Raw genomic sequence first — 547,292 nt, forward strand, 5'->3', positions numbered from 1 at the left:
TATTTACAAATTACATAGATTTCCTATGTCTAAATACCTGACAAAACCAGTGTCAGTCACAGCTGTGGACTTCCAGTTCTTTTTCTGGTATGATCACTCTGGCTGTTCCTTTCTGAACAATACTGCCTCAGCTTTAAACAACAGGATCAATGGCTCTTGAGAACCAAATTGATGCATACCCTGCAGGAGAAACTCCTCCTGAAATTACCTTAACATTTTAGTACTGGATTCCATGAAAGTACAAGGCATTAAATGTTTAATCAGATTTAGACATTTGTGCTAAACATGCTTTTTAAATGACTACTGCTCAAATCCTTGTGTTTTTTCCATACTTTCTACCAAATTATTTAGTGCTTGTTCTGCTAGTATTACTTTTTCTTTTTACCCCTTTTTTCCAGATTGGATACAGAACCAATGATGATTTTTCTTGTTAAATCAGTCAGACCTTCCTATAGTGGAAGTCAGTGAAATGAATGTCTGAAATCAGCTAAACCCAGATTTTGTCTCTTCAAATGCAAAGCACTCAGAAGTTCCTTTTAATTCAAGTTCCACTTGAAGTCTACTGCAACCGCTAAGCACGTAAGCCCATGCATTTTAGAAAATTCTGAGCTGAATCTCCGTTTCAGCTGCTGTGCACATAAAACAATATCCCACAATTCTCTAGCAACTCTGTAAGGATTGAAAAATCTGTGACCACTGATACCTTGAGGGGCAAGCTTGCTTAAATGTTAGGTCTGTGAAGGGTTATGTAGAAGCAGTGCCCAGAATTGCAGAGACAGCTTTTGACCCAACAGGTCTCATTCCCAGTGTTGCTGCCTAAAATTCTCAGCTCTTGTCGGTGCTGCTTTTCATGAGATTTTTATGAGAATTTAAGGAGAAGACATGCATTTTAATTAGCATGAGAAAAAGTGCAGCTGCTATTTCACCCTATTTTTAATCCAGATCATTCTCATTAACTAAACTGTAGAGGAAAAGGCAAAAGCACCATATTGCTTTTCAACGTGGGGTTTTTTTCCAGATAAATGTTGCTGGTGATGACAGACACGAGAGATTTCACATGGATCCAGGCCTAGAGAAGGTTTTTTCAATGAGCAGGGCGGCTACTTTCCCCGTAGATTGCTGCGTGCAGGCTATAAACCCTCACATGCTCTCTGGTTGCTGGGTCTAAGGGCTTATTTACACGCTTCCCATACTGTGAAGATGTCACCACAGGAACAGGTCTTGCCATTTCCTGTGAAAACACAAAAGTCCCCTTAGAAGAAAATCACACAGTGAATAGAAAATTTGGCAGTTTTCTATTGCTAAATGTGCTGTGGCCAGGGGTAAAATAACTGACAGAACTGTACAGCATCTGCTATATGGATTTGTTTAGTGCCCATACTGTTCTATCGCTGCTCTAGTTTTTTATGTATCTTAATAAACATGAATGTGTCCCTAGATGACACTGATGATAAGATATGGAGCTGTGGACTGATAATTTTTTACACAAATACATACACACATGTGATTACCATGTGATTACTGGCAAACTAAATGCTAGAAAAGCACAGATTATATTTTTATTTTTATTGTGCACTGAGTTGCATGATTCATTTGAAAAATAGGAGAGATTTGTGTCCCCTGTTACAGGAACACCTACCCTGCTTGCACAATTCAGTGAAAGCACAGCTTGAAAAAAATCAAAGCCTAAAGAAAAACCCTGAGAAACCATGAGTCTATGCAAGCTTTCCCTGAAGGAAGTAAAGCATATACTACTTTATTTCTGCACAATGAAAGATTTTACTAAAAATACTTGTAGCTGTAAGATTACAGAAGTAACTGCTTTGTAATGATGGAAAGTGGACTTGATGAAAAATAACCTGACCAAGAAAAGATTTTAAGCTTCTTAGTAAGCTGCACTTTAAGTGACTCTGCAATCACTATCTGCAATCTGCAGTTCCTTCCTGTGTTACAGCAACAGGGAGCTATGGAGTCAGAAGGGAAAGACAGGATTTGTTTGTTTTTCTTTTCCTAGCTAAAGGTCTCAGATTTATCAGGCTGCTTGTATGTTTGCACACTGACTAACACAGTAAGCTTGGTCTGCAATGTGTTTATCTAGTCGTATAAATAGTATATGAGAATCAAAATGCAGATGCCACACCATAGTTCAAGTGCAAGCAAATAAACTTTTTTGCTACAACACACACAAGTCTGAGCAAATCAGCACAAATGTCCTGCAAGGATGCAGGTGGGAGCTCAGATTGGAGGGATCTCATAGCAAGGCAGTCAGCTAAGAGACATTTCCAGCCTCGTGGACAGAACCTGAGATTCTTGCAAAGATACTGTAAACCCTTTTTTTAAAAAACAAACTAACTAACTAACTAACTAACTAACCCACTCAATAGAAAAGCTCATTTCAGAACAACCATTTATCCCCCAGTTCTCTTGCCTACATTACTCCACCCATTAAAAACTATTCAGTACACCAACTTTTAACCCCAGAAGAATGAAAATCAAGTCAAGAAGATTGGCAGGCAAAATTAAGACCATTTTCTCCCATGCCCTAGTTGTGGATAAACATTGAAAAATGAGAAACTAAAAAATCTTTGTACCATCAAGAAAGGCTTTGCTAGCAATACAGGGTTTACAGTGCTAATGATACACAGAAGTATGTAATTCCAATAGTTTGTGTTCCTTTTAAATAAGTAAGATTCAGTTTTCAGCATCCTTGGTAGCACAGCGCTGACTGTGCACACTGGCATTTCATCCTTGTGGGTTTGGCATTCAGTGGGTTTCAGATTTTCCAACAGTTGGCTGGGAAGCATCCTGCTACCCGCCTTCGCAGTGTGTAATTCTAGCACTGCTAGCACTTGCAATCAGCAATGGCAGCCCTGTGCACACACTCCACTGCAGTTACTCAGCTGCATGTAGCTAAACTGAGTATGTGTCACTGTACTCTTGAATTCCCTGAGTGCACCCAGGCTATCTGCAAGAAATGAGGGGCTTGCTTGCCCCTTACTTTTCCACTTCAAGTAAAGCAGCATACTATGGAGGGTTCAGCCTGTCTGCTTTCAGTGTTGTACTAGAAAGATGTAAATTGTGGAATTTATATTTATTAGATTTTGTAATATAATTATTATTATATAAAGTCTGAGAAGGCCACTGTGATAGTAAGGAGGAACTGAGTATGTGACTTGAACTTAGTCATGGTTACATCCAGTGTTGGGTGTCATGACATGCAAGAGGATCATGTTGTAGTATTAAGCAGCTGTGGGTTTAATGTGTCTCCCTGCTAATTAAAGGGCTGGATTAAGGGACACCTGTTTGGACAGTCCCTTGTGTGCACTGCCCAGCAGAGCTGGTATGAATTCTGGCCTAGTTTGCTCTAGGAGGAAAACCAATAGGAAAGTGAGTTCTGTTGATGCAAGAGCTCACTTGGAGGTAGGGCTTGGTACTAGGGGAGGGAGGTTGTCTTTGTTTTGTTCAAATAAAAAGTTTAATTTCTACTTGGAGTAGTCATTTACATACCTTTTGGCCTCACACAGATTTGCAGTTGAGTTACTAGGCATGAGCAGGTGATGCTCATGGGCACTCCTGGGATTCCTCTGGGAGCATCTAATACTTCCTGCACTGTCTGATAGAGCTGAAGGGCATTATGGCTATGCACTTGCACTGAAATGTCTGGCATATATAACTGCTAGTGAGACAAATCACAGGCAGTGGGCTTTGTCAGAAAAAACCAATTTTATTACAGAGAAATTAGAGTAATTTGAACTGTTGTGTTGCTCTTCCTTCTTCCTTCTCTATACATATAACCCTCAATGCAAGCAGCCATCCTTAGCCTACCCATCACATTATATCCCATGAACCCACTGGGATTTTGAGGTCATTAATACACAGAGGTTACATTTCATTTGGCTGTTGACAGCCTCTGCCTCTATGCGCAGTTTTGTGTGTGTATGTATAAATATAATTATATATACAGACACTTGTATATATGTGTATTATTCAGATGCTGCATGGAAAAATACATGCATATACATTTATGCATACATATTACAGTATTTCTGTTTCCAAGGGTGTTGTGTAAAACCATGGCTATATTTACCTATAAGTGCACATCAAACCCAGATTCTGCTGGCCTCAAATACTTTGCCCATCCTTTTCCAGGCATGCCCATGTGTTCTGATGGACCACACCTTTGCCCTAGCTCCCTATGAATTTCCTTCCTGCAGGGCAATCTGGTGTAGGTTTTCTTAACAAACTCACCAGCTTTAGAGACTTGCCTTCCACAGGAAATGCTGGCGTAGAGAGGGTGGGTGTCAGAGGACAGTAAGTGAAGTCATGGCCTCCTACTCCAGTCCTCTCAGGGAGAAGAGTTTTCAAGCATCACAGAAATAACTGCAGAACCACCTGAAATGCAACTCTTGAGGGGCACAGATGGTTCAGAGTACACCCTGAACTCTGCAAGAGAGGATCTGCCTCTTCCCCCTTGCTTTAACTTGCATATGTCTTGTCCTGGAAATCTTCAGGATATGAAAGAGCAAGAGCTAATTAGGGTGTCTTCATGGGATAATGCTTTCTCCTAAACCTGCAAGCTGAGTACAATGATGTTCTCCTTCTTTCTTACCATATAGGCTGCACCATAAAGGGTATAACAATGCCTATAGCCTCCAGTCATGTCAAAAAGTACAAAACACCTTTAACAAAGATAATTACGAATTTATAAAAGGGTTACCTCCTCATGAATTTTAAGGCCACGACCCTTTGCATGTTTTCTGTCGCAGCATGGAAGATATTGGTCGTAACCTTCTGTTATTCCAAAAACGGCATCATAGGTGAAAAAATCTCCTGTCTTGAGAAAAGGGTAAAAAAGACTAATTCACAGAATTGCTTTACTTTGTAGATTACAGAACACATGTAGTCAAATCAATACCTAAACAGTGCATATATTGCATGAGGTGATGACAACTTCATTAGGAAGTTTGGGGCCCTCCTTTGGAATAGTTTGCAAAATTACCTAATGACACGTGGTATCATTTATTAAGTTTGTTCAGCTCTGAAATTTCTCTTGTGGTATTTTACTTCATTTTCCCCCCCTGTAATCTGTTGTAATGTTTGGAAATTTAACTGATCTGTTTTAATTTCCTGCACTTAATTTCTCCTTCATAAATTCGTGTATTTGTCAAATGATCTGGCAAAATTAAGTAAAAGCAAAACAGGCATTTTCAAAAAGACAAAGGGATTCTCCACTGTAAACATAATTTCATTTCTGATTAGAGCAGAATTGAGAAACATGCCACAGTGGTAATCCAGTGATCCAGTAGTATGCACGACACACATGTCAGGCATGAAAATAAAGCACACCCAAAACCAGAATATTATTGTTTAACTGTTGACACAGTTGCATCCAAATAAGCAACATAAAAGATCTGCTCTTCCAACAAAGGCATTTGTGAAATCCAATCAAGAAGTTCTCATAAGTGGAATCAAAGCAATTTCAAAACCAAAAAAAGTTTTCAAAGAAAAAAGAAAAAGCAAAATCCCCTACTGAAATATGCTGCCAGTTGTTACTGAATGTCATTAAAAGGTCCATATTCTGTTAAACATGTCAGTCATCACTGGCTTTGTGCATGGCTGACTAAAAAAATGGTGCGTTTTGTTGGGCTTTTTTTCTCCTCTAATTTTACAGTGTGTCCAATTTAACCTTTGAAAACCTCATGTACTTTGAGTCTTTTGAATTACAATGGAATTCTCCAAATATAGTCAAGTCATGGCAGGTCAAAAAGGCTATAGTGGTTCCATTAAAAGGACACCATAGTTAAGAGCACTAGTGAGACACTGCTGTAATTTCAGGCTTTATTCCTAAAGGTATCTCCATTGCTTGGTTCTGCCAAGAGGAGAGATTATTTGGTATTTAACCCATCTATCCCTTCACTTCTCTGAACCATTGAGCTTCATAGGATTTCAGGCACGTTCAAGAGCACCCTGCACATGATTTGTCATCTCCATGACTATTTCTGTGCTTCCTTGCTTCTCCTTTCCTCCCCACGCTAGCAGTTTCATTCAGTGGGCATTTAATTTGTACTCACCACCAGAAATGTTATTTGCTCTTTGCTGTTATTCATCTGGCATTATTTGTTACTTGTGTCAGAGCAGATAATTCATTCTTTCTGGAACTTGCAGATAGTCAGCCAGGCTGTTATATCAAAAACTACCTCGGTCCCAGATATCTATTTAAGATTTTCTGCCAGATGTGTAGAGACAACACTTCTTTGCTCAATATACTGATAACTTTCTGCTGCTGTTTCTCTTTGTTGTAAATGATAATTTGGTTGGCCTGGGTGGTGATAGTGGTCGTGGTGGTGGCGGTGAGCTGTTTCTTAAACCCATCAGAGCAAGTGAGTCACACAGAGCTGATGGTAAATGTGCACTCAGGGTAGGCATCCTCTGTGTACTGCTGCTAAAGCTAAGTGCTTTGCAAGCATTCATTGGTATTCCGGACACACATAAAATAGGTAATAGCTTTCTCCACGTCTCAGAAGAGGAAACACCAGGCACATTGGCTACAGTAACTTATGTAAAGCAATCCAGGGAGCAACTGTCAGCCAAGGGATTAAAAGGCAGGACTTTCTAGCTTCTGGCCATGCAATGAGCCCATCTTCTTCCTACTTCTCTCTGCTTCAGTCTCTGATACACAGTTGGTTTTAGGTATTTAAGCTGCAGAAAGGAATGAGATTCCTTTTGCTGTATAAATAAAAAGATTCAAATTATCTAATTCCTAAATTGTGTAGAAAAATGGGTTGAATCCGCTTCCTCCCCTGTGGCTGAGGCCTGGGCCGTGAAGAAACCTATTAAAGAGCTGTTACCACTTTTTGTTTCCACGCCACTGGAGCAGCATTTTTCACAAACCAGGCCGTTGTGAGTGTGAAAGCAGACCATAGTGTAAGGAAAAGCTCTACCTAATTCTGCAGCCATTGATAGACTGGATAGACTGTGAGCTCCACCAGCCCCAAGAGCACCACGCCAGCCCTTTGGCCTGCCCTCACCTTGCTCTTTCCCTACTGTTTTGTGAAGCATGGCACCAACTGTGTCCGCTCACCTTTGGGTCAGATCACCTTCCCAAGGAAATGCTGGAATCAACACAAAAGAGTCTGACATTAGAAATCTACTTGTCTTTTAGCAGGACCAGGTGGTCAATGCAGGAAATTTGCTGTTCCTTTAATGCACAGCACAGTGGTCTGGTATGTACCCTGCCCACAACCCAGGGACACAGGACGTGCAAACTCTCACAAACCACCAGTCAGCACTGCCCGGTGCTTGGCGCATTCAGCAGCTTGTCACTTGGGTGAGCAGGGGATTCATGGGTTGTATTTATTGTTATAAATTGCCATAGCATTGCCATGTTACACTGACATAATAGGTATTTCAGAACTTTTTTATGCCAATTTTTGACAAAAAAGCCTGTTAACTTCAATGTCTCACATGACACTTCATAGAGAGAAAAGTTCACCACCCAGGAACTGTAGGTAAGCTGAGGCGGAGGATGTAAGATTGTTTTAATTTCTGATTTTAAATATGAGGACAGAATGAGGAACAAAGGTGACATAATGCAGCAGAGCAAGGAGTGAGACTCCCTGCCAGTGTACTTGAGTAACTACATGTTTAGTGGCAGTGTACCACCTTCAGAAGCATTCAGTTACAGAGGCATATATTGATGTTTTGTTTTGAGTAGCTCTATTGATTTTATTAAAGCTGAGCATTGTGGAAAATTTATGCAATGCACACTGAAAATCTTTTCCCTCCAATTAAAATGGAGAAGTTTCCTTATTAAAGGGTTCCCAAGAGTGTGTTATGAGAAAATCCACTGGTGCTGCATCAAACCCTAGAGACCAATGATGCCTTTCCTAGTGTTCCCCCTAAAAATGCCTCACATTTCATTGCTACCAAGTGGCCTGTCCATCCTCAATCCTTGGCAAACCATGTCTCTGCCTTCTCTTGTCATCCAGTGGAAGACATTACTCTCATTTGCCATCCACAAATAGCAAACACACTTTGCAAAGGCCTCTCATGGTGAAACCTATTACTTTGGCATTAGATAGCTTAGTGATAGAGATTAATCCGCTGCATTTTGCATCAGAAAAAAAATTCTTCACTGTGAATGTGGTGAGGCATTAGAACAGGTTGCCCAGATAAGTTGTCGGTACCCCATCCCTGGAGGTGCTCAAAGCCAGGCTGGATGGGACTTTGATCAACCTGGTCTAGTGGAAGGTATCCCTGCTCATGGCAGGGGGTTGGAACTGGATGATCTTTAAGGTCCCCTCCAACCCAATCCATTCCGTGATGCTATGACGATTTTAGGCACCTGTCAGACCAGGTCCCTCACGATGAGAGCCGAGCCCTTGCACCGAGTCCAAGCAGAGTGTCTACACTGCGCAGAGACCCGCGGGGAGAACTCGTCCCTCCGCCCTGCGCTGCCCCCCATCCGTTCCCAGCTCGCTCGCTCCCTCCCTCACCTTGCGCGGCCGGCTGAAATAGCTGAGCTCCGGCGGCCCTTCCCGTTTGGGCGGGACGAAGCTGAAGGCGGAGAAGGAACTGAGGGCAGGCCGCCTCCTCCCCGGCGCGTTGTCGAGCGCCTGCTGTGCCAAACGCGTCCCGATGGCCGCCGGCGTTTGCGGGCCGGGCGCGGCCATGCTGCCCTGGCCGCCGTTACCGGCGCTGCTGCCCCTCGGCCGGCGCGGCGGGAACCGGCCCGGGCGCGGCCGGGCTCGGGGCCTCGGGGCGTTCCGCAGAGCCCTGCCGAGCCTCAAGTGTGGATCCAGCGGCTCGTGGAGTTTTGGTCTCAGTCTTGTGCAGCGGCTCCAGCTCCCTAGTCCTTTGTGTCCTTGGAAGCTGGGGAGGAAGGTTAGAGCAAAGCCTGGCAGAAAGGGACTGACTTTTTTTACTGTGACAGCTTACACTAGACCCCACATCCCCTTTTTAGTGGATAACTTGAATAAAACCACACCACAGCATGCAGTTTCCACCAGGATAAGGAGCCAGTGTCTTGAGGAGCTTGGGCTTCTCTCTTCGGACAGCAGATCACCTACTCGGGCAAAGGCTTTCACATGCTTCTTTAAGTCTGTCAGGCTGGTGCTGTGACCTCTTCCGTGTGGAGCTGTTCCAGTGCCCAACCACCCTCTGGGTGAGGAACCTTTCTCTACCATCCAACCTAAACCTCCCCTGACTCGGCTTCAGGCCTTTTCCTCAGGTCCTGTCCCTGGTCACCACAGAGAAGAGATCAGTGCCTGCCCCTCCTCTTCCCCTCATGAGGAAGTTGTAGACTGTGATGAGGTCTCCCTTCAGTCTTCTCCAGGCTGAACAGACCAAGTGCCCTCAGCTGCTCCTCATACAACTTCCCCTCAAGGCCCTTCACCATCTTTGTTGCCCTCCTCTGGACGCTCTCTAAAGCTTAATGTCCTTCTTAAATTGTGGCACCCAGACCTGCCCCCAGCACTCGAGGTGAGGCCGCCCCAGTGCAGAGCAGAGCGGGACAATCCCCTCCCTTGCCTGGCTGGCGATGCTGTGCCTGATGCCCCCCAGGACAGGGTTGGCCCTCCCGGCTGCCAGGGCACTGCTGACTCAGATCCACCTTGCCATCGACCAGGACCCCCAAGTTCCTTTCCATGGCACTGCTTTCCAGCATCTCATTCCCCAGGTTGTATGTACATCCAGGGTTGCCCCATCCCAGGTGCAGAATCCAGCATGGGATGCTCAGCCATTTCAGGCAATGCAGTTGGAAAATTCTCTCACACACTTTTGCTGGGAACACTGAAAATAAGTGTCTCCTGCATGTAAATCTCAGACCAACTGTAAAACTTCTCTGCCCCAGTAGTACCTGGCTCCTAGGTTTGATATTCACCCCATGGTTATCCTGGTTTAATACATATATGTAACTATGCCCATGCTGCTTCTTACTGTGGTCCCTAGGGATCTGCAAGCAGCTTGGTTTAGTTTATCTTTGTTTCCTGTAACCACAGTTGTAGAGCTACTGTCCTGTGGGCACAGCATTACTATTATTATTGCTACCAGTATCTTTTGGTAAGCACTTTCACAATAGCACTCTCCCAGGCATCTTGAAATTTACTGAACATCCAAAATTTATTTAAAATCCCCCAACTTTCAGAGTACCAGAAATCTTCACAACTGATTGTTTCAGGCATCTTGGAGCCAGGCAGTAATTCAGGCCTACAAAAGTCTCATCCCTATGATGTAGCTGCCACTCTACCATCACTAACCTACTGAATAACACAGACTCCTGCTTCTTTGTGAGTGTAGCATGGAGGCTTTATAATCTGCAGACTGATGTGGGTGGTTTTTTTAATAATTTGTGACAATTTCCATCTGCTTATCTAATAATGTCCCTCTACCAATTAAGATCCTCTTCTTCCTGTAGCATGGGCCAATTAGCACAGTGTAAGCGAGCAGTGGAATTGAAAATCCAACAGCTGCCTTACATCAGCTTCCTACGCAGAGACCTGCTTGCCACTGTGCAAGTGCTTTTCTGTAGTTTAGTCCGAGCACAGAGAGATAGCAAGCCCATTTATAAAAAGCAGCTCAGCTGAAACTGCAGCTATAAATAGAGCCACAAGAAACTGTTCACCACAGATATCAACTAAGCTAGGCAAGAGCTCTGAAGTCAGATCTGAAAGATTTCTCTCCAGTTTTCTTTCTGCTGTTCTCATGTAGCTTGTTTTGATTAACATTAAATTGATGGCATTAAGTTGAATTACAGCATTTGGATGCAGTATAGATTGTCACAAATATTGCTAGATGCTTGTTACAGATTTGCAATACTGTTGTTCCCTCCCCCCCGCCCATTTGAAGTAATTAAAAACTATGCTTTTCACTTAATTTTTCCTTCCCAGTGAAGGTAAAAATCCTTTTAGAATTATTTGAAACTTAAAAAGGCTTTTCTTCCTGGTCACCTTTTGCAGACTGCCCAGAAGAAGGATATGAATGCCCAGGGGGGTTTGTTCCAGTTGCAACCAGACTTTATTAATATGCTACTGTTAAGTGTATGTTCTTGTTACGAAATAGCATGGAAGGTCAGTCTGTTTCCTTAGTAACTTCAATTCGAACATGTAAACACTGGAGCAATTTTAGTCCATATGATGAAAACTATGCATTCAAATACATCTGAGCTAAGACACCAAAGTGTTAAAAGTTGCTTTGAATTTGGTGTTTTGGTGATGGTAAGTTCAATTGCCTGCCTTTTTAGAGAGTAGTAATACCCCCTCAGGTTCCACTGCTAAGATGTCTGAGTTTTGAACATGTTGGTATGTACTTCTATAGCCATAAAGTGTCTCAAAGGTAGGGGCACTGTTCTGGAATGTCAAACTGGCTTGTGCAATAATTTTGAAAAAATGCCCTAAAAGAAATATGAAGCAAATAATAGTGGAGCCAGGGAGAGAGGCCACAAAGGAGACAATGATAACAGGGGGAGACAGGATGGACACAAGAGGACGGGGGACATATAACTGGACAGGTCATTGATACACAGAAAAAACAGTAGCTGTTTTTTGCTACAAGCTGAGGTGCCGTTTCAAACTCATGTCACTTAGAGCTGAGTAGCCTGCTGTCAAATTAAGGCTTAGCAAGCCCTCTCCTGTCCTAGCTCTTTGACCTCAACATGTATCAGATTGCCATGTGGTCCTGACCTTCAGCTGAGCCATGAAGGAGAGACAGTCTTTGTCAAATATGTTCCATTTGATGGCCCTTGAAAGAGGCTGAAACAAAAATGGCTCAAAACCTGTCCCCTTTCTACTGCCATAGCTTTGGGTCAAGCCAGTTGTTTCACAGAAGTGCTTGTTTTTTCTAGATCCTAATTACTGACTGACTGCCACCTCAAACAGGAAGGCTTTTCAGAAACATTGCATCCCTCCCACAGGAGACAGTCCTCCATGAACTTCTCCCATTGAATCCTTCTCACAGTCTGCAGTTCTTCATGAACTGCTTCAGCGTGGGTCCCTTTCATGGGGTGCAGTCCTTCTGGAACAGGCTGCTGCAGTGCGGGTTCCCCATGGGGTCACAGGTCCTGTCAGCAAACCTGCTACAAGAGTGGCTCCTCTCTCCATGGGCCCACAGGTCCTGTCAGGAGCCTCCTCCAGCACAGGTTACCCACAGGCTCACAGCCTCTTTGGGGCATCCACCTGGTCCAGTGTGGGGTTGTCTGTGGGCTGCAGGTGGATCTCTGCTCCACCATGGGCTTCCAAGGGCTGCAGGGACACAGTTACCTCACCATGGTCTGCACCACCCACTGGAGGGGAATCTCTGCTCTGCTGCCTGGAACATCTCCTCCTCATCCTTCCTCATTGACCCTGGTGTTTCCAGAAATGTTTCCTCCCTGCAGCTGTTGATTCTGCCACATTTTTTATCTCTTCTTAAATATGTTATCCCAGAGCTGTTGTTGATGGGCTTGGCTTTGGCCAGCGGTGGGTCGGTCTTGGAGCTGTCTGGCATTGGCTCTTTTGGACATGAGGAAGTTTCTGGCAACTTCTCACAGAGGCCACCCCTGTAACCCTGTCCCCCTCTCCTTGCTACCAAAACCTTGCCACACAACCCAATATAGTTGACTGATATCTGCTCCAATTAAAATCAATATTCTGTTCAATAACTTTCTTGGTAAGTAGAGTAATATACAGTTTTATACATGAGGTGACATAACTTCCATAAAAATTGCTATTTATAACACTTTTTTGAATAAAACATGAAAAATTCTAGTACAAGAATGTGAACCTTTTGAAATACTTTCACACACATTTTTTCCTGTCAAAACTGAGATGTTCATGAAGAGCGTCCCAATGGCTACAAATAGATTTGGAAAATACTCTATCCAAAAAATGTCAAACAATTATTGGCAGAATCTTTGTTTTAAACAGGGCATTCTACAACATAAAGGGGTTCACATCTTCATAGTTGCAAACATTAATAAAATGCCCTTATCTTGCATTTTGACATATCAAAAATTACATTGACCTGAGTAATTCCTGCCTCTGAATTTGAAAATGCTTAAAATTAATATGTAGCAAACTTTAGGGTGAACTAGTTACAGTTGATTTATATAACATTTTTGACAAATCCACATAAATCTGAATTACTTCAAAGAACAAAAAATTATCTCTTAATTACATGTTTTATTTAAGGCACATACATCTCATTCTACATTTATTTCCTCCTCAGAATCACTCTGCTAATTTAGACAAGAAATGAAGAGTAAAACTAAAAATCCCTAGACTTAAAATTGTTTGGGGTTCACCTGTAAAAAGTCTTGAAGGCCACTATCTACACCAAGTGAAGGAGAATCTACTATCTGAAAATGAAAAATTAATCTATGTTCATACATAACCACAAAAAGAAGGAAATCAAAGTACAAGAAAATCTTATCTTTTAACAGTAAATCTTCTGCTATATAAAGCATCTTGACAACATAGCTTATTATTTGTCCCAATATGAGGTTTTAAAAACAAAATAGGACAGACTTGCAAAAGCTCTTCCCTCACTTTGCTTTAGAAACAAGCAGACTGAACTACCTGTGTCTCAGTGGAAAAAGGGAAGGTTTGTAGATATTTTACAAAATGGAGGAAGCATATAGGAATATAAGAAAATGAAAAATGCTTTTCACATAGCATAAATAAGACACTAATGTCTCTCTTTAGAAACAGAAGCTAAATAGCATTAATTTACAGGTGATCCAAACTATTTCCATAGTTTATAAAAAACATCTGCCAGTAATCTTTCTTCCTGTCCTTTGGTAGCCCTCCATAAATTGGAGCAAAGCACTGACTTTGAAAAAGAATTCCAGCAGGCTTCCCAGGTGTTCCCATTTGATTTTCTTTTTCCTAGACCACAGTGAATCACTCTTACATTGATCTTTTGGCTGTTGCCTCATAGTGTGAAATGCATTTGCGTTGTACTTTTAGAAGTCCCACTCTGTGGTTCACTAATGAGCTGTGAACTATGTCACCAACATGGCAGTTGTAGAACTTGATGAATCTTACTGTGATGTGGAATCTATGGAATGTCAAATACTGATTTACATCATTATCATAAAGTTTTTCAGGTTACAGGCTGATACAGGAGTAGTGTTATATCCAGTTACTGAGGCCGAGATTGCTGCAGGAGGAAGAAAAAGTTCTTTTCATAAACGAATAGAGACAGAGAAAAAAATAAGCCAGTATAAACAGTAGATGTAAAATGCATTGGAAGACAAGAGGTATTTATTAACTACAAAGAGCTTCTCAGCTAGAAAGATAGTAATACCCAGCAACTGAAGGCTAGAGAGAGGATGGTATGCGCCGTTCTTTGTGTGGGCAAATATATGCATATCTTTTGCCCACTTTCTTGTTCTTTAGCAGGATTTGCCTGCAAGAATCTAAATGCAACTACAAAATGAGAAAACACCACCAGTGAAATATGAGTGCTCCGAACATGGGCATTTTCAACATGCTCTTGGAGGGCACATATACACCTTTCTTTATATTTCATTGGACTAGTCAGCTCCCCGCCACTCAGATGTTTTAACATTTCATAGCTTACAGAAATAATATTGTTTGACTTTTATAAAAATCACAGAAACAAGGCTATGAAGTTAGGTACAAGGTTTGTTAATGACGTGCAAGAATACAAATGAAAGCAAAATCCTGAAGGCACAGGTTATACCTGAAAGCTGCACATATATATGACAATATAATAGAATCAACTTCACGTAAGGGTTTTCACCCACAGTAAGAAATTACTGCGTTGACGTGTGGTAATACCACAATGATTTTAAAGGCCCAGAGTACATTCAAAGTCTAAGAAGGAGATCAATAGCTTCTTTCAACGTCCCTAGGACACATTTATAGTAAGCGGCGAGGAGGGATTTAGGAGAAGTCTTTAGTGACACAGCCAAGTGACAGCTAGCCAATGACTGGGACACTGGTTTTACAGCCATGTGAGCTATTTGGAAAGTCTTTAATTCCACTGGAAAACATTTATCTTATTAATTAAAAGGAAGAAATAAAGACAACAAAAATATTTTTTAATGAGATTTTATTAGACTGAGCACCTGTCTTGAAAATTACTGTTTAAAAGTCTCCAGCGCTGGATGAAAAATTAAGTGTGTCACGTTGAACATAAGTGAAATAACTTACATTTTGCTTTTAGACTAACTTAAGGGGATCAAGATTCAGATTGTCTGTTTTACAGCAAATTAGGCACTTTGAAATCTACTGTCATTCCAATTCACTAGTGGGCAGATGGCTGCTGTGAGTAAACTGTGCCACATTCAGTGAGACTGGACTGATGCCATGTATTTGTGACCCACAATTTTGAGAACTTCTGAAAGGACAACAATGCTATACAAATGTGTATGTAGGTTTCATGAATGAGCAATCTGAATACTTTTTACATTTCAATAACATGCCAGAGGTAATAATGCATAAGTTGACTTCCATATTCATATGGTATCAGTCAGAAAAAATCTTGTAATTATATGCTATTTTGCAAACAGAATTATTTTCTTGTTAGGATACTATGACTAAAAAAATTGATTTCAACAAAGCAAAACTTAATTGTTACTATCTGTGCTTCAAAGGAGCATAGGTAGTACAATTACCTACTTTTACTGTCTTTCAGCTGGCTCATCTATGAAACTCTGCAAGTGTGAAACTTTTTAATTTAAAGGGACTTAAATTAATCTCAAATATCCACAAAATAGCATTTTGCTCATACTCATGTCCTAGTGAGTATAAATGAGATTATTAATTTAAATGATAAATGAGATTATTACTTTAAATATCCCACAAAATCCAGCATTGTAAAGGTTAAGTGAAAGGTATGCAAGGGCAAAAGAGGTTGTCAAAGTGCAAAATGGAACTTTTTTTTTCTCTTGTACAGCTTGTCCTTGTTATTGTTTAAGCACTGTGGGCCAGTTGTTAAGTAGCAGCACTGCTGCTGTTTTCAGTATCCTCTACTTTGCTTGTGTTTATGGATTTGAGGTCAGTCTTCTGTATGACCCAGAGAATAAGTGACTGCAAAGTGCCTAGGATGCCACCCATGACTGAAGACAGTAGAGCTGATTTAGTTTCTGAAAGGCAATAGCAAGTCTAGCAGATATTATTGACCAAGACTATTGAGATAGCTGGCCGTAGCCTACCTCACCATCTAACTACTGAATAAAAAGCAGAGGCAGCAGCAGAAAACACTCAGCTTTGGAGCGACAGAAGCCAAGGAAGGAAGCAAAACTAAGAGACAGCAACAGTAAGACAAAGTACATATAAACTTTTAATGAATTAACCTTACAAAAGACAATAGCTTCAAAACATTTGACACGTTTGTACAAAACTATTCCAGCATTGTTAGTTCTCTCTTCAGAAAGAATGCCAGCAAGCCACCCAACGTGTCCCTGGCTATGAGATGCAACTGGTGATCACATCCAAATCATGTGTGGACAGAGTAAACTTATTTACAATACTGTATACTTTAATACCAATTAGAGGATGCTATTGGGGAGCGACTGTATTTTCCAGAAAACACCATGCATCAGAAAATAGTATGCACCCCTAGCTTTATTGCCTTTTTTCCCCACATTTGTCACTAACACCTCTCTTTAGTCCTTTCAGGATGCATTACCTCCTTTTGATTCCTATTCCTTCTTTTCTTGTCTTTGAATAACAGTGCAAGTAGCAGTACAATCTTCCAGCCCTATAGCGTACATCACAACTGTCCTTGAACATAGAAATATCAAGGTGCAAATGATGGCTCATGGAACTATTCTGCAGCCATATTAAAATAAGTGCCACATACCAGAAAATAGCACGCATGTTAAGGGCCAAAATGTAGTTAAAAAGTGCGTGATACTTTCCTGAAAATATGGTACTGATGACACGTACAAGCATCTTCAAGATGCCACGTTCCCTTGTGAAAGGGATCTTGTCATTTCTGTATGTACAAAGTATGTCTTCAATTCTCCTTTTCCTTTTACATTTATTATTCCTCTGCAGGTGCTCATGTACCCCAGTGTTTGCAGGACGTTGTTTGTCTCCTCTGTAACCTGCAACAATACAGAAGTACAGCCAGTGTTGATAACAAAGCAAAGCAGAATCTTTTTCCAGGGTGTGAAGGTAACATAATGTTCTGTTCAGTTATAAGGGGTTTGCTGTAATGCTCATAAAGCCTTTAAGGGTCTCAAGTGAGGTTTGAACACCTTAGCTTTCAAGCAGTCTGTTGCTGGATGCCCATTCTAATCACTTATATCCAGCATCCTGTAGCCACTTCTGTACCTAGGGTTGCCAACAGAGGATATCTTGTAGATAGATGAATGGAACTAGGGACAATACTCTTCCTACCTCACATAGCACTTCTCTCAACTTCAGGAGCTTATTTTCACTTCAGTAGGCCCAAGCTTCCCCATCTTTCTACAAATACTAAGGCTGTGTAAATGAAGTGATGGTAAGGCTCATGAAACGATGGTTAGCATCACCTTTCAGAGCTGCTGTTGCCACTTTCTCACGCAACTGTTGGTGAACCAAACTTTAGGCCATTCTGCCATTTTAGGTGAAAGCCCACTAGGACACAATCAAGACTTACCTGTATTTTATCTAAGACACCAGTGCTGTCCATCCTGCTGGCCACATTTACTGTATTGCCCCATATATCATACTGTGGTTTTTGAGCTCCAATTACTCCAGCTATTACAGGTCCATGGTTTATACCTGGAAAACATCAGAACTTAATGTTAGGAATGAAAGGAAAGGCAACAAAGCTGGTGAAGGCCCACGAGCACAAGTCCTATGAGTAGCCTCTGAGGGAGCTGGGGCTGTTTAGCCTGAAGAAAAGGGGGCTCAGGGGAGATTTTATCACTCTCTACTTCTGTCTGAAAGGAGGCTGTAGCCAGGTGGAGGTTGGTCTCTTCTCCCAGGCAAGCAGCGACAGGATAAGATGACAGTCTCCAGCTGTGCTAGGGGAGATTTAGGTGGATCATTAGGAGGAATTGCTTCACATAAAGGGTGACTAGACATTGGAATGGGCTTCCCAGGGAGATGGTGGAGTCACTGTCCACCAGTTGGAGGCGTTTAAGGAAAGACTGGAAGTGGCATTTGGTGCTGTGGTCTAGTTCACCTGGGGGTATTCAGTCATAGGTCAGGCTGGCTGATCTCAGAGGTCTTTTCCAACTTAACTGATTCTGTGTTTTTGTGAAGATCCACCAAACAAGGACATACAGTGCATCTGGCATATAGCAAGTCAATGAACGCAACATTTGGCCCTCGCTGAATAGTGAGTATGGCAGCAAACAGTCGTTCACCGTGTTTTTATCGACCATTTATGGCAGGAGAATGTTAGTTACAAAAATGCCAAAAGTCAGTTCATCTAATTTTACTTTTACAGCTCCCTCCCATCCTGAGTAACTTGCTATTTTCAACCACTGGCATCCTAATAAACTGCTGCTGCCATTATTATGTAGCACGAGGAATACACTGTGGGTGAGCAGCAGCTTCTGGGAAAACAGATATAGAAGAATTTCTTTAAATTTCTTCTTGTAGTGAAAAGGGCCTCTCCTCTCTGCAATAGTTGATGGCCCCATCAAGTTACTTTTATAGTATTCTTTGCTTATTAAATTTAGAATAAACTAATGTGAATGAACTGAAAGGATTTGAAGCCTTGTTTTGAAGGCTGAATTGACCACAGAATGGTCCTAAAGAACTGCAATATAAATATATATATTCAAATAATTTGATTAAGCACGGAGTAGAACAATATGGTAGAACAATATAGTCCCTCATTAGACTCTGGGCATTTTTTTATCTTGTAGTCAGTTTGTAACCTATGTTAAGTCTGTAAAGGGAGTGAGCTGTACTCTGCTAGTAGGGAAACCAGGAGGCAAAATCCAAAGTACTATTGTTAACCAGCATCAAATGTACTGTAATTGTAACTGTACATACCAATGAGCAGGAAAGCAAAGTTAGACCTAGTGAGAAATAAACCCTGAACAAGTGAGTTGTTTGGACTTCTAAAATTATTTCAGTGGATCATAACTGATTTCTGTTACTTCATTGACAGAAACCTTCATTAGGGTTATATATCCATGCAGAAAAATGAAAGTGTGATTGTAGGATGGAGAGGGATCTCAGAGCTCATTTAGTATGTAACATGGCAGTGCAGGCTAACAACCACACTATCAGCCCACTTGGAAACCCTGGAAAACGTGACTGTAGAAGTTAAATTGGGAAAATATATAAAGACTACAAGATAACAAATAGAGCCTGATATATATTTGTCTAAGTGCTTGGGGTTAATTGCACAAAGGGACTTGGGCCTTGCAACACTTTGCATTAACAACTGAGCCATGGATGGGTTTTTCTACTTCATGATATACAACTTGTAGAAAGCTCTAGGGAACTAAGAGTGGAATCCACAAAACCCATCTGCTGGGTAGCCCAATCTGGCTAGAAGGGAATATTGAAGAGATGTGTGTGGCCATGGTCCAGAAACTGGGGCAGTGCAGTGGGACTTTCCCACAAAATACAGTGGACAGGAAGGGACTTCTATTTTTTACCTTTTCCTGAACTACCACTGCTGATGGTTTGAGGAATACCTCAGGGGCTCAAGAGTCACCTTCAGATCCCTCCTACTTCAAGGAAACTTCAACCAGTATCTCTTAGGAATATGTTCTGGCAACCCAAGCACTGTGGGATATACTGCTCTATGTCATTCCTGCTGGTGTGGATGTTTTTTGCACGACACACGTGAATGTTTGTTGGGGCAAGGCTGGAAGAATAGTACTCTCACTACAGGTGAATGCTCTAACAAAAGGTGATATCATCTATCTGTCTCTTTCTCTCATATCCAAGGCAATATTTAATCATTCCATGAAATGCAATGCTGTTCAGCAGGAATGACAGAGAATATCTCATTGTGAAGTATCCTACAGCCTGGGCTCATAGCTTAGCCTCACCCAAAACCAGGATCCAAATTAAGTCACCTACAACACAGACGAATGTTCTAACTATGAAGTTATATGGAAAACAACACACCCGCCTCTCTTCTGAAAGAAACCAATACCTGTGCAAGACCTGCTGCAAAAGCATAGCTGAGCTTGTCTCATAAATCAAGCATCTCAACTTGCAGAAGGGGAGGAATGCTTCAAATGTCATCCAGGTGCTTCCCTCCCTTGCCTGGCAAGGTCAGAGCAGTGTGTACCTCCTAAATCACACTAGCATTTTGGGTACTCACAGAAAATTATGAAAGCTGAGGCCTCTAATAAGTGACAGAAATTTCAGACTTAGTTGTTGGCCAAGGGAGGCTTTTGCAAAGGGCAGTTTGGGTACAAGTCCTTACAGTGGGGACTAGGTCAGAAGTAGTTGTTAAAATGTTTCTGTGGCTATAATTAGTATGGATTTCAGCTGCTTTCATCATCAGGTGGTGAGAAGTAGAGAAGTGAAAATGAAGTGAAGATCTCAGTGGTGCCTATATTGGATTAAGGTGGCACAAATACACTTTGGGGCCCGTGTTCCTTTTTAGAGTTAAAACATTTTTCATTTCATGAAGCAAAGGAGTCTGAGTTCTCTGGAATCTTTAGCAAGAACTGTAAAAATCCAGAGTGAGTGTTTTGTTTTGGTTTGGTTTTCCCCTTTGAAAATTTGCTTCATGATCCGCACTTGAGAGGACTCAATACTGCTTCAAGCAGTTTGCAGACACAGCCCCGGCACACAGCAGCTCTCTGTCTTGAATTGAAGCTGCTGATATAAATGTGTTTGCAAGTATGTGCCATGTCAGCTATGGCAAGAACTGTCAAGTTCTGTAACACTGAGAAGGAAGCATACTTCTGATTTGCTTTGTCATTTTTAGCTCTAGCAAGGAATACAAAACATACTGGCAAAAGAGTGCCCTAACGAGCCCCTGCTTCAAGTCAGAAGACAGCAAGTTTTGCCAGTGGGTGGCACTGTGAAATAGACTTGAGAGGAGCAGCCGAATGGAAAAGCAAGCAGCACAGCAAGAAAAAGACAAGACAGGAGAATAACTGTTGGAAATCAAATACTTCTGACACGTTTACATAATTTATGGGTTTTCAATATTTGTTTACTGTTTTCATTTCACACTTTCCACGTTACATATTGCATTGTGAAACTGCTGTGTACTGCTATCAGGAAATAAACATTTTGGAACATATGGTTCTTGACCAGCTCTGAATTCATTTATTCATCATTCTTTCTATTGCTTACTGCAGCTGTCTATTTCTTTTTAAAAATACCATGATGCACAAGAAGAAGCAATTAGAAACTGAAACATAAGGGATATCTCTTCCCAAGATAAATAACTAGTCATCTTTGCTCTTATCTGAATAACAAAGAAGACAAATATTCTCCCTTGTCTAACACTGCATTTTTGTGTGCTTGCTTGAGTTTAGTATATGTAAAATATTTCAAACTCCAGCCTCACTGGCCCCTTGTAGCTCCTGTCCTCTGAAAAACCATTTATATAGTTTTGCAAAGCCCAGTCTAGAGTTTTCTTGTGTATTCTTTTGGTATTTGTAAACTTCAAAAAAATGTATGTGTCTTACAATCTCTACAATAATTTTTACAGAGTTACCATAAAACCATTCAGAGCCATGTGAACACATTTTTTTCAACCATTCTTTACATAGGAATACTGCCCTTTTCTAAGTCTAGCCTTGCAACACTGTAGGGTTTCAGGAGCTGGGGTTGATGGCCAATACCATGTAGGCTGCTTTTAAACAGGATAAAGATGGTGCTGTTTACTATCATGGCCCTTTTGGTCAGTTCTACTACTACTTTAATCAGATGGTACTTCACACTGAATCCTCCCCCTTGTCCATAATATTCTCCTAAGAATCCTGTGATACTCACCTACTCGTAACTTGAAGTCATTGAATGAATGCTTGTTTATGACATCCAGTTTTGCCACCAAGGCAAATGCGAACTCCACCATGGTTCCTATGTGCATATACTGTCGTTCAGGTTCCTGAATTCGAAAGACAAACAAAAAGTGTAAAATCATTCTCGTGAGCCTTGGATGCTGTAAGAATACAACCAAAATATGTTGAACACTTGAACGCACTTAAGCCCTTAGGGATGGCCTAGTGTCAGCAGGCAGATGCAGAAAAGTAATGTAGAACGTGGTACCCTGTCCAGCATCAGTGAGATCAAACAATGGCCGAGAGACAGGATGCATTTTACTTGTGTACAACCAGGCACTCTAGAGGTGATAGATCCAAACCATGCCTTAATCGAACATTTTGATTGTCAAGTGATTGAATAGCTGCTATCTAATCCCACAGGCACTCAATATCTATGTGTGCCTAGAATTTGTTAATTCATTTTCTCTAAGTGTCTGCTTCTATTGTACTCCCTTTCATAATAAATAATGCTTGTGGACAGCCACACAGGGATTCCTCCCTCACTGTTGCACAGCTTAGCTCCCTTCTAAAATGTGTAAGATTCAGTGAAATTCACAATTTTAAGAGTTCTTCCACTAATCTAATCTGACAGATAAGCAAGTACCTCTGAGAACATTTAACAGACCTGAAAATGAGTAAAATACAAGAGGAAGAGGGCAACCCCACTCTGCCCCTTTATTTACTAGCTCAGAGCTTATACCACTTATAAAAGCTGTAGACTTAATCTCTCATACACAACAAAGTAACCTGATTTCTAAGTACTGTTTTGAGTCCTTTCAGGCTGAGGAGAAAATTGATTTTGGTGTCCCACAGCCTAAGGTAGGATCCTGACAAGTGAATGTTTTCGTAAGACATGGACTCATTGATCTCTATGAGAAATTACTGAATCTTCCCCAATTCTTGAGATAAAGTGACAGAGGAGATGGACTGATTACAACTTCAGAGATGATTCATAGAGTGCATGCATCAGCCTAGGGTGGGACAGTAGTGGTGCTTGCTGGAGCAGCTGTTTAGATAAATGACGCCTATTTCCTTTGGAGTTCACTCCTAGCTAAAACAGATGGTTTCCTGTTCAGTTGATACATTCAGACCCCTTCCTTAGGCACTTAGTCTTCCTTGGATGCTTGTTTTAAGCTGGGGGTGGTTCCCAGCAGTATGTCTAGCAGTCACTCACTGCCACACTAGGTACTGCAGGATCTGTGCATCTTTGGGAATCTGGAATGAAGGCTGCTGAGTTCTGGTAGATTTCCTTTGAGAATGTGAACTCAATCACCAAAGGAATGCTAAACTGTGGATCCCCTGATTGTGGAAACAACTCAAATGATACATTTCTTCCTTTGCAAACACTAGTTTTAGTTGTGATTGAGAGCTCTCTATGTCTTCACATCTTCGGTCTGCAGTTCTGCATTTTTTTCATCCCCTTCACCCTCTGTATTAAATGTCAGAGCTAATTTAAAAGAATTCTTTGCCCTCAGGATCCTTAGGGTCTATAGTTTATGTGGTAATTGCTTGTGTTATTAGGAACATGAGTTTGGCAAGAGCACATTAATCCTTGGCAGAGACTGTGTTGATTCTTAATTGCTGTCTCTCTGTCACTAACCTGTAGTACTGTAAAGATCATGGCAAAAGCAAGGTTTTTGAATAAGTTATGAATTGCTTCTCTGAACTTAATTTCCACTGACTGCAGTTCCTAATCCCACCACATTAAGTAAAGTAGAAACGAACACATTCTCAATACTGAGTCTGAGGGTTCTGTAAGTGTATAGCAAGTTAAGGCAAATCATCCCTCTCAGCTTACAATGGAAAACATTAATTCTTGCAATCTTTTTTATGCTCTATAAATCCAGTACTGATGCAGCACATAGGAATAAAATGCTGTACTGTATTTAGAGTAGAAGGCCTGTTTTAGCAAATACAGAGGTGGCATTTTCAAACTGCAATGTGAAGAAAAATTCACAGAGATTACTAAAGTATAAACTTGTCCAGTACAATACAATCTATGCTAATAAGAAAAAACTAGGCCACATTATTATACATAACCTGAAGCTTAATTAACAGAATTTTAGCATTCATTTGAATATGCTTTTTATCGAGCAGGAACATTTTCTTGTACCTGACACTGTTCTTGGTTGGGTGTAGCACTCAGTCCTGTTGCTGCCATGTAAGTGCTTCCAATGGTCTTTATCTTTTCAACTCCGCTGAACTTTGGCTTTGACAATAACTGTAAAACAAGGACAGTCATTCCTTAATCACATCAGCAGCTCTGTTACTCTAACACCAATCAGAACATCAAGTCTTAGAACAGTTTCTATGTAGACCCCAAATGGCTCACAAATATATACAGGATGAAGGACTTAAAACAATGGTTATGGAACTCCAAGGATAGGGAATTTCTGTCTTCTAAAATACCTTTTTACTATAAAGGGATGAAATTTATAGTAGTGAGAATAAATTCCATCTTATTTTATATACAGCTTTTAAAAGTCATTAGACTTTGCACTCATGTGATATTGGAACTGGATCATCATGCCAGCCAACAGTTAAGCTTGAAGGAGCTTTCTGAAAGTAAGCATCTATTCCATGCCAGTGGAATAGTCCATGCCAAAGGGTATAAAATCCGAGGATTTTAGTTCATATCCCAGGTTGTTTTGAATATTGTTCAAATGGGTTTACTGCTAAAACTGCTAAAAGCACTCTCCAAATGGGTTTACTGCTAAAACACCCTCTATAGCTGCAGGTCCACAAATCCAGACTGCGCTCTCTGAGTCATGGCATGATTTTAATACCTTTTCCTGGTATCTTCATCACTAACTACTTTCTTACAGACAAATACTGTTCTCAGTGAGGCCTTTATAGATGCCATTTCCCAATCCATCTGTAGTCATACTCTCTACTTGCTTCTAACTTCTGAGAATGGAATATTAAAACTTCTATAATCCTTTGATTTGCTTATGTATCAAATGATCAGTGCAGATCAGGTATAACACAAAAGTTGTATCTGACTTTGGACATTCGTATTTAGAACTTGTGGTTAATACATGGCATGTGATGTGACTGCCTCATGAGCTGCAGCTAAAGGCCAAAATAAAAATTTCTGTCAGGTATACACATAGGATTCTCCTTATAGAAAATCAAAAGCAATTTAGTATGATGTCAGACCAATATCTGATTTATCCCACATAAATACCATTTTTCTTTAGTACTCCCTGTAAGTATTTTCCATGTGACCAGGCACACAAAAGTTCTTTTCTCACAGCTCTTCCACTCTCCCCTTCAAGTATGTTTTCTGACTGTTGCATATCGTGAGTTAGTAAGATTGAAACCATATGTCAGCCACTGTTGTAAGTACATACATCATCAAAGTCCGCAATGATCTCATTTAGCAGCCTGAGACATTCCAACCCTTCCTTATTTACATCAGATTCTGTGTAAAATTCCTTGAAATCTGGAACGGAGGCAAACATGACACAGACGCAATCATATGACTGGTGATACAGATCCTGTCCAAAAGAAAACAGAATAAAGAAAAAAAATCTATCATACCCAGCTGTAAATAAGTTTCCTTATTAACATACAATGTCCAGGATGCAAAAACAGAGGTGCTGCAGTAGTTGGAATGCCTTAAGGTAGTGGTTGGATTTTTTTGCATTTAGTTGCATTTATTAATTCTAAACAATATATGAACCTGTTCATAAAAGAGACTCAACATATTCAGTTGAAAATATTATCATGATTTTTTTTTCTTCCTGAACATTAACTCTGTGAAAACAAAAAGTTCACTAATTTATAAGATAGGGCCCATCTCTGAGTCTTCTTATGAAGAGAATTTAGTCTGGCTTGCATGGCTGAAAATGTATTTTGTAAAAATATATACAATTTATTATTACGTATTTGTTATTGTAGTAACTAAAAAACTGAACCAAAATCACAAAGTCAATGTACTGCAAATGCATAATGCAATATGACCCTGATTGATAGTTCCTGACCTAAAATGACAATATGCCTAATAGGACAAAATAATTATCATTTCTTTGGCATAAGAAGGAGCTGAGGCAAAAAGAAAGAAGTCACCTGAACTGAAACCCATTTATGGCAGAGTCTGCACTGCCTTCTGTGACCACTGAAATGAGAGCATCTCTACGACACAGAATGATTCTGGTGCTAAAAAGGACCACCTCCCACTACCCCTTCAATTTCCTCTCCACTGCCCTTGAATGTTAGACTATCTCTTCTTTCAGTTCAAATTCACATCCCCAAAAAAAAAAAGACAGAAAGAAAGAAAATTCATTAAACTAATACTTAAAAAAGAAATAGTATCTACACACAAAGGTAGACATAGCAATAAAAGAGGCTGTTATCTACTTTGATGTAAAACTACCTTCAAGTTGTTATTTGAGTAAAAAGGGATTTCAATACTCATATGAAAATGATTTGTTCTGTGAGTTCAAGAAGCATAAGATATTATTTCCCTTTTTACTTAGCAAAGCTTGGGTTTTGCAATTAGACTGTCAGTGTGTCCTTTTGAAAGCGTGTGGTGTGCCTGTATATAGACATGCACAGACATAGTGGATCTTTACTGCTGATGTATAACTAAAAAAATAACAGAACTATGGGAAAACTGCTGACTGCCCCATGCCAGCACAGGTGTGAGGGAAGTTTCTGAGCAAACATGAAAATAATGATGGACAGGGAGGAACATGAGCAGCTGGAGGAGATAAATTATTTATTGCTAGATTTTTGTGCTCCTGTATTTTCTAAGGATTCTATAACCATAGCATCACTGGAGCTCCACCACAACTATGTGCACTAGGGATGGAATATATTGCTGGAATTCACAGCTCAAGCTGTTATTCTGTTGTTGCACCATGATTAAATCCAGATTTCTGAGAGTGTGAGAAACCCAAGGGTCAAGCCAGTAAGGAAACTTGGTCTAACTGTGAGTGTGTGGTGTGTGGGGAGTCAAGCAGGGCACCTGTTGGCTCACTGGAGCTGCCCACTGTGAAGGGGATTCTGTTCCAGCTCACATGGTGCAGGTATGACTGCCAGAGTGGCTCCTGGATGGTCATATGGGAATATTTCCTTAACAAGGTACAGAGATTACATTTTGTGGTTAACTCAGCTTTAATTTTATTTCCTCAAGTCCCCTTCCCTGTAACTTCATTTCAATTTTGGTAATAGCAACCCATTCCTCCTCCTTCCCCTGTAATACTGGGGCAATATCCATCCCCACTAATGCTCAGTAACATAGCACCATCATGGAAACAACAACAACGAGCGGTACTATTTATAACCAGGTGAGTAGTAATTGTGACGATCACAATAAATTTCAGAGAATTTTAAGGAGTCATCCCAGCTAGATTATTTGATCATAATAATAAAGGATATTACAATTGAGTGCTTTAATTTTCCTGAGAGTTCTTCTCTTGAAACAGTACACTCCAAAGTGTTTAGTCAGAAAATCAAATGCAATACCATTCTAGGAAGGAACAGCTTTTCTTCTTTTACCAACAACAAAATCATCCTGTCCTTTGCATTCAATCATTTTATTTTTCCTCTTTAATAACATCTGAAATTCAAGTATGTTCCTTTTACTGTCCCCTCATCTCCAATGCCTGAAATCTTCTTGGGATAGGGAAGGCAAACCAGTCCAATTCTATCTCTTGGAAGGGTACAGTGGTCAGCTTCTCTGGGGCAGAAGTTTTGCTCTAAGTAAGGTGCTAGCTCCATCCTGTAGCTAATGAAACAGGCTTCCTCTTGCTCAGTAATGGGCTTGCCAGTAAGCTTGCAGCACAAAAGCTCCCGAGCACTTTTTACTAAAAGGGAATCTGAAGGATAACAGCATTAAGGAGAATGCTGCACAAGCCAGGTGCAGATATATTTAATCCTGGCCCTGTTTCCTGCTTTTCATTTTATATTTGATCCTGTCTTTCTCTCAATTGGAAAGTAATCTGTCTTGTATCCAGCATGCAGACTATAAGCAGAAACCCAGCTCCGGAGGTTCTGGTAAAGCAAACAAATCTTTATTACTTGCTCTGAAGGAACTTTGCTTTTTGTGTATTAGCATTAGTCAATGTATATCCTGTTATAAAAAGACCTTTGTTGGTCATCTGAAACTACAACCCCACTGCTCCCAGTTAGCATTCATTCACTCTTTCCCTTTTCATTTCTTCTGCCTGCTTTTCAGCAGCACACTTTGTTTTTCTTTTTCTCCACACAGCTGCATGCATAAAATACTAAGGGAAGTAGTATTTTGAAACAGAATATTCATCTATTATCTTAATCTTAATCTCTGAATCTGTTTTAAACAGAAAAGAACATATGTAAAACTATACTAACTTGAATGTTTGCAACTAAGGAAAATGTGGACAAATTTCAGTGTTGACTTATGTATCCACACAGAGGAAACAAAGGCCTGATCTGTCCTAACATCCTTAGCTGTATATACATGCACACATACAGAATGTTCTTTAAGGTTCAACACAACCTTGCTGACATTGAAATAAATCTGAAGACATGACAGACTGAATACTTTCAGGGATTTGAAAGGGTCTTCCTTTGAAAACTGTGTTGAAAGAAACAAAAACAAGGAACAACTTGAGGGGTTTTTTTTAATGGATGACATTAAAATCATGTCGAATCATTCTTACTTCACCTGACACGATGAGTTGGGGAGCTCAGCACATTACAATTTCTGGTCTTCCTTAAATTAAATAAACTCATTCCAACCCAAGAATCTTGAGGAGTGACAAGACAAATCCAGTTGCCAATACAAAGGTAAGCAGATGGTATTGCTCTGCTGGGGAGCTGAGATGGAGTAGCACATAATCAAGAAAGCAATCTCCTGATGGTTTGCTGCGGTTAATGCCTTAACTGAGAACTGGAGCTGAGTCAACTTGGCTTCCAGTCAAAATCTTCACTGCATTCAAAGGAACCCCACAGCAATTTTCATTCGATGTTAGCTACCAAATGAATATTTGCAGGGAATACTAAAGTATTGATATCACGTATCAATAGCTTAGTACCGCTTAATGCAAACCACAGTGAAATAGAAGACATTGTCCTTTTTGACTCAGGAAATCAAAAGTTAATCCCTTAATCTGCTCCCTGCCCTCTTTTGTCAGTTTTGGAACAATTATTTGGCATGCACAAGTAATTCAAACTCTTACATTTAAGATGTCTACAGCGGTTACTCTGTCTAAATGGTTTTATTTTTTCTTTTTTTTTTTTTCTTTATTATTACTATAAAGGAATATTAAGAGCAGATCTAATTTCCAGCAAAGTAAAGATGGATCTTTTGGGTGACTTTTCTGGTGCTTGGATTAGGTTTGTAAGCAGTGAGTAAACAGGTAATTCAGTGCTCAGAACATCTTTCCAGAATTAACATAACCACTGTTTCAGGGAAAAGGTAAATTTTCACGCTAATGAACAAGCTCTCCAGTCAACAGAAGAAAATTCAGAACCTAGTTGCAGCTCCACTCTGATCATCGAGGAAAAAGTATCTGAATGCATATGGTTTAAAATTAAACCCATGTTGATTCAACCATGCCATTATTCCTCTTCACCTATTTTTACCGTCCTTCAATAGGCGAAGTACATTGCCACTTAGGAAAATATCAAGGTACTAGGGTGCATTCAGTGCTGTAAAGCAAACCTTACAGGAAGGAAAGCGGGAATGAAAGTGACTGTAAATCTATATTTGCACTGTAAGGACCTACTGTTCAAAACAGCATTAAGTGGTATTTCCAGGATACACTGCTTTCTTACAGAGCAGAGGATATACAGAGACAGCTGACCTCATTCTTCAGGTTTCTTGCCAAGAAGTGTTCAGCTACGTGGGCTGGAAGCACATTCTCCAGAAGCACCCGATTTAGGTTCTCCATGGTTTCAATCTCCTCCCGCTCTTTTTTGAACTTGTTCTTCCACAGGAAGTCTAACCTACAGTAATATTCATTCTGTTACAAGAGGACACAGAAGTAAAGAAACAATAGGCATCTTGTCCTGCTGGAGTACAGGTTTAAGAGACAAAATAAGCACAGTATACAACCCCTACAATGCTATTAGTTGGCTACTCAAATACAATTCCAGATCCCACAGAAGTCAAACCCCAAGCATACACTTTGTAACATGTATTTTACCAAATCCAACAAAAAGGACCAGGAGAAAATAAGAAAAGTTGCAAGGTGCCTTAAACAATGGAAGATTTATTTATCTGCTCGCAGACTTTAGTAGAAATTCATTCCAGAAATTAAATTCTGTAATGGGAACAATTTATTGTTTTGCAACTTAGTATTATTTTGTAAGTGCAGAATTTCTCTTAAAATAACGGGCATTTCGGGAAGACTCTAACTTTTACTAACTCTAACTTATGCCATGCAACCAACCTGGCAAAAAGAAAACAGCCTAATGATATAATATACATTCAGTTTATCAAATCAGGATCAGACTATCAAAAATGGCCCAGTCAGTTGGGCCAACCCAGTTGAGCTTTGGTTTTGTAACTTGCTTTTTTTTCGTTGGTTGGTTGCTTTTACACTTCTTTCTGTAATACTTTATCCTGATTTTCTTTTTGTCCCACAGTTTTCATAATAGCTTTCTGGTAACCACAACAATACCTGGAACTATATGAAAATACATAACGTCCTTGGAGTATTGGTATGTTTTGAGATCCAATTTCATTAAAAGTGAAAATTTAAAATTCTTGTTTAAAAGTGGTGAAAAATTAATAAAACTGAATTTTTGTAGAGCTCTCTCCACTTCCTTTCAAGATTGTCAATGTTTTGTCATAAATTCTATGGCATTATTTCTACAGTAAAGCCTCCTCTGGCCTATCTCATTTGAGCTGATAAAAATCGAGAGCTATTTCAACGTAGTCTAATGGTGTAACACTACCAGGCAATCTCAATGAAGACTATGCTATTAACCAGGATAATATGGTTATGATGGCAATCTTATTATAGAAAAAAATGCTAGCTAGGGTTATTAGCAGTCAGTAAGCATTCACACAAAAAATGAGAGCAAGTCCTTCTGACTGGACAGTGACTGTCACAGCTCAAAATGATTCATACATATTCTATTGAGATCACAGCCAAAGATAAGAGTAGAAAGTTGAAATGAGATGGTATTAAAATGATTTGGCAAGCTTTTAAAAGGCAATGAAAGAAAAAACTGGTGAAGCAAAAAATGCATCTGCCAAATACTTGCAGGATGAAAAAACAGTAAGAGGGAAATTATTCCTCCACTTAAATGCATAGAGAGAAATACACACAGGTTTCCTTTGAATTGGTTGATAAGCGCCAGGTACTATTTAGATTTTTAAGTACAAAACTGAAAGAGAATATCCATAACATGAAATCATTGTTAACACACTCTCTTTGTGCTGATACCTATACTACTAAGGACAGAATGCAGATCTCAAATGCACTGCAAAAGAAATATTCTGGCTATTCTGACTCGAAGGTGACATTCTTCTGAAAATAAAAGGGGTCCTGACATCTTAGAATGTATCACGCTGCATCCCAGAAATCTGGACTTTGAACGTCAAATAAACAAGCTGGATATTTTAAATAATTATATATTACTAAAGGATATTTGCAAATTCTAAGCAAATGAAGAGTGGGCAGAGACTTAAATACTTGTACAGACAATCACAAAGGTACAGAGAACCTGAGAACAGATTTCTGCAGCAACTCAGAAATAGGATCTGATTGTTGCCCTGTCATTGTGCCTGTATTAAATGGCAATTATCACTCCTATAAAGCTTGAGGTCATGAACAGGGTTTTTTTCAGAACAGTTCACATTATGCAAAATACATGCAGTCACTTATTTAGAATGTCTTTATATATATATATGTGTTAGATATCTATACATCCAAGAACTTAGATGTATAAATACACATAGATGGTAAATTCAAATGCCACCAACTGTATTCATGCAGAAAAAAATCCAATAAAACACAGGGATGTCAAAATTATCAGCATAAACTGACAAAAGTAAAGTGGATGCCTGATGAAATTAGATATCCATACATTTTACCAACTTTGTATTGAAAAGGTGGTAGCTAAGTGAAGTTTCAAAAAGATGTTTCTTCTTTAAAAGCTAATATGAAACAGATAATTTATTTACTACTTTACTATTTACTGAATTAAATTTAGGCTGCTACAAAAAACCCCAAAGAGAACTCAGAAATCAGAAAAAAAAAAACAATGTATTCTACAATTTGCTTTGAAATTAGAAAAGTCAGCATATCATATTTCAAAAACAAAAAAAGCACTAGCTTATTAACTTACTTTGAATTGTGGTGGTTTTTTGTTTATTTTTTTTGTTTGCATGATATGAAACTTGTGGTGTATATCCTGATCATTCAAAACAGACAGAGAGTTAGAGAGCTGACAAATGGTACGGATATAACGCAAGTCTTTGGAAAAGAAGCAGGAACAATAGAGCAAGGTACTTTGGAAAAAAACACTTGAGTGCTAAGGAAAAGAGCTATTTAGACATATTGGCTATAGCTGATACAATTGGAAGAGTTGACATACTTTCTGTAAACATGCCTCCATCTACTACAAAGAAGTAAATGGTCATGTGACTAGCAGTGAAATTTGAAATAAGTTTTCATTGAATTCTTTCAGAAGAGGCTCTTGAAGAGGCTACATTGTTCAAGAAGAGAAGAATCCCCTCACAGAATAATAGCTCACTAAAAAACAGAACAGAAACAACAAAGAAACAGTTTTTACAGCTGAGGGAAGCTGCCGTAAGCACCTCAGCAGTAGAACTACCAATGAAATTCAGTGTGGATAACTACAATATAATCAACCATGGAAAAAATAAATAGCCAGCCTACAGAGTAACGGGATACATATTATTTTAGGTATTGTTGAGAAAGGAATTCACAGACTATGTCAATACTGGATTCAAAGCAGATCAGAAGAGATATGTAGTGCTCAACAGTGTTTAAAGTCACAGTCAAGCCCACACCAGTCTGGATTCTCCAGGGAAGGGTGCAAGAGTTGCCATTCTCAGCACACTGTCTGCCTGTCACCAGCCTATTACCAAGTAACTCTCTGGATCTGTATGCAGGGTGTAATGAGTCACTTTGCTCAGTGTCAGGAAATGGTTGTCGCCTATGCTGGCAGGGGCATCAAAAAAAAGCAGCTTTGCTTTCTCCACCTCACTTTTGTCTGTTCACTCCCATTCCTCTGGCACAAGCATTGCTGTGGCCATGCCATAAATCTTGAAAATAGACCTGGCTCAAAGCCAATCATTTCTGCAGGGTTAATTTTTAAGCCTGACCATTTCCGTATTTTGATCCACTATACATCTTCACAGCGAGCTGTTCCAGTACAAATGAGGAGACACAAGGATAAGAATGAGCAGCTGAGGGAAGGTCTGCTTCTTCCAGCAGTGATGCTGGCTGTGCAGCTAAAAGAATTAAGTAGGCTCATAAACCATTATACTAACTCTCCCTCTCTTCATCCCCACCGAACCAGAGGCACATATTCCCTGCCTCTGCTTTTGCATCAGGACAGGCATCTCTATGACCAATGGTGAGCAGGTTCACAGAGCTAGGCTTGCAGGAAAGCATCCACTTTTTGTTTGGATAAACTTTTTGTTTACTCATCCTGGGGACAGAGGGGCACCAATGGCAGCTGAAGGGAAGTGGAAAGGCCGCCCTTTTCATCAGTGGCTATTTTCTGTAGCATTTTAAAAATAATCAGATATCAAATGAAGAAAAAGTATGTATTATCTGCAAAAAATGCAATAACTAACAGAGAAATTACTTGTATATTACCCTCTGTGGAAGGAGGGTAAGGAAGATTTTGACTTTGTTGGCACTGCCAAGATGGCTCAACAGCATCGTGCACCACTTAATGAAAGCAGAAAACAGGAAGTTTAAAAACAGAAAGACAGACACTGTCACATGACTTTTTATCAAACTGTGAAATTCATTATCAACGTTGGGAACACCAGGAAGATAAAATGGGTTAAAAAGGGATCAGACAGTGAAACTGAAAGCAGAAGAGCCAATAGCTATTAAACATGGTCACAGAAATACCAACTGGCAGAAAGTGGGAGGTATATGTCCCTGGAAAGGTCACTCTATGCAGGTTGATTTCCTCCCCTATCTTTTTCCAAGGATTTGCTACCAATCAATATCACCAACAGTAACTAAAAATGGCAGGTCTTAGGCCAGTTATGTATTAAAATTAGTTCATAACATTTTCCAGTAATATTTAGACTTTGCTTGAGAGGGTTTGAAGATGTAGGTTTTTTCTCCTTCTTCTTTAAGGGAGAGTAAGTTAGCAGAAAAATCAAAGGCAAGATTGAAGAGTTATAAATAAGCGGTATCATGACAAGGATCCTGGACCTACAGCTCTGAAAATGAAGACTTTTTCTATTACAGCATCATTTCTTAGTTGGTGTAACAGAACACCCGTAGTTGTTTGCAAAAAAAAACTGTCTTGTTGATGTGACTGAGCCCACAAAGAAATCTTTCCTTTCCCAGTGAAGATGATATTCCTTCTCTCCTTTATTCTTGGTATTGCAGCCTCTGCCTCCATCTGACACTTTGGTTGACAGGGACTAAAGGTGATGTGATGAAGAACTTATCCCTGTTTCTGAGGGGAAGTAGCTGTGCTCTACACCCACTCTGTTACTGTCATCAAATGAACAAACTCTAATGTGCTGCTGGCAACAAGGCAGATGAAGAATGTTATTTCTAAATCAAGAAGGATGTTCCCCACTACAATACATACTGCAGAAACTGCCTGATAAGAATTTTTTGGGTAGTAACCCGCAGGGCCTACATGGCAATTTAAATTACAGTAATTACCTTTTGAGGAATTGTAATGTAAATGAATGATTTAAGGACAGTCTGGCATAAAATCCTTTCCAAGGCTGCAGTCTGTGAAGGCACAGGCTGTTCATGAGATCTCACATGGATTGCCTCTTCCATTTCAGAAGTGCACTGCATTGTTCTGGCACAATGGGCTGGAATTGCAGCTTTTAGCCATGAACCCTGTACAGGCCTGAGGACTTAGAGACTAAGAACTGCCCTTGCATATTCCCTCATCTTAGTACAGGGTAAGACTGTTGACATCACATTTGTTCTGAAAAAGCACAACTGGGTAATAAAAAGAGTAGTTTCCTGTTGGGTCACAGTTTTAGTGCAACTGTGGCCTCAGCATGTGGTACACTTCCGTGTGTGCACGCTATATTGTTTCTGTGTCTGCACCAAACCATAATAACTGTGAGGAAAATAGCTTACAATTAAGCAACCAGGGAGACAGCAGATGGATGCAGACAGATGGGAGCAAACCGGGAAGCTGTGAGCCAGTATGGGTCAGAATGATAAGCAATAGTCACAGCACACTATCAGCATAATGTCAGTGATAGTTACTGGTGAGTTTTAAGGGCATATTGGAAGGTAAGAAAGAAAATAGCTTCATAGATGCTCCTGACAGTCCTTTGCAAGGGTATGGGACAGAAGAGGACAAAGGTGTTTCTTTGAGAAGGTGACAGGCTGCATGTGGCAGCTGGCATTGTGTCCACTGGTGCAGGTGAAGAGAAGTGTGTGTCTTACCTGTCTACCCAAAACCAGTAATGTGATGAAGAATATGAACAAGGAAATTGAGCCCATTGTCTTCAGGTCCTTCAGTATTCCTGGCCTATAAAATAAAAACTTAAGTAAAGCCAGCTGCTCCAAAGTTAGACTTCAATTAAAATTCAAGCACAAAAATAAGACCACAATTTATATATACACTACTTTCTGGTATGTAAACTAAGAGCATTTAAATATGAGATGCTATATTATTTGATTAAATATCATTATTTATGTTATGTAGCTTTAATTACCTCTACTACATTCTCTGCAAACATACCTACATTTTGAAGTCTAATAATAAGAGGAGGATTTAGTAAAAATAATATCCTTTTTTAATTACAAATGGAGAGCATTTGTGGCTTAGTCTATACAAGAAGAATAAAAATCGATTTTTAATGCAATAACACTATTTCCATAGTGGAGAGCTCGACCATGTCCAATGAATAGGAAGAAATGGAAACTAAAGCATCTAACTCCCGAGATACCTTTTCACATGAGAATTACAGGAGGCACAAACTAGATCTTGTACAGAGTTTATTAAAAACTCTGCTTTGGCAAAAGTCACTAGAGGTAATGGGAAACAGTTTACACTAGAACTCTCCTACTCATGCCACTGAAACAAGAACCTTGGTGAGAGATTTAGGAAGGAAAATACCAACAGACACAGAGCTTGACTGACAAAATCAAAGCTGCCAGAAGCACATCCTCAGTCTAACCCATCCCCTGGTTCTCCATACCATCACACAGATAACCCTTTCCACTAATGCAATGGAAACAAAGACCTGAGTTTGTTCCCATTTAATGTTTAGATTTAAGTGCAAAGAAAACCTACACTTTTAAAAAAAATTATTCAGTTGAGATCCTTTTCCATGATTGTTAGAGCACAGTAAAAATGATATTGAAACTACACTCTGAATATCCAGACTTTCTGGTGTGGCATATGCCATACACTTGGCCTACACAGAAGAAAATCACCTCTTTGTTTTGAAAATGAGGTAAAAACTACAGCTGTCCAAAAATTATTTTATACAGCAATAACAGGAACTGGAATCATAATTTTGGTCTTACATGTTATCACCTGTAACAAAGATTTCAGCAGTGTCACGAAAAACTTAAGATACAATTCACAAGCACAGCAAATAAAATAAAAAAGATACAAACTGTTGGTCTACTAATTTTTTCAATAGCTAAGACTGCATTTGTAAAGATTTAAGACTATGTACTGGTTCTGGGGAAGCTGATTTTCTCTGGCTTGTAGCAAATATGCTTTAAAAGCCTTGATGATGTACAGCCTGAGGCTTAACAAACTTGATAATGACTTCTTTGTAATGTCCTTTATGACAAAAATGCAAATTAAACCATTATCTATTTCCTATAGTATGTGATTTTAATGCCTTGTCCAGACTTATTTTATTCTAATGCTCTGAGGTGTGACATTAAATCAAATATTAACTTCAGCATGACAATGATTTTACATTGTGACTCAGATTACATAGCCAAACACGTATGTTCCATGACGTAAGAACTACCATGGGTAGTATTTAACTTCAGAAAGACTGGAGTTAGCCACCTACCTTCTAAGAGGTGCCATTGCATACATAAATTTGCTGTAGTCATCCAGCATGGGCCCATGAGTGTGCAGAAGGATGACATTGTAGCCCACCAACGCAATCAACATTATTACCATTTTCAACTCATAATTTATCCTCAGGAAAACAGAACAGGAAATGAGCCCTAATATGCAGCTGTATATAAAATACTGGCAAAGAGAAATCAAATGGAAAATATTTAGAATTTGGCTCTTGAGTAGGAAATCATGCATAATAAAATGCTCAAGCTAGTTTAAAAAACAAATTATTGACTGACCACTGAAGTGTGCAATCTATCACAATCTGGGACACTGTGGTTTATAGACAGCCAATAAAAATAAATTTATGCTCCCTAATTTTCACCCTTTGACACTTTTGGTTTACTTATCTGCATTTGTGGGATACCACTGATGGTGTTGAAATCTAATGCAGGAGTCTGCTGCCAGCAGACAGACAAGATTTATTCCTGTTCCACTGTAAAATTTTCATTCATGCTTGAGTCCCACGATTACTCTGGATGTCTTGCTAGCATTTGGGTCAAGGTAAAATGTCTAAAGGCCTGAAAACAACAATTTCATTGCCTGTATTTGCAGTTGTTATAAACTGATGCAATACCCAATTGTTATGAACCTCATAGATATGCAATTTTACAAACTCTAGAAATGCAGCTAGGATTTGAAAAATACAAAGCCATTAACAGGACCTATGCATAATATAAATATAAAAAATCCTTCTCTCAAATCCCGTGGAGTAATAACCATATAAAAACACATCCAATTGCTAAAAAAATAAAAGCCTTTTCTTTCCTATGTCATATATATCAACAAAAATATGTCTGGTTGAACTTAAATTCCTGGAACAATATTTTCACCTGATACTTTCTGGAAATTGATTAGGGCATCAAAATTAATGCTAAAACAAGAATCATCACAAGAATCATTATCTTAGTTTTTAATATGCAACACCTTTGCCAGAAATGCTTCCTGAAAATTACAGTCCTACACCTTGCAAGGAAGTTTCTTTTCTGAAACTACAAAGAATTCTATTTCTAGTCATGCTATTTTCAGACTATTGTTGACTTGTTGATGGCAGTACTTTTGACAGAACCTGAATCACTGTATACTAATTTTGGAGGATCAGTAAGAAGATTAATTTTCACAGCACCCATCAGACAGAAATTGATCTACCATCTCAATCTTTGCTGCTACTGTAATTTGCTCGAAGATCTGGCTGAAGTAAGAAATAGATAGAACTATTGTTCAGAATCACCAAAAAATGAAACTCCTCTGATAGCTGCATTTCAGAGGAGGTCACACTCCAAATTTGGTGTTACATAAAAATAGCAGCATCCTTTTTTGAGTCAATAAGGCATTCTACTGTTGAAATCAGTTTCCAAAGGGAAACAAGCAAAGGCAGTCTTGAATCCACATACTGTTTGACAAAGACCCAGAAATTTTCAAGTGGAACAGTCTCTGACAGCGTTCCATAGGAATACATAGAAGAGATGGAAAATTTCAGACAAGGGTGGATGAATTAGAAAAGAGTGGAACAGCCACACATTTAAGAATGCAGACCTTGCATTGCAATGCAGTGTTTCAGTAAGCAAAAGCAGACCTGGAGAGTCTGGCAATCTGCAGAGCAGTGAAGCTGAGCAGGTGCAGACCCCTGGTCTGCTTAGTGCATCCCTCAGCCACAGGAAAACCTCAGCCAGCTCAGCCAACTTGTCACAACCCAGGAGCCTGCAGGCAGTTCCCACGTGGTACCAGTGTGATGCCACCTCTGATGCAGCCTTGGCTTTATCCAACAGTGCAACAGCAAGTTCTCATGGATGTCATTTTTGTCTGACAGCTGAAGCAGTGAATAGCAATGTTTCCTTTTAAGAAAATTCTCTAACAGCTCACAGGAGGAAAATGCAGGGTAACCTCTCCACAGACAGAATCTGCACCTCATGCTGTACAAATCAAAATTCTCAGCATCTGAAGGGGCGTAACTCCATCTATCCTCTTTTTCTTTCTTGTTCTAGCTCTAATAAAGGTATTTTAACCAATACCTGACAGAGGCCGAGTGCCTCTCTTACTGGGATCACAAATCTGGTGCCTTGCACCGGGTACTACACACTTAGGATCCAGCCCAGTGCATTTGCTCTCTTCTCTTAAAATTTAAGACCTACAGTTCTGTGGGTGTAAAGACCTTTACTGAAGTAAGAAGGAGTTCTACTCCCATACGTCAATAGAGAAAAACTTGAGGACAAAGTCATTTTGTAAAAAATTTCCTAGTAAAATAAAATATATCCCAATACTGCATCTTTTAGATGTCGGTATTATAACTTCTATTTCTTTTAACACGTGGAGGTGGCAGCACTGACACCAGACTGTATTTTTTCCCAGGAACAGATACATACATCAACTTCTATTACATGGAAATGACAGAAGCATCACAGCAAAACTGAACAAATTAAACACAAAAATGTCCCTATAATTTACTGATGAATCTTTGCTAAGTATTTTTAAAAAGTAAGCTATACCAATCAAAAAAGTTATTTTGGGGGGTAGAGAAGGAGGCAGATCAATTGCTTTGCTTCAAAATGAACTGAATTCAATTGGGGCTAAGGTAATTCCCAAAGCTCCTATGTACTCATTTTAGATGACAGTCAATAGATGTCAGGTTTACTATCATAAATCACATAAAGTTTATTGACATGAATAAAGCTTGAAACTAACACACAGATTCAAAATAACAAATTTTTAATTTAAGGAAACAAACATTTGTCAGCTTAAGTATTCAATATCTTACATGGTGAAGAGAGAGAAATTTTATTCCCAGAATAAAAAAGAAAAAAAATATCAAAACCGGTAACTCAAAAGGACTTTGTAGCTTTTTCAAGCTGAAACATACGCAGTGTCCGAGGATGAAAATAATGTGTATTTGAGAGATGTTTTAAAGGTTTTTAAATCTTTAGCTAACTTAAATTTTTCATTTATTAATGTCAGAAGTGAAATTTTAACATAATTTTTTCATGCCAGTCTATCAAAGATGAATTGTCTTAGATGAAAGAATGTGGTTTAATACTTTAAAAGCTATAAATCCTGAAATCAGGACACATAGTTTTGGTAATGGTCTCATTATTTCACCACAGAGATAAAATAATCTCCCTTCTCCTCTTGCCACCACCAGCTTATTCATACAACCCAGCTGACCTATTTTGATACAATATATGGCTTGTTATTTTCAACTGCAGGTCTTTTGTAGTCCTTCTAAGAATCACTGCTCTCTAGGACACAGCTCCCACTTTTTCGCAGCAATGTCCTTCCCCCTCCTCTTGCATGCGCCGTTGTGCTTTTGTTCACACTAAGAGATCTTCTTCAGATCAACTCAGATCTCTTAAGCAGTTTATACAGTGGTACATGAGAGTTTTATTTCCACCCCTCTCACCCCATCTCTTATCAAATACACAATGACAGGAGTGTGACAATTCCACTGTCAGTGATGTAAGTGGTGAATATTTTCAGGTCAGCCACCTGAAAATATTCCCACCATGGGAAAACTGTCTGCAGACTAACCTGGCTTTCAGTGCACAGTCTGCTTTGGAGACACTATGTGTTATCTTGGTATCTTGCAAAGTGTTAGCATGGATGAGTTAAGCTTCCTTGTTATCATGCTGTTTCCAGCTTTTTTAATCTGACATTCATTAAAATCTCTATTTTCAGAAGTACTAATCTCATTTAACTTCCCACTTACTTCAAATGCAGTTGCAGCTGACTAAAAAAAAAAAAAATCAAGCTTTTTCTGCAGTTTTAAAAATGGGTGGGTGTTTAACTTCAAGCAGATCTGGTAACAGTCAATTTAATGTAATTGTTGTAAACAAACAAAGAATTGTAAAATTAACTTACCGGTAGGAAAAAACAGTTATTTTGTATACACCACCGTGTCTGATTACTTGAATTAGAAAAACTTGCATTTGATGAATTAAGAACTGAGGGAAAAGCTATCACAGCATTATCCAGGAAAAACTAGAAAAAAATAAACATATCATCCATTAGCATGACAGCTGTTTAAGGTCAAAATAGAGAACAGAAATGGAGAAGCAGAGAAAGCCTTGCCAGTAACCATTTAACTCTGGTATTTCACTATTTTTTTGTATCTTACTTTGAAATAGGAAAAGGAAAATGACATAACATGACTCCTTGTTCCTGCATTCTCAAACAAAAACAACTTTTTTAACCTTCATCTGACACTTTCCACTGGAATAAAAGACAAAAGGCTCTTTGTTATATTATTTTCATATAGCAGAAGCTCAAACACACAAGAGACGATGATGAAATAAATTCGATATGAATAATTCCTGGGTTTACCTCAACTGAACGTCCTATTTAAACACAGGAAGAATTTAAAAAAGAATAAGAAGTCTTTACTGAAGTTGGTTTACACAGATGCAATAACATAATAATGCTGACATTAATATCGGGACTAATGTCATTGAAACAGAAAAGTGGATCCAGTATCTCCTGGGTCATCAAATTCAGCCAGTAATCACACACGAAACCATCATCATACAGACCCCCTTGATGCAATGATCCAGTGCTTTCTTAATTTAGATTTTGGTGACTACATTAATTCCAGTAGTTTGAATCTCAACATTTAAGCTGTTTCTACATTTAACCACTATTCATGGCCAGTTCTCATGTTTTTCTTCTTGTCATAATCTCATCCTTTAGCTTTCACATGGCTTCTTTCTCTCCTGAGTATTTACAGTCCTAATATTTAGTATCATCTCAGCCTTCATTGTACTCATCAATCTATGTTTTTTCTACTTCCTTCCCTGAAAACAAGCTCTTCATTCCCCTAATTAGTCCAGTAGTCACCCTCTGTACATACTTCTTTCAATTCAGCCTTCTGAGTGACCAAAACTGCAAACACGCTTCCCAGATTTTATCAGTAAGTCATGCAATAGTTCTAACACTAATTCTGCAGAAAATATATTTCCGTACATCCTAGAATCACAGAATCGTTAGGGTTGGAAGGGACCTCTGGAGATCATGCAGTTCAACCCCCCCTGCCAAGGCATGGTCACCTAGATCAGGTTACCCAGGAACATGTTCAGGTGGGTTTTGAATGGCTCCAGACAGGAAGAGTCCATGACCTCCTGGGGCAGCTTTTTCCACCCTCAATATAAAGAAGTTCTTCCTCATGTTGAGATGGAACTTCTTGTGTTTTCGTTTATGGCCATTGCTTCTCATCCTGTCTCTGGGTACCACTGAAGAGTCTGGCACCATCCTCTTGACACCTGCCTTCGAGGTACTTATATGCATGGAATAAATTGAATATAAAAATTGAATTTATATATCTAGAATTATGCTCCTTTGCTCACAGCTACAAAACCTTAACAGCTCACTGTACCTCATGCAGCTGGGGCTCAGACAGATGATGATATTATAGGAGCTTAACACATTCTGCACGTGGACATCACCCCAGTCACTAACACCATGCTCAGCAAATGTGAGGTAGCTTTCCTTCATTGGGATTCACCTAGGTAAATGCAGTTTATGTTTACCATGAGTTCAAAGCAGTCACATGGATGGCTATTGTGATTCAGCTGAGTTGACATTAAGCCCACATAATTAATTAAAATCCTGAACTCATCACCTATCCACCTGATGAGCTTCCAACATGTATCAGAATTTCTTGTCACTAACCTGTCAGACCAACTATAATCTTGAGCTTTTTACTACTAAATTTCATCCTAGTTCTTTTACTCAAATGTGGAAACCATGTTTTTACTAGAAAATGGACATATCATGGACCAGCCATAAAATAGAAGAACCAGAGCATGTAAGACAGAAGGACTTAAGCACGTACACAGGGAAAGAGTCCATGGGGAGGTTGTGAGAAAGGAACAAGCAGCACTGGGGAGGACGTGAACGAGGAACAAGCAAAGGAAGAAAAGGATAAGAAAATGCAAACTGAAGGACAGTTGTGACACACACGATGGACGAGGTGACACACATACAAGAGCCAATCATAAAGCATAAAGTAGCGTGTGAAAATAGGCCTTAACCAATAACAATTATGCACGATTGTGCGTAGGGAAAGCAAGAATTTTATATTAGGGACACTAATTCATCAATAAAATGGCTTCTGCCTGATTCACATTGAATCGTGTAGAGTCCATTGTTTCTCTCTGCACTCAAATCCACACCTGACTTCTTCCTTTCTAAAATTCCAAGCCATACCTCACAGACACTAACTGTCACCTTAATTCATTAGTGAATTTCATAGTTCCTCTTATACACTAAATATGAAAATCCACATGTGGTTGACTAGAGTAGAGATCCACAGGTCACCTCCCTCTCACACGCTGTTCTCTGCAGGTCGTCACCGTGTAACCCACCTCTAAATTCTTTCTTCATTTCTGTCTTTAACTACTGTTACAGAGAAAACCTGAACTGCTTCACTCAGAGCAACAAAATGTGGATCAAAATGGTTTATTGATGTACTAATGTTAAATCTGCCAGTCATAGTTCTGTACAGCCAAGTCTTGGAAACTTGCAAGGACAGAGACCCCACAATCCCCCTTAGCAATGGTCTCAGCACTGTACATGCACAGTGACTTCTTTTGTCTTTCTAAACACTATCCAACCTCCCATGTCACCACCCAGGTTATGTTTTGTAGCTCTGCTGAGAAGAGTCTGAAACCATTATCTCTGTAACTCCCCTTCAGCAGAAGTCCAAGGTTGTGGATTTGTGAAGGTCTTCAATATGCCACGCATTACAAATACCAAGCTGGCACTCACCTGTGTTTGTACAGTTGCACTTTCAGGTTGTTTTCCTTCTCTAACATGACTGTGTATATGAAACTACACATAATTAACCTGCCATCAGTGAAGTACAAAGTCAGGACCAGGATCACTACCAGAAATATAACAGATAAACCACAAAAACAGACCCTACAAAATGTTAATAAACACCTACAGATGTTGTAACATCCTTCTATAACTGATCCCAAAGAGCTCTAATGACGTGCACATGCAGAGAGTTACACCCACATCTGCCTCTTCCCACAGGATGTGTGGGTGAAATGCACACACTCCCTCTTCTGGGAACGCAGGGTTCTGGCACACCCTCCTGAAAGGAGATGCAGGTGCTCTAGCTTTATGTGCCCCTGTGCAGCTCCCTGCAAGCTGTCAATGCACATGCTGGAGAGTGAGCCCTGCGAGTCCATGTGCAGTAACAAACCTGAGCCGTGGTCCCTGCTTGTCCCAGCCCATGCTGTTTCCTGCCCATTTGCATGGCAGGCAGCTCACGGTATCTGACAGGGAGGCTGCTCCTGCTGGCTGAGGCAGAGGTGTGATGCCAGAGGGGTGACTTATGACAGTGTCAAAATAGTGTTTTGACAGTCATCTGCTTTCACTCATAGCTCTCCCTCTCCTGTTACACATTTCCACATTGTCCAGAGAAGTTGTGGAGTCTCCCTCACTGGAGATACTCAAGAACCATCTGGACACAATCCTGTGCCATGCGCTGTGGGATGACCCAGCTTGAGCAGGGAGGCTGGACCAGATGACCGCTGTGGTCCCTTCAACCTGACCCATTCTGTGATTCTGTGTTTTTTATACTTCTTTTCACATTATTTCCTTCTTTACTTAAGAATTTTCTGAAGTCATTTGGTTACTTTTTGAGCCAGCTGATGCTCGCCTGCCTCTTTTAACAGGAATAATTTTGGGCAAAAGCCCTTCAGACAGCTTTGAGGATTTACTCCTCCTCCCTGCCTCCAGCTATTTAATAGCTTTTGTTAACAAGGGCATCTGCCAAGGGCCCCCACATCCAACTAACAGTGCATATACTTTTTCTGTAAACATGAAATATTTAGTTTCAGAATCCCACCTTATTCATGTCCCCAGAGCAAAGATTATATAACATGAAGAACTCAAACACAATTATAATCTAGAAACACATATGGTATGCATATTTATATATGTTAATTTATATTAAAGCATTTTAATTTTGGTTTTGAACTTTACACAAGGCACTTCTGACCTATAAATGTTACCTGTATACACAGAACATTATATGAAATATGGTATATCTTTGCATATATTAATAAATTAATCTATTAATAAAAAGGAAAAAAAAAAGGATATGGAAGTGTTGTCACCTGCCATGAGCCAAACAACACTTATTTCTGAATGATGTGTTTTCACTTGTCTTTCTTGTGTCTCATCAGTTATCTACATCTGCTATCACGCTTTAAAGATACATATTGTTCTTCAACATAGTATTTTTTGTAAGAGTAGGTTCAGTCCTACTAAGCAGTCACACCTACTCAAATGACTCAAATGAAAGCAGTATTTTTTATGAATTCCAATGTTTGCCAGGAAATGTCTGAGCATGCTACCATTAAATTCTTATTTTAACTTCATATATTCTAACAGCTTTTTCTTTTCTTGCGTTCACATAACCTGCAATCCTCAGTTCTGAGTTTTCTGCCTTGCATAATGAAAATACCTGCTTTCAATGGGAGCCATGTGGTGACAGACCCTCCCCCCAAAACACGGGAAAAGCAAATTAGTGCATCTATTTTTTTCTTTGAAAACAACAGCATAATACACTAGTTTAGATCTCATTAAAAGGAAGCCATCTTTCTCACTAAGGTATGAAAGCATTTGGATGTAGAATGCCTATCACAGCTTCCACTGAAAAATGCCAGTTGCTCTGGCAGGTGAGTCAGGACTTTTATTCCCAGATCCTCACAAGAATGCCCCAAGAATAGCGTGAAGAATCACAAACTCTGGTATCATGCCCCCTCTTCACAAGCTCATAAGCAGAAGTTTAAGGACAGCCTGGAATGCTGAGTTCCTACCAAGACTATTATGCATTTTTTTACTAAATAACAGTGATGCTGAGATATTGGTAAGTTGTAAAGGGGTGGGTGATGAAAATCCAGAGAGTACTGAAATGCATTTAGCAGAATTTTTAGAGCATTTTGCCTCTGGGTTTGTACAAGACTTCTTAACATCAAAGTGCTCATGCATCTGTGTTATTTGGTATGTTGCGGCATGTCTCTTGATAATAGTCAAATGTACCAAATTAAAGTTGCTCAAAAATTATTTTTTATTAAAGTTTGGGTAGCAAGTGAAAATGCATGACTGTCTTTGTGCCACCATGTATTCAATTCCCAGCCCCCTGCACAGGCAATATGCAGTGGCAAGTCCCTGCCTTGTTCTCTCTTGTCCCACCAACAAGAGAGATGAGGAGCCTGCTGGGCCTTTACAGACTCAGACACCATGATTTCTGTGTTTGACAGATATGGAGAGATCCTCACTTACAAAGGCAGTGACAGCACATCTCTTCCCACACCCTTGAAAGAAACCAGAACTGCTGTAAACATGATTTCAGAGCAGTGTCTCACCTGCTAGTGCATCTCTGCTAATCTAGTGGACCTAGACTGATACTGATTCTTTAAAGTTTCTTAAATCCTGTCTATAATCTGGAATAGATTTGTGACTGAGCACTGCAAGTACCACTTAAATAACATGACTTCAGCTGTACATTCCACTTTCTGCTTCCAACTCCCAGGCCAGGTCAACCTCTAGGCAGTGTCTGTTTATTCTTCTTGAAAGACATGCATTAGGCACCCTCCAAAACAGGGTCTTCAATGTGCCAGGCACTGTCAGGATGTATAATTAGAGTGTATGTGCCAAAGAGCTTGACAATTAAAAATACAAGGTCAGCAACTGTATTAACAGAGTCAGCTACACTAAAAGGAAGGTACCTTAAAGAAACTAACTTTCCACTAAGAGAATGAAAGCAGGTTTGATTAATTATTTGTCATTATTTAAAACAGGGTATCATTCATGACTTAGAGGAGGCTAATACTTGCATCATTAAAAGCAGCTCGTGCTCACGGACGTACATTAACCAATGGAGCAAAACCACTCAAACCTCTCTCAGTCTTCACATTCCTAAACACATGCTCTTTCAGAGGAAACAGTCCAGTTGCTAAAATTCACTGGATGAAAAGACAGGAAAGCAAGTAATATCTACAGAAGGGCCACAAAGATTATCAGAGTGCTGCAGCACCTCTCCAATGAAGACAAGGCTGAGAGAGCTGGGGTTGTTCAGCCTGAACAACTCTCCAGGGAGACCTTAGAGCACATTCCAGAACCTGAAGGGCCTACAAGAAAGATGGGGAAAAACTCTGGAGCAGGGTCTGTTGTGACAGGACAAAGGGTAATGGTTTTAAACTAAAAAAGGGTAGATTTGGACAAGATACAAGGAAACATTTTTTTTATGATGGGGATGGTGAGGCACTAGAACAGGTTTCCCAGAGAGGTGTTGGAGGCCCCATTCCTGGAAACACTCAAAGTCAGGTTAGACAGGACTCTGAGCAACCTGATTTAGTTGAAGATGTCCATGCCCATGGCAAGGGGGAGTTGAACTGTGTGACCTTTAAGATTCTTTTGAACCCAAACTACTCTATTATTCTATGATCCTGAATCTTAAAGCTGGTAGTTAAGAGTTAGTGGGACAGTATAACCCTGAGATCTTGTTGCTGTGCCAAGAACCATTCATGCATTTGATGCAGAAGTCACTGAAACCAAGAGCTGTTGCAGGACTCTTTCATCATGCCATGTTCCTTGAGATCACATGGATCCCCGAGGATGGTGAGGCACAGTCCTTTGATGTATTGTATGCAGTCATTCCTTCAGCTACCAACTATTGATCCTTTGCAGTCATGCAGTCCTACTGTCCCTCTGGGATGCCTGGATTGCTCTGTGCAGGATACTTTCTCATGTTCAGTTTAAAGCAGGTCGGCTCGACATAAACAGCTTTCCTCAGCCACTGACAGTTGTCCTTCTCTCCATACAGCACCAGACCCAATGCTGAATGGATCACCAGATCTAATGTGTACCCTCTCCCTTCAGCTCAGAAGTATTTGATACTTGTCTCATGTTAGCTGATTTTTAACTTCCCTCCACTGATCAGGACTACATACATCTCAAACCTGAAGAAGAAATTCAGATGTCTGCTAAAACAGCTAATTTCAAACAAAATTGCACCCCCACTCTTTTCCACTGTCCCTTGACCATGAAGACTGAGTTTTATTTGACATTTTGGTCTTAATGATGATTTATTAGGTGTGGCATGGTTAGACACTTTTTATCTCCGTTAAATCCTAATGGCTACATTTTGCCTTTTTCTACTGAAAGGGCTCATGGAAATCAATGCAGTTAATGGACTCTGCTATTAAGTATATGTTGCTTGGAGATATAATAATGATGCTTCAGTCTCTCCCACAATTTGCTAATGCAAATTTCACAGTCACATTTGAAGTCATTTTTGCTAGTCAAACTATTAAGGTTTAGTTTCAAGGTGGAAATTGTACTTAAAATTATCATCTCATGAATATCATGGAACATGATTATTTGTAACATTGTAACATTGCTGACAAGGCACTGAGACTTTAAAATACAGCCTGATAGGTTTTACTATAATATTCAGTCCACATAAAATTGGAAGCGAGCCAATAAAATTAAAACCTCTATCTAAAAATTATGTACTGAACAACTCCTTTTTTTTGCTAGAATGTCTTTTACTACTTGAAGGCCAAATCTGAAATGGACTGTACACACTAGTAGAACTTTAGTCTAAGCAAAAAACAGTTGCTGACTATATCTCCTTTTACATTTTTTAACTTACTAAATAACCATATGCACAAAGTCTAACTCAAAGTATACTTTAAACCCAAGTAAGTTCTTTCTTTTCTTCTGATATATTTACAGAGTTGAAAATAAGGGAAAATCTAGCCTGATCTTCATTTTACAAGGTACTACATCTCTGGGGTTTATGCTGTTCCATAACTTTTGCATGGCTCAAGGCTGTCATTCAAAAAGGCACAGAATCTTCAGCTAATGGAGAATCAACAGCTTTTCAGAATAATTATTTCCATTGCTAACTGCTTTCACGGCTGAAAAGTCAGCTTATATTCTCATTTCCAGCCACTGCTTCTTTGAGTTTCTCTTCTCCCAGCCTTACACACTAAATTCAGCTAGGTGAATTTTAGATTTTGGAAATGGAATTGGTTTCGAGTTTCTCTCCTCTCCTTCAAAAAAAGCAGGAAAAAGAAAGAAGAGAAAACTAACATTAACAAGCTAGGAAAATTTAACAGTAAAAATGGAGAGAACACTCTACCAGAAATTTCAAGTGTTCACATTTAAAAGCCCACATTACATAATTTGGACAAGTTTAGTACTTAGTGTAACAAATGATTGACTAAGGGTCCCCTGAAATGTGAGAAAACAAAATAGAACTGTGTAGATACCATCAATCTCTAAGTCCTTTATGAATCCTAAGTAACAAAAGTACCACAACTCAGGGAAGCATTAGAGTTGCAATTTCAAAAGCACTGAAATGTGAATCTTACTCACTTGAAACGTGAATAATATCTATGCATTAATGTTGCAATGAAAACATTGCCTAAATAAATGTTAGAGTTCCCATTCTGCAGATACAGAACTGAACTGGAACACTTTCACAGATTTACAAACAGAATCCACCTTAGCCAACAAGACAAAACAAAGGAAGATTTTTGATCCCATATATTGCTCATCCATTAGAGAACAGACCCTTCAGACTGAACGAGATCATTAAGATTCATGCTTTGAGAGCACTAATGCCAGATTTACTCTATAATTGCTACAGCTGCAAAAGAATAATAGAATTACATGGATTTTCCTGGTTAGGAGAGAAAAGCACAGGTTGAAATCACTTAAGCAGACATAAGCCCTAATGAATTTGGAGTTCAGTACTTTTGAAGTTTTGATGTAACTTTGATTTTCTTTCTTATTTTAGAAAAAGACAAGCACGTGAAATCAATAATGTATACATTATGATCATTTTGGGGAGCATCACAAAACTGAATAGAGCTTAGTTTGTTTCATGCAAACTCTTCCACACGTCCTGTGAGGAGATACTTCATTTATTCAGAAGGGCTGTTTTTCTAAGCAATGCATAGATGACTAAGGGAGTCATCTATGCACAATTCAAACCTGGGATTTAATTGTTTTCTATTCATTATAAATAATATTTTTCTTTAGCAAATTTAGCCAGGGTCTGAGCTCTTGTTGAGCATCCTGCTTGCAGAGGTCTCCATTACACAGCATGAATTCTTTTTGCTCTGCTTTACATTTCTGTCTCTGGCAATTGTTATCACATATGTTCCTGGCATAGCCACAGAACATAAATTTAACATCTAAACAAATACTGAATAACACAACAATGACAAATCTTAAATGAGCAAAGAACCACGAAAAATTACCCCTTTTTCCCTTACCATGTTGAATACAGCCATGGTTAATATTATAGCAGTGGTTGTGAATGTAAGAGTGATCCTTGGCCAAGGACGGTTTGCAATTATTCCAGATGATTTCAGGATCCACAACAACGAAGCTGATGCTTTCTTGCTACATTGCTAAGCACAAAGAGTTTAGAAAAGAGAAAAAAATATCATTAGTATATTAATTAGTATAAACAAGGGTAGAACTAAGACATCTCAAGATTGAGGGCAGCATCAATCTTGAAACATTGTACAGAACTGTTTAACTATTATAGTCTCATTAGAATTACAGATCATGATTAAACATGAAAAGAAAGAAATTTATTTAAAATATCTGCGATGACAATCACTTCCATTAAATAATTATAATTTGCAAGTACCTTACTAAACATTCAGTATATATTATAATAATAGCAAAATACAGAGTTGACAGCAGTGTCATCACCTTTAACATCAGCAAAACCCTTGAAAATAAACTGACATGCCTTGACTGAATTGAAAGAGTCACATTTAGTAGCCTCTGGAAACTTCAAAATGTAAATAATGACTCTGCAAAGTCTTTGACACAGAATAAAGGCTAGCTATATCCCTGCAGCCCACAAAACAGGAGAGTTTCCAGGGTTTTCTTTCATTTTTTTGGAATCTTGTTTAATAATTAGTTTTAAATGGAAAATAACTCAGCAAAGCAAATCAACCTTCACTAAAACTATCTAGAAGGCAAATAAGCATTTCATAGAAAACTGGACTTAAAATCTGACACAAAGAGTATTCAGTGAATAGAAAAATTTTTTTTATGTAGTGGCAAAAATTAACAATAAAAAACTCTGACTCATTTAATCTGCTTCTAAGAAGACATTGCAAAGTCTCCATTCATACATGCATAGTGCCTAGAGGCACAAGAGGCTCACACAGAATAAACAACAATTTATGACACATCCAATAAACATTAATTTTCTCAAAACTTTAACAATGAGGAGATAAGGTTGCCTAGAAGCATCTTGTGCCCTTTCCAAATGTCAAATTCAGTTTTATGGAAACCTCTGTAAAAAAGGCAAAGAAAAGTTAAGGAACATGACAATCCCACAAAAATAATTGTTTTTTTCAATGTGTTTTCTCTATTTACTTAATATTATCCGAGATTGCTCTGCATATTGCTTTCACCCCAGCCCCAGCCATCAGCAGAGATACAAGCTCAGGAATGAGAACTCAAGCACAAAAAACTACCAAACACAGGACTTAACTTACAGCACTGATCTATTTGCTCAGGTTCAATAGCTATGGCACATTATGCTAAATTACACCATTACCCAACACATGTGATGCATTTTGCATGAAGGTCTTTATCATACTGTACATAAGCATTTCACTCCTAATTATGCATTATTTGGACAAATCCTCTGCATATGCAGAGCTTTTTTTACATATTGTTTCCTTTTATGACAGGGAGTTTTGCTGAATTGGACAGGTTCTGAGATCAGTTTCAGGAAGGTCAAAACAATCATTGGAATCTCAAGGATGGACAAAGAAAAGGGGAAAAAACATGCAGCTTTTATATACACATTACTCCTCCCCCATATTAAAACCTCACCCAAATACATAAACTCAAAGGACCTGCACTTTTGAACAAAAAAAATCCTGCTCAAAAGGCTTTTTGAGCTCCCCAACCTTGTTCTTCACACTTAAGTACACAGCAAATTTCAAGATAATTTGAATCCACACGTAGTTTTTAGAGAAATTTTGTCATCCCTCCCACTTCAATACAGTAAAAAGCACAAAGCTTTGATTGCTGCTGCTGCTGCTACAGAAGGGGAGTGTTCCGATGGATGCAGGGATTGGATCTGTGTGAAAATGAATAATTTAGTTCTCTGTCTAGTCTGCCTAAAACCCACTGAGTCAGGGAGCATGGATTTATGGCAAATTAGAACAGTCATGAAATCATGCCTTAATTACTCTTTACCTTTATTATAGCTCACATGGAAGTTTATTACAACTTAACCTACATTGTTCCGTGATTTTCTTGGAAATTTAAAAGCAGATGGAATAGTTTAAGTTGCATTAGGGACAAAACTAGGCAAGTACACTGAGAAAGTACTAGGAATATAAAATAGCTAAGAAATCATATCTATAAAGCTGTACACTCTGTTCTTTCTGAATTACATTACAGGGAGACATACTGTTCAAGGAAAGTCTTTAGGATTAGAAATTCCAAGAAAATAAGCTAATGATGGAAATAAATTATCTGGTCTAAATCAGATATATTTTATTATGAATTTTACAGGGTTTATGTTATCTGATGAGAGGCTAATCAAATCAAACACGAAGACCTGGTGATGATCAAAAGGGCAATGACAGTTGATGAGTAACCTCATCAACAGAAACCACTGAATTTGCTGCTTCTAAGACCACTGAAAGAGGTTGCTGCAGTCATGATTTCTGATGGAAAACCTACCAAGAAGCCTCAATGAAAAAACTTCCTTTCCAGGATGCCCTGCAGAGTAAGGGTGATTCCTGCCTAAAAGGGTAGCAGGCTGGCACAGGACAGTTAATTTTGCAAGTGAACAGAAAGAAACTTGGGATTGTGTAAATATATCTTAAGGGCATAGTGGGTATGTGGAAAACCTGCATGACATTTAGAGGATGGGACACTTAAGAGAGGAAAGGAAGGCATGAATGTGGATCAGATAAGTACAAGCACAGGTAGATGGAGACGAGAAGGGATGAAAGGAAAGAGATGAAGGTGAAAACTTTTCTAAATGAGTCTATTGCATATTGTTATTAAATTCTATCTCTAACAATGTTCTGTGTAAGTGCAGTCCTTATTCTGAGCCTGCATGTGTGTGAATGGTAATAAACTTCATGCTGGACTAGATGGCAAGGGGCACAGGATGGGTGCCAGCCACTGGAGAGAGATCACATGGGTGAGGCAACTGAGGGCTGGGTGTCAGTGGCTGAAGTGTGTCAGACCAGTCCCTGGGGAAACCCACAGGGTGTGTGGGGGCATGTGTGTGTAACCATTGAGAACATTCAGACAGAACTGGTTGGCAAGTAGGAGATCAACATTTGGAAAGACCCAAGGTTTCAGCTAGTCACTTTATAAAGGGGACAGAGCCTGGGTATGGATATTGTATTGACTAAAATTCCACATGCAAGACCCACAAGTTAAAGTGTGCCTGTGGATGAGCACAGTCAGGAAGTGTGTATGCCATCAGTCCTGATCCTCCAGAAAGAAGGAACTAGACCATCAGTGCTGATCTTGTTTACATGAGTGCTGCTTGTTGTTATGTGGGTGCTGTAAGAGAGCTGTTCTGTCCATGGATCTGTGTGACTGCTCCTCTGTGTACGGTATATGCCCGTTTTCCTATTGGGAATACATGCCCAACCTCACTACAGATTGCACCTGGGACTTCAGTGAGAGTGGGACAGGAGGATCCCCTCCCTGGATTTTAAAGTCCATCAAATTGTTCTTCAGTGGGTCAAGAAGGAGCACTTCCCAGCTGCTGAACTCCACTGGGCCCAACAAGCTCTAGCAGCTCTTAATTTCAATTTTGTAATTGAAAGCTCAGTAACAGATGCAAACAGTAACAGCTCAGTAACAAATGCAAAACAATGTTGTAAAAAAGTTGCTTTCATGTTTTAGTAGTGCTACACAAAGTAAATTTAGTTTTCTCTGCTCATATGAACAATTTGTGTTATCTTAATTCTGAGGATAAAATTAACTTTCACATAGAAAATCCCTGCTTAATCCAAGTATCTAAATACAAGAACACTGGCATCAAATGAGGGTGACTTTTCAAACTTTTCTACTTTAACATCAATGCTTCCAATTGTTAAATTTGAGCTTTCTTCGTATTTGAAAGCAATCATTGAAAAAAATTAAAATATAGAATTACCGAGACTACTTAGCACTGTCCATGCTGAGAACAGCATGTATTGCTGAGAACAACCTTTGTTTTCCAAGTACCTTGAAAGCAGGTAGAGACTTATGCACCTTCTGTACGAAAATTGCTTGCAATAATTCCAATTTTTCTTTGCTTACAAGATTTTTGAACAGTATCACCTGACCTTGTTAATTCATTTTAGCAAGGAGGAACTAATTGGCCTGATTTTCTACATTTCTTTAAAAACCTCTTTTTCTGCTACCATTAAGGAAAAACAAACAAACAAAAAAGGCAACTTTATCACTAAGAAAAGGTCTGGAAAACAACATAAACTTCTGGAAACAATATACCGTTCAATCAATGTGATTAATCAATAAAGAGATTCTACTCTTTCCATTGCTATTGCTAAATTATGGACACTGCTGGCTCTAACTGGAAGAACAATGTGAGTGATGTTAAGAGAGCAACTTCAAAAATGAAGTTGTAGATAGTTATTTCTACTTGTCAAACAGAAGCACAACAGGGTGATGTATTTCTTACCAGGCTGCTTAATGTACAGCTCTGAGTTCTGGAAGGAAAAGACCCCTGTTTATTTGGTATATCTGCCATGCCCACCTTTTGTTTGTTAAGACAATGAGGGTCCTGAAAGGAAAACTTGTAGCAAAACCCTTAAAAATCTTAAAAAACCTTAAAAATCTTTAAGCCATTGAGTAGATATTCCTTGGAAAACACAAAAGAATACACTGTTGAATAATAATTTTCTGTGTGAATACCAGATTTGCTGAACTTCATTTCATTTTTGAGCAGTCCAAATCCAGTCCATATGTAGTACAACTGCAGCATTTCAATACAGCTGAAAATTTGGGGAATCCCTGGAAGCAGAACTGGAGTGGTGGGGAAATCATTAAAACTACTCTTAAGAGCAGAATTATGCTTATATATATTCAGAGCAGAATATATTTATTTTGCTGATTCCATCATCCATCTTTTGTTGTAAATATTATGTCTCCTTTGAAATTTTCTGAATAAAATGGAGAATGAGATTTAGGAAAGAAAGTGATCAGTTCTTGAACGCATGCAAGTAGGACAAGACATCGGATCTCAGTAGCATTAGAGAGTATCACAGTGTTTATTCTAAGTAGAGCTGGCAGAATATGGTTCAGTATTTATCATTTACTGACTAGAAATAATAGGTATTTGTAGTATGAGAGGTGACTAATGTATTACCTTTTCATCTGAACATGTTAAATCTGATATGACAGCACAGCATGATAATGAGTAATAACTTATTTTGAATATTCAGGACATTACAATGTATCCTGTGTTGTCTTTCTACACACAAAAACCTACTTCAGCATTTAATAAAATGAATGCTGTCTTTCTGAGTAGGACCAAGAAACTGGTGCGAGAATTAATTGTGACAGCTCTGTCGTCGATGAAAGACAGTGTTGCAAGAGCTGTCACACTTCTCCTTCACATGCAAGCTGAGGTTGGAACACCTTCACTGAAAACTTCTTATTTACAGAAAGCCAGTGAATCACATTTTCTATAGTTCTATTGTTGTTCTTTTCATTTTACATTAAAATACAACTTGATATTTTACCAATACTGATGCTTCAAAAATGCAATCAAGAGAAACAAAATTCAGATTTTTTTACATGCTCGTTTTTACTCAGAGTTGAAGAAGACACCAAAGTTCAAACCCAAAGAGCTTGATGACAGCAATTACACTGACCTAAGCTTGGAGAAGGGGGATTTTGCTATATAGGCACAAGCTTTTACTTACATATTTATTAATGCTTCTGTTGACAAAAAGGACCAATGTACTTCTAAAAGGACTACTCTAACACCAAGCTTTTGAATTCCACAGTGGCACCTGTAAATCTAAGCCAGGCATTTTGAATCACACAAAATGTGAAAAGTCTACTCAATTTATATTTGTCAATTTATATTTATATTTGTCCAGCAACTGGCTGGACAAAATCTAGAATCCTAAGTAAATAACAGCAAAAACTAAAGTCAGTATCACATTTTTAATTTCACCATACGTTGCAGTGTTAATTATCCTTTACAATGGGGCACGTTAAAATGGCCACGTGGTTCACTTCAGCTGCGTCATTCAAAGGAAAGAACAGGTCAATGACCTGCACAAATATACCTTTAGGCACTCAGAGTTCAGTCCTGGCACTTCTTGTGCTGCTTTCCTCACTCAAGAAAATGTACAGTGACTGTGTTATATGCTATTTTAAGTTAAGATGTTCTCAGTCCCTCCCACCAAGATTTTTCTTTTTCTCAGAAAATATTTAAAGAGCCATTGGTTTTGAGAAGAATCAAACCAGAATGACATTTTAAGGACAATGCTCAGGGCACTGAACTAGAGGAAGGAGTTCTTGAATGCTATGTTCTACATTGTCCGAGACTTGATCTCCAAGTGAGATGCTACCATCCAAAACCTGTCTCACACAACAGGAGCTCTGATCTGTGGCCATACTCTGGTACTAGTACATCACAGATATCCCCTCCAGGTAACACATGTAAAGACCATTGGAAACAATCTGGATGCTCTCTGCTTTCCTGCTTTTTTGATGACCATGCGAAAAATTGTGTGCACACCAGGAAGCACACTTGGATATCTCTTCATGTGAAAGTAACTTACAATCTCATCATGGGCAAAGACACTAAAGGGCAGCATTGCTGGATTTTAAAAGTTATTAAAAGAGAATTTTTGGCAAAGCAGACAAAAGGAATGTGGTTTTCACCAAGTCAGGCAAGTTCTTCAGCTGCCTTCAATCACATAACTAATGTCGTAAACATGTAACTCAAGAAGCTGAGTAAGAAGAATGATTTTTTTTTACTTAAATCAGTACATTTATAACAATTCCTGAAGTCTGAACATGGTACTTAGTTAAGTGGTGATGGATTTGCTGTTGTAGTGCCTGTGCTAGAGACTCATCAGAGTTACTTTTAGGATTGATGAGCCTCTTTCATGGACCCTGTTGTAGGTGCCAAAGTGCCTCTTAAGGTTCTCCTTGCCTTCCACTGTTTTAATCTTCATTTAAAGGCAAAGCCTTACTGCTGAAGAAACTAAAGGGCCTGGATCTTTCATCTGTATCTGCATTAAGAGACACTCACATCAAAGGTAAAATTGCAGATCGAAAATAATTTCCAAGTAGTGCTGGTACTGATACTCCTTTCCTTGCAGAGCTTTTAAATACCTTATGTGTACACAGTTGTTCTGACTGTACCTAAATACCAATGCTAATTGCTTTAGAGCAAAATACAAATCCCTGCAAAATAAAAAGGTATAGATTGTGTATCACTCTTTATACAGTGGTGTGGTGTAAATAATGTGCTCTCTTCTAGCAGGGACAGGGCTGCTCAGGTACTGGCTGCCCTTTGTCAGAGGTGACCTTAAATCAGAACATCTTTCTCAACTGTGAAGCCAGTTATTTTCTGCTGTTTGCTTTGCTGGCATTGTGTTCTGCTAATTCCATGATTCAACTGGGTATTTAAGGGACACTATAAACATGTTCAGATGAGACGACATTACTTCTATCTCCTCTGTTAGCTTAACTAGTCAAATAGGTTTGCAAAGTAGAAACATACGCAACAAAAAACCATCTCACATTAATGAAAGTAACTGGCACAAAGAGTATGTCATATTGATTAAGTGCATGTGTGTCCCAGGTAATGCAAAGAGATTTTTGAGACAGTACTTGCATCAATGCATAAGGAACATCTCCTTGAGATTAATACTTCTTTGGCCAGCTACCTCCGCTACCCCAAAGATCTTTCCTTTACATGCTTAGTGTGGGGTTTTTTTTTCTACTGGATGCATTACATTTTCCAATGTATCACTTAGGTACCAGATGTCTGCTTCCTTGTGCTCACAGCAGGAGGTAAAACACATCTAACACTTACCAGGTCTGAGGTGTTTCACATGCATTCTATGAACTCGTCTATACTTCAGGAAGATAAAGACAAGAGATGCAGAAAATAAATGAGCTAAAGGACAATCACTGTCCTCTATCCCTCTACTTGGGAAGGAAACCTCCCACGGAAAATTCAAAGAAAATATTCAAAATTAATTAAAAAGAAGGGCCTGCATTTAAAATAAGAAAATGTAAGACAAAAAGGATCTTTATGACCAAAAATACTCATAGTCTTTAAGAGCATGAGTATCTCTGAATACTGTGACTATCCAAAAAAAAAAAAAATTTTATAGGCACAAAAAAGCAGTCAGAACATAAAAGATATAAATTCCTTTCAAACTTCAGGATAAATGCCATTTTAGCTAGGATTGAGCAAGGTTTAATGCCTATGGGCAAATGACTGTTTCTGTGAGAACTGTCAGCTCTCCCTGCCCTCGACCTGTTTGCCCAAGCCCAGCAGGGAAGGACACACCACAAAGACAGGCTCTGGAAGTCTGTAACCTCCTTATTTGTGCTACTACTCTGCTGCATCGTTTGATGGAAAAATGCCTACTCGTCTCTAATGGCTGATATTCTCACTCCACAGCAGACTGAGCTGGACCATGCTGCAGTGCTGCTGAACAGTAGAATCAATTAGTAAACTCAGGGTGAAATACTGAGCATAAATCTGTTCTTACAATATTGTAATTAAATTCCATAAGAGCTAGTAATTTTAGCATTACAGTCTGGATTTTTTTTTTTTTTTTAATTTTGCCAATGAAATTAAAATCATACAGAGAAACTTGTTCAATGTTGGTTTTTGTGTGACTTACTCTGTGGTGGTGACAGACATTTATGATAGGTGAACACTGAGAGTGGAAAGTGTCAAAAGTACTAAGACAAGCACATAACACAGTGATAGCCAGGTGTCCTAATCCGAACTTAGATTTTGCTGTCTTTACTGGCATTTCAGGTCCCACTCTGTAACTCTTATAACAGTTCTGTAAATATTTGACTACTACTGCAAGTTTATGTACCAGGTGCCAGTGCTCAGGCTGGTGGTGAGGCCTGACCCTGGCTGGGCACCTTGGGAACACCAGGCCAAGAAAGAGCCCAAAATGTTGGGCAGAGAGAGGAGGAAGGAGCAAAAAGGGAGAAACAGCAGAAGGAACACCAAGGTTGGAGGACTGGGCAGTCCATGCTGGAGCAGATAACCACTCTGCAGCCCATGGAGGATACATGCTGGAGCAAGTGATGCTCCTGAAGGAACTGCAGCCTATGGAGACCCTACAACTGAGCAGGATGGAATTGTGAAAGGAAGGAGCAGCAGAGAGAAATGTCTCTGTACCAACCACTCTCCAGCCCTACTTGTAGTGCCTGATGGTAGGTAGAGGACTCTGGAGCAGAGGAGTGAAGGGGAATTTGGGATAGGGAGGAGTAATAGTGTGGCTTTAACGTTTGTTTTTGTTTCTTACTACACTAATCTCTTCTAATTGGCAATAAATTAAATCAATTATCCCCAAGTTGAGTCTGCTTTTGCTATGAAAGTAATTGGTCAGTGATCTCCCTGCCTTATCTCAAGCCATGAACTTTCTCATCCTATTTTCCTGCCCCATCTTTCTGAGTAAGGCAGAGTGTGTGAGCAGCTGGGTGGTGTCTGACCTGTAGCTAACTCACCATATTTCATCTGTCACAGTCAGACAGGCACAAAAAATTCTTGCGTTTTTTGGTGCATTCTTAGAAGAGAGATATTTGGTGATTTTAAACTGTGTAATTGTGTGCAGGTACATGTACACACAAGCAAATCCACATTTACTACATGCCTTCTATAAGGGTTTACAAAATCTTTAGAAAAAAAGGTGTGAAAAAACCCCAAATAAAACCAAACCAATTCAGCCTTAGGATGATAAAGCCTGATTTCTGTTAACACTGTCACTGTTGTGTGAAAACTCAGATATTGATACCAGTTTCTTTGGAACTTTAGACTTTTTCTTCTACAAAGAAAATGTTTACAGTTATGGATCAGATAGTTCAACAAATATGCTACCAAAATACGACATAGGGTGTCACTGTGGTTAAAGCTGCAAAACAATACTTGGATTTTGACACAAAGGAAGAAATCTTAGGGAGAGAACAAGGGAAAGAAAAACCTACTGCTTCTTTTGTTAGCTGCTTCTCACCCATCACCTTAAGAACTACATCCATGCACATGAAGGAGAGACAACACTGCATCAACTATGGTCGTAACTTTCTGAAATCTTGTTAGCAGCACAGCTTCTGTATTAGAACAGCTGAACTCACAAAGACATGGCCATAACTAACTCTCCTGTTCAAGTTATCTAGGTTAGAACATGACAACTGGCAACTCATCAGAAATGCAATGACAGGTCTCCATTTCTGGGAACTATTTACAGTACTTATGTGACATGGGCAAAAAGTCATAGAAAATAGGTGTTAAATGTTGTTCAAGTGGCACAACTGTACAACTCTGACTTGGGATATTGCTTAGCCACCCTTTAAATGCAGAAAAATGTATTTGTATTCCTCCTAAGTAACACTATAAATAAAAGCCCCAGGAGAACATACGTGGCAGCACTTCTTGATACCATTCCATCAGCACATCTTTTTCCTACAGGAAAAGGCTAGCTTTTCATTGAAGGATTTGTTTTTTAATTTGTTTATTCAAGAGCAGTGCTCTGACTACGTCATTTTACTCTCAATCTGCTGTCAATAAAAAACAGCAGTCAACCATAACATTACATGAGAACTCATTTTTGCTGTTAAGTAATAGCAATACCTCTAAGATCTCACTCTAATGATTAAAAATATTTAAGAATATCACTGCATTATATTTCAGTTTAATTCCTGAGCAGTGGCAGCATCCCTACTTATTGGAAAGATAACTGAAATGCACATTAATTATATTTTCTTAAAAGCATGTCCTGGCTAATTACAAGCTTCAGAAGAGCAGAGAGAGAGAGAAATTATAAAAACCTACTTCCTCTATTTCTTTCTTTAACTACCTTGTTGTAGTGTTTTGCTGCACACTGAAGTAACTGTCTTTCCCACGTGCTTTCTTTACAAAAGATCTTTCAGTTTTCTCTATGGGAGCTTACACAAGGACAGAGAAGGAGAAGTGGGGATGCCACATTCAGATTGCATTCACTTTCTTACAACTCCTGAAACTCCTTATCCTTATTATAGATGGAGTTCTATGTTGGATCTTTTTGAAAATAACTGAGAGGGGGACATGCTGAAATGCTGAAAGATTTGCCCAAATATTGAATTACATTCTCAAATTCAGCATAACATTACATACACTAATAGGTATTATAATAACACCTGGACCACTCAGTGCCAAAACTGGAAATTTACTAAAACATTTTATATTTCAAAATAGTTGTTATGGTGAAATAAATTTCTTTAAACTCCAAAAATTGTCTTATACAATACTTAAACAAATACACAGTCCCACAAATTAAAGCATTCATAAGATGAGTCATCTTCTGTAAGCACAACAGCAAAAATTTTTGAAAAGGCAATTTATCAAACAATAATAAAACCTCTCAGATGCTCCAGCTTCATATGAGAAAGAGAATATTAGTGTCGATACAGACAACCACTGCATTGGCATTTTCTGCTTTTCAGATAAATGAGGACATTTTACAGAAAATCAACATGGACAAAACAATGTCCGCAGAAGCCTGAGCATGCAAATCCTTTTTCCTTTAACTGGTATTCTGCAAAGGCAGAGTGACTTGGCAAAATCAGAACATGTTATTTCAAAGAAACCATCAACTAATGGATTAGATTTCCTTGAATACCTACCAAAAGCTGTCCAGCGAAACAGATAAACAAAATGAAGGAAAGCAGGAGAAACGCAGCCCCAAATGAAATTCCAAGAATAGATGTTCTAGAAGAAAAGGAAAAGGGGTATTCATTTCTTTGTTGCACATTTGTCACATGACATTTCTTTGTCTATAATACTGATGATATGAAAAATTACTAGGTGCAAGTTGCAACTTCCAAAGATCAATACCATGGAAAACCAATTCCAATCTTTACCAGAACAGCAGGCATTTCCCCAGCCATTTTCTCAATTCAGGATTGCTTGAATGGGTATTACCTCTGACTTTCCAAAGTTATTACCATGAGAAGCTAATAATTTCCACACATATAATGACAGAGTACATTAACAGCAGCAATGTTTTGTTTTAATTTTAGGAAGCCTGTATGAAAGAAGATCCTTATTGCTTTATGTTGTTGATTTTGTAATAATATAAGAGTGTAATAGATATACAAAATGAACTTGCTGGTGGTGTACATTCACCCCTAAAAGGCAGAAAACAGCACAGGTCAGTGATGTCCATTTTCAGTGTCTCACAGCAGAACCTGCACTATCTGTGATGCTGATCTTCCTTACTCACTGTTCCAGTTCATCCTTTTCTTGTGTGCTATAAATAGGAACATCTAGCCAGATGTAGCATCCCTGGATACTCAGTGAACAGGGCTACAGTAATAACCTGTGAATTCCTTCATTCATTCCTTCATTCATTCTGCAAAGGCGGAAATCTCTCTACAGGAATACCACAGTAGAGCATAACTGCTCCATCAGGCACCATGTGAGAGCTTCTTATCACATCTGCCTAGGGAAAGATGCAGTGGAACCAAATTATGTTTAATGAATGCCAAGAGAATACCAGAAGCTCTGGATCAACTGAGTTGTTTAAGCATGGGAACTAGATGCAGTCATGAAGTCTCTCACCTGAGTACCTGCTTTCAGGTTTAACTCCAGATTTGACACTTTTCCAAAATAAAAAAACATCTCTCAACTCCTCTGAGCATCGGCAAACATCTTACTTTATCAGACATTATATGCCAGAAATGCTAGGAAACGTTTTGCTCTGTTTTAACAACAGAGTTGTATAAAATATTTTCAGGAAAGAAAAACAAAGCATTAATGTCACCAACCAATCTGATGCCATTAAAAGCATTTTGGAGAGTAATTGATGATCTTCCCTGCCAATCATTCAGGGAACTTCTTATATGTTAAGTATGAGTCATCAGATTTTGGGCTGATGTGCACAGCTGATGAAAAACAAACAACTGGCAATTCACAACTTATATTAATCATAAAATAATATTTCTTTTAAAAGTCATTTGAAGAAAATTATTACTTATGTATACATGTTGTCCAAGAATTTCTCATCGAGACTGAAACAGTAAGCTGTACATCAGAGTATTAAAACTAGTCTCTACTCTTAGGAATTGAAAATCCTGTAAGCAACAGAAGAGATAAAGAAAAGGAAAAAAAGGAAAAAACCAAATAGAAAACATGAACTAAAGCCAGTTAGAAAAGAAACAGGTTTATTTTTTATATATGCATAAACACTTCCAATCATATATGTCCCTCATCAACATTCAAGGAACCATTCCTACATTTCAAACTATAGCTATTCCTTCTCTGATATGAAGAATACAAAAAAGGAGCCTTAAAAAATGACTCAACACAAGAATAGCCTTATCAGTCAAGTTTGGAGTGCATCCTTTTAGAAGAAGAAATGAAGATGTTTGTGAGGGAAACTGGAGAGCAAGGGAAATAAAATTAACATGGCATAAAGAGAGCTTATGCAAAGAGTACTCAATCTCCTGGGCAACAGGCTAGAACAAAAGGTCTTTGTAGCTGTTTCACATAAGCAGTGATGCTATTGAGGGGGCACAAGAATTACACAGCAAGGTGAACAGGACAAAGAGAAAAGGACTGAGGGTAATAAAAGTGCTATCTTAGAATCCAGATTTGAATGGTGAAAACACAGAAAAAGAAAAACATACTATTTTTGCTCCCCACACCCCATTCTTTCCTGGGAACAGCAGAACTTCTGTTTCAGTTAGGCTAAGACAAAATAGTTTCATGCTGCTCCTAGAAGGAAAGAAGTGGGCTGAAAATGCTATAAAGAGAAGCAAAATGCTAAAAATTAAGTGCCGCCATAAACAAGTCTCATTTGAGGCAATGACCATAGGAAAGACACAACATGATTTATTTTTTGTCACTGGAACATTACAAAAACAGTGCAGGTCTTTACAGTAAACTAACCTTGCTTTTACTGTGTAGAGTTATCAAATGCATTGCATTGACAGATTTGGGCAAAATATTTAGTCAGAGGAGTACCTGAAATTGCATAAGCCAGGTAAGCTTTTGCCTGCCTCTACTATGCTTCAAGGAATGACCTCATTCTGCTCTCTGCTACAGTGCCCCACCAGAAACCCAGACAGGACAACCCTTGACCATAACCTACAGAGGGGCAGTTTAAAAGTGAGGAAACAATATGAGAACTTCTCAAGCTTCAGGTAATTCAATGTCAAAATAAGATATGATCTTAGCTAAACTTTCATTTTTTTGGTTTCATTAGAAAGTATCTCTTTTAAACAATTTATTTTTATCAGTGGTACAAGATTGGAAAAAAAATATATATATCTTGTTGGTAACAATTTAACTGAAAACCAGAAATTTACTTATGAAGATATTGAAAAATGCAGAAAAGAATGTGGTTTTTTCTACAATTTTGTAATTTTTAGGAAAATATGTGACTTATGGCACATATCCTTTAATGGGATGTAGAGAATTTCCTTAGCTTGTCAGGTAATTGATATCCATGTTCTGAACTATAGGACTGCAAACTCTCTTGAGCTGATAAAATCACAGTGAAGACACTGCAAATGACAATTACACAAGCCAATACTGAATTCAGACTTTTTTGGTACCTAATAGTAGCTATTTATTTCTTAAAGTAGTTGATGCTTTCACTAAGCCATCAAAGGATTCAAGAGCTATGGAAGTTTCAATGTTAAAGCAATATCAGTTCAGTTTTGTAACTCTCCTTGAGTTGTTTGTTGGTTTTTTGTTTTGGGGTTTTTTTTTGTTTGTTTGTTTGGTTTTGAATACAGCAGAAAAATAGCAACAATGGTTTTCTTTTATTTATTCCATCTTATATCTTACATGACTGCTTTTGGACAAACTTTTTAAGTACTACCTTTCCTATGAAGAAATTCAATTGTGCCTGACTGAAAATATTATGATAAGGCCTCCTAACCATGACTGTTAGTTTGGCATGACTCAGGACAAAAGGACACAGTTTCTTGAACACAACAGCCTCAGAGAGTGAAGACATGGGAAGAATCTTAAATGTAGCCCCTAATAAATCCCTTACTTGAATACTACAAGTATCTCACGTTCAGTAGAAATATACTTTCGTCAATTCACCAGTTTGCATTTCAAAGAACCAACATGACCAATTCCATGTTAGTACCAATTCTGTTTGCTTAAATAAAGAGTGTAGTGAATTACTAGAGATATGTCTCTCACTTGGTAAACCAAGAATTCTAGAGAGCCACTGCAGGCCTGTTCCAAGGAAATGTAATGATAAAGATTTGCTTTCATTTTAATGCCAATGAAGACCTACTCCTCATCATACATTTCACCCCAAGATATTGTTTTCTTGATTAAATTTATAATTACCACTTTGTGTAAAGCTTATTATTAAAACACATCATTTTACTGACCCCAAGAAAATTAAAACATAAATAAATTATTTCAGCCTTGAAAAGAAAGTCTTATGATCTTGAAGATATTACTTAGGACTTGCAACTCGCTGGATGTTACTCATCATCAAATATCTCCAAATCTACTTTTAAGTAGCAGGCTGTCTGCCCGCACAGAAATCAATGATATTACAGTACTGCAAAACCAGATTAATGGAATAGTGAATCAATAAAACCCAGTGACAGATTTAGTTCATCTCCCTGTCTTCATTAGATCACCATTTTAAAATCCTGTAGAACTTTTGGAAGAAAACAAAAAGGTTAGATAGAATTTTAGCAGGAAATAACATTTGCAGTATTGGAGTATGTTTGATTTAAGCTACCTTTGTGATGACTACATATACTGGTGATTTTTAAACTTTTTTATTGTTGTTGCTGTTGCTGTTTTTTTAATTTGCAATGCTCCCAATTTTCCAGAAAAGATACAGGTGCCTGTATAATACCTTGCCTTTCTGTCTTCCATTTTTGCATCTATTAAAATAACCCACAGACCACTTGAAGCTGAATACCTCTCACGTTGGTAACACCTGATTTCACACTTTTGCTTTTACAATTTAATATGCAGCCCAATGAAATGATCATAAGACACTTAACATTTTGGTAATGAAAATGATAAAGCATTTATCAGTGTCTTTTTCTCTGATGTTAGAAATACCAGAAATACCAGTAAGTTGGAGGACATTTTCCTTAGCTGAATACAGCTCCCTAGAGTTTGCTGATATTCTGATATATTTTAGTGAGCTAAACAACTGGTGTAAATGACATAAGGATAGAGCAAAATGAGCATCTGACTACATGTAAGATAAATGATAAATCTAGATTAATTTTCACAACTGAAATCAAAACCAAAAAAAAGATTCAAAAATCATACTGCTGGCCGGGAGTAGTTGGATCCACCTTTGGCTTTTGGGATGTGGCAAAACATGAATTTCCCTGAATTAATTCCTTTACTTATCAAAATACAGTATGAGCTTGTAAAATAAAATTTTCCACGTGTCTTAATTTCATATTTTTAATAATGCCTGAAGTCAGACTCAACCATGTGCAGGATACTGCTGAATGCTTGGAAGAGTGTCCCTTGGTTTGTGTCTCCGTTTAGAAATTAGCTGGGAAACTGCTCCTGTAACACCTGAATGGAAGTCCATAAAACTTTATCCATGTTCTAAGTCTGCAGCATGGAAAGGCCATTTATAATGTACTAACAGTTCCTTCTGGATTTGAATTAATATGTGAGTAAATGCTACAGAACAAGACCAATCGCTCAACTGTGGTTATAAAGAATAATCCTGAGAGTACTCTACAGGAGAAAGGACTGTGAGTTAAGAAAAACCCTATGACAGGGAATATGAAGTGTTGGCTTTAGAAACGTTTGCTATAAAACAAATCTCAACTTTCCACTGTGTAAACAATCAACAGGAAAATTTAATTTTAAGAAGTGTAATAAAACATCCTTTATTGGAACAGTCTTCTGGTTTTCAGCCTTTCTAGAATATATGCAAATATAAATCACCTCATAATAGATAAATTCTGGTAAAAAGCATTATTCCAGAAATGTATTTTAATATTCTAAAATTAATTTTATAAATATACACTTCATGATTATTAATGCTCTGTTTTCATGCTTACTATCGCAGTATTATCTTAGTGATATGTTAAATACATTTATTTATCACAGTTCCAACTCTGCAATCCATTTTGTCCCACTCCAATGTCGAACTGTCACACATTTTTAAATGCAAAGATAAAAACTAAAAGGAATGAAGAATTTATACTAATGTTTGGCATAACACCATTGACAGTGTTTAAAATCAGAAACAAGCCTAACTTTGAAAATCAGCTGAAATACCCAGTCTTCTCTGTTCAATTTAATTTCCATGAACTGACATCTGTAAACTAACAATTCTAAAATTCTTTTACTTATATTTCTTTCTTGTAATTTTTTTTACACTAATGAGCAAATATACGTAGGAATGAATACACATTAAATAGGACTTACTTTGGCAATACCAGAATCTGTACAACAAAAATGCAGAAGAATATGAGGCAGGCACAAGTTACATAATACTTGAATGCAGGCAGAGTAGTTGCTCGATACTGGAAGAAAATAAAAGCAAACATTAAAAACACAATTGCCAAAGCAGATGAAATATAACCCAGCTGAATTTCCAGCTTGAAGATGCACATAGGTATAGGCAGTTTTTAGCAACAGTACATTTCCTGTTCTTCAGTGACTTTACATCCACTCACATAGGGCTTGGGATTATCAGACATAGTATTAATCCATTTGCTTATTGAAGAACAGCCATGTCAAATGGTTTTGCCTTGTTCCCCCAGAGAGCAGACTATCCCAAATTCATCAGAATATGCCTAATTAACAAAAAAAAAAAAAAAAAAAAAAAGAAACCCCACCAAAAAAAGTTAAAGCATATGTTAAAATATTTTTAGGAATGGCCAACCATTCTTCACAGATTCCAAAATTCTTTGTGATTAATTCCTCAAACTGATTTTCAATTATTGATAAATACTGAATGGGCTGAAACAATTATAAAAAAAATGTAACATTAATTTAGACAGGAAATTTCTGAGCACAAAAAGCAGCCGAGCGTAAGTGTGCTACAGAGCATAGCTAGCAACCACACTGATATTTACTGAACCTACATTATTACTTCAGTTAAAATATTTTATGTCTTTGTTAAAAGGCCTCATATGTCCACTGTTACTACTAAACACTTGATATTCTTAGGAGACAGACGATTTGATCTGTTTTGTCATGAGAAAAATCTATTTATCCCTAATTAGTCTGTCTAGAGACATGAGAATTAAGCAATGAAATATTTATCGGAGTTGCTCTGCTATTTGAGATAGATGTATCTAGGTTGAAACCAATTAAATACTCAAAGGCAAATGATCTAAGTAGCTATTAAAGTTACTTACCCTATCCTAGTTTGGCTTTTTTTTTTTTAAGGATAAAAGTTCAAGATTGAATTACTAAAAAAAAAATACAGCAAAGATTATTCACAAAGTGCTTGAGATGCAAACTTCAGAAAATGGAAAGTGCATGAGCTGTGCCTTCCAACTGCAAGCACACAGCTATGTCTGCGTGCTTAATGCCAAGCTCTGCCTATGAAGTCAGTGCACCAAACTTTACATGAATTTGTAGAAATTCACTTTGGCAACACAACAGCTTTTTTCACTTTTGAATTGTATGACAAATTAAAAGCAATTCTTATCACTTATATAACTAAATTATAAGGCACAAATATATTTTTGCTTGATGAGTACTTTTGCAGCAAGTTCTGCTCTTCCACCTGTCAAATATGTTTGTGGCCCTGTTCAACAATTTTGGATCTTGAACTGCAATTAAAATTTCACAGAATTCCAATCCACTTTTAAATTTGTCTCAGTGTTTCATACTTCTCGAGACATTTCCTAATGAAGGGAGGCAACTCACTCCTTAGGTTAAGCAATTATTTTGCTTTATTATCTTTCTGTACTTTCAGGTCCCACAGGGCCATAAAAGCTTCTTTTTAAATCAAATGCAGACTTCTTACTAAGTTCTTTAAAGTGAAAACCGGACTGGTGAGTCATTAAAAGGCGGCGAAGAAAGATATTAAAAAGCTGGATCCAAAAATAACAATTAGCTCTTTGCTGTTCCACAGCATTCTACATCAAGATATTAGACTTCTACAGGGAGCATTGACTCAGCCAAATAACTTAGCTCCCAAATTTTCTCCCAGGTCATTCTCCAAAGTACACATACAACCTTTTTTTCTCAAGCTCTCTTTTGGAATTCATTGGTTAGTAACACCCACATTAAAATCTTAATGTGCTACCAGACACAGCTTTGATTCAGTCAGTGAACCCCCAAACACGAAGGATGAAACCACACCAGGTCTTGCTTCTTCTCTCTTATGAAGTCTTCAAAACAGGCTCCAGGAGCCTTGAAACCTTTTCCAGCCTAATGCATTGCCAAGCAACACATACCTCTGTCAGCTGGCCATAACAACTATTCTGCTGAGCTGGGAAAGAATCTGAAAATCATTTCAGCTGCTTTGAACTGAAAGACATCTACAAAAATAATTAAGTATGTATTTGACCACCACATGGGATGCAGAGGATACTTGCTGGACACTGTGAGCACAGTACAGGAATACTTCCTCTAGCCCCTTCTCAGAATAAATTCACTAATTTATACAGCCAGTTGTGGTCCAACCTTCCTCTTACTTCCCTGAAGGACAGCATAGCTGTTCAGCCATCAACTGCCCTATGCTCATGAGAAAGCAGAAAGAAGGAGCTTCCCAGTCTTCCTGATGAAGCTGTGTCAGTATGAAGAAATACACTTGAGGTCCACAGGGCCATAAAACAATGCAAAGGCCTGACTTACTGAACTTACTGAAAAGAACTTACTTCTTTTTCCAGAGTCTTATTATAAAAAAGAAGTGATATCCTTTGAATGTCTTCAGATTTAAGCCACTGCCTAGAAGAGAGAAGAAACATAATCACTGACACAGGAATAAAGTAGTCCTGTCCTTTTATATTACTGAAATGCAGCAAAATAAGAAAATCAGCTGGGATAAAGCAAGTTCGTGTGTATTGCAGTGTATATGGTGAATTTCACTGACAGTAAAAGTGGAGACTACAAATGCCCTCTCCTTTTTGACTCTTACTGCTAAAGTACACTTAAAAAAAAGCTCAGATGAACAATTGTTTTTCTGTTGATCATTCCTAAGGAGAATCAAGGGAGAGATTTATATGATGTGATTCTAACAGTGATATTCCACTCCTGTCCAAAATACTGTAGTATATCCAGCAGACAGAAGTGAACCTGAGACAAAACCAGTCCTTCAACAAGGTACCTTTAGGAAGGGCACTGTTACAAAATGCAGGAGTGGTGGGTAGGTAAGTTAAACTTCACAAACTTCCTATTGCAAACAAAAATGTAACAAACATTATTAAAAGCAGTGGAGGGATTTTGTCTTTGAACTGTATGGGTCTCTTGACCACAGCCCTGTACTACAGAGGTAGATTTTGATCTTTTTGCTGATTATAAAACCTTCTTCCCTGCTATGAGAAATAGCATAAATATTTTCATTGAAATGACAAATCTATTTTAAACTAAGTGAATCTTGACAAAAGCTTGACATAGCTTTTACAAAATGAGATGTTCTAATACGAAAGACTACATTTATTTTAATGGACACTCTTCAATGGAAATAATAATAAATAATATCTTTAATGGAAAAGACACAGAATATTGAAATGTAAAGAGAGTTTGGCTGCTTGTACCTCAAGGGCACAGCGCAAATTTGAAAACAAAGTATTAATTAAGCAGACTAGTTCTATGGACATGCAGTATTTGAGCTTGAACAACAGTAGCAGGGCCTGAGATATTTTTTCCAACATTTCCAGCAATAACTTTAAATTAGGCTCTAAACTAGTAGTGTAGCTAATGCCTTCTAAATAAAAGGGAATGTCTCAACTGACAGTCTGTAATGCAAATAAGTAGCAGCAGTGAACCACAGTGGAACATATCCTAAATTAAAGTCCTGGAGAACAAGAGTGGACAGAGTGGAGTATAAGCTATTAGCTTTAATTTGTGAAATAGAAAATATTTGTTTCCTTGCCTGGGAGATTGTCCCTCTTCCTGTGCAATCAGCTGCATTAAAAAAGGGTCTGTAAACATAGTCAGTTCTTGGAATGCTTAATTCAGAAATATATTTCCCAGTTTGCTCTGCAGTGGTTCCCATCTATGTCTGATCATAGCTAGGATTCTGAGGAGAATGGGAACTGGAAGGCTGGTGTACATATAGCACTATTTTGTTTGGGTTCAGCTGTAATCTACTGGAGAAAACACTCAGTTTGCAGAACATTTTTGGTAAACTGTGAAAATGAAAATGCAAATCTTTTTCCATTTAGTTACAAAAATTAAACAAGAAGTAACCCTCTTCCCCAAATAGGTAACTAATTTCCTGTTTTTTCTTATGGCATCTGACAGGGGAATTGATTTAATTATCATCAGCACACTGCTAAAAAGTTCTGTCTGCAGATCTACTCCCAAGGGCCTAATTTGGTTACACACCTGATGGCATGTGAAGTCAATAGTGCCATTTCGAGCACGTGCTGCCTCATACTCCACATTACAAGCTCACAAGTCAGAAGCTATCAGTTCTTCTTTAAAGTTCAGAAAAAAACTATGCTGGTTTTAGGTAGCAGGTGCTGAGAGGTCTGAGATGAGGGAAAAAGTACAAGACAAACAAATGGAAGTGGAGACTGAGTACAAAAGAGGGAGCACAAAGTCACATACCTCTGGCAGAGACAAAAGGGCTAAAAATTTCTACCTTCAGCCTCACCCCCTGATGAGTCTGAGAATTGCCAGAGTATTTGCAAGTATCTGAGGACATGTCTCCTGGGAAGCTAGGTACCAAAGTTTGGCTTAAATTCTTTTGCAATTCCAGGAACAACTCAGACAGACATCTGAATTCTGCCTGTATCCACAGAGGTGTGTGGTTTCATAGGGCTTGTACTGCTTGCCAATGGACAGTGAGGAATTATGCACAGAACACAGCAGCCATCATGACTTAAAGGAAAAAAGAGCAAAGGGAGCGTGTCCTTTCAACATAGCAACCTGCTCACCAAAGACCAACTGGCTTTACTTTAGCCCCCTCTGTAGGTACATACTTAGCTAGCAGATCACCATCCCTCCATCTCATGCCCTACACCAAGGCTTGGGATGGCATAGCTAGGGGCTGCTCATCCCCAGCCTGTGCAGGACAGGCCCTTTGAGCCAGCAGTGCTTTGTTCAAGATACAGGGAAAAGAAACACATGGGAAAGTGTGATGTTACACCCTACTGGCTAAGGCAGAGAAGCTCTTTGCTCCTCACTCACTCTCACAATAATGTTTTTTAACTTTTCTTCATTCAGTCACAGACCTATTTGCCATACAATCCAAACTTTGCACTTAAAAACATTTAGAAATGCCAGTTTTCTCATAGATTTTCTTAAAAGTTTGCTCTTTGATTCACAAAAGCAAAAGCTTTAGTTTCATAACCACTCATTTGCTCTAGCTGATAATGTTATTTTCATTTTACAGATGAAGAGTTGAGGCACAAAAATGTGCACAATAATAAAGAAAACAAAAATGAGATTAGTTTTGTGTCCTAAATATAGGAAATGTTTTATTTAATTGTTCTGTGCGCTTCACAGAGTTAAAATATTATTGAATTACCTGGACGTTTGAGGAATCAACACTTTTGACAACTTATTCCTGAGAACTAATCAATTGAATCATAGCTTTTAAGAGATTCATTCAGCTAATCAATACAGAGCTAGGTAGAGAATCTAGTTTAGGAAGGTGACATTCTGCCTTTCTGATACATAAGATAATTCATCTTTCTGCAATTTCCCATGTAATTCACAAAATGCACTGAAACTTTTTCAAAAACCTTTTTTATCCCTAAGTTTCTCTGAATTCTAGGTAATAATTAGATAAGACAGGGTTTCTGTGGGATAAAACAACATACAGTATGGTCACACCAGTATTTTAATGCACTTATACAGATGCTTTACTTTTGACATCAAAACATCATTTTTAAAATCCATTTATCAAAGCAAGCATACCTAAAGACACGTAAAAACTGATAAAAACTGACTTTATATATCTGTTTTAATGAAGTCCAGTAAAATCAAAAGGCTTTGCCTATCACATGACCTACCCTATTTCACTGTATTCTTTCTATGACCTGTAACTATCAACACTTTTCTAAAATTACTGAAAATTTTCCTAAATCCAGGTACCATTTAATAGGACTAAAAGGTGAACAAAACCCAAAATGTGACATATGAACATTAAATAATTAGGTGTAATACTCAGGTAATTAATATTCTGAGTAACAGAAGCAGCGGCGGAAACATGTAATTAATCACAATTATTGTCCACATTTTTGAAGGGCAATTCCCTTGTTTCATCAGAGAAATATAAGAAGCTTCAACACTTATTTTGGACTGGTATTGATTTCTTTCTCAGCCTTATCTATTCACAGATAAGGAAACAGAAAACATAATACTGCCTCCAGCTCTTCCTAGGACACAGAAAAAAAAAATACATGGCAGGTTGTCTCACCCAGCAATTCCAACATGCTATCAAGATTAGCCTTCTCTAAGAAATCAAACAACTGAGAGACATTAAACTGTGGTTTTAGGGAAAGTTTCTAATTCTGAGGAATTGTTTCTGTGACAATTGGGAAGCATCAATTTTCACATAATTCTGACTCCCGAGCCAGTTATTTCTTGTGTCTTACTTCTCTGCCCTCAGGTAAGATAAATCTGTAGTGCTACAGCCTTGATTCTACAGACACAAACAGTTACAGAGCAAACTCCCTTTGCCAGAAGATCAAGACAAGTCAATGCCTCTGTCACACTATGATTCACAGGCACTGTCTTATCTAGTAGAAAATGTTACTTTACAGCCTATCTTCAAAATGTGCAGGGCCAGTATTAGTGACACCTTTACTGGTTTCAGACTTGGTGTGCCTGTGGCAGCAAAAAATACTAAACAGTGCCCTCTGTTGCAGATTTATGTCAAAGTTGGCATGGTCAGAGAGAACAAAGGATAAAGCCCTACTTTTGGGCATTGATTCCATCAATGGCTTGGATCATCCTCTCATTCAGCTCCTCCTCAAACCTTCTTTTCTGGGATTTTGTTCTGAAACGACAAATGTGGGAAGTTACTTCAAAAACAACAGCTGTCATAAACTTGTGAGTTTATCACAAATTTTTAACATTTATACTCCAATAGCAACTATAGGCATCAGGCACAATGACCCTTGTAATAAGCTGTTAAAAACCATCGTAAGCTACAGTCTCACACACAAACACACACTCACAAATCTAGAGCTTAGCTCTTAGGGAGCACTTAAATAAAACACAAGAAAATATCTCATAAAAAACCAAGAGAGCTCAAGAAATTCTGGTCTAAGGGAAGTCTTCCACAGTGTTATGAATGCATGAAAAAGAATGGGAATATGCTCAAATTCGTAAAGGATTCTTGTTTCTTGCAGTTATTTTTTAAAAACCTTGTCAAAATTGTATGATGAGCACACAATGCATTAGTGCACTAGTCATAACAGGTATTCTCTACCAAAATCCTGCTAACTCTTCTTTTCTTGGAAATACTTTATTATTTTTAGTAAGACAACTGAGCACTGTCTGAAATTAGTTTCAGGCATACATCATGTTTCTCTATTTATGAGCCTTGTAACTCATCTGCAATAAAAAAAGCTTCTTTACTTTTGCCTGGACTCAGCATGAACCCAACAGAGGATCATCAGAATGGGATTATCGTTGCTAACATAAATTGCTGCAAACATTATCAATCCTTTCAGTAGTTGTGCTTTCCTTCAGGATGACTTATCTCCAATATTGACAGATGATGTCTGTATTTGAAAACTTAAATTCAATGTTAACTTAAAACCAATGTTTTCTAAGAAGTCATCAGTCAGGTCTGAAATTTGACTCTTTGCTCACCAAGATATTCTTAAGCTACAAATTGAACCCTGTCAAAGGTAACATGGATTTTCCTCAACATCAAGATTTTGGGTTATTTCCCCAAAACTGATAACCTGTTGCAGGTTTCAAATTAATACAGAAATTGTATTAGTGTACTTACAGGAACTTTCAAAACCTCCACTGATTTCATGCCTACTCAATGCTATTGAATTTAGGTAAAAAAGTGCTTATAACTTGTTTTTCACAAGAAATCAATCACAGAAACAATCTACCTAGACAGATGAGGAGACATTGTCCAACCCCAGGTAATCCTCTTGGCAAATCCTCAACAATGTAAGACTGTCGTGTAATGCATAAAAGCTGACACTTAACAGAAGCCTACAGTCAGGCTTCAAACCCTACATTTTCATATTCTAATAAAATACTGATTTTCAAAGTGCTTATGATCATTTCAGCTCTCTCATGTGAGAATGATTAACTAGCTTATCTAGAATCCTAGTTACATGTCTGTCTCACTATGGACATTAGACGCCAGCAACGGAAGAAATTCCTTCCATAATATGGTATCAAGACACATTTTTGTACCTTCTGAATCTATTCTGGAGTGGAGTTTAGAAACACAAAAGCAAGACCACTTCACAATCTTCAAGAACTGCATTATTTCCAAATGCCACAGTCCAATGATCTTTCATTGCCTGACAGAAATTCTTTGGACATACTGTCCAAATGTAAATGTGCAGTTTTAGAATTAGACTCTTTTTATTAATAGCATGCATGTTCAGTCAAAACTTGTTCATCTTCTGGAACTTAGCAATATTTTAGGTAATTGCATAGTAACCAGAGACAATAAAAACACAAATTTCTAAGAGGTTCATTCAAATGACTTTACAGTATTTATGATATCATTATCTGGCCCTAGTCATTGAGGTACCAAGCAGGAGCATGAAAATTTAAAGCTACTGTGATCTTGTAAACATTTTGTGTAGCAGGAGCACTAGAAAAGACCGCAAAACACCTTTTGAATATCTATTACTGCAAACATATAAAAGACTTTAAAATAATAAACACAACAACAAAATGAACTTTAAAAAAATAAACACAGCAACACAAATACAAAGCAATTAAACAAATATACAAAATGTCTCTTTTGGTACACATTATTATCTGTTGTAAGAAAAATTAACAGCCCTTTCCATCTTCCCTTTTCTTACCCCTCTCTGGCATTCCTCCCAATTTTCCTTATATAATTTTCTTCCCACTAGTAGAGTACATGGTTTGTAGTAGGTCACCAACATACCAATTCAGAATAAAGCTATTTGTTACCAGGAAGTGAATTTTCAATTCATAAGCAACATGTTTGCCAAATCTGTTTCCATAGTCCTTCTTTATGTAAGAGGTATCAGCACGTACATAAAAAAAACAGTCTGCATGAGAAATGTCCCTCACTATTTGACAGCATACCAATGTATATTTATTTATATGGACTTTCTATGAATAACTGATTTTTTTAAGATTGATTTACCTCTCTCTGCAACGCTGAAAATGATATTGCCCCATGGGAACATCCTAAAAAACAAACAAACAAACAAAAAGACCCCTATTAATTACGATAGACCTTAGTAATATTAAGTAGCTTTTAAAATAGTGTTGAAAACAGGGTCAAATAAGGAGAAAAGTTTCCAGTGTAAATACTTTTAGCATTCAATTAAATCTGTCTAAAAGAAAAATCCAGCCAAAAGCGGAAGATGGAGTGACCTGGAATAAAATTCATCTGTCAGTATAAACACAGGATAAATTAATACAACAATCTGAATCCAAGAGTGTTTTGCTTTACAACAAAGACTTCAATGCCACCACTGTTTGGATGTAGCCCAAACTCTTGCCATCTTCAGCAAAAACCAGTCTTAAGTGTTTTTGAAAAAAAGAGACCTGAGTGGCCAAATACAAACAATGGTCATTGTTTTCTAATTAATAGCAACAGCAGCCATCACAGCCACATTTATTTTGTGATTAATAGTGATGACTGGGTACTTCCTGTAATGAACCTGTCACAGTCCACATTGTGATGCACTATGTTTATTGAACAAGAATATGTCTCATCTATACAGGAACAAAACTGAATGCTAATGTTCTATCAGAATTCACCTCTATGCATTCACTTTTCAGAAGTAGAAGATAATGGAATGTATAAGACATAGACTGATAGCATCTTACTGACAGCAGTAAAACAGTGTTAGTAAAATTAAAAAGAAATTTGTTCAGTGTAAAAGATGCAACATTGCACTATAGTACTCTAAAACTCAGGCCTCCAACCACAGCTAATGACTTGTAGGTGCACCTTCAAAAGGTAGATGTTACAATGAGTATGGATTTGGTTCCTGGATTACTCTGAATAAAGTCCACTCCAAGTAGCACAGGGATTATTCTAACTTCACAGCCTTCGCTCCAGGTTTGGCCATGTTCCAAATGGAGAATGTAGCTAAACAGTCAATAAATCTCTAGGAATTTCTCTGTATTAAAGGATTTCCTTCCTAAAGGTGTTGCATTCTGCCTTTATGGTCAAAATATCTTTCCACAAGATGAACAGCAGCCATTGTACATGCTGTGACTTGGGGGTGTCTGAGCTCAGAGCATCAAATATGTATTTTAGGAGGTATGCTGGACTCCTTATAATTCAGAGATGCACTTACAGAAGAACATGGCTTCTTAGAAGCTAATCCAAAACTCAAATTCCAATGTAAAAGCTTCCAGCAACTTCACTGGGTTTATGCCCTGTACAACTGCATGTATCTTCTTCTACCAGAAATAACCAGGTATTTAGCAGTGAGCAGCTTTTTCCTTTCAAATATTGCTATATTGTACAAAATGACATAAGTAGGCCCCTACTGTTGTGCTTATCTTGCCGTTTTCAGTGGTCATGCTGTCCCTGTGATGCAAGTGTGCAAACGGCTTGGCTGCTCCCCAGGATTCCAGGTACCGGGTCATGCGGACAGAAGCTCTCATTTTGGCTCCATCGAGAGTATGCCGAGGCCGAATGTGGTGCTGAGGGCTTCGCTTCTCTCCCTGGTTGACAGAGGACAAAAGGTGATATCAGCCTTTGGGTTCATGACCTTTTGAAGCAGCAGTGCATCATCTGGCGCCACAGATCTCCATGATCAGGGACGTATAAATGGAGAGGTGCTAAGAACCCGCAATTCTTAATGATATTGCTGGGAAATATCAGAGACTTATTTCTGAAGAGCGGGAAACATTTGCACTGCAAACATTACATATTTGTAGGCAACAATAATAGCTCTGATCAGTATCTTCTTGTAGTGAATTATTCAATAAAGAGATTAGTGGTCCTGCTCAAAATCAAGTATGACTGGCCACAAAATAAAAGTACTACTAACCTTAGGATTGATTACAAAGTAAGTCTTAACATTATGCTCTTTCAGATATGGGTCCCTCACATCTCCATCCCCATCTTCCACTTTGTAAGCTCCATTCAAATGGGCCAAGGTGACTGAGGTGATGTGAACACGGCTGAAATTATATTTTAAAAGAATGACAAAGTCACAAATACTGATCAAAAGCAAAATTTGAACCTGATCAACATTTTTTACTTGCTTTCGGATACAACGTTTTTATGCTGATAAATTTATTCCAGATTTTAGAAGCTGTGGTGGCCTGTGGGCCTGTGGTACAAGGGACAAAGAGAGTCCACTGGTGAGACAGTCCCTAGTACCAAAGGTTCCTCCCTAGGTTAGGGTGACAGAAAAGGCTTCCCCCAGGATGCTCTGTTCTGCTATGTTAATGTACCCCAGTTCTGCTTCCCTGGCTGGCCCATTGGCCTCCCAACTCCTTATTACTTTACATGTCCCTGCCCTAGAAGGTTCTCCACTCCCTGTTCCCCCCATTGGCCCTTGCCCCATTGCCACTCCCTCAGAGTTTCCCATTGGCTCCCATACCCTAGCCTTGCCTGGGTACTGCCCCTGTGCCCACAGACCATTGGTCCCTGATGCTCCCTCCGCTCCCATATATAAAACTGGACCCTCCAATGTTCTTTGTCTTCATCCCTGGAACCCTTCATGTGTGTCGCTGCAATAAGTCTCTCCTGTGGAACCCCATACGAAGACCCTTCCTGCATCTTTGCTGTCGACCCATTTTATGGAGCTATCCATGTGTGTGTGCACGTGTACGCGTGTGTGAGTGTGTGGTGGTCCTGCCGAGCGGCTTCACCTTGGAGACGCTTTCAGAAGGTCGTGGCTACTCAACATCCAGCACCACAAACCTGGAGCACGATAAGAAGTTCTAATGGGCATAAATCTAAAAGTTTCCATCCGCAAAAAAAAAAAAAGCTCCTTAAATCACAGGAAATACTGAGTGCCCCAGTTTTGTTTTTTTTTTTTCCTCAAGACAGCACCTAAGAATGTGTTGGGGCATCTCCATGAAGGCTGATGGCTTAAGACGTGGTGCCTATGCATTTCTCCATGGCTAAAAAGTTGGTGTGTCCAAAGGTTAACAGAGAAGACTCTTACCCTGGGACTCCTCCAGCTTCCATGTGATTGGCCAGGGTAACATCATGGGACCACACATCGTACTGCCACTTCTGCAGCCCAATAACACCGCAGAGCACATTCCCAGAGTGCACTCCTACACGCATGTTAATATCAACTCCAGTCGCATCTCTCACTTTCCTGCGGTTGAGAATAAAACCTCTGTTAATGTATATAAAAAACCCTTTGTTTTCTTTTAATTTACCAGTCAAATTATGTGGATGGCACACCTGTGGAAGTGCTCAAGGCCAGGTTGGATGGGGCTTAGAGCAACCTGCTCTAGTAGGAGGTGTCCCTGCCCATGGCAAGGGAGTTGGAACTAGATGGTCTTTCAGGCCCATTCCAATCCAAAACATTCTATCATTCTATGATTCTATGAAAGAAGCATTAACAACAGTAATAACATTTACTTCTTTTTAGCATTGCCACCATTCTTTTAATGCTATGATTATATATTACCTCTCCTATTATCTTTATTTGCAACAATTTGTAAAAATATTCATTCTCAAGTCTGTGTCTGAAGCTCCTTCTTTTATGTTCATCTGAAATTACTTGGGAGGGCTGAGATGAATAGAGGAAATGTTTTTAGTCTCAGAGTGGAACCTAAGGACTGTTTTTGTTCTACAGGCAGCTTTTGGAGGTCTGGAACTACTGTTACACACCCTTCTATCTAAAGACCCTAATGTTTCATCAGAGACCTTCTCATATCTGTCATATATGAGAGGAAGGATGAAAAACCCAGCACCTCAGGCTATTCCACAGGCTGGGGCTTGTACACTCTTTGGGGATATGGGCTCAGTGCCTTTCAGGCTGTGGAAAACACAGGCTCAACAGCCTTCCACGTGCTTAGTGAATGCTGCACCCACTCGAACATTATGGAGCGATTGAAAGGCTACCCTCATCGTGCAGACCACATCTAAACCTTCGACTTTTCCAGTGACAAAGTACCTGTTCACCCCATCCCAAATCTCAGAAGGGCCCTACACATAAGATAGGCATTTATCTTTGCAGAAGCAGCTCTTCTGAATCACAGGGGTGACTGAGGTCAAACAAGCAGGAGGACATTTCCAGACATATGTCATATGCGTACCCTATGTAGAGAGTAATAAAACTAATTCAGTTATCTATGGGCTTATACAGCTCTAAGAAATGGGAAGATCATAACTTAACTGGATTTACTTATTTAAACCCCAATTCATGTGGACCCAAACCTAGCCAGTAATAAGGAACGTGCACATACACTTGGAGAAATTCGGGGTGTTAATGGAAGAAAAAACTGCAGCCTAAGGAACTCAAATGGCTCCTGTATATGAGTTGGGTGTATAGTTCTAGCAACATCTTTGATCTCAGTGATGACAATTATCAGCTCTGTACCTTCTGAATTATTGAATTAAGGTGGCAGGTTTCTCTTTTTTTTTTTTTAAAGGGAACATAGAACACAACAGGCTTAATTTGATATGGTAAATCCTACATTTAAGCAGGAGTTCTCATGTGTTTTTTTTCTGGGAAATGAAAGTAACAGGAGCATGACTGAAAGTATTTTAATTCCGTCTGTCTCTCTCAAGTGTTTATTGGTATTTCTTTTCACATTGCCATTTTACACTGCTCTTGTGTAGCTGACACACTTCAAAATGAACTGCCTGTAAATGATCTTTGTAAGCAGTTGGCAAATGCCAAACACCACTTTGCTCCGCACAAGGGATACGACAAAAGCTTAGCACTTTGGAAAAAAGTGTTTTACAAAACTGGGCAAAATGTGGAACATTTATCCTCTAGGAGTGCTTGTCAAAGGACTGCCCTTCCATATTTTGCAGAGCAGGCAGAATAAAGTCTGCTTCGTAATAAGCTCTCAGGAGTTAACCAGGGGAGCAAGCAGAATTGTACCACAACTGAATCTTTTCTTCTGTCTCACAAATTAAAGAAACCATGGAAGACATTAAATTAGCAGTGTAACTCTGGACCAAATTAGGGTTTACTAATTCTTCTATCCTGTACTCCTTGAACAATTGCTATGACAATGCAGGCACTGAATGCATTCAAGAATGTAGGCTATCACATCCCCAGAGGACGCTTGCCTTACCTACAGAAGTATATCTGAAACTTTCCCACCTTTATTTCATCCTTTTTTTCATTTTCTGCTCCCCCTGTGTCTCTGGTTTCCCTCAGCACAGCACAGTCTGTGTGCCCAGCCTGGATGGGCAGTCAAAATATTCATAAAGACTGTATTTTTCTTATTGCAACATGAAATTTGAGTTTGTAAGGATTCTACATTTTTCAGAGGCATGGTTAGGTTGCAGGTAATTCTAGCAACTTTACTCCACACAAGCAAGAGTTCAAGTCATTAGGAAAGCATCTACACGCTTTACCTGAGCTTTATTCTTCTATAATTCTCGACTAAGGTATCTGAGACTTACCTAGCCCTGTCTTACACACTTTAACACATTGAGTGAGCCTTAGGCATTTAGTCCCCTGCAAACTGCCACCTTTCACAGCATAGTTTCCTTTTGGATCAGACCTGCGGGAATGAAATCATACCTAAAAGAATTCTTCTATTTTGTATCTAACATTCAAAATGGTGTAACCATCTTATATCCAACAGTTTCTTTCACTTTCCTCTGAAATTGAGTTTGTTTCATGCTACCAAATCAAAGGAAGTCTTTGAGAACGTGTGACTGAGAAACATGCAAATCAGGAAGTCACCAGGCAGACAAGGGGGTAGACTTTGAGCTGAGTGGAAACATCACATATATTCACACACAAACATATTTTGCCTTAACAGATAAATTCTGGCCTTAAAGCACCCAGTTAAGGTGGCCAGCTCTCAACATCACAAGCAGCACTGGCATTTATGCCTTGATAAAGTGAGCATCCCACTCCTGGGCAAGCAGGCTGCAGACTATAAGAAACATTGGATTTGTTCCAACATGGAACAGAGAAGCAAAGCAATTAATCAATGGGACTACAATCCATGTTTGAATGGAACAATCCATAGCATAGTGAAGCTGAATTGCTCAAAATGGAGCTACACATCATTAAGTAAGAAGACTGAATAAGACTTTGTCGTACAGATCACCTGGCAATTTGGCAGAATTCCTCCTTTTTTGCTTCCAGGAGAACTGGAACTGAAACCATATTCCGGTGGTAAAATCTCTATAGAACTACCAATATAAACAGCAAACCACTCTACTTCAGTAGCTTACGGACCGAGGGGGCAGTTTGCACCTCAGTGACTGAATAGAACAATAATTTCTATCTGACAAAAAAGGTATTTCAGATAGAGCAAGTCAAATATATTGAGTGACACACTTCCAATTGCAAGAGTATTACTACTTCTCATTTTACAGGGCACAGAAATATGTCAGGAGATGCTTCCATATAAAGATGCAGCAATCACACAACAAAATATGGAGCTGATTAATAAGTAGCAATTTTCATTCACCTGCAGGCTGCGACACTTGACATAATACTTTGAAAGGCTTTGAAAACACAGAGTACAGATTCCTCCCTTCTTCTGTAAACAGGCTGTGGTAATCAGGCATCTGTCTATGGGAGCACTGTGGTTTCTGACTATAGTAATAAAGTCAGATCAGAATATGCTTTACAACTAACATGTAATTTTCTAGTCTGTAAGGCTGCTCTTACCAAGAACCTGATCGTACAGCATTAACAACGAATATACTTGATAGCAGCTTGAGCAGAAAGTTATTTCAGAGAAAATTGGAAGTTCTGAAGTGTGAGAACTGACAGATTGCCCTCTGAGCTCAAGTAAAACATTGCATTATGACGTGTGATATACTTTGGTTCTTTGTGAAGGGCACTTTATGGCTCAAGCTTAGTGTTGTTTTTCCACCACTCCGTAACCTCCTATACTTTTTTCTCTAAGTAACAAAGAACAGGTTGATCAGAAACTCCATGCAAATACTTTTAACTCACATTTCTCACACAGCACACAGATGTTTTGAAATGTAAACCAGAAAGCTCTCATTTTCACTCAAAGGCTGGGGAAAAAATCCCAACATTTTTAAGCCAACCAAACCAAGCAGCCCCCAAGGGGGGGCAGAACTTTGGGACTAACACCCTTTTACCAGCTGCTCTACAGAAGGGATGGTAGCTTTAGTTCCTAGTATGCTAGAGAAGCAAATGGTTTAACTGTGGTTTAATTGTGATACTGTTCTAGTATATCTAAGTGAAAAAGAGAAACATCCTGTGAAAGCAACTAAAATGCAACCATATCTGTAGACTCTAATGTTTGGCAAGGAGAAGTACTCCAAGTACCCTTTAAAAAATAGGTTTCTTTGGACACTGTGTAAGGTACAACCATAGGTGGATGAAGAACCAACATTTTAGAGAATGCAGCAACCAGATTCCTGTACTGAGATCAGTTTTACAAAAGATTGCTAAAGCAAGGAGATCAAAATACTGGTTTCCAAAAATACTACCCCTTTTCCATGAACACATAAAAGGGAAAAGAACCAAATTTGCTTTAATCAACCTACCCATACAGTAATTACCCTGGATTGAATCAGAAGACCAGATAACTAAAAGCCAAAACCCTCTTGTGACTGCAATTACGCACATATGAGGGTAGCATCTAAGGATTAGAAGAATAATTTTGTATGGCTACTTCATTAATCATTAACACAGTTCAACACAACTATTCATTTCATGATGATGTGCACACCACACATACACCTCACAAGGATGGGCCAATTCCTTACTTTGCTACATGGCCAGTGGTTAATGTGACCTAGACAAAAACATAAAAATTGGAACTTACACTTATAGAAGAGCACACCAAGTTTTAAAATCAAAGTTCAGCTGGTTAGAAAAAAACAAATCACACAAAGGACTCCCAAATATCCAGACCTCCACATGATACATATTTTTGCCAAGTGTAGCTCACCTAGATATACTATAATTTTAGTGAAAGGAAACTGGGTTTTAAGGTTTTTTTTAAAGTTTGATACTTACTTAATGGCTTCACACATGTCCAGTCCCATTTTCACACAATTCTTGGCATGATTTTGAAGAGATATAGGTAGTCCAGAAACACAGTAATAGCAGTCACCTAAGATTTTAATTCTCATACATTCATTTTCCTGGAGGAAAAAAAAGCAAGGTGAGATGGTCACTTTTAACTTGAAGTACATAAATGACGGGTTGCTGTTACAAAGACTGACTTAAATGATAAAAGCAAAGTCATTCTACTTAAGCTTGTTTCAGTAGAGAAGAGCTTGCTACAACAGAAATGCTGGGAGAGTTTTGTATGGTTGATCCCTCCACCCGTTATGGTCCTTAATGGGCAAAAGCAGAAGTAATTTCACTGCAAAACATGTATGTGCAGCATTGTTCACACCTGAGAATAAAGAACTGAATGAAATTATCGTGTCCCCAATCTAAATAAAGCCTTTTTGCTTGAAATATGAAATCAAAAGATGTAGTTTTCCACATTTACATCTCTGAAAAGGTACTATGGAATGCTTCCAGAAGCTAGCAATCATAATAGTATTTCTATATTTTATACTCTAAGGCCATGTAAAGATTTTTGTTTTTTAAAAACCAATACTGGACAATAGTTTTTGAACTAATAAAAACACAGAAAACTTTTATCTGTTCTGGGGTTTCTGATTTCACCTTCACACATGAAGTTTGGTTTAATTTTTATTAAAATAACACCTAAATAAACAGAAGAAAAAATTCTGATTGTATTTGATTCTTTTCTTGAGTAATCAAGAGGCTGTGGTTAGTAATTAAAATTGGTTTGATCATTATTGTCTCACTTCTCCTTCAGTCTCATAAATGCTTTTTCTGAGATTGGAAAACTGACTAACACTTTTCTATCTTGAGTTTCTTAATCCTTGTTATTGCAAAAAATCTATTTAAAGAACTGTTCATCTGCCATTAAGCTTTATTGGACTCCATGAGCTGTCTCTATTGGTCCTATTAGAGAGCTATCTTGGGTTTCACAGACTCTCACACTGGCAGAAATGCACTGCTGTACTCAGACCAGAGCCAGATCTTTTTCTTCAGACGTTTCAAATCCAATCTTCCTGCCAAAGTCTCAGAAATGCTGCACAAGGCCCCAGGAAGAAAAAACTATTTTAAAGATGACTCCCTTATTCAAACTAACAGTAGCAGCCCATAGCCACCCACCTTGGCAATCTGATCAAACTTGCCAAACAGCTCATTTAACATGTGCACCAGCTCCCCGGGCGAGCAGTCACTGGCCAGGCGAGTGAATCCCACGATATCAGCGTACAAGATGCTGCAATAGAAACAAACAGAATCTTGGTCACAGCTTCCTTCTGCAGGACTCAGATCCATCAATCAACAGCAAAACCTGAAAGTAAGCATTCTGGACTTCACAGGGGTATGTCCATACCCAAATCAGCCACTAGTAAATGTAGAGCAATAAATATGACTACATTTATAGGGAAACCTATATTTACTTTTATGGATGTTGTGTTTATAGGCAATATATACCTATATTTATCTTTATAGGTGTTGTGTTTATAGGTAATATATACCTATATTTATAAGTATTAACTTCTCAGTTTACATGCCTTTATAGGCATACCTATATTTATAGGTGTTTACAAACATTCTATACCTGAATTTGTTACGGTATTAAAAAAATAGAAATATTTTTGCAAGTCACAAATCAGCAAAATAATGGCAATATAATAGTTTCAAGGAGTGCACTCACAAGAGAACATGAGTTTCCTCAAAAGTACTGCAATACTTTTAGTAAAGCGGTTTCTAAGAATATCATTCAAACTAACTTGTCTCATCAAAAAACAAGCAAACAAACAACTAATCAAAACAGGAAAAAAAATACTTGTAAAGAAGAAAGAATGTTTAAAATAAAAGGTGATCTATTTTTCCAGCTACTAGAAAATTTTAATTAATAAATAATTACAGCTGTCAGCAGAATATTTTATCCCAGGTACTATGTAAAATACATATGTGATACAGCTGCCTCTGTTTACATGGTATAAATCCTGAGAAATTGTTCCAGTTAAGAAAATTGCAAAATCAGAATCATACCACTGACGTGAATTACAATTTGACTAGTATACATGGAAGCAGGATTTGGTACTTCAACACAAAGAATGAAGATGCTATGAAAAAAAGCCTATTGTGTGGCTTTTTCTCAACAACTCCTTTGTATTATAACCTTTGGGGCTCTTCTGGAATGTAGCCTTGTCAGCATTTGATCAAATTAAGGGATGCTACATATTAAGTTAATGAAAAGAATATTTAAAAAATTATTTTCTTAATTGCTCCCTTAACACTTTCTTTCAATTTCTTTTGTCTGAATGCTGTTGATACATTTTATTACAGTACAATACCTTACATTGGTGTGCCTTTTGACATACAAGTTGTGGAAGTTATTGGTGTTTTCCAGCTGGCCTGCCTTCGGACCTTGTAACCTCTGAATGATCTCTGCTTTCATTTCCATGGCAATGTGAGCAGGCAGTAAAGAAAGTAGAAGACGCTCCTAAAATTTAAAATGAAATGTCCACAGGTTCTTTATGGAGAATAAAGTTAGTACGGCATCAATACTGTGCAAGGCACACACTATTGTCAATACTACAGAACATTTTGAGGAGGCTTGCACTGAGGCCTGGTATGAACTCCAAAGTCAATCAGTTCCTTGAAGAGTGTGACAGAGATATACACACATTTCCAAGTAATACCTGCCTTCTTCAAGGTTTTGTGTATATTAGAAAAAGGTTAAGCCAAGCTTAACATTTGATGAAGTTATGTACAGGAATCTATTCAATATCTGAGTAGGATGCATCAAATGAAACGAGTTGTAAGGCCAGTCCAGAGAACTTTCAGGGAAATGCTGTCTGATTCAGGCAAGAATAAGATACATCTTTTTATTTTAATGTATTTAAATGCTCTACCATAATTTTACACGTTAGACTGAAATTAAAAGATAAAATACAGACACAGAACATACTGAAACTGTTGAACTTTTGCAAAGCATTTTGATAGGTACTCTCCCCTTCAATATGGCATTTGACAAAATTTTTTTTTCAAATTAACCTAAAAGCATATTGAATATTAAAAAACCCCAAACCCTAGATATTTTTCCTCATCATTTGGTATTAGGGTCTTCCTCTTCATTAGATATTATGGTCTTCCTCTTGGAAAGCTCTCTGATGCTTTCATTTTGCCCATTTTACCTGTGACAGCTTTGCACTGAGTTCCTACTTCTCTGGAAAACAGAACAAGAACTCTGCAAAAAAAAAGTCCTTCTTGCTTTATCATACTCCATCTTGAAACTGAGAAAGGATTTCCTGTTTTCTCATAAGCAGTCAGGAGAGACTCCCTCTTGCTAAGGATAAAAACCAGAAGCCTGAACCAGTGAGGAGGGGGGAGGCATCGGAAAACGCCCTTGACAGAGCCAGAGAGAGAAACAGCTACACCAGAAAAGATGATGACCCCAAAATGTGCATGATCCTCAAGTGTTACTCAGAATAATGCATTTTCTTTGATTCACAAGAGTATTTTTGCAGACTTTGCAGTTCTGTTCACGAAGGTACCAGAAGAAGTGTAGCCATTAATCCAATCCTCTGCCTGGGATAATTACTCCTGTTCAGGTCTGATGACCTTGAGTAGAGCATGGCAATAACAGGGCTATAGACTCTTCTAATATTTGCAGCTACCTTGGCTATCTGTCTCTGCCAAGTATAATGAAAAATTCACATTCCTCATAGCATTTGTGCACTTGCAAGCATAGCATTCAATTACATGAGGCCCTGTGAAACTGATCTTGCACATACTTGGCAAAAAATCTTCTATTTCAGTGAATCAAGATAGAATCTTGCTTTGCTGCTAATTAATATTGAACTAATAATTTATTTCTTAAATGCAAGATTAATTTAGTATGTTTAGGCACCTGAGCAGGTTCACATCCAAGAGACCGATGTATTTTCACTGGTTATGTTCAATGGCAATGTTTCACTTCCACTGCTCCTTGGTGGAGGTATTTTGCTAACTTGTAAATAATATCTGCACAACTAATTGATTTTTTTCATAACAAAATCCTACTCTTCCAAGTTGCTCTTTATCTAACAGTACAGGATTGTTCAGACTTGTTAATAACTATAATTAGACAGTTAATGAAGAGGTGAGTGCTCTTAGCTACAATTTTACATCACCATACTCCTTTTGTACCAGGGATAGTAAATGCAAACTGGTTCACTATCTTCCTGTGACTGTTACGATTCCAGACACACAGTGACGCAGGCACTCAACATCCAGGTTACTGCTTACATCTTTGAAACTCAGAGAGGCTGGCAAAAGGTCATAAAGCAACAAATGTTTTCAAGGAAGCAAGCAAAAAAAAAAACCAAGAGAAAAGGTTTTCATGGAAGGCAGCATGAAGTCAACTACAAGCTAAAGAATCATATGAGGCAAAGGAAAAGAGAATGCCCTCAGTTTGTAGGGGACATCAGGAGAGATGAAATATTTCCCCTTCTTTTTCTCTTCAGGCCATCCCACTATTCCATTCTGCTTAAATAGCCTGGTGAAGCTGTTCACCACACCAGAATTCCCTCCAAAGAATGTTTTCTTTCCTCCATTTCCACCGTCCTAAAGAGAAGGTTGCAACCAGAGGCTGCATTAGGGAAATGCAATTGGTGAAGCACACTGCAGAACACCTTGCCATGCCCAGCTGCACATACAGCCTTCAGACACCCTGCAAGCATTCACACTTCAATCCTGAAGTTATCCCTTGTGATAGATGATGTGGACTGTTTTCATTTCTTTCACTAAAAGACCGTTGTGAAAGAAGGTGAATCTCAGCTACTTATGAACACTGTGGCTGGGCTGGTCAGCTAAAGATCCTAAGAAATGCAAAGCACATAAGAACACCTCCTTCTTCCTGTTTTGTCATTGCTGTTGGCTCAAAAGAGCGGAGTGGAAGGATCAAAACCACTTACTGATCAGCTTGTGGTGCCTGATGTTGTGCATTGAAATTCCTGCAGACTGGAACAATGCAAGGAACACCACAAATCAAGACTGCTGCTTGTGCTGGCTTTATATTTGGTAATACATTCCATTCTGTACTGTTCTCTCAAAAAGACAGAAAATCTACCCATCAAAAACTAGGTGAACTGAGATACAAGACACTGACTTTTACACAAAAATCTTCCTTATCCGTAGTAACTAGAGAAGCCACTCTCAGAGCTACAGTCTGTAAGAAAAAAGCTGAAGTAATTCTGAATGCAGGTCAAGAGGTACCATTTGAAAGACTTCAGACTGAAAATAAGAATACCTGCTTCAGGTGAAACTTCTGTGCTATGACAATAGTGAAAATCTCTTCACAAATGTCCTTCCCTAGAATATTAACAACATGACCTTAGCAGTGTCATAGGTTAGCAAGCATAGTCCCGGAAGGGACGTCCTTGCTAAGGGGTGCTTACAGTTTCCTCTGGGAACTGATAGAACCTATCAGCTGGCCAGTTTGAATATGGACAATTCTCTAAGCCACTTAAAGTTGTGAACACCTCTGTGATCCACATTTAAGAATAGGCAAACTCCCCCTCCAAGCTCTCTCTCGTTTCCGGCGCTGGCACAGGTGGCTGCAGGCCCCGTGTGGGGGCCAGCGGGCCCAGCCAGGCCCTGCTTGGGCCAGGCCGGGCCGGGCCACGGCCATCCTGGAGCCATGGACCTGTTCCAGCCATGGAACCCCCCCCACTGCCTTGCCGTGGGCAGCCGGAGCGGCTCGGCTCTCCCCCCTCTCCACTGCGATAAGAAAAATTCAACATTCCAGCTGCAAAGCTGCAAGGCCGAGGTGAGATTAACCCTTTTACTGCTGTGAAGAGCTGAAAACCTGAGGGAAGAGAGAGAGGAGATGCTTAAAGCTGAAATTCTGTTGTGAAGCTATGATATATCAGAGTATCCTGTTGTAATTTCATGAAGATATGGGGGGTGGAGTGTTCAACTCGTAAGCAAAAGCACCTGCGCTGAGATAGGCAGATGCTGACGCAGCTGTAATTTCATGAGAAGTTTGAACAAGGAGAGATGAACCAGATGAGGACTTTTGCTCCAAACGGGAAAGGAGAAAACCTCAGTACCTAGAGATGCTTCCAGAGATAGTCTTAATTATGAAGATGATGAAGACCCTTTGCTCCCAGGGAAGGAGAAGGGCCTCTGTTTTTGTTTCTGAACGGCTCAACCTTAAAATTGTACCCCAAGAAACTTCAAGAGTGGACCCTCGAAAGCAGTTGCGGGAAAAGCTGCAAGTCGGGGGAAAGGACTCACACGCAGGCAGAGAGACTCCTCTTCCTAAATGGACTGAACAATATTTGGAAGTGGGCGGCTGTCTCGTTGTGATAATGTTTTCATAGCATGAGCAAGAAGAGACTTCTCTTTCTAAATGGACTGAACAAGGTTATTATGGAAGTGGTAAACAGACTGAACATCTTAAGGGTTGTTTTTTCACATTGTCAGTGGGAGAAGGGAGGAAGGTGGGGGGAGGAGGAGAGTTCTGAAGGTGGTATAATTTTTTTTCTTCCCTCTTTTAGGTCTGTTAATAAACTTTATATTCTTTCAAGTTTGGTGCCTGCTTTGCATTTCCCCTAATTCTTATCTCACAGCAGATAAACAGTAATGAGTATTTTGGACCAAACCACTACAGCAGCTTATACAGGGAATTTACACACACAAGACTGTTTCCTGACTGTTCATGTTCCCTGGGACTATGCTTTCCTCTCAGTCACTTCTAGCTGATACCTCTCAAGTCCTAGGGCTAAAAGATGGAGCCCACGATCTATACTGAATACAAAATTAAAGTCCCTTTCAATACTATAGGGTTAAGTACTTCTCTCTTCTCCACCTGGACCCCACTAGGAGGATAGCAAGTAGACATCTTCCCTGGGTTTTCTCGCTGAAGTTTTTCTGTGGTATTTATCAAACTGTTATTTGAGTTCCTGTTCACTCAATCTCTCACATCCAAGTCCCTGAATCATACAGATTACTTCAGCAGTGATTCTCAGTTACACATTACTCCTCTAAGCTGTATAAACTCTAGTAGCTGACTTAGCTAGAGTAAGTTAGCATAGCTCAGTTAAAGAACATAGCACTGTGCTGTTTTCGGCAAGGTGGCAATTGCGCTTGAGTATCTTGCACAGTATCATGCTGTTGTTATGCAGCAAACAAGCAAAATATCCAAATACTAGGTACAGGACATTTTCTAAAGTGCATGTTTCACAAATCAACCTCTTCTTGGCCTGAGGCAATAATGCTTTATTTATTTGCTCATTCCTGTTTTATTATTTGAACTACCAACACTGATTCACTCATTTGTACAAGATTAAACCACTACCAACTCTTTACTGTAGCATAAAGCTAAGAATTTATGGATTTAAAGGCCAAATATTCTTCCATCTAGTCTGATCTCTTGAATAATATAGGCAACAGAATATCATTAAGGAGAAACAAAGGTAGTCTGATAGGACTCACTATATTAAAATCAACTTTCTGCCTTGCTGTCAGTGGAGAGAAACTGTCCTTCAAGGCATTTCACAGAATCTAATGCTGAAATTCTGAGGTAGCAATACTCTCTCTCTCTCTGTTGTCTAGGGAGGGAACTGCTGGTCCAAATTTTGGTCTTACTGGAAGAAATGTCCATCTTTGTTGTTAAGCTTCTTCTGATATCCAACAAGTCTGCAGAAAAACTATATATTTGTAGATCAGTAAAGGACTATAGGAATATTTTTGGCCCTACAATCGCATATAGGGATATTTTTGTCCCTTTCAATGTTATTTAGGGCACTGAATACTGAATTCTGCTTTTCTGTGGGTTGGATTTTGTTTTCAGATTCCTGTGGCATATATCTAATCATCTATTTAGCAAGTTTGACAAACAAGGTCAGTAACTCAGCAGTAAGAGCTCAAGAAGCAATTAGCCTACGTATGCATCCTGCTTCACTACAAAGTTTGCAAATAAACACAAATAACATCAAATTTTCAGCTTCCCTTGAAATATACAAAGAAATAACCCACAAGAAATGAATTTTGTGATTCCTGACCACAAAACGATCAAATAGCCAAGAAGCTGATCAAGATTATCGTCAATTATAGTACTGTTTTCCCAGATCTCATGATCATTCTCTAAAATACACCTACAAAAATAAATAGTTGTAAATTTTTTTTTCTTAAAGCTAACTTGGACTCCTAACTGTGAGGGAAGATGACTTCTTAAAATTACTTGCTATTATCTCCTTAAATTTAGCCTATGTTAATAACCTCCATCAACCTCATTACTTGTGCTGAGGCCAATAAATTGATTTTACTCATACACACCACAAAAGGTATTCAATCTTGGCTGCAGAGACATCAAGAGGTGGATAATTCACCAGCTTCTAGTGGTTAATCTGCTGAACTGTTAAAAACTGTTAAAAACGTGTTCTATATTTCTTACTTTGAAGTCTTGGCCCGGTTACATCTTTCTCAGCTCAAGATTCATGTCCCTACTTTTATTCCTGTAAACACAGATAACTGTCTTTTTGATGAGGTAAATAGACTTAGGTCCAAAAACCTCCTTCTCCTAAGTGTTTTCTACACTCTCTTCTCAAAACTCTCAACAACCTTCAAGCATTTTCAAGGGTTTCTTGACACAAATCTTAACATTTTGCTCCAGTAAACACAGACACACACATATTTATTTCCCACAATATGTCCATGACTTACTCTGTGCAACCTTCTACTGTAACATACCCAGAGTTCCTGGTCTGCTGTTCCATGTCTCCTACTTTCTCCAAAATATTATACAAAGTTGCAACCTTAAAATATCCTAGGTGTGGCCCATACTCTTTTAGAATTATGTCTCTTCAGAAATTTATTAAAAATTCCCTTGATTAATATTGTTTATAAAGTATTCCATATTACAGTATTTATTATCAGACCAGTATTTACATTTTCTGCAAAAATTATTGTCTAGGAATGTCCTCACATACCTCCTAGATAATTAATAAAAATACAGAATAGCATAAACACTGAGACGTGATTCTTGCAGAACATGACACACATGCCAACTCATAGAGCACCTCCAGTGATAACTTCCAGTTACTCTACTCAGAATCCATTAGACTGTGCTCTTTTGGTGGGAAGTGTCAGTACTTTTATGCTGAGCATCACTGCATCAAATACCTTACTGAAATCTTTTGATTTTGGAAAGTTACTTAACCCAAACCTGTTCCCATTAAACACTGAAACACATTTTCATATGACTCGATTTCCTACCAAGTTATTGAGTGCATCACTCTATTTCTTTCCAAATACAAAACTATTACAGCAGAACCTTTTATTTCATACTGATTGTTTAAACTCTTTCCATCTAGTGGAAACTCTTCCTTGGTTATGATGGCTTTTTTCCTGGAATACTTCCAAAATGCTGTTATTGGCCTTGACAAAACCAGACAAGGATCAAGGATTTTTTGTGACATGTAGAAGTCTCCCAACATATCACAACTTTTGTCACACTGAAGCATTTTTTAATACATCTAATTGCTGCTTTTGCTTTCACTCATGGCTAGCCCAGGCTTTATGACACAGATAATGTCTTTCCTGATGACAGAGCTATGAACTCTCATCTGTTCTCATCTGTTCTCCTAAATGGCCCCCCATTGCTAACAACATTAATTTCTAATTTTTTTTTTCCACATGGAAAATGAGTTTTTCCCCAACCTCCCCACTGCAGGATTTTTTGTTTTCATGACCCTTTGGGTGAAATTTCAAGTGTGGCAATGCCAGGAGCCACAGTATCAACACCAGAAAATCAACACACACACAAGGGAAATGAAAGCACCATCCTCTCATTCCTCACTAGTTCCTCAGCCATGAAATGCAAATACCCTCGTGAAGTTATTCTGCAGAAGACAAGCAGTGGTTGTCCAGGGGCTGCTCCTGTGAGAATGGGAGCCCCAAGTGAGGGCTGCCAGTGTTCAAACCCAAGGTGGCCGCTGAGGTCACCAGCTCAGATGGCAACGAGATGTGTCCACCCAGGTGCTGGGACAGGACCAGGGCCAGGGCAAGGCCCACCGTGGTGCCAGACAGGGATCAGCCCCCGCGGTGCTGCCTCGGAGCCTCTGCCTGGGAAAGAGAAGCTGCCCTCCCTACTCTGTCCCTGAGCTCCAGCCATGCATCCAGAAAGGGGCCAGTTGTCTTCAAATAAATTTGCAATGGCTAAATATCAGTGGTGTGACTTGCTCACTTCACAGGAGCAGTAAAGCCAATGCAGGCTTTCAGCTGAAGTACAGGCAAGGGTTTGCAGGCTAAATATGCAGTATTGTGCACCTTCAGTGTGCCCAGCTCATCTGCTGTGGAGTAGCTCTGGGAAGTAGCTCTAGCTGCTATGTAACCAGTCACCTCCACATCCAAAAAATACTAAACCAAAGCACTGCCACTGTTTCAGTGCAGGGGACTGAAAGCTCATTTAAATTCACAGGCTCACCACGTATTTGGCAAAGACAAATTCCTTCACAGAACCTAGGGGATGCTTAATGTTGATGCATAGATTACAGTTTGCATATGCAGGCTGTTTATGACTAATTTGGCAAACAATGTTCACTACACCTTCAGAAAACATGCCTATCCTGCGCCTGTTCAAGTGACAAGTCACCAAACAGCACAACAATAGAGTAAAAGGGAACATACCAACATACACAGCCAGAGCTGCTTAATTAACAGAGAATGTCAAGGTTTATTTATGTCTGATCCTGTTAATTCTTGCTTTAAGTTTTATATATATCAAGAACTGATGAACAGACAGAAGCAGCATTTTGCAAAGAATCAGTTTGATGAGAGTTACATGTTTATTAATATATCAGTCTTTAATAATGATGAAGTATTACAGTGCTAGCAATCTGGCAATTGCTCAATACTGTTCTTTTAAACAACAAACCCTTTAACTCCAGTACAACTCACTTCATATTTTGATGAGAGGAATTTTGTTATTTTTTCAATAGAAATAAGGAAAACCAAACCCATCTCTCTTTTTACATATTTTCCTTCTTCCAAACCCTCTATGAGACGTGTCAGGGAAGATATTCAAGAGTACTGCTTAGAAGGTATCTATGCAGCCATTTTTCAAAGACAGAAATTTCCTGTTCGTCTGTCCAGTTTAGAGCCAAACCTTGTGGTTGAAAGCATCAAATCCAAAGCAAAACCAAAAGTATTTCTAAGGCACAGCATTGCATTTAAGTTGGAAGACCACGTCTGAAGCACACTGACAGCATCACGACCTCCATGCTCTTCTAAATAGCTTGAAACTGGTTGTTCTTACCTCTGACATTGCCTCCAGTGTTTTAGCCATCTGTTTACAGAATGCTTAACATGTAAGAATGGATTTCTTTCTGTATTTCACTGGTGATTTGCTAGTATTTTACTGGATACTCTACAGATATCACACATTTGAGTGATAAAATGTTACTCACCACACAGAATAAGGATCAAAACCAAGAATCAGTCATCTAGCTGCACTTGTCAGGAGCCCATAAACACTTAAAAGTGGGTCAGACAGAGCAGTGAGAAGCAGGGCCAGACAGAAATAGAAAGGAATCAAAACAGTCAATCTCTGTATTAGCTTAGTCAAGAGTAGAAGTATCTAAACAGAGGTTTGGCCCATACAAAAGCCAGTTTAAATAGAGATAAAAGTTTAGTCAAGTAGAAGCTAATTCTAAGAGTTTATTTCACCCATAAATTAATGAAAAGTGAACCTACAGCAAGGATCTGTCCTACTTCTTGTGCAACAGTGATGATAAATTTTAACGTTGCAAGCTGTATATTTTAACACCTCTTTTCTGAGCACCACTATTCATTCAACAGCTCACTTCCCAGCCTTGAAGACAGAGAAGGCTGACTCACACTAGGTGGAAATCAAAGAACAGGCAGATGTCTGGAGGATATACGCTGTTACTGCATTCATAAAGCAGACCTCTTGTTTCCTTACAGTGGTCTAAATAAAAGGGAACAAGAATGGTTTTCATTATATTTCTATCTCAGCAATGACAGTTTCATGTAGAAATCTCCCAATTGCTCTTTAATGATTATATTCACCAGCTACTAAAGATAGAAAGTTTTCAATTAAAAAAATTGCTCCCCCTGAAAAATAAACAAGATAAACACAGTTTTGAAACCAATTCTCTTTTTTTTGAAGAATCTGATCAAGGGAAAAAAGCAAGAACTTACTGTATGGCAGATATATGCTAAACTATTAATTAATACTCATTACTAGGTCTAACCACAAAACAAAATTTAGCATAAACCATAGCAAGGGTTAAAGCTTTCAGAATTGGTCTGGTTTTATTTTCTAAACATTTTCTGAATTTTATTCTATACATTTTATTTTCTGAACATTTTCCATGTCACTGTGTGTACAATTTTGGAGGTGTTTTCTATGGTATGTTCCAGAGGTACTTACATATAATAAATTTGCAGACAAGGAACTCAGACGTAATTACAGATAGGCAGGAACTACCAGATCTTTGAGTGTGTTGTCATCTAGGGAAAGCCTGTCCCAGGAAGAAAGGTACTAAGTCTGTGTGTGCAATGCATGGAGAAAACTGGAATCATAAAAATGCAACTGAAAAAATTTAGATCTGCAGGAGGAAGCCACATAAGTAGAAAATACTCAGAAGAGGGTGCTGCTTATGATTCTGTACAAAGAGCCACCAGGCCATTACCTCCAGGATGGAAGGAGGTACCTTTATGTGCTTGGAACCCTGTTGTGGGCAAAACAGTCTGCAGTCAGGTAATTCTAACAGAATTAATTTAATGTAAACAAAAACAAACCTCTCACTGCTGATTGCAGTTCGAAAAAAAAAAAATTTAAAAAAAGGAACATAAACACTGAGACAGATTCTTACACAACCATCTATCCTCCACACTTCCAGGTCTCAGTTTTCACTATTTTTGCCATGCATTATACTCTGTCCATCAAAACTCCTGCGCTGAGCTGGCAGGAAGAGTAGGAAGCTGAGATGGCATGTGTGATAGTTTCTGTCTGTCACTCTGTGCTTCTGCTGCCCTATGCTTGAAGGTTTCTGCTGCCCTTTTACTCCATGTCTCTGCTCCAGCCTGGGACATTGATGGGCTGCTGTGCCCTCTGGTGTGTCCCTGCTCCAGCATGGATCGTCCATGTCCCACAGCGCCTCAGGGGTGAGGCTACCTTATTTGGGTACAGAGAGTCCTCTCCACAGATCAGCTTGTCTCCAGCCTCCAGAGAATGCCTGCTTCCTTCTGAACTGTGTTTGGGCAGGAACACTGGTTAAATAACTTTTTGACACCCAATGGCTAAGATTTGGTACACAAAGCAGGTTTTTTCCATGGCAGTTTTGTGTGCCCCACGGGAGGCTGGAGGCAGCTTTGGCTGACATGAAGTGATTCACAATGACCCCTCTGCCAGCTCACCACCTCAGACCCCGGCAACCTGTGGCCACCAACACAGGCTCTGTACAGCACCACAGTGCCCAGTGGTGCAGAAATGGGGTGTCAGCTCCAGAGGTTTTCAAGCTTTAACAGGACATCCACAGGTTAAACAGTGTTCTCCATGTGCAACCCTTCATCAAAACAGCCCTCTGCCAAAATGAGACCTCAACTCTCCTCCCATCCCCACAGAGAAGTGCTTATCAGTGAGCATGAGATTATTTTGGAGGTAGAGTCTAGAAGCCTCTTCAGGTGAAATTAATTTTCTCCAAAATGAAACCATTTAAAAATCAATGAAGCAAGTACAAGATTTCCTGTCTCTGCAGTGCTCCAGGTGAATTCCCTAATCCCCAGGCTCCTGCAGAAGGGCTGGTCTGCTTCCTCATTCTCTGTCATGGGATGAGCAATCCAGTGGAGACATTTGGCAAATGTCCTTCAGCACAGCAGAAGACGAGCCCAGTTTGTCTCCTTGAGGAATTAGGTCTGAATTCTTGGCCTCACATGTTGAAGGGTTTAAAACAGGCCTAATTCTTATCAATTCCATGTTCTTTGTCTATTGTTTTGGAATCCTGGTTTACACACTGATGTCTGCACATTTGTACATGTGTATACTGTAAAAAACAACACCAAAGCTGCAGTTGATTGGTTTTGACAGTGCTATTTCTAATGCCATATATGCTATAGATTAATTAAATCTATTCTATGATTACTGCACTTAAATAACTTCCACACCTTTTAGAAATTTGGGAATAGTGTGTGCCTTTTTTACCCAACATTGGTTTTGGTTATTTGCAGCACATGTCATCAATATGCTCCATACCTTTATTTCACTTGATTCATTTTGAAATGCTGCATTTTAAACAGTGATTAACAGATACATCCATCAGAAAAATATGTTGACAGTTAGGATTGCGTTGCTGTTCAAAGAGATAAAATTGAAAGAAGGTAATACATAGTAACTGATAACATTTTACCATGTAATTCACAGTATCATAATCTATTATACATCACTGAAACCTCAGCATACAGGCACATAATACTGACTATTTAAGCTACAGGAACCATAATTCCTAGAAAGGAATAAAGAATAAAAAATGTACATCTTTTGTGTAACAAGACATACATTTTCATGTTTGGCTCCTGCTCCAGTCCTCTTGGTGAAATTTTTTTGCTGCTTAAAAGCTCTTTCTGTATGATATTAGCAACAGTTACAGAGTATGTACTTCCTTTTCAGACTGGCATTGCTGTTCCCACCAACTATATTATATAATTTTGAATAAAATGGTAAAATATGAGACTGCTATATGTTTTCAGCCCCCCGTTTTAAGAAATGCTATAAAATATTCTTTTTGATTTTTGTTAGCACACTATTGTTATTTATAAGCAAGAGGGACTTAATTTCTTTATCAATCCTGAGCCCAAGGTACACCTCAAAATAGTTTCCTCCCCATGGAGCCTCATAGCTGTCTTCAGCAGCACCAGCACCAGCTCTGCCACATCCAGCACAGCTTAGCAACATTCAAATACCAAGTCCTGCCAAGAATCCCCAGAACATGTGCTCAATACACAGATGTGCTCTGATGAACCAGGGCCATCCTATATAATCAGTTTGGGTCACTGCAGAACTTGCTTGTTTGCAGTTTGCAATACCAGTATTTAAAAAAACCTGGAGTTTTTGTTGGGTTTTTGTTTTGGTTTGTTTGTTTTTGTTGTTGGGGGGGTTGTTTATTTGGGTTTTTTGTTTTGTTTGTTTGTTTCCCAAGGTGCATGACTGGAAGGGAATGCTTCACTCTTAAGTTGAGTGGATCTGTCTGAATGAGAGCCACTTTGAGCTGCAGCAGAAAGAACCTTTCAGAAGACTGGATGGAGCAATCAGGGAGAAAACACGAAGACACGAGATATTGCTCTTCTGCAGTGCACCTGACTTCAGCATTTCCCACTTTCTTGACAGAAGATTTCCCAGAGACCCTGACAGGACTTGCTGAGATTGTTCCAATGATGGAAGCCACTGGAAGCTGTTGAGCTAGAAGGGCTTTCTAGAAGGCTGTAGGAAACTCTACCCTGCAAGGACTCAAGATGAGATTTATTTTCAGTTTGGTGTCTCCTCTGTATCATCAGCAATTCTGAGCTTTTCTTGGCCGACGAGTTAACCTATTCTACTTATTCTAAGTAAGTTAACTTTGCAGTAAAAAAAACTCTTCTTTTTTTTGAGACCTGAAGCTATTCCATCCAAGGACCTATAAGTCATGTTCTGTCATACCAAGTGTGGTTTAAAGTCTGAATAAACTCTCTCAGTGATCCAGCAGGTGAAGCCTTTGCAGCTGTGACTACTCCTGTATGGACTGCAGCCATATAGCAGCAAATTCTATAAGTTATTTGGGAGCAAAATGATGTTTTGTATTTGGGCAATTGGAGAGAAACTTCCATTGCAGAAGCTCATCCCTTAGCTCGTAACTGCTGTCCAAAGAAGGACACAGCACATACACACGGGAATTATTATTCATTGTTTGTCAGATAAAGGCCTGCATCTTATCTGTCTGGTGAGATATCAGTTCCTCTGCTATTCTCCCATATTGTTCTCCTTTCGCAGTCTCCAAGGAAGCCTGGTGCTTTAGTCTGAGACTGTATGCTGGAATATTGACAGCTGTTTCAGAGCAAGAGCTCAATCTTCCTTGCACAAACCTACAGCTCTCCCAGCAGGGCAAAATTCACTGGATTCAGGGCAGTAATAGCTACCCAGACCAGTCACCTCCCATCTTCCAGCACAACTTCCTCAAAGTTTGTTTTTCTCTCAACACTAAGGGGAAGGTGACATTTTGATAACAAGTTCTGTTGGTTTCAGCTAACTTTTCTCATCTATAGGTTCACATTTGCATTATTCAGGTGCTTGTTTTTAGTATCTAACTGCAGCACACTGAAAGGATGACTCCCCAGATGTACTTCTTTCATTCAAGTGGTACAGAAATCCAACAGTTTAAGCAATACAGCATGTTAATGTCTCTGCTCCCAGTGCAAAAGAAGGGAGTAAAAAGAAAGGAATAAAATATGGCCCAGGAAGAACTGAAAGACCAGCAATAAATCATATTTCCTCAGTGTGACAAAGGAGACTGAAAAATGGCTGTGCCAGATGCCCAGATTTAAAATACCTTCAATTATGTAAATCTGATGGTTTTGCTTTTTTTGAAAATCGTCAATAAGAATATGTTGGGCTACACCAAAAGCTGGGGCCCAGGCTTCACTGCAAAATGGAACAGTAAATACAGGTGCTACTTGCAAACACTAGGCAGAAACACTTTTCTGAAGAAGCAAGGGAGACACCTGCTATTAATTTCACACTAACAATTGGCTCTACCCTCAGTATCCATGTTATTCCATAAACAAATCTATCTGGCTACATTAAAGTGAGAAAAGAAAGCCCTGTAAATCTGCCCCTTATGTATTCCAGTAAAATGACTCTTTGAGTATTCTTTTCATCTTCTAGAAACATAAACTACTGTACATAAACTACTATCTGTATACCTGCACACACAGGCTTTACTTTATACATGAACAGAGATCTAAAAATATCTTCTATAACAAAGCAATTTCATTTACAGATTTCCTCTGGGTAGCATAAAGCTCACTGTAAAAGCTGACAGATCTTCACACTGTGCTGTGCTATGTGACACTAGAGCACTTCTGTGAATAACACTTTGCAGACTGGTGGCACATGCTCCAACAACAAATTATTGTTTCTGGGACTTGTAGATATTTTATGCCTGATAAGCAGTCGACCATAAAATAGCTACAAATTTCACTGAAATTTTTAGGGTTTGGAGCAATGCAGAAAGCTAGTTAAAATTAATCTGAGCATGAAAGAAAACTGAAGGGACATGAAGGATGTAAAAAGTAAATGCATTTTTAAAAAAATTCTCGATAGGTAGAACTAATAAAATTTTAAATATTTGATCATGTAAAGACATTTGTCCTTTCCCATGCCTCCTTAGTTTCTTCAAGACCTTTTTGTGAGAGTTCTTGTCTTCCAGAAATCCAGGCAGCCTGTATCAAATGGATTATTCTCACCCACAAGATTTGAAACCTTCAGAGAATTCTTTTTCTTTTCCTCTACAAAAGCTGTCTTGACTTTTCTTTCATCTATCACCCTCACCCAAATCCTGTATTTTACTTCCACTAATATGCCTGAACAGACACTGGCTTTGTAAGTCAGTAGTCCTCTGGTCTCCCTTGGAGCTCTGCAAAAATTGGTATCACAGTTGCCTCCCCCTTGCCCTGAACTATCAGCACAACTCTTGGTGACAGACTCCACCTAAGACATGGCAGCAGCATTTCTGTTGTTTCATCCCTGAGCTTCTTTAGGTCCCTCTGCTGAATACATAGACATGAGGATTCATTACCACTTACTTTATTTAATCTATCTATTCCTTGACCTCTCCTCCTACTGCTTCACCTTGAGATAAATGTTGCAATTAGTCTTCCATAAATGTAGAAAACCCTTTTCCACCACAATGAGCACAGGAGAATTAATAAAAGTTGTCACTAGATTTACTATGGGGAATCACAAGGCAAAGTTCTGAGTATGAACTTACTCTAAAAAAGATAAATCAGTTAATTTCTGCACAGTTTAAAAAATACTTGATGTTTCTTTGTAATAATTGTTAAATTTACAGTAACATTTATTTTTCAATGCCAATTTAATTTCCCAAAAAGATATTTTTTTTCTTTTCTCTTTTTCTTTAGTATCCCCCTTAATCTAAGCAAAATTTCAGATGCTTTTGTACCTATTTAAAATTACTCTATTACCAATTTTTATACATGTTAACAAAGTATTAAATGCTAGGAATGGATTAAATTGAATTAATGTGCCTTTCTATTCCTTTTTTTTTTTTTTGGTTGGTTGGTTGGGTTTTTTTGGTGTTTTTTTTTTAAGGTGGTCTATAATGAACTAAATTAGTACTTTGTTTTCAGTGGTGGAAGGAAAGTAGCTTTCTCATGGTTGATTTTTAACATTTTCATGAACTTGCAAGAAAACAAAGCAGGCAAGCTAGACAACACAGTCTAATCCTTTAAAACATTTACTATTTCTTTTTATATGTATTCCTTATCAACGGGCACTTGAATTCACCCAAGATGACTTACAAAAGTTACCTACAAGGAAGTAACTTAAGGGTGTTTAAGGCATGACTACAGAGAGCTTTCTGAGGGAGTACCTAACTTTTTACCTATTTGTACTTTATACAATTAGGTACTGTATATCAGCTTAGACGTTCAAAGGGCACGGGTATGACAGAATGTCTTAAATTTCTATTTTTCCAAATCCTTAAACCTGTGACTCGCATAGTAAAATTAAAATGAAATCAAATCACAAATTAATGAAATCATACCATGTCATGTTCTTATTCTGATGTAACTCATTAAAATACCTTTTTTTATATCTACGTATCTAAATATTAAAAAAACCCATTCATTTCAATAAGACAGTGTATTTCAACAATTAATGCTACACAAAATCCAAATACTAAGTTATCCTACAGCATTCAAGCCAGGTTGGATGGGGCTCTGAGCAACCTTGACTAACGGAAGGTGTCCCTGGCTGTGGGAGGGGGCTTGGAAATATATGACCTTTAAAGTCCCTTCAACTCAAGCCATTCTATGGTTTTAAGTCTACTCCCTTTGAAAAAGGGAATTAACCTAACACCACAGCTCTACAGCTGAAAGGCTAAAATTTTCCTTTGGTTAAAAAAGAAAATTTGCGAGCAAATTCTCCTGCACAGATATTGCCCTGCACAGGGATATCAGACACAAAACAAGACAGGAACATGTGGCAGTGGGGATACAATGGCAACACTGCACCAGTTATAATTACCACAAAGTGATGGGTACAGTGGGGTTACAGCAGTCCCTGCAGGGCTGTTTGTTAATCTGCTCAGGAGCACATCTTTCACTGAAGGGTAAACAACCCTGCATCGCTGTTAACACAGTCAGTGACTCAGAAGAAGCTCTCACTGCACCTACCCCACAGCTGATGCCAGAATGCTCCCAATACCAAAACTATTTCACAAAATAAAAAACCTCTTTAGAGGGTATTTTTTTTTTTTTTTTTAAATATGTGGACTTTCCAAACTAAGAAACCAATTCATTCAATACACTGAGGCTAATCAATCATTACCAACTCAAGCACACATTTCCGTGGAATGAAAAACTTGCATCATATCATATCATATCATATCATATCATATCATATATTATATTATATTATATCATATATCATATCATACCATTATCATTCTTATCATCAGTTTTATTTTCTTTCCTGGAGCTCTGGGCTTTGTGGTTTTCTGAACCCTAACCCAAACCCTGACCCTGACCGTGATCCTAGGAAGACCAGGAAATCTAGAACTGGGCTGAGTCGAGTACCAAGAAAAAAGAAAACAAGAAAGCAAGACTGAGGCAGTGTCACACTCCCCTAGGCATGACTTTCACATTGTCAGTGACCCTGTAGCTCTGGGCTTTGCAGTTTTCTGAACCCTAACCCTAGGCGTAACCCTAACCCTAGACTTGGGTGGAGCCAGAAAGTTGGCACTGGGCTGATGCGAGTGCCAAGAACAGAGAAGAGAAAGGAACAAGGTTGGGGCAGTGTCGCGCTCCCCTTGGCATGTCTTATTACCTGCCCAGTAAACAGGCTGAAATTCCAGCATCATTTAAGAAAAGCCAGTGTACTGCAAGTGACTTTGTGCATTTCTTGTCAACCAACACTAAACTTTTCAGTTACCCTCTGTTTTTCCCTCTCGGTGAAAATGTGTTTCATTGCAGATACTTGCCTAGTTGTTGTGGTACTTTAAGGGTGAAGAGTTTTAATTTATTAAAGAGAGTTTCAGATATTATGCCTGGAAAGGGAGAAAGACAGGGAGCCATTTAAAAGGCAACAATGGTGTGCAGAGTCTATGCTTATGATCAAGAAAAGACAGAAGAGTTTCGCAATGGTTCTCTCTCTTTGAATCCAGTAGCAATGCAGCTCTTCTCTAAAAAATGTGATATACTAGACAAAGTCAGTGACTGAACCATATACTGACCTTGTATTGAATTTTTCATGAGTATTAAAAAGCCCAAAATTGCTTGAGAACGCCACAGTAAATCTCTTTCCCAGAAAAGGAGGTGCTAGAATGCCCTTTGAAGTAGGCATATGAGGACAAAGATGCTGCAAAAATGAGTACCAGTAGGTAGCTGGGGGAACTCTGGTCAAGTAGTTTCATGGACTAAATGTTTGGTCCGTCCTATAGAGAGAAAAGGTGCTCAGCAACAGCCTGTCCAGATCTGAAACCACCGACTAAAGTGGTTTTAAGTCTGCTGTGTGCACACACTATGTCTTTCGCCCCTTTGCCCCTGGATCACAGCTTTTAATTAGGATTTAAATAGAGTTTTCTGAATGTCTCAATGATTTTCAGTGTGGATTGCATATGTTCACGTTTTTAAATCTGAGAAGTGTCACTGAACTGGATCTATTCATGAGCAACTTGAAGCTTTCTCAAACAAGGTCCGAGAGATCCACTATAATGCTTGGTCAGGATCAGTCATCTTCAGGACCTCTGGGGACACCTGTAGAGGACAAAAATCCTTTGATGTATGCTGAATGCTGTCAGGGCTTTCCTAATTTTAACAGTGATGTCAGGGAGAAGGACTGTATTTTAATGGGATTTTGAGGGTTAAAAGGATATTGAATCTCCCTTGGAAACTTGCAGTGCACTTTCAGTAGTGGTGTACATTGTGACCATTCCTTCAGCTCCCTCCATCCCAAGTTCAAGTAAGGTTCACCGTATTTCTCATGGCTCTCCACAGTCCACAGTTTAATTGTCTAGTTGAGCTGCCTCAAGGATTATGTAAGGTCCCAAAAGGGCTGAAGTCCTTATCTATTTCCATAGCATGGGATTTTTTACCTTGTCACTGCGATTCTGAGTACTTGGTTTATTCCTATTAGAATAGAAAATAATAGCATGCTTTTTCTGGAAATCACCATAAATCCTCACTATGACTAACAGACATTTATCACATGGCTTCTACGTTTTCATCATAATGTAGAAAAGTCTCTCTCTTTCTCAAAATGGACAGTTGTTTTCCTACACATATTCGTACAACATACACTTTTTTTAGCAAAATCTCCACAAGCATCAAGCTGACTTGATTCTTTTTTTTATAGTATGTCCCAGACAGTATAGCAGAAATTTTGCAGATTTTACATGGGTCTGCATTTTAAGGCATCCCAAATATGCGTGGTTCTACTTAACTGTCATCAGAGTTTCCTGAGAATCACCTACTGCATCCACGTTTGCATTACAGGCATATTATACTACGGTTCTGCCACCTCCTTTTCAGTGCATCATCATTCATACTCCTCATACTTGTCAACCAATTCACCTTCAGACAGTCATATCTTTAAAATGCTAATGTATTCTATGCTATGCAACAACGTTCTTCTGTCTTTTACTGGCTAGATGAAAATTTTAACTGAATGGAAAAAATTAGGAAGAAACTGTGGAGCAGTGATTTATGTGAGTAAGTTATAGTACATCTATTTATAGCATTACACAGCTTTTTAATCATAGTCTGTTGGCATAATTAAGAATCCTTGCACAGAGTTTGAACAAAAACAGAACAACAACAATAATATTTAATTGCATTTTATATGCAAAAATCAATGGGGTTTCAGCTAAGAGCAATATGTTATTCACATGCTACTGATCCTAAGCTGGGTTGTGACATACTGTTTGTTCCTCAAACTCATTGAAGATGCACACATTAATTTACAAGAACTACAGAAAATGCATAGGGGAAAGAAAATTGAGTCCTACAGTTTACACAAAATAAGGAAAGTGGAGAGCAACTTTATCAGAGGACACACACAAGATAAGCAATCAACTCTCATTAGAATGGTATATATTAATAGAGTAACAAAAGATTACGTATAAAAAGAAGGTTTAACTTAAAAAGATGGTATAAAAAGAAAACTAAAAGCTTGTGATTTTGATTATATTGTCTTTTTATAACAATAAAAACCTCAGACATCCTTGGACATATTTGCAAAGTATTTGCATGTCACAATAAAAGCCCCAGGCACACTAACTCCCATCTTCTATTTTTATAACTCCTCTAACAAGCTGAACATATTTGTCCCCTTATGGTACCAGAAAACAAATGTTCCTTCTTACTGTGTGGTGTCTGTGCAAGGATGTATTTTAAAATAACCTGGAAGAATAACTTAAAATGCAGAAAGAATACTGGTGCATATTTTTTTGTAAATATGGAGAGAAAATGGAGTTATTATGAATTTAAAATTCCGTTCTTCACAGACAGATTTTGTCCAGCAATCTCTACACTACAAAATCAGTGATGAGGAGTTACTCACCTGGAGGAAACCTCTTTACTGTAACTGTGCTTTTAAAGAGTGTTGTCGGTATGGAGAGTGTTACAGCTGCACATTATCCCTGTGAGCACTAGGCCTATTTCTTAATTATGTAAAGAAAGACGTGCAGCCACAGTTGTTGCAGTATCATCAGCCCTGGGCTGCCCGAGGGTTCCCTTAAATGCTGTAAAGGGCATTATTAAAGGTGTCTGTGATGGACTGACTCATGAACAAAACCAGATGTGACCTTTAAAGCAAAGCGAATTTAACAACACCTATTTACAATATTATTTTCCCTCAGTGCTCCCACCTTTGAAAGATCACAGTAGCCAGTATAGTTCAGAGCCAGGAACGAAGGCAGGTGTCAGGATCTACTCTGGCTAGAGCATTTCTAAAGGATCATATATACGTAACTGGAGAAACTGGAGAAACCCTTCCAAACCTGACATTCCTTTCAAGTATTAGGAATAAAGAGCAGAAAATCATTAAAAAGCATGAAAAATAAAGTTCTGGAGAAACAACTTTCACTGAGCAATAGAAACTAAGGATTTTTGTTCTGAAGGAGTTTAACACAGAGTTGGCAGGGCCAAAGAAGACTGAAATGTACTGCAGAAAGACCCATAAAAAACTACGTAACTTTACATTCCTACCAAAAAGAGGAGATTGGGAAGATGCAAAACTATTAATTCTGAGGTATGAATCAAAGAAGTTGATACAAACTAATGTTGGAGTAGAACGGGTTTTACAGCAAAGTGCCAAAATGAACAGGAACAATTATCAGGGCCATTTTCTTTTCTGATGATACAAAGTTACTTGTAATAGCTAGGAGAAAGATGGGACTGACAATAGCTGAAGAAAGGTCTCAGAGGACCGAGGCCATGGCTTCACAAGACACATAATACCGTGTACAACCAGCTGTCACCAATAGCTCCCTTCCAGCCTGCCCCACCTGCAGCTATTACAGTCCCCACGCCCCTTCTGTGCGACCTCTGTTTCCATCGGGCATGAGTGGCAAGGTTTTGGCAGCTGAGGACCTGCAGAGGTGGCCTCTGGGGAAAGAGGCCAGTAGCTCTGCCACAGATCCATTGCAGAATACAACTGAACACCAGCAAAGCTGGTGGTGTCTTCAGGAAAATGCATGTGAAGAAGGGTGGGAGAAGCCAGACAAGAGAGAGAAGGAAACAAAAGGAGTGAGATAAAGCAGAGGGAACACCAAGATCAGCAGAGGAGGAAAAGCTCTGTTCTGGAGCAGACATCCATCCTGCAGCCCATGGAGAGCAATGCCAGACCAGATGGACATGCCTGATGAAATTGCAGCCTGTGGAGTGCCCACACTGGAGCAGAGGAAAACCATGAGGAGGAAACAGCAGCAGCAGAGAGAACTCCTAGGTACTGACCACCCTTTATTCCCCTCCATGGTGCTTCAACAGGGTAGGGGAGCTGAGAATGAAAGAGTGAAATTGGGAAAGGTGAGAGGAAAGATGTGGCTTTTTTATGTCTCTTTTGCTTCTAATTAGCCCAAACTATGTTATTTTCAGGAGATTAAGTCTGTTTTTCCCACAGTGGTAAATGGTAAATTATTCCCCTGTCTGGATCTACAAGCTTACAAGCTTTCCCATTCCTGTTTGTTTTCCCCCTATTTTCTCCCCCTTTCCTGCTGGGGCTGGGGGGTAGTGAGTGAGTAGCTAGGTAGATGTTTGGCTGTGGGATATGGCTAAACCACCTCAATATTACACTTTTCTCTAAATACTACAGGAAACTTCCTATTCAGTGTTGGAAAAAAGTTTGGGATTGTTAGGCACCATTAGAGCCTGAAAATTTATTATCCTGTGTAAAGTCATCAATACAGTAATTTTCCATTATCTGCTACAAGCAGAAAATTAAAAAAGGCTACACAAATTTAGTACTGTCTTACTGCTTGAGTAGTCACATTTGATGACCTATAATGAGAAATCTGGTAACTACTGAACATGAAAAATCCAATGAAAGTAGCAACGAAGAAGAAACTTTAAAACAGGCACACTGTAATCTGAGCTTAAGACTATCTGACTTAAGCAGTCATGAAATAAAATGATGCAGTCAATAACTAAAACTACCAAAAGGAAATTATTTTTCACACCTTATGCAGTTGAGTTGAAAAAGTGTGCCACGGGACTTGTGGATATCAAAATTGGTTAAATGCAACATCAATTCTGGTTCATTAAGTAACTGGGCCACACATTTTCTTGCACTCAGATAGATCACTGGGGAAGCATATGCCCAAGATTATCTACTGCACTTTTTCATAGGCGTATACTTTTGTGTTGGTTTTCTTCCCCCTGTTTTAACCATGCAGAGATGCTCACAGACAATGTTCAGGAATAAATCAAGGCTTACTTACAGGACTTCTGTGATTAGCTTAAAGAACTGAGAAGGAACTTAGCTTAAAAATTCGCCCCTGTTAACCTTATGTCTGCTGTAGCATGACCCACAGCACACCGTGGCCCATAATGTTTACTCAGCCCATACCCACGTGACTGGAACCTCCTGCTGTTGTTAAATTTGCCACAGGCAAAGACACTCTCATGTCTCCTCTATCTCGTGTTTCATGAGCAGTTCCTCATACTCAAGGAGAGGTTGAGAATATTTAGTAGCTGGGACTTTATCTTTTACATTTTAGTGTTTTCAAAATAGATATCCTCCTTTATGCAGACTATCTAGGGATGAGTAGCAGGCAGGTCATTTAGGATTTTTGAGGTTTTTTATTGAATGGCCATCTAAAAAATGGGAAGTGGGGGTAAGGATGCTGAATACAGTTTGAACGGGACCAGCATATCAGATAGTCACAAATATTAAAAAGCACTAGTCTGATTAATCACACAAAATAAATACAGTAGTAGGAGTCAAACTATTATTTTTTCAAAGAGTAAACCAGTCCTAGTTTTCATAGGGCAAAAGGTCTCCATGAAAGATTGTACAGGAAAATAATGTACTTTGAAAGAAGAGATATACATGAGGGATGTAAGATCTGTCCCAAGAGATGAAAGGAAGCATGGAAGAAGACACCTATTTACTGGCAGAGAGAGGCATGAAAGAATGAAATGGAATGATATTTGAGAGTATAAAATTCTTTTTGAGATCATTTTAACAAGAACATCTGAGAAACACTAAGGATGCACAAATGCAAATGACAGGAAAAGAAATGCTCCTCGATGAAGTTATTTACAGTGTGGTTTGGGGTACTCAAAGTGATGAACTTGGAAAAAGTCAGCTGCAATTCTTTCTCCATAAGATTTAATTACTTAGTGTGAAATAGAAAATCCAGTGCACTGGATATAAATAACAGTACAGGAGAAAGACAATAGTCACTTTATTAAATACAGAGCAACCCCAAATGCATGATAGCTGAAAGCTGAAGACTCTAACACAGTCAACAGAGTAAGACCATGAAAGAGCCTTCAAATACAACCAGCTGCAAAAAGAAAACACTACATAGTGTTAAGAGGGAGGAATCTAAAGTTACAAAAAGGCTGGGAGAACATATTTTCTTGCAATTCCAGGGTACAAGATTTGAGGGATCATGAAGACTTCCCAGTAATTGACTAAAATGCATCAGTGCTGCAGCTATTTTGGTTTTTTCCTTAGGTCAGTTTAATATCCTACACAGACAGCTGAGTTGTATTAATAATATTTAAAATATGAAACCATTTCAAATCGTAGTTGTTCAAAGCACTGAGGCAATTTTATTTTTCTCACCTTAGAAGGAAAAAGATGAATACTACATATTTATATTAGATTTTGGTTACAGCAAATAAGCAAAAATCACTTCTCTATTTCAATTAAGTGCATGGTGGCTTATGTAACTACAGTCTAAAAGCAGGAAACCTACTAAAATGGAGTGGTCAAAGAGCAGTGAAACTGTGGAGACAGTTCCAGTCTGGCACTGGTAGACAATGGAACTGATTTAGTTATGGATTCTGTGTGACCTCCAGTAAATTGATTTTTAAACAAACTCAGAAATGCAAAGGTGAAAGGAACAAGAGCACATTATATTCCAAGGTCCTCTGAAATGTCAAATTGTACTTAAAAAGAAACATAACACAGCCAAAGTATTCAACATTACAAAAAATCATCTGGACCAGCTGGAGAAAGTTAGACAACACAAAGTATCAGAGGCCAAGAAAACATGTCCTACAAGCCTCAGTGGAGGAAACTGGGCTTGTTTGCCTTACTTTAGCACTTTATTGTTTTAGCGATAACTGAGAGGGGACAATAGCCTTCAGGTGCATGTAAGGTTCTAATAAAGAGGAAAGGAATCAACTTGATTTATATCCAATGCAATTCACAGGCCTAGATTGAATTGTGGCTTATTAAGTTGGGCAAAAGGGAAAATATTCCCCAAAGATAAAGGCAGAATGGAACATGTTATCTAGGAAGGGTATAGAAGCTCCAGATTTTGTAGGGACAGTTAAGACAGACACCTGCTGAGGATGTTTCAAGTATTCTGGGTCCCACCACCAAGCAGGGAGAAAGATGAAGTAATCTCTTCATATTTGAGTCTTTTTTTTCTACACTGTACAAAAAACCATCCTGAAGTAGGAATAAAGCCTTCTATAAATTGTATTTTGAAAACGGATCTAGTAGGGTTTACTCTACACTTGCACTTCTGCTCATGAAAATTCTTTGAGCATTTCAGTTAGAGGAACAAATTAAGTTCACAAAATGCGTTTCAGTACACATAGAAGAGATGAATGTAGAAGTTTTAAGTAGTTAAGCCTGTGGACTTTTGCATTCTCTCTCACTTCTCTTTTTCCTTTAATTCTTTTTGAATCTCTGCCATCTGAAAACACATTAAAACTGGAGGAGGAGGCCGGAAAGAATTCATTAGTGGCTCTGGTAAGGATTTAGAAAGCAAGTGCCAGGTTTCAGTCAAATAAGGTAATACAGGGAGAGGAAGTTCAGGGAAGGTGTTTACTGTCATCACTACTGCATTTTAAAAAAGTTAAATTTTCATCAAGATGTCACACTTACTTTCACCTATAATAATGTACAAAGCTTCATTTCCACCAGAACTACCTCAAGAACCAATCCAGCTGTAATTCTTCGGTTTGTTTCCTTTAATGCGGCAACCAGGCTTTTTTTTTTTTAACAAGAGGACATTTGTCAACGATAATGAGTGTACATGTGATAATTTAGATTTATACAAACATATGATTTAGTGTTATACAACATTCTGGTTTAAGAATTAGCACAGTAGCACAGATTGAATGGCTTGCAATTGAACTTCCTGGCAGATTTCTACATGCAATTTACTGAGAAACATATTTTTATGTTGAGTATTTTGTGTAGCAAGCCTGAGACATCACAGGTTTCCAGAAAGCTACTTGATAATCTGGAAGAACAAATAAATGCAATGCTTTTAACAAAAAACCTACTTGCCTCAATGTCCCTACACGCTGAGAGCTGTTGTACACAACCATGCTGTAGGTGTGTGTATGTCCAGGCATCCGAGGTTGGATGTGCACCTTTTGGCTCGAGGAGTATCACCATGCACATATCACTTCCCCTTCCACTCCCTATAAACTCACACTCCTCTCAATCTGAGAGATCTTTGATTTAAAAGAAAACCAAAATATAATAGAACATGAAACATGGCTCTAAGAGTCAGCAAGGCACACAGGCTGTGAGCACCTTTGAGGGCAACACAGTTCACAGAACCTCTGCTAATTTTTAAGTAGTTTTTCTTTCTCATTTCATTAAGCATCCACGTGTACGATTCTTACCAATACCTGTAAGGGAAATGGGATTGCCTGAAGAGAAGCCTGGTGACCTACAGGAATAGATTCATTGTCCTAACACCATCTTGGAACACAAATGGATTAATCCAATGACAACTCCAAATGGAAGGAAAGGGTTTTTCTTCAAAAAGTCAAATCTGTGGGTCAGGGTCCAGACTGACAAGTTAGATGGCACTGACATGACTGCAGTGCAGCTGCAACACAACTCAGGTGGGACCAAGGGTTACAGCCTCAGGAAAAATCAGCTCCTAAGGGAAGGAGCGAGGAGACCGTACTCTAAGTTCTTAAACCTTTCACAGCAGCTCTTAGAAGCAAGTTGGTCTTGTACACAATCAGTTGAGCTCCTAGAAGGTAGCAGAGGGGGCTCGTACTTGACACCTACCACTTGGTAGGTTTCACTTTTGGTTGAAAGCACCTGGGAGTAGTATATTTAGCAGAGTTGTATTTTTTTCCTAATGGTGTTTCCTACAGAAGGAAGCCTTTCATATCCAGGAAATTGCTAAAGGGAAGTAAGGGTTTGGAGGGAAGAGAAAAGAAAGAGAGTATTACAAAAAGAGAAAGGTAACTGATTTACAATCTGAAAAGAGTTGGAAGTAGTATCTAGCTAGGCCATGGACAAGGATATGAATGTCCAGAGAAGTCCCAATTTAGCCAGACTGCTGAGAAGACCTTAAAGACAGTGACCACACCTTTCCATTATAACCTGAGCAGAGTAAAGCAAGGGGAAAGAACACAGTGGCACATAGGGTTCAGATGTCCCTAGCTTTAGTGTATGTGCACTGGCAGTGTAAATGTTCATGTGGGCAATCACCTAAAGAACAAAATGTATTAGGAGTGATATAAAGAAGATATTTAGAATTGATATGATTATTAATGATGTTAGAAGAATACATAACTTTTGGTGAGCAGCAACACAGAAGTTATTTAAAACACCTAAAGAAAATGAATTCATAATGAAAACATATATTTACAACATGGAAGCAGGTAGGTTGGAAAGCAGTAATTCTGGAAAGAATAGACAGCTCATGGTACTTAACCCAGTGAGCAGGATCTCCCAGCATGCTGCTGCTGCTAACAAAGTCAATGTGACCCAGAGACTCATAAAAAGACTTTTTTATGGATCTTTATCTCCTTACATGAACATAATTGACAACAGTGTGTTCAGATATACTTGTTATAAAAATGATCCAAGAAACCATGAAAAGGTCACACAAATGAATAAATGCCTGGAACATTCCTCAGAGAATCCTTTAAGATGTTTAAGTTATCTACAATATTATAAGAATATTTATGACATGACTGAGCAATTCTGCATGTTAAAAAACAAAAAGAAGACTGGAAAAGGCCTCTGGATTATCAAAATGTGTGTGATCTACGTGTAGTTTCTCTAGGCACAATATCCTGTACTCCCTATCTGTAGAGAATAATGTTTAATGTGGAGAGTTGAAAAAGACATAGCAAGGTTAGTAAGGAAAAAGAGATCTAGTTGGACATAAATAACTTTTATCTGGAAATAAAATGTCAATTTAAGAATGAGGCAATTAATTATGGGAATAAGTAACAATTGAAAACTTTGGACTTGCTGTCAAAAGACATTCTCTTTCTAAAAAGAATGATTTTTCAGCTAATAATTTTAGCTTTTGTAATGTGGCTGACAAAATTTCAGGTGCCATGACCAAAATTAACATTTGCCTGCCAGCTATGTGTTTCATCCAAATTATCAGGATATCTATGAAAATGTGGTAATTAGTATCTGCTTAAACTATACCTTTTCCTTATAAAACAAAGCAGCATGACTCATCAGTTTATCTGATTATGTTAGATGTAATAAATTACTGCAGATCAACACACACAGAAGCAGCTGAAATCTCATCTACTTCACTGCAAAATGGTAAATGACCTTTTCTCACAATGAAGTCCTGAGGTAGGAAAAAGATTACATGCAAGAACTGCAGTGTCTCTATTGATCTCTGCAGTAGATACTTGCACAAGGCATTTGCTAAGCCATTAATTTCAGAATTGTGGACAATATGAGTGTCTTCATGTAGGTAACTAGACTTCCAATATTGGCATCTCTCCCTCTAAGAGTGAAATATACATTCCCTGGGCTGAAAGGCACATTTTATATAATTTCAGAACATGACAAAGCCTTATTTCTACATAAGGAGTCTCTCATAGCTCCTACAAACAATTTAGCAGAGAAGAACTGGGAAAATAATGGTTAGGAAAAGTGGTCATCCATTAATAATGTTTTGCTATAAATTTGAAGGTCATTTCCCAGATCCCTGAAAAAGCACTGAAAGGGAAGTATCCCACACTTGTTGGACCTCTGGAGTTTTCCAGAGTGGTAAACTGAAAACCTGCCAATCACTCTCCTCACTGCTCCACCTCTACAGGGCAGAAGCTCCTAAGCAACTCTTTAAGTAGTGAAGTATTATGAAAGAATAACTCCAGGGGTATAATCAAGATGCAGGTTGCTAATGTAGTACATGATCCTTTTGCAGGCAAGGAACTGAGTATCTTTTCTACCTTACAAAAGCTCTGGTCAGCCAGGCATGTGTGAAGCCTCTGTACCTTCTAACCCTACCTTTGTTACAACTTTTTGATCTACGGGTCTTGGTCGTGACATAAAACTTGAAATCAAAAGTTTCATATTCTTACTAAATATTGAGCCTTGGGGGATAATTAATTGCAGGCTCTTCTTATTGTAGTATCATCATGACTATTTAGTCTATTTCAAATTCTTCAGTGACTGGAAAATCTGAACATAATGAAGTGACAATGGGTATCTATTTGATTTTCAAATAACTCAGCTTTTCTTAACAAACATATATTCCTCTGGCAAAATTACTATTAGTCTCATCAATAAATAGGAGCAAATATAGCTGCACTATTCCTGGCATTACATTTCTGTAAGCAGTCAGTATGAGAAACTTAGAAAAAATTCAGTAGCACCCAACAGGATTTTTTATTGATTCAAAAAACATTCATTTGCCAGTATAGGATATGATTCAAAGTGATATTTACCTTTTCATTTATTTCTATCTTAAATCACAGTATTTCTGTATGTCATAGCACTCTGTTCTAGGAAAGACATTAAAGAAAACCAGAGACTCACTGAAAAATTCAGATTGGAAGTAACCTCCTGAGATCCATAGTCCAGTATCTTGCTTCAAACAGGGCTAACTCCAAAAGTAGATGAAGTTGCTCCAGGCTTCTGTAGCCCAGAAAATACAATTTTACCACGACATCACAGGCTCTGTATTCAACACCGGGTCTCCAGACTTCTCTGAGCTTGCCTTGGGTCTGATTTTCAGATGTGGCAGCAGTTGCCTGGTGGACACATGCCTGTTGCTTCTCTGAATTGGCTTTGCTCTGGGAGCACCCAGGTGGGACAAACAATCCCTCTGGGGTCATAGGGCTGGGGGACAGCAGTGTATAGTTTTGAGTGGAATAAAATTGAGGAGGAAGAGGGTTCAAACTGCCAGTATTTATGTCTTCCTGATGAACTTGAGACATCTTGCTGTGAAACCCCTGCTTTCTGCTTGAATAACATTGGTATTATGCACTTCAGGATCCAGAGGGACACATCAAGCATAATAATCAAAATCTTGTTTATGGACTAAAAGGAAACAAACCTGATAATGTACACACACACACACACACATATAAAGCTAAGAATTTACTGTTAGTTTACATTTCTTTCTAGCATACCTTCACAAATCTTAACAGTCTAATCTAATAATCAGTATTACTCTTGCTCTAATTATTAGAGAAAAATAAAGAAAATAACACCAAATAAAAAAAGAAATACTTCTATATTAACAAAGCAAAGTCTTAGTAGTAATAATATGGTTTAAATTGTGATGCATACACTTCTTAGTTTACAACCCTTTTTCTGGTAAAAGGCTCGTGCTTTAACTGTTCCTGTGTGTCCTAATGTGGATGGGTTTCAGCCTGGCAGTAGTGGTGAGAGACTTTCAGCAAGTCATCAGCATCTGAAGTCCTTTGTGAGCAGGAGTATGATGGTGATGTTGATACTGATGGTTACTTCTTCCTCAGCCTAGGATCTCTTTGCAGTACTTTCTAGATACCTGGTAACAGATATCTGGTATCTTTATACCTTGCTATTTATTTGCTGATCTGCAAGTCTATGCTCTTGTTCTTTGTTCCCCCTAAAAGCACTTGTGTCCAGGTCCAGGTCTGTATTTCTTCAAGTTACCAGTGGTGATTGGTCACTTCTAGATCCTATAGATCTATGTACTTACAGATCTGGAGTCTCCAGTGTCAAGCCCGTGTACACACGTGTATATGCACAAACATTGCTGAAGTAAAAAATGGATTCTAAAATTTAAAAGACCAACACTAGTCTTTGTTTTTCCCATTTACTAGCCTTGAAGCTACAAGCAAAAGGAAAATGAGGAAGCTCTTCAAAAACCTATTCCATATTCATGAAAATGTTAGTAGCTTACCTTTTAAAAAGCATTTATTAAACTTTCAGGGATCCACATTTTATATATTAGTTCCAAATAATGTATTTCAATGTTTCCATTCTTTACTAAAAGCCTTAAACCTCATAAATGTATGAGGCTTCTCTGTTTTAGATTAATTTTAAAACAATTTTGAAATATTTCAGTTCCTTTAATGGTATTGTTTCACCATGTTTCAGTGAAAAAGTTAAAATCCCACTCAATGATTTGAAACCTCATTCATTTTCATCTGCTACCCGAGTAGATGGTTTCTAAAACCATCATTATACTGCCTCCTTCTCAAAGACAGCATTTCAGAGAACCCACTGAACACCAACACCTTACGAACACCTCCCCGCGGTGTTGTAAGAACCTCTCAGTGTATATTCCTGTGTCTCACGATGTAAAGCCCCAGAAGAGAGAGAGAAGAGCAATTATACTGCTGTCAGCATTAAGATCTTGCACTCAGCACTAGTGAGTCATTCATTACCCCTACAAACTGTCAGCCAGACTTTTATCAGGGAGACAAATAACACTATGAGAGGCTATTTTAAATACATATCTTGAAATAAGACTGCAAATTCAAAAGAGGTCAGAATAATTTCACATTTCTCTTTCATAAACACTGAAAAGAAATAAAAGATGTGTGAGAAACACCAAAGTGGGCTTTGAAAATACTGCTTTTTACCACACAAGTTCAAACATGGCCCCTGCCCTGCTGGGAGGTGTCACCACCCGCAGCTTCCCGTCCCTTTGGGACCATCCAGCCTTTGCTGTGAAGAAACAGAAGAAATACACAGTGGTGTGGGTACAGTATGTCCAACTTGTACCCCAGTATATACACACACCCCCCTATTTCACCAGATTCTAATGTGTGTTGATCTCACTTAAAAACAACGAATTATGGTGTTTCTCTTGAGTTCTTTGGTGTAATTGTTGAGTGGTATTGCAATATACTTATCTACTGATGTATCAAAATGGTGTTTTCAAAAAGGCTATTCAAAGACACACAAAAAAAACCCCCAGTAACCGAAAAACAATGGTTGTCTACATTTGTATGAGCCTACTCTCAAATAATATAATAGGAAATTCACAGAATAATTTGAAACATAAATTGTACATCTTTCAAAAACAATTATAAAAGACATGATGTCCATGATCTGGAAATATATGCAAATTTGACCTGGAGCCCTAATCATTTAGAAGCCCATCCTATGCTCTGCACTTGTACGAAAGTAGCTTATGCAAAGTAAATTAAACTAAATTAAATTTTTTCCCTGTTACAGAGATGTAGAATCAAGGGTCATGCTACAACCTTTTACAGGCTAATAAAGGCTTTGATCAAAAAAAATGCTTTTTAAAATGCACCATGCTCCTACTGTTTCATTGTATCCCAGTTCTCTAAAACTAGTCACCAATATGATCAACTTGCTTCCTAAGTACTAACAATGTGGATGATCTTCTGTATCTTCTTGGCAAAACAAGCAGTCTTAAAGGACAGACTAAAGTACATCCACTTCTGAACTAATGTCTGCAAACAAGGAAGTGTGTTAATCCTGGGGAAAAAAAAAACACCTACCTTATTAAATGAATCTTCATTTTACCTTTTCACATTTAAATATCTAATGTCCCTAAGTGTGATAATATGGAGGTACACGTCCTCATTTTTTGGTTGGAAAAACCTTGACAGGAGGTAAGGGGCATACATTAAGGGGTTGAGGGGATAAAGATCAAAGAAATCTATAGAAGAAGATCTGAAAATCTAATGAGCTCTTTTTGAGCTCAGTGGAGGTCAAAAAGATCACTGATTTCCACAGAATGTTTGACTTTTGTTCAATAAGACATTGACCAGTCTGTTTCTAATCCAGCCCTGCAATACACTACTTAGAGCTGTGTAGATGTCTTAACTAATTTGACAGATTTATTCCTATCAAAACACAAACATGACAACACACACTTAAATATACATAACAAATTATGTACAGTTTCCTTGATTATTCTATAAGAACAACAACATTTATCAGTGAAAGATGGTTTTGCGTCTTTCCATCTTGCTAGGCTACAGCATATTTGAAACGCAAGTACTATAAACCCCAAAGAGACAGTATCTGTCACAGAATTCCTGGTAGTTTTGCTTCTCTTCACTGTCAGGTTGTCAATCCTTTCTGCAAGACCTTCAGTACACCAAAGCTACTTATTTATGTCTTTCCATAGAAAGTAGTAACCTTTAGCAAAATAATACACATTTGCAGAAAACATTGGCTAGAACCATATCTGCGGTAAGTACGGCCTTCTTACACGAAGCATCCTTACTCCTTTGAATTCAGTGTCCAGTAGCACAACCCCCCTTCTTCCTGCAGATAGACAATGCATTTCCTATGCTGGGAGGAAAAAAAGCAACCAATAGTAGAAACCTGGGCCCTTACAATTGTGCTCAGTTACAAAGTCCACCCATTCCCTGCACACAGCTTTGGAGGCAGAGGTGCAAACATAAATGACTGCTCTTACAAACCTCTCCTGCAGCAGTACCTTATACAAATTTTGCATCTAATCATCAAAACTTGCTCTTACTGTAAACTTTTCTCCTTAAGATTACTTGAAATGTTTTGTAGCAACTTCAGCCAGTGTGTAACCAAAGTGCCCAGCAGAACAAGGATAACCCTCTGAACAAACAACCTGTTAAAGCCCTGGTGTGGACTTTCCATTTGCATTTTTTAAGAAAGAAGTGTTGGTGATGGATCTTGAAAACATTAATTTAAAATGTCTAAAGGCACTTGTGAGACAGACATAACAATTAAGGTCAGCTGGGACACATGAGATGCACAGCAGCACTTTTAGTGACAACAGACACCTGCCAGTGAAGATTCCATTTTCTGATTCTTTACAGTTCATAGAAGTTCGAGTCTTGGTGACCTTCAAAACCAAATGAACCTATCTTCTTTACTACTTGGTGAACTGATTTGTATTTCAAATTCTCTTAAATGAAGCACCTATCTGTCAGGATGATAGGATCTGTACAGAATTTGCAAAGAGAAAAAGAACTATATAAAGCAATCAGAGAATTCTTTTATTCAACTGCTGCAATAAATGACAGATAGTATCATTATGCAATTCCCCTAGCTCCTCTTAACAAACCTGACCTCTAGAACTATATCACGTGATTCATCAGTATTTTGGATTCAAATGTTTTTCAAAAACAATGCAGTAATATCTTCTTGCAGAGATTTTCAGCATTGATCTTGGGCATGAATAACTGAAGATTTCCAAAAGCATGTGTGTACATCTCACTGCTTATTCCATGAGGACAACAAAAGAGGCAGCGTGCAAACAGAATCTACACAGCATTTTTAACTTTCTTTATCATAAATATTTTCACAGAACAAGTGAGAAAAAACATAATTTGACAACAGAAATAACTAAAACACTTTCCTGTATTCAGATGGAATCTGTGCACAACCAATTCAAAAGACTTTGCATCTTTCATTAAGTAATTCAATAAGTGCTTTTCCATTAACAAGCTGAATTACATAGTGACGAATAGGGGGACAGTGTGAAAACAGAAAAACAGCCCCAGACATGGGTGTTACTTTACCTGTTGCCTCTTCTCAAATTCTAACTTGATACGGGATTTGATGCAGTTGCATGTGTCCTGATACGTCTGCTGCAGCGCGAGTTCCATGAGGTGTTTGTGGTACGCTCCTGCCAAGTTCCCGCAGATAAAAATTATTACATTGGCCAGTATCTAGGGGGATTAAAAAAAACAAGTGTCAGGGAATTTACGTAAATATATTAACAGATATTAATCCTAGCTTGCAAAGGAAGATTGCTGCAGTTAGATATTTTGCTTTTGTTTGTTTTCTAGCAAAGGTTAACCTTTCAAAAACCCTTTAAAACTAGTGGCAACAACCCAAGCAATAATAGAATCATAGAATCAGTTAGGCTGGATACTGTTTTAATTCAGGATTAAACAGGAATGAAAATGAGCAACATGTTTGCCTACTCAATGAGGTACACATTTTCTGCAAAAGGAATTTCAGCTCATGTTAGACCTCACTGCTGAGTACCAATTAGGTGGGATCATCACCTACTGATGTAAAGCAATAGCTATGGTTCCTAACAGCAATGCTGGAAGCCATGTTATTGCTGTGCTCTTTTGGCAGCATTTTCTATTGCAGTGCCATATGAGTAAGGGCCGAAAAGTTTCACCTACACACAAGAAAAGCCTGACCTGCATTTTACCTCAGCCTGATTCACTGCTATCCATCAGTCAGCTATAAATAGTAACCTTGGTGACGATAAGCAGTGTCTAAGGAGCAAGATTTGACAGCTGTCTGCTAGAATATACTTTTCACTATAACCAAAACAACTGCAATTGCCTAAAACACAGAACTTTAAGATTTAGGGGGTCACACTTGCAACATGCCTCTGCATGCAACAAGCCACGAACATGGGAAATAAGTTTGCTTAAAAAATCAAGGCCTTTTCTGCACTTGACCTTTGGAAAGGACACAATATTGTGTGGTGATGCTAATACTTTTAACTGTGCCCAGCTTATTGCTGGAAATAAAAGAAACACATTTATCCATTCTAGCTCACTCAGAGCAAAAGAAACACAGTAAAGCAATGAAGCCAATTCCTAATTCAATAATAAAAGTAATAATAAAGATAATATTAAATTGAAGCTGAGATACAGCTGCAGTCTGCTCAGAGCAGGTCTCTATCGTCTCTATCTGTAAGGCCCTTGTGTATCATATACCCTGGATTACAAGCACTGCACGATGTCACAGTACTCATGGTCTGGAGGGGAAGGAGGAAGAAAGGAGGCAAAAATTTCATTAATCCTTCACAGCTAATCTAATCATGAGGTTTATGATAGATTTCCCTGGTGATCATTCATGGGTTGGTTTTGGTGTACCTATGTACCGGGCAATCTTTCGTGAACTGCTAGTAGTGTAAGCAAAGCCAATACAAAGAGACAGATCAGAAAAAAGTCCAACAGTGTGCTACAGTGGTTCAAAGAAAAAAGATAAATTGTCCTATTAACAGAAATCAATCTCCTTGTGGAATACATTTTATTCACAAGAAAAAAGAAAACCATGGAGTTTTAATGTTCCTTTTGTAAATGGAAACTTTAAAATGGCAAATACATACTTTTATTTTCCTCACAAATCTTAACATCATTGCATGCAATACTTGTTCCTCCATCTGTGACATTTCTGACATCTCACCTCTCATGGCTCCACAAAGCTAAAAGCAGGAGCTATCCACCTTTACTGCAAAAATGATTGATGTTTTCAGTTTGGTAGAACTTTTCTTTCTTTCCCTAAAACTTCAAGATTATGGCATTATAATGTTTCTAAAAGCAACATCTGAGTTCTTAAATTTTTCTAAAATAGATAAATCTAAAAACAATGAGAAAAATCTACATATTTCACTTTCTCCAAAGAACCTCTATTATGAAGCAGAGGGATAAGAAATAGTTTACACGGAACATTTCACAACAGCCAATAATCTAAAAAAAAATCCACAAACATATGAGATTATGGTGTACAGTAAAATATTTGACCTTAAAATGTTACAGTGCAGATACTGCAACATGCTGTATCAGACAATGAGGCCCGTAGAGAGAAGTATTTATGGACTGATTCTTGATAGATGTTTCAGAGATGTTTATTTCTCCAGCCGCATGGCCGGAGCTCTGCCCAGGAACTGTTCCAGTCACGGGACCAAGGGTCCTTCTGCCCGCGCAGGGAACACAAACCAACCCATGGGAACGAGGCTGAGCAGGGGCAGGCAAACCCCGTGTCTGTGCCCTCAGGGCCCCTCTGCCAGGGCTACATGGCAGGGGGAAGGGACCCCAACATTTCACCCATTTATTTTTAACAAAAAGAGATTTAAACTTAACATTGAAAACAACTGGATAAACATAACAAGAACAGTTTCAAAGTAAAACAAGCCACCCTCCCGAGTCTTTAAATGTCCAAACAGATTCTCTGGAACATCTTAAGGCTGACAGAAGGGAGACAGGACTCTCCGGGCATGCTTTGTGGGGAAACTGAGGCAGGAGAGGGTTTCTTCCATTTGTACCTGTTGGAACTCTAAACAATAGTTAATTTCTTCCCTCCCCCTCTTCATCCCCCACTTGGCACTGGAAAGGGATTTCTGGGGAAACAATTGGCAAAGGTATGGTCTTGTGAGGGAAACCATGGGTGAAAAAATGGATTGGGAATACACTGGGGGTAATAGGATATAGGGTAAAAGGGAAAGGTGGGATTAAGAAAGGGAGACTGTAGGGGGGGCCTACAATGGAGATATTGTCTAACATGACTATGATTTTTAGCATATATACTGCCTTTTACAGGAACACCATCAGGCCCAGTGACCTCTGCTGCTTGTAACCCTTTTCTACCTTGCACAATTTTGAACTCCACCACCTCTCTATCTCCCAAGCTTGGGATGTATTTTTCAGGGTTATTCTTTTTAATAGCAGCTCTATGAATGAATATGTCTTGCTGGTTGTCACATCTCGTTACAAAACCATGATTTTGTGTAACATTATACCATTTTACTATTCCTAAAACCTTAGCTACGGTGATTTTTTCCTTTTTCCGAGTGGTTGCTGTTTTCTGTCTTGCTGCATTTTTGCTTTCTCTTTCGCTTTCGGTCGCTCCCGTGTTGGAATTGGTAGGGTTGTCAGTGCTGCCGGGGCCATCAGGGCTGCTCGTGCCTGCACGCTCTTCCCAGGGTCGCATTCGGGGCCGGGCCGCTCAGCTCCCTGGGTGCCATCTCCTCTGCTCTCAGCTGCACTGCCGCTGCCTAGGGCCGTGCCGGGGTCTCGGCCGGGCCCCCAAGCGATGACCCCCCCACCCCCTGCTCTGGTGCGTGTTTCGGTTCGGCGCGGCTCCGCTCCACCGCCGCTGCCGCTGCCCACACACCGCCCCTCTCGGCCGGGCGTTCCCGGGGCTCGCTCCACCACGCGCTGTGCAGTGCCAGGCGGGCACCGCCGGGTTGCGCTGTTCCCGCTGCGCCTCGCTCCGCTGCCGACACTGCAGCTCGCATCGCTCCACCCATGTGTGGGAATTGCCTCACTGCTGCTCAGAGAGGGCTCAGTCCATGTGACCTGGGCCGCACGGTCCCTGAGCCAGGCTTCCCTTTGCCAGGACACAGCTGACATTGTTCAGTGGTCTCGGTAATTAAATAATATTCACGAAAATATCCTTCCATCGGCATATATTTTGACTCAGAAATTAACTGTGTCCAAATGGTCTTCCAAAAGTCTTTGGTAAGAATTAAATCCCAAGAAACACAGAAAAAGTTCTTAAAGAACCATGAAAGGAAATGTTTCAGTTCCTTTTGAGCTTGAATTAAACTAAAATTTACAAATTGTTGTTCAAGAATCTTTTCAAGTTTAAGATAAATATCCATATGCGGCTCTGAGAGCCAAGAGTCTTGCCACGGTTCCTCCATAATTTAGAGAGAATATCCAAACCAAGGCGAGAAGAGAGGGATCTAGAGTGGTTTTTACTCACAAATTTTCTGTCCTTAGGGATCGATGTCTTGCCAGCATTTCTCCACCGTTTGTTACAGTGTGGATACTGCAACATGCTGTATCAGACAACAAGGCCCGTGGAAAGAAATATCTATGGACCGATTCTTGCTAGATGTTTCAGAGATATTTCTCCAGCCGCATGGCCGGGGCTCTGCTGAGGAACTGCTCAATCACGGGACCTGAGGGTCCTTGCCCACCCAGGGGAACACAAAACAACTAATGGGGAATGAGGCTGACCAGGGGCAGGGAAACCCCGTGTCTCCCCCCCAGGGCCCCTCTCCCAGGGCTACATGGCAGGGGGAGGGCCCCAACATTAAAATATTTTCTATTTCTTTGTAAATCACAATCGCTTGATTCTGCTTTGATGTCAGCAGATATGGATCAGTGAACAAAGATCTTGTGTGACAGATCACAGTGCAGGGTAGGGTGTTCCAACTGGCAATCACTGCTGGGTCTTAAAATGAAATTATAAAGTAGGAAGAAATGCCTGAAAATAAAGACTGCTGGGCATAGACAATGCTGAGATATGTAGTAGGAACGAAATGATAACTAAATTGAACTGAAATAAACAGTGTGCTGTCATGATCTCTAGGTAGATGTCACTGTTGAAAGGCTGCACACACACTCACTAAATGAATTGTCCAGTTTCATAAAGTTATAGACCATTTAAAACAAAACTTCAGGAATATAATCAATCAAAATTAAAAAATATACTGTAAAGGGTAGATGGAGAGTAAATTATGAGTATCATCTTCACAATCATAGAAAAAGAAATTACAGTTTTATGACTGAACTAGCTGAAGTGAGAAAATAGATGGAAATGAGTGACTGACAGGCAAGGAAGCTAAGTAACCAGGCTTTTCAGATACTCAGTGGGGTAATTCAGTCCACATGAAGCTCTGTGATGGCTTCCAGTACCTGAATTAAGCTGTTCAAAGACAATGCAACATATCTCAGCCACTGCCATACTTAGCGTAGATCTAACGCATAAATGTGTAAGTGAATATGCAGATAGAAACTGTGTTTAAAACACCCTTAATTCTTTTGGCTAGCATGGAGTTCATTCAGAAATGTGTCACTAAGGGATTAACTTAGAAATAAAGTTTAAGAAATGGATGAATTGGTTTCTAAACAGATTTTTTTTTTGCCTGTATTTATTCTGGCTTAAGTGTACATTTCTGCTATTGAGCAAAATGCATACTGTCAATAGAGCGTTCAGTAGTAAGTGCAATTAGCATTACTAAACAGAAAAGGCAACATATATATACTTCTTGCTGAATATCTCTCCCAGGTCTGCATTTGCCTCTGACTTGCAGCCCAGTTTCAACATATCAGCTGGTCATGAGCTCCATCCCTGGTTTGTTATAAAGTCTCATAGGCATTCTCCCAGCAGAGACAGGTCCAAAGTTTTCCTCAGTACAAAAAAATTAACTAAGCTTCCCCCTTTTTAGGCAAGTACTCTAATCAATATGCAACCATACCAAAGGTTTCTTCTGTTCAGGCACCTCCTCTGAGAAGATGTCATGCTGTGAATCCTACCTGTACCAAAGCACTTGGAATGAAATCCTGAGTCAGACCAATCTTCTACCTTGTCATTTCTGTAGGGTAGAACCCTGCAGCCTCTTCCCCCCATCCTTTTTTTTTTCCCCTCCTCATCCTTGCCTTCCCCCAACCCTAGATATATATTAGATAATAAGAAAAGCTGTGGTGGATCTTCTGGTAATAAATTCTCCATCTTTCTGTGAAAGCTCTGATAACTGTGCAGATTAAGCTGTAGCTGAGAACCTCTGTAGACAATTCAGGCATAGACTACACAACATGGTTAGGGCTTTCTCCCAGGAGAACAAGCCTGAGCTGTGGAAAGGAGTGCGATGAATGATGGTAACTCAACAGCAGAAAAAGACCAGGGTGATCTCAAAGACACTGTTGTATGAACCTGGTTCACGCCCTTTACAAACAGACACTGTACGACCAAAACCCCCCAAAACCACAATATACATAAATTCCATTAAGCTCCCACTCAATTCACCATATGGAAACACTGAGTAACACAGCACAAGTTCCCATTTCTCTGTACAGTTGGAGTGGAGAGAGAGGCAAATCTATCTCGTGGGCCATCTGCATCCCTTCAGATATATCCATTATGTACACTGTGCTGAAGTTCCTGTTTTATCAATGAATAAATTCAATGTCTGCAGAAAGTGATCTAAGTATGAGTCAAAAATTAACACAAGGAACACCAAGATACCACCAGGAAGTATCTTTAATCACTTAAGGAACATAATCATGGCTGATGTCTCCTCCACCTCTTTTGACCTACAGAAAACTGCACGCTTCCAAGCAATGGGGCAATTTTACATTCAAGCACAGGTATTTTTCAGTATCAGTGAACATCAAGTAATTAGATGTCTAGTGCCTCACTATCAAAATAGACTGCATTTAAAAGCAAATGAAGACAAAGTTAAGCAGCTATGACTAATTTCTCAAGAGAGTACTACAGTTCACTGAGTTGCTCAAAAAAATGTAGTGTATCATATAGAAGTTCAGCTGATAAAAGGTGCCCACAAAGGTATATGCATATAAAGAAGTACTATGCTATACAAAACCAGAAGAACTAGAATACCGATTGCTGATTCTGACTGAAGCATAAATAGTTTGTTAAATATCTTAGAAACTGCTGTTCAAATACTGAATATAAAAATCAGAATTCTCCATAGATTTTCCCTGCATTGAAAGCTTCCAGTTTTGAATTATTTGCCACATTTCCTTCCTCTTAGATTTTGCGCATATCCTTCCTGAATTCTTGCATAAGCAGAATTTTTAACAACAACAAAACCAACACAAACAACTAGCAATTTTTTCAATGGTTAAATTTCACTTTTCTTCTGGATAAGAAAACTGAGGAAATGGAAGCTGAGGGGTGGGCAAAAATGGCTATCATTTATAATTTCTGCATGGAAATAAATGTGAGAAAAAAGACTTCGTACATCATTGACAAAGTGCAAATTCTTTAGCTCTGCAAAGATGAATTGTCTCTCCCTCCATTTGATCTTTCATGTAATGGTTTGTGGTGTGACTTGCCAAGCTAGGGAACAAGTTTGTGCTGCTTTGGAACCTGTAGAGTTTTAGACTTGGACATAATTCAGCTGAAAAGAACTGGGTAGCACTGGGTAGAAATGAAAAGCAGCATTTTAAAAGGAAATGTATAGCCACCATGTAAATTAGTTATTCATGCACTATGCCCAATACCATTATTTTAAGTAGAAGTGTTCGGAAGGTTCTCCAGCTACTCCATGCAAAACTCTTGCACACAGAGCTCTGGCCAGTCATACAATGTTGACCTTTTCTTCTTTCTCATTTCCAGAACTATAGAAGTCTAATATTTTAATACATTTCAGCGCCAACAAGCTATGTCATAGCTCACAAGTAGGATGGCAAATTTGAAAATGGGAGATGTTTGTCCATATGGCAACCTCTGTTTCAAAAACCCAGAGTTTGGGGAGGAGTGAAATTACAGGGCAAAAATTTTTGTAGCTGGCCGAAAACTAGTAATCTTGAGGTGCTTGATCTACCAGCTGCTGCTACAGAAAGTAACACCTGGCCTTTTCCTGTACTTAATGAGATCACTAAGGTGGGGTCTTTATTACGAAAGCTCCTGTGTTTCATGAAGAAATGTAGCAATCTCTTAGACTTCTATTTCTGTTTTAGAGATTGTTGTAAAAGTTTATGAATTAAAATTATTTGGGTGCAGAACATGACTGGCTGAAGGACAGAGAGATTATGGGCAACTGCATACTTACTTCCCCATGAATTCAAAGTAAAAACAATTTCTTTAATCACTGCAAAATTATTTTAATAGTCTGAAAGGTCAAAGATATTTAAATCCTTAAATACTTATGAAAGCCACAATAAGAACACACTACAGATGAAGAGAAGGAACAGGAAGATCCACAATCCTCAGACCCTTTGTCTATATCAAGGAGAATGTCGAATGTTTTACAGCAAGGTAAGTAGAAAAACAAGCTGCAATTTTTCAAGAAACAGCTCAATTAAAAGAAAAACCACAAACCAACCAAAAAACCCCCACCAATACAAGATTGCTCAAAATAACTGCGAAGCAACAAAAAAATAAAGATTTGAATTACTCAGTATCCTAGATGGTTCCATATTTCCAGTGCTAAAATAAATTTGGTAAAGAGTCCCTTTGTGGAAGAGGAATTGATGTCATTTTACAAGCCAGGAAGTTGCGATGTTGTCTTCTAATTGGGATGTGTAATTCTCTTTGTAGCTTTTGCAATCAGAGGACTGAGGACAGGAGCAGGATATTCCTTTTTTGTAATATGTATGTTATTTGATGTGATTTTCTTTTTAACATTCTTGCAGACTGAACTTTCTCATAGCTCTGAGGTGTTCTGTGGAATGACTGGATTTATTTTCTTCAGCTCTGGGCATACACAGACCCTAAATATACACCAGTGTAGATAAAAACAGACCATAAACTGTAAGCTCTTTAATCAAACCCAGGAAAAATAAACAAGGAACAAGAATCAGAGTTATGGTCCCTTTAGAACACTTCTGTGTAATACATATAATCAATATCATTGACTCTAATTAATAACTCTTCATATTTTGAATCTAAATTTTTTTTTGTTTTTGCCAGAGGGGAACTCATGCTCTCTTCTGTGAGAAGGAATCAGGCAGCCACTGCATTCTCCTGCCTGCCTGCAGAGAGGTAATTTGTGTTTACATGCACCTCTGGGATCCTTTAATTTCTTTACTACTAAAACTGATCTTAAAATGTTCTCTCAAAAAGACTGAGATTAATTTTTACGTCCTGGATGTCATATACTGGTGAGTATTAGTGTGCTAAAAGAATTAAAAAAAAAAAAAGAAAATAAATACCATAAAATTAAAACAAAAACAAAAACAAACAAACAAAAAAAACCAACCCAAAAATAAAATCTATGGAGTAATACATCAATCTTTGACATGTTACAGAAATAATCCTATGTCTGATCTTAAAATAACTTCAATCTTTTCCTATAAATCTGGTTCACTCTTAAACCTCCACCCACTGCCCTCCAACACTAAAATTTCAAATGTAAGTACATTTACTTATGGGACCAGCAATACGTTGCCAAGTTTCATGTGTACCAGTAGATTTCTCCTTACTTGCCCCAATCAGGAGTATTACTAGTCTATCTCTCCTGCACTGTCTAGCAGTCTTCATGAAGTTTATTTCATATTATTATCTACCAGTCTTAATGAAATTTCTTCATATATCTCTCAACATCTTGCCTCCTGGCAAGTTTTACAGAAATTAATCAGTAAGTTCAAAAGCTACCAGAAGGAAGGACAAACAGATAAATGAACCGATAATCACGTATGTGCTCATTATTCAGGTACTGATATGCCTAACCCTCAAAAACCTAATGTTGATTTCAGATTTCTCCCATAATTTTTGTAGTTTATACTGTATGTAACTGCACTGCATATTAATACTCTCACTTATCAATATATATGGAAATTAAAATCAATGGACAGTTTAGAATTACATGGATAAATTACAGTAACAACATATACTCAGTGCAATTTTTCTATTGCACTGCAAACAGTTGGCAATTAACATGTGCTTTAATCTATTCGATAAACATTTTTAAATTCTGTTTTTCATTATCTCTATATGAAATTCTGATTTATATAAACGTTTTTCTCAGGTGATATTTTTCTCTATCAGTGTTCATAATGATCTGGGATAAGCTTTTTAGTTAGATATACTCAAGAAATTTTTCTGCTTGTCTGATGAGTATGACAAATTTTATCAAGCTCATTTTTCATAATTTGGCAGCCTGTGTTAGGAATCAGTGGTCCTTGGCTATATAGGTCGCAAAGAATGTGTTGGAGCAGAAGGAAGGATAATGACAGTGGTGTATAAGTAGGGAAAGTGATCACCCACAGAGCTGGATTAAACAGATTCCAGAATGTCCTCAGAGTCAGAGTTATTAATAATGACACTCTTACAAGTGCCTGTAATGTTTTTTAAAGAACTTGAAATATGCTGAGATCTCTAATCAGTATTTGGGTTAATTCTTAACTGGAATTCATCCAACAGTAAAATTTGCTCTCAGGAAACCTAAAAGTTCTATTTTCTGGTGTCAGGCAAATGCTGTCAAGAGTCAGCAAGGTGGGACAAAGGAAGTATTAAGTTTGGTTTACATTTGGGAAGGAATTAAGCAAATATTAAAACCTCTTCATGCTGTTGCTGCCAATTCATTCCATCTTCACATAAAACATGCCATTTTTCTCTCCTTTGTGCCTCAAAACTGTCAAGATGTCATTTGTCAGGTCAGGCTTTCTATTCCACAGCCCTAGTGTGAAGCATCTTGGACACCCTGAAACAGTTTTTTTCTAAATTATATGGTTTGTGGGAGTATATTCTGAGTAACACCTCAAAAGTTAGCACAGTACCTCCAATTCATAGAACAGAATCATGGGGTCATAGAATCATTATGGTTGGGAAAGACCTCTAAGATCATCAAGTCCGACCATTCACCCAGCACCTCCATGTTCACCACTAAACTCCATCCCTAAATGCCACATCTACACATTTTTTGAACACTTCCAGGGATGATGATTCCACCACTTCCCTGCTCAGCCTGTTCCAGTGCCTGATCACCCTCACAGTGAAGCTATTTTTCCTAATATCCAAAATAAATCACCCCCTGGCATAGCTTGGTGTCATTCCCTCTTGTCCTCTTGCTTGTTACTTGGGAGAAGAGACCCACATCCATTGAAAACCTCCTTTTGGGTACATATATAGAGTGAGGAGGTCTCTCCTGAGCCTCCTTTTTGCCGTCACCTTCTATTCGTACCAGCATTAGTGACAACCCCTACAGAGCAGTATTTACACTACAGGCACCTAAAATACTACACAGCATTGTTAGGAATAGGCTGTTACTCTCAAACTAGCCGAGGGCAATGATTAAACAATTGGAGGTACTTGTCCAGAGTCCATGCCTCCAGACTTGTTCTGTTCTTTTACTCCTACCTTCTGTTCCTTGTCTTTTAAAGAGCTATTTATCCATGCACAAATCTTCCCTCTCAGCTTCTCAGTTCACTGAAAAGGTTTGGGCAAAGGACACCTTCAAAGGCATACAGCTATCAATGAAATCAGCCTCATCTACGTGTTTGTTGACACCTTCAGTCAGCTTCAAGATACTTTTAAGGAAAGACTTCCTTTTACTCCTTTCAAAATAGAATGCGTTTATCTCATTCTCTATTCTTACAGCTTCATTTTTTTGCCTCATGAAGATACTGAGTTTGCACACCAAAAGTCTCCCTGACCCTTTCTAGAACCTTTCTTAAAAGTTCATTTTCATATTTTCTATCTTACACTTGTCAGGAACCAAGGTGTATTTTAGACCAATCTATACACGCTCTCCTTCACCCATCCCTCCAAGAAGGATTTTAATGTGAGATTTTCTTCAGATTCTTCTTCAGTGAACAGGCATACAGAAATTGTTTCTCTGTGATAGCCTTGTCCTCCCTGAGTATTTTTGTAACCTCTGTGTCAAATGTCCCTACAGACCCTATGAAAGTCCTCTCATAACTCAAGTGCTGAAACAAGGATCCAGCATGCAGGTAAGGGGAGATTGGTTTGGTTAACTGCCATAGCTCTAGTTGCTATCCAAAACAAATTACATACTTTTAGGTGTATGTTCTTCAGACTCCTATCTGACCAGTGTTAAGTGCATACAAAGGCATTTTGCAACACTTTAAATAAACACTTGCACAGATGAAATGTTTTCACTTTGGCTAATTAACTCTAGTGGTGCAAATAGATTCCAAAATTGCTGATATAGCATGCTAATTAGCAGAATGAATAGCAGGGAAAAAATTGCAATTACAACAGGCACAATGACAAGGTGAATTGAGATAGCTCCATAAGGTATTCTATTCAGCTCTATTACTGTGCATCTAAGGCAAATATTATTTTAACTGAATTACAATTTAAAACTGCTTATGATTATGTAATATTCAAAGTAAAAAAATTTAATTTCCTATCATTTTCTGACATATTTTGAAATATCTTTATTGCTCACATAATCTACTCTTTCCTGTGTTCAAAATATACTCTCGAGGTTTTGCTTTGTGGATAAACCTACAAATTTTGTGTACCATACAAGAAGCAGCTTTTAGGTTATGATTGCATGCAGGGAAAATGAAATGCTGGCAGTAAACACAACAAAGTTTTCCCTTCTAAATAATGTATTTCAAAAATCAAATGGGTTTAATACTGGGAACATGAAGACAAATAGAAGTCACTAAACTGGCAATAGTGCCATTTCCATGATAACCTGCCTACTACCTACACCTCTGCCTTACTACCAGACTTTGCATTTAACACACTTCTTACAAATTCCTTTACAGTTTGTATACTACATTTCTACATATTTTAGAAACAAAAAGCTGTGAAACTACTATTGAAATACAGCATGATGCTTGGCAAAAACTGACAGGCCTTCCAATGTACAAAGAGAAGTTACTAATAATATGAAGGAAAGAATACAATTTCCAGATGATTGCAGTTATATTGTATTTATTAATTTCTGACTTCATTCCCAAATGTGACTGGAATATTATTGGAACACTATGGATAAATTAGAAATAGTCACATGAAAATACAACCTCTTTTTGCAAATTCTGATGCACATGTAGCAACCAAAATAAAAAACCAATTTCCCTTCTCTAATGCTTTCAGTCTCCTGCCTGTCTTTATAAAAGATGCCTGTTTTGAACTGGCATGTTCTAAGATAATAGAAAAAATACATAATAAGTGCTCCTAAGCAGCAATATGAACAATGCAGAAAGTGCACAGGACTTGCAGGATTTTTTTCTGCATGGAATGACTATTTTTTAATTCTCCACAAGAAAAATAATCCTGTACAAAAAGCAAATTCCTATTTAAACCCCCTACTGGTTGCTAATACAAGTTATCTTTTACAGCAAAGTAAGTTTCACCCTGCAACCAACCTACCTTTTAATAATACAGCCTGCCACTAGAAAGATTTGACAATACATCATGAAGATATGAGGTAATACTACACGGAAGAAGACCTGGAGCAGTATTTCTCACACACCAACCCTTCTTAATCAAAGAAGGCTGATGGAACATCCACATATTGCAAAGTAATGTGCTATCTGAGGGAAGCAGGTCTCAGCGCCACATAGAATAGCAGATTAACTTTGCTTTTCAGTTATGTTATGTTTAAAACACAATTTCCCAAATCTGTAAATCCACATTCACACTAAATTAATTTTTCTTCACTTAACATTTATCTTAAATTCAATTTAGTGCATTTGAGTGTATGGACACTATCCATGTTCGCCTCTGGGACGAGAGAAAACAGCCCTTTCTCTGTTTTACTAACCAATCAAACATATACATGTAAGTGTTTCTCCATTCTCAGCAACAGGCATTTATTATCTCTGCTTTGAATATCCCAACCTGATCAACAAACGCTGCTACCTTGTTATTCACCATCTTCTGCAGAGAAAGGTTTTCAATATACTTTTCTCTTTGAGGAAAAGACAAAATCACAGCTAGGAACCCGCAGTTATCCAATGGCTCTAAGAGAGCACACAGTCTGACTCCTTTCCTTCTCCACTCCCACTGCTCATTAGACATTTTTATGAGCTGTGGGATGTTGAAGAACAACACAGGCAAACCTAAGCTGTTCCAACTCTCCCAATTCATTTCAGCACAAGTTTACCACTCTGCACAGAACTCCTCTCCAAGCAGTTTTCTGCGACAGCCTGCAAGCCAGAGGCTGCATGGGAAAAATGTTACAGAAGACTTCAAAATTGACAGGCAGGTCAGTCGCTGAATGGCCATTTAGATGGGCAACACCAGTAAGTCTGGCTTTTGCAAGAGCACAAAGACAGGTCTGGCCCCTGCCATCAGGGTTACTTGAAGCAGAAGCATGAGAAAGAATATGATCAGCAGCTCACAGGAGAACTCTTTCAATTCTGGCCCCAAACCACAATGACAAAAGCCACATGGTCACAGGACAGGTAGAAAACACCCCAACACTTCATTGCTTAAAATGCCAAAAAACAGACAAAATGAGTAATGGCTTAAAGTGCCAGAACAGGATTGCAACGAGTAAGGAACTGCTTCCTGTAGCCAAGACTTAAAAATTCCTGGGTTGTATTAGTGCTCCTTTATTCAGTTACTTTGCTTGTATTTTTCAGTTGGTTGCTCTGAAGATTCTTTGATTTGCTGTTGTGTATACATTCAAAATTGTGACTTTCTTTAGTCTTCCTACGGATTTCTTCATCTTCCTCCACCTCCACTTCTTTGCACTGAACAGGTGGTGTAGATAGTGTCCATGGAGGTAACACAAAACGGGACAGTGAATTAGTTCAAAGTCGTCCTTTGCAAGGCACTCTTCAGTAGAAGCAATGAGCAGCAATATTATGGCTATTAGAGACAGCTAGCTGGGCAGCACTGGAAGGAAAGTACAGAGGTACGAGCTGTGCATGAGGCCACCATCTCTGTCAAGACAAAGGCAGACTAAACCAGCAATGCAGAATAAACCAGCAATAAGTAGGAAAGAAATTAATGCTTTTCAGAAAATAAATACCTGTTACTCTTGATCTGTTCCTACTCTGAATCAATGTTCATCAAAACTACTTCATACATCAACAAAGAAAACAGTCGTATGACCTTTTATTGGTGTTCTGTGGAGCTGCCAACATTTGCCGGTATGGCTGAGGGCAGGTGTATCCCCACTCCAGGTACCAGCGTGTACAGACCTTTCTCTAATTAGCACTGTGCTGAACATACTCATTGCCTGCCAAGTGAAAAAAAAGTGTGTTGTTTGTAGACAACACACCAAGACAGTGCACTGCTACAGAGCCCCAGAGATTATGTCCTGGAAATGTATTTTTTTCCTCCAGAAAAATCTCAACACTCTTCCTTTCATCCCATCCTGCATTAGGAAGTTACAGAATCTCAGATAACAGGAAACTGTCTTTTAGTGTCTGAATTCATCCTAAAGAGAGAAGGTAAATAATAAAAATGAAGTGCACTCTAAGTTAGCAAAAGCTTGCCACAGAAAAGGAGTTTTATTAGCTTTGAAACTGGAGAAGCATTCTGGGCCACTGTCTTACGTACAACACCACCACCAAAATCAGCAATTTCTATAAGGAATTAAGTGGTCCTCTCTTGTGAAGAAACTGGTGGGGTTTTTTTCCCAAAACCTGTCTGCCATTTCTACATCAAAAACTCTCTTTTGATTTATATTCTCTCCACATTTGTATACCACAGAATCCAGATCATCTTTTCTAAATCAGAATGCCTGGAGATGGCCCTCAGATGCAAAAGATTCAGCGCACTATTTTTCTCAGTTTTTTAGAGACCTCAGCAGAGATCCAGTCAACAGTCCAATTCAAGGACACGATGGGATGCAACCACAAGAGCTGAGAGAGCCTGCTGATATCATTACAAGGCCATTCTTTAGTGTCTTTAAAAGCTCATGGGGACCAGGGGAGGTTCTTGAGTTCTGCAAGAAAGCAAATCTCACTCTTGTCGACAGTGATAGTGCAAATTCTCCTAAAAACATTTCCAACCCTCTGAAGGACAAGAAGGTGACTGGGATTATCCAGCATGGAGTAACAAAGGAGAAATCATGCCTGAACAACTTTTATGTGATGAAATGACTGGCTTTGTGGCTGAGGAGGGAGTAGCTGATGTGACAGGCTTTGAGCACACTCATAAACCTTAGCAGCCCTCACCAGCCTCAGCTAGAGCTTCTACTGAAATGCCCAGGCCCGGGAGCTCCACACAGGCACAGCCTGGGGCCTTTAACTCCTGCCTGTGCTGTGCTGGAGGAATGCTAGTCTCCAGTTAAGCTATGCCTGACCAGACACCCCTGAGCTGTGGACTAACTTGCCCTTAGCCCTGCCTTGTCACTTTGGATGTGCCTAGCAATTGCTGGATGTGATCCTGACGTATGCATGGGCTTTCTGGCTTGACCTTGCACCTGTCTCCTTGCCATGATTTTTGCCTTATGTAGGTCTTGCCTCTTGGTTGAACCTGGCTACGGTCTCTGAGCTTGCCTTTCTCAGGTGCTGTGGTGCTGGGATCAGAGCAGTGAGACCCTGGCCCTGTTGCCCTGTCACTTATCTGCTTCCTTGCAAAGAGCTCTGAAAAGAAATGCCATTCAATTCAGTCAATTTTCACTAAAATAATATGATTCACCCAAGAACTTCAGTTCACTGCCTTCAGTATTTTCAAGCAATTTCACTGGATTCAGGTACTGAAAACACAGTAAGAGCTTTATAAACAAGCAATGACAGGGAAGATTGAATTCATGAGATATATTTCTATTTGCTACACCTTAAAATAGCATACTAAGGCAGGAAGAGGACATAATGTCAATGCTGTCTAGTCACTTTCCATAACAGAGATCCATCAGCAGGAACATTCTGGTCAATTGACACATCAAGTTTCATCTATGTTTCATCAAAGTATCTTTTATTTACAGAATAAAAGTGCATTGAAGCATTTATAGTTTTTAAAAACATAATTTCCAGGTACTGTAATTACACACCAGGAACGTTTCACGTGAATTAATGCTGAAGAGTTGCATCTATATCATCATTTCTAAAACTCACCAATGTCTCTGTACTTGGGCTTCAATCATTGCTTTCAAATATGCTTTTATGAATCACAAGTTATATCTGTGCATCAGCTTGCAGAATAAATTATTTTACTATACTAAAATATAAGCATAACTATCAGCTTTAGCATATCTATGCAAAACAGTTTTCATTGTATACCCACATATTGGTGAAAATCCAAATGTTCATGAACTGTCACATGAAGTACTACTGGAGTTCATCTTCTAAACTGCACAGATTATATAATATTAGGAGTTTAAGCAGAGTGCAGTTTTGACTAATATCAGTGTTAACTACTAGGAAAGTTGATTTTTTTTTTTACTTTCAGACTTATTTCCCTAAGAAGGCAAAATTACAAAATATGTTGAAATTTTTCTTTTTTTTAAAGTGACCTAAAATGACTGACACAGTCATCAAATCTTTCACTGATGTCCATATAACTTATGGTATGTTTGCAAACAATTGAGATAATGCTACTATATATATAAATATATTTAGACTTTAAAATGCTACATTTAATTTGGGAAAACAAATGACCTATTTAATATCAGAAAAGATAAAACTCTAGAACTACCAAAAATACCTATCTAATATAACTATACCAATCTAATCCTAAATATTTTTTAATGATTAAACAGTTAACACCACTGTAAAAAAACCCTACAATACTAAGAAGCAACTCACATATAAAGTAGTAATTGAGGAATAATGGTTGTTTCATCTTAATCAAAACACATCCTGCTTAAAAGGCATTATTTTATTAGTTTTGTAAAAGCTTAAACAAAACATCATTTTAGCAAATAACGAGCTGCACTGTCATATACTAAAATGCAAACACTACAAATCTGTTACACAGCCTGCAACTAATTAGCATGGCTGAGTGACACTGGTGTATTACAAACTGTACTACACATCCTTTCAAGGTGGAGGATCTATGTGGCTGACAGCTAACCACAAAACTGCAAGACCAAAACCCAAAGCCTCAAAGTTTAAAGCCTCAGGGAATAAATTTCTTTGACCAAGGACGCACAGTTCAACAGTAAACCAGTGGTCGTTTATCACTGCCAGCACACTGCAGCATTAAGTGTCCCAGCAACCCTTCCCAAATTAAATCACATGCTCAAGAACAGGTAACTCTCAATCCTATTACCACTTTCCTACCCTTAATTCTGTCAGATGCTCTTTGTGATGTCACTGAAAATGCGCTGTGATGCTGTTATCCTCGCTGGGATAGAGCTGTAACTGCACACCATGGTCAGACAATTCTGTTTTGAGGTAAACTACTGAGGTGTACAAAACACTCTTCTCTAAGAAGAATTACTTCAGGATAACAAGTGAAGTTTACCCCGAATCCCACTTCTGCCATACTGGAAACTATCCAGGCTTGGAAGTGCTTGATGTAGGTCATAGCAGTGAACCAAATACACCGCTTTTATGAAGTGCAACATGACCATACGTCAAGTATTACACACAGCAGTGGTCTACTCCTTCCAAAAGGGATGGAACAAGATAAAAAACACGTGGAGAGAAGAGCCTGGAAAAAGGAGAGTATTATCCTTAACATTCTTCCAGACAGTGTGGCTGGTGACAAGGCTGCCCTTCAGCTGGAGCAAGCTGTCCTGACAGTGAGCAGGGAGGACGTCTCACCCAGCTGGCTGCTGGCAACCTGCAGTACCTACGACTAAAGAACTACAGATGCAGCCTCACACGCACACGTAGGTGCAGTAGCAGTGAGGATATCAAAATGCACCGTGCCACTCTAATGGATCAACCAGTTTCCACTGAAGTACAGCTGGACAGCTGGCTCTCGCAGATTTGTGCCACATGCTGCCAAAACTGTGCTGAGCAACGAGAGAAATTCAAAACCGGCCTCTGTAATTTTATTCCTCTAACACACCAAAAGTAGCAATCTGATGCAGTGGTTCTGCATCAGGTATGCTACAACTGCAACTAATGCAAATGCCATGAAGGAAAATGCTTTTCCCCTGGGATTTACTGTATTTAAAGCTCAAAAGCATCTTTTATAAAGTAATGCTAAAAAATACTACAAATTTACTTTTGCCTTGTTTCCAATACCTGAAAGCTCCTAATCTTTTAAGTTTTATATGCAGAAACTTTTTAAAAGGCAAAAATAATAGCTGTTGTCTGCTAAACTGATGTAGAACTGTGGCAGTAAAAACCACATTTGAAGTACACATAGACATCATGCAGTCACTTCTCCCATGCAGATCGCTTCAACTTTGTGTCACCTTCCCACCCTAAAAAAATAATGATTAGACTTTGGAAAGTAAGTCTGGAGGAAAATTCTCTTCATTTACACACAGTATCAAAGTTGTCCTGCTATTAAATGAAGTACCTGTGTGTTTTGCTTTCTTTACAGATAATCCAGGCAATCAGTAGGTAAAAATAAGGGACGTTAAGCATGGAGCTATTAGATTAGCTGGGTTCCCAAGAGCAGTTTTAGCAGATTATAGGCATGGGAATGACACTATCTGGTGTTTGTGATTGGCACACACCTATTAAATATCAGATGAGAGGGGCCCAAAATCTATGCAGATTTTAAAAATCAATACTCAAACTTAGCTGAAAAGACAGTAAGCGCTTCTGTGCTTTTAAATACTGTAAGTTTTACTAGGACTTTTCAACATTTCTTGCTTGTGGACAATTGCTATATGTGTTCAATAAATGATTAAATTAATGGCACTTAAAATAAGACTTTTTTTTAAAACAAATACCACAATGATAAAAGTATCATCAAACAAAGAGTTAGCAGGAATTAAACTAGTAGGACATAAAAACAGAATTAGAAAAGTTCATTAATATATTTAATGACTATGCACTAAAAGCAAATTAAAACCTACTCTAAAAGCATCTCAAGAAAGATCTAGCTGGATTTAACAAACTTTTATTCAGCAGTCTATTTTTTCATAAATTCTTTAGAGGCTTGCCTGCTATTATATATTGTAGGCAATATTAATCTGATATTTAAATTATTCTCTACCAGTCTTTCAACACTAATTTAGTATTCAATATAGAACTCATCAACATGCTTAGAGTCAACTAAGCAACATGCTTAGACTCAGTTTGAAAATGGTCAAGGGATAAATCCAAACAACCACCAGTACTCAATTCCAACAAAAATTAATAATAATAAACCACCTTACATCTGAAGAAATTATAATTTCATACGCTGAAAAAAAAAATAAAAGTAAACAAATTATAGCACAATGGTTGGAAATACACTGAAAATTTCTATTATGGATGAAGGAAAAAATTAATCTCCTACCCCAACTAGAGAGTAGTGTCAGATGGGTAATTAAGAACTGAAGTACAAAGGGAGTACAAAGATTACTGCCAATATACAGAACAAAGATAGTAAAACAAAAAAAAGTTGGAATTATTGATAAATTATCTCACAGTAGAAGAAAATGTATAAAATTTTAAAATACAGAAATTATTATATTTACCATAATAACTTCTATATTACTCATACTTGGGGGAAATATTCAAAGCAAATCAACAGCCTTAAAGACTCAGGTTAAAACAGGATGCTGATCAAGGTGGTTATAAAAACACCTTGCCATGGACATGTCTAAGAAAATCCCTCACAGTTATAGACAAGGCTGCAAGATGAATCCTGGATTCTAAACATCTCCCAAAATAATACTTTGTAGCACATAAATTATTTTTACGTTTCCCACATTTGGTATTGTCTGCTTGTTTTAATAGCTTGATATTTGAAATATCAAAAATATTATACCCCACCCTCCATTAAACAACCTCTCTTCTCCACAATCCTTATTTTTCAAAGAAAATTAACAACATATCCAGGACAGGAAAAGTAGAAAAAAATTAGCAAATTACAGGGCTGCCAACCATCTTGCTCTGAACCACATGATGGGATACAGTGGTGCCTGCTGGCTGGCACTCCCTTCCCTGGGAAAGGGAGTAGGAGAAGGGGGTGCCCCACAAGGACACTGCCCTTGCCTCTGCTGCATTCCCCTCTCTTCTGTGAGCCCCAGGCAGCCTGCCCAGATCCCATGCTAGAGTGGGTCTCCAGGCAAGGAAGAAATTACAGGCTGCACAAAAGAGCATGTAATACAGGAGCTGAAGGGGGGAAAAAAAAGAACAACACAAAAGGGAGAGTAGGCGGAAAATGACTAAGTTTAATGTGCTGCATTTTGGATGAGACATGCATGTTACTGCTGTTAAAAATAAACAAACAAATTAAATACTCCAGATTTGCCTCCCATCTAGCATGTTTATGGTAGTTACAGGAACTTCTATCATATCATGGGAAATGTTTCCATAACTGAGGAAATTTAAATCGCATTTGAATAAAGATGTTTTGGAAACAAGTTGACTGCATGTCTTTTACTTGCCTGTGCTGTGCTCAGTTGCTAGCTTTCTGAGGAACTATTGCAGCAAGGGACTATCAAAATAGTGTGTGACGTTAACTGAGACATGGTGATTTGGTCTTTAATTAAGGTCAGCATGACCTAGGTCATGGCAAACATCTCTGAGCCTGAATGATGATGGGAAAATCTATTCACATGTTAGAATCTAATTTCCTCTATGTTAAAAGACACAAATCAATCTGGATTTTAAAGCACAGGTATAGCAGTGTCAGACTGGATACAGAAAGGCTCTTTAGAAGCTCTGTGGCAGATGAGCAGAAACAGACTTTGGTTTTCTTCTTTCTGTGCTGCTTTCAAAGGTTGTCAAAGGCAATCACCATCAAGACTAGCTGCATGGGGAGGGAGCCAAAAACCTTGATAAGAATTGTCAGGTAAGGAACATAATATTGATCTCAGCAAAACTGTGGCACCAGATGATCCTTGCAGCTCCTTCTGGCTTTGTAATCTACACATCAGTCTTTACTTCTGCTTGAACAGCACACTTCAGACCCTAAGGTACCTTCTGGCCCTGGACAAGTAAGGGTTATAATGATTTCCAGGCTCATGCTGAAGATACAACACATTTCATGTTATGGGTGCAATGTCATTAGATTCCCCACAGTGCAGGTGGAGACAACAAAATTACAATAAGGAAACCTATTAAGTTATACTGATTTTTTTTAAAACCTTAAGAAAGCAAGATGATTTTTTATGTACCATATGAAAGATCCTAAAATACATAATGATATTCACCAGATCTGTTCAGAATAGACAAGAATATGGCCAAATACAAGATGTTATTTTCCACTCCAGATTGAGCTCTTCCTTTGCATTAATTGTCCTCATGCTACAAATGTAACATTGGATGTTTGAGGTCAAACTGTATGACCCCACATATTAAAATCAGAATTTAACCAATAAGGAAATTCAATTAATGGAGGCATACAGCATGAAGATGACACTTCAAAGGACTTCAAATAAATCAACAGGACTTCAAGAGATGAAGCCAGGGAGACACAGGTCAGCTCTTCTGAATTCCAAAGCAATGTACCGTGGCACTTTGGCACTAATGCAATGTTATCACTGCTCTACCTTTGGAAAACACAGAATTTTAAAACAGTTATGTAACTGAATATAGCTTTGGATTTATTTTCTTTTTTTATCCAGCTCAACAAACTTCACAGAAGTAGAGGAGAATTAACTTCTGTTACATGTCTTTGATTTTGATTCTCTACAACACTATAGAGAAAGGGCAAAACAAAACCACCCAAAACAGTATTAACCATATTTGCTGTTCTATTTCCAAGAGCTTGCTTATATAAGTGTAACAGTGTAGGAGACTTACCAACTTTTAAAAATAAATTGTTAGCTTTCCATATACACTATGGTTTAGCACTGTCCCTTACCACAGCTTTCTCCACCACCCTAAAACACTGTAAACGGCAGTAAAAGAGAACTGAGCCTCTACAGCCTCAGTGTATCTAGGAGGTATATACACAACTTTCTCATCCAAGCCTATCCTGCCCCTCTCAGAGGCAGCGCTGCGTTCACAAGGTCTGTGATTTAAGCTATGAGTAGTCCAACTTGATGGCCCATTGCTGACATCATGGCAAAGTACACCAACTTGATGAAGAAACAGAATTTGTGGAATGAAGGCTTCTATACTTGGGTTCAGACTTACTAAAATGTCCTGTGATATTCAGATGTGTTTAATTCCAGCTGGACTCACTGAACTAAAATGGACGGTACTTGGACACAAAAGTAACCAAAAAACTTCACTAACCACAGCTAGAACACAACAGTATATTCCAGAGACTTTGATTTGCTATTAAAAAAACATGTGTAGAAGAGGGTAAAAAATATATATTTATCTATATTATGTACATTATATATATAATTTTGCATATCATATATACACACATACAGGCACTAATACTGTCAATACCTCATATAATGGAAAGCATTTTATCACTGCTAAAATGCTGAATACCACAGAACATACTATGAACTTTCCTGAAAAATTATGGAATTAACTCATTTCCAAAATATGAAGAGATCTACAATCCTAAAAGAAAATATGTATGAGTTTTGAGCCATACACACTGTAGTTGTACTTTGATCCATGTCTTGGATGCTTGTTAAGGGAAGATTTTAATATCTGAAACATAACACTCCTTTGAGACAGTTCTTATGGTTCTTTTGTGAACTGACTTGGTCAGCATGAGGCACAACATCCATAATGCATTCTGAAAATTTTCTTAGCAGCAACTACACAATTATCACTGCCTTCTTTTGGCATTCAGTTAATGAGACAGTAACTGCATTATCATTCAGATACACTGCCATTTTTAATGTTTTTTGTAATTCATTTCTAGTTATATATTCTCTTGGTGAATACATGTTTTTAAAGAGGAATAGAGTTACTTAGGAAAAAAAGAAATACTGAGTTTTTCCTCCTGGTCTGGGAAGGATTCTTTGCTTCTAAGTACAGATTTTCATTTCCCACATCCCTAGTAATATGGGTATTTTTTTTTTTCATATTCAGCTTCACAACTCTTAAACTGGAATTGTTAAGAAAAATAATAATGATAATAATCCAATAAGCAACAACCCTGCAGAAACAAACCTAGCTGCTCAGTTTTAGCATAATACAGTATAATCAGAACCACTATTTTCTCCTTTAGAATTATTTTTAGTACAAGCAGACCTCAACATTTTAGTTTGTGACATGAAAAGCGAATGTATTTATTTCTTTTACTTCACCCCAGTTAATGCATAACAGCTCTTCTGAACCTCCTTCACAAACTACAGAATCATGCGCGTTTTGTTAAGCAAAATGTTCCAAGTCTTCCCATCAAGATTGAATGGGTCAGGTCACAGATCTTTCATTTCCTCCAAAAGTAACATTTCAGCCAATTTGTGCTTGCCTTGAGCATCAGGCTAGTAATTTTTTTTTCTCTTTATTCAGGGTCATCAGAATTTACAAGGACCTACTTCCTTATAAACAAGCATGTTATGAAGTATTAATGGATTTTCTGTCTTACAGACTGTGCTTTCATACTGTGTAAGAGAAAACTTTCAGATCAGAGAAAGGCAATAAGGAAGATCAAAGGTATGGAATGGCTTCTAAAAAGGAAAGAGAAATATTTTTCAATTCTCCAGGTTGGGAAAGAAATGATAGGGGAGGTGTGACAGAGGTTTATAAAATCATAAATGATCTGGAAAGTGTGAATTGAGCTCAACTGTTCAGTCTTTTCCAGTGTAAGGATATGGGGGGTGCAAACAGATGACAGGTTTGAAACAAGCAAAAGATGGTTCTCCTTAGAACACAGGTAAACTGATGAACTCTCTGTCACAAGAAGCTGTTAAGCAAGATGCACTATACTGAAGGAATAAAAAAACCCCACATAAATCAAAATTTTTAAAAGGCCCAGCTAGGTCAAAAGAAGCAGCAAAAAACAGGTTTGTAAGAAAGAATAAGTAAAAAATAAGCAAAAATGGACTTCAAACCAAGGTGTGAGGGAAGTAGAAAGAAGACAGAAATCTTAGGAGAAAACTACCAGCAATTTACAAGGAGCAATTTGAATTTGGAAAGCTAAAATAAAATGGCAGACTTCACAGAATCACAGAAGGGTACAATTGGAAGGGACCACAAAGGGTCATCTGGCCCTAACTCTCTGTTTAAGCAGGGTCATCCTAGAGCACATGGCACAGAACTGTGTCCAGATGGTTCTTGAATATCTCCAGACTTCTGACTCTTGCTAGTTTATAGTCAATGCTAACCAAAGGGTGCCACTTTCAGAGCTTATCAGCATGATGGCAAACAGTCCTAGTTTTCAAGAAGCGAAGATTTCTTTTTCTTTCCATAGTGCAAAAGAAGCCAATTTAACTACACACACTTCAACAGCAAAAGAGCATTGCAGACACAGAGGAGCACTACCTTGAAGCACTTAAGTCCAACTCTTGCCCTGCCTCTGTGTCAGGTATTTCAGGGATGGAAAGAGCATTCATTACAGTAAATCCCTTTTCATAAGCTATATTCAATCTTTCTCAAAAAAGAGTAACAACCTTTCTGGATTGACTCTAACACTCTGAGCTCATTTCTGTTCTATATCCTTACATTTCTTTCAGTGACACTGAGAGGAAAAAAATGTGCTCCACTACCTGAATGCTCAAAGTCTCTCTAGAGACAGCATTGTCTGCTTAGGCAGTTTGCACCAGAAAATCTTCCCCTTCTCTCTGCACCTCGAGAGCGACTGCCTGCAGCAATCCTTCACTGTCAGGTATCATATCAGTTCAGTAATTATGGAGCAGCATTTCCACACTTATTCTTTTGTAACTCTGATACTGATGTGGTTGCCTGAAACTCTGACACTGATCAGCACATGTATAGTAAAAAATCAACCACCTCATCATGCAGTAATACACATGCCTGCAACCCCCAGAAGGAGACATGAAAGTTTTATGTTTTCTCATGACGACCACAGCTTATGGATTCAGGGCTGACCACATCCCACATGGGAATATGAAGGGAAGGGATGTCCAGAGGAGAAAGTGTCCCTGTGTTTTTCACTGTAAAGATATTAAAGTCAAATCTTCATCAAGTTCACCAAGAAAACCTAGACAAAAGTCATAATGCTGTTTACAAACATATGGAATTCTATTTGAAAATATGTGGCTCCGGTTTATGTTTATGTCTGGTAGCCTGACAGAGGCACAGCTGCTGCAGCACCACAACCCCACATCCATCCAGTTGTGGGGTGTGTGGAACCCCACACATACAGTGCATTTATACACATAACCATAGCCAACCACACAGATCAACACAGACGGAAATAACACATGATCAACGCAGCACTCGGGCAAACACAAGCTGCACCAACATCCTGGTCCTGCTCCCCTCCCTGACTGACCAGGATGAAAGCAATTTAGCACAGAATACATACATAGATATGTTATATATCCCTCCAGGAAGTGGCCACAGATACCTAATCTGTTTTCAAGAGCCCGCCTTTGGACCATCACGCACTTGCACAAACAGGTCTGTCTCTGGTCTGGCTTGGACTCCCTGCTTCCTCCAGTACTTAAGCCACACCTCTCCGGTATCCACACCTCTCCAGTATCCAACACAGGCTTATGGCCTCCTCTCCCGCTCACCAGTAGTGTGGTCTGACCAGTCATCACACATGCTGAGACACACCCACAAAATACATGTGCAGCTGCCCCAGCTCTCGAGCCCCTCTGACCCATGGCCCCCCTGAGTACCAGACGGTACCTAGACCTCTCCATTACTTCCACCTTCTCCACTACAACACCTGAGACCCTGTGACACAAGGTTTCCATTCTATGGTCTCCCCACACACATAGACAGGCACAAGCACACAGAATAGGTGTTAGAAATGGAGGTTGAGAAGAAGACAGGATGAGCAGCGTGGGTCAGGGATAGGGCATGGCCAGATAACTGGACTGACCATCAGCCTGTTAACACATGGTCACCCCTTTTATTGCCTTGTTCCTCTATTCTCCCACATTTGTTCCTCCCCCAAACCACTATGATCCCTCCTTTTCCCCATTTTGTTTCCTCCCCTAAACATCCCATCCTAAGTCAGTTGACTGTCCAATTTGCTCTGATTAGGTTATTAGGGTTTCTCTGTCACTGTTTCCCTGCTCCTTCATATTTTTGCACATTGCACATTTTAATTAACATTGACCTAACAGCTGATCCAATCTAAGAGTCAGTGGAGTTTAGAAAGCACAGACAATGTATATCAGCAGAAGGTTGAGACAAGGAAAATATCCAAAATATCCAAATCCAGTGTGTAGAGACACATTTTTTCCAGACAGGACCAGCTGGCTGCAGCTGCAATGATTATCCCAGCAGTAATATGAGAAGGATTGGAGTCACTGCTGGGGCTGCTCCAGCAGGACTGAAATGGCTCTCCAGCATGCTCTCTCTGCTGCCTGTGGTATCCTCTCAGAGGAGGGAAAGGGGCAGAAATTTGCCACTCAAGACCCATCAGTATCAGTCTCTCATTCAAGACCTGCACCAGGCAATTCAAATGCAGAGCTGGGTTTAACACTGACTCTGCTAAGGAAAAGAGGGTTCCAAAGTGAGATCTTTATTTGTACTCTGTTCTAACTTTGCAGGAGCTTAAAGGTTACTGACAAAGCCCAGGACTGATGGTGCAGGTAGGTCCAGGGAGGATACAGAGCATGTTTACAAAGGTTACTGCTTGCTCCCCCACTGTCCCAGGCAGGCCAGCTCTCATTGTGTGCAACCCCGGGATTTGACTCAGGAATATTTTTAGCAAATGCAGCTCAATGGAGGCTGAAATAATGTAGTTCAGAGAAAATAACTAGATAATGATTTCAGGGACTATGTGTGTGCCATGTGCAAGAGATTCTGCAGTGACGCAGTCAATACCAATAAGAGTAGAATGGGAATCATCTCTGCATTCAGAGATCAGTGGTGCAGCATCAATAAACTGAACTGAGGTGAGAAAAGTTCCAAATACCCAAGGAAAACATTTACTGTCTAAATGACTGAATAGCAGAAAAAAAAAGGTGTCATCGCTGCTGACTGAACAGCAAATAAAGCAAAATCTTAGAGCAAATAATAGAGAACATTATTAAAGGTGCCTCATTACCACCTTTCAACTTTTCCATATTCTACTTCTCCTACTTATCAGCATTTATGCTTTTGTCCCCATTTTCACACAGATAATTTAACGTTTTTTCTCTGTCCCCTCCTTTTTGCTGTACATTCTTTTTTATAAATTGTGGCCATTTCTGCACTTTCAAGACTTTTGAATTGTTATCCTATGCTTATTTTATTAAAAAAGAAGGGGGGAGAGGGAAAGGGGGGCAAGACAAGCCCTAAGGATCTTAACCAACCTGACTGTATTTGATGTTATGAAATAAATTAAACATGGTAAATGAGTGGATCTAAATAGTCTGTTAGGGCAAAAGAACTGGGGTTGGAATGCCACCACTCCACTGCTCTGCTAGACCCTGAGGACACCATCAGTACAGCAACAGCCTCTTCAGGTGTCACACAGGGGGAACACCATCTCCTCTCTCTGCTCCTGCCCACTGGCCTGTGTGAGTCGGCTGGAGCAGACAGACCACCTGGGAGCACTGCTTCTTGTCACCATGGGCTGCTCTTTCCACAGGCCAAATTTTAATGATTCACTCCACAGGCCAAGCAGGATGCATGTCTGTGTGTACATGGAAGTCAGCATCAGCCAGCATTCAGACACAGTCAGCAAAACCCCAGCAGACTTCCATTAGAAGCTAAAACTCCATCTCATCACCTACATACTAGAGGAAACAGGATAATCACACACCTCATATTTGCATTCAGAGTGTGAAGCTCTCTCACACAAGCTGTTGCAAACCTCCTTGAATAATCCCAACAGTTTAACTAAAAGTACGTATGTGAGTAAATGCTCATCAGGACACAGACTTTTTCTGTCTGAAAATCATTTGGGCAGGATCTCATCTCTACATGTTTAGGGGTAAAGTGTAGCAAATAACACTAGTAAATAGGACAGACAATCCTGCTGTGGTTTGAACAACTGTTGCTGTGACAGAGATGCTGCTGAACTACCATACAGAGTGAGACAGCATTCAAGACAAAGAAGATTGTTCTAAGGTGGCCACTAGAAATCTTTTAAATGAACAAATTTCTTCAGAGCAAAACTTGATTTATCTCTTTGGAGCAAAAGTCAGTTTTGGCTTCTAAAGCACAAAAGTGTGTCTGTGTTGAAGAACTCAGAATCACATGCTTCAGAATTTGACGTACTCATTTGCATTCATTAATGTTGAAATCATTTCCCCCAGTTTAATAGTGACCCAATGAACTTTCAAGTCCTTCTTTTCATCCTCTTCTGTAGCAGCGCATAGTGGCAAGAACTGTTTGAACAACAGGCACTGGGATCTGGAATAGTTAGTATTTTGCATGCATGGAAGTCATCCTGCTTACAGGATCAATGAAACCAACTATTCTTGCTTAGAAGAGAGAAAAATTTCTCTGGGTCAGATAGATAAGAATTGATAAGGGTGTGGAGGGCACCAGTTCCCTTCTTCAGCATCGAGAACAAACATCTGCTGGGATCCTTTAGGGTGATTTTGCTCAAGTGTTTGTTTCCTGTCCTGACTGAGGCTTCAGTCAATGATGGCCTATCAGCCTTAGTTCTGAGCACCCATAAGCAGTTGAATCTTCTGCAGACCTACACTATTTCAACACTGGTAAGTCTTAATTATTTGTTGAAACAGACTAGAGGGCTGTGGATTAACTGTGCTATTGTATATCCAAAGACACGGAAGCTGGCCTAAGGTTCAGATTCAGACAGATCTCTGCACAGTTTTGTGTTTCCAGAGCAGCGTAAGTGCTTTCACACAGCCTGAACTCTCAAGGCCCCTGGACCTGAGCTAGCCTGATGCAGAGACAGCTTGATTACTTCAGACCTGGGTTCTTGTGGCTTCTGAACTGATAGACTGCCACACATCTGTGAGAAAATACATCCTCAAAGGAACAAAGAAAATTAAACTGCAAATATATTCATGAACATAACTTTATGTCTGATAAACCACATCCTATGCTGTTTGCAGACTGCTGCAATCAAAGTTGTAACTAATACTGCCCCACTCAGAAACAGGTAAGAGCTAGCAGAGTCCAGGCAGGTGACCTTTGCAGCAAATATGCAGCATACAGCCTTTAGTATACTCAGAACCAGTTCTAAACTGATGGCAGATAAACATGATTTATTACACATAATTAGAGAGAGGCACAGGAGAGACATGAGTCCTTCTCAGAGAGAACAAATAATGATGCCACTCACTGGGTATGCAAGAACACATACACCTTGAGAGGGGAAAGAATATGCAGTACAATTACCAAAGGTGCAATTCCTGTGAAGAATTAGGAATTCATGGATGCACAGAATCATAGATTCATCAGGGCTGGAAGACACCTACAAGATCATCCAGTCCAACCATCCAGCCAGCACAGCCACTGTAACCCCTAACCCACTAAATCATATCCAAACCACCCAGCACCAAATCCAAGTTTACTTCAAGGTTTGCAGATTATGTCCTCCAGCTGGGTCTCTGCTGGTAAACGAGAGTGGAAGGCAGTTTTTAATTGCATGAGCATAATTTCTGTATAGCTGTTACCCTGCTCACTAGCCCCATTTTGATCTGGGCAAAGTAGTATTTTCCCAGAGCCTTGACATGTCTTAGAGGATAGAATACGTCAGGAATGTTTTGGAAGAAGCTGACACCTGACTGCCGTGTTTGGGGAAGGGAAAAGGGGTGGGAGTTTAGACAGGTAAACAAAAGCTGGGCTGTGCTACCAGCTCCAGGGCCAGAGCACAGCTTCCCTTTTACCAGCAGCATAGCTGTAGCTGCTAAGAAAAAAAAACCCAAAAACATGTGCAGAAGTTTACCTCCTTTGCTTCTGGCCTCCACATGCGTATTTGGGAGCATTAACCGATTCCATCACACACAGCACCTACAAGATGGGCACTTGGAGGCCGTAGTCAAGGCAGTTCTGCAGCCAGCATTTTACTGAAACACATGGCAGAAGTGTGCTGAGGGAAACAAGGGCTATCCAGGGACCTGCATGAGCACACAATGCCATGAATGCACAGGAGTGCAAATTTTGGAAGATGACTGGAAGAGGAATGACTTCTACTTGACCAGCAGCTTAGCACTGTTGGATGGCAGGGGCTTAGAGGACAAATAGAAAGATCACATCCTAATGCAGGCATCTAAAATAGATAGAGTCTTGTCAGAGACTGAAATAGTTCATGCCTCAAACATTGAGATGAAGTTTTAAAGAAGCTGCAGCCACAGAAACCTCCTTGAAGAACTTGGAACTGAAAGTCAAACTGTTGATTAGATAAAGGGAAATGCATTGTTAATCACCTCAGGCTGAGGGAAAGGTTTGCATCCACAAAAGGCCAAAGCCACCAGCTGCAACTATCCCTGGCTGAGTTTGGGGTGAGGGGAGAGCACAGCTCACACAAGCCAGGTTTACACAGATTCCCCACAGCTGAGGGGGGAGGAGGAGGTTTTGGGTGCCTGGTGCAGCCTCTGGTGAGAGGCAATAAACACCCATCCTCTGATTACACAAACTGGCCCAGCTGTGGAACCCCCAGCCCCACAGGGCACATCCAAGGGACATTCCCATGAGAGGCTTGGCCCCACAGGGCTGCACGTGGTGCAACAGACCCAGAGTCTGCTGTGAGAGACTGACCCCCACCCCAGGGGGACATGGCTGGACATGCCCACCCAGCCTGAGCATGTACACCCATGGGACTCTGTGCCTTCTGGGGGACCTTCACCACCGAGAGAGCAGCTGGAGAGGATCAACGAACATCGCTGGGATCCACGGAGTGGTGATATTTTCCTTATTCTGACCCTGTCACTCTTTCTACTTCTTTCTCTCTCTCTCTCATATTTACCATCAGATAAAACCCTTACTATTGTCACTGGTGTATGGTCTCGTTTGCACCTTAATTCAGGCAGAGGCATTTCTAAGAACCTTAAAACTGGATCATTACAGGTCTTGAACCATTGCAAGGTGGATTCCGACTCACCAGAATCTTCTCTACACAACAACAGGTGTTTGTGTTCCTGATCCATATTTTATACTGCACCAAAAGCAGCTGACAGGATGGGGAAATGTACTCACATATTGGTAGTGAAAGGCATTTTTCTTGTACTGAATTCTTAAAAATAACATGTAGACTTAGACGGTAACTGAGTACATAAAATGGCAAAGCATCATGTCTAGAGTGAGTATCATTCACAGAATTTAATGTTCCAGCTGGAATAAGATAAGAATTAATTCACAATAAATTTGACAAAAAAATACCGATCTGTAAAAGTACTATGTAACTGAAAAGGCTGGCCAAAGTCTGTGAAAATGGAAGGGAATCAGCAAAATTAACTCAGATGAAGTAACTAAGATTCTTTACCCAAGAAAAATTATCTGAACAGGCAGTATTACAAAATTCTGAATTCATGGGTTTAACCTTTTCCTGGTAACTTATTTACATTAAAGTCATCCTTAAAAGGATATGGAATACAACTCCCTTGCAAAAGGTATGCTGTATGGGTGACAGTTTAGTTGCTGCTCCAGCCTAGAAGTACTGGAATTTCCAAACACCTGTTTTAATTTTTTTACCATTTTGGAAGTATAGTAGCCTCAAGACTGAGCATTCTGACATAGACATTTTATAATTTCAGGGATATACTGAAGGATTGGGGTCTTGTTCAATGTATTAATTTATATTTTGGAAAATTAAAGTTGCTGAATGAAATTGTCATTGTTAAAATAAGTAATGTAAGCTAAAGTAGCATGAAAGTGATAAACAAATATTCACTGCTGATAAAAATATTAACTTAAATGAAGCTGACACAAATGTCAATCTGATCCTTTCAGTAAAGCTTAAGAATCAATGCTAACTGGAGTTATTTGATAACTCCTGGAGATATTTCCATGATTTAAAAAAAAGGAGGCATTTATTAGTTATCTTCTGTGCTTTGAGGATTTCCTACACATCTCACCAGATCTATTTTCCATGCATTTCTTAGATGCTGATTTTGGGCTGCAGGTAAATGGTGCTTTTGAAAACCCACATGGCCACCTGCACACATAATTTCATTTCACAATAACAGTTCTAGGACTTTGCTGAATCTTCTATCACATTAAGTATTACAGGTCTTCCCTTTAAAGCCTCAGGAGCTTTTTGGAAGACGTCCACATTGTCCGTGTTTATGCTTAAACACTCTGAAATGCAATTATACGTTCTCCTACATATCTATGATCTTGTAGGCAAGTGGCCTCTTCATAAGCACATCCAAACTGTACAGATTGACTTAAAGAATGAGTGAAACCCAAAGTACATCTGCTGATTTTGAAAATTAGGTAAAACCCCACAGCAAATGGCATTTCAATATCTGCCTGGATTAAGCATAAAATCAAGAGCAAAGAAAAGATGGAATAATAAAAAATATGCCTGCTTCACTGTGCTGTGCAGGACAGAGCCTTCCTCTCTCAAAGTGGCTCCCAGCTGCTGCACAATGTGCTGAGCCAGACTGTTGGAGAGAGCAAAGGGAACAAGGCACAAAGTACAGGACAGCTGCAGCTGCTGCTACAAGGAATAGAGCCTCCCCTCCTTCCATGGCGGTCACTGCCCTCCACACCTGCAGCAGGAACAACAGCAATTCACCCCGTGAAACTAAGCAGCAGGAAGCAGGAGTTGTTTAAGCTGCATTACCTTCATGAATAACCCTTCTTCCCCATCTCCTTCAAAAAAAGGTATTCAAGAAAAACGGATAAATTCAGCCCACAGTAACAGCTTTTAGACATTCAGACTGAATGAAGTTCCTATGTGCTTTAAACTTTCACTGTGCAGCTTTACAGCCTCAGGGGTTGTACAGCACTGGATGTACTTAAAGACATGGGCTTTTTTCCCAGACTTTTTTAATAAACATGATTTTTTCTTGCACTGTGTGATAACAGCATAAACCAATTCCTACTCGATTTCTGAGCCCTAGAGCTGTACATTTTCTTCTTTTATAAGTCAATGAATACTGATGCTTTTTATTTTTATTTTTCTGCTGTGCCACTCTATTACATAAAACAGTTTTTTGTAAATATCATCACCTATTAAAGTTATTCAGTTAACAGATGAGTTTAAATCAGTGTTCTAAACAAAAGGTATATGTCTTTTGCATGACATACTGCACGGGGATTAGAACCTCTAAATATATATTACAGATGACGTGTTGTCCATCTTGGAAAAACCTGCTACATTTCTGATTATGAGCTTTTGGTATAACTTGTTTCAAGATGTGTAGTGATGAAGATGGCTAATTTATTTTTTTTTTTAATAGAGCCACATTCCCTTTTTCAATTCACTGTTGTTTGGTTTATTTGTTTTTTTTCCTGAATAGGCCATAGCTATTGATTTTTAATTTTGTAAGAGCAGACCTCAGCTTAACTGATGGAAAATGCACAAGATCTTGTGCATGTAGCCTTGGAATTTCGCAAATCAAACATTCCTGAAAATAAATATTAAGAATTATCCAGGTTATGAGATCACACACACAAAGACTTTCATAAAAGTGGTTACAAATTATTTCCTTTTGCTGTATGCATTCCTGAACAGAATCCAAAGCTGATATAAAATTGTATGTATGCACACATGCATTCTGCCTAGCTGTAGTTTTGTGCCTCTAAAGGTGACCCCTTTTACAGAGCTGAAAGAAGCCACCAAAACAAATCTCTAAGGTAAAGAACACTACTTAAAAAAAAAAAAAAAAAAAGAGTTTTTAAGTGATTTAGCCAAGGTTTGGAAAACACTTAGCCACAGCTCATGAAAAATGATTGCAAGAGCAACAAAATTGCTTGCTGAGACAGTAAAACTAAAAGACTAAAGCAAAAAAATTGCACTCCTCATATAAATCATAGGGAAAAAGAAAAATGGAAGCTTATAGGATGTTTAATTATTTTGGTTACCTCTTTTTTTCAACAGATTAAGAACAAAATTACCTCTAATGATAGTATCAAGCCATTAGTTGACTAGTTGATAATAGAGCAGCAAAACCACAAGTATTTGATTAGAATCTGTTCTGTTTTGGGAAAAAACAGGTTATGTGTTTATAGCAAGAGGCGGCAGTTAAATATTTTCCATTCCAGAAATAACTGAAAGGGATGTTAAAGTCGTGAAAGCCTTCTGAGCCAAATGCCTGAACACCAGAATTAGTCTTGTTCTATTAGAGCAGTCCTGAAGCACAGAGAACATCCTCTGCTTGGCAGTAGGATTCTCACCTGGAAAGAGGAGGCAGAGTCCCAGATTCCAGAATGTGTGCCTAGTAAAGGTTAGGATTAAAATTTTCAACAGAAAAAAGCCCCAAAACATACATACACGGTTATTTTTTTCATGAACTGAGGCTGGAACACAGGACTCTTTTTCCCCCTTCCCGTCAGAGATCCCACAGCTGTGCACTAAATTCCCCACAGAAGTGCACAGGGAGAGTGTGCTGGGTGTTTCACTGTAGAGGCTGTGTCTCGGTGCTGAGCAGGGCAGCACACTGACCCCTTTGTAGGCCTGGCCCCTATTAGCATTTGGCACAGCTGCAGCTGCTCCTGGCACGCTCCTCTAAGGCAAATGCCCACGCTGCAAGAAAGATGTTGATGAAGCACAAGTGAGGACTCAAAGAACAACTGTGAAAATGATGAAAGGCTTAGCTAGTGCAAAAGCAGGCAACTCATTTATTTTACTGACAAAAAGGTTATGAGGCAAATTCATGATAGTCTAGAAGCACTCTCATGGGAGAAACAGAAATTGGATCCTGTTGGGTCTGTCAGCCTACCGGCCAAAAAAATGAGATCCAGAAGCTGGATGACAAGGCTAGACAAATTCCTACTACGAAAGATGAACAGAATTCTAACATTGATGCTCAACAGCCGTGGAAAAAATATGAAGGCTTGTGGAAGCACATCTCCATCATTCTCCATTTTTAAAGGTGGATTCCCTCGCCTGAACGACATGTAGGTCAAACAGAGACTAGTTCATGTAAGCAGCAGACAGTCTGTTGAAGGATTCCTTATCCCAACAAGAGGCTTTTATCTCAGTATCTTTAACTGCAACTGACACTGGATAATCAAGAGCATCCTAAGCTTTTTGGCTTTAGAGAAGCCACTTTTTTGGTATAAAATCTTTCAGAGGATAACAAAGGAATACAAAACCAGTCAGATATGCTCTGCCAAATTTCAAAATGAGCAAATGCTTTGGAACATTGATTTTTCTCTACTCACAGACTGGAGGTATGATTAACTTTTAAAATGCTATGGGATGCCAATCAGTCACTGAAAGATGCTGAAAAATTGAAGAGGGTCCAGCAGAGGCCTATCAAAACCATTATAAGGCAGGAGAACCTGGCATAAGAAGTGAGACTGAAAGAATGTTTGTTGAGCCAAGAGAAAGCTCAGAGAAGGTACAATGGAAGTCTCAAAACACAGGAAGTAATTATAAAGGAGATGCAGGTATTCTATACAGAAGAATGTTTGCTACATATACAAGATATATATATATTATAATATCCTATATCAGCTTAAGGTATACAATTGACAAATGTTATTTCTCTTTTTAGTGCAGTTGGTATCTCTAGTCTAAGCCCTTATTTGTGGTCTTGATTTTCAAAAGCAAAGAGCACAGAACAAACATTGTTTTGCTTACACTCCAAAGTATAAACAATAGTAATCTAAGAATGTACAGAGGGCAAATGAAAGGAAATGAGGGAGCATCATCTAGTCCTTTCCACAAATTTGCAAGAATGCAGTGCACTCAGTACTTCCAGTAACTGCCACGCTATTCGTAACACTTAACATGTTTTACAAAGACACAATGGAAAACTAGTAACAACCCGGAAATGAAGCACTCTTTAACTATTTACACATTGCAGAAAGACTGCCATTCTTTCTGAATGAAACAGAAATTTACAGGAGAGATGAAAGACAGTAATTGTGCCTCACAGACCATGATTTCTTTTGATTCTGTAGATGTGATGTGTCTAAAAATACAGTAGCTTCTGAAAGTATTGTTTTAGATATACCAAATGTTGATGATCTAGAAAGACAGGCAGGAAAAATAAATAATTTTTGCAAGCAGCAACTTTAACCCAAAACTGTTTTAGAGAAGGAGTGGCAATCATTAATACTGCTTTAGCCGTGCATCTGTGCCGACAATAAAAGCCATAGGTTGACAAAAACCAAAGAGTAATATTTTCCCTGGTTTATTCCACTACAAATATCAATAACTGTATTACTGAATTATTTAAATACTATATTAACTCCAGGTGACCACAGTTCTTGCTTAACATACAGCTTAACTTCACAACCTCCACAAAAAAACACTCAACTAATCCAAATCAGCAAGAGAAAAGCAAACCTACCTTGCTCATCATTTAAAACTTATACAGAGAATTACATCTTAGAACATATTTTGTTTACCAGACTTCAATTTCAATATTCCATAGAACACAATTTTGCAGTCACAGCTGGAAATAAAATGTATTTTCCTGAACAACAAGTTACAAGGCAAGACATTTGTAAAATCGCTGCAATTATCCTTTGAGACACAGTGTTTTAAAAGGTAAGTAGAAACTATTATTTGCTTTGTTCTTAATGCTATTCACAATAAATAGTACGATGTCTTTCCTGTTCAAGTAGTATGTTGATAAAAATGTGTTCACTTTAAAGGTTCAGTATCATTTTGATGCAAAAGTTAAAATAATTCCGTTTCCTTAACATGGCATAACTATACTAAAAAACCAAACCCATGTATTTGTTTTTCAGAATGAAATCTTATGTTTTCCTTAAAAAATACAGATTTCTATCAATGACAGCTGGGCTCATCACAGTACTACAACTAAAACTGTAATAATTCACCATTTAAAAGATCTTCTGTAAAACAGTAAGGAAAAACAATTAATATTTGGATTTTTATAAAGTAATAATCTGCAGTATGTCATGTGGTAGATTGTCAGAGTTGAGTTACAATCCAAGACACAACTGCAAACACAGATGGGTTCCCAAAATGTCATGGAGTCTGGAGCCAGCCAGTCTCCTTCAATCATTGGGACCAATCAGGGCGAGGCTGTAAAATTCCTATAAATGGCTGAGAACTACAGAAGGAGGACAAGACCTACAGCAAGCTTGTAGAGGGCAGTGTCTCCCCAGCAGATCTTTAACCCCGCAGACTTGAGCGCATTCAAAGGAACAATCTCAAAGATAACATTTTGATGCCTGGAAAAAATCCTTGGTCTTGAAAGCAAGGCCCTAACGAGGTGAGGAGATGAACAATGTGGTTTACAAACCAGAGGGGTAATGCATCTACCACAGGACAGCTGCATCACATATTTTTTCAACCAATATAAGTTTTTACATTGGTAAGTGCTATGTGGCTGTAGATTCCACCACTTTTCGTGTGTAATTTAGGAAGACATAACATTACTGACACCCTCATTATTAGAAAGCAAATTACCTGTGAATTAGCAATTCAGAAATCAAGACAGAAGTAAGTTTATACTCCCAAGCACCCACTAAGGCACTCCTGGCTCATTTACCAGGCTATTCAATGCACAGTTAATCATTAACTCCACAAAGCACCTACCTGCCAAACCAAGTGCTCCTTTACAACAGCTGAACCTGACAGACACACGCTCAGCACAATCGTGTGAGATGCAGAGGTCAGGACGCTGGCAACTATAGCATCCCTCATGTTGAAGGGCAGCATGGTGTACACCACAAAAATGATGAACAAGAAAAATGATACCTGTGCAAGACAGAAAGACAAAAAAGAAGCATGTCAAATTCACTTCAGAATAACATTTTAAAAAATAGCATTTAATTTTGAACTGGCTTCAGCATGAAGTTACACCCCAGTTTTTCACAAGAAAGTCATTGCTAACTGCTGAAGAAAATTATGTAGACAGAATTGATTTTTTAAGTGTCTTGGAAAATTTACAGTATATTAGGCTTAAGAAGTGCAGTTTCAAGAAACTAAATCATGGTTTCAGATACAGAATACTCCAAACTTTTCAAATATAACTTCAAATTTATACTTTCAAATTTTTATTTTTATTAATATTCTGTTTACAAATAAAGGGAGAACCCAGGACTGATCAATTCTGATTGTGACCTGCTTTACAAAATAATCTGTCAAACTCCTCACAGAGCCTTAATTTGAATACAGAGAGATTTTTTACATCGTGATATGCTAAAAGTTCACAATTTAATTTATATGACATTAGGCAAAAAAAAAAAAAAAAAAAAAAAGCCCAAGTTCAGCCAACCGTTTTGGTTTAACAAGGTCGTATTTCATGTGTATCTGCACAACCTATGTCAAATTTCATAAAACCAGTACATTTTAAGGTAATACATTTATTTAGTCATGGAAAACAGCTTCAGAAAATCACAGTCCATATGCAGACTTTCCTGTCAGCCTCTTTTAAAGGGTACTAGTGTCCGAACAAACCTTATGGAACAAATGCACAGCCCAACCCATAACAGGAAAAGGGATTCCTTCACTATCCATAGAAAATATATATTTGATGGTATGCTTATGTTCCACACCCCACAACACATTTGAGAAAATGTAACTAGATTTGGGACACAGGTTTTGCATGCATAGGTAAGTAGGTGATTCTGAAAATGTGTCAGCTTGTATCTGCATGTAAGGCTTTCCATCAGTTTGAGTTGACTTGAAAGCCTATTCACCATCCAGCAGTTGTATACACACAGTATAGAACTCAGAAAGCTCCCAGGCAGGTATGAGCAAGAGTAATTTGCTGCTCACTTCCCTTGGTGTCAGTCTGTGTTCTTCACATCTTCATGTGATAATTACATAGTCAAAACTGAACCCGAAGGCATGTGCACCTACAGTACAGCGCAGGCATTCTTTTCCATCATGGAGACAGAACTGGATGGAAAAGACTTCTCCACTTCTTTTATCCATTCATCTTTCTCCAATCCCTCCATTAAGATCAATCCAGCTCCTTCCTGATCTCTCACACCCTTTTCAACGCTACCAGCTCTCTCATATGCTCAAGACTCAAATAGTTCAAAGGCATGAAATGAAAGAGAAATACAAAGGAAAGGATGGATAATAAGAGAATTCAGCAAGAAAAAGGCAAAGCTTTTGCTTTGCCTCTATACTCTTCAAATCTATCAACAGAGAGCACAAGAAAAAGTGTTTGACACCTGGTTGGTTTCAGTCCTCCCTAAAAGTTTCCATGGTGGTCAGATGTCAGTAAAACCAACAGTAAAAAAAGGGTGTACAAACTCGGTCTAGGTAAGAGAAGGGTTATGCCACTATGATGTTTTAAAACTGTCCTGGGCTGAGGAAAGATCAGCTGTGATACTGCCAGAACAAACTGATAGTCTTAAAACTTGGGAAAGATGTAGAAAGCTCTGGCCGGCTAGAAAAGAGAAACAGAGCATGCCTCTGAAAAGCTGAGAAAAGGGGTAAAATTCATCAGGTTCACTTTAATTCCTATAGCAGTAACAGACAATAATAATGCATACACAGCAATTCATAACCAACAGTCCTGAAAGTTAAGAAAAACATAGCTAACAGCTAATGTGATTTTGCTGAGAACAAATCATGTTAAGCAATCACGTATTCTGTCATGATGGCAGGCATCGGTATAGGGGAAAACCTAAATAATGAGTTAGGCAGAAACAAGGGATGTGAAAGGTCCTCTAATATCAGCATAAGATAAACAGATGTGAAAGGCAAAATACCCTACTAGCATGTAAGACCAGCTGCCTAAAACGTTTCCAGCTAAAGACCAGGCTGAATGGGGCCCTGAGCAACCTGGTGTAGTGGAAGGTGGCCCTGCCCATGGCAGAGGGTTTAGAACCAGATGATCTTTAAGTTTCCTCCAACCCAAACCATTCTGTGATTTTATTATTAAAAAATAGTTTGAAGAAGAACCCCATATCCAAGTCCTGGAAGAACAATTTCAAATGCCCCCATTCTCAGTGATTTTTCATGAAAACAAGTTTTTGTTGTTTCCAAGTCTAGCTTTCTCATTGCCTATGTGGCATTCACATATTTGTGAAAATTTTATTATTAGAAAATAAAAATACATTCTTCTTTAACTGGCTTGTCTCAAAAAAAATATAACTTGCCTATTTTTTGATATCTGACTTTATAGCCAAACTAAAGGATTCACTCAATTTGTGAGATACAAGCTAAGTACTCTTCAAAACTCATTAGTGGATGTAAGACAGAATATGATGCTGTTGCTTTTCAACTTTGACATAAAACAGACTACTAAGCATGTGAACAAGATTTTGACATTTTGCAATGCTTTTAGTGATATCAGCTGTATCAGCTCCACATTCCTTGTATATCTGTAAACGTCTGTTCTATAAGTTACCTCACTGCTTTCCTTGCCCAAAATAAATGGATAATTTCAACATTCAGCAACTACAAACAGGGAACACTTTTAGGAGGTTCAACCCCTCTTGACACTACATGTTCAAATAGGCTGGGTTGCATAGGAACTGTGTTAAAGAACACTTGATTAAAAAAAATCGACCCGTCAATTCTTATATTTGCATATATTTGCAGTCTTGAAATTTGGTATGAGAATGCTGTTGCAGAGCAGGACATCTATCAGTCATGCTAAGACAGAAACTCTCCTCCAAATTACATATAGGAAATGCCACCTGTCAATTGCTCTTTAATTCTTGGCCACACTTGTTTTTCTCCTATCTCTAGTAGGAGTCTAACGACTCAAGAGAGCTCCTTTTATCCCAGAGGTTGCTTTTTTACTTCACGATGGCTCAAAAGTGTTTTCCCCACGTAGCCTGAAATAAGATGCTTCTACCCTTCATCTTGATCACAGACATACATAGTATGTAAGACTTGGGACCTTCAACATATTTCAAAATGCTGGTGTATTTAAGTTTAATAAGGTAGAAGTTAATACACAAAGGCTTTTGAGCAGGTAGAAAGAGGAACGGGCTTCTTAGTCTGAGTCACAGTCTGCAGAATGGTCAGTCAAGATCTTTATCATGAATGGCCCTTTCCATTATCATTTGGTAAGAACTGGCAGAATATTGCTGATACTAACATTAAAAAGCAGTGATGCCAAGCTCTGAAAGACCCCACTATCTCATTGCAAGACTTGCTAATGCTAATGATCACAGCATGCCTGCACTCGGTGTGTGTTCCTGTCAGTAAACAACAGCATTAATTTACAGTGCACTATTTTTGACACTATTAAAAGTAGCCCGTTCCACCAAACTGTACCATAACCATAAGGCCTGTCGCTGTTACATTGGAAGCAGACTTTCATGTGAGTCATCACTACAACTGCCTAGCTGAAACACACTTTTTGTCCTGATCTGAACTTATATTGCTTTAGGAGTTTGATTCTCAGATACTTTATCCATGAGTTCATGTTATCCATACCTTGGAGATTGAAGTGCTTGGGCATTGATGGTGGGCATCACAGCATGCAGCATTCACTTTTGGTTAACACTCTTGTAACATCTTACACAGAAGTATGTGGCTTTCCTGCTTTGATTGAGGGGTATCCAGGACTCTGGCCCATCACTCTTGACTGTCTGAGCTTAGCAAACTCTGAATGGGTTTACTGCTCTCTGTATTTCTTCTCCCATACTTCAGTAGGGCCACATTGTCATCTATTATGTGAGCAGTTCTTTTCCACAGGGATTTAAAGGACGATGCACTGCCCTAGTGTAGCTGCCTAGATGGGTATGTAACAGACAATTTTTTCTGCAGATTTTGTGCAGCTGCTTTCACTATTTGCTGTAGTATTTCACAGATTGCTGTAGTGAAGCCACTGGAGAGAGCTAGACACCAAATGGTACAATGACACCATGGTGTGGGACATCAGTGATGATCATGAACCCTCACAAAAACTCATTCTTGTCACAGAACACAACATAAAACGATGAGTAAACATCTTCGTGCATCATGCAAAATGGAAAGATTCGGGCTGCACAAAATAGAGAATTAGATCCTTCTTAAATTAAACACATTCTGAGCATTTTTCATGTTGGCAGTTTTGTCCCAGCACCTCTAGATGTATATTGGCTACTACAGCCTTTAATCTGTACTGTTGGCTGTGACCTAGGAGAACTGGTATGAAGGTGATAATATTTGGTGTTTCACAGACATTGCTATTGGAAATGTCAGTAGTTTGGACTGTGATGGCACAAACTACAGTGGACCCGAGCCATTAATCAATCCATGCTGGGTTTTGTGGACACAGCCTATTCTCAGAAACTTTGTCTCCCTTGTGTCACCAGTTTCTACTCCTGAGTGGGGTTGTGTTGAATGTAATGAGTATGTGCAGTAGAAACTTTAACATATTTTACACATTAAAATTGTCTTTCCCAGCACAGGATATCACAGGGGATGTTGCTTTGGCACTGAGCACAACTGTAAAAAAGATACTAATCATTCATTTTATACAAATAATGTTCCAACAATGACTCACAATTTGTCACCTAGACAGCCATTTTTTTAAACTGTGTTAAGATGGTTGATCAAAACTGGCTTGGCATGTGTAAAACTCACTCAAGCTAATGTTACTCTGACCAGAATTTCCCCTTGAGGAGTCCAATACGTTGGCACTGAAGCTGGCCTGCAAATCTAAATGTACCATTTCAGTATGAGTAAGGGGAAAGCAGTGCTTTGGACACAGCCAGCAGTAATGAGGCTACAGCTAATAAAATATCTGTAGTTCTTTGCGACAACTGAAACAGTCCTGGCTTTTCACTGGGTAATCATAATTAAACTGTAAAGACTACAAAAACTCAAACTAACTGGTCAGCCCACTACAGGATCACATGCAGAGGTTTTTCAAGATTAGTTTCCCCCTTGCTGTGTAACAGGAGTAAAAAGTCATCAGCCAATTGAAGAATTTTCCCTTGCAAAGACACTTAGATTCCAGCCACCTATTTCAAATGCTGTCTGTATACCTAACTGCACAGAAGACACTCTAGCTTTTCTAAAGAAACAGCTAGCTTTCATAACATTTGGTACAACCTACTAATCTTGACAAATAGTTACAAATACTATGTTCATGGTTTAATACCATATATGTTTTATGGCATCAGAAGGGTAAATTTATACAAGCTATAAAGTGTATATTAAAACTTTATGTTGGCAGAGTAAAGGTTGCAAATATGTAAAGCTCTTTGACATTGTACTTCTGAATTCCAGCCCTTAAACTTCTAAAAGCTGGGCAATGTAAAAAAGAACAAAACAAGCTACCCACATAAAACAAAAAAATTCACTGAGTACTAAAATCAGCTTCTGTTCTGAGTCATCTATAAAAAGGCTTAAATTATGAAAACATTGGATAGGTGAAGCTGGAAGTGTTCACCAAATCCTGAAACAGCAGAAGAAAGGGCACTCAATGAAACTAAAAGGTTGGTTGAAAAAAGGTGAAAAGGAAGCACACCTTTACCTAGTGGATAATGTCCTTCTTGAACTTTCTGACACAGTAAGTTGTAATACACTATCAGGATCACAAAGATATTAAAAAAATTCATGGACACCTTATCCATAAACCAACAATCAAAAATAGGGCAGGGAGATGTACCCTCTGATGTCACTAACACACATGCAGAGGCTGGGCAAGGTAGGAAGGAAACTGACCACACAAAGTGATCAATTTGGTGTGTTGCCTTTCAGAAGCAGCTTCTTTTGCAATTCTTGGAGACCCATTACTGTGCTGGATGGACTATGGCCTTACCCTGCCGGAAGTTCTTGTGTTCTAGTGCTAAGAGTCAAAAGGGCTTCAGAGGAAAAGATACAGTAGTTATGATACAGTATCCTCCCTGACTTTAAAATAAAGCAAGGTAATTCAGAGAAAGAACTGAAAGCCCAGTGAGACTATGAATAGAAAGCCCTGTAGAACCATTCCCAAGTTACAAGGGAACTGGGAGAGACGAACTTTGAGCAACAACAGGATGAAACATACAAGAAGCTAAATACTGATTTGTACAAAACCAATGTTTCTCAAGTGCCTGGTATGCCATAAACCTCAAGAATAAAGTCAACAAGGAAGATTTGTTTGTGATTCATGCCACAAAATTATGTCCACAATAAATTATTACTTCACTGTTTTCACCAAATATAAAGGGTTTTTTTCCTATAGTTGTCATAGAAGTAGTAAACAACTCTGTAAATCAGGCCCTGTTCTTGATCATAGAGAACTCTCAAACTAATAATCCCTTTATTTTGTGCACAGCTCTCGGCTTAAATGTCATCAGGAAACAGTCATTACAGCCTCTGCCAAAAAATTAACAACAACCATTAGCAAAATGGGACAGAATAAAAGCAAGTTGATTGCACTAAAATGGATATTTTAAAATAATTTTACTAAAAGAGACCTTCAGATGTGCTCCTAAAGTCACATATTAATGTGACAATAAGATGAAAGACTCCAGAAAAGGAAAGAAAATTCGTATTTCAAATAATCAAGATATAAACTGATTGCTTGCTGTCTACTGTGTGATTGCTTTCTGTGTCACAGAACCTTTTCTTTCACTGAATGGGATCAGTAACAGAGACATGAGATTTTGAAGGAGTGACCCAAGGAACATCAGCAGTGACTCACCAATTCATAACAATTTTTGGTCCTTCCTGCTACAGAAACAGGAGACCGAGCTACCGTCATCTCTAGTAGATTTGAGATTATTCCTGAACACACTCTTAGTTTACCTCCTAACACCTGTTTTTACCATCATTCTCCTCCTCACTTAATTCTCCTCCTTCCACTGTATCTTTCCACCCTTGTTTCAACCACATTATAGTCTAAGTAGTCAACAAGTCAGATATGTTGTGCTGCACCACTGCTGAATCCCTGCAAGCGGAAGGACAACTTCATAACGCACCATCTAACCCAACAATGGCATCTGTTTGCATTGATTTGAGACTCTTAACTGCACCAGATGACAATAAGCCATGCCTTTGTTTTTTTCAGTGATGAGACAAGTGAAAACCATCAGAGATAGCGAATTCATTGTTCATCCTTGTTATTTTCCCCTCCTGTGTTTTCCTGTGTTAAATATTAAAATCAGAAACCCACAATTGCAGCAATAATTCCTGATCATCACAGCAAGCACTTTCTCTAAAATGGACAGTTGATACCCTCTTTCAAGCAATCATAATATTTTTTTTTTTTAAATCTAAGGACAGTGAGAAAGGCATTAGAGCATGTTATTAAAACCAAAGCCTTGTCTTTCTATGCCACCATAAAAGTAAAACCAAATGTAAGACTTTCCGGCTAAGACCATGCTGCATCCTATTCAGAACAATACCATACAAGTCTAAACTGCAATTAAATTAACACATTTTAAAAGTGAAAAGATCAAAATGATTAGACAGTATATGTAAACAGACTCAAATCCAAAGCAATAAACTGCAATTTCACATGGACTATTAAGGAGGTAATTTTATAACACTCAAGCACCATACCTCAAATTTGAAGGGAGTCAAATAAGAACATACATTGAAAATATTTTCAAAGTTTCTATGACAAGACATACACAACTAAAACATAAACTACTTTAAAACCTAATCTAGTTAGAAAGGACATGAAAATCCATGTTAAGGCATGCATGCTCACACATACACAGAAAACAGCAGCTATGACAACAATTAATTAAAATTAAAAATCAAATGCACTAATATGACAGAAGAAGAATATACCACATTTCAGGAGATCCAAGGAGTTTTTTCTACAGCTTAGATATAAAAGAGGGCTAACAGTCAATTTTACCAACTATTATAAGAGAAAGTAAAACTGTTAATTCCAACAAAAGAAAAGCAGAACCATCAAATAAAAATGCCTGTTCTCTACCAAGGGAAAAGCTAAAGGATATGTTTACATAGTGCTAAACAATAATTGTGGTACAGTTTCATGTTCTAAAATATTAGCTCACAAGTATATAAAGCCACAGATACTAATGTTGAGACATTTTGGAACAGCAGGTCCAATAAAACATGCTCAAGCATCTTATAAGAGTTCATTATTATGTATGTTTATTTTCCATACTTCCTAAACACCAAGTTAGTTCCAGAGAACTGAGGTAAAATGAGATTGGTAAAAGGTAAAAGTAGGAAGTGAAAGCAGAAAATAAATGGTCAATTTTACACAGAGGACTCAAAGAATTTATTCAATATCTTCCAAAGTGTTTAATAAAAAAGAAGAGGAAGAGTGATGTGGCAATGATTGATGTGGTTTTAATATTGTTCAGGGTATTCAAGAACAGCAAAACATGGGAAAAGTTGCAGAAGTGATTCACGCTGCTGTGACTGGGCCATAGCAGATGAAATCCAACACAATAAATGTAAAATAGGAATGGAGAACGGAACTTTAACCGAACACTTCCAGAAGTGGGCTTTACCTTACTTTCTACATCCTCTGATAAAGATACAAGACTCGCTGTGAATAGCTCTTTAAAAAAAGAATGACAGCAGGGGCTGAAAAGGCAAATGAAAGGACAGCAATTATTAGGAAAAGAATAGAGAATCAAGCATCGTGATGGCATTGTATGAATCCATGACGTGCACATTTCTTGAATAGTTCATGCACTTCTCCCCCCATCGTAAAAAAAATTCAAAGGTGAAAGAAACTATGTTGGTAACATCTCCCTCAGCATTCTCTTCTCTACGCTGAACAGCCCCAGGTCTCTCATCCTGTCTTCAAATGAAAGATGTTCCAGTCCCTCAGTCATCTTTGGGGCTCTCCACTGGACTCACTCCCTTAAAACTGTGTTGCTTGTGTGCTGGGGAGTGAGTCCAGGACTGGACCCAGCACTTCAGATTTGATGTCACCAGTGCCAAGGAGTGGAAAAGGATCACCTCCCTTGACCATTAGGAAGTGGGTAGCTTTTCTTAATGCAGCCCAGGGCATGATCACACAACCAGGTCCAGTACCACCTAAAACCCCGAGGAAGTATAAGCCCTGACAGACCCATGCCTCTGACATACTGACCCACAGGAACATTGCAGCCATCAGAGTAGCCTTAACAACACATTGAGTAGCCCTGGAAATCTGTGTTCGTGATTGTCAGAGAACCCACCAGGAGCAGTGCTTGAAAATAAAGAAGGAACTGAAGCAGGAGCACACAGATGGTAACACTGAGTAGCCATTTTCTTTACATATCAGAAGCCCTCCTCTCCTTGAGATACTCAAGTGTCAGGAAAGGGCAACACACCCTGGTGAGCTGACATTTGCTGTGACAGGTGTCAGAATGAAGGGAAAATAACCAGACAGTGATAAAGGGTCATGGTTGCCATATATCTGGTGGAAAAAATCAGATGAGTGAAGTGCCTGAACAAAGAAACTTGGGAGTTCCTTTGCACAAATCAATGGTCTCATATAGCAGCGCAAGCCAGAAACTGCTGCAAAAGAAAGACATGGTAAATTGATATGACTCTGCTTACAGAAACCTGATAACCTGAAAAGATTTTTTTTTGCAAATTATGGTTTATTCTAAACATATATTTTTAGGCAAAACAGAAAAGAAACACAAGGCATTGCCAAGAAAAGGAGACTGTTAATGACTGTCATGAAATACTGTGACTGTGTACAGTGGTAGTAGCATAATGTTAATGGGAAAGGAAGGAAACAGATTTCTTCTTTAGGAGAGCTGACAAAATAGGACATAACACCTCCTTGGGAAATTTTATTAATCATAGAAACAACATGCCTAGAAGTTTATGCATCAAAAGAGGGGACAAAATCATGTTCAAAGAAACTAAACTGTGAGGGGGGAAAAAAAAGGAAGAAAAAAAATCACAGCATTTTTCATGAGGCTAAAACAAGTTTTGTACCACTTACTCAAAAATCTGTGTTATTTCCCTGTGACATCTGTCTTTCCCGAAGATTTTCAAATCGCCTGCTAAAACTTTCCCAAAGACTTTAATACAGGATGAAATTACCACTCTGGTTCTTGCACAGTGCCTTTAGGACCTCAGCCTTTTCCCATTGCTCAGAGCTTCCTGCTTGCAACATTGGCTGTTAGGGCCATGGGCCTGAAATGCCAACCCAAACAGCGTTGCTGTGCTGGGCTGCATGGAAAATGATTGCCACTGGCTTAGGTTTCACCTCTTTCCCCCCCACCCTTTTCCCCCTCTTCAGCTGTGGGGTTTGATTTATATTAGGGGACCCAATAAAAAGCATCCCAGGATCTCAGCAGCCGCTGACATCAGCGTGTCCCAATGAGCACTGCCAGCATCCCATGCAGCAGCAATCATCCAGGAGCCTAAACAGCTCCTGAAGAGAACCACATAGTCACTACAGGGTTAAGTATCACAGGGAGAGAGCTACATGCTGCACTAGACGGGACACACAGGAAAGGATGCTGATCTGGGGTGGCCCTGATGCTTCCCCTCCCAGCTGGCCACTGGGAAGAGTTTGTCTTCTCACTTTTCTGGATCTTTCCTATTTTGTTTCTCTTCCTTCACCATTAGAGTCAACACATGCCATCAGCTATAAACCCTGCCAATAAATCTTTGTGCATGAGAACTTGTCCCAGCATCTATTACTCAACACTGTCTTCCCCTCAACTTTTGAAGCCTCCAAAGTGATTTCTAACTTCAGAAAGTAGTCAGATTTTGATAGCCACTAAGGTGACAGCCTTTACATGAACACTGGGGACCAACAGTGCTAGCAACCTGGATGCTTCTTCCTTAGGAAGGAAGTAGGGAAAGAGGCAGTCCAGGTTTCCTTTCCCATTTCACTCCAGATGTGCCCTTTCCATAGGGCAAAAGGCACAGGTGCAGGATGCAAAAGTTGAACATCAATGTAGGAATGGATATGTGTACCAAATCTAGTAATGATTATGGCAATAAAAATCATCGTCTCTTCTCCAGTTTTGACACGCAAAAATTCCATATATTTTACTCATAACGCTCTCCCAAGCAAAACAGAATGAGGGAGAAGGTATTCGTACGTTTATTTTCCACTGCCACATTTTTCAAACTCCCTTTTTTGGGAACACTAATCCCTACTAGATTCATTGTATAGATCAAAGCTGTTAATTCTCTTACAGGGATTTAATTTCAATCCAAATTAAAGAAAAAAAAAGTAGTTAAAATAATTTCATGGTAATTCATAGGAATTTGACCTGCTTTAATAACATAGATAAACCTTCACTTGAGATCTGTCAGAGATTTTTGCTGTTTTACATAAAGACTGAAAGAAGAAAGAGGATTACACTGGAAAGGGTTTACACAGAAATTATATGAAGGCTTGAGTTTAACCTGACAGATAAGCAGATTCACTATTAACATAAGTCATCTCAAACTTCTCTCATTGCCTGTCTCTGTCCTGCTCAAGGTCAAATGCTTTCCTCAGCCCAGGTTTTCCACAATGAGCTTTTCCTTCTGAATCCAAATCTGTAGTAGTCATACTGTAGCTGGGACTTACTCTTCAGAGTTTTTGGAATTGTGAATATAGGAATGTGGAAATAAATCAAAATGATTCTATAAATAATGTCTCTGTAAGTGAAAAATTCTCAGACGTATTTCACACACACACACACACACACACACTTTATTATGGAAATGAAAAATGTAATACTAGTCATTTCAGTATGTAAGTAAATAAATATAGACTGATATTACTTTAACATAACATCTGTATCTAAAACAACGTTATGTAAAATTTAAAGTAATTTTGCAATAGAGAGCAACAGTGGAGCATTTCCTTAAACTGGGCGATCTTAATCTTTATAATCCTGATTTAAAATTCAGAGTCCTTCATATTCTAAATACTGCAACTATTTTTATAAAGTGTTCGTCAATTTAATGAATAAGGTAGGCCCAGCTACTCATGAACCAGTGATGTGATTCCATCTGTAACTCTTAAACGTAGCTATCTTCTAATTACAAAGAGATTCATTATGTAGCTGTAGGATTAGTTAAATGTGGTAGACTAAATTAATCCCAGTAGGAGGAATACAGAGAAAAAGTTATTCCAACCTGTTTTAACAAGCACAGGATTTCATGTCTCACTGCGTTGCAAGTATTAAAACTAGTCAACAATTAATTTACATGTTATTTTGCAGAAAGTTTTGCCTTGCTTGCTGAAGAGACTTCCTTGTTTCACACCTTACATTTTACACCTTTCACGGTACAAAGCTTTTTCTCCTCACAAGTTTTCAGTGGAACAATTTTTATGGAAGTCTGGATCCCCAAAGTAAAAAACCAGCATACTCAAAATCCCAGAAAGCATTTCACAACTTCCAAGAGAATCTTGGACTGGGCCTCTGGAGGTCATCCTGTCCAACCTCCTGACTGTTTTCAAAGGCACATAATAATCAAGTAACTTCATATAATGGGCACAAATCTCAATAATTTATTTTTGTCTACCCAAAACTGTATGTGTTTTTATGGAGTGTGGAATTAATTAAAAGAGACACTAAACAGAGAAATATAACATAAAAACCTAAACCATTCTTTAATATTTCTTCTTCCAGTAGAGAATAGCATTTGTGTTATCAATAATGATATTCAATTTTTCAGGTGAACAGAACAAGGCAATTCCCCTAAAATAAGCAGAATACTTTTAATCTCTCTACTGAAATACCCAATCCCCGAAAATATACAAGCCAAACCCCCAAATCCAGTCAAGTTCCCAATCTCAGTGTACAGCTGAAGAACCTGCCAAGACTAGATGCGTCACAAAATGGCAAAAAATACATGGTCACATTCTGCCTAAATTCTCACACAGTCTCACTTAATGGAATCACACAACTTTGGCCATGAAAAAAATAGCAGGAAAATAAAGGCAAGAATTTGCAGATACTGTTGGGAATGCGATGAGAGAGACACCGCAACAGAAGTGTGAAATACAAATGTGCTCCTTGCAGTTATTGCAACACTACAGTAGAGATCTTCCTTCCTATTTTGCCATCTGATCATTCACATCCACAGAAACAGATGCAAACAAGGAGACAGCCACAGTAACAGAAATGGCTAAATGCTACCTTCCAGTCAATGTTTGTGGATCATAATACAGAAACCAATGGAAAATATGCATGGCATGTAGAAGAGTACAGTCATACGATGGTACTCTCATACATTTCTGAGATGACTGGCCAACTCCAAGTAAGAGTGCTATATCAAATCCAAAGTCACTGCCAACCTGATTTAGTGCTAACAAAGTAAATTTAAAAAAAAACCAACATGCCATGCACCTGAGAAGCTGCTGAACTTGACACCATTTTCTTGACAGTTGAAATGAAAAAATCTATTCTTGCAGTCAGATCAAAGCTCTGATCATTTAAATAAGCCAGAGAAAAAAATTAAACTAAACATCAGTCCTGCATCCCACATTTCTTTCCCAGGCAGTCTATCCATAGGATTAACACATTACCTTCACCAACAAACCTATATCAACATACACTCTTACTAAACTACCTTATTCCTTCTCTCTGAATGAATTCACAGCTGCCTGGTCAGTGCTAGAGAGGAATCTGACAACACCCAGCACAAAGAAAGTTTCATAAAGGTCAGAGGGAAATGTTTCCTCTGTTTCGCTCTGTGTTTTTTCAGATAGAAAAAAAGAAAAGGGGGGAACTATTTCGAAGCAATGGGATATATTTTTTCTTCTACTCATTATCATGCCAGCTGTTGGGACAGGTTAAAAGTCAGCAAAGAGACTGGCAATCACTCTGTCTAATCTATACCAGTGTGCCACAGGTATTAATTCCACTTAAATGAGAGGATACAGTAAGATTGACAAGCTACAGCTGTAACATACAATGTAAGATTCAAAGACTGAAAAGACTGTACATGGAGCATGAACACTGCCAAGACCAGTGAAGGAGAGTGTTGCACCTCACAATAGGCTGGCAGTTTTTAGGTTAATAATTTAACACAGCACTGTGTCTTTGCACGGTCCAGTGAGAGGGGACTTAATTCTCTGCCCTCAGGTAGGAACAGCTTTATCCAGGCAAGAAAGGAGAAAAGGATGATGATGTGAATCTTAACAGAACTGTAGGCCTGACTGAACGTAAAGAAAACATAGGTGCCCAGATCAAATTTCTGTTCCATGAATAAAAATTTAGAGTTTGCGTAAGAACAGGTTTCCTCTGCACAAGAACATGATGCCCAGCCACACAATTAGATGGATGCTGCAACCAACCAGACAGAAGGAGAGAAGCTTCGGGGCTAATCTAAGGGTAACTTAATCTAGGTGTGATCTTCCTTTACTTGTTGCATCCCATCTCAAAAATATTTGCAACTGAGCAGCTTTCTGTATTCCTATTTTGTAAACAAATTGCTTATTTTACAATTATTTTAACCTGAATTGTGTTATGGGCGATTGGTAGGTTACTGGCAAATACAAAGTGATAATCCTTAAAAATGAGATACTGAATCATACCCCCACAGTGCTCAGTACAACTCCAGAGATTGTGAAAGGAAGTGTCACGCTCGATAAAATGTTTGGAAACTAGGCCAGCTGGAGTTCGTGTGGCAGAGATGTCTTCTGATGATAAGCACAGAAACACGTGAGCAATGACCTTACCTCCAAGAGTCTTCCAGCAAGTCTGGAGTACCTATGAAGATAATTCAGTTTATTTAATCTATTCCTTTGCATCAAGAATCATAATTCACATCTGTTTTTTTCATGATAAGGATGCCAATGAAAGCAACATAGGTGCACCAAAATGCCATGCAGGAAATAGAGAACAATTATTTTTAATACACTGGATGTTCAAATCCATTGATAGTTAAGTATCTCCCAGTTTTACAGATGCTACTATTTTAAGGTGCAGCGTAACTGTGTCAGGAACATGACTTAGCAATCGTAAGCTCCACGGAGTCACAGACAGGTTAGATAAATATCATCATCCTTGAAATAAGACAGCCTATGCCAGTACACCCTGACAGCAACTGAAAGAGCTGTGACAGTCCTTAGCAAGAAAGGGAAACAGAGAGAACATCAGGTATCACCAGACTCCAGCATCCCCACACTCATAATTCTAAACCGTCATAAAAGTACTTCTGAACACCCATTATAACATCTAATTATACACATCTTACAGACACTGTAATTATTTCGCCAATATGACAGGAGAAATCTGAAGCAGAACTCCACAGCTCAGAGATGCAATTTTCTACACTTTGAAGTACTAATGGACAAATCTCGTTCTGCACCCAGTCCATCTTTGCAAGAAGCTTTCTCATAAAGGAATCGTTTACTGAAAGCTTTAGATAAAAATGGAAAGAAGCATGAATTAAAAATGACAGGAAGAAAATTTAAAAACAGACCACAATAAAAAGTAGGGCTTTCAGTGGCACCTTTCACAGTCATTGCTAATCTGAAAAGAGAGACAGCTAACTATATTTACAAGACAGGCAGTATTTGTCATCACTTCACAGAACTTGAATAAAAAGATAATTTATGTACCCCCCTTGCCATTTTTAGGTGAAATTATTGTTATCGCAATTACTATTTTCTTTTTTACCACAGATATTGTAATCTTTATTCCTATGACATTTTTAGTGTATATAAAAGCCATGCAAATGTTTCTTTTTCCAGATCAGGGCATCTTCATTTACATCTTCACGTGAGACACTATATTCTCTCCTATACCCCTACACACAAATCCTTCGAGTTGGAAGACTCTCCCAGACCCTGGCACCAAAGCCCAGCAGTACAATGTCCAGTGATATTACTACAGACGTGTGCATGGGCTTTCCCTCAGATTGCATCCTGGAGATTCATGGCCTAAAGACTTAAATTTGCTGATTCTTTTCACTCCTGACAATGTTACTGAAATACACCTGCTTTCCCTTGTTATCATGTAAAATTATAACAATGTACTTCATTCTCAGTAATTTCCTTCCTCTCCTTAAGTGTTATCAACATGGGAGTTTGGGTTCGTTTGTCAAAAACTATGCCCCTCGGAGTCAATTTATCTGTATCAAACTTTACAAATAGAGTACAGCAGCTTGACCCTTCTCACAGCACACATCCCACACACAGGCGAAAAAAGAAGGCACCATTCCTCTGTTGCTGCCACACTGACAGATGTTTCCATACTAGATAATGGGGAAAAAAAAGACAGAATTTAATCCAGATGGGTTTGACTAGGACTAGGAAATGTTGAGAATGCAAGAGTTCCCCTTCCATCCTCATGCATGAAATGCCAAGTCTGTCATGCCCTTTGAAACTTTATAATTAAAATCTTTTACAAGCTTATCTTCAAAAGACACTCGGTTTACACACTATACTTGCCACTCTTCACTAAATCATAAGGCTTTTTATTTCATATTTTACTTTTATACAAAATACAGAATAGTAAATCTTGCTGGGGAAGGAAGAAGTACAAGCTTACTTCTGTTCTCACTTAGCTGGTTATATTAATTGATAGCAGGAGAGTTAATTTTGATATGAAAGAGTATGTGAGCAGAACCAAGTTTGAAAAGATAGGAACTGATTTGGATTCAGAAAGTCCAACAAATTTCTAAACTTTTAAAATTTTTTAATTTATTGACTTTGAATATTCCAGTATTCTCATTTAACTAATTTTAGTAGCTAGCCAATAGCTAAAAAGCCTCAAAACGTGGAGAAATCGTAAATACGGTGAAATTGCAGGTAGAAGAGGATCAACCCCCAGATCATCAGAATGCAAATACATAGAGGAACAGATTCCAAAACTTTTAAGTTAAAATATTATCAATTGGGAGAAAATGAATTTGTATGTCTAAAATGAATGAGAAATCACAGCATGCATTAGCCTGAGCATAATCTTATCAACAAAGCTTTTCTTTTGCAATATAGTGCAGTGCTTTTTTCCTTAAATGCACTTATCTTTCTCATATGCTTTTATCTTAGGGCCACTGACTTACTTAGGCACTGGCATAAAAGAACAGTGTATCAGTTTCTGTACAACTGAACATTTTCAGTGTGCTTCATTTTCTATTTTCTCTCCTCACACTTCTTCCCATTACAGTTTGGAAACTATTACTGAGCCAAACATGCAAGTTTCACCTAACCAAAAGAATAAATGATCATCTGTCAAAAGACTGAAGAGCACCAGTACCATTTCTAATGTGAAGCCTGACAGGCAGCCCACAGAGGTGTAAATATTCCAGTGATCCACCCTGAACCATGGCAATGTCTACATTATCCCAGTAACTTATAATGTTAAATTGTTTCATCTGTACTGTAGTATTTCACATGGTAGAGAAAAATATCGTTAGTATATTCATCATATTCTGCATATGCTACCAGAAGTGGAAGTTTTAAATGGCACAGAACTGACAGCTTTTATAGCTCTTACACAGCTACCTAAAATGGTTTATCAGTATCTACAGTCACAGTTCAAAGGTTCAATACATTCAATCCTGCTATGGACAGACAGAGGGTACAATTGGTAGTAAGAAAACAAGACTCTCACTTTTCAAAGGGAGCTAAATAACTATTTTTAGTTTGGGTATCTTATTCGAAATATAAAGAAAATGTCTCTGCATTTTCAGCGTAAGAGTATGAAGGACAATGATGTTCACTGTAAAAAAAAACCTGCTCTCTAACCCCAAATGCTCTATCCTCTATTCCCAAATGCCTGCTAATGTCATAAAAATAATTACAGAGACAGAGAAGATCCTAAGCCTCCAAAGTAGAGAGACATCCCTCTTCCCAAATGCTGTCCATCCTTCATGACTACACCATGCCTTTGCCTTTTCCACTCACTGATTGGTTTGGGGCTTGCGGGGGGGGGGGGAAATTGGGGATTTTGATTGCCTGGCAGCAGCACAGACAGATACTAGAAACAGTTAATTCTGCTTTATAAACAAAGGCAAAACCCACAGACACAGGCAAAGAATGTGAAATAATGTGAAGAAAATGAAAGAAAGTAGGTAACTGGGAAATAGCTGTAATGTTAATGAACTATGATAGTCAATGCAAAAAGAATGTACATGCTTCTAATGGCAGCATATTGGACCTTACTTATGTTCCTAAGCTCTTCTTTTTAAATTCTCTTGCAGACACAATGATCTCCACTTACGAGCTTTTTACTAAATTCAGTGCCAGCTAATGCCAGCTTGTGATGACTGCTTTGGTTATCAGAGAAATAAAGAACAAGACAGCCAAGTGCTAAGCCAGCACTGCCCTGGCACAGGCCACCCATGGCCACTGTTCTTCAGAGGTGTCCATGCCCCAGCATGGGTCACTCACAGCCAGTCTCTTCTTAGACTGACAGAGCGTAGATTTAGATTAGATGTTAGGAAGAAATTCTTCACTGTGAGGGTGGTGAGGCACTGGAACAGGATGCCCAGAGAAGCTGCAGGTGCCCCATCCCTGAAATTGTTCAAGGCCAGGTTGGATGGAGCTCTGAGCAACCTGGTCTAGTGGAAGGTATCCCTGTCCATGGCATAGGGACCGGAAGTAGATGTTCTTTAAGGTCCCTTCCAATCCAAACCATTCTGTCATGATTCCATGATTCAGAAGGATGCCCATGTTCAATGGAGTGTCTCTTCTCAGGTGGACAGCTCCAGCCATATGTGCTCTCAGCAGCCTCTCCCTCCCCTTATCTCCCCAAGATCATCTCCCTGCCTGCCTCTGCCCCAGCAGCTGCAGCCACTTCAGTGTCTGGCGCCCAACAGGGTGCTCACACTGGTTTCAGAGCTATCTGGACCCCACTGTGACCAGGACAGAGAATCCCACAGCCTCTGAGTCCATGCCATGCATCCCCATATGCTTCCCCAAAATGCTCTCTTTGAAGATGTAGTTATTGTCAACTAGCTGCTTGTGGAAAAAAAAAGTATTCTGACATCATTTGTACCTAACTCTTCTGATTTATAAATCATTAAATGTGCAAATACATATTTACAAGAGTCTATACCTCTGCTAATGTTTGAACTTATTTCTAAGGAAGCTGATTAAAAGTTCTTGAGCACTTCCCCACACAAACCTATTAGAATTACACAGCTGTCAGTACTAGGCAGAACTGTTTATCATAAAAAATGCCTACTCTTCTAAATATGCTGCAACACAGATATCTCTGCACTATCAGAGTGCAGTGAAATGAAATCTAAACAGGATACAAAGCTTTCCTTTACGGCCAGAAATGGAAAACAAAGAGTGATAATAATTTAATTATGAGACTAAGCAAAGCTAGCAAATATCCCTACATATTCATAGCCCTACTTAATTAAAGAAAAATTATTAAACCCCAGTATTTTGGAACATTTCCCTTCCCCACTTTTCTATGATTTGAATTGCAGAAAAGCTTAAAACTGAATGAGTGCCAGGCAGGCCAAAGTCTGCACCCCCTCTGTGCTCCACTGATGCTCCTGGGCTCTGGATGTATTTGTTTCTCAGTCATAAGAAAAAGCTCCTCCTGCTGGATCATGCAAGCTAGTCTCACTCCCAAATGAGCAATTCCATATCAGAAAACCCATACTACAGATTTACAGAGCAGAAATAAGTACAGAAAGAGCATCAGTGTTAAGCAAAGCTAAGCACAGCCAAGTGCAAAGCCACAGGTCTCATTCATGTAGCTCAGTAATTATGACAAGTTCCCACTAATGCTGTAGAAAGAAGCTTTAAAAAAATGTTTTGACTTTTCAAGGTGAAATACTCCATCAACGTTACCCTCTTTGTCCAGAAACTGAAATGAGCCATTAAAACAAGCAAAAGTCAAACTGACTTTCAAATTTTCCTTTTGGACTTAGTAAATAAGGAAATGAAATTCCAAATAAAAATTCCACTGTTTACAAAACCAAGTCCATTTGATTACATTAATAATAAACTAAGAAAATAATTTCAAACTTTTTTTTCAATGGCATTGTTCTTTTAAATGCTTCCCTTGGATAACCTAGTATGTGCTGCTTTAAGCACTTCCCTTAGACAAGTAAGTAGGTCCACTGACCTTAGAAACAAAACACTTCACACCTCCTGATGTGTCATTAATTCCATCCTCTGGGGAGGTTATGGAAAAATAATAATTAATGTACTGCCAGAAAACTGTCTCCAATTTCAGCCCGTTTCCTTAGCTACCAAGTGATGTCTTAGTTACTTTGCTTTTATTAAATGTGTAAATCAATGGTCACTATTTTTTAATAGGGATAGTAAATAGCTTTTTGATTTTAAATGTCCACTTTAAATCTGGAGCCGCATCTCCACTCAATAAAAATATGCTCTTGAAATGCTAGCCCGTATGTCAAACAAAGCCTGAAACATATTCTACTTTTATTGAAAGGATTCTTCTTTTAATTTTCCACCATCAAATCTAACTTTTTTTACAAGAACTTTCCAACCACTTAAGATTTGTCCTTTGATATGAGAATTTTCATCTTACTACCCTTGAAATCTTGCAGAAAGTTGTTTTTGTCTCTGAAGAATTAATGTAAGGCAGCAATTCTAGAAATGTAGCTGAAATTTCCTGGGAACAGTAAATTCAGCTCTTCAGCATTCTCTCTGCTACCCCTTTCTCAATACTTTTCTCATTTATTTATTTATTTATTTATTTTTCGATTTGTGAAGCAAGGATAAATAAAGACCCTGTTCTCAGAACACCTGGTCATTTGAAACAATTAAAAATACTTCTAGAGAAAGCCACACTGCGGCATGATTAGTTACCAGCAGCACATAATGTGGTTCCTTTCCTGTTCTCATTTAAACTGTTTCACAGTAATTTACTACTTCAAAGGCTTATTTAAGGCAGGTGTTATAGTGTCCTATTGGTTAAATTTGGATTTGAATTGAGTGGCTATGCTGCTCAAACAAATCCAAACATCTTTTTCTTGTCTTTCTCTAGGACCCCATTTACCAGACAAACAGACAAGAATGACAACAGTGACAAGAAGACACAACTGCTACAGCATTTCTAGTCTGTTTTGTCTACTATTTGACATATTTCCCTGTTCAAAAAAGCCAGCAACCCTAAATAATAAAGAAGCCCTATTAAAACCTGGTGTTGAAGCTGTGCAGAAGAAAGACCACCTCCTACTAAATGCAAGACTGGAGAGATAAAGAGCCTTAAGGAGTTAACAGAGAAGAAGCCAGAAGGAGGGGAGCTAAATGGGCTTGAGGGTCATCACTCCACTTTCATGAATGTGATAATTTCCTTTCCTCAGGGCAAATAAGAGCAGCAGCATCCCAATGCTGCCAGTTCAGTGACATACTTACATTTCAGCAGCAGTGGAAAACTCACCTCCCTGAGCCCTCAGTCCTCCTCTTCCACAGTATATCCCCAAGCTAACATATGCAAGGAAAACTAGTGGACAACCTCTCAAAACTGCCCTTTCAGGGAAATCATCTTGTAAGGGCTGCAAGAATATTTCAGTGCATCTGTATTGCTGAAAGGAGACACTACTCACTGGAGTGAAGAGGATGCCCCAGATAATCCAACTGTTCTCCTTTATTTTTATGCTGACTTTGTGAATGCTGGCATTACTGACACTAGCACAGCTGCCTACCACTACTGATACACAAGAAGAATCAAGTTGTGCAAGTCTGGTAAAATGCTTTCTTAAGAGAAATATTAAGGTATTGCAGTAGTCCTATATGTTAATGAAATGTCACTGTAATTTTCCTCAAAAGAAGATTGCTAATGCAAAATTCTATTGATCCTTCATTTTCAGTTGCTGCCTTCCATATTTATCTTCAGGAATAAAGAGGTAAGATGCAGCATTCAGAAATGCTCCTTTTGCCAGCAAGTTTCCTATTCATCTCTGCCAAGAATAAATTAATTCCAATGCAAATATTCCTCTTATTCCACTCCTTAGACAAGGTCTTACCTAGAATTTCTGGCAAACAAAAAAAAAAAATCTTTAAAAAGTGTGATGATTTGGTTTTGAAGTAAAGACAAATCACTAACTACTGTGGAGTTTGGTTTAACATGCTGCATGGCACCATCTTCTCTTTTTGCTGCAATTCTCTATATTTTGTACTGTTTCATGAAAGGTGGGAAATAGATAAACAATGCAGAGGCATAGTAGGGTTGCTCTTTTGCAGGGTATGAAATTCAACAGAGCCTTTCATCCATCTGACGTTTTTCTTGTGTGGGGCAGTACAGTTGCACGAGTATGCTTAGTAAGGCTGCCCTTTTAAAAAAAGTCTTCTCAAACAGGGCGAAACTTGATTTAGAAGGAAAAATGGTCCTAGCTGGGTTTTAGAAGGTGTTTTTCTCACAAAAAGACCAGGTGATTTTTGCACATCCTGATTACTTCTCAAACTGTCCGTTCCCAAGCACATTATTGAAGTCCTTGCATCTTGAGGCTCAGCTCTGTTCACAAAAATCTTTCTGCTGCCAAACCAAAGATAAACTTTATCTCTTATTGCTGTACTGTTTGCCAAGCAGTCACAACAAAACAAAACCAACAAAACAAAAAATGAATAAACAAAAAAACAGAAACAGAAAAAAAAGAAAGACCAACCAACCAACCAAAATTTTCAGGTTGGCTTTGCTTCAGAAAGAAAGAGACTACCTTCCCCCCCAATTTCTGCTTTGCTCACATGATGATTATACCCTGTATTGTTGTAGCTCTTCTGTCTGCACTCACTAAGGCCAGAAATTTATTCTTCTTAGGTGAAAGCCAGGATTGTCTGATGCTAGTGTCTATGGCTCTTTTACTGAGAATCAATCCTAAGACACAAAAATTAAAAATACTTATATTCTCTCTTCTCCTTCTAAATCTGCCTTTTACTTCATTGATTTACCTGTAAAGAAACCTGCACCTCCTTCCCACTTGTCTTTCATCTTTCTTCCCAACATTGTGAATGTTCCAAATCATGAGAACATGAGGGTTTTTCCCCTTTCTGGTGCTATCTTCTACTGAAGGAAAGCAGTATCTCCCTACTTCTGAAAGTGACTTTTCAGTTTACAGGGTGAACTGAGAAAACAGAGCTCAATCAGCCCATCTGTAAAAACAGCTACTGGGCATGCACAACATATATCTGTGTGAAAGTCACTGTGCGGGGTGGAAAAGATGGGCCCCCAGAGCCTTCACAACCTACCTAGGAAGATAAACCCATTCCTCCTGGTAGAACACACTGCAATTCTCTCCTTCCCCACGTGTCTGAGTTTCCCTCCATAGGAAATGGCAATGTGGAAAGAACAATATGCACCCAGATCTCATGAAAACATGACATTTAGCCAGGGTTCAGTCATGGGTATCAGACCTACAAGATGTACCACAGAGTAAATAAGACACAGCCTCTCAGACCTAAACAATGTAAAGGCTGACTTGCTTTCTCTGTTTCTGTCTCTCTGTCCTTCTCTGAGGCTTTCTTCTAGCTCAAGAGCAGTAACAGCGAAAACCATTTAAGAAATTGTTAGGCAACATCACAATGGCCAGTCATTTGTCAGAAACAGAGAAAATAGCCTCAAAAGAGCGTTTAACAATCTGAACAGTGTAATACTGCTAACCTGCTGGTAGACTCAACCTGCTGTCAAACTGAAACTCTGACTTCTCAAAGCCAAAACGAAAGAGTTTTTGAAATGTTTCAAACATGGGAGGGCCCAGGAGGCCACATAAGAGGAGAAAGGTTTGAGGAAACATAGCTCATCTCTGAGGCAGATGATCCAGCAGCTAACACACCTGCAGTCAGCCATAGCAGCTAGCCAGGAATAGTATTATTTTTAAGTACCCTACAGATGAAACAGAAGATATTACATCAACTCACCTAGGCTTGATCACTTTAAACCTCCTACTTAAGTGCTCATCAGCAGTAGAAGCACCAGCCATAAACCAGTTCTCCCCTTACCTACGAAAGACAACTGTCTGTCGAGACTACCAATTTATTCCACTAAAATCTGAAAAAAATTAACTCCACAGGCATTGAAAGTATTAAAAGCTCTATTTTCAATATAATTCAAGAAATTACATCCTTAAGATCAATATGGTACTGATACCTGCTACACTTCTGCTTCCCTTCCACTACTGATGTCAGTTGTGATCATGTTTCTCAGGAGGACTGATGCCATGTAGCACTTATTTTTCAACATTGACAAAAAATAAGTAACAGAAATCTGTAACACATAGATCAATCTCCTTTTAAGTAAAAGACAAGCAAAGCTCAATTCTTTGTCTGATTCACATTTATTCAATCAGGTAAAAAGGACCCTTTTCTGTTTTCCATGTTGAAATGGTTCTATGAACAGCAGGGAACAACAGGTTTTCTCTTATTCCTTATGCTAGCCTGTAAATTAATGAAGAAACTATAAATTTATACATAAAATTTCATGGGAATATTCTCTTTAGAAGCCACATTTTTGCAAGATAATTGTTTTGAAATGAGAAACCTCTATTACAGGCTTTCCTAGAAGAACAGGAAGATCTAGTGCTTTGCTGAAAGCTCCCAGACATCTCTAGTCTACAGGCAATATATTTATAGGGATGGCTTATCTCACAAAGCCATTACTCACCTATTGGCAATTACAGAGACCAAATTCATTCCCAACTGTGAAACATCCCCTAGCAACTTCAGGACCTGATTACATATGGGAAAATAACATTGAGATCATATTTTAAAATTTAAAACCCTGCTCAGCCCATTTTTGGTTTTTGGAAAGACCTATGTACAACCATTTTCTACTCTTTATACTGGGATTAAAAGCCACGCTGATTATACATAAACTTGAACAAGATGAGGCATGGCAGTATTTGTCCAGAAGAAAACCATATGCATAACACTTCTGCATGCTGACAATATGAGAGTTTTGGGGAAAAATTAGCAATTATCAATCACTCAGATGGAAATAAAATTATGTTACTGAATTATTCATGAACAGTTCTAAAATAGTTTCCTCATCAGTCCTGGTTGGTTTTTTCTTCCCTCAGTGTCCTCTAGATTTAAATCAATATATACTAGCAACAGAGTCAGTCTTATCCAGGCAAATACCGACCACTAACACAGTTCTCTCTGTTTATTTTACTGTCTGGACTGCTGCTGCCCACGGTGAATGAAAAGATGCCTGTCTCCCATAAATGTTTGCTGTTGGTGCAACTTCGTTCACTGACCCTGTTTTCAAGACTAATGACTTTCATTTCTAGTCCAGCGCTTTCCAGTATGGTATTCACTTACCAAAGCTACAGCAGTATATCAGTCTAAATACAACTGGTGTCTGGCCTTCAGTGCTCACGCAACATTAATTTAAATACAAGGTAAAATATTTACTTCAAAGTCAGTCATATTTTACACTGGTCTTTTGTTACAGAGGAATTCAGCCCTCGGTGGTTTGGGGTTTGCGGGACAGGGTAGGCTACTGTCTTAGGAGAGATTTAGTCTCTCAGTTTTATGAAAGAACATACATAAATTCAGGTAAATCAATGACCCATGTGATTTCTCTAAACAATTCAAGTCTCTGAATGCACAAAACCCTCACAGAAGTGCCTAGGAACAACTCTATTTTAAGGCTGGCATTCTAAAATCAGCTTCAAATGGTATCTGCAGACCTGTTTTCCTCTAAAAGCTGGTATTTAAAATCAGTCAGAAATGGCAGACAGAATAATTGTTTAACCTTCAGACTTACTGGCAGGTTTTGGTTGCTTTCCCTCTCATTTTTTAAGATAAAATTCAGATATTGAATAAATCATTCCTTGGCAGTCCTGCTTTTCATTGCTGACCAAGTTATCAGCAAGAAAATGTCACCTGTCCTGTGAAAATAGCAAACTCAGTATGTCACATAATACAAAGAATTTTTTTTTGAATGGTTTGGTTTAGTACTTCTTATCATTAGCTAAAATAAGCAAGTGGAAGCACAGATAAAAGTTATACCCATAAAATATTTTACTTTACAATAAAGTGTATGTGCTGCTCACACAGACATGACTGGGCTGTGCAAGGGAGCACCTACAGAGGACAAACCCAGAAACCGCAAAAGAAGAAACCAACCTGGTTCTAATTCAGAGTCATAATTTCTGGCTTGTTTGAGGGTTGGTGTTTGTTTTCCCTAAAATAAACACTATTGAGTCATTTGCGATGAACTTTAGAACCCATGGATGATTTAATTCTGATGAATTCTGCAATGCAGCTTTTGCTTACAAACTGTAAAGCAGAAAGCTCTCTCTGGCACAAGGCTTCCAATAGCATCGAGGAGCTAAAGGGTAATTGAAAATCTTCAACTTCTGATATCACCTCAAGCAACAGTTATTATGATAAGGGGAACCAGGAATTTTTCCAACCTCCTAAGAGAAAAATGCAGAATGGAATATCCCAAGGCAAAGAAAATAGACTGGAAAGATTAAATAGATACCTGGCATCAGACACAGGATATCTTTGACTCTTTTTGACAACTTTCCAGATATCTAGAAACTATCTAGACATTGTACATCTATAAGATAGTCAGGTATTTTTAATTTGACAATAGGCAGTTGCACGTGAAAGAGGCTGTAAGGGATTGGGGCAGAACTATGGGAATATGTGCTACTAATCCATCATGCTTGTAGTGACAGAGGGAGCAGCAAACACAACTGGGAAATACAGAAAAAGCAATATCCTACACTATACGAGACACAGCTTATGGACAGAGGAAAATTCTGTGTCACACAGAATACTCCTACTGTTTCAGGTTGATAGCTATTTTAAAATTACTGAAAGCTCTGATATATTTCTTTTTCTTATACTATTTTAAAATGTTTATTTAAATGGATACTATATGCTTTAAAAGTGCACATAACAAGGCCAGGTGTATGCACCCCAATAAAAATATATCTATGAAATCAAAACAGGAGTGTTCACTCTTAACTTTTCATCAGCTGAACTCCTGACAAATCCAGAACAAGGGTTCCCAAAGAGCAAATAGCACATAAACACTCCAGAATCCTAGAGCTGCTGCTGCCTTTAGCAGATGCAGCATTCAAGCACGAAAGTTTTATAAACCCTGATCCAGAGCTTTTTAAACTCTTTTCTAGAAGCTACAAATAGACACTCAGATTGGCATCTGAAGCATCAACTGCTTTCCTCCTGCACCTTCTGACACTGTCACTTCTGTAGCAATTCAGCCAACGTTACATAAGGCAGCACAACAGCAAGGCTCTCTCCTAAGCATTAATTCTTTCACATGGGTGAATCAACTAACCAGACATAACAGAAAAACACATGAAATTAATTATTCTAGTCTACGTTACATTGATTTCACAGCAGCATAACTATTAGGAAATTTCCAGATTAATTTCTGATGTGCTATCTTGATAGTAGTTCCTGGACTGGATTTAGATTGGTTCAGTGATTAACATGAGAATTCAGAAGTAGTCAAATGAACATTTAGAAACAGTAAAGTGGGGAACAGTGGATGGAGGAAGATCTGAATCTCTGCCTGCTTCATCCCATTTATCCTGCAGTGTTGGTGTAGTTCTTTGAAGTGTCAGTATGGGGGAAGAAACTGCATTACCCAAATACCATTTACATAATCATTTTTTTAATATCTAAAGAAGACATTTCTCTCTGTTTTTACTTTAGCTTGTTCCTTGTAATCATACACCTCTGACAATAAACGCAAAATGTATGCTAATTTCTTCCATCCTTCCTACTTCAAAAAATGAGATCACCTCTAGCAGAGCAAGTATTATCTTTATATGGCACTGACAGGAAAACTGTACATTAACTGGCAATTCATTATTTTGCTTCCATCGGAATCCCTTCCTGCCCTTGAGAAGAGAGAAATCTCTAACTAGTATTTACAGTTCTGAAGCTTCAGAGAGAGAGAGAGAGAGAGAGATGCTCACAGGCACCTGACAGGAGCAGTGGGTTTGCATTCTGCTCCAAACCTGTAAGTATTATTCCATGCATATGGTTGTTTCTGTGGTTTTTTATCATCACTATCCAGTGTCACATGATGGCAGATAAACAAACAAATTGACTGCTTCCATACTGAGCAAGGATTTGATATTATCCTTACATCCACCAACACTGTATTGGAGGTTTCGTGCCTTTTTTTAGGTGAAACGTGTGTTTTTCTCCCGTTAAAATATCTCTAGATTGAGCAGCTGCTGCTATTTTAAGATTTCCTCTGCTAGGAAGTACAAACACCAGGATCCCCATCTCTGATCTCTGCCATGCCCTGCAGCCCCTTCCCCAAATAGCCCTCAGGTCACCATGCAGAGCAGCCGGCAGCCCTCAGCACTCCCATGAGCCAACACTGAGTAAACAAAACACTCCACAGCCACTCAGGGCTGGTGCAGCCTGCACAGAGGGGCACAGAGGAGAAGAACAGGTCTGCCTGCAGTGATTGCAGCCAAACCCCACCTCCACACATCCTCATTCAACAAAGGTACCCCATTTCGTAGACCAGATTTTTTGAATATGCTGCTCTTCCTTTTCCCATTGTATTGACAGCACAAAATTATCAGAGAGCTGTTTTGGTTGGAAAAGACCTCAGAGATCAAGTCAAACCATTAGCCCAGCATGCCAAAGTTCACCACTAAGCCATGTCCCTAAGTGCCACATCTACACGTCTTTCAGATGCCTCCAGGGATGGTGATTCCAACACACCCCTAGGATGCATGTTCCAATGTTTGACAATCCTAATGATGAAGAGATTTTTCCTGATATCCAATCTAACTTCCCCTGGTGCAACTTGAGGCCATTTCCTCTCTTGTCCCATCACTTGTTACTTGGAAGAAGAGACTGACTTGCACCTTGTTTCAACCTCATTTGACCTAAAACCCACTGCCTTCCTCCCATCCACTTTATCTCGCATACCTACGGATCACAGCTGTCCTCCAGCCAACCATCTGCACGGGTGTGCATCACACAAGCCACTGTGCTACCCACTGCATTGATTTCCATGTCCTGCTACTGGCAGAACTATGCTGAAAGGTGAGCAACCACACCTGTGATAACCTGATCCAAATGGGAACACTCCAGTTTCTTTGTTCTCTCTTCTCCTAGACTATTTAATTACTTCCGACAACACCATGAACACATCTCTGATGCAGCCACAAAGGCTTGTCCGGCTGGAGGAGCTGCCTGAGCCAGCTCCTGACCAGCGGACTGGAAGGCAAACAGTGCCAATACCAGCTGTACAACACCACTGCCAGTTTGTCAGCACTGCCCAAACTCCTCCAGCACCACAGGGTCCTTCCTCTTTCACACCACCTCCGCACAATCTTTGCCACTTTTTCCTTTCTCTAGGCTTACCACCTCGCATACTCTCCCAGGAAATCAACACCTGGCAGGAATACTCTCTCCCCAGCATTACCTTGATCCATTTTGAAGTGGCCCTTGGAGGTTTGATGCTGCTATTGAACTGCAATAAAGCAGGATGTTGCCAAAATGCCACTGTGACAAGCAATCGATTCTGCTTCGCAAGCGCTCCGTGAAAAATCTGAGAGGTAAAAGCTTCTGATGGCCAATAATCCACAAATACGACCCATGAAGGAATTTTCAGTGTGTCCACCAAAATTATAGCTGTTGTTATAAGTACCTGAATTTGTTAAACCTTCACTTTTGACTATCAATATAGACAAAACAATACTTTTTAGCCATAAAACTCCTTCTTTTACACAAACATACAAAAGATGCCAGATAAAGTAATTCCCTATTCCATGTTACCTGAAAAAGGGCACTGTTCTGGAGAAGGAAAATCCTTTATTCAGCTTCATAATCTGCAAGTGCTACATTGATTCTCACATGAAAACACCTCTAGTGGGAAGCTGAAATACTAAGCACAGAATTCAAGAGTTCTTGGCTTCTGAGACCAAGGGGGTTTTGTGTCCCCTTACGGCTTTTAAAGGGGAAAAAAACCCCCAACCAAATAAATACAAATTTTTTTTAAAGAAGTCACAATACAGCATGCAATTTTGCAACATAGATTATCTCTTGGAAATCCAGTGTAATCAAAGGTGAACAAACATTACTGTTGATATATTTAATAACCATTTTTTTATTCATGCAAAAGCAATCTGTTGAAGGCTTCATCACAAATCTGAATGAAGTTGGTAACAGACGGTTTCTGTATCTCATTTGAAATGTAAATGAGTCATTCCTGTCTTTTGGGGAACTAGGATAGAAGAGACTCCTCTTCAGTCTTGTGGTTAAAAATAACTTTCCACTCATCCTACACAATATCCCCTTTAAATGATCCCTGCTTCACATTACTTTCATGATGACCTATTAAATAAATGGGGACATAATGCAGCCTCCAAAATTCAACCAAAGTCAGACATTTGAAATAAAAATAAGCACATGGAACGCAAAACCTGATACTGCATTACATAAAAAAATTACATATTAAGATTCAAAAAATCAAAAATGTACAAAATAGGGGTGTGAGATACTGCACAGAAGGGCTTTGAACTCTTGCTAGTCTTGACTGTTCAGAAGAGGGACCTGATGCTCCAGGGAAAATTTCCTATTTGACTTCAGGCCCTGACAAATACTGGAATTGTTCCAGCTGGTACTTCGGCTGCTCTCCCTTCCCTTAGAGCAAGCTGAAAAGCCATTACCCCAAGTGTGAAGAGGCTGTGTAATCTTTGTCTATATTCATGCAAATACCTTCTGATAATCATGATAGAACGATTGCCCAAGTACAGTGGATTAATGACTCCAACATACTCACAACTGAGCCTTTCTGTGGTAGCTTGTCAATATTAGAACTACTAAAATGTCAAAGTGGACAATGGCAATACACTATTTGAGAATTCTAGCTATAGTAGTCTATTTACAACCGTACAACACTGTTTTCTCACTGCAAGAGGTTTAACCTGCAATGAAGACCTCAAGAACAATCTTACAGGAGGCTTCTTTGTAGATTTTAAGCCTGTACTGGGGACAGAATAAAGCCTTTCGCTAGGAGACTAGAGAGACAGATTAGATCAGAGATGCTGTTCTGGAAGAGATTCCGCTCTGAATACATTGGTGGAGAGAACCACAGTTCCACATCACGCTTGGCCCATTTTGGGGGGTCCTCCACATTGCAAGGCACGTAGAAACAGCCAGATGCTTCAGCTACATTTAAATTACCTCAAGTTATCAGAGGCCATATCAATGTACTAACTACAGTATTAAAACAGGGTTCATTTTCTGTGTCAACAAGGTCCACTGTCAGTGATTCCCAAACCTCTGGCATCAGATAGAACTTCCCACCACAATATCACTAGGCAGCAGGTCAGGAAGAAGCTCTCACAAATCAGTGGTGATTATGCTTTAATATTGCATAATTGGGGTATAGGAGTTGGGGTGTGTTGGAGGAGTGAGAGATTTGTGCTTTCAAGGAAAGGAGGTGGGAGTTCAGGAGCAGAGACATTTCTGGATAACAAGGACCTGGGTTTCTATGGGATTGCTCAGCCACCAGTGTTACTGTGGTTTCTCACCCCACCAGATGCCAAGTGCAGCCTCTTCCCTAACTCAGGACTTCAGTTGTGAAAAACATATGGCCCTAAATATTAAAGCTCTGTAAAACAAATTCAACCTTAAAAATTCTCCAATACCTCCAGTCAGAAAAACAGTATTACCAAAGTAGCACTATCTGAGAACTGAGAAATGGGATTTGAAAGCAGCAATTTATTTAATAGTAAGAAGAAACCTAACTAGAGCAATATTTTAATTGCATAGACACAGCTAGGAGTATTTTACTATGCAGTTACAGGTTAGGTGGTGGCTTCTCTGGGAGGATTTCAAGGATAAGATTGCTCAGCATGAAGGAAGTGTTAGAGCACAGCAGTTTTAAACAACAATTGTTGGGAGTTCATTTTGCTATTCTGTGGTTCAACAATTATTATCCTTTGCCACCTAAGGGAATACTGAAAAAGTAGTCACTAAATCCGATTATGTTAGATTTGTAAGCTTTTTTTCTCCTTTTTTTTTGTTTTTCTGAAACCTGAGTATAACAAAATACAGAAAACTGTGAAAAAAGCAAAAAACTTTACTTTTATTACCAGTAAGAGACTGAAGCCATAATATTTTCAGCTACATTTCATAAGAACATTTTTAGACAAATTCTTTTTGCCCAGAAATCTCTTTGCTTTAAAATACATTCCAAAACTGTGACAAGTTTAATGTATTACTTCATATTGCATGACTTCAACAACAGGCCCTGCCTAAAAAGAATGACATCCTTATGCATATTCTGCATTAAAATGATTCTATTCAAAACACACACCCCCTCTTGCTAGTGTTATTTTTTTCAAACACCTGGGGAGCTATATTAATATTAGTATGTCAAGTGTTAAATTGTATTTAAAAGTATGTAAGATAAATTTTCCTATGTAAAGTACTTGACGGTGTGGTGTATTCAAAAAGCAATTTCCATAACAGCAAGAAACCTTACTAGAGTTGTATGATTTAGTAAGATACAGCAGCCTGAAATACACAATCCTGCTGACCTTCAATACTTCAAAATCATTCCAGTTTTTATAGCTCCTGTTGTTTGCCATCCCATTTCTATCCATTGCCACTGAGTATACAAATGAAAAGAGTTGAAAGTCTGTTTTCTGTACAAACAAAATGCACACTGCTCCATGCCTACTCAGCCGGGGATTTTATTTACTGTCTACTTACCAACCTACCCCTAACTAAGGACTCTATTTCTTTCACATTTTCAACTCAACCTTTCTTCACCGCTCCCTTCAGCCATTCTCCTTCCACGCTGCTGGCCTGGAATCATCTATTGTCCAGAGCTATGTGACCAACTTTCACTTCCAGAGAAAAGGAAAACACCAGAGCATCATGAAAAAACGTGTACTAAAAAAACAATAGCACCACTTTCACACGAGCCATTCCTCTGCCTGCATGCCCAGATCTCCACACTGCAGAGGTGCTCAGCTTTCATCACATTTCTAGGTGGCTTTTTCCCAATATTTCTGCTGCATCTGATGCTCAGCCAGCACATACTGAACAGCCCGTGGGCGCAGGTCTCATCCCATGGAAACACAGGGAAGTAGAGGCCACACACAGTGATGGTGGGATGCGTCCTGACTTCAGTCCTCTCCCACTCTCCCTGAACAAAGCAGTACATCTGGCCTGACAATCTCACTTTTGATAAAGCAGGTAAAAAAAGGCCAAACACCACCCAAGAAAACCCTCATGTAAGATTTGCAACAAAATAGCAAAAAACTGAAACCTGGCATTTTACTAAGTAAATCCCATTTTATTTATAAATCCGTAAGATATGTGGTCGCTCAGCACGGTCAATAAAGAGAATACGAACTCTGCAAGAGCACAGGAGGCAAAGTTGTTTTGTTCTGCATTTCTGCATCATGTGAAATCACTATTACATGATCAAAACCAACAGCTAAATAATGTGTCACAGAAACCATGCAAATTCTACAGATCCAGAAAGATTTTCCTTTTGCAGCTTTAGTGGCCACATGACCCTGAAATGCCATAAAAAGCCATTCCCAGAATGTTCATGTGGCTTCAGAAAAGTAGCACTTACTGAAATGCGATTAAAAGTCAATAAGGAGAGATGGGGAGAAAAGAAATTTAGAGGTTCTAAAGCAGAGATTCTTTTGCTAGCCTCTCTGGAGAAATATGTCCTGTCTGCCCACATCATCAATGAGCATAGAACTCTTGGGCTAATCCAGAGAAAATCATAGTATAGAAATAAGTATGACCAACACATGATAATGTGCATTTATACTGCACTTTTCTGGATTTGAGGCTTTGTCATCAATCAAGATTTCTTTCCAGTCTTCATCTCACCAAAGAAACATGACCTTTCTCACCAAGCCAACCTTTTAATGGAATTTAATATACAAATTAATGTCATTCAGACCACACACTTTCCTTCTCTTGTCAATACCTTGGGTCACCCAGCAGACCTGGCAGTTTATCTACATCAGACCTAACAAAGACCCAAAATTGTAGCTGATATTCTTAAATAAATTTCTAACTGGTGATCAATTCAGGTTACTGCAAAGAAAATAAAAGGCATTCATGTCTACCTACGAAAGACCATAATCTCCTCTATGTGAAAGCCATTTAAAGCACCAATTTATACTTATTTGTACAGGTGTGTAAGTAGTATGTACACACTGTCAGGAACTGTCATTACATAACATATGCAGTCATAATGGATAATCAGTGTGACATGGGAAAAAAGGACTTACTCAAATCTCTGCCTCATTTAATAGCAATAAAATACTTTCTGTTTTAGTTCTTTTTGGAAAGCAGAAATTTTCAGGCTTATGTATGTTTAATATGTTTTAATTAGATGTTCACCTTCTTTACATGACAGACTGTTTAGTCCATGTCTTTCACAACTGTACATTATTTGGAAAAAGAGATTTGATGATTAAGGCTAACAACAGTGTAATAAAGAAAAATGCATACTGTAGTTACTATCACATTTACTTAGGATCAGTTCCATCGCAAATTACAAAAATATAAAAAAATTACAGAATCTGAAAGATAAACCTATAATACTTTGCTTGCTTATATTACCAAAAGAAGAATAAAAATCCCTTGCCACACAGGTTTTTTTCTTCCTTTTTTTTTGGGGGGGTGGAGGGGAGGCAGAACTGCAAGTGTGGTCAAGGGGAATATAACCAAACTCAATCTGAGCCCTCAGATATTTGAACTTGCAACACTATCACTATCATAATGACACCTAAAAATTGTAATTTATGAAAACTCATCCCTATTGAATGAGGCAAGAACTACTGTTATGAAGACTACAGCTAGTTTAAGGCAAAAAAATACAGAGTGGTAACAAATGATAAACTTAGGAAAGGCTGTGTTCATTACTAAGTGGGAGAGGAAGCAACTATCGTGGTAAATATGAAAAGGTGTTGCAAACTTGGGAAGAAATGTATGAAAGGAAGAGCTGAAAAATGAATACAAAGGAATTGTGAAGTAATCACAACAGGCAGAAAATAGTTAAGGACATTCATACTACAAATGTGCAAACTGATAAATTACAGAAGCCATCTCAAATTGGCATACTACAACAAAGAAGAAATCTAGAATCACTAATATGTAAAGAGACTGTGCAGAGTACAAAATCCAAATTACTGTGCAATGCCACATGAAGACATGAGACAGAGTGACTGCAGTTACTAAGTGATCACTTCACCTGCCATTTTGGTTCTTGGGAAATGAAGATATTTGCAAATCAGTGAAGTGTTAGAGAAATCAGAATATTTAAGAAGAGATTCAGGTTTGACAATTTAAGCAAAGATAATTCCCTGAAAAGCAACATAGAGAATTTATATACATATATAACTTAGCTAAAATGGTATGTACGAGAAGCAGATAAGAAAAATGCAATCTAGAATTCAACATAATTAATACATAGTCAAGTTCTAAACTGTTCAAAGTAAATCTGCCAGAACAATATAATCCAAGAACTTCAGATATTAAATAAAATTGATACTACTGATAAATTTATTATTTTACACCAAGTTTATTTTAAGCTATAAAATCAGTATGAAGCTTTGGAGTAGTAACAGGAAAGTACTTTTTCCCAAACTGGCACAACAGCAGATGCTGCACTGCATGAAAACATCATTTATTTTTTGAAGTCTTGTGAATGCATTTATGTGGAGAGACAGAGGGTGGGGTTTTTTTTCCCCCTGATAGACTGAAAAGGCTTTTCCTGTGACACTGGCCCAGGAGGCTTAGCCTTTCTGCAGTGTTGAAGCTGGGAGATGTCGCGTCCTCCTCCCTGATACGCATCTCCCAGGTAGTTACTGGTTCCCTTTTGAAAAGCTGCTCTTTTTGAAACCTGCCTTTTGAAAGTCCTCTTGCCCTTCCTGTTCTCGGCCCTTCTCCAAACCAGTCTCATATATTACCTAAAGAGGTGGCAGAATCATAAAAGATAAATACCTCTGGGATCATCCTTCATCAACACTGAAATGTTGTCTGAGAATTGACTATTATCTTGATCCATTATTTTTCTCCTTCCAGTTTTTTTAGACAGTCTATTGCTGAATTAAACAAATATAAACATCAAAATTATGTCCCAATAAACAAGCTTCTGCTTCCATGCGAAAAAAGGTCACATAGTAAAATAAAACAAAAAAGTCACTAAATGAACATTAATAATCTCTTGAAAGCACATCTATTTTCTAGTTCTCAATGAATTTATAATTTATGATGTATAATTATTTCTATAACTTACATTTAATGATACATTTTTCCTAAAAATCTGAGCTTCACCACACTTGAATTCATGCAATAACACCATCCTATGACCTAATTACATTTGTATATTTAAGATACCTTTAAAAATTAATTTACCAAGATTTTACTAACTATATATTCTTTTATGAATATATAAAACTTAAACATACATCTTCTACAATTCATATTGAGTGAGTCCTACTACATCAAATGTATTATTTTACCTCTTTATCTCATACTTCTGTAAAACTCTATAAACATAGCACCTTGCATGTCAACAAAGGAGCATATTGTTTTCTTTCAAATATTAGTTAATTTAAGGTAAGCAAGGTTTCCTAACACCTGCATAACTGGAGATTTGCATCCTAACAAGGGAAACTGAAAGGATTTCACAGCAAACATACTACAAACTGCAGGGACATGGGGAAAAATTCTGCTATCTGCTTCCTAGACTAAAAGAGAAGTGATCCCCTGACAATCCAAATAATCAGATTCATTTATTTAGCACCACAGTTGTGCCTTCAAAAAAGCTACCAAAACAGGGAATGCCCTCAAACAACTAAACTGAGGTCTTAATACGGAGCTTGTAGGAAACATTTTCACCATTCTATTTTATTATTTCTTTGTTCAGTAGCTCACTAGCTAAATTTTTACGGCACCAGAAACCTGCAAACTGAATCAGATTTGAGACAAAAGGCAAAAAAATGACCAAAGGTCAGGCTCTGTGATGATACACCCTTACAGCACCCAATTCACAAAAGTAAAAACATACAGTATTATGTCCAGTTATGTCATGTAAAGGTACAAGCTTTTCCATGGTAGGCAGGTATGCAAGGCCAAAGAACTCAAACTAACAAGACTAATGTAGTATCATGCCAAAACCTTCCCTCCTGGAAGTCAGGCAAAGCATTACATTTCTGAGTAAATGACAATTCCAATTAATGATATTTGCATGTCTCCCTTAAACCTGCTAGCAAGAAGTGCTGGAGAGCTGCTTTAATGGTTCTCTGGTATCTCCATCATACAAGTAATTGTTAACTCTGTGTGTACTATGAAATTATTAAATGTTTATTTCCTAATGTCAAATCAATTATTAAGCACATAAGAAGCCATATGAAGGGCTTGAATTATTCATTTCCATTTGTCACTTGGTCTCTCAATTTCAGAAACATCAGAAGAGTATGATGACATTTAAAATCAGTTTCAGTATTCTCAGAAACATTCATATTCTTACTGATAAATGTTATTTCCCATCAAAGAGAAAAATCTTGCCACATTCAGTTAGTGCATATTTATCCAAGTCTCACATTTGTATTGTACTTCAATATGTACATTTGCCTCAACAAAATTCATTCACATGACTTGCACTGCAATTATCACATTGCATGTAAACTATGCAATAATCTTGATGAAAACTACCATCAGCTCAGCCTTTGTACTTAATTGTCCCCTCCAAGATGAGAAAAACTTCAGGAAATGGAGTCAAGGAAAATAAACTAGCAGGGAAACAAGAATTTCATAAGGATCTTTCAGTAAGTTCCAGGACACATCCAGTCTCTTCTACTTCGTATTACATCAAACCTCTCTCATAAATGTTATAATGAATGCCTAAAGAGATCAGAAATAGACTCAAAATTATTATCCCCAGATGTTTTAAATTCTGAGACTACTTCTCCAGAACACTGGAAAGATAGAAGATATTTAGATAGCAAAAACCGTGAACTTTTAAAATTCAGAAAATGCACCTCTTCAGCTTTTAGATGAACTTCAGGCACAGGTCAAAGTAAATTGCCATTTAAAACAACTCAGTAGTTTCCAGATGTTCAGTAGAGCATAGGAATAAAGAACTAAAAGGATGCTTCTGAACCACTGAAGTCCATGTTTCTTCAATTGAAGACACTGACTGACTCTCAGCTAAGGACAGCATTCCTCACTGTAAAACCAATTCATTATTTTAATCTTTATTATCCTGGGGATATTAACCTCCACAAACCGAGTGCCCCAATGGCTATGGGATGCATTTTAATGTACAGTTTAATTTTCATTACTGGCCAGATGACTTTTATTTTTGTGTGTGTCACTAACTCTTTGTCTTCCGTAGCTTCTCCTCAAATCTGAGGTCTGCAACCACGGACTATCTGTAGATGGCAGTCACACCCCTCAGCATTCTTCTCCTCTGCAGATCTATACCCAAGTCAAGCTCTTCTCAACTCCTCTCACAAACTCCCCTTTCTCCTGGTGATCTTTTGAATATATGCAACTAGAGGTTTATGTAGTCATCCAGGCAAGGATTCATCTTTAGCTGGGTACTTTGCCATCACAAACGAGTTTTTTTCTGGACACATGTCCAAATGACCCAGTGAACAGCTAATGCTTCCTCTCTTCATTCTGCTTGTCCTTGCTGCGTTTTCTACTGAGGAACTCAGTGTATAGCTGCAACTTCTGCTGTTAGTCCCCAAATGCAGGCACCTCATATTTCCTATTATTGAATTTCATCTAGCTGCTGTTACTGCAGTCCTCAAGGTCAAGCTTTTCTTCCCCATAATATTGTGGTCTTTAGCTGTATTAGGAATCTTTGAACTGGGTCATCAACAAATTTCATTACAGCAGTGACATTCAGTTACCCCTTCCCTAGTAAAAAAGCACTAATAAAGGGAAACATTCTCCAGAGAGCTCTCTGAGAAATCCAGCTAGAAATCTTGCTCCTGCCTGACGCCCTCTAAAGTCACACAACCTGCCACCTCCCCTCACCTACATGTACAGTTACCTTAATAATGGTCATCTCCCTTTAGCAGGGCTTCTAGTCTCCTGTTTGGCACGAAAACAGATTTTTTTTCTTTCAAAAAATACGTTCCCTACTCAAAACAGTAATCAGTTAATTTTTCACAAACTGCTCTCATAATGCACTGCCATGACATATCAAAGGTTAACAATGGCACGTTGGTTTTGCCAATGGGGATTTCAGGGGTTCGCACACTATGGTATTATATTAACCTACTGTATTGCTGATTTTAATAACTGGCAGGTCTCTCTAATAGTTCATCTTTTTCCTGTCTTCTATACAGATATAACCATACCAGACTTGATGAAACCACTTAAATGTCTTCCTATTAAGCCTGTGACTTTATATATTTATAAAAAAAGCATCGAGATAAAAATCATCTGTTCTCTTTCCATGAATATAACTGAAAATACAGTATATACTGGTGGATTGGGGGGTTCTTCTTTTTCTATCATACCTGTTCCTAAAGCAGAGTATTGTCTGCTTGGCAGGGTCTTTCCTTTTCATACAACGCTTCTGGCTTCCTTCATGTCCTTTTTCAGGTGAATATTCACCTACAAGTTACTGAACCATGCTCCTTCAAGATTTTGTTCCTCGTTTAGGATACTCATTCCTGAGACTCTGGTTAATCTTGAACTTAAAAAAATGTTGAGTCTTCCCCACACTCCAGATCCTGAACAAGTGGTATAGCATCAACCCATCCTCACTTACCTGTGCTGCAGGGATTTCACTACACCTGCCTTGCTTTCCTCAAATATCTAAGAATACTTTTTTCTCATACTGCTTAACCACAAAACATGTTATTGATTATTTAGGGCAGGGCTGACTTTAGATAAGGCAGGTCCCACGCAAGGTGTGGAAATCAGACCCAATGCAATTCCACACAAAGACAAGTCTTCCCTTTCTGCACACCCATTTTCTCACCACACTGCCTAATACAGGAGCTAATTACCACAACCACAGAAACTCTGTGCAGGCCTTCACCCCTCAGCACACAACAGTTACCTCCAGGTGCTAAGACAGTACCAAAAAAAAAAAAGAGATTGATAAAACTAGTGCATAAAATTTTGCCCACACTTCCTAAGCCAGGACTGCTCCAAGGCCCGAATTGAACCATTCCATATCAACACACTAAAACAAAACAAAGAAGTATTTTAAATTCTGCTCAAAGAGCAGAATTTAGGCTAAAATAATCAAACATATATTCTAAACACATCACTCTGGATATTTTTTTAAAAACCAAAAGTGTGAAATTCCACTTGAAGTAATTTCTGTGCTGTAACTGAATATAGAGAAGGAGGAACACATCTGGTGCCTGCACTGTGCAAATGTATTTATGATTAAATAGAATTGAATACCAAAATCCTGCAATGATAGAATTCATTAGACTAGTATAATGCTGCATAATTACTCTTTTTTTTATATCATCCACTGCATGCTTTAAGAGCTCTTTTTACCCATTGATATCAATGTGCTATGTCATATTTACATACATCCTGCTTAAAAGGCTGAGGAAATATTAGACATGACAGAGGGTGACACAGAAAGGCAACTGTTGTACAATAACTACACTGTCAGCGAAACAAGAGGAAACTGATTTAAATTCATTCCCCAGCATGGAACTCTACAGACAGGTACTGGATTTACATTTTGAAAGGAAAGGTACTTCATACTATAGTAAGGAAGAGCTCTAACACAATAAAATCTATACATCACTCCTTTTTACCAGCTCTCCTTGCTCTGCTTGCCTGCCTTGCATTACTGGCCCTCCACCAACACCCCATCCACAGATTTCCTCATGGACCTTGCTAAACAAGCATCGCCCTTGGGTCTTTCCTCACTGAAACCATCTCCACACATTACTGCCAGCAGGCAGTGGCTCTCTCTGAGCCTCCACATGACTGCCTTTCCTCTGCTTCTTTCCTACCAACCCAAGTGTCTCATGACTCCTAGCAGGCAGACCAGTCTCCCTCCTGGCTCATGCAAACTGTAGCACATGAAGGTCCTAACAAAGGATCTAAGCTCCCCAGGCCACCAAGGAAAACCAGGGGCTCCACTGCCACAGAAACTTAGGCTGACAGCAACAAAAGTGGGTTGCTACACTTCTTTAAAATAATTTGTCGGGTACAAAAGACTTTTGCCATCACTGTTTCAATTGTTTTCATGTTAAGCCACCCACAGTCTCCCTAAGGCACGCTCCGTCTCCCTCTCAGTGTACTCATTGTTCTTCACTGTTGGCACAGAGGAGTAAGGGAGTTTGGACACTCACAAAGAGGTAAGTTAGCTACTACAGCTGATGGTGCAAATCTGCTGGCTGCTCTCATAGATGGGTTAGTGATGATACCTAGGCAGTCCAGTGACAATAACAGCCTTTGGATCGGGCTCAGCAGGCAATTACAGAGCCAGCATGGAGCTGGCAGACTGGCACAAGGGACAGAGCAACTGTCCACACCACACTGTCTTCCCCCTTCAAACAGCGGCCAGATACCCACCTGATAAGAGCTTTCCCTCCAAAACTGTAGCTGCAACCAAAGAAGAGTCAAGGAAATGGAGACTGATAAAAGCAGTCTGCAGGGACAGCAAAAAGGTAGCTGAAACCAATTACTATTTGCACTTATTTCACATCAGCCTACAGGTTTCTAATAAAAAAAACAAAACAGTGGTCCTGACCAACCACTTCATTTCCAGCCCTCTACTAATTGCAGGTTATTTGAGCTATGTGCCTGCAAGCTAAGGAGGAACTGCTCTGCATTAAATATATATTGAGTTCCCAACCAAAATAATGTCTCTCAATAGGTATTTTTATTGTGAACAAAAGCTGCAAAAGTTCACACCTCAGGTTCCTTAAGACAACAAACTACAATGAGCAGCTGCAAACAGCCAAAAGGCACATGAAAATCATTAAGCCAAAATTTAAAAGATGCAGGGTTGCCACTCAAAGGGCTGTGCACAAATGACACAAAAACATGCTCTTTCTATTTACTGTGGTATGCAGAAAATCTATCTTTCAATAACTACTAGTACAACTAAGAAATACCATATTCTTAACAAGCTTAAGATTTAGGGAACATGAAAGTTATGATATTTTTAAACTCTCCTGGACCAGAACAGAAGTTAGGCTGTAATCTGAAGTAAATTAAAAGCAAATTAAAGTAAATCTATATAAATATGAAGTAAATTAAAATAAAGCACTTGTTTGGTAAGTTACTATGCATGAACTGACTCTTTTATTTTCATCAGTTTCTAATTAGCTAATGTTGACAGAGATATATTGAAACCTAACTAATTTAACTTTTACATTGTGTCTTCCTTTCTTTCATAAAAAGCATAAAGGAATCACAAAACCACTCTAATATGCCAAGTAAAATGGTTTAAAGATTCACAAAATGTAAAATTTCAACAAAGAACCTGTCAATCATCACCAAGGAAGGATTTTTCCAATTTGATTTCACATATAAGAGAGAACACCAATTATTGACCTACATATTTTCAGTGCAGAGCAAACAAAACAGCAGCATCACAGGAATACAAGGCAGTATTTTACTACTCGCAGATCTTTTTCAAATGTTTGAAAACATCATATCTGCAATTAGTCTTTTGTGTAATGTGTCAAATTCCTAGAAAGATGCCTATATTTCCATAGTTTACTCTTAACTGACACTAGGCAAAAGTACACCTACAAAAGCAATCCACAAAAGTGGTCTGCTGTTCAAAGGGGGGAAAAAAAAGCAGGTTTGGGGAAATGAAGGGTCCCACTACAGCGAGCCACAGGGAGACCTTGGACTCCCAGCAGTGGCCAGGGGCTACTCTGGCACAGCCCCTCTCCCAGCAGATGCCAAAGACATCTGCTGCCAGGTCCAGGCACTCCGGAAAAGCCCTGCCTTCTCTCAGCTGGAGCCTGCAAAGCACTCGGCAAGGCGGCTGCCTGGAGCCAGCTGCTGCCGGCAGAGCAAGAGAGGCAGCTCCGTCCCAAATATCCTTTTCTCCAAGCAGCTCTTGCACACAAAACAAAGAGAAGACTGAAACATCAGAGAAGTTGTGCCCTGGCAACCTACAGGAAGACAATGGCTTTTCCCAGAGCTCCACAGTCCTTCCTCTGTCATCGGGCCAGACACATCCCCTGCATGCTGTGGGAATGCCTACATTTTTCCTAAGAGGAAAGCAACGCAGGATAAATCATTTTCACAGGCTAAATAAAACTCCAGGACTAAGACATCAGTATCCCTCCTACATCTCTTTCAGTCCATGTGCTTTGGAAAACCATTATCCCATTTTCAAATACCAAAATTAAATTCAGTATCTTTTGCAATGAATAAATAATATGGCCAATTAAATATTTGCATCTAAGCTTGAACGTCTGAAATATTCTAGCATGACATGACACAACTGCCAACGAAAACAAAAGTAAGACCAAGTGAATTATCTAGACCTGATACTACAAAGATACAAGCACTCCCAGGGTGAAATCCATATCTAGAAAAAATTATTTCATGTTCTGATTGCTTTTTACTACATGCAAGTGTGACCCGGTTTGGTCGTTTTAAATACTGAAAAGAAAAAAAAAAAAAACTAAAAAAAAACCCAAACAAGGTAGGAGGTTTCTTAGATAATTAATCCCACAACCTTCCAAGAAAATGAAAATATAAAGTTACCCACAAAGATAATGGCTCCAAAAGTATTACTAACATACACCAGTAATTTAAATAATTTACATTAAAGAATTCAAAGGAACTACCTGAAGTTCAATATTTGCCCAAGCCTTGGCAAGATCTGAGTAAAAAGTCAGAGAATTTATTTCAAGTCTATCTCAAGGACCTAGAAGGCATTCTGGATAGAGTAATACCATTTAAAGGTTAAATTCATAGAATCAGCATGAAATTTTCCTAAGACATATTTGTATGTTTAAAAAAATTTTTCCATCCTTTGAAGAGTTTTAAAAATATTATATGAGGAGTATTCCTGTGTAGAATGGTTTGGGGAAAAGAAAATGATGTGGCAAACTCAGAAGAATCGATCAGACACAGCGCTGGATATTGCACATCAGTTACTGATGTTTCAAAATGCTGCTATTAGGCTGCAATTATATTTTGCTTTGTCTTCATTACAAAATTTTAAAAATGTGAAGGGTACTTCACTGCTTCTCTACTCATCCATTTTTCCAGACAAGTAAGGAGACTCCCAGTCCTTTTTTCATATGCATTGCTAGAGAACACCCTGAAGACCACAGAAAGCCTACACTAAGAGCTCAAACATTTTAAACTGAGAAAGATAGCATCAGCAGTGTTGAACAAAACTAGCATTTACTGCCATGTTAACTGGCCACTACAATCAAATATTCACTCTACAAAGGTGACTGGGATCAAGTATTAATTATACAAAGGAACTTAAAAATATAAAAGCAAAATCCTTCTAATATTTCCTAATATATTTTAAGTATGCACATCTCTGGTATTTATAAAACAGATGGAGGGAGTCTCAGCATGCAACCACTTAGTCCCAAAAACATTTTGTGAAATGTCCCACAAAAATGAACATGAATGTTTTTGTATAGAATGGTTCTTGGAAATGTACCCAATGGAATTAAAATTAGTAATAATGACAGTCTTACCTGGTCCCAGGGACAGATGATTCCTCCAAAACACATAAAGAGATATCCCATGGCAACAAGACATACCCAGACCACCAGAGAAAATATACGAAGCAGCTTCTTAAATACAGGTTCTACGCAGACAAGGATAAATATAGCAAAAAAAATTGCTAGGGCCGTTGGAACAGTTATTAAAAATGCCACGTGGTCTTCAACTTCCTGGAAACAGAGGAAAATGAAAAGGAAGTTAAAAGCTAACGTAATTAAAGGTCAGACATCAATAACATACTCTAAACTGATTGTACATGGAGATCCCAGAAAGACATGACTAGATATCTAAAGCGACTTTCAATTAAAATACGGTTTCTTTCATGGTAAGAAGCTGTTATGTGGAGCATCATCTTCATAACTACTACTGCAAATATTAACCACAAGAGCACACCATTTCTTTTACTAATCTGAGTTGCAGTAGGCTGTGAGAAGTGTGTGCAACATGAGGTTGGAAAGCTGGTTCCAAGCTCAGTCTGCAGTGGATCCACAGCCAACCAGCCAACAACTCCACTGCCAGCACACACAGAACGGAGAGGGATGCAGAAGAATGAAAGCTTGCAACAGCATGAATCTGCAGGAGAAAGAAACTTCCCCTGAAGCCTAGCATGCCCCTGCAGAACCTTTTCACTGCTCTGCGGACTGAAAAGACCCATCGCATCAGGAGAGGTGCTGGAGCTGAGCCAGGCAGCCCCATCTGCTCCGTGTGTAACAGCCAACGCAACCACGAGAACGTGATGGGTGACAGCAGCAGGGACTCTCTTGTGAGAGGTACAGAGGCGCCCATGTGCTGACCTGACACACCCCTGAGAGCTGTGCTGCTTGCTGGGGGCTCGTATCAGCAATGCCACCAAGAGATTCCCAAGCCTCACGGAGCTCACTATTACCCACTGCTGTAGGTTCACACGGGCACCAGTGACACAGCCAGGAGTAGTCTGAGCAATACCAAGAAGGATTGCAGAGGGTGATGGTAAGGGACTCCAGAACACAAGTAGTTTTGCCACCAATTCTCACCAAACTAAAGTTGGCAGGCGAACAGAACTTAAGTTCATTCCACTCCTAGAAGTTTGATGCCAATACCAGAAAGAGATGCTCTGCATCTGAAAAGGGATTGCAAGTCAGCAGGAGAAGGAATTCCAGCCACTCTAGACAGTATGCTGGCTTTGGGGGCACGGGAAGTAAACAAGAGATGTGCATCTGGGATCTTATCACAGAGATGTGGTGGGACAGCTCCCATGACAGGAGTGCTGGAATGGAAGAATACTGGCTCTTTAAGAAGAACAGGAGAGGGAAGACAAGGAGAGGGTGCTTTCCTCTATGTCATGGAGCATCCCCTGCCGGGTGATGGATGAGGAGCTGACTGAGAGCTTATAAGTGAGGTTAAAGGGAAAGCAGAGATAGGCAACATTACAGTGGGAGTCTGCCACAGGTCGTCCAACCAGGAAGACTCAGAAGATGAGGCCCTCTATAGACAGACAGGAACAGCCTCGTGTTCACAAGTCCTAGTCGTCAGGAGGAACTTCAGCCACCCCAATACCTGCTGAATGGGCAACACAGCGGGCACGAGCAATCCAGGCAGTTCCCAGAATGCGCTGATGATAATTCCCTTCTCCAAGTGGTACAGGACAAGGTGGGTGGGGTTTTGAGCAGCCTTGTTTAGTGGAAGGTGTGCCAGCCCAGGGCAGGAGGGTTGGCACTAGGTGATCTTTAAGGTCCCTTCTAACCCAAAACACTCTATGATTTAATCTTATTTGAAGCCGATTGAGAAAACTGTAAATCACGCTGAACAATGCAGCTGTCAAAATGCCTCACAAATCAACAATGTCCATAGCTCTATAAAAGCCTTTTTGACAGGGATAGTTGCAAGGTACTATATGATTTGCTTCTGCTTAAAGTATTTATCTGGAAGTACAGACTCTAGATTACATATATACATTTCCTCCTAGCAACTGCTTACTTTGGAATGTACAAACAACACCCAGAGCAAGGACTAGACTATAAAGTGAAGTAAGATTCAGAATATTCAATATTTAAATTTATTTACAGAACTTACTTGTAAGTTACTACACTAACATCTTTAAATCATCTAATGATGGATGCATTAATAAAGAATAAATATTTGATTTTCTATTGCTGTATATGCTCAAAATGGTATGCCTGATTGAAGTACAACACCACTATACCAAAGTACAGTCACAGGATTTTTAGTCATTCCCCAGCTGTTCTGAATTCTAACAGCCTCATTTGCAGCAACAAGGATTCCCAAAAGCAGGCCCCAAATGCTACTGCTGCAACAGTAACCACAGACTTCATGCACAAAAGCCTCAGATCCATTTTTCATGCTGGTGAAAGCTTCAAGAGAATCTGAAAGTACGTATTTGATGGTTTGTAAGACATCTAAGCACAAAGAAACAACATTTCTTTTTCCCCTTTTTTTAGTTGCTTCCTTAGTGCCCTGTTAAATCTTGTTTATTGATAGATTTTCAAATCAAATACATGACATTTTACTTAAAAGTATCTTAATATGACTTTTTTCCTTTCTTATGTATATAAGACTTCCTTCAATTAAATCAAAACAAAAAATTTACAAATAAATTTGTAAATTTACAAACACTTAAAAATGCCATCAGCAGGGTTTGTTTTTAGTTTTGTTTTTCCCCTGATCTAGTAAGTTTTACAACTTGATATCTAGAGACACTTGCTGTAAAAATCTGTCCCCTTCCGCTGTTCCCATTTCTTCATTTTCCTTGCTGCCCTGCCTGCATGTGCACCACAGACTGGGACACCCAGCTGCTCCCAGCTCCAGCCACCACCTTGACAGGCTCAAACCAAGGAGACCACCACAATATACCCCACCCTGCCAGACAAAAGTCAGCTCATCTTTCAACTCTTCTTGTTTTTAATGCCCTTTTGGATTTATGAAGTCACACATTTAAGCAACTGTTATTGCAACACTTGACTTTCACGGTATAAGCAAAAAAAACGTCAAGAAATTTTAAGTGGTGATTCTAACCCTGAAATGCAAACACGAAGCTTCCAAATATCAAATACACACATGAAGGCTTTCAAGCACTTGGGTAGTCACACAGAAAACAAAACTATGGCCTTAAATTTAGGCACAGGGGTTAGTGTCTGCACAAGTACAGAGCTGCATGGAGTAACATACGTGCAATCTTGCATAGTAAAAATATAAAACCTACCGACTAGTAGGAAGAACTACTGATTTATATATATGAATGTTGTGACTTTTGATCAATCCCATCTAAGAAACTTGTTTCAGTTAATTGATTCAGTAACTGGCACAACCAATGCCAGCTCAGTTAACATCAAAAGCATTTAACTTCAACCTTTGACTTCTGCCCTTCCAGGTGGGATTGCCAAACTCTTGTGGCAAGAGACAGATGTCACAGGCAACAGGACAACATTAACTTCCTTGCACCATCTGTCATGCAGCCCAAGTCACAGCATCAAAGGAAGCCACAGGCTCCTGGAGTAAGCCAAGACTGTGGAAAAACACATATTTTAATGATGGCAAATTGGCATTTCTGCGATAAGGATCATGCTACAAACATACTAGGCGAGAAAATCCAGATGCACTTCAACTGCATGCTTCTCCACATGGTAAAAAATAACAAGACTACTGTACTTTCTGGGAGGATTTGGCTTCATAACAAATCAACAATATTTAGATGTCTGTTTAGAGCACATGAATGCTCATGCAGCTACATATATTTATATGTATTCTATAATTAGATCAATCCATCAAAGTGTTTGTTCCAAATTAACAGCTACTCAGTTTCCTTTTTCAGGCATACACTGATTTCAACACTTAGCTGAGATATTTTGATCACTAAATCTAAAATTTTACTTCTGCTTTCCCCCCTTCTCAGGTTGCCTACTACACAATTTTACATTTTGATTTAAATGGAAGGAAATAAAAAAAAAATAGACGACACCGTATCAGCTCCTGAACACAGGTGACCTCTCTGAGCTGACATGGGACAACATCCTCCTGTGATGACAAGCTGCTTGCATCACACCATACACTAAACAAATTCTGAAGTAAAATTGAAATTTAAAGACAGAATAGGGTACACATTAGGCAATTCATAAAATATAGGAGAAAATAAAACTTTATTATAATTTTACCCTTTATGGAAACCTTATGTGTACAGGGGGATTTTCACAATCCTGCCTTTAAAACACATGTTAATGTCAGGTCAAGAAAAGCAGGCCCTGTAAGGCAGGGGTTTATTCTGGAAGCTATTTTTAATTACTTCAGAGGAACTAAATCTTTACAGAATTGTAACTTTAAGAGCAGGACATTTAGAACTTGCAGCTTCCAGAAAAATATTTGTAATTATTAGTGTATTTAGCAGGTTGGGTGTTGCAAAAACCTGAAAAATCCTGAAGGTTAGCTATTCTGTTACCTTAACCAGTCCTCAAAGAGGTGGGGGGAAAAAAGAAAAAAACAAACCCAAACACTTTCCTTTTTTTTTCCACTAGTCTCAGAAATTAAAATACACCAGAGGTAACGGAATTAAAATATCAGCATGACACTTTTGAACATAATGGCTAAGCCCGCAATACATGGATCTTACCTGACAGCTCTGTCTCCCTGAGTGTTTTCTATCTTGCTGTCTTTTAATTACTGAAGAAATTAAAAAGTCTACTGTTAGAAATTTTTCCAACCCCCACAAATTCTTCCAAAGTGTGATAATCTTGTTATCACCAGTAAAATCTGAAGAGTCGCTTTCACTCATCTTTCCAAAACCCACAGCCTTCTCTCAATTGACATCCTGTTCTTTCCCAAATAGTGTCATGCCCTGTTTAATTTTAAACACCAAAGCTGTTGTAGAGCACTTCACTGTTATATATAAAAACATAGTCAGATGAAACAATCCATAAAAATGAACAAATAAGCAGTTAAAATGCCAGTTTTAGCATAAAATCTTTTAACATGGTCCCTCATTCTTTTGACATATTTTCTTTATTCTTTTTTGATTAATGGAATTCAACAGCAGTCTATATACAGAGGACTCCTGCTGGGATCTGAAATATCACATGCTTTGAATTAACTCAAACCATTTACCACATTAAATTCCTACTAAAATCACTTTTTGCTGAGATCAATGAAACACTTTCTAAATGTAAATATAAAACCAAGTGAGTAATGTTCTTCAGACACTGATTTAATTTTTTATTTCATACATCTATTCAATTTTCAGTATCTTCAATTTCATGCAGCTATTTTCAAAAGTGTTGAGTGTTAGAAGAAACGTTACAGGGCTGAAGGATTACTAGCTTACGGACCTCTCAATCAAACATCCTTCTTTAACCCGTCTGACTGAAAAAATCTCTTGAGTCATCTCTGTGGCAAAAAACCACCCATTTTTCCTGCAAAACATGTTCCAGGACTTGAGACAATGATTTTCAGAAGACATAATCACCCTTCTCTTTGTAAAACTGGACAGCATTTAAATTCTCTAACATCTCAAAAATATTTCTCTACAAAATCTGCAAAAGTCTTCTGGCTACTTGTGACCCCTCTCCTATGGTTTTATATTTTAGTGACTTTGCTTACGGCTGACTGCACTGTGTGCCATCTGCTAGACAGCTGGAAAAATCTCCATTTTACTAAGAGGTGCTGTGCCCTGCTCCTGGCCAAGTAGCTGTACAGTTTCATCTAGGATTTCATCATTTAGGACAACAACTGAAAAGTTTTGGCCAGCAGTCCCAGGTTTCTTTTCCATCAATTCCATTAGTATTACTCCATCTCCACTTCAGAAATTGTGCAGCATCTTTAAGGCCAGATGCTATTTCCAAGACTGCACGGTATTTTCTGGATCCACAAGTCAGAAAGACTTCTCTGTCTTTTGTGCCCACCATTTATCTTTCATAACATAAAACTTTGCTTGTTATTCTTGCTTAGATGCATGGTTAGAAGCTTTCACAAGTGCTTTTTTTTTTTTTTTTATAAGGACATTAGCAGAAAATTAACTGAACTGTATCTTTGAATCAAACCATCCTGAAGTTTGTGTCAATTAAGCTTTTCAATTTCACTAAGGCCCTATGTAGCTGCATGCCCGAATTTTTTTTCTCCTTGATTCAGCATTCCCTGTCTGGCTTAGCAGATCAATGATAACAGCATCAGGCTCCAATCCAGTTCTTTCATGATGTCTGTTGTCTTGAGAAATTCAGTTCTGTCTATTAATGAGTCTGATGTGCAGTCTACACTTGCTGCTAGCACCCAGAGATATCTGACTCCCCACTAGATGCATGTCACTCCAGCCATTTGCACATCACATGGATCATGTGGCATTACAACTGCCCAGCTGCTGCATGATGTTCCATGTAACCACGAGAAGTGGTTCTGCATCCATGGCCACATTCTATGCTATTCTGTATTCGTTAGTACATGGGAACATTACTGGAGCAGCAAGATTTCATCCAAACCCTTCCGATGACATTCTGGGCTACCTGGGGCCTTTCCCCAGGCTTGAAAGTCGTGAACAACATGTGCTGTAAATGTGCTGCCTGTATGAGAAGTGTGCAGTTTTGCACCAGTGCAGCACCTCTGCTGCAATCCCACAGGAACTGTTCTTTGATGTTGCAGGTGATGTCCCTGTGAGCACACAGGACTAACAGTGACAATGCAGTGACCAGCCCTGCAGGTCTTGTGAACACCCCTCTGACCACCCACGTGCCTGACTACCGAGCCAAGCACTTTTGGCCAGTGGATTTTTTTTTAGTTAGTCCAGCTACATACAGATATTATTTATCTTCTCAATTAGTCAGTAGAAAATGATTGTATCCAGATTTTTCCAAGTTTGCCTGATAGCTGTAAGTGAACCTTGTCTGCTTCAGTGTTGTAGCAATGATTATCAGGAACACAAAGTCTTAACATACCAGAGATCACAGACTTCTCTCTTTAATGCGAAAAACATCAGACCTCACAGAGTGTTTGGAAAAGCTCTTCGGAGGTGCCATGGCTGCTGTGCAAATAACAGTAACAGAAAAAGTTGAAAGAAAAGTTCTGGAGGCAAAATATTTGTTGCTAGTGAAGAAGCAGAGAACTATTGTAGCATTCCCATAAATGGTGCCCCCCCAAAAAAACGTGGGTGGAAAGCAAAAGTTTAATAAGAGGCTAAGAAAATGTGTTCAAAAGGGAAATTAAAGAAACTGAGAAATTTGGGGAATAGGGATTTTGTCTCTAGAAGGTAGCTGAGCTTCACCTAAACTAGCTAAGAATGAGTTTGCTAGCACTTGCAACATCATAGGAAAACATTCAAATTGAATGTTAAAGACTGATATAGAAACAGAGTGCATGGTTTAAGAGAAGCAGTAATGTCAAGGAGACTGGTAAGTCTCAACTAAATGAAAGGACAGAAGTTGATTAAACTCAACTAAGGAGGTTTCAGCAAAGGAAAGGCAGAACAGATTCTCTTTTTAAAATCTGTCAGAGAAATAAGATACCCATATGAAAGTAAACACTCTTGTCTACAAGCCTAGGAAGCTAGATGGAAGAACTAAAATGCCTGTTGTTGAAGCATTATTTACACAATAGCCTTACTGAAAACTTTGTGTAAAAAAAACCATCAGCAGAATAATGAAAAAGTAGAAAGAGACTGAAAGCCATACACTTCAGCAGGGACTGAAGAAAGGCCTCTATTAACAGTCTAAGAAATTAACAAACAGTATAAAGTGGCTATGAGAAAAAAAAAAAAAGAGAGACTGAACAGCAAAGCCTCATAAAAATAAATTACATAGAGGACTGGTTATCATGCAGATATAAGGAAGGCTGTCAAAGAAGAAAACACAGCAGGTCAAGGGACACTTTAGTGACTCCCAGATGGATTTGCTAAGGATAACAACAGCAGATGGAAGCTGAGACCACAGTCTGAGTCTCATGCACTACTGAAAAACAAAACAAACCAGTACACAGATGAAAAAACCCACCCATATGAAGAAAGAGAAAACAATCTTGAGATTAATCTGATCTCAAGAAATGGAAAGAATCTGGTTCACAAAATATTGCTATTGAGGAGCTTCTTTATACCAATGACAAATCTTGTTAAGCAAACAAATGACAAGACCCAAACACCAAAACTGAAAGGGGCAGCTATAAGCTTACAGATTAAAATCTTTGTAGAGAGCCTGAAGACACTGTAAAACTCAGAGGCACAGGGCAAAAGCTAACCAATTCCCCTAAACAACTTGAGAAAGACTAAAATACAACCAGAATGCCTCAACATCCAAGTAGTGAAGCTTCTAAAAATTATCTTTAATAGGAAAAAAAAAAAAACAACAACCTGAAAGGGGATAAAAAAGGATTTAATATAAAGATTCAATTAATATAAAGACTCAATAATGCCAGCCAAGAAAAGAACTTGCTTGAGAAATTATTTTTAAGAGTATACAAATTACGTAGTAAATTCTTTTTGAAACATAATCAGGAGTTGGCAGCTTGCTAAAGGACTTCCAAGCAAACAGACAATGTAGGTATTAAAAAAAAACAACTAGAGAAGAACAGATTGCAGCAGAAAAGGTTCAAGTTGTTTTTGTTTTGTTTTTTATCTGTATTCAGTGTGGGATAATTCTCATTCCAAAATAATCTATGCAGGGAAATACATCAAAAAGTCTGTCTCAAATTGGAGCATTAGCGAAAGGCATTACAGACAAAAGCAGAAATTTGAAATGTAAAAAAAAATATCACCACAAGCAGTCAGGGTTCACCAGAAACGGCCAATAAGACTCAAAGAAGAGAAAGCTAAAACAGCAGTAGCATGTAACCTGCACCCAAAAGTTCCAGAGTATCCAAAGACAGACATGTGATGTAATGCCAGTCTCTCCTGGGATCCTTCTCAAAGACTAAGCAGGCCTCACATCTACCCTAGGAAAAATTGTTAAAAACAAAGGTACCAAAGGCCTCAGGAATCCTAGGGTATGTGTTCAAAATATCCATAAACACTTTGGGAAAAGGGCTGAATAGAAATCTGGCAAAGATAAGGGTCAACTATGAAGAAACACAAAAGGATCTCATAAAAGTCACTGTGGAACAAGAAAATGGCAGATGAATTTCAGCAGAGATGTGTGTGCAGAGATACACCTCAGACAAAGCAATCCTAATTTTATGCACAAGACAACAGGTTCTTGGTTGGCTACTAATACTTAGAAATAGAGATATTTGGTGTTTATCATAGCCAGACCCACTGCAACATTACTTAGGTCCTCACCAGCAGTCAAAAAACAACCCAAAATGCAGAACATAGGAAAATAGAATAAAGAAGTGAGAACATCACAATGCCACCTCAATGCATGACGAACACCGTAATTCTGGTTCAATCACCACTTCCAAATGATAGTTTTCAAGAATGGTCAAAGCTGCAATACAGTGGCTAGATTCTGAAGGAGTAACACTTGGTTTTAAGGTTTCTCTTCCCTGCATGGAGTGCAGAGACTGCCCTTTAATTCAGCTCTTCTGATGTTTAAAGGTAGTGTCCATCTCAGGCCAACAGGAACAACCTCCACTGGATCTATCCGCATGCAAAGCTGTAGCCAGAGCCCCAGGAGCCCATGACCATTCCCTACTGCCATGGAATACAGGACAGACACCTATTCCTGCCAAAAACATAATTAGTAGAACCAGGATGTGTGTGCCTCTATACTTTATATTCAAAAATACGCCCTGTGCAAATACCATGTACCCAACCTGAACAGTAAGCGGTTTTTTTATACAGCCTCATCTGCCGTATCAGCAGTTTTCTCTCTCTTGGTTTATTTTCCACAGATTTGTGTCCTCTCCTCTTGCTAACCACATGTCATTTAAAATCTGTCAGTGCATACAACTATGTATTTAATAAGCTGGGGTTCAGAAGGCCCACAAACAGGGTCGGGGAATATGAACGGGACTGTCGTGCCTTACGGTCATCAAGCAGCATCTCAATCTTCTCTTAGGCTGCCAATTCCCAAAAGTTTTACTTTAAAACATGTAACAGCCTATGAAAAACAGGATGGTCAAACCCAGTTACCAGTGACTACAACACTCAGCTGGTGCACTTCTAAAATTGTCCTACCCAGTGGCAGTAGCTGGCAGCCACAAAAGGAAAACCATGTCCCAGAGACCAAGAACAGTTACTTGCATTCTGCCCCCTGAAGTGTCCCTGTCATAGGTTAGCTAGCATAGTCCCAGAAGTGATGTCCTTGCCAAGGCGTGCTTACAGCTTCCTCTATGACCTGATAGAACCTATCAGCTGGCCAGTTTGAATATGGACAATTCTCTAAGCCACTTAAAGTTGTGACCGCCTCTGTGATCCACACTTAAGAACAGAAACCCTGAGGCAGAGTTTCTCTCTCTTGTTCCCAGTGCTGGGACAGGTGGCTGTGGGCCCCGTGTGGGGGCCAGCAGGCCCAGCCCAGACCCTGCTCGGGCCAGGCTGGGCCGGGCCACGGCCATCCTGGAGCTGATGGAGCTGTTCCACCCACAGAAGCCCCCCCCCCCCCCCCCCCCCCCCCCCCCAGCCCTACTGTGGGCAGCTGGAGCAGCTCGACTCTCCCCCCTCTCCACTGTGATAAACCACATTCCAGCTGCAAGGCCTAGGTGACATTAACCCTTTTAGTGCTGTGAAGAGCTGAAAACCTGAGGGAAGAGAAAGAGGAGATGCTTAAAGCTGAAATTCTGTTGTGAAGCTATGATATATCAGAGTATCCTGTTGTAATTTCATGAAGATATGGGGGGTGGAGCGTTCAACTCGTAAGCAAAAGCACCTGCACTGAGATAGGCAGATGCTGACACAGCTGTAATTTCATGAGAAGTTGAACAGGGAGTGATGGAAGTGATGAGGACTTTTGCTCAAAATGGGAAAGGAGAAACCTCAGTTCCTAGAGATGCTCCCAAAAATTTCTTAGAGATGAAATGCTCCCAAGAGACATGGGTGAAGAGAACTTTTGTTTCTAAACGGCTCAACCTTAAAATTGTACTCCAAAAAACTTCAAGAGTGGACCCTCAAAAGCAGTTGTGGGAAAAGGTGCAAGTTGGGGGAAGGGACTCGCATGCGAGCAGAGAGACTCCTCTTCCTAAATGGACTGAACAAGGTTATTATGGAAGTGGTAAACAGACTGAACATCTCATGGGTTGTCTTTTTACATTGTCAGTGGGAGAAGGGAGGAAGGTGGGGGGAGGAGAACAATTCTGAAGGTGTGGTATGATTTTTTTTCTTCTTTTAGGTCTGTTAATAAACTTCTTTATAGTCTTTCAAGGTTGGTGCCTGCTTTGCATTTCTCCTAATTCTTATCTCACAGAAGATAAACAGTAATGAGTATCTGGACCAAACCACTACACTAAATTGGTGTTTCCGCCCGGTTACAAACCCAACCCGCTACAGTCCCCTTCACAAGAGGGGGGATACAACAAGCAGAAAAGTGAGCAAAAACCTGTACTTTTGTAATTATTTCATGCTCCAGAGGTAATTAAAACCTACTCACATAATTTATTAATTTTTAATGTAAATATAGCAATCAAAATATCTTTCTTGCGTACTTTAATCTACATGCATTGGTTCTGACCTCCTCTCAAAAAAGGGTGGCTAAGTAACTTAGTTTAGCTTGTTTTTCAGATATTCTCAAAATCCTTCCTCATATTATAAAAATACTTTTAAAGAAACTCTCCAGTAAATGCAAATACTATTTATACAGGTCACAATACATGGAAGATAAACTGAGTAAAACACTTAGGAAGAATGTATTATTTTGTAGTTGACTATATTCAAAACAAGTCATTGTTGAAAAAGCTCCATCGCTCAACATTAAGGATAATACAATACTTCTTCACAAGACTCAAAGACATCTTTTTCAGATTAACTACACTGTAGCATGTATTAAAAGTGAAATTATGGCCTTTCTTGTACACATATAGATTCATCGATGTCTTAAATACTCATTCAGATTTGTAGAAGCCAGAAGTATTCATGTGACTGTTTGAGCTATTTAATACTGACAGTTACATATTTTGGCTGTCGCTTTTAAATTGAAGCTAAAAGGTGGCTTTCCCTCACCATTTTCCTCCTGACATAATAACTGGAGAATCTGGCTGTAATCAAGAAAAAATGTCAAGATGCAACTCTCTTAAAAGTAAAGATCACAAAATTTGAGCCAGGGAGCACATGAGCTTCAGCACATAAGGAAACTGCTCATTTTAAAGGTTTGTTTAATGAAGAAAAAGGTACACATAGGCTTCTCTCTCTAATGGGTCTTTTAAAAATACATTTTGCAAGAGTATCTATCAGATTTATCGGCATAATAGGGTAGCATGAAAAATAGTTTTAATATTGAAAGGCACTACTGTCATTTTGTAATTACTTTTCAAGTATTTCCTAAGGTTGTGCAATTACATACTAAACACCGTTATTACTATCACAACAACGCTCTTAAAATTTACTCCCCTCAGGATACTTTTGACACTCTCATATGTCTCTCAGCTCAACTGACTTCAAGTCAAAGAGATACCTTAGTAGATTTTTGATTCCAAGATCAAGAACACATTCTGCAATGGCTATTATTTCTATTATGATAAAATTTAAAATAAAGATAACAAACATGTTAACTTACACTTAAATTATAACTGCCAAGTAACATCTCAGGAGTAAAACTTCAGACATATTCATAGGAAATAGAGCAAAACAGATTCTGCAAATAGAGGCATTTCTATTTTCTGTTAGTTGAGGGCTTTTTCATAAGTACTGTTACCACATTTCATTAAAGTACAAGTAAGAAAATACTAAAAATTAAAGAAAACGGAAACAGTCTGGTAAATTGTTTTATTGTTAAACAGATGTCACATCACTTGAAGAAACTTTATAAAATCCCACCACCTATCAGTCAGGTTTAAAAATTACCAGAGCTCACTGGTGCAGAAAACAAGCCCCAACGAAAGTCTATGGCCATTTTCTGGCATGAACTCAGAGGGTGGGGATGCCCTGTGGGGTTTACAGGACAAGCTACTGGTCTGGACAACCTACCCTACCACCTCCTAGGTCTTGACCAGACTAGACTGTTCTCAGACCACTGTGCTGCAACAAAGGACCACCACAGTACCTGCATCAAGGAAAGAGAATTCACCCACCTGTAGATACAAAAATGCTGCTAGCAAGGATTTTCTTTCTATTTTCTAAGTCCGTGAGAGACTTTTCTCTCTCACAGAAGAGGTAGCAGTTATGTAAACAACCAAGCCACCTGCAACCTTGAAAAGTCTTGTTTATGGTATAGTAGAAAAATATTTTGACAATGGATGTTTTAGGATTTTACCAATCACCCCCAAGGGGTGGCTGATCCTTTGTGCAATTAAACTATGAAGAAAAAAGTCTATGAAGAGTTTGTAAAATAATTAAATAAATCAATCTTGCTGCACAATTTCTGCCTGCTGGATCTTCTCCTCCTCCTCCTCCCTATGGCTGTGGGACATGGTGATATGCCGTAGGAACCAGGCCCGCAGTAATACCCACCTGCGAAGGCTCATGAAGCAACAGAAGTGATTTATGAGGAGAAGCTGGGAGAACTAGGAGTGTCTAGCCTGGAGAAAAAAAGTGGTTCAGTAGGGACCTTAACACTTTCTACAGTTACCTCGAAGGCATAGCAAGGTGGGTCTTGGTCTCTTTCACCAAACAACAAACTATAGGACAAGAGAAAATGGCCTCAAATTGTACCAGGGGAGGCTCAGATTGAATATCAGGAAAGATCTCTTCACCAAAAGGGTGAGCAGGCTACCCCAGGGAAGTGCTGAAGTCACCATTCCTGTCAGTGTTTAAGACACACGTAGATACAGCACTTAGGGACATGGCTTAATGGTGGACTTGGCAGTGCTGGATTAATGATTGGATTTGATGACCTTAAGTGTCCTTTCCAACCTAAACAATTCTATAGGAACAGGAGCACTTGCAAGCAGGTGTTGAGCCAAGTTCAAAGAGCATCTGTTTTGCTAACACATGTCTCAGAGGAAAGAACATGTCCAAGCCCTCAGCCTGAAATCAATCTTGCTGGAAAAGGAGCTGGGGGGGGAATCTAGTCTTCCTAGGATTTTCCTGCCAGACTGACCAAAGTACTAGCAAATTGGAGACAGGGATATGGACAGTTTACCTGGAATGGAAGAACAATCCCATTTATCCAGTCAGTGGGCAGACACTGTGCAGGCCATAGCATTTAGGGTCTTCAAAAGGTCCCACACTACACAGCTCAGCTGTGAGGAGGTAGGTGGAAAAAAAGTAAGGTCTAAGTACTTTTGCAAACCTTAGTGAGCAGCTCTGAAAAGCTATTTGGGAAACAAAGATGGGCCAGAGCACCTCTCATCCCAGCTGCTCTCTGGTGTATGCAACCAGAAGCCACTGCCCCTGCACTTTGGAGTACATCTTCCAGGTAAGTAAAACTTCAAAACTAGAAGCATGGATGGTGGAAGAAGTGGATGCTCAGACTAACAGGGCATGATTTGTGGTCATTTCCTCTGTCTCTCCTAGACACAAGCCTGGAACAGGGTCACACCAGAAGCAGCAAGGGGCTTCTATACCATGTATGCACCACTAAGAACAAGAGTTCTGATTAGAGACAAGATAAAGAAAATGTTTCTATACAGGTTGGAGAAACAGACAGCTGGGAGAGTAACTGTAGACACAGCCTCACACTCCTCTGTACAGATGGTGTAATAGTCCCTTCAATTTTCAGCATCACCTGAATAAGGTTCAGTGTCTGAAGGCTGCTTATTTGAGATATAAAAACAAAAGATATGCAGAAGAAAATGCATCGAGCTGTTTTGGGGTTTAGGTTTTTTTCATCAGGTTTGATGCTCAAAAAAAAAAAAAGTCGGGAAAAAAGGGTGGAACTATGCCAATTCACTTGTTTTTGGATCCAGATCCCCCAAAACAGAAGTTTAATCTGTTGGCATCTTCCCATCATCACAGATTAATTTAGCTTGAGCTGATTCAATTCTTTTTGAAGTATGAAGAAGCTACTATGGCAGCATATAATTGGGATCACAGCTCAGCTATCACTGGGGATGTAGGCACAGATCAAACACTACCAGTGTTCAAATGAACTTTGTTCCCATGATCCCTGCACAGCCAGCTGCTCAAGAGATTTGCAGAACACATCTATCTGTGTGAAGTGTCCATCAGTTTGGAATCATGCACGGAGCAGTCTGGAAGACTTCAGTGACCACTACTGTTATAATAAGTTTTCTTAATCACAGTGTCAATGTAGAGACTGTGATCTCTGGTTAACACCCTTAATCTAGAAGAGCTCTTGAAGACTCAAAGAAACATTCACCATTTTATAGGAGTTTTAAGATCCCCACAAATGGGCTGGATATATCTGTCCAAAACAAGGAACTTGAAACCAATTTTTAAAAATTTAAGGAAGATTAAGCAGACTGGTATTCGCAGGTCCATGGCACATCCACTATGAAGTTGCCTGTATAGGATTTGTGAATCCACATACCCGACCAGAGGCTGATAAAGACAGCAGACAATTGGAGCTCAATCCATCATCTGTCTTCTTCCCATCGCACAACAGTAAACAACAGCTCTAGTCAGTATGTTATTTATCATTTCTGCCAGCTGCAGTAATGATTAGCAGTTGTGGATCCACCATTTTGAGTCACAATTTGTGACATTAAGTAAGTTTTCTATTGCCAAGGTATTCATAAAACTTTAATTTATTAAGATTACAATTACAATTAAAGGCTAAGCATTTTTCCAACATTGCCATACTCATAGTTTTATGCAATTCTTATTCAGAATTTAGGTTATTCAATACGAAAGATGAAACAGAGGCATGCAAAGTGAGGTTGCCACCAGCACCTCATTAACTTGATGGCTGTTTCCAAGCATGTTAGACACAGGCAAATGAGACAAGCTCTTAGCAGCAATAAAAGTAACCACAGATGTACTGGGACTGTCATTAGTGAATGAAAGAAGCAGCAGCCCAGACTGATGTATACTGAGGAATGAAACCAGACAGAAAGCCAAGCAATTCCTGCTTCAGACAGGAAGATACAGCAACCTTTACTGCCTGACTGAAGAGGTAATACTGCCTTACAAAAGTCACTCTCAGAGAACATCAGAAGGAACATCTGGCAAGGACAGCAATATCCTAAGACTGTATCAAATAACCAGCAACTACAGCTAGAAGAATATATTGCTATATGGTGTCTAGAGACAAGAAAAAAATAATTAGGAACATAGAATCTCCTCATGGAACATTTTAATAGGGGACTTGAAAGCAGAACTGTACAGTCAATTATAACTGGAATTGTGGAAAGGCACTGTAAATACACTGATGTTTACTTTGAATTCCTTCTCATGTTGGTAGTAGCAACAGTCTGTCAGAATGAGTTTAAGCAGAGGTAGGATACCTCCTGGGCACAACAACCATAGCATCAAGCATGCAAAGAAACCTCTGCTTGTCCTTCAATTAGTGAGGATTTTCCTACTTCATTACCTTTGCTGTGATTTAGCTTTCTTCTTGGAGGAATGAATATACCGGAGTTTGAAAACACCATAGCAGATGCTTTGGCTTACTTTCAGTCTGCAAGGATTCCAAGGAACATTTTCAGACCTTGGGTATTCTTGGACTTTGGGAAAACAGTTGGTGCTCTTAACTAAAAAAAGCTGTAAATTACACAGGGTTGATCTTGAAAGATTTCCTAAAATTGAGAGTACAAATGATCTTATAGTATGGCTGTATTATTCTATGCAATTAGGTTATAACAGACCCCCTCAAGAATAGAGATATAAAATTACATCATCAGTGTGGTGACCTTTTGGTGTGGATGGAGGAATTTTTCAGACCCAAACTGATGAGATGACAACATTACCAGAGGTACGTATCAGATGCTTTTAGAAAATGATGAAACATGTCTGCTAAAGCTACTTTTTCCACATGGACTTGGAAAACTTTTCCCCTGTCATTTCAGGATGAGATTCTGATCGTGGAAATCTGGAAGGGCTTGGCTGATGTCCAGCTTTTACCAGAAAAAACAAGAATTTATTTCAGGAATAACACCAAATAGAGGGAAGGAGGATTTGCTGTCCTTCTGACCAAGGACCCAAAGAAATGGCACACCTCAGTTCAAGCCCCAAGAGGCTTACAGGACCCTCCTGACCTTCCTCTCCTTGCACAGTATCAGTTCTCTGCCAACCAGGTTGGCAGCTAAAAAGTTTTCACATACTCCTTCAGAATGAGACAGCTACTTCTTCTTCTATGCAGGATCAGCTGACAGTAAGTTCAGTCAGTCTGATGCCAAAAATCAATTCCTGCAGAACGTACATCTGCCGTGGTGCAGGTACACCCACCCAGTTAACTGTGTTCTGTCTTTAAGAACCATTGACTACTCCCCTTTTTGCTACAGATTTGGATACGTCAGTGAAATACATGTGCAGCCCCCCTTTAGATGCTTGAATTTATAAATCCGTATAAAGGTTCAGGAATCTTAACTGAGCCTACCAGCACAATCCTGAGCTTTTCAGGAACTTCAAAGAAGTGGTTGTGGGGGCAACTAACACCTCTGCTCCACAGACAGTCCTTAGGTGGCTGACCCAGCACAATCTCACTGTGCTTTGCAAGAGGGAAGGCAACTCAGTGCCACATTGCAGAAGCACTTTTTGCTCAACACATGCTCCACTTGGCCAAGGACATCCTCAAGAAGCACACACTGGCGCACCAGAGCCAACACACCAGCAACCACATCTTAAGAGCTTTACAAGGTCACACGTGGCAGCAAGACTTCGGGAGGGAGATAAGGGCTGCAACTAATGTTAACACCACACAGCAGACTTACAGGACTTGAGCAAGGGGAGCAGGCCAGCCTAAAAGAAAACACATCTGTATCTGGTAGCAGACTGGTGAACCATTAGTTTTTGGAAAAGGAACAGAGAGACAATCCCAAGAGGTTTAGCTCTTCTCCCACTTACAACACAAGAGATAAAAGATTTTGCTGTCCCTGAAGTGTAGGTTCTTATTGAAGCCTATATCCATGGACTCGGCACTCTTCATTGTGTGGAAAAATGCACGGATAAAGGAAAGTTATGGCCTTCCAACAAATTGTACAATTTGGGCATCACTCCTGTATTCAGTCAGGCTTTGTTTCATTATGTAAGAAATGAATCACAATTTCAGATAATTTGGGTACACTCATACTTTACACTAGGAACTTAAAAATGGCTTTTTTTTTTTTTTTTTAATCTCCTGCAAATTGTAGTTGTAAGAGATATGCTCTGGCCAGAGACAAAACTGTTCTAGATACCACTAAAAATGGCCATAAGCTTTTAGTACTAAAAAGGGAGAGAGAGGCGAATAATGAGTTTTTCCTACATATTACACTGAAAGAACAATACAATAGTCAGAGAGAAAATGAAGCTGACCTCTGGCATTTTTAAGTCCTGAAAGGCTTTCGCAGGTTTGGGAAAATCATTTACTCTCTATTGATTAAAGCAGCAGCTAAACATGGATGACTGATCTCATTTTGCCAGTTTGCAGTTCATGCCACATAGAGAAATACAGAGGATACTCTGACACAGGAAATTCAAAGGTTGATACTATCACTACATTATTTAAAACTACAAGCTGTGAATGGTCATCTTTCAAGCTGACTCTAGGAGTTTTGTATCTAGTGTTTGAGGAGACAGAGTGCTTAATTCCAAAGGTCAAAATCACAATAGTTTTCTGAAACAAAAGCAAAATCTCCCAAGAAACCTCTCTCAGTAATAATAGCAGTACATTGTCTGAAAGAAAAGCAATCAGATTTCCAGGCACACTTTGTAAGTAATCTTGTTTACTGTAATTTTGCAACAGCTTTCATAAATTTTTCACCTGAAATCAGAAAGGCTATAGCTTGTATTCTGACAGGTTGAAAGAGCTGAGCAAGTAGAATACATCCCTGTGTGCCTGGCGGTGTTTGGGAACACTGAAGAATACTTCGCCACACAAAAAAAACACCAAAAAAAGGCAACTCAGACATCACAGTGATATATTTTAACAACCAAATAAAACATCAAAATAGACAGAAAGCCTCCTCTCACTTCCATTGGTTTCCAAGTTTTTTTAAGACAGCCTAGAACATAAAAACACTTCACACTTCATGAATATCCATCCTAACAATGTCCAATCCCACATTCCACGTTCTAAGCTGTTCTATGAAGCACAAGCAAGAAATACAAATTGAGTGTTATAGCGAGTCATTTTGGAGTTCTGTCTCCACAACAGGCTTACGTAATTTTCAGTGAAATCTTAAATGCTTTGTACAAAATCTAAAGGAAACAACTGTTAAGAAATATTTCCTTTAACTTCAGATGCATAGCACAGATCTGCACAGAACTATCCCACTTCACTTCCATTGGTCTCTACAAAATTAAGTCTTCTGTCAAAACAATCACACACGTACAAGTTGTAAAAAAAGAAAGATAAGGATATTAGTACCAGCTTTTGTGGCTCAGCTACTCCTAACCACATGTCCCTTTTATATCATGAGGCACAAAAAAATGACTAAAATTCCACAGCTCTATAAAATGTATATTCTTTATTCAGATGCGGGAGAAACAGATCTAAACCTTCAGGAATATTTTAATCACAAACACAAGCAGAAACTAGACTATAATAAAGCGCTTTTAGGTGAAATTCTGGGCAGGGCGCCAAAGGATTTTGTCCAGCATCCTGCGGCTGGAAGTCCATACAGGCAAGCTTTCTCTCTGCCTGAAGTTACTTTTATCTGTCGACTGGAAACTTCGATGAACCCCACCTCTTTCTCCACTCACCCATCCAGTTGTTAGCTACAGAAAGATAAAGGCTCAGGAAAAAGGTTTTAAAAGCATTTTTTTCCTCTTCCGGTATGTCTGGAATTCCAAATGCAGACTGAACTATTAAATTGACTCTTTCCGAAGAAGTAACGCCTGTCAAGATTCAGCCAGCTCACAGTTTTGTTTCCGTAACTTTCAGCAGTCCTTCCTTTCTGGGTCCAGTTTTATGCCACCTTCGTTACTGTGAATGATTTACCTCAAGAAATGAAATTACCAAAATAACCACATGCATCTTGTAAACAAGCTGTATATCACACCATGACTGAAAAGTACAAAATTTAGTGCTAAACACTGTCAAGCCCAAATTCTGCCACCTTAACTGTGGGCAGGTATAGTGTACATCTCCACTCTTTTATCTCTGCCTGACAGACTTCCAACTCCACCTTCCAACAGTCCCTTCAGCCCTGATGCACAAGCACCCACATTAACATACTAGAATGAGGTAAGTTGTCAAACCCGTATTTTGCACACAGAGCTCCAAAATTTAAACCTTTCGACATTAAACAACTGAATTATGAAGCATCACCATTACTGGCCTCACATTAGCTCTTTTACAACTGTTTTCTATTTAGTACGAATTGTTGAACAAAAAGCTCAGAACACAATACAAAAAGCTCAAACACCAAAAGGAAATAAACCACCAATTGACTCGAAGTTTAGCTAATCCTGCAGGCAGTTTCTGCAGGTTTTAAGACAAAAGTTTGGTCAAGCAAGAAAGCAGGATTCTCTGTATAAGCAAATACTAGCTGCAGTGCCCCTAGGAGAATCCATAAGATTATACGGACCGACTCATCCTTGCCTTTGGAGATAACTAGCTCTATTCAATAAACACCAAGCTTTCCAGACGACCATTAACGGATTTATTTTTTACAAAAAGAGGGGGGGAAGAAAAGGAGTCTGAGACCACTCAAATACCCATTCTTTACTTCAGAAGTATACCGTAATGCCAACAGCCTGCCTCTAATCATTAACAGCAGGAAAACTCTCTAAAGGAGCAAGAATTTTACTGCCCTCTGCAGCTTTTCCTTTGCAAGGGCAAAACGCCACCCATTTCTGGGGAGATAAACTGATACCGACTGTCATTTGCTGCTGTGACACATTTTTCTTCCCGAAGGCTGGAAAGCCCACACTGAGCACGCAGAAAAGACATCCGACCGACCAAACTTCACCTTCCTTAAAAACGAAGGCTGTGCTGTCCCAAAAGCTTTCTGGAGAAAATGGGTCAAACGCTAGGAAATGGTATCATGGGGAAGGGAGGGAGATAGCACAAGGAGGGGCACGGCCCCTGCTTACTCGCACTAAAAATATTATTTCAGATACAGGTACCGACGGCATTTTTGTGCGGCGATCCAGACCCTGCCACTACAAAGGCCAGCACGGCCAAGCCGCCAGTTGGAAGAGAGCGGAGCCAGGGAATTAAGTGAATTAAACTCGATGCGCTTGTTGACTCAGTTTTCGCTCCATCAGCCGCGCGGCCGCTGCTCCAGCGTCGCCTCTAAATATCGGGCAGCAAAGTTCGGGCGGGGGTTCTCCGGCCCCCGCCGCCACCTCGGCGCCTCCCGCCACCAACTTTCCGCCGCAGGAGCTGCAGCACCGGCTCTCGGCCGCCCCGTCCCGTCCCGTCCCGCCCCGTCCGGCTCGGCTGAGGGTGCCGGGTGCGGCGATGCCAGCGGGGCGGCGGGAGAGGGGATGCCGGGCGGCGGCAGCGGGGATGCCCAGGAACCCGGGGATGGCGCGGGTCCCGGACCGGGAGGGCGTCTCTTACCAGCCCGGAGGCGAAGAAGACGGCGAGCAGAGCTAGGCAGGCGCCCATCACGATGAGGAGCAAGAAGACGATGAGCGGGTGCTGCTGGCTCATGCAGTAGTAGGACTCGTAGAGCCAGTCCCGGGATCGGGACTGTTCGCCGCTAGCCCCGCAGCCGCCGCCCGCCTGGTCTGCCCGCTCCAGCAGGTAGCGGCGTCTCCTCCTCATCATCATTGCTTCTTGCCACATCGGGCAGAGCCCGCGCAACTCCCTCAGCGCCGCCGCCGCCGCCGCCGCTGCTGCAGGAGGCAGCCGGGGAGTGGAGTGGGGCGCGCTCCCGCGCGGGAGGCGGAGAGGAGGAGCCGCGGCGGCGGCGGCGGCATGGGCATGGTGCGCCGGGATGCCGCGGCCGCCGCGCAGCCCGCCCGGGGCTTGGTGCGCCTCCGGAAGGCGCCACCCCGCACGCACATGCCTTGCCCGGCTCCCCCGGAGGCGGAGGCGGCAGGAGCGCTCCTCCTCGCCGGGGAGGGCAGCGGGTGCCCGCCCAGAGTGAGCGCCCCAGGGCGGCGGCGGCGGCAGCGGCAGCGGGAGGTGCCCTCGCGGGCGACCGTGAAAGAAGCCTCTGCCCCGCGCCCCTCCGCCCCAGCGCCGGGAGATGCCCCCGGGGTCGGGCCACCTGCCCCGGCCTCCGCCTGCGTGGGGCCGGCAGCCCTCGCCGCCCGGAGGGGCGCGGTGCCGCCGCAGCTGCCGCTCCCGACGGCGGCCGTGAGGCGGAGAGCGCGGCGTGTTGCGCTCCCGGCCCGCCCCCGGCGGCCCCGGCCCTTCCCGGCTCCCGCGGGGCCGCCGCTGCTTTCCCCGGAGTGTGTGGCAGCACCTCCCGGCGCCTGAGGGAGAGACATTTGGAGATTTATTTGAAATTACTCCCACGGGCGGAGGGCCCTTGCAGGACCGTTTCACTGGGTACCTTTTCCGGAGGCGGAATCCCCTTTTTAGAAATCATACCTCGATTTTTGTCAAAACCAGCATTCAAGTTAGGAGGAAGTATAACATACATTTTCCCCAGTTTACCATGTTCCAAAGGACTTGGTTATTCCTATCAAAGCAGGCGCTGGAAAGATGCTGGACATCTAACACTATTAAGGTACATATCTGTTGTACTGGCTGAAGCTTTGTAAGCACATACAGGGAGTTCTGCATCCCCAGCCCATTGCTTCCCCGAATGTCCCTCCCCACAGGTGAAGTCTGTCTCTGTGCTCTCTGATCTACCCTCTGTTGTTGCTTTGTCACATACTGAAATTCATAGAGGCTGCCAAAGTGCTCCCAGGAGAGGAAGAGACAGAGCAACACAGATGCTAATGGGCCTGAATGTCCCAAGGGTGTCTCCTGGTGATTGGAGTAATGTTAGAAGCAAGAGGGACTTGGGAGTACTATGCTCCTACAAAAGGTGGAAAAACTGGAGCTAATGTAAGTGGTCATAAATTGTCATAAATGAGAGACATAGAATAGAGGGCTAACCATTGGAAGGTGGAAGAGTGGAAGGTAACCAGGTGGAAGAGAAGGCAGGTAACTAGGATTATATAGACCAAAACTGTATGGACTGTGAACTAATATCTATTCAACACCTAAATCTGTGCCACTGATTTTTCTATCTAGAAAAAGGTGCATCCTCCACGAGTATAAAAAAGCAAAGAAACCAATAGCATGTATAGCTCTGAAGCCCTGTCCATGTATTTGCACCTCTTAGATTCCTCAGGTTTTCTGGAGGGATGAGACTTGGCCTTTCCTGCCCCCTGTTCTCTCAGCTGGCTGGATGGAAGAAAAGCTGCTTGTTTTTCATTCTTCCTTCCCCTGAAGTGCTTGCTGGGGCAGGAGGAACATATGAGGAAGAAGTGGAAAGTTACAACTGCACCCACTGTTTTAGGAGAGAGAGGGTGAAAAACTCTCAAAAGCAGCAGTGATAAGATTGAAGGATGAACACAAATCTCTGTGGGGAGAACATTCTGGCAGAATTAATTGCTGGGAAGGAGTTAGTAGAGGTGGGTGTGAGAATTTTTGCAACATAAAAAGGCTTTACTTGCAGTCACTTCAAAAATTATGGAGTTGGCCACCCTCACTGTCACACACACATATACAGTGGGATAAGCATAGGCAGTTTTAAAAAAATCAAGAGGCAGACCAGAATTACAACTTAAAACCTCTTTTAAAAGCAGATCTCAGTATTTGGTATTTGAAAGCATTCATGTTTTGATTTCTCAAAGGTGGAAAGACCAATATCACATATATACTTCTTTAAAATTCAAGAACAATTCCATGATCCTGTAAGTACTCAAAAAAATGCAAAAGATCTGAACAGGTAAAAGGAAGCATGTTATCTGTTCCGTGTGTACAACAGCCATCCTTGCAAAAGCATTTGAAACTTAGACAGTATGTTAATACAGATGGTGGAACTGGTTGTCTTCTTCCCCCAGCTGATTCTGCTTTAATAGATTTCCACTGCTTTCCACCACCCTGAACCTGAACAGGACAGGCCATTCCAAAGAGTTTACCGTGATGATCATGTCATTTGTTTGTTGTTTCAGTAAGACCTTATGCCTGTAACAGCTAATTCCTCATTATATTACTCTCATGCAATTTCTCAGGAAATAAAATTATAATTCCACAGCAAAAACTTAATTAAACCAAAGGTTGCCCAGTAGTAATCTCAAGCCTTTCCAAAACAATGGGATAAGTGTAACTCTCTTCTGAAAGACCAGACATAAGGTGTTTCAACAGCAGAGCAAGAGAAAGTGACATGGTAACAAGAGGAAGTAAAATGATAATTTCTAAACATCACCTCCCAAGGGCACAGGCGTAGGCAATTCCTAAATGTGCAAGTCAAACAGATGAGGCCGAAGGCCAGCTTGGCTGAACCAGGATCTTCTCTTGGAAGTAAAATGAAAAAGGAAGGTGTATGGCCAGTGGAAGCAAGGACATGTGACATGGGAAGAACACCAAGATGCTGTTTGTCACTGTAGGGAGAAAATTGTGTGGTCAAAGCTCAACCAGAGTTGAAGCTGCCAGAAACGTGGGGGGAAATAAAAAAAAGCTTTTTCAAATATATTAATGGCAATAGGCAGAGTAGAAACAACATCAGCCCATTACAGGATGAGGATGGTCACCTCCAAAACAGGGACATAGAGAAGGCAGAGGTGTTTAATGCATTCCTTGCCTCAGTCTTCAACATGGGTGATGGAACAAGGGGATCTCAGTGCCCTGAGCTGGACGACCATGACTGAGAGAATGATCAAATCCCAGTCAACCCTGAATTGTGTGGGATCTGCTGTTCCAGATAGATCCCTACAAATATATGGGTCCTGATGGGATTAATCTGAGAATCCTCAAGAAACTAGCTGATGTTCTCCAAAAATCTCTCTTGACAATTTTTGAGCAGTCTTGGGAATCCAGAGAGCCCCATCGGACTGGAAGCTGGTGAACATTGTCCTGATTTTCAAGAAGGGCAAGAAGGAGAAACCCAGAAACTACAGGCCTGTCAGGCTTCAGTGCCCAGTAAAATCATGAAACATATTATTCTGAGAAGTATCAAAAAGCACCTACAGGACAATGCAGTAACCAGCCACAGCCAGCACAGCTTAAATCCTGCTTGTCAAACCTGATTTCCTTTTACGACAGGGTAGCCCACCTAGTTGATCTAGAAATGCCATTAGATATAATCTTTTTGGACTTCAGCAAAGCTTTTGAAATCTCTTGAAAGAGATGAGCAAATATCCCAGCAAAGCTGTGATATGGACAAAATATCCAGCATACAGCTGGATCGCCATGTTACGTGATGGATGGCTCACAGATAGGGCACAAAGAGTTACAGTGCGTGGGGTGACGTCAGGTTGGTGTCCAACTCAGCATATTCCATGATTTTGTGATTCTATAATTCCATTAAATGTTCCCATGGACTCTGTTTTCTTGTCCAGCTGATGGACTCCCCGGCTCTACTTTCCCTCTCCAAACTAGAAACCTGCATCTAGCAACTCATTATTCAAAGTCCAGCTAGAAACATTCCACACCTTAATGTCTAAAACCCTTATCAGTTCTTAGAGCAGATCTCTAGATAGAGGCAGTGGTCCAGTGGAAAAACCCCACACTGTCATGTAAATAATGACTGCAACATTCTATATATGGACAAGGTAATTGAAACTGTGCAGTACTCAAATCTGAATTTGAACTTCTAATTTGAACGCTCTACTTTTTATTTAACATATTAACACTTCTTTTTGTCCCCACAGGATGCATTTAATTAAGCGAACATTATTGCAGTTGAATGAAAACTATGTCACTGTCAAAGTTGAAATGCCATATGTTTTTAGAGACCAATTACCCTAGGTAGCTGAAAATAAACATCCTTACTTGGCTCAACCTGAAAGTTTGCTATGCCTCAGGGAAAAGCAAGGTACAGTGAATTCTACAATCTGTGGTTGAAAAGCAAAGGACTTCCAGAAAAAAAAAAAAGCTCTTCATGTATTCTACCTTATTTCTCTAAGTGGAGAACAAAAGGAAAGCTAACACTTAAGATTGCCAGAAACTATCTCGTGTGTACCCTTGGGACTCCAACAACATCAAAGAATTTGTTCCTTAGCCAGCTGGTGTCTAAGCATCTGTTGTACCCCTCTGGAGAAGCAAAACAACACAGAACAAAAGGTTGAGGTCCACAGCTGCTTGTCAAAGCAACCATGAGCCAGAGGCATTACACATTGCAGTAGCAGATTAACTTAGAGAACTTGGTCCCTTTTAGCCTCAGCTGTTCCGTGATTCTGTGTTATCACAGCTTATTTCCATTGTCAAGGGATCTGTGTTAAGTCCTAGGGAAAGAGATAAATAGGAACAGGACATACAGGAGAACCTCTTGTTCCCTGCATTGCTCTCTTTGCCACTCTGGCTCAATCTCCATCACCTCTTTCCTTCATTTTCTCTTCTCTGTTGTCTTCTGCATGAATGTTCTGGTCAGGGATACAGACTAGCTCTCAGCAGAGAGAGAACAGAGACAGGTCCTTTTATCTCAGCCACTCTATTCAGCTGTAGGATATCCCAAGCTATGGGAAATAAATTGCAGGGAAAGATGCTGAATCCCACAGTCCTGCAAGATAGCAAGCACTCAAAAGAGCCATAGCAACTGGCCTGAGCAAAACACTGGCTCCAAGTCCAGTGGTGGTCAGGTTCCCCCCCTCAGCAGCTGGCCACCAAAGCTGCCCACAGTGCAGCCTTGACACTGTGCTGCCACAGCCCAGCTCTGCCAGGGCACCTCATGCTGAGCTGAGGTTGCGGGTCGGATTGCCCTACCAGTACGATTACACATAGCCAGTGCCTCAGTGGCACTTCCAGAGCTTGGATGTGGCAGCATGGCCGAACGCAGGTCAGCCAGCCCTGCTTCGGGTTGCTCTGGGGAGACATCAGCCTGTGAGCCATCCCTGCCCTAAGATCAATGTGTTAATACATCTGACATGACCATGGCTGTAGAAGGGTAGTATTAAATGCTTTTCACGGGAGTTCGCACTCCCTGTGACCTTAATCAGCTGAGAAACTGTAAATTTCATGGGCAATTACTTAACAACATTATCTTCTCCACCAGGGATGCACTTTTATTATTATTATTATTATTATTATTATTATTATTATTATTATTGTTGTTGTTGTTGTTGTTGTTTAAGACTGAAGACTGCTAATTTTTACTGAATTTTTCTGGATTCATTTTACTGAGTTCAGTTAACAGGACTTGCTCTTTCAAATCTTATAACTGCAGCTATGTCCTACTGTTGCTCTTCAAAAAATGATGACATGATTTCCTACAGAAATATATTGGATTTCACACACCTGGAACCAGGTAAAATTCACTTTTGTTTTAGGTATAGACTTGCCTGAGGTGTTTAACTTTGTTATTTAAGGTGCTAAATTACAGTCTTACTGTTCTATAACTGCTTGTGTAATTTTTCTGCCTCCCTGTTGTTGAAGACAATATCTAACTTTGACCTCTCTCAGCCTCCATAAACTTTTGAGAGTATTTACTAAAAAGTTCTGAGGTTATTGAAGGAACTACTTGAGATTTAGATGATCTGAAAGTACCTCAGTAACCTCTCTTCTTGCACTATTTCATCACAGATGGTGACTACTTTGGTCATCTAATCATAGATAACCTTTTATTAAAGATTGAAGCAAGATATAGATCAGATTTTAAAGGGTTTGGGCCATCTGTTTTTAGCTGCATGGTGGGCCAACTATTTCCAAAGTCTCCTCCTTTCAAAACGTATGTGACAAACAAAAATTTATCCAGAAGTGCATCAGTTTTCTCTCTGCTTATATCTTGGCCTTTCTTATTTTGATCATGCTATTCTTTACACTCACTGCTGTAATATGACTTAGTTTCCAAATTCCATATAATATTATACTTTTTCAGTTTCAAGACATTAGCCTTCAATTATACACTTCCTAGTCTTTCATATTGGGACAGTTTGCACTTAGTGGTGTTACTTAGGAAACCATCTACCCTTCCAGATAACCTGCTTTCAGGTAGGAGATCTTGGGAAGGTGGGAGGAAAGCAATAAAACTTTGGAAATTTGGAACTGCTCAGGTGGTTTTGTAAAATTGCAAATTAACTGGACAAACTAGAGACAAGTAGCATAGGCAGCTCAGGAAAGACCTGTTCAATGTATAATTACAGTCAGAACACTTTTACAGCTTTCAGATGCATAAAGAATAAGATGAAAAATAATTTAGAACATACAATAATACCTCCATATTGATCAACTATACACCTTCATCTTGAGTTGTATTGCCCTCCTTACCCTACCTTATGAAAAATGTTGCAGAACTAGAGACAGATTCTTCAGAGAACAATTAATCAAAACCAAGGAAGAGTTTCTTCTATTTAGCAAATATATAGGACTGTTACCCACACAAACAAAACATAGGAGGAACCATACTAATGCACATAACATTACTTTAGAAAAGACTGCTTGGAACTTATGTTTTCTTTATTTGTTTTTTTAAGAAAAAGGATAGACTGAAAATTAAAGGAATGAAATGCAAAATTATTAAGAGGCGTATGTTATTTCACTCTGGTAGTTAATTTGTCAGAACAGAACTCTTGTCACAAGAGGCTTCTAAAACAAGAATTTCAGGGTGACAAAACTGATTTGGTTTTATATGTTTGTCAAAATAAGTTTGATAATTGCCAATAATAACATAAATTACAAGGAATATTGATGCTGCTGTTTCACGAGTAGCTTCAGTGCAAGGCAATAGATGCAGAGATGAAAAAAAGTACAAAAGGCAGATTATGTCAAAATGGGTTTCTTGCATCTTCTACTGCATAATGATGATAATGATGTGGTGTCTTGGGGTGACGTTATGATGTGTATCCCATATCGTTGCCTATGCCCAGAAATTAATTTTGTGCCTTTCTATGCCTCTAAACTGAGCCTGAGAGGGGGAAAAAAAAAAAAACTGAGCAAAACTTTCTCAAAGCAGTTTGCAGCTCGTTCAAGGTCATAAAAAAATAGCAGGTTTTTTTTCCCCCCAGCTGCAGCAGGGGAGCGAGGAAGCACCCGGCTTGCTGCTTTCCAGTCAGCTTTTGGCCAGTTTTTTTTCAGTTTCTTGTTCTCCGGAGAGAGACTGAGAGTTGGACTTTGCTTTTCCTTCTCTGGAATTCCGGATTTTCTCCCTTTTCTACTGGACTGCTTTCAACCTCAGAGCACATTGGGAGGACTTTCCACCGGGCACAGAGGGCCTGGCCCTGGCCCAAGCCCCAGCTCCGAGGAGACCAAAGGGAGGACTGTAACACTTTCCTAGGTTTTTCCTCCACAGTGAAAGATTTTACCATTTAACATTATTTTCCTTTCCCGGGTGTTTGTTAAATAAATAAGTTTATCTTCTTCACTTTCCTTCGAGGAAATTTTTTTTTCCCCGAACCTGGTGGGGGAGGGGTGGTTGTGCCTTCTCTCAGAGGATATATCTCTAAATTTGGCCAAACCGGTACATGTGGCTTTCTTTTTCCACTCTCAAAGGCTGGTTATTAGCATGGATTATTCTTTGTTGTCATTCAGCTGGGGACAGTGGTGTTCCAATGAATTTCACTGATTAAAAGAAATGCTGATTTCCTGAATAAAGGGCGAGACCATTGATTTCAAAAGCTACTGAATCACACAACACAGTCTACATATTCTTCCTTCAATAAGGAAGGCATATATATAGTAAAATTATTTTGGTTCTAGACACTTTATTATGATCTTTACTCCATCTGCACAACCCACTGAAAGTAAAAAAAAAATGCACCTAAAGCAAAACTCTAACAGTGCAATGCTTCAAAATTACTCCAATGATTAAATCTGATACAAGGCACTTACTGACCTATTCAGGTTAATCAGGTTAACTCATACTACAGACCAGAAACACATAAATCTAAATACAAAACAAGCAGCTGAAATAGAGAAATGCACGAAGGTAAATTCATATCCAAGAAAACCATATTAATGTGCATCTAAAAACCATTTTTGCAAAATCTCTGTGTTTGTTTCAATTTTTCACTCAGTAAGTCTCATAGTTACGTTAAAGGAAGCTTCCTACCCACAGAAGCTGCAAATGGCAGTGCAAATAAACAGCACAATCCTGCAAAATTCAATGTATGAATCGAGTTCTGAAAATACTTAAAAGCAAACAAAAGTCTATACATGTTAATTCTGGGATTTCTGTGAGAATTTTTGAAAGCTTGGAATTAATTAGTGAAATAGGTTTTTGCAAGATGGAATGACAAGTATTTTCCCTAGATGAAAAATTTCCTGCTTTTAATTTTATAGTCGTCTTGGCTCCATGAAAGTCAATCTGCGCTCATGTTTTTGTAATTTTTGTGGTATTATTTATTTAATGGCCAAAGTTTTGCTTATACTGAGAAAAGAATACTCTAGGAAATGTTTTCAACAAGTTAATATTTAAATTGGACTTAAGCACAAAACTACAGAAGAGTTGAACATCACAGATTTGGATTGAACAGATTTGGATCACAGGTAAATTTTATCCATAATTTTTCCACCTGCCAGGGCTATACTCTCACTCCTGCAGAGGTCCATTTCTTCCTCTCCTTCACAGCTTCAGCATGATCTGATAGATAATTGCCTCATGCTCCCTTTGGAGATGGGGCTGGCACTGCTTGCTTTCAGACCTCTGTTCTGCCACTTAGTGACCTTAGTACAAAACATAACCACAGACGGCTTCCAGAATTGTGTGAAGCTGTGTGAGGTAATGGTTTCAGCTGCATATTTGATAAGAGCACCCAGCAGAAAGTTGTAAGAATTGGAAATGTCCCAGGACCCAAGTATGCAGAATTCTGCCGAGAGTGATGGATCCCAGGATTTTGGAGAAAGTCTTATTTCTGAAGTGAGGAAGGAGAGCTGAGCTGTTACTGAGGATAAGAGGTCGCTCTGGCCATGAAGTCCCCTGGTGCTGAATGAGTGATAGAACAAGGTGCTGGAGTTTGGGAGGCTGGAGAGATTTTCTGAAGGGAGGCTTTGGGTGTGTGGGCTGAGTCAGGTCCTGGCACTGTGTCACACCTTAAACATAGAGATTGTGGGCAGCACAGCCTAACCCTACTTAGCACTAAGGAGTGGGGAGCTGTAGAGTAAATGTCATTGGCAAACCCAGTCCAGCCCTTTGCCTTGCTGCTGAAGCCTACCTCATGCTGGGAATGTTTTTCTAGAGAACATGGGGATTATCAGGTCTTGTAGCTTTGGAGAAGAGTTACTAATATTAATCAAAAAATTATTCCAGCTTTAGAATTTTTCTTCAAACCAGCCAATGGATACACAACTGCATATCCACAATGAGTATTTGGAAGGGAAGCTTATAAATAGTTGTTAAAGCAATCTTTCAGATATTTGAGCACCATCTTATCACTAAGAGTCTTTGTGTAAAGTTTTCCATTCTTGAGATCAAGATTTTAAAAACTAAAGTACCAGAGACCTATCCATTTCACAGGAGCTTTCTCTCTCCTTAGGGCCAAAAGAAAATTCACAACTGAGGCAACAAGGGACCAATGATTGTCTAGTCTGACCCTCCCTGCTCAAAGCGGGGTCAGCTAGAGCAGGTTTCTGAGGAATGTGTCCAGTTGAGTTTTGGGTACCTCCAAGGATGCAGACTCCTCAACACCCTTGAGCAACCTGTTCCAGTGTTTGATCACCCTTAGAGTAAAAAAAGCTTTTTCTAAAGAGTATTTGGGATTTTGCATGTTGTGCCCATTGCCTCTTGTCCTTTCACTGAGCAGCACTAAGAGTCTGTCTCCATCTTTTCTGTTCTCTGCCCCCTGTCAGGTATTTATACACATTTATATCACCCCAAACCTTCTCTTCTCCAAACTAAACAGTCCTGAGCTTTCCTCAGAAGACAAATCCTTCAATTGTTTAATCAACTTTGTGACCTTAGGTTGAACACATGGCTTGAAACATTTGTCCAAAGTCCAGCATCAGTCTCCTGTGGAGCAGGAAAAGGCAAAAGAGGGCAATAAACTGATGAAGAAATACAAGAGGATGCTTAAACAAAGTAGAAAACAATCAAAGGCAACAGTGACAGTGGTGTAGGACTATTTTGGAAATTTATCAACATATAAAGGAAAGGATATTAATTATAAGGCAATCTAATAATGAAAATAATTAGAATAAAATCATACAGTTACAGAAAATATCCAGTTATAAAATAGGTTTTTCATAGTGAAGCAAGTTTATTAAAAAAAACCCAAAAACCAAAAAACTCCAAAACAAAAGTTGGCTATTACCTATGCAGCTGGGACATTTAGAAAAAGAGTGGAATATGTAAGTGTAAGTTTAAGTACAAGTAGAAATCTCAAAAGACAATCATAATTCCCAGGAGCAAAGCATGAAATGCCATAATTGCCATGCTGATATTCTTAGAGCAAGAAGGAAAAAAATTCATGCAATCTTATCTAATTTATAAACTGATTGCATTGGTCTGAAAATTTGAAAATATCCAAAGGAACAGAGAATGATAATTTGCTCAATTAAAAAAAAAAAAAAAGGAAGAAATAAGAAAAGGAAAAAAAAAAGAATAAAAATCTTTTGCTATGATTACTACCTCATAGGCTACGAAATCCTGGGTTTGCTATTAGACTGTAGTTTTATGTTTTAAACTAAAGAGAAATACAGGAGTTTTCTGGATCTGTGAAAAGCTCATCTTTTAAAATAAAATAAGTTTTAGTCCTTGACTGTTTGGGAAAAATCAAAATCTATAAAAGTTGAACAAATATTTTAATTAAGAAAAGCCACAGTAAAACATGATGGGGTTTAGGAAGGTCAGCACAACGTTTGTCTGCTATCAATGCCTAATTAAGCTTGGGAGCTGTTTTTCTACCATTCTCCCTGAAGTCTCATGCATGTGTCCCCTTTATTACCAAGTTCACAGGTCTGGTAGGAAACAGTGACTTGCACCTGATTTTTTCCAATAAGGCTAATGATCTCAGTTATAGAAAAAGACAAGGGATACAGTATAACAGAAGTCAGGACCTAAACATATTATTCTTCCACAGACCCTATTTGATCTTAAACTCAATTTATTAGCCTAATGGGATTTAGGAGGGAGAAGAGGAAGACCACTCAGGCCCATGTGTTTTACCCACATCAGTTTTCATGTCTGAATCAAAAGCTGTAAAATTGATATTAAATATAGATTGGAGAAATTGCCCTGATTTAAATGAGGTACTTCTTTACATTATGCATAAGCAAGGTGTAAAACTCTTTGTTGCAGGATGCTGTGAATGCTAAATATTTGCAAGTGTTCCACGTAGCAACTTGAGAAAGATGTGTGCTGGTGGAGGAAATCTGGTGCTGGTCATTAGGCTCAGAAACAACTTTTACTTCATAAATATCCTGAAAAATTAGTTTTTCACAGCCACAAGTTACCAAAGTCTGAAAGGGGAGTCAGAGGAGACACTACTACACATTTTGTCCAATTTTTATACACCTTCCTGCTGTAGCCTTATAGTGCAGCTGGTTTGGTGCTGTAAGTTGGTTTCAAGCATAGCTACAAAAAAAATATGCAAAAAGTTTCTTTTGCTCTCTGATCAGATGACTATCGTCCAGGTTGTTGTAGCTGTAGCAGCCAAACTACCCAGCTTCCAGGTTTCTGCTGCATGTCCTGTGGTTTTAATTCTGATTTATATATGGTGTTGTCCAGCTTGTTTTAGCTTAATTATTGCATAACTTTGTTCAGCTATGTAGTTGTTCTGCTTCTAAAGATATCATGACAATAAAATGTACCAAACCTAAGTAACCATGGTTTAACTAACCCTGGTGAAATTGGGAAGCATGAAAAAATAACTCTGAGCAAACCCAAGGAATGAACCTTCAACACTGTTTTCCTCTTAACAAAAACTCAGGTCACTGACAACTTCCTACAACAATCCACTTGAAGGGTGAGAGCCTAAAGGGCAAATACTTTGTACTACTAATGATCTTTAATAGAATTAAGAAATATGGAATACAAGTGCTTGCAACTGGACTAAGAATTTGCTTTATTTGATTAGACTGTTACAGCATTAGACCAGCAGTAAAGTTCAGTCATGGATCTTCACCTAAGTTATGGTCTTTTGTTACTTGTCATGAACTTCTGTGCATAATACTAAGCATGTACCACTGGACAATGCTGGAGACATTCCTGGGATCCATGGACCTAGGATCTCACTCAGCAGAACCTTTACTGAGAAGAGGCTTTGCAAAAAATCATCTCAATGAAGTACCCAAACTATTCTCCTAGAACCATTCTGAAGTTTTCTCATCTTGGAGAGCAGCAGTCTGCATGCATTGTAATGCTCCTGCTATTATAATTGGAGTTTCTGGAGTGTTTCAGAAATCTTAGAGGATAGTCATTAAGACTGATAATAGAAAACAGCTATCTTTTCAACAAACAGATCAAGGGATGCAATTTAAGTTCTCACCCACGTTGTACTCTCATCCAAGGCTCCAGCTGTATGAAAACAAGAGTTGAATTCAGTACTACATAAACTATCACACAAAAGTGAGCTGCAAAGTCATATCCTTTCCCTCTTTTACTTTTCCTAGAGAATTACTTGTTAATTTACCGGTGAGCCACGGCAACCACGCCCTCATTTAGGGAAGTGAAACGCATTCAGAAGCTAAAAAATACCTGGCTTTGAAACTCACCAGATGACTTCTGGCCAGTGAAGAAGGGACTATGTTGTCCAAGAAAATTTTGGGTCAGATATTCCTTTTCTCCTTCTCCCCCCAGATTCCCGTCTAGAAACAGCAGAAGCACAGTTACATCACAACAGGAACAGTCTTTCTTCTCTAAAAAAGACGGACATCCATAACAATGATAAAAAAGCACAAAAAATATTAGTCTTAGCATTGTGCCAGCAGCTTTTAAATATGAAGAACTAGTTAGAGGTGAAACCATTTAAATTACACAATTACTGCAAGAAATCATAATTTAAAGATAAGTTCATTCTTCTGTTATTGTTGGGCCAATTCCTGAGTCTGTGTAAATACTGATAAATCCCATTGAAATAAGTCTCAGTCCAAGGCACCAAACACCTTGATACAAATAACTTCTGGGATACAAATTCTTTCAGGGATGTTCAGCATTCCTATGAGTGTGATTTATAGAACTCCTCTGATCAAAAGAAAAGTCACATCCCTATGGCTTTATGTTTTCTTTCAGCCATACCAATTTCCAAAAAAAAGTAGAAAGCCTACTGCAGGAACACTACAAATGGACTTATATCGCATGTATATTAACTAACACTCAATTTATAAACTCCTAGAGTGTTCCTTGGCAAACAGCTGTGTTCATTTGAATTACTGCAAAATATTGAATATATGAGAATATGCTCTTGGTGATCACAGCCATTCATTACAGAATGAAAAGCTGAATTTGCAATGTCAAGGACATACATTGAGAATTTTTCCAGGTGGGATAACAGGTAGAAAAAGAATTGCAAAAAAAGTACATTTGTGAGATGCAAATGCCATATAAAGTAGAGAATCTCAGAAATTAAAGTGGAAGAGGTAATTAAATATTTTCTTCTGTTTATGTCAAAAGTCATTAAACAGATTAAATTAAAAAGCATGGGATTTCTGGGAGAAAAGACATCGCCATTTTATAAACCAGAAACACAGTGAGTGATACAAACAGTCCTTGATAACACTCTTAACACTCCTCACTCTCCCTCTCTGATAAAGCCATATTTTGAGATAAAGACATGTTTTAAAAAAAAGCATCTGTGACTTAAAAAAATTAGCTATGACAGATCATAGAGGATTTGCACCAGCTCACCACCGCCTCCCGAGAACATACTGTTGATATTAATTACACTTTATCCTTTAGCTATCATTGTAACAGAATATGTGCTAAGTAGCTATTAGCTTAAGGAGCCACTAAGTGAGCCTGGAAACATGTTTTCATTAACACTATATGCTTTCTGATGTTGCAAACTAGGGTGAAGCATTGGTAGCAGAGAAGCTGTGAGAAAGACTAAATGAATGATTATCTGATCCAGTGCCAGTGTATAAGGACTAAGTGTCTTCCTCTAACACAGCGGGCCTCCTCACTGTCAGGGGAAATCAGGCAGGGGGAGGAGCCACTTCTTGTATGGTTGAGTCTGAATGTCTTCAGGTCCTTTGAATTTTGATGCCGAATCCTGGCGTTGCATGGACACGAATTAAAAATGAAGCATATTAAGTCTTCAACATGAAAATAAAACTTATTTTGATTTTCCAGGAGATATGACAGTTGAAACCAGAAAGTTTAGCTCAGAACAAATACTTATCTGGACTGAAATTCCATTTGGATAAATATATTCTCATGGTAAGACAGGCATTCCTAATATATTATATTCTATGCCATATTTGCCAGAGGTAGCCTTTTCTTCATCCCTCATCTATAAATAACTGCTTCACTTTTTTTATTACTTGAAATATTGTTTCACTTTGCTTAAACAGAGGGATATGATTATCATAACATTGTTACTGTTATTATAAGCAAGACAATAGCATTAATGTAATCACAAAGATGAAAAATCAAGTGCAGAAAATGCCAGAGCAAAGGCTGAAAGCTTTAGCCATCCTCCAGGTATTTATTTGTATCCCCAGGAAACCATAGCATACTATAAAACAATGTGGAATATCTTATCTAGTATAACAAATCTATATATGGAACATATATTCTTCCTTAGTGTGTTTGCTTCATAGATTTGTGTGATCTAGAAAGCATGCCATGTTTAAGAAAAATTGTTGATTAGCATAATACGGGAAGAATAGTTTAAATTTCAAAAGAGAAACGTCTTATGCTTGAAGCTTTTATTCTGAAAAAAAAAAAAAAGTGAGCAAGATTTATTATGTGAATGGGTTCCTAACTTGGAATGAAGAAAAAATGAAGTTTCAGACTGGTGCTGAACAGCTGCATAAGAAGGAGACATGCAATAAAATTGTACAAACTATGAAGAAAAAAAGATAGTTGATATCAAAATCCACAGCAGTGTGAATTATAGATCAAGTGCCACACGGTCTACTGGGCTGTGGAAGAGTAAACCCTAAAACTTCAATGCTTTGTTGTAAAACTGTTGGCAGAAAGCAAAAATTGATTTTGTAACAAAGGTAGACTCAGAAGTGTTGAGAATTCCATATTACATGTAGATAATGCAAATATTCATCTTCCCAGTGCCTGGGAAGGGACTTTTAGAAAAAGGTGGCAAATTTAATTCTTCCTGGGATTGGTACAGCTCATCTCAGTGGAAAAAACCCCCAACAACAAAAGACACACAACATTTTTTCTAAGGATCAACTGTGATGAATTCTTAGAAAATATACTTACCCTTTGGGAAAAAAAAAATACAAACCACAGAACAAAAATCTGGACCAGTTTAAAAAGATAAGTAGAAAAATGAAAGGTAAAAAAATGTGGCAAGAAATTATGTATAGGAAATGTAACAGGAAAACCTGTAGTGAAAAATTATTCCTTTAATTACTTGAGTTGTAAAATCAAAGCCAAAGAACTACTGAATATGAGGGGATGCTATGACAGGGCCTGTGGAGAGGTCTGATGATTAGGCATAATTTTTTCATTCAGTTGCAATCAGATAGCTATCAAAGTAAAGATAATTAAGAAAAAAATTAGGAGTCCATTTTGTAATAGAGAGGAAATATCTCAGTAGAAAAGATGCTTTCAATTCACCTAGACCTGATTTAATTTCATCCTAGGGACTGGTCGATGATATCTGATTTCTGTCCATGACAGTGTAACAGACTTCAGAGAAAAAAAAATAGTTGAGTATTTTTAAATCCATCTCAGGTGGTATTCTCATATGCAAACCAGGGAAAAAATCCACAGATGAAATTATTATAGAGTGGTTACAGGTTTGCTAATGTTCAGAAAGTCTCCACTGAGGGAGCAGCTATTTCTGACTCAGTGTCTGAATGAATGGAGCAGTCTAGAAAAATCCTATGCAAGTCTGTCCTAAATCTGGTTCATATTTTCATGTGTAGCCTGGGGATGAGAGACCAGAATAGTTTATTAAATCTGCAAGTGAGATCAAGCAGGAAGTGGACTCAAGCATATTTGAAGTGAAAATGAAACTTAAGCTGCTAGGGATATGATACAAAAAGACAGAATTCTGCTGTGCAGAGCGAAACCCATGGTGCTACCTACAGGTGGGACAAATCCACTTCACACAGAAAACAAAAAACATCTGATCTGGTACAGACGTGCAAAAAGGGATCTAAAGGTTGTTGGTGCCCCATTTAGCACTGGGAAGGCAAGAGCTCGAGCACCCTGTTCAGAGCCTGGCACTGCTGTTACAGGAGGAGCTAGGCAACAGTAAAGATAATCTATAACAGAAAACAGATTGGATAAAAGACTGGAAAACACTGAAGGCAGTTGGGAAAAACAGAATGAGAAACCTCTCAAAACTGAGGGAATGGTTGGTTCATATGATGAACAGGGAGAGAAGTAATGGATTGTAGGTTTAGTGGGGAAGATTTTAACAACTCTGTAGAACTTTTTTTTTGTCTAGAAAGATTCTTACATCACTGGAACAAGTTAGAGAGCATCTGACAAGATGTGCACAATGTTAAGTGATCCTGTTCTGGACCATGGGATAGTCTAAATGACCTCTTGAGTCTTCTCTTCCAGTCCCATGATGACTGCTGCAATGGTGTGACCATGAAATTCAGGTAATTGCAAGTTCTGTACTATGTGGTTGGTTTTAATACTTGGAATCTTTAAAGCAACTCTGAGATATGTGATAAATAGAAATACTATCTTGGAAGAAGCTTGGTTCAACATAGTCTTGATTTCCACAGACCATTAGCCTGTCTACTAATATATTCTGTGTTAACGTAGACTTTAAAAATATTTCACCAGGTGGTGCTGTTACACATAACCTTCCAAGCCTTACCCTAGCCCCTGGGCACATGGCAGTCTTGGGAAAGCATCTGAGCATTCTGTAAAGGTGTCTCTAGAGGCAGAATTAGTTTTGGTGTTTGATATAGCTGAAAGAGTTGTGGAAAGAGGAATTGTCAAAATGGCTGCTTGGCAGGCCTAATTTTGGATTGTGTAAAGGATGTGATAAATTCTGTATGTGTATATAAATATGCCTGTGTGTATGTATATTTTATGAATATATTTCCTTTACTGATCTATCCATCCCTCAAAGTCCTTGATATGACAACAGAAGGATCATACAGCCTCTGAGCAGAATGCTGCCATCCATGAGTGGTGCATATACCACTGTGGTACCAAACACGTGATCTGCGAATGTACTAGGAGAAGCACAACTAAGATTAATTCATTTAGGGATCATTTTTATTATACAGCACAGCAACACAAGTGTTCTGTGTTACATGGATAGCAAAGATAAGCCTTATATTTATTTAAATTAAACCAAACAAGCTTTGGGAGACTGTATAATTCTGCTTTCTAAATACAGAAAATGTTTATCTTGTCCTCTTAATGTTCTCTTTTATAAAAAGAGAACATTACAATATATCAATTAAAAATATAGGATACATACAAACTTTCACTAAAACTATGAAAAACATAAATCATAGAATCTATAAATCTAATTTAGAAGCAACTTTGATGGTCATCTAATCCAAACAGGTTCCCAGTCAAAGCACAATCAACGGGATCAGGTTGCCCAGGACCTTGTCCAGGTGAATGGATGGATATTCCACAATCTCTTTAGGTGGTTTGTTCAAGTCCTTAACAGATTTCATATGAAATTGCTTTCCTTGAATCTAATCAGAATCTTCTGTGTTGCAGCTTAGATCCATTACCCCTATGCAATGCATTCTGCATTTTTGGGAGGAGCCTGGCTCCATTTTCTCTGTGCCATTCTATTGAGAACTTTAAAAAAGAAGTAAGAAACTCTTGACTTCTCATCCTAAGACTAAAAAAACCTATTCTCTTAGTCTCTCTCTCATGCATTCCAGCCCTAATCAGCTCCACTGGACTCACTCGGGTATGCCAATATTTTTAAGATGCAGTTTGTGCTGCTGCAGTTGCTGCTTGTCCCATCCTCATCTATCTCTGAAAATAATCTGCCACAACTTTTTCTACATATGCTTATTGGACAGTTCAAAACAATAAGATGTCTCTTCACCCTTCTCTTCCCTTGAAAGTCAAAAAACCCAGTTCTCTGCAGCCTCCTCTCACATGGCATGTGCTGCAGTCCCATAAGCATTTTGATGACCCTCCACTGGACTGACACCAGGGTAGCAATGTTCTTCTTGTACTGGGAAGCCCACAAGCAGTCCAGCTGTGAATAGCCCAGATAGCAAGTATCACCACCCTTGACCTGTTGGCTACACTCCTGCTATGTTGTTGCCCATCCTTGCTGAAGGTACACCTAAAATAAACACTGCTGCCTCATGTTTATTTTACATCCTTCTTGTACACCAGGATTTCTCACTGCTTTCCTGCAAAGCTGCTTTCTAGCCAGTTGGTGCTCAGCCTGAATTGCTGTACAGTTACTCCACATAAAATTGTGGGACCATAAATCTATATTTGTTGAACTTCATGAGCTTCCTCTCAACTTATCTGCCCAGCTCATTGAGCACCCTCTTAACAGCAGCCCTGTCCAGTGTATTGATCCCCATCTTTGCTAGTCCATATCTTACCAAATAGACTACAAGAATACTGTGTGATACTATGTCAAATGTTTTGCCAAAGTCAAGGTAAATGCCCTGCGCTTTCTATTCCCTTCTCACAGAGTCCAGCATAGTATTATTAGGTGTATTAGGTGTATTATTAGGTATATTATTATAGGTGGGCAGGATTTCCTCTTGCTAAATCTGCTGCCTTTTCCCTATGACCCTCCTGTCATACATATGCCTGGCTACGGCTTCCAGGAGGGTTTGTTTGCAGTTCTGTAGACTGATGTTGGACTGAAGGTCTGTTATTATTTGGGTTTGCCTTCCCAATCTTCCTGAAGAGGGGTGTAATATTTGTTTTTTTCTGCTCATAAGGAACCTCCTTTATTTGCCATGACCTTCTGAGGATGATAAAGCATGGCCTTACAGTGACTGTGTTCAGCTCCCTCAGCAGCCTCGAGTAAAATCCATTCAATGCTGTGTATTTGCATGTGTGTTACGGTCTGGTTTAAACCCAGGAAAGCAAAGCAAGCTAAGTCTCTGTGCATAAACCGGAAAGAACTTAGAAGGTTCAAAATATTCCCAGAAATGAGACTAAAACCAAATGAGATTAAACATTGATGCCAAAAAGTGGATGTATTTTATTTAATAGTAAAAGAGTCAAAGAGAAGGAATGAGAAAAGAAAGAAAGAAAGAAAGAAATGGAAACACACCAAAGTGTGCGTGGGGAGTTGGGGAACAGGGAGAGGTGACAGGGGTTGGGTGAAAGCATATCACCCTTCTGAGGGTCCCAATGACATCTCGTTGCTCCCCTCCATCCGGTCTGCTGGTGGTGAGGGTCCCCAGCCGCCACGGTGGCCACGCCGCTACATGCTGCCACACCACACGCCGCCACACGCCAAAGAGTGCAGAATTCCATGCATTAATATACACTTCGGGCCAGGTGGGAACGTCCATGTGCCTCTCTTGCAGGGGCTAGCTGGACACCCTGTCCCTTGCAACACTGAGGGTGTGTTGCGTCATCTCTGGTGCTCTGGTGCAGGGTCTGGGGACCCCTTGGCGGGGGGCGCCTGTGATGGGCCATGTCACCCCCTTCTGCTGTGGATAAGCTTCCTCCCCCCTGGTGAGGACCCCTCAGCTGGGCTCCTCTGCACAGTGGAGGATGGGCAGTCACGGCACCTCTGACCAGGGGCTTTTCCAACACACACCCAAAGCCTCTCCTCCCTCCACCCTTTGGTGTGAGGGTCTGTTCAAGCCTGGCAGCTGATAGCCCTGGGGCTGTGGTCTCCACCTTTGTTAAGCTTGTGCTTTGTGAATGTCCCCAGCCCTGAGTTGTTACTTTATCTTATCTTCATCAGCGAGCAGTGTAAGGCCTCAGTCAAGGCCAGAGTGCGGTAGTCTTCTCTGCAGTTTTTGTAATACAGTTTTAAGAGTCCTTCAAGAAAATGTTTAAGTCATAAACTGTAATATTTCAGGCTCTGACAATGTGCAAAACTGACTTGATTGCTTCCTAATTACTTGCTGAACAATGGATAATGCTATATTCCCGGAGACTCTGCTAGTAGGCTCAGTGACCCAGGAAGTCTGATAGCAGGTGCTGTAGGTGAAAACTGAGACAGTTAAAAGGCATTGGTTACCTTGGCCCTTTGTGTTCCCTTGGATGTTGATGGACATACAGACGTTCTCATTGCTGTTCTTTCCATCTATTTTTAATTTCAGCTGCAGCTGAGCTTTGGCTTTCCTAACTCCAACACTTCTTGCTCAGGTAACATCTTTATATTCCTGCTGAGTAGTCTGTGCACATCTGTGCCTGTCATGGGGTTCCTTTTGATTATTGAGCTCAGTTAAGGGGTCCTTGTTCCTGTTGACCTTCTGCACATGCAGAGAATGACCTGTTGTTTTTTGATGAGGACATCCTTGAAGAACTACCAGCTGTCCTGAGTTCCTTTGCTCTTTGGATCAATCTTCTATGGAATTTTGCTAAACAGATCTCTGAACAAACTGAATTCTAACACCTGGAAGTCCATGGTTCTGTTCTTTCTATTGTTTTGCATGGTTTTCTGAGGATTTTAAAAGCCAAGGTCTCATAATTAATGCAGACAAAGCTAACTCAGCCTTCCCACTATCTGGCAAATTCGTTTGCAAGAAACAAGTTATACAGAGCATCTTTCAGTGTTGTATCTACATTCTAACCTCTATCTAGGATGGAAATTTGGTTTTTTTCCTTTCCTTAACTGCTTGTTAAAACGTATTAATCTTTAAATGACAGCCAGCAAATAGATCAATAAATATTCAATCTGTTTCTCTGTACAAGATTGAAATAAAAATGCTAATAGGATAATTCAGGTTGGAGAGGACCTCAAGAGGTCATCTCCTGCAGGAACAAAGCTGCTGAGCACAGAGTAGGGTGAGCTGTGAGGTCAGACCATGTTACTGAGGGCTTTGGCCAGTCTGGTCCTGAAAATTTCCAAGGCTGGAAACAGCACACAACTTCGTTATGCAGTCAGATCCACTGCTCAGTTGTTGTCGTAGATGACAACTTTTTCTTATATCTATTCTGAACCTTTCTTGGTTCAGCTTATGCCTGCTGTTTGTCCTCGTCTCATCCCCATGAGCAGCTTGCCTCCATCTTCCTGATAGCTTCCTCATGGAAACCATCAGACTGCAGTTAGGTTCCCCCAAAGCTCTCTTTTCCAGACTGAATGGGCCCCATTCCCTCAACCTGTCCTCATATGGCATATGCTTCCTCATTTTATGTCAGCAAGTTTACCATTTCCAAGTCAGTTTGCAGCATTCTGTGACATCAGGACCAAGCTCTCAGATGTCATTCAAGAAACTTTTAGAACCTATATGAAGGTTGAAAATCCCACTTTGGTAGCAGACGCCCTGGGACGCTGGCACTGCACTGATGAATATGGCAATGACTAAAACCCCTATGGAACCCAAACTCATGTATTTAATCTCTGAAATGTGAAAAAAACTTAAAGAAAGAAAAACAAATGCAAAGGAGTACCCTACCAAAATTTTCAGAGATGAGTACCAAAACATATTAGGGAAGGAATCATTATAAAGTAGTAAATACAGTAAAAATTTAAAAGGCTTTGTCAAGTTAAACTGTGTAGACAAGCTTTTTAATTTCTTAAAGGTAAAAAGTAGGCCATTAAATGTATTGATAATATCAGAGCTATCATTTCGCTACAAAGAAAACTCCCACTGTGAGATAACTGTGCCCTTCTACCACCTAATAACTTTGTTAATTTCTGAATTGCTCTAGTAAGTCCAGCTGTTTACAATTGGCCATAGGACAAATTTTGTGTTTTCTTCTTCGTATAAATTAATATGTGCTTGTTGATTAACCCCTCCTCACACATGGTAAGTTTTTCCCCTACTTATGTCTAACTAAAGTTTTTTATATTATGGCATTATAGCTTTCTGGTGGTGTATTTTATCACAATAAGCAAATGTTATCTTATTCCTTTGGATACAGAGAAAGTAGAATAAAATATATCGCGTTTAAATGGCCATGACTAGCTCATGACTGTAGTGATTGAAGCCTACCTAGTGACATAAAACTAATTTCTTATATTATTGCTTAAGTGTGATGTAAATAATACAGATTTTTGAGTATTCCTTTAGCTGAGGGATGAGTTTCACAGATTTTTTAGTTTATATGAGCTGTATGAATGTGGACTTCTAAATGGGTGGAACTCTTTACCTGCAGAGGTTAAGGTATGGGTTTTTTTCCTAATCTGTAACTTCTGTGAATGATTTGACTCCTTTGGCTGAACATGATTCATGTATTACTATCCCCCTTTTGCTTGAACTCTTGTATGTTTACTTCTAGAAGATAGACCTAGATCTAGATATATGTAGAAAAATTAGTATTTGGATATATGCAACAAGCCAAGATTGTTCTCACATACACAGCAGGCTATAAAAACAACTGGATCAGGTAGTGCAAGCTGTCAAAGAGGTTTCAAGGATTAGACATTGAGTCAGGTAAGCATCAGCTGATGGACTGAAGACAGAGAGAGTATGTCCTAATAGAATAAAAAGATCTTAAATTTCAAGGGTGAAATTAAATGGCTGGTAAAGGGTTTTATGTAGTTTGAAAGGGGGGAGAAATTTGTGCATCAAGAAAATATACCCAAAATGCTGTTTCTGAGCAGTCTCCTGTTATTCTAAATAGGAAGTAGTTTATTTCTGTGATGGTCAATGTCACCAAAAGAACTTAGAATTTTGGAGGTGTAGAAGTGTTAATTGGTTTACTTTGACTGATTATTTGTCAGATGTTTTTCTCAAATGTCAAGGCAACCAAGAGTGCTGCAAATCCAGTGCCACATTTTCTTTGCACAGATTGAGACATGACTTACCAGACCCCTTAGAAAGTTCCACAACAAATTTTCTGCACTTAGTAGACTTTCTTTTGTAGATTACTGTTGACCAGAATAAGAGAAGAATTCACAACCCTGCCCTGATATCAAACATGCTAGAGAACAGAAATAGTATATATGGACATCTATTCTGTTTCAAGCATTTGAGCAAGGCAAATGTCTTACTGACAGCTGAAAGTATTCAAAAATATATATAGCTTTTTACATGCACTTGTGTTAATGATAGCTCAAATCCAGATGAAATTAGATGCTATTAGAGGAAAGCATAACATCAAAGGAATCCATGATGGCAATTCTCACTTGGTTTGGAGCTGACTTTGCCATAAGAGCTAGATCCAGCAAAAAACATGAGAATGATTATCCAGATGAGTTTGCAAATTTCCAGGCAGATAAATCTTGCCCTAAAAAACACACTGCTATTATTTTGTTTGCACACGTAGTTGTTTCAAAGCTTACTGTTTAAATGCACAAAAGCACTGTTTGAAAGACTATTTTTTTTCTATTTTCTATTATCCTTTTTACTGGTAAATATGTGGAGCTTCTTGCTTTTAAATGGTTGCCCAGTTCAGAGTTCCTTAAATCAGCAACTTAAATTACTTAAGAAAAATTAAAAAATGCATCTTAGTAATTAAAAATGTGTTCTCAGACCTATAGATATATATTCTTCTATTTACTCAGATGAGCTCCTCCACTTAATTTCTCAGGATTACTCACAGCCATGATATTAAACATGCATATGAGGATGAATATTATGAAGTCTCTAGACCCCTTCCAGTTCTATTATCCAAGGTTTCTTTCAAATCTCTGGCCTTTTTAGTATCCTCATTCAGCAGCTTTCTCATCTGGGAAGTATATAAAGGAATCAAATCTTACTTGTTGAGAATTATATCATTGCTTTAAAATGAAGGAACACCAACATGGACGTTTTGTTATTACAATATCTATCTTCAATTAGCAAGCCATCATTAGTTACGGTAATAGTTAGCTATCATTGATTATGGTAATAGTATGAAAATTAATTGCTGAAATTAATCCCAAATGCGTCTTCATGATGTTCCTTCTACCAAATTAAAGACTTTTTTTTTCTTACTTCAGTGGCAGCTGCTTTAGATACAGTGAAATAATATAAAGAACAAGCTAAGTATAAAATTACATTTCTGACTGTTATAAAGGGCCTTTTTGTCCTATAACATGAGTCCTGATTCCAGCCAGGGCAGGGTTAATTTTTGCAGTAGCCAGGAGGGTCATGGCCAGGACCCTGAGGTTATTCTATACTACCTCATGCTGTTCCTAAACCATGACAACAGAGCATCCACACAAAATGAGGGAAAGAATATCCTTTCCCAGGTCCTACATATAAACCATTTTAGTGAGAGAATGCAGTGCAGATTATATAAATCTTATGACAATTTGACATTGTAGAAAGTCTCAAATAATTTATCAATATTAATTTCGAACAAATTGGCTTTGATTTATGTTTGTATAGTTGTAACTATAGTAACACTATTTTATAGTAGCACTAGTTACTTCTAGTGTTGCAATGATCAGCATATATTCTGGACACGGATTTTCATAGCAATGCAGTGAGAATGCACACGACATTCACTTGTCTGTGTGGAAGCTGAGGAAGCTTTGCCCCAGTGTCTCTGTTTAGTCTGAAGTGTCACTGAAAGCTGTTCGTCCTAGTGAGGCCAGGGTCACAGGTTGGAGAGAAAGAAACTATGCACACAACAAGTCAACAAATAATGGAATCATTCCTGTCAGTATGACCAGTCAACAACTCAATGCTACTGACAACAATCCACTTAAGGATTCTGGTTTCAGAATTCAGAGCAGGCCACAGGAAATGCCTGAGGGTACAAGGGAGCCAAACTTGTGTATCCCTAGGGAAGATGGATGCAGGGAAGTGAAGATGGACTCACACAAGTCTTGACAACTCTGAGAACACCCTCAGAGCAGGTCAATGCACGTTTCCAGGATGGCAAGTCAACCTCAAACTCTGTCCTGACACTCCTGACAGGTGACCAACTCCCAGAAAATACTTTTAGGATTGCAGCCTGATGCAAAATATGTTAGAAAAAGATAAGAGAAGAACTGCAACCTCTTCAAATGATCATGTATTTTTCTGCTTCTTTTTCACCTATTAGATGAAGGTTGTCATCTTCCTCTTAAGTGTTCTCTTCTTTAAGCTAGAAAGTCCCTTTGTTTAACCTTTTCAGACGATATATACGACACTTTAGCTGCTTTCCATTTTTATCATCAAAGTTCCATTAATTGCTTTACATCTTTCTGGAAAATAAAGCTTTCCTAGGTACTCTATGCTTTATATTTATACTTTCCTGTTTATAGCCTGTCTGTTTATACTTTCCAGAGCGATGTTTATGTCTTTTCACACTATCCTGACATTGTTATGTCACAGTCTTATCATCATCCTCCATAGTCTCTTGTATGTTTTTTCTGCATAATTGTTAGGGAGTCACTTCAACTCATGCCATCCAATCTTCATGATGTTTACCATTCCTGCATAGGATGACATGTCATGACCTTCTGCTGAATTTAATTTATTTTATGACTTTCTTTAAGTAATTTTGGAATTTTTTTTTCTTTCCAAAAGCTTAACTGGAGTCAGAGCAAGCAAAATTTGTAGCTTTTCCTTTGTCCAAATAGAGCAAGAAGTAGTGGACCTTTGCAGAGGATATTCTGATTAGATATTCAGGAAAGAATTCAACTGCCAAGAACAGCAGAAGTGTGGGATAGAGTGGGTGTAAAATCTTCATTGCTAAAGTCCTTCCAGATCAGGATCGACAGGCATCTGTCAGGAGTGACATAAGTACAAGTACAAAAGTACTTTATGCCAGTAATGGAATAGATGAGGCTGCTTCCAATAATTCTCTGCACAGAGGAAACCAATAATTGTTTGGAGTTGCATGAGGCTGCAGAGTAAATTAACCACAGACCAGTGAAAGAAGTCTTGATAAAAGAACAAAAGCTACATTTTAATCACATATGTCAACATGGGGTCTTCAAAAGTAATTCATAAGGATTTCCAAAGAATATGAGGCATCAAGAGCTTGGAAATAACATGTATGTAGAGAGGATCTGTTGTTTGAAATTATTCTAAGCATGTTTATACAAAGACAAGGCATCACAAATTATCTTTCATTAAAGGTGATTTTTTTCCACAAATAACGTTGTTGAATATTTTTAATTTGATATTTAAAATCATTTATATGATACTCAAAAGTTTGCTTCCACTTATGCAGAAAGACATTGCACACCTCTTTGTGTGTGTTTTCTCTTTCAGACTTCACCTTAAAATCTCAGTTTGCATTGAGCAGAAGAGGCAGAAAGTTTCAAGACGTGGTGATACAATAATAAGTTTTCATAGCGATATTCTCTGGGGAACAAGAACAAAATAAACTTCACCCTTTACATGGTAAGTACCACGCAGCAACTATCAGGAGGTTGGGTGGGAGTGTCGCAGTTTCGGAGACAGACAAGCAACAAGACACACTGCGTTCATGCCAACTTTTATTGAGTCTTCTTCCCCTTATACAGATCTGAAGGTCTGCATGGTCAATCCCTGTTGGCCAAACCAGTTGCCCCCCGGCCAATCAGCCAGTGGCTGCTCACTTACTCAATGGCCTGGGCCTGCTCTCCAATAGTCCACACTGGTCAAGTTATATAATCAAGGTACTTATATAATTAGTCACCTTTTGGTTATAAAATGGGTATTAATTGTAATTGTGAGGCCTTCAGGCCAGCTGTTGGCCGCCACAATAGGTGAGAGCAGCCTGTCTTCTACAGTTGGTAAGGCTTCAAGTGCAGTGCTTCATTATTATGTTCTGGTTTCTGCAAAACAGCTTTGTACTTCTGAAAACAGTAATTCAAAACCTGCAAGCCTACTGCAAGCAAAGTTCCCTCAAGGGATCAAGAAGTTAACCTGAATTTCACAATAACTCATTTCTTCTGAAGTGGTTTTTTTTTTTTTATTCTAGCAAAAAGGATCCTTTTACAAGGTTAGTTCTTGCAACAATATGAAATGTACAATGGCAAGAAAGAAATATCATAAGAGTAATTGTAAGTAAAAAAATATTGTTTTAACTAGTTTGGTCACGATATAGTAACTGCTAAAAATATACTGAAATTATTGTAAATACTTATGCAGAAATTAATGGCACTCTTTGCTTCTTTTTGTGCAGAGATTCTTTCCTCAAAGCTCTACAGCAAAGAAAGTATACCATTGACAAAAGGAATACTGGGTACAAGTTCATAAAGCTTTGGGGAAAAATGTTTATTTCAGAACTGTAGGTTTCTCTAGCAACTGCTGTAAGTTAAGTCAAATACAATATTCAAACCTGAAACGGTGGTGCAAAATGGGACCTTTATATCTTAAAATTTCTCTTTAAAGATAGCTTCATCTTTCTTTAAATTAATTAATTCCCAAACATATGATTGAGATCAGCCAGAAGAATTTCATGCAGCACTGCTATCAAAGAGCCAAGCTGCAAAAGACTGTAAAACTGTATTGGGAATAGACTAACACACAGGGGGATGCATGCTTCTAAAATGAACCTAACAGTATTGTAATTACTTTCTCCTCAGATTATGGGATATCTCCATGCAACTACTCTGGCTGTATTTAAATCCTTAGGCCATTTTCCTAATAGTGGTATCATGTTGTTGCATAACATACATTTCAAATATGTGTATGTCTATATGAGGAATTTAGTGTAAAAACCAGGAACACTTATTTTAGTTCTGAAGGTAAACTCTGAACAAGTTTGGATGCTGCTTTTTCCGATTGCCGATACTGTTTGTGAATTGTGCCCTGAAAGCCACTCTTCCCACCCAAACGGAGTGCTGCCATGCATGTGATCTGACATGGCAAGTGTCAGGGACTGCTGGTAATAAACTGTTAAAGGGAACAAATGGTTTTATGTACTGGGAGCAGCAACAAAATGGTATACTCCTCTTTCCCTTCTCCCACCCCACTGACATTCTGCTCAGGAGACAGCTGCAGGATCAGCCCAACCTCACAGAAGGTAGTCACAGCTCAGCTTCTATCTTGCATGTGAGAGGTTAACCTAAACCAAAGAAGACAGAACTATCACAAGGAGCTCGAAAAAGAGAGCAATGATGTAAAATAGATGACATTTTAAACACCATCAAGGAAATGCAAATAAGCAAAATTACTTTGCAGCAAAGGGGTGTCTCCTGAGCAAAAGATGCACAGGAAATTAAATAAAGGAGATGTAAGAAATACCTTGAATGAGTGACTGAAGTAGAAAATATTAAAAATTTGTCTTACAGCTTTAACTTCTAAATCCTCCAAATAACTGTGTCACTGCACAACACCAAGAAATTAACAGCTGCCATGTGACAGCTGTTAGTCAAAGTACCATACAGGAGTATAAATCAAAATAAAAAGCTCAGTTATCTTAAAATAATTGATTATCTGTTTTTATAAGAGAGTGTTAATCCAGCAATAGAAAAAATTAAAATTCCAGCAAATAAATAGGTTTGACTTGAAAAACAATAAGATCATACCACCATTAAACTCTTCTTGTAATTCATGCCCACTGTAGAAGTTTCATAAGGTAAAAGGAAATGAGTAATGATTAGAAAATGGTAGGTCATTTGATTTATTTCACTAAATAACCAAACTTATGAGTACATAGTTATAACTCAACAAAACCATTAAGGAGAAATGAGAACTAGGATCTCTGTTTCAGAGGAGTTTTACCATTTATGCTCCTTCAGTACTTATTCCCTTTATTGGATCTGTCAAGAAAGCTTATGTTTCCCTTTTAATTAATAATACTTTGCATCTGGCTCAGTCATGTAGAGTGAGATCTCTAACTTTTACTGAACTTTCAGAAGTGTGGTGTGTGTATGACATTTTGTTTGTCCTTATGAGTCTCTTTTTCATTCCAGTATGTCCACACGCTTCCTGCTGCATGTTTCTTATTTCGATTAACTGTAAAAATAGGGGCCATATGCTCCTCCTCCCCCCCCCCTTTTTTTTTTAAATAATCAGAGATAAGCATGTTAAAAACTACAATTTAGTGTTATGAACTAAGAGGTGGAAAAAGCCTGAATAACTTATCAACTTGCTCCTGTTGCCAGTTTGAAAAAACATCACCCTTGGAATTCTGAGTGCAAGTGTAGGTTCACCAGATCATCAACTGCAAAGCATATGGTATGGAATGCTTAGAAAAGTGGTGTTGAGCCAGCCACCAGCAGTAAAAGTCAAAACGGGTTCACAACAGGAAAATAACATTTAGCTATTTTTACATCCTTCTATGATAAGTCTTATTGGGTGAAGTGAAGGTAGTGGATGTAGATTTTCTGATTTTAGTAAGGCTTTTTGTCCCTCACAGCTTCCTTCTGGGCAAATCATCCAGCAGTGGGATGAGCAGGATCACAGTGCATGGATGAAGAACTGGTTGAAGGGCAAGGCTGACAGAGTTGTAGTGGATGGGGCTGCATCTGTCTGTCACTCAGTCACCAGCAGTGTTCCTCTGGGTTCCACTCTTGGGCCAGTTCTGCCCAGTATGTTTATGAGCAACCTGGGTGCAGGAGTTGAATGCACCATTAGCAAGTTTGCTGATGAGACCAAACTGGGATGTGCCATTGGTTGTCTTAAGGGACAAGATGCCTTGCAGAGGGACCTAGGTAGATTGAGACACTGGGCTATGATAAATGGGATGAAACTTAACAAGTCAAAATGCTGAATCCTGCACCTGGGACAGAGTGACACCAGACACAACTATAAATTGGGAGAGGAGATGCTGAAGAGCAGCCCCATAGGGAGGGAGATCTGAGGGTGCTGGTCAGCAGCAGCAGCTCAGTGTGAGTCAGCAGTGTGTTCAGTGACAGCCCAGAGCCCAAACCCGTCCTGGGGAGCATCACACACAGCATCACCAGCTGGCCAAGAGAGGTGATTGTCCTTCTGTATTCAGTGCTGGTGCAGCCTCAGCCCAAGGGCTGGATGCAGGGCTGGGCCCCACCATTTAAGAAGGCTGTAAAGGTCCTTGAATATTCCCAGAAGAGGATAATAAAGCTGGTGACAGGGCTGGAAGCAATCTCCTGTGAGGAGCGGCTGAGGACTTTGGGCTTGTGTAGTTTGGAGAAAAGGAGTCTGAGCAATGATTTCATTGCTCTCTACAGCTCCCTGCAGAGGGAAGGGGAGAGGGAGGTGCTAAGCTCTTCTGCCTGGGACTCAGTGATAGGACTCCTGGCAATGGTTCAGAGCTGCACAAGGAGAGGGTCGGATGGCATTAGGAAGCATTTTGCTGAGAGGGTGGTCAAACACTGGAACAGGCTTCCTGCTGAGGTGGTCAACACTGAAAGCCTGTCGGTGTTTAACAGGCATTTGGACTGTGCCCTTAACAACCTGCTTTAAAACTTTGGTAAGCCCTGATGTGGTCAGGGAGTTGGACTGGATGATTGTTGCAGGTCTCTCCAACTGAAATAGCCTGTTCTATTCTATTTTAATCGCACCATAATTTTAAGACATATCATTGCTGATGGTTTTAACTGCAGCTAGCTGCAGATAGTGAACCACAAAGTTACCTTGGTAGATGTTTCTACCAAGACCATTTTTTAACCCCGAAAGATATTTAATGAGCTGCAGTATGACAGCAGAGCCATGTATCTTGCTCCAGATTCATCCTTCCTCTTTTGATTGTCCATTCCTGCCCCACAGCACTTGTATAAAACATAGAAGTCATATCAGAAAAATCTTAACTTAACAGGGCAAAGCCCTAGCACAGCACAGGGCAGTCTGGAAATCCCTGAGGTGTGAAAGGTAGAAACCACAGAATAAAAAAATTCTCGTACATAATCTCACTTTAAGTAGCTTCCTTTTCTTTTGTCTCCCTTTACTTCACCAATAACATGAGATGTTTCCAGCTATGATGTTTACTTTTATGGAGGCAGAAATCAGAGTACTCTGGAGATCATTAATAACTCTGTTTGTCTTACTGTAATTTGTCTGAAGAATAATTTTAGGTGTTTAATAGTGGGGTTTTTCTCAGAGAATGGCTTAGTGATTATATAGATATGAACACTTCCAAGTCCATCTTTCTGAAATTCAGCAGGCATTTTCCCGCAGAAGCTGTGCTTGCCCAGTGGGGAGCTTGTGTCACAGATGTCCTTGAGGTAGAACACCCATCCTTGGGATCGCAGATCTCCATCCCTGCTGAAAAAGCATATTTCCCAAAAGGCTTTTTTTTTGCATAACCCATACTTCAGTAAATTGAGTTTTAAGTTGAGCTGTGCCATATTGCTAGAAAAAATATGCCAGTCATCAATGTTCAGTTAAAAAATGCCATGGATATGAAACTTCAAAATTGTGTTGGAAGAGAACATAAGTGAGATTGTCACGTGTAGACTGAGCAGCACATGTTAGAAAAAAAATTAGTTTACTATTTAGAGTTTCCTCTAGTCTGTAGCCTTCTTCTTTTGTTTCAGATTCTGCTGACTGATATGTTCTGCTATAAAGTACTTTCTTTTTTATATTGTTTCTGAACATGTGCTCACTCCCAAACTAATTTTCAAATTCCATTGAAGACTCTTAGCAGAAATGTTGGTGAAACCATTTATTTATATTCGTTTTACTGATTTTTAGAGGAAAACTATATCTATACTGGTGGTATAAATGTTCATTAACTAGCTGGAATGAATTAAACTACTGTGAAAGACTACTAAATTAAATGCATTCAAGTAAAAGGAAGCATTACTCACAGGCTCCAAGCATCTGCCTCAGTTGAAATAGGCATCAAACACTGGAAGCAGCAGAGCCTTGTTCCACTGTGAAAAGAAATTATCTTAAGCCTTTACACTCAAGAAGTTAAATCAATGTACTGGACTGGCTACAGTTAAATAATTGACAGCCTATAGGACAAACAAATGAGATAATGCTGAACAAATAAGGACAGCCTAATAAATTACTGAAACGTATGCAGCAGTGTGAAGGGGTTATTTTCATGGATTTGGAAAAGGCAGATTTATTTAGGACAGTGAATGAAAAAGATCTATGAGAACTGTGAAGCAGCAACAAAAGGTAGCACATATCTTTTCCTAATTTTTAGAAAAAATATTGCTTTATTCTGTTAGGAATAAATAAGAAATTGGGAAAATACTTGCCTCTTTAAAAAATTTACTGAGTTGTAACATGCATACAAACAGAAGTAAAGTAAAAATTGCAGAAATGCTACAAATATTAAATACCAAAATACTGCACAGAGCAATCCTACATCTTTTCTCAAATATTTAAAAAAAAAAAAAAGTGCATAAGGAAAATACAGAGAAAAATCTTTAATTAAGAAGATGTTTTTACTGGCAAACTGAAGACCTGTCTCCTTTCTGGGCACGGACCTGTCACTGCAGTACATTCTGGGGAGTGGTGTATCACAGACTCTTAATCAAAGATGCTCATTCTGCATCTAGATTTTTCCTAGTGTCCTAGCTTTATTATACAACATCACTTTTTCACTTATTTTTCTTTAAATATTCTCTGAAAATAGAAAAGAATTTACACATATTAGACACCATCAGTTTTTGTTTCAGCCACCAATAAAGTTCTGCATACTAATAAAGGGTTGGGTAGGTGTTCTGCATAAGACTCAGTCCAAAATCAACTTTCTTTCCCTTAAAACTTTCTAAAAGGACATATTGTTTGCCACAACTTCATCAGGTGTAGTTCCATATTTTCAGATATGATAAACAAAAACTTTTTGTAGAGTTGTATGCTTAAGGAGACAAAAAAAGGTCAAAGATAGAAGTCAAGATTTCAGAAGGGCTTGGAAGAGAGAGGAAAAAACCCACAATTTTGTCTTTTATTCTAGCAGAATTTTAAATTCAGACAAAATAAGTTCTGTATTTTTGTCCCTTCCTTCCCTTCCATTTTTTTCCTCTCTGCAACTCACACATCAAAAATAAAGGTGCTTGTTATGCATTGCATTTGTCTATTTAATCTTTGAAGCCTAATGAGGTATGAGGAAGAAAGTCATATTTATCTTTCTCTATAAACTTCAGAAGTTTATTTCTTTGATTCATTATCTATTACATAGAAGTTGAGTGAACATGGGAATACTTTCAAAGAGAAAATAAGGACTTTTGCCAACTAATTGCAGGCAGGATAATGATTTTTATGTATAGACTTTAAGTTTCATATTTCATTGGTGGGAGTGTTTTAAAGGAAGAGCATATATTTATTTTCTGAAAAGATTAAGAAAGTTCTCCTAAAACCTTTCAAAGACTACTAGGATGACTGACAAATTTGGCAAATTTTTCTTTTTCTATTTCCTCTTCTTGGGAGTGGGGGGGGGGAGGGGGAACATTTTTCCTATGTCACATGCTAAAATAGCTGTCAAATTCACTACTTCTTGTAATTTACAGAACACCATATAATATTTTGATCAGAATATTAAACGCTCCCAAAAGGTATTTTATACTTTTTACTTGTAAATGAATGCATTTTGGTGAAAGGTCTTAATGCAAGTTAAGCGTTGACTCATATGTTAAAGCTAGTAGTGCCTGCAGTCTGTGTACTGACTAAGAGTTCTGCTTTTGTTACTCAACATTTGGGGATGTAAATTTATGGCTGAGTTATCAAAGAATGTTCAAACATTAAATTTTTTAAAATTTCTGCTATTTCTAGCTGAAAATATTTTGCAGCATGTAAATCATAGTATAAAGACTTCTGTATATAGGTAATATGGTCCGATTCTTAACAGACTCCATTATGCAGTTAGCAAACAGTAAGATGAAGTGGAGGAAATAATATGAAAAATGCCATTTCTTCTTTCCCAAAGCTTCAGTTCTTGTATTTTTTTCCTATCTTATCTAGAATCGATTTGTAATGAGCAGAACTCAAGTAACATAAGGAGCAGCGAACATGTTTCCTTTCCTACGACAACACTCTGGAAAGGAGAAGTGTTATAATTATTGGTGAATCAGAACAGCAAAATCATGTTGTCTGCAAATCATGAGGAAGGAGATGCCTGGTTTGGGACTTCCTTGGGATTTCACTTCCATGGTTATTTTCATTCACTTCCTTCTGCTGTTTTGGCCAGAATCACACCCTTCCCTAAGCTTTCCACAGTTATATCTAAGGTGCATTCAAGACTAAGAAAGAATCAATAATCCAGTGGGCTCAGATGTTCTCACTCATTTGAATAATTCAGACTCCCTTTGTTTTCACAAGAAGCTCTGGAAACATATGCTGTCCATTTTCCAAGTGTTACTAACATTTTGCAAGAAAATGGTAAAACCGTGGGAAACTCTCATAGATGTCACTGGCACCCACAGACACAGTTTCTGTGCTGTATGGCCAGCTGCAAAAGCAGTGAGTGTTTAAGCTGACTACCTACCCCAAAGGAGAGTTGTGAAGTGAGGGTGAAGAGAAGTGGAAAGTGGTGCAGGCTGATGAAAAGTGTGCAGCCTTCAGCTCTGACTAAACCTGCCACACACCTGTAAGGCTCTACCAATGTGCAGCTTGTGTGGGTTACAAATTCCCAGCTGCTCATTGCCTCTCTCCCAGCCCTGGCAGCTCTGGGATCCCTGGGAAGCAGACCAAGGCACTCCCAGCTCTGGTCAGCCTCCAGCAGTCTCCTCAGCCAGGCGCCTCTTGTTAAAGATGCACAGATCAAGTGCCAGCAAATAAAATGATGCTGTTGTCATAACCTAAAACTTACATCTCCCATAGGAGATGAATTTTCCTTGTGAAATGTGCAACAGCAGCTGATAAAGTGTGTACAAGGTCATTACTGACTGCATTTTTCTGTTATATGTTTCAAATGCTGAAACAACTGCTCTGAGAGAAATATATCTTGCTTTTGTTCCTCTTATTCTGAGACATAGTAAAATATTTCCATCTTTTCATCTGCCTTTTCTTGTGTTTTCCTGTCTTTCCAATGCTGGTGTTCCTTCATTCATGCAAAAGCAGCCTGCATTTCACATTAATCTTTTCACAGTTTGGCTTTCACTCTGAAATGTTCAGGTCTCTGAGGAAAATGTACAAAAAAAGTTTGCAGTAAGTTGTCAATGTCTCCCTCCAACTTTTATTTTTCCAGAAGACTTCTTAACCACTTTACTATCTAATCTTTCACTAATTTTGCCTCAGTGGCCATTTGCTTAGAATAACTATAGCCAGATGATTTTTTTACCTTGTAATATGTCTCTGGATCCTTTTCAAAGTGCTCTGAATGTTTATCATGCCACTGTGGCTTAGACTGCTTTGAGTCATGTTCTGCCAGCAGTGGTTCAGCCTTCATCCTAGCCATCTCTGTCTCCCACTTCGGCATTCCAGACCATTAATAAAAACATTTGAAAACATACCTATATATGAAATATTACTGGCATGGATACAAATAAACCAGTGCTAGTAATACTATCACTTTTAAATATAAGAACATTGGAGCTGCAGCACATCAATAATAAAAGTCATAGCAATTATATTACAGTTAAAAAAAATAGTACAGACCACATTCATTTACTATACAAGCAATTAAACCATGATGTATGAACTAATGCTTATGACAACAATATTGCTTATAATATTTCCTGGGTTTTCTGCAACGATAATCCAATATTGCTTATTGTTTGATTCCAAGTTTTGTGTCAGTAAACAGACTGTTAACTGATGCAACCATGAAACATATGTATTTTGACTCCTCCCTTCTGTAAATGTTATCATATTTTGACATGTTCCACTCAGTGTCACAGCAACATTTTTGTCCAAGGCTATGGCAGACAGTAATTGACCATAACCTGTGAAACAGGTTTATACAAATCATCTCTTCCACCCAAGATGGTGTGATATGTAATTCCAGAACATTCAGATTGTATCTTTGCTTTTTTTGTACTTTCTTCCTGTGAATTACAAGTATCAAGACAAGCTTTGTCTTTCTCCAGAAAAATGTATGGCTTCAGGTCACTCCTATGTAATTATTACATTATTTAAATATTGAATTGAACTAATCTGGAATTCTGTGATCCCCTCAGCAGCTTGTCTCAATGTTTTAAATACAGGTTGCCCATACAATAGTGTACTCAAAGCCCTCATTTTGGTGTTTGGGTTTTTTGGGGTTTTGGGGGTTTTTTTGTTTACCTCCATCTCCACGTACTTAAAGGCACCGAAGTTCTGGGTTGTCGGTGTTTTCATAAGCAGGTCTTATTCAAAACCTGTCACAGAAACACGGAATCACTGAATGGGTAAGACTGAAAGGGACCACGAGATGAGGGTCATCCTAGAGCACATGGCACAGCATTGCATCCAGACAGTTCTGAAATAGCTCCACAGCCAACTTTGTTTAAAATCTGTGCTTATACTGATATTTGAGATTTGAGGGAAATAACAGTAAAAACTCCATAATTTGGATGAACATTCTTAGGTGCCATAAAATAAAGCTATTCTTACCATGCTAAAGATGAAAGGATCTCCTTTGAAAATGCTGCTTTCCATCATGGGCTGTTATTTTGATTTTAATACAGTACCCTGCCCACTTCATAACCCTAAATTGCTGCATTGTTTCTCCTCATACACCATGTGCTGCAGTCCTCTGTTTCCTGATAGCCTTCCACTGGACTTGCACCAGGACAGAGGTGTATTTTTTATGTTGGGAAGCCCACAGGCAGGTGTACCAGTCCTGCTGTGAAACCCTAGTGCTAAACAGAGGGGAGTTCTAAACCTCCTTTGACTTGCTGGCTACACTCTTGCTACCACAGCTGTTGGCCATTCCCTGCAGAGGCAGACAGCTCACCCATGTTTACTTAAAGTCTTTGTTGTACACAGTCTTTCCATCCAGCTGGTGCCCAGCCTATGTTGCTGTAGAGCAATTCCATCCCATGTGTGAGATTTCTGGAGCAGCACATTGCTATACAAAAATCCTAGGAAAGCAGTTGGAAGGCTTCACGTTTAGCTGATCAAACATTACAAGGGACAAGCAGCTGACAGATACTCATCACAGAAGAGAACAGAAGCAGCCCAATACCTTGAAAGATGGTTGTTGTGTAGGTGAATCAGCAAGGAGGAAGATGTCAGTTTTCTGAAGCCTAACATATCTGTTTTGAAATGAAAAAAATTTTGAAGCCACTTGTAGTGCTAACGTATGTTCCTTGTTGTGCTGTGTTTAATTTTCAATTGTTGAAATGGCTGGCTGATTTACATGAAAAAGGACTCTACAAAACAATACCAGTTGTTTTGCCACTGGTTGGTGAGACAATTCCAGAAACATTTTAATTTTTGTTGATAGTGGACTAGCATGAAGCTTTATGTTGAGTTAAAGATTAGTTTACTATAACAGAATAGATAAGAAGGGAATGTTACCTACATAAGGGTTCTCCATCTTCCAAATCAATCCCTTTCTTCTTCCACTGTTTTAAAGAAACTTGTGCTGAATTATTAATTTTATCAAGAAAACTTTGGTAGTGTAATCAAGAATACAGGGATACGACTCCAGTTATGGCCACTCCAACAGACTTATGACACCCAGTTATAGATTAATCAAATTCAAAACATATGGGCTGGGATCTACAAGAGGTGAATGGCTTAAGCATAAAACATTACAAAATGTAAATTAAATTTCCATAGAAAAAGCCAAACTACAATTACCATAAGAGTCAGTACAAACACAACTAAAGAGCATGGAGTAGAGTTCTAATTAATAGGAGAAAAGCCAGTATCATCACAAAGCTCTGCCTGTCTCTGTTTCAGGCTCTGGTTTCCACTGGAGCTTTACTGATTAAATATTAATATTCTACCCTTTTTTTCCAATTAAATAATAATCATGTCAGTCATAAGTTGAAAGGTCATTTATCTAAAGAACCTCACTCCTGATTCACTTCTTTCATCTTATGTCTTTTATTTCAAACCGCTCTTCTTTCCCTGACAGAAGTATTGAAAGCCAAAATTGACTGAAATGTCAACTTTTCAAGCTGTTCAAGAAAATAAAGAAAATATATTATAAAATGGAGAATGTTTTATGACCTAAGTTTGGGGAAATGTGTTTCCACATCTGACATGCATTTAAACTTTACAATAAACTAATCCTGGTTCGTAAAGGAAACAAAATTATGCCTTTTTCTATTATTTGTAGAGATTTTCTAAAATTTTTACAATGTTAGTGTATTTGATGGCAAAATCCTAAAGTATTACCTTGTAGAAATCCAATTTCCCTTTCCCTTTCCTTTCCCTTTCCTTTTTTCCCCCTCTGAATTTCAAAAGAGGTGCATTTTTCCAAGTCCCTCAGACAGATACTTGAGGATAGTCTTTATGAGCAGGGCATAAAGCACATCTCCTCTTGAAGCAGCTCATGTATGGATGATACACAGTCCTACACAGGATTGCCTGTGCCTGATTTAGTACCCCAGCTCAGAGCTATACCAAAACAGGGCGCTTTTTAATAGCCCACAGGGCAAGCTCAGGACTGCTTGCAAGAATTCTTGCAAAGACAATTCCTAGCTTGCCAGTGGGACCTCAGCAGGATGCTGCTGATGCTTTTGCAGGGAAGATGTGGGTTCTTGGTCAGGAGCAGGAGTCAGTGCTGGAAACAGAACCTGATGCCCATAGAAGTTCCAGTTCTTTATTAATTATTTAAAACTGCCTCAGAAATAAAATAAACCACCTCCAGACTCAGAGATGTTCCTTTGTAAAGCAAGTAAATGGCATTCCTGCAAGAGGTAATTTGCCAGAAATTTACCACTGCTATCAATACTGTTGAGGGAAGTAGAGGCGCTGTGTTTAAAAGCCTCAGGCCTTTCCTTATTATCTGATTGTTTCCTGAGCAGAAATAATTTCTCTGTCATCTCTGGCAAATTAAACTTAAAAAATCCAAGTGAGTTACTCTTTAAGGTTTATTTCCTCTGTATCAGCCATCAGCCTGTTCTCTTGCATGTCAGACCCATGCCAATGAGCAATCTGATCTCATACAGTACAGTTAAGAAAGATTTTGAGTAACTTGAGAAAAAGGGACTGGAAATGTATCATTTCCTTTGCAAATGCATGAGATGTGGAAATTCTAAAGCATTTTGACATTAACTCTTGATTCTAACTGGCTTTCATGACTCATTCAGCCAGTGAGTGATCAACGAGATTGCAAAAGAAAAGGAAACCATGAAGAGCTTATTTAAATTAACATATGTTTACTCAGAAAACTGTTTCCTGTTCTGATTGCAGGTAGGGGTGCACTAACTTTGCCTTCCCATGAATAAGCTTAGAAGCGAAGTGAAAACTTGGCTGAAGCATTATAAGTATCACAACACTTCTGCCTGGTAATCCACATTTAGAGTTCTGCCAGGGAGTGCCACATCTGTGTGCCATGTGACACTAAATCATGCACCCTACTAAGGTTAAACCCTGTCTTCTGTGAGCAAAGCAGCTTTCACTACCCCAGTGAAACTCTTGGCAAACAGGCTTCTAACCACTGTTCTACTACCTCTTAGGTGACAGAGCAGCAATGAGAAAGAGTCCGATGAAAAATGAGCTTCCTTGTGCTTCCCTTCAACAGATTCTGAGTTATGCTTAGAATCTGAGACAGATGTGATAAACCTAGACGTGCTAAACATGGGTTTAATTTATTATTACTGAGGTGCGTTGACCTTGGCTGGCTGCCAGACTCCACCCAGTCACTCTCTCACTCCACCTCTTGAACAGCACACGGGAAAAAATAAGAGGGAAAAGTTCACGGGTTGAGATAAAGACCAATTTCTGTCACTGGCAAAGCTGAGTAGGCTTGGAACAAAACTAAATGTACTTTATTGCCAGTTAAAAATAGAGCAGGATGGTGAGAAGCAAAGACAAAAACACCTTCCCCCTACCCTTTTCTTTCTTCCCAGGGTCAGCTTCAGCCCTTCACTCACAACTCCTCTACTTTCTCCTCTCCAGGTGGTGCAGGGGATGAGGAATGGGGAGCTGTGGTCAGCCCATAACAGCTCCTCTTTGCTGCTTCTTTCTCCTCACACATTCCATGCTCCAGCATGAACCCTCCACTGGGTGCTGGGAAAGCCACAGCCTTTCACAGAATTGCCTTCTACATTCAAGTTTGAACTTGAAATAGTGTATCAGCTGAGACTTGCTCTCAACGCAACCCCTTGGTAAACTGAGCACTACAGTTAGGAGGATGAAGCAATCAAGGATGCCTAATGAGGCTCAGTTCCCTACAGAAGGTGGTTCCGTGTCCCAGCACGTTGGCAGTGTGGCTGCCGGCAGCCGCACGCGCCGCAGTGCCACTGACGCACATCGCCTGGCCTGGAGTCAGGCCTGAGCCAGGCACGCTGCTCCCACACTGGGATTCAGGGTCTAAACCAACATGTAAGCCTGGGCTTTCTGAAACCTGCTTTCCTCCCCATGTGTCTCTTTAGTGGCTTCTAAAATGAACAATTTCCTGCCTAGTCTTTCTCTGAGGACTGAGATGCACCATTTGGATGAGGCAGCTGTACTGAACTGACTCATGCTCAGCTTATACTTAATTTTCAGGTATTAAACTGACACTCTCAAACATGGTAGAATTGCTATGCTGTGCCCCACTGAGTTTCAAGATTGATGCTTTCACATATGTTTTCTCAGCATTTGGCTGTTTAAGGCTTCTTTTCTCTCTTCCCCGTATTTTTCATCATCACAAGTTCTTTTACTTGCATCTTTTTCTTACGTAGTTTTTCCTACTGTTGTTTACTCAATGGAGATTCATGCAGCTCTTTTAAAAAGGTCTCCTTGCCACAGTATCTAGTAAGGTTTTTTATACTTTTCTGCTTGTAAGGTGCTTTTATTGTCCATTTCTTTTTAACGAGAATGACTAATGTGGCATCGCTACATAGCATGGACATGGCAGACAATCTGGCTGATGAAATTTCCATCTGCAAATATACCCAGTGGAACTGGACTACCGAATTAATATCTGGTTGAGGTTTTTTAATTAAACGGGGGGGGGGGGGGGGGGGGGGGGGGGGTTACTACCTAATGATAGGTGTTATCTTTCTTTTTGTCTCTGTAGAAAGGAAAACAAGTCTCTGAGCTATAAGACCAAGTTCAGGTTACCTGTTGCTTACATGTTCAGGTTCCATCCACTTGTGAATGGGAAGTACAGCTAATTGAGCTCTTACGCTTTGAACACCCAGAAAACAATGTATTTAAACCATTCTGAGCTGGGCACTCTGTGCAAAGTAGTACAGCTGGTTTTTTATCAATAATTATCTCCTAAGTATGTCCTAACATCATGATAAGGAGCATTTTTTTGGGTTCTCCTCAGTGTTTTGGAGGGCTAAGTGATATATTCTCATATAACTTCTCACTGCAACTTAAAATTCTCCTTTTGGAGACAGCTTGTGCTCTTTTTTAGAAATGGTGTAAAGGCAAAGGGCATAATGTGGAAGCCTCAGGGTGATTAAAAACGTTGTAATGAGAAAACCTGACCTCATAGGGCTACAGAGCGAAAATAGAGAAAATTTACAGTAAAGTTGTATGTTGAATATGGAAATGTTCTGGATTTGAGTACTGTTGTAGGTACCATCTTGTTGCAAGAACTGGTTTAAACATTCTAAAAATCTCATTTAAATTAATCCAAACTGCTCTTTTGCCTTCTCCCTCTTCTCTGCCTTTTTCTGTACATTATATTTGTCATGGTGGCCTGGATAGCTAGCTCTCTTTTTATAATTCCACCCCCCCCCCCCCAAATACTTTTCTGGCATCTGGTCTCTAATAATCTCTTCAAATGAGCCTCCCCCAACCTTATACATGTTCTTGTCATCTCCCACAGGCAGGGATGGCTCAGCTGAAAAAGAAAGAAGCTGGGAGTTTGCATTCCATTCCACTCAAAGAACAGAAAATGGAGTGATGATGACACAGCTGGTGGTTCTCATTCTCACCTCTCTACAGGCACTCTCTCTTCTGTTTCCTGTGTGTGCAGGGACAGTACTTCAGGGAAGGGGCCAAGAGCAAGTGCTACCTCTCAGTACAAAATTTGTGCTAATATCCTTTTCCAGACCTCAGATACTCCAAATAGCATGCACCCTGGATAGATTTGAGGTCATTGATGGGAAATTTTGTAAATGTCTTCAGACATATATAATTGACTCTAAAATATTTCCAAAAATTGACTAAATTTTCCAAAACTGAAGTGATGAAAATACCCATCTTAAAACTTATATTAACTCCCCAAGTTGGTAGGTAAGAGTTTAGAAAAGAGTCCTCTGCATTCAGCCTCCAGGTACTGCAGAACTGAAAGAAGCTGCGCAGAATTCTTTATGGGAAATGACACTTCCTATTTTCCCCCCAGAGATTCAAAACAGTATGTCCATGTTTCACAGGCAAATCCTGACAGCACAAATGACTCCTTAGTGTCAACCGGGGGTGCTAAGAACATTAGAACAATTGTATCGGGTCAGAGCAGACATCCGTCTAGCCCAGCATCCTGTCTGGCGGTGCCTCAGCGGATGCCTAGGAAAGTGTACGAGAACAGAAGCTTATAATGATGCTTCAAACATCTGGTGATTTGTAGCTCAGAGATTTTTATCATTGAAAAAAGTATCTTGGAAGTAAGTAAGTAAGTGTTGGTAGAGTATTTTCCAGCTCTTTTTTTTGTACTCTGTTTTCTTTTGAATAAGCTTGCAGACTCCACAGCCTATTGTCAAGTATTTCCACAACCCAGTGACATGATGTGTCATGAGCCATGTCCTTCTATGTCTTTTAAATCCATCAACACTACATTTATTTGAAGGTCTCTAGGTCATTCATTACTTGAAGTCTTGTTTCTTATCATTTCCTTTCCAAGATAAAGGATCCTTTCCAGGATTTTCAGTTGTTCCTTGTAAAGAGACTACTCCACACCTTCGATCACCTGTATAATCTTTTACTGTTTCTACTTTATTATTTTGAGATGAGGAGCAGAATTGATTTTACAGAATCATGGAATCATGGAATAAGCTGAGTTGGAAGAGATCCACAAGGATCATCAAGTCTAACTCCTGGCCCTGCACAACACCATCCCCAAGAGTCATGCCATGCGCCCAAGAGTATTTTCCAAACAATTCTTGAACTCTGTTAGGCTGGTACTGTGACCACTTCCGTGGGGACCCTGTTCCAGTGCCCAACCACCTCTGGGTGAAGCGCCTTTCTCTAATGTTCAACCTAAATCTCCCCTGACACAACTTCAGGCCATTCCTTTGGGACCTGTCACTGGTCACCACAGAGAAGAGATCAGTGTCTGCCCCTCCTCTTCCTCTCATGAGGAAGCTCTAGACTGCATTCACTGACGTTCATCTTCCAACACCAAGAAACACAGACTAATGCACAAATATATGAATCCCAATGTAAACCCCAGTCCTGACTTTTCAAACAAACCCCACTTTGAGGAGGTGCAAGAGTGGGGCTGTTCCACAGGGGAAGGCAAGCCATGAGCTGAGGGTGACAGGCAGCAAGGCAGACAGAGGCAGTCCCCTCACTTACAGGAGTGTGTCCCACACCAACCAAAACTGAAAAGCACGAGCAGGAGCGGTGACAAGGTTCAGCCAACAGACCTGTGACTGCAACACAAGGTGGTAGGCAGGGCCAAGTCAAGCCAGGAAGTCATGTCACCAAGGCAGGGATAGCAAGGTATATAGGTGCAGCTGCAACATAGCTCAGAGCCTGAGCTTAACTGCAGCTCCCAAGCTAATGAATGGAGACCCCAGAAAATCTTACAGCTCCTTCTTGTGTGCTCCTTGCACAGCATTGGGATCTGGGGTGTCACAGCAGCACTTTGCCAGAGACAATCTTCAGCTCCTGCAGCTGAAACCCAACCAAGGTGGAAGAGGTGGCAGAATTCCTGTGTCTGGTGCAAGATATGGACAGTCACTACACAGAAATGATAAAATGGAAGCGAAAAATAACTTGTTTCAGGGGGAGAAGTGGAGAAAACCTCATGTTGTTGTTGTCAGCATGTTACACTTCTTTTAAATGCTAGATGCAGTTTTATAATTTTATCTCAACAAATGTAGTATTTGCTGTTTGTCAGTTTTGTTTTCTTTTTTAAAGTGTTTGAAATGCTCTGTATGTTCTCCAAATGAAGTGAAAAAAATTAGACTAAAATTATTTCATGATTTTCCTTGTTGATCTGTTTTTAATTTTCTTTCTTTTCTGTTGCTTCCCAAATCAAAATATACATCTACTCCAGGCTGTGATTCACACTACTCTGGTTTAAACATATGCAGGAAACCATAATATAATACCTGGAACAGCAGAATGTAACTCACCATCGAACAGCTTCGAAATTGGTTAAACCTGTTAGAATTAGATCACGGGGAAAGCATGTAAGATTTCTTAAAAATAAACAAGTGAAACAAAGTGAATAATCTTTTCAGATATTTAGATCATTATTCCCTTAAAGTGAGTGGTAAAATCCTGTTAGCTTCATTAAGAGTTAGAATTTAGCCCAGAAGAATACCACAGTTAGACAAGTCAAGCATGACAACAGTTCTGAAGCCCCTACTTGGGTTCTGCGTATTGTTTGAGGTGACCAAGACACTGGATGTCTCTACTTCTGCGTGGATATATAAATACCCACAGACTTTGTGAACTCCATTTAGATCTTTTACTTTGATCTATCAGATCATCTTTAAAAGGAAACTAGGCTTGCCTCCAAATCATACATTATACAATAGTGCTGCTGCAGGTCAGATCCCACAATTACCTGCACTGCTTTGTGACTCTTTGGCTGAGCCTGTGAGTCACAGCTAATGTCACTCAGCACATTAGTTGCCAAAACAAGAGCTGCTTGAAAAGTTATCCTCAGGTCATGAAAGATGCTTTGTCATAGAAAAAGTTACAGAGAGCAATTTTACCATTTCCAGCAGTTGTGAGGTAACAGTAGCTGGAATAAATGAAAAAGGTTGCCCAACGATCCTGGACTGAAGGAATGTACAACAATGTGACTTACCAGCCACACATAAGTCTTCAGGAAATGACTCACCACTGGGAGCAACAAAAATTCCAAGGAATGGCTAGGGTCAGGGCACACAGCTAGATAGGTATTGTTCTCTTTATATAACTTCTTCCTTTGTAAGAATTGAATACATCAAAAATAAAATCAGCTGAAAGATTGTGCCATCCCTGTGGTACACAAATAAACCTTTGAGTTGATAGAATATCACTGTTACTATCAATTTTCATAGAACATCTTTCACAGAATGATTAATCTAAATGTTTCTTAGCCGGTGTTGCAAAGTGACTACTTCTATTTATACTACAGAGAGAAGATAAAAAATTTCAACAGTCAAGTTTTCCATTTTCTCTTAGTCACCTTTGAACAAATCCTGCTCTGGGAGTGGCCTGGAGAAAGCTTAGCTCAAAAATAATGTTTAGCTTGTTCTTTTCTCTCAGTTTGGAGCACCCATGTCCACGGTATTTCCAGAAATTTAAGAATTTTAATTAATTTTTTTTTCTAGAATACACTTGAAACTATATCTTTGTAACAACAACAATAAGAAAATCTTTTGTGTTTACCTGATAATATTTTTTTTCAAAGATTTTATATACAGGCTCATCCTCCAAAATCTGTGGAATTCCAATTTAAAGATTCACCTCCACCTGCAAAAGCTGATATTCTCAGGCAACCACATAACCCAGGCATTAAGACACATACCAGATGTTATAAAGTTGGCAATTAACACATGAAAACATTTAAAATCCTTCATCTCAGTGATGAAGCAAGGAAGTGTCAATACACAAATTTGTATGAAAAATTAATTATAATACTTGCATTTTTCAAGCTAACACCACATGGAGCAGAATACCCAAGGGCCAACAATCCTTGTGTATTATTTTCTTTGAAATGTCTCTCCTTTTTTTTCCAGGAAGAGGAAAACTCTGTCTGAAAACTACTTTGTCTGTTCTGATTATAAGATGTGATTTTTCACGTTACTAAAACTACATATGAAGTGTAAACCAATATTTACAGACCAGGTGTTACCTGGATATTAATCTAAATGAAATTTGCATTTTATCGTTGTCTTGGGGTGACTGTTGACAGTGAAATATGTTGACATTGTTAATATATACATTGTTAATATGCATTGTTGACAGTGGGGAAAAAAAAAAAGGAAACCCACAACAAAAGGAAATATTAATAGGTGTTTGTTTTGGAGGCATAAATACACATATGTTGTAATAAAGAAGCTTATGACTGCCAGTGTGTTTATGACTCTCGCTAGTCCATGATGTGTTCACTGTGTCAACAGTGTGTATTTGCTCAGGAAACATTAGTTCCTGTCAGCATCTGAGTATTTTACTGGCAGCACAAGTGATGTAGTAAACAGACATGTCTTGGAAAGCTCTGGTCTGCTGAAATGCCAGTGTCTCCTCTTTCCCAGCCAGTATTCTAGCATTCAAACCAGCTGCAACTGAAGCCCTCATTCCTGCTCAGTAAAAGCTCAGCTTATTCTGTCTTCTGCTTTTTATTTCTATTTCTGTCATTGCAAGGCCCTGTTTTAGAAGCTAATGCACTGTCATTTTTACAGTGCAGGAGACAAGAGGTGCTTCTGCACAGCTCTCCCTCCCTCTCTCCCATCATATCCCTCCCAGATCACGGCTCCTTTGGCTTGAGAAGAACTGCATACTACTTTTGCTAAATTAAACTCTCCATACCCTTTAATTAAACTTTCAGTGCTTTAGTTAATAGCCATTCCTATTTGGGTGTAACTTAATGATAATAGCTACCCTGTAAAAATGTGCTGCTTTCAAAGATGAAATGTCACCATCTAATCTTTTCTCCTTCATTTATTTTTGTCTTTCCCTTACTGGAATGTTTCTTATCAGCTTGCCTTGTCAGAAGAAACAAACTCTTTCTAAAGACTAATTCTCTTCTTGTGAATATTAACGACCTGGCCCTGGAGAGAGGCTCTGCACAGAACCACATCTTCATTTGCTTCCCTTAGAGCTGAATGAGGAAAAAATACAGTGAAAATCTGATGTATTTTTTACTTGGAAAAGAGCAGACGTGATAAATATAGGCTCAGTTAGACATGAAAGAAGGCCGGCGAGAGTCTTAAATTCTACATCTGATACATTTAGTTATTATTTCTAAAGCTGTTTTATCTCAGTCCACTTATATTGAAGGAAATTGGATACAATTTCTTTTGCTATATTGAGAAGCCTTCTCTTAAAAAAAACTATAAAATGTGGCAAATTTACAAACTCTTTCTTTCTCTAGTTTTCATACAAATAGCTGTGGTTGTGCTAGTTTTGAATCCAAACAGTCTACCATGACACTTGAACTTCTAGACAATACAAATATTTGTGCTTCTGAAATTATGGTAATTCTACTGTTTAGCACATCTCTTGATAACATACAGGTAATTCTCAAGCAGCTATGTTTGACCACCAAGGCTATCAAATATTAACTGTACTAAAAAAAATCTATTTTCTTCATTAAAATAAAATACAGATTTTTAAAGCCAGCAATTTAGGAAAAATGCATCTTATTTATATTCAATTTTCAGGAAGAGTTGCAACAATGAAGTGAGTAGCACTTATATTGTGTTTTATAAGTTTTATATTGTGTTATGTCTAATTACTTTATCAATTATGGAAATGTGATTTCATCTGGAATGGATTTTAGTAAGCAATTACTCCCAGTGATGATAAATACAAAGTGTTTTTTAAGCAGGGACTGTTTCTGACCTACTGAAAAGAAAAAAATTTATAAACAGCATTTTAATGAAACCCACGCCTGGGGCCTTAGTAAAAGCAACTTAATGTTCATCCAGCATATACAGAAAATTGGATTCTGCACTAATGTGCCTAAATACAGAATAAACAAAAAACTAATTATAGACTTAAGGGCTGAATGTTTAATCACTATTTTTTGAAGAATTTTAGCCATTACTAATTGCACAAATGTTGTCACTGGTCTTCCAGTTGTCCTCCAAAATTCCTGTGCATACTGAGCTGTCCATCTCCTTATAAAGAGTTTGTGTTTGAAGAAAGCAAAGAAAATATATGTAGTAGATATGATCAGAGCGAGCTCAGATTTTCTGATTAAATGTTTTACTCATGCAAATGTGCTTCATCCTGGTAAATTTTTGAAGTCCTGATTTTCCATCAAAAATCTCACCGCAAAATACTTCATTTCAGCTTGATTTGATTCTAACCAGGGTGCTTTCTGTGCTGCCTTGTGAGTCCTGTACTTCTACCTTCTTGTCTTTTCTTGGGGTTAGGCTACAACAGTTTTAGAGCATCACAGGACTGGTGGGATTTTTGGTGCATAGTGAGCACTGTTGTCTGGCTGCAATGTCCAACACATTGGGAATCTCTCTCTATTTTCATCCAGTAATCCTCTTCCTCCTCAAAGGTAACATTCCCCCAGGGAAGATACAGATGAACATTAAAGTTAAATTAACATTAAAGCACTTTGGTCATTTCACCAAGCCAGGAGGAAGTAGTTCAATTTGAAGGATTTTTGAAAAGCTTTGAAGTGAAACTGCTGACACTTCTTGCCTTAAAATTTTCAGAAATTTCCATCAAATTCTTTAGATTCCCCCACAGAATTTTGTTGTATTTACAGAAAGAGAACCAAATCTGAAAAATTGTCTTCTAAACCTTTTTTCTTCCTAGAGCACTTTACTGTAGAGAGCAGTACATGTCAACCTTTCAAGAATACAGAAATACCCGAGCAGTGGAGGTGAAGGCAGAGCTGACCATCTCCTGTGAATGACATTCCCATTCAGTCCACCTCTGTAGCATCAGGTCTGTGAGGAGAAAGAGTGAGAGAACTCTTGGCAAATGCTGGGAAAGCAGATGTAAACACCTGTGAGGGTTTTTAACCCTTTTAACCCTTAACTGCAGAAGGTGAGGACAACAGAAGATTATTTGCACAGAATTTGGGAAACTGAGAAAATTCAATTATTGCCTGCATTAACAGAACTCGTCCAGTTAAATTATTTTCTTGCTTGAGGAACTTGGTTAGACCTTCCAAATGAAAAGCATTTCCTCACCATAAAAAGGATTACAAATTGATAAGCTATTTGATTTTTGTTGGATTTTTTCCCCTAATTTCAGTCAAATCTTACAATTTCTGAAGAACTGGTTGAGGATTTTTTTTTGTTTGTTTTTTTAACTTATGTTTTTACATTTTACACCTGATCTGTAGGGCTGAGCCATCCCATCTGGACATATCGCCCACAGATAAATCATGTCTAAATTGGCACAACAGAAAACGTAATGGAATATTATGTAATATAGCCACTTATTCTGCCGGAAAAGAAGATTTAAATAGACATTTCCTGAAGTGAGTGAAGTAATAGATTGATCCAAAATCAGAATACAACAAGCCAGTTGAGACCTGAAAAACAGTATGAGACCTTAACTCACTTGCTAACTTTTACACTGTGTCACCCAAGTGCCAGGACAAAAAAAACAATTACAGCACAATAATTCATGATGAGCAACAATGGCTGCATTACGTATTTAAAGTTCTAGGAAATACATTTCTATAAGAACATTTCTACTCAGAATGAGAGAGAAATCAGAAATCAAGTCTGTAGTATTATAGTAAGTGCTCACTTGCAGCAGTACTGACTACAGTCTCACTTTGTTCAAATATCAGTGACTGGTTTAAATTGCAAGTCTGAAAATTTTCCCAGTCATTAAAAGTGTCTCCAGTATATAAATAAAAAATACTCTTTTTCTCCCCTGTTTAATAAAGGCATTGCTGCTGGGGGATTGGAGGATAAAAGAGAGGGGTTACTGAAGCTAATTGCATTATCTTTCCAAAATGCACAGAAACTTCCATATTAGCCTATCCAAAAGACAAATACATGTAAACAAAACATCACTGTTATTTTAAAGATAGTATATCTGTAGATCTACCAGTGCCATTTTAGGTCATATTTCAGGGCTCTGGAATAATTCTCTTAAAGTCCTTCCAGCACTGCATAGGGATCTTGGTGGAGGAAAGCTTCTGGCTGGATAGCCCCTGTAGCACTGGAGGAACCCTGGAGGGATTCGCACTGTTTAGAGCTCTTTCTATGCCGGAGATTTAGGGTTAAAGACACACAGTGTCAATGCCATTCAATACTACTTGCCATCTTATTCCAGCCAAAAATGCAAAGGCTGGACTTAAACTTGCAAACTGTGCAAGTTAAGAAGACTCTTGATGGATCTAAGTGGGTGCAAAGAATTGTCTGTCAAGTTTTTCACTCTGGTTTTGAGCCCTCAAGTATGGGGGAAAAAAAGGAAAAAATTGTTTAATGTATCAAACTATGATCCTGATTTGTCCAGAAACAAAAACTGGCACAAAATAGGGAAATTTGTGTCCTGGTTTCAAACTGAAAAGTGACTACTCTTTTTCTGAAGCAAAATAAAACCTAACATTCAAATATGTTTTATAAATATTTAGGAAAAGGGCCAAAAAAATTGATCTGGCACCTCATGCACTTGTCTCCGTGCAGCAAGAAAATCAACCTCTTATGACTGTAGAGAGGAACCGGTGCCAACAAGACTCCCAATCTCTTTGCTTTTTGCAGCAGTGGAACTGGCAGGAATGCTCTGTTCCTGCTGTGATATTCAAGTGACAGACACGGCCTGCCATACATCTGAACTCATGTGCTGAGCTGCAGAATTGCTTTCTACTGCTGCTTTTCTCAAAAATGATGTTTTTCTTGTGGTTCCCAGCTGTGAAGGGGCAGCATGAAGCAAGAGCAGTCTCTGTGGGAGTGGTTGTGACGTTACATGAGCTGCAAAACTAACACTTCCTCTCACCACCTCCAAGTTCTCCAGAAGCCAAACAAATGCAGCACCCAGTCCCTCCAGGAGATTTTTCCAGTTCCCAGAGCATTCAGTTACTCCAAATTATCTTCATCCTACAGCTACCAAGCAAGCCTAGCAAAGATTCCCTCCCACATCCAGATACATCCCACACCTGTAGCAACTCATGCTACCAACCACCTACTGGTCTACTCCCCATATGTCTGCCCATTTCTCCAAGGAAGGCAGCTACCAGCTTTCCTGTTCCACACATATGGGCATGCTCTGCACTCACAGGTTGAGTTAATTAAAGGCTAACACTTGGCACGCATCGATCTGCAACATGCCTCAATGAGTTTGAGAAAGTGTCCCATGTGGAGCCACACAGAACTTGGTAGATCTGTTAACAACAGAAAACAGATGGTAATAGTGCATTCCAAAGGATCTTAAATAAAAGCTCCCAACCCAGGAACAGGATTTCTGTTGCTACAAATGCTGTAGGCTAGGATTTCAAATAAATTGTTGAAAAGCATCCCCAAGTCTTCAGCTATTAAAAAAACCAAAACTTGCCAGATCAGATATCTGAAGTTCTGCTCACAGCTTTTCCTAGGGTTATCAAGGAGCATTTCTTCTCTCTGCTTTCCTTGGCCAGGTTGCTCTGCTGAGAGAACCTTATGTTTTTTCTTCTCTTTGCCCTTTGGCTTTTCTTCAGCTTCCATTAACAGCTTGGATAGAAGCTGAATGCTTTCTTACGTTTTGTCTGCTTCCAGCTCTGATGTTTAGAGACGCTTTGGGACCTTACAAACTGGAGAGTGGGCTTAGAAGATGCTCTTTCCAAGTACTATTTGGAGGTAACTAGACCTCAAATGGACCACGTCTTGGTGCTGTTACTGCTGTTTCTGAAGCTACCCCACTACTCTGGCTTGCATATGAATTGGTGGAAGAAAGGAGAAAGGGAATAAGCTGTTCACTGAGAAAGGAGATGGATTATTCATGGCTCTGACCGATTTTGGAACGGGCTCAAAGTGCTGTCAATTGCTGGTGGTAAATACCAAAAAATGAAAAATGAGCCTTTTTTAGGCTGTGTCAGCAGTATCAATCACAGCAGTATCCAAAAATCATGAAATAGATACAGCACATTTCTGACTTCTGATGTTCAAGCAGAATATATTTTAAATGGACATAAAAATCAGGACATAGCACCTTTAAGCTTGTTTGTCTACTCTCGTTTCACACGCTATGCAAAAGTTGAGTGGTTTTTTTGATCATGTATCTGGTTTTCCGCAATTGTTTCTTTTCCTACTTACAAATGCTTAGGTTTGTTTTACTGTGATGCTTTTTTCATGCTTACATTTAATTTTCAGGAAGAACAAAGATTTGTTATGATGTGAAACCTAGATCTGATATGCTGGAGGGTACTATGGAGAGGCATGGTTGAGGGTATTAACTGGTTTTAACTTTGCTACAGAGCAATGCCAAACACACACTTTTTGCCTTCAGTATTTCAGTTCAAAAACTAAACCAAACCAAACCAAAGTAAGTACAGGAAAACCTCGGCATCTCTCAGGCATTTTAAAAATGTCTCTTAAATTGTCTGTATGTGAAAAACAGACAAAGAGCCCTTATAAACCAGTGTGGAGCTCCACATAAGAGACATAAAGTAGACAGAATAGTGATGAGAGGTGTGACTATTTGGGCAGTGAGGTTTTTTTTCAAAGGTAATCAAGCCTATGCTTTTAAATTCTGTGCAAAACCAGCACATTGGTGACAGTCCCAATTTGCATTTCTTGGGCTTACTGTTGAGTTAAAGAGACCACTGACTGTGATAATCATAAACATTTAAGGAAATGTTTTTCCTTAATTCTTTGTGCAGGTCTTGGAGAAGAATGGAGAATTCAGTACAGATAAAATGGGGACTATGCTAATAGAGAGTACATGCTAAAAATCTCTTTTAATAATAGGATTTAAAATATTCTTTTAATAGGTTTTGAAGAAATTTTCACAAATTTTAAGTTGAAATCATTGAATTTCTTTAAGGTTTGTTTCTTTTTTCTTTTTCTGCTTAGTAACCCACAGTATCAACAATACCACTATGTCTATTTTCATGCCTTCCAATTTTAGCCTTAGCATTTAAGGTGAAAACATATTTCAAATATCTAATTAATTTCTTATAGCAACCCTTAAAACTATTCTCTTAATTTAACTCCAAAACAGTTTAGTTGCATTTCCTTCAATGCTTCTCTCTATCCTTCCAATAATCTAGGATTTTTTTCCCGTTAATTCTATATTATTTAGTTAATAATTTCTTTTTATGTCTTAGTTTGAGAACTATTTAGGCAAAATTGTGTGATCATTAATGGAAGACCAGATCCTCCAATATTATTTTTGTGTATGTTACTTATACAGTGAGCAAGCTTCTTGGTCCTCACTGTACAGATATAATGTACTAATATACTAATTTCTACAGCCTTTAGTACAAATATGTACCAACATACAGTATAAAAATCTGTAATTAGAGTACTGCCTCTTTTTACTTGCAGCTATATTAATAAGCATAATATTAAATTATTATACTAAAAAATTAGGTTCTTACAAGACCTCCACTAATGAGAATTTAGAATCCTGTGTGGGAAATCATATCTAAGTGGATGCAAGTAATTAGCTTCATATCTAGCTTCAGTTTAGCATTAAAATTCAGTGAGCTTCAGTGGGAACCTTAGACCTAGGACTGAAATTGTTCACAGCGCTTGACAGATTAGTCAGCCATTAATTGTGCCTGTGAAACTAGGTTTTCATCCTAGGCCAAAGTTTGCTTCTTTTTACCATTTGGGAGTTTGATTATATGGATGAAGGTATTGGAGAAAATTCTGAGAATAGCTCTTCATTTATGGCAGCTTTAGAATTAATTTGCTGCCCATCTTCATTTGAAAACCCCTCCTGAACCCCGAGGGACCCAGCTGATGGGCAGCGTTGTTGCGCACCTGCAGATTTACGCGGATGCGAGGCAGCAGGTCATGAGACGAGTGGTGTGCTCGGCAGCAACATGCTCCATTGCTATGGCCCTTGGAGCAGCCCCCAGCCTGGGGTTCTAGCCAGCTCCCTGCTCCACTCAGCTGTGGGACTAGGACAGCTTGGTGAAGAGGTCGTTTAGCCCACCTGAGTCCTGGACTTTCTTCCATACCATTAACTTCCCTCATAAGCTCGCTTGTTCCTTAGCTCTGGTGAATTCTTTTCACTCTGCTCTTGGCCTCCATGCTGGGAAGGCTTGGAACGCTCCCCTTCCTCTCCTGATCCATCCCATGTCTTTCTGGCCCTCCCTGTGTCAAGGGGGTGTTTGCTTTAGTAGGTGCTTTTAATTTCTTTTCCTTTTGTCCCCTTAATCTCTTCCCTTCACTCCTGGGGAGCAGGCATACTGAACCAGCAGGGCATGCAGCTGAGGCTGTAGCTGAGCTAGAAAGTGTCATGGGCTTCCTGGAAACACAAATTGATCTACAAATGTTTGTGAAGAGTCCTGAAACTCTGGCTGTGCTAAACTTAACAGGTTATTTATCATGTCCAGTCATGTATTTAACAAAGGAACCTTGTCAAATTAACAAGAAAGGGCCTTGTTCTCATTCGAAAATGGCTAATATATACATATATGCATATAAAATATGCATTTGATAGAATTTAGATAGAACATGCATAACAATAATAATATTTCTACAGCCTGTTTATTCAAATTATTTTACAAGGTTTTGCAATCAGTAGTTATAGCTTAGAAGTTTCTTGTGGGTAATTCAATTCATGGCTTCATGAAGGCCTCAGCCTTCAATTCATGGCTGAGGAAATCTAAAGCACTTAGAAGAAAACATTTTTTTTATTCACATAATTAAAACATTGATTAAAATAGTATTTTGCTTTAAATGAATTGCACAAAGGCGTGTGTACCACAACCCTACAAAAACTAAGGGCTGTGTTTTTTATCTGAGATGATATGTTTTAGACATAACCTGATATTTGGATGACAAAGAAGTCTAATAAAATGCTAGATGGCTGTACACATATTATTACATATGTAAACAATTAATTACATGTAGTTTTTTGTTAGACTATGCCATTACAGTGTGGTGTGTGGCAAAGAATGAAATAATTCAAAAAGATTTGAACAGCATGTGCCACATGGTCCCAAGATAAAAATCAAAGTTCTGCCTCTTCCAAAGCAAGTTACTGCAGAAAAGCTTTACAGGGACTATCTTGGTCAGGGCAGTAACATACAGTGACATTCTTCACTGCTACAGAAAATCAGTACAATTTCATTACCCTGCCTCCCTGCAGGGTAGCTTGATGCACTTACATTAAAGCCTCCATCTCTTACCTGTTTCTTAAAATGCTTGCTGTTTATGTCTTCAGGGTTCTACCCTAATTTTAGTTACAAAGAACCCTCTAGCTTTATAAAACAATTTGTTTCAGGATTGGCTTACTGTATTTCTTCCTGTATTTAAGAAACAAGACAACCTTGAAATAAAATATGGTTTTGTTTAAGAACCTATGCAATGTCATGCTAATCCTATAACATCTTTGCTTACCAATTACTTTTTTCTTCGAGTTTGTTGAAATTCTTAGATAAGAACCCTGGTTAGTTCTGCTGTTTGTTTTATTGTTTTGTTAAGGCCATAACACGATGAACATTTCACGAAGGACGATAATGAAAACACACCATTAGCCCTGAGTTGCAGCAACATAAACTGAGATAGGAAGAAAAAATGAGAAGCAATGTGGAAGGATGGAGGAAGGACAGCAGCCCCTAAAATGGCTCTACAGATAAGAGAAACAATCTCAAACTAGTCTTCTAAATCTTTAGCATTGCAATAGTTGATACCACACAAGACTAATGATTATTCTTTACAGTAGTGGAGAAGGCTAAAAGAAAATATATTTTTTTTCCATATATGCAACCGATATAATGTAGTAACCCACTTTTACAATATCTTTATATTGGCTTTGCTCTCAAACTATCTTACCTAGATATCAGTCTGTTTAAAAATAATGGTATAATTTTCTATCTTCTGATTTTTGTGTGTCAGATTTATTGTTCACATCAATGACAACTTGAAAAAATCAGGCATTAGCCTTCTCTGCAGAAAAAGCATTTAATGCAAAACAACACCGCATATGTTCAAAATTCCACATGTTGTTCTGCATTACAATTCAGTACTTAACAAGAAAGGCCACTTAACAAAGTAAAATGTAGTTCAGTTCTTTGGGCTGTTTTCCCTTTCTGGGCTGCTGAAAACATCACCAGTTACCAGAACTGAGAGCACATATTTTTTTAAGAGTGACCCAAGGGCTCAAATTCCTTCACCTTGCACAAAATAAAATGGTAGCTGTGATACCCATCCAGACTGTGATCAGGTGAGTTTCCTGACTGTATTTTAGACATTACAGGACGTGTGGTGTTTTGAAGGGGAAAGATGGGGAATGTAGCTAAAGAGATTTATATGTGCACTCAAATCTTGGGGCTTAATTTGAGTCTGTTTTTCAGCTAAGTAATAAACAGCTATAGAAGTCAGCAAGTCTGCTTCTTCATGGGGGAGAAACTAGAAATATGAAGTCTAACCATTTTCTATTCATAACTTGTTCTGTTTACACACATAAACCTTTGTAAACGTTTTTTCCAGCTGTTCTCTGTATCCCTGAGAAAAGCTGTATCCCATGTACTGCAGAGTAGTAGCATACATGGAGATCTAATTATCTGACATTTTAGATAACCAACTATAGCTGTTTAAAAGTTACATGTCATGTAGGCAGATTGAGGCTTGTAGCCAACACTTACTGTGTACAGATTTTGCTTGAGATGAAGGGAATTGTCTCTCTCTTTATAGCTGTTTTCTTCCAGTTCTTCATCCAGAACAACAACTGTGGTGGCCACAGCAGACAGAAGGATAATTATTAAATGCTTTCTGCATGAAAAAGCACAATTCCTGTTTATGTCAGTCTGACTGGGGGTGCTGTGAAGGAGCATGGCAGGTTCCTGCTCTGCAGCTGGGCTGGCCGAGAGACATAATCTTCCTCATCATCGTTGTGGCTGCACATAAACCAGCATCTGTGCTTTTCCTGGCCAGAACCACTGCACACCGTGAAAATAATGCCACCAAAGTACAATGTGCACAGTCTGGTATCAACAGGACAGATAATCTTTAACATCACTGAATACTGAAGAGAATCTGCCATGATACCTCCAGATCTCTTCTTAGGAAAACTGTTTTACCAGCTTGACACTTGACATAGTTGCAATTTCTGCCTCTGGTCTCATGACATCTCATGCTACTGGTCCACATGCTCAAATACATTCAGAAACTGGAAGATACACACATACACTTCTCCTGTTGTCCCCAGAGGTATTCATTTGGATGACACTGTTATTTTTCTTCTTGCCTGCTTTTTCTCTTTTAGATTCAGTGTGTTCCAGGAACTTGTGAACATTGTTTTACTTCAGGTTATACTTCTGCTAAAAGTCACACACCTTTAACTCAGATAATGTATTTTATTGCTCTTGTATAATATGATTAATGTCACCCTTGTATTGGAGCTGAGATGAAAGCAGACACTACAAGAGCCACAAATATTTTGGTAAAGGGGATCCCCTAGTTAAAACCAGAGGAGAAGTGCTTTTAATTCTGCCATTGATGTATGGCACCAGTGTTAATTCCTTACCTAAGCAAAGCAGGAAAGAATGAGCTAACAACCTAGGAAATAATGAAATGCGTGACCTAGAAAAAAAGAACTGTGAAATTAAAAACAAATAAACATTCTGTTCACCACAGTTAAAGAAACTTGGAATGGCAAGATTTTTAAGCTAACAAAACCCCACAAAAGGGTTTAATTTCCATTTTACATCTGATGTGTCAATTTTGATTTGTCACTTTTATATGGATCATCCTGAAGCCTCTAGCCAAGGAGGGTAATCTTTTCTTTATGAGAACATCAGCTTCAGGAGAATCCATATAAAGTCAATGTCCCTCATGCTGTTCAAAAATTAGTAAAAGGTTAGCTGGAAACAAAGAAAATGGGAGAGGGAAATGTTGGACCGTGTTTCTTTATACCAAAAGTCAGTGTTACATCCATTATGTACGTTATTGCCCATGTTTTTACTGAGTCTTTACTGAGGGTTGTCCATGGAAAAAAACGAAATACAATTAGCTACAGATGATCCCCAATTACATGGAGCAGACTATTTTAGATTAATGAGTAATACAACCTTCTTTTTCTAAAATTAATTTTATGAACAATGTATAAGTAAATAAAAGGGATAATTCAACTTCATTTGGGATTGATAAATTTTCAGGAGTTATTCATCTGATTAAGTGTATAAGACAGTAGTTCCAGGCTGTGATTCACCTGAAGTACACCAAGCAGGATGGGATTCTTGGTGCTCTGACTAGGTAAAGACGGTGCGCCGAGATAATGGCTTCCTTTATTTGCCACCCTCTTGGCTTGTGCTGGGGACAAAACCAGCATGATGAACCTACCGTCCTCAGCAGACTCTTCTTTAGCATGGAAAGCTGTGAACCTACTGTCCCATGAGTCCTTTGGCCGCTGGGCTGTTTGTTAATTCTGCACTTTTTCCTCATAACAAGTGTGGGCGATTTTTTAGAGCCTTACGAGTGCCAGTTACAGAAGCACAAAAGGGGTGTGGTGAGTTTACTTTGGATATGGTGACCTCTCTATGCCTTGTAGGAAGTCAGTGAGCTTAATCACTCTCTCAATTAGCCCAGAAACCTTTAAAGCTTCCTATGGCATAAACAAGGGAAGAAGATACCTGTCCCAGTGGAGATGAATTGCAGCTACACAGAGGCATCTCCTCTGGGGAATGTGGAGGATGACTCTCCAAAGAATTGCAGCTTATATAAGCACAATGTGAATGCACGGTGTGACACAGAACCTCTTCTCTATTTACACATTTGTTTTATGGTAACAAGATATGTCTCCTTTTATTCCTCCTTCTTTCATGGGTTCAGAGGTTGGGAGTGTTTCTTTTGTATATAAAGAAAATTTTCCACCGATAAATGAAATTCTGTCCATATAGAGGTATCGAACTGATATTAAATTTGATATATTAACTGTCTCTCTTCATCCTCATAAGAATTTTTTAGCAATTTTGTGCAGCCCTTCAGCTCTTACTGATGTGGATGAAGAATATTAACTGGCTCTACCAGGGTTTTAGGCTTGGTCTAGGAGCCAAGGTAAAGATGCAATCTTTGACCTAAAATGTATTTGCTACCTCTCCATAAGAGTATATTAAATGGATTCTGAGCTCAGCACTGATGACTGGCAGGAGGAGGGAGAGTGGGATGCTTCTGGCATTTGTATTGTGTCATTCTGCTCTGAGGAGGGTGAGATACACTCCACTGTGACCATTTGGTGTGTAGGGATTGTACAACTGTGCTGCGTGTACAGCTCTGCTGAGTGCTGGATGGCTTGAGCTACTCAATTCTTTGGGCAAACCATGGTCTCCAAAGGCAAACGTGCTTAGAACTGCCCTGGTGTTTGTCACTCTGGTTTTCAAGTGTTGTGGAGCATATTAACACAAAAAATCGAATTGTATAACAATTCAGCCAAACTTTTATTATTTCCTTTTTTTTCTACACATAATACTTAGGACAATATTGTGACCTGGGCAGATGTGTGTTTTGGTTTGTAACAAATTGATTATGAAAGCTGTGATTTCTCAGTGCCTTAAACAAATCCACCTTTTATTCTTCCTGTGCCAAAACATCTCTTTGTAGGCTGGAATTTGAGTTTTCTGGCATGTTAAAAACTTTATCAAGAACACATTCTGTAACATACTGTTATGCTTTCACTGCCAGTATAAGGCCTACCTATGTTTCATGTTCTAAGAGGGAAAATATTCACTATATCATATTACATGTTCTTAATTTGTGTCAGCTGGACTGACAAGCCAGAGTGTCTACAGCTCATCTTTGTGCAGACTTCGCCTTACTCCTGGATGCTCTGCACGCTTCAGCAGGCGTGCCAACATGCTCCAACTCTGTAAGAGAAAAAAAGATTCTCTTTGGATTTCAGATTTGAGATAGATTGGATGGAAGGTCTAGAGTATGATACTTACTAGGATGATTACTCCTATCATTTAAGTGGTGATAAAGTTCCTAGAGAAGCTTGAAAATGAGTGAAAATTAGAAAGAGAGTTTAAAAAAAATCCATTTTCTCACAAAAGAAAAAAAAAAGAACTTTAATTGCTACTGAAATCCCTCCAAGGGCCTTCTATTTACCCTTTAAAGGCAGGATGAGTATTAAAACCTTTTAAAATTTAGGTCTAAATCAAGAGAATTGCAGAAGGTTCACTGCTTAGATTTCCAACCAGATGCTATAAGCTGAATTAACAGAAACAATAAATAATATTTTGAGAAAAACGGATGTTTCAGATGATGAAATTGCCTCTGTTTTTCAGAGAATGATGTAGGCTATTCTAGTCCACTAAGACAACATTTCCATGGGTCGTTTACCTTCATAGACAGCAATGAATTTTAAACAAACTGAGCTGAAACATAGGAGAAAAGGGGTATTTTTCACTTGCAACTATATTTTAAAATGTTTCAGGGACATTTTCACTTCATTCAACAGCTGCTCAGGATAAAATTCCGTTCCTCTACTGTACCAATCAAACAGTCTCAATGCCTGTTCTTTTCACAAACATAAATTTGGCACGTTTACTCTTTCTTCCAAGGTTTTTCCATAAGGCACCAAATCTAATCTTCTCTGAGCCTTTTAAGGTTTTTAGTGGAAGGTCATGATATCAAGTCTTGAAAACATGAGAGGCAAAGCTTTGCTTATGGCTCTTAACAGTACTCTGATGTCACTTCTTGTACACAAGATATTTCTTTAATTACTTACACTGCTTTGGGGGTCTGATAGGAGCAGCTTGATGCAGGGGTACAGTAATTTCACTAGGTGCTGATTCCAGCACTTTCTTCAAAAGAAATTTTTTCAAAACACGATTAGCTTTGAATACATTGTTAATTAAATTAGTCATTATCGCATAAATGTGCCACATTTATACTGTATATACACAGGATATAAAATAGTAGTTGTGTAATTGTTACAGTTCATACAGTCTGTAGCTGTCTTTCCTTTCCAAGATGTGAATGAGCAGTAAAGCTGTGGAGCCTCTCATTTGTGCAGCTAGAACTACAACTAAACTCAAGGTTGTGGGAAAAAAGGGTACAAGAACAAACAGATGGAAAGTAGACATACAAAGCAGTAAGAATGAAAATAATAATATCACTCTTCAAAAAAGTCTTCATCTTTCGCTTGTTTAGGCTCATGTCCCAATCTGATAAGATCTGATTTTAGTCTGAGACAAACTTACTCATTCTTTTTCACGTTCCCTTCCTGTCTCCCATGCCCACCTCAGTCTCCTGTCCTCCAGGAGAGCTCAGGTGTCTGTGTATGTGCCTGGGGCTTTTGGAATCACTACAGAATTAATTTTAAAACAGGAACCTGGTTAAATACATAATGTAAATAAAGAGAGAGAGTACCTTAAGAAAAAGGAGTTGATTTTGTTTAAACTGTGAATTTCATTCCTTTAGAAAAATACAAGTTGGCTGGTAGAGTCAAGAAAAGAAGGAAACAGAGTTGGAGGTATGTGTTATTTAAAATGAAACTTAAAGAACTTCACAGCTTAAATGTTTTTTGTCCTTTTGCTCCATTTTTCAAATATCGGGAGTAATATTATAAAATTCAGCATAGCAACTTGATGGTGCTTGCTGCTTTGAAACACCACATATTGCCTCATTTTGCAAAGGGCCCATTATAATTTGACCTGTATAGTTTCTTTTAAGATCTAAGTTAAGGCTATGGCTTTTCTTGTATTCCGGAGCAAGAGAAAAAGAGGAATATTCATTGTGCTGCCATTAGCAGCCTGTCCTGGGTGAGAGGTGTATGCTGTGGATGTGTGTGCTTGTGTGGCAGGGCGTGGGAGTGCAGCCGCGGGTCAGACCGCAGGTGTGCCCGTGGAGCTTGGCAGTGCAGGTGTGTGCGTGTGAGGGAGCTCTGGCCAGGGAAGGTCAACCCAGGCAGGCCACTGAGCTGGTGAAGTCGTCCCTGAGCAAGAGCTGGGAGGACCTCTAAGGGCAGCTCTTGGCGTGAGAGCTGCAGGAAAGCAACTGAAGTAAGCCGTGATCCTTGCCAGTACCCGCAGATCACACCTTATCTAGGGTGATGCCGAGATGGTTCTTTCCTCCTGTATTTTATTGATTAACATTTTAAAAGGTCATAAAATGGTAGAAGACAAGATACACAGTAAAAAGGGTTACTCAGAAGCAGTAATAGTTCAAATCAATTAAACCTAAAAAATGGTAAGCATTGAAGGACATTGTTATTACAGAGAAACTTTGCTGATAAACCCAGTTCCTACAAGAATAAAGTTGCAGGAACTTGATTTTTTTTAATAACTTTTCCCCAACTTTAGAAACATCCAGGAGAGATATGGCAAAATTCTCTGGTTTTACTTCTGCCTGACTTTTCTAACTCTGTTCTGTCACTTAGAATCCCATGCTCATCAGGAAATGACAGATATTTTCACAGGCCAAGAAAAACAACAACCACTAAAACAGGGGAAGAGGGAGATTTATAAGATTTCTCCAAAAGTATTATTTAAAAGACTCTTTTCCTCTCAAGAAATATTTTTTTTCAGGGACAGTATGAACCCAGGAACAATGTCAAAAACTGAACAATTGTTCACATGTATAGGCCTGAAGCATGTCTGAATTGCATGGTCATTTAATATCTTCTTTGTACAGCAATGAAACAAAAATAGGCATCTAGTCCAAGCATTCTTTGTATTTTTTCTCCCCTTGTAGAACGAGGACTTGTCTGTTTATGCAATGCTGGATAAAACATGGTGGATTACTTAGACTTTAAATAAGAAATGGTGTGAAAAAACTCTACGGGTTTTGCTAGCAAAAAGGCAAGGACAAAAAATACTTAATTCAGATATTTTTGAAGGAAAAAATACATGTTTTAGTGCTTCAAATATGCGCTGTAGTGTTTAGATCTACCTGATCTCTGTGATAAAGAGACAGAGTATAAATCCACACCTGTTAATGAAAGACAATAAATGCACTCTTCCTTTTTATCATTTTAATTGCTAATTATGAGGGCAACTCAGGCTAAACAAAATAGACCTTATGAGGACTAAACACAACCTATTTCAGCACTTAAGGCACTTAAAGAAATTACTAATGTCTCCTTCACAAAGACATCATGCCCTGTAGAATCCAAGGAGAAGAATGAAAGATCCTTGACAGCTTTTCTTTCCTACCTGTACCCTTGCTCCCATTTACACTGTCTGGGGTTTGGAACTCCTAAACATTTTTTTCAGCACATAGTTTGGACAAATGGTATCAACTAAACCCACTTTTCCTCTCTTTTCCCATAGAAACTAGAAAATGCACTTTGATTGCTTCATGTCTAGCAGCCTAATGCAGTATACTTCCCTATGTATCCTGAAGTCTTCCATCAGATTTGGATGGACAAAAAACAGAACCGGAAACTATGAAAGAATGTCTACATCTATCTGAAACTTTTGTGTCGTGGTCAATGGATGACTATAGCTGAAATAAAAGCATCAGGCACATTTTCAGAATCAGTCTTCATTTATGTGTCTTCCTTTGATCTTTTGTAGATAAAAAAGAGCAGTCCTGCACTTTTCATCCTGGTAATGATTTCTTAGCCACCGCCTCTAAAGCTGTAAAATTTCACAAATTTTAATTTCTACTAGTTTGAGATGTATCTAGTTCCTAAGCACCATTAGAATGCATCAAAGAATAACCTTAATTCAGAGAATAACCCTAACTCAAGAAGTAAACACAGTTTTATAACCTTTAGGGTTTTCAAATAAAAGGATTTTGACAGTGACAGATATTTTTCAAAAGCTGTGATCTCATGTTAAATTTCACAAGTTATATAATAATTTTGGAATGCTGAATCACATACATCACTAATATTATACAGAAACAGACCACAAGGAAATCTTACTTCATTTTCAGTAATTATATGCGGAACAAATATGCAGGAAGTACCACAGAAACCCTTGATTTTTAAAAATGCATCTGCCACTGCTATGCATCTAGTAAGGATGTACAGAACATTCTGAGATAGAAATGCAAAAATCCCAAGATGATGGAATTCATCCCTCTGGAAGTACAGCATATGTTATACTACACTTGAGTCAACAAATTGGCATTTCTGGAAAGATAGATGAGACTATGATTCCTAACATGTATCAACAATGTTAGATCTAGCTTTAGAGCACGGAAGTAATTTTTCGATCTGATTTTGAATGTTCAACTAGAACCAGTAAAATGAAAGGATTTTCATCAGTAGGAAGTCTGTGTTTGGGTGCAAATAACATGTACAGCACATCTGACTCTCTTGGCTGTATAACCTGTATCAGGTTTATGTGGAAAGGTTTTGGTAGTGCAGGGGCTGAGAGGTGCCTTAAATTGGAGAAGAGGAGGCTCAGGGGAGACACTCTCAGCAACTACCTGAAAGGAAGGTGTAGCTAGGTGGGCATGGGTCTCTTCTCTCAAGTAACAAGCAATAGGACAAGAGAAAATGGCACCAGGGGAGGTTTAGATTGGATATTAGGATAACATCCCTCACCAAAATGGGTGTCAAGCACTGGAACAGGCTGCCCAGGGGAGTGCTTGAGTCACCGTCCCTGGAGGTTATTAAAAGATGTGTAGATGTGGCACTTGGGAACATGGTTTAGTGGTGGATTTGACAATGCTGGGTTAAAGGCTGGACTTGATGATCTTCAGGGTCTTTTTCAATCCAAATGACTCCATGATTATGTAAGGAGCTGCCAGTAGCTTCCCCCATGTCCAAGAGAGCCAATAACAAATGACTCCAAGATGAACCCACTGCTGGCCAAGGCCGAGTCCATCAGTGACAGAGGTAGCACCTCTGAAAACACGTATTTTAGAAGGTGGGAAAAGAAAGCTGCAAAACTTTATCCAGAGAAAGGAGTGAGCATATGCGAGAGAAGCAGCCCTGCAGACCCCAAGGTCAGTGGAGAAGGAGGGGGAGGAGGTGCTCCAGGCGCTGGAGCAGAGATGCCCCTGCAGCTTGTGGTGAAGACTACAGTGAGAAAGGCTGTCTATGCAGCCCATGGAGGACCATGCTGGAGCAGATTTGCTGGCAGGGCTTGTGACTCCACATGGGACCCATGATGGAGCATACTGTTCTTGAAAGACCGCAATCTGTGGGATGGACCCCACACTGGAACTGGAAGAGTGTGAAGAGGAAGGAGCAGCAGAGACAATGTGTGATGAACTGACCCTATCCCCCATTCCCATTCCCCTGTGCCACTCAGGCGGAGGAGATAAAGAAATCAGGAGTGAAGCTAGGCCTAAATTACTTGTTTATGGAGTATTGCAATTCCTATGTAAAAGTCCTGCTATCAATGAGAAATGCTGCTTTGACTAGATAGTCCCATCAATACTAAAGATTTTCTTCTGGGAAATACAGGTTGAGGTTTAGTGACATGACAACTGTGTGTGGGAATGAATAGCACTATCAACTAAGACAGTTTAATTCATAGCAAACACATTTCCTGGTAGTGTAACTTCACTTAAGCCAGTGAATCTACCCTGACAAGAAAATCACTGCTGCATGCAAGAATTAGACACATACTTGACTTGATTTTCAAAAGTGCTGAATCTTTAACAGCTTTCACTGTGACTGCTGAAATAAGTACCTGCAACTGGACTTAGGAGCTTCATTAGTTATGAAATTTCTCTGCTATCAACTCTGCTAATACTTGTGCAAATGTAATTATCTGAATATATTCAGGGTGGGTGACCAAAGTTGCACTGTGAGATCTCCTTTTACTAAAGTAGGTATTACTGAAGTCCAGAAAACTGTGAGTGTTGAGTGTCTTGAAAAATAAGATTACTTGGTTTTTAAATACCCGGCCTTTGCCATTAAAGCTTGAACGTTGTAGCTTTACATAGTGTATATATTAGTGCATACATATCATACATGTATACAAACCTTTTATAATTCCCCTTTCAGTAAAATAAACATTATCCTTTCTTGGTGCATCTCTGAAAACTGTTACAAAACGAAGTTGGTAAATCCTGAAAAGAAATTGTGAAGCTCCCCAGAAATTTTTTTCTTACTTTCAAATAATTCTTTCTATAATAAAAGCCATTTATCAAATATTCAATGAGCAATGCTCGAGCAACTTATGCATGATGAAATAGAATAAACAAAGAAGAAATATGATTAGACAAGAAAGCATTTCAAAGGCACTCCAGTGAACACACTTGACCAGATATAATTTACTGACTAATTCTTTAAAATTTTTCACTTTTGAACATCATAATGCGGCCTTTGGTATCAAGGATGTATGCAAGGCAAAGACACGTCTGCAACAGCAACATAATAGCTTATTTATTAATTGACAAGGTGAAATGTTTGTTAAAATATAGTTATTGCACATGTATCTTGGAGTTATCTATTTAACAACTACCCATCTCCTATCTCCCTGAGCCCTGCCTAAGCTATCTATGACAGTGAGAACTGTAAGTGTTTGATAATGGAACCTTCATGACACATACAAATGTTCTGGAATATTTTAGATCTTAATTTTTGTAAGTAAGAAATATTTTCTGAGCTCGGGTTCAAGTATAGCTTTAAATTCTTGCAGTAGCATTGAACATCAGGAACCTCAGAGCTGTTAGCCTGAAATATTATTTCTGCTAAAAGAGTGCTGGCACATGTGTAAAGACCCATAGGTCTTGAATCCAGGATCCATAGTTTGTGAGCTTTAATGAGTACGTGTGTTGATCCCACCAGAGTCCTTGTAGGTCTTTCAGGTGTCACTGCTAATATTTCCGAGGACAAACAGCTTGGAAGCTTGAAGTCTTGGCCATTTCTAAAGGATGTATATCAAGCAACTCATAGTTTGGAGTGACCCAGGTGATGGGATTACTCCAGAGCTACAGGATACAGGCCTCTGTTCTGTCCTCATTGCTAAATGTATCAGTTTCAGGGGATGATTATGGCCCTTGTCCAAGCAGACCCATGAGTCTTATCTCCTTCTAGAGGACTCTGACTGTGTCTGTCTTCCGTGGAACTTGTCTCTGTTGGCCTATCTGTTGTCCCATGGCATTGTGACATTGGTAGTTACAATGACAAGGTTGTGCTGCAGCCCACCAGAACTGTCATTTTCTAATGTGAAAATGATGATGTAACCTGCAACTGAGACACAAACTCGTCTGAGATGAGGCTGATGTATTGCATACAGCAGATAAGGCTGAGGTGTTGCATGTGGCAGCAGAAGTTGACACTGTTCATCCTTGCTGCAGGTTGGGGTGTGTCCCAGGACCATCGCTGGGTTTTGTTCTGCATGCAAAAAATTGATACACTCCAAAATACATCCTGAGGCTGAATCAAAATATGTGAATAAGAAGAGAAGCAGAACCCCAGAGGGAACTGTGAACCTAAATGATCTGGCAGCATAGTCTTATGACTTGAGACAATAAGCTTCCCTGACCTGAAGAAGAAAGGCCTTGGGAATCTCTAGTACCCCAGCTTCCAACAGCATCTTTAGGGCATATCTTGAATGGAGATTCACAGGCATCTATCTATCTCCAAGTAAAGACTTGGAAATGCAGAATGTGAGAATTTTGGCTAGGAGAAGGCCTCACACAATTTCATGATTGTCAAAATCAAAATTTGATATAGACATCTTCCTTTAAAAATGCAGAGCTGTTTACCTAAAAATCAGCTGGGAAACTGCACTATGTAGGAAACCCAAGGAAATCATCTCATAATTTAATGGGTTTGAAGTTCAAAGAGGGGTGATCTCAAAGTAAGTTTGGCATAAATAGATCTTTCATATACCAAACACAACTACAGGAGCAAAGGAAAATTTAAAGTCAGAAAACAGTCATTAGTGGGGCATTATTTATTTTCAAAGTAGTCCCAAACTTGCCTGCTGATATTTACACTCTGTACAAATTTTCACTATCTTTACTGTTTTATTTTGAAAGGAGAGTATGTGGGCTCCTTTGAACAAATCTTTTCTTGGATTTTCGAAGGTGTGTTCAAATTCCAAAATATTAATAGCTCCCATAAAATGGTAGAGGTGGGACTTGAATTCTTGCACTAGAACTGCAGATGCCAGTATATTTTCACTTTGAAGTTCTGAACATCTGAAAAAGGATCAAAGTGAATATTAGTGGAAGCATACAGGATTTTTTTCTTTCTCAATTCACCTGCTTATTAATTTTGCAGCTACATACCACTGATTTCGTATTCCCTAAAAGATATGCAAAACATAAAAGATTAGAGTCTACTGTGGATTCCAGAGACAGATGGTAGCAAATATTTGCTACATATTTAGTATTTCCACATAGAAATATCTTCTTTTTGCTGCTTAAAACACAATATTAATTTTAAGAGTAAAATAAAAACTGTAAAGAGGTCTTCATGGTGACCCACATAGCTCCCAAAATAAAGTCCTCTTGCTCTTTCAATTTGATCCTTATGATTTAAATTCTCTAGAGTTGCACAAAGAGCAAAGGGTTTCTTGTAGCAAGATGCAGGGAAGCTGCACTGACAAAGGTGGCAAGTTCCCCAACTATCCAACAAACTCTAAGCTAAAAAACCAGTGCCTCACTCCATGTGAAAAAACCCTTAATCTCTGTTGAATACTCGCGCATCTCTGCCACAGTTTGAGTAATGCATAATTCATCACACCATGACATTCTCTATTCTGCCATTCTCTTTCACATTTTGGCATTTCCAAAAGATATTGCAAAGCATTCCCACTCCCTTCTTCTGAAGATGGCATGTACCATGAACTCCATCAAACAGAAAATGCAGCCAGTTCAGACATTAAGAGATTTCCCTTATCCAAAACTGCTGAAAGCTTCCTATCCCACTAAAGGCCCATGACGTCTGGAAGATAACCATTTCAGAGCTGGCATTACAGGAGACAAGTCAGCACCACCACTGACACTCCAGCCCTAAGCAAGATAACCATGCTCTGCTAAACAGTGAGTTATAAACTGTTTTTATGCAGTGTTGGCACGTCACTGGAAGGATACATAACCACACTAAGGGCAGGAACATGCTCGGGACAGGACAGAAGATGCTGCTAGAAAAAAAGCCAATAATGCTGACAATGTCACTGGATTCCTGAACACATACCTACATGTCTGCCAAGAGCTGGCCATGCAGCCAACACACCAACATTCTACAGGCCTTGGATTTGAAATTCCAAGTGAGATACAGGCAAGGAAGAAGTAGCCTGTTTCCTAGGCTAGAGGACCATATTGCCTGTCTGGTCAGTTGGTCCGTTTAAGGAGGGGATTTTTGGGAAGTAGCTGGCATCCTATTGCTCTCTGGAAGAGGTTAAAGAATTTCTACACAAATATGAAAATGAGCAAAGGTAAAACCTGTGTCTGATGTAGGTAACAGCATTCAATTTAATTCTTCTAGTTGGGCACTGTAACAGTCATAGCCCCACTCTTGGCACACCTCATGTACAGATATATATAGAACTTTGTCTCTCATGCTTCATAGCCCCACTTGTTCCACTTCATGGCCACCTCTTGTTCCTCTCAGTCTGTATTTTTGGAATAAAAACATACTTTTCTTGCTCTGAATTACTGATATAAACCCTTGGACAAGATGCTGTTCTCTCCCATAGCTTGAAGCAGAGGAAGTTCCTCATCCGGTAGGATGTCTCCAAGTATTCAGAATCTCAAGCCTGCAAATCAATTCTCTACGCAGTAAGGAATCTACCATGTGAGAGTCATCATTTGGTTCTGACCAAAACTTCTGAGATTTCTTGCACCTGCACTTACAAATGTTTTTTTCTCCATCTCTGGAATATACTGATAAAGGAATTATAGTAATGACATGCCTGTGGTCCTCCCTTCTTCACATTATCTCATGAGGAAGCACACACAGGAAAGCTGGAGTGGGTGAAGGAACTCACAGTGGTGTTGAATACTGATAACCCTCCTGAAGTCACCTTCGGTGAAGAGCTCATTGGCCAGATTTTTCCTGCTGCTGGCTGTGGTAATGAATGAATGAATGTCATTTCTAGTAAGCACTGAACACAATTGTTTTTTCCAACGCGTTTTACCAGAACGGTTAAAAAAATCAGTGTGAGATGACTTCTTTGATTCCCCAAAAAATGTAGCCATTCCATGTGGCTTTCTGAAACAGGAGAAACTGCCTGCTCCTCAGGAAAGCTACATGCAATACCAGGAATTCTAGTTTGGGTTTTAAGTAGCAACAGTTTTCTCCTCCATGCTCAGCTCTATACCAGGTTTCTTCCCTATTCACAATGTAAAGACCTGCTAATACAGGCTTCTAAAATACAGTAGAAAAAGTGCTATCCATTTTCCTTTTTTTCTCTTCCAAGTTCTGCAGTGCTATTTTTTAGCAGTATAAGGAAGGCACTGTAGGCTTTGTACACATTTGCTAACATTTTGTAAGCTCTAACCATTTTCTAAAGCTCTACCTGCTGCAGCAGCTCAAGGTTTCTCAGAACAAAAATCTTTCTCTCCTGTTTTTATGGTATCTGACTTACATGGCTAAAACAGTGCAGCTGAGATCAAGATGAGATAAAATGAGAAGACAAAAGCAATGGGCATTGTGTCAGGAGTACAAGAAAGATGAAGCAGGTACACTTCACTACCTGTTAAATTAATATTTCATTTTGGATTCGCATGAAATTGCAAGAAAATAAACTATCTCCTTTTCTTTGCTTCTTTGTTAAGAAACAGCTTCCTGTAGCCTTATCTGAATGAGTCTAAGATAAAAATGTGTATGTTTTCCTTATATAGTTAACTGAATCTCAAGTACAGCAGTGGTTAGCTAAGGAAAGAAAAATAATATGGATACGTACCCTGTTAAAAGTTTTGATTGAGAGAAGCTCTTTAAATGATACTAAAGAATTGTGTCATACTTTCTGAAATGGGGACTCATGTGTTCCCCAGTGTGGCACAGAACCAAAATCAATGACAATAGATTTACATTAGTAGGCTGGATGCAATAGTCACATTTTGGGAGGAGCATTATCTCAAACTGGCTTTAGCCATGCTACTAGAACAAATAAGGCCAATATTTAGAAGTCAAATGCATTCCAATCCATTTAAATGAAATGTATTTGGTTGATACTACCAGACATGCATTTTGCTTTGGCAGGCAGGACATCTCTCTGATGACTTTGGGCCTGAACATCTGTCAGCCACAAATAGAGTTTTTACTAATCCAACCAATACTGAGGGCAGGTAAAATAACTTCAGTAAAGATTCAGTTGTTTAGTGCCGTGGCTGTATACTAAAAAAATTGTACCTACTGAAACCAGTTAGAAAGCATTTCCAGATCCATTTGCATAACATGCTAATATTTTCTGAGCTCCCCCCTATGCCCTAAGGCAAATTGGATATGCTACAATTCTGAGATGGTGGTATGATGTGCTGCCTCATGCCATGTTAAGGAATATATGCCTATTTCTCTGTGCACTCACTTTTCCCAGACATTTTTACAAATCCTGAAATGATTTGGAGATGTTCTATCTTCTGTGTGTGGTGTTAATTGCTTTAGAAATAGACTTCCCACTAGAGAAAGAAGTGTGAGATGGATGACCATCCAAATCACTGCTTCATTCATTGTTTAAGAGGCAATTTCAAAATTTAAAGCTCTCTAAAGAGCCTGTCAGAGATAGCTGGGAGGTAGACAGAGCAGTCAGAAAAACCCTTAGGGGATTAATTCTATTTAGTTGAGCAGCTCAGATTGCTGTCAAACATTAGTGGAGTAAGAATTTTTGACTTCAGGAAGTGACAATTAGAGGGGGGCCTCTAATTCACGGATATATGCCAGCCTTGAATTCAACAAAGCTCTTCATCTCAGTAAAGGATTTATTTTTTTTTTTAGCAGCAGGTTGCACAGGCTGATTATGAACTGTGTTTTTGACATATTTTCTTTCATCAATTTACATCGCTCTGAGAAAAAAAAAAGTGTGAATATCCAAAAATATTTATCTTTAATTTTGAAGCTGACATAAGTGTCTCCTGCTTTAAAGGTGCCACAAACTACATGCAGGTTAAAATCAGAATTCTGAAAAATCAAAAAACAAATTACAGACTATATTTTGAAAGAAATGTTGACAATAATGGTTGTTAACATCTCTCTCTTCCGTATTTCCCTTATTTGTGAAAGACTCCTAGAATTATCTGTGATTCTCTGGACTGAAAATTTTGCAAAAGTGGATGTCAGTTTATATGTGACATAAACAATCCATTTTATGAATGATGGTGTAGAGAAAAGTGCTCATGATACACTGAATATGAAATTTTATATAAAAAGATAGTGCCATTAACACTAAAAAGGAGTAGTATCTTTAAATACTACATAAAATTGAAGCTATGGAATTAATTCCCTGTCAGAAAATAAATAGAAGTAATTTAGACAAAACTTAACAGGATTTCAAGGATTATTCATTTACACAACTGCTTTCAACTTAATGGTTGGCAGATGTCTGTCTATCTTTCATGTTCATTGGCATGCTTCCCCCTCCCTTTTCCCCAGAAGTATCAAATACAAGATGGTTGTGTGTCTCACTTGAGGCACTGTGTTTCAAAAAGATTTGAATGAGTAACAGAATTAGAGAGTAGAGGAGCTGCAGGGCAGGTAGGGTGCTTGCCAGAAGGGTGACTACAACAAGTACTGCTGAAAGAATAAATACCATGCCAGCAGATGGTGACTGGGGGAGTTTCTTAAGTACTGCCCCTGAAACAAATCTTTTCCTATATTTTCTTTAACGATGTTGTCATAAAGCGAAGGCGCATGCCTATAAAGCATACTGAGTGTGCTAGGCTGGTATGCATAAAAGAATGCATGAGAGAGTCTCCATAAAAAAGGACTGCAATAACTGAATGACCAGGACTGAAAAAATGAAGATGAGAATGAAATCGGTGTTGCTATATGAAAAGCAATGCACCTGAAAAATACTGTAGATCTCGGTGTAAATTGGGAGTTCCTGCTTGGAAATAACTGATAAGCCGTGGGACCTGTATTCTCAACTAATTAGCTAGAGGTTTATTGCAAGCTATCAAGATTAAGTGCCAAGGAAGGCAAATGCAATTCTACTATCTATGAGGAAAGTATTTCAAAGAAAGAGAGGGAAATATTAGCGTCATTATAACAGATAGGGGTCCACTCCATCAGGAAGACAAGATAAACTCCTGACTATCTGTGCTGAAAAATACAAATACAAAACATATACAGAGAACTACAAAACCATGTCTGGGCTGTGGATTTGGGCACCCCGCAGTATTTTCTCCCTACGCCTTGCTAAAAGAGTAATCAGCTGGGTGCTATTGATGCTGCATTTCACCTTTGTGCCTTGAATTTCTTCATGTAGTGTCCTGGTTTCAGCCAGGGTAGAGTTAATTTTCTTCCCAATAGCTGTGTTTCAGATTGAGAATGAGAATAATAAAGATAACACAATGGTGTTTCAGTTGTTGCTGAGAAGTGCTTACCCTAAGTCAAGAACTTTTCAGTTTCAGGAAATGGGGGAAAGCAGAGGGGTGTACATCCAGATTTCACCCCAACACAGAAAAATATCCTACTGAGTAACACAAGTGAACCTGGAAAAAGACTCCTTTAAAGGAGACTAGAAGAGCTTGTTTTTTCCTAATGTTGTGAAATTAAGACTTAGCTGAAAAAATTTCCTTCTATAAACAGAGGAGAGTATTTAATACCAGAAGGAGAGAAAATCAAAATAATAAAACTATCATAAAAGCAAATGGATAAAAGCGGTCTATATGCAAGTGTACCTGGATGAAAAAAGAAGGTCTGTAGCAAGTATCAGAACAGTGAAATCCTGAGCCAGCTTTCCAAAAGAAGATCTGTCTGTTCCCAAGATTTATTCCTCTTAGAAATAGAATTTCAAGTGCCTGGGAGGAGGATTATCAGATTTTGTGCTTATGCAAGGCAAGGCCAGGACTCTAGCAGCTCTTTTAAACCCACCTCTGCAAGATTTCACTAAAACCATTGTTGTCAAATAGCTGTTTCTAATTTACATTTATTTTTGCAGACCATTATTGAACTACTTACATGCTGACTGTGTACAGTATTGTTTTAGCAGGGTAAGCCTACAATAAGTGTCTTGGAGAAATTTAAGCATATTGCCCTAACAATTTTCCTTCCAAGACAGAAGTAATATGCTTCTTATTGGACATAATCCTGTAGCAGCCAACAGTGACTCTTTGAGACCATACTAAATACAGTAAAGTGCACCTTCATGTCACTGTTATGAAGTATAGAACTAACTTTTCTAACTACAGAGAGAAGTCAGAATTTGTTTTATGTTTTTGGAGATAGATATTGGGCAGCTGACTGCCTTGCTAGGAAAAAGCTTCTAATGCTAAGGCTTTTTAAGAATTCCCTTTATTTGTTCTCACTACTTGCAAATTCAAGTCCACCAATAACCAAATTGTCACCAGGAAGATCCTCCAAGGTCTAACAGAACCCAAGGACTATCAGCTACTGAGCAGCTCAGTCACTGCATCTCATTTATTCTCTGTCATAACCTATAAATTATTTTTCTTTCATCTTGTTTTCAGTCTTACAGAAGAAATTTGAAGAGACAGCCTTGTGCCTATCCCAGAGAACAAGACTAATCCCCTGACATGCTAAATTTGGGGATCTCCTGTTTATGGCCTCTGAACTGGTGTTAGGCAACTGACTTGGGGCTGTAGCTCCCACTCCAAGAACAAGACAACTAAAAGTAGCACTCATCTGTGAGGCACTGAAGTAATCCTGTGCCTCCAGGACCATGTGGTTATGCCAAGATCTGCTGCCATTGACCCAAGCACAACCAGCAGGCCCAAGGCACATCCTGCCTATGCAGTTTTTCAGTAGAAGAACAATAGAATGGAAGGCAATTGCAACAAACAATGGTATGATTTCCCAAAAAGGGTAGAGGTGGATGCTTCCATTATTTCAGAGCCACACAGCTCAGCACTGCCAGGTATGGCATCACCACAGACACAGTGACTTGTCATTGTACTTGCAGCAGTGATTACACCAGTGATGGACACAGAGCCCTCTCCCAGCAGTAAGATTTTGCCTGATTAGTATGGCCAAATGTGTACCAAAGATCCCCAAACCTCTTTTTTTTCCCCCTGAAAACTTGAAGCAAAGCCATGGGAGATACAGTCAGCTTCTGAGAAATGCAGAACTTGTTGGCAAGCTATTGCTCTAGGCTGATGGCAGTCAGAGGGCTAATACACAAATTTCCAGAACAATTTTCAGACTGCTTCTGTTCATCAGAGAGTTTGCCTTCTGTTCGCCCCTCAGTTACCCTCTGTTCTGTCTTGGTTTCTTTAAAAACCATTCTCCATGTCTTTGATATTTTGTATTACATGTAGGTGTTGAGGTGTTGGTAGTGGGGGGTTCCAGGAGTGGCAGGGATGAGAAGGAGAAGCTCCAGAGTGGAACAGAAATCCACATGTCAGCCTTTGGAGGACTGCAAACCAGAGCAGGAGAAAAGAGTGAAAAGGAAGGAGAGGGTAGACCTAGTGCTATTTACTGACTGTACATAGCATCCCCCAGTGCATCCTTCACATCCCTCTGTGCCTCTGGGTGGGTAGACGACTCTAGAGGAATGAAGGAGTCTAAAGGAATTAAGATCTTCTTGGGAAAGAGGAGAGGAAAGGTTGTTTCAGTGTTTGTAGTTTGGATTCTTACCACTCAAATCTATAAAATAGATTGGCAGTAAATTAAGTCTTGGCAAGTCAAGTCTGTTTTGCCTGTGCCAATAACTGGAAAGCAATGTCCTTGTGTTTATCACCACCCATGAGTTTTCTTATTCCTGTTTTTTTCTTATTTTTTCTTATTTTCTCTCTCTCTGTCCCACCAGGAGCATAGTGCTGGAATAACTGAGCAGCTGGGTGAGTTCGGTTGTCAACTAAGACTAGCCCACCACATATTTACATCTGCAAGATGTATATGAAGATAAAAATCTTACCTGCTCCCAAGGCTGTAGAAGAAAATAAAATCCTAGGAGAGAATGAAATTATCTCAACTCAGTTTGTTTGTGGTTTCTGCTGATTTCTGCTCATTAATCTTCTTTTCTGTACCACTAAATCAATTGAGATAAGAAGCATTGGCACTTCGCTCTTTAAAGTGTCATTCTCTTTAGGAATTTTTTTTCTCTACCGTATCAGTGCCACAGACTCATTGGGTGCTTTTCATACAAAGTTGAAGGTTCCTATTTACATTTGTAACTCTTTTGCTGCAGAACAGCTACACACAAAAGATCCCTTTCCTCAATCCAGTGAGACCCCACCTGGAACACTGCATCCTTCTTCGGGGTGTCCAGCACAGGAAGGACATGGACTTATTGGAGTGAGTCCAGAGTAGGGACACCAAGATGATCTGTTGTTGTATATTCCATGCTCAAATGGTTTCTCAGAGGATGAAGTCTTCAAATAGTTCATATATTAGTGAGGTCCTTTGGAGGTTTAGCCTGGTTTTGAGGAACAAGGGAGGAAAGAAGCTTTAGGTTTAATGATGTGCCTTTCTAATGGAACTCTGATCCAATCTGATTCTTTGTTCTTTCCACTTACTTGCATGGACAAATGTATTATTTACCAAGTAATAATTCAAACACAATTAATTTCACTAACATGTATATTGGAAGCAGATTATAGGCAGATTCAAAGGTAACATTTACTACATCAGAAAAGGTGATAAACTGTCCTGCAGGCTGGGCTGAACATGCTTCCCGGAGCACATGGGCAAGGTCACTCAAATACTGCATTCCTGCTCATGCATTTGGTTACTTTCTTGCTTGTGGGAAAAGCAACCTGTTGAAATATTCCCACAGATATGGTGGAGTGCAGTACAAATGGATTTTCCCTGCTAGTAAGGCACTACAGAGCACTCCAGAGATATTCAGTGGAACAGTTATGTAGGGATTGACACTATTTCTTACCTACATGTGAACTGGCCAGACTTCTGACGTGCACAAATTTCTTTCTATGACCATCTACAGTGCTTATAGATGCTAGGCTAGTACAAGGGCAACTAGAGCAAAATAACTTTTAAACAAAAAGATCTACAAACATTCCTCCCTTCTACCTTCTGTCACCTATCACTGACCTTTCCAGTCCTGCTCAGACAGATTTAATCAGATTTCCAGATGTAGACAGCACAGTTAACCTTCTGGGTCTCTAAGAAGCAGCCCTATGTTTCCCAGCAGTTACTTAGTGTACACTGTGCTGCAGACTCCCAGCTTCCCCAGACAATCTTCCCAAACCTTCCAACAATCCAGAGAGAGAAACCACACTTCTCCCTGCTGTCCTCCCAGCACCCTTTTAAGGGAAGATAATGTAGAGCGCCTGAAAACTGCAGGTAAAGAGTTACTGCCCAATACATGCTCTACAATTAGCCTTTAAGTGTCAAAAAGATTGCCTTCTAATTATTAGTGACACTAAGCTGAGGTTGAACCTTAGTTGTTCCTATATGTATGTAAAAGAAAAAAAGGGTTCTAACCACATTTACAATGAATTATACAAGATCACAATGTTAAGGGGATATTGCTGTATTTGTGGGGATAATTTTTGTCTCAAACACACTCTCAATAGTGCTCTCCTATTGCTCATCTGAGAATATTTTTATTCTTTTTTTCTTCCCCATGGCATCTGTTTTAGAGAAGCAATATGTTTCTTTGCATTAAACAAATGCTGTACATAGGGGTTGTCTGACTTCAAGGCTCCAGCTCCTTTCTTTTGCTTATGTGCTTTTCATCATTGCTGAAAATATTTGACAAAAGGCATATTGCTTACTTTGGTAATTATAAACCAGTAAATGATTCTGAATGCCGCAGCTGCAAAGATTTGCCTTAGTCTCTTGCAGTTTCCTAACTACAAGCCTTAATATAGTTATCTCTATACCAGGAACACAACAGCATTAGCAAAATTAGCTTTGAATTGTATCTGAACACACTTAAAAAGAGAGGCCTGCACAGTTGGTACAATTCCTGTGCAGTTGTCAAAGCCCTTTAACAGTCCTCCCCCTCCACACTGCTGTTTTGCATGATGTTGTTAATATCACATATACAGACAGTGTCTGTCTTCTATGTTAGAGTTGTATGGTAGGAATTATAGAAAAATTCATGTAGAAAAGGACCTCTGGAGGTCTTCTAGCCTAAATTTACTCTAAAAAGGACTAGCAACACAGCTATGCAAGGCTGCTCAGGGCTGTGTCCTGGGGGGCATCAGGCACAGTATCACCAGCCGGGCAAGGGAGGGGATTGTCCCACTCTTCTCTGCACTGGGGCAGCCTTGCCTCTAGTGCTGGGGGCAGTTTTGGGTGCCACAATATAAAAAAGACATTAAACTATTAGAGGGCATCCAAAGGAGGGCTATGAAGATGGTAAAGGGCCTCAAGGGGAAGCTGTGTGAGGAGTGGATGAAGTAACTTGGTCTGTTCAGCCTGGAGGAGACTGAGAGGAGACCTCATTGCACTCTTCAACTTCCTCTTGAGAGGAAGAGAAGGGGCAGGCACTGATCTCTTCTCTGTGATCACCAGTGACAGGACCCAAGGGACGGCCTGAAATTTTGTCAGGGGAGGTTTAGGTTGGATATCAGGAAGAGGTTCTTCCCCAAGAGGCTGAATACTGGAACAAGGTCCCCAGGGAAGTGGTTACCGCACCAAGCCTGACAGAGTACGAGAAGCATTTGGACAACACTCTCAGGGACATGGTGTGATTCTTGAGGCTGTCCTATGCAGGGCCAGGAACTGGACTTTGATGATCCTTTTGGATCCCTTCCAACTAAGGATATTCTATGAATCCTGGTAAGGGAATGAAGATAATTTCCTCTTAAGGGAAGATAACTGCATGACTTTCTAGGTAGTGTGATGTCATTCATCTGTCTGACATTAATTATGTGTCATCTAAACTGCAGAACTCTCTCTAAACTTAAGACAATTAGGTCTACAATGATTTAGACATCTGTTGGAAGAGCTGAGAAATCTAATTTGGGAAGATTCCATTTATGGAGAGCCATGAAAAGAGGGGCTATATAGCAGTACATTAGATACTTCAGCAGAAACAAGGAGAGGCAGAGGGGGAATGGAGAATACAAAAGCCAGGAAATGATGGGTTTGTATTTGGCTGTTCGCTTACTGGAGGAACAGCTTTGTTATTTTTACCATCCTTCAGCTTGTGCTAGTAAAAGTCTTTTTATGGAACATATTTTCTCAAGGCCTGCTTTATAGATGCATTGTGTAATGCAAAGCATGAACCTTTCAAATAGTTATATTAACAACCAGCCATGAACCTGGCTCTGTTCTGCCTCAGTTGTACCTTGTATGCTCAGCAGCAAATAAAAAATTAAAATTGTCCTGAAGAGTCAACAACTGACCCCTCTGTAAAAGCAACACCTCCAGGTACTGTATATAAAGAGGCTGTTGGCTCTGTATCATCTGCTTTTGACCTCATTTTACTCAATGAACTCTTCAGAGAAGGTAGGGTGGGAATAAATTATGACTGCCATGCACTGTGTTTCAGTGGTCCTGTCAGCCAGAACAGTCCCTGTGAACCAGTATCACCACTGGAAAATAGAAGAGCTCAGAGACTGGTTTCTTTGAGCACATATTTATTGTGTCAGACCACAGCCTGACTCCCCCAACAATAAAGTACGAAAGGATGGCTGAACAAAATTGAGCTGCATGTGTCTCATGACTGTCCATTTGTCCTGATTCTGCAGACCCCTCCTCTGAAATTATATTACAGAAGGAAGGTTTTCATAGATTATTAAAATCAGGAAATTCAAATACCAGAACTTGATATCAATTATTGGACCTGTGAGTTCTACAATTCTATACATAGAAACACAGGCATACATTTTTGGTCGTGCACCATACAACCAAATTGATTTTAAGCATTTGTCGAAAGATTCATTTTATCATTCAGAGCTTGCTTGATTTCACTGTGAATTGAAATTTTTTCAAAGAAAAAGAACTCTATCTTAATGGTATTTCTAGCTTATGCAGCCTTGTTTCCTTTTGAAGGATTAGGATATTAGAAGCCTTATAATAAAGCATGAATTGAAAATGAAATTGTCATTAAAATTCTGTGAGAGAGTACTGCAGAACTATTTCAGCCAGTCCTTTTTGATTTGTTTCTCATAATCTAGTTGAAAACTGATTTTAATTGTTAAAATGCATATTTGTAAAATATGTCATAGAAAATGTAATCTCAGCAGGTCTGATCAATGGTTTTTCACAGTCTTTCTACTAATTCACAGAACAAAAAAAGAATATTCTGATTTTTAAATGTAGAATATTTTAAATAGGATTCAAAAAAAGGAAAGGAAAAATGGGACTAAGTTAGTAATAGGTAATAGAACTCAAATAATTATGTACATTTTCCCCCCTAAAATTTTGATTAGGCATTTGTTCCAACACTGAATCAGTATTGCAAAATATGTAAGAATTATCAAATGACTACAAAGTGAAATTATTTGAATTTTCTCCATATGGTACAAAGCAAACAACAATCTTGACACAAATCACAGTGCCTGCTTGACATCAGGATTTCTGCCAGAATGTAGGTGGTTGGGACAGCATTTGTGCCTTCTCCATCTAAAATTATACCACTTGATTGTTCTGTCAAAATAAAAAGGAAAACTTCATGTAGTTTTCTAACCTGATGCACTAACAGAATCTGCATGTTCTCAATCTAAATGCTGACAGGGTCTGAGGAAGGAAACTCGCCTCTCACAAGAATGGAGAATGGAGTGATAAATGTATGGGACAGAGATGCGACACGAAGATCAATTGTCTGAAGAGAAAGAATATGCATCAGTAGCAATTCTTTACTAAAGGCTGAGCAAACATCCATAAACAGAATAATTTGTTCTTAATTCCAAGAAAAGAGAACGTAATGATCTTCATGAAAAAATATGTCTTTACATGGCATACAGACAACAGATCACAAAACCCCACAACTCCAATGATTTAGCAATCCTTTTTGGAGTCAGATTAAGCACAGGAAAAAAAAAAAAAACATTAACTTCAACAACACGCATTTTCACAAAGCTTTTTTCATTAGTAGCCTAATTTTTATAGGTATAAAACATTGCCAGCTTTATTGACTTCATTTTCCCTGTTACCTAAGGGGCATGCAGCTGCCAGCTCTCAAGCCCTTTTAACACCTCTCAACAGACCATATGCAGCCCAGGTAGAACACGTTATTTAGCACCTGATGCGATGCATGTCACAAAGAATGTCTGGAATTCACAGCCTAATGACCTGCAAACTTCCAGTCTCAGAAGCCATCTTGTATCCAATTATGTCTGGTAACATTTCATGTCAATTTACAGTTCAATCTTTGTGTCAGGATCATTCAGTACTTTCAAAATGACCTACCTGAAAAAAAATCACAGAGAACACTGTGTGGTAATTCTGTTTGTAATGAAAATGAGGTTGCTTATAACTCGACAGAGTATGCCCAGCTGAGGCTTGATTTTATTTTTAAGTTGGGAAAGTAGTCGTACAACATGCAAACCCTTCCTGCTCAAATCATGGCACATCCAGGTCAGCATACACCTGGAAATCTTCCTCTGGCATCTCAGACAGACTCTAAAGGAGTGTTTCTCATTCCATGCACCACTTTTTCTGTCAGGAAGGAGAAATTCAGCTATTTGAGAGCTCCAGCTGCGAAGGATTTTCTGACAGGAGCAAAACCTGTCTTGATCGTCTATAAAATGGAAGATCTGTTCAAGAGTTGTATTTGAATCTCTACAAATAAACAGGAGAGGAGCCATCTATCATGTGCGTATGGTGTCCTCTCAACTGTGTGTTTGGTGTTAACAAATAACATACCCATAAAATCAGTGCAGAAAAAACCAGAAAAAGTGTAAGGTATGTTATTGAAATAAAATAAGTTACAATATCAAATTTTTCCAGAGAACTGGATGAGTGTTCTATTTATAGGCTAGGGTGGAAGGAACTGACTGAAGACTTTGCCCCTTGTCCAGAAAAAAATGAACATGAAGAGCACGTGCAAGGACAAATGATGGCCTATCAGGACCATCAGCAAGAAAAAGAGCTGGCTGCTTGGCTAAAAAATCTGGAAAAGCTGAGACTGTTCAAAAAGTTCCCATCTCTCACTGGGACCTATGTTGCTATGAGGAAGATTCTCTTCCAAGCAGAGCTGAAGACTTGTAAAACAGATACACCTCATTTTGTTTAAAAAAAGAAAAAAACATTGCTTCAGTTTTAATCTGCAAATTTTTCATATATCATAGTAGTAGTATGCTTAGCTAAGTAAGTAATAAGAATCAGAAAAATAATAAAATAGTGGTGGTGGTGGTATTAGCGTGCAATTATTTATTCCATTTCATGTAAATAAGGAAATTATTTCTATATCTTTGTAAATGTCAGGTCATGCAGAAAGGTTTTCCAGTCACCATCCTTAAATTATTTCAAAAGTCACCTGAGCAAGATTTTAAGCAACCTCACGTGGCTTTTCATTTAGTTTGCTCAAAGGTAGAGTGTGACTAGACACCTCCAGATACCCTTTCAAATGAAATTCTTCTCTGGCTCTGCAGCTCTATTTTTGAATAACAGGAGAAAGAAAGAAATAAAAAAACTGTGCTCTTCTGAATAAAAAAATTCATTGTCCCTGTGGAGTGATTGAGTTTTGTCTGTCAAAAGTTCCCCATTTTCCCTAACAGGTTGTTTGATGCCAAGTATTTAATTAACATGTTTCAGTCCTTTGGTATCTTCATAAAGTTAATGAGAAAGGAACCTGGAATATGCAACTGTCTTGTTGGCATCCTCAGCATAAGAACAGACAGAAAATGGATGTTTTTAACCTTAGAGAGAAAGTTAGTTAATGGAAAGAAAATATTATTGTAGCATAAAGAATTTAAGCCCTGAGACCCTTTAGATGGGAATATAAATATTAGTGGTTACTGCAGATTCTGCAGATGATTTTCTAATGTCCTTTCAGTTCACAATTTATTTCATATTTCTAAAGGAGAAGGTACTGTAATACACAGATTTTTATCTTAGCTCCTTGTTCCTAACTTCATTGCTCCCTAATAGTTCTGTGACAGAGATAGTAGTGGTGTCAGAAGACATAGAAAAATGGATATTTGACTTTACTCTACTGGGGAAATGCTTGCAAAGGTATGATTTTTCGTTACATTGTTTCAGTTTTGATGAACTAGTGCAGTGATTTGCTTTCTGACAGTCTCCAGGAGCATCCCATTCGAGGATCATTTGTGCTGAACTCCATGATTGTGGGGGTTTACTTTAAGTTATCCTGACCTCAAAGGAAAGCTTAATAGAAAGTATCACCAATGGCAATGAGCAACTGCACATTGTCCTCCAAGCACACAGGTGTAACTGTGTCACTGCCACCCCTCCACTATTGACACATTTTTTTTCATGCCAGCAGGCACAAATCACAGAAGCACAGAATCACAGAATGGGTCAGGTTGGAAGGGACCACAGTGGTCATCCAACCTCCCTGCTCGAGCAGTGTCATCCCAGAGCACACTGCACAGGATTATGTCCAGATGGTTCTTGAATACCTCCAGTGAGGGACACTCTACAACGAGTATGTATACAAGCCTATTCCTATCTGTGAGTGTTTACATGCATCAAATCTGTCCTTTCTTTCACAGCACCATGTTTCCCTGCTGGTAGCACTGCTGCCTTCCCTCCATCCTCTCCATTGATAAAATAGCTTACACTTTCTGAATTCATTTAGCCTCCCTTCCCTTCCTGCTGTTCAGGGAGCTCGGCTTCTCAGACGCAGAACTGTCCCTCATGATTTTCTGGCAAAGAAAATAAGAGGAGTCTATCTTATTTTTTAGGACAAATGCATTCAGATTTAATTTTGTATTGTGAATATATTCTGCACAAATATTGCCTTTATGGCTACAGCTGGCCAATACAAAATGCCAGCAATGCATTAAACCTCTGCAGCCCTTACTTACATTTACAACAAGCTCAGTTTCCACATCCATTGAATCCTTTGACTTTGTTCAGCTGACAAGTAAATGTTCCTATTATTGTACTCTTGATAATGTAGATGCAGTTTCATGAGTATACATGCCAGGAACAGAAAGTAAATTAGCCATGATGGAGCATCAATTTGAGGCAGAAGCATTCCCATAAAGGTGCTACCTAAAAGTCAAATTCCTCTGAACTTTTAAGTCAGATTTCATTAGTGGACAAAAATATTAAACACCGCTCTGCATGGTTACCTGGCGCAGAATCAGTTCCTTCTCTGGCACTCTGTGGGCTGAGGGAGCCCTTCCTGCTGTGTTTTGCCATCCAGCTTCTCTCTTGTAGCTTACTGGGTTGTGCACACCATGCCACAAGCATTTTTGCATTTCTAAGAGCGCCTCTTCTTTGTGGTCAGTTCTTCAGCTTGGCCTGAGCCTTCCTTATGCTGCACAGAAGAGACTTCACCCCTCTTCCCCTCTCCGTTCTCTCCAGCCTCCCAACACCTCTGTGGTGTTGAAGGTCTTGCCTTTTCTAGTAAGCTGGGACCCTCCCTGTGCTTTGTGTGCTGGGTAGCTCTGAGGGAGGCTGTGTTTTCTCCTCTCTGGAGGCCTCTGCTCAATCTGGAGCAAGGCAGCCACTAAAAAATAGAGACCCTCATGCCTTGAAATAAAACCACAATTTTTGTAGTACAGCATACCACACAGTGCGCATAAATTAAATGATGAGCAAACCTGTAGGACTGTTCCAGCATCTTTCACAGTAATATAGACCATTGAACAGGCATTAGAAAAATCTATTATGAAACAAGAAAGAATCAAAAACTATGAAACAGAAGAAAGAGAAGAAAGAGAAGAAAGAGAAGAAAAAGAAACTAAACTAGTTTGGCACTGAAGTGTCAAGCTTCATGACCCTTTTATAATATTTCTTCAGTATTTTGTCAAACAGTTTAAAACATTAGGTTTCCAGGTATATCCACTTTTTTTTATCCCCTACATTATGACATATTATTTCATATTTTTGAATCTCTGACTGTTTAAACTCTAAAGTTAGTGGTTTTTTTCAGTTGCTTGGTATGACATCTTGAATCACAACTGAGACAGTTGAAGCAGATGAATGAAAAGCTTTGGGACTGCTTCCCTCAGTTCTGCTTATTGATAAGTAGCAAATTCACTCTTTTGTTAACCTCCTAACGTTCAAATGAATATTTCAAATTTGTCCTCATAGAAGAGAAGTAATGGGAAAAACTAAACCTACATCAGCAGTTCTTCAGCAGAACCCTGTAATTGTGAAAAAATGCAGTGGGCAGCAAAGAGATGTGCTGAGTGTTGCTCCCGAACCTGGGTTTCAAAACAGATGTGCTGAGAAAAGCATCATCTTAGAAAAGGTTATGTTGTCCCCATTTGTTACATCTTTTTGTAATTTATTACCTTTCCCATAAACCTTTCTCTGAGGAGGAAGAAGCAGATTAGTTTTCAAAGCCTTTAGAGACTGTAGATGTGTTTAGATTAAGTCCTGCAGCTCAGCTTCTGGGCTGTATGCCACCCACAGGGAGTGGTGATCTCTAATCAGTGGCCCCTGGGATGATTCCTGTACAAAGCACAGCACTTCTCCCTCCAAGGAGTCAGTATGTCTCCTCACAAGGCAAGACGGCAGAGGACAGAAATGTCCAAGGAGCTGAAGATCTGACCCTTCCTTTGGCTCAAAGAATTATACTGAGACTGTAAATCAATACATATGGAAGTCTGCATCCTGTTACAGGAACCCCCCAAGCATCAAGTATACAGGATTTATTCTCAGCCATTATCCCACTAGCAAAGCTCAGTACTGTGGTGGTGAAGGAAATACATAAAGGGTGCTGTATATTCCAGACTTCTGCTGCTACTGCTCCTGAGTGATTCTGGACAGCTACGCTACAGCGTGGGGCTTGGATCACCACAGCAGTCCTGCAGCTCTGGGAATGTCCATGAAGAGACCCAGATGCCCAATATTGGTGAAAATGAAAGACCCATGTCTGTATAGCCTCAGTTTGAAGGTGATCTCATTCTCAAGATGGGAACAGCAGGTAATCAGCCTCCAAGAATGAGTCAGTCATTGTTAAGGCTCCTGTGTCCCTGCCATGCAACCCTTCTATTGAGAAATGGAAGTTGTCCAACACTGTCAGTGCTCCCTTTCACAAGCACCAAACACACACTAACCTTCAAATTTTAAAATGGTCGTGTGTACTGTCATTGTGCTGGTTATTCCTGTTTGTGGATGTTACCGGCACTGATTTTGTGACATGGATCTTAACAGACTATGACTACTGGAATTGTTTACCTCTTCCCAATCATCACACTTTTTATTTTAAAAACAGAGTGTAGGAGAAGAAGAGAGCATCATCCAGATTGATGACAGGCATTCATACAGGAAAGCTCAGTCTGCATCCATGACATAAAGTTATATAGATCTCAGGGACAAGAGGAGTATCTAGAAATCAAAATATATTTTTAAAAATCTCATTTACCTATCAATCTACGATGAATCAAACACTGTAACCAGTTTGCTTCCATAACTATTTTCTTTATGTCAGATAGGCAACAGTATTTTCGTTGTTAAAATACCACATTTTAGTGGAGTTTACATGAAGAAAGAAGACATGAAAATATGGAAGACAAAGAAGCACCTTGTAAATATTTTCAATTACAATCTAAAAATAAAGACAGAAAAGCATAAATAAAATATTGCGAAAACACTCAATGTGTTTTCATCTAATGAAGAAGCTTTAGTCTCCAATAAAAGTCAGTAATTTTTTTCTGTGACTACACAAGAAAAATGATATCTATTAATTTCTGTTTGGTCTCTTGCTTCTGGACTTATTTGTGCCTCTGGAGCCATACCCCAACCTCTGTATTATTTTCTCTGTTCTTTCAAGTCTTCCCAAGTTCTCTTACCTCTTCCTCATGTGCATATCATCTGTTGTTGATTTTATCTACTTGCTGGGTTTCAGTCACCACATATGCCTAAGCCATATATATTTGTCAGCTACAGGCATATCTTGTCCCTCAGCCTTTTCCCTGTCACTGCCTCTTTCTCACTCTGCTCTGAAGGTTTGCTATGAACTCAGTCTGCAGACATTTACTAAGTCATCTTATCTGTTCCTGTCTGTTCTCTCCTCTGCTTTCCATATTGCCTTCTGCATTCCTTAGGCCTGCACAAGAGAAGAAAAACACAACAAAAGAAAGACTCAAACAGGCCTTTCATTATATAATGTAATTCGCTCACAGTCTTGTGATCTGACATCACTGCTCTGTGAAATTTGCTGGTTTTCTGAGGAATTTCCTTGGCTGCGTTATCCTTGACAGTTTTGTGCCCACCACTGCATGTTTTAATAGAATTTAATGAAAAAGCTCTTTTCTAATCACAACCATATGCAATGTACTTTTTCTGAATTCTGTATTTTAAACTTCTTAAGCCAATTGGCTTAAGAGAGATTATTTTTGTCTGGAAAATCATCCTGTTTTTAAACTGAAATGGAAGTAACGTACTAGCTGAATGAAAAGTATCTGTATATTTTGGAGTATGTAATGAAACTGAAGAATCCTAAACTTTAGGAGAGTTTGACTTGCCTTCATGAATGCTCTGCTTTCATGTTAAATGCAGTATTCTTGGGTAGACTGCTGGAGATGAAGTGAATTGCAGGGATGAGAGATTTGCTCATTTGGCAAAGAGAGAAGTAACACAGTGCATCTGCTAGCCTTGCTCAAGAGACTGACAGGATTTGCTTCAGACTGAAAGAAAAGCTAGTTAAAAATACTGCAATGTTTCTCGCTTTTGTCCAAGTGCATTAATACTTATTTGTAGGAAAAGATACAGGACAAAAGGAATAAAATCGTATTAAATCTCTGAGTGTTTCAAACTTTATGTTGGCATTCATTCCTAATTGAAAGAGTTCCAGTCAGTTTTGTACAGATTCTGCCTTGATGACAATAATTATTAGTTTGCAAAAAAATGCCTTCTTGTGTAATACAGGCTATCACACATCATCTCTTTTTTTTCTCAGACAGCTGCTCTTTTTCTTTCCTATGAATACATCCAGGCAGATTTCTGATAGCTGCAGCCTGGATCCAGCTTTTGTTTTTCCTATGGGGAAAGTCAGGAATGGAGGTGGAATCAATGACAAATGGATGCTGGAGAGTAATCCGAGTCCAGGGCTGGGGGAGGAAGGAAGAATTGTCAGCTATTTAAAAATAGAAAGTAAGAGATTTGCAGAGCAACTGCAGACAGTAGACACGTGGGCTGAGAATGGGGGCTGAGAGTGAAGGGGAGGAGGGAGGTCTATGTAGGAGCAGAAGCTGAGGGGTGAGACAAGATAATGGGAAGAATGTGGGGGCTGTGGTGAGGAAGAGGATGCAGCCCTGTGGTCAGAAGGGAATGCACCAGTACATGCTGGGGACTGACCAGATAGAAAAGAGCTGTGAAGAAAGGACCTGAGGGTCTGGTGGACAAAAAGCTCAATATGAGCCAACAGTATGCCCTTGGGGCAAAGGTGACCAACAGTATCCTGGGCTGCATTAGGAGGGGGAGTGTTGCCAGCAGGTCGAGGAAGCTGATCCTTCCCCTCTCCTCAGCACTGCTGAGGCCACAACTGAAGTTCTGGGTCCAGTTCTGGACTCCCCAGCATGAGAGAGTGACTGAGGTACTGGAGAGAGTCAAGCGAAGTACCATGGAGATCACTAAATAGCAGGAGTATTGCTTATGTAAGGAACGGCTGAGAAACATGGGACCATTCAGGCTTGGGAAGAGAAGGCTCGGAGAGGATTTCATCAATGAATAAAAATACCTGAAGGAAGGGTGCCAACAAGATGGAACCAGGCTCTTTTCAGTGGTGCACAGTGGCAGGACCAGAGACAATGGGCACAAACTGAAACACAGGAGGTTCCCTCTGATCATGAGGAAACACTTTTTCACTGTGAAGGTGACCAAGCACTGGCAGAGGTTGCCCAGAGAGATTGTGGACTTTCCAAATTTGGTGATATTCAAAAGCTGTCAGGACATGGTCCTGAGCAACCTGCTGGGGGACCTTGCTTGTGAAGAAGTTTCACAAGATGAACTCCAGAGGTACCTGCCAAGGTCCCTTCTGTGACTGTGAATCTTGAGAGGAAAGTGACTCTCGGAGCAGAGTATTAGTACAGTTACAGGATGGAAGTCCAAATTTGGGGAACATGAGATGGGAACACTTGGAACACTTGAGGGTTTTTGCTGTAAACAGGAAACTGAAACTCAGGAACTGGAAACTTAAGAACCAAGGTATTTTGGCAGAGAAAAATGAGAATTGCATTATGTTATTCCCATTTCTGTTTTGGGGACACAGGAACTAGATAACTGTCCACTTCTATCAACAATATTGAAAAGCATGGGAGATAATTTGGTACCTCTCTTTTGCAGTTGAGACCATGGTATTTTTGTTACTTAAACTAGGTTTGTTAGAGAGGTCATTTGGGCTCACCATACCCCAACAAGAGGCTCACCTTCTTTCATACACACAGAAAGAGATATGCAATCCCTGCTCTTGTATCGTATACCACAGAGTTAAAAGCATTGTGCACTGAAAGGAAACTTAAAATAATGCTCATTGCACAGACTGCAACACATCAGCTTTAAAAACAAAACAAAACAAATCAAAACATCATTTGCTATTGTTGACAGTAGTGATATATTTTTTGAAAGCTTGCTTGCAGTAAATCTGACATGAAAAACCCGAATCCACAGCCTCTTTTCCATTTTATCAATTTTTACCGAGACATATGATGAGTCTTCCAATGCTGATTTGCTGTTCTTACCCTTTTAGAGTTTTCCCTTGGCTTAATTTCCTTTTTCAGCCTCCTTTTGCTTTAACTGACTTCAAGTACTATTTGTATGACAGATATATCTTATCTTCTTTGAGAGGCAGGGATTTATTAGCACAGCAGTTCCTTGTGATGGACAGTTGTGTAAATGGAACAAATGAATTCTTTCTAAGAACATCATGGGAGGAATATCAGTGAAAAAAGTCAATCAACCGGTTTCTTTTACTGGGAAACTTGCCCCTACATCTTCTGTGCCCTATTTCTCTCCATTTTTAAATTATTTTTACTATTTCATTACTACATCACTATGGTTTCTGAATTTTTTCAGAGAAATCAGCCTCCAATGGGCTGAATATTGCAGACATGTAAAAGAAAAGGCTTAAGAAAGCCTGTTTATTTATTTTCTCGAGTTCTCACAGCCTTAAAGAAATTTTTTTCATATGGTAAGGACATGGCAGTCTTTATAGCATCCCAAAAGCCAGATATCTTAAGCTTCCTCAGTGCTGTATTTCACTTTCCTGAAATGTCCTCTTCGCATACTATGTCTACTGCAGGAAGCCAACCGAGCCTTGAAGCATAAAATACTGAGACCAAGACAGTATCTTCAGGACTCAGAGAAGAATAAGGATGGGTGGAACTGCATGGGATGCAACCATAGTGAGATAAAAGCATTGGCTCATTCCCCTACATCAGGCCACAATTCTTGAGCTTAGATGGTGGCAGGAGAATCTTAATATTTTTAATAGAAACCAGTACAGCTCTTTCCCTTAAAGTGGTGAATAAAAATTCATGGAAGGTCTGAAGTTATTCTTATAGGGAACTAACTCTGGGAAGAATGGTCTGTCTTGCCAAAAGCAACGTCCTAGACGTCTCAGTGATCTGCATGGAAAATAGGAAAAACACACTGCAAGAGGAAGGAGGCACCAATAAATGGGCTCAAAAATATGTTGCGGATTTGTTGTTGTTTATTTTTTCCTCAGAGGAGATAACTGCTGCAGTTGGGGCACAGTTATGACAGATTTTGTTAAGAAGCCAACCTAGTTTTAGAAGTATGGAGTTCTTTCAACCTACCACCCAATAATTCATCAATTAGGCTTCAGACCTCACTTCTCTTTGTAGTCCAGCCAGAGACACCTCAGAGGACAACTTAAGAGTAGCAAATAGCATGACAGATTTACAGAACTACTTGGTGAATTCTTGACTCACTGAGGTGAGGAAGCAGAGCATGGTGGGGATGATATCCATGTCACTCCAGTACTGCTTCTGCAGCTCAAAGTGGTACTTCTCATACAGCTGCCTGTTGTCTTGGGGGGCACTACTCTTTATATTAGGGCAAGCTGATGAAATACTGAGGGAAGATGATGAAAGCACCTTATATTTGGGAAAAGGAGTGTGTTTGCAAGCAGTGGCTTTGTACTATTTAAAGGGACTTGTCTGCAAAATAAAACGAAGCAGAGAGATGAAGGAAGAGTGAAATTATCTTTGTGAAGGATAAAAATTCTCAGCTGTGGCTCTTTCATACTGAATTTCAGATTGCAGCCCCATCAGGAGAGTCTGATATATTCTTAGCCTTTGAAGTAATACAGGCAGTAAATTAACAGTTTTACTTCAGGGAAAGCATAGAAAGCCTCTGGAGCAAAACCACAAGTGCAAGACAATGCTCCATTACAGGTGCAGGCTGTCCCTCGAGTCTGCATAGGCTTTTTCAATCATGTTTTCCATCCTTGACTGCAGATTGGCAACAAGGAGTTTAGCTGCAGAACCTCATTTCACCCTTCTTAGTTCAAGTTCATGGGGAACGTGGGGCTCGAATAGTTCATGCAGATGTTTGAGAGAAGGACAAATGCAAAGTAAAATCTACACCTGGATTACAGAGTGCACAGAATCAGTGAGTCCTGTAGAATTCTGAATATAGGTATACCTGTGGTGAACGCTGAATGTCTGGCTGCAATGTGTCCACCTGCTGCATATGATAGAGAGATAGTAAGAGGAAGTTTCTGTACATGGACTTCACAATGAGATGTATTTTGCTAACAACAAGGGTAGAGCAGATTCAGCTTTCAAAAATTAAAAGCATGGCTAGGCACAAATCTAGGGCATGGATCCAGATAGAAAGTCTCTGCAATTCACAGCCTACCTGTTCCTTGCATCTGTAGTTATCAGGAGAAGTAGAGAAATATATCTACCCTGGGGGATTGAAAAGTATGGAAGAAGCACAGGGCTAATTATTCCAGCTTTGGTCTATGCATACTGAGGCTTTTGGCGATGTCATTCATGGAATATGATGAAAAGTACTACACTGTACATGGTGAAGTAGGAACAATAGCCAATGTCTGCAACCAACACGATGATTTTGAAACCCCAGAAACTGCAAAAAAGGTCAGGATACAAAAAATTCAAAGTCAAATTAGCAGATCAGCCATGTTTTAAAAGATGTAATAATTAACCATAGATGACATAATAATATTAATAATAATAATAATTGAATACTTAATTAAGGAGAGTGGATGAGTGTGTTTTTGGTCATGTGAGTTCCACTGGTTTTGCACAGAAAACTGGTTTAGAATAAGCCATGTCTACATATGCTGTCTAACAAGAGTTTTGTTGTAGCAGCTTCATTTAGAACATGAAGAAAGCATATATGCTGTCTTATATGCTCTATATATATGTTCTGCATGTCAGTCACTGTGTGGCCCTGGTAGATGCCACACATGGTTAAAGAACATGGCTTTATGAAAAAAATATGAAAAAAATGCATTTTCTAGAAAAGCATATTAAGATTCAGTGGATAACTAACTCATATTTCTTCTTGCTGACATTGGGATAAGACAGCGTTGAAGATTACTTCAGCTTAAGGAAGCGAATTTTGGAAGCTGTAATTTAGTAGTAGGGCTGGCCAGAAAACAATTTTAAACAAAAAATAGTTCTTAACATCTGTTTCAAAAACTTCTGCAACACTAGGTTTTCAGGAAGAAGCTATATGTGCAGAAAGTAACCAAAGTAATGAGGTACTTTAAGGATGTATGCAGCCTTATTTTTGAATTTTTCTTGCTGGCTCTTTTTCCTTGCATTTGATTAAGATATTTATTGGACCAGAGAGAAAATGAAACACTAATTAAGTGTCTTTGTTTGTATCTAGGAAGCCACTGGAGCAGATAATGACAGAAAATACTGCATTAAAAATATACTTACTTTTCCAATTAATAGCTTAGCACCAACTCCAATCAAATAGAAACATGAAATTACCAACTGTGATAATTTAAAAATTACTTAATTATCAATAATAGGAAGTCTGACCAGAAAATTTTAAGCTGTGTTTGAAAATCATTGTTAGCAACAATGACGTGGAGAACAGCCCCAAAATATTTATTTGTTGTTTCATTCCTAGTGTTATATAGACACACACAGACATCTGGTTATTTGTTGAAGTAAACTTCTGTTAATTTAATTTTCATATATCCTATTATATTCATGGAGTCTAGCATTCAAGGAGTTTAACAATTCAGGCGTGCAAATGCAATCAAAATCTCCATTTGGTTTTTAAGAGACAGAGGGAGTTCTGTTAAGAATTTTAAACTGGCAAAACCTGTCTATCACATTATAATTGACTCTAATTAATACTGCCAGAAACCTCAGCTATAAAAATCTTTACCAAACACTGAGTCACACTTAAACTGGTGCAAAATCCTTCTCTTGCCCAAGCAAACATTAGAGAAAATCAGTTCCAATGTGTTCCTTAAAACTGAGCACTGATTGATGATTGTAACTGAAGACAAACATATCAGCACAGAAGAAGCAATTTTGTTGAAATGTGGAATATGATGTGTTTTCCTAAGTGGTTAAGAGAGATGTGAAATTCAGTAAATTGTATTGCATACGTAATATACACATATATATATATACGCATTTAGCCTGAATAGAAGAGTTAAGCTCCGCTTGTTTAAAGATGGAAAATGGGATGTGAGGAACTGTGCCTATGGAATGAGCCTACATTATAGACTTTGAGAAAATTCAGCCAACCCTGAGGCACACGAAAACAAAAATCATATTAAAAAATTTACTCATCACACCCAGAAATGCAGAGACTTTATCCAATCTGAGGCACATGGTGTCCTTGTCCAAACACAGTTCCAAAAGAAACTGAAACCTGCTGGAGGCTGGAAACACACTCTTTGGTGGTGGGGAGAAACAACTCTCTACACAAAACAGGGGAACCTGCACCTCTTGGGGCTGTGGCCTGTGGCAGGCAGGCATTGGGGGAAGAAGTGTCTGACTCTAGTGGAAGAAACCTTTGGTTCAAATAGGTGAGATTGGTACTCTTGCACCTACTGCCACTGTTCCTGATGCTCCTGCTGCCACTGGGATTTATTCTCTTGACCGCTGTAGACAGACTGTAGGGGTTTGGCCCTAAATACTCATTACTGTTTACCTTCTGTGAGATAAGAATTAGGAGAAATGCAAAGCAGGCACCAAACTTGAAAGAATAGAAAGAAGTTTATTAACAGACCTAAAAGAAGGAAAAAAAATCATACCACACCTTCAGAACTCTTCTCTTCTCCCCACCTTCCTCCCTTCTCCCACTGACAATGTAAAAAGACAACCCTTGAGATGTTCACTCTGTTTACCACTTCCGTAATAACCTTGTTCAGTCCATTTAGAAAGAGGAGTATCTCTGCTCATGCCATGAACACATTATCACAACGAGACAGCCGTCCACTTCCAAATAACTTTGTTCAGTCCATTTAGGAAGAGGAGTCTCTCTGCTCCCATGTGAGTCCCTTCCCCCAACTTGCAGCTTTTCCCACAACTGCTTTTGAGGGTCCACTCTTGAAGTTTTTTGGGGTACAATTTTAAGGTTGAGCCGTTCAGAAACAAAAGTTCTCTTCACCCATCTCTGGGAGCATTTCATCTCTAAGAATAGAGGCCCTTCTCCTTCCCTGGGAGCAAAGGGTCTTCCTCAGCTTCATCTTTAGGACTATCTCTGGGAGCATCTCTAGGAACTGAGGTTTTCTCCTTTCCCATTTGGAGCAAAAGTCCTCATCATTTCCATCTCTCCCTGTCCAAACTTCTCATGAAATTACAGCTGCATCAGCATCTGCCTATCTCAGCGCAGGTGCTTTTGCTTACGAGCTGAACACTCCACCCCCCATATCTTCATGAAATTACAACGGGATACTCAGATATATCATAGCTTTACAAGAGAATTTCAGCTTTAAGCATCTCCTCTTTCTCTTCCCTCAGGTTTTCAGCTCTTCACAGCACTAAAAGGGTTAATCTCACCTAGGCCTTGCAGCTGGAATGTGGCTTATCGAAGTGGAGAGGGGGGAGAGCTGAGGTGCTCTGGCTGCCCACAGCCCTGCTGTGGCGGGAGGGGGTGTTCCGTGGGTGGAACAGGGTCCATTGGCTCCAGGATGGCCGTGGCCCGGCCCAGCCTGGCCCGAGCAGGGCCTGGGCCTGGGCTGGGCCTGCTGGCCCCCACACGGGGCCCGCAGCCACCTGTGCCAGCATCGGAAACAAGAGAGAGCGAGCTGGGGGGGGGGGGGTTGTCTATTCTTAAGTGTGCATCACAGAGGTGATCACAACTTTAAGTGGCTTAGAGAATTGTCCATATTCAAACTGACCACTGATAGGTTCTATCAAGTCATAGAGGAAGCTGTAAGAAGAACATCACTTCTGAGACTTAGCTTGCTGACCTATGACACAGACTTACAGGGTAAAACACTCTCCTTCTTTCTCCCTCTAAATGATGCAAAGAATGGATATCTCAGACACAATTCCTTGAAACCTGAGGCAATCAAAATAAAGCTAAAATGTGTTAAAAATACAGAGTGTAAAAGATTTCATTGCGCAAGCTGGGAAAAATATACTAGCACCATTGAAATACCTCCCTTTTGCTATATGGATGTTGGGGGTTTTTAGTGAAATCCTTAAAAATATGTCTTTTCTAGATTTTGCACATATGCTTACTGCAATTCTATTGTCTATTCAAAGTTCTTTTTGCATTATATTACACTGGCACATCATGTAATATACATATATTACAAACACACACATACGCACAAATTATGAGGTCAGAGCAATCAAAATGCTAGAAAATACTGGTTTGGGTCTTTGGAATAGATGATATATCTATAATATAATATATATCTTCTGCCTCCATGTGCTCAGGAAGACACTGTTGCCATCGCTGAGAGCCCAACTAATTTGTCAAAGCGGTATTAAACCATTTGGGGGTCTGGCAGGGAAATTTCAAAATCAGCTGATTCTCTCAGAAAACAGCAGGTTGTGTCCAAAATGTATGTGCCTTACACCTGTTTATCCTGTTCGAAAGAACATTGCAGAGTGGTGGTTAATGAATGCCTTTGACCTAAGTCTCATCCTTTAGGTGCTGTAGTTCTGGACATGGTACAACCATTCTTGGAGCTAGAGGCTAAAGAATATACCTGTTATGCTACAAATGGTGTTGCAAATGTCTTTTTTTTTTGGTTGGTTTGTTTTTTTAAAATCTCTGGCCAGAAAAGTGAGATTCCCACTTGCCTTCTCCCAGAGCGGTGTGCTGTACACTGGGAATCAGATGCCTCCATGAAATAAAGAGTCCTGCTATCTGCTGTGGTATTGCCTATGAAAGCTTAGCAACCATATCTCATATCATATTTTCACTATGCTGATGATGTACTTACTGAAGGAACAAACCCAGAAGAGAAACTAAGCAAAGGACAACAGGTGGTCATTGACTTCTTCAGTTAAAATTCCCTGACTTCAGACTGTTCTGCTTGTGATAGCCCAAAATCCCATTTTAGGTGACTCAAGATTAAAATACGGCAAATATTCCACTAAACATGGATTACTTGGTAATATATTACTCTATTTCACAGTATTATTACTCTTGCCAACCATTTCTGTCTTTCTCACTTCATTCAATCCAGGATATTTGTCTTCCCTGACAAACCACAAAGAAACTTGGATCCAAAACAGAAAACGGATTTCCCGTTAACTTCTGTTACATTTATTGATTCTTTATTACCAGCTGTGTGACCTTTCAAAGACACAGGTAATAATGACAGAGTTTACTCTACCACAGCTGTCTCCAATCACAAATAATGGAATTGTAGCATCCCTTATCTTGGGGATAAAAAGAAAGTTATCAAAAATCTCGTGTCTGTACAGAAAATAGGTAGGCATTACGCACCCATGTATCAGATCCAAAAAGGTGATGGATGAGTATCAAATTCATTTTCAGGAGCATGGCATAGGTTCTTTGGAGGAAAGCAGACATTTCTGCATTGTTAATACTTTGGTAAAATTGTCGGCTTTTCCTCAAAGTAATGAGGGGAAAAAATACATAGTGTTACAACATGAAAGCAAGGTTTTTGTTTTAAGTCCCTTGATTCTGGGGCCTAAGGGGTAAGTAACAAGTTTGTAATATTTCAATTTTAAGTTGTGTTTGTTCTAGCCAGTCAGGTGTTCTGCTTCTGTTCAGGTTTTTCTCTGTTTCCTTTCTCAAGAATCAATGTGTGACTGGGAATATTCAGTATTATTAGATCATTTGCTAGTTAAGTTTTAGTTGCTAACTCTTCTCTTTTTGACTACAACATGGGTACTTCTCAGTGATGTCTTGTCTCAGGTGAGCCTGACAACTTCTAATAGCTCTGAGTAGCTGCTTTTATCTCTAGAATATTTGTACACATGAACTGCTCTCAGAGCCAGCATATGCTAGATGGTTACACTCAAAATCTTGTTCAGAGCAGAAAGGTACACAAACTAGGGTAGAGATAGGAATGTATTTTTAGACCAATTAATGTTTAATTGGTTATTTTTCTATGTTTCCTTATCATAGGCCACAGCCTTGTAACTTCTTCCAAGCTAAACGCTGAAATTAAATGCAGCCCTCCCCCAGCCCCCTTACCCCTGAGGGTGCAGTTTGTCCTGCAGTGACTACGTAGGACAGCCAGCCCCCAGCCCTCTGCACTCCCAGGCTGAAGCCAACCTAGGAAGGCAACAGGCATGCACCCATCAGGGAACTGATGCCACAGTTAACACCAGCTAAAATCAAAAAAGGCCTAACCAGATAAATGAAGAGACTGCAGTGAGAGGTCAGATGTAAAGCCTGTGATGCTTTACAACTAAAGAGTAAAACAGTATTTATGGGGCTACTTTGGTTTAGTGCCATTGTGGTCATGGAGGTAGGTGAGGAACAGAAGTAGAGATGGTGGTCTACATTCTTATAGATTTTGTCTTCCTTTACGTTGCCTCTATTCCTACAGAGGAGCAAGGTCCTCAGAAGTGTGAATAACCCAAATGTTACTTCTCAACCGATACAATGTCAAACTTGACATTTTTCAATGTCTAGTTGAGATTATGGCACTTAGTGGAAAGGGGATCTGTGATCTTTGCTAGTTAGAACAAATGCAAGGGCAAGGGCAGGAGATAAAAAAGGCAATGAAATAAAAAGCAAAATCTTTGTGTAGAAAAACAACTATTTGTTGTAAATTATGAAAAGGGAGTCCTTATAGTGCTTTCAAAGTGCTTTCATCCTATAAGTATTTCAGCCAATGAGTGAAAACAGTAAGAAGAGTGAGAGTTTGAAATGGGTAGGCCTAGCCCATGCACCTTTCTTAAATATATCTGAGCCTCTCTGATCAATGCTGAATCAGGTCCACTGAAAGGAAAGGAAGAAATGGGACTCATGCCATGGTGACTGTTGTTCTTTCCATGTTCAAGAAAAAGGCCAAGGTGCTCTTATGAGAGTGCTCAAATAACAATGGATATATGCATTGTGAGGACATATCTTTGAACAAAGATGAAAAGAAAATCCAAGGAGGTCCCAAAATCAAAACTGGCATTCAAAAAAATTCTAACCTCAGCATATACAAATCTATTTTTAAAAAGTGTGGCCAAGTTTTTATTTCAGAGATTCAGTCTTGAAGTTGTGCCCTAAAGTCTTGTAAAGTAGTGGTAAGTTAAACATGCTCTTGAGTAAAAATGTTATAATACTGACCTATGAACTCTGGGAGAAGAAGAAAAGGCTTTTTAAAGTGTTCATCTCCAAACCTGTGTTTGAAATGGACTTTAGAAGGCTGTTGGGCTTGCAGCTATCTCTGGGCTTCTGTATGTAAAGGATAAAAAGCACTGACTAAACAAAACAAGTTTTTTGAATACTACATGTTGATAGCTCCATATACAGTGTCAGAAAGTTAGTCATCATCCCTGGAGCATGTGATTAAAGTGACAAGATCAAACTTGATTATAGCAGCATTCTTAGTGCAAAGAAAAACAAAGCCATTTTTAGTAGATTAAATATTCCAAGTATGTTTACCTAAACTTCCTTAGGAGGGGGGAGAGAGGCGCTGGAAGGAACATGAAAATTGGAAACATGTAGGAAATTTTAAGTAAGGTTTAGTTAGAGACCGGATAGTCTGGTTTCATTTCTTGGGTATTTTAAAGACATGCATATTAGTAAAGGTGAAGTAATTTAAAAAATAAGTATGAGACTTGATGCTGGAAAAGACAATTTCATAAGAAGTGATGTGCATTTGTGTGTATAATGTATTTGTGTGTTTGTACGTGTGCATGCAAAGGCCATCAACCTTGTAAATTAATTAAAGTTAATGGGGAATCAAGGGTATGGAAATAATTATTATAGCATAAATTAATTAATGAGCTCTGTATCAACCCTGAAGCTTAAAAACTAGAGCAGCCTGATGTAATCAATCCCAGTTGCAAGGCAAAAGTTTTATATAAATTACAGAGATCCAGTAAGAAACCCATGCTGATTCTAATGGTTCACTGTTAGCCAACAGATGGCATGATGCTCAATTAAAGAGACCCAACTAGTGGCCCAAATGGCAAATGAGAAAAGTTGGCATCACTGAAAACTTCTCCAGCCTGCCTTGTGAGTAGAGCTGCACACACTCCGAGACCGAGTCCTTTATTCCTAGATCTTACTGTAGGACAGCTGGCTCCAGGGATGTGTCGCCTATTTATTATGCACAGGAATGAGGTCACAGGACCCAGGGAAGTGCTCAGAACTTGAACTCTTATGAAGAGGGCATGTGGCATCTTCTCAAGGTGTTAGTTTTGTTTACTGATGGTGGAGCTCCAGCTGTGAGATTAAATTTGTTCTGAGAGAACCCCAAACATTTTCCTGAATCAGGAACTTAGGATAAGCAGCACTCTAGCTACCTGCCTTCTTCTGGACCCTTGTAGGACTTCAGCAAGAGCAAGATGCACAAAGACTGTGGGTATGAAACTGTTCTGTGTCCTGAGATTGCCCCACCTCCTTCTTCATTTCTAACTTAGAACTGTACATGCACAGTGGGACTGTCCAGATGTGATTCTTCTCCCGCTTCCCTCAGGAGGCTGGGAAGAAGCCAGGAAGATTCTCAGATATTTTATGTTCCCTGTGGGACAGTCATGTCCCAAAATACAATAACATAACTCATCAATTCCAGTACTCTTGGGCCTGAAAAATACTTGGAATGTTTGCCATTGAAAATGTGATCATGCATAAACATATGGAGCTTGTTAATAACAAGAAGGAATTGTAAAGTAAAATAGGCACTATATTTTGCTGAGTTTTAAAGAATATACATTGTTATATTCTAAGATAAAATGTAAATGTTATTTTGAAACGTGTTATTGAACAGTGTAACATACAGATTCTGCTTAAGAATGTTAGGTTTTCTAAGAGCTGGTTTAAAAATTATTCATAGTATTCAGATTCTACTGTTATGCTTTATGAAATCTGTAATTCATTCCCATCTCTCAGTACTATTTACAATATTTAATTATGAAAATCTATGGCTATCCTCTTTGAAGGTTACTGAGACCTATAAATATCTATTTATAATTGCATTTTACATGCTATTTCCTTGAGGTTTAATGTCCAGTATACTGCTAAATAAAATTAGATACTTAGTCCTGCTTCAAAGACTTAATCTTTGAATTAAGTCTTAATCTGAAAGTAAGTTAAAAAAAAATTAATAAAACATTACTTTGGTATTCCCTTATTCTCTCTCATACATAGACACTTTTTAAATTGAACTAATTAGGCGAAGCTGATAATATAAACACATTTCAGCACCTGGACTTTCATTATTTTTACTTTATTCCTTTTTTCCCCACTTGCTAGCTCTGGGACATAGGAGCTAAATCATCAGTAAACAGTCTGTGTGTGTTTGGTACTGCAAGCCTGAATTTTCACACTATAGGCAGATGAAAGTCTTGAAAATACTGGTGTGCAATACAAGTACATATCCTATCTCTTTTGAAAGTAGACCCCATAAGGAAGGGAAAGAGCAGGTGGCACAGAATGGAATTAATGATATCACTTGTAACAAGAAGCATGAAATAAGATCCCTTGGATACAGTTATTAGCACCTGCCACCTTGTGGGTCTGTGAAAGTGCATCGGTTTTCTGTTAGACCTATTAATCATTGTAAACTGCTTTAGGCACAGTTACTAAAAGAGAAATGTTAATATCCAGCAATTAAACTGATTTGGAGGCTCGTTGGCTTTGTACTCAACAAGTGTTCTTGTAAGATCACAGATTTCATAGCAGTGAATTATGGATCTCTGTTGTATGATAACTATTAAATATACAGTAGGAATTTTCTGCTTGGGGTCTTGGAGTTCTGAGTTATGCCCTCAGTCTCTTGGGTCCCTACAAAAGTGACTTGCTCTCATATTTTCACTAGAGGTCACAAAACAGCATTCTGCAAAGACGGCCAGACTTGGTCTGATTAACTGGTCTGTACGGAGCTATCTGTCAAGTTCTGCACCACCACCATCTTACCACCATCTTTTTTTTTTTTTTTTTTTGCCTACTTTTGCAATTATGACATTGAATTCCTTCCTTTTCCTACTTATTTAGGAACTTGTTCACACAGTCACAATACAAAATCTCTCATTTCATAAGTGATTTCCCTGGCAAAGAAATTAATTTTTATGGTATATGTCAGTAATCCCCTTAATTAAATTTAGCAAGATGAAATCCCAAGGTGGCTCAAAGTCATCAAAACTTATGTTGTTATAGCACTGTCCTGCCTCAGAAATCATATCAGTAGGGAGCCATCAGGAAACTAATTTATCTGAGCAGTGATTCTCTTCAGTTTTGTCTTGTGGAGGTTTTTCTGTGGTGTGACGTAAAGGATGCCATTTCATGTAGGGATTATTTAATGGAAAATTAGCTACCTGTTGCGAGTAAGCTTCTCATTGATAAACCTCCATGGAGAAAGTCATGCCTGAAGGACTTAATGCTAACATTGGCTGTGTTTGAGCTCAGAAATAGTATTTCCTTAAGGAAATGACAGCCTAGATGTTAGCAACAACTAAGGATTTTTAATGGAGCTGGTAGCTGTTTCAGAGCAGAAATCTGATTTAGGTGACAGAGGGGCTTAGATGGTGCAGATGGTCAGTTGTATACAAACAAAGCTAGGGAAAAAAGTGATTTTCTGATAGATATGTGAGGGATCTGTAACAGGTCCATGATGGAAAAAAAGGGTTGCTAGCCTTGAAACAGCATATTGCATTCTTCAAAAGGTTAAAAAATAGCAAACGTTCTAGGCTATGAATAGCTCTACTCAACAGTTGTTCAAAACTAACAGAAAATTTAATCTCTGCTCTTCTCAATTTACTTTAACAATGAAATCCAAGAAGACCTCAATTTTTCCTGAACGAAGAAGTTACATGTATCTTCTTTCTTTTATCAATTTCTTGCCAAGAATTGGGCTGAGAGAGGTAACACACATCCTTGAGGACTAGGATATTTGTAGAGTCACTTTGTGTAAGAGATGGTCCGAAAATCCCTCATCTGCCTCACGATCATCACCGAAGACAGAGACTGAATACACAGGAGTCCTGGCCTGGCTGAGGTGGGATGTCTGCCAAGTGTTGCCTACGGGTGTGCCCACTGGGAACTGGTAAGCATTCCTGAGGAAAATTAGTGCAGGTCACAATGGACTGTGTCGTTCTTGCTGCCCAGGCAGGAAGAACTGCGCTGAAGTGGAAAGGAACAACCTGTCCGGTACACCTCTCTGGTACACCTGTCTTGTACGTCTGTCCTGTACCTGTTTCCCAAAGCAACGGACCCCATAACAACGGCTGTAGATTTCCCAACCTCTTGGCCAGTTGCCCCTTGCTTCTGAAAAGGACTATAAAGGGACCTTCTGAAATTACTGAGCCCGAGATCTCCCCACGGAAAGAAGACGAATCTATTGGCGGTAGACCACAAGGACTTCATCTCATCCTTTGGTAGCTATTGCCCCTCTTTTTCCCCCTCTCTACTTTGTTTTTTTTCTCTCCCTCTCTCTCTTACTCTCTTCTATTGCATTACTGTGTTGTGGGCACTTAATAAAGGTGCACTGTTTTGATTAAAACTGAAACCTCTTGTGTCCTTTTACACTCTGAGGTCGATAAACGAACCATCACGACCCCCGCTTGCATTAGCGGATCATGACACTTTGTTCTGAAAGGATCCTGTCAAACAATTGCTACAGCAGTAGAATATGATCACAGCTATTCAATAGAATACGTTCTGCTACCAGAAAGCTGAACATGGCCTCTGAGTATTCCTGCTCCAGCATTACTGTCTGCAAAAATAAACATGTGTTGAGGGTTCAATGTTTTGAACCAAAGGTTTCTGACAGACATTAAGAGAGTCAAGTCAGCAGAGAAGAGATGTCGAGCAGTCCTGTATTAATTGTACATCGTCAGATTTGTGGAGTTCAGTATTGATGGTCCTGTGACTGCTTGATTAATTATACACTGTGCTGATTGGCAACAATACACAAGACGCCTTCTAGGGCCTAGGAATGTATTTATTTTAGTATTTATACTCCTGCTGCCTCAGGTTGAAAAATAGGCCTAGTCCACCAACAGCTTTCCAGAAATTAAATAACCTTGCAGTTTGGCTGGTATGTAACACCTGGAAAGTAGCCCTGATGACAGAGAGCACTTGCAACACAGTCTTACTGCTAGAATATATATAGAAGATAGCATAATAAAAGATGCAATGGTAATTTACACACACACATAAACCAGAATTTAAATAGTTCTTTTTAAGAGAGCACTTCATTTAATTTGTCATAAGTTTATATTATTTCCTAGGCAATCAAAAAGTTGACTTCAACTGTTTACCTAGCAAGAAATGTGATCATACCTCTCACTCAGAATCACCTGAAATGAACTCAGATTAACATCTTATTACAGAAAATGAAAATTGAGCCAGAAATCTAGATGTCAGCTTGAATAAGCAGGGTGCTCATGAACCTGAGAAGTCATCAAATCTTGTCTGTCATGATCATAGAGAATAAGAACAGGATGAGAAAATCCCAAGGTGAGCCAGTAGTCACAGGCACAGTGCTGCACCAGAAACTGAAAACATAAATGCTTAGAGAGCGGGGCTTTTTGGAAGTAGAGTGTGATAAAGCATCCATGTAAGAGCAAATGAGTAACCAGAGTATGGGCACCCTTTTTTCAAAGACAGAAGGTTTACTAGCATAGGACTTGTTTAGTTTGTAAATCTAGGGACCCCCAGAGTTTTGTCTCTCACTGATTAATTATATAAGTTGGGGGAAAGTTATGATAATATGATTTAGTTTTATTTAAAGTCTGTTTCCACTGTGGAATATCATAGTCATAAAGTGGTTTGGGTTTGAAGGGACTTCTAAAAGTCCATCCCCTGCAATGATCAGGGACATCTTTCAACTACTTCAGGCTGCTCAGAGCCCTGTCCAACCCGACCTTGATAGTTTCAGGGATGGAGCATCTACCACTTTTCTGGACAACCATTTCCAGTGTTTCATCACCTTCATTGTAAAAAAATTTCTTCATTATATGTACTCTGAATCACCCCTCTTCCAGTTTAAAACCATTATCCCTTGTTTGATTGCTACAGGCACCTGCCCCCATCTTCCTTATAAGCTCCCTGTAAGTATGCAAAAGAGGAAACAAGGTGTCCCCAGAATTTATGCTTTGCCTTTATGTCTCTATTGACCCAATAAAGTATGAAGAGATATAGAAATTTCAAGTATCCTATTGATTAAATTATGCAGGTACAAGTACCTGGGGCTCAACAGTTGGCAAAACCCATTAAATCAATTCAATCTGTTCTGCAAGGCTGCTACTCTGGGTACTCCTGTTGATCTAGTAAGATTTTCATTGTGCAATGCAACAAGTGACAATTGTTTGCCATGGGAGTGCAACAGATTCTTCTGAGCAGGCTGGTAATGGTCGTGCTCTAATCCTCCTACTCACATTACCAGGAATCCCCATGGATCTAGGAACTGACTTCCACCAGTCCCTGTCCTGCCTGCCCATGTGACAAGAAACTGAACAGTAATCATGTAAAGGCTTATGTCAATTAATAGGAAAGGACTGCTGTTGTCACTGAATCATAGAATCATTTAGGTTGTCATGTGATGGAACATGCAGGCAATCCCTGCATTATGAGGCTATTTTCTCCTGTGTGAATTCAAATATATCATATTTTTCTGTCAGGTTTTGCAATTTTAATGCTATCATCTTTGGATCTTTTGGAGAAAAAAAACCAAACAACTTTTTTCCTCTTCTCTATTCAATGTGGTGCTGCTATCTAATCAGCTTGAGATTATTTCCTCTGATCCACTTCCTCACTCATGCATCTGAGTCTTGTTTGCTTGCTTGCCTCTGCAGCTGCAAATATCAGAGAGGAATTTTTTCCAATGTAAAGCACTGCTATGGAAAGATGGGGGAAGCATACTCTACTTGTAGTCACCCCTGCATAAATGGTACCAGTGCAATATACTTTCTCAGCATTAAGGAAACTGGATACACTTCTTATATTTTTGTTCAGATCCATCAGCTACTTAATTCTCAGGACTACAAAGTAACAGTGGATATGGATTAAACTTTTGAGGGAGGAATAACAGTTTGCATAAATATAGCATGGGAAAGAGCCACCGAAATAAACTTTAATAAGGAATATTCAGGATGGAAAAACATCTTGTGATGACCACTGTAGTGAAGAAACTGGGATAGATAGCACTAGAACACCTCCATCATTTGAAGCTGGAGGACAGGTCTTCCTTGAGAACAGGTTAGAGAAACAGTCTTTAGGAGTGACCTAGATTTAGCTGTTGAGCTGTTATGACAAACAGGATGGACTAGAAGATCTCTTGAGATTCCTTCCATCCAGTGATCCTGTAATCCTCCTTTCTTAGAATGTAGTAATTAATAAAATCATTACTATTGCTTACTTGACCTTGGAGGCCTCCTTCCACATTTGTTTGTTCATACGTGGTCTGGTCACATACATCTCTGTAGCAATTACAAGAGTAATTGTACCTGTAATAGCCTGAAGGGAAGATTGATTGTAGCTTGTGTGAGTGGAGGTCAGCAAACTGGCTGAGAGTCCAGCCCATTCTCTTGCCCTCCAAAGCTTTTTATTTTGATGTTCTGTAATGTGTTTTATAACAACCCGTTACTCTTACGCTCTAAACCAGGAGTTTCACCTCAGTCACCTCCTTGATGTGTTACAATACAATTCAAAAGAAATGATTAAGCACATAGCTTAAATATGCACTTCATCTCCTAACTAAAGGACACGTAGTCTCCCAAAACTAGACCTAAATCAGCCTTTCAGTAAATTTAAGCCAAGTCTGAAACAAGCCTTGTGGCTGCAAAAGCTGTAACAGATTGCCTGTATCACCCTCAGCTGTAAGCACAGAGCCTGTTCTCTGCTAGTGCAGCCTGATCCTTGCATGATGGGGTTTTTCTGTTTGGCTTTTCATTTTGTAAAATAGCAAATTTCAGCTGACATCACTACTAAAAAATTGTCTTTTGTGTGACTGGAGGGAATCATGTTATAATCTGTCATGGGCTATCTGTAACCTCAAACCTTGTTTTGGAGCTGTCAGTTGCTCCTTCTCAGAAGGTGGTGATGGGTACCTGATGGTTGCACTTGACAGGAGGTGCTCTAAGGTTTTGAAGGGTTAGGTGACCCTAACTTTCATTATTTGCTCACAATCATGCTCAAAATTTATGAATCTTGAAATAGAGATTTAACAGTTACGGTGAATGAAAAGTTGCTCAGAGTAATATTCACTTGAAAATAAAGTTCCTGTGTTGGTTCGCTACATGCCATGCATGAGGAAGGGCAGTCCTTTATAATTTTTGGCTGTAATTGTTCTAAAGTGTGGCACTAATTCAAACAATACAATTACACAAAGGATAAGATTGACAATTCTATTTTTATTCCAGACAATTCCTGGTCCCTTTCTGAAAATAACTGATCACTTGAAAAAAGACCTAACCAAACAATCTCACTTACAAAATTTTTAAAACTTAAAGCCTACTTTGTACCTTCTCCTCTGTATCTTCTGCAATCTATTTGTAGTTTGACTGCCCTTCACTTTTATTTTGGCTAGCACACTTTATTTCTTATGCTTTTAAACAGATTGTCATGAGTGCAAATATGCAAACTGATTACTGGAAAAGAAACTATGATTTTGCTATGGAAACAAATAGTGTCTTTTTGTTCCATGGAAAACTTATGTAGAATAATTCACCTTTCAGAATAGACTAAGAAACATGCTGAACATATTGAAAGATTCATTTAAACCTCAGAAGCTGTAGTCCAAAGACTTTAGAGCAGATGTATTAAGTTCTTTTTAAAAATCTACTCTAGAAATATTTTAAAGAATCACCAACCACAGTACCAAATCTTACAAAGATAAAGTATCAGACAAAAACTCCATGAAGCAGGGCATAGCAAAACCTCTCTCAATTATTTTTGATCAGTCTTGGAAATCTGGAGAGGTCCCATCTGACTGGAAGCTGGCGAACATTCTCCCCGTTTTCAAGAAGGGCATGAAGGAGGACCCGAGAAACTACAGGCCTGTCAGTCTCACTACAGAGCCTGGTACAGTTATGCAGAAGATCATTCTGGGAGGTATTGAAAAACACCTGAGAGACAATGCAGCCATTGGTCACAGCCAGCACAGCTTCAGGAGAGGAAAGTCCTGCTTATCAAACCTGATTTTCATTCTGTAACAAGTTAACCAGTCTAGCTGATCAAGGAAAGCCAGCTAATGTGATCTTTCTAGATTTCAGTAAAGCTTTCAATACTGTCTCTCACAGGAGTCTTCTGGACAAAATGTCCAGCACACAGCTGGATAAACACCTCTTGTGATGGGTGAGCAAGAGGCTCACGGGTTGGGCAGGAAGAGTTACAGTGAATGGGGCGATATCAGATTGATGACCTGTCACTAGTGGGGTTCTGCAGGGCTCCATGCTCAGCCCTGTGCTCTTCAACGTCTTCGTAAATAACTTGGACACAAGGCTGGAAGGGATACTAAACAAGTTTGCAGATGACACAAAACTGGGAGGAGCTGTTGGCTCCCTCGAAGGCAGGGAAGCCCTGCAGAGAGACCTTGAGAAATTACATGGCTGGTCAATCACCAACCATGTGAAGTTCAACAAGGGAAAGTGCCAGATTCTGTGCCTGGGATGGGACAGCCCTGGATGTACGAACAGACTGGGGAATGAGATGCTGGAAAGAAGCCCTGGGGAAAGGGACCTGGGTGTCCTGATCTGTGGCAAGTTGAACATGAATCAGCAGTGCCCTGGCAGCCAGGAGAGCCAAGTGTGTCCTGGGGGGCATCAGGCACAGCATCGCCAGCCGGGTAAGGGAGGGGATTGTCCCGCTCTGCTCTGCACTGGGGCAGCCTCACCTCGAGTGCTGGGGGCAGTTTTGGGTGCCACAATATAAAAATTACATTAAACTACCAGAGAGTGTCCAAAGGAGGGCAAAAAAATTGGTGAAGGGCCTGGAGGGGAAGCTGTATGAGAAGCAGATGAGGTCACTTGGTCTGTTCAGCCTGGAGGAGACTGAGGGGAGACCTCATTGTGTCACTGTTTTACCGAGAACTGGCGAGAAATGACACAATCCAAATCCAAGGAGAAAAGGGAATTATTTTATTATTTACATGCTAGGTTATATATCTTTGTACATGAGAGAGCATGATATGATTGGTTGCTTGACCACCCTCCCCCTAGAGGGATTGGCTGAGGTTCTCTAACACCCATTCAAAATATTTTTCCAGCGTACCAAAACAAGGGAAGAAAACAAACCCAGGTGCAGAGATAGAGAATTAGTTTACAAAACCATCTTTCAGTGTTTCTCAGCTAAAGCATGAGAAAGAAAACCTTCACAAAATGCTTCAGCAGCTGGAAAATTCCTCTGCTCCTGCCTTTAAGCATCCACATAATTGTAGTCTACAACTTCTTCGTGAGGGGAAGAGGAGGATCAGGCACTGATCTCTTCTCTGTGGTGACCAGTGACAGGACCGGAGGGACTGGCCTGAAACGGAGTCAGGGGAGGTTTAGGTTGGATGTTAGAGAGAGGGTCCTCACCCAGACAGTTGTTGGGCACTGGAACAGCTCCCCAGGGAAGACGTCACAGCACCAGCCTGACAGAGTTCAAGAAGCATGTGAACAATGCTCTCAGGCACATGGTGTGACTCTTGGGATAGTGTTGTGCAAGGCCAGGAGCTGGACTCAATGATCCCATAGGGTGCCTTCCAACTCAGCTTATTCTGTGATTCTGTGAAATAAAGCGTGGCCAAAATTGAAATCCTAAAATTTTTGGGGTTTTGCTTTCTGCTATTGGAAATACAAAAACTCTGTAACTGCTTGTGTTTGTTTTTCCTTTAGTACTTCCCAGTTCTCTACATTTTGCTTCTTGGCATGTCTAGATATGCCTCAGCAATAACACATCTGAACAGTTCAGAATGTAGCTAACACAAAGGACTAATGTTCTTCAAAATGTCCTAGGACTTGCTGAAGTAGATGCAATCTGAGATATGTTAATATGCAAGAGAGGATTTCTTGCAGTGGATTTTTTTTTCTCATAGGTACAGGAGGAGACAAAAAACCTCTCCCTTCATCTTTTTTTTTTTTTTTTTTTCCCAAGTGTTCAGAGCAAGTGTGGAAGACCTAGGTCTGTTTCATTCCTATACATAGCATGGTGTTGAAGGGATTCTACCGCTCATTGCATGCCCCCCACAGATGCCTGAAGCATTAGCCAGAGAAGACTGGAAAACAACCCTTTCTGAAACTATCCTATTTTGTGGAAACATTCAAAATTTCTTGGCCAAAATAATGAAATCTCTAACATTTAGTCCTCATGGGAGAAGAGGACCTGGTCTCTTGCCTGTGTTCCATTGGCAGTATTTTATTCTGTGAAAGGTCGTAAGTTACTTCTATTGAAAGGACCACAACTGACTGCTTTCTTTTCCCAGTGAGTTTCCTAAATATATAATACAAGATGTTCCTGTTGTCTCTGGATCAGTAAGAGTTCAGTGTGTACAAGTTCATGGTGAACTAGTGACAATAGAAAGGGAATACAGCTCTCCTGACCAACCCTGCCCTCTCCTTCACACAACAGTGATACACTAAACCCTAGACAGAAACATGAGTATGAGATTGCAGGGAGGAAGGAAACCAGATTGGCTTTCCCATATACGCATGACTGAAATGAGAGAGTGTAGGGAAGAGTGGTCAGGGCTACAACAGCTTGTCATCTTCCAATGAGCTCTTTTGAAAATAAAAGAGTGATCCCTGTTTATTTCAAGCTTTTATGGCCTATTTTAAGGGGACACGGTATAGAGGTCAAGACCTTTCTAAGACCCTGAGTTAATCATCAAGGACATGGAGTAGAATTCAAATAATAACATTATTTTTTAGTATTTTCCAGCTGGCTACTACTGGGTGCAATCTCTGAGACTGGAGCCCACCCTGGGATGCCCACTTCTCCCATGCACTGCTGAAGCAACATGTGGCTGTGAGTACTGACTGCTCCACTGCCAGCCAGTTGCAATGATGTCCTTTGATTGCAGTCTTTAAACCTGAATCAGGGAAGAAGTTCTGTTCACTGATATCCATATTATTCTGGAGAAGAATACGACATCAGTGAATGTGGAAAAAAAAAGCAAACTGGACCTTTTTTGCTATTCCTTCATTCCTGTTCCTCAACTTAGAGACTTAAAAACAAATTCACACACAGAGCTTACAAATGAATCAGAAATTTCAAAATTGTTTCAGAACTCTAGCAGATAAGCTAAACCTCTGGGTAACTGTTGGTATAAGCATGTTGGTGTTCTCTAGTGGTGCACAAAGTTTTGTGCTATTGGGGGCAATCATGGATTAGAGTGGTGTTAATCTAAACTTGAAGGAAGATTCTCAAGTGAAAATTTATACAGTTGTGTCTGTATGAATGCATGCCTGTCACCTAGGCTCTACCTCCCGTCATATTTATGATCACTGGTAGTCAAAATTGTGATATGACACAAAGTTCAAAATCATGTGGCAAGTTGTTCTGCATCACATTTTTGAAGTGAGTACAAAGTGCTATGTTTCCACAGAAGTTCAGTACTGATAGCTGGACCAAAAGGCTGTTAAGCAGGGACACATGGCCAAACAGCCCTGTAGATGCAGATCTCAGATTGCACTACTCAATATAATCAAGTTATCTCCTGGCTGAACACCCTATATGTGCCACTTGGATTTAGGTTTAAACTTAAGAGGCAGATGAAATTTGCAACAAGCAGCTTATTTCTAAATTCCACGTAAGATGCCAAAGGCAGAAATCCTTCATCCAGCTCCCAGCATTTTAAAACGGGAACACTAACCATAAGAGGAAAACACATCAAGATGTGACATTCTGGTTCCAGTGGGGCTGTTTAAGGAGTAACAGCAACTAACTCTTTTTCCTTAGTTTAAATACTTCAATTATTATTGTTTTCAATAGGTTAGAAATCCTTAGGATCATTTCAGTAAACCTATCATAGTGATATTCCACGTGAACTTATGCTGACAGAACCAAGGAGGTGATAATTTTTGTGAAGGAGCTGGATTGCTCTACTGATACAAAACTTCTCCTTCATTATGCTGAGGCCTGGAGATTACATCTGATTATAACAGGCACAGCAGCTAAGGAGCTCCAAAGACTGGGAGAGTGCAAGTGTCATGCCACCATGGAATGCAGAAAGCCAAACAGGGCAATTGATGCAGCAATTGGCTGGCTACTTTATAATAATCCCAGACGGAAAACAAACATACAAATGAAGCTCCTGAAACCATGGAATACAACACCAGAGAAACTGAAGACTAGAAATAGAATTTATGCTGATAAACAGTCTGTGAAGGAAGGCAAATCTTACTAAACACATCTGATTTATTCTTTAACACAAGTGCAACTGTTAATAAATAAAAAGTTGATTTTCAAATACAGCAGGCCGTTCAGTTTGGGGTGGTTATCCAAAGAAACAGATCCGAAAGAAAGCACTGGCCCCACCACTTCTTAAAATTCAACTAGTGTGAATTCTAGTCTCTAAGAATTTGCATTCAGATAACTCCTCTAATTGTTTTTATGGCAGTTTCTCAACAACAAGTTTTTCTCATTTTATCATCTGGTATTTGACCTCAACCTTTTTGTTCTCCTCAAAAACTTCAGTATCACATGAGCATGTTAGTCTTTCAGCTACTGTAGTGTATCAAGCATATGGGTATGAGATTGGATAAAAATTGACATTTTGCTAACCTATTCGTTACGCAGTGACCAAAGAATTATATTAAAATTTTATGTTTTGCTGCCTCTCTCTTCCCACTGTTTTTTACCTTTCCTTATTCTGTTTTTCTTTGTTACAATCTGCATTTCTCTTGTTCCCTTGTGCTAAATTTTGTATATTTTTTTCCCCTTCTTTTCTCTTGCTCTCCTTTCACCTCCCTTTCTGCTCTGTTGCACCTCATTTGTCATCCAGGCAGCTTCCATTACTATAACACAGTCCAAAAATTTGCAACTGGTTAGGAACTTTATGAATATTTCAGTGTTACACCCAAACCTTGAAATACATTACTGGAGAAGAATAAGACAGACTAAAACCAAATTACTTTTTAAAAGCACTGCTGTGGAAACTGAAATTGTAGATCAGTGTGAACTCATAATTACCAGTTACAAACACATAAAATAAGACAGATAGGAAGAGTTCAAACAGAAACTTTTAAAATGTCTTATGTAACTGCTGAATTTTCCGGTGGCTGCACAAGAATTACACCTCACAGCGACTAGGAAAAACAAACCCAATGGCGCTGCTGGGACGTCAGGGCGAACATACAAATTGTGACTAGTGCAAAGGGCTGATTTTCATGCAATCCAAATTACGTAACACTAAAATACTTTTGGTTTGCTTAAAGATCATGTCAGTGTCATTGTTGTCTGCATGACTTTTAAAAGTGCATCCCTCTGAAAGGGGTGAGCCCTAGAGCACACACTGAAGTCACAATTCCCCATTTCATTTCACGGGCCAGGTAACAAGGAGTAGTTTTCCTTGGCTCTTCAAGTTAAGCACAAATCAATCCTAAAAATTCTGGGACTGGTGGAGAACAAGGGAGAGAGTTTTGTTGAGCTGGAGAGTATGCAGCTCCCAAGGAAAGGATAGGGGACCTGTGTAGAGTCTTGGTGTCGGTTTCTTCAGTGCAACTCCCATCAGTGAGCTGGACGTTGAGTGCAGTAGCTGAACTCCCAGAACAAGGGAAGCCTGCCCTGGGCCTTGACACTTTACTGGAAATCGGGACATCTTTATAGGCAAATATGAAGGATGGCCCAGTTTATACAGCACACCAATGTGTTAGAGAAAGTATAAGACTTTGTATGGGGAAGCAAAAGAGCAGCATTCCTGTAGTGACTGAATTTTCATTACCTACAAGCTCTACCAGTTGTGAACTGAACCTGAAAATACAGGACTAACAACCCCATTCATCCTATCCATTTTCAATAGAAACATATTCTATTCAATAAAATAGAATTTGCAAGCCTATAAATTGTCATCTTATAAATGTGAGTTTTTAAGCACTCTAAGAGTGATTCCATTCAGCAGTCACCTACAAGGGAACATTTGTATTGATTCCCACAGGAGGGATTTCAGGAGCAGACTACCATGATGTGCAACCTGTACAGTTTAAAAACATCATTTATGTCAATGATGCAGTTGTCATACATAACTGTACACTACAAAAATACTTTGGTGGCATTTATCAGCATGGGAAAACAGTGAAAAACACACCCTAAGTTAGGAAGACACTGACTTTCGGCTTGTGACTCCCATGAATTATCATTTGCATCTAGTAGTTGAAGGAAACTTTATTTGTACTGTCAAGATTTAGTCCTTTCATGTGAAATCTCTGATTAGCCCAGTTATCTATAGAATGTTGGTAGTTTCAAAATTTGCATAGATTGCAGCAGGCTGAGAGTAAGCACACAGAAATGTATTGGGGAAAGAACCCATCCAGAGTCTTTCAGTAAAATACAAGCACCAAAAAAATTCAAATGCCAGAAGGTGGGAGATTCCTGCATGTGATAACTGACATTACTGCTTCCCAAGGAAATTCCCAGATTAATTAAGTAGGATCTATTCTTTTATAACTAATTGCATCATCGCTGTGAATCTTTCTTCATTTTTCCTGCTGCCTCTGGGAAATGTAGCTTGCAGAGCAAAACAGTGAGCCCCAGAAATGAAACAAGGGTTAAGAATTTCTACAAAAAGAGAGAACAAAGAGGTTAGGGATTGCTTTTTAAGCCTGCAGTTGACACAAAATATGGAGGGGGAGAAGATAAAGAAAAATGGAGAAGAGCCAAGGAGCACAAGGAAATTGCTTTCTTTCCTGTTTCCCATTAACCTGAGTCATTGGAAATGCCCCTAGACTAAGCTACATGATTGTTCAATGTTCCACAAACAAGAAGTCAGTATCTCATCCTTGACACAAAGATGTTCAAAAACACAGTCAGACACCATAAACAGAGCGATAACATCTAATCATTTAGATGTCTGCCTAAATTTCAAGGTGGGAAGTGAAAGCAATTATGGCATATGAACAAGGCTAATTTTGGGTGCAAAGGAATGCTAATTTTGCTAATTTGACAAAACTGAGGAACCACATTAGGAGCTAGTGAGATAAAACAAGCAGCAAGAGAGTCTGCTGAAGGAGATAGTTTACCTCTGGAGAAGGTTACTGTTTGGTTATGCTGATTCAGAAAAATCACAGGAAGACTTAGGCTGGAAGTGACCTCCAGAGGCCATCCAGTCTGACCCTGTCACCAAGCAGGCTGGCCTCCTAACTTAAATCAGCTTGTTTGGGACCTTGCCCTCCTCGGTGTTGAAAACCACCAAGGGCAGAGATTCCATCAACTCTCTGGTCAATCTGTTCCAGTGCTTAACCACATTCATCACCTTTTCCTGCCTCTTTTTCATATTTATACTATGTCTTTTGTCTACACCTACATACAGAGCCCCATCTTCTCTACCCTGACAGGGGTTTCTGCCATCCATTATGCCAAATACAGATATTTGACATATACAGACATCTACTCAAGTGCTGAGGAAATGAAAACTCTATCACATGCATGGACACATATACTGTGTCCAGCTCTCAGTCTCCCAACATAAGAAGGACATGGAACTGGTGGAGCAAGTCCAGAAGAGGGCCATGAAGATATCAGAGAGTTGGAGAACCTCTCCTGTTAGCACAGGTTGAGAGAGTTGGGGTTGTTCAGTCCGGAGAAGAGAAGGCGGAGGGGAGACTTAGAGCACCTTTCAGTACCTAAATGGCACCAACTAGAAAGCTGGAGAGGGACTTTTTACAGGGGCATATAGTGTTAGGAAAAGGGGCAATGGCTTCAAACTGAAAGAGGGTTGGTCTAGATTAGTAATTAGGAAGAAATTCTTTACTGTGGGGTAGGTGAGGCACAGAGATAGCTGTGAATGACCCTCCCTGGAAGTGTTCAAGGCCAGGATGGATGGGACTCTGAGTAACCTGGTCTAGTGGAAGGTGTCCGTGTGAACTTAAAGGTACATTCCGACCCAAGCCGTCCTATGAATCTATGTTTCTGTGACATCATCTTATCAGCTATTGCTTTTCCAGGTTCTAAAATAGAGCCCTTTCTTCTCCATGCGCAAGGATATTGTAGGTCATGTAAAGCTGATTGCTTAAAGTATCACTGAATGTATTAAGAACAGCTGAGCTGAGTTGCAAAAATCACCACATTAGATCAGGTCTGTAGCAGCCATATTTATAGCAATGCATGCATTTTAACATTTAAAGAGTGGCAAAATTATGATTTCTCTACCATTTCAATATGACAAAACTGCTTTCTTTACAAGAAAAAAGAATTTAATCAATATGATTATCAATTGCAGCTATAAAGGGAAATGACCTTCTAATATTATAAATGGAATAGCCAAAATTGTTCAGAAAGGCAGGATAAAATATATTCTGTTTCCTTACTTTATCTAAAAATTGAAATTATTATACTCTGAAATAATTGCCTGTTTGTCACCTATCTGTAGCTAATGAAGGGACAACTGCATGAATTTAGCCCACACTTGTCAAATAGAACAAGTGGGTGAACTTCTAAACATATTTAATTTATCCACAGTGGGCAGCCCCTTCTTTTTTACTCCAGTATGTTTTTCTTTTTCCCTTTCCCCCATAATCTGCTGCCTCTTTTCCCTGCCCAAATAACCAAAAAAAAGTTTTTTTAACATAGTATTGTATGGACTGAAAGGTTTACTTGCCTGCAGAACCACAAGAGACCCACACAGAGACAAGATCCTACACGTGCACTTCCTGGAGCAGCAGGAAATGGAAAACAGATAAGTGTCTTGGCATGCTGACAGTCTGGAAGGTGTGAGCTGGGCACTCAGAAACATGCTTACTCTAACTGGCCAGCCAGCTAAGAATCACAATTCTCAGCTGATGCTGAGCCAAATGACATAAATTATCTTTCATGCTAAGGTATTGCTTACAGAGCTGTACTCTGCATGTGGATCCTACATCATGCAGAAATTATTCCATCAGCTGTCTGGTATAGCTGAAATCACAGCATTCTCCTGACTTTCTTCTTTTTAGAAATGGAACATTTCTTTCTATAAGACATTATTGGTTTTACTTATTTTCTTTCAGACAAATATATAAGCAAAGTTTATCCAGAGCTGGAGGCAGACTGATACAATAAAAATTTTACCAAGGGATTAGCATAAGGGTATGTCTATGTTAATCACTGTGGTGATTGTCAGTCTTGCAGACATATGTGCCCTGTATTTTCACAGGAACATTTCTCCAAGGATTTACTACTGTCACTGGCATACTGATACACTACAGTTGCCTATAAACAGCATATGGCCAAGGAGAAAGGACCATTGCTTTTAATGAGCACCTTGTCTTCCTTTATTTACTAGATTGAAAAATCTAGTATCAGCATCTTCTAGAGGAGGGAATACTTTCAGAAACAAAATTATTTCCAGACTAGTTTAGCATGCACAGATGAGTTGCTTTGCCATTACTCCCAGTACATTGAAACTACATAGTTTCTGATTTGGAAGTGTCTTGCACCTGACCAGACCAAAATGAATTTAGAGAAAGATCCTTCAAATCATGTGTATTTGCAGCTGACTGAGCCAGGTCTACTAAAACTCTCTTGGCTACCCCAATTGACTGTGATTTGGAATCCCTGGTTACAGCATACTTTGAAGTTACATTACATGTAAAACCAAGAAGCAGGTGGTGACTTCAGCCAGTGTCTGCTCCAGAATATATGCAGATTAATGCTTCATTTTAGATCAGATGGATGGAGCTGAAAATTCAGGGAAAAATTTGCATAAAAAGAGAACATCAAAAGCAATGGTAAAATGGAGCAGAAAATTTTAGCTTATCAATCATATTTTGAGTTGGCTGTTTGAAGTATTTTAGAAGGCTTTTTAAGTGATTCATAAATGCAGGGCCATAAGTGCACTAATAGGCTTAAATTGCTTTGACCAACCTCACTTGGGATCTCCACCCACACAAGCTCTGCAGATTGGTCCCAGAATTCCATTTAAGCTCAGGCTTGGGCCCTCAGTCCTAGACTGAGCTATGGTGTTCTTGTAGGTGAAAAGCATAACTTAAATTGTTAATGCTGACAGGCTGCAGATACGTTGTTGTGGATGACTGGCTGAAATTGAACTTTTGAATTTTCTGTCAGGACCTGCTAGCAAAAACCGCTACAGGATTGTTGTAAATTTTGTTAAGACTTGAACCAAACCAAAGCAGCAAATTCTGAATCTGTTGATTAATGAAACAACACAAGGCAAAACCACCTGTGCATAGACTACATACATTTGGGTGAACACAGCTCTGCAAGGGAAGCCACAAAGTATGTACTCATCAAATAGAGTAAGAGATCTATTCTCTCATTTTGGTGGGGTATTTTTTTCTTCCTTAAATAACCCCTGGATCTGCTATGGCTGTTGTTTACTCTACTTTGTGTGTGGTACCTGTAGCTGTATGTATCTTATTCTCTGTTTCTGGCACTGTCTCTGGATTGACTTCAGACCTACTAATTTGTCTTCTGCCCTGCCTCCTTTTCTCTGGCTGCACCTCCTCCTAACTGCAATCCCTGATGAGACAGTGGACTGCATGAATCACTCTGCTTTGGTGGCACCCTGCTATGACCCACCCTGCTCGGATATGGGGGGACTGTAACCTCACTGGGAGAACAGAACCCCACCTGCACTACCACCACCCTCTGCTATTGCTCGCCCTCCCTGCTCTGGCTGTTTCTTGGTATCTCAGAACAACAAACCTACCTACACTTCTGGAGACAATGAATGGCTAAACTTCCTGTGCTCGTAGAAATCACTTTCCTGCCAATTTCCTGCCAATTCTAGGCACAGTACAGCCCACAGAAAGCCTGATATATTTTTGAGTATTTGCTTTGTTTTAACCTTGTTCTGGGGAAGGTGTAGGGTAGAACTACGGATTTGGGAAGAAATTAGAGGTGGAAATGAAAAAGTAGAGGTCAAAACCAAAGGGAATGAAAGTGAGAGGCCTGGATTTTCAGAGTACAGTGGAGCATTCAGAGCTGCTTGCTTGGCCCTCAAGGAAAAGAGCAATTTTTTGCTCTGATCTGCCAGGACAGCAGGGGCTAGGAGAAAGTCTCAAGAGTCACCAGGAACATTTTGTCAAAGCAGAGAAATGGAACAAAACAAACGGCAATTGACAATAGATGAATAGAAATGCTACAATATGGTAAATGTCAAAGTACAGCAGTTTTCTGTCATTTTTTGGTGAACCAACAGCAAAAACCTCAGCTTAAACTAGCTGTAAGACTGGGGCACAAAGACATGTCTGTGGTTAGTCAAATTGTGAACCACCAGCTTGAAGAAGTTATAGAAGAGGCAAGTAAAATATTAAGATGCATCAGGCAAACAATTTCCAATTTTCTATTTCAAATGCTATTATTGACACTGAACTGTGCCATAAATCAAGTCTCTCCTGATGGGAGAGAATTTTCTAAAAGTCCTTGCAAAGAGTTTCAAAGAATAAACTGAGACTTTTCCTGGAGTTTCAATGCTGCCGGATAGTTGTTAAGTCCTATCAGAGGAACAGAGCCATTAGCGTGACCCAGGCATAACACAGAGCACAGAAAGCAGGAGAGAAGACTAATTATCAAGATTTACACAGCCTTTTAAAGATAATTTAACCAATAGTTACAAAAACATATATTATTTTCACTTTCCTACCAATTATTCAGTAACACGGGCAGGAACTGAGGAATTCTCTATCCAGTCATTCCAAACTACTTTTACTGCAGAACATGGAGCCGTAGAAGAAGGAGAAGGTTTAGAGAACAACAACAATCCTCCATTTTGATGTCTTTTACTCTTATCTATTTACTACAAAGAGAAGCCTGAAACCTCTAAATTTTTCACCCTGTGACAATCTTACATAGTAGTCTATCACCTAAGTCACAGCACTGTATTTTCTAGTTCTTGTCTGATCATTGGTAATTATTTCCAAGGTTGGAGGTTAAAACAGTGTTGTTCAGGGGGGTAAAAACCCTTTGTCATAGGTTAGCTAGCATAGTCCCGGAAATGATGTCCTTGCAAAGGGGTGCTTACAGCTTCCTCTATGACCTGATAGAACCTATCAGCTGGCCAGTTCTAATATGGACAATTCTTTAAGCCACTCAAAGTTGTGACCACCTCTGTGATCCACACTTAAGAATAGGAAACCCCAGGCAGAGCCTCTCTGTCTCATTTCCAGTGCTGGGACAGGTGGCTGTGGGCTCCGTGCAAGGGCCAGCAGGCTCAGCCCAGGCCCTGCTCGGGCCAGGCTGGGCCAGGCCACGGCCATCCTGGAGCTGAAGGGCCCTGTTCCACCTGCAGAACCCCCCCCCCCCCAGCCCTGCTGTGGGCAGCTGGAGCAGCTCGGCTCCCCCTCTCCAGTGCGGCCAAGATTCAGCTGAAGCTGCACCGCTGTCCGGCAGAGATCATGTGACCAACAGTGATAAGCCACATTCCAGCTGCAAGGCCGAGGTGAGATTAACCCTTTTAGTGCTGTGAAGAGCTGAAAACCTGAGGAAAGAGAAAGAGGAGATGCTTAAAGCTGAAATTCTCTTGTAAAGCTATGATATATCTGAGTATCCATTGTATTTTCGTGAAGATATGGGGGATGGAGTGTTCAACTCATAAGCAAAAGCACCTGCACTGAGATAGGCAGATGCTGATGCAGCTGAAATTTCATGAGAAGTTTGAACAGGGAGAGATGGAAGTGATGAGGATTTTTGCTCCAAATGGGAAAGGAGAAAACCTCAGTTCCTAGAGATGCTCCCAGAGATAGTCCTAAAGATGAAGCTGAGGAAGACCCTTTGCTCCCAGGGAAGGAGAAGGGCCTCTATTCTTAGAGATGAAATGCTCCCAGAGATGGGTGAAGAGAACTTTTGTTTCTGAATGGCTCAACCTTAAAATTGTACCCCAAAAAACTTCAAGAGTGGACCCTCAAAAGCAGTTGTGGGAAAAGCTGCAAGTTGGGGGAAGGGACTCACATGGGAGCAGAGATACTCCTCTTCCTAAATGGACTGAACAAAGTTATTTGGAAGTGGGCGGCTGTCTCGTTGTGATAATGTGTTCATAGCATGGGCAAGAGACTCCTCTTCCTAAATGGACTGAACAAGGTTATTACGGAAGTGGTAAACAGAGTGAACATCTCAAGGGTTGTCTTTTTTTACATTGTCACTTGGAGAAGGGAGGAAGGTGGGGGGAGGTGAGGAGTTCTGAAGGTGTGGTATGATTTTGATTTTTTTATCTTCTTTTAGGTCTGTTAATAAACTTCTTTATAGTCTTTCAAGGTTGGTGCCTGCTTTGCATTTCTCCTAATTCTTATCTCACAGAAGGTAAACAGTAATGAGTATTTTGGACCAAACCACTCCACCCTTCAAAACAGGCAGAGAAATATTCTCGGCACTCTGGGTTCCTACATATTATGTGCAAACTCACCTAGAATATTGCTGTAATTCTGGCCACCCACTTCAATTCATCTGTTTTTTTCATTATATGTACTTAGCAACATAACAAGATCTCTTTTCTATTTTATTTCTTGAGAAATTAGTTTGAGCCTAACAAGATACAGGCTGGCAGAAAACTAAAATAAAAGGGTAGTAAACAAAAGGAAGAAGCTCTTTGTGCCAGAACTTGGTTCTGTTGGTGGAAGATCATTTGAACATAAAGTGGCAATCAATGAGTTTAGTCCAATAGTTAGAAGACCCTTTTATAATATAAAACAAATGGATGAGCACAAGAAGACTAAAGCACATTCAAAGAACATTTTAAGGAAACACATCTCTTGATGTATCATATATTTTTTCTTGTTTTCACAGTTTCTTTTTAATATGCATCAATTATTTTAATTCAATGTTCTGAGGTTTTTTAACTCAAGACACCTTTAATTTTTCCAATCTAATGTATCAAATTATTCTTTTCCTTGCTATAAAACTGATATAATAAAGATAACACACTTTAAAACTGAGAGTATAGTACTGATATGGAGTATGAGCTCACTTCTTAATATAGGACCTGAAACATTCTTTTACATTCTACTGAATTTCTCAGGTAGTATACCTCAGAAAGACAAGCCATGTCCAAACCTTTGGCCAACAGAAGGACTGTCCTCCATCACCTCCATCTTTATTACTATGAAAATTGCAACTGGGTGATAGATAAAATAGAAAAATCTTCCAACATATGGAAACATTTTAATATTCCACTGCAGGCTATGGGGAGAATCACCTGAAACAACTTTAAATCTCTATGTATTTGAGAAAGATAAAAGAAAACGCCTTCTGAAACTTCGAAAATCATTTGGAGAGGAGGACAAGTGACTGAACAGCTTTGATCTTCTCTATAAACAGTCTCTGTGATAGGACAGTGTGCACACTTAACAAGCTTGCAGATGATGCTGAGCCAGCAAGTGTTAGGAAGAGCAAGCAATATTGCATTTCCAAGAAACAGGGCTCCCACTCAGAGAGACCGTGACAACCAGAAAAGTGGGCCAACAGGAAACTTGTGAAGTTCAAATTGATGGAGGAAGATTATAAATAAAAAAAAGTAATAAAAAGATAAGGATTATCAGAATATTGCTTTGATTTTGTCCATGAATAGGTAATGTCTTTTTTTTTTTTTTTTCCCAGAAATGACTGTGGATAAAATATGTTAGAGAGCTATGTAATCAATCATGCCCTGCAGAGGTTAGGAGGCTGTTCTGTGTCTCTTTCAGTAACAACAGTGAGCAGTGAAGGAAATTGAGTGCAACACTTTCAGAACAAAATTTTAAAAATCATACCCAAAAACCCCCCACATACTTCACAAAGGGTAGCTTTAAGATACATAGCTCCTTCTCACAAGAACTGATGAGGTTTTAGAGTCCCTGGAGGTTTAAAAGGTATTGAAAGTTTTCTGGTGTGGGGAAAAAAGTGCACCACCAGTGGCTATGAAATACAGAAGATGTTAATTATTTTAAAAGAACAAAGTGACTATTAGGAGTGTGCATGTCTGCTCTTACACTCCACCATAAGCACCTCCCACTGACCACGGGTTGGAGGTGAGATGCTGTGGATGAACCTTTGAACAAACCCAGCTGCACTCAGTCCTTGACAGCTTCCCTTTTGATCTTCCATTTTAAGTGAAACCATGAAGATTAAAACCTCCTCTTTCCTTTCCTGCACACCCTTTCTCTAAGAAAGCCTAGGCATGTGTCCTGTACATGCTACAAGAAGTGTCTGACATGGACAATCAAAATAACAGGAGACCGGGGAAAGTGCATGTGGCGGCCTATTAACCCCCTAATTCTGTGATGTTCCCCTGTTCCCTCCCTAGCCTTGGCTACTCCCTCGGTTTCTCCCTATTTGCTCCTGTACCCCAACCCCACCCAGGGACTGCCCCTGGGCCCCTGACAAAACCATCCCACACCCAAACCAAGCTGTCTTTCCAGCTCTGAACATGGGGGGGACAAGATGTGATTAAAGCCATCTCAAACCCTCATGAGAGACCCTTCTCTGCCTTCTTTACCACCACTGCATTGTAACGCTGCCGGCTGCCGGATCGCAGGGCTGTCCCAAATGGACTCTGGGATGCGACTGCTCGCATGGCCCGAGGAAACCCTCGCTGAGCTCTCAGGGAGCAGCAGCCTGCGAGGCAGAGTCCAGCAGTTACAACAAGTGCAGGGTGCAAGTAAAGAGTAATTCAGATGTAGTTGGGATGCTCTAAGCCTCACTCTAGTAGCAAACCCTATTTCAGGAGAACATTGGATATTTGCTTAAATGTATTGCGACTCATTGATGTGAAATGGGAAAAATAAAAGCATCTATTTTTCCCTTGATCTTTCCATCTTGATTGTGTTTCTGTAATACCTAACACAAACGGAACATCATTTGAAGCTTGTAGTGCTAGCACTAGTGTTATTACTATTAGATTGTAACTTTTAGCAGTGATGACTTATAAACTAGAGGGCCTAATGCAAGCAGCAGAGAAGGAGGCTGTAATTCAGTTCAGACAGTGATTTCAGAAATGACTTCCTTTCCACCATGCCAGGCGTAACAAATCTATTTTTCAATGTCTCTTTTCTTTCAATTCCTACTATCTAAGCCTGATCCTTAAGAAACTGGGGGAGATGCAGAGGGGGTGAAAGTCAGGTTTAACACCTATAACAATATTTTTTACAAAAATAGTTACGTTAAATAATATTTTTTATCTATTTGTAGTATATTTACCCTATTATTGCATTAATAATGAGCTCATTTGTCAAAGTTTGCTATTCTCCCTTAAGCAAATAATGCATTTCAGAAAATCAAGGTATTGCATTTGTCTTTTTGCAAATACACAATGTTTAACACTAAGACTAAATGAAATTTTTTCCTGGAAAGTTAGTAAGTTTTTGCCTCACTGCATAATTAAAAGTAAATACAAAATTTTTAACATAAATTCACAAAGTTTTTAGCAGAGGAAACTGTTTTAATAAATGTGGAAAAAAAAATTTTAAAAAACTAAATGGTTGGCTTGAAAATGCAAAGGCGGTTTATTTCTCCTTTTATTTAATGCAAACAGGTTTTTTAAAAAAACTGTGCACCCCTTCAGGTTTTTTTAGGATAGGTATAGCTACGATTTAATTTATTATTAATTTCAGTATCAGTGATTAAGAAATCAGTGTTCTGGTTTTTGGAGTAATAATGTGCTAATGCAACAAGTATTTCAGATCAGAGAGGAAGATTCTGTATCTACATCATGTGATATCTTAAAAAGATCACAGTATGATCCCAATTCAGTGTGGAAACCAAGAAGCCCTGCTTGCCTCCTGTGGAAGCAGAAACATTCCAGCAAGAATTTCCATGGACTTTCGCAAGAGATGAGTACCAAGTCAAAGAAAAAGACTTCCTTTACTACCATGGAGTTTTGTTTCCCTTCTCTTCTTGTTAGAAGGTAAGTACACAGATGCAGATGTGAGGGCTGCAGAGGAAGACCACTCTGAAGCCCATTGGAGGTCTGATCCATGTCCTTTGGAAGAGCAGGCATTTCATGTCTATCTGCCTACACTGACTACATAATAAAAGCTCTTACTGTGCCGAACAAGGGTTTTCTCAATTTGTTGAATGGAAATATGAGTTTATTGCTACTCCTGTATGTTCATGTCTGTTTCTTTATCTGGAATCCTAATCCTCTTTTTATTCAGAAAAAAGAGATGGAGCAGAGGTTAAGAGAAGTGAATTTCCTTATGATTGAGAGATATAATAAATTGTAATAGTAATTTTCAGTTATTCATACCATTCCTAATTCTAATTCTAATTGGGTTTATGCTCCATTTTTTTCATTCAGTGATTATACTTTTCCCTAATCAAATTTGTTATCAATCTGAAAGCTAACTCTATCACTATACACAAGTTCTTTGATCAATTAGATACAGATTTTCCTTGTTCATATTGTTTGCCACAGACGTTCTTGGAAATTAAATTCTTTGTTTGATATTAAGATTTTCCAAACTGCAAGGAAACTCTGATCCTAAAAAAGGCATTTAGCACTTTCCAAGTAGTGAAAATCCTATCCATTTATGCTAAACTTTAAGACTCTCGATTCCATTTGTTTACCTTTCAAATTAAAAATAGACAATTGTAATAATGGGTACCTAAAAAATGACTGACAATAATTCCTCAAATCTAAGTCATAAAACTGTGCACTGGTTTTGACAACTAACTACAAAGCAAGAAAAATAATTTTCTTTCAGATCATTATCTCTCATGATTTCTCTGAAACACATGAGGCTATCATCTTTTAATGCCTTTAAATAATATGACCAGGCCTGCAGCATATAATCACTCCTTTCTCATAAGAAGGGTGGCATATTTAGGGACATCTTAGCCACAGAATCACAGAATCAGTTGGGTCGGAATGGGTATCTGAGATCATCAAATCAAACCTATGACCCAACACCCCCGTGGCAACTAGGCCATGGCACTGAGTGCCACATCCGTTCTTTCCCTGAAGACCTCCAGGGACAGTGACTCCAACACCTCCCTGGGCAGCCCATTCCAGTATCTAATCACCCTTTATGTGAAGAAATTACTCCTGATGTCCAACCTAAATTTCCCATGGAGCAGATAAGGACAATGTCCTCTTATCCCATCACTAGTTGCCTGGGAGAAGAAGCCGACCCACACCTGGATACCACCTCCTTTCCATCTGCAGCCTGGCCGCCCAAGAAAAGACACAGAAGAAGTAGGTCTGCAAACCCTTCATTTTTGTCCATTTGCAATTATCTGTAGGACTCTCAAGTATGAGATTTTTGTGTGAGCAAGAGTGAAAAAGTTCTAAGGACAAAGTCATTTCAGAATTACTATAATGGTGGAAGGACTATTACGAAAATTGTAGCTAACTGCTCAGTATTTTATAATAAAATAAGTATCAAAAACCGCTTCAGGATCTATTGTTAACACCCCTCAAGCCCCTTTGATGTGGTAACTAAATCTAGGACATTAGAGCTAACATGATCTGCCCTTAATTACCAGGAAAGCAGTTAATATTTTGTATTTTGGGGGGTCTCTTAAATTGTTTTTATCTACCTGACCAAAATGTTTTCTGATTCCCCTTCAGGGAAGCAGAAATTTCCTTCTAATTTGAGCAAGACACTGGTCAGCTTCATAAAATGACTGCACAACACAAGTCAACAGGGATTTGGATACTGAAGTGATTTTGAGAAGCCTCAAGAGAAGCCAAGGGAGAGACTCAAGATTTAAAAATAGAGTTGAATTTTCCCTGGAATTGGAATATTTTGTCAAAATTGCTTATGATTTTTCAACAGGTCATCTGCAGAGGCAAATTTTTCAAAATTCCCCTTTTGGATTGGGATCTTCCTGCAGAACAAAACACTTAATTTCTTCTATATTATATTTTCCCACATAAAGGAGTATTTTTTTTCAAAACTGATTAGCAAAAGTGTATTTTCATAACTTTAACCAGCCTCCTTATTTTACTTGCGTAGAAGTTAAAGGCCAGTCCCTGCTGGCTCCATGACAGCTCATAAACATACTTAGGAAAGAGGTGTGTCCTACACACTCAGTTTCTGTTAATGTCCAGCTGCATGGCAAGTTGCAGCAAGGAGCCTACTCAGCCCTCTCCCTTTTGGGATCTGTACACCTTCCTCTAGCCTGGATGAGGATCCTGTAATCTATGAGAATTCAGCAACAGTCTCTCCTAATATGTAAATTACCCTGCTTTTAGTAGAGGCTGGACAAGCTGACCTTCCAAGGCCCCTTCCAGCCTACTTTATTCTACGATAACATTCTTCCTGCCCTTCCCACCAGACCATAGCCCCAGCTGAGAGCTCAGCCCCACACTGCCACACCTACTCCCCTACCATCTATTCCCTACTACTGAAAACCAGCACCTTTTCTCTGTTCCTCTCCCTGTGCCAGCCAGGCCTTCCAGTCTTTCCCATCTCTAGCACATACACAGTCTCACCAGCTTCATTCTCCCACTCTTACACTATTGCTGTCCCATGCCTAAACACTGAACTACCGAGGAAGGGACCCCTGGTTCCTGGCCAGGCTCACACAGGGACTGTGAAACACAGCAGAAGGGACTGAATGGCTAAGAAACAAGAACACTTAGTCTTTGACAGTCAGCTGGTTTAGGTAACCTGAATGGGTGATGTACCTGCACAGAAGCACTTGTCCCTGGGGTGAGACACCCATACGCAGCCAGGACTTCTTGGTAGTAGATGCTCATAGTAGCCACAGCCTGGCAAAAATTTACAGAGACAGTGAGAAACACATAGTAATTTTAGGGCAGTGAAGTCTCACTGCAGAAACCACTCTATTTTTCTTGGCCTTTCTTTTTTATACTATCCAATGTATTTTATTTTGGTTTAGCATTTTAAATCTTCCTATGGCTTTATTTTTAGGATATTGTCATGGTCCCTGCAAGTTCCATAAAATCCTTACTGAAGCATGACTGATGTTTTTCCTCATTGATGGTTACCAGGCTTTACATGTGGGAAAAACTCCTGTCTAATTCTCACAAGTCATACATATCATTCACATGATCCTCAGGAATGTCTGGCCTTAGCAAACTTCAGCCACACAGTCCCCTGTGGGAAGTTCCCTTAGAAATTGAACAGAAATTGGGACAATAATCTCCTCTGAACAGATTTTCCATCATTTATATATCTGTGATACAAGGTCAGATATGGCTTTTAATCTTCAAGCAGTTTGACTTAACTCATGGGATTCCACCACTATGAGCCCTTTCTCTCCTCTGCATCACTTTAATATTTGAAGCACAAAATCCTTTTGAAGTTAGGATGCTTTTAGTTCTGCCTTTTCTTATCAAGGGACCTCATTAGTGTCAGTCTTCTAAATTATCAACAGGCGAAGGGGAGCTCCACATGACTGTAGGGTTTTTTTTAGCACACTGCATTGTATGTTTGTTATATAACTAAAATGCTCCCTAGCTTGAACCAATACAGTTACAGAGTCTTTACTTTGGCACAGCCACATTCAAAATGGAGCTTAATGGTCTTACTTGTCGTCTTAAAATTCTTAGCACAAAAAAAAAGGGGGAGCATGTTGTTTCCTCTGTGCTTTCACTTGAGTTAGAGGCTAACACAAAAAGCAAGCCACAGAATCAGAGTGGCCAAGTCTCTGAAGGGGAAGGTCCAAACCCACATTTCTTTTTCTATCCCATCCTGCCTTGTAGCCCCTCAGAAATACAAAAGGAAGAGACTGCTCAATTGTGTACTTTGAAATGGAATCTAATTTTGGGCAACTGCCCTCAGCCACCAGGTAGGCTCATGTGTGTTGCTGCCATGAGCTGTTCTTCACATGAAAAGTAGAAACACTCGTGTTTTTAATTAGACATCCACGTTTCTTAGATTACTGGTGGCTTTCAAGTAACAACCAAAAACATGGCACAGGCAGAACTTCATCTAATTCCTGATCCCCACTAAAGCAAAGTCTTCTCAGAGTCAGTAGGTTATTTAAATCACAAGTGATGCAATCACAAATTCATGTATGATAGAAAATCTTAAAAAGACTTGAATCTGAGTTGTTTTATTGCAGAAGCTCAAATGTATTTTATTACAGAATGGATGAGCCTCTTGCACTTTGGTTTGCAACATTGGGTAAATGTGAAGAAATACTACCACTAGTAACTGAAAGTGATGTTCTCTATCCCCTCCAAAATTCCTTTTCATCAAAAGCAGTCCAGGCCTGTGGAGAGCACCTGGGGCCTCAAGTCCACTGCTGGTGCCTGAGCTCTCACATCCAGCCTGAAAACCCCATCCAGCTCCAAATTTCTCATGTCATGCTGTGCCACATTGCTATATCCCTTTCTCAGTCCCCTATCTCAGCTCCAGATGCCCTGGTTCAGCCCACTGATACCCTACAGCAATTAAGTAAGTCTGTATCAAGGTTCCTTGAACCCAGACCTGTAAGAGGTGGTACCTTGCTGCTGCTGGTACCTGGCCATGGTTACTGTCACCGGGCCTGAGCAGCAGATTGACATTTTGGCTTGACCTTGGTCCTGTCTCACCACTGGACACTAGCACAAGGATCTGGGCTCTTGGCTGAATGTGGCAGCTGTATTTTCCTTAATCACTTTGTTGGGTGCTGTGGGACTGGGCGCTGGCTAGAGTGGCCTCTGCTCTGCTGACCATATTTTCATGTCCGTGAAGGAACAGTTGACCTTTGCTGCTCCTGGACAGGTGGGAGGGTTTGTTTGTTGAAGGTGGAAGTCTCACTTGCATCACCCTGATAGAAAGTACTCTGAATGTATAGTTCTTGGTTTTCACCTGATTTCAAGGCTGCTTTCTTGACCCATCACTGCCATCTTCAATTAAGATCCTTTTCTCTAAACTACTTGAAACTGCTTTCTAACGTGGTAACTTAGAAAATACTACATTTATTCAGCTAAAATGTTTATGAATACACTGACTAGATTCCTACCTGAAGAAAAGCTTTGGTGACACCTTGCACAATACATCTCTTCCAATTTGACATCAAACCATGAATATAGCTTTCCAGTAAGCTGTATCTGTCCTTCAATTCTTCACATTTATTTTGTATTTTTTCCTTAACTTCATTTTAACAGCAGCATGGAAGATTTTTACTAAAATTGTGACATGGGGTTTCATATAGAAGAGCTGGCTTATTCTGAAATAATTCATTATTGATAAGGCCATGTTGATATTTTTCACTGTGTTAATTCCTAGTTGGTTCAAAAACTGTTACCAGTTTCAACAGCTTTTTGGGAATTAGACTCAGATTCTCTGAATTATATGGTAACAGCTCATGGTGTACACCACCCAAAGAAAAAACAAACAAAAAAACCCCTTCACTATATCTAATTTTCCAGAACCTCCTTCATACATTCAACAGCTCTCAGAGTTAACTGACTGCTTCTCTTAGACCAAATCCTCAAAGTATCAGAAACTGAATTTCATTTGTTTATGCCTATTTCAAATCATCAAGTACTGATACTTTCCAAACTGTTGTCTTTCCATTCTTGTCCAAGCCTTTGTTAATTATATAATCCCAAGGTAATCATTTGGCTAGAGACTGACAGAAAAGATCTTTAACACATTTGCCTTCTTAACATTACTTCTCATTAATTTTTCACTTTCTTTTGCCCTTTTCTCTAGCTCTGCCTTTATTTTTCTAACTCTGTTAATAATCTCTTGTCTCTATTCCTTCTCCTCATCTTTAGAAATCTGATCCATTTTATGCTTTCAGTAGGATTCCTTCTTCCCTATATTCTTTTCTGTTTTGTTTTCTGGGGCTCTAAGCTTCACTTCTGACAGTGATGGCTGATAGCCAACAGCAACCCAAGGGTGCAAGAAATTGAACTGAAATGGCATTTGTCTTGTGAAATATCTTTCGCAACATCCCCATTCCCCAGGCATTCAAGTATCTCATGGAAGACCACAGTTTCAGTGCAAGCCCAGGGCTTTTCTGAAAGCAACCTGTTTAACACTTTGGAAATAAATGTAAGGAATAATCACACATGAGTTTAAAAGAAAAGTTTTTATTTTTAAAAGAACTCTGTATTTTAGAAAAGCATCATAGAATGAAGAAATGCAGGATATTTTCTTCCTTGTGTTTATAAATCCCCCTTTTACCTATTTATGTTTAAACTGAAAGTTCAAACTGCTTGTGTGTCTTTCAATTTAAAAGAATTCCTTATCTTCTGTTCAGATTCCATTTATTCCATGACTTCCCCATTTCTGAATCATCAAAATCCTTTCCTAGATTGTTTTACACAGACAAGAAATGTAATTAATGAATAATTGTTACTCATAGGGTGTTACATACTTCAATGTTATGATTTGTGATTTTTTAATTTTATTTTGTTTGTTTGTTGGTTTAGAACGGAGTCCTACAGTATAGCCCAGCCACCTACAAGTAAAGCTCAGAATATCGGTGGTAGAACAAATTCTTTAAAACCATCTACTGCTTTATCCTTTGCTCTGTCCCTGAGTCATATTCTTTGGGTGAGACACCGCTCTGCATGAGAGATGTTTATACTTTGTTCTGCCTAGATAAACGTTCTATAACAAAGGTTCAACATTAATCCCTAGCTAATATTTGCTAAACTACTTATTGCAGATTAAGGTGTGGCTACACAATGCTGATTAAACAGCCCTTCAAAACGTACCCAAAGTTTTCCAGAAGCCTAAATAAAATATACACCACACGATTCTCATTAGCATTTCCAACTTTAATAAGCTTTTTTTCCCTGCATTGGTCTTTTCCCCATTGTTATAAATAATATATAATAGTTATGTATATAGATATTTTAACCCTTTTGGCAAATGATAATACCTCTAGCAATGCTATGTTTTCATATGTTATGCCCATTTCTCCATAGTGGCCTTGAGTATTAAGTACCAAACTCATTGTCATTACTGCAGTTTAAGACCCAAGTGCCAAAGTAGAGTTAAATGAAGATTCTTCCTCAGAAACAGATATACAGTGCCTAAAACAGGTACTAAACCTGAAATCTATAATAATTTATCCACGGTAGGAACATTCTACTCTTGTCTTCAATTTTTATGACTGAAGCTATTGAAACAACTCATTTAGCAAAACTAACACTGGAAGAACATCAGAGGCTTAGACCAGATAAAGAAAGAAAAACAACAAAAGGTCTTTTTCTGGAATTGGGACTCACTGTGTAAGGAGTTGTGAAATTGAATAGAGAATAAATAATAGCTGAAAGATAATTATGACCTCAATTACACAGTCATAGTATGGGAAGGCAGGTTTACTCCTCTTTCAAATAATCATTTTTAGTGTATTAACTATGCAAACGGTTGCATGCAAATGGAATTTCAGCTCCTAAAATGTCAAATCGGTAGAAATAATTTGGGAACTAAATAATGGCTTCTTTGCAAATGTCAAATTACTAAAAACAACATAATATTTTTCAGAAACCTTCTACAAATCAAGTCACTTAAACAGATAAAATAGGGGTTCAGGAAAAAAAGGTCTCTCAACTGCTAGTTACAAATAGATAATTGCTAGCAAAATATGCCACTTTTCCTACACTAAATGTTCTTGACTGTTTGTGCTGAAGGCAGTGTATATTCACTCAGAGAAAAACCATTTGGAAGAAGTAGTGATGTGAGAAGAAAATACGCAGTCTTCTGTAACTTCACAGTCTACTGTAACACTGTTCTGATGGGAAAACAAGAAAAGTTGTCACCAAAGTGTTATTTTGTCATAAAATGGAATGAGCGCCGTAGACTGTATCAAAGAGTCGGGTCTGTTTTTATTTATTCCATATCAACTCAGAACAGATATTGCATATATTTAGACAATTTAATTCAATAAAGTAAGTGGTCTCATGGAGGTTTTCCTCTTCACTGCCTATGTGGTTTTCTGTATACTGAGTTCTTGAATTTCTTTTGGACTTTAATCTTTCCTGTCGCACAGTACATCTGTATTAGCAGTGGAGACTATCCAGATTGTGGTAGAAGTCTGAAGGGGCACAAAGGAGAGCAAAATAAAATAAAATCATCCAGTGTTTATTGCACTGCTCTTTGTTCTTAAGAAGTGAAAGGCAAAAGAAAATTTGTTGAAAAGTTTCTGTCTAGAAGTTTTCATGCATTTTTGCACATTCATGTCACCCCAATAGGAAGAGGGGTATTTTGCCATTTTTATGTATGGGGCTGGAATTGAATAGGTAGGCTTAAGAATTTCAGAATCTAAAGCACACTTATAAAGAAAGGCATTATTTGTCTCATCTGTCATATCAACACATTCATTTATTTTAAAGACAAATGAAAAGGTAACTGCTAAACAGAAACTGAGAAAGATACCACTTTAGCCATCAACAGCGATGCATTTGATTAATATTTCTTATTTTCCTGTGTTAGTTTATCTACCAAATTTCAGACTTAAACTGTAATTTGTTTTGCAAAGCGATCATATTTGGGTATTACAATATAACTCAAGTATCAGAATTACTGACTCAGCTATCAGAGTTACAGATATACTGAGGAACTCTCAAAATATCTCATAATCTACTCTCTACATTTTAGCAGATGAAGTGTAACTAAGTAATTTATACAGACACTTATCTAATCTTTTCTTATTTACTTGGAGTGAAAGAGTTGGTGATTCCAGGAATAAGTCTGTCCACATGAGTGCCCAGTTCAGAGACACAGGGTTTCAGAGGTGTCATTCCCTGGTCAGTATCACTATCATTTGTAGATTTGTAGGCATCCACATTGCTGCTCTCAGAGTAACCTTAAGATTGCCTTCTGATGATTTTATCCCTTATACTCCTTTTTTTTTCTGAATTAGATGGTCTTTCTCACAGCTCTTCAGCCATTTTTCTCCATCCAAACTCCATGTGAATTAACAACTTGTCCCCAATTATTTTTTTCCATATTCATTTCAGTTTTCATACACCATTGCAGCAGTTAACAATAGAAAATGGAGGAAGGTACTAGTGCTGCTGCTACTACTACTAGTACTGCTGAAAATGGAAGGTGATAAAAGAAAGATTTGGTGGGGCATGGCAAAAGAAGACAGGTTAGGTAAAGATGATAAAGGATTTTGAAACAGAAAATGGATGGGTGGGTGAGAAAGGAGCAATAAATCTGTAAATAATTGAAGGCTGTAATTCCTTGGCAAATATGAAGGCACATGAATATTGGCTGAAATTCATTTCATGAATGTTGCATGAGTTTTTAATAGTTAAATGGTTTGTATGCTCTGGAGTAGTTCAGCTCAGTGTGATCAACATATTGGTTTGGATCTTTATCCCACTTTAGGAGATGGGGATCTCCTGGTAAAGCACTTGGAGAGGATCTTCCAATTTTAGATTGCTCTATGAAAACTGCACTGTGAACAGAACCAGTACAAGGTAAGTGGTGACTACTGGCTCATTTTCTTCGAGAACACTCTCCTGTACTAAGCCAAAACAGTAATGTACCCATAGGGTTCAGCTGTTCAAACCACTGCAGCCTGGTCAGAGCATCTAACCAGGGAACTCTTCTGAAGGCGAGTCTTCGACCAAGTTTTGAGAATTCCTAAAGTGAGCAAGAAGACAACAATTATGCCTGTTCCACTGCTGTGGGCTTCTGAGCTGAACATGTATCTTATTGTTGCAAGCAAGGATAAAAAAGAGAATGTATTATCAGGTGGTGGACTGTAGGGTTGGGAAAAGGAGTAGAAAAAAGATTGGGAAACTCCAGCATTTTGTGCAGATACTGACTTGTACGGAAGTTTGCCCTGAAGAAGTGGGTAATCAAACATTAAAACTTGAAAATTTCCTTTCATTCTATTGTAAACTCTACATGCATGCTTATTCTCCACTCAAGAAACTTATCTTTGTCTCTGCTTTTCCTGAGTTTATTATTAATCAGAGAACACATATATGGAAACTTCTTTATCCCTTTGTTTGACATTTGTATTGTATGGTTTTATTAGCACAGAGCACCTCTTTCAATTTCAGCTTTCTGAACACCTCTCAGAAAGCCTCATCTATCCTATAAGTAGAGATGTCAACTATACAGTCTTCATGATACCTATGAAATTCTAGTTATTTTATGAACATTGTACAAGGATTTCCTGTCTGCTCAAAGGTGGAAGTAAGTGAAAGAAAGTAACTGGAGCAAGAGTCACTGAATGGTTTTATGGAGTAAATTCTAGGTGAGCCTAGCACAATCTTCCTGTCCCAAGGAATACACAGCCTCAATAGTCAAGACACAAAGAAAGACCAGATTTAAATTAAGTTATGGGGTATCAAGCAGAGATCCCAATTGTAGACATTATTATCATGTTATTATCAATATGTTATATAGCATATTAAGACCCTCTGTACAGAACATGTCCATTGAATATACATCTTCAGCAGAAAGAACTAAGAACCCAATGTAAGAGATAGAAAAATTATTCTGTCATTATTCTGTGTGACCTATAAAGACACACTGAATCTTAAAGGTCTCAAGCTGAAAGACAGGCAAACTGGAGGCCAGCATATCTGCATGCTTTTTACTATACTGGATTGAACTTGGAGATCTTCACAACCAAAAAAATCTCCCTGCCAATGAACAAGAAAGGGTCAGAAAAACTTCTCATTAACATTTTTTGAATATGACTCTGAGCAGGCCAGCTAAAACTAAAAAGATGTGCTCACACAGCCTGTGTAGAACATATGCAAGCTGAACATGAAGTATAGCTTTGTACATAAGCCTATGAGTGAGTAGATGCAAAGGCCTTTGCAACAGATACCAAGCTGGAACTTATTCCAGATGTTCTGCAACATGAAGGTGCTCATTTCACACCAATTGGGAGTAGCCATGGATAGGATAGACATGAGTTGTTTGGAACAACTGCTAGAGAAGGCATTGCTCTGTCAAGGAGATCATAAGGACATAATAGAAGTAGTCTTTGTCTGCTTATACTTCAGTCTTCATATTACTCATCCTGTTTCTGATGTTTTCTCCGCTGTATCTCATATTTTTGGTTGTTTGAAGTTTTGTTTCCACTCAGAGCACCTTTTTGCATCAGTCCCTTTTTGGTCAGTCTCTTCCATCCTGGCACCTACTAATCACTGCACCCTGGCCAACTCTTCTCCCCAGGTTATTTTTGTGGGTTTGGGTTTGTTTGGGTTTTTTTTTCCCTGTGTTATATTTCTCATTCTTTTTCTCCAATCCACATCCATTTCTTTTTATTTGTCTCCATATTTTCTGCCTTGCCTCTTGCTCATACAAGAAATAGAGCTCCCCTTAATTAAGCAGAAGAAATTCTGTGGCAAGGAGACATGGGTAGTAGGGAGGATGGAGTGTCCCTTTCACACACTCTCCTGGAATTAATCTCCCAGGAATTAATTACAGTTGCAGATAAAGGATGCACAATACCAACTCATACTTTGCTAGAATTTTTTGATGTTGTTGGTTATATGCTTTTTACTCAGTGTACAGCTTGGGAGCTTGAATCATAATATTAAAATATAGAGGAATCAAAGATATTGATTCTGACAAGAAGAAATACACATTTTCAATATCTAAGCAGCCATAAAGAACAAGGTGCAAATATTGATTTGGTATATTGCTATCATTCTTTACTTAAGAGTGTTCGCTGAGACAGTGATGTCAGTGGTCAATGGTGTTACAATGGTTATTGCTGTAGCATGGACTGCAGCTGATCTGACACTGAGACAGCCATTAACATGCTTTGAAATAAAATCATTAGATATATGTCCAGAGCTAAAATTAGACAATAATGTTTATCAGCAAGCTTGAGGAATAATTGCGGTAGAAAAACAGTTGAGTAGACTTTTCCTTGTGATACAATAAACCGCTATTGCATTTTACCACAGAATGGTATCTTGGAGCACAGCTATGTAAGTAAAAAAAAACCCCACATATGTCAGGATCCAGTAAGTCTTTACCTCTTCTGGTTTACGTTTTACTTCTATTTTTTTCTCTCTTTTCACACTGAAATGGGAAATATGTTTATACTAGGTAATTAAGAACCCAGTACTTGGATTGTTAATCCTCCAGCAGGAGGGAAGAATGTGGCCATTGCTCAGAATTAGAACAGAGATAAGAGCTATGTTTCTATGGTGGGGACATGGATGCCCAAGTTAGACTTACACTCAGCAATTTTCTTTGCCATGTGGCACGTGGTACACAGTTACTCTTGAGATACCCTCATTTTTCCAGTGGTAAAATCTGCAGTCATTGGAAATACATAGTATTCTGTGCAAATGAGCACAGAATTTTGTTCCGCAAAATAGCTTCACTCCAGCACATCATAGGTAAATATTGTAACACTCAAAAACACAGTTACCCCATGTTCACTTTAAAATTTCAGATCATGGACTAAGGAACAAAAGGTGAATGTGCAAATAGATTTAAACCAATGAATATGAGAAGATGCATACTGGCAAACACTCTGCTGGGAGAAAACATAAACAGGCAACACAAGTGGTTACTTTATAGGGCTGCTCACAACTAAATGTTCCCAGCTGTTTTTACATCACTACAATTAATTAACCCCTCTTCCACAGTATTTAATGGTTAACAAAGAGCTCTTTGAGATGCTTGATAATAGCTCCCAGTATGTAAAACAGGGATAACCATTCAGTCTTTTTAAACCTCTGCTTTTCTAGACAAGCACGCCATAACAAAAGGGGGAAAAAAAGATTGTCAGAAAGAGTTAGAAAGTGTCAGAAAGCTCCATCAGCCTAATGGAGCCCATAAATGACAGCAAAGCACAAGGTAATGGTGTACTTGCAAGCCTTCATCTTTAATGATGCTGAAATTTGAGACCATTTTGTTTGTACATTTGGAAAAGCAGTATAAGAATCCTCAGAGGCAGTACTGTCAATACTGCTCTTCTTCTTTAAACTAAAGGCTTTTCTTCTTTCATAGTTGTTACACAGTGTTGTTAGGCTGAAAGCAGGGCATTTTTAATGCAATTCATACAGGAACAAAGCAGACAACAGTGCCATGGGGAGGACTCTCACTGCAGAGGTGTGAAGAACACAGGGCTGAGACTGGGACCTGCTGGGCAACCTGGGGCTGGGTTTGTGAATCAGTGTGGAGGCAGAGATGTGTGGAAGGCAGCAACAGAAGCCTGACTCTGAAAGTGACTCACAGAGTGAGGGAGATGGAGAAACTATGGCTGAGCTCTGAACTGGGAAGGTCTGGAGGGGAAGGAAAGAATTAGGAGCTCCCAAGAAAGAAAGAGAGGATGAGTATTTTTAAAGATGTGAGCTGGGTGCATAATAGAAAATGCTCTGCTATTTGGGCACAAAACCTCAACTAGATGTGAAACATTACTGAGTACTTTCAAAAAGCAGAGTTTGTAATATTTATACTTTTTAAACAATAGATGAAAGGAAATGTTTATTGCCTTATTTTCTTTCAACTTTGTGAAGTGTGCTGGTTTGGACTGGGAGAGAGTTAGTTTTTTTCGTAGTATCTAGTATGAGGCCACAGTTTGGATTCGTGCTGGCATTGGTAACACAGGGATGTTTTTATTATCACTGAGCAGCCCTTACACAGAGCCAAGGCCTTTTCTGCTCCTCACCCCATCCCACAAGCGAGGAGACTGGGGGTGCACAAGGAGTTAGGAGGGATACAGTGGGACAGCCAACCCTGACTGGCCAAAGGGACATCTTATACCATATGGCATCATGCTCAGCATGTAAACCTGGGAGAAGAAGAAGGAAGGGGGAGACATGTTTGGAGTGACGGCGTTTGTCTTCTCAAGTCATGGTTACATGTGGTGGAGCCTTGTTTTCCTCGGGATGGCTGAACACCTGCCTACCCATGGGAAGTGGGGAATGTTCTTGTTCTGCTTTGTTTGCATGCACACCCTTTTCTTTCCCTATTAAACTGTCTTTATCTCAACCCACGAGTTCTCTCACTTTTACCCGTCTTATACTCTCTCACTTCCCACTGTTGGAGGGGAATGAATGAATGGTTGTGTGGTGTTCAGCCACCTGCAAGCTTAAAGCAGGACATGTAGTATTATGTAAAAAGCTGAGTGGAAGCATTTAGTTATGGGCTGTAAACAGTTGGTAGAGATGTTCCTCTCCCTCTAATATTCGAGGAGGACTTAGGCAAAAATTGAATATGGGATTCATTCTGTCCTTACTGAAGACATAATTCTGTTCTTGAGAGGATAGATGACCTTGTAACCTGCCTTTGTGGTCTCTTCTCTGTCTCAGTTACAGTTTGACAGTAGTTCCAGACAAACCATTTCTGCAAGTACATATTTTTCAAATATTAACCTACACAATCAATATTAATTATTAACTGGAGGATTCCCGTGCATGAAGTCCTCATATTCCATGCATGTAGACACCACCACAGGAAAAGTGGCTAGGTAGGAGTAGAAGTGGATAGGTAGGAGATGACTCTCTTGGGCTACAAGAGGTCTTGTAGAGGGATATTTGTAAATGAGCACTTGAAGCCAAAGACCTCCCTGAAGAGGTTGATTTTAACATCTGGAGCAGAAGTATTTTAAGTATTAGTTCAATAAAAATTCTCTTTCTCTTATGTCAGTTTTGAAGGCAAATATTTTGGGTTTGTGTACTCCTTATTTTTTATCTGTGCTCATATATATTTCCATTATGGTATAATTCTGTCAGATCTAAAAGAAAAACAATCAAACAAAAAAAAACCTCACCAAAAAAATACCCTCACCAAAAAAAACCCCAATAACAAAAAAACCCCCCACCTCACACTAGCACACACGTGCGTACACTTTGCCAGATTCTTGTGCTGCTGTTTTCTCTGAAAATCCCATTTATTGTTGAGTGATTTCTAGTCTACTGTGAACAAATATGGAAGAACATGAATGTCCTGGCTGAAAACGACCAGGTGAGTGTGGCCACTCATCTATATGCAGTATTTTACTGAAAGCATACTTTTCCTTGGTACAAAAGGCTGTCAGGGAAAAGTCATTAAAAAACTCCTAAATATTGATGTGAGGAAATGCAGCAGCAAGGGGATTAGGGGACTGGCTTTAAAGCATAAGCTTGCAGCATGTAGACAATTATGACTCACACATCTGTGCTGTCCTCAATGAATTTAGCACTGTAATCAACAGTATATGCATTTGTCTCTTTTCCATCAGGTAAGCCAGAAAAGCTTTAGTCACATTTTCCGTTTATCCTTCAAATTCTGTAAGATCAGTATGTCTCACGGTTATCTTAGATGCAGCAGTACTGCCTTTCCATTCATTTTAAAATAAATTCCCAGTGACTCCATTCTGGGAACAGATTTTCTGCCTTGTTTGGGTTTCTGTGTGTAGCTTTTAGTTAAAATACACAGGGTAGCTGGCTAAAATCGTACACTCCATCTACATCACTGTGTTATTATTAACAGATAAATACAAATAATAGCACTGTCTTTTAATCCTAATTTTCTAAGGAATTTTGAGTTAGTTTTCAGCTTTTCATTCAGTCCTAAAAGCTTTTGATCCCTTTCTAAACTTGGCTTGACAGGACAGTACAGCTACCAAAGATCAGCAGATGCTTCAAGTGTTATGAAACTTGGGGAGGGGTGGTAAGAGAGGCACCAGCAGCAGAGCTGGAGTATGCCCCTCATGGCAGAGGCACTGGGCACTAATTTGTCATTTTTCTTGGAAAATTATTTCTAACCCTTTAAATTTTCTTTCTTTTTTTCTTTTCATTTTCTTCCTCCCACTTCTGATCTGTTTAGTTTATTGTCATTTCATTCATGGTATACTGGTGAAAAATTGCTGCAGAGTGCCTGCCTGCCTTATCAGTTATGACCAGGTAGCAGCAGATAAGTTCTGATTCCAAATTTGCTTCAAAGTGTGGACATTAATAAAACATTTATAGGTACTAATTGGTCCACCACTCAGTATGGAGCTTCATGCAGAGGGTCCTTGCCAACAGTGTAAATATTTTAATATTGTAAATATTACATCTGATTTTTACTTGTTGCCTGTACTGGGATAGTCAGCAGGATTATTTGGATCCAGGTCAGAGCTCGCTAAGGTGTATTAGCTTTCACATTAAATCACATTACTGACATAAATAACACATATTTATGCTACAAGCCCTGAAGTAGGAACTAAACAGTATTTTGCATCCTTTGTTACCTCAGGTACTACTTCACCATTTTGTGGTAATAGTTTAAGTAAATCATTTTCAAACAATGAATACTTCAAATTAAGGCTCTAGGATAGTATTTAGAAGACTTGTTTCTGCTCTTGAATTTGCTATAGCTTCTGCATTTGACCTTTGGCCAAGATAATTAGGTCCTTGCTTCGCGTGTTAAATTCACTGTCTGTGAAGTGGTGATAATGTTATATTTCGCTAGTAAGAGGTAAAAGCATTCATGTTTGTAATGAGTTGAAATACCATGGCAATAAAAGACAGTGGAGGGTAAGCAAGTGTGTAGAGCGGTTTTGGTCCCAAAGCACCTTGTGTTTTCCCCTGGTTCTGCTGGAAATAAAGCTATTTTTCTTCCCTACCAGACCTAGAGTTTAAGGTATTGGTACGAATGTTCTTCTGGCCAAAATCCCACAGTAAATAAATAGTATCATCTGGAGTCTATCTCTTGCTTCAGGCAGGATTGACTTCAAAGCTAGGTTTTGTTCAGGAATTTATTTAGGCATGTTTTGAAAATTTCTAAGGATGGAGATCGCCCTTCCTCTCTGAGCAGCCTGTGGCAGTGCTCAGACACTCTTGTGGAGTTGAATTTTTCCTTCTGTCTGCTTGGAATTTCCTTCCTTCAGTCCGAGTATTGTCTCAACTCTTTACTTCATGCATCTTTGAGAAAAGTCTGACTGTGTTTGCTCTTTAGCACCCCTTTGGGTAGAAGAACACAGCAATTACGCCATCCCAAGGCTTTTCTTCTTTTCTAAAAGCCATTAAGGCTTTTAGAGAAATTTGTATGAGGAGGTGGTTTTAGATTTAGTATTTTTTTTAGCTCTGATGAATAGACTATTTTGAAATTGAGCAGCAATTTAAAATTATCTGCAAACACGATTTTTTTTCTCCTGAATTCTGGAAAGAAGTAATCCCATTGTGAATCCTTATTTTTAAAAAGTGATGTGTCTTAATTTCACTCACAGAAGAATCACATCATTTTCTCAGAGCCCAACTTAGTACTTGAGGTGGTTATATTAGCATTAGATTTTACATTCAAGAATGAAATAAGTAAGAAAATTCTTCTCAGTGTTAAAAATAAATAATCTCAGGAAAGGTAATGGCAAGCTGATGGCCAGCAAAGTGACACCAGTGAGGCCTTACACTAAGTTACCAGGCTACCACAGAGCTTAGAGAATAGGCAGACTATGCCAAAACTCTGATACCACTTCTTCCTCTTCTTAGGTGTTGGGATAGGCACCATGGAGGGACACAAGATCTCATGAATCTGTGGGCAATTTAACAGTAGACCTTGAAAACTTATTTCTGAAACCTTTCACCTCAAAGTCATGTTTTCCAGAGATAGGTAATTACTGTTGCATTTTTACTCCATTGAGTCCATTTTCATTAATATTTGTTAAAAATATTTTGCATGTGTTTAACAATATAAGATGGGTATGAAACCCTTAACATAAAGAGCAGTTCTTAATTTAATGAGAAGAATACCTGTTATCTCTTCAATAAATTAGAAGAAAATTTACTTTTGAGGAAAAAATCTGAGAAAACTCTTCAGGAGTACTGGAGAGAAACTGCTCACAAAGTTAGTGTGCTTCACAGCTAAGATCTTCCTGCTGATGCTGCTTAAAGTGTAAGAAGATTACATATGTGATGAATCACCTTAAGAAAACTTCTACAATTTTTTTGATGAATAGGGGCAGCAGGACAGGCACCTTTTTGCACAAGAAAACTAAATTCTTTTTTTTCTTTCATTTCTTCAGGTGTGGCATTGTGCAATTGTTTTAAATAAATCCTTTCAACCCCTTCCTACCCTATTAATGCTAGTGTAGTTTGAGGTGAACGGCCTTACAAGGTCAGTGGTTAACTTCAAGCTATTGCCCATCTAGGAACGATGGGACTGACAGATGCAGTTCCAGACAAGGAATGCTTAGAGGACAGTAAGCATGGACCAAACTATTTGAGATGGCTGTGGGTAGTGTTTGCATATTGGCATCACATACATTATGATGACAAGAATCTTTATTGATAAAGGCACAATATTATGCAGTTATTGACTCACACATAGCACAACCAGAGAAATTGTTCTGTGATTCTGTGTATCAAATGTATATGTGTAACAAATAATGTCTCCTTTTCACTTCTTGACAGACAAAGAGCTCCTAAACAAAGGGTGCATCATCATGGAAAGGTTGAGATGGTATTTTGTCATTCTGGTTTCATGATTGCCTCAGTCATTTTTTGTGGCTGTCAATAATAAAGCTGACACTCTGAGGAACTTCCCAGTTGGACATTATACCTGAGTGTTAAAACCAGCAACTGAGGCCGAGCATTCAACTCAAATGCTGAATTACGCTAAATGTGATGACTTTAGATTTCTTTAACCCGTGAAGCCTATGATAAAAGGTGTATAAATAAAGGGTAACTTCGGGAAATGATAGCCAAGTTCTAGACTGCACATTCAACATTATGTGATACGTGATCACAATCCCACTGCAAGTCTGGAAGTCTGGAAAGCTCTATTCAAAGTAGACTTCCACATCCAGTTGGAAAGTGTTAAAGGAAGATTGGTTTTTGAGGTAGCAATTTAATCAAATTGCTGGCTTTGGGTGCTTTTGAAGTTTCGCTTCAAACCTTTGTTCAAAACACATACACACAAAAGAGGGAACATTTCCTTCTTTTTGAGAGTTTTAGGCAGGTACTCCCAGATAACCAGTTACTTTGTTCAGGGAAATTATGACTGCTTTTCTTCATCTACAGCAAGGGAGCGTACACTGTGGCCACTTGAGAATTGCACAGTTCTGCTTAGTGATTATCAAGTAATGGCTGATTGCTCTTGCTAATGGGTTCACTTTTGATGTTGTTTGTGTCACGTCACTTCACATGCAGGATTCTGGAGTGTTTTGCTGAAAAGGAGCACAGTGTTAAACAAAACTGTCCTAGTATTTTCTTGCTTGTGAATGTAGGGGGTGTAAGCTATAGCAGAGACACCGGTGCTACATCTCTGCCATCATCATCACAGATAGAATGACAGAAAAATGGTAAAAAAAGATATAGAGCTTAGAATGGTGTAGTTCTTCAAAAAACAACTAACTATTTCCCTGTTATCATGTTTCTTCTTGCTATTTGATATCAAGTTATTAATACTTCACGCATTAGTTTTCATTTTTGAATGTTATCTTCCTGCAATACAAGTAATTCTCCAGTGAGTACTCACAGTTATTGCTCATGTACGGAGGGTGGATTTTTGTTTACATAAAATCCATACTTTCTTTCTTCTTTAAGGAATGATCTGTGAAACTGAGTTAAGTATGGATTGTGCACGGTACTAATTGTTTTACTTTCTTTTTTGTATTATGGCAAATATTTTGCATAGAGCTTCTGAAAATGTCTATGTATTTACTTTTTGGTTTTATTTCTTAAAATCTTTATTCTGTTTCAGCATGATTGAAGATATTTCTGTCAGGACAGTTTCTTCATAGAAATCATCCCTGTTCTGAAACATCCTGCAATATTTTTCATTAAAATAGCTAGTCACATGTGTTGGCCTCTCCAGAACTGATGGAGCTTGGGTTTATTTGTACATTTTTATTTTCTTTTTCTATGGTGGGATTGCATTGCTGTCAAGAAAAAATTGTTAAAATAACTTCCAGAGATAAATTACTTTGGATGGGATTTAAAAAGCCTGAGAGGTCTAATAAGAAAAATAATAAGTGAAGCAAAAAAGCAGTGCAAACAGAAGAGCTGGTGTCTGCTGGCAGACTCAAGACTCAGAGCATTCACTAGAAGACCCATCTTCCAGTTTCATGATTGCTTCAAAGGACATCCTCCTACATCTGCAATATCCCTGAAAGGTGTTTTAATGGCCAACATTTTATTCTGGGGGAGAAGGGTGCTACCCATTTCTTTCACTGAACCTGATCCACCTTCCATAAAGCAACATCTCTGGAATAAGTACTGATGTCTGTATGTACAGTCTTCTAAATTAATACAGTGACCCATAAGTTTATCTTTTTTTCTCTTTATTACATGTATTTAATTAATGAACACTCAAGATTGACATTTCAAGTAGAATTGCCTAGTATGAGACTGAAAGTTTTGCCTCCTTCTCCTATAGCTACTTCTCCCAGCGTAGCTATAGGATCTGGGCAGGAAATGTGTTTTAGAGAGATATATATGTGTTAAAATCCTCTCCAAAAAAACCCCCAAAACCAAACCAAACCAAACCAATGAAAAAAAAAAACCCAAAACCCAAAAAACAACAACTCTGCTGTTCCATCATTAAGCATTAGCTGTTGAACTGAATAATACATTTCATTTCCTCCAGAATGCCTGTAAACACAAAACCAATTTTCCTTCTCTGCCAAATGTAATTAAAAATTGTGGATCATTCTTGGAGAACAGAAGCCACAGTAGTTTGTAAAAATAGATTCACAGGAATTAATTTTAATAGTTTTTGTCATGGTGTTACTGAATGCACATGGAGAAAGTACTGAATATAGTTCATTTTATGTAGACCAAGAGTTACAAAGTCTCTGAAGCTAATTATACAGGGAAAGTTTTAGTGCAAAAGGAAATTACTTATTTGCATAGTGTTAATAGCCATATTTAGAACAGTGCTGGAATTGGAAAAAATTACTTATTTGCACTTTTGAAAATTCAGGAAGGTTTCTAGGTTGATCATAGGATGATAGAAAATTTCTGGTCAAGAGTGACTTCGGGAGGTTATCCAGTCTTACCTAATATTCAAAAAAGTGTCAACTATGAGGTCAGACCACATTATTTAAGACTTTACCCAGATGGGCCTTGAAAATATCTAGGAATGAAGACTGCATAACCTCTCTAGGCAACCTGATCCACTGCTTTACTGTCTTCATGCTGGAAAAGTATCTCCTATCCAGTCTGAATCTCTGCTCTTTCAATTTATATGCCTTGTATCATCCTCTGGCACACCCATCTGTGGAAAGCCTTCTTCCATCTTCTTGATGACATCCTTGTAAGTTTTAGAAGGTTGTTATTAGGTATGTGTCTGTAGTGGTTTGGTCCAAAATACTCATTACTGTTTATCTGCTGTGAGATAAGAATTAGGAGAAATGCAAAGCAGGCACCAAACTTGAAAGAATATAAAGAAGTTTATTAACAGACCTAAAAGAGGGAAAAAAAATTTATACCACACCTTCAGAACTCTCCTCCTCCCCCCACCTTCCTCCCTTCTCCAAGTGACAATGTAAAAAGACAACCCTTAAGATGTTCAGTCTGTTTACCACTTCCATAATAACTTTGTTCAGTCCATTTAGGAAGAGAAGTCTCTTCTTGCTTGTGCTATGAAAACATTATCACAACGAGACAGCCGCCCACTTCCAAATATTGTTCAGTCCATTTAGGAAGAGGAGTCTCTCTGCTTGCATGTGAGTCCCTTCCCCCCGACTTGCAGCTTTTCCCACAACTGCTTTCGAGGGTCCACTCTTGAAGTTTTTTGGGGTACAATTTTAAGGTTGAGCCGTTCAGAAACAAAAACAGAGGCCCTTCTCCTTCCCTGGGACCAAAGGGTCTTCATCATCTTCATCGTTAAGACTATCTCTGGGAGCATCTCTAGGAACTGAGGTTTTCTCCTTTCCCATTTGGAGCAAAAGTCCTCATCTGGTCCATCTCTCCCTGTCCAAACTTCTCATGAAATTACAGCTGCGTCAGCATTTGCCTATCTCAGTGCAGGTGCTTTTGCTTACGAGTTGAACACTCCACCCCCTGTTGCAGTGGGGATACTGCAACATGCATATATCAAACCAGGAGTCCCGTGGAAAGGAAATATATAGGACAGACAGATTCTTGATAGCTGTTTCAGAGATGTTTATTTCTCCAGCCGCATGGCCGGGGCTCTGCCCAGGAACTGTTCCAGTCACGGGACCCGAGGGTCCTTCTGCCCGCGCAGGGAACACAAAACAACCCATGGGAACGAGGCTGAGCAGGGGCAGGGAAACCCCGTGTCTGTGCCCTCAGGGCCCCTCTGCCAGGGCTACATGGCAGGGGAAGGACCCCAAAAACCCCCCATATCTTCATGAAATTACAACAGGATACTCTGATATATCATAGCTTCACAACAGAATTTCAGCTTTAAGCATCTCCTCTCTCTCTTCCCTCAGATTTTCAGCTCTTCACAGAAATAAAAGGGTTAATCTCACCTCAGCCTTGCAGCTTTGCAGCTGGAATGTTGAATTTTTCTTATTGCAGTGGAGAGGGGGGAGAGCCGAGCCGCTCCGGCTGCCCACGGCAAGGCAGTGGGGGGGGTTCCATGGCTGGAACAGGTCCATGGCTCCAGGATGGCCGTGGCCCGGCCCAGCCTGGCCCAAGCAGGGCCTGGCCGGGCCCGCTGGCCCCCACACGGGGCCTGCAGCCACCTGTGCCAGCGCCGGAAACGAGAGAGAGCTTGGAGGGGGAGTTTGCCTATTCTTAAATGTGGATCACAGAGGTGTTCACAACTTTAAGTGGCTTAGAGAATTGTCCTTATTCAAACTGGCCAGCTGATAGGTTCTATCAGGTCCCAGAGGAAGCTGTAAGCACCCCTTAGCAAGGACATCCCTTCTGGGACTATGCTTGCTAACCTATGACAGTGTCCCACCCCAAGCCTTCTTCTCTCCAGGCTGACAGGCTCTGTTCCCTCAGTCTCTCTTCCCAGACCAGGTGCTCCAGTCCCTTGACTGATCTGGTGGCCTCTGTAGAATGTTCCAGCTTGTCAAGGTCTTTCTTGCGTAAGCGGGCCCAAGGCTGAGTGCAGAATTTGGGATGAAGTCTGATGAAGGCTGAGCAGCAAAAGACAGCAATTTTCCTCCATATGACAGCTACACTCCTGCTAATACACTCCTTGGTACAGTTGACCTGTTTGGCTGCCAGAGCACACTGCTGGCCCATGCTCAGCTTGCTGCTACCAAGACTCCCATTCCAGCAAAGCTGCTCCCCCAGCCAGAACATCACCAGCATGTGCTGTTGCCAGCAGTTTCTCCTTCCCAGGCACAGGACTTGTTGAATCTTTTAAGGTTCCTTCCAAACCCTCCCTGAACCCTGTCAAGTTCTTCTGAATGGTAGCGCCGCCCTTGAGCATGGCAGGGATGCTGGGTTCTGCTACCCTTCTCAGGTACAGCTCCTCCATAGGCATTCAAGCTAGTGGTGTTACTGCCCATTGATGTTATTTGTAGTAGAAGTGTGTAAAAGTGGAAAAAAACCCCAATATAACAATAACAAAAAAAAAGGAAAATGGTACATCTGAAATAACAAACATGGAATCAACACATGCTTAGCTAAAGCGAGCTTTCAGTCCATCTCTTGGCACAACAAATGTGACAAGTGAATGCAAAACGAACAATGTAAAATTGTTCAGTCAAAAGCATATCTAAATCCCACATGCTTTTTCTGTGAAATAACTACCCCCTTTACAAACCATTTTCATCCTTCACACCTGAGTAGACAGGCTGTGAGATATCCTCATTTCTGTGCCACAAATAAAAAAGGAATTCTAGGAAATTTCTTATCCTGAAGCCATTCAATACTAAGAAAAAGAAGATAAAAGAATAATAAAAATTATTTTTCATGAAACTTAGTAGTATCTGCGTATGAATGCATTTATGTGTTTTTAAAATAATAACACTATGGGTGAGCTTGTAATGGTATACCAAACTTAAGTTTTAATGTCTTCTGATAAATGTCATTAATGTTTTCATCAGCATGGACGTTTACAACCAATTTATGTAACCTGAAGATTATTTTCTCCTTGGAGCGGTCCTGGCAGTCTGATACAGAAGCCAAAAATGAATAAGAGGGGAACAAGTGGCAGGAAACTTCCAAAATGAATGGTACATATTGGATTGAGCTGGTCGAACAGGATTATTAAATTACAAATTCAAAAAGGTATCTACTGACCAGTTTTCTTTGGTGGACTTTCTTTGCCAAAGTGTATAGATTCATCAGAACTGACAGAGTGACAAGTGGACAAGAATCAGCATCCAGGAATTTTAGTTCAATGTAGGCTTTCATTTTATGATAGGCTTTCTTTGCAATACTTTTAATTTTACTAAAATAAATAAATAAACCTATAAATAAAATAAATAAATCTGTACATTGTGGCACTTAGCTGATTGCTGCTTAAGTCTGATTTCCCAGAGAATCTGCAGACCTGCAGGTGCTGAGTTGAGACTAAATACACTGAAATATCCATAGTAGATAAGTTAGCAAACAATACCTTGATAATGTAGATGACTTCTCCTGGAAAAAAAAATTAACAGAAAATAGAAAATTTCTGGTCAGTAAGACAAAAGCAAACCTTGCTGTGGTATAAACAGCTAAGGTACTTCTCATTCACAAAAAAACATGCTAATTCTGATGATGATAGTCACTTTAATTTTTCTGTATACTCAGTCCTTTGGAACGAAGCAGGAGCTTTCAGCTCAACTCCTTCCCATCCATACAACCACACGCAGGACATGTTTTTGTTCTGTTCTCATGCTCATTCCCAATGGGAATCACCAGCTAGCCAGAAAAAGTGACCAGCAAGGTTTGTTTATTAGTATTTTCTTGCAAGATTAAATCATGTATATTTTTACTTTTATACTAATAATGTCTTTTGAAAATGCAAGTTTCCAGCACTGGTCAACTTAAGCCCCTTTTTTTCTTTATATTCTCATTACACTTCTGGAATCCCATTTAACCATAAATTGCAGTCTCTTTCACTCAATGAGTGTGAAATACCCCACAAAATTTGGAACCCAATACTGTCTAAGCAACCTAGGACTGCTCTTTCCATATGGTACTGGAACCAAAGCGCACCTGTTCTATCTGAATATCACTCTGCCTCCTCATCCTACCTTCATGTAATATATCACCTCACACAAGACACATAAGAGCAGAAATTAATTCGATGGTCTATATTTAAATTTATTTTATTCACTCTAGTTCAACGGTATAGAAAAGTATCAAATGAAATTGTGTAAGGTTCATCGGTAAGGTTCTTTTAAAATAACACACACTTGAAAGTTTAAATTTCACCAGATGAACCATCAGAAAAGGTAAAAAAGTAACATGGAGAAGATAGAAATATCACAATATGGTGCAAAATCCTTTTAGGAAATATAAAATGTCTGACAAAATCTGTAGTTTATGAAGACTACAGTTAGACCACATCTGATGTGATCTACAGAGCTTTAAAAAATAAATGTATGTTATAAAACACCTCTTGTATTTTTCTTATAAAGAAACCATAGAGCATTCTTTCTGGCTTCTTATTATTGGAATAGTATTTAGATAAATATTTTATTCCTTCCATAGCTGAAAATATTGCTGTGTTAAAATGATTTAATAGCCTTTTCTGCTTGGATGGGAGCCTGTCTCCATGTGGGCATTACACACTCTGCATTCACCATTTTGCAATCCACTCCTTCACCTTCTTATGACAGAAACTCTTTGGCTGCTGTACCAATTCAAATGAATTCTCAAATCTGAATTAGATACGAGCTTAGCCATGCCATGTGTGGGCAGCATTGTGCACCTGAGAAATGTTAACAGAAGCCAGAACACGAAGCCAGAAGTAACTTTCATGAGCTGGCAAGAATTGCCAAGAAGAGTGATGAGACCTTGGAGCCTAAATTCTCTATTTTTTTTTTTTCCAGGAAGATGAGGAATGTTGTGTTTGACAAGATGACTTGCAGAGGCGACTCCCAACCAGTATTATTCTATGAATCCATAATTCTGTGATTCCAGATGGAAGAAGTGACCTTTACTTCAGTCTTTGTGTCACACTGATCCAGACAAAAATCTGGAATGCCAGTTTGTACCCATGGTGTTGGCCTGGGGAGATCAGCCATAGCTGTTGCTCTGGCCAGGGTCCACAGAAGTCTAAAAGTGAATTTGTGCTTGGGATGTAGAATACGCACAATTGCACCATCACACCCACTTCTGAGAGCCCACCACCGATCCGTAAGGACCGGTTCAAGCTTGACAAGACCACACACAATGGGCATGATTACAATAAATGTCCTCCCTTCCCTTCACCTTTGCCTTTGCTTTCTTCCCAATGGCACCTGCAGTATCTGCAGCATCCCACTAAGCTGTTCCTAAGGCTCAGCTGCTCTGCTAAGTCAGACAGACAGCACAGACAGCACAGACAGACAGCGTTGTTAGAGGTGGGGCAGGTGTAGAAAGCTCTGAGTTGGCTTCTAAACAACACTTAGGGCAAGAGGATGAATTGGAGCTGCATAAATTCAGTGTGCAGAGAGACTCTGCATGGCTGGTAAAAAACCATGAATAATGCAGAATCCAGGGAAAGTCAAAATGTGGTGAACCAGGTGATAAAGAGCCAGGGATAAAGATTTGCCTTGGCAGTGGCTGGAAGAAGGCAGAGAAAACCCATTTTTGACAGCTATGAGGAAAGATTGAAGGTCATGGGTGCTCATGCAGGAAGTGGAAGCTCTTTGGCCACTGCCACACAGGCATGGATGGTCTCATACCTCTGCCTTCCCCAGCAGCAGCTCAGATACCTAGGGAAAGAATAGACAAATAAAGAAAACATGTAGTGATAAATGCCCCAAATACTTTTCCAGCATCAAGGAATTACAGCTTGGAAACTTGCCAGTGCAGAAGTGATTTGTCTGTGTATTACCACTCCACAGATGTATCTCCTTTACACTATCCCTTCTCCCTTCAAAGCCATGCAAATCATCAGTCCTCACCAGCAGCTGACAAGGAGTTTTACAGTTTAACACTGGGTGATTAACCTTCTCCTTTGATTGGTTTGACCTGCTACTTACTAGCCTTATTTGATGGTTCCTAGGGGTTTTTTTGGTAGAAGCAGTGATATGTATCCTCTCTCTCTCCCCCTGTGCACTTTTGATTTTGTAGGCTTTGTTTGGTACATTTTCCATGACCTCGGTCATCTCCAGCCTAAGTGGAAGAGTTACTGTCAAGTTGTTCTCATACAGAGACTTCCCATACCCTTTATCTTCACTGTTGACCTTGTCCATATGTTTTTCAATCCTGCTATAGCCTTCTTTGCATTTGAGTTGAATAGAGGAGGAAGTTGGCAAGGAACAGTTTGAGAACTGCATGGCAGTAGCGTGGCAGTATCTTTAGTTCTCTATTCTTTCTCTAATAATTTACCAGCACTTACCATGGATTTTGGCCAAGGGCTGCTTGTGCTGAGCACTCATTTGATGTTCCCATGAAACTATTCATTTCACAAAATAGGCAACTCTATCATATGCAGAAGCATTAAAAGTTGATAATTTAAAAGGGACTGCTGTATGTTAATGGAACTTTTAGAGCAGTCTAGATAATTCCAGGGAAAAAAAGTGCTGTATGATTTTATTTACTCGTTGAAAGAAAAGCTGCAGGTTTTTATCCAGACAATAAGGAAAATTCTGTAAACAAAATTTTCAGATTACAAAAGTCAGGAATCCTGTACTTTTACGCATCAAGAAACACTGCGAGGAAAACAATTGACCCAGAAACTCCACAGATAATTTTTTACCCTATTACATGGAACTTTATCATATAAAATAGGCAGAAGTTGAATGACATTTCCTGAATTTGCCTAAGAGAATCTCAACAGGAAATAAACTGAGTTGCAGGGGATCTTCCTTTTGGGTTTTGTGTTTGTTTCGTTTTAGTAATTTGATTGTCAATTTTGTTTCAGGACAATTCCAGTATTTTTTCATGTCTTTTAGTCTACTGGTTTAAATGTACATTAACTCTATGATAGAAAGCAAGAACTTGGGCTTTGAACTCCAGCATGGAGGATGAGCATTTAATTACTTCTATGGCTTCTATGGCCTTTTATTTATTAAACAGAGGAAAAAATGAAAGTGAACAAAATTTTTTCTACCAGCAGTAATTTTGATGGTCTATTCATGTGCATTTCCACTAATGATTCTTCAACATTTTTTTTTCTCATTTTTAACCCTGCAAAACTGGGAAATAAACAACAGAATAGGCTTCCAAAACTTCATTTAGAAATTGGAAATGGGAAAACTTCCTTTAACACTTTGGAGAAAATGAAGTTTTGGGGAAAAAAAATTGGGAGAAAACGTTTGGTAACACCTAACAATATTCTCATTCACTGTGCTTTGAATTTGTACATAATTTTTGCTTGCTTCACTCAGAAATTTGAAATAAATATGCTTATAAAAATTCTAAATTACTCATAAGGTAGGTAAAGTTGGGTTTAGTGATAAAAATTTGTTTACGCTTGAACAATATACTGAGGAACATTAACTCCACTTAATGGCACATTATATTCTTCAGCTGGCCACCTGTTTACATGAATGAGATAATCAATATCACTTGCATAACAACACAAATAAGTACCCAGATATCCTTCCTGGACTTGAGAAATATTGGGTTTACTCTGCATTCAGTGAGTCAACTGAAAAAAGGAGACACCCTATTTTTCACAATGAGATTTAAAAAAATCTGGCATCCCAGGAACCTTCTGAAAGACAATTCACATCTACAGCCTGATTTTGTCTTCAGCTATTACACTTACAACAACACAACACCAACACTTCGGGGAAGATCAGTTGGCATAAAACCAGAGAGAGACTCTGGTGAAACCCATCCTGCAGAGAGCACTCCAGGGCAAAGGAACTGGCAGATGTGATTCCCAAGATCTACATCTTTGTCCAGTGACTGTGGGAGGTACAATGATGGTAGCTCCAGGTAGTGAAGCAAAAATGGGTGTTTTTCCAGCTTCTAGGGACTTCTGCTTTTGCTCTGTGAAAAAACCATCTGGGCTCAATGAAAAAATCATCATTCCTCATTTCATACTTAGGTCTTTCTCTTTTTGTCCTATTGCAATATCTTTTCCCTTTGTGCTTACTGTGGATAAGTATTATTGCTTTTTCTATTGTAGCAATGCCCAGAAGCCAAGAGAGATCAGAATCCTGACGTATTTGGAACACACTTGGTACACACAAGTGGTAGAATGTACTAGTTTGAAAACAAACCAGTGGGAGATCACAAGTCAGAATTATAATTTAATAGGAAAACTAAAATAAATGCAATAGTACAAGAACACTGACAGAGTCAGGATACAACCTGACACCCTGTTAGTCAGGGTGGTGGTAGCAGTCCAGATGAAGTGATCCTGTAGAAAAGGGTCTGGTTTTCACATGAAGGTCCAGTGGTGGCTCTTGTCCTCTGGGAATCCCATAGGTAAGAGCTGCTTGTGCTGTTCCAAGCCCCAGATTATATCCAGGTGGGAATGCTTGGCTCCTCCCCCTGGGCAGAGCATCTCACAGTGGGCTGATGTAATTCTGAGTCATGCGGTGGGTCCTTGATGGCCCATTGTCATGGGTTAGCTAGCATAGTCTCGGAATCAAACAGAGATATGCCCGGAGGGAGTTATCAGGGATGAGCCACCGTAGGAGATAATGAACACTGCCCCCCCTGCTTTGACAGCTTGCGAAGATGATAATAGAATACATGCTTTTGGTTACATCTTACACTGTAACCTAGGAGAAGAAGCAATTTCTACTTGTAAGCATTCACTCCCAAAAGGACATAGTTAACAGAGTGGCAAGAGAAAAAGAAAAATTATTGTGGTTTGGTTTTCTCAGAGTTACACAGCTGGGTAGTGGAAGAGGCACAAATAAATCAAAAGGTGATGGCTGCTATAGACTTTGCAGTGCAACAGAACTGCAGTGAATCTAGCAGGGGGCCAGACTGAGATGGCTGAGGGGCTGGAGCATATGATATACAGTGAGAAGCTGGGAATTTGATTATTTAGCTTAAAGAGAAGCTCAGGGAATCCAATTGTTGTGTTATTCTGCCCAAAGGAGTTCAAAGAAAGGAGCAAAGACAATACTCAGGCTGGAAGAAGGAAAATTCCAAGTGGATGGAAGGGAAAGCTTTCCTTCTTCTGTGATTCTGTGTATTCACTACTGGATTTTGGCCACAAACACTTTTACTAAACACAAGATTGTTCATCCTCTGAAAACTAGATCTGGTATGGTGAGAAGTCATCTGTGTTTCAAGCAAGTAACTAAGTGAGAAAAGAAGACAAGACAGTTTTGAAGAAAAGCATTTGTATACATTTGTTCACAGTCTAGAAGTTACTCCGTGATTTCATACTCATGGTGAGGTATTCTTAAACCCAGACCCACATACTTTTTTATTGTCCCGAAAGAATATGATTCTGTGCTATCACATTGTCTTACTGGTTATAACAAACCCATCTGACTGTATCCCTGAACTGAGCCTCTGGTTACATAGATAAGCCAAGTCATGGCCACTGCTGATAGCTAAGACACAGGCACTGAAACAATCGCTGGTGTCACCCTCTACCACAACAAACATTTTTCTAAGATAGCAGTGATTGTCTTTCTGTTGTGTTTTATGTGAAATTTACTTTTTTTGTCACAGCATTTCATACAAGCTTTATCTGTAAACACTTCCATATTGCAGAACTGGCAAAATCTGATAGGAAATACTTAGGAGCTGAAGGTGAAGGGTAATAAAACCAGAATCCTCTTGATTAAAGGAGAGAAAACCTTAAATATCAATTTGGTATTGAATTAAAAATCTCACTTTGATGCGAGCCTTTATTCTTCAGTGTTAGTTAATTCATTTTTGGAGAACAGTCAGAAGCCCTTAAGGAAGTGTTGCTTTGGTCACTGCAGTGTCCATTTTATCTACAACTTGCATTAAATAAATGAGGCATACTAATGTGATATATTTTTGCCTGCTTTGAATAGATATCCATTTATGCATGTCGATAATTAGCAGCTTTTACCCCAACAAGAATGCCACAAGAGGTTTGTTGTTTTGTTGGGAGGTTTTTGATGTTGGTTTTGTGGGGGGGGTTTTGTTATTTGTTTCAGTATATTCCTTTGAATATACTTGTTAGTTTCCTTTAAATACACTTGTTCGTTTTTTGGATGCCTGAGTGAAGGTCCATAGAAATGGACAAGACTTTAGATTTCAATATAATAAGTGCACAATTAGTCTGAGAAAGCAGAAATGTTGCAAAATGATTAGAGGATCAGGGACATGGATCATTGATAAAGGGAACAAATCAATAACTGTACAAGCAAAAGCCTGCAAGCAAAAGGCCTGCATGAGAAAAGCCCTCCATGAGAAGTGCCTGTGCGAGAAACAGGCCTGGGAAGAAGAAGGGAGCTTTGAAGAGGTGCAGCTGTGCAGATAAGATGTACTGACCAGGAGAAGGGAGGGTGAACTCTGAATTCTTTAATCATAACATAACTGTAGAAGCTTGCCAATGTAGTCTAATTATGTAGAAGCAGAAATGCGCTGTGATAGGTTTAAGCCAATTAGGAGTTAACAAGCTGGTATACTATATAAGTGCCTCTGGATTGTTAATAAACGGAGCTTGCTTTTATCAACCATATTGGCTGTTCTGCAATGTCTCCCCCCGCCGCAGTCGCCAGACTTTTCCAACACAGAAACAGTAACCAAAAAGTCTTTTAAAAAGGTCAGCCATTCCTCAGTTTCTTTAACTGAAGAGTTTGCCACAAAACAACTTATGTAATGTAAAACATGTAGCAGTTTTACTTGCTCTATTATGATGTGGGTTGCTCACTTTTAAATTTCAGACAATGATGTGGATTTTGATAATTTTGCAATCCATCCCAGATCTCTTTAGGAAGAATCTATTTTAATCATATATGACAGAGCAGGCTGTATATTCATGTCTATTAACTTCTGCTTTTCTTTTAATCGCCAGGCAAAAGGGAAGGGATGATACTTAAAGTTATCTTGAAAGCTCTTGCATTTTAGATTGTGTTGGCATACTTCATATATTTGTATATAAATTGGTCCTCAGAAAATGTTCTATAGAATTACAAAATAAGCCGTAAGTAATTAATGACAAAAAAACAGAGTATGTCTGTCTTTATTTCTGCACTGGGAACAGCGTGTCTTAATATCTTTTTTCCAAAGTAAAATGTTTCTAAGAGAATTTCTTTTTGCCTTGTGTATTTGAAACACAATAACATTTTATTGATCTGTGAACTTCCATCAGGTGTTATAATTGCATCAGGTGAAACATTTGGTCCATAATACTAACTTTAGTAGACCTAAGTACTTAGCCAATATTTGGGGCTCTACACACTGTTTATGTTGGTTTAGACACTGAAAATAATGATAGAAGGCAGCTTATCCACTTAACAAAAATCTCTCAAAATGGCACATAATTTTGTTTTCTTGTACTACAAAAGCTCTAATTTAGCTTATTTTAGCTTATTGACAGCTCTGGAGCTTCAGAGACAGTTATGTCTCAGAGCCACACATTTTTTCTGTGCCTGAGGCCACGGTTATTTTTTTGTTCTCCTCTAATGGTTCTTTTCATTGCCTTTTTTCTCTGGTTAATGGGGAATTAGGCTCTGGAAATGTGTGCCACAAGCAGTTAAGCCCAGATCTCCCAAACTCTTCAGGAAGCCCTGCTATCTCCAGGAGAATAGTCTGAACTACTCTGATACCTGAACTTCTTTGTTAGCTTCATTCTAACTTTCTACAATATTTTGACAGTCAGATTTACTCATCATTTGAGTCTAACTCATAATGGTCCAAAGGACTCATTCAGGTTGGAAGAAGCATAAGTAGGAATCAGCACCCTTGCTGAGCAGATTTTCTCCTGTGCGACCCTGCAGGCAGCAGGCAGCAGGAACTGGTATAATCTAAGAGTTGGCACTTGCAGAACCTGCTCTGAAAGTGCAGTTATTAACTCTTCAATGGTGCACTGAAATCAGGACTTTCAGCTTTTCCTGTTCTTAAGCCTTCCTTGAGGAAGAACAACATTGGCACATCTATCATGTTAAGGGGATAACAGAGGTTTTAAGACCAGGGTTCTGATCACATCCAAAGACACTTTAATAAACTTATTGTCAATCTGCAGAGAATAGCAATTGCTCTTCTTGTTTAGATTGCTCACTTGGTTTCAAATAGCTGCTCTGATAAAAGTTTAAGTATTTTACAGCAAGTATTCTTTGAATAAGAAATTGGAATCCAAGTAGTTTTCCTCCTGAGAGCTTCTGCTCCCAGACTAGAGGATCACATTTCATTCTCTTGTAGATTCAGATAATTCACAGAATAATAGAAAATGTGTTACAACCAACAGTTTGCTGCCTAGGCTACAGTCTACCAAAAAGAGTATCTGTTTTCAATTGTTTTTAACATGGAGCTAGTTTGTCTCATTCCTGCTGTTAACATAATTCTTTTGTTTACCGTCTGTCTTAATTACTGTCTTTCAGTCTTTTCTCCCTTGTCCTGTCACTACATACCCTCATAAATAGTCTTGCCCCATCTTTCCTTTAAGTTCCCTTCAGTTACTGGAAGGCCACAATTAAGTCACCTCAAAGCCTTCTCTTTTCCAGACTGAGCAATCCTAATTCCCTCAACCTTTCCTCATAGGGGAGGTTCTCCATCCCTCTATTCATCTTGGTGGCTTCCTCTGGACTCATTCCAACAGGTCCTGTGCTGGGGCTCCCAGAGCTGGATGCAGCACTGCAGGTGGGGTCTCACCAGAGCAGAGCAGAGGGGCAGAATCCCCTCTCTCACCCTGCTGCCCACGCTGCTTTGGATGCAGCCCAGGACACGTTTGGCTTTCTGGGCTGTGAGTGCACAGTGCTGGGTCATGTCCAGCCTCTCCTCCCCCAGCACCCTCAGGTCCTTCTGGGCGGGGCTGCTCTGATCTGTTCATCCCCCAGCCTGTGCTGGTGCTGGGGGGTTGCCCTGACCCAGGTGTAGCACCTTGCACTCGGTCTTGTTAAATCTCATGAGATTCCCATGTGCCCACCTCTTGAGCTTATCCAGGTTCCTCTGGATGCCATCCCATCCTCAGGTGTGTCAACTGCACCACTCAGCTGGGTGTCATCTGCAAATTTGCTGAGGGTGCATTCAATACCTTCCTCTGTATCATTAATGAAGATATTAAATAACACTGGTCCCAATATGGACCCTTAAGGGATATCTCTTGTCACTGATGCCCATTGGGACTCTGAGCTGTTGATCACTACCTTCTGGATGTGACTCCAATCTGGAGAGAAGGATTTTGTGGGGAACTCTGTCAGAGGCTTTACAGAAGACCACAGAAATTAGTTCTGTAGCTCTTCTCTTGTTCACTGATGCAGTCACTCCACCATAGAAAGCCACCAGTTTGCTCAGACAGAATTTTCCCTTAGTGAAGCCATGCTGTCTGTCTCAAACCACCTCACTGTCCTTCATGTGCTTTAGCACAGCTTCTAGGAGGATCTGTTCCATGATCCTCCCAGGCCCAGAGGAGAGGCTGTCAGTTCAGTAGTTCCCAGGGTTCTCCTTCCTTCCCCCTTAAAAATGGGTATTATGTTTCCCTTTTTCCAGTCACCCGGGACTTCCTCTGACCACCATGACTTTTTGAATATCATGGAAAGTGGCTTGGCAACTACATCAGCCAATTCCTTCAGGACTCTGGGATGCATTCTCTGGGTTCCAGGAGCTAACATGAGAAACACTCTTCAGAGAATACCCTGTACAGTAATGCCTGGGTTCACATCCATGCCAGTATGAGGCACCAGCCTTGAGTCTACCATGGTCTTGTCTGCCCTGCATGAGACCACCGATATGGCCAGGTTTTGGCTTTTCTGAATCCTGTAGGTGTAACAACTGTCTGAAAAGCCTCCAAATATGTCACCTTTGCTCCAGTGAAGAAAAACTTCTCCTACACAACTTTAGACAGGGCTCTCTACTGGCCTGTGGCTATGATGGGAACATCCAGCAGATTCTTTGGAGGCACTGACATTTGGAGGAGATTGCCAGGGAGCAAAGCATGGCATGAGAAGCAGCACTGCAGTCAGCAGCAGCAGGATGGAATGCCATTGATGTGCTGATTACCATGGTTGGCTTGCTACAGATCTAACTACCCCTGTGTGGGCGTGCATGTCTCTAATGTATTGCCTCTGTGAGCTTTTGAACAGCCAGTGTCAGAGATGAGCCCTTTTGTCACCTAGGGCTAGACTCACAAGGAGATATGTGAGTCCAAAAATGTAAAAGGGCACTTCCTGGGATTCATTTTTGTCCTTTGTTAGATTTTCAATTCTCATTACTTTTTAATAAGAGGGACATTGGGCATCTATCCATAGTTCCACCCTCTTTTAAAAGCAGTCATTATACCTCAGAGAAGAGACAAGGACTCTGTCTAGACTCTTTCTGCAGCTGTTAGGTCCCAGACATTCTGGTTTCATTAATCCCTACAGCCCAGGTGTCCCTGAGGAACTTCAAGAGGAATATTGCTGCTGAGCTGGGGAGACAGTGCAATGCAATGGTTCAAAGTAGCAGCAGGAGCGCTGAACGTGATATCAAAATACCAAGTCATTTATACTAAGTCTGGGAATTTTTAAATTTCAATATATTGAAGTTGCAACAGCTTTTGCATATGCAGAAAGCCGTGGTTGCTTAGGCAAAACAATACTTCTCCCGCCCCAAAATAGAAGAGGAAAAGTTAGGGGAAGGCACTTTAATTGTTTCTTTGCAATGCTAGAGAATTTTTCACTAAAGTGGTAATGGAAAACCCTCAGTAAAACTGACAGATACTGCTCCAAGTGTGAATACAAAAATGTGTTTCACATACATCAACAGCCAGAACTGAAAGTTTGGGGAAAGAGCGTAAGAACAGGGCTAGTAGGGAGTGATATTGTTCTGTCAAATACTAGGAAACCCACTTGTTATGTAAAAACAAACTACATGTTTCATTATCCCTCAGTTATATCACTGTAAATAAAAAAGTCAAACCCAAGTTGTAACTTCTGTAAAAGAAAGAGCAGGGAATGCTTTGGATGCAGTGGTAAATCCAATCCTCCAAATCTGGTACTTCTATTTTGTTAACACATTTCCTCATGTAATTTTTTTTAACATTTTATCTGGCTCTGCTCCAGGACTCCAAGTATGACTGGATTCATGGCAATACAGTAAGCAAAGAGTTGTGCAGCATGTCATATCCTTTGTGTAAAGTGAAGGGGCACTTAAATCATAGGATCTCTCTTTGCATCTGGTCAAAGCAGATAACACTGCTATTTGTTAGGCACATGGCAGTTATCTGCCCAGACTGTTTGCGTAGCCACTTGTGAATAGATCACAAAACTTAGCATGGGTGCACTTAATTCAACAGGCAAAATGGATGTTCTCACACTAAATCACTTCTCTGAGAGACTTCTCAAGTCAAAGGTTGTATCTGCCTTTTTCATTGTAATAACTTTTGATGGATGGCCTTCTCTGGATTTGTCTAATCACTTTTACAAATCATATATATTTTGAGCATTTATGGCTTTCTGGGGTGCTTTCTGGGGCAAAGAACTCTATAGCTTAATTACACTTTTTGTGGAAGAAGTCTTTTGCTTGCTTTTGATCTGCAGCTTGGTAATTTCTTTTGATCTTTACTATAGTTCTTGTAGAAAACAGTGAATTATTCCCTATTCACTTTTTTTTTAGGGCATCATGGCTTTTTAGATTTTGTCATGCTGTCTCATGCAATTATTTCTTTTCTATATTGAGTGATTCTAAATTCAATTAATCTCTGCTTGTGTAAAAACTCTTAGATGCATTTGCTTTGTTATCCTGTGCCCAGCACTGCCATAAAATATATCCTGGATGGGAAGGTATATATTGAAAACTACAAAAGCATTTGTCAAAAATTTACCCTGAGTAGGCAGTGTGTTGAGGTCAGAGGGACTAGCATGGATAAGATCCATTTCTCCAAGCCTCAATGAAACTTCTTTTCTTCCTACAAAGCTTTCTTTGCTGACTTGTGTAGCTGCAATGAGTCAGAACACGGTCTTGACAATGCTGCCTTTTCTGCTGCACAGCCCCAAGTCAGCCCAACACCTAAATAAATGACAGATCATGTGGCTTTAAGAAGTGTAAGGCTGTGACTGAAAAGGGTCTAAAAGAATTCTTACTAGAAGCTATCAAACCAAGCCAGGACTAAGACAAACTTTTGTCTGCTTCATTGTGATGCATGCAAGTTTTAGATTTTTTTCTCTTCCAATAGAAACTGGAAGCTCCCCCAGAAAATGCATATTACATTCACAGGATGATATAGATTGGAAGAGACATCTGCTGGTCTTCCATCAAGCCTTCTGCTTCAAGCAAGTGCACTGTTGAAGCCAAAACAGGTAGCTCACGGCCATGTCCTAACAAGGACATCTTTGACATCTTTAATGACAGAAATTTCACCATCTCCCTGGGCAAGCTGTTCCACTGCTAAAACAGCTTCATTGTGAAATTTCTCTTCTAGTATCTTAATTGTGATATCTCTTTAGTAACTTCTGAAATAACAGATTTAGAATTTTAGGGTTTTTTCAGAGGTCCCTTTTAATTGTCCCAAAAGAGTGACAAAAGAAAAAAACAGTTTTTCTCTTTTTTTGACATAACCACTGAAAAGGCAGGCTCAACCAGTGGACCTTACGCCTATTTTGGCAGACTGGAGTTACACTGATTAGAGATCTTAAGTCTTGTACAGCCTTTCTGTACCTTTGTCCTTTGGTGTTATTTTCCTCTGGGCCATGACCTCTTCCTGCTTAAGGCACTCCTCTCATCGCTACCTAAATTTTTTTCATTTTATTCCCATTTCCCCACACCCTTTGGATTTTCCCCAGTTTCAGTCTCCCTGATGAGGTCATTATTCCCAGTCTTCTTGAAAGTAGGCTCCTGCACCATCAGTCTGGCCCAGCTTGCACCTAGGGCTGCGTCCCACTCGCGTGGTTTCCCACCAGCAGGAGGAGTGCTGCGATCGCAAGAGAGCCGTCACCTCCTTTCACAGCCAGGTGCTGCAACACTGGGGCAGGAACCACAGGTGCATTTCTGTTCAGTTCTTCAACTTCAAGCTCACTTCAGGTGAACAAGCGAAATAATTATCTCCCTTGGCATTTCAAGGGGAAAAACAAGGATTTTCTCCTGAAAAACAAACAAACAAGTGCATAACTCATATTTGTATGGTTTGATTTGACTAGAACTTGCTCAACAACCTGTTACACCACTTTCATGTATTCACATATAATATTTATGTCCTCATATGATACTTATACTTTTTTTCTTACTTAGATTTTAATTTTGAAACATACTTTCTCTCAAAATGGCATAAACATTTTCCAGAATAATGAGGGGGCAGGGGATGTGTGAACCATACACCAGGTAAGTTTTTTTCTACCAAGGTCTTCACCCTAGAGAACAGATACGTTCTGCTAAAGCATTAGTTATGACATCACAACAAAACAAATACTGTGTCTAAATAACAATCTCTAACTGGTTTCTAAGGGCCTGTTGTGTATCAATTTGATACATGAAAATGTACTGTTAATTCGGTAACATTATTACGCAGCTGACCCTGTGTGTTGAAAAGGAGCAGATCCCTGTAAGAGGATGCAGGTGTGTGGATTCCTTCCTGCCCATGTGACTGGTGGAGCCACCCAAATCCTAACGACAGCACAAGATTTCAGAGAGCAAATAGTTTAGTGCACTTATGAAGAACCTAAAGGGAAACTATCCTGGCTGGAGGTACCTGGAAGACTGGCTCTAGTGCACCCCTGCAGCAGCCATTGTTACGTGAAGCTTGTACTGACGGTTTCAACATTTAGTTCTCCCTGCCCGACTTTCTTACATAGTTATGGAAACAACTATTTTCTCCCCAGCAGACACTAGTAATGGGACTTAACTCTTCGTTTTTGACAATTTTACATTTTCTTATATATTTGAAAATCAATAACTGAATTAAAAGTTCCATTCAATTTACACTAAATATAGTAGAATTTCAGAATAGCTTCCAAAGTTCTGAATTAAAATTTATATGTTGATGACAGCAGTTTATCAAGGAGTGTTGCTAAATTCAGACTGGCAGGATTTCCCTTTTTTTGTTATTTCTGTCTCCTTTTCTGGCCTGAAAACCTCAGCACAATTTTTATAGTACATTTCAACCTGAAGTGCTACCCAGAGAACAACAAACATAAAACTCTTTTTTTCTGTTGGCACTAAAATTTAATCAGCAATATACTAATTGAAATAGAAATACTATAACATAAAATCTTTAAGTAATTTACAGAAGCAGATATTCCAAACAGAAGATACTGTTAGAGAGTGTGTATTACCAAATCATTGTCATTTGCTTGCAGCTTGCCTTCAGAGTCATAGTCATAAAACCATGGAATCATTGAATAGTTTGTGTTGGAAGAGACCTTAAAGATCGTCTGGTTTCCGTGCCTTGGGCAGGGATACCTTCCACTAGATCAGGTTGATCCAGCCTGGCCTTGAACACCTCCAGGGATGGGACATCCACAACTTCTCTGGGCAACTGTTCCAGCACCTCACCACCCTCACAGTGAAGAATTTCTTTTAATATCCAATCCAAACCTACTCTCGTTTGAAGCTATTCCCTCTTGCCCTGTCACTCCATGCCCTTGTAAAAACTCCCTCTTTCTTTTAGGCTCCCTTCAGCTACTGGAAGACTGCTACAAGGTCTCCCTGGAGCCTTCTCTTTTCCAGGCTGAACAACCCCAACTCTCTCCGCCTGTGTTCATAGGAGAGGTGCTCCACCTCTGAGCATCTTTGTGTCCCTCCTCTTAACTCAATCAAACAGGTCCATGTACTGATGTTGGGGTCCCCAGACCTTCACACAGGACTCCAGGTGGGTTCTCACAAGAGCAGAGGGGTGGAATCACCTCTGCTGATTATGCTTTTTTTGGATGCAGAATATGGCTGTCTGCAAACCAAAATAGGGTTGGCATATCTAGTGTTATGGCATAAGTCCATATGATAGTAGGTCACCCCTGAGGTATTTCCTGTAGTGAAATAACTGGCTAATTTGGTACATAACCACAGGTGTAGAAGGCTCTAAATCAGTTTTCTTAATACCCAACTTTTCTGCCCTTTTATTGGAAAGAGCAGTACAGGGCCTCAGGGGCCACCTGGTACATGAACAGATCAGTGAGGGGCCTTACGTATGTACATGTTCTTTACTTGTGGCTTCCCTGCAAGCAGCATGTCCAGGCACAACTGGAAAAGAAGGCACACAGTTCTGGCTCTGCCAAGAAAAACCCCTCTCAGCAATACAGTGTAATAGGGAAAGCTGGAAGTTGTTGATGCAAAAGTTTGGGATAATGACCATGGTTCAGTGTGCACACCTCCAGTTGCTGAGCTGCCTTGGCTCTCTGGCTGCTGTGTTGGATTAACCCTGGCCAGCAGCCAAATACCCATCCAGGCCCTCACCCACTCCCCTCTCCCATGAGGCAGAAAGCAGAAGGAAGGGAGGAAAGAAGACTCATGGATCAAGACACTACCACTTGATGACTGCAGCAAAAGCTGCATACATGAACAGAACAGAAAGAGGAATTCATTCACTACATGTTTTTCTTTATATCCCTAGTGATGTACTTGTTTCTAACTAGAAAACTTGCAGAACATTTCCATTTTGAAGGGGTTTGGGTTTACAGATATGTACACTGATATGTTTAATTTCATGCAAAATTCATGAATTGATAAAGATAGTTGCTATACTCATAACTGTTTTCTCAAGTGAATTCTAAGCTTAAGAGATTAAATAGTTCATATGAGAAAAATGTACCAACTTTGTGATTCCTGCCTTGGGCACAGAACTGCTTTTCATTACTTTCAACACAGAAAGATTTGTCTAAAATTCTCTATGTTGAAAATAATGACTGAGCTGAAAATGTTGCAATGCACAAGGATTTTTGAATGAATAAATTTTTACATGCTAATAGGCATAACTGGTGTGTTTCAACTGTAATTAATGTTACATAAGGGCATGAAGGCTAGCTTTATTCTTATAATTCCTTCCATGACTATTCCAGATTAGATTTTTACAGTAAATTAATCAGTCCATTGAAATGTTTCCAGATGAGAGGATGCATGCAAATAAAGCAACTTAAAATCCTAATTATTATCAGAATTGGCTTTTGCAGCATGTGAATGAATTTCATCTGACTTCTATGCTCATTAAAAGTTTAAAAAAGATAATTTATTTTTATTTCAAGAAGTCACACTATCTTTTCATAATTCTGACAATAAGGTTTTTCATGGCTGGTTCACTGTGACAATAGCCTAATTAAGCATATTCTGTTTACATAAAAATTCATAGATATACTAATGTAGGGGATGAAGAAGAAAGGTGAGAGGGATGAAATATCAGAAAGCAATGATGAAAACACACCTGTCTTTGGTTAGGATTAAAAGAAAGTCCTCTTAAATGTCCATAACTTTCTCCAGTTCTTGAGGTAAGGATAATCCCTAAGGTGTGGGATTTCTCAAACATTTTACTCTTGTTAATCTGCGATTTTCATTTTCTTTCATGGGCATTTTTAAACTTAAAGGTATGCTGTCTTATAACAGTAGTTTAACAAGTGCAACTCACAGTTCTCTCGAAGAAAGAATTTTCTTTTTGCCTGAGTCATGTTCCATTTTTTAAGAAAATTTCCTTTTTCTCTTTAATATCATGACTCTTGTACACGTATCTGTGGACAGTGAGCACTTCAAGATCCTTGAAATGAAGATACGAGTTCCCTGGAACGTAAAGGGTGTGGTTCAACCCTCTTCCAGCTAGGAAAGCAGCGAAACTTAATGTTCCTCCTTCCTAAATGACAACTGATAATTATGCCAAAATTCCAGTTGCAGCACCAAAAGTTAGTTGTGAGTTGAAAACCTTCTGAGTACGTAAGGCGTAGGTCTTGAGCATGTTTAATTTCTGTGTCCATGAAGACTTGAGCAGAACTAACCTTGGTTTAGAATCGTAAGAGGTGCACAAGCCTTGTCCTCTCTCTCCAGATCAAGGCACGCTCCAGAGTCCAAGCTTACATAGCCTGGGAATACTAGCATTCAAAATTAAGATTATTTGTGTAATTGTTCAAATCTGTTTGCCAAGTTAATTCATTCCCTGTTTCAATTTGGACACTTAATCTTCTGGTCATCCACACAGCACCGACTTGGACCAAGCCAGCTAATCCTTTCCATGGGGAAACATGGGTGTTTTCAGCCAAGATGCTTTCTGCCACGGTCCTTGTTTTACAGTTTGGTCCCAAATTGTCCTCTTCTTTGTTATGCAGTCATCTAAGATACCCAATGATGTCTTCTGTGCTCAGAGCCTGTGCCATGCCCTTATAAACATGCCATGTGCTTGTTACTGGGCTGTAAAACATCAAGTCTGGCAGGCTACAAATTGCACTCCTGTTATATGTACTGCTGTGCTTATTAATTGTGATGGCTTAGGACCAGAGGAAAAAAATCTTGTTGTTCAGAGGGGACAGGAGTCAGGGTATGCATTTTCAAAGGACTTGCTCTCAGCCAGAACTCTGCTGTATCATGAGGCTATGCTGGCAGCCCCATGCAAAGCCTGCTGGGCAGTTCAGCACTGCTAGTTCCCAGCATGGCACCAAGCAATGCTACTTTAAGCTTAAGAAATTAAAATGGCCTATTTGAAGGTGCAGAACCACTGAACAGGTAAAAACTGCAACTTTGCCATGCCTTCACTTTCAGCAAGCTGCATCAGGGCTTTTCTAAAGTAGTTTAAAATACAAGCAATATATCTGTGAGATTCTCTACTGTTATAGCACAAAGGATTCTTTAGTCCTGGCCAGGGCTGTCTACATGATAAAAAGGATGGTAATGAGAAATTCTATCCCATCTGATCCAAGAACCAGGTTGTGTACACAGTGAAAATGGTATAAATGTAGACTGAACACTTTGATTTAGCTGCAGACAATGAAGGAGCAGTGTACACTGCAGATACCCTAAAATGTACCTAGCTCCTATTACTTTTCAATATCAAAATGTTAGACATTGTTTAAACTGTTCAGAGAAAACTAGGATATTTGTCATTACTTATCCTTGTATTCTAGAGTATGGATTCTGTTTGCCCATTCACCCAATTTAATCCAATTTATACAACGCATCTGCGGACACAGTTCCTTGTGGTGCTTACTTTTTTGGTTTTTTTTTCTTAGTATCCAGAAAGCCTGTAAGTCCCTGGAAGGACTGTTTTCTCTACCAACTGAAAATCATATTTAAGATTTTTCAATTTAGTTTTTAAAATACTTTTAAACATTTCCTTTTTATAGTTCCAAGTTTTCTCAATTTTTTTATCAGTTAACAGCCATGACATAAAACATATTTGAAATATTGTATTAACATGATATTTCACATTTATCCAAATGCTTTAATTTAAATAAATTTTGAAGGAATGGTATTTATCACCTGAATTGTAGGCACAAATATTTCAAATGTGAAAGCAGCCCAAGGTCAAATCAAATGTTTTGAAGAAGTTAAATGGTGAACGAATCATAGCCCCGGAGTTACTTACAACTGTCTCAGAGGATGGTCCCATTATTATTCACATTTTCATAAGACTGATACATCATTTTAGTAACTGAACTCCCATAGTGATTTAAGATAGTTTCTTCTGTCATTCCTCATTGTTAATTTAATCTATCAGGTTCCAAATTGTCTAGAATAGGAAAGAATCCAAAATATATGCCAAGCTATTTGTACCTGACTCAATTTCTATATTAATAAATCCCTCAGGTTTCAGTGGAATTACAAACAGTCTGTGAAGCTGTTCTCCCACAAAGGAGAAAAATATTCTGGAAAGACCATGAGAATGTTTTGGTTTAAAGATTTAAAGAATTTTTTTTTTTTTTTTGCCTAACACTTCACCATGGGTGCACCACCTACCAGAAAGTGATCACGTTCACTTGATCAATAATGCATCACTTATCATTCAACGCTTCATAACAGACCATAAATCCATTTTTAGCTTATTACAGTTGTGCTGCTCAACATACTGGCTTAAGTGTCCCTGGGTGCCTAAGGTTATGGACTGAATGTGGGTACATGAACAGGCAGTTGCTGCCTCCCAGATGATGTGTAGTTCCTGCTGAACTGCAGGAACCTGTTTTTACATGATTCTGCTCTGGGTTAGATTGCCTCATATACAAGAGTGTTTGTCACATCAGTATCCATATGAGGCTTTCACAGGTATGTTTTCTTCCTTCTGCTGCTTATGGAGATCTCTCCTTACAGCTTGGTGATATTCTCATTGAGTCCAGGTGTATATATATACACACATATACTAGAGTTTACTCTTTTTTTGGCTCTTACTTTCCTGTAGAAGTCCCAGTAGTTCCTGTAAACCCATGCTGCACCTGCAAAGCATCTGTGCTCCCCTATGAGCCATGGCATCTCATCTGAGAAAGGTCAGCTTTGAAGCAAGCCTCTCACCTTGTTCTGAAATTGGCTCTTCAGCAAGCTGATAAAAATAGATTTTTCAAAAACAGTTTTGCCCTCAGCCTCTACTCTTTTCCTTCCACCAGAGCAAAACCCCCTCCAGAGGCATACCAAGGGCCATAATGCTCTGCTGTTTGCAATGATTTCATTTGGAAAATGCACAGCTATGCTGTGTAGTCAGGAGCATCAGGAATTTTGCTAATTTGGGAGGTAGCGGTTGAAAGGTGTTCTGCTAGAGATGGTGCTGGATGAGCTTGGCAATCGTAATTAGTTCATAATTAACACTGTTGATATTTTAGACTGGTATATTAGTCATTACTTCATGTGAGAAATGGCCCAGTTGCATCTCTGAGATATCGTCTCAGACTGCTTCTTAAAAAGAGCTTTCAAAATCGAATGGGTATTGCCACAGATTGCCAGGGCTCTGAGTCAAAGAGCAAAGGATTTAATGAAGTGGCAATTTAGCAGTTAAGTGGACTGGAGATGCTAAAAAATCAGAAGAATTTTTCTAGCATTAGAACTAGCAAGGTACATGGTACAAAATTAGGCATGGTAGATGTTTTATCTTAGAAATCTCAGAAAGCAGATTTTACAGGAAGATGATCTCAGAGAAGAGACTAAAAGTCAGCTTTGCTCTTCACTGATATGAAAAGTCCAGGAAGTTTTAAGACTTTCCTCTTAAGAAAAAGCTACTTTGCAAAGATAATTAATTCAATACATAGGTGGTGATGATCCACAGAAATAAGTGCACAAATCAATAGAAAAGTTTTAAGGGAAACGGTTCAATACTTAGGGAAACCATGAAAAATTATTGAAAAAATTTCATTCATTTTCTCCCTTATTACCATTTAGATGAGCTCAAAGCGAGCAGTTAGCACAATAAAATATGATTACTTTTTAAACTATTCAAAAAGATCTGAATAAAAGGCAGTGTCTAAGTATCACATCTCAAAGTATTTAGAATGTAATTTTTACTGTGAACTCATTAAATATTATGTCAGAATAACAGATGTTTTAATGATGAGAAAAGATTATAAATGTACTAAAGATTAATTTCCACTTTGGGTGAATGAGAAGTCTTATATTTGGCTTGTGAAGCAGTAGCAATGTCAGAACTCAAGTTTTCATCAAGCTATCATGATATACACGACACAGAGTTTGAAACTCCTTTTGTTTGATTGCATACAGCTCAGAGGTTATTTTAGATTCCATGTTTTTAAAAACAATGCATTTCCAGGTCTTACAACCACATCAAAAAGTACTGAAAATATTGTCTAAAAAAGCCCATAATCAAAGAGCAAATAACATAGAGAGAAAAGCTAGAGACAGGACAGCTCTCCCCTGTTATGACACACTTCATAAGCGCTGATGTTATGATAATTTCATAGTTGTGAGGCCACTCTCAATTCCCTTTGAAAGGCTGTGATGATCAGAGGATCTTCTTGAAACTGGAAGACAGCAAATGTCACTCCAGTTATCCAGAAGGGCAACAAGAAGGGCCCAGGGAGATACAGATCTGTCAGTCTCACCAAGAAAGTGATGGAGCAACTAATTCCAGAAACCATTTCCAGACAGATGAAAAAGAACAAGGTGATTGGGAGCACTCAGCATGGATTTATGAGGGGAAAGTCATGCTTGATCAACCTTTTCCAATGACGCAACAAGTTTGGTGGGTGTGGGGAGATCAGTGGGTGTTGTTTACCTTGTCTTTAGCAAAGCTTTCAGTGCTGCCTCCCAAAATATCCTGTATTGGGTTTGTGTGGCCAGGTTTTAGTAGCAGGGGGCTACAGGGGTGGCTTCTGGAAGAAGCTTCCAGAAGCTTCCCCCATGTCCGACAGACAAGGCCAGCCAGCTCCAGGACAGACCTACCACTGGCCCATGCCAAGCCTGTCAGTGATGGTGGCAGCAGCTCTGGGATAATGCATTTGAGAAGGAGAAACACCACCTGTGCAACTGCAGTCAGAGAGAGGAGCGGGAATGCATGAGAGAAACATCCCTGCAAACACCGAGGCCAGTGGGGAAGGAGGGGTGAGGAGGTGCTCCAGATTCCCCTGCAGCCCATGGTGCAGACCACAGTCAGGCAATTTTCCCCCTGCAGCCCATGGAGGCCCATGGTGGAGCAGAGATCCACCTGCAGCCCACGGAGGACACGCCAGATCAGGCGGATACCTGAGGGAGGCTGTTACCCTACAGGAAGGCCAAGCTGGAGCAGGCTCCCGGCAGAACCTGTGGACTAATGGAGAGAGGAGTCCATGCTGGAGCAGGTTTGCTGGCAAGACTTGTGACCCTGCAGGGGACCCACACTGGAGACCCGTTTTCCTGAGGGACTGCACCCCATGGAAAGAGATCCATGCTGGAGCAATTCATGAAACTGCTGTCCATGAGAAGGACTCATATTGGAAAAGTTCATGGAAGTCTTTCTCCTGTGGGAGGGATCCCATGCTGGAGCAGGGGAAGAGTGGGAGAAGTCCTCCCCCTCAGGAGGAAGGAATGGCAGAGACAACATATGATAAACTGACCACAGCCCCCATTGCTCTGCACCTCTGAGGGGCCAGAGGGAGAGAAAATCAGAAGTGGAGTCTGGGAAGAAGGGCAGGGTGGGGTGAAAGTGTTTTTAAGATTTGGGTTTACTTCTCATTACCCTACTCTGATTTGACTAGCAATAAATTCAATTAATTTTCCCAAGTTGAATCAGTTTTGCCCCTGAGAACATCTGGTGAGAGAACTCTCCCTGCCTTTATCTCAACTCAGAAGCATTTTATCTTATTTTCTCTCCCCTGCCCAGCGGAGGAGGGGAGCAACGCAGTGGCTTTGGTGGACACCTGGCATCGAGGCACAGTCAACCAACCACACATCCCAACACGGACAGGCTCGTTAAGTACACAGGGAAGTTTACTGATAACTGGCTGAACTGGCGAGGTTCAGAAGGGTTGTGATCAGGACCACAAAGTTCTACTGGAGGCCATTCACTAGCAGTGCACCCCAGGCACTGGTAATGGGTCCAACCCTGTTTATCAATGAGCTGGGTAATGGGACAGAGCACACCCTCCACTAGCTCGTAGATGAAACAAGCCCGTGAACAGTGGCCGATACACCAGGTAGTTGTTTGTGCTGTCATTCAAAAGGACTTTGAGAGGCTGGAGAAATCTGCAAAGAGGAACCTCATGCACTTTAAGAGGGGGAAATGAAAGCTCCGCACATAGGGGGAAATAACCTTATGCATCAGTATGTGCTGGGAGCCAGCTGACTAGAGAATGGCTTTGCAGAGAAGCCTTTCTTAAATGACTCCAGTAACTCTGTAAATTGCAGATCCTTGTTGGAGTAGCAACATGGTGGGATGCAAGAAGTTAAGGAAATTCTTGGTGTGTGTCAAGGATAATTTATTCATTAAAGCACTTCTTGTGGCAAACAAGGGTGATGCACAACTAGATCTGATATTCACTAACAAAGAAGTGTTGCTGACTGAGACAAATGTTTTACTAACAGCTGACACAAGTTCTGAAGAAGAGGACAACAAGAAGATAGAGCCAGAAGATAGGTGGTGGTGTACGTATACTTGGAGGCCCAGAAAAGAAGAGCAGAAGTTAGAATGAAAGATATTCAAAATAGCTAAAAGGAGAGCTTTATTTACCATGAAGACAGTCACATAGCAGAAGAGGTTGCCCAAGCTTTTTCAGTTTCCATCTTTGGAGACCTTTAAGGTCAAACAGGAAGAAACCCCAACTGATCCTTCTTTGAGCTGGAGGTTCAAAACTAGATGACTTCCTGAGTTACCTTGGAGACTGAATTTTCCTACAGTTCTACCATCTCTTTTTCTATTCATTTTTTTTACTAAATCTTTCCTTCCAGAATAAAGAGTAAAACTACATCTTATTTTTTAACTGCTATTTTAAATTAATATCCATTACATAAATCACCCATACAAGGCCTCTGTATTTCACAGACACCTCATTAGTCATTTTTCCCCATGGTATAAAGTTGAAAATATATCACTATATATTTCTGTAAGTCAGTTGTAAGTCATGCTAATTGATTTAAATAGCTTTAAATGGATTAAAGAAAACAGTTGCTATCAGTGCTGACCTTGCAGCACGCATCATCTTTTAGATATTCTGTTCTGTAACATTTTTAAGGAACCAGTCAAACATTATGCAAATAACCTTGTGTTTCTGATTATTTAAAAAACTCTCAGCTTTGAACTTGTTTTCCTACTCTGCTTCAATTAGAGCATGTTGAAGAGATTACTTCATCTCTCAGAATTTTGTTCTCAGCTGTACATGATAAATTTGAGACTTTAGACTGAACCTACACATTTTTTGAGCTGTTCAGTTAAGATATTGACTGTTGCATTTGCTCATCAAAGGTATAAAGAAAGTCTTCTGGACTACTCCTGGTATTGATCATTATTTAAAATACAGACCAAATAGCATTTATTATACTGCTAATATTTCAGATTTCTTTCAAAAGGTGTTAAGAGAATTGAAAGGATGTACTTGAAAAGCTGGACTCTGTCCTACTTTCTGTCACGTTAGCAAGATACAGAAGTAATATCAAGAAGTGTGGAAAACTTTATTTTGAAAACTTTATTTTGTGAATTTCTTTCTTGAAATGGGATTAATTATATTTGAATCCAAACTTCACACACGGTATTAAAAATATATGTGTTGGGATTTGGGGTTTTGTTGTTGTTGTTGTTGTTTGCTTGCTTGTTTTGATTTAGTTTGGTTTGGGGGTTTTTTGCTTTGTTGCTTTTGGTTTTAGTTTTGGTTGTGGCGGTGTTGGGATTTGTTTGTGGGTATTTTTTAAATTTTGCTTATATGTTTCCAATAGAGGCCATAGCATTTGAGGTTGAAACAAGAAAGTCTTAGTGAATGTCTGCTGCTCTTCTTTGCTCCAGTTGGGTTTAGAGTCACTACCAGGCAAAATTAAGAAAATCAAGGGAAGCTGTCAGAAAGGGGTGCAGAAGTGAGAAGACATGAGGCGAGAAAGGTAAGGATGATCTTAATTTGGGATACTTTCAAGGGAGTTCAGTGAGAAGAGAAGGTGTCTATTTCTTGAGAGTGCAGAAAAGGCGCAGCATTTGCTCCCACTCTTGAAGGTTAGAAGCTTTTATAAAATGTTGTCTCAGCCAGTAAAGACAGCCACAGTGATCTGCCAGAAATGGGGAAAAAAGCTTTCACTGGGAAAGTGTTGTAGTAAGGTTGAATGTATGACATGACCTTTGTAATATACACTATTAAAACATCTGAAGTGGAATTATAAATTTCAGCTCTTTCTGGTTTAATAGCAAATGTTGCTAATTATTTGAGCTGGGAATCTAGAAACTGAGCAAGGCTTTTTGCTGAACATATGCCTCTAAGATATGCCAGCAGAATATTTTACTGTCATGACCAGTTTTGTTGCCTGAGCAGAAAACAAACATGAAAGGGCAGCCTAAGGCACAGTTGGAAGGTCTGTTTAATTACTGTTGTTGGCAGAATTTATTTTCAGAAATGTTATCACAGAATTTGAAATAAAAATGTCTGCTGGCACCGCAAGAGCTTTTTCAGATATTACTCTCAAATGTGACACTTCTGAACAAGTTGGAGGAAAAATGAGAGAATACTGTGCCCACTGACTTCTTACAAAATGCTATAACCCCAGAAATACTAGTTTTAAGAGAATTTCCATGTCATCACCACTTACAGTACAGAAGCAGCCCTGAATCCCTCAAGACCCCTGCTAAACCACCAAGGCACAGTCACATTGCTTCAGCTTCTGCTGATTTATTATGCTTTTTTGATTTCTGCTCTTGGACATGGAGAGAGTGCCTAAGGCTTCTCAGTACTAACCTGCTTAGCTTTTGTTTCTGCTGTGCATAGAGAAGACTTGAGTGAGTCCCCAGACTAAAACTAAGACCGGAGATAGCCAGTGTCAGGTAAGGTATCAGGTAAGGTAAGATCTATAATTAAAAGAAAAGAATCTCTGAAAATGCTATGGGAACACACTTTTTCCCAGTAGGCTGCTGCAGTGCTTACCTGGCCATAACTCACTGCTGTGTGAGGTCCCAGGCAGTGGTGCTTGTTCTGATCCTGTCTGGTACCTGCATGCCTGGCCTGACAATGTGGCACTGGCTGAGGCAGAGCACACTGCACGTGGCTGAGGAAGGCTTGGTGGGCTCCAGACTTCAAGGCAGAAGGTGAGTGCTTGTAGCAGCAGGTGGTGAATCTGGGGCTGGATTCCTGGCTTGGACAGGTGAGACCTGTAAGAAAAGAAAACTCTGGAAGGAAGGCAGGAAGGCCCAGCCAACTGAAAAAACCTCAAAACCAACTAACAAACCAAATGGGAGAAACAGGGTGGATAAGCCTGGGGTCCCATTGTAAGAAGGCAGTTTCCTGCAACTCCAAAAACTGGCTCCAGATCTTCTGCTGCATCAGGCAATGCCTGCAATGAAAGATGGCTGCAGAGCACACTGCAGTGAAGAACCTTTATATTGTTTGAAATTCAGTGCCAAAAAACTTTCAGAGTATCAAAGCCACTTATAATATCGCATTTTGAATGTGGTCCAATCAGTGATAATTAAAATTATTATAACTAAGAAATGAGAAGATAGAGTATGTATGATATTAATGTAAAATGAAACGGATGAGGAGTCTTCCTTAGCACACATTCCCAGATTTAAAGTAAGTTGAATAGTTCTTGTCAGTGTTACAGATTTATTATCTTCGATCAACACTGTGGTCTCTTCCAGTCTGCACGTTATGTTCTGGTGCCATGACTCACTGATGTCTATTACAAAATCACAGTCATATTAGCTCACCTTTACTATAATCCTCCAAACATAGAACCAAACAAAACACCTCCTTAGAAGAAGAATGTCAAACCTGCCAGCTTTGCCAACACAAGAGACCGACAGTGTTGCAGCAAGACGTAACAGCCACACACCATGCTCAGAAAAACAAGTCATAGCAGTGTCCAGAGTACTGCAGGCAGGGACACCTTTGCAAATTATAAACTGTTACTTGCATCTTTTAACATTTTTTTCTGCTGCAAGTGTAGAAGAAGAAAGTGTAGAAGAAAAATTTTGAATACCAGCAAGACACGCCTTTATCACAGGGCTTGGAGAGAGCTTTCCTATGAGTCTCAAAGGATTCTTGCTTACAAGCATCTAATCTGCAGAGACAAGCAAAGAGAAAGAAAGATAGCAATAAGTTCAATAGGATCTTACCACTGACTTGCTCCTCTTGGCGTTCTGCTTTTCTTACTCACCTCTACTACAGAGATTTGAAGAACTGAAATATTTAAGTAACTTTGTATCTAAAAGCATCTGGGCTAATATTTGGTGCCTTAAATGCAGAAGGTGTTGCAAGTAATCAGTTTGTATCTCAAAAAGTAAATATTGGAATGCACCTTGCTTAGCATTATGGAGAAGCAAATGTCATAATATTTCTATACAGCTATCTAGGTATTGCTTTACCTCAATAATTTGCATCATGACTTCCCAGTGAAGAAAATTCCACATATTCATCCACAGCATTTGAAATACTTCCACGTTTTTCTGAACTCAGCAGCCATCACTGCCACAGCATGCTCCCTCTTCTACTCCTTTTCAGTCTTTCTTTTCAGGATGCAACACATTTTGCTGTTTAATCCTCATGTACTCTTGCAGTCCCATGTCTTTACTCAGAAAATCCAGTAATTAGTCTTGTTTTCTGATTACTTATCACTTTGTGGTATAACTGAGATCATAGGATAATAGAAGCATTTAGACTCAAAGGAACTCTGAAAGTCTTCTGACTCAAGCACAATTCCAAACAAGACTCTTGAAAGCTAATTCAGGTTACTCTGAGTCTTACCCACATGAGTTTTGAACATCTCCAAGGATATTGATTCCACAACCTCCCTGAACAACATATTTCAGTGATTCAATGCTCTTGTGCTGAAGAATTTCTTCCTTACAACTATTCAGAAGTCTCCTTTTAAGTGCTGTTTCTTCCCTTTGCTCTGTTGTGCTTGTGAAAATTCATGCCCCCTGTTTTCTGTAATTCCCCTTTGGGTGATACAAGACTGGATCATCTATGCAAGGTGAAAACAAATATAGAAAAATATACTATTCTTGAAATACCTTGAAAATAGGAGTCCCTATTAGTGTGACTAATTCTGCTTTCACAGGTAAGAGTTGTTCTACTAGTCCTCTTTTTACTTAGGGTAAAAAAAAATGTAATGCAAACAATTATTAAAATAACCCCTGCTTCTTCTTTTTCATTAAAATCTCTTGTCTCCCTGTACCTGTTACCTTCCTACAGGTCTTGCTAATCTCTGAGTGAATCGCTCAGTCAGAGTCATTGTTGCACCAAAGTCTACCACATAGGAAGCTGACAAAATTACCCCTTCTGCTTTGCATTCTGATAGTATTTTCTTAAGGGGATAAAACAATTTGCAACATATATGCACAGTATTTGACTATCCAAATGCCTGAACAAAATGTATTATGAAAATGTGTGAGCTTGTCCAAACAAAAAGACATCCAGATTTTCTAAAGAACTTATGCTGTACATTCCCAGGCCTCACATTTATTTCCTAAAATGCTTCTTGACTGTTTGGATACTAGAGGCTTGCTTTTTAGGGCTAGTTAATTGCAGAACTACTCTGCAGAACACTTGACCACAGTCTTATCTCAGAAGAAAAGTACAAAATTTCCATCATTTCCATGGAGACACCATATATTATTCTTGGAGACACCCTATAGTCTTCTGACCCTGGTGCAAGAGTCCTCAACCCTGCTGAACTCAGTTCAGGTAGGAATTTGCAGAACAAGACACATAGCTTCACAGGAGAACTCAAGTTTACCTTCACCTAGGAAGAGTTTATCTAAGAGTTTTTACCTCCTTGAGTTATTTCTCTTCTTTATTGATGAGGAACTAAAAGAAAAGTTAAATTCCTGAGAAAATTTCCCTTTTTCCTGGTTAATTTGAAAGAACAGTCTGAATGGAAAAGACTGAGAACAATCAGCTAAGACTTGGAGATGCCAATATACTGTATCATCCAACCTCCTCAATGATGAGAGCTCAACATGAGGACAACCTACTGCTGAATCAAAAGTAAGTCTCTTCTTAGCAGAAGACGGAAAAAAACAGGGAATCTAGGCAAAAAATAGAGCTGAAGAAAGTTCCTTTAAGTGATAATTCAGTCTCCCTGGGTTTCTTTTTTCCTGTTTGTTTTATCTAGCAGGCTGAGAAATGTAGTATTCTCTCCAGACGAGAAGGTGAAGATAGTCTTCGCTGGAATTGAAAGAGGTATTTAATGAACTCTGCTGATGATATCCCTAGTTACAGAACAAAGGATTGCAGTGAAATGTCTGACTTGCTTTGTATTCACAGGAGTTCAACTTAATAGTAAAACTTAATGTTCTACTAATACAAAATCAGGTTATCCATCCTGAAAGGTCTTTCTAAGTGACAGGAAGAATAAAACAAACAGGCAGGCAGTGCAGCAAAAATGTTTTGCACTTATTTTGGTTTTTTTAATTATTTAAGGAGCTGTACACAATGCTAAGCTTAGATGCAAATGCTGAAATGCTTTCTCCATGAAGTATGATGCAACCTTCCCACAATGTCTTGGAGCTATTCCCCTTCAGTATGCAAAAAGATGCAAAGTGTCACGGGGGAGTGGCATGACAACACATGTTTCTCACCATTCCTTCACTGTACAGTTTAACAACTCCATATCACAGGAGGCACTTTACTCTTCAAAGCCTTAAATGACATGCCCCATCAAAGTTCTTAATGTAAACAGTATGAACTATTTTTATGTTTCATAAAGGAACTGCTAACTCCCCTCCTCCTCACTCAGTTGCACAGTTACTGTGCTCTGGAAGGGGCGCAGCATCCTTTCTGGATGCCAGTAGGAAAGGCACAAATGGTGTAACAAAACTGCTTTAATAATAATTTTTAAAAAAACACAACAGAAATAGGAAGAGAAATAGAGTTAGCAAGTAAACCTTATGCTTCTTCAGGTGCTGGAAATCTTCTGCAGCATCAGACAGGGCCGCAGCACGATCCTCTCTGTGGAGAGGTTCATTCCCACCCAGTACCATGTCTCCTTATACCTAGTGTAGCAAACAAAACTATTCATCCTGTTTTGACATTTGTTTCTCCATAATGCTCTTTCTTTACGCCCACCAGAACATGCCTCAGTAAACATATCTGGGAGCTTTATCCAGTAGCAGTACACATCCAGAGCTTCCAGCATCTGCCCTCCACTGCTATATACTTGGGGCTATGCAGCAGTCGCTCTCAAAAACATATGGATATACCAAGCCAAAGACCCAGTATGGCTGTCAGGGCTTGATGGAGATTGTTGTCTCTTGAACATAATGTCTTCCCTAAGCCCCAAAATGCAATGATATTTTTTGGTTGCTTCCCCTGGGGAGCTAAGACAGAAAAAGGTATACAAGAAGGGAGCACTGACTGGAAAAAAAAGACTGTGATGAGATGACAGCCTGTGGCAAATAGTGTATCTTCCCACTCTGGAAAGTCTAATGGTGCCTACAACTCTGAAGTTTTTTCATTCCTCTGCTGTCAACAAACATCTGTGAAATGAGGGCTGATTTAAGTACAAGATAACACCAGCTGTTGGTGTTTGTCTTTCCATTATCTATAGTGCCACACAGGTATGCAAGAGATCTGCTTATGATGGGCTCTGTGACTGTTCCTTCTCTGACAGGATGTACTCTTCAAAAACAGATGGAAGGCCTCCAAATGTCACACAAAAGAAAGTAGTAGATTCACACACAAAGTTCAGAAGCATAAACATTTATATTCAGTGCAAAAATCCTCTTCTTTTTCTCTTCAGTATCCAATTCAGCACACTGGATGTATTTGCCTGGTGGATGAAACAGAACAGTGCAACAGAGACAGTAGAAGTGCTAGAGTTTGAAGGCATGGTGTCATCAAAGCACAGGGCCATGTGAGACCACACTGGTCTCCTGATTAAGGAAATTAAGTGCTGATTAGTAGGCTTAGTCTTGCCTCTTCAGTGTTCATGTAAGGATGCTTGTTAAATTAGTAAATGAAGTTACCTGAAGGTAATAACTCATTTATGTTCCTCTATTCTTAGATTCCTTAACTGACGCTCTATTGCCTGATTTAAATTTATTTTTCTGATTTGTGACTGTACCAAGTACTTGCAGCTTTAAATGAAATGAATTGTGCAATTTCTCTATGAGAATTTCCTTTCCCTCAGAGGTACTGTGAAGATACAATAGCAATGTATCATGCATGTTCATAATATTGTGATAGACTGAGGACAATAATACATGAATAAAAAATATTGGGGTTTTTATCAGAGAGAATGGTACATAGTAAACAAGGTACCATCGAAAAATAAGGAGAAAAAGCAGATAATGAAGGCACTTGTTTAAATTATCTCCAGCTAGGCTGTACACTGAAAGATGGAGGATGACAGTGGGATACATCTAAAGAAGTTCTAAGCCTCATGGTGAACTCGGACTCGGAGATAGTCAGCTTCATGGCCCAAAATCTCATTTCCTTCTGTTTGTGAAATGTTAGTGACAGTCTTTGAAAGTTTCAAGATGTGTCAGACAACTGAGGGGGCACTAAAGAGGCCTTGGTCAGCCTCACCAGTGGGCTCCATCCACCCATTCTGCTCATGAGTCCAGGCCTTTTAAGGCCCATCCTGTGCTGTTAGTCCCTGTTAGTCTGATCTGTTTGTCTCTAGCCATACCACAGCACACCTCTGTGCATGGCCATGAACCCGAACGCTGTGCCTGAGCTCTGGACTGACTGCCTGGTTTGACCTCCGACTTGTCTTGCCACCTGCCTTGAAACTGCTGGGCTGGATCTGACAAGAAGTAGCACTGGCCTGCATTCATGGATAACTCCTTGTCTTGCTTCAAATGTGGTCATGGAGTTTTGCTTCAGTTCTCAAGTCTGAGGAAAGCATAGTTTTATCAGGGCTTGGGAAAGATCTGAGAATGAAAACAACATTGGGTCTCAAAAATTATTTGTGATCAAGACCTCTTTGGATCACAGTACCCTTTATTACTGCTCCTTGAGAGATTCATCAGTCACATCAAATCTTACAGGAGCCAAGAAATGCCAGAGTAGAATTCTGAAGATAACAAGAGGTCAGGGATGGGGAGTAATTTACTTTTGTGGCATAGAAGAAAGTTTTGAACACTATCTGAAAATGGGCTGTATGAAACTGGAGCGTTCCTCAGGTACAGGAAAGGCTCCTTTAATATTAATCAATCATGGTGTTTGTGTCTCAATCCAACAGAATCTAATTAGTGAAAATTAATAGGTTGAGTTCTGGTTTTCTTAAATTTTTATGGGCACTTATTCTATGTCATTTGTTATGATTCACAACAGCTGCAAACCTAGTCAACAGGCAGCCCAAACTTCAGCCAGCACAGAATGTGTTTCTACGACAGGTAGCTTTGTTCTCATCAGATAATTTGAATAATGGACTATTAAAAATTTATTTCTCCTTGCACAAACTTGGCTGGGATAAGAACAAAATGCAAAAGAGACAGCTTCCATAGCCCACAGATCAGAACTTTTTGTTATTTAAACCTTTTATTTTGAGGGAAAAATAACAATAACGAATTTTGCTAAGGAAAACAAGTTTGGTTCTATCTACAGATTCCATGAAGGCAACAGTCACAGACAGAACAGTCCAAAAAATTCTTTAATGTAAACAGCATGCTGACACAGGACTAATTTTTATGTTGTTTACCATTTCAGAAATCTTTAAGGATGGATATTTCCCAGGAACCAGGTTCCATCTTCCCTGCCATTCCCTTAGATAAAGGAAGACTACAGTGAGGTTTCCCCCACACCCTCCAAACTTTTTTTCTCCAGATTTATAAACCCAGTTCCCTCAGCCTCCCCACACACATGGCATGCCCCAGCCTCCTAACCAGCTTCCCCAGCAAGAGAGTTCAGCTCAGCAGGCAATGGCAATCAATATACGGGGGCTGCATGTCATTCTATGCTGAATGGCTAGCTCCCAATCCACACTTGGATTAACTAGGAATCTCTTCTCATAGCAGCAGCTGAAAGGTGGGCCTCTGGATGCAAAATAAAAAAGAATCAAACTGCTGTCACAAACTAACAAAGAGCAGGCAAGGTGTAGCGCTGGCTGTATTTCCCCACTGCTTTTCTTATTAAATTGTCTGCCTTCCACATTGTCCCCCCTTCCCTGTCCCTAGCCCTGGCCACACCCTCGGGCTCTCCCTATCGGTTCCAGTACCCCAACTCCGCCCATGCACCGCCCCTGAGAAAATCCCAAGCTCCCTCACTGTGTGGTCTCTCTCTCTGCCTCTGGGAACCGGCTTGTCATCGTGTAAAATAGCAGTTCCTCTGAGGTCGCTATGCAGGGACCCTTGTGCCTCCTTTACTGTCACCATGTTGCGGAGCCCCGCTGGCCGGAGCAGGAGCGCGGGGCCGCCCGAAAGGGCTACGGGAGCGCGGAACAGCCGCCCTCCCCGAAGCAGCCCCGCTGCGCTCTCTGGGAAGGTTGTGGCTTGCTAAACCAACTCAAGAACTCACCCACCACAACAGCAAGGCAGTCGTTTTGGTTTTTTTTGGTTTTTTGGGTTTTTTTTTTTGCATATGGACACAGAATTTAACACTAGAATACCACTTTGAATTCAAACAGCACAACGTGTCCAGAAGCAAGAAATTAGAGTGAGCTGCTCTTACTGTCTTAGCAAATTGCAGAAGGTATTTTAAGGAGTATCCCACATCTTTCTTTGAACCCTGCTTGGAGCAGGAGGTTGGCTTAGGTAGTATCCAAAAGCCTCATTCAAATTAAATTTCTCTGGTTTTATTGTGTACCTTGAAGCACGCAGAAAAGTTCTAGAACATACTTAAAAGAACATTATCTGTAAAGACAAGAGCAATTGGCTGACTGAATGAAGTAAAGAACTCTAAAAACCTTTTTTAAATGGAGATAAATGGAGGTAAAAGAACATATAGGTACTTGAGTTCAACATTAGGAAACCACAAGTGGTTCCTAAAATACCCATTAACCTGTTACTTAAAGCTCTCTTCGAGCCTGTTTTCCCTGAACTATCAGATCAACCCCAGTGTCTCATTTGCATTCCTGCCCCACTCCCTCCCCTGTGTCACTCCACAAATGCCAGTGGAGTGACACAGTAGAAAGGTGTAGAGGAATGGCTGGGTGAACAGGGACACGTATACGTGCACAACGCAAGCTATGTTTGTGAACTGTCCTTGACTAAGGAAAAGGAGAAGAACAATGCTGATGTGGCAAGTCAACAGGATGTTGGGGAGGGGGATGCTGACCTGTTGGGAATTATTAAAGGATCAGGGACATGGATCATTGATAGAATTATGGGATCAATAAAAGAACTATACAAGCAATAGGCCTGCAAGCAAAAGGCCTGTGTGTGAGAAAAACTCTCCATGAGAAAATCCCTGTGTGAAAAAAACAGGGCTGGGAACAAAAAGGGAGTTTTGAAGATTTACAGCTGTGTAGGTAAGACCCGGAGAAGGGGAGGTGAACTCTGAATTCTTTTAATCATAACATAACTGTAGAAGCTTGCCAATGTAAGTCCAATTATGTAGAAGCAGAAATGCGCTTTGGTAAGTTTTAAGCCACTTAAGAGTTAACAAGCTGGTATACTATATAAGTGCCTCTGGATTGCTAATAAACGGAGCTTGCTCTTATCAACCATATTGGTTTTGGACAGCAATTTCTCCCCCCGCAGGAATCCACGGACTTTTTTTCTATTCCAACACTGACCATAGAAAGAGGAAGACTTGTGTTAGCAACAGTCATGTGCATATTAATCTGTAACCAATCGCTTGCTACTAAAGGCCGCGTGAACAGTAGCTGTAACCCAATAGTATGGAGCTTGCATATGCGTGCTTGGGGAATTAGGGTATAACTATGGGACTGACAATAGAACAAACAGAGTTCCATCATATCTCTATGAGAAGCGTGGTTCATCCCGCCCGATCTCTGGCTATTGAAAGGCCATCTCTTCCAAAAGGACAACTTGAAGATGAAACAGATGCCCAGGCACTCAATGGGTATCTGATTGACAGGTGCCTGGCACACGATGGGCATGTGATTGTCATATGCTGGTGTAGTGGTTTGGTCTAAAATACTCATTACTGTTTATCTGCTGTGAGATACGAATTAGGAGAAATGCAAAGCAGGCACCAAACTTGAAAGAATATAATGAAGTTTATTAACAAACCTAAAAGAGGGAAAAAAAAAAAAATTATACCACCTTCAGAACTCTCCTCCTCCCCCCACCTTCCTCCCTTCTCCAAGTGACAATGTAAAAAGACAACCCTTAAGATGTTCAGTCTGTTTACCACTGCCATAATAACCTTGTTCAGTCCATTTAGGAAGAGAAGTCTCTTCTTGCTCATGCTATGAAAACATTATCACAACGAGACAGCCGCCCACTTCCAAATATTGTTCAGTCCATTTAGGAAGAGGAGTCTCTCTGCTCGCATGTGAGTCCTTTCCCATGACTTGCAGCTTTTCCCACAACTGCTTTCAAGGGTCCACTCTTGAAGGTTTTTGGGGTACAATTTTAAGGCTGAGCCATTCAGAAACAAAAACAGAGGCCCTTCTCCTTCCCTGGGAGCAAAGGGTCTTCATCATCTTCATCTTTAGGACTATCTCTGGGAGCATCTCTAGGTACTGAGGTTTTCTCCTTTCCCGTTTGGAGCAAAAGTCCTCATCTGGTCCATCTCTCCCTGTCCAAACTTCTCATGAAATTACAGCTGCGTCAGCATCTGCCTATCTCGGCGCAGGTGCTTTTGCTTACGAGTTGAACACTCCACCCCCCATATCTTCATGAAATTGCAACAGGATACTCTGATATATCATAGCTTCACAACAGAATTTCAGCTTTAAGCATCTCCTCTCTCTCTTCCCTCAGGTTTTCAGCTCTTCACAGCAGTAAAAGGGTTAATCTCACCTCGGCCTTGCAGCTTTGCAGCTGGAATGTTGAATTTTCCTTATCGCAGTGGAGAGGGGGGAGAGCCGAGCCGCTCCAGCTGCCCACGGCAAGGCAGTGGGGGGGGTTCCATGGCTGGAACAGGTCCATGGCTCCAGGATGGCCGTGGCCCGGCCCAGCCTGGCCCAAGCAGAGCCTGGCCGGGCCCGCTGGCCCCCACACGGGGCCCGCAGCCACCTGTCCCAGCGCCGGAAACGAGAGAGAGCTTGGAGGGGGAGTTTGCCTATTCTTAAATGTGGATCACAGAGGTGTTCACAACTTTAAGTGGCTTAGAGAATTGTCCATATTCAAACTGGCCAGCTGATAGGTTCTATCAGGTCCCAGAGGAAACTGTAAGCACCCCTTAGCAAGGACGTCCCTTCCGGGACTATGCTTGCTAACCTATGACAGCTGGGCACTTTATCGTCCCGTGATGGATGCACACCTGTGATGTGACACATGTGACCAGTGTTGGACCAAAGGCTTTTACTCAGTCCTGGCCCCTTAGTCCAGTGATTCCTGACCACTGGTCCAAGTGACACAGCTGGAAATGTGACACATTTTTTGAACACAAAAGCCCTTCCTTGGAGCATTTAGAAAACTGTGCTATTGGCCTCAAAGAAGTCTCCCAAGCTTGCTAAATTCAGCACATTTCCACTCTACAAAATACAGCAAAAGGATCCAGACTGAAAGAAATCTGTTGCAACCAAACGAAAGTTTGTTAACAGAACAACACTAACACTGTGATGTGACAGAATCATGAACACAAAGATGGCCAGGTTGGGTCAAACCTAAAATACATCTTCTTGGTGCCAATTCCAGCATCCTGCTTCTCCTGCCAAAGAGCAGCTGGAGAACTGAGCCTGCCCTGCTTACAGGGCTCTGTTTGCTTTTTCAGCCATTTCAGAGCACCAAGCTGACATATGCATCTTTGCCTCAAATTCTCCTTCCAAGGGGTGACAGACAGCTTGGAGCCATTGTTTTTATATGTGTAATTGGGGTTATTCTTCTCCATCATTTTATGTTTACTAACAAGAATTTCATAATTCAGTGTAGTGCCCAGACAGTACCATGATGAATTTCTGCTGAAAAGCTGCCACTTTTGCCCACTCTGGTACCTCAGCATCAGCTACAAACTTTGTCATCTCACTGTTTCCTGCCTTTTCTAGGTTGTTGATGAATGTGTTATAAAGCACAAGACAAGACCAGATTCTCAAAGAAATCTACCAGTGGCCTTACCCTACTCACAGACCTCACCTTTGCACAGTTCATTCAGCTCACACCAAAAGCTCTCACGAACTGTGGAGCTGGAAGTAAGCAGCCACTATGAGACAGAATTAGATCCTGTGCTAATGTGTAAAGGATGACACAGAGAGCCACCAAGGAAATGCTTAGCACAGAACAAGTATTTCATCGCCCAGTCGTGATCCTCAAGGGAGGTTCACAAAACACTGTGCTCAGGTGCAGCTGGGAATTAAAGGCATAACACTAGGACAGACAACCGATGGACTCAGTAAAGACTCTTTTTATGGCACATTATAGCCTACTTCCTCATTCTCTGTTGGGGTTTTTAGGAGTTCTCCTAGTTTTTTTCTGTTAAAGGAATTTTCCCCCCATACTGTTGCTAGGGGAACAAATGGCCAGGTACTTAAGAAAAACAAAAGACCTGGCTGCTCTTTTTGTTTCACCTGGGTGTGTGGGCAGTCGGTCTCAGCATTCAGAGAGAGAGGGAAGCTGCTGGTTCTTCAGCCGTTTTCTTCTTTCTGCTGGAGCAGCCCCGGGATCCCAAAGCCGCCCTCCCTGCCCCGCTGGAGGCCGGGCTGTGGCCGCCCTGCCCCGCGGCTGCTTCGAGCCTTCACTACATTGTAGCCCTGCTCGCCCTGCCTGCCCTGACCCCGGGGGGGTTCTCCCTTTGGATACATCTCGTCTGCCATCCAGGAATTGTGCTCGTCCCTGCCGCTCCAGCCTGCTGTTCCTGAGGGCCCAGCCGGACACCGGGATCGGCTGCCCAGGGGTTTGTGAAGCCTTTGTCCCATCCCTTCCCGGATCCCAGGGCACCGCTGCCGCGTGCTCCCCGAGCTCGCTCCGGAGCGCCCCCTGCAGCCGCGGGGGAACCATCGCACCTGCCCTGCTCACCGGGAGCCGCCAGCGCCCCTGCCGGCTGCGAGCGGAACTGCACCCGAGGGGAAAGGGCCCGACAGCCGAGAAGGCTGGCACTGGGTTTGTGATTGTTTGCTGGTACTGCCAGAGTTATTGCTGTTTGTTTGACTGGTTATACACACATAGATATATAATAGTAAAGAACTGTTATTCCTATTTCCCACATCTTTGCCTAAAAAGCCCCTTGATTTCAAAATTATAATAACTCGGAGGGAAGGGGGTTGCATCTGCCATTCCAAGGCAGGCTTCTGCTTTCCTTAGCAGACATCTGTCTTTCAAACCAAGACACCCTTCAAACATTTTGTACTCCACAGAGCACAAAAACTTCTTTCTCCCTCTTTCTTTCCCCCCCTGCACTAATATTCTGTCTGCTCCAAAGACTCCAGACACCTCTCCTTGTAAAGTTAAATAATACCCTGATTAGTGATAACTTACTGTTAAATAACTCACCTCAGAGGCATTAATCTTAATTCCTAACTATGTCCTGGGGAAGAGATTGTCTGCTCAGAACTTGTCTACTTTTCTCCTCATGATACCATACCACATAGTTTAGTAAGTTATTTCTTCCTGTAGTCCTTATTCTAATGATATCTTTAGACCACCATGTTTATAACAAAATGCAACACTTTTTATGGTTTTGCTTGTTTGGTGTTGGTCTTTTACATCCACAGGGGATGCAGCTGGATTGTCAGATCTCCAGTCTTGAATAATGACCTAATGTTTCCCAAATATATTTACCCTGGGTAATAGCCCAGCACAGTGCACTGATCCCAGGCACTGATCCCAGGCTACGCCAACTTAGGCTGACCTTGATCTTCTGAAATACTCCCTTTTGTCTTGTGTACATATGTAAAAGTCATCAGCTGGCTTAACATTTGGCTGTCAGTGAATATTAAGCCAGCACTCAACATCAGAACCCAGACTGTGCAGTATCCAGAATTTGAATCTTCTGTCAAAAGATCTCTTGGTTGCCTTTCTCATGACTATCTGTCAGAGAGCAAGTGAAGGAATCCTTTTTCTAACAGAATGTGAATGAAAATGGAAAATAATACACTTATTGGATATAGTGAAAGACACAATGGAACTGCAAGCTCCACATGTTCTTCATACAGCTCATTTTTTTAATGGACTGCAAGAAGCTGCAAAAGGAACACATGACAAAAAGGATGATGATCTTGTGTGCCCTTTTGAAAGAGGTCAGAGGTTAAACAAAGTTATTTTAATTTTTCTTACTTACCTTCACTCAGAACAAATATGAATGCAGCCATATTCAGGTTACATATCAGTGCTACAAGTGCCAGCCAGGAAATAAATTATGCACAGCAGCAACCAAGTGCCTTCCAGATTCACAGGAAACTGCTGTCCAGGCAAACACATACTTCCTAGCACAGTCTGAAACTAAATGATCTGTCATTAGGGAAGATAAAATCGATCTAGGAAGTATTCAAGAGCTAAAATTTCCCTCATAATCTCATTTATTCACATCCCTTTAAATTGCTATAATTGGGGATTCTAGGTTTTCATTTTAACAGTGGTATGTAAAGAAGTAACATTGCTCTTAAGCACTCAGAAATGCAGAAACTAAGGGTAGATACTAAGGAATGTTCAAAGATCTATCATCCTCTCTAAGAAGAATTTGGGGAATGATGAAAAAAAAAAAAAAAAAAGAATGTTGGGTAGGTCCTGGACCCACTTTTATCCTGGACCAAAAGTCTTTGTTGTATTGTATTTATATTAGTTTATATTTTCTGCAAACTTAAATGAACTTCTTTAGTTCATTTCATGGGCATGAAATGAAGCAAGGATATAAATCCTGTGCTGAAATACCTCTCTCACAACTGAAACCAAAACAAAATATTCATTTTACTGATAAATTAAAGTAACAGTTCAGTTTTTTCCTACTTCCTTCACTTTTCAAATATTGTTTAACTTCAACAAGCAAGTTTATTTGTGAATGACATCTTTTGTTTTCTCTCCTGTAAATATAATTTTGCAGTTAAATGCACTTTAAAACAATATTTAGACAACAAGTAGCATTGATAACATAGAAAATTGTAAAAAGCCACAGTCCTTGATCAAACAGTTTCCCTGGGATGGGATCAAATTAGTGTGGATTCAAGGGATCTAATTTCCCACTAAAATGTTTCTCCTACAATGCTGCCAAGTCCCTAGCTGCCATAACAGAGTAACATCTCCTTTCCAAACTTCTAAACCCACACAACTGATACAGGAGACTGTATGTGTCCCTTACCACTTACAGCTTGTAGCAGCTCATGTAAGGCATGGAAATAATAATTAGTGTGGTAAACATTTAATGTGAACATGTCTGGAATTTCCACCATGGGTAAGTCTAGGAATCAGAGAGGTGGGTCTAGAATCAGAGAGTGATGTTTTCTTTCATGGGATGCCTCTTGGAGACAGAAGAAAAAGGAAGTGGAAAAGGACGCAAAACTGTAGAAGAGACGTGGATGTGCTGTACCTTGGCTTGAGGTACTTCCTCCCACAGCATTCTCATTTGAAAGCTGAGAATTACTGTAATGGGTAAGACTGTTAAAATTGTCTGGACTAAAACGCTCAGTAGCTCCAGCTGGAAGATGACCGTGAGTGAATCAGAGATTTGTACCTGAGCCCCTGCAGTTCTACATTTCCATCTGTGGCCTGGATGGTGGCAGAGTCCATCTTCAGCAAATCTGTAGAGCACACTGACCTAGTGGTATGGCTGTTAGGGTTTGCCAAATCCAGTAGGCCAGGACAGGAATCCTGCTGCCACTCCATGCCTGTAGGACCAACTGGTATCACGGTCTGGTGCTGGCCAGATGCAGATGTACACGTACACACGTGAACAGCACACCTGTACATACACACACACCCAGCTGCACCACGTGTGTCAGCGTTGACAGGCACACACCAATGGCCCTGCCCTGCTCCCCTCTCCGGCTAAGGAAGGGTAAAGACACTGGGACAACCACACAATTACAGCCTACTCTGCTTGAAGAGGGAGCTACACAGGCAAGGAAGAAATGACGTCTCACCATGGTGCTAGGCCATATCATCCACAGCAACAGCTGCATCCAGCACCTTGGGGCTTCCCCAGGAGAGCACCAGAGCAGAGCAGGCTGCCCAGGGAGAGGTACAGGGTGCACGGTTGGGGGCTCTAAAGCTGAGGCTTGGCAAATCCCCAACTGGTACAACCTCCTGTTGTTCTGCTCAAGAGGAGGAAGTCAAGGAGCAAGCTCAGCTTGAACTGGGATTCCAGGGCTATGCGCAGGGGAGGGGAGGCCCCAGGTGGGGCTGGTCAGGGCCAGGAGGCTGGACAGCACCCACCTCTCTCATGGGACGTGGAACTGGAGCCCTCCAGAGGTGTCCTCCAAACAGCATTTCTCTGGTTCTTCAGAGGGAGCTCAGTTAATAAGGGCCAGCAGCTGCATAACCTCCACCACCACTCTCCTCATCTGTTTTACTGAATCCATAAAGAAATCCAGAGAACCAGATTTCCCTTACCTTTTTTTTCCCATCCCCCAAGATAAGCTGAGAAGGGCAGAGAGACTGCATGATCTGATTTTCATAAAGTAAATCTGATTCTGAAAGCAGCAAGTGCTTGCTAATGCAATCAGCATTTCAAAACGTGTATGATTTTAATGAAAACACCTGACCAAAGATTCCTAAGTACACTTTTAAGCAGATGTTCATCCTCAACTTTCTGTATTCCCATAGTGTCTGCAATGTATGTTCTGTGCTGACATCTTTATTTTGTTGTATTGCCTCTTGGCTTTTTGTGTGAACCAAAGGCACTTAGTCAAAAGAAAAGAAAGAAGTATCAATTTACTTGGTTTTGCATACACAAGTAACAACTAGAAAAAGAGAAGGACCAAGTAAACCATGTGAGTATGTAAACTTTGTTTCCAGCATTAAGAAGGTATACACAAAGGCAAAATAACTACCTCTGAGTGATCAGCTAGTCAAAATCATTGTGAGAGAGAGGGAATGAAAATTAATTATGAGATGTGAAAGGCAGATCTGTGGTGGCGTGTGAAAATAATCGCATAATGAGGGGCAGAAAGAAAGACACTATGAGATGCAGGAAAGTTCAAGTGAAAAAGGAGGAGTATGTGAGTTATACCAACAAAAACTACTGTACTGCAGAAAGGAGCATATTCAATAAGAACCAAAGCCAACAAGATGTAGAATGGAAGGTGATGGATAAAAAACAAATACATATGTAAAAGTGAAAAGTAAAACTTTTAAAAGTCATAGGTGAGGAGGAAAAGTCATGATGAAATGGAAAAATCATGACAAAATGCAAGCATGTAAGAAGAGGAGAAAATGAAAGAATGCAGAAAATATTGCACACTGATGTGTAATAAAAAATGTGCAAACAAAAGAAGATGCAGATAAAAAAACCATCATGTTATATGAAAAAGGAAATAAAGCATCCTGGGGAAAAGAATAGTCAAAGTGAGGTGACAGAAATAAAACATTAAAAAAAGAGATAGAAATGAAAAGCTGTAATGTGATACAAAGAAGGCACTTGTTCTTCGAAGGTAAAAATTAAATGATGCAACATAATGGCAAGTGGGAAATAAGAGATGCAAGAATACATGCAGGGGAATGTGAGTCTATGTGATAAGAAAGTTAAAACAGATGTTGAGCTACAGAGCTCAACATGTATTTAAAGAGCCTGTGGTGAAAATACATACTGAGTTAAAAAAGTGAAATGCTTCAATGAGAGGTGAATGGAAAAATGTAATGAGATGTGCAATCTGAGACCTAATAAATTGTAAAAAAAGCCCAACATGCCGTAAGAACATAGATAAAAAAAGGAAAACCTGAAAAACCATAATGAGCGAAGAGAGGAATGGAATATGAGATGGGCAAAAATCACATCTGGTGCACATGAAACTTCTCAAAAACACAAACAAGTACTCATAAGTAGAAAAACGCAATCTGAGCAGCGCATAGGGACTTGTAAAATGGAAATGTATAACAGCATTTTAAAGACAAACGGGGAATAAGATGTGAATAATGACGCTGCAGAATGAAATGCAGAATAGTTATGAACATTAAAAGAGGAGACACAGAAATCTAAAATGGGTAATGTTGCACACCAAAGAATGTAAGCTAAAAACTCAAACCAGGTGATTCATTCAGGAAAACTTATAAAGAAAAATTACATTTGGTGAGAAACATAAAAAGATATTTTATTCTGAAAGGGGAAATTCATTAAAAAAATCATAAATAAACAAAGAAGGAAAACTTGACATATTCAAAATCAGAAATGTGTCATGACCTACAAAGTATGAAATGTCACTAGAAATAAATCAAGCTGTGAAATTGCAGGCATTAGGGAAAGTACAGAAATAGCTCTGAAAAAGAAAACACAGAAAAAGTGCACAATGTGAAAAGAAAACATGGGAGGATGTGCAGATATGAAAATGTATGCTGAGAGGCACCACGCCCCATCTTCAGGTTTCAAAAAATACGAAGATGGAAGTTCATTATGCATTCTTTCAATGAAAATCTAGTATGAGATACAAAAAGGAAATTTGCAATATTTTATCATTCAAATTCTAATGAGATATTAAAAGAATATATTTATTGAGGTGTAAAAGAAAGTTTACACAGGAGCAAAAAATATTATAGTCTTGAAAAAACATAGTAGGATGCTAGCAGGAATATATGAAATTTCTCATAAGATGTGAGAAGTTAACTAAAGAATGTGAGGAAAGGAAAATGCACAGGGAAATCTGAAAGCTCACACTCAGAATACAATGCATAGTCTGTAATGGGCAGCAAAAAGGAAATTGGCTAATAAGCAATGATACATGAAATTCCTAATTAGATCTAAAAGCACATAATGAGACACTGAAACAAAACCAAGCAGTGAAATAAAAATGAGCATGCATATCAAAAATCGAAACTGGAAACAGGAAACTAGATGCAAAAAAGCATTCATATGGGGATCCAGAATCAAAAAAAGTGGGTAATGAGATGTGAAAAGGAAAACTCATAAAAGGATTTGGCATGAGGAATACATAATAAGTGGAAAAATTTTAGTAAGTCAAGAAATACAAAATCTGAGAGCATAATGATAGGCAAGACCAGAAATGCACCTTTAAGATCAAAGAGGAAAATAAGGTTCAAAATTAAGTAGTGAATCCTGTGATGCAGTAGGAAAAATGCAGAACGAATTAAGAAAGATTAAATCCATGAAGAAATGCAGAAAGAAAAATCTGTAACAAGTTGTGAAAAATCAGTGTTTGATGGGAAGCAAACCCTCCAACGTGTATTGTAACACGAGCACTGAAATCCACAGTGAGGGTCTGGAAAATGAGTAATGAGACATGAAATCAGAAGTAAAATGATTTGTGATAACAATCATTCACAATGACAAGCAAAACCAAGAACCAGGATGCTAATGCAGCATGGCATGCGAATTGCCGAAGGAGATACAGTAGCTGAGATGCATAATGGAATATGGAAACAGAAATATATAATGAAGTGTGAAAAGAAAACATGTACCATAATAAAGCATGCGCTACAAGCCGTTTTGTCCTAGAAGGACTGAAGCACATAAAGCAGCATGAAAATGGAACAATTCAACTGAAACGTTCAAGGGGCTCAGAGTAGGAATTTTACTTGACTATTTGAACAGTGGGGTTAATTACAAAGTCACTGGCTGCTGTGGGTTTATTTTGCCCTTTTTTTAGTTTTGAGCTTGCCCCACTTCTTGATCCAGAAGGGATCTGCCTCGGTTCACACAGGAGTTCCTGACATCCAGTGATATGATACGGTAACGTGCCAGCTTCACTCTGTGTGGTATCATCTCCTACATGTCATAGCCATAAGATGCACTGGCAGATTATGTAGGAGAAACAGCCTTTGGGAATTCTCCCTCAGGCATGTCAAGGCCGCCAAGCAGCGTATTAGTTGCATAACAGCTTCAGCCCTAAGGCACTTGTGCCTAGCCCCACCAGCAGAAATGTGGATGACTTGGTGAGGTACAGGTTTACAAAGAATCAGACTTCAGCGATTTTGAGCATGTGAATAGTACATACAAACAATGGGCTTAAGTGCTCCAAGAGGAAGACAAACAATTGCAATACCTTTTTGCTACCTCAAGCTTTTGTCTTGCCAGAAAATACCTATAAGGCTAAATTCCCCAAGCAGTGGCAGCAGCACCATGTTTGGTTTTGAAGGATGCTCACAAGCCTGGTGAGTGTGCTCTGCTGAAATGCTGCAGCTGCTTGGCCTTGGTGGTGCCCACTGGGGTGTCCCAAGCCATTGGATTCTGGCTTTGATTCTCACCTTTGAATATTTAATGCAAAACAGATCTGTTCTCCGGTACATACCCCAAAGGTAATGTGACATTCACGTCATCTCATGCCCCCAGGGTATTTCCACCCCACAGGCAACTCATTTTTCTGAAGACTCTTCAGCATGGATAGCAGGGACTGCTCATACAGGAGGTTCATCATACCTGCAGGCAGTGCCTGCAGAGAGGGAGACTTCTGAATCCCAGAGAGGAGCAAAACTTGGTTCTTGCAGGATGTGTGCTGGGGAGGCTACACAGTCACAGGCAGGTTGGGATCATACTTCACAATGCTGAGCAGAAGGTTCTCTGGGATCAACACAAGGGCGTTGAAGCAGTAATTCCAGCTGCACCACACAAGGCCATCCTACCCCTAAGACAGGTCCTTCACTGGCTGGTCAGAGACAGCACACCAGAAATGCAGAGTGGCACACGCTGTCACCCAGGTCAGGTGGCCTCCTCAGGAGGGGTCAGTGCACACAACATGCACTGCCTTACTGCTGTTGCCTGTCATCCCTGCCACCAGCCATGTAAAAGTCACTAATCAGAAAAGGCCTGGTATTGAGGCTGCCAACATTCTTTCCATTTGGAATAGCTTTTTGGATAAAGGGTGTCAAACTCTCACGGTGAGCTGGCTGAAATAGAAATGGCCAGCGCTGGCACTGACCTGTCTTTGGAAAACCCTATTGCCATGGTATGAACAAGCTGAGTGGTCAATCCCGACTGTACAAGGGATCAGCCTGGCATGCTCCTGGGGCTAGAAGGGGTCAGCTATTAAGCAGAGAAAAGTGCACAGCCCTTGCATGATATCTCTAGGGAGTTTCCTTGTTTTATTACTTGTCACTAACAAGAAGTGTTCCATCCAATTTACCCACTGTCGTGTAAGAAGTAATTAGATACTTAATCAGTCTTATCTTTGTCTGAGTCCCTCAACATCATATGCTTCCTTAAGTCATGTGTTATAGGCCCCTGATCATCTTTATCTAATGTTATCACACAGCCAGCTACTCTATCTTATGCTAGATGTTATGTCAGGGTTGTGGAGAGGGTTGCAAATAGATGGCACACCTTTCTTTTTCTTTCTCAAAAATGAGAAAGCTGCTAGAAAGCTGACTGCCATCTAACCTTTGGGGAAAACTCCAGCTGACTGCAATAAAATCAGGATTTCACCAATAAAATTTTCTCTGCTTCAGAAACCCTGATCCTTTTAGTACAATAACCTGTAAAATTTGATCTGACAAGAGGCAAAACCCTCAATGGCATTAAGCTTATTACACTGATTCAAAAGCTAAAGTAATACTGTGATTAGTGCATATTGCATGCATTAAGACCATAATAAATAAGAATACAGTCTGTTGCTAGCAGCAGCTGGTAACTTGTCTCATGCTGTAGAGTCAATCCAAATTACTCATGAACAGCAGAACACTTTAAAAAAATGGATAATGTTTTGGATGAGAAATAACACCAAAATACAGCTTCTGATAGTACCGATAATAAAGCTAACAGCTGAACAGAATGGAGATACTGAATGCGCATCTAGACTCCATTATCTTTCTGCAGCACGCTTCCCTTCTTGTCGCAGTGACCGCTGCTGTCCACTGCCCAAGCTAGCCCCAGCAGTGGGCGACAGGAGTGGGGAGCAGCTAGAGGCACAGAGCTTTAAAGCTGCTCCTCTGAAGCCTTTGCTCTACCCAGGGGAGCTAAGGGTCCAGGCACTGTGGTAGTCAGCAGCCCTCGACAAAGGGAAACATAAAAAGTAGCAGGGAGGCTTGCCACGGGAAGTAATCCAACTTAATTGAAGGAGATCCACGGAGAAAAAGCCACAGCTGCAGTGTCACTACACCTTATAAAGGGGGGGTGGATGAACAGGAGGCGTAACCCAACTAGGGACCAATAGGCGGATTAGGAGGGAGGGGCGCTGAACGGATGGACTCACATCTGGTCCAATGGTCTTGGTGGGTGGAGGGAGAGGGGTCACATGCCCCAATAGGGCGTCGAGGTTTAGGTGATTTCCAAGGGGGGAGGTATGGGAGGGGGCAGGGTCTCGGGGGACTTGACGGGGACCATATAAGGGTAATTAGGAAGGGCTTGGGTGACAGGCACAGAACAGTTCAGAACTCCGGGAGGGGTTTGGGCGATTGATAGGGAAGGAGCCAGAACAAAGGGGAGGGGATAACCATTTTTGGGAGCACCGGGGGAACGGCTTGAATCTGGGACAGACCAACCGGGAGTAGAATTGGGGAAGGCAGGGACGAACCATTAGGGTACAAAGAACAGATAAAAATACAATAAAAACATTGCATCACCACGCCTTCTATATATCCTACAGCCTCCGTTCATTCTGTCTGGTAAAACACCATTAAAACCACACTTAGCCAGCCACAGCAAATGGTCACAGATTGTTTTAAATAAATAAGTGTTCAGCAGAACTTAACTTTAATGGTGCAAGAAGCATTTTGTCAGAGCTAAAGACCAACCTGAGGATTGTCTATCTTTGATACAAAATTTAACCAGTCAGTTGGTTAGTGATTGTTCCACCTCATGAAAATGTTAGATGACTTCCCTCTTTTGAGAAAATGAAGATGTCATTAGAAAATATTCTCCTTCATTAGTTAAGTGTAAGCCATCTTTATGCATCCTCTGAGCATACATTATTTCTCCTATAAATAAAACAGGCCCAGTTCTTGGAAAGGCACATGCGTACATTGCCTAAACCTCTAAAATGTTAAGAGGTTGTTGTAAACTTTGCTTGTAACTCCTCTCTAGCTCACCATTTTGTTTTACCTCTGTACAGTGCTTCTGTGGTTCTCCTTCTTGGTCAATATATTGCAGCATTCCAATGAATTGAACCTGGACAGAAAGTTGCCCCAAGGTTAGAAAATGCCTCAAAGAAAAGTGGAGTCTTTGTCTGGGGCATTCCTGACTGAAACACATGGAACACGCTTTTGCCTTCTTCAATATTGTAAATTGTCACATTACCATGAATCTAGGATGCAGGTGAGAGGAGGCTGGTATTAATCAGCTGATACATAACCCAACAATGTTCCACATGAGTTTACACTGGCTGCCAGAGACTGCTTTGAATCTGATAAGAGTTGAGTATGAGGGATTCTCTAGAGACTACACTGAATGGCACAAGTGAAAATTAGAGTTCCTGTTGAAGTCATGACTCCCACATTGCACACTGAATGCATCCACTAACACTTTATTGGAAGTGGGGGCAGGCTGTGTTTTAAAATTTTCTTGCTCATAAGTAAGCAACAAATTGGATATTTAGCATATAGTTAAGATTGCCTAACAGTTTTTTGTCATAAAACTTGGTTTCTGGTAATTACAGTTTTGTGAATCTTACACTCTTTATACTTGAATTTCCTCATTTAGGTGTTTTCTGCAATTGGCTGTTACCTTTTTGCTCATGTAATACAAATGTTTCCAAGACAAATGTGCCAAAACACATTTTCCCCCAGTCTGAAAATAATAAGAGAAAAAAAAAGGCCATAGGAAAATCCCTTTTATACAATTTTCTTTTAGAAGTTTTAGTACTTTTGCAGATGAAGGAGTTGCTACAGTCACTACATACATAACAAGAAGGCATTTTTTGGCTCTTGAGGTTGTCCAATTACATTAAAATATTAATCCTTTGGAAATGAGAAATAAGAAGTTCACGTACATTCAAAGGCTATCAAATTGTCTAAAGATGCGGCTTTCACTGAGGATGTTCCATCCCTTTGCTCTTTTACATATCAAGCAAATGGCAACTTCTCCATGAGCCACAGAGCAGATGCATGGGTATCTCCCTCCAGTGTTGGGCTGAAAGGACTTTGCCTGCTTATCCTTCCCACAGCAGACAAAACAGAAAGGCCTTCTTTGAGTTTCCCAGCACTCCCTCCTGTGGTAAAGAGCATGAGGAGAGCCAGACTTTTCTCCTGGTGGTCCTTTTTGTAATGGGAATGGGATGCAAGAAGCAGAGACGGGAACCGATTCTCAGCATCTCTCTGCAGACAGACAGGAATACCACCAGCAAAACGTGTATTTTTTTTTTTAAGGGCAAGCCCTTGTACCAGCATCCCTTCTATAAAAGGGGCAGAGGACTGTGCTGTGGCTCTTTAGACCCCCAGCCAACCGATGAGTCATGCTTTAAGGAGGGCTAAATTTTTTTAAACATTTCCCACTAAATTCTAAGGCAGTAAGTCTAATTACACTTTATGCTTTAGCGCACTTAGAAGAACAGCATGATTTGGAAATGGCTCTTTTCAGAAAATGGCTTTGTAGAACACATTTGAAAGTGACTGCTTTCCTGAATGCAAATGTCTGAATTGCTCTAATTATCTAACTGGGGAAAAATAGGCTTTTTTTAGACTGCCAATATCTGAAGAAACTATGAAAGGACAGGACAGTTTCTCCCAGTATTCCTTTATAGTATGCTTTCTATTCTAGTTCTAAATACAAATAACCAGTGAGATTGCCAGTACTTTCATTTTATTATGTAGTAATTAGATGTCTTTTTTTAAAAAAAGTGTCTTTAAAAAAAATCACAATTTTAATTTTCAGCTTGTAAATCCTAATCATGCTAATTGTCACACTGAAGTTTGGAGCCCCTAAAAGTAGAAGTAATGTCTCCAGGTCTTCCTATTATTAACCTTGTCTTTAGTCTGACAGGTAAATAACATCCCTGTAGTAAGTACAACATCTGTTTGCATAAAAACTAGTTATAGAAAGTGTATTTTCAGTTTCTTTTAATGTAATTTGACAACAGGGAACTGAGAAAAGAAGCATCATGGCTGCATCTGATCTCCTTCAGAATATGATTTAAAGACTAAAACAGCTTCTACTCTTGCTGCTTACAGGTGGGTCCATTATCAGGACTGCTTCTAGAGACTTCAGTTTGGTTTTCTGGGGTGGGTACGGGTCAGGGGGATCCACTGCAACTTTTATTTAAAACTCTGAAGCAAACATACAGCTGCAGTGAGTCAGCCCTCACCTATCTCTCTGAGCCTTCTGTTGACAGTATCAGGCAGAAAAGGATGGCCTGCATGTCTTTTCTAACTGCAGAAGACATGGCCTGTGGGAATCAAGAACTTGGTCTCGGTGCTTATCCCGTGCGTACCCACAAACAGAAGGAGATACCTGTTCTCCTGATTTGCACTCGTGAGGAAGCCCTGGCCCCTCAGCCAGTTCCCAAGATGGCTGCAGCAGGAATCTCAGGTACAGATGGGTCTGAACAGCCCCTAAAGGAGCTGCCAATCCTACTCCTACATCCTTACCTTCCAGCTGCCTCTCTTCCTACTATCACACTCTTTGCTGTCACCTGAACACTTGAGCTCCCGTTTACACTGCCAGTCATCAAGATTGTCACAGCTGGAGAGCAGGTCTCTCCAGGTCCCCAGGTTAATCCTCTCTGATCCTGCTGCCTCATTATTTTGCAGCCAATAGAACAGAAGGCAGAACAGCAAGAGGTTCTCTCTGCAGCTCAGTGTAGCTCTGGTACATGGTACATGTGCTGAGATTTGTTACAAGGGTTCCTCAGCATGTAAGAGGTCTTCCTATACAGGAATTAGTTGGATAATGGAAAGCCATGTCTACACCACTATAAATGGACTTAAGTAAATTAGTTTTTCCACTTGCCTTTCTTCTCTCATTCACTGGTTTGCTCTGGGTTGGATGAAGAGGACAAACTGATTTGTACATGGCTGGGATAATGGGAAGACCAGATCTCTGGACCACCCTGTGCAGACAAAATGACATCACAGTAGCACTGGGAGCATGGGGGAATTCTGGTGAGTCCTACAGGAGACGTGGCAGGAGCAGTACATGGGCATGGCAGACACAGCTCCAGGCCTCCACGTCCAACAGCAGCAGGACTGAACACGTGCTCCCAGTAGGCACCTGTACAGCCCTGCACTGACCAGCACTGGGGTTATAGTCAGGTCCAGAGAAAAGCCAGGGTCAGATCCAGCCTGGAGACAAGCGTAGCAGCAGGACCTGCATTGAGACAGACCCCTCTGCACTTCAGGGATGCACTGATGGCGCTCATCCAGGGCAGCCCAGAGTGTGGCTGGATTATCTCAAGTTCTCTGCAGTGTCCTCTGGGTTCAGAGACCGTCCCCAGCACCCATGGGAGTGTGGCCAGGTTCCCTGAAGGGAGACTGCAGAGGCACACTGTAAGCACTGTTTGCATCATTTATAGGGTAAGGTTCAGTCCCAGGGGTGGATACAGAGACACAGAAGTTAGGAGAGGGCTGAAAGCATCAAGTCCTTCATATGCTTCAGTATAATTACCTTACTTTCAGTAACATTAAGAGGTCCAGCTCTTCAAAATAGAGAACAGAGGCCAATGGTGGGTCTATCAGTACACTAATTTCATAATAAACAGTGATCAAACCCACTGATAATCATTAAAAGTATTTCTGGTTTTCACAAAGTACAGATTTGGGGCTCAGAAATGATAATGTAGAAACACCTGAAGGAATAGTTACGCATAGTTCAGTGAAAAACATTTATATACTTGTGCGAGTCAACAAAGCATTGTCCCTGGTATAAATCATTACGTAAGTATTCATTTTTCAATATAGTTGCTGCTGTAAGTTCCTACAAACATGTCTGAAAACCGAAAATGGGAAGGAGTATTTTGACTCTGACTCACTTTCTTGTTTCCTCAATAGCACTGCTGAAGATGTGACTTATTTCTAGAATGGTTTAATGTAATTACAACATAACCTTTGGGTCCTCATCATCTCTAAGGATGTACACTCCTTGAGCATATCATAAAACTCCCTTCCAGTATGTGTTTCAGACATGAATAAGACACAACATCAACTGATGTTGAAAAGTGGAGTTTTCTTAACCTCACATTATGCTATGAAGAAACCTGGAAACAAGAAAACTTTGATACAAAGCTTCCAGAAGAGATTTGAGTTTCAAGTCAACACTGACATTTCTAAAGGAAATAAAAACATAGGAGAAGAGTACTTTTCCTATCATGGACTTTTCTAGTGCTTTCCTTTCCATTTTTTGTTTTCTTTTCCATTTCTGCCTAGCGAACTGTAAATTGCTTAACCCCAAACCTTATTTTTAGGATAGCAAGGGAGATAGTATATTAAATTCACCCAGAGACTGCTGTGACTCCATCAACTTCTACTCAGAATAAATTATGAAAAAAATATCTACTGGCTTGGTAGGAAGCTTTATTTTTCTACACTGGTACCCTTAACAGTTAAATTTTAATCCCAGTATGCAAGTGGTACAAGTGACAACACTATCAAGAAATTTACATTGATGGTGTGGATAGGTACACCCAAACAAGAATCATTCTTGCTAGCTTGAGTAAGAGTAATACATAGTGACAGAAATGTCTGTGTGGCAGATGAGACCTTACTGAAGTAGCTCAAGAGATTATTGCCCTGACTCTGTATCTGACTTCAGCTTGATTTATCTACTCCCTACCCATTAGCTGAACAGAACAGGCACTATTGCAGATAATGAGTATCAGCTTAGACTGATCATAAAACTGAGTCTGCACTATGGTGTCCAAGCTAGAACTGACCATGTTTTCATTAGTCTCATTTCCTGCATTAGGTAAGTGGGAAATTGTGTGGATATGCCTCCTCATATTTTCATTTGCTCCACATGTTTCCTCTGCATGTTGACTTCAGGAGTGAAGCACTGGTAACTGAACACTGCAGAAACAGAAGGGTGCCACAGATTTATCCACTGTTTTTGCATGCAGCAAATTTCTGAATTATGGGTAAAATTCTTGAAAGAAGTTTTTTAAACCTTGTAACTAAAAAAAAAAAAAATCTCCTCAAACTTCTCTTTTTAATCAGTTAGCATTTCACTGGAGGAAAAATGTCCGTGGCAACACTCCACATATTTAAGATGCAGCATAACCCATGAAGATATGTGAAAGGATTTTGTACGCTTGCATTGTGTTCAACTAATAACTAAAATGCCCAGTGTTGGCTCACTGTATCCATTTAAATAAGATTATGATGTCTATTGCCCTTCTGTCAATTCCCACCGCGTGGAGATGGTGGATAGAGATGGTCCTTCAGAAGGAGTCATCTCTCAGGGAGGAAACAGCCTCATTTGGTGTGAGAGTGCTGGAACAAACAGGGCACTTAGAGAGACCTTTCACTGTGATAGCTTCTGCTTGCACTGGTGATATCAGTGTGAGTAGGTTGTGGCTGGATAGATGGAGTGCTGCTCATAGGCAGTGTAGGGGCAGGTTTGAAACCAGGTGTACAGATTTGTATCTGTTTTCAGACCAAGAAACAGAAAGATAACCAAGAGATCAACCATTAGTACAGTAAGTAAAATAACATCACTGTTTCATGAACTCAGACTGGTTTGCTCACTTGTACTTATCTATTTTTGAATTGTTCATAGGCTGCCTTGTAGCTGTACCAGTATGTTCCTTTGGCTGATAACAACTTTGGGAAAAACATTAAAGGACAATAAATGGAATATGTTAAAGATTTCACCCTAAAAATAATCATTCTATTAACAGAAGACTTAAATTAACACTTCTAAATATAAAATATAATTAATTCAATTCACAAATAACTTCACAAACAGATGAACTCGAAATATAGCCAGAGAACTGCTGAATATTTCAGAAATAATGACATACTTGTTTAAGAAAAATCACTGTTGTCATAAACACGTCTTATAGCATACTGATCAGCAGAACCCCATCAATACACAGCTGCACACATGAGCTTGTGTGAATAAAAAACCACTGCTGCTGGGATTATAGCAGCTAGAAATATATAACAGAGATGAACTGTCCTTTTTTGAGAGGAATGGGGAAGAAACTCCCAACACATTTCCGAAAGTGAATGGATTTTTTATTAACATTGGGACAATTACTGTCCTATATAGTTTCTTACACAAAGCTCATTCATATCCTTTTAGGGAGGGACTCATTCTCTTGAAAAGCTGATTTTCTCTAGAACCCTCTAAAATATTTCCCATGTTTGATAAACTGTCAGTTCTTCTTGCTGTAGGATTTTTATGTCTCTAGTGGGATCAAGCAGCTGTATCTGCATCCTTGGAGCAATCTTCATCACCACAAGGCAACAGATAATCCATGCAGATCTGTGTGGATAGAAGGTACCATAAACAGCTGCCTTTAAGTTCTCCATGTTCTGATTTCCTAATCCTATTCATTTAAATGAAGGAAGGTAATACTGAAGAATGAGGAGAAGGTAAAAAAAAATGTTGTTGTGCATAGATTGCCTTAGAGGAAAAAGATGAAATGACTTTAATCACTAAATTACCAAAATATCACAGCAAACAGAGATTCATTTATGGCAATATTAATGAAGAAGGCAGAAACACCTGAAGGATTTTGCTAGAAAATTCCCATCAAAATCTAATGAAATTCTTTACTGTTAAGTAGTTGAACTAAGCAACTTTAGGTCTTAAAACCAGTGTTCATACCAACATGTCCATATGATAGCCAGGAAAAAAAATATGCTCAGTCATTGACTGGCTCAGATGTTAAGCTTGTTTTGTTTACATGAAAATGTAGATGTACTAAACCATGGTTTCTCCACCTCAAGCAAATATGTTCTCCACTGACCTCTCTTAGATAAATTAATTAAGGCAAGAGATCCAAGTGTTAATCTAGAAACAAAGCCTTCAAAGTTTTGAATGAAGAAGGAAATTAGCTAAAGAAGTGTGGCTGTTGCACGTCCATGTCCCCAGGTCCCTCAGCTGCATGGCTGGGATTAAAATTCAACTGTTAAAGGGTATCCATGCAACTTATTCCTAGTAGAATTATTGGGACTAAAAATTCTGGCAAGTGCTGCATATTTGCAATGACGTTGTGCAAAAACTTGGTGTTTACAGTTTCAAGAGACAATACTAAAATTAGAAAAACAAGCATAGAGACACTTCTTCTGATGGGTTTTGTTGATGAAAGAGGAAGCTAGAAATGGACAGAAGCACATAAAAACTGCAATCATATAATTGATACTCTTCATGGACTTGAAATGATTGCTCACTTTAGCTGCATACCTGAAGCCAAAATCTGGGTCTAAAGTACATCCACATTTCAGTCAAAATATCTTTGACCCGTGCCTCGTCATTTTAATATTAGAAAATTCTGGATGCATTGAATATTCTGGGTGTCTCTCACAGAGAGGACTAAGGGACCCACAGGTGTCTTTTGTGCTGTAGTTGCTAGTGCAGTTTAAAGCATAAAAAAACATTGAGACAATATTTGTGTGGAAGAATACCTGCTTGCTTTGATTAACTACTGATATTTCAAACTAAAAAACATTTCCACTTCATCCAAGATGGACCTTAATCAGTCTTGTTTCTGCCATACTGAAGTCTCATCTAGGCTAGGAGAAAGCATGGAGTTGTTACTGTTGTGAATAGGAGGTGAAAGGTACAAGTAAGACATCAGCATTATATTAGTGCACAGCAACATGAAACCCTGTATAGGGGTTTCACTCACCACCTAAACAACCACATCTTAAAAACCTTAATCAAGCAAGACTGACTATTGAAGATGATTGATCTGGTCTGTGATTAAATGCACTCTACTAACTCACATTCTTTAGTTTTAAAAAGCTTAATTCCCTGTTAAAAATTCAAGTACACCACAATTTTATTTCATTCTGGATATGTAAGCTATAGAAGAGGAACAGATCCACTGGAAAGAAAAAAATTATTCACGCTATTTTAGTTGTTCAGATTTCTTCCATTAAAACTTGGTTTCAAGCCTTATTTTACTAGAATTTTCCCACGTCGTTAAAAATAAGCAACAATTGTATTTAGCTTTGAAGATAAATATGTGCATGTGTTGTGTTTGTGTGGCAAGGTTTTGGTGGGGGGACTACAGGGGTGGCTTCTGTGAGAAGCTGCCGGGAGCTTCCCTCGTGTCCAACAGAGTCAATGTCAGCTGGCTCCAGGGTGGACCCAGTGCAGGCCAGCGCTGAGCCCAGCAGTGATGGTGTTGGCACCACTGGGATAAAGTGTTTAAGGGTAAAAAGTTGTTTTGCAAGAACAAATGCAGCCAGGGAAGAGAGGAGTGAGAATATGTGAGAGAAACAGCCCTGCAGACACCAAGGTCAGTGAGGGAAAGGAGGGAAAGGAAGGGAAAAAGGTGTTCCTGGCATGGAATGGACCAACATTGGAGCAGTTCAGGAAGAACTGCAGCCCACGGGAAGGACTCGTGTTGGAAAAGTTCATGGAGGATGGTCTTCCATGGGAAGGGCCACATGTTGGAGCAGGAGAAAAGTGTGGAGTCCTCCCCATGAGAAGGAAGTAGCAGCAGAGACACTGTGGGATGATCTGACAGCAGCCCATTTTCTATTCATCTGCACTGCTGTGGGGGAAGAAATAAGAGAAAATTTGAAATGAAGTTGAGCTCAGGAAGGAGGGAGGGAGGGAAGGTTTTAAGATTTGGCTTTATTTCTCATTATCCTACTCCGATTTGATTGGTGATAAAATCAAATAGTTTCCCCAAGTGAAGTCAGTGTTGCCCATGATGGTAACTGGTGAGTGATCTCTCCTCATCCCTATCTTGACCCACAAGCCTTTTTTCTGCCCTGCCCAGCTGAGGAGGGGAAATGACAGAATGGCTTTGCTGAGCACATGGCATGCAGTCAGGGTCAGCCCACCACAGTGCCTTTGTTAACACATTTTTTCTTTTCATCAGTACAAGGCTGCTCTTTTAGAAAGCAAAGACTTTTTCTGCATAAAATTTCTGACTTCCCAGAGGAAAATATATGCACAGGTAAAGAGAAATTTAGGTTTAGAACACCATGTAATCAAGTAATGGGGAGAGAACTCAGTGAAGTCTACTAAATAGTGATAACAGCTCTTTCTCCCTTTCATTTCAGAGATTTTTGAAAGCAAATGCAAATTTGAGAAAGAAATGTGGGAAAAGAAGATTAACTGGAAATCAGGAGAGAAATGGTGTGGGGGTATTACCTTTCATTTGATTTTCCACATGCAGAACTTGTGTAAATTCTCGAGAGATATAAGGTATCTTCCATTTCAGTCTTCTGATGGCAATGTATCAGGCTGAAAAAGAGAGAGGTCTCTTCTTCTCTTTGTGGTAGCTACACTCATCCAACAAAATAATTAAGAAGAAAATTATTATAGCAGTAACACTTACAAGACAGGCAGAATGTCTTTATATCTGCGGTTTCCCTCTTGAAGATGAAGGTCCATTTGTGTATAAATGAAAAAGTCTTGTCATCAGCTACATGGATATTCACTGCTCTGATGTTGAAGAAGCTCCTTGACTCAGTGCCTGCACCTTCAGTGCTTCTTGCTTGTGGCTCAAAGTCTGAGCACCAATATCCACACATTTGAGATACACCCTTGTATGTCCTTCATTTTGAATAGTAAAGTGAAAACCCCTCCTTGTAACCTTCTTGTGCCACCTCCTCCACATGCAGCACTTCCTCACTTGCCTTCATGTCGAGGTCTCTGTTCTTGAGCGTAGTTCAAGAACCTCCTATTTCATTATTAAGTCTGTTAACAGGGATCTTCTCCTTATTATTAGGTGGATACCATTTTCTAATAGACTCTCATCTTCACTTAGTGAAATACCATGATCAAATAAGAAAGCTTTCTAAAGATATCAGTTAGCTCAAGCCTGCAGAAGGACAGGCTGGGAATAACAAAATAAAAGTCAATTTTAAATGAATCTCCAAAAAATTACAGCATTGTCACTGTACTTCTTCTACTAGTATGACTGCATTATGAAAACCATGTCAACTGAATGCTCATGAAAGATCATGAAATTGCAAACTCTCAGACTGGACCTTTGTATTTATTCCCAGAATGGACAAATTATGTTGCTGGTAATCAGTGCACATTTTCATTCTTCCACTACAGGCTTACAAGCCATTCAAGGCAAGAAAGTGAACGTAAGTAACATCCCATTTATAAATATATTGAGCCTTTTGCCTGTGTGCTAGACTGAAGTGTGGTCACTAAAAAGCAGATACAGAACTGTAGCAATGTTCTCTCATTCTTGACATTAACTGAGGTTAATATGGCAGCTGGGAGGTGAAAAAATAGGAATCTCAGTTTTCATTTGAACAATCAGATCTGAAAGGCAGTTTTCATCATCCTGTAGCAAATGAGATTGTGTGAGATGGAAAACCTAAGAAAAAGGAATGAAGCACTTTGCTTGGCTGAAAAGGTCTTTCTCAATGTCACAGTAGTGTGACATTAGTCTAGTACCAAGTGATAGGAATTCTTTTGTCTTGCTGATTGCAAAGTTTTATAATTCTTTTTAAAAATAGTCTTGATAAAAATAAACACGGTCTGGATATTTGTTAGGGATCTAAATTAAAACCACAGTCATTCATTACTAGTCTGCCAAGTGATCACTTTTAAAAGAAAAGAACCAATCCATTTTAAAAATTAGCATGAAATTGATAATGAAATTAATACATCAGAACACGGAATTCAGACTTTTGCTTGGCTCCATTTCGTTGTGTTTTCATGCTTTAAAACATTTGCTGAGCCAAATATAGGATTTACATATTTCATTATCCAAGTTGTTAGGATACTAGCTTGGGAGAACAAATGGGATAACATAAGTATGATTACAGCTTATCAGATAAAGCAGCATCAAAAGAGAACAACAGAAAATTTCAGTGCAGCACAGTATGCATTCGTCTGCAACACCATCTGTGAAATTTTCAGGTTGTTTGTCTGCATTGAAATCTGAAAACAAACAAGGTGTTTGACTTCCAGTCATGTGCTGAACTTCCCTTCTGAGCACATAATTTAGGGACCACATTCTCTGCTGTGGTTTGTCAGTTGGGAACACTTTACTTTTTCCTTCCCCCAAAATGAGAAACTAACTTTTCTGTGAATCAGTGTAGGTATCAAAATGCTGAATACAGACTCCACTGACTCCTTTGAAAGTAGCTTGTTAGATACTGAAGGAAAAATACTCATCCCAAACAACAAAGAGAGAGAAGAAAAGTCCATCTTGCTACATCTGCTTCTTTGTAATTCAGCTTCAAGTAATGAGAAGACACTGGTGTCTTGTAGTCATACCCGTTATAAACTGTGATGTAAATCCATAACAGGAAAAGATGATGAGGAACACAGGAAAGATTTCATCAGTGCTGGAGCTGGAGAAGCATGAGCAGCAGCCATTACTCCTCATACCCAGTTAATAAAATTCCTCTGCATGTGAGATTTCCCAGTGTCTCATTGCTTAACATGTGTTGAAAGATATGTCTACACCACAACACTTGTTAGTGGACACTATGGTCCTGGGCCAATGGGAATCTCTGGGGGTAAAAATCACCTGATTGGAGAAGCTAAAGGCCTGTGTGGCTTGCAAACCAAGAAGCTTAAAGCTTCTGTAAGGCAGCAAGAAAGAACTTTAAAACAAACAAGGTAATTGTGGTAGAGGTGGAGGTACAATGGCTGCCCTGGTGGATGCTGCAACAGTTTTCCAAATACACCGCTGGTATTGAGTGCATCTTCAAGGTGACAGGTACATTGTGCAGGCCACTGCATAATAGCCAGGGACAACAATTTAGAACCATTTTTGCAGAGGGCACACCACCTCAGAAGCTACAGAGTGACTGGGAAAAGATGTTTAAAGTTGGTCTTCAAAAAAGGCTTTTAAAGCTGTATAACCTTTAACACGGTACTATTAGTGAAGTAAAAGCCTCCACTATAAAGCACTTTAACTGAGCACTCTAAACTGAACAGCACACAACACTTTTTGCTACAAAATACATCATCAGGCTATATAGGCACCTATAACTACAGCTGCACTGTCTGCCAGCCTGCTGCTGCTGTGTGTTGGCACAGTCAGGGTTAAAATAAAGACTGACCACAACAAACACACTTTGTTTTAGGAAGTTGATTGTAAAGTAGCATCTGCAGCCCTGTAAGTCTGATATTTTAATAAACACCACCAACATGGTAAAAGCAAATTGTTACAGGGATCCAGCCTTGTAAATGAACTGTACTGCCCAGGCTAACCATGGTGTACCTGGTGTTTCAAGCATTCCCACTATGTATGTCACACGCATGGGTGGTATGCTCTGCAGCCTGCCATGTATTCTGTATATGAAGGAGGTATGTTCCATATACCATGTGGAATTCCATATATTTAAGCTGGAGAAAGGCCAGACAACATTTTAAAAGGCTTTGGGAATTATAAAGTCACGTGTTGTAAGTCTCACTCAAGGCACTGCAGAAAATATATTTGGATGAATTTCCAAGGCTGTGTTGGGGAAGTTGAAAACAGCAGAAAATCAAGGAAGGCTTGTGACTTACTTATATTCACAGGAAAACTTTAAAAGAAGGAGAGGATTGTCATGCCTTCTGGCACAGGGCAGCCTGTGTCTGTCCTTTAAAAAGATGAGGACAGGAGGCACCAGACAGCAGTCTGTCTGTGAAGAAGAAAAAGAACAACCCAGGCCAAATGGTGCAAAAGAAATTGAAAGCCTAGGACAAAAAAATATCTGTTCTATGACTAGTAAAGGAGGTATATAATTTAAAAGGGACGAGTTACATTTAAGGCTCCTCAAGAACAGTAATACAGCAAATCAAAGCTGGATTTCTTTGAAGTTTTGAGAAGACTGTGGAGATGACTCTGCTTTCCACCATGGCGGTCTGCACCTCTGGCTTCTCCATAGCCAGGACTAGGGAAGATCAGAGAGATCTGAACACTTGTAAAAATTAGGCTCATATGCAGCAAAGACAGCGTTTGTTTGATGTGCTCCCTGGCAACAGGGACCTGCAAGCCTGTTATTATCCATGGCCTGCTGAGTGTGAAGAGCGTGTAGGTGGCACTCAGGGTGTGTTGGGGACACACTGAGTCTTTACACAAAGCCAACACTAAGTACCTGGTTGACCAGGTGGATACAAAAGGATTCAACATAGCAGGTAGGCAGCCATGTCAGCAACCAGGAAAATTTGTTTCTGGGACAGCTGCTCACATTTCTTGTTATCGTGGTGACAGATAACAAGGCTTTTGGCAGTAATTATGCTTAGAACCCTTTCAACATCAGAGTAAGATAGACATTTTGTGGTTCTATATGTGTGTGATTAACAAACCCTAGTGAAACCACTGCAGCTTGATCTTAGAAATGGCTGTGGTGTGAGAGAATACCTGCAGCTCATACAGAGGATTGGCAGCCATAGGAAAGGCCACATATGCCATCAGCCAACAGGGAAAAATTCACCCCTGGATATCACCTGTTTGCCTTCACCCTGTCTTCAGATCAGTATTGTGTTGGTCCCTATTCCTTGAATAAAAGAGAAAAAATTAGAGCAGAAATATGTTTTTCAAGGGCTTTGACCATCACTGTTAATACGATTGTGTTCAGCAATATTTGGCCACATGATAGAGACAAACCAGAGGAGATAAAAGCCTTTTGATTAAATGTGGACACCAAAGAACTCTCATTAATTTTTTTTTTTTTTTTTTTTTTTTTTCAAAAAACCCCTATGCCAGAGAATCCTTTCTAGGCATGCACCCAAGATGACACATCCCTGAGTGCACTAACAGATCACTGCTCCAGAAGGTACAGGTCACTCGTCAGATGGTGGCATATCATGCTTCTCAGCTGCCCTGAGAGAAAGGCAGCATGTTGGCCTTGGTCCTTCCTCTTTAGCACTGAATGCCAGTAGCTCTTTTCAGTATGTAAATAAATAGATGCACTGACAGAAAAAAAACCTGTCCTCATACTAAAAGCCTCTTCTTTCTGTGTGTGACTGTTGTCTCTTGTTCATCCATGGCATAACACCAAGAAGAGTCTGGTCCCATCTTTACATTCTCCCATCAGGTGTTTATACACACTTAGTACTCTTAAACCTAATCCTCTCCTGGCTGAGCAATCCCAACTCTCTCAGCCTCTCCTCATACAGATAGTCACCAAGATCTCCAGCTAAGTCATCCACAAATTTTATTAAAAAATATTTGCAGAGGAGTTCTGGGATTTTTCTTTTTCTTTTTCTTTTTCTTTTTCTTTTTCTTTTTCTTTTTCTTTTTCTTTTTCTTTCCCTTTTTCTTTTTCCTTTTTCTTTTTTTCTTTTTCTTATCTGCTGTTCTGATAAAACAGTTGCCAGCAACTTCAACTAAACATGAGGCTGTCAGGCAGAGAAAAAAGCAAACAGTTGGCATTCTCTAGGACTTTTTACAAAGAAATTTTTTCCACAGCTGCTGTGCCTTGTCAGAATAGCAGAAAAAGGATGTTCCTAACCGAGACCAAATGGCAAGTGATCCAAAACCATTGGGAAGGCTGTCAATATTTTTAATCACTACCTTCTTGTCATATAGCATCTCTGCATCTTCTGAAGGGGCTTTGCTTCTACGACACACTTCTTGTTCCTTCTCTCATGATTTTTTGGGGTGCATCACTGTCTGTGTTTGTGCCATAGTCCAAGATGAGATCCCTCAACAACTAAAAATCATTGTCTTCTCTTTGTTTAATTTAGAGTGATGCCGTTAATTTTCATACACATCACAGATAGCCAAAGGATTTCAGTGCTGATGCCACAAACTCTGCAGCAAAGTGCTTGTCTAGCAGCAGCTCACTCATCAGGTCACCTAATCAGTCACCAAGCTGGGGGTATTTGGTCCCCTAAATAAATCATGAAAATCTCAGAGGTTGTCTCGTGATAAAATCGGTGATACTGGAGGGCACCTAAGATGTCATAAAGCTCTAAGCCTATGTATGCAGGGGCAAAGCAAGTTACAAAGATGTTAGTGCTGTGTTCTAGGGTCACACCTCTTTTGACATGTTGCCGTACTCAACATCATTAACAAAACCACAAGTGAACGCAGTGTAAGTCAGAGAAAGGAGGCAGTCATACTATTGTCTTGGTTCCAGCCAGGACAGGGTTCATTTTTGCATTAGCCAGGAGGGGCCATGGCAGGGACCCAGAGGTTCTTCTGTACTACCTCACACCATTTCCTGGCTGGGGTTAAGGGATCTCCTCTGGGTTGGTGTAGGGTGGCAGAGGGAGTGGTCAGGTATTGTTTTCATGTGAATCATTCACCTCTTTCTTGTACCCTCTCTCATTCATATTGTGGCTGTCAACTGTTCATTTTCTTTTCTCATGGCTGTTTCCAGGAAATTATGTTCTTATCTCAAACCATGATCTTCAACTTTTGTGCCTCCAGTTCTTCTTTGTAGCCCTCCATGGAGGAGAGGATGGAGGGAGGGAGTGAGTGAGCAGCACAGAGTTTGGAGTGCTTTCAGTGGGAACACTAAATTGGAGAACACCATTCCTAAACCATAACTCATCTGGTTGTTTCCCTACTGGTTGTGATAACATTTGCTTTCACCAGCTCAAAATGCCATCAGGGTATCAGAACTCTCAGAAATAACTTTGGGGTGTCCAAAACAGTATTGTTCTGTTGATGAAGTGATGATGATTAGTAAAACCTAAGTAACTTATCTTCTCACTAGAGTCTGCTACAGAGAAAAGGCCCAGGTCCCTCTGCCCAGAAGTGCACCCCCAGGGATCAGCATCACTGGCAACTCAGCTCTTATTGAAGGTCACACATCTCCTCCTTACTAGTTGAATGACATGCCAAGAATTTGTCGGGGACTAATTTGTGAAGGCATTAGTAATCCCTAATTACTCCAACCATATCCACAGCCTCCACTTATGCCCATAGCCTATGGGGTCCCTCTAAGCTCAGTTCTGGGCCCCCAGCCGCTTCCTTAGCTATGTAGTAATTGTGCCTGTCCCTAACCTTATTTCTGGAGTGTTGTTTGTCTTTCCTGGCTTGACCGTGGACCTGTCTTGTTAGCCTTGGCTATGCCCATTGCTAAGAACATAGGCTTGTGCCTGCTCAGGTCAGTGGTTCTGTGGATCACTACTTTTTTGATGGACAATAGTCTTCTGACTAGGTCTGCTGCAGTCACCCCAAACTGCACACAAACAACGAAAGAAGTATAAAAAATCTTAAGTCCAGTTACCAACCAAAACCCAGCTCTGTTTCTTTCAGTATCTACATATGGTGGTGGTTGTTTGGAGGTGGAGCTGTTTGGAGACAGCAGGCACAAGGTGCAGGAGAGTGCAGCAGTATTTTTAGCTGCTCTGCAATGAAACAGTTTGTGAAGAAAATGTGGTTTATGGATGTTGGAACATTGTGCTTGCAGGGGATTTCCATTAAAATCAAAATGAGATGCTATTTCATACTGGCCAGCAGCAGTGAGATAGCTGATGCCCTATAAAAAACAGCCTTATAGGCAAGTATAGAATCTTGCGTTTGCAAGCTTCTGTATAATAATTTGCATTAAATGCATGCGGTATAGTAATTTAGGAAAAGACTGGGAATATGGGAACCTATTAACTGATAAGATAGAATTCATGTTGGGGGCAAAAAGATCCAATATGGTGCTCAAGGACTGTGTGAGACTAAGTTCATTTGTTACGGGGTTTTTGGTAAAAATGTACATGAGCCTCTTGAAATGAGAAAGGCTGGCGTAACCTCACTGAACACCTTTCTCCTCAAATTTTATTTTGAAATGTCCCTTTATACTTTTGCATATTAGCACTACAGTCTTAGGCATGAGAAATACAAACAGGAACATGCAGATGCGGAGGCCAGCATTGCTTTCCATCCAGCAGTCTCACTCACACATTTTCATCACCATCTCTCTATAGCATGGGAGATGATCCTCACCATTGTCTCACTCCCCTAGCCTCTCAAAAGTTTCTCTTCTTATAGGAGACAAGTCAGTTCTTGTATGTCAAAAATTTTCTCCTTTGTTGCTATGGGCTGTTCCAAGAACTGCTTTTTCTCATCAGACAACAATCACTGGGCTGTATGTGATCCTGATTACCCTCACCAAACCCAATCCTGGCCTGCAGATTGGCTTCCTGTCTCCACCTGACTCATTTGACTTGACCCCTGGACCTGACTTACCTTATGATCTGGACTCACAGTTCAACCTGGTTTCCACCTCTAGGGCTGCCTTGCTCATCTTGCTCAGATAGTGCAGGGCTGTGATCCGGACAGTGAGGCACCAGTCCTGCTGAATCCATTTTCTTGCTCAGCTCATCCTCCCTGGGAAAGGAGCCTATCATTGCTGTTCCCTGACACACATGATATTCATGTTCAGGAATGGATTGTATAATTTTGGTTTTAAACTGTTAAGAAAAGGGGAGGAGGAGGAGTGACACTCACACGTCTAGGACTGCAGTACTTGGGAATGGCTGTTTAGTTTCATGAATTAAAAGTATCCAAAGATTCTTAGGAAATGGGTGCTGGGTCTGGGGACTTCCATGCACATGGGTTAGGGCACCTTATTCTCATGCCCATCTTTTCCTTACAGGCACTTGGCCAGCTGTAATATTGACAATCTTAAACATGTTTGTACAACTAAAGACAATTCTCACAAAAATATCTTGGCCCCAAATCGGTCCTGACACCTTAGCCCTAATGACCACTGTGTAAAAGGAGGAAATCAGTCCAAGGGTACTAGACATGAGGACAGCCCACCACCGTTTTTCCTGTGACACAAGGTGATGACATACATTAACACATAGCAGATACTCCAACAAAGGAATACTACTTTGCATGCCTTTCCAGTTCATGGACCACCCCACCAGTCATGTAGAACTTCTCTACCACTCAGAGAGTTCTGGAGCTGTCAGATCTGTCACTGTTGTGAGACTAGGAGCAAAACAGATATAAGTGTTCCTGTTACTTGTCAGTAATCTTAGAATTGAGGATAGACTGCGTACAGCATTCTGAATGCTTTTACAACAGTAGAAGTCAAACACAAGGTGGATTAAAAAATACCCTATCAATATGCAGATTAGTGACCCTTTTTAAAAATGTCTCCATATTCATAGTCCTTAGATTTATTAGGGGGCAATATAAAAAATTGTACATCCTGACAACTTCAGGACAGAACCGATCATAGACTCCGTGCTCAAAGATTTGATGTATTCCCCCTATCCCAACCACTTTATAAGCATTGAAACAGTGCCTGACCAAATCGGTATTCTTTTAACTGTTCTTACTGTTCCCTAGCCCTAAATTTCTGAACTGCTAATTCTCACTAACACATATATCCTGTACCAATCATGAGCTGTACTCCCTCCTTCTTCTCTCCTGCATTTTATGTGAGCAGTGAAGCTGGAGTGTATCTGATGGGTCCTTAAGTAACCACCAGAGTGTGACAGCATCATAAGAAAAAATAGATCCAAAAGAGAAATGTGGTGGGATGTGGGAATCCATCAACCACTACCCTCTGGGCTCAAACTTCCAACCTCTTCTTTACCTCTCAAGACTGTGGGTGAGAGTGTTGAGAGCTTTCCTGAAGTTGTGAGAGATGACATTCGCTGGTTTCCCCTCCCCAGTTCCACACATGCAGCCCTCCAATCAGAGCAGGCGAGCTGTGGGTAAAGTGTAACAACCCTTGGTAACTAATTCCATGCTCTCTGTTTCCAGTGATCTTCTGCATGTTTGGGGAAGTTCCAAGGTGACTCACTCCATGACTTTTACAAAACCATAAGTAAGGTTCTGTTTCTCTGTGTTGACTTTTTGGGTCTTTTTGAAGTTGGGTGCAATGTTCTTCAGTTATATCAGGAATCTGCCCGGATCTCCTGAGCCTTCAAAACTGTGGAGCATGTTGATGCAAAGACTTTGGCCAGTTGTCTTGGTATCCTCAGACAGAGCCCATTAGAGTCCCCTGGACTTGTGGCATCTGAGTTCTCACATACAATCCCTGACTCAATCCTCACGTACTACTGAAAGTTCCTCTCCTCCTTGAACTCTTTCACTAAATATAGACTGGCAGACATTGTTGGTGAAAAGTGAGGCTTCAAGTACCTCAGCCTGTGTCTGTTGTATTAAAACCACTGACCCAATAAGCAACTGTCTTGTTACTAAAGTAGGACTAGAAGTTCATGGTACCCCTGATGTCCTTCCCCAGTTTCAACTGCAGCTGAGCTTTGACTTTTCTAAACCATCCCTTCATTCCTGGGCAATATTTCAAAAGCCAATCTTTGTGGCCTGGAGCTGCTCCTTCTGCCTATAGATGCCTTTTTGCACTGAAGCCTCCAAGTGAGCCTGGTCCTTCTGCTGGTGTTAAATGATTGTCAAATAGAGGGGAAGAATTATTTTCTTCAGCCTACTAGCTCCTCTCCAGAGGAGCTCCTGTCCTCTCCCAGAGACCACAGACTGCTGGTCTTTGCCACAAGGCTGATGATGTTGCACTTGTGTTACCAGTTTTGCAAAGCTGCTGCCCAGCCGGTGGGAGCCCAAACTCCCTTGTTCCATGGGATAATGCTGTTCCTGGGGCAGGGACCAGCCTTTACCTGTGCAGTTGATGAGGTTCCTGCTAACCCATTCCCCCAGCATCAGGGCAGCCCACCCTGCAGCATAGCACCTGAGCTCTAGCTGGGTATCATTCAGCAGCTTCCTGTGAGTGCCATCTGTCTCATCATCAGAGAATAATTGAGGCTGGAAGAAGAGACAGAGGTTCATGCTGTCGAACTTCCTGGTCAAAGTGGGACAGCCATAAAACCAGGCTGCATTGCCAAGGGTTTGGGATGGTCTCCCACATGATCTCAAAAACTTCCAAGGTTGGAAGCAGCAGAGCCTTTCTGGGCTACATGTTCCACTTATTTTTTGTCCTCATGATGAAAAAGCTTTTCCTTCTATCCAGCTCTCTCCTTTTAGGGATACTATTTTTAATTAAGCTTTCCTGTACTCAAGTGTAAGCATTACTGTGATTGTAAGCATTATTGTAACTGGACTAATAATAACCAGTCTGTGCCATTTTCATTAGATTTTTAATTAGAGTAACAAATAAAGGTGAGCTTGTGTTTGTCTGTAACAACACCTTAAGTGTTGTTAGAACAACAACAGCTGGGAAGGAGCCAGACAACCTGTGCTGAGGGAGGGTCAGCATGAGAAGGGTGCTTCCCTGCTTCATCTATGGGAGTAGATCAAATCAAGCATCTGATAAGGGTGCTGAACCTCCCTATTTTGCCCTACTCTTCATGAAGAACTAAGAGTGTCCATCTCACACTTCTGATGCAAACTTCCTCACACAGCACATGAGAGGAGAAGTTTTGGAGCCCAGAGAGGGCTGGCTGAAAAATAGAGCAAGGGTGCAGCAGGGGTTTGAAGGACCAGCATAAGGAAAAAGCAGGCAAAAACAGCTGAAGATGCTGCCCAAGGCTGCCTTGGGACTGTGCCAAATCTGCAAACTGGTCCTCTATGGATGTGAGGAGAAGGAGAGGGAGGGTATTTGCCATGGTAGTTCCCCCACTGGGTGGAAGTAGCTCTGGAGACTACCCACAAAAGTTGCTTCCAGGAGTGCAGAGGTGAACCTTTGCTGTGTGGCCAAGATACAAAGCTCCAGTTTTGGTGGTTTAGCGGTGTCCTGTGGGCTCCAGCAGGAAAGGAGTCCCTGGACATGGACAGCCATGTCAGTCCGGTTAGGAAGACAAGCATCTGAGCATCTTCACAGATGCTGCATTATCATTTCTCAGGAGGCTATGCTCTAATCTGTGTGGTAGCTGGTTTTGGTTTATCCATAATCCCCACAGCTGCTGCTATGACTGCTGTGGTTGCCATGGGAGACTGTCATTTGAGGATGGTAGCTCTCCACCACCCACAAAAGCAGGTCCCAAGTTTCTGCATATGTTGTCCCCTGTGACCAAGCATCTGGTGTTAGAAAGGCTCCATGTTCTACCCCTAAAGCAAGTGTAGGAACCCCATTTAATTCTCACTGGAGCTCTCTTCTGGCCTGTACCCCAATGAAGGTTAGGGATGCAATAGCAGGTGGAAAATCACTGATAATCTCTATCTCTAGGCTTCATACTGCCACTTCACATATGCTTGGGAAGATTCATTTGATGCTACACACACCTTCACTCCCCCATATACACACACTCCTGGTCCACCTTCCCACACAGGGTCCTCAAAACAAGGATCTTCACTTCTCCAGGATCCCACATAGCTCTAAGTTGTTTCTCTTGTCAAAGGCTTAAAAAAACAACCTCTGAGAATAGGGTTTTCACAACACAATGCAAAGGGTGTTTTTTTCATGACATGCAGATCTTCATAGGAACACAAGACCTAATGGGAAAGAGCTGGATGACTGAAGCAGAGAGATTTTTGCCACGATGGCATGATGTCATTAATCCTGGGAGCTAGGTACATTTCCTGGGCCAAACGATGTCTGGGTATATTTTTAGTCACAGTTTAACTCACTAGTATAGTCATAGCTTGAATGTTTGTCCTCCCAAAATTATATTTATATTCCCAGAAGGAATCAGTAGATGGACTTAATCTATTCAATATGTTTATAACCAATTTAGAGAAAGAAATCCACAAGATTTCACTCTGAGTTTTTGAATAATGCTAACCTCTTCAGAAGTTCAGAGACTGATCTAAGTGTTTGGGTTGCTCATGATTGTCCCAAATTAGCCACCAGTGGTCGTATCTTGAAGCAGGGGGCTTCACATCCCAAAGCCCTGCACTCACTGCTGTTCATCCCAAGCTCACTGGGTACTGTCTTGTGCAACTGTAGGGACTGGCCTGCTTTGCACCAAGGTTCATCCTCTGCAGATTCAAAGTCACCAGGGACAACCACAGACTGGCGCTGTCCATGGAATTCCACATCACCTAGGGAGGTTTGTCCATGACCCCCTTTCCTCTCCACATTTCCCGAAGTGGCCTGGATATTCACTCACTCTGTTTTGTGAAGTTGCCTTGGAGTTCCTTGCAATTTAAACAGTCTTTGAATACCAAACTGCATCACTTGCAAACTTTCACTGTGCACTGCCATTTCTAAGTCAGTGATGAAAGTGATGGATAAATTTCAGATATTGGTTTAGTAACAACCCCTGGGTAGCCACTGCTGATACTTCTCTATCCTGGAAAATTACCATCAACCCTTCTTTTATCTTTCTTATTCTTTAAAAGAGGTTTCGAGCTAAAGGGGACCTTCTTGACAAACCTGTAGCATGATCATCTCTGTCTGTATGGGTATCCATTTATCCCCTACAGAGTCATAAAGAAACAATCTTAAAGCAAACCATTAGAGTAGTGTTAGGTTTCAGGTAGCATTCAGAGAGACAAAGAGGATGGAGTGCTGTACCCCTTCTTTATCCTCCAGAGCCAGAGCAGTGTCTATCAGTGACAGAGCACCCTGTTCCAAGTGCTTGCTTTGCCAGAGGTGCAAACCAAAAGCTGGCATGTCCCAGAGGGCCCTGCTGGTTCTGGCTGTGTGAAGAAGGCAGTGAGCAGGTCTGTGAAATCTCATGGATGTAGTGTGTGTAAGGAGCAGTGCCCAGCTCTGTTCCAAAGTGCATTTAAATGTAGTCAGTTGCCTCCAGGGAAGTGGCAGAGAACATAGTTCCATATGAATTGACAACTAAATAAACACTTAATGAGGTACATCAGGATTGACTGCTCTATACATCTGTGACCACATTAGAGTCAGCACAATTAAATGTCTTTTAGAGAAAATGCTCAAAACACTGCATCCCAGAGCATCATGTCCCATCCTCTTCTTGAAATCATGCCATGAGTCTGTGAGACAGGAGCTTGTCCTGGAAAACAAGAGGGCTTTATGAAGATAGGCAAAGAATGATTTTTACTTTGGTTTCCCAAAGCAGTGCCGGGTAGCAGCATGAGTGGGACTGCTCAGAGAGAGGGAACAAACAGAATGTGAGGGCGACCACAGCCCAGGCAGTGTCCTCACCAATAAGGCACAGTCCCACAGGACCTGCACACAGTGGACAGGGCAGGATGCTGGTGATGGGCTCTGTGAGCAGCCCCAGGAAAAGGAAAGCCATCAGTCAGGTTTGGGGGTCCACTTAGGACTGGCAGGGCCACAGGCAGAAGTGGAAATAATGTTACTTGATGCATATGTCCAGGGTCTGTTCTGAGGAGGAGCTGGAGACCATTATGTCCATGACATAGCTCAGGCAAGAACTGAGGACCCAAGCTTCAGCTTAAATGAGGGCCTGGGGGCCCTGGTCAAACACCTGAGTGGAGCCCCTGGGTGAGGCTGGCAGGGGCCATTAAAGCCTACTGGTGCTCTCAGGGTCCTGAACATCCAAAATATCTGATCTTCCTGTAGCAACGAGAGCACTGTTCCCTCTTCAGGCTTAGGTAACATTTTCAGACAAAACTATTCTACACAAATTTTTGGCTATGTTGAGGTCTCTTACACATGCATATTTTAGCGAGTGAGCTATTTAAAATCATCTTCAAAACTACTCAGTTCTGCCCTCAATACAGACAGAAGGCTTGGATGATGACAGGGTTACCACAAAATTAGCTTGTTTAAATGCAATGAATTTTGACCATGGCTCTTTAGATGCTGAGAGCTACTCGTAAGTGGCTCTATTTCCCTCATACTTCAAGCGAGTTCCTTTTTAGAAGAGGTCTTAATCTACTCGTTTGTGAAATCTTTTCAGTGAGGTTCCAGACTGGAAGTTGGAGGTGATTTTTTGCAGCTCAGCCGCAAATACTTGAAAATTGAAGTATTAATTTTCCATTCTCTAGGGCTGTACAGACAGCAACTGGATAATGAAAAAACAAGTATTGCTTCTGACTTAAATTTCCAGGCATACATATCACCCACAAGGAAGCCTGGGGCTGAGTGCAGTAAGGCAAAGTTATTTGTCTTACTTCAGGGACACACAAACAAACCCACTGTGATTTATTGCTACTGACAAATTAAATGAAATAGGTAGGGAATATCCATTCAAGAGGTACTAACAAGTGCAGGAGCAATACACCAATGCATGAATGATACGAATGGTCTATCAAAATTGACCGCATGATGTAAAGGCAATTTTTTATTCAGTATTTTAAAAATCCAAGTATATTTTCCTTTTTTCACAGAAATTTTTGCAGAATGAAGTCTACAAAAATCAGCAAGGAAATAAGTTTTTGTCCTAATTATTATAATCTACATTTTCAATTAATTCTGTTCTGTCAAGCAATCCCAATTTCAGGCAAAAAATGTTTACTTTTTCAAAACCAGAACATTGAACTCCACTGAATGATTTCTCTACTAGTTCTTCATTGCCAATATACTGTGAATACTTCCATCAGGTATTCATGTCTGTTCACATTTTTCATCTTTATTATCCTAATTTCTTTCTTCTATAGATGTGTACTTTGAAAAATTCACAAGCCCTGGGTGATGCTTGCAAAAAATATTTTTATGGCTTATTTGGTTTTTCAGTTTTCCTACCTGCCTATATCCAAAATCACCACAACATATGATTGCCTTTAGAATACACTCTCTTTGTTCAGTAAATGTGGTGATTTTTATCCTTTTACACATCTGTTTTTCCTTTTCTAGCACACTCTAGCTGACACATTGATCAAATAAACTCTCTTCCTAATCTTTCTTCATGAAAAGGTGATGACAGAGAAGCAAAGGCACCTGAGAATCTGGACTGACAAAGTTAATTCTTGCCCCAAAGGCTGGTTCCAGTCAACCCAGCCATGCACAGATCTTCTAGACAACATCAAAGGCCACAAGCAGTAAGGCTATATGTAATGCTGTCTAGACTTTCACTACAGAAACTGGATGCAAAGAGCCACCTGAGCTTGAAGACGCCACTGATTTGTTGTGTTTGATCCCTTTTATTTCTTCTTCTGCCTATATTGCCTCTGCCTTCTAATACCAGACTCCACCACCCCAAATTCTATGGGCCTGCCTGTGATGCTTAAGCCTTAGACCTGCTGCACTCTTTCTACAAATGACAAGGGAAGATTTCCAGGTGATATCACCCAGACATCAACAGAAGGAACAAGGAACTGCAATATAAAGCTTGAAACCCAAGACATTAGTGCAAAATCTATACATCAAATCACAGAATGCATAATAAATTTTTTGTCTGCTTTAAACCTTCCTGTACCTGATGATGATTTTTTTCCATGCAAAGCTCTGAATGCTACTTAGGCAACCAGAGACTTGAGATTCAGAGTCCTAGATCTTCAAATTCACAAGTGTTTGGCTGGATTTTGGGAATCATAATGACTCCCTTATTCCCTCCAGTTAAGAGAAGAGAGTTCTCCCTCCTTTCTGGGTGGGGTAAATATCACTCCCCCTTGCCTTCTCCCCAGTCACTGCCTACAGTACCAGTGAATCCATTTTCAATGGCTATCCACTGTAACCCACAGCAGATACGATCCTGATCCAAGCACTGGTTATGCACAGCAGCTGTGAAACTGTACAAGAGATGTTACTCAGGATGGGATTGCCACGATGGAATTCAGTTCCTCTGCTTTGCAGTTATTCTTGATATGTATTTTTAAGGAGAATAACTCCTCAATAACTGAACTCAGCTTTTCTTGCTACTTGTACCAGCTGGATGCCACTAGATATTTACCCCTTTTTAGCTCATTAGAGTTCGTTTGCAGGTTTTCTTTCCCCCCTCCCATAAGGAGAAGGTTGTGATCACTGTAGCTGTTTCTTGAGGGCAAAAACCTTCATAGGAAGTGACCGCAATGTTAAAAATATTTCACGTTTGATTTTGGCAACTCTTGACTTCTTTTGTGTGCAATAAATCTGGAATTCAGCAGTAGGACACAATGATTAACACTCAAAAATGCCTCATTACTGAGTTCTGGTTTGTTGAAAAATATGTTCTTCAGGATGCATAACTAGTAAATCCCTGGATAAATTGCTGAGTCTCAAGGTTTTACAGGATGCCAGTTGAGTATATTCTCAGTTTGTACAAAGCTTTATGTCAGAATGTATACCAGGAACAAAATACAGCATGGAATTAGACAAGCTTAGCTCTGGTCACTATTAATCTGTAGCTTGTTGTGACAAAGGACACCTGCAGTCATGGAAGCTGGAAAATTATTTGTAGATATGTGGGTGCCTGGCATGTACACTGGAGAGTGACTGAAGTAAATCAGTAATTCTTTTTTGTGTTTCTGCCATCTTTCCTCACTGCAGAGCAAACCCAAAAGCTTGCTGTGGTCCTTAATAAGAAGCAGAACATTTTGTTTTAAGATTGAATGGTACCGTTTTTCCTTTTCCCACTATTTTAAATGTTTATTACTATACAGTTTTTCATCTCCACCTGAATTTAAATGTACAATCTCTCAGCTGTCCATTAAAATCTTACTTTACTGCCATCTTATTATATATAATCTCTTCCATTTATGTCATCTTCAGAACTAATAGCATACATTTGGAATCCCTCAGGAAATTTAGGGAGAGTGGTCAGAGTAGACACTGTTAAATATTGTCCTCAAAATGAACCACAGCTTTTGATCAGACCTAGGGAATAATTTGTCCCTTGTGGATAAATAATAAAGAAAGATGGGCAAAGTCAACTTCTGAGCATTTTCTGTTTGTGAGCTGAACAGTTGGACCACAGTAATTGGATAAAATCATGGTTTAATAAGATCTACCAGCTCTAGTAAATTATTTGGGAGATACACAAAACAAAAAATTGAATAGTAAATGAAAACATATTCTAAATTCAAAATCCTCAATTGTAGTTTTTCCTGAACTGTTATAAATGTACAAGTTCATGTCTACTTTACATTCATTTAAAACTTCAAGCTTACTCTGGGGTCTGCTTCCAATTCACAGAGGTATTTTTACCAGATTTGCAGTCATTTGACATAAAATCCATAGACATATATTCATGATGTTGTAATTTCCTTTCTTATTTTCCTAAATATAACTGCAAATTCTCTGTATGTATTGAATTTTAGGAGGAAAAATACTTGGTTTCTATTTTGTTTTTTGATGGATAATCTTCATGATGGCAAATATGATTTGTGTCTATTTTAAGATGTCTTCAGTCTTCATAGTTTCTAAAGCTACCTCCTCCTCAGGCTTCCTAAGGTCAGCAATTTAAGAGTTTCATTTTATAGCCACCATTTGTCAAACTGATCATTTCTAAATAGACAAAGAGTTGGTAATACCTTATTCCAGAAACAGATTGCCAAGAACACTGATGCACACACAAACCATTGCTGCAGCCTCCCTGCTGTTGGTGTTTGCATTTTTGCATGGTGTTTCTTACCCAAAGCGTGTCACCAAGAGGCCCCAAGTGACACCAAGGGCAGGTTAAGCAGGACACAGCAGAGACATGGGAAGATAAAGCCTCTGCTTCAAAGTCATAGAAACACAGAGTAATTATGGAGGGAAAAGACCTCTAACATCATCAAATCTAACCATTAACCCAGCATTACCAAGTCCACCTCTAAAACACGTCCCCAAGTGACACATCTGCTTGTCCTTTAAATGCTTCAGTGATGGTGATTCCTCCGCTCCACTGGGCAACTTGTTCCAGTGTCTGGCCACCATATCAGTGAAGAAAAGGTCCAACCCAATGGTCTTCTCTGCCCAGGCAGGGCAGAGAATGGTAGGAATGGTCCTTTCCAACACTCTTTCAACAGGCTTTTGTTGCTCTTGAACTGGTTTTCTGCTAGCTTTGGAAGTTTAAACCTCTAGGTTTTGTGTCATAGATCAGTGAACAGATTTGTACCCCTGTATTATATCCCCCCTGTCTTTGCTAGGCTGCAAAGTTACATGGCAGGTGAATAGAATTATACAATGGAAGAATGTCATAATTGTTTTCCTAAAAAATTCCCATTTGGTTTCTATTTGGACCATTACGGGGTGCTGATCCAATGTCTTCATGGAATCATTTAGCATAACCCCACCATCTTGCCCCTATGTTCAGCTCTGAGCCTGCCAGATTTACAGTTGACACATCTATCTTCCTCTGAAGCCCATTGCTTCGCCCTTGCCTTTGCTGAATTACATCTGGGAAAGCTTATTTCAAGATTGAGTGGTTTGGAAATGTCCTTCAGCTCTTCACAGCCTGCTCTAAACCTTACTGCTATGAGTAACTGTGCACTACCTGCAATTTTCTTAACCCATCGTGCGTCTCCTTTCCTGGTGAGCAGCACTTGCAGGCAGGTCAGTGATCTCTCTTTAGCCAGACCCAATCAATCATGCACTCTGTTACCTTTGTGACCAGTTATGGACTGGTGAATGGACCTGCTGTCCTATGCCACAGCTACCTGGTGTCCTCTAAAGCTCTGGCAAGGGACTTTGTCCAAAGACACTGCTCTGTTCTACTAATTTGCCCATACACTGGAAGCCCTGAGGGAGCAGGTGCCCCGGGATGGATGAGCCTGCTGTCAAGGCTTGTGCCAGGTAGGGAGAAGCCTACTCAAGCACAGGAGCAAACGCAGCAGTTAAGGAACGCCAGCAGCAGCAGCTGATATCAGCAACAAACACAGTAATGAGCTGCTGGCTGCTGCAAAGTGAGGTACAGGAATGCTGAGCACCACAAGCACTGCAGACCAGTGAAAAAATAGTGTGCAAAATCTGCAGGGCACTCACTGGGGCACAGGTCTCTCTAAGTGCCTCCCTAGAGGAACGAGGCCAGTCATTCATACGGGGAGATTCATTGGGAATTGATCCAGATCATGTTGGCAGAAGCCAGCCTCTGACAAAGGATCACTGCCACATGATATGACAATAACTATGCATACAAGTATGTATGTATGCATGCATGCATCTAAAACTATAACAGTATGTAGATAAACATGATGTGCATTTAAAGAATTTCTTTTAATATTCTAGTATTGAATAATATTGAATTGTTTCTTATTAATTGACTCAGTAGTTACTGATTAATAAGTAATGACTATTAAGTATTTACATACTTCTTTTAAATTATTCATTTAAAAATAATGATTTAAAAAATTCTCTGTCTGGAACTTCCATACTCTTTCATACCTAACTTTCACCCCTTACAGGCACTGTCAAGTATCCAAGTATCATATGAATTTTACAGGTGACAATGCGGAAAGAAAATCTACAACCAGACAGCTGCTTTTCAGATATTACCCAAGAGGTTAATTTCTGTTGTTACCCTTTGAAATCCATGTGCTTACTAAAGTCATGGATTTTGGAATGCAGGGCAGCCACAGGTACCACTGTGATGGATATGATAAAACACCCAGAAAAGAGACATTTGGGCAGGGAAATTTCCCAGGTCCTCACATATTTTATAATAAAATAATATTTGTTGGAAAAAAGAAATGACTTGAAAGAAACTGATTTAACAGTGCAGTCACATGTTTTTTTTTTCTCCTACATAAGAATTTAGAGGCCTAGATTTTAATTTCATTTTAATGCTAGTTAGGAATTTTGCAAACTACATTTCACATTGTTATCCTAGAGTATAGCAATGCATATTGGCAAACCAAATGCATAAAACTGACAAACTGTACAGAAACTTTTCAAGCAAGACTTAAAATAGAACTCAGAATATTTGAACAAGGAAATATCATCATAAAGAGTCCTCTCAGATGCAGAATCTCCTCTCTCTTGCAACATATTGTTGCAAGAGAGAAGAGCTTTTGCTGGCAAAACGCTTTATGTAAGACTTTTCATTTCATCTCCTCTCACTTTTATGAAAGACAGGAGATGATTTTGGAAGAACTTTGTTGTCAGTACCAACACTGTGAAGAAGCAATGGGTAAAGCCTTGCTTTGAACTTGATCAGTGCAAAGCTTTGCGTATCACAGCACAGGCACAGCTGCTCTGGTTTTATAAGCAGAGAGCCAGCCTCACGCTGGATTTTCTTTCTACAGGTGGCACTGGGGCATGTTGCTCAGGTATGCCCACATAAATGGCCAGTATAATACAGTGCTTATAAAACCTCAAAACAACCAAGAATAAAACCATAAAATCTGCCAGCAGAGGTATTCCCAGTAGATGGAAAACTGCTCTCAATTGTGGATCCAGGACCAATGACCTATACTCAGGAAAGACAGATCCTAAAAGACACGTGGAGAAAACCTGCCTGAGAGATGGAAAGTGTGGGGGGGCTGTTTTAACAGACACTGTGAGAAAGTATTTGCTGTTGGGTTCCAAGCAATACTCCTCTAAAAGGCAAAAGGTTATTCTAGCATGTATAGCTATGTGGCAGGTATTTCAGTTACCATCAGGGAAGGAAATGAACTACTATGCATGAGAACAAATGACTCTTAATGAGCTGTGAATAAATACCCATTTGTAATAAGAGTAGGATATCTGCACTATTGATGCAGTCATGTTCTGAAAACAGATTCTTATAAGAGCAGGATCAAAAACCTCAAACACTTTGAAAATGAGTCTTAGTAAGTTCATGCTTGCAATGTATCTGGACCGATATGGCCACCCAGGGGCTGCTCACAAGTTCCATTGAACAGGGGCAATCTCAGTTTGGGTAGGACCATAAGAACATTTCAGGGACATTTCCCTATCTGTAAATTACTTTGAAGTTGAAAATGCAATAATTTAAACTCATGATAATGGACTTTGTGAAGCGGGAAATGAAAGAGCCAAGCTAAAGAAAACTCTCAGAAAATAGAGTCTTCCATTTGCATTTTAAAACATGTTTAACTACCTTAATATTTAAAGTTTTATTCTATTTATAGGTATCTGCATCTAAATTCATATTAAAACTGCATCTTAAACAACCTCTAGAGATAATTTTCTATTCCTATCCAGCCTCATCCTTGCTCTTAAGTGACAGATTTCTATTCAGGTCCACAAGTAGATGCAGCAGGCAGTACCAGAGCTTTCCCGGCAGACTCTCCCGAAGGCTATGTCTTTAATGAATGTTAATTGACTGACAAGATATTGAAACACTCAAAGCCTATCGAAGAATTCCCACAGGAATGGTTCTTCCCTTAGACAAGACAAAGTGTAAATATACAGTGACTAGAATGTACAGATATCTGAAAATGCAAACACTAGGTAGCTCACCTGCACTCATCTTAACCTGGTGTGTAACAAGGGCAAAATGACACGAGGGAGATAGCACAGATCATTTTTCTGACACTAAGAACACTATGAAACCTTGACCTCAAAATTAGTAATGCAAAAAGCTTCTCTAGATATAGAGAAGCCTATAGTAGAGAAGAGGCTGAATGAAAAGCACTTCAGGGTGTTTATACAGTCCAAGTACAGAAAGTACTGCTACAACTCAAGAACTATTATGCATGAGAACAAATGACTCTGACATAATTTGCATTGTAAAATCTAATGCTATATAATAAAGTTTTCCTGGAGCCTGACATCATGGCCATGAAACCGAACAGGCTAGTTCATTATGACAGAAGTAGTGCAGCATCCAAATGTGATGATGTTAGAAGCCAACAAGTTACTATACACAGGAAATCTTGTTTCTTATGCATAATTCATGTGGGAGGAACAACAGGTCTGAAGACACTGAGCAAAATCTCACCTTACTGATACAAAGCTAGAAAATCTGGAATAATATTATTAATAGTTTGACCATGTAACTTGTTATACAGTTTTGCCATTGCCACTGACAGGCCACAAGCTTTGTAATGAGTTTAAAAGGCACCAGACCTTAAGTTTCTCAGATGTGTTCTGGCACAGTTTTCCTGATCTGCCTGTGAGTTTGCTTTACTTGGTTGTTCTAAATTAGTTTACCTGATTACCATGTGTCCATGGCTAATTTAGTTTTACTTTCTTTTGTCTTTGTATTGTACAACCACAGCTTTATACAGCTAGCAGTAGTAGTAAGTTATTCTATGCAGAATGTGATATTTACACCTCTAACATAATGATGAAATATGGAGAAATACAGGCCTCATAAGATAGTAGAACAATAATACATTTATTAACAGTAATACATAAAAGACAAAAGATACAGCAAATGTTGATGTAACACTTGAGCTGGAGACACATGAAGAAAGAGCAAAGGTGTAAAAGTGTGTTGGAGAGCAAACAGAACTGACCCCAAGTAGTTCCTAGAAGGAGGAAGAAAAAATTATCAATGGGAACATCATATTCCTCCTGGCAAAGGACACCAGGTGCTGACAACTCATTGTAGCACCCAGCATCATCACCAGGCTAAAACCACAGATAGCAGGATCCAGAGGAACAGGGAATGGGTGAGCACAATGTCAGGAGATTGAAAAATTAACAATCCGGATGGCAGGGCAGAGTGCTCCCTCAGCAAGTTTGCAGATAACTCAAGGCTGGGAGAGGTGGCTGATATGCCAGAGTGTCCAGGTTGTCATCCAAGGGGCTATTGATGGGCTAGAGAAGCAGGTTGACAGGAACTTCTCATGAAGCACAAGAGGAAATGTAGGATCCATCCAAACATTCCTCAAGCCCTTCCCTATCATTAGCTGGATTGAAGAGAAAACCACCTGGGTCTCCACGTACCTGATGCTGAAAACCAGGGATGTGCAATCACTCTTGATACACTCAAGGTTTCCCCAGCAGTATTACTGATGCCCACAGGGAAAATTAGCTGGATGGGAACAGCTTGGGTCTTCCTGTGGCATCCTGAATTCAAGCCCCCAGCAAGCAGCAAACCTGCCCAGACAGCAAGGCAGGCTGCAAGTGGGGGCTCCTATTTCCTGCAGGAGAGGTCTCCTGCTGTTACCATGCACTGCTTCCCCCGGTGCTGTCGCACGGATCAGGCCTGGCCAGTTCCGGTACCTGATGTGAAGCCCCTCGCCTGCTACCAGGGCACTGAACCCATCCCGCTGGTGCAGATCTGCAGCTGGAGAAGGAGCTGCCCTCCTGCTGCTGAAGTCACAGGCCTCCAGCCTTCATGATCATGGGAGTGTCCATTTGCTACCCTGATGAGCGCGGGGTCTGGCTGTCCCTGTGCGCAGACAAGAGTGCAGGCTCTCGTTTCTGCAGTGACTGGGTCCTGTCTGGCTCCAGCCAGTCAGTGTTTCATCATCCCTAATGATGTGCCATGTGCAACCAGCTTTCTGCAGCTCCTTAACTTGATGATATCTCTTGAACACAGCAACTTAAAAACTAATAGGGAAATGGGGAAAAAATAAAAACTCCGTGCAAATATTACTTGAAATCATACAACAGCCTTCTTTTCTCTCCTTTCCTATTAGCCTTTAAATTAAATCCTGAATGGTGCTGATAATATTTAATTAGCTTCTTGCTTTTCAGTTATTGTTCCTTTCAGAAAGGGTATTTTTCAACTATTCACTATCTTCTGTAAATATTCTGGCTATTTAAATATACCATGAGCAGTTAAAGCTGGTCTTTCAGCATACTTTCTCAGCTTAGTCAAACTTAGAACATTAAATTTCCATTTGTAACAAGAAAACGTTTTGTTTAGCCTAAAACCTGAAAATGTAGCTGGCTGATTATCTCCCCCAACTCTTTTTCCCTGAAACTCCTCTGATGCCCACATAGTCTCCAAACTAATATCTTTTCTTGTTTGGCTGTTTTTCTCTCAATTGTTATCAATAGTGGAGAGACAGTTCTGAACCTGTTTAAACTCTTGACTTCATATCATGGCTGAAGGGAAAATAATTCTACCAGTTAATGACACAAAAGAAGAATTTCAATCATACCACAGATGTAACAAACAGTCTTCACAAAGTCTTCAGTTTTTTTAAAAAAAGGTCCCATCAACTGCTTTGCATCCAGAATAACCACATCAGGATATAAAAAAGGACAGCACTCACCACACCTCAAGAATGCTCAAGGCAGGTGTAGCAGGTTCATACAAAAAAAAGCTGGCCTCAAAGAGAAACCCACAGTCAGCCTCTGAGGGCTCTTTCCACATTTAAATGAAGCAAATAAACAAGAAATATTGGGAATATTCCTAATTAGCTAAGTTGGCTCCTTCATTTTATTATTTGGGATACACTTGCAAGAGTAGCTGTAGAAATAAAAAGGCTCTGTAAGGTGTCAGTCTAGAAAGCAGTAAACACTCCTACTAAGAGAAGGAATTGTTGTAAGAGGATTAAACTTCAGTTTCTTTTTCCTACTATGGTTAAATAGCTATTGGTTTAAAGACAAATTATATAAATAAATATTTGAACTGTTAAGTAGGTGGGAACAGAGATGCTTACATCCACTGAAATTCCTTGGAAGCAAAACTGAAATACCAAAGCATAAAAAACAGCTTTCTTCAGTTCACCCTGCACAGCCCTGTTTTAACAGGAAAGTTTTCCTCACTTTCCTTGACCTGCTAAGGGTGTAGGATGTGGTGAAGGAAGGGCTTCCCCTCCAAATATTATGAGCTTGCCATGAAGAAGAAAAACAAAATGTATATCTATTTTTATCATAAGCAAAATGAAGGGGCCTTTTTAAGAGGAAAAACAGTCTCCTGTTTGTGTAATTCCCTATATATTCCATGCAGCTATCTCACAAGGTCAACCAAATTGGACAGAAAAATAGGGTCATAGAATAACACAGACTGGGAGGGACTTCAGCCTCTGAAGGTCATCTTATACAACCTCTGATCAACACAGGATCAGCAGAACACTCCCCAAGGTTTTTCTTCAACCTGGTCTTGAGAACTTCTGATAATGGAGGCTGCACAACCTCTGTGGGCACCCTGGTCCACTGTTAGACTGTTGTGATGGTTAAGAAGTCTCTCCTTACATGCTGTCAGAGTCTCTCATGTTTCAATTTATACTTGTTGGCTGCTATCATCCCACCAGGCAACATCACGAAAAGCCCGGTTCCACCTTTTCAATAATCTCCTTGTGGGCTCTGGAAATCCACCAGGTCCCCCTGAACCCTCCTCTCCTCAGTGCTGAGTCTGCCCCCTTCCTCAGCTGCTCGTTACAGCCCACATGCTGCACAAGCCCTGAGGGAACTCACTTTCTACAGCTACCCTGAAAATCCACAGGTGGATGAAAGGGAAGCACAAGTACATGAGAGCCCTGACACCAAACTGCTGTACTAATTCAGAGAGTGTGCCCTCCATATGCCCATGGTCAGCAGGAAAGCTCCAGCTCCAGGTTAGTTACAGGCCTCTGCTCAGTGGAGATAGCACAGCAGATGCATGAGGCCCTGGGATAGAAGGTAGGAGCCAGAAACAATACAGACAGACTGGAATGGATTCGTTCTGCTGCTCATAAAAAAAATGCTTCTACCGGGTTTTGTTTTCTTCAGATACAAAATTAATTCAAGCTCATTATGTAAGATTTGTATTTGCCATCACCCTTTGAGCATGTTGCTTCTGCAAAATGTTACATTTAATCACTGTTCGCCTCTCTGCAGTTAAAATGGAGCACGGAGCAGAGATCAGCTTGAACAATTTTATTGCCCATTGTTCAACTCAAATTATCAATATGTGACTTTGTCAGAATTATGATTGTTTTCCAGCTTTTGAGAATAAAAGTAACTTCTGCAAACTGAAAAGAATTTATGAGAAAATGAAAATAGCTTCCATTGTTTCCAGTGAAAGGATATACAATAGTTATTCCTGGTAAATTACAATCCTGTGTATGGACATTTTACTTTCTGGGACTCCCTGAGGTGAGCTATATTTTTTTAAGAATATCATATCAAGTAGAGAACAACTTAATTAGCAGCAGGATTTATATTTTAAGAATACATGGAATGTACCTGTGGCAACAAAGGAGACAAATTTAATCAAATTGTTCTCTGCTTCCAAATCTTGGTATCTGTCACACAAGAAAAACTGCAGTTCAGTGGGATGCAAGACCCATGATTAGGTCTAAAAGGCCGTATTTTTAGGGGAGTTTCCTAAGAAATCTAAGCTTATGCAATTCCACTTTCTAGTTTTCCCATCTACATATCTTCTACTGGAAGACTTCATTCTGTTGGCCAGCTTCAGACAGGCTCAAAAGGGGTGAATATCAAGAAGGTGATCGTGTTACTCAAATTCACAGGAGTGTGAGCAGCCACATGGGATGACAGCAGCCTACTTGGGAAGGGGAAGTGCAGAATTCAGCTTCCACACACACTCCATTTATCAACCACTGACAAGATGCTGGCATTTAAATCTTATTATCACCCTTTCTGATTTTTATAAGGACTTACTAATTATTTCAGTATTTTACACTTCTCAAGACATTTTACAAACATTATATCCTGCATTCAAATTTTTGAGAGCCTTTTCTTAGCTGCTGTAAATCATTTAATTCGACAGTGGCATTCTGACATGCACCATCAGAGGAGGCACTCCCACAAAAAACAAAAATAATACTGGGTTGCAGCTCAGGAGAAAATAATTACCCTGATGCATTAAATAGTCTAGCTGATATAATTCTTCTTTCCATACAGGGGTATACTAAATGTTTTTATAATGAAGTGATTAGTCATCTAGATTTCATCCCCCAAAGTCCTTGTATAGACAGAGTAGTTATGGAGTAAAAATTGAGTCATTCCCTGCATGTGAAATGATTGGAAGGGAACTGGTTTAGTGTTGGACATTGTTAAACACAAGGATTAAGAGTATTGCTGCATACCTCTAGTAAACATTGTGTAGTATTGACTAAACACATAGAAAGAAGGGACATATTTAGTCTTAAAATCAAAAAACTCTTTAAAAGTTTTTTTTAAAGGGGATTTTTTTAAAAGGGATTACCACACAGCAGCTCTCAGGCTGCCCAAACCTCTACGAAATCCAAACAAACAGCCAAAGGGCAGTGCCAGTAGACAATACTCCAAAATTTGGTATAATTAAAATAGTCAGTCGTACATTGAAATAATAAGGTACAGACTCATAGAAAAGAGGCTTCTACACACTAAAGAGCTTGTTTTCATATATATAAGTGCATACTCCTTACTGATATTCACCCCAGATTGCTGGCGTGAATCCCACAGGTGGCCAGGAGCAGAGCTACAAAAAGCCTTGGCCACCAAGAGAGTGGTGGCAACAGAGACAAACCAAAAGGACAGATGGCAGAGGAAACAGAAGCTGGAGGCTGTAGAGCCACACTGCATTTCCTGCTAGGGGGGCAGCTGGAGCACAGTGGACAAACAAAGCATTTAAGCCCCATAAACATCTGCCAATTATCTCTCTTTTTATTCGTGTACGTTTTCCTCACCTGCCACAAGTTCCACGTATCTCCCCTGCCTCCACTTCCCCTCTCCAGCACCTCTGTGCAATTAGCTTATTCTTCATTTTCTCTTCTCTCTAAAGCCCTTTACTGCTCTCCACTCTCCTGTGCAGTAGAAGTCAGTATCACCAGACTCCTTTCATGCAATTCTCTTTAATCTTATTATGCTTTTTCCCAGATCCATTTCATTGTAGAAACTCCTTTTCTCTTCTTTCCCTTTCCTTCTCCATACAAACTACTTTCAGTTCAAGTTTATCTGGAGACAGTTTACCTCAACCTGAAGCCAGCTAAAGCTCTGTCACCCGCCTCTGGAGGGGGGTGAAAAGAGATGCTTCCATCTGCACCACACAGCTCCTTTTCCAAAGCAACTGCTTTGCAGCTCTGGTTGCTGCATCCAGAGGCATTATCTCTTATTTAATAGCCCTGAATGGGTTTCTTTGCTTGGGATTTGTCCAACTGGTCTTCAAACTCAAGGTTTTTCACACAAAAATCTTTCAGGAAGAAATTCTGCAACTAAACCAGGAGTTACAAATATTGTTCCCTTTGCTCCTTTTCAACCTGCACCTACATGATTTATTTGATGATGTTCAACTGTTGCCAGAAGAGACTGGCAACTATTCCCTCACCTGATAGTTTAGACCTTTGTCAAATCCATGTTCATTTCTCTTTTGTCGTAGGTGAAAAGTCCTATCTGTGTATCCTATGTAATCTTATGTGGAAACTATACAGTTTACATAGAAACTAAACAGGGTATCACTTTCAGCATGTCCAAATCCGACCATATTTGAATAGATGTCTTAGATTCTTAAATTCACCTGAATTGAAGCATGCATGTAATAACTGAGAACTATGTAAAAGTAAATTATGTGGGAAAAAAAAAAAATCTGCTCTGCATCTTTTAAAATAGATGTTGAATTCAAAGTAAGAAATACAGTAACCAAACCAGAAATCTAAAATATTTTATGAACATTCAGCTCTTACCAAAGTTTGGTAAAATACAGAAGGTTTGATACACAGGACAGACAAACCACGATTTTTTCTAAAGGGCTACTCATTATACAGCATATGAAGTAGCTGGAGAGAGAAACAGGCTCTAGGAAAGATCAAGTCCTTCTGCTATAGCAAAAAAAAATGCTTGCTTCTGACAGTGAGAGCCAGGCTCTGCAAACCCCCCTCCCATTCCTCAGTTAACATGAACAGTTAACAGTGTTAACATGAACACAAGAAAATCAAAGTCTTAGATGCTCATTCTGAATGTGAGTCTAAATGGAGGCAATACCCCAGCAAATGGTACAGGATGAGAAACAGGTATCAGTACTCTTATCTTTAAAGCTTCCAAGGAGAGGTGGGGTGGAAGCTTTTGGGGTGGGGAACCCTAATAATAAAATGAACACCCAAACCTTGATTGAAATAACTGTAATCCTAATCTGCAAGAAAGGACAACCTTGTGAACAAACACAGCTGTGTTTAGAAGTTCTTTAACCAAATGTAAGAGCCCATTTAAGTACAATGCCTACTGATGCAACCTGTTTCACTTGAAATGCCAATTCTTTTTTAAAAGCATAAATTTCACTCTTGAACTGATGATAACACACACTCCCTGCATTCAGCCTGAACTGCACAGAAGAACTGAATAAAGTTCTGGGTTGCACATCTTTGCTCTGTGTTAGAAGTCTTATTCCTATTTGTTCTTTCTCATGCACAGTTAGTGAGCACAAGCTCATTTGCCATGGTGATTGCTGATACTACCTTACTGAATAAAGATTTGGCTCTAACAACTCTAGCCTTTAAGAAACAGTATTAATGGTGAATTGACCGTAGAACTAAAGCTGGATAACACAAGGAACTGTGTTATCTGAACACAAGTACCTGTTTGCACAAATCAAACAATCCCCAAACTGGATGATGCCTGGAGCTGTTTTCAAGAGTGTCTTTTATATCCATGCTGAGTGTATTCTATTTTCAGCTGACATCTTAAAGTTGAAGGGAGAGGGGAAAAAAAGAAACAACCTGAAACAGCCATTTCAGGCTAGCTGGAGAAAACCTGTCAATGTCCCAGTTCCATTTCCAAGAGCACTTAGGAGAAAAAAAACTCTTCTGCATGCTAAAACAGTTAGGAGCTCATGCACCTGAGCTGGATGTGCGTAGTTAAGGGACCGAGAGATCCCTAAGAAGGAAACAACAATTTAACATCTGGAAGGATTAAACATTTTTCTATTGGCGCAGCTGCACAGCGCGAATCAAACGTGGGCTTCCCAAGTACAATTTTGATAGCTATAAAAACAGCTATCTTGCTCAGTCATCCATTACCGATTATAAATAAAGTGTTCTGAGCCTTATCCGTATGAAACAAAACGAAATTACCTCTAAAGCTACCCTGTGCCTCAGGAAAGGTTTTCCCATCACGGTAGCACCACCTCCAAACCAGAGACGGTCGAGCAGTTGCTTTTGCATTGGGAAGTAAGAGTGATGCAAGAGCGCACCCTCCCTGTCGCTGGAGCAAATTGAATTTAACAAATCGCATTTTTCTGATTAACAGCAGCAAAATCTTGTAATACTCTGTAAGAAGATACATTTTTTTAAAAAATAAATCCTATACTCGAGTCAATTTAAATTCTTACTGCTAGATGAGCAACATTCAGTTCCAGGACTCCACAAGGACTTTCACTTAAACATAAAATAATAGTAATAAAGCAACCAAACCTCTGCAAAATGCACAGGAAAAAAAGCTTTTTTTCTCCAGGTTCAATACTCACCTAGAAAGACACAAGGACAAGCTAATTGTGAAGTAACTACTGACAGCAATCTGCTCAAACAATGCTGGAAAATTAATTCATGTTCACCACAATCCTTTTCATAAAACATCTTTAGAAAGATCCTGCTGAGACTCTTTCTACCTCCTGCATCAAAAGGGTCTCTGAAATTTAAATGCATAATGAATAGTGCATTTTGCCTTGGTAATTTAAATAGGATTTATGCTCAGAGTATTACAGTCCTCACAATCAGATGCCTCCCTGCCTCTCGTCCCCCACGGTCCTCTCTCCTCTCAGGACTTCACCAGAGCCAGAAAGCACAGGTTTTTAGTTCCTACAGAACATAAAGGCTGTAGGGAAAAGGAGAAGGAAGCTGTGAGGTGGATGAACAGGTGGGTCAGTTTGAGAAGTGTTTACAAACCTTTTCTGTCTTTAATGTTTGGCTGCCATGACTGCTTACACCCTCGGATACTCCAGGCAACATCCTGAATCTTAGGGTCTGCCCAAGCATTTCTAAGTCTTCCAATTAGATAAAATCGAAATGTCAGATGTCCCCTACCCCTCCGCTCCCTGACTTTTGTGCTCAGACCTATCTGTGCCAGTAGGCCAATGAACAGGAATGGGAAGCAAGAGCCATCAGGGACCAAGCTAGGATGCCAGGCTAGGTCAAATTGTGTCATGAAATTCACATCAAATTTTATCCACTGAAGTGGTTGGTCAGGGTTATTGGAGCGGTCTGAAATGCTGCATTCCTTTTTATTCCAGATACCACAAAAGCATCTAACAGGAAACCCAGAATAAACCACAAGTGTTTCTCCAGCAAAATTGAGAAAGGAAGGCTGACTACCTCAGTCATACCACATTCCCTAGATAGATTACATCCAGTCAGATCTTCTACTTGTCACCTGGAGATCTGAAGTGACAGCCAGCTAGCATGTTCAGCATCCCCAGGAGGTAAGTCACTCCTACATCAAAGCCAAAGATCAAGAGTTTGTCAATACAAGAACAGTGCAAATGGGTGCAAAAAGCTGGGTGATGGTAACTGTCATCCCTAGTACTTCACAGCATTTTGACATGCCATCATAAAAGCTAGCTTGTGCTTTGATGAATCTCCAGCTGAAGTAGATTCTCAGGTGTCAGAAAAGGCTTTAAACCTGTGTCTGTAGCTGCTGCCATCACTGAATAAAGAAAGAAAGAGGATTATGCTTATTTTCTTTTTTGTCTATTTCTTTTTTCCTCCCTGAAGTGAGGAAAGCCACAGGTAATTTAAACCAGTAAAACTCTGGACTTGTAATAAAAGGAAATCACTAATGCTAATGGAAACATTTCATCTGTTTGGTTCACTTATCAGCTCTGTGAGACAAGTTGGTGAATTTAATCATACTGTTAACAAATATGCCCAGGTGTCTCTCCTCTTTATTATTTCTAACCCATCCGCTTTTACTGTCTAGAAGAAGCTATAAATTCTCATTTCCCAGCTCTATGCTTTATAGTTCATCCCGTATCTATTTACTCAGTACAACGAAACTCCAACACTGTGTACAGGCCACATTTCTCATATTTGTCACATCAGGACACTCAGCCCGTGTGTGGCAGTTCTTGTGTCACAATCATTAGCAAACACAGATAAAATAATCTGTTTCCAAAGTTAATCTTCAACTAACTGCACCACTGTGGCCCAAAAATTTGCACTCAGCGCCATCTATTGATGCCATTCTGGTTCAGAACACCCTGGCTCAGTCACCACCCAGCACTGAACCACACCACAGGCTTTACCAACAATTAAAATATATAGATGTTAATAGCAGCAATACTGGGTTAGGCATTAAAAACATTTGGTAAGTTAGTGTTAAAATTTGCCTCTGTTTCTAATTGGCCCTTTTCTGTTGTCTGACAGAAATAAAAATGAAATACTGGTATGAGTTTTCCAGATAAGGACTTTTGGCATGTCTTGGCCTTATTAGTGTGTTAGGGATCCTGGAGCTGTGCTCCATATATCATACTACTAGTAGTAGCAGTAATAGTAGTAGGGGATGATTAAGTCCTTAATAATAGATCTGCAGCTTGGCATGTCACAATTCCCATTCTGCTGGAATGGTTATTTTATATTTCAAGTTCAGATCATTAAGGTCTTGGATTCTGCTTCCTTTTTCTCTGTGGAAATTTTCTTTTCTACATATCCACTCTTGATAAACATTCTTCAGTCTCAGATTTCTACGCTGCATTGTAAGGAACAACTCTGATCTAGACAGATACACTCTTGAGTTATTTAGGTAAAACTTAGGCTAATAGTAGCTTCCAAATTTTATCTCTAAAAAAGCCTTTTCATGATGCTTTCAGCTCCATCAATACTGTTTTACAACTTCTCAGGGGATATAAGTGTAAGTAATCTATCTACTCCTGTATTGGAGAATAAAGGCAAATTTTAATTATCAAGTTTCCATGATGAATCTATGCAACTCACTGGGGAAAAAAAGGTAACTGGCAATTTGGAGTATTTTGCTGATGTCCTACACAAGACACTACTCCCACACATCTTCATGGTTGTTACCATTGCAAATGCAAGTTGGCTGAACTCAGAAAACATTGTTACCAGTAATCATCATCACACGGAGAAGATACAGAAATTGTATTTATTGATCAGTAATTTATGATTGGGGACTACTCATTTCCAGGGATTATCAACTTCAGAGATCATTAGGTTCTTACCTGTTTCATTCTATTGGTCCTAGAATTTGCAGATATATTTTACCAAGTGCAGAACAAAGCAAAAACACCAAACACCACCTACCTGACTTATGTCCCCATTAAAAACTTCATAAACCCAGCACAGATAAAGTAAAATTTAAAAAAAAAAAGTTCTCTTTTTTGTGGTATCATAGAAAAATTAAATGAGGAAAAGCCCTACAGAGATCAAGCGGTCCAGCAGGACTGACTGACATTGGAATGGGTTACCTGGGGCCTTGTCCAGCCAGGCTTTTACAATTTCAAAGGATGAAAATCTCACTACCAAACTAGAGCACTTGTATCCCAGTGCTTACCCACTCATAATTCCTAATGCTCACACCCACACAGCACATGCATCTCCCATAACCTTGCATTCCTTGACGATTCCTTTTCAACAGAGGAATGGCAGGAACACAGGAAGTCATCTTGTTCAGCCACTGTATCAGGAACAGGTCAGAAACTGCTGCACAGACCTGCTCTGTTACCCCCTAATCTGAGGGGCAAACACCTGCTGGGCTGCCTTGGCTCCCTCCAGGGCCCTTGTGAGGACAGAACAAATCCTGCCCTAGCAGCTGGGAACTGCAACACTGCTCTGCTCATCTACAGAAGACTGCATGCACACATATGAATGACTAATAGAATAATCCTATTTTCTGTTCCTAAGCCTCCTAAGACATTTCCCCAAGGGAACAGAGATGGTTTGTTGATCTCACCCACAATTATATAGTAAGTGGTACTCAAGTGACTCTTACGACCTGGACACACGAGCCTTAACAAAGGTGAGATTGCACCTGCTCATTCTGGCTCCTGAAATTAGCCAGATGCATCCAATGGTAATCCTGAAGGAGGGGATAGGGCATCAGAAGATTCACCTTTTCTTCTCTGGAAAGAAGGAGCAAGAAGCAAGGAATTTTCTTACAAAGATTTTCTCAACAAAACATCCACAGAGCACCAGTACCAAAGTTTTCACTAAAAAAGAGTGGCAATTTTAGCACAGAGTTTAAGGACTTCCAGTTTAAACACTGCTTTCATCCTCTCACACAGAAAATCCTGTAATAGGAGCTCCTAAATCCTGTTTGGTTTAGGTTTGAAAATGAGCCAGTGAAGCATCTATTTGGAAGGCATGTTTTAGTAAAACCGTAAATCTACCTACTGTTCAACTCTCTAAGTTACTGAAGAATTCACATCAGAAGAACATGTCAGATTTTGGTGGATAAGGGGCAAACAGCTGGTGTTGGATGAGATGCCCTTTGTCTCTCCTGACCTCACACACAGACATGCATATCATCAGTATGCACTGCACATGGGCCATTCATAATTTCTTTTTATTCTCAGGCAACAATCCGTCAATAGAAAAAGGATTATGAAGAAAGCAAATGGTTGGAGAATCCTTGATTGATATGTAACCAAAAGGCTGCTGTGCCATAGACAGCTCTAAGCTAAAACTTTTGCAGTAGCATAACACTGGGAACTGTGACCAGCTTTAGACAGGCACTATCAGTTATGGTTCTGAGGCATCCTCTGGTATTTTTCTTCATACATCTTCCTGACCTCCAAAATGTTTCTTTTCAGGCTTTTCTTCTAAGGCTACTTCCAAAATGCTCCTTATGTGGCACATCTGCTTTCCACACTTCAAGCCCCAATCAAAACAGTGCAAATGCATACAAGCTGCCACCTAATTGATGGCTCTGTCATGTCTTTCAGTTGAAGAATTCAGGTCATAACTTTGGTTTAGTCCAGGTATTATTAAATTTATAACCAGACTTCACTGGCAGCAGTCAGCAAGTAGGCAGCTTCTTGTCCTTGAGAGCACATTTACTTCTCCACACGTATACACCGAGTGATCAGTTGGCTGTTAGCTCACAATTTAGGCTTTTCTTTTACCCACAAGTGATGAAGAGCTCACATTGCCTGAAGGTGTGCTGTATTCCAACGCTACTCTGACTATTGCTATGACCGTTCTCAAGAGGCTGTTCCCATGGCTGAACCAGCAGCATGGTACCAATAAACACATTTCTGTCTTCTTACCCTGCCCCAGTGCACTGGGATGGAGTTACAGGGAAAGTCCAATGCAACACCAGCATTGACATCTCTTGTAAACAGGAATAGATCACAACTGAGCTCTTTCTATGATGCACTCTCTGGGTCCCATCCCTCCATTCAATTTGCAGTCTCTTCCTTCCACATCTCAAGTCCAGGATTTAAGAAGTCTTTTCAAGTTTTGCCTATGAACAGTGTACAAAATAGTCAGTAGGGCTGGGATCAAGGGGATATCTCAGATTTTTATCAGAGAACAAGGGTTCAGGGGAGAATCCTAATGCATTACATGCAGACCACTAACAAGGATAGATAGTTGAGCAGAACCTGTGGGAAGAATAAAGCAAAATCATCACCTGGACAGAAAGAGGGAAAAGGTGGAGTCTGGGAAAACAGAAGTTACAAAACCAATGCTGCTGCACTTAATCTTTGTGTCTGCAGAGATTATATATCCCTCTGTCAGCCATAGCTCACTAGCTAACTGACTTGACAGAAAAAATGATTGTTATTATCACAGCTACTACTGAGTGGTTATTATTTTCCCTTCCCACCACTTCTCTGCTTTTCTCCAGCAGAGACTAATTAAGATTGAGCAAGTACCACAGACTTCTCCGATTGTCACTCCCTAGCCTTGTGTTGCTGTCTATTAAAAACACTTCAGTTCCCTTTCTCAGCATTTACAGATTTATACTAGTTCCTTCCAAAGACCCATTTTTTAAAATTTTGAACTAGTCAGTTGCTGACACTTCAGAGTCCTCTCAGAGGGTTAACAGAACTCCACAAAAAAAGACAAGATACATCCAATCTTTGAGGAGGCCGAAAGCTAGACGAAGATTTTGAAAGGAATTTAGAAACTACAGGAAGCAACTAGAAAAAGAAGAGTTAATGAAAAGTTAAGATACCCCAAGGAATTAGTCAGTCAATCTCCTCTTGAGAATACTATGGGAACCACCTCCAACTCCTCTGCTTTCTCATTATCGAGAGATCAAATCCACAACTACAAAATCCATGCTCACTACTCCCTTTAGAAACACATCACCATCATTTGAGGGCACCCATCCATCTTCCAAACACATTTGGAAGGTGCTCAGCATGAACAACTTAAAGCAGATGTTCAAAGAATACATCAAAGAATGGGACAATGTCAACTGCCACTTCATCCCTTAAATTTCCCATTAAAAAAAGGTACAGAAGAGTGACTGGTCTCCAAAGTTTATTAAAAATCAAAGAATAGAAAACTTTACATAAAAATATGTCAATTTTAGCTTCCACATAGTTGTCCACACAAAAAATTTAAACATTTTTTTAAACCTGTAGCACATAACCACAGTGATAGCCAGGCCAATTCATTTGGTTCACCATGACTGAAGTGTTACATGATACCACTTTTCAAATGAGTTTTGCTTTAAAATGGATGCTAGTATAAGACACCAATTAAAGCCTCTGAAGGCTCTTTAATGTAGTTATGCTCAATATTGCTAGTGTGTGAAGACTAAGCAGTACAGGCTCATGTAACAGCCCTTAGATATTATTTATGAATCAGCTCACAATTTTTAGAACTTTTTTTATTGTGATGAGTCTGAAGCATTAAGACAAACTTTCTGCAAACAGATATGCACTACTCTACTTTGGAATGTTGCCCTCTCTCCCCTCAAGGACCTGTTTGTGTTTGACAGATTCAGTAATAACATGAACTACTTCAAAGGCATACAGCATATTAAAAAGCTTCATGCTTGACACCTCATTTCAATATTCAGATACCAGTTTTAAAACCTTCTCTATCTGTACACAGTATAGATGTCCTGTTAACAGGATTCTTCAGCTTTCTCTGCTAGTGGACTTACATAACTTACCTGTAGTTTTCTGTATAGCTTAAGAACTCTCACTTAAAAAAAGGGAAGTCAGAGGGCATGAGATGTGACCTACTCCCAGGACAACTGTGGTGCTTTAAAAACTCAGGGTTAGGCAGGATGTACATTTTTCAAAAAGTTAAAGACAGTGTTTGTCATGGCAATACACACTTGCATAGTATACCTGTATGCATCTGTAAATTAAGTGCCAGCCACTCATACTGTGTACAACACTGGGCTGTGCTCTCCTGCAACACATTAAAAGATACTTCTTGTAATGCTTAGAGCAGCTGAAGTACTTTTTATATATTTGCTCTTAACAGAACTAATGCATACTACTATACAGATTCCTTAATGGAATCAACATATTTCCTTTCTCCACATTCCTTAAGCCGGGTACCTCTGTTTAATAGTGTTGTTTCAACCCAAACATTAACAGGTTACATTACTAAAATGCATCAAAGCATGTAGTTCACAGCTTTTTAATTTCCTATCAGGACTTGAACCAACCTTTTTCCCATTCCTCTCAAAAGGTTTGCTTCTGGTACTATAAATGTTGGATTTGTTGTCTAGTTAAAGAAAATTAAAACTCATTGGTCAGAGCAAGACAACTGATAGAGGCCAGACAATGAGCTAAAAAACACAGGGTCAAAATGCTTTGGAGCTTCATAAATTCTTAAAACTGTAAGCCAAATCGCACTTTCATTGTGAATCAAGAAGCCTCAAATGTTACCAAATGTCATGTTTATAACACTGCTCAGACAACCTGCCAAAACTATGACCCCAACTTAGATAATGCAACCTGGGAAAGGATCTGTAAATTAAAAAACCTCTTCCCCTTAAATATAACTTATGTGATAATATGAAATTAAATTAAAAATTCCAAGTTATTGCACAAATCATACTTCCAATATTTACAGAGAAAAAAATTGAGCTTTGAAAAAAAAAAAAAAACAAAACAAAAAAACAGGAGAGCAGCAAATTTACTTTTATGAATTCCCAACTTGATCTGCTGCAAAGAAGAAAAAAATAATAATTCCAAGGGGCTGAAGTTTCCTTCACTTCTAAAATAAAAGAAAAGGAACAGATACAGCCACAGCAAAAAAGCTACAGCATTTGTAAATGTCCTTGCAGTTCTATTGTCAGAGCTGCTTCGGCACTGAATGAACCATTGTGGGAAGGCAGAAAACAAACTTCCACATTTAATAAGGCTTCACAGATAAGCACAACTACTTCTTGAAGATGGACTGAACCACCACACAAAGAAACATGCAAAGAAGTCAGCTGCAGATATTTGGCAACACCAATAAAACGATGTGCTGGACGCTGGTCTCCATCCCTCAAGTCGAGTGGCACTCACTCAGTTTGTCTGAGCAGGGAAGGTCATTTTGGCATCTGCCATTATCTGCTCAGACTGATAGGCAAACTGTCTCTGTGTTTTTTCCTTCTCCATATATTACGATTGTACTGGTGGTGTCCTCGGTTACCAACTGGTTGCCTCATACCTCCACTGCTGACAGGGCTGTAGCTGTTGCCTTGGTTATGAGTTCCTTTCATGGAAAACTTCATTCCACTGTGCTGCTAAAAAAAATAAAATAAGGTAAGCATTCATTTAAGCATAAAAACAACAGACAAAACATATATTACCAGTTGTATTTCCTCAACATATAAGTCACTTCCACAAAGCACTGCTTGAAGCAACTGGTCTTTTCACGTTTAATTGTAGCTGTGCAAGTCGCAAGGCACTAACAACTTACTAAGTGTTTTCTGAAGAAAATGTCCTGCAAATGAAATGGTGTAGATTTCAAAGTATCTTTAAAACCCTCGGATCTCAGTATGAAATATAGTCACTGTACAACTTCTTTATAAAACCAGAGAACTTCCACATTAAATACTAACTGTGACAGATGTGTCTATTTTGGAGTATCTTAGCAAAAGCATGACCAAGTGAGATACTTAAGTCTTTCAGAAACATCATGGACAAATACAAGAGCTGATGCATGGGGGGTACAAGTCTGCTTTTCCCATAATCTCAAGTCAGTGACAGGCAAACTAAGTATGTCTTGTGAGGAGCTTGTAAATCCTACTGGTGTGATCATCAGATTACACAGCTCCTAGACTGTACCTCATATGCAGACCAAGGCAAAACAATTAAGTGATCAGAAATACAGCATGACACTTTCTTCAAGGGATCTCCAATAACTTGGAACAAAAACTGCCCAGAAGGTTTAGCAGCAACCTGAGTAAACCTACCACACCATAAGGTACTACAGGCATCACTATCACTATAGATGTATACACTAAGTTGGCATACAGTAACTTGGTATGTACTTAAAATAGGTACAAGAGTTTCAGAAGATGAAACTGAAAGACTTCCTAAATACTGAGAACATCAATGCAAGCAACATTTCCTGATGTCTGACAGCAATAACTCAACAGATAACTGATTGCCTGTAGCAAAAGCTAATTCTAACCTTAAGTGATTAAACAGGAACACAGAGCTAACATTTGAGACAACTGCTTAGAACACTAAAGTAGCTGCAGGTATTTCATATTCTGTATTTCCAAACAAGCGTGAAGTAGAAAGAAAGGAGAACACCAAGCCACCCTTACAATTGTGTGCACAAAAAAACCCAGTTATTGAACGCATAATGCCATAAGCAACATTTTATTGTCAAACTGTAATTGAAGAGATACTGAGCATCCAGAAAGACAAAGTGGTGAAGACTAGTGTTGAGGAACAACCACAGTTAACTGCAGGGTGGCAAAAAACCTTTAAAACTATTTTGGATTTGTACAGTTTCCTACAGCAACCTAATTAACCATCACGGAACTTCTAAACTCTCAAGATAGATGCACTATGTGTTATCCTAAGACTACCAGTGGCAAAATACTTCAAGGACAAACAAGAAGAGGAAATGCAGGTCGAGACTTTTTCATTAAGAGAGACAACTTCCCAAACATAATTTACTGATGTACATTTCATAAATAGCTTCTAGTAGATGTTTTAGGAAGTCAACATGAAACAAAAACAAAAAAACCAAAATAACAAAAAAAATTAGAATGTTTTATATTTTTGGCAAATAGTCCTTCAAGCAAACACACCATCTTGTCACATTTTCCTGCTAAGTTTTCTAGTTCAGTAAGTATATATCTCTGACTCAATTATATATAAACATTTACTTGAAATGACATCAAAACACTAAAAATGACCCCATAGTAGTCAAAACACTAAAAGTAGCCAGTCATCACAGTTACCGTCAACTATATACTGAAGAAAGACAGAGGGAAAACTTCAGTATTGCTACTGAACAACTAGAACAAAAGTCTGATCAAGCAGCATACAAACTTCCAGGAACCTTATCCATCCACTTCAGTTGAAAATTTGAAAAATCTTGCAATTTCTTCCTCAATATGAGTGAGGATTCACAAGAAAAAAAATACTGGGGGCAGGATGACAGGTGACCCCCAAGACCACACAAGGAGCACAGCAAGTATGACGATTAAGTGCATCTACCTGTATCCTAAAAGATGTCACACCCCTTGTTTGCTCAAAAGGTAAACAAACTTTCAAAGAATGATAAATAACTGAGACAGAACGTGAACTCTAGCTTGTGATGAAGCATTTTGCATTGTTCTTAGTTCATCAAGATATAGATTGTCCATCTATTGGACCAGGATCTGAATCCATCAGTCTTATGATTCATCAGCTGAGAGAGGTGCTTAAGGAAGTTGACTCAGGGACCACTTCAGTCACAGATGATACCTTTGTATTTACTAGTCCTCAACTACATTTTGTTCACTAGTTTGCTTGGTTTTTTGAAACTGTCAGCTTTTAGCATCTTGCATCCTGTGCTATGGCATTTCACAGCTTAAATGAGCATCGCATTTAATTTGAGCCTACTACGGTATGATCTATCAGTTCTTGGGAGTATTGTCATTCTGCTCTCTAACTTTTGCATACACTGCTGACAATTACACAGACCTAGATCATATACCTCATCTTGTCGAAGTTAAAACAATCATTCTTTCTTCACACAGAAGCAATTCCATGTGTTTGATTACTATTACATCTTTCCCTATTCTGCTTCCATTTGTGTTTTGACTTTCCCCGATGAGAAAAGAAGCAGCAAAATTATACCCACTGTTGGTGTTCTGCAAAAACATCACGATGTCATCTTTACAAGAAACTGTTGGCTCAGGGCTTACCACTCTCTGCAAAGTTTAAATTATTTCTCACCCTCCTGACACATCACCTTGAAGGGTCCTTCTGCACCTCTTCTCAGGCAGACCTTACAGTGCTTCACACCACCAGCAAACTTCACCAGGCTTCATCCACTGCCTTTTAGACATTAGGCAGCACAAACTCCTGCAGGGCTATCCTGGTGACCTCCATTTCTTACAAGAACCGAATTTTAGTTCCTCATCTTCCCATTAGTTAACTGTTAAAAAGGGGACACACATCATTCATTTAGCTTCTTTCAGGATCTTCGATTTGCTTCATGTTTTTGTAAATCTCAAGAGGCTGTATCAAACAGCTTTCTCTTGTGCACTAACTTCTGGACATTCAGATGCTCAGGAGTCACACAATCACTGAGAGGTGGCATGTCTGTAAGCAGATGATGGCTAGAGAGAGATCAGGTAATCCAAGAAGATAGCCCTTCGTCTGTGATACGGCAGATAAATCTTCGATTTAGAAGTTTCAATTTCTTTGGATCTATTTCTCTAGATAGAACAATCTCTCCCATCTTACAACTACTTATTCAACAACTGAATGATAGAATTGGTTTGGTTTTTAGCTGTGTTGAAAAATCTGCTAGATGTGGAGGGAAAACTAAAGAATTCACATTTAAGACAAGCCTGGGGGTGGGGGTAAGGTGCAATCCTGCATCACATACCAGGTTAAATAAGTTTCCAGGAAAAAAAAACAACAACAGAACATGGAAAAAAATATTAACAAATAAACAGAAAACCCCAGAACTTAACAGGAAATAAAAAACAGGAGGGGAAAAAAAAAGAAAGAAAAAGCCCCAGAAAAATCTCAAGAAAAGAAATTTGGTTGCAATAGACATACCAAGTAATTATTTGCTAAGGAAACCAAACTTCTATTCTTAAATACTGGCAAATTTACTATACAAAACTGCTGACATTTAAAGACTGCCATTATTCAAAAAGAAAATTTATAGCCAGAAATCAATCCCCTACAATTTGAAATAACACAAGTAACATAACAGAACTAAACTCTAAACATAAACAGGCTTCTAAATCATTTTGCTCTTTTGTTGGGTTTTTTTTTTTGCCTGATAGCATTTCTGAAGTAAGATGACAAAAAAAACCAAAAAAAAGACAGGGAAATGTTGATAATAAAGTATCTGTACTAAGATTCAAGAAAGATTATACATACAGTGCTCCAAAACGATTGGTAAGTACTTTACAGAGGTAAACAAAAAGCTTAGAAAAGGCATAAGACAGTTTTGAAAGATTACATGTTTACTATTTTGTTGTTAAGAGTACAAGATTAACGGCCATGACTGAATCTAGTCTGCAGTTATCAGACTTGTAATCAAATTCATATACCTCAAAATCATTTCATGTGAAATATCAGAGTAGTATTCAGAGTTACCTTAATGTACCATTAATATTTTTAGTATCCCTTAAATAACCTAACATGCAGTCTCAAAATATTTCACAAAGTTTGCAGTATTTCCAAATTCTGTATTATAGGCTTGTAGCACTCGCTCACTTTCTGAGCATAATGTCTGTAAATACACTAAAAAAATTTTATCTTCTTGTTCTTTATGAAATAAATTCATTGTTTTGCAGAGAAATAATGGATAATGACCTAACCAACATTTTAGTCACAACTGCATAAGCAATAAGCCAAGTATTAAGCAACCTAGCCTCATTAAATTAGTTAACAGGATTCTACAAGATAACTGCACATGCTACCTGGGTATACTCTTAACCTGGTAAGATTTCTGTGTGGTTTAGATATCTAAGCTGAAGTAGAGAAAAACCAAAACAAGTTCTTCCAAAAGTTGTTTAGTACTGACAATCTAGGGAAATAAGGCCCAAAGCACTACAAAGACTCTTCTCTTTCTGGGGCCTACAGGCTACTTTCAGCTACAACTAATTAGATCTTGAGCTCTGAACAGATTTTATAAAATGAGCCCGAACTCTTTACTGCTGCTATTAAAAGGGGAAAACACCATTTATGAAGATAACTGTGAACAGCAAAGAAAAGAAAAACCAACATGGAGACTAGAAAGAGCTCAAAAGCAAGAAAAATTGTACACAATTTCAACACAAGAGAACTGGAAAAATTAAAGCTGCAAGGGAGCAGATTATATCAATCCTTCATATCTTATTTCACTTCATTACAGGCTACTGGCAGAGCTACCACACAAATGTCAAGGTTCTCTTCACCTTTCAAAACAGGCTAGGCAAGACTAGTATGAGCAGCTCCAGGACAAACTAGTATTTGAGAGAGCAGAGGGCCTAGTCCCCAAAATGAGTGACTGACAGTAGAGACTACTGTCAGCATCACAGTAAATACTGAATTACATTATGGCAAAGAAAGTAGAATGACACATGAAATAAATACCCTTTTTGATCTTGTCACTACCCAGGTTTCAAAACTGAGGGGCAGGAGTCAAAACAATGCTACCAGAAGACAGAACTCATACTTCAACTTTGCTGCTGTTGTGACACAGGCCATGAAATGTATCTGCATACTTGTCACTACAAGGAACAAGAGCTTTTTTAGCACAAAGCTGACAATTTCAGACCTTAAAGAGAAATCTTACCTCACTGAGAATTCCCACTTTTTATTTGGAACAGAAAAACTACTACTACAGTAAGAAAACCTCCTTCCAAATGATGAGGAGATACCAATACAGTACATGTGAAAAAGTCTGCAGAGGAAATGAATGTGCAATCACTCAAATCCATCTCAGTTTGTGAATAAAAACCTGATTACAATGACACTGGAAGATAAAGGAGTACTATGCAAACAAAAGGAAGATATGACTCCCACATTTCTGTAAGTCTTTTATTTATGGTGAGTTTGTTTATGTTTCTAAGAAACTACTATTTAGACCTTACTTTGTCTTTCCTGCAACTCAAAAAGTGCTCAGGAAGCAACTGCCAATGTGGCCAGTGAGGCTCTCATACAGTCCTATAAACATCTAGACTGTATGTTTATATGGAGACCTCTGGAGACCACTTAAGCCAACATTCTGTTGTAAGCAGGGTCAGATCAGGTTATCCAGAGCCTGGTCAGGCTAAGTCAGTTTCTATACATGGAAGGATAACACCACATAAAGACTGCCTGTATAAATACAGGACAACCTAAATGAAAAATCTCTAGTACTGATTTCAGCTGAGCAACCTCTGAAACTCAGATGCAGATTTTCCTTCTCTTCTTTTCTTAGGAAAGGAAATCAAACATCATGTTCTCCTAAGTTCTGCATGTGTTAAAAACCAAACAATGTTCTGTCATACATGGAAGATGGGAGTCTGACACTGAGAATCAAAACTCTTTCTGAAATATACAACTGTAGCCTCCTTCCTATGACAACACACTGGCTCTGAAAAATTAATCCACCCTAAATGAGAGCATTCTCAATAAAACAAAATAACAGAAATGTCATTTGGTTGAGTGAAGAAACCTTCAGTACCTAAACAGCTTATAAATGCCATTGAACAAATCAGGTCATTTCTAAATTGAAGCTGACATACCGAAAACCATGGAGAATCACAATATATGAAGGGAGTTCAGCATATTTGTACACTGGCTAGTTGATGACACCTGCCTTCTCAGAAATATTTGGTAAAGTTCGGCACTGACATGAATTAAAATATGTCTTTACAAACTTATCTTTCATCCAAGTGAACTACACTTAACTGTTTACACTCAGCTAAAAGAAATATTTTTGACTCAAGGCCTGACCAATTTTGTTTGCAATGCTGCTAACCTTTCAGCAATCATTTCAGAGATACTAGCAGTATCAGCAGTACTAGTGAGACAAGGCAACACCATTAGCAGTTGTTCTGAATAAAAGCCAACTCTGAAGCAAAGTATGTTGACCAGAAAAGTGCCTGTAACCCTGTAAAAAATTGTTTTAAAAAGCAGTATAAAACTGTAAAAAAGCAGTTTATAAGTTTAAATGTTCCACCTTATTTGGCCAAACTCAAAAGAATCTGAAAAAAAAAGAACTTACTCCTTCAAATCCTTTTACAAGTTTTGACTGTAGTATTTCAGCACCGACATTAAGGTTTCATTTCCTGGTTGTCTCCATAGCAACAAACATACTCCCAATCAGACATCACTAATCTTTAGTGGAGGTTTTCTCAGACACACTAGAAGCCAGCCAGTGCAGCAGAGGGACTGGCTTTAGATAATTTGGAATCAAGACACAACCCATTGGGCAAAAAAGAAAGCACCTTAAATGAAAGAGTTCTTCTGACCTAAGAAAAGGAAGTTTCTTCTGTCTTCATTTTGGTAACCTAGAGAACAGCAATCCAGCATGAATTAAACTTGTCTCAAAGGAATGGGGAATGTAGTCCCCTCCTCTCCTTGGGAAGTTACCAAGCAAGCAATTTCTGCCCCCTCTACTCATCTGGACATACATGTCAACATCTGTTTTTCTGCTTATTTTTAGTGGGCAGCTTCATAAACTGTTCTGCTCCTCCAAGCGAAATTTCAAACTGCTGTCAGCAGAGTAGAAGAATGATTACCTTGGAAAAATGATGGATGATGATGATCCTGAAAAGCACACAGACCTGTGCCAGGAGCTTCATCAGTCCCTGAACTATCTGGAAATTCTTCAGCGCAGTACATAAATAGAATTGGTAATCACACCAAACATGTTTCAAAAATGAAAATACCAGGAAGATTTAGCAGCAGCAAACTTGCCTAGAAGGCTATAATTTGTTCAAAATACAGTTAGTGCTCTTGGCACCTCCTGCTTTTTAGAGTTGTACTCAACACCTAGGTACAGCTTTCCAAGCTGAACTGAGGTGGAAAACGTTGCCAGGGAGAAAGCTGAAGACACCATGCAGACAAATGAATCCCTTTCAAAACTTCCTTCTGAATACGAAAGAAGACTTGCTTTTAAGAAAGTCTAGCACAAGTTCAGATTTATCAGGGCAGGAGTCCTCTAAGATGGCAGAAGGTGCCTATTAAGAGTTATAAGCTAGCTGGGTCTCATGTTACATCAACTCAAAAGAAAAGCCTAATCTAGCAAAGTCATGCTCCAGCAAGTTGGAAGTGGAAAGAAGATATTTACAGTATTTTGGGTAAAATTATTTCATTTCCTACCTCTGACTCAATCATAAACTTTATCAAAAAAGAACACTCCTACTTCACAAAATACAAGCTTTTGGTAAATTCAATGCAAAAAATCCCATTATCCCACTTCTAAACTATAAGTAGCAAGAAATTATTCTGATTTAATGTGATTCTCAAAGGCACATCTTTGTTAAGAAAAGCCACAGAAAAATTCCCACTTTTAAACATGTAAGTACTATAAAACTACTAACAGAACAGTTAACAATCACTTAAAAGGACAGCCAAGGAACAGAAAGCCAGAAAAAGTGCTACAAAGCAGTTGTCTTCCAAGATTCAAGATTCCAACAGAGATCCAAAATTCACACAACACACTGCCTCTTCACAATGGTGGCAAACACTCTGAATGCCAACTTGTTTGGTACTAACAACTGCATGCCTCCTAACTAGCTCTAGGGTACTTCTTTAGAAAAGCAGAGCTGTTAGGGAAAGAATCATCTACACTAGGTTTGTATTTTAGATGAACTCTTAACTTAAAACAACTCTCCAGTTTTATTCTAAAAAAACTTTTAAAGTTTCAGACTGTACTGTATTCACTAGGCAGTGAATATTCACTAGCAGACACTAAAATAGAAATACATTATTCTATTAGCTTCTCACTAATACAACATTTCCTGTGCAGGTAAGTGGGTATTGCCTAGGTGGGACTGAGCAGTAGGGAAAGTAAGGAGGGGAAGAATCTGTGTAATCAGTTAGAACACTAAAACCAAAGGCAAGTCAAGGGAAGTGATCATTTCCCCTCTACTCAGCACAGGTGAGGTCACACACGGAGTGCTGGGCCCCATTTGGGCTCCCCAGGAATCGAGATGCGGACAAATGGGAGAAAGTCCAGTGAAGGTCCATGAAGATAAGTGTTGAATCAAATAAAAAAAGGCAAAGTCATTAAGTTGAAAATGTCTTGGCCTAGATTCCCGTGAACTCTGATACAAGGACTCGGAGAAGAAGGAAAACCTTACAAGAACTTGACCAAAACTAAGTTTCAAATGAACCAGCTCACAGTTTTGTTATCATGTGCAACCTGCAATCCACAATTTGCATTAAGCCTCATGTGAGGCATGTTTTACTAATAGCTGTAATTATCAAGACTGAGGGAATGTTTTCCTGCAGAAAGATGCACTGAGGTTGTACCAGAATAGATACATTAGCCAAAAAAATTCAGGTCCCAGCACATTTATGCAAACATTTAATTTTTTGGTAAAAATTCTTGTACACTTGTCCATAATTAATTTTCTGTTCTCTACCTTTAAAATGTATTACAGAAAATTACAAGTACAACAAAATCTGTTCTAATAATTCAAAATCAAGACAACTAAGTAAGCCTAGAAAGGTTAATACTATTCCTTAAAATTCAAAAACTATCTTACACCTCCACCACATATAAGGTGGTGGGAATTAAACAGCCTAAACAAATACCCCACTAGTTGGGCACGAGGATTCTCAAACACAAAGAGTCAGACACCTGACACTCGTTCTTTAACTTACTCCTAGGTGTCGATGTTGTGGAGGGGCTCTTCTACTCTAAACCCTTTCCCACCCTTTGCTCTCCCCGCACCTCTGACACAGCAGGTGAGTACTTTTATGACCACATGAAGCTTAGCACATGCTACATGAAGGTTATCCTCAGAGGCTTTTAGACTGACAGCACAGTGCACATGACCTACACTTGCGATGTGATCGCTTGCTCGTGACAGAGTTGCTGGCTCATACCTGATTACTGGCGGCCATTATCAAGGTTCTCGGAGGCGCAGATTGGGGTTTACCACTTGGCAGGGGCAATGCGGGTGCTAAACTGGCCATAAGCTGAGTCGGTGCTTGAAGACTGAACTGGTAAACATTAGGAGCTGTGCAAGGTGCTGTATCTGATTCCTTTTGGCAGAGAAAAAGGGGAAAAGAAAAGCAACTTTACAGAAAGTACAGTATATTCAGACTATGCACGTGAAAATGCACCCAAATATCAACTCAAGTGAATACTACAAAACATAATGATTTTTTTCAATAGTAAAAAATAAAATAAAATAAAAGCCAGCACTATGTTTATTTTATACATCCAGCAAAAGTTTAACTGAACCTCTATTAAGAAGAAAATGTCAACAGGTCTATGGCAATCACAGGTCAGTTCCAGTCAGCACAAATCTAAAGCCAAAGTTATGTCTCTACCAAATTCAAATTAAAAGATGAGAACTAAGGCTGGGAAAAAACAGAACAAGAACAGCAACACTAGGTGACAGAAGGGCAAGAATTTTAGGTGTCAAGACAGATTCGGTCCCCTGAACAGTGTTCTGGATTGTACTTATTTATATGGCAAAGTTGCTCACTGTAATTGCTACAGTCTTCTCCCACCCTACCCAGCAACAGCAAAGTTAGGGCTCCACCTGCCAAGAAACAAGCTGATGCTCTGCCAGCCAAGACCAGTATACACACACCAGTCACACACACCACTGCTCACCGGGAGTTCTGCTCCCCTGGCTTTCCATCTGAAATCCGAGGGAAATTCTCCAGGGAAAGCAAGATGGATACAGAATAACAGAAAAGATACTGCAAATGAAACTGGTATCACTGATTACTACTCTTCCTCCTTCCAGCCCAATCACCAGCAATTTCAGATGCATCCTAAGCAGACATACTGCTGATGCTAAAGTACTGTGTGTCTGGAGCACTTAACAAGGAGGCAAGCACAGATTCAGGGGTTTACAGGAATTACTTAAGTCTGAAAATACCTGACTACATCAGTTCTTAAATGACCAATTATTTTCTAAGTTGAGAAAGGTGGAAAGCAAGCTACAGCCTTTTAAAACAACTTTGAACACAAAAAAATCTTGTAAAACTTATTTTTCAGCCATAACACAATGGCAGAAGTAGCTTTCCCTACATTTTACTGCTGCTTTTTACCACGTTCTTAACTCCAAAGAATTCTGAACTTAAAGACAATGGAAAAACCTATTCTTTATCCCAAACCACTAGTGTTGTTTCCACTCCCAGCTGTCTGGTTCAAAATATAGCAAGAGATGGAGCTTGGCCAATTAGCAGTTTAGAAGTTACCACATTAAAAGGCATTATTGGCTCAGGTCATCACAGATCTTTACTGTTGAAGTAATTACTGAAGTATTCTACTGCTCTGTCTCTAAAGATTAATTGCCTGGAAGCAAAGAATCTTCACTTAAATCACACAAACTTTAAACAGATCTCCAGCACTACTACTTGCCCTCACATGGCCTTGTTTTCTAAATTAGATTCTTCAGTTAGAGAATCAGCTGCTCAAGAACAGAAACAAAAAAATATTTCAAAGCTTTTCCTGGGGAAAAAGACTATATAGGTGAGATGGACAACTGTGAATACTGAGCAGCCTAACCAATGAGCTACTACAAAGCAAAACTTGCATCCCAGCTGAATTGAATACTCATAGTAGAAAGAGCCCTCAATAAAACCAGTCTGTTAGAACAACCAGTCTTTTACTGGTCTCTATAAAGTTGTGCTTACTAAAAAATAAGTTCTAGAAAGAAGGGAGCTGTTCTCCTATTAGTTCAACTAGTGATAAAAGTTAGAGTATGCCTTTGTGAAGCAGATAGCTGCATCATGAATTCATCACAGACACATCATACTCGTAAAACAATCTGTGCAGAAAGTTCTTATTTATGGGATCAGATAATTATTCTTTAATAAATACGTTCATCATAGTGGGAAACTACATGCTGTAGCACTGACCAAAAATTAAGCTTAGTTGATGCCTGGATTAGATGGCATTTTTCTCTTTTACCCAAGCCTACAGTATCAACACTGTGGGAACAGGCTAAGGTCTCCACAAAGACTGGACACTTTGGGTCATGGAATTATTAAAAAGCTTATGAGAAGAGAGGGAAATGAACAGACAAGTTCTAAGCATGCTCACCATGTACCCATGTGCTCAACAGGTACCCATGAGCTAGCAGACAGGATGGAAAAAGGGATCTTATTGTCTAGCCAAACCAATGTGCAAATCCATTGCAATGCAGCCTTCGCAAACCTGACCAAAGAACTATTTTAGTGTCTCCATTCAAAGGATCTCCCCTTTCTCTTCTACTTAGATACAATTAGATCCCTGACGGTGAACATACCTAACCCAGATGGGACACTTCTCATTAGTGAGACTTCTAAGGGGCTTTTGAGCAACAAAGAGTTGCTCAAAAGAGAAAGAGTAGTAGATGGAAGAGAAAAATGTGTCATATAATTTAACTGAGATTAGATTTCACCACCAATGAAGCTTGTGTTGCTTTATTTTAATTTTGTAATAGGTATGTTCTTCTGCCTCAAGGGTTATTCACTGAAACATCTCATACAAGCAGGTTATTTCTTTCTTCTAAGGCATTCCTGGTTTGCTAATAGGATTACTGAATGGAGTTGATATCGTGACTCCTCAAGAGCAACAAAATCTTTCTGTGAAGAGCAGCATTACCCTTCTCAAACTGAAAGATTAATATCGGATCGGAAAATTGAGCCCAATGTTAACAAATCTGATTTTCCATACGCACTGCCTACACTGAAGGATTAAATCTTTCTTGGTCTTCTGGACCAGATTCTCAAGTGTAACATGCAAACTTGAAGCACTAAAGAAGTTCAGATGACCTACAAGTAAACACATGGGAGGTAACACTCTTGACACATTAAATACGCATCTGGAAGACAAAAGCTCTAACCACTACTAGGGTGAGGGCTACAGAGGTCACATCAAAAAAGATAAATGTTCACTAAAGGGGTTAAGATCCCTCAACTGATTTTAGCAGATAATGTAGGCATAAAGCTACAAGACTACACTAAGAGCTAAGAGAAGTTCCTGATCTCTTGAATAGTACTACTGTGAATGCCTGACAGAGTACCTCATCCTGCAAGGAAAGTATCTTCTAAAGATATGCTTCTGGAAACCAAGAAAGACTACAACATGCAGGTGTATCCTCCTGGGACATTTCCATTTTAAAACATGCTCTTTAATCAGTTTCAACTTCCTGATTAAGAACTTCGTACCCAGAAGGAAGATTTCTACTTGTCATAGCCCTGATTACCGAGAACTCTAATTTACTTTAATGCTGGAAAAAACAAAGTATGGAAGATACCTAGAAACTCAAGAGTTACTGATGAACTTCTGCCTAGACACAGTGAAACACTGCAGTCATATGACAGATGAAGAACTGAAGCAATCTTAAAATGCAGACTTCTCTTCCTGACACAGGAGGAGAACAAAATAAAATCCTTTATTCTTCTGCAGAATGCATTTCCCATCATAAAAAGACCCAGGACCTCATCACCAAGAGAATATTTACTTACCAAAAACTCATTACTAACTAGGTCTGGCCATAAGAGGTTATTTCAATTCCATTAGTAACTAAAGGCTTAAGATACCTGGTAAACTTTTTAGTTAACAATAGCTACCATTTCAGAGCTTTTCCATTTCCAAGACAGTATGCTTTCTTAAAAGCTGAAGTCACCTAAGCCTAATTCATGACCCCAGTTTGTTTAAGTTTGGCTCAATGCTAAAGGAGTCTAACTATCCTAAAGTCAGTATTCAGAAATAAGAACTTAAACAATAGAATGCAAGTCGCCTGATAATGTGATGTATTTGGGTTTTCGGCCCTGTCTCCAAGAATGAACTACAGAAGTCTTGGCAAAAAATCCTTATTGTTCCCACTCTCAAAATCTCTTCCACTAATTAAACAATTTTTTTTTCCTCTTTCCCATAACATTCAGGAGCTGGAAGCTGTGAGAGAACAATGACCAGTACAGTAAAAATCATGTTCCATCTTTGAAAGCAAAGAACTGAAAATTGTTGTTTATAATTAACACTTCACATTGTACATTTTCAAAGTGTTCCTCTCCTTTCTTATAATTACAGTGATTTAACAGATTACTGCTGCCAGTCTAACTCCTTCTGCCTCTTTTCCCATTCTGGCATTCTCCATTACACCTGCAGTAGAATCTGACATTATTATGAGCTAATCCACAGAGGTGAACCACAGAAACAGTAATCCCCTTCTTACTAGTTTTACTTTCTGAATCAGCTCACCACAAGATTAGGTGAACACCAGTGCAGAAATGCTGGAGCACCTAATGAAAGGAAATTTGGCTAGCAAATACATCCTGTTACTGAATTGGCTTAGTAAAGTGTAAAACCACACTCCTTTGAACATAAAGCAACACCAGAGAACTTCAGACATGTCATAGTTTGGGGCCATGTGCAGGAGAAGAGCTTCAATGCACGCTCTCACTTGAACGGTTTTAGCCCCAGCGTACTTAACTCTGCTTGATAAAACACCGTGCTTCCAAGGTGACTTTATGATCAACCCCCGCCCTCAACCCACTTCTTCCACATTGTGTGCCATTTTCCTTCTTGGTAGGTGGAGCCATAACTTCAACTATGGTGTAAATAAAGTAGAATTGAGATGAACAAAATTTCTACTTCTATGGAAGATCACAAGATAATTTGCATCAATACAGTTGCTGCACTTCCACTGGCCAGCCTATAAACAATACAAGTCTTGAGCTAAGGTGAAATTGGTTGATTTTTCTGCCTTTCATTGCAAAAAGAAATTGGTCACTGTGACTACAGAAGGGGAAAAGTGAAAGAATATAGGACACACAAGCAAACTGAAAAATATGCATCCTCTAAAAGCATTCACGTTTGTTTTACAGGAGGACAACTGAAAACATTATCTAATTAGTATCTACCAGATTAAATACAAGTACAGTACCCCTTCAGTCACAGCTCATTATATCCTGAGAGGTCTGACTGCAAGCTTTTTCCATGTTTTATCAATACTCACTGTATTTCAGATGAGCCATCTTAAATAAAAAAGGCCCCAAGAGTGTGTGATTTAAAACTTCCTTTGTTGCCCAATATTTTCATTTCACAGGCTTTCAACTGGTCTGTATTGTTAACAATATAAAAATATTTCCAGTTTAATTTTCAAGTTATGCATTAAATTATAGGACTCATTATGAAAGCTGAACATGCACCATACTAGACTACAAATACTGAATTTAGGTTTTCTTCCATCCTAAAATTACTTAGTACCTCTGTGGGGTTTTTTTTTCATGGGAGGGAATGTTAAGATATGGCAAGATTACAACTTAAGACTTTGGCACCAGAAACTACTCTGAAGTCAACTCTTCCAAAATTATGTGCTTCTCTCCTTACTTCACTGACCTCACATCAGAAAAATCCCACTTTACTTGCTGAATTACAAATTCCCTCTGCATCCTCTACTGCTTAGAACAACTTACTGAATAAAATTACTTTAGAATTTTGTATTCAAAATTGTGCCTCCTGCAGCTTTGCAGAAATTTACTTCAAGTGGATATGGAGAAGAGACTGCTCAAGGAACTGATACAGAAGAACTGAGGAAGAGCACAAGACAATATAAACACCACACTGTCCTTTTGTCAGAGATACAGGTTAAAAACCTCAAAAACAAACATGGGGCCATACAGTGAAAAATAGGCAAAAGCAGCACTAGAAAAATATGTTCCCTTCTGGTCCACAGGAAGTGATAGTAATCTGCACAGCAAGAATAAGAAAAAAGAATGCAGTTTTAAAGGATTTGGGGGCTTACACTCTTAAATGCCCCAAATCAAATGTCAATTAAATGCTTTTCCCCACTAACATCAGGCTGTCCTGCACTTAGGGTTGCCACTGCTTTATTTGCAGACAACCTATCTGCAAGCCAGAACTTCCATCTCTCTGAAAACTAAACATTAAGAGGCTTTTTTAAGAGCTTGCCTCTATTTGTTCAGGAAGGGGAGAAGCTTAAGACAAAACCTGCATTATTCTATACAAAGATGATCAACTATTCATACATATTTGAACAGTTACTCTGGTTAGGACACAAGAATATTCAGGCATATAGAAAGAAGAGAGAAACATGTGTAGCTCCTGCTCTCAGGATGAGAATTTTATTAGGCAACCTCCTTTTGCCCTCACTCCTTACACATACAATTTCAACTACAACTCTACAAATTAATCATTCATTAAGATGGATTTAACAAGACTACAAGAAGAGCTGTTACATATTCTGAAGTGTCTGTCTCTCTACTGCAGATAAGCATGCCTTATGCCTGCAAATTTAATCACTTTAAAAAAGCACATTTATCCAGACAAGGTACGTCATATACTCTATCACCTCTCTCTCTGAATATGGAAGCACAATAGTTCCTGCTAATAAACTGAAATTTAGTCTGGCTAATAGGAAGGAAGGTGAGATGGTTGATAAATTCATTAAGCATGTTGAGTTCAAGTACTAAGCCTCAATTACTGCAAAGCAAGTAACAGTTCCAAAAATAAGTGTGGATCTTGTATGCATTCAGCAGAACTGTAAGAATAATGAGTCTTATTCTTACCAGTCATATTTATATATTAGTCTCAGAATGTAAGCATTCAATCAAGGTACTCAATACATAATACAATACAGTGACAGGACACATTCACAAAACACTGAAGCTCAGCATATTCTCCAGCTGATGGGGCTGAACCGTGGGGAGATTACGCACTGACATTCTGATGAAAGCTTTTTATAACCCTGCAAGGGTTACAGTTAAAATTTCAAAAACAGTCTGAAAGAAGACACTCTAAATGTTAAGAAGTTAAAAAGAGGCAAGGACTGTGTCACCTCTAAAGCTAGACTACAGGGGTACCTTTTTCACTGAAACTTCAACTACCTTGGCATGACTTAATTGTCTTGAGAACTCAGAGGTCTTCACAAAATTATCTCATCTTAGAAGCCCACACAACATTATCACCAGAAACATGGAGAAGGTGTATGAAATTTGTTAGAACCAAACTTGTAGCAGACAACTCGGAGTTTCTGTGACGGATATGACATTATCTATCCATAAGGTAACAGGAGAATTTCCTATGAGCCATTTTATCTGCTACTGATATGCAGGCATCACTGTCACATAAAAATATTAAGCTTTATTTGGCATCACATCATCAAAACTGCAAAGCAGTTAGCACCACAAAGTAAACCAGACCAAAATGAGACTGCAAAAACATACCTAGGATTATTTCTTACTCGGCAGAGACTGTTGATCAAGCAGTAGCTATTCTCTAGCACTACTCTAGGATTTCCCGAGCTAACGAAAAGCATTTTTCCACAATGCTTAAGCAACAAGAAATCCTGGTCACCAGTTACAGAGTGCAGGTCCAGAATGAAAAAAAAAAGCGCCCAGAAAAAAAAAAAAAGCCAAGCAAGCAAGCAACCAACACAAAGAGCATTTTCAAGAGGAATTTGGTCACTGCTTGGATTTTGAGACTGACATCTCCAACTAGCCAAAACAAGTAGGGAGCTGGGGGTGAACTAGCTCATTCCCATCTGGTTTCAGATTCTCAGAGCAATCACTTAACTCAGTGTGAAGGTGAGATTTTTTAATGCCAGAGGCTTGTTTTCTGTTGTGGAACAGTTTGATTCTTGCTTCCATACAGTAAAAATTCACACACTTTTCACTGTCCTTGATGACAAAGACATTTATAAATCATCTTCCTTTATTCACTTCAACATTTGTTGGATCATGTGGGAATGTATTGTACAACTTACCTGTTTGCAGGAGTGAGGAATATACACAGCATTTTTTCAGGCCAGCATAGGGTATTTGAAATCAGCAGAAAGCTTCATTGAGAGAAGACTTACTACATAGATCAGTTTGATAATTAACATAATTGAGAAAAATATGTGTACAGTCTAATACGATCTGATAACCAGATTCCTTGTATCCATAAGATTTTTTTAACATGTGTTCTTTAGTTTGCTCCTGATCACTAATATTTACATTCTTCACAGATCCAAGGTAACAAGGCAGGAATTTTAATACTCAGTACCTTGAGAAGAACTGTATTAGAAGTACTGGTGAGTCAGAGCTCTGTATTGACACGTGCAGTAAGGCAACCCCATAAACTGAACAGCTCTCCCACTAACAGTTACAGTGACACCCAAAGAACAGGCTTCTCTTGCACAAGGTCTTTGATCCAAAATTTACTGGCCCTTTGAAAAGATGTCCTTTGTGGTTAAGATTTTGCAGTTGGCTAAGACACCTACTAAAGACACCATGGCTAGAATTTCATTGGCCAGAGTGCGCTAGATTAAGGCATTTTGTAAATAGCTTTGCTACTCCGGGAAATCCGTAAAAGGGTACCTTTTGTTCAAATTATGATTTGGTCTCGTTAGATCCAATTTTGGGCTGTGTAGATGGTAGCCCAGAAGCGTGTTCTCCTGCAAGCTAATCCTAGATGCGCAAACATGAAAGCCAACATCCTCCTGAGTTTCAGATGGTATGCTGAGAAAAAGCACATAAATCTAAAATATATGGGGAAAGAGAAGACTGTCCTTGAAAGAGGCAGTTCTCTTGTTCCCCAGTGGTACCCAAGTTCTTACCCAACTTGGTACCCAAGTTCTCATCTTCAAAAGGTTGCCACCAGTATGGAGAACTCAGGGTAGTAACTGTAGGCTCTTATATTCCTACACTTCCATTTTTCTGAGCATATACAGCCATTGAGAGGTTGGCTTCTGAATGGTAGCTCTGGTTAATGCCAATCCAGTCTCGAGAAAAACATGCTCCTTGTTATTGCTCTGAAACCTGTTCTCCTGCTGCCAGAATTAATCTATACTCATTGCTTCAGCTGACAGACTCGCAAGTCCAAGACACCAGAACCCTTATCTATTCAGCTGCTGAGTCATATTTACAGATTATTAGGGCAAAATCTGTAATGCTGTCAGAACTCCAAGGAAGAAAATCTTTAAAAACCATAGAGCATGCTGTATTGCAACCAACTATCCAATTATAGGGTTTAATAAAAATTCTAGGATCCCTATGAGCAATACTGCACTGCTCTGATAATGCCTGCACACTCAATATATGCTGCCAATATTGTTTCCAGGACATGTTGACAAACACATGCCAAGACCTCCAGACTTATCACCAGTGAACAGTGATGTGGTGACTTCAGAATACAACTACTACTGTGCTGGAGTGGATGGCTGGAGAGGGGAAGTGTGACAAAGTAATGTCACAAGTTTCCAAGTCTATTACCTCTTCCTCAACACAAGTAAGCTGACTTCTATTATATTAGTAGGAGAACTCAGAAAGGACCAGATGCAGCTGATCACTATTACCAGTGAAACTTTAGCAGTAAGTAGAAAAGCAAATACGCTATCTAGTCCCTCCAATTTAGCAGATACGATCTTGCACCTCATAAACAGCAAAAGATATTCTGCAGTCATGAAAAATGCACCTCCTGAAACAATGTCTTAATGTAGACTTTGTGCTTAAGGTTCATAGCAACATAGGGAATAACATCTTGCTATTAAAATAAAACTTCAATTATTGGGAAGAGGTCAGCAAGCTGTAACTCTATGGTCTCCTTGTCACCTGCATTTTCTTTATAATCTGTACCTTGCCTTCAGTCTTCCAGTATTGCAAAAGTTTAGAGGATTTAACTTTAAATAAAAACAGAATCCTTCCCAAAGAACAAGCCTTCCACAAGATCAGAGGTAACACTACATGTAACTCCAAAGTGATGAGATGCACCACATTCATAATTACCTTCTTCTGAAGCTGATAGCAAAGCTCACCACATCATGCCTATTAATACTGCACCAGAAGTTTCGGCACGAATACCAAGTTGGCACACATGCCAGATGTTCCTCTACTGCAACCTGGGCACAGCATTATGCCAGATCATGGCACAGATCACCTGACTATGGCAGAATAGGATTCTCTTCCTGAAGCAGGTGCAGCTCAGGACTGCTCAGCCAGAACTTGCTCCTCCTCACATGTCCAAGTAAGAGTAGGATGATCTCATCAGTCATTTGTCAGAAACCTACCATTCCATTCCAAATTAAGATAACATGCCATCACAGTCTGCTAAGGACATATGACCTGGCCTTTCTCACAAGGACATGGTTTTTTATTTTGTTAGAAAACGTAGCATTTCCTTTTACTTTGTGAATGCCAAAGTTGATTTCAGTTCTATCTTGTTGAGAGCTTTCTTTTCACTTTTCATTAATTTCTCTGGCATCAGGCAATGAAGTTTCACCTTCAACATCAGGTTAAACAGGACTAAGGGGAGTTCATAACGACTCACCACACAATACTGTGCACTCCCAATGTAATAAGGAAATACTTGCATTTTTTCATAAAATTTATTACAGCAAAATCTTTCCCACTGATATACTTAAACCAGGAGCATGGCTAATAGTGTCACTGGCAAGTATCATGCTGTTCTTTGTTCATTAGCCAGATGGTACAACTAAAACATTTGTCCTGTTTACTGAAGGTGGCATAAAAAGGCAATTCAACACCAAAAAAACAGTAGCATAAAGTAATTACAGGAAGTAACCAGAATATATAAAGGCAGTGCTTGTCCCTCAAAAGTTACTAAATTTTTGTTGAATACAATTCCCAATTTTTAATTCCATATTTGACTAGATTTTGAAAGCAGCCAAGAAACAGGTATTTGGACCTCTCTTGGCATCATCCAGTTATTCACTATCATAGTTGACTGCATATTACATCTTGTTCCATCACTGCCTCTACCTACGACAAAATGCTTCAGAAGATGTACAGTGAGCCACTCATGCCTTGTAATGCTGTGCTTTATAATCTGCACTGCCCAATTCTGCACTCATTTAACTTTATACCAAAATGAAACCACCTGGCAGAACCTTAAAGAATCTGGGAACATACCTCAAGAGACTGCAGCCTCCTCTTCCAGGAAGTTATAATAAAGCCCAGCAATTACTTTCAAATAAGGAAGCTGACAAGACTTTATTCAAGTGCCCTGTCACCATTAAAACATGAACTAACTGCTTGGCTGAAAATAATGAGTATTATTCACCTTCACAGCACAATTTAATGGTCATGTTCAATTTCAGGTATGGGGAACAAGGATCAGAATTTGACAATGGAAGATTTTGCTTAATGGAAGAATATATGAAGACATTTCTACTCTTCTGCTTAATTAGCTACTGTTAAATTGGGTTGTTATATTTCCTTACATCTAACTACTACCACAAAGGGTACCAAGGATTTAGGATGGAAATAAGACCCATTCTATTTAATTAGAAAAATATTTAATTTCAGTAATTTTTCTGAGGAGGGGACATTACTGATTTGCTGTAGCAGCTTTGGGATAGTATCACACTAACTGCTATCATATCAACTGAGGCATTGAAGATAAACTCTGCTACTTACTAGTTTAACCCATTAAAAGAAAAAGCTTACAATGTCACTGCTGGAGAGTGATGACACGGAAGAGGCAGATGAACCAGAGGATAACTGTTGTGTACTGGCCAATGACAATGCCAAGTGTTGATTGTAAGGTGGTTCAGAGTCTCTGTTCTGCTGCTGTTCTCCATTGCAGAGAGCTATCTGGTCTCTTATTTTCAACCTATTATCTGTTAACAGAAAACATAAGTATCATTTAAGAGCACAGAATACAAACACGTGGGCCTTGAAGTCTAAGAAGAGCTGCAGTTTAACAAGCTAATTGAAAAACAGGCTCAGAGAAAACTAATCTTGGGTTAGAAAGTTACAAGTTCCTTTTATTTTTTTCCTGTATATCTGAATGATTAATTTCAAGGCATGAGTATTTTGAATTACATCAAATTCAAGAAAAAATTTTAAGTTGGTTTCCTGCTATACCTACCAAGTTCAGGTGATAAATTAATTTTGCTCCCCCACTTCTTTTTAATCCAGGCCCTGTAGTCAATCACTTCTTGGGTCACTTTGATGATTCTACCTAATGTGCTAAAAAAATTTTTCAATTAAGTATTAAACAAAGACTGTTGGTTACATATTTGCAAGCATTTTAACAAGCTACCAAATTATGCTAAAAGTCAGTTTAAGATATCCCTAAGCAAAGAATCTTTTTGAACCTTCTTTTTTTTAGCACACCATTTAATCCACTGTAGCACCACTTATATTCATATTTTTCTTCTACCATACTAACATGCAAGCAGTGACACATAGGTAAGATTTTTACTCTGTATTTCTAAATGGAGAGCATATTAACTATAAAGAATGTACATGCTGGTAACAGTGCACTTGATAACAGCAATTTATGGTTCTTGCATTTCTCCATACAGAAAGTTTTTCCACAGAGTCTGGGTTATAAACAGGTATGGGATGCACGGAAAACATGAACATCCCAGCACCACAACTGGCTGTCTGGAGAGAGTCATTCACTAATCCTTGCTTCCAGATTTACAAAACAACTTCAAAGGTGTTAAGGCCCCCACAAGTATAAAGGAAGTACCATGGATCGTGAGGTAGTGCAACAAGAAACGGACTGGCTCCAAAACAAGTCAGAATTTTAATAAATTCATAACAGTAAGAGGCTCAGAGAAAAAGCTTACCTGGTCCTGCTGAACAGTGACCAGTTATCAACAAAGCAGTGTTTTTTCCAACACACCTTCCCAACATTCAGCTATTTGAATCGCACTTCTTGAGCAGGAGTGAGCTGTCTTCTTGTTTGAGAGATAAATTTTCAAGCTCTTTTCATCAGAGACTAGTGACTGAAACACTAACTTTAAACTCCATGCTCAAGACACATGAAGAAATTACTAGTGTATACAAATGGGCTGTGCAAAGTTACCACTTTGGAACAGGTAATGTTAATTTTTTTAATCTTCAATGTTTATATTAAAGTTCATTTTGTATTTTGCATCACAAAGGTACCTGGTACCTGTACTGGAATTTTCTTTTGGTTTAGGTGTACAATGGGAAGGCAGGACATACAAAACCCTAATATAGTTAGACTACCTTTACTAGGTTTCATAGTAACACTTGAAGTAGCAATACTTCTATTGTCCTAGGGATTACTATTTCATGCAAGACCAAACACCACATGTTCCATGTCAATCTTCCAGCTTTAAAGGCATGTTACTGTTAGTACTAAAAAAGTCAGCCCAGCATTTTAAGCAAACATTGAACCAAATTATATAACCTAAATTACAAGTCCAATAGCTGCAGATGAGCCACCAGGACAGAATGTATGTCATCCACCATTCTATTTATGTAATGTAGATAAAATGATGCATGCTGGAAAATAAAATCTTGAATTTTACATGCAGATTAAAGGTGTGGTTGTCACCACTTAAAAATTAAAGCTCTGGGTTATAACAGATGATTCTTTGGGAACATTCAAGAGCTAAGCAGAGCACACTAAGAAAAGAACAAATAAACCAGAGGATCACATTTTGTTAATGTATGTATGCTCCCATGATGTAGCAGCATTTTGAATACTCAATGCAGTTTCGGTTTCTCAGAAACTAAGTTGAGCAAGAGGAGACAGAATGAAGACAGGGATGACCATGCAGAGATTCAGCTGTGGCCCTCACAGTTCTCAAGACAGGAATGTCAGTATGGGACTCAAACATGCACCAGACTGGGTCTCTTCAGCACCAGGACAGAGAAGGAAATCTTGCAGTTAATAAATTTCATCTGAGAATGCCTTCAGAAATAGTTGAGCTTTTACTCCAGGATAATGCATAAATTTAAAACTACCACCAGCTGTGGTCTTAGAACCAGAAAGTGAACATGGGCTGAGTAACATAAGCTGATACATATAAGGAGTTTGTCAAGCCTGATGCTTCTTGGAGAACTTTCCTGGAAGTAAATCAAGAGTCACGATTTCATATACCAGAAGCAAAATGAAAAATACAGGTTGGTATTTTTATCAGACTGGGTGACTGATATACCAAAAATGCCTGCTATCAAATAGGCCTAATAGGTGAAGCGACTGCTACACCAACAGTTGTGGCAGAGCTGCATGCACAGAATGGGGGAATAAATTCTCCCACCAGTTTCTTTCAAAGAGCATGGAGATCAAAGCCCTAAACTCTCTTTTTTGGTATAAAGGTAGAAAAAAGGAAATTCACTCAGTTATAAGGTCAGGAGTCCAAAGGCAGATCCATGCTACATTGCTTGCGCAGCAAAATTGAAAGCATTCATTATGAGACATCAGAAACTGAAAGGTGATTAAGGTTATACTGACATATACTTAATATAGCAGCAAAGAAGAGGAAGCAAGCATGATCAAACCAGATACTGATCTCAAAGAACACCATTTCCTATGTATGGGACTCAAGCATATCCATGGGTTCAAAGAACAATTTCTTAAAACAAGTATTTGGGAATTGTGCTTAAATCTGTTTTCAACACTGAAGAAACTTAGGAACAAAAAACCTATTCATCTACCTTGCTTTCATTATGAGAAAATTTCACGCATTTGGGGCTTTTATTTTGACTGCGGCCAAAATTTCTACTAGTGTCTGAGACAACCAATTCTTCAAAGATGCTTGTTTGGAAGACATGAAAAAATACAGTTAACTGGTTAGTAAAATTAGACAGCTCTCCTGAGAAAGATGTCCCTTTAAGTTTTTTCCCTTTATATTATCATACAGTAAGACCAGGAATAAGATATATACAGGCCTAGCTTATTTTATAGTAAGAACTCAGACGCTCCTCCTTTTACACACTGCAAGACCTTGGTTCACAGGGACACTTTCTAACTCTCATTACACCGCAACTACTGGGCAAATCAATCTTAAGATCGCTCTTAAAAGGATCAGAGTGATGAAATCACATTCAGCAAAACCAAATATGGAAAGCTCCAGTCAAACTCCACATGAACAGGTAAAAGTGAAAGCATAAGGGGAAATGGCCTCAGGCTGCACCACAGAGGGTTTAGATTGGATATTAGGAAAAATTTCATCAGCAAACAGGTTGTCCAGCACTGGAACAGGGTGTCCAGGGAAGTGATGAAGTTCCTGTCCCTGGGTGTATTTAAAAGCCATGTAAATATGGCACTGAGGGACAGGGTTTAATGGTGAACACAGCAGTGGCTGGGTTAACAGCTGAACCTGATGATCTTAGGGGTCTTTTCCAACCTGAATGATTCTATGAAAATATCATTCCTCACAGACTAAAGAGGTGAGCTCACTTAAGATGCACACTCTTTCCCAGAGACAGGCTAGGGCCAAAGATCATATGAAAGCTGTTCAAAACACATACTGACACCAATCCTTAAGCAGGAGATATCCTGTCCATAACTGTTATTTAACAGCTAGACTCATGTGGCCCTAAATATTAAGAAATCCATCATGATTTTCAATCACCTTGGCTGAAGACACAACACCAAATTTCACCTTGCATACTAGTTGTACAAGTTCAAAATGGATCAGTCTCTGTTTTCCTAAAAGGAAACTTCTTTTTCCAAGATGACAGGAAGCTGTTAGCTCTAATAAAATCAACCAAACTGTCAATCAAGCTCTCCTGAGCTGTTCTTGGAAGGGGACAGGTGGCATTGACTGGGGACAAAACAGTAAAGTAGTTTCTGTAGCTGTAAGAATTACCTTCAGGATTCAGCTGATTACTGTTTCTACTGAGAAGAAAGCTTTTCCAGGACAGAAGATAGCTTTTAATTCCCACTACATCTCACATGTTCTATTTGGAAGCCTGAATGAAGATGGCAGTAAGAGTGATGTGAATCTATCCCTTATTATTCTGAGGGACTTCCTACTACAGAACATGAAGAAGAAAAAGGCCTATGCTGCTGAAGGAATAAAATCTGACTTTTTTTTCCCCACTGGGAACATCAGAAGCAGCAGTTGTCTAGAAAGCCTTAAATTAACGGAGACATTTGGTCATCTGTGTTGGTCAGACCCTGAAAAAGAATCACAACGATCACCAAGAAAGATGTGAAATCTACTGAGAGCGACATCTACGAAACAGAACTCTGTACACAGAAACCTTCCCTGGAAAGAGGAAATCTGAATTCAAACCTAACAGACAGTTCAAGCACAAACCATCCCACTTAAGAAAACACTGGCCCCAATTAGGACAAAACTCAATAAACTCAGCCTGGGGAGTTCAGCCTCCTGCAACTTCCTATCCTTTTAAGTACTCTTCATTTAGTCCCGATCCCTCTAGTAGAATGTCATGTAGCCAGTCCCTGGTCTCAAATGGAGCCCACTGTTTATAGTTACAGTTCTGCTGTAGTTTAACCTACCTATTAACAAGTCTAGAAAAGGGAAAAAATGGATCAGGACAAAGGGCTCCCTGACAGCCAGGCTTTAGGTCAGGCCACCAGAAAGGTCTTTATACAGAGCATGGACCACTCTGCCCCACAAACATACCTGGATTACCCAAGTACATCAAGTTTAACTGAGACCAAACATGGACTGTTGATTTCTACAACAAACTTGTTACCAAACAGCTCATCATCCACTTACAAGCTGTTTGGCACTGACAACACTGGTGCAAGGGGAAGTATTTGGGTACAGAACTTTGCTGAATGCTGTTCCTCTTGCAAGCAAGCCAGTGGCATGATGGGTTCTGACATTGACTGGCACAGACAGCCCAGAACTCACAGACAGGTTGGACATAACACCTGAACACCACTGCTTGGACTGCTCCACAGGTTTGCAGTTGTGACAAAATTCAAACATTTCCTCAGATACAGTAACAAGTACAAGTCCATGGAAGGTGCACGTATTGATGACACCTGAGGCTCCCATTAAATGCTTTACAAATACACTTTTTGATGTCTGTAGTAAATACAGATACCTCATAAGAGAATGACTGTATCCTTCAGAAAAAAACAGAGAAGTTAATGGAGGCCAGGACCCAAGACAAGCAAACTTCCAGAATATCCCTAAGTTACTCTATCTGTACTTGGGTAAGAACAAAGTTTCATTTAGTACCAAGAATTGTCAGCCAATACACATTTAACAGTGACCTTTAATATCTTAAGCCAGCAGTCTCAAATGTCAACATGCAACACTGTACCACTCCTTCTGTACCTCCATCACAGTGCGGTCTCAACCTTTGTAAATTTAATACCACTGAAAACCTAAAGGATTTACAGGACTACTATCAGTTTTAAACTCACAAGTAAAAGACTCCATCCACTTTGATGTAAAGAGGAAAACTATTTCACCTTGCAATGACATTAATGCTGGAAGTTTACATCATAACTAGTTTCCAATTGTATCAAGATGGTTTGTGTGACACATTACAGCCATCCCTCCCTGTGATTAGCTAGGTAGCTCAAAGCCATTGGGATTTTAGGGAAGTCTCAGGGAAGAGACATCCTCTGATATAGCCCAAATTCACATGGAGGCTTAGAACAAAAGGTGCTAGAGCAGATACTTGAATGGAAATATCTCCCTGCTGCCATGCCTTCATTGTCTTTCTCCTCTTCCTTTCAAAAAGCAGAAATTGTGAAGGTGAGAGCTCAGAAAGTACTGGTTGTGTTTCTATAAAAGACACTAAGAACTGCATTAAAAATGGCATGTCTAGAAATATGGTACTTTTAATGGCAGTTCTGAGATTATGATCAAACTGAACTGATTCTAATAATTTTTTTTATATAGTACTTTTAATTATTTTTTTAATTTTTAAATACATATCAAGTCTTTTAAAACAGCTTATGGGGGCATGTATTAAAAGGGAAATTCTTAGCCTTGTTGCTAGTTTTCTAATTGTTTGAACAAACAATTTGACCACACACATTTCTTTCTGCCACAATACAGACATGCATCATACTAAACATTAAACCAGCAAACCTTCCTTTGAAATACTTTAAGCAGAATGTTTGAGGGAAGACCAATTATGTTCTGGCTCCCTTCCACTCTAACAGAATCTCACATTGGACTCATCCTGGGTTTTATCACACTCTCTTCATTTCAATGCTGCACATTGAGGCATTGCACTCTCACATCCCTGGGCAGCTTAAATTTCTGTGCAGATTTCAATACAGCCACAGTTAAACAATAAATAACAATAGTCCTTTTATGAATCTAGACCCAAACATTCCTAACTGATTACACAGAAAAATGGATATTGAAAAAGTGAACTAATTACCTCTCAGAATCTCTATTTGGGTATGATCTTGCAAGTGGTGATACTGCATGGCTAAGAACAATGTAGGCATAATCAAAAACTTGTTTCACTTGCATGGCACCGTAAGAACTTCTGCCAACGTCGTTTCCTGAAATAATGTGACAGTCATCAGATCATCTTTTTTTAATATCAGTTACCAAAAAATTATTCAGACTTAAAGCTCAGAAGCCTTAACAATACAAGCTTAACTCTGTTTAAACTGGTTATCCCATCCTAGCCACATCAGGAACACCTAAGTGTGCCTATCTCAACAAAAGAACTTGACCTTAGGAATAACACTTAACATTATGCATTCAATTTACTGCTTTTAAAATACTCACATATAGCGTTTGAAAGAAACAGAGCCTAGAGATCAGCTTAAAGCTCTTAGAGCTGTCTTCAAGAGGGAACCTACCAAGCTTAAAGCATCGTGTCTCACTTACCAGTAGAGTTCCTGCAGGCCAAATTCAGTTTAAAATATCACCTGTGTAACCACATTATCTTCATTAGGTCAAACAGACTCACATCAAACCCTATTTAACCTTATCAAAACAACAGATTAAAACCAGCACATACAGATATTTATCTCCACAGGATAAGCCAGTTTCTCAAAAATCTATCATAGAAGATACCAGAAGCTTTTACAGCATTGTTTTTTGATCAAGTTTGTGGCACTCTCAACTGCCCTTTTTTAGGCATTTTAACTGGAACTCTTTCCAAATCTAGTGCCATGTGAGGAACTGCAGAAGTTAGGAACATGCTACACCTTCTGTATCAGTGACAATGTACAAGAACAGATCCCCCATCTGATACCTAGAACAATCTTGTTATTACTAGCAAAAAGCATTTGGGGGCTTTCTGTAGATGTATTTGGCACCAAACACCAAAATTCACTGTCAGCACTCCATTTAAGAAGCAATAAAACTGCTTTCAAATTGCATAAAATACAGACTAGGTCTTGAGTGGGTAGAGAACTGCTTACAGTGAAAGGTTCCCTCTTTCAGAATGATGTGTGAAATGCTGTGAGAACACTAGAAAGGGATGAACCACCAAATATGAAAATCAGATTAGGGCCTATGAATAAAAGAAATCAATGAAAAATCTGCTTTGAAAAACTGATGGGTAAAGGACAGAATCCATCCTTTGGAGGACTAAATCCAACAAGGCTGAATTTGACTTTACAGGAACCCTTCACTCCCCTAAATGTTTTGTCCAGCAAACCATTATAGACAAACATGCTGAGATCTGCCATCCAGAGGAAAAAAACACAGCCTTGGTTTTACACATTTTAATCCTTCCAAAATTCTCCGACCATAATGCCACTCTAACAGAAAAGCACAATCAATGGAAATTAACTGAAAACATTACAGCATTTTGGGAAAACAGAATTTTTCCAGTAATTCACATGGTCAAATAAAAATTGATCAAGAAATACTTCCTGTTTACTGACATAACTGAGTATCTTGCTCTGAATGCACTGCTGCAGCATCCAGCAGCCACTAGGCTCAAGGTTACAGAAGCCTCTCCAAATGGTTTATTTACTAATGGACTATTCTGAAGTAAAAGCAGAGATAAGTGTGGACCTAGGACGGTGACTCTAGGAGGAAACACACAGTAATGTTCTTCACAGAGGACTTCACGAAGGACTGAGTCCTAAGGCAGCTGAAAAGTGACCAAGATATTTCAGTGGTCACAAAATCAGAACACAATGTTAATTCTACCAGAAAAGTAATGATTAATTCAGTATAGGTTTTTCAGAGGCAGGACACTTGTGTCCAGCCATGTAATGATATTCTAAACATATACATGTAAGAGAATTAAATTGAGAAGCAATACAGAAATGGAATACATACAAGTGGCTAAACAGACATAATTGCACCTACCACTAAATTCAAGTCCATCTATGGTTGTTGGACTTGACGTTAGGGCTCTTTTCCAAACTAAATGATTCTATAAATTCACATAAAATGAATTAAGAATACACACTCCAACAATCTGTATTAGTTTAGTCTAACCTAATTCTAGGCAGGTACATTTGACATATATTCTGCATAAAGTTACACCAAAATGAAGACAGGGCTGCCACAAAATATTGGTTATTCTGTTCATCAGTTGTCGCTACCTCCTCTGTTGTGCCAGCAAAAGAAATCATAAGCCTTCCCTAAACCACTTACAGTAAACTTGGGCAGTTTAGCTTAAATCAATGAAGTTGTATTTTGAGCCTTGATTGAAGCAGATCTGAGAACAGAGGCAGAATAGCTCATGCCATACATAGGTTCTTGGATGGCCTCATTCTGCACTTGTAACTAGTTCATAAAAATGTCTGAATTAACAGGTCTTAATCAGTTATACAGTCTGCAGAGCTTCTGACTTGGGCTGCAGCTGGAGCTACTGTGAACTGCACCTGTCAAGTATGTATAGAGGTGACCCTACCCAATCCAGAAAGCAACATATTAAAGAAGCCAGAAGATCCCACATTTGCATTGGCAGTCCTGAACAGATTTTCTTCTGAGAGATCACTCTCATTAGAGAGCCATGTCTTACATAACTGAGCATTCTTCTTTTGTCACAATCTAGACTGATCAGTTAAAGCACGCAACCCAAATGCTGTCACTCTTTAAAAAAATCATACATACTTCAATCCTCAGATGTACATTAGCAGATAACAATGGTGTGTGATTTCATGTATAATTCAATCCTTATTCTTTCTTACAAAGCCTTCATCCCTAAAGGAGCATGTCCAAAATTTCCATCACTTGCTATCAGTATTACCACTCCATCAGGTAGCCTTCCTTTACCTGAAGCAGTTTTAAGAACACGGCCTGAAAAGGTAAAGGTAAGACCATGAGCTAGGACTGAAGCAGACCCATTCATGTTAAGCCATTAGCTACTAAACAGCTTTTTGCAACATTCAGCATTAAAGAGGTTCTTTCAAATGCTAACTTCAGTGTATCTGTGTATTTTTATAAACGCATATGTTTTATGCACACACACAAACATATATATTTGCAGGTTCTAATGACAAATAGCTGATACTGAAAAGCTGCAATGAATAATTTTGGGCAGCTGCTAAGGCTAGAAGAGACAGTCTCAATAGATGCTGCCAATCTCAAATCTATTTACTTCCTGTACTTGTGACCTATCAAGATGCGGAAGCAAGCAACACGAAGCATAATAAACTCTGCAAGTTAAAGAGTCTCTTTTCAAAGAAAACACATTGAATGAAAGGTTTAGAACTTTCATTAGTGCCCACAGCAATTCAGGACTAAGAACAAATTGTCTCATGAAAGGAGCAGCACAGCTGGAACTCCAAGTTTTAAACTTGGGTGTTAAAAAGTAGCAATTTAGCTACTCTAGCCACCACCAGTCTGAAACGAGATCAAAATCATTTCCGTTCTGAGCATCAGAAATGACTGGAGGACTTTGATAATCACCTGGTTCATAAAGGTATAAAATAACAAGCCTCCCTAACAGTCTGCTGAGTAAGTGCCAAGCTTGTTTTACAACCACAGATTAAAATATTTGTCAACTGCAAACAGTTATGTCTTCCAATAGAGGATACCGCAAGACCAACTTTAGACAAACCTCTTCTAAGATGACATCATCTACCCTGCTCCAATATATTCTTGTGAGCAAACTTCTGAGTGCCTGGCTTTGCACTTCTCCTTAATAAATTCTTTTACTTTTTACATATTTTACAAAAAGGGCAAGTGCTTTGAGAAATTGAAATCGTGCAGCTACAATAAGTTTATGGCAACTCCATCCTTTAGATAATGCTAAAAGAATAATTTTCATCTCATTACCCTGTCCTAGGACACTAACTCAAGATGAAAGATCTTAGACTATGTACAAAGATGAAGTATAAACCATTACTTCAAAATACATCACCACTACATTAGTCTGATAACTCAAATCCAGACTTCAACAAACTTTCCACTTGTAGACTTCTAACATCTTTGTTGGAATCTTGGTTCTTAAATCAGAGAAGTTATCATCTTCTGGCACACAATGAGAATCTCTGAGGAAACCCCACAGTACCTACCAGAATCTAAGCAAAACCCACTACAACCAATACAACACAATAGCTTGTTGCTTGTGCCTTCCAAATCCAGGAACTAACTGAAGGTAATGAGCAGGTAGAACTGAAGTATCACATCCTTCTGATGACACCTTTCATCTGTTAGCCAGACATCACTCACCACTTCATGCTGAATAAAAACCAGTTCCTCCAACTTAAAGAAATTAATCCCACTAAACATATTCCTGTTCCCTACAAGGCTACTTTAAAGCTATTCTTATGAGTTATACCCTTCAGTATCCCACTGTTGAACTAGTGCATACACTCACAGGAGCCACTTTTACCCTACTTTGATAATCTTTGATAAATTAAAAAGAAGGGGTTTTTTTATCCCTGTATTGTCTCGTTTTTGGATTAAGAAGCCATCTTTACAAATATTCTTCCAAGGCTTAACAGGAACTTTAGAGACAGTTGTGATCAGGCTAAAAAAAAAAAAAAGATTGAAAAACAAAATTAAAAACTTGTGCATACAGTGCAAACACAGGTTTGCAGGGGTAAAACTCTGCAGCAGTTTATGCTAATTTAAGTCGAGACATCTGTGCCCACGCTTTATCAAAATAACTTGTTCCCATCTCCTTCACAGTACTGCCAGCAATCCTCAGAGTCAGACACTGAGTGGATCTGAACACAAACTAATCAGAGCTGATGACTTGTCAACTGGGCAAGGACCTGAACCCTTGGAAAAGATTTTTGTACTGGGACAGAAGGAATAGCAGAACTAAACTAATTAACACAGTTCTAGACATTACTAACACACGCTTGACAGGTAATTTTAGATACTGCAGGAATATGTGATTAAGTCTGGAACTAAGGAAGCTGTACTCATCAGAACTGATTCAAAAAGTCATCCTATATGTTCTATGTAATTTTCCTCCTAGCTTCATCAGGAAAGTTCTGAAGGTTTGTGGTAGCTGCTAGAAAATATCCCTATGAGACACAGCGGTCAGATAACTTCAAAATATTGTCAGCTTTCATTTCCATCGCCAAAACACTATCTCCTGTAAGAATTACATTATCTCAGCTCATACAAACTCTTGAGGAATTTAATTCTTATCAACTCTTTGATAGCATACAGCTATTCTAAACTACAGTTCTTTGTTTCTGCAAGATTAATGCTAGGAGGAACAGTTCAGATTCCCTACTGGACTTGAAAGTTGTTTTTTTTTTTCTTCTCCAGAGTACTATAAGCAGTGTTTAAAAAACTGCACAGCACATGCAATTTGTTCTCCTTCAGTCCTCAGCAGATAGAAAGGAACAGAACTGGAGGGCAGTAAAGATTTTTGACTCTAAACAATTGTGGTACATGCTGCTATTCACATGGGTCTTCAGACAAGTTAAGTACACAGTTCCTAAAGGAAATCTCAATGACAGTGACAGTTCTGCACAATCACACCTATGCCTGGCCAAGTACAAGAGTCATGATGGACACAAACTCAGTTACAAACATATCAGAGACATGGTTAGACAAATGAGTGTCACAGCCTGCAACCTCTTCTGGGGAACTGTGAACATTCAGCATATTGAGTATTTAGAAAAGTGCCAGACTTCAGCTCCTGATCCATGGTATTTGCTTTAAAAGTGCTGTACATAAGCAGTCAACACACAAGATGTGACAGTATGGACTTTCACTGCCAATTACATTCCAGAAATGCTAGTGCTGAAGTCCAAATTAACTGAAAATTGACTTTGTTAAAAAGCGGGTTTGGAATTTCAGCTACTTGTGGCAGTCTAAATGGAATACAAACTGAGTACTATAAAGCTGGAAATTTTCCTGAGGCACTTAGCCAAAATTAACCTTGATTATTTTTGAGGGTTACTGAATCAAAACCAAATCAAAAAAAAAAAAAAAATTGTGTAAAGTACTTTCAAATGAACATACAACTCCAAAGTTCTGACTGGCATTCTCTAAAGATCCCTGTGCAGCCCAGAAGCCAGTTGTTCAAAGCGCTCTCCACACCACGACCACCATCCAGCTGGATTTCACAGATAGCCACCCCTGTTCCTGTGCAGTCTCTGTGGCACTGCCCTGCAGGACAGGTTCTGCATCTGGGCCTTTCTTTCCCATACATGTGATTTATCTGAAATATGGCACCACAGCCTGTGGCACGAAAAGCTATACCTTCCAATCTCATTCTCACAGCCAACAATGGAGAACTGTTCTGCTAACAACCCCCCTTCCAGGATTTCCTGGAATTCTTTCTTTCACTACCCTCTCAGTGCTGTCAGAGAATCTTATTATGTACTCAACACAGTTCTGGATCTCCACAGCATTATGCAACTGCGCTGTTTGCGTGTAATCCAATTAACTCAGGCTAAGAATCTTGGGAGACCTCAGGTCCATACCCCTTAGCCCTCCTACCTGACTGTACCTCTACACCAGCAACAGCCTCTTTCCAGTGCAGCTTCTTAACTCGTTTGACAGACTAACACAAGCTGAGAGCACAAGCTGAGCCAGATCTCTGGAACACTGCAAGAAGTGTACAGTCTTACCAGGCAGGAGAGGATCTTCAATACATAGCATGGATGGTCTGTATCCATTAGTCATGACTTTCATGATTTCTTCTTTGGCAATATAGGCACCTCCATTTTTTATTCTAATACCAGTTTTCAAGTAGTTAAAATTCCTTCCATAGAGTTCAAAAAATTCTATTAGAAGCATTCCAAGGTTTTCATCAGCTCTTCTGGCATCAATTCTTGGATGTAGCTGTAACACAAACCAGTTCTGCTTATTAAAAATTAGTAGTTTTCAGACCATAACACAGGGCAACAAAAAGCTCTCATTTAAACAGCTAAGCATTTCTGCACATAAGTCTCAACTGAGTCATTCACCCTTCAGGTACTTAAAACATTCTCACATAACCGAGAGGGGGCAGCACTTCAGCAGTATCTGGAAGCTAAAGAATTCCTTCATCTTTCCTCATGTAGTTTTTTGAGGATTAGGGAACTCTTTTCCCTAAGTCAAAAGCAATAAAGTACTGCATACTAAGTTATAGCCTAGTCAGTAACGAAGTGCCCAATTTTTCACAGAAAATCCAAAACTCAATGTTTTCAGAAAGCGGGGGGCAATCTAGTTGCCCCAACTGAAATACAGTTTGTGTCTGTATCTCCACCTATTATACTTGGTATATAAAATCTATAGTAATATTTCAGTCAAAACCACCAGCAGCAGAATATCTAAGTTTTCCACCACAGCTGCTGAGAGATGCCAACCCCATACTTCACGATACCTGCACAAGGCTCACTCACAAAAATATTTTACAAGTTGTAACTTATTTGTAACATTGTAACTTGGCTATTTCATCAGTCAAGTACAGCATCTGCCAGTCTTAAGCATGTCAAAACCTAACCAACATATAAGTAAAAAACCAACTTGACTGTTGGATTTCACCATTTTAATAAACACAGAAATCAAGTACTCTGCACATGCAGTACCAGTAGTCTGGGCAGCACGAGACAAACTGCATCCTGCAGATTTATGAAACACCATTAAGGTGATTCAGGTACAGGCCCTGGTGTGGAGAGCAATGCACAGCCTCTATGCCTTTCACAAGGCTCCTGCTGCTGTTCCAGCTCGCACTGAAAAGATCCTGGATGTTTGAGAGGTAGTCCACAGGATCTTTCAACAGTCAAACACTCTGAGCCATAACAGTAATGCTGAGCACTGCAAGGGGCGTCAGAAGAAACAGTAAATAAAAGGGCATAGGAACAAACCCCAAAAAGTTTCAAAAGAAACATTTCAAAGAACAGAAACAAACAGGGAACAGACTTACCTGCAGGAAACTAATTGCCATTAAAATTAGGCTGTAAGAGCTAATTCCACCAGTAAAAACTTCATTCAAATCCCTCTGAAGGAGGAACTGTTTTAATACTAAAATCAAGTAAGGTAGCAAAGAATATTTCTGCAAAGCAAAAGAAGTATAATCAATGACAATGTCAACATTCCAAAACAAAGAACTACACAATCTCAATACACAAAGATTCATCTAACAGCAAAATATTTTCAGTGGTGTGCTATACAGTGTTTCCACAGGAAGAACTAAAACATGGGGGTTTTTATTCCAGAAACGTATGAATAGACTTCAATTCTTATTTGATGGAAGACCTTACATATCAAATTTATTTCCCACCTTAACAGTAAGATTTTTACATCCTTCTTTGAATGTCAGTGTCACTTACTATACTCAAAGCTTTCACTCTAAATAGTACTTTTACTACAGAGCATAAAAGGAAACTTTTAAGTGTGTAGCTACACAAGAATTGTTTTTTGACAGTTTAGCAAGACAGTACTCATAATTCAGCATCACTTAAATTCAAGGTAAGCAAAACTTGAAAAGATACTTGCTTTAGAAGCAAAGCTGAGTACCTATCTGCAGATCTAGACATGTCTGTAAGAAGTCCTTCCACAGTGTACAGGTTTATTCACTCAAACACCTAGCACTCAAAGGGAACACTGAATGGACACCAATAGATAATAAATTAAAACATCCATGTTTCATCAGTACTAATGAAAATAGTCTTCAGCAATAAATTTTCAAGCTATGCCAAAAAAGGTTAGCTAAGCATCTAGCACATCCTTGGTAAGTAACATAACATTCACTATATGGCTGATACCTTCATGTATTCCTTGATAAATCGAGCTGCCTTCACACCAGTCTCCACATTAAAACTGATGTCAACTTTCACTTCTGTCTCCTGGTCAGTGAGTTTTATTATTGGTACCTGAAAAGATTTAGACAAGATTATGAATCCCCAGAAATACAGCACTGGTGCTGTTCCCCAGCTTACTCAAGACCCATGGATATTAGCAATCCAATGAATCCAACTACCACGTCTGTCTGACGGGAGGTAACAATCCTAACCTGACTGAGAAGTGAATGCTTTTTAGGGAGGTGATTAATGTACAACCACATTAACTTACCATTGCCCTGATACTCTCCCATAGCCATTAGCTATCTGCCTTCATAGCTGCAATAGCAGTGTTTCATACAACAACTTAATTTACTTAATTTAATGACTTATTCCAGTTAATAGGAGATCTTCTAATTGCATAACCTGTGAGAACTGCATTCCTCTGACCCAGCACTGCACCATTCACTTACTAAACTGACAGAAAACCAGCCTAGCAGAAAGCAACGCCTGTTGGTTTATCAAGATGAACTGGTTCAATGCAGAGTCAAATGAAAGCCAAAAGAAATAAAGCAAAACAGCCATAGCAGTATGGCAGGAATAAATTATTATAGAATGATGAATATATAGTTCAGCTTCACACCACCACCTGGAAGGCAATGCCCTACAAAATCATCTTACAATCATAACCTAAACTTCAGCTGATAACATTTATTTTTATATTGAACTCCTCATATTTTTAATCTGAAATGGAAAACCAAAAAACAGCAGAAGTATAGCATCATTTTATATCAACATCAGAAAAGAAAAAAAAAAAGGAAGGGGTAGTAGAATTGTAAGCCTAGCCTAGCACCATTTTCCATCATTAAATGGTAATACAGGTTCTGAAAATCCCTATAGTTCTCAGGTAAACCAAAGGCTACCAAAGCTACTGTTAAGTACTGCTATTCTAATGAAAGCCACAGGAATATTATGAGCCTACAAGAGGAAGACTGTTTTGGGGACCACAAAACAGAAGTTTGGAATACTCACCTTAGTCCCCTGGAGAAAACATCACTTGCTCATTAACGTAACATTTGCATGCATTAAGTTTTTAACACAGTCAACATGATTCAGGCTAACAAGACGGAAAAGATAGTACACATCAGAGTCACAAATGAAATAAAGCTCTCAAGTAGTGTCTTTTGGAAGGGAAAACCCAATGTTAGGTTTGGAACACTTCACTATGCCATCAGAAACAATACCACCTGAAAACCCTGTTGAAAGCTAGACAGCTCTAGTTACTGGTCCTTGGCTAAGCCAATTCCCCTCAAAGGTCAGTGGAAAAACATAATGCAAATAGTTAACTTATTTTACTGGATATTTTGCAAATACTAACTTTCAGATCTTTATTGATAACGTAAGTATGAAGTATGGCCTTCGGCAAACACAGTACACAGAATTACCAATGTCAGTGTAAAAGAGTCCATACTATAGCCAAACACATATAGACTACTGAAATCTTGCACAGAGAGTTTAAGACAATATAATTTGCTTCATGAATTAAGAACACTATTTATCACCAACATCTTAAGAGGTCTCTTTTTCAGTTCAGTACTCCAAAGCTATTACTTACCGTAGCTTTGTCAAGTACTTTAATGGAATATGGCTCAGCCACACTGTGTTTTCTCAGTGCTTGCTCCAACAGCTGTAAAGGGGGTCGTTCCCATTTCCCAAAAACAACTAGATCAATATCACTAGACAAAAAGAACACAGCACGAAATCCATTAAGTCTAAAGCATAATACACTACCAAAAAATATGGTAAAATTGGCATTCCACACATTACAAGTCGTACAAGGTGATCATTTTGCACTTTGCAATGTAGGTTCCCAGTAAGTTTCTTCTAGGAACATTAAGCAAGAGAGTCCATGGTGTTTTAGGACTCAAAGCAACATTCTAGTTTCCTGCTTCCAGTACTCTGATGAGTTCTTTGAGCTCTTTTCCCTCTAACCTTTCATGCTCCCTCTCCTCTGACTTCCACAGTCCAATTCCATGCCTCACCTACCTACTCACATTGACAGGCATTTTAATAACCCAAATAATTTTATCAGTGATTGGTATTCATAGAAATGAAATTTCCAGTGCTTTCCTACTGAAAATTTAATTGATGTAACGACAACATAGTCTTTAAGACAGAGCTACACAGGTTTCCACATCCAATTGAAGCATTAAGTGATATAAAATGCCAAATTAAGTAAGACATTTTGCTCTCCAAAAAGATGGGAATACAGCACTGTGATGGTTCTTTTGACTTTACAGAGTAACTCTGTGATAAAGGACACATTCTCAGTAATTAATCTTATTTAACAAAACACAATCTTTAAAAGGGAAATAATAAACTTTCAGTTTCACTGTACGTTAAAAAAAAAAAAAAGCTGAAGACTAACCCCAGGCACAAGGAAGAAAAGGTAATTCACCAAAGGGTCAATAAACAGAGCAGAGCAGTAAGATTATACATCAAATACATACTGCAAATCTTGAAGTTCAAAAGCTCTTCCCTTTGCACATGAAATATTAGATCAACGTTTTACTGAAAGTTTGACAGGTTTTCACATTCCAGTCTAAACTCTTCTTTGAAATTTACCATTTCTCTAAAAGAAGACAAACTTTTATATAAGAGTAAACTATTACTTACCTAGTTGGAAGATAAAGCCCTGTACTAAAGCTGCCAAATATCTGGACCTGAAAAGAACACAGCAGGAAAGTATCTTGCAATTATGAATGTTCACTTCCTTTTACTTTCACAAAACTTAATACTTTTCTTAACTTGTTAAGGATATAGCCAAGTAAAAAAGTTACTTTACCATATATTCTCTGCACAAACACACTCTTTCTTACAGATGCAACTTTAGAGGAAACTGGGCTTTTTTAACATTAAATAACTACCAATTCAGCTAGCAGAGAATAAATTTAAGCAAGCTCTGTTCATTATTTATTTCCAGTTTGACAGACATACAAGCTTCTATCAATTTCCTTCCCTTCTACTCCTTCCTTTCCTTACAGGACAGCTTCATTGAAATTGGAAGAGTTTAAGGGGAAAAGTTTTCCCTAATTTTTATGTTTAAAACCCAGCAAGTACATCTAAGCATACAATTCAGATAAATATAAATACTCCAGATTTTACTGTTAAGAACAACTACAAAGTAGCAGCAGGTGTTTTTGTGTAGAAAAGAAGGCATGATGAAGATACACCCACAGGCCACATCAAATACGTTCAGCGAGCTTCCCATCTAAAGAATTGAGATGTTCTTCCCTCTCCGATACAGCAGAGCCCAATTTACAAGCTCACTTAGTTTTTTCCTGGGAAACACAGGGCCTTTTCAGAGTTTATATCGATTTCCACAAGGTAGAAAAATCTCACTATGAAGGAAAAACATGGGTGAGGATGAAGCAGATGAGCTTTACAGTATTTTTAGCTCAGTGCTGTGGCCTGAGCCCTCACTCTCTGCCATGGAAGGCTATGAAATCACAGTGGTCTGAAACATTTTTCTCGTTGTTAATGACAATGCTGCAATCTGGTAATCACAAAGGTGATGCCAGAAATACAGTTCAGAATACATTCTTTTTGGATGAGCAGACATATTCATTGGGTAACAAAGTGTTAGAAATTACACCAGCTTAGATTGCAACGTATCTCAGGGAGTGCAATTTTCCCACTACAGTAGGGGTAGAGTAATTCCTTGAATGTCAAATTCATGAAGAATACAAAAAAAAAAAATCCGCATTTATTTGCTCTTTTGTAAAATATTTTGATTTACAAATATCCAGAGTCAGGACTCCTTGCAGAAATGGATACATAGGCATTTTAACATTCAAAATTAAATTATCCAGAGACAATCAGTTTAATAAGCTTTTACTTTAAGAAATGCACTACTAAAAGCTGACAATTCTTCACATTCCCAGTTCTCAAAATGAAAAAAATAGTCAGTTCATTAACACAAAATCTAGGTTTGAAATTTTCCCAGGTTTTAAAATAAATTTCCAAATACTGCAAGAGCTGTGATATTAAGTCGATTGCCTTAAACTTGAAGAGTTACCTGTTCATTTCTAAAACAAAGAAAGATAATAGCAAGGTTAAGTGAACCAAGCTCCACAATTTCCTAGAGAAGCAAATCAAAACTTAAGTTACACTCACATCAGCAGTAGGCCAAAGATCTTTGATGACTGTTTCTATCCTTTTTACCACTTCTCTTCTCATAGCTGCTTCTTCAGGACGAGGGGACATGAAGTCATAGAAGTCAATTATTTCTTCATGTAGTCTAATGGAGAAAGTAGGATCAGTTATAGTGCCAATTTATCTATTACAATAAATTTTACAAGAAACAGGCCATAGGCTCTATTTAATATCATCCTTTAACCAAAGATCACAGAACACTAGCTCTAGTAGACATTTACTAAATTTCTTATTGGCTCAGTGAAGGCCAAATTCAATTCTTAATGATTACTTTCTTTAAAAAACAAAGCTGAGTCTGAAAAACTACATAATGATGCAAATGTGAAGCAGCACAAGATCAACTAAAGTCTTCAAGCAGGTTTTTTCGTCCAGCAGTTCTTACTTCTGTGTATGTGGCAGTTTACACAGACTACAAACAGGACACTGGCATTAATGGGTTTTTGCAGAGGACAATAAAAAGGACATCTGAGTATTTCTTGATGTAAAAATGTCCACTTTGACAAATGGAGATTCCTTTGACATTCAAGCCCTTCATTAGCCATTCATTCATATAGTGAGTGACCTTCCAACTGAAGTCAAAGTGAGAAATGTCAAATATATTCTCAAGTGTAAAGTATTTTTATACCAGTGTTACATGAGGAGTCCTGACACTGGAACCTTATACACCTATTAAGACATTGTGTTTCACATCTACCAATACTATAGAACTCTTACTGCCCAATATGAGATTTCAGGTGAATGTCATGTTTGCCCTCAACAGAAAAACATCAAGCAACGCCAAACAAAAAACGCAAATAACTACTGCTGTGACATTTTTCCAAAACATCTTTTTGATGTTGACATATTTCTAAGATTTCTGACTAACTCACAAAACAGATCTAGTCAACATCGTAGTGAAATCCAAATAGTGACCTAAACTCAAAAATCAATCTATAGTTTATATACTTAGACTTCCAAAATGAAAATTTAATACATCTCTAGAAGAACTCAACTCTTCATCTGAGACTTTTGCAATTCATTTTACTAGGTAATTCCCCTGCTAGCAGGCAACTTCCAGGAGACCACATGCCTAATTTTTAAGCGTCAGTATTCCTTTCCATACTCAAAGAGATTTTAGCAGCAAAGCACAAAGATACTTCCAAAAAGCATACATATTTTGAATTACCGTTTGCCCTCTCTCTTACCTTAAACTAAGCCTGGACCCACAACTGAACATTTAACTACGCAGCAGATCTAACTAACATTTCAATTTGCTGATGAATCTACCGATTCCAAAATTTTAGAGCAATACAGAAAATACAAACTAGCTCTTATTTTGTTTTGTTTATAGAAAGTATGCTTTTTTCTACCTTTCCAAGACAAAATGACCAATGAATAAAATACTTGAATACACCTAACAGCAATGGGGACAAACTAAAGACTTTCTGCTCTTCTGCCTATAATAATCTACTGTAGGCAAATACAGGGTGAAAGCAAGAAAAGGCAGGAAAAGCAAAGAGGCAGCCAGCCTTCCAAGCCTCCAGTAATTTCATCTGGCTTTTTTTCAGGTCTTTTAGTCCATTTCTGCTTTGTTATTCATGGCATTCCATGAGAATTTAAGTATGCATCAGAATAAAGAGTGCTTTATTTTAAACTGCTGCATGGTAATGATGCTATCTGATGTTTTTTCTTGGGGCAAAAAAAAAGTTGTTACTGGCAGTTCATCTCAAAACATAAGATTTCTCAGGCTCTCAATTCATATCCATTTGTCTCTACCAGCAGTAGTTTCCCAAGCTACCAATCCTCATGGGTTTCTGTCCCCTTCCACAGGAGCAATTCCAAAGTTTGATCACTGCTAACCTTCTTTGGCTTGTTTTTAATTTGCACCATGTTTTCTGACAGGTGGGCAGAAACACAGAGTCAACATGTAATTCTGCCATTCAGTCCAGGACACACACCTGTTTCCATTTTATTGTCCTTACACTTGTGAGTATTGCTGCTACTTGAGGGTATCTGAGCACACAGCTGCTCTTTAAAAGAGACCATTATGAAGGAACTTCAATGTGTTTTCTGAACAAAATCACCAACATAAAGCCCACTCACCAGGTATATCCAGACTGAATTATTTTTCTTCAGTCATGATTCTATATTTAGTAGAATTTAATTTTACCAGCAATTTTATAATCTAATGAACAATGAACTCCCACTGCATCTGTCTGCAGTGAGCTCTAGCTTTCTATTATCCTTTCTATCCTTTTCTCACCCATTTCTTCCCTCCAGGTATTTATGAATACATCGAGCAACAGTCTTGAATAATTCTATTTGTAACCTTCCCTTATTATAAATAATTTATTCTTTCCTTTGGTTATTTCTAAGCAGCTAACCCAGCAACCCTGTAAATGTTTGGTTTTTACAGAGTCTTCAAAAAGAATCTCAAACATTCTTCTAAAAAAAATTCAGCAGTTGTGTTATCAAACTGAACACAGGAATATGGATTAAGAATGAATCCTTCAAGAAAATGAGCCCTGTGAGATACAACTACCTTTATCAAAACATGCACTTAGACCCTTTCTTTATGTTTGCTCAAGCAAGAAATGTTGTTTTCTTATAGTATCAGCCCCATCCAACCACTCTAGGTGATCAAGACATTCCTGGAAAAAATGCATTTACAGCAGCCATCCTGTATTAGGGAAGGAGAAGAATGAAAAGGGTCTCTGTCCCCATACGCATCACAACCTCTACCATACACAGCACAGCCTTTCAAAAGCAGCCTCAGTGCATCAGTAAGCTCAGAAAAAGAGCCAGCACACAAGTACCCTCACTTTGATACCCTACTGAGCTTCTCTTCAGATGACTAACACCATCACAACTGTTAACCACGTCATGAAAGACTCAGAAGAATATCACTCATCACTAGTCTACACCTCCTTCCCTGATCTGCTTTTCAATAGGAAGACAGGTTCATATTTTCTACTTTGCTCTGACAAGGCAGTACTTGGTTTAATGCTTCGATCTGCACAGGACAACAGCAAAGGTCTGGATATCAAAGCTCATTTGGAGTTCAAGCCATACTCATGGCTAATTCTTCTGAAATTCTTTGGCATATATGACAAGACTTTGATGTACAACAGGTGTCATTCTGCTGACTGGATTTACTCTTACTGAAGTAAGAGTAAATTACTCCAGACTCTTACTGAAATTTAAAATTGCAGTTGCCTGGAGTCAAAGAAAAGTTCTGCTGAGAAGTCTCATAAGCCCTTCTCTGACAGAAAGCAATTAGTTCACTTAGCTCTTGCTACATGATCTGTCTTCCCTCAGGTGCCCTTTCATGTCTCTCTCTGAGCCCTACTGATTCTGGCAAGTCTATTGCTTTCGATGGGCAAGACTTTCTGGTCTTACTGCATTTAGCAAACCGGTTCTCAACCCTCTGTCTTAACAGACTTCTATTTTGTTTGTTCTTTCCAGTTTTCCTTAACTCAACAGTTTCTACTTCTTAGAGATCATCTTCTTGGTCTATGTCCTTCTGGGTAAGAATCAATGCTATACTCACAGCATATGACAACACAACCACTGTAGCATTTTACCTTTCGGGTTTCACCCTGAAGCAGCTTCTCAAAACAGAGATGCTTTTTTAAAATTTAATGTTACAGTGGTTTGCATTTTTTTAAACATCTTTGCTCAGATAAGGTTATTGGAACAGTCACAAAAACCCAGCTCTTATACATATAAAATAAGATCCTGCATGCTATTCAGGACTAATCCCAGAGTAACTTCTCTACTAGCTGAAGGAATAATGTGGCATCTGAAAAAAATAGATAAGAGTGGACTATTCAGCCAGCCAATACAGGGATAGTTTTTATTTAAGTATTTTGTCCATGCAGCCTCTATGATTTTCATAAGCACTTCTTAAGTCAGGACTGCGACAGTATTTTAACCATTAGTAAGACAATTTCCATTTGCAGCACATGATGTACAAGCAGATACAAGTTAACATCCTAACTTTTTTTTTATAGAACTTCCTTCAACATATGGACAAGTCAATCTTCTCAATTCCCTTCTGGCTTCTTCAAGAATTTGGACTCCCAGCAGCATCCCAGCACCTACCTATCTCCTATAATATTTTAAGATGCCTATCATATTACTTTGCTAGCAAATGTAGGCCTTTTAATCAACTTTTTCACAAGACAGTTTTGCTGTATTTATAGAAATCCTGGGAAAGAAACTTGTTGGTAAGCTGTAACTGTACTCTTACCTAATACAAGATGGCAAAGATTAGAATACAGGGATGCAGAAGAGAGGCTACTTGTACTTGCTATATTATTCAGGTTGCTAATTTTAACAGCCTGGAGGAACCTACCATTCACTGATGTTATTACTGCTAAGCACAGCAAGCATCTGCTGCTTATGGGCTGAACTATGCAACAGAATTAACATATTCTGTTTATCAAAAAATTACCCCTCTTACTGTTTTCGGAAAGGCAGACATACTTCTAGTCTAGGTTAAAATAACACTCAAGTGACATTCTCAGACTTTTGCAATGTTTTTGGTCAAAGGTAGGTTTCTAAGAAAGGAGATCATCCACTTTACTCATTTACTGCAAATATTATTATACACAAGATTAACTTATTACTTCAAGGGCTAACTTCAACGCAGTGAAAAGAAATTCTCAAACATCATCAACAAATTAGAACGTAAATGAAAAGCTACAGAGACTTTGTTCCCTCAAGTAAGCATTCGGTTCCTTTTCAACATGACTACACTACTAAGCACATTAATTTATTCTAAAGGAACAGACAGAAACATGATTGCATCTTTTATGTGGAACAACTAATGCTTTTTAAAAGCATATTCTTTATTTACTAGAATATTTTTCTAACTGAAGTCTAACACATCATCCAAGAATCCTTATAAAAGGAAAGAATAGATGCCACAGTTAAAGCATGGGGGTCTAACACTAGGGGTGTGTAGAAAAGGGAGGCAAAGAAATGGAGAGGTATAGGCAGCATCTCAAAAGAATCTCTGCTGAAATAAAGGTTACAAGTCATAGAATACATTCCTTCAATGAAGCATGAACTCCAAAACACGTGTGAGGACTTCTCTGTTTCGAGATGAAAAGCACAGCAGTCACTGCACGTATCTTGGAAATCTGTTGAACTGTACCTTCACCTACAACTAGGGCAAAGCACAATTGCATAATCATGGAAATGCAGGTGAAATCTCACACTACAACAATCAAATGCATTCAGTAGTTTAAATCCATCTTAAAGTTTAAAACTAAGGAACACAGTTTAGTGAAATAAAGGAGAATATATAAATATATATGTGAAAGCAACAATACATTCTGAGACAGACTTTTCCCAGTATGATCAAAGATAAGACATCTGCAAAAGAGACTAAAGCATAATTATGACCAAGAAGAGATGAACTACAGTTCTTCTCTTCCCATTCCCACTCACAACACCCATCAGATGCCTTTACCTTTGTATACTAGTCCTCCTCTACACCAGTAAGGCTCCCGCAGTACTACTCTATGCCCTACGCAATGCTCTAAGCTTACAGATGAGAAAAACTATGAAAACACAGTGCTACACTCTCAGACTGCACTGCTGCACCAAATCAGTCTCATACTACTACATTATTCAGACAGCAATTATCTTCATCACTGTAATTGTACAGAAGGCAGCAAACTACAAAGACTGGCAGAATAAAAAAAAAGCTGAACTATATAGAACTTATGAATCAGAGCTGTGAAATGTTTTACAGACAGGCACCCTAAATACACACTCAAGTAAGGATTGAGCTTACTTTGCAAGTTAGCTACAAAGGAGAGAAGGGCAGAAAAAGTACTTTTCTTCTCATCCACAGAACAAAGAGTAGTTTGTAAAATGTATTGTACCTTTTCCTCAAGAGATTACATTGTCCTTATTTCCTCTCTAAGCTTTCTCTTTCCCCACAGTCATGCAACTGAGAGCCCATCGTGACTTTAGACCAAGTTTCTTGCTATTAGATTTTACCTCCTAGGAACACCTTGACAGCTGATGCACTCAGGAAAGCAAGTTTGTTGGATTGATTCACACTGCAAATTTCCAGATGCAAGTAACAGAATTTGTCTGCATTTTGAAAAAGAATCAGAAACTAATCTATTTTTGCAAAGTACATCAATCCAATAAAACCCAACCAATTACCTTATTAATGGCTGGATGTACTTTGAAAAAGCTGCATCATAAAAATTTTTTTAAATAACCAGATGTACATCTCCAATTTAATACACGGCAAAGCAGATCCGCTACATAAGCTTCTGAAGTACACTACTCCTGACTTGGACTGATGGACTTCCCTACACCACCAAGAAAGCATCACAATTACTTTGTTGCACCAGCGAAGGAGAATTCCATATATTAAACCTTGGGACTGAATCAGCAAGTTTGCTATGCCAACAAATAGATCCACTAAATCCCGAAATTCCTGCCTTAATACCATTCTTTTCCAAATGCCCAAAGATAGCAAGCGATTAACATCCCAGACAAGTCATTGCAACAGCAGAAATATACTAGTGATGAGAGACTAATTATGCCCATGTAGATCAGGTATTCATTACACCAGGTTAGCCACTGAAACATTAAAGAGAAGCAACTCTTGACATAATCCTGAGCAGCAGACTGATTCAAAATGCACCCATCAAAGCACTACTGGCAGCAAACCCTTCACATTCGCAGTCAGCATCTCTGCAAGGCAAAAAAAAGCTAGAAAAGTCTTTTCTGGATTTAAGTACTGCTGCAGTTTGCCATATAAGAGAGGAAGCTCCTTTAAAATCGTCACCAAGAGAACAATGTGTTACAGAGTTTTAAAGGTATCACACTGGTTGTTTAGCATGCATCACTTAATCAGGTTTTAGGGGGGAAAAAAGAGCTTTTACTACCTTGTCATAGGATTCCATCAGAAGATGTGTTCAGAAACCCTGAAGTCATGTACAAAGCAGGAAAAGAGGATTGGAAGATTAAGGATATCAAAAACGATTATGAGGAACAACTTAACGAGATGCAAAGCTATGACCGAGAAAGGCTAAACTAGTTCAAGAGCCCAAAAACCTGCTTCTGTTAAGTGTATTAAGTGATCAGTACAGAGAAAGTTAGGGGATTCCAACACATGATACATAGAGAAGCTAGTATTTTATTTTTTGTAATTCCTCAGAGACTTCCCTGATCCACAACTACAAAGGAAGAACTTGTCCTAAACTTTTTAATAGAAAATACTTCACAGCAAAACCTATTCCTGGTAATTCAGTATTCACCCAAAGTCACACTCACTTGATACTGCATTTGTACCAGAACAGTAAGTAATCTTTCTTTTTTTGATTTAAAAGGATTAGCTTTGTCATTCAAAATATTCAAAGTAGCCTAAAGTAGAATCAATGCAACAAATTAATAGCTATAACTGTATCAAGATGCTAACATAACTATCATAAATGGAAGCAGTGTCTTAAAAAAACCCCAAACATTCAGAGCTGCTTGGAAGAATCAGAGAACCACAAAGGAAAATCTGTTATTTTCTTGGATTTCCAAATGGCATTTGACAATGGCCCCACACATCCTTACACAGGCTTATGAAGAAACTAAGCTGACATGGGATGAGGGGCAAGACCCTTCACATAGATAAAGAATTGTTTTAAAAAGGAAACAAGCAGCTGGAACTCTTAGTTTCCATATAAAAGGAAGATCACTAGTGAAGCCTCAAAGCACAAAAACATCAGGCAAGTCCCAGGTTAGTAATGAGGAGACAAAATACAAGATAGAACAAGATAGCCCAAGATGCAGGAATATTGTGACACTATCACACACAGGTCTGGTTCATGTGAGTTCCAAAGATAAAACAGGACTGCAAAGCATACAAAGAAGACAAACATCTAGCGGCAGGAAACAGTTTCAATACAAGGAATGATTAAACAGACTAGAAAACAACTGTCAGGTGATTCAACCTTTCCTCCCCTCCTTTTTCAAGTCCCCTGCAAAAAAGCACTCATGGTCTGCCTCTGTAATACACAGACCTGAAACTGGCAGCCTCTACAACCCTAGTGACAGCCTCAGGATAAAAAAAAATAAAAATAAAGATCTTTACATAATGCATGGCTTTACTGAGGAACATCTTCCCACAGGTCATTGCTGATCCCAGACCATAAAAGATCAAGACAAGTTCATACACAAAATCTACAATAAGCCTAACAATGCTCTGCCTATAGCCCAGGTAATCCAAGAACCACAGATAATTTAAAGCTGGGAGATGCTTTCAGGGAATATCACCACAAGCCCACATTGATATAGTCTTTTCCCAGTATTTGGCATTGGCCTCTAACAGTCTCCCCTAGTACAGCTGTTGATGTTCTTAGTGCCAACTGTCTCTACCGCCAAAGCCTAACAACTGGCAAAACCACCACAAAGCTGATGCCAGGATTAAACTGCTCCAAACATGGCCCATTCTCCTTCACACACAGATGTGAGCACCTGTCATGTGAGCACCAAGGCCTTCTCATGTTTTACTACTTCAGCTCAGCCTTTCTGACCTCTAGTACCTCTAGTGACTCTGGAGGCTACTGCTGCCAAAACATTCCTTTCATTCCACTCCCCACAGCATCAGTCTCTAACGATACACTGGGTACCCACTTCGCACGGAAACTTTGTGCTTTACCAAGGCAACTTACTTGACCACAGGAAAAAAAAAAAAAAAGAGATGTTCTGTTCTTTTGACAATTCATCCAGCAGCCATCCTGGAACTTTCCTTTGTACCAACCTTCAGGCATGAAAACTATCCATCCAACTACATCCTGATGCTCTCTCCAGAAATTTACTATGACTAACAGGTAACTACTTCCACGCTTCTCCTTGCATACACTCCAGCATATATACTGCCTAGCTCTACCCTGACCCTACTGCCAAGCAAAACAAGAATTGAGTGTACAATGCCAGCACCACCTGCCTCCTGCATTACTACCTCCACTAAAGGTGTCCACCTAGCACCACACATAGCAGACACCAAGGACTGGACAGCAGTGTGGATGAAGCACAGCCCATTGTGTTTGTTCTTTACTAGAAGGTGTTGGAGCAAGGCAGCACTGCTAAGTACAGGGAGGAGTTAAGAATAATCACCCTTGGGAGGCCCCTAAAGCCCTTACAAGAGCTGGACATTTCACTGCAGACAGTAAAGGCTTCAGAGCACCTCCAAAGTCTATACTCTTTCAGCTTGAAGTAGAAGAAAAAAAAAAAATTGCAGAAGAGGCTGACAATGTGGCATCCCCACACATTAATTTGTATCTGATGGCTCTGACAGCAGTATAATAAAAAGCAAGGGTTGACAAACATGCAACTGAAGCTATACAGAGTTCTGGATGCAATGGATTTTTAACAGTGCATTGCACTAAACTGTAATTAAATTTATCTTAGTCAAAGTTCTGAAATACATCAAAAATGCAAAAAAAACCCCTGTACAACTGGAATTAGAAACACTGCATACAGGTGAAGAAATAAAGACAGCCTAATACAGGCTTAGCATACAGGAGCACCACCACATCCCTGGGCATCACTTTCTGTTTACATTATCATTCAGCTGCAAACTGGTGAACACTGAAGCAAGTCTTCTGGGGAAGCACAGTCATAAGCTTACCTTGCTTCTGAGAACTCTCCCCAAGGACCTGCTGTGGTCATCAGGGAATGCTGCCCTGAACCCTCCTTCAGCCTAAGGAAATGCAGAGGTCTTGGTGCTCTTGTACTCTATGGCGGAACTTGTGCGTCATTATCGAGAGAGAGTTAAAGAAAACAGCTATATAGGGGAAAAATTGAGCACAGGAAGTCATCAGACACTATGCAACACTAATTAGTCCAGGCAGAGCCCCATTCCAATGTATCATAACAGTTCTGGTATCCAAACTAATCCTCAGCAAGCCAGTTCTGTTATTTCTGCACAGCACTGTAATGTGCAAAGCAGATATGCCAGGTATTTCAGCACTAAGCTCATTGAACATCTACAGTTAAGACTGAACACCTAGTTGAAAGTATTAAGCAGAACAGACTCATACTGTTAAAAATGCTTTAATTCTTTACTTACTTTGTTAAATTTATATTAAGAAGCAAAATTATTAAATCCAGTATGATTTTATACTATTCACAAGCTAGGAGCTACATCTTCAGAGAAAGCACTCTATTAGCTGTGCACCCAAACAAAAGCTATAGAGTCCTTAGCAAAAAGTTTAGAATAGCTTGATGCCATATTTTGAAATAGTATTTGAGCATTTTTAAACTCTCTGGATGCTTAAACTACTCAGATATATTTAAGATACTGACTTTACAAAAACAGAAGGTATTTGCTGAACAAAGAATGCACACACTAAGATGACAGATGCAGTTTTAAATGACACGAGAGGATACTTCACAGTACCAAGAAATAAGTTCTGAACATCAGTCACAACAGTTTGAATTAACCTCATAATATTAAAGGACAGTTCTCTGCCTTGCATCTGAAACCAATCATTTTGTCATCTGTAGTCCTAAACTAAACGCAGACATATAGGAATTTACACTGCTGCTATATTAATCACTCTGTTGAAGCACTGGAATAAATATGGCTTCAATCTCCTCACTCCCTACCTTCCAAAATTCTGTAAAAGCGTAACATGGGACAATCTAGGGCATCCAAAAGCACAGCTTTAGGATGAAATCTAATCAAGCACAGCTATTCACTCGTGTTTTATAAGAAAAATTTCCTTTACGAAGGTTGTCATGCTATCAAAGTGGTGAAAGCATGAGTCCACTGGAAAAAGAAGGAATGCTGTATATAAAGCAGAGGAAAACACAGCTTTTTTAACATACAGTATTCCTAAACATCACTGCACCTACCATCACAAAGCCACGGACTATGAGCAGTGTGAATAAAACAATGACTTGCAGTGCTACAGACCATCCTCAGCTCTGAATGAGAAAGCAGAGAGAGCACAGTACTGTTTCAAAGCACGCAGGCAAATCATCAGAAGTACTACTGCAGCCTGGGAGAGCACTAACAGAGATTACCCTTCTTACCGTGTTACCAAAAGACAATACAGTAACACTGTGAGCCACTGCATATCACCTGGAAATTTCAGCATGGTGCAGAAAAACATTCTTTTAGGAACAATATTCACAGCAGAGTAAGCTCTACCATTCATGTACAGGGTAAGCATAAGAGCATCTATGATCAAGTCCTTCTTCCAATAATCTATGTCCAAACCAGACTGCAGCTGAAGATTTTCAGGATCACATTTTTCAACAGTTGCATATACCAGTACAGCAACACTGAAGATGCTCTGTCAACAGATGACAAGTTATCGAAGTGATACTTCAGGACCAGGCTGACAGTTCCAGGGAACAGCAGGAAACTAAAGGAACATAAGGGATCCACAAGAAACTCCTGTAGGGATCTGTCCCCATCCCAGCCTTTTCAGTGCATTTTTATTTGATTTGACAAATAACGCACCAGCCAGGCTGAAAAAGTTAAGCTCACCACTAAACAGGAATTACTGCAGAAGACAGATACCTAAATCCACTCCATCAGTGACAGTATTCTTATTTCAACCACACAAGCACTTCATAAAAAATCACTAACACTAAACAGAACACTGTTTAAGAATACACACTTGTCCAAGATTCACCTTGGGTAACAAAATTCAAACTTTAAAGCAGAAACTGCTTGTCATATTTAGGTCTATGGTTTCAAGCTTCATGCTCTCCTTCAGCACTAGTTAGTTCCCTGCTACTTTAAGGAATGCTCTGGAACTACAGGATCACACATGCTGTAGCTACTGGTATCCCCCTCCCAGAATCAGGTCCTGCTTTTGTAACAGAGATCCTTGACAGAAGATCAGGAAACACAGCTTCCACTTCCAAAGATATTTAGCAAAAAACTTGTCATTAACACATCAGCAAAAGAACTACCTACATTATGAACTGAACAGTGCAACTGAATCTCAGCTAAACAATTGTGTAGAGATTTTCAATAAACTCATACTTCAAGAGTGACATAGCCACTATTAAAGGAAAGCCAAAAGAAAACAGAAGAACAAAAGATGAAAAATAAAGATATGTGAAAGGCATAGATGGTGCTGCCTAACAGCTACAGAACAGAACTCGCAATGCCTGGATTTGAGTCACGGGTTTGACATAGACCTGCTGGGTGAACTCAGGCTGCTCCACCTGCCTGGAGATCTGCCTCACTTACACTGACTTGACTTAGATTAAAAAGTTAACTCAGTGCTCTACCACATCTCTATGAAAGTAAAACAAGAACTTCACACTATTTTAAAGATACTATTGGAACTTCAGACATACAGATTTCTTAGTGTAAGACTCAAAGCTCCTAGTGCAAGATGCCTCTTAAAGATTCAAATTCTAGCTTCCTGTAAGAGATTTGAATTTTCAGTGTCAGTCTGGAATTAAAAAGCAGTAGTTACAAGTCTTGTCCTCCCCCTCTTGAGGTTATGGTTTACAAAAATAGAACTTTAAAAATATCTTTTAATACTTCTTAATAACTTTTAACATACTCAGCACCTGACACAAAAAGATACAACACCTACACAAAAGATAAAAGGAAGACACAGTCCTTAAGTTAAATCTCTCACTTAAAAATCCCCAGCTCATACCCTGTTATCTTTAGCTATTTCCCCTCTACAAATACGCTGTGCCTTTACTCCACAGGCATCCAAAGGTCTGGATGTTAGGATGTTTCAAGAAACTATTTTTGAAGTGACATCAGAAATCTGCCACAGTCAGTCAATGTAGCTAGCACTTTTTCCAATAATAAAATTAACTTTACAAAGTAACATTTCCCTTTGACTGAATGAAATTTGACAGGTGAAACAGAGCAATCTCTAAGAGCATCCCAGACATGCTTTGTTCAATTTCAGTCCCTTCTCCATGCCAATCAGATCAAACTGAATACTCGGCCTTACTAACTACCCATTTATATGAGAAAGGTATGGTTTACAAGATAGGGTAAGCTTCATAAAAGTGTTCTCTTCAAAAAGACAAGATTTCTGCACAGGTATTGGCTGGCACAACCTATCTTAGAGCTAAAACACACTTGAGAGAAATGTTCTAAGACCACACTGACTTTCATGCCCATCTCAGAGAGAACTCGGCACCTCCCTTTCAAGTGATGTTCCTAACACTCCCGAAGCCAACCAGCTTGCTGCAACCTAAGCAGAGGCATTTAAAAACTAGCACAAGGGTTCTGAGTTCCTCTGAATGGAAGCCTTCCACTTCCCCCTTACAATCTGAATTGACACCTGGTAGCCCTGGCAAGCATCCTCCACCATCCTTGCTTTAATTATTGTAGGTGACCTCTGATCATGATCTGACAACTTCACCTTTCAACCTACTACAAGGTAAGGCCTAACCCCCCCGTACCTAAGGGTTCCCTGTCCCTGCGTGAATCGCTGCTTCGGCCAGGAGCCACCCAGCCGGCACAGACCAAGGTGATTTACAAAAGGGCACGGGTTAGTGCCCCGCCATCCCCTACCATCGGCCTCCCTGCCGCGGCCGGCTCCAGAGGAGTTCGTGTGACCCCAACCCACCGTCCCCCCGCCCGGAGGGGCCGCAGGAGAGGCGGCCGAGGCCCCCCTTCCCTCGGGGGCTGCAGCAGCCCCCGGGCCCCCGGCTGCTCACCCCTGCACGCCCGGGCTGTATTTCCTGGTCTTCCAGGGGGTGCCGGGGCTCTGCAGCGCTGGTTGAGGCGGCTGCCGCTGCTGGTGGGGGGAGTTGTTGACGGCGACGCCGCGGCTGCCGGAGAGCAGGTAATTCATCCCATAGGTGCTGGCTTTATTCTCCCGTTTCCTGCGGCCCGGGTGGTACTGGTGCTGCTGGGGAGACGCCGGGGGCGGGTGCGGGCTGCGCGCCGGGTGCGGCGGCTGGTGGTGCCCATTCACAGCGTTCACTTTGTTCTCGTGGAAGTTAAAAAACTCCCCGGGTCCGGCCCCGCTGCCCAGCAGCCCGGGAGGAGCCACCGCCACCGCCCGGGGGCCGCCGGAGGAAGAGGAGGAGCCGCCACCTCCGCCGCCGCTACACGATCCCGAGGAGGAGAAGCCTGGGCTCTCGGTGCCGGACTCCACCGACGAGCAGGAGGACGAGGAAGACACGGAAGGCGACTTCTGCAGCCGCCGCCCTCCCTCGCCGCCGCCGTTCACCGCTGCGGGGCCGGCGGAGACAGCGGGAACCAGTCCGGTCAACAGGGCCGGCGGGGAAGGCGAAGGCGAAGGCGGTGAGGAAGAGGAGCAGAAGGCGCCGGGCGCCCCGAGCCGCACGCAGCCGTGCCCGCGGGGCGGAGAGGCGGCAGAGTCCAGCGCCGGGGAGTTGAGGCAGAGGTAGTGCGGGAAGCTGGCGCCGCCCCGGCCCCCCACGCCCTGCGAGGTCTCCCAGATCTGCATCCACAGCGCATTCGCGGGTCCTTTCTGCTCAGGCTGGATCCAGGCCACGCGGGGATCCATCCACGCCCGCCCGCCGCCGCCGTCCCTCACTGCCCGGCCAGAGCTCCGCGCCGCCGCCCGCTCACCGCCCGCTCCCTCGCTCGCTCGGCCCGGCAGCGGCGCTAGGAGCGGCCCGGCAGCAGCGGCATGTGTCGCGGGGAGGAGGGAGCGACGGAGGGCGGCAGGGCGGCCGGAGGCAGAGCCGGGCGAGGCGAGCGCGGCTCGGGAGGAAGCGGAGGCGGCGCAAACTGTACCCGGCGCTGCCCGGAGCGCTCCGCTCGCCGTTCCAATGTGGCGTGTCCCCCTCGCCAGGGCCAGAACCGGCACTGCGCATGTCCCGCAGATTTTAAACCTTCACCGGAGACGGCCGCCCTGGCAACCGCACATGCGCGGGAAGCGGGAGCGAGAAGGGAGCTGGGAATGCTCCCCCGCCCCGGCGCTCGCCCGCCTGCGCCGGCGCGGAGCGGGGCGGCCGTACCTCACGCCCGGCGGCGGGCGGGGCGAGCCGGAGCTCGGTGCCGGCGGCTCTGTAACTCCCGGAGTAGCAGGATTGGTCAAGCGGGACGGGACCACAGTGGTCCAACCTCCCTGCTCAAGCAGAGTCATCCCAGAGCACGTGGCACGCGATTGCATCCTGCATCCGGACAGTTCTTGACTATCTCCGGTGAGGGAGACTCGACAACCTCTCTGGGCAACCTGTTCCAGAGTGTAGTCACTCCCACAGGAAAGAAGCTCTTCCTCATGTTTAGGTGGAACTTCCTTTGCATCAATTGCTGCCCTTTCCTTCTTGTTCTATTGCTTGGCATCACCGAGAAGAGCCTGGCTCCATCCTCTTGACACCTTTCCTTCAGATAGTTACAGACACTGATGAGGTTCCCTCTCACTTGTCTTCCCTTCATCTCCGTGAGCAGCTGGCGCAACTGTGGCCCTGCCTCTGTGTTGGTTTCTCACAAACACTGCGTTGTCTGACCCCTCTGTGCCACAGCTCATCCCCTTGGAGAAGAGTAGCCCAGTTCCCACAAAATAAAAGGGTGGATTTTGAGGACTAATTCAGAGAAGAAGCAAGTGCAGGCAGACCTCCTTTGGGGAGGCTGAGCAGCGGAAAGTGTGGGGCTGAGCAGGGCCACTCATTCCCTGGGGGAAAGGGGAGGCGCAGCTGATGCGTGCAGACAGCACCATGCAGTTCATAACCAAGGGAAGGCTCTCGTTGGATTGATAGTGCCAAGATAGCACCATAAAACACATTTCCACTGGGTATTTCAGTTTTTATTGGGCTTGAGTCTCAGGGATGCAGTGCCTGTTCCAAGGGTGTCTATAATGGATGGGTTTCGTGTGCAGTGATCACTAGGTAAAATGCATACTGTTATTGGAGTGGGATCAGACACACACACCATGATCTAAAGATGGGCTTTAACAGCCAGCCCCCCAGAATCATGTCCATAATGGTTCTCTTTCTAATCTAAGGCCAATGATTTGGCCTTTTCCTTGAGCAGCTTCAGCATGCATATGGATAAAGTGTCTTCTCCTGAGGTTGGCCCTGAAGCTTCAGCAGTCCAGGACTCCCCAGACTGTTCAACAGAGCCCTTAACGTGACTTCAGAATAGCACAGAGAAGAGTTGTACATGCATGAAGACAAATACTATCAGGGAATCCTAGTTAGAACAGCCCTCCAATGCAGTTGTGTGGTGTATCTTGAATGATCTAGCAGAATGATCACTGCAGAAGGTGAGAAAAGGAGAGGTCCCACTCTCCATGATCCTGCTAATTCCTTTCCCTGCTGCCCTGCCCAATCCCTGATATTGATCAATGAGACAATTTAAGTTGTTAATTCAGAAAAGACTGCACTTAAAAGAAAAGTAATAGTTTTCAGCAGTTCATTTTGAATTAGCTTACTTTGTGGTCAGAGCTGGTGCTAAGGACGGGGTGGAGAGAGCATGAGAGAACAAGACTGTCATTTGTTAGCAGAGGGCAGTTGTGTTTGATGCAGTTGTATTCTCTAACTATACCTTTAGACTTCAGAACAAGGGAAACTTATTTAAGGGTGACAGCCTAATTTTTATTATCGAAAGTCATTTAGAAAAAGCAGGTCATTAATTTGTTTTTGTTAAGGAATAGGCCTGTTTTCAGGACTAACAGCCAAAGTACACATAAAAGTACACAATAAAGTAACCAAAACCAAACCACATGAAAGTGCTATTAATTATGTCTCATATAAAAGTATGTTCACCACAATTTCTTACCTGGTCAATGAAGTATTAAGATCTTCAGCAGAGATTTCACCTTGAGTTACTGATAGTAGTCCTTGGTTTTATGGTTCATCTTCCAAAGGATTTTGGATTGTTTTGGTTGGGTTTTAACTGAACATGAAAGAAGACAAATAAACAGGCCCCTCAACTCTGTTCTTTTTATGTAAATGCTGTAAGAAAGAAACCAGGGAATTACACTGTCTCTTTCTTCTTTTAGCCCTGAATACTTTGCATTCTTTCCTCTACGATGGCCTGTGTACAGCAAGGAGAGATGAGGATAGACAGTATTTCTGCAAGCTTAGCTGCTGTGGTATGCTAGTGGTTGGATGAGTTACTTTGTAGATCGACTATAAGTACTGAGAAGGCTTAGGCAGCTACAGAGCCCACATCTCAACCCTTTTAGTTCCATGTTTTGACTTTCCATACATCCAGTAAAGATCACATCTTCAACCTGCTAAGTTAAAACTCTTAAAATAAAGGAATACTGGTCAGTGTTTTCATAGGATCCTAGAGTCACAGAGTGGTTTGTATTGGAAGGAACCTTAAAGATAACCTAGTTCCAACCCTCCTGCCGTAGGCAGGGACACCTTCCACTAGACCAGGTTGCTCCAAGAGGTGAAGGGGGAAACCAAAGAGACAAAATGGCCAATCTTATGGAGACTTTTCCAAGCTCAGCAGTTTCATGACCTGTTTTCTTTATTTCCTTCCCTGCCATCTTTTAAAAGAAGTCAGCACTTTCAAGAGGGCCTGATTTCCCACTTTGCTAAAATTATCTCCAACTTCGTTTTGAGGTCTAAGTGGTAGAGACCACTGCCTTGTAAGAAGCAGTAACTCAAAAGCAGCTTTTGAATGAGCAGAGACTCTCACCAATCCCAAGACTCTCTTGGAAGAGGCTAGGCAGTTTCCTGAAGTAGCCACAGAGAGAGTTGTCTCTCACTGGCTTAAGCTGTGTTAGAATTTCTGAAGCTATGATAGTGCTTTGTCAGTTCTTTGTATGGGCTCAAGGCAGCAAATACCATGTAATAGAGAACATGGGGTGGATGGGTGGCACAATGTGCTTGAAGGTCCACATTTCAAGAACTTGGAGAAGAAGGAAATCTCTGAGAAATCGATAAGCAATGGTTTGATAATACTCCAATTAGTTCATCTATCTCATGATGATTTGTCAAAGCTTGTGGCATATCACTGAAATATCTCTGCAGAAAAAGAAATATTACATGTTTCCTACATTAATGTGTACAATATGAAGAAATACTACCCAATGGTCTGTTGTGGCATGAAGACAAGGAAAATTATCATCTTCTAACATCAGGTTTTACTCCCCTCTGTTTCCAGCCTCTCCAGTAAGAAATCTAAATAAAGCATGTTTGTAATCTTGTCTCCTTAAAGTGAGAATTTCCCTCTAAAAGTAGCAAGTGAGAACTTCCTTTGCAAGGATTAAATTTTTTTTAAGGTCTGGTTGATTTTAATTCAGCTGTCCTTTACTGAATGAAATGCCACAGTGAAGGTAAGATTCTCAGAATGTTTGAAAGTCAAATACAGTTTGGATCATCTGAAAAATTTCTTTTCAGTAAAGCTTCCTTCCCACTGTTGAATTTGTGAGGATGCAGGTAATGAAAAGTCTCCCCCTACACTTGTCACTGGTGAGGCTGCACCTTGAATCCTGAGTCAAATTCTGAGCCCCTCAGATCAGGAAGGACATTGAAGTGCTGGAGTGAGTCCAGAGAAGGGAAGCAAACCTGATGAATGGTCTTGAGCACAAATTCCAGGAGGAATGGCTGAGGGCGCTGGTGTTGTTTAGCCTGGACAAAAGGAAGCTCAGGGGTGACATTATCACTTTCTACTGCTGCCTGAAAGGAGGCTGTAGCCAGGTGGGTGTTGGTCTCTTCTCCCAGAGCAGTGGCAGAATGAGAGGATACAGCCTCAAGCTGCACCAGAGGAGGTTTATGTCGCTGTTGTCCCCAGGGACGGTGAGAAATGACACAAGTCCAGGATCAGGTTCAAAGGCCAGAAATGACTATATTTAATCATATAATTCAGCTTATATAGCTTTGCTCACAAGGGTGGCATAAAACCATTGGATGCTTGACCATCCACCTCCCAGAGAGATTGGCTAAACAGCATAACACCCATTTCCAAAATATTTTCCCAGTGAACCAAAACAAGTCTGTGCAGGTGTGAGATAGAGAGTTTACAGAACCGTCTTCCACTGTTTCTCAGCTAAAGCATGAGAAAGGAAAACTTCACAAAATGCTTCAGCAGCTGGAAAATTCCTCTGCTCCTGCTCTTTAGCATCCACAGGTTTAGATTGGACATTAGGAGGAATTACTTCACAGAAGGGATGATTAGACATTGGGATGGGCTGCCCAGGGAAGTGATGGAGTCCCCATCCCTAGAGGTGTTTAAGGAAAGACTGGATGTGTGTACTAGTTTGAAAACAAACTAGTGGGAGACACCAAGTCAGAATAACAATTTAATAGGAAAATAAAATAAGGAAAAAAACCCCCAAAAATAAAGGCAGAAAACACTGGGTTAAACTGACAGAGTCAGGATACAACCAGACACCCTGTTAATCAGCGTGGTGGTAGCAGTCTGGTAGAATGGTGGCTGCAGTCCTCTTGAAGCAGTGATCCTGTACAAAAAAGGGTCTGCTCCTCCTCAGAAGGTCCAGTGGTGGCTCTGTAGCTCCTGTCCTCTGGAAATCCAGTGGAAAGGTTGTCTGTGGTGTTCAGCAGCCCAGATTATATCCACGATGGGATGCTTGGTTCCTCCCTCTGGGTGGAGCATCTCACAATAGGGTAATGAGTCATGAGGCCAAGTGTTGATTAGGCTCATTAACAGAAGATAGTCTGGAGGGAGTTATCTATGAGTCATGTGGCAGGACAATGATGGGCCATTAACAGAAAGATAGTCTGGGGGGAGGAGGCAAGGAAACACTGCCCCACCTGATTTCAACGGCTGATGGGGATGGTAATAGAATACACTGCAACCCAGGACAATGTGGCATTTGGATTTTGACCCATATGACCTTGATTCTGGCCACTTGCAATTGTACTGCAAGCCTCTGATGCATCACCTCCTTCACGCTTACCATCTCTGATCTCCTTTGTAGCCTTTGTGGCCCATAGCCATTCACTTAAGAGCTGGACTCAGTGATCTTTGATGGTCCCTTCCAACTGAGAATGTTCTGTGGTGGGATGGATGGAGAAGGCACAGAGAGTAAGGCTCAGCAGTATATCTGACCGGACTTGTACCTGATGAAGGCGAGAAGAGGAAAGAACTGAACAAGTCAAGGTCTCAAGCTGGATGGGGGTGTGAGAGAAAGGCTGTCCTGCTGAAGGAGGTGCATCTCTAACAAGTGACCTTCAGAGTGTGCTAGTCACCAGGAGATAACAGGAGGTAGCAGGGAAACAGTTTCCTTAGCTGCACTATCATCCTTTTTTTTTTTTCCTCAGTAAATACATTTCTGAATGGGAGAGTGGAGATACATTTTCATGTCTCAAATGTAGTTGATCACAACAGAGAGACAAGGAGGAATCCAGAACACAAGTTTCTGGTTGTTACAAGATATCATTTCGGGCATTCTTTTAATCTGTCATCTGGAAATACAAGAAGCTTTTACCTTCTTTAAAATGGCTTGTGTCTCCCATTAAAGAAGGCCTGGCATGAGTAACCCTGAAGAGGCTTAAATCATGTTATATTTTCTCCCTTAAATTTTCTACTTGGCTCAGTCCTTCCTCTCATCAAGGCTCTGTGTCCTTTTCTGATGTACAGTAAGCATCAGCCAAATTTAGGTTGTTCAGGCCAATTAAAGTACACAGCCTGAAACAGCTGTCAACCACCAGCCATCTCCTCTTCCCACCCTGTCTTCCCTGATCTTACAATGACTGCCAGCCCTGTGTCAGAGAAGCTGAACACATGATAAATCAGCAGCTGAACAGCTGCAGCTTCCATCCAGGCATGTTCATGCACATGAAAATACTTTTCTAGCTGCGTACATAAAATTGCTGTGTGGTAAATGGAGAAAGCGTGGGAGGCAGTTCACGAGCCGTTCCGTTCTGTGCATTCAGGGTGGCGTCATAGTGGGAGAGGGCGCATGGACAGCCGGATGCGATTCTTGCCTCACGCTGCTGGATGTGTGTCAACACTTCTGGCGGGAACTCTGCCTTGGAGACCTTTTATCACTGTGTGCATGGTATGGATGAGCAATACTACAACAGGAGCAAGGTAAGGGTGCCACCTTGACATTCCCACGTTCTATTTCCATTGCTATATTCGGGACTCTGATAGGGATTACTTTCAAAAGTCTGCTTTACTATCAATGTTTATCTTAGCTTATTACACAGAAATTAAATACTTAACACATATTTTTACAGTATTCAGTGACATATTTAATTATTCTATATCAAGGATGTTCTATGAAAGTTTTAAAGTTGTTCTTGTGTTCTATTTTGTTTCTTTTTATCATTTAGAGAAGGTTTGGGATCATACAGGTTTTGGAAGGTTTGTTTTTTAACTCAGGGATTAGGAATTCTGCCTTTGAGACTTGTCACTTTTCATAAGAGAGGACGTTCTGCCAGCAGTAACACTTAATTAAAGACAAATCTTACAGACTTTCTTTCTTCAAAGCTTTATTTAAACATGAAATTAAATTGTGATAACAAGCACAAAGAGGGTTTTAAGAATAATTTTAGCTGAGAAAATACTCTATGAGAGAGATGATAAACAAATGAAGTTTATGCTAAATATCTATAAAGCTTTTGAAAGTATTTTTCCAAGTGGAATCTGAAGACTTGTATGAAATCAGATGCTCTGTCTTCCTGTCCTGATTAACACAGAGCCCTGCAAAGGGTTGCTTTTGTCAGAAAGATCACTTGCTTTTGAATGACAGGTTGAGAGAACGTATTAAGGAGACTCTTATGAAAGTTCATGGGAATAAACTGGTCAGGATTCCTCCCTTATTTGTGTTTGTAATCTAGGAGGTCCCAGTATCATTAAGTTGTGCTCTCCAGGCTGCTGCGGAGGACAGCTGAGGGCATGCAGAACATGTTGTGTGAATCCTGGCAAAGGGGAGGGCACTAGCACTAATATGGAAGGAAAAAGTAGATCTGGCTAGACTGTCTTCCAGGAGAAGAATCTATACGTAATACATTGTTCCTCCTAGGAACAATATTAGAATAAAAATGCTTTCTTCATGTCTGCTGTGTGTAAGCTTTCTGCTGGGGAGAGCAAGAGGGGACAAGCTGTGAGAAAGCTGATATACAAGTTGCTTAGTGAGGATGTGCCCTGGAGCCCTGATCTGCCATGTTAACATGGCATCAGACAGGGCACCAGCTGCTTCTGTACTAAAGCTGGAAGGATCATTTATGCATAGCAGAACGACTGTGGTTAGAATTAAAGTTGCATCAGGTGTCAGCAAAAACTATCTTTGTGGAAGATGTGGCTCACTTTTATTAGATTCCATGCTAGATCAAAGCCATATTTGATCTTGTGCAGATTTCTAGAAGATAATTTATCTTGCGTGGTCAGCTGGCTAAGTATTTATCATTGGCTCATCCTGCCCACTGGTCCTCATCTATAGGCAGCACAGGCACATACCTACACGCATTCGCTCTTTAAATAGAAACTGCTCTATTGCAATGCACCTCCCTCTCCTTCAATATATCTATGTCCTGCATCTCCACCTTCAAAGCTATTATTTTTAACTGTTCTTGGGCCACAACTAAATCACTTGGACATCTCAGGAAGGAGATTTCCAGAAGAGAAGCAGCTTGACGCCAATATAAAACTGCTGACCCGAGCCGTATTTGCATTGGGCCATGGATAAGTTAGCAGAGAAGTACAGAAGATCAAAGGAGAGCAATATTTTTTGGCAGGGTTTTTAGGCAAAGTTGATGTGCAGCAGCTGTAGGATAGATTAGATAGGGACTGATAAGAAAGAGTAATATGGTTTAGCTGGTCCTTTAGAATGAGAATAGGAACGAAGATAGGAAAAGCATGCATCGAAAAGAGAACACGGCTGACAATTTCATTTGATGTAGAGAAAGACCTGGACTAGGAATAAGGGAAGCAAAAGAGGTGGAGTGGACAGATGCAGGTGTTGGCTACAGGGCCAGGAAAACTGTCAGAGTGAAGGCTCATCAGTCAGCACACAGATGTCCATTTGCTCTTTGAAGGACCTAAAATCAAGGCCAGGCACCTCTTCCCCAGACTCTCTACCAGCACTCCAACTTTCTTGCACCAAATCCTCCTATGGTTCCTATCCTGTGGTTCAGTACTGGAACCATATAGCACTTTACAGTTTTCTCTGTCTTCCCTAAGAAATAAAAACCATCCTCACCATTAGTTCTTTCCAGTGTGTGGACAGACACTGGGACTTCTCCAGGACTTCTTCAGTTTGTCAGTACCATTTCACCTTGGGACCTTGCACACATGCAGTCCAACAGACATGCCTTTGGGATTCTGAAGGCTGTAGATGAACAGAGCATGCCTGGGCATTCCAACTCCACCTTGTGATTCCAGTGCCAGTATCTGCTGCCTGTGGGTATCAGCAGTGAATCATAGAATTGTTTAGGTTGGAAAAGACCTGGTAGAACATGAAGTCTGACATATAACCCACCACTGCCAGGTCCACCACTAAACTGTGTCCCTAAGTGCCACATCTACACATCTTTTAAATAATTGCAGTATCCCTTCAGGGAATCAACTCTTGGTCACTCCACCACTTCCCCAGGCAGCCTATTCCAGGGCTTGACAACCCTTTCAGTGAAGAAATTTTTCATAATAGCCAATCTAAACCTCCCTGGCACAACATAAGGCCATTTCCTCTCATTCTATCACTTGTTATGTGGGAGAAGAGACCAACTCCCACCTGGCTACAGCCTCCTTTCAGTGGTAAGGCTCACCCCTGAGCCTCCTTTTCTCCAGGCTAAACAATTCCAGATCCCTCAGATGCTCCTCATCACACTGGTGCTCCAGACCCTTCCCCAGCTCCATTGCCCTTCTCTGGACTCACTCCAGCATCTCAATGTCCTTCTTGTAGTGAGGGGACCAGAACAGAACACAGGATTTGAGTGCCCACCAGTGCCAAGTACAGGGGGACCATCACTGGCCTAGTGCTGCTGGCCACACCATTGCTGATACAGGCCAGGATGCCATTGGCCTTCTTGGCTACCTGGCACACGCTGGATCATATTCAGCTGACAGCACCCCCAAGGCCTTTCCCAATGGACAGCTTTCCAGCCGCTCTTCCCCCAGTCTCTAGTGCTGCAGGGGGTTGTTGTGATCCAAGGGCAGAACCCAGCACAGAGAACATGATAGTTACCTGCAATGGCAGTTTCCATTCCACAGCCATGCAAACTGAGTTAAGGAGTCTGTTCATAATATCAGTCACTAATCTCAGCAAAGCATGGGCTTCACAGTAAGTCTACACCTCTGAGCTCCAGGGCTCATGCTCTCTATGGACATGCAGGTAACATTGAAGAAACAGCATTCATTTATTGTGGTGAGAGCAGAAAAGGAATGAGGAAGGAGTGAAACTGAAATTGAAACAGATTCTGAAACTGAATTTGAAACGTATCTGAAATTGAAATTGAAACGATGCTGAAATGTCAGTGTTGAAACAGATTAGGATTTCTGATTGCCTGTGGTTACTGTGCTTAGGTTAGGATAGCAGAATATTTGGTGCTCCCTCAAGGCAGGTCATGGACTGGAGCAAGGAGAGGCCGCCATTCCTGCTGCCATGTTCCACGCTGAAGCTCCCATGTAGCTTTGTGATGGGGCAGCTTTACTTTTTCCCATGCCTCAAATTCACCACTGTCACAAAGCATCCAGAAGACTGGAAACAGCTCCACGTTCCTGCAGTGAGGATTCACAGGCTGGTGATCCTCTTCACTGAGTCCTGGTGTCCAGGCAGTTCATTGATGATTCTCATGCTTCTTAGCTGAGTGAGAGGTCTGACAGCCCTGTAGCTGGGAGCCTGCCTCAGAACGGTCTGGCCTCCAGTGCTACAGCTCAAATTGAAGATCTTTGCCATGGTTGCTGACAGATGATGCTTGCAATGGGATAGGCTTTACTTGCAGAGTTTCCAGCAGAGCTCATGGTGTGGTATGGACTGATGCCATCAAACAGATAGATATTCATTCTGCTCATAGAAACACAAAGGTTCAGCTGTCTTTTTCTTTTGATATGGTAGCAAATATGCATAAACCTCCTTCTCATTGGAAACAAGTTAATTTGGACACAAGACAGGTGTGCTTGTGGCTCCATGCCTAGCTGGTGGGACCTGGAAGGGCTCTTTTCATCACCCGGCTGTAGCTGTTTTCTCATTCAGAGTTGCCTGGTGATAGCTGCAAAGTTCATCCCAGCTGGTTCCTCATGAGACAGTGACAGACATGGTCCATGAGACTTATTTTGTTGGATGGAAATAATCTCTTGAGCATGTACTCAGAAGGTGACAGTAATTAACACAATGTAAATACCAATCTTTTTAGGATGATGCAGGATTCTCAGAACCTGGTGAAGCCATGTGGCTACCAGTGCAGGAAGTTAAGATTGGTACTGCCAACAAGTCTTGCGTGGTCGGAGAAACAAAATGCATCAAATTAATCTCCTTCACAATTCCTGAATCTTATTTGCTCAGTTAATCAGTCTGGTCACACAGACAATTCTACAGATCTGATTCTGAGCATCAAGCCATGCTACTGCCCTTTCCAACTGCACACTACATCACTTAGTGGTTGAAAAGTGCTTCTTTCACAACTTTGTTGCCGTTCTACTTTAAATGCTTCTGTTGAGTCCTTCCCTTCTTGATGGTGTAGGTCATATTGTCCAGAGGTGATCCTTTCTGATAGTAGTGTTCTCACAGGGTGCCGTTGTCAGGCACTCAGCCAATTCTTACATGATACAGTCATTCTCCTTCTGCTCCTTGTTTGTGTAGATTGATCAGTCTGTCCGCTCTCTAGTGGGGACCCTCTCTTGATCCTTCTCTTCCATAACTTACCTGTGAGAACCATACATAGTATTAATCTACACCACACACTGCCCAGTGGGATGCTTCAGGAGTTCCATTGCCTAAATCTGTGGCTGACTCTTGGCTGTGAAGTGCAGACCCGTTCAGAGTCTTCCCTTGAACTGGATCTGTTAGGAGTGGATGGGAGAACATACGAGGATCTGTCCTGAGGATATGGAAGCTGCCTTTTTCGCCTTTTGCCCTGAGTTTCTTCCTGCTGTTTTCTGCTTTCAGTATCCTTGTGACAAGTGAAATCCTTTCCATACCCTGAGTGTGGTATGTTTCTTGCTGAGGACATGTTAACCATACACTCCTTGGCATAAGAATTCTGTTGCCTGGTGCTGGCCTGGAAACCATCTGTTACTACTAGCAATGGCTCTGGCACAGGGCTAGGAGACAGGGTGGAAGTGGATTTACCTTGATTGTGCCATTTATAGGATAGACAGCTCTGCCTCAGCTTTCTGTACAGCTGCAAAGAACAATTTCTTGACATTTTTACTGCATGGCGTAATTCTTTGCTGGGCCTGATTCAAACTCTCTCATTCAGTTTGAACTCTCTCATTTGGGCCACATGGAAGCCATCAAGAATTATGGACAAAATGTTTTGATCTCACAGAAATTTCATCTGCAGTTACCCACAAGGAGGAAGAAATGATCTGTGATGTCTCAGGGCAGATCTCATCTATCACCCTGGAAAGTTTCAAATTGGATCTGCTAGAACAAAATATTTACAGTATACATTAAGAAAGATAAAACCTTTTCTAGATCTAGTAGAGCCCAGCCTTGCTGCCAAACAGCTGGCCTTGCTGTTGTACACAGAGTAGGAAAAGGCAGTATGTTTCTCTGGAGGCATCTGTACAGAGGCTAACAAAGATAAGGGGCCTTATCCCTGGAGACCGAAATTACCTGTAGTCTTCACTAGTATCCATTCCAAATCCTTACTGGAGAGCTTTTCATAGAATTGATTTACTTAAAACGAAAGGCCATTCAAAGGCTGCAGTTTAAAATGCCCGTGGAGACATACTTTCCTAGGCTGAAAATACGGTGTTATGGAAAGCAATCTCTATAAACAATAGAGCTGTGCTTTGTATTTTGTATTTTCCCCTACATCTTATGCTGCATCATCTACATATTTAAGTTGCAAATAACTACTAAAAGTAGAACCCTACTCTTCTGGTCAGTACCACCATTTCCCTTTCTGCTCCTCCTGTAAACAGTGCTTTGCAAAAATTCACCAGCACAAACAAACAATTCTATGAGAAAGAGTTTCAATATGATTTAAAACAAAAACAAAAACAAAAACAAACAAAAAAAACCAAACCAAAAACCAACCAAACAAAAAAACCCCAAAACACAAAAAAGACCCACAACAAAGTAAAGCTTTGCTTTGGTAAGCAATTTTTTCTCCACAGGAGACTCTTGAGAAATCCCACTTGTGATCAGTTCATGAGATAGTCCATAAATTCACTGTATGTAAAACAAGATTACATGAATAAATCATTGAATGGATTTTTTTTCAGGGTGTTGTTGTTTGTCTTTTTGTTTGTCTGTTTTAACTGAAGGTGTATAATGAAAATCTGAGACAAGAACAGCCTAAATTTACCAGTGGCTGGGATGGAGCTGCAGGCCCCTCAGAATTTTGCATGCCCAAGTGCTGTCAGCTGTGGAGGTTGAATACCCAGGGCCTCTTGGTGGATGCCCTCCGTGTCCGAGCACAGTTAATGGTGGATTCATACTGTGTCTCCATGCATGCATGGGCTGGTACATCCAAGTACCAGTGACTGGGGAGACTGGGGAGACTGAGATCCAGACTGGGTGCCTGAGCCCAGCTGCTGCAGGCATCCACTTTGTACACTTGTATTGGCATTTTCCCACAAACAAACTAAAAACTTCCAAAACCAAACAAAAGTAAGCCTCTGAAAGGCTGAATTAAGAAATTCTCTGTGTGGGTTTCCATCTTTCCTGGCCTGCTTAGCTGAATGCTGTGATAACAAATGAGGGTCTTTGCCCAAGGTGCTGGCAAGGAACTGGTCTAGCTATCAGTAAGTTTGTAGAGGATGGTTCATCTTACTGAGGGCTACTGTGTTGGGAGGTGGAGGGGGAAGAGGATCACAAGCTGGAAGGTTAGCACTCCTTGTTGTTCTACATGTTGTGCAATACAGACACAGATGGCTGGTGCAGACCTTTGCTGATAATTTATTCATGCATGTTTGGGGGTGCATTCTTGTCTGCTTCCAGGGTCCCTGAACTGAGGAGAGGACTGGCTTTGAGTGTGCTGCTGTGAGTAACAATTTCTGCTCTAGGCAGTGCTTAGAGGGGACTGGAAGCTATGATGCAATAGGTACCCAGTAAGCCCACATCTGTGCAGTGCCACAATAAGACAATTGAGAACAGTGTTAGACTGGATTTTATATGTAAGAAAATGTTAGATAATTACATTTCATGTTTCTAATTAGCCTAGTGTTGATGAAGATACAAAGTGGCAGAAGATGACAGTATTACTCGATGAAAAATAAGGCATGGTTTGTCATCTGCAGTGTTACTTGCAATTTATCTTTTTTTGATCTGATGCAGAAACAAGAATATTCAAGAAGATCTCTGAGGTTTAGCCACAGTAGCAGATGGGGTTGCATCTGCAAAGGAGATTGTTTTGTCTGCTTTGAATTGAAATTAAAAGCTGTTGCAATGAGAATTCATCTAGTATGAAGAAACAGGAAACAAAGTACAATTACTTTGGGGTTTTTTACTTTTAATAGTAACCATTTTAAGAGTAGTAATTATATTATTCATTGAAGTTTGGAATGTCTACATTGCATGGCAGTTTTAGTTTAGGAAAACCACTTAAAGCAATTGGCAAAAGACTTTTCCAACAAGTGCCATGTTATTGTTTTATTTTGAACTTTTATAAATTCAAACATTGCATTAGGCTTGAATGGCAAGGTTTTGGTAGTAGAGAGGCTACAGGAGTGGCTTTTGTGAGAAGTTTCCAGAAGCTTCTCCCATGTCCAACAGAGCCAATGCCAGCCAGCTCCAATGCAGACCTGTTGCTGGTCAAGCCTGAACCCAACAGTGATGGTGGTAGCATTGCTGGGATAACAATTAAAAAGAGGAGAAAAATTGTCCCTGTGTAACTGCAGGTGGAGAGAGGAGTGAGAATATGTGAGAGGAATAGCTATGCAGACACCAAGGTCAGTGAGGAAGGAGGGGCAAGGAGGTGCTCCAGGTGCCAGAACTGAGATTCCCTTGCAGTCTGTAATGAAGGCCATGACAAGGTAGCTGTGCTCCTGCAGCCCATGGAAGTCCATAGTAGAGCAGAGATCCACCTGCAGCCCATGGAGGATTCCACACTAGAGTAGTGTTCTCTTTTTGCTCATGAAAATATCTCAGCTCATTTTTTCTTGGTCATTTAGCTTTCTATTCATAAGACTATAGTGCTATATGCTGTCTGCATAGCTACTTACATTTTCTAAACTACTTTTCCTAGTATTACTTTATCAGTAATGATCACATACTGCACTGGTTTAGACTACATATTATGGTTAATCTAATACTCAGAGGCCTAGTAAAATCTGCGAGGAGTATTTGAAGCATAAAAAGGGCTATTTTCATCCTTGGTTACTGATGTTAGTATATCCTGATGACTCTCCTTTAACACTTGAACACTTTCACAGTACTATTTGGGATTTTCAAGTCAGTTCTCCTGTTCAGATACTATCACCATTTTTCAAAGAGACAGGCAGGGAATGAAAGAGGAAACATATTTGCCTTTGCAAAACATTAAAATCCTACAAATGTCTGCTATTGCACTAGGGCGCTTTGTCACAGGGCTTCCTTGCATATTAGCAGGACCCTGGCTCTGCACAGCAGCTGGTTCTTGGTCTTCTGCAGCAAACACAACACGTGGAGTGGGGGCATAACTGGAAGCCTCTTGGACTGTTCACCAGTACTCTTAATATCGATTAAAAAGATTAAATTCCGACCCCATGAAGCAGCCAGCAAGACACAAAGATAGCAGGTACCTGAAGCAGGTTTTGTTTGCTTACCTTGGACTGGCCTTTAGTCTGGACGGTGCTGCTCAATGTCTGAGCCACCATTCACAGATCACACAGCTTTTTCTTTTCTGGAAGGAATTTATAACTAAGTTTGCAGTGGTTTTCCCTTTCAATAGCCCAAGAGAAATGGGCTGCTCCCTTCCAGAGCAGCTGGAACATGTGGCTTTGCTAGTGCTATCTCTTTGGATCTACCCACCCATGTCCTCTCAGAAACTGGACAGATATTTCCAAAACAATATATCCAAAGATATGTCCAAAGCAGGGACAAACAACATCACTGAGACACTCTTGCTAGCACGTTGGTAATGCATTGTCTCCAGTGAAGCATTACATCAAAGGTTATACCAAGCATTAGGTTTTCTTTTGTCTCTGCAAGCACGTAACCTATTGCTTCCATTGTCCACTTGGAGACAACAATGCATCATGTATTAGCTTTGATTTTTAACCAACATGGTAAATCAAGCAAGGCATGTAAAGAACATGTTTTAAGTTCAAGAGCAAGCTTCAGTTGTGCAACTCTTTCAGATGCAAACCTTGGTTAAGGCTTTGCCCCTTAGTTGTCCTGCAACAGGAATTTAATTGCTTGCTTACAAATATTTTTGTGTGGGCACATGAACACATAGATGGTGATAGATATGTTGCCTCACTGCAAAAAGTGGTGCAATTTTAGCCTGAGATCTGCTTTCCTCACAAAATGGATGTGTGTATGAAAAGCTGCCCTGACAACTACAACTGTTGTTGGTAAAACTGAGGAGCATAGAACAGACTCATATGGAAGTTACTAATATATTTCAATCACAAACAGGACATAAAAACTGTGGTAGGCACTCAGGATCTAGCTGCCTGCTGGAAGAATTCAAGTTTATACAACAAGTCATTTGTACACTATCTTCACTCGCCCAGAAGATAGTATGGTGCTGAAGCCCAATAAAATAGTTGAAACAGCAGGTGCTACAGTTTCTTCAAGTGAAAAGTGACCTAGCAGCAGGAGAGGAACCCAAAGGAGCACCCTCTGCTTGTGTTAATCTTTGCTCTGTGAGCGTAGAACATCTCAGCTACGTACTTTGTTTTACATAACTAAGAATGTATCACTAGGCAAATTTACCGTGTGACTTTTAATAACTGCTTTGAGTGCATCTCATAAAGTTCATGCATCTAGGTCATTCTAATCCAACCTTGTTTATACACTCCCCTGGATCTCAACTGGGATAATGAAATTGCTGGTATGAAAGCCTTGGTCAATCTCCACAAGTTAGACTGGGGATTGCTAACAAAAAAAACTCCAGTATTCAAGCAAGATACCACAAATCATGTTTTATTAGTAAGGGATTTGGGGGAAAGGTGTATCAATCTGACTAGAAGTATCTCTATTAAAAATAGCGACAGATATTATACCCAATAGCAAGTATGCATGTTTTCTCCCTCTGGAACGGGCAGAACAGAGTTCATTTTCACATTACATATTCTCAAGAAAAATGTTTCAGTATTAGATATTTTCTAACAGAAAAATCTGTCAGAGCTGCTGAAAAGGGAAGGGATCACAAGTGAAGTATGACAAGTAAGTGGGATATTGTTTAAACAAAAGGCAGTTCTAGCATTTGACCAAGTTGATCATATGCTTTCACCAACATATCTGGGTCTTGAAATGCAGGAATCACAGAGTTGTTTAGGTTGGAAAAGACCTCAAAGTTAATTGAGTCCAATCTTTAATCCAGCACTACCAAGTCCACCACTAAACCATGTCTCTCAGTGCCACAGCTACATGTCTTTTAAATACCTCCAAGGATGGTCACTCCACCACTTCCCCAGGCAGCCTATTCCAGGGCTTGACAACCCTTTCAGTGAAGAAATTTTTCATAATAGCCAATCTAAACCTCCCTGGCACAACATAAGGCCACTTCCTCTCATTCTATCACTTGTTACATGGGAGAAGAGACCAACTCCCACCTGGCTACAACCAGTTGTAAAGAGCAGTAAGATTCCCCCTGGACCTCCTTTTCTCCAGGCTAAACAGCCCCAGCTCTCTCAGCTGCTCCTCATAAGACCTGTGCTCTAAGAACTGCCTCAAATAAAATCCATACTTTACTTAGGGAAGGCTCTAGAAGTATAATGAGAATATAAAATGTAATCACACAAAGAACAAAACCTTCTGGCTTGGGTTTGGGGTTTTTTTTGTTAATACAAGTAACTAAAATTTCTAAACATGCTGACATTCACAGCCCACAGACCTTAGCTTCTCCTTTTCTGTAACAAGAGAGAGAACAGAAATAAGCTGTCAGACCACCACACTTCAGATCCCATCCCACTGTAGACAAACCATAAATTAACATCATGTGGGCAAACCAACTGAACTTTTAGGAAAGATAAATATTTATTAGCATAGTAGCAGAGCAAAATCGAGGCATCTATACAAATTTGCTGCAAACTATTATAAAAGACTACTGCCTAGAGAGCTACAGCTCTTGAATATACAGATACATGGTGAACACTGACCTTTCTTTCACTGTTTATTATTAAAAGAACATTTGCCTTTCCAAAAAAGGAAAAAAAAAGTGTTAGATTAGAGTCTAATGTGCTGCAGAAAGATGTTTTTTTACTGGTAGGTTGTCCCATTAGTGATTTTTAAACAAATATCCCTGAAGATAAAAGATATTTTGGTGGGTTGACCCTGGCCATATGCCAGGTATCCACCAAAGCCACTCTGTCACTCCTCTCCACAACTGGACAGGGGGAAGAAAACATAGCAAAAGGTTCCTGGGTTGAGATAAGGACCAGGAGAGATCACTCACCAAATATTGCCACAGACAAAACAGGCTCAAATTGGGGATATTAATTGAATTTAGTACTAAAAAAATCAGAGCAGGATAATGAAAACTAAAATACATCTTAAAAACACCTTCCCTCCACCTTTCCCTTCTTCCCAAGCTCTACCTCCTCCCCCACAGAAGTGCAGGGAGACAGGGAATGGGGCTTATGGTCAGTTCATCACATATGTTTTCTCCTGCTGTTCAAGGAGAAGAGTCCTTCCCCTGCTCCAACATGGGGTCCCTCCCACGGGAGACAGTTCTCCATGAACTTCTCCAGTGTGAGTCCATCCCATGAGCAACAGTTCTTCATGAATTGCACCAATGTGGATTGCTCTTCCACAGCCTGCTCCAGTGTGGGTCCCCCACAGGGTCACAAGTCCAACCATGAAACCTGCTCTAGCATGGGCTCCTCTCTCCACAGGTCTCTGTCACAGCCCTGCTCCAGTACAGGCTTCCCACACGTTCACAGCCTCCTCTCTCAGGCATGGGGACCCTCCACAAGCTGTGGGTGGATCTTTACAGCCCCATGGTTTTCCATGGGCTGCAGGGGCACAGCTCCAGCAGCTGAATCTCAGCTCCAGCACCTGGAGCACCTCCTCCCACTCCTTCTCCACTTGGTGCCTGCATTGATGTTGCTCTGCCCAAGAACATTTTTTTTTTTTTCTTCTCTTTCTTAACTATGTTATCACAAAGACATTACTGTCATTCCTGCTGGGCTCAGCCTTGGTCAGGAACAGGCTGGCTGTGCCAGACAGCTGCTTCTTCTGGCAGCTTCTTACAGAAGCCACCCCTAGCCCCTCACTACCAAAATCTGGCCACACAAACCCAATACAGATATATATTCACCATAAACTATGTAAGTGTTTAAACACCTTGAGTAGATAGGGGTTTTTGAATCCTACGTTTTTTCCACTAAAAGAGATTTTTGATAGGTGGATGATTTAGATAAGATTTTTAAAAAATGCTGCAGAGATGACAGAATTTAGAAATATCCTGATATTTAAGACTATGATTCTAAAATTATCTTCAGAATACTCTTTAAGTGATCCTATTGAACTTCTATTGTCCAATAACTCCATTTTAACATTGAGGAGTAAATCAAGCTCTTCATCATCCTCTCTCCCCAGCAAGCATCATGGCTGTTCATCAAAACAAATCTTACTGCAATAACTTACTGGAAAACTTAGCATCTGGCAAAATTATATTACCAAATTCTTTTGAAGAACATAACCTAACATGAAAGTGCAAACAGAGCAGACGACACTTGGTAAAAGTTTGAATTCCATTTATTTTCAAATTACATTAACAGCAGAGTTTTGGGGTTTTGTGGAAAGTTTTTTTAGTTGTTCATTTGTTTGTTTTGCATTTTTTTTAATTATTAGAATTTGGTTGTTCATTCAGGGTTTTGTTGGTTTGGGTTTTTTTTTTGTTTTTTTTTTTTTTTTTTTTAGTTCTCTTGAGTTGTTTTTGGGTTTTTTTTGTGTCAGCAATTCTAAAAGATTCTTTATTATTACAATCATGCAAAAGACACAGATAACTTGAAAATCTGTATGCTTGGGATCCCCATCATGTTCTTGAAACCATTCTGGAGTCCTTCCTGAGTAAAAGGTTGGGCTATGAGAACTGACGCAAGGCTCCAGAATTTTAGAATATAAAATCATCTGGAATGTTAGCAACAGAAGAAGGAAGACACTTGATTTTTTTAAAACAGCATAGTAAGAAATTTTTTTTAAAATCTCAAGGTTTTTTTATAAAGTAAGTTAGAAAACATTACACAATTGTTAACAATGCTGCATCAGCCTAAGTATCCTAAGACTTCCAAAACCAGTTTAGAGTGAGAAGACACATATTGCATATTGAGATAGCTATCAATTTTAAGAGGTAGATGAAAATATGAATCTATTAGCAGTACAAATTTTATGTAAATATCATTAAATATTGTCCATACCGCGTCCCTATATTTGTAAGAGTGCAAAGAGAAGGAAAAACACTGCCTCTCATCTAAAAACAACTATATTTATCTAATTCCTTGGTCTGCATCACCAGCTCTTCTGGACATGCAGGTAGGGGGAATTGAAAGGATTAGTATAGCAAGGAAAAAAATTAAAATCAACCCTATTTGTATGTGTAGCCAGAACACACCATCCAGACTGCAGTGAGGGTGGCTGAGCTCACAGCACAATCCTTAGGACAGCATGGCTACATTGAGTGGAAGCAGCAGAAGCCCTCACAGGCAGAAAAAGAAGCATCAGAAGTCGTGCACAGTACTTCCCACGATGCCAATTCAGACTCAT

General features: G+C 39.6%; 3 protein-coding genes across 4 annotated transcripts; all 3 read right to left on the minus strand.

Annotated features, from left to right (window-relative positions):
• Window positions 1–1,011: 1,011 nt before the first annotated feature.
• CFAP90 (cilia and flagella associated protein 90) lies at window positions 1,012–8,672 on the minus strand (the record flags this gene model as incomplete). Its single annotated transcript, XM_082299233.1, has 3 exons — window positions 1,012–1,231; window positions 4,718–4,834; window positions 8,496–8,672. 3 exons carry the CDS (start codon window positions 8,670–8,672, stop codon window positions 1,085–1,087), a joined length of 441 nt encoding a protein of 146 aa, XP_082155359.1. The 3' UTR covers window positions 1,012–1,084.
• A 6,395-nt stretch (window positions 8,673–15,067) lies between these two features.
• ADCY2 (adenylate cyclase 2) lies at window positions 15,068–226,522 on the minus strand. Its single transcript, XM_082285044.1, has 25 exons — window positions 226,215–226,522; window positions 204,588–204,785; window positions 159,780–159,941; window positions 121,547–121,696; window positions 87,223–87,371; window positions 86,024–86,135; window positions 84,842–84,969; window positions 79,853–80,011; window positions 78,725–78,857; window positions 78,219–78,395; window positions 76,855–76,898; window positions 74,449–74,529; window positions 70,235–70,304; window positions 67,824–67,921; window positions 62,057–62,141; window positions 50,437–50,574; window positions 40,997–41,116; window positions 37,092–37,276; window positions 35,497–35,581; window positions 29,710–29,868; window positions 25,270–25,416; window positions 24,030–24,137; window positions 21,867–21,981; window positions 17,590–17,714; window positions 15,068–17,053 (listed from the first exon to the last, which is right to left on the minus strand). The coding sequence occupies exons 1-25, from the start codon at window positions 226,440–226,442 to the stop codon at window positions 16,901–16,903; spliced, it is 3,309 nt and encodes a 1,102-aa protein (XP_082141170.1). The 5' UTR covers window positions 226,443–226,522; the 3' UTR covers window positions 15,068–16,900.
• A 244,488-nt stretch (window positions 226,523–471,010) lies between these two features.
• Window positions 471,011–526,904, minus strand: TENT4A (terminal nucleotidyltransferase 4A; the record flags this gene model as incomplete). 2 transcript variants are annotated; one of them, XM_082294023.1, is made up of 12 exons in its annotated part: window positions 471,011–471,835; window positions 481,311–481,469; window positions 492,843–493,015; window positions 493,267–493,367; window positions 499,488–499,614; window positions 506,074–506,287; window positions 507,354–507,482; window positions 508,195–508,302; window positions 509,825–509,945; window positions 510,886–510,932; window positions 512,386–512,509; window positions 526,087–526,904. In XM_082294023.1, the coding sequence occupies 12 exons, from the start codon at window positions 526,902–526,904 to the stop codon at window positions 471,656–471,658; spliced, it is 2,301 nt and encodes a 766-aa protein (XP_082150149.1). In that variant the 3' UTR covers window positions 471,011–471,655. The 2 variants fall into 2 exon arrangements, with proteins under 2 accessions (XP_082150149.1, XP_082150150.1); XM_082294024.1 differs by lacking the exon at window positions 481,311–481,469.
• Between the last annotated feature and the right edge of the window lie 20,388 nt (window positions 526,905–547,292).

Source organism: Coloeus monedula (genome assembly GCF_965178545.1).
Source record: "Coloeus monedula genome assembly, chromosome: 1".
In the NCBI taxonomy this organism is placed as follows: domain Eukaryota; kingdom Metazoa; phylum Chordata; class Aves; order Passeriformes; family Corvidae; genus Coloeus; species Coloeus monedula.

Bases quoted from the DNA above. Each gene is read 5' to 3' on its own strand.
- ADCY2 (XM_082285044.1), bottom strand. From the start codon at position 226,442: ATGTGGCAAGAAGCAATGATGATGAGGAGGAGACGCCGCTACCTGCTG. The intron at 37,277-40,996 runs GTAAGTTAATTT...TCTCTTTGCCAG, and splicing joins ATAACTGTTTTTTCCTACCG to TATTTTATATACAGCTGCAT. The intron at 17,054-17,589 runs GTAAGTCTTGAT...GTATTGTTGCAG, and splicing joins GTGTCTTAGATAAAATACAG to GTTACAGAGGAGACAAACAA.